This window comes from Balaenoptera musculus, chromosome 16, assembly GCF_009873245.2.
Source record: "Balaenoptera musculus isolate JJ_BM4_2016_0621 chromosome 16, mBalMus1.pri.v3, whole genome shotgun sequence".
Classification (NCBI taxonomy): Eukaryota; Metazoa; Chordata; class Mammalia; order Artiodactyla; family Balaenopteridae; genus Balaenoptera; species Balaenoptera musculus.
In genome coordinates, this window is record NC_045800.1 from 22,403,397 (window position 1) to 22,920,990 (window position 517,594).

General features: G+C 40.1%; 1 protein-coding gene across 1 annotated transcript; it reads left to right on the forward strand.

Annotated features, from left to right (window-relative positions):
* The first annotated feature begins 72,256 nt into the window (after window positions 1–72,256).
* On the forward strand, window positions 72,257–486,788 carry SORCS1 (sortilin related VPS10 domain containing receptor 1). Its single transcript, XM_036829279.1, has 29 exons — window positions 72,257–72,281; window positions 72,386–72,400; window positions 106,574–106,773; window positions 114,615–114,682; window positions 220,437–220,536; window positions 266,284–266,442; window positions 290,301–290,374; window positions 321,617–321,681; window positions 344,390–344,508; window positions 347,944–348,033; window positions 355,379–355,558; window positions 365,591–365,737; window positions 373,249–373,351; window positions 373,618–373,694; window positions 375,566–375,657; window positions 376,935–377,042; window positions 378,556–378,673; window positions 380,181–380,311; window positions 383,440–383,553; window positions 407,163–407,334; window positions 428,903–429,089; window positions 436,898–437,031; window positions 445,579–445,702; window positions 451,943–452,055; window positions 457,117–457,248; window positions 465,862–465,961; window positions 483,532–483,637; window positions 483,760–483,920; window positions 485,427–486,788. The coding sequence occupies exons 1-29, from the start codon at window positions 72,257–72,259 to the stop codon at window positions 485,432–485,434; spliced, it is 3,222 nt and encodes a 1,073-aa protein (XP_036685174.1). The 3' UTR covers window positions 485,435–486,788.
* The last annotated feature ends 30,806 nt before the right edge of the window (window positions 486,789–517,594 follow it).

Here is a 517,594-nt window from a genome sequence, read left to right on the forward strand (position 1 = left end):
AAGTGAGCTTTGATCATGTTTCTGTGTTTTGGAAGTACATTTCACATTTATTTGCAGAAGACGAACCATTAACCTCTACATAATACTTATTATTAAGTTGAGTCAGCTCAGTTATATGTTGATGTTCTAGCCAGCTTTTGTTTGTTGTTGTGTTTAAATGGGATTGCCCAAGGACGAATCAGTATTTCCTAAAAAATCATACAATGTAGTTTTCAGAGTTTTTGAGATATGATGATTTAGAGAAGCTTAGTCAGAAGCCATGTGGAATGACATCTCTGTCTCTGTCTCTCTCTGTCTCCCTATCTCTCTCTCTCTCTCTTCAAATGTGAATGGCTAAAGGACTTGCCTCTTGTGTCCCTAAGATTTTATGTACCTGGAACTTGAGGTCTCTTCAATAAAACAGAGGCTTTGGGGGCTTCATGCTGCTCTAACCTCTCCTCAAGACCCAATATTGGTATTGAGATATGAGCACACAGTTTTAGAAGCTGAGTTTTAGACATTTTGCATGCCCTTGAGTTTATGTCAGGTGGAGCATTAATGTTTTAATAAATTTGTAATCAGGATCTCATGAACCATGATCCCGATCTTTTTCAGGAAATGGAATAGATTATAGCCCCAAATAATTTGGAAGGTGTATTCTTTTTAGATAAATTCATAATATCTTTTGAATAGTTTGTATTTGCGGTTTTGTAGCATTTACTTAGTCTCATTATGGGGCAGGAAGTTAGTTGAGAAATACATCAAAGAATACATGACTGCACTTCTATTTATCTTTAAAATGAAGAGACCAAGGAGTGTGTTTGATTAGCTTACATTTGTAATTCTGTTGTGGACTATTTTTGACCATTAATAGAGGAAATTACATTTCCATTTTCCAAGTTCTATTTTTTATACCAGAAAGTTCTATTCAATATTTTCATCCTCCCCCCTACTGTTTTTCTCTCTTCTCTCTCTGTCTCTCCCCCCTCTCTCTCACTAACGTACACACACACACTAACATCTGTAGTCATTATACAAACTGTGACTTAAATAAACATTTGACTTCTAACAAGAAGAAATAGTATAGTTCTTGTTCATTTACAACCTGTTTTTCCCCTACTGTAGACATTCACATTAGCTTTAAGTAGTATTCTTTACAGTGTTAGATGTGTACATTTTAAAAAGTTCTCTTAGCTACAGTGTGAGAGGGTATATCATATTCATCCAATCCTGGATGACTATCTAACACCTTTCCTTATATTATGCACTTAAAAGCAGGGCAAAAGACCACAAACTGGAGCTCTAGTATCATGTCAAACCCAATATGACCCTTCACAGTCAGAATCTAAATAGAATGCCATAGGTTGCCCCATTCCCCACAAACGATTCATGTTGGAGTGCCCTAATGCAACTCTATTCAACCTCTTTCTTTTAAAGATGTGGATTCCTTGTGAAAAAGAAAGGCTTTCACTGAGGATCATTCTGACTCATTTTGAAGACTAGGGGCAGGCTAGGAATCTTCTGAAGATATGTCCCACTTCCTAGAATTGGGGAGGTAATTGATTTGGAGGATTACTTGAATTCACAAAATGGTTATAAACACTACTAAGCCTTCTGAAGGTAAGGACACAAAAAGGATGACCTGTGACACTTATGCTTTAAATGGTGTGTCTTAGGCATGAAGGGTATTAACTAAGAAGCATATGAAGTGGGGTTGGAAGAATAGTATGAGAAAAAATACAAACTGGCAATTGAAATAAAATCATTTAAAAGATGAATGGCAAACAAAACAAAACCAGAATTCATTTTGAAGTATATGAGTTATAAGATTGACTGTCCTCCAAGATTGTACATCATAGGATGTTGCTTTAGACTTAAATATTCTTCTCTTCAAATGTGCTCACCAAAATTCCAAGTTCCCCTCAGTGGTGGTGGGGATGAGCCTTTCCTGTAATAATACTAGACTCTTTCAAATATTCAAGCATCTGACTCTCATGGATCCCTTCTCACATCAGGAAATTCAGCTCTTGGATTTTAAAGATCTTATTTAATAAAAAGTAACAAACAAAAACTCTGTGTAGTAAAAAAAAAATAAAATAAATTATTCACCTTTGAATAAAACTGTATCTAAAATTTTAAAAAATTAAAGGTATATCTAAAAAATGTTTAAAAAGTAAAATAAATTTAAAAATTAAAATAAGCTCCTCTTAAAGAGAAGTGTGAAAGTAAAGTTCCAAAACTTTGAGGCTATTTCATTTCCACCTCAGAGCCCTTGAGGGCAGACAAGGCCCTGTTCTGACAGCTGGGAAACCATGCTTCGATGACAGGCAGATCTTTGCTCTGAGATTTTGTGGAAGTGCAGGTGTGATTAAAAAACAAACAAACCCTGAAATTAAAATGAGGGGAAACTGTGCAATTCCACAACAAATTGTACAATTTAGAAGTGGCACTGTTGCTTCAAACATGCCAAATGGGAAAGTGCTGCTGTGTCTTAGGGGGAATCTCTTTTTATCAGTTTTAAACAGATTATTTTCTTCACAGGCATAAAGACACAACCAGGCATGTTGTATTTGTGTGAGTTGAAAGATGACAAGAGGATTTTTCTAGCACTTTCCCATCGGCCCAGGTAGCTCACAGCAATGGTTTGTTTTGTGAATTCTTCTCTATGGTAGCCACAGATGGGACCATTGATCACAGAGTAGCTCTTGCTTTTTTGTTTGTTGTTGTTATTCATGTTACTCCTTTTTATTGTTTCTCTCCATCATACATTGTATTTTTTTTCTCTTTGTGCCTTTGTATATTTACCAGCTCTAAAAATCTGCTACATTACGAAATAGACTAAGTGATAACCATAAACAGGCAATATATAAAATATAATTAGCTTTTCTGAATATGACAGGATGCAGCTGTTATAGAATGCACAGAGGAGAAAGCAGTGCTGAAAGGAACTAGGTTCTCAAGTCTTTCACCCACAGGAGGCGGACTTGGGGTGCGGTAGTTGAGAATAGTTCTCAGAATGTCAGATCTCATGGGTCAGTGATAGAATGGTTCAGTACAGTGGTCGGCATGTCCGGAATTCACACTCTGTTCACATCGTATATAAAAGGCAATCAAATCAAGTCTCTGTATTTCAATGAATTATAGAAAATTCCCTATGAAGAAATGCATGATGATTTCTTCTTAGACAACCGTATTTGGTGTCTGCCTGTGACTTGGTGACCTGAGACTTGTTTCAGGAGATGTTTTCTTACTTTAGCATGATCCACTGAGTGGTCAAGTTATGATGAGTTTGGCCTCCTGGAACAAAACTATAATTCAAAAAGATACCTGCACCCCTATGTTCATAGCAGCACTATTCATAATAGCCAAGACATGGAAACAAGCTAAATGCTCATCCACAGATGAATGGATAAAGAAGATGTGGTACATAAATACAATGGAATTCTACTCAGCCATAAAAAAGAATGAAATGATGCCGTTTGCGGCAACATGGGTGGACCTAGAGATTATCATACTAAGTGAAGTAAGTCAGAAAGAGAAAGACAAGTATCATATGATATCACTTATATGTGGGATCTAAAATATGACACAAATGAATTTATCTACGAAACATGCAAGGCTCATTATAACATGATGCACTGCTTGACTACCAAGGAGCAGATCTTATCAACAGGTATGTCTTTACCAGACCACACAGGGACTTGGAGATGGGATTGCAGTTGTCAAAGAGTACATGATTTTTTTTTTTTTTTTAATTTAAGGAAGTAAGTTGCCTTTAAATTGAAGGCATGAGTGACACAGGTTCAAAGGAGATCATCTCATTTCACTGGTTGCCTGAAGATTGCAGAAGGTATCTCAGGGAGAGACTTAGTGCTGAGGAACTTAGCAGAAAGCTCTCATTTGGCAGTGGGACGACTTTGCACTGAAAACAACATTATTGTTTAGTGTCAGCCCCTCAGAAAAGGCACTGGGGGTTTTGTCATTCGTTGGAAGACATGGAGGGTGCTAATAAAATACATTAGAGGCAGGTTGTTCAAAACGTTCTAAAAATGGAGAAGAATCCAAATGTTTATTGCAGCAATTTTATTGCCGGGAAACACGGGCTTTACGATGACCACAGTGTTTGTAGTATATTCAGTTGGGCCTCTGAGGAATTTCAGGCTGGTGAGAATTATTTGGATTGCATGAGCATAATTATGTTACAATTTGAGAGCTAAATCTCTCTTTGTTTTTATCATACATTTTATTTTATTAATCTTTTAGATGGGAGCAGCTCATGAGGAAAACTGTATGCCAGCCAGAGGCAGGAGCTGGGGTCCATCCAAGACCCTCATTATTAGCCAGTAAATCCAGGTTTTGTGTCAGCTCAGAGTTCTCCCTTTGGCGATGTTTGAGTGGCATCTGTGCTGACTCCCACTGAGTTGTCACTCCACCAAGGATGCTAGTCAGAGGCAATGAGTTTCTCACACAAGACCTTCCTGGTTTGTTTCTGGAGAATGTCTTGCCTCAAATTTTTGTTATCCACTTTACAGAATTCGGGGGGAAAGTTTTTTTAGAGAGTTAATTAGTTGACATCCCAGCATCCAGCAAACTTTCTCTTTCCTTTTTCTTGCCTTACACTGAAAGATGTAGCAACAAATCTTTGGTAATGGTGGTTACTGGAGCACATGGTGATTGTTCACTCTCTTGGTATCCCCTGCAGGAGCAAGTCTAAGATCAGGTGAAGCATCAGACAAAGCCAACCCTCCACTCTAGCCAACAATATAGAATATGGCTATTTAAAAGATGTATAGTTCTTAGTTGCTTAACATCAGTGACCCAATTCCTAATAGGATCTGTGCTGGCACAACTGTGGAACGCTTCCAAAGAATGGTGACAATTCTATATTTAGCCAGAGGTGTTATCACCTTCAGAGCATTCCCTTATGATCTCACCACCATTTTTAATCAATTAAATTCTTCAGTGCCGTTTATGTATTTCCTGAGAGATACAGTATCGTAAAATGTGGCAACTGGATTCAGTGAATTTAAGACTAGTTTCAGAGAGGACCTTACATAAATACAACCACAGTGAAACAATAAATGACTTTACAGTTGCTCAGTGCTAGATTATGAGATATGGGATGTTGTTGCTTTGGAAGTTCAGAAGAGAGGGATGCTGGTTAGACCATGGTGGTCCTAGAAGAATGATCAGGTACAAAGGTTTCGGTAATTCAAAATGTGAAGAGTTTCCTAAACACAGATGGTGGAGAAAAATGCAAAGAGCAGCTTGTGTGAGAAAATTGGGTGCTGAGGGAGTGCTAGGGAACTGCGTTGAATGGGAGAAGTGTGTCCAGACCAGGGGCATTCATTATTGTCAGAATTGTTTTCATCGCCAGAGAACACTTCAGTCTGGGATCTGGGAGAGACTGTTATGCAGGAAGAATTCATATGCAAAGTCCCTGCCCCATAATTCAATGTCAAAGACAGGTTCCCCTCCCGTGGGTGATAAATTACCTTCTCCTTTCTAATCTTGTTTTGAATTCTCTGCAACCTGAGCTAGAACTCGGGTGAATTGAATTAGTATTTTTTATCCCAAACATTTCTGCTATTCCAGGGTGGAACCCCCTTTTTTCTGGTTCTAAGTTATTTAACACTGTGACCTTCTTCTCAGAAAAGGTAACATTCTACAGTGGAAGGTTTTGTTGCTGAATTAATGACAATAGAAACACTTTCCCAAAGCATTTTATGATAGTATTTAACGTTGTACATCACATAGGAAAGACTAATATATCGGGCTTCCTCTAAAATTTTAGAATCCCCTTTAACTCACATAACACTTTAAATTGATTGTAAGTCATCAAGAAATAGCAGTTTCATTTAACAGAAGGGAACCATGAGTTTCCCAGGCATTAAATGCTGATTTGGAATTGCAAAAATTAGTGAAAAGGGCTTATATGTTTTCCCAAATTCTCACCCCAATTCTCTTCCTAAATTCTCACCTAACTCTCTTCCTAAATGTTCCCTTCTCCCCTAATTGCCATATTCTCATATAAATCTCTTCTTTTCCCCTCGATACATGTAGTATGTATAGAGTAGATTGTCATTTTCTAGAATCAGCAAAGGGAAGCCTAGTGTTTAAGAAGTGGGAAAGCTCTGGAGTCAGAGAGATCAGTTTGAGACCTGGAGCTGTGTTTCACATCTATGTGGCCTTGATCCAGTTATTCAGCTCTTCTGTGTTTCATTTCTCTTAACTATAAAACAGATATAATAATGGTGCCTGCATAATACATTGCTGTGAGGATTTAATGAGATATGGTATGTGAAATGCTTAATTCAAGGCTTGTTTTATAACAGTGAACATCAGCAGTTACTAATGATTGTACGTTATGCTGGGTACAGCTAGTCTGTTCTTTATTGTATGATGATCTTTGCTTTATGTTTTCCTAAGTTCATCTTGCACTTCTTTTCGTGTAAGCATCTAGAAAATACCATAGTAGAATCATGCCTGGTAATTTATGTTTGACAGTAACTAGTGGTGGGCTAAGTAGTAAGTTTATAAGAATGGTATAATTTTATAGTATGTATTTTTTAAACATTTTGAGATTGAATTTAGAATTCATACAGCAGGTAACATTCATTATGTCACCTAATTGGAACTAAAAATGTTTGTAAAAATGGTATTCAAAACAAGACGAAAAGACAACCCTCAGAATGGGAGAAAATATTTGCAAATGGAGCAACTGACAAAGGATTAATCTCCAAAATCTACAAGCAGCTCATGCAGCTCAATATCAAAAAAACAAACAACCCAATCCAAAAATGGGCAGAAGACCTAAATAGACATTTCTCCAAAGAAGATATACAGATTGCCAACAAAGATGTGAAAGGATGCTCAACATCACTAATCATTAGAGAAATGCAAATCAAAACTACAATGTGGTATCACCTCACACCGGTCAGAATGGCCATCATCAAAGAATCTACAAACAGTAAATGCTGGAGAGGGTGTGGAGAAAAGGGAACCCTCTTGCACTGTTGGTGGGAATGTAAATTGATACAGCCACTATGGAGAACAGTATGGAGTTTCCTTAAAAAACTAAAAATAGAACTACCATACGACCCAGCAATCCCACTACTGGGCATATACCCTGAGAAAACCATAATTCAAAAAGAGTCATGTACCACAATGTTCATTGCAGCTCTATTTACCATAGCCAGGACATGGAAGCAACTTAAGTGTCCATCGACAGATGAATGGATAAAGAAGATGTGGCACATATATACAATGCAATATTACTCAGCCATAGAAAGAAACGAAATTGAGTTATTTATAGTGAGGTGGATGGATCTAGAGTCTGTCATACAGAGTGAAGTAAGTCAGAAAGAGAAAAGCAAATACCGTATGCTAACACATATATATGGAATCTAAAAAAAAAAGAAAAAAAATGGTTCTGAAAATCCTAGGGGCAGGACAGGAATAAAGATGCAGACGTAGAGAATGGACTTGAGGACACGGGGAGGGGGAAGGGTAAGCTGGGACAAAGTGAGAGAGTGGCATGGACATATATACACCACCAAATGTAAAATAGATAGCTAGTGGGAAGCAGCCGCATAGCACAGGGAGATCAGCTCTGTGCTTTGTGACCACCTAGAGAGGTGGGATAGGGAGGGTGGGAGGGAGACGCAAGAGGGAGGAGATATCTGGATATATGTGTATGTATAGCTGATTCATTTTGTTATAAAGCAGAAACGAACACACCATTGTAAAGCAATTATACTCCAATAAAGATGTTAAAAAAAAAGACAAAAAAAATGGTATTCAATTTTGGGAATTTGATTACCTAATTAAATGTTTAAGTATGTTCAAGACAGGAAACATGGCTATACTACATACAAGACCTCAGAGACACATCACAGGACAAAAACTAACAAAACACAGAAGGGAAAAATGAAAAAAAAAAAAAACTCATGAAACTCTAGGTCAGTGGAGACAGAAAGTATGAAGGAAGAGAAGAATGATTGGGAATGAAAAATAGGGCAGATCCCTCTGAGGTAGTCATTAGAAGTAACAGATGCACATAATGAACAAGCTGCTTTCATCTTGAAAAAGCATAACAGATAAAGGATGCATGTCAGATTTGAGTGGTGCAATAGAAGATTTTTCACAAAGGAGTTAAATATATTGAACAAACACAACTATTCTCATGATGAAAATGTTTCATTCATTCCAAAGTCCCAGACCCCTCCAGTATTGTGAGAAATGGCTTTGGGGATATGAATGGAATAACAGCTACCACTAGAACAGTCAGAAAAATAGACTCCAGGGGACACCTAGAAGGGTCCACCTCACCATGATGTTCACCCAACTGGGAGCCAGAAAAAAATATGTACCTCTGTTTCCTCACAGAAAGTTGTATGTTGCTTTCTCAAATGCTCCTTCACTGGACTCATTAAGTGGTGACTCTGAGAACAGGAGAGTGAATTATGCTTAGACTGAACCACGTGAATAAACAGCATTTCTTTATATATTATTAATTGTTAGTAAATATTTGTTGGAAGAAGGAATTAAACTTTTTTCAAACGTTGCATGTTATGCTGGGCACAGACAGTTTTGTGATCGTTGGGGTGAAGGCGATATGTTTATTGTTTAGATGAGATGCTACAAGAAACATAATATCCTATGCTACAGGATATTAATATGTGTTAAGAAGAATATTTTAAAAGCCTTCCATAGCCAAATATGTTTGAGATATTCTGGCTTATGCAATATTAAATAAATTTCTTGACTGTGGGATTTCAGAGAGTTTAATATGCCAGTGTGCCCTGTGAATCGTCAAGAAGGCTGTATTGCTAAGCTTATTTCACTACAGGCAAGTTTTTCAGAGTATCTCACAGTCCTGATGTTTTGCTAAACAAGATCAAAAAACCTAGCAAGAGACTTTGATATTCACAACATCATTAACTGGTGGGCGGCCCTCAGAGGCTGGTGATCTGAGATAATGTGTAGCTTTGTCTAGGTTAGCATTTGGATTTCAGCTCCTGTACAGAAAAGTCATTAGTTCGTTAGTGAGTCCAGCTGTTTCCCACCCCCTCAGTTTTCCTTCCTGGTGGTGTCACCTGTTTAAAGTAATAAAGCTTTGTTTCTTTATGGAAAAAGGACATCAGAAGAAGGTCAGCTGATATGGCTGGTGACAATAATAAAGTGAATGTGAAGCCCTCTAAGAAAGTTTTAACCAGAGAATGGAAATTATAGAGATGTTAAGAAAGGAGCAATTGAATTCAGCTGTGGCTTTTTAAATGGAAACACTTCCACCATGTGATTTGTATAAAAACAAGGGTGGTTCCAGAACAGACTTTACTAAGTGCTCCAGCTAGTGCAAAAGTTGTTCTACGTGTAACAAATAGAACTTTACTGAAAGGTGGAGAGATAGACCATTTGTGTGTGAAACTACGCATGAGAAGTGCTTAGCTTTAGAGACATGAATAGAGAAATTCCAGACTCTGAAGAAGTGTTCTGTATTTGTGAATTTGGGGATTTCTGACCATCGTCATGATTTATCCCGTGAGAGTATTAATCTAGCTTCTACTGGGTGGGAGTTTATCCAGTTCTCTGTGCCATCTTCAGTGCCAAGAACATTTACTCTAAAGAAGGCATTGACTCCACTTTGCAGATGAGGAAACTGAGGTCCAGAGAGATGAAGGCACTTAACATCCCATCATACAGGACTGGGGATTCAAAGCAAAGCCTGCCTACTTCCAAACTCTCTCCACTGCACCATGCCACTTTCTAATAAAAAAATGACTTTCTTAAATTAGAATTAATTGAGGAGTCACCATTTCTGGCTGGTGATATCAGAACCTCAAACCCTCTATTCTAATGTATAAAATTCAGTACTGTATGATTAGTTATAAAATTTAATTGCCCAGTTTATAAAATCCCCAGTAATTATTTTGAAGATTTCTTCCCAGGGAATGTACTTAATAAGGCTGACTTCTATAGATATATACTACCCCATTTTTAGATAGTTATGCCTTGAATAGCTACTGCCTAACAAACAGTAAACATTTAATAAATGTGAGCTACCATTATCAATGGTAACAGATACTGACAGCAATTCTGTCATAGAACGCATCTTATTTAAAAGATATCCAAGCCCACGTTGTGTTATCTTCTCCATGTAACCGTCTCTGGTCTCCCAAGTTAGAACATCTCTCCAGTCCTTAAGTGTACATAGTGCTATGTGATATTTAGCATTTCTTTATTGTTATAACAAGAGTCAGCATGGCCTAGGTAAGCACAGAGGATTTGGAGTCAGAATGCCTGGAATTAAATGCTGCCTCCACCATTTATTAGCTGTGTGACTTGGGCAATGTAGCTTAAATGTTCTGTGCTTCAGTTTCCTTATCTGTAAATTGGAGATGCGTACTAAGAATATCTGCTGTATAAACTGTTGTATTTAGTGAGTTAGTATATGTTAGGCACACTGAAGAGCGACTGGCAGGTGTTAATACTGAACAAATGGTTGTTGTTATTGAATTCAAGGCCCTACCCTCAATTGGATTGTAAGCTCCTTAAGGACAGTAGCCAAACCTGATTCATCTCTGCCTGGCAGATTATAGGCTCTGGATAAATATGTCCATTTGGTATATGCATTGAATGAATGTCCATGGAGATTTTTCTCACAGTTTTGCTGTATTTTTCATTGCCTTTTTAAAGAACTGTAAATGTCAGGTGAATGCTCCTTAGAAAATTAGTTGCACCTCTTTACCCTTTTATTCATGGCCTTTCCACCTTGGCTGATCCCATCTCTCCAAATCTTTCTCTCTGTTTAAAGTGGTATCCTTAGGGGAGAATTATATAAGAATATCTGTGCTACATGTAATTGAAGCAGTAGCTCATTGTAATTAAAAGTAATTGAGACCTTCCAGTGAATGGGTTTTAGCAGAAGCACAGCAGGCATCGACTAGACAGAATGTCCTGGTGCCCTGGTGCTTTCCCAGCCCGCTGAACCCCAGTAACCCTGCAGCGTTGGGGGACAATGGGCCTTTGTGTCAGTGTCACCGAACATCACTGAGCGCCCTACTGGGGAAGTGGGCTTTTAGACAGAGACCTGGCGTGTCCCTTGCTGGCTTTGGATAGTAGTGTAGATAGAATACTTAAGAGACCCGGGTTGAGGGTCAGATCTTCATGTGGCTTCTGCAGCTATTGTTTAAACTTCCCCAGTCTTGCTAGTTCCCTTTTTTATTGTTATTTTGTTTTGTGTTATTTTGTTTAGAAGTATTATACTCATCTCTAGAGTTGATCCAAATAATGCACGCACTTTCATTTCTGTCTCTTCATGCAATATTGTGCTCTCACTTTTTTCTCTCTTTCTCTCTCTATACATATATCTATATATGTATCCATATGTATATGTGTCTCTCTCTCTCTACACACACACACACACACACACACACACACACAGGGAGAGAGCAAGAGAGAGAAAGGGAGGGAAATTCGTGTTACGGAGATTAAATGAAGTAGTGCAGATTAACTAAATCACCACACTCTCTAGCATGCAGCAAGTGTTCCATGCGTGTTGTTAGTTCGTTAGGTGTTCTAAGGAATCTGTATGGGTTAGGTAGACAGAAACTTGTTTAATTGCTGATTTGACTTTTTTTTTTTTAATCTGGGGTCTCTCATTGAGAGTGTTTGGCTTGCCAGTTATTAGAGCTCCAAACTCACTCCTCTGTACTTGGCTTTGCGAAGCTGAAGCTAGACCTCCCTTAACTTGGGGGCTCCACGGTAGGCTCTGCCCATAGAGGACGCTAGAGAAAACCAGCAAGGTTGGAGGGGGAAGTAAGGACTCCTTCTTTGCTTGCTTTGGGCCCCCTGTCTTCCTGTTACTGTGAGCATTACCCGAGCAAAGCGTCTTCACCTGGGCAGCAGGAGTGCTTTCCTGCAGCGGCCAGTTGAATCCAGTTTGCAGTCTTTCCAACTCAAAAAACCAGCTTCATCGTGCACCTCAGAGACGCCACAGGGGCCAAGGGCACCGCCTCATCACAGGTCAGCTTCTAAGCTTTGATAATTCCAACCTCTTCTCATTTTCCCCTCAGCTTTCTGCAGTTATTACTTCCATGATACCTTTAAGTTCTCTTTTTTTTACGCTCTCAGTTACCTAGTTAACAGTTTTATACTTAGCTAACAATTCTTCATTTTAAACTCTCTCTGTCATAAGCGATGTGGTTTCTGTCTGGTGACTGGCCTGAGTGATACGTGTGTTAGGATCCGTCTCTGTTAATAGCGCCAGAGTGAGTTACCAGTTGGCAAAATGCTAATTGGGCGATGGCTTGCTAAGTACAGTTCTTAGGACCAAGGAAGTGGATTAATCTGGAGGGACAATTTTTCCAGGGATATGGTGCCCTTAATGCTACTTAAAAAAAATGATCACATTTACCATGTGAACCTTAACAACTGTAGAGGATGTTCTCTTCCATGTAGCAAGTTTCGTAGAGGTGAAATGACTCGCCCTAAGGCAGATGTCCCTGAGCAAGTTCATTGGTTGCTTCCAGGGGGTTCACATAATCTCTCACACTTGTGTGCAAAAGTTGAGTGCATGGAAATTTTTTGAAGGAGAGGCTTTTCTTTTCAGTAGGTTGTTTTTTTCCGTGGAAACTTGACCCATAAAAACTTAAGAAACGCTGTTGCAGTGGGGTTATTTGGGAAGAAAAGATAGACGGATTTAAAAAAAAAAAAAAAAAAGCTCAAGAATTATTTTGGGAGTGAGCATAAATAAAAATAACTACATAAAAATCTACCAGGATATTTCCTGCCCTTGAGGCTGCTGTTAGGGAGAGCAACTCGTTTTCCCTGCCAAGGTCCGTGCTCCCTCTTTTGGCAGCATGGTTCTGAGCCAGATGGGCTGTGAATCTGACTCTTGCTGGTCATTCCATTGTGCCCGACCTCAGACTGGATAGAGCCAAAGCAAGTGTTTACATTTTGCTCCTTTGCATTTTTAGTGTTAATGCTTAGTAAGTGCCAGATGAAAACTTCCTGGTCACTTGACTCAGATCAATAGCAAGCCTCATTTATGGAACATTTATTTTTTTTTTGAGATATCTTGCCTTCTCTTGAAATGATCATCGGGAGATGTATATCACTCTCCTTATATAGCACATATATTCACAGTATAAATATATATTTTAATAAAATATAAATATATATTTAAATATAAACATATATATGAATTAGATTCCCTAATATTCAGTAATATAATCATGAAATAAGAATGATCATTTTTGTTTTGAGAATTTTCTGACAATCCATACAGTCATACAAATCATGTATGATTTTTCTGTATTCCTTATGCCCTATTAGAGTTGGTAGATTGAAAGAAAAAGACATTTTAAAAAAATGATGAGAGGAAAGTAAAGTATTTGTCTTTCTTGAACTTTGATTTTGCAGCTGCCGAATCTGAACACAGTAGGAAGCCTAGTAAAAGTTGCTTTAAATGGAGGATAAGAGCTCGAAACGGAGGTTTTAAATTCTGCAATTCTGCTCTGTTATTTTTCATTAACTCTTATTCTCTCAGAACAAGGAAGGAGGCAGTTAAGTGGGGATGTAAAATGGTGCAGCCGCTGTGGAAAAGTTCAGCAGTTCCTCAAAAGGTTAAGCATAGAGTTGCCATATGACCCAGCAATTCTATTCCTAGGTATAGACCCAAAAGAATTGAAGACATATATTCACACACAAAGAATTCTCCATGAATGTTCATAACAACATTATCCATATTAGCCAAAATATGGAAACAACCAACAAGTGTCAACCAACTGGTAAATGAATAAATAAAATGTAGTCTATCCATATTATGGAATTTTATTCAGCCATGAAAAAGAATGATGTACTGATACATGCTGCAGCATGGATAAATTTTAAAACATTATGCTAAGTGAAAGAAACCAGACAAAAAAGGTTACATACTATGCAAATTAATTCATATGAAATCTCCAGAATAGGCAATTCCATAGAGAATAGAGACAGAAAATAAGTTAGTGGCTTGAGGATGGGGAGAATGCAGAGTGACTGATAAGTAGTGTGGGATTCCTTTTGCAGTGAAGAAAACAGATAGGGATCATGGCTGCACAAGTCTGTGACTATACGTGAATTACATGCTTTAAAATGGTGAATTTTCGAGTATGTGAATTATATCCCATTTTAAAAAAAATATAAAGAGTCAGTTGATAAAAATTAGTCCTTTGCATTGAAGGAGAGAATCATTGCATAGGACATGGTTTGAATTCTGTACTCCTCTTTCAAACAAAGACTATCCAATTCAAAAGAGATTTTCAGGGATAGACACGTGATTTTAAAAATTGAATCTGCAGTAGAATGCTGGAAAATGAAAATGTTAGAGATGCAGGTGAGGTCAGCATGGGATCTTACAGTTTTGTGACCACATCCCCTGCCCCAGGTCAGATCCCTCCATGCTCACACTGGAGGATCCCCTCAGCTGGGGAATGCTGAGCTCATCCTGAGGTGCTTATACATTCAGTAGCTGTACTTACAATGTCAAACCAAATTCAAGACTCTCTTTAGATTGAGAACTTAGTTTCTAGTCAGAAAGGCATGACATCGACAACAACAAAATAGCAAGTATGTGCTTTAGGGACTATTGGGGTCTGCTAGCATTGTGTTCTCTCAGCAGCTAGGTTTCGTATATAATTAATTGTTGTTATACTTGGATGATACACCCCCCCCCCAAAGCTCATAGTGAGCTTTCTAAGGGGAAGAAAAAAAACCAAGCTTTAGAATCAGACTGACTTATGCCTAAAGTAATGTTTGTTCAAATACATACTTGTTACATAACCTTTAGAAAAATACTAACCCCTTTTGTACCCAAATCTTGGTGATTTGTCATAAAATTTAACAGGTATAACTCTGGAGGGGTTAATCTGTCGTTCCTCTTCACTACCTTCTACTGCTTCACCTTCTGCTGCCTTGTTACCTTCAAGCAGGTAGTGTGCTTCTTGCTCAGTTGTCTCAGTGAGGAAATCGGTAGGAACAGTGATGGATGTGGTTTACAGATCTTCCAGGCCTTTCTTTCTAAAAGCCCAATCCCAGAGTAGACTCAGGATTTGTGGTAATAAGCTTCCCTAGAACATATTAGAAAGAGATTCCTCCAAGCTAGGGAGGGGAGGAGGATGACAGTTACCAAAACCTAGGCAGTTCTTGGCTTCTTTCCTAGCAGCACCTTTGTGAAAGTAGCAAGACTTTGAAGAGGGGAAGAGAGAGGGGGTCTTAAGAGGGCTAGCAAAGTTATTTTGTTCCAAGCTTGCCATGGAGGCAGCAGAGAGCTAGCTTTTCTTCTTTACTCTTCCTTTTTTCCTCTCCTGACGGCTTTGTGGGAATGGGGCTTAGAACTACAATCATCATGACCTTTCTCATCGTCCTTATCATCATAGCCAATGCTTAAGATAGTGCTCCTAATGCACCGGGCATTTTCTAAGCACTTTACACACATTGCTTATTTAATTCTCACACCTATATGAAGTAGGTACTCTTTATTATCTCCATTTTACTAATGAGGAAAATGAGTGAGGATCACAGAAGTGGAATGAGTTGTCCAAGGTAACACAGTGAATAATTGAGGCATTTGAACCCAGGCAGTCTGATTCCGGTTGCTTTTAGGCACCATGTTACAATGCCTTTCTTAATGATAAATTAAATCTTGTATAAAATAAGGAAACGAATAGTTCCTAAAAAACTGTATTTATGAACCAAATTTCACACCCGCTCTGCCTGAAACACACACAACATTTCAAAAATCTTCTTAATATAGCTATATGCGTACAAAAATTATACTAAGATGTTTTGGAGTGCTAGACTAATTGATACCCCATTCCAAAGGAAATGTTCGGGACCAGTGCCTTGCAGAAGGGACAAGTCTAGGAGGCCAATATGACCTTCTCCCAGACTACTGGGCAAGGATCAGAAGCTGGTCATCCAGATGGGCAACCAGAGACTAGCCAACAGCTTGTTTCCTGGGAAAAAAGTTGAACCAACTAGCCACTTTTCTTCCTAGGTCTTGGATTTGGACCCGGTTAGTCGTAGGAGAGAAGACAGGCTACATTTAGAGAACAGATGAGTCCATGAATGGCAGAAGCCGGGGGGAATGACCTCGGAATTCCACAGCTGAAATCCCTACAATAGTCTCATCTCCAGAATGATTTTAAGTACCAGTCCAGCCCCAAAGAAACCTTGCTACCCTATTACCTCTGCAGTTTTACCATAATTCCACCTATATTACCCATTTTAAAATTCTTGGATTGTTTGAAATTCTCAGCCTAGCAAAGAGGTGTGTCTAATGCAGTAAGTGTTAGAACTTTTCTGTATTAACCCCACATTTTCAGTATTAAGGTTGGCTAATTAAGCAAGATTATGTCATAGAGGGCCCACCTATGGCAAGTAACAGGATTTTTCATATCCCAACGGTGACAAATCAACATCTGTCATTTCTCCATTCCCTCCACTTACATGGTTGGGAACACACTATTCCCCCTCCTTTTCTCTCTCTTAATCTTTAATAGAAGACCCAGTCTTGTTTTGGGCTTCTTACCTAGAAACATTTCAGCAGTGTTGAGAAAATAATAATCAAAATGATTAAATTATGATAACACAGTAGGTATTTTGCATCATATGATGTAGGAGTCAAGGCTTAATCAGCATGAACTAAATGACTTTTGATCCTTGAACTTCATTTTTCTCTAGCCTTGGGTCTCCAAGTGTCTAGGGCAGTAGATTCATTTGTGGAGCCTTGCAGCGGATGGCCGGCTTTTCACTTTCAGGTAGCTATTATCTTTGAAAAGGAAGACTGAAGATACTAAGTAATATTTACAGGTTTCCTTATGGTTTGCATAACACATTCCCATTTCAATCAAAAACGTTTTTATTGGTAAAGTGATTAAAGGATAATGAACATGGTAGTAACTCACAGAGTAGTTTTCTACCTGAAGGAATTTGAGGCTCTCTGGAACACAGGGTCCAGAGAGAACTCCAGAGTGAAATGTAGGAGCTGTTTCATGGCTAAATGGCAATAGCAAATGCTCACGATGCTTGGAACCCCAGGGGTGGACAAATGCCCTCTCAGTTTCAGACAGAATGAGAAAAGGAATCATCTAGGTTGATTTGATGCAATCTTAAGGCTTGGGGAAAAAATCATTAAAGTATTAATAACCGTTAAAATTTCTACTTCTCTTCAGAGAAGCAGTTTCCGTAGGGGCTGATAACATCCTTTTTAAAGGTTGAGAAATATATTTTTATTGTAATGAGAAAGTGGTGGCTAAGTTGTCCTAGAATCAAACAGGTTAGATTTGGATCCTGTCTCTGCAACTTATTAGGCTTGGGAGCTTGAAAAATGAGGGAAATGTATAAAATGAGGGAGATAATAGTACCCACACTTAGAATTTCTGTCAAAATTAAACAAGATTATGTATGAGAATATTCGGTGTGGTATTAAAAGCCTGAAGCACTCACAAAATGTTAACGCTGATCTTTTTGTTACTGTCTTTTGCCACATTCTCATGGCTGAGTCAAAACATACTAGTGAGGGATGCTGAATGTATGCAGAGACCCTTGGGATTTGTGGATTGGTAGGGGAAGAGAATGCTCATTCAAATTAGAGGTATTTCTGGGATTTCAAAAGAAAGTGATGTTGCCTTTATGTGGGTTCTATACTCTGCTTTGACACTGTTTAGATGCTGTCCTTATGCAAGAAACCTGAGACTCACTTTCTTCTGTTAGTTGGGAATCATAGTAAGTGACACTTACTGGTTGTTCTGAAGATGGATGGAGATCATTGGAATGGAAGCTATTTGCAAAAATAGCACTATAGAAATGCTATTTCCTTTAATCTGTACCAACACCACTGGGGCTTTATAATAAAGTCTGTGGAACGAATTTCCAGAGATGATGTAATTACACAAAAATATAACAGTGCATCGACAACCAAACAAATTGCTGTTAACAAGAGGAAAGAATTCATGTCTGCTGAGGAATGGGTAGGATCAGGAAGGTGGATCCCACTTCTGGATAGATTGTTGATAAATACACACCTTCAAAGGGAATAAGTCTGAATGAAATTCCAGCATATAAAGTGCAGATCAGTGTGCAGCAAGCTGTTTACATAAACTGAGCTTAATGGGAGGCAGGCTGGAGGGAAAGTTTCAGAGGGGAGTCACTTTATTGGCTACGGCTTCTTGCCCAAAGTACTGTTTCCTTGGGAACAGCTGGTAACTGAGCCAGAGTGGATCTGCTGCTCCGCACTCTTTCTCTCCCTCAGGTAGAAAATGTGTAACTTTGAGTGACAGGCTGTTGAAGACCTAGAATTAATCAAGCCAAGTGTGTCGACTTGGGGCTGGGGAGACAGGGGTAGGACCGATAAGTCTATATAATGTCTCGCGCCCTTTTCAGTTCAGAGTTTAGGATTCTAAGATGGTGGGCCCAGCTGCTGGTTCCTTATTTAATCTTTTCTATTCTTAGCCAAGGCAATTGTGTAAATGTTAAAATAGAAATGAGTTGAACTCCTTGGGAAAGCCACAGGTAGCTGCTTAAAAGAATTTTAAACATTGTGAACAAAAACTCCTAATTAGTGGAGGGAGTGAGGGGGGGACAGTGAAGAGAGTTCTTAATGTCTCTCAACTCAGTGAGATTTAGCAAGTATTGAATTTCCACTGAACATTTTACGCCTATTTTACTGTTCTGCCTATTCTTCATTTATTTAAAGTCTTTTAAAATTCACCCCGATTTCATTCTGACTGAAGAGTTACTGTTATGAATGTACAAGACCCCAGTGAGTTTCCATTTTTAATTGGGAATGTCGGGAAGTGAGGGAGCAGCTGCAAATTTATTCAAGTCCTTAACTGTGGTGTGAGAAAGCTAAGGATTTATCAGAATCTAACCGTCCATATTCGTATGTTTATAATATGTGAATTGATAAACATACAGAGCTAAGTTCCTGTCATTAAGAATGCAAACATGAAAACTCAAATAACCAGGCTTATTTAAGACACATGGTCAATGAGAATTTGTTATTATGACCATGAGAGACCATGAGATTTTGGATTGCCTTTCAAATCACCAAAAGGATATTACATCATGTTAAACATCTTTGAGGGTCACACATCCTGGTTTTTGAGAATTGATTTTCTGTGTATGATACACATGGCTACCTTTTATTAACCAGAATTGAATAAGCCACAGCTTTTAAATGGTCTTAAATGGTTTGTTCTTGCAGAACTTTGTCGGCTGATCGTAATGTTGGAGTGTTCCCCTCTAATAGAATTGGTAATATAAAAATGTTTAATATCCTGATTTCCTCCCAAAGTTTTTTATACAGTTTTATTATAAAACAATAGAGAATCATATAAAGAACACAAAAGCTTCCATTTTTCCACTAATAAGAAATACGTTCCACTAATAAGAAATATGTTGGTGCATTTCTTTATATAACCATACACTTTTACATATATACGTATGTACATAAGCATATGTGAGAATAAACACACACATTCTATCCAAGTTTCTAGTGTCTAGCAGTCATTTCTTTGGTTCAAGGAAAGATCATCTGCTTCCACTGTCTGATTTTCTGGTTTTACGGAAGCATATTTATTCATGTACAGTTTGAAACAAGCAGTGTGGAATTTTTCCCTTCACAGAAAGAATTATTTGAAAAAAAAAACAATAGAGATCAAAAACAAAACACTACGCTGAACCACAGTAAAGCTCTTATGTCATCACCCATACTTATCACTGACTTCACGTTTCAAGATGCAGTATCTCTGACCTTGTTGAATTTATGGGGACTGGAGAGAGAAGAGGTATTAACATAGGAGAAAGGAAGTGATAAAAGCATGGCATAAATCCAGATGATTTGCAAATCAGTTCCCATGTACCTATGGAGTGGTTGCATTTCCTTTGGTGGCAGTCTCTCTGGGGTGTTTGAACATCTAACTTCTATTTTCTTGACCCTGAAATTCAGACCTTATGTCTCAGGCAAGGCTGTATTAATTATTCTGAGTTATGACAGGTAGGTTAGCAATAGTTTTAGCTCCCTAAGGTGTTCTAACCTTCCATCTCCTTATGTTTTCATGAGTATTTCAATAAAAAGTGCCTTTCGTTAGTTGTAATTATAACCTAAACGTACCCCAACCTGAATTAATTTCAACTGCCTCATTCATCTGTAATATTGTGGCTGAAATAATAGAGAACAATACTATTGAGGTAGTAATAAATTTAAACATGTTAATATTAATAAAAGATGATGAAGATGAAAGGAATGACATGATTTTCCTTCAACTTTGGAAATTAAATTCAATTTTCATTTTTATGAATATTATTATGAATATGAGCTCTTTTAAGTAAATAAAACTGCATTTAAAATTATATAGATGGAGCCTGCAAACTGTGTGGTTTTGGACAGATTACTTAGCGTCTCTGGGCCTCAGTTCCTCATTGATAGATGAGGAAGTGGAGGCTGCTGGTGCCTATTTTAGAGAGTTGTTGTGTTCATTCATTGATATAATAAAATGTGAAGTACATTTAACAATGTCTGATACAGAGTAAAAACTGAATAAAGGTTAGCTACTAATATTATTACCCATTCAGATTAGCTTCTAATATTTGTTTCACATTTATTATTCACTTAACCTTATTCTGTTAATGTTTCTATATTGTAATGTAATCAGCATATATGCAATTTTCAATGATTCATTCATACATTGATTATGTCCTACTTATTTCCAAAATAACTGTAAGATATTTTACATTATATGATGCAGATGAAATGAAACCATAAGTTATATGAGTGAAATAAAACAACCAAGTTATTAAAGGAGTGAAAGAATAATTATATCAGAACGTAGATTTGGACAGCTATTATATTGGAGCCCTGAATTTTGTTCTGAACTGCCCACAAAAAGGCAAAAAGGAGAAGAGCGAATTATGGAGCTTTTACTGTCTTATAAAGGGAAACATGTTGGTTCTCTAAGTATAGTTTTTTCTCTTGTACTGCTGTCTAAATGGAATGTATTGCATTGGCCTTTATGTAAGGGATGTTGAAAAACCTAATGGATGGTTTCTTTGTTAGCAGTTTTACTACAGAAAAAGATCACGAATGGCCTTAAAGTCATGTTCTTTTCTTTGATTTTTATAAGCTGGAAATAAGGATTTTAATTAGATATGTAGAATTTTGTTATGATGTTAGACTGATATTCGCTTGGGAATTTATTTACTCATTTTGTTTTTCATGTGCTAAGCATCCGTTATGGATGTTTGTGAACACATTATTTTTTTCTTTTATCCTTTGATTATTTGTATCCATTCTTCTCTGATATAGATTATAATGGCTAAGAATTGGAATTTGTAAGAACTCTTGTTGAGTACCATTAGATTACTTGGTAGAGGGTCTGAACTGGTTCATTTTTATGTCTAATTTTCCTTCAAGTTGTCTTTCCTTTTGTTGATGAAACACATCACTAGCATAGCTCTGATATTTGCCAGGCAAGATTATTGTTAGTTTTTACTCATAGATGTATCTGGGTGGAATAGAGACAGAGGGTAAATTTTCTTGAGTTAATTTGAAAAGAGAAAGAGAAGATATATTTGAAAATGTGAGTACTTGAGCATTTTTTGTTTTTAATAAATTTACTTATTTATTTTGGCTGCTTTGGTTTTTGGTTTTTTTTTAACATTTTTATTGGAGTGTAATTGCTTTACAATGGTGTGTCAGTTTCTGCTTTATAACAAAGTGAATCAGTTATACATATACATATATCCCAATATCTCTTTCCTCTTGCGTCTCCCTCCCTCCCACCCTCCCTATCCCACCCTTCTAGCTGGTCACAAAGCACTGAGCTGATCTCCCTGTGCTATGCGACTGCTTCCCACTAGCTATCTATTTTACATTGGGTAGTGTATATATGTCCATACATACACTACCACTCTCTCACTTTGTCCCAGCTTACCCTTCCTCCTCCCCATGTCCTCAAGTCCATTCTCTAGTAGGTCTGTGTCGTTATCCCCGTCTTGCCCCTTGGTTCTTCATGACCTTTTTTATTTTTTTTTTAAGATTCCATATATATGTGTTAGCATACAGTATTTGTTTTTCTCTTTCTGACTTACTTTACTCTGTATGACAGACTCTAGGTCCATCCACCTCACTACAAATAACTCAGTTTCATTTATTTTTATGGCTGAGTGATATTCCATTGTATATATGTGCCACATCTTCTTTATCCATTCATCTGTCGATGGACACTTAGGTTGCTTCCAAGTCCTGGCTATTGTAAATAGAGCTGCAATGAACATTGTGGTACATGACTCTTTTTGAATTATGGTTTTCTCAGGGTATATGCCCAGTAGTGGGATTGCTGGGTCATATGGTAGTTCTATTTTTAGTTTTTTAAGGAACCTCCATACTGTTCTCCATAGTGGCTGTATCAATTTACATTCCCACCAACAGTGTATGAGGGTTCCCTTTTCTCCACACCCTCTCCAGCATTTATTGTTTGTAGATTTTTTGATGATGGCCATTCTGACCGGTGTGAGGTGATACCACATTGTAGTTTTGATTTGCATTTCTCTAATGATTAATGATGTTGAGCATTCTTTCATGTGTTTGTTGGCAGTCTTTATATCTTCTTTGGAGAAATGTCTATTTAGGTCTTCTGCCCATTTTTGGATTGGGTTGTTTGTTTTTTTGATATTGAGCTGCATGAGCTGCTTGTAAATTTTTCTACAGATTCAGTGAAATCCCTATCAAACTACTACTGGCATTTTTCATAGAACTAGAACAAAAAATTTCACAATTTGTATGGAAACACAAAAGACCCCGAATAGCCAAAGCAATCTTGAGAAAGAAAAACAGAGCTGGAGGAATCAGGCTCCCTGACTTTAGACTATACTACAAAGCTACAGTAATCAAGACAGTATGGTCCTGGCACAAAAACAGAAATATAGGTCAATGGAACAGGATAGAAAGTCCAGAGATAAACCCACACACATATGGTCACCTTATCTTTAATAAAGGAGGCAAGAATATACAATGAGAAAAGACAGCCTCTTCAATAAGTGGTGCTGGGAAAACTGGACAGCTACATGTAAAAGAATGAAATTAGAACACTCCCTAACACCATACACAAAAATAAACTCAAAATGGATTAAAGACCTAAATGTAAGGCCAGACACTATCAAACTCTTTGAGGAAAACATAAACAGAACACTCTATGACATAAATCACAGCAAGATCCTTTTTGACCCACCTCCTAGAGAAATGGAAATAAAAACAAAAATAAACAAATAGGACCTAATGAAACTTAAAAGCTTTTGCACAGCAAAGGAAACCATAAACAAGATGAAAAGACAACCCTCAGAATGGGAGAAAATATTTACTTGAGCATTTTTAGGTCATTGGTTTACATGCTGGTAATGAAATAAAATTAACTGAAATATGATTGTTTTAAAGCTCCTTAAAAATCTGGAGGAAAGGAAGGTAACCAAAACATGATAAGAGGCAATAAAGAGAATGCAAAAATGAGTTGGGTTCAATATTTTTTTTTTTCTCATGTAAAAAGATATTGCCTAGGAAAAAACAACCAAGAAAAGTACCTGGACATGTTTCTTGCAAGATTCCTACAGCCCAAGATGTGGAATTCTTTCAAACGTGCTAAATGCTCTTTAAAAATATTGTTTATAGAATTTATTTTACAAATTTGTTCCCCTGGTGTACAAAATGTGCCCTAAGTTATCTCTGAAAACTTAAATACATCTAATTTTTTATGGTCCATAGTTGAACTTGTGAGATTTTTGTTTTTTAAGTGTGACTGCAAAGTAAGGGGATGGATTTTCCTCCTGAGACTGTAAACTGGCTCTGTAGACAATTTCAAAAGGATAATTTATCAAAAGATTCTATCAGTATCATCAGAATCAGAGAACAGTTTTTTAAGGTCATTTCATTAAAGGCTAACAATCATTTGCATGTATTAAAAAAAAAGATATTGCCTAATATAGAGTGAACTTTGTGAGCTGGGGGCATGTAGTCACAATCACCACAAAGTAGAGGAAAAGGGTTGTTGGCAAGGATATTGAATAGGGTGGCTCCCTTTCGTGATCACAGGGGGTGCCCTTGATCAAAAGGAGGTGCTCAAGGGCTGAGGGCATGTTGGGGAAAATAAGGACAGAACAATCCTGTGTGAGCAGAGGGCAGAGTAGGTCTGGCAGGGTCCATTTGCAGGTTTGGGACCCTCACTAAGTACAGGACAATAAAAATTATAGCCAAGAAAGTCTCACTTGGGTGTATACTTTGTTATCTTCAAAGGCCTTCATGTCTACTAATTAATTTTAACCTTGTAAGAACCCTCCTCAATCCCTTTATCCCAGTTTTGCAGATGAAGAAAAAAAAAAAAGACCTTGGATAGATGATAAATTATTGAGAATCAGATAGATAAAAAACGCTGAAGATAGCAGTAGAATCCAGATTTTCTGAATCCCTATTGCCATTTCCATCTTCCTCTCTGCATTTTAACACTGGGTGTACATGTGTACATATATGATTGTGTGTCTGTGTATGTGTGTGTACGACGTGATCTGGCAGGGGATTTGTTAGCTAAGGTAGAACTGTGTGCTGTCACCGATAAGGATTCTGTGTATGAGGACAAATGATAAATTAAGATCACTTTGTCTGTCAGAAGCAGTCTTTGACCCTCATGATAATCAAATTTGATGTACTTTGGCATTCTGATGTACTTTGTAATTGAATGAGTAGAGTACTGAGGTTTTTTTCGATTTACTCTTTTTCGACGTCCCCAAAACATGAAGTAAAGTAGGATCTCCTCTGTCTGGGCTTGCAGAGCATAAGCCCACTTGATGGCGGGAGGATGGGCCAGATGGACTTCCGAGGTCCCTTTCATTTTACAGAATTCATTATTGTCTCATCTCCTATTGCTCCAAATGTCCTTTCATCATAAAGCTCATAGGCAAAGCACTACACAGGTGCATCCTTTATACAGCATCCCCTGGATTCTTTACAGCAGCAGGACTGCAGGTCCTTGAATCTGACATCCACAGCGTTTCTGTGACATTTTCTTTCATTGTCAGTTATGACCTCACATGAAATCCGGGCTTCTTGTTTTACTGGGATTTTGAACGTCTCTTCTGCCGTCTGAGCAGTTCCCAGAGAGCCTTTGTCTCAACCGGAGATAATATGCCTTTAAACAGCGTGAAACATAGCAAAGTAATTACTTTTGTTTTAAGGTCGTTATCTTGGCATAGAAAACATTGAAAAATAAGACTGGGTGGGAAACTATAGCCACTTCATGTCACAGTTTCAGCAAAACTAGACTGTTTGCATTTGTCACTTTTACTGAAAGAGTGTCTTTATAATGTGTGCGTGGGATTTGCTTTCAGCCTCATGGTAGGAGCCAACTCTATGGAGTGAAGTCCCTTGTTCTGAGCTTATTGGCTGGCCTTCCTGTAACCCTAGGCTCCAATAAGAAAACAACAAAGACAGGTTTTGTGTTCTGTGTTAGAGATGATTTAGATTATTCATAGGAATTTTTATACAGACACTAGTCATAGGAAACATATTCAGATCAATGAAAACATAAAGATGGCTTATTGGTTTCCTGTCACAAGATGCATGACAGGGAAGAGTTTCAGCACATGAAAAAACCCAGGGCAGTACTATTAGCAATGCGCTTTTATAGTTAGTGATTTCCCTAGTTTTCTCTGAAAAGTTGAAAAATTCTTATCAGACAGATTCAGATTTGCAATGCTTTCAGTCATAGTACTTGAAGATAAAAATCTTAGACAATTGGAATCATAAATCATAATTCTCTGTCGCTCAGTACTTTAGTGATAGTTAATAGTTGCAATATTTGTGAATGCTAACCTTTATTTTCTAGTTCCTACGTGCCAGACACGGTTCTACATATACTGATTCATCACCCTGTGTGGTCGTAGTATTATCATCCCCATGTATTATGATTTCCATTTTAACCCATAAGGATCCTGAAGCGTGGAGATGGTGAGCAGCTTACTTATTAGACCAAACAGATGAGGAAGAGGGCTGGGATTCAAACTCAGACATTCTGAGTTGGGAGTTTCTGCTCCCTGAGACAGTACAGCATATACCCTGGAACACTTTCTGAATCACTGAAGAAAATTACAGTCAAGGTAATTTTATTGTTAATAATGTAACACAGTCTATATTTTTGAATGACAATCTTTGTTGACTATTTAAATACATATATACAGTGGAATATTACTCAGCCATAAAAAGGAACCAAATTGGGTCATTTGTAGAGACGTGGCTGGATCTTCTCTCTGTCATACAGAGAGAAGTAAGTCAGAAAGAGAAAAACAAATATCGTATATTAATGCATATATGTGGAACCCAGAAAAATGGTACAGATGTACAGGTTTGCAAGGCAGAAATAGAGACACAGATGTAGAGAACAAACATATGGACACCAAGGGGGGAAAGTGGTGGGGGGGTGGTGGTGGGATGAATTGGGAGATTGGGAATGACATATATACACTAATATGTATAAAATAGATAACTAATAAGAACCTGCTGTATAAAAAATAAATAAAATAAAATTCAAAAATTCAAAAAAAAAAACCTGTTAGCCATCATATTTATTAATGAGAAATGCCTGTTTATCTGTCATATTGGATAAAAGTTGACTTTAGGTGTCTCAAATATCTTCAAAATAGGGCTGATGGACACATTTCTGTTACAGGAAGGTTGTTAGTCTTGTTCTATAAGAGCTACATTGTAAAGTTCTATGTACTCTTTCTCTTATCAACAGCAAAAATATTCTGCCAGTCAAATGGGTTTCCTTTCACTTGAGGTGCTGTAAACTGAATGTTTGTGTTTCCCCCAAAATCATACATTGAAGCCTAACCCCCAAGGTGATGGTATTTGGAGGTGAGGCTTTTGGGAGGTGATTAGGTCATGAGGGTAGATCCCTCATGGATAGGATTAATGAAAGCGGCTCCAGAGAGTTCCTTGCCCCTTCTGACATGGCTAGAAGATGGCTAGTTCCTTGCCCCTAGAAGATGGCTCTCTATGAACAAGGAAGTGGGCAGAAGAATTAGTACTAATGTGTTGATTGCAATATGCTTCTATTTCCATGTATCATTTAAGAATGTAATTTCAAAGTGAACTGACTATATGGAATTTGGAATTTCCAAGTTGAAAACAAGTCTTGTCTAAACTTTAATATTTTTTCTATTATTGCCCTTTGTTAAATGGTGGAATCTTTGGGTAAAATAAGATAGTGAGGCTCAGTTCTATTAGACATTTTGAGAACCTGGATTCAGAGAGGGAAGGAAGAAGAGAGGGAGGAAAAGACTAGGAGAGACAGCCACAGGTAATGTGTAGAAACTCTATACCTGAGTCTAGTTTAACATGAGAAAGAATTACTTTGTTCGGGTTCAGGAGTTGAATTCACTTGGGTCCTCGGAGGATGCAAATTGGGAAAGGTGAGCCCATGACTTGGGGCTATGACTCCTAAGAGGGAGACTGATAATGGTTTAAAATGCCTGTTACATAAAGGACAGGCCATTATCCTAACTGATTCCTTTTTCTAACAAACTTATTTATTGGGTTGTGTTTGTGTGTGTAGAGGAAAGAATACATTTACTGGCTTTATAATAATGATCACTGGAAACTGGTATTTGTGTTCAAGATATTCATTTTATGGCCATTTTTTTTTCTGGGGAAGCCTCTATTCCATAAAGTGGTTATGCACTGATTATTTGAGAATAAACAATGCTGATTTTATCCTTTCCTTGTCTTTTGAGCTCTGATGGTGTATTTTTCACTTCTCTGTGTGACCCAGTCACATTCTTTGGCGTTTTAATGATGACATTTAGAACAGAGAGGTCAGTGATAAAGCTGAGGATTTGGGACAGGGGAAGTTGGATGCTAGAGCTGATAAGGAAAGTTTCTGGGTATATGATGACAAGAAAACCACCCAGGGCATGGTGGAAGAGGGATAGACAGAAAAGACAAACAGAAAATAAAAATAAACTCAACTAAAAATGTTTCATTTGTGAGCATATTAGTTAACTGTGGCCTTAGTGACATGAACCTCCCATATACGACTGGGCTGTGGATATTCACTATAAAACTATAGTAAGATCAGAGATAGAACCCCAGCTTTCTCTCTCTGCCCTAGAAGAAGTTTGGGTGAACAGAGAGTAAATTTCATCATTGCATCAGCCAATTGGATCAACTTATTTCCCTTTTTGCTCTTTGCCACTAATAAATGAGTTGAATGAAACAGACAAACGTTATTTTGCTTCCTATAAAACTTTGAATTAGCTACAAGTGGGTGTGTGCTGATGACATGATGAGAGATGGTTTTCTCCCGTCCTCATGAGCAATCGCATTCTGCAAACTACAGCTTCTGTGGCACCAGAATACAGGGCACATTGTTCTATTTCCCAGTAATTGGCAGAGAACAATTAAAATTCAAAGAAAAGCTCAGTGGTAGAGGAAGGACATTGTGTCTCACAGACTGATGGCCCATAGCGCTCCCATTCTTCCCTGCACGATGGGGCCGTGGCCGTGCCCCCTGCTCTCCCTATGTGGCGAGAGGGTGAGCAGGGGGTGGTAAGTGACTTGTTCTTCCAGTACGTGGCTCTTGAGAATCCTAATAAGAATAGCTAACACTTAGTAGGCATGTCCTAGTGACGGCTCGAGAATCGTGATCTCAATTAATCTTTACCTAGTATGCCTTAGGACTAGACGCCACTATCCATTGCATTTTAATAGATAAAAGAAAGAGATGCTGAATAATTTGCTCAAGTCAGAGAAGAAATTAGTGTCGGGACTGAGTTTGACAACCCAGAACCCACTCTGGTCCGTGCATAGCCCCTGCCCTGTGGTTGCTGCTTGGCTATTGATTAATGAATGTCCAAAGGAGTAGAGTTCTCTGCACTTAGCCCGGCCATTTCACTCCCTGCCCCAGGCTGTCATGTTAGTCTTTCAGCAAGGCTCTAAATGTGACATTTCCCTGGTTACCCATGACTCCCAGTTAAAATCTCCCCTTCTGCGCTCAGTTCCAGCCAGACTTTCCTTCTTTCTGCCATGGAACATGCCCAGCTGTCTTCTGTCGCACAGGTAACTTACATGTGCTGATCTCTGCCTGCAGTCCTGCCCTCTTCACCTGGTTCACTTCTTCACCACCTTCCGATCTCAGCTGAAACTTCCTCATGAGATTCGCCTACAAAAACCCCTAATTGCATGCTCTCACAGTACCATACAACTTTTCTTTTACAAAAGTTAATACAGTTAGAATTCTACGTTGTCTCAGGCTGGTTTTGTTCATCGCTGGGTCCCCAAGATTTATCACAGTGAAAATATTGAAGTTAAAAATATTTAAGATGCTGTTCTCTTTCTACTTGCATCTTACCTGTTGTGAAGGTTTCTACTTCCTGTTTCCCCTTTCTGCACCACAGCCCTTATCTTTCTCCAACCATTTGTTGTGGAGGCATTTCAAAATAAATATCACCCAAATCAGAGGTCTTCAACACTTGATGAATATCAAAGTCATCTAGGGAGCTCTTAAAAATTTGATAGGTGTGCCCACTCCTGGTCAGTTACATCAGAATGCCAAACAGGTATGTGCATTTCCTAAATGTAGACAAGTTAAGTGCAGCAGGAGGTGAACTTGTGTGATTGAAGGGACTCTTGGCAAACTCCCATCAGTGATGGGAAGAAACCAAAATCTTTATGAGACACGAGGGTTTTTGCTTACTTGTGTTTTTAATGAAACCTTTTTGACTTTTGAATAATTTGATTTGCCTCTTCTTTTGCTCTAGGAAGATTTTTGCAAGCATTTTCAGTGAACTTGGCAGGAGGACTTTGTACTGTTGTCGATATGTATGTTTCAAATAATATATATAACTCTTCAAAGTTGCAAACCAACCTTCTTTTCCAGTTGGAGTAACTTTTTCAGTTGACTAAATAAGTTTTTCTGATTCAAGAAAAAAAAATACACAAATGCTAAAGAAAAAATTTTCATATTTGGTTCTCTCTGCAGTTCATATTCGACTATCTACTTAACCTTGGTCTGTCTGATTTCATTTACTGGTGGCAAAATGTGACTTGTAATTTTTTTTTTTTTTAGAAATAAAGATTTTAAATACTTCAAGTAATGTCAGAAAGTCTTCTAAAAGCTGTTCTTATTTCAATATAATAAATCATAAATGTATAAAGTGGATTTCCCTGGAAGTATGCATTTTAAAACTTAAGAGAGGGGTGCATGTTTGTAGAGACTAATGCATTAGAACTCTACTAGTGGAAATCACAATTAAAGATTTTGAATAGAATTTGGCTTGAGACAGGGTTTCTTAAGCATTTGAGTGAATGATTGAGTGGCTTTTAAGTGAGGGAAAAGCAATGGGTTTTGCCTGTAGACTTTTAATTTACCCATAAAAAATGTATTCCCAAGTGAGATATGTTACTGCCTCATGATTCTGCCACACCTAGAAAGTAGTTGATTCCTGCTTTGTCCTGTCCTTGAAGTAATAGTGAGCCACATGGCTTTCAGTAAAAATGCTGAGATCAGAGAGAGGAGAGTTCCTTTATTTGCTCTGAGTTTTCTGTAGACTTCAATGGGGAAAAAAAGCATTTTCCGCAACTATTGATTTCAAGCCTTTTCCTATCACTAATGTTCTAAAAAGGGCCTATTCTGCTAGGATATAATCCATAAAATTTGATGAAAAAAATTCCCATTGTAGAATAGAAGTTGACAAGTAGCAGAAAAAGAATTCATGGGGACAAGTGAAAACACAGACATTCATGGGAGACTCGGAACAGATATGGGATTTCTGTAATACTGTTGTTCTGAAAAGTCCTTCTGTGACTTTGGAGGCTGGAATTCAATTTATGTCTTTGCATTAGCTTTTAAGGAGGTGATATATAAAGATATATATACATATATTTATGTATGTATATTTGTGTGTGTGTGTATATATGTATATATTATATACATTTATATCTGCCACATACTTGGTGCTCAGTAAATCTTACTTGAATCTGAAGATGCAGCAATCTAAGGTGACCATACATCCTGGCTTGCCCTGGATGGATTTCAGTTTATATCTGTTATCATGGGTAATTATTCATAGTGCCCATCTCAAAAACATCTTGGTAAACTGATAATATATATGGTCGCTTTCCTTAGAAGCAATGTGTCCAACCTCTTGGGCCTGGTTAACTGAGGTGCAATCGATTGGACAAATCTTGAAATTTGAAAATGATCTTTGATTTGGGCTGAAATGTCATCCTCATGTCTGAGGTTGTCCTTAGATTCCCAATGGCTGAGAAGTGATAAATGAGTCTCTCTGTAACCAGCAGGCCTCCTCAGAGGTGGGTGAGGACCCGAGATATTTAGCAGCTCCATTAATGACCTGGAAGAGCTTGACAAGCAGCTTGCTAATGAAACCTGCAGATGACACTAAATTGTGTAGGTGTTGGAAGTAACAGCTGAAGCATGAATAAAAAAGGCTCCAAGCCCAGGCAGGGGATAGGACACAAATGTCCACTTAGGCTAACTTTGTAAAGCAGTTATGCATCTCTGGGATTCTCAGTTCCTTCTGTAAATATTAAATTAGTGATGTCTTTGAAAATGCTTGGCACAAACATGCAACTCAATATGAATCGGTTAAATCAGATTTTAAGAGCAGCATCGTAACACCCAAAGTCATTCTTTCTTCTACTATATCAAGAGTCCATCACTGTCCGGTAAATATATTGATGGGTGTCAAGGGATCCATGACCCCCGTGAGATAGTTTACCCAGTATTTGGTGTGAGCCTGTGATCACTGTGAGTACATGGCTGGGGGTTTTTCTGGGGAGAGTGTCTATAGCTTTCATCATGCATTCAACGGTGTTGACAATGAGAAGCACATTAAGAATCTCTGTACTGGTCTGTGAGTTTCCTTTAAGGTTTTTTTTTTTGTTTTTTTTTTTCCACTGCTCTGCCCACACACTGAACTTTCTGTACCTTCAACATGCCAAAATGGTTCTCTCAGCTCAGGGCCTGGGCAGTTGCTGTTACTTTGCCATCCCCCAGATATTTTCACAGCTATTAAAATTTCAGCTCTTTGGAAAGGTCTAATCTATTACCCCATCTTCAGGCACTCCCTATCACTATGCCTTCTTTTGTTATCCTCATAAGGCAAGAGTAGCTAAAGTATGACATTTTCTTGTTTATTATTTCTATTCACTTGTGTGCTGCCATCCAGTAAACTGCCAGCTCCTTGAGGACAGTGTCCTTGACTTTGTTGCTCACTGATCCATAATAGGTCCTCAGTGGTTATTTGTGGCAGGGAGGGAGGGAGGAAGGAAGGAAGGAAGGAAGTTGTTTTATATCACATAGAATCTGTCACATAGTGTATATTAAGTAGCTTAATGAATGAAGAACTGAAAGGATGTATGAATGAATAAGCACATCTTCCTGAGATGGTTGTAAGGATGTGGAGGGAAGGATGAGGCCTGAGCCGTGGAAAAATTCACCCTCCTCTTCTTTGGCACAATAGAGATTTTTTTTAGTCTCCAGCCTGCAAAACCTTTTACATTATCTAGTCCTTAAGTAGTTCTGGGTGGTGCTTTTGGTTCTGAAACGAAACTACCCAGTCATATTTCCTGTGTTGTAAGGATGGACTGATCTATTTCTTGGATACACACAGGAGCTTTGGTTCAACTGCTGACAAGGTGAAGTCCCGGCATATTGAATTCTATCCAGAATTCAGTTTTGAGGAGAGGTCCACTAAAAGCGTTTTGTGTCTACTTTCATTCAGTGGGACTGGAATTTTCCAGGAATAAAGGCTAAATGGGGTGGCATTTTTATCACTGGGGCTTCTGCTCTACAATCAAAATACATCCTTCAAAATCAGAAAGCAATGTCATAAATTCTCCTCCTCACAGGAATTAACCTCTTCTGATTGTGGAAAAGGAATTTTTTTCCTTTCGGCTGAAGCCTATCGTCCTGTTCTTATTTGATTGATTCATATCTCACATCTGATTTTCCCTGTCAGGTGTTTAAAAGTGACCATTTTCTCTGAAAGCCTGTCAGTCCTGGATACTAAGTTGCAGAATAAAAGAAATATGTGACCTTTATATGTAGGCATCAGCTATTAAGCCATATCTAGCAACATCTAAAATTCAGAAAGATTAACTAACAAATGTATTTGTTTTGGCTAAATCTCTCCCTTAGGCTAGTTTTTAAAAGTTAAGAATTTTGGTTGATGAGACCTCTTCCCACAGGAGCCTGTGCTAGTGGGCTCGGTTCCTTGAAACTCTTGGGAGAAGATGGTGAACTTGTGGAACAACAAACCCAATTTCATACACTAATATCCTTTATTAAATGGGCTTGAAGCCAGAATTTGAAACTGAAGCATATTGCATTTGTTTACTGTTAATTCTCTCTTCATACAAGCCGTTAGCCAGAGCTAGCATTCTAACAGCATCATGTATATGCCAAAAGTACTGGAAAATTCTTTTCCCCTAAAAATCCAGATTCATTTCTAGACTCTTGTAATTTTTACTGCATAATTAACAGTAATGTTTGACACTGTCATCCTCTTGACAGACTCTAACGTGGAACATCTGGTGTTATTTAGCCAAGAGCCTGGTTCTATTCTCCCAGTACAAAAGGGTTCTGATTAATTAATCATTGCCCAACCTGAATAATACATTAAAGATAAACTTCAATGCTTAGGAAAAAACAAAGGGGAAAGTTTTCTTATGTTATAGAAGATGGAGTTTCCTATGAATAGAAATGTAAAAATGAGTAAGTTTTAGCACTTACCCCAGGTCCTTAGCTGGAAGTGAAAGAGACAGAGTGTCTTCTTAGATGGCCATGGTTTGGGGTTCAACCAACAGAGCTACCACCTGCCCTGGGGTGTTTATCTCCTGCTCCTGTCTAGGCAGCCCCTCTTGACTTTAATGCCTTTGTCTCACACCTAATGCATTCTGTTGTCTATGTGCCAAGAAGAACTCAAGGAGAAGACAGTTCACTGAGAGCCTATGTGGTGAATTCTGCATGGACTTTATCTGTTTCATTCTCTATTGTGTATCCAGTGCCCATCGGAGCCGCTGACACCAGTAGACACTCAGTAGGTGTTTGTTCAGTTTACAAATGGGAATCCTTTTGCCGTGCCGACTAGGTTCCCAAGTTATCATTGCTCTCTTCTTACCAAAGGCTAGAAGTTGATGTAGTTTATCTTTCCATCTGTTTTTCTCTGTATGAATGTCGCTCTGTGACTCACAGACTTTATATCCAGAAATGTATAAAATGCCTAAAGTGTGTGATCTTCTTTGGGTTAAATAAGATAATAACCTGTTTATGATTTTTGCTGCTTTTTCTCTCTTTTTAAGAGTCCTTTACAAGGGTTTTTCAAACACGGAATCTCTGTTACTGGCTTTAAACATGGCCCTGCTGTGTGGCTTTGTCAAAATACCTCCTCCATAAAAGCCATCCTTTGGTTTGCTAGTTGTGTCCCTTCCGTGGCCTTTCATTTAGGCCTAATACAGATTATTTTCTATTACATCCCAAAAATTATCTCACCTACAATCTGAATGGGTGTGAAAAGTTGCACGTAACTAAACATATTTAGCTGTAAGACATTAGTTGAGATAGCTCAACTCTAAAGGTCAAGGGATGTTTTCCATCTTCACATGCCCCATAATGTATTTATTTATAAGTAGTTATCAGTTCAAACATATTTACTTTGCAAATACTATATCCAAGGCAAGGTCCTAGGCACTGGAGATACAGCAGTGAATAAAAGGGCAGGTTCCTGCATTCATGGAGTTTACATCCTAATTGGAAGACGAATTCACAAATTAATGTAGAGTATGCTATTTCAAGTGGTGTTAAGTGCTATGAAGAACAGTAAGGCAGAGTAAGTAGAAAGACAGTGAGGTGCTATTCTAAGCTTATTTGTGTTCTTTCGAAGGAGCTTACTGGGCATTACTCAGCACCAATTATATGCAGTGCTTTGTGCTAAAAGCCCATGCCCTGTAATGTACTTTCAGTCTAATGATGGAGATAGGAAATGCATAAAAATAGCTAAAACATAATGTTGAAAATAATCGAGCCAGTAAGAGAGGTACAGAATAGTATCAAGGAGCTTTGAAAAAGTGAAAGGGCCCACCTGAGTAGCAATACCTGTAAAGGCTTCTCAGAAGAGGGGTGTGGGAGATGGGCCCAGGTGAGGATGGGGCTCCATTCACAGGAACAACTTGAGCAAGGACATGACATTAGGAAAATACTGGCAATACACTGAAGTAACACATGGTCCATTTTGGCTAGAGTGCAGGGAGAGAGTCGGATACTATTGAGAGAGCAGTGTAAAGTTCCCTTGTCGCCAAATTTTGAAGGGCTTCAAATGCCAAAGTGAGAAATTTGAATATAAGAGCCATTTCAAAAAATATGTATTTACATGTTTCCTGATTATCAGAGTAATTCATTTTCATCATGTAAAACGCAGGCAATTCCTAATAATAAAATTTCAGGCAGAAAGGTGAGTTAAACAGAACTATGGTAACAAAATAATAACCCATCAGTGGTGTATAGACAATTTCTGAGTGGAAAGAGTTGCAGAATAATCATGTAAGTTTATTGACGTCACCAACAGTAGTTTTGTTTTTAACTACTTGTTCTGCTGACATCTGGGTTCTGTCTAAAATAAAATTGAATGCCAGATGGGCCTTTTCCAGAAACCTTATGAAATTCAAATACATAGCCACCGTCATGGTTAAGGGACCGTTTGAGAGACATCAAGTTTTCTTTGCTTACTGCTCTTGCTTGCACCCTTTACGCTAAATGGTTGTCCGGAGTGTTGTGCCTCAAAGGATGTTGATCCTAATTAAAGATTGAATTCTCTGGAAGGATTTTTAAATCCCAGCAACTAATACATGGATGTAGAAAGCCAAATGATCTCTTCCCTGGAATCAAAGTCCTTTCTCTTTTTCAGATTCTTTGCTAGAATAATAAATGTCTTCTTTCACACACTCTGATATGCAAGAGATGCATGTCAGTGCCCAATGTAAAGAGTTTTTAATCCTTTTGCATTTTCTTACCCTCTCTTTCTTGGCTGCATATTGACTTTTATGAGCTCTAGTCACTTTTCCTTTGGGGCCTCTTTCTCTATAAAAATATAGTACAGTTATATTTTCATGACTGCATTGGTATAAAAACAAATATTGACATATAATGTTATTTACTTAAACATTGTCTTTGAGCTAAAATTTATATTTTTTTCTTTTGATTTTAAAATAAATTAAAACATTGCTCTGGTCCCCTAAAACTGGTGTGAGCCTTAGGAACTCTGCATGATGTGCCTAAAGGGGACAGTGGTCCTTCTTCCTAGCTGTGGAGAACTGATAATAAGTTGAATTAAGAACCAGTATGCATGGTGGGGCCCAAAGTTGTCCATGCCCCATGAGACTCTGAAGATACGGACTTTAGGACAGATACTGGATACTTTGAAAATACCTCCCACTTGTACACTAGGAACATGGGGAAAGGTCAGATTCATTTTACTGACCTTTTCTTTCCCATCAGCAGTGGCAGCTGCAATCTTTTATTTGCAGTGAATTTAGGAAAAATAGGGGCCTCAGTACTTACGTGAGAACCACCAGAGTCAGTTAACAAGGTCCCTTTGAATGAATTTCAGTTTTCTAGGCCCCATTTAATGGAATCAGACATTTTGGATCAGAATCTCAACTGTTTGAGGCATATAAATCTCATGCACGCTTAAGCTCCTAGCCACTGTTCTACTAAACATCTATGTGGGTTTCTCTCCTCCAGTAGTTCTCCATTGCAGAATAAAGCCTGGCTCTTTAACCTGGCATTGACTGTCCTTCATAGTATGTTCCAACACCCCTCAGAGCCCGGTATCTCCTTCTCCAGCCCTGCTGAAGTACCAGAAGTTATTCAAATGTACACTCTTCTCTTTGGGCCTAAACTCCACTTCTTTCACAGGCTCTCAGTTTCATATTCATTCCTAAGGACTCATAGCAAATGCCATCCCCTCTCCAAAGTGCCTGTGGATCCTTTAGTATAAAATTGACCCCTCCTTTCTTTGTGCCCTACCCACATAGCTGATATACCACCTGGGGCACATTATTGCATTTCTTTAGTTGTGACTGTCAACTTGAAAAAAAAATACTATGTGAGAGCTGTGAGTTTCAGTTTTATCTGGGGACTTACTGAGGACTACAGCTCAGGAGACAGCTTCTCAGGTACTGTGAGGTTCCTCTGAGGAACTGTGTCAAAAGTAGAGGGAGAAGCAGGTATATATATATAATTTTGGCAAAGGGGTACGTGCAAATCAAGCATACATCTCAGAAGGTTGCTGCTAGTCACGAGGAACGGATACCTAATTGAATGGTTTTAGTGCTTTTCTAAGTCTGGGAAGATGCAAGAATCCGGGTTCATAAAAATTTCTCCTTAACATATCTGACTGTCTGAAGGCCTTTTCTGCCAGTTTTCCCAGAGCACGGAGTTCCTTATTCTCAGTCTTCGCCCTAAATTCTTTTCAGGGTATGCTGTAGGTCAACAATTGCAGTGACTAATGACTCAATTCTTGTAGAACTGGGTGGCAAGTGGCATTCCTTAGTTGGCATGACTTTTCCCCTACAAGTTAGAATGCTCATTTCTTAAAAGCAGGGCTAATTTCTCATTTGTTTGTTCATTTTACAAATTACAATGCTTGTTTCTTACAGGCAGAGTACTTTTCTTACTTAACTATATTTCCCTTTTGTGTACATGTGTATGTGTGTATGTATATTTGCTTGTTTATATATTTATTAATTCTTAAGGCTAAACACAGGCAAGGGAGAACGTGAACCTTTCAAATGGCAAAAATCAGTGTCTTTAAATATAAAACCCTCAGGATGAATAAAAACTTGTGACAGAAAAGACCTATTAAACTACCCATTACTAATACTAAGTCTTCCTCCCTGAGGACATGAATAAAGGCTTATTCCTTCTCCTTAGATATTTTCTAGCTCTTTGCCTGGATTAGATTTTAATGACCGAGGATCCGGAGGTCTCAATAGTTCCCTGGAAGTATTTTGTGGCTATCAAATTGACTTGTAGAATTTTTTTTTTTTTCTCCTGGGAAAGATTTCTACGCTTAATTGAATTCTCAATTTGAAGGGTGACAGAAGATGAAGAGGAATTCATTAGATGCCTGGGATCTTTGGAATAATATAATTTGGAACATCTAGCTCAAATACTTGAACAAATAAATTTTATGTTGGAATAGCCTCAGAATCTCCAACATGGAGTTCATGCCCATCAGAGCTGCACCAGTGTTAGTGGTCAATCATCACTTCCCCACTGGCAAAGTGGAAGTTGGAGCTAAATTGGGGACTTCCTATACACAGCATGAGAGCTCCAACCCTACTTTCTCATGCCAAGGGCAGATATTGCTGTTCTTTTGAAACACATTCACACTGTGCTAGGGTGGCCTCAAAAAACATTCCCTGAAACAAATTTGAGTTAGCATAAGAGAGAAAACTTATCTGCCAGCCTGGTTCTAGATGATCTCTATGGCTCTTTATAACTCTAGATGATACTCTTATTTGCTTAAGAGTTTGCTGTACTTTGGGGTTGATATCATGGTAAGTTTTGAAGACTATCATCTCTTCGCTTGAGATGCTCCATTTTAAGGTTAATGAATCTTTATTATGGACTCAGATTTGATACTGGAACAAAGAATTTAAATTTTAAAAAGCTTTACATATTCCCAAAGTACCCTAAGAGCTGTTCTTTTCTTCTTAGGAAAACCTAAAGTAGATAGGAAACGTATTATTCCCATTTGTGATGAAGAAATCGAGGTGGTAAATGTTTAATTGGTTTGTCTAGGGGAACACAGATATATCCTCTGAAATTCCTGTTTGAAACGTAGTGAGTGCCCCAGCCGAGCTGGCTCAGTCTTCTGAGGGCTGTGATCTCACTTTTCACTGCATGGTTGGATTTACATGCCAGCCTTTTACATAAAATTCTATTTGAATATAGGGCTAAAAATATTTTTAAAAAACATTGGTGGAGAGGAAGGAGAAATGAGCTGGAAGTTTGAGTGTATTTCATTTGCAAATAAAAAACACAAGTGGGACTCAAACTGACTCCACGACAGAGGGAAATGACTGCTCCTGGAACTATAATGTCAAGGGATAACCCTAGTTTCAAACCCCCTCAGATCCCAGGGCTTTGGTCATCAGAGATCTCCCTTCCCAGCTTTCATCTCCACACTTCTCTAAATGCATTTCATCCTTGGCCAGAATCTTTCAGAAGGTGTCAGAGATAACCAACAGTCGTGAAATGCTTAACAGCAGAAGGAGAGAGCCTCTTTCCCAATGGCATTAACCAGAGTCCTGGGACTGCCTCTCATTGCTTTCCGTAGGGCCATGTGCTTTCCTGGATAAATAACCACGTAGGAATATATGAGTAAAACATATTGTATTTTCATGGGTTCCCCCCCCCCCAAATACAAATTATATCATACTACACATCTGTTCTGAACTTGCATTTTTCCTCCCACCTAACAGCACATCTTAGAGATATTTTTGTGGGTATCGATACATGTAGATCAGTCTTTTCAACTGTTGCATGACATTACAATGAACAAATATAATATTGATTATTTAATAATTTTACCAATAATGAGCATTTAAATAATTTGAGTTATCTTTGTTACAGCAAATTTGACATTATATTAACAGCATTTTACATTATATTAACAGCATTTTACATGGGCTGCATATGAGATTATTTCTCTAGCATAGATACCAGGAGGTAGATCTGCTGGGTTAAAAGCTGTAAGCTTTGTTGATGAGTGCCAGTTGACTTCCAAAACGTTTCACCAGCCTCATGAGTTTTTCAGGTTGTTGCTGCTACTGCTGCTGCTGCTAGCAGCTCCTTACTGAATACTCACTCTTGGCCAGGTACCGTGCTAAGTGTTTTCTCTTACTACAGCCCTCATAGGGTTACCCTGTGAGGTACCTGCTAATATCATCATTAATTATTGTTTTACAGAAGAGTGTGTCAAGGCTTAGAGAATTCTAGTCACTGGTCTAAATTTAGAAAGGTGTTTGTCTTGTTTTGATAAACTAAAGATGAACTTTATATTCTAAAGTTAGAAGGTATATTACTTGGACTATCCCATGTGCTCAGGGAAGAAATTTATCCCTGAGTCTTGGGCCAAATACATTAAGGAGAAAATCCACAAACGTTCCATCCCTGTGTCCAGTGTATGTGATTTGGATTCCATACAGTATTTCTGCAGTTATTATCTGGCATTATTAAATGTGGAGTGAAACAAAGTCAATAAAACAAAATTGCTGCTGACTTTCTTACTGATCTGAGCATTAGCCACCCAGAGAAAATTAACATGGCAAGGAGAAAACTGGAAAAAAACCCAAAACGGACCATTAGATAAAGCAACACACACATGGCAGAGAGTAGGGCACGTTTCTCCGTGGAGTCATTGGCTGTTGTGCAACATGGTTCATGTGGTGATGACAGTGGCTTAGAATCCTTGCAACATGTAAGTGTTATCACTGTGGCTGGCTTCCTGGACTCAGGTGTTATTAAGAAGCCTTACTTTACTTACTCCTGTGAGGAAATGTGTTTATTTAACCTTCAGTTGTGGTGGTCAGACGTTTAGTTCTATTTAACGTAGATTGCACTGGTGGAAGATTGTCTGGTCTCTTTAAAAAATAGATCATCTGCTGAGCTCTTAGGAGGTGGTTAATTGGTAGCTGCTGAGTGGAAAAGGCACCCCATGCCTCCCAGCTGAACCCAGAGGAGAGCCGGAGAGGAAAAAAGGCCGCTTCCAATGGCTCTGGAAAGAATGGGCTGAGCTCAGTTATTCTGAGAACCAGGAAATAATCAGGCCAGATAAATTTAAGGTACTTTGGCTCATGCTAGAGAATTGTTGAATATCCTTGGCATATTTCAATTTTAGAAGTTTCTATAGAACAAACGAGAAAGCAGCGTTATATAGGGCCAGAATTTGCAGTCGGTTTATAAAGAGGTTTGATATACGTTTTATTCCATACTTTTTGGATTACATCCATCCATATGGCTTAGCTTAATCGTGTTTGATAGTTTATTTATGTTTTGCTCTTGTAAACGAGTCCTCTTTATTTTGCCATAAACTCTTGTGGCAATTGCTTTACCGTATTTTAACATTCTGGACCTAAAGTCTATCATGTTTTGACTTTGGTATTTTTTTCCTGCTGTGTTCAAAAGACGAGCCAATCGCTGCTGACCTGTTGGCAGGATTAGAAGGTAGAGTGTATAATATTGAATATTAAAGATCTTAACTGATTCAGCCAATGGGAGGCCAAGTCCCCTCCTGTAGATGGTGAATATTTAGAGTATATTAGTATCCACGTCATGCAAGTTTCTGTCCCATCTCTGTCTGAAGTATTAACGTTTACAGCCTTTGTTGCACTTGGAATGTGTATCATGCACTGGGCCATCTTAAATGTGTGTTATTTCATTTAATTCACGCCACCCCACCGGGAGGGTCTACATTCACCCTCATCCCCATTTTACCAGTTAAAAGCAAATAGGATTTAATCTGCTCACCTAGAACCACAGTTATCAAGCAGCTGATTCAGAGCTACACCTCCCGCCTGTCTGATTTCAGGCTTCATTATACTACCATGCTGAGTGCTTGCTTTCCCGTCTCTGCCGTTTTCTTTCCCCCCCACACACATGTCCTACAACTTCAGGAGAAGTTTCTTTTGCTTTTTTCTGCTTTATTTTTCCATTGAGAAAAGCTTACAAAGTCTCAATTTAGTACCTTTAACGAATCTTTTTTCCCTGTATAGCTTTGTTTGGCGACCCCCGGCCATAAATAAGTGGAGAAATGAACAAATAAAGTGTCCTTCCAACAAAGCACCTAGAAAGTGCCTTCTTTTAAAATTTTGTTTGGGACTTGGTTTCTCCTATTAGCCTTTCCAGCTGAAGCAGCTGGGACTAATGATCCTTTTCCGGTGTTTACCTCAAAGTGATGTCAAAAGAATTGGATGAGTCGTTTTGCAGGAATAACAATATAATACTCAATATTTTGAGGATTGCACCAAGTCTCCCCATGATTTTTGCCTGGAAATGATTTTATCTGAGAAAAACACTGGGTTTCCCTACTCCCACAGCTCATTTATAAAATATGCCAATAGTTATTGAAGCTTCTTTGGATCCAGAAGCCAGATAGAAATGCAAACAGATGATGGTTGTTTAATTCTTATCGAGCTGCCACCAGGGCTGGCTGCCTGTAGACCTCTCCCCTCTGTCTAGGAGCTTGGATACAGTGTATGCCCCGAAGTTAGTTCTGTAACTTGTGTCTCCATGGGAACATATTTCCATCACTGAATCTATTGGAAGGCCAAGTTCATTTCTTTGGTTCTAATTGAAAACATAAATGACCAGATAGAATACTAGCAAATATAGGACCTTCTTTATAAATGGAACCCTGAGCAATAAGGGAGGATGATGAGAGTACTACTTAAATATTTTAGAACTTGAGATTTTTTTCACCAAGAGATTTCCTTCGCCATAATGAGAGTTGGGTGGTCTGAGTCTAGATATCTTATCAGGGGCTATTCAGGAGATGAAGAAAAGGAGGAAGCATTACCTAAGGAGGTCCCTAAAGTCTTAGAGCTAAAGCTCTAATTCTAACCAGTTCTTACATCTGTAGTTCTCACTTGTGTTGAAATCACCACTGTGAACATTTCCTGTGGAACCAGCTCAGAGAGAAACAATGACTGTCTGGGCCAAGCTACCTAAATAGCTTTGATGAGGTCACCTACAGCCTTGCGGGACCAGAGAATTTAAGTTCCCTTATGTAAGTATCTGTAACTGCCTCCTCAACATATTATGTATGTGTGTATATGTGTGCCTGTACGTGTGAATGTGAAGTATGCTTCAGTGAGGCAATGGTTCCTCATTTCTACCTCTCAAATACTCCCTGTAATCGGTATCTAGAATGAAAGTACTTAAAATTTAGCTTTTTTTTTTTTTTTTTTTTACGCTAAAGTATCAAACACTTTCTCCTTCATACTGGCTAAACTAAACAAAGAAGATTGGCATCCAGGGCAGGCTATTAATGTCACTCTATCCCTAGCAGGTATAACATCATGGCACAGTACAAACACGGAGGCTTAGGAATCACGCTGTCCGGGTTCTAAGCCTGATTCTGCCATTTACAATAAATATGACTCTGAGATATAAAATGGGATAGTAATTATAATGTCGATTTCATAGGAAGTTTGTGAGGATTAAGTGAAGCCATCCAGGTATAGCACTTAGAGTGTCAGAATTTTAGAACTGTTAGCCCTCTAACAGTCAATTCGAAAACACATTGGAGGTTTAATGATCTTCAGATGTGAAATAACTTTTAATTGAGATGAGATTTACAATTGACAGGCAAAAACAATTTAGAGAAAAAGCCCAAATTATAGGTGACGTTTGCAATCAATGAATGAACCCTGAGCCTCATCTCTGGAAACCCTCATTGGCAGTGGAGCTCCAGATGATTAAATACTACATGTAGCGTCCTGATTAACTTTTTTTTTTTTTAATTTTATTTATTTCTTTATTTTTGGCTGTGTTGGGTCTTCGTTTCTGTGCGAGGGCTTTCTCTAGTTGCGGCAAGTGGGGGCCACTCTTCATCGCGGTGCGCGGGCCTCTCACTATCGCGGCGTCTCTTGTTGCGGAGCACAGGCTCCAGACGCACAGGCTCAGTAGTTGTGGCTCACGGGCCTAGTTGCCCCGCGGCATGTGGGATCTTCCCAGACCAGGGCTTGAACCTGGGTCCCCTGCATTGGCAGGCAGATTCTCAACCACTGCACCACCAGGGAATACCCCTGATTAACTTTTAATCTGCGGCTAATTATAAGTATGGTTTTCACTCCATTCTTCTACCAAAGCATGGTTCTGCTGGTATGGGGTTGGCTGAAGGGTGGGACTCTAGGCCACTGCATTAAGTTGAAGACTTGAAGATTTTTTTTTTAACTCACTGGGAAGAGACATTCTTAGTGGGAAGCAAAGCACCTGATACACTGTGCTCCTCCCCCCCCACCCCCAAGAAAGTAATCCTGCATAACGTTATGTGTGAAGATTTTTTTCTGGAAGAAGTCACTGAAGCAAGATGCCCTAAGACACCTTACAGTAACACTGGAGCAAAATCTACATCTCCACATCTACAAAGATGTAGGGATCCTGGAGATGAGCTGCAGCAGTGTCTTCCATCCCATGTGGAGATTGGTAATCAATATCCAAAGCTCTCTTTTTTAAATATTACAAATGTCCAATTGTAACTGTACGTATATTTGTGTTCTTCATTATACAGAAGAGCTAAATCTTTCAGCTTTGGGCTGATACTCCTCTTTTAACGTGATGAGTATCACATTGGTTATCTCAAAGGGTCAGGTTAGCATTTTTGTGTATTTCATTAATAAAAACAGGTAAATGGATAACTCACCATATATTTATTAAAAAGAAAAGCAAATAAAACATGGTGTTTATAGGGAAAAATTGTGAAAGGATTTCTGGTAGAAAAAAGGATAGGAGTCAATGTCCTAGTAACCCATCCCCATCAGAGAGACAGGTATTTCTTTCATTCTTCAGGTTCTAGATGGAGCTGGAGAGAGGCTCAGTTTTCTCTGTTGGAATTGTTAGTGTTGTTTGAAATTGAAGCATGAAGGACGGACAACTAGCAAGCTCACAAATGCCTTTTACCCACACTTCTTCAAGGAGCCTCCGGCCTCCTCACTTTTGGCTCTTTTCTGATACTGGGAGCATGGCCAACCGTATTGACTCAACATCCTTGCGCTCCCTCCCAACCCCCCCTCACCATTTCTGTTTATGAGATCTTGTTTACTACACAAGCTAATTAAGACTTAACCAGCGTGCTTCCAGATGTGACAAATAAGTGATCTTCCTGTTGCATTGGTGTGCCTGTCTCTGTCCTTCCCAAGCTGTCCTGTGGAAATCTCTTTCCAAATGTGTTTATGATGCTGATTAGTTTCCCCAACCAGCTACCAATGAACTAGGGGATTAACTGGCTTATAATTGTATCTCACGTCCCCCAAAGCATCAGGAGTGATTAATGGACCACATGCAGCTGCCTTCCCTAACTCTGTATTTCATTATCTGGGAGGGCCACCAGCTCCAGGCTCCCTTACTCCACATGACTGAAAAGTTTTCCTGGAAGCAGAAAACCCACTTGTACTGTAAACAACAGAACTTGGAAAATCAGGGAATGGGGGCGAAGATTTAAGAAAAGCAGCAAAAACTTAATAAACTTCAAGGAAGTTAAAACAAACAACCCGCTAAACTCTAGAAGCTTTCTTTGTACTGTTAATGGGAGTATTTAATCTTTCTCATCTGTAATTTTTTCTGTATGTAAAATGGATTCCCTACCTTATTGAATTGTTATGTGATCCTTTACTGATGAATTGAAGTAAGAGCTTAGCGTAGTTCTTGGCACACACAACTTAGTGTTTACTGTTACATGTCAGTGCTTTTATACAAGGTCTTCATCATCACCTGTTGGCTGTAGAGACCACACTTTGCACAGCCTGTGCTCTGCTCCAGTCGGGAATCAAACCATTGCCATTTTGTAGCTGTGAGACTGAGGCCCAGTAGGAAATAAGAATCAGGAAGGGTATAGTGCATGATAGTGGTTCTTGGAATCGTGCCTCCCTTTCCAAAGGAAGATGAGTTTGTTCTAGTGGCAGGTTGTGGGGTGGACAAGTGTGGTAGTGACTGGCAAAAAATCCTTCCAGTGGCCAAGTTTTGCTTCTAGATTGCTGGCTGCAGCAGTGGGTTTGAGGGTGCGATGCCGTCTGAAGTGTGCTGAGTGAGGAGGGGATGGGAGGGAGCTTAAGTGTGTTATTCCAGCCTCGTCTGATTGCCTCTGTCAGTGAACAGCTTCAGGTGACATCAGCTCCGTTGTCATTTTTCTTTGACATTAGACACTGTGGAGAGGCACCCAATTCACAAGACCCCTCTCTTCTGGAGACATCTCTGCATATCTGGGGCAATGAGGGGAGGTTGCCAGTAGGCTTGTTTATAGTGACTTACTTCAAACTTAATAGCTGATTGGAATATATTAGATTTCCCATCCCGGGGATGGAATTCAGACCGAGGGAAAGTAATCGTTTCTATAACTGTTGGAAACCCTGGTTGTTTTGAGGAGGACATGTTCCACCCAGCATTTGGACTCAGAAGCAGGAGAGGGGAAAAAAAATGCAGATAAGCAGACAGAAATCAAGAAAAGATACAGATCAGGAGTCCTCTTGGGATCTTCGTGGTTTTCACGCCTGATTTCAGCCCAAGGCTCTCAAGCCATGCCAGGCCCCTTGTGCATGTAGTAACTTTCCCTTTACTTTCTCTTTCTTGCTTAATCTAGTTACAGCTGGTGTCTGTCCATTGTTGCAACCACAAGAGTCCTTACTGTCAGACGTATGTCTGTGTGTCTTGTGTATATTTATGTATCTGCAGTGGAGCCCTGGGGAACAGATCCACAGAGAGCAGTTGAGGCTGTGCTCTTGGGTCTGTCAAAAGGTCACAGATGCTGCTGCCGAGTCCGATGGGCTCTCCTTTCTGCCGTTGGCACCACCAGATGGTGCATATGTCGGAGATTCTGAACATGATAGAATAACATATGGGGAACAGCAACATAGCAGAGTTGGTCCAGACTTCTGACACTGGAAAACAGAAACACAGGGTCCTCGTGCAGAAAATTGGGAAAGGGAACCAAGGGGAAGCAGAGAGGTGCCGAGTTTAGTGTGGAACACAAATATGCTTTCAAGTGTCAGAGGGAAGCCCAGAGAGGATGGCCTGTGAGCAGTTAAAAATAATGGCCAGAAAGCCAGGACTCAGTGAAGATTGGGTATCATTCACATTTTGAGGCTGTTAATGCAAAGTTCTTCTTTCCTACCAACGTCATGGAAACCTTCCCAAAAAGTCAGTCATTTTCCAAAAGAATGGAACTAAAGTCTTTCAGGGCAGTTTGCCAAATGATGTTACTCTGTGTCTCCAAACCCTAGACATTGATTCCTTAAATGACCGTGGACATGATCAATTGCTTTCAGATCGCTAATTTGATGAGTATTATGGGCCCTGGCTAGAAAAAAAAAACAACAAAAAAAACATTAGAAATGGAAAACAAATCTGGCAGGGGTTGGAAAGGATCACTGCAAAGTTACTTTTTAATGGAACCCAATGAGGTAACTTAGCCATAAATGAAAGAAGAAACTATTGACATGCCTAACAGTTCTCATGATCTCCAATTATTTCAAGGGTTAGGGAGAGAAGAGGTTGTTGTATCAATATTTTCACATAGAGGTGGGAAACGTCTGACTTTTGGTATGATTTCATCTTTCTAGACGTCTGCTTCAGGCTAGATGATAGTGCCTTCCAGGTGAGCTAAGCTAGCCCATTCAGACACTTGCCAGTTTCTGGGAAAAGAACAGTTTGAGAACTGTGAGCCCTAGTTTTCCCTCCCGTTGTTTCTCTAAGGGCAGCAATGAGAGTGCCAAGGTTCTGAGATTCAGGTGAATTGCACACATGTTCTTAGAAGACTCAGGACCCCCTGCGTATCCATGCTGTGTCACTTCTCACTCCTTGATGTCTCTCCTGTTCCCTTTGTGTGTTTGTGGTTTTGTGTCTTATTCCCTTAGTTCTTTTTTTTTTAAATTTATTTACTTAATTTATTTATTTTTGGCTGCGTTGGGTGTTCCTTGCTGTGCGCGGGCTTTCTCTGGTTGTGTAGAGCGGGGGCTACTCTTTGTTGCGGTGCACCGGCTTTCCATTGCGGTGGCTTCTCGTTGCAGAGCACGGGCTCTAGGCGCAGGGGCTTCAGTAGTTGTGGCTCGTGGGCTCCAGAGCGCAGGCTCAGTCGTTGTGATGCACGGGCTTAGTTGCTCCACGGCATGTGGGATCTTCCCAGACCAGGGCTCGAACCCATGTCGCCTGCATTGGCAGGTGGATTCTTAAACACTGTGCCGCCAGGGAAGCCCTTCGTTCTTTACCAGCTGATCTTTCTACTCTCTTGTATCATCTTTCCCCCTGTCCATTTCCCTTTCCCGATATTTTTGAAATCTTTTCCGTTTTAAACTCAGTATAATGCAAAAATGAATTTTGCTCTTAAAAAGATTGTTGTATTCATTGAGCAAAGGCTTGTTCCTGTTCAAAATCAAGTGAGTTTGGCCACGAATAAGCTTTTACTCCAGCCTTTCACTCCCTCCAAACAAACCAACAAAAACCCACTAGTGAAATTTGCTCTCTCACTTCTGTGAAATTAGATTTAAATGTGTCTTAGTAATATATGTCTACACCTGTTATATTTGTGATTTTCCTTTGCATAGCAGAGCTGTGGGTGTGGAAAACTTAGACATGTAAAGTAGGGCATAGATAACTTTTGAATTGTACAAATTTGGGTTTAGATGTGGTTCAATTACTTAGTAACAGCTGTATGGCCTCAAGCAAGATATTTAACCCCGTTTTCTTTTCTGTCACTTAGGGATCCATATAATGCCTCCTACCTCATGGTGTAGATAGGAGGATGAAGTACGATGTGATATTGGTAGAGTACTTAGCCCAGGTCTTTAAGCAGTCTCAATAAATGATTGCCATTATTATTAATGTTAGTATTAGAGTTGTCTGAAATCACCTGGTACTAAGTATTGAATGTGGGAACTGGCACTGGACCAACAAAAGAGATGTTCTTATTACTAAAAGAAGTAGCATAGAGTAAACCACTTTTGATGTCTTTAATTTTTTCAGGTGGGAAATGGTTAAAATAATTTCAGAATCTGTGAGTTCTTATATGACATGGCAATCTTCTCTGGACTTGAATAGCCCTCCAAAGCTCATCTTTGGCACCTCTACTTTCCTCTAGCCGCACTCCAAATGCACCTTCTATCTATCAGCTCTTTATTGCCCATGATGTTCCTTACTGCCTCAGAGATGTTCTCTCTGCCTTGAAGGCAGTTGACGTTTTAACACAGTTTCTGATACAAGAGTAAAGAGCCTACCTACCAACCTAGAACTTGGATAAGAGTGGGATAGAGACAAAATGAATTTGTACGTATGTGTATACATACAATTGTGTGTGCTTATATTTGATTAACGTCTATTCCACACCCTTAACTGTAGTGTCTGTGAAATCAGGGACCGAATTTCTTTACTTCCTCCCATATCTGGAATACCTAGTTCTGGCCTGAACAAAATAAGAGTTCAACGCATATTCATTGGGTTAACTGAATGCTCTGTTGAGAATTTAGGCAATATGCTTACAATGGAGGGGCTCTCCTTTCAACCTTGGGGTTGCGTAGGGAATGAGCAAGCTAACATTTACTGCGTATTGACTGCATACTGTGCTTTGCGGGAATTGCAGGAAGAGGGACATGAAGACTGATTTTTGCAGTAGAATGTTTGAACAAGTAGCTTATGGTCAGGAGGCTGTGAGTAAGTAGATTTAGTGGGACTTTTTCTGACTAATGTGTTCCCAAACCAGTGAACCCATGCTCTTGACTGATGGAAGGGAATATTAACCAGAATGCAAATGCTTTATAGTACTCGCCCAGTATTACAGAAAGATGCCAGTTTGCCAGTGAATGACCCAGACATCCTCTTATGAAAACTAACAGGAACTCAGCTTTGCCTTAGGGAATTGGCTTTTTTTGAGGTTTAGCTATTGATTGAAATCCTGTAGGAGAGCATCTAGCATAGTGTCTGTACAACCTGTGGGCTTCATATATATTAATCTTCCCATAAGAGCCAAGACTTCTTGATTTGTTATCTAGGAACTATGTGTGTTCATTTCCTAGAATCACAGATCGTTGAGCCAGAAAGACTTGAGATTATGTTGTCCAACTGATTCATTTAAATGATGAACCAAGAGAAGCCATGAGAGGTTAAGTGACTTGACTCAGGTCACACAGCTGCTTCTTTGGTTTAGAAGCAAACATTTGTAATCTGTTATGCCCTTGCACTGAAAAGAAGGAGAGATAGAAAATGAGAGTTGCTTGGAGATGAGAACCTTGGGGGTATACATAACTAGAGTTCACAATCCTGTTTCCCATAGTTGATTGGTTGGTTGCTTGTTCTCTATAATGGTGCTTAGTTGAGTTGTAAAGGGTTTCCTGAGGATTTAGTTAACATAGCCAACCACTCACACAAATGGGGTATTGCTACTCTCTCTCAAGAAAATGAATGAACAGTGTTACCTTCCACTTAATGAGCACCTGCTAAGTCCCAGGCAATATGTTAGAACCTTTACCCTCAGTATTTCAGTTGCATGTGGCCTCGTACAGTTTTACAGATAAGGAAACCGAGACTCCAAGGAAATGAACACATTGTCAAAATTACAGAAATAGGAAGCGGTGCAGTTGGGAGTCTTAACACAGATCTGTCTGAATAGGAACCATTTTCTGTTCCCTGTCTGCTAATTCTCATGAAGAAAGGATGGGGAATTCAACGTTTAAGAGTAGTCAGGTGAGAAATGTTTAGTGCTGCCTTCCGATGTAAAGTTGGCCCTCTGTATCTGTGGATATGGAGCCCATGGATACGGAGAGCCGACTGTAAGGGACTTGAGCATCCGAGGATTTTGTTACCCTCAGGAAGCCCTGGAACCAGTCCCCTGCGGGTACCGAGGGGTAACTGAATGTTAGCCTAAACCCTGAAAGTTCTTTTGAACTAGGTGAGTAGTTTTACCAGGTGAAAATACAGTGACCCTCGCTCTACCTGGCAGGAGTCAGTTGCTTTAGAAAGCACCTCCCTCCCCATCAATAACTGGTGAATTAGTTCAACTTGGGAGGGATAAAATTTTAAAAAGAAACAAATTCAACCCCAATGTCTTGTTTTCTTTGGAAAAGTAACCATTATTTCAGTCACCAAAACTCATTTATTTATTCTTTTGTTCACTTACCAACATAGTTTGAGAACTTCTTTTGTATTAGACACCAGGTGGAGAACAGAGGATTCAAATGAATAGGTCTCTGTTCTTTCCATCAAAGCGTTCACATTCTCACTGGGGCATGACAGGCGGGCCAACAAATAATTGTGATGCAGTGAGCTGGGTACCTTGACAGAAATCCTTTTGCCACCGAGCCAGCAGGTTGCGTTTGGGTCTCAGATAATTCTGTATATGAGGACCTGCCAGTGGAGTTGAGGATGGGTACCTTTCCCTGCAGCAGTGGGTGATTGAAACTTCTGTGGTGCCCTTGCTGCTCCTGCTAATAAATCAGGCTGGATCCACCTTGTGGCTTTCCGTGGCTGTCCTTGAGGAGAGGTGTCATACAGCTGCTCAGCGATGAGTGTAATGGTTTATGACTTCAGCACCTGAAGTCCTATCACACAGCAAGTTCCCTGGAGATGGTGATCATACAGAACGAATATTGCGTAGCTGGTGATAATGTCACGCTGCCATGCTGAGTTACACGGATTGCCTGATCCCTGCAGCTAAAAAACTCCTGGCTGATTAATCCTGATGCCATGTAAATAGAGTCGGTGTCAAGGAGATCGTAAGTGAGAAAATGGATGCACAGGTGGGGACACTAGTGAGGGGTAGAGAGCCACCACCACCCCTCTCATCCCTCAGCCACCACCACCCCTCTCATCCCACCACCCCTCTCATCCCTCAGCCACCACCACTCTCTCATCCCACCACCCCTCTCATCCCTCAGGCAACCCCTGACAACATCATTATCCAGGCGAGGGGAGGCGCATCACTCAGCCAGGTCCTGGAAGGCTTCCAAGTCTTCCTCCCCCAACCCCACCCCCAGCCCTATTTTAAACAGTTAATATTTTACAAATCATGTAACCAGGCTTTCTCTTGCTTGCCATGCCTCCAGGGAGGAGTAATGGGACCACGCCTGTATAAGAAAGCCTTAATTACCAACCAGATAAATTGGCGCATGAGTTATTCATACTGTTAAAGGACTCATTAGAGAGTTCCTCTACCAAATGTAAAATAGATAGCTAGTGGGAAGCCTCCGCATAGCACAGGGAGATCAGCTCCATGATTTGCGACCACCTAGAGGGGTGGGATAGGGAGGGTAGGAGGGAGACACAAGAGGGAGGAGATATGGAGATATATGTATATGTACAGCTGATTCACTTTGTTATAAAGCAGAAACTAACACACCATTGTAAAGCAATTATACGCCAATAAAGATGTTAAAAAAAAAAAGATGCTGTCACATTTGAGTTACAGAAATTTAATGGCTCATGTAAGCTAGGTTTCAGGTCTGCTGACACTTCAGTTGGTTTATACGCGAGACATGCATGTCCACCCACATCAATTATCTTGTGTTTGGTAACTTAACTGCCAGTGTGAAGGGTCATGGGGAGGTGTCACAGCACACTGGGCACTGGCTCCAGCTGTCATGCTTGTGCTTGTCTTTTCTCTTTTTTCCTGGTCCTTCCCTTCCCTTCCCTTCCCTTCCCTTCCCTTCCCTTCCCTTCCCTTCCCTTCCCTTCCCTTCCCTTCCCTTCCCTTCCCTTCCCTTCCCTTCCCTTCCCTTCCCTTCCCTTCCCTTCCCTTCCCTTCCCTTCCTTTCCCTTCCCTTCCCTTCCTTTCCCTTCCCTTCCCTTCCTTTCCCTTCCCTTCCCTGCCCTTTCCTTCCCTTCCCCCTTTCCCCTTCCCCCTTCCCCCTTCCCCCTTGCCCCTTGCCCCTTCCCCCTTCCAAATAAATCCATCACTCTGTTCACCTGAAGAAATTCATATTGGTAAAGATATTCAGATGAATAACATTTTTCTTCATCTCGTTAAACTTTTCAGAAACATTCCAGTATGTAAGTGAGGATAAACTCACTGGAAAGCCTGTAGAGATTTGGAGTCATGTACCCCTTACCACAAACGATGCTTGAGATTTCCTTCTAATGTGGGAGGTCACATTCCTGTGGATGGTGGATTTTTAGGTTGGCTCCCATGGGGTCCTGGATGGGAGAGAGGAGAGCTTTTATGTTGTACGGAGAGAAGCTGATAGCACTCTCAAGGCTGACATTCAGTTGACCTACTTCAGCCATTCCAGGGCTTATCTCTTCATGCAGGATTATTTCCGCAATCCCTTCACTGGCCCTCCCACTTCTAGGCTCTTGCTCTTGCTTACTGCTATTGTCAGATGCACCTTCCTGAGGGGCTGTTTTTATCCCATCAAAGACTTTCCTGGCTTCCTGCTGCCTGGAAGTAAGTTCCATCTCCTCGTTCTGACACCTAGGGTCCTCCAGAAATTAACCTGCCCCTGACTGAATTTATCTTCCTGAAATGTGTCATGGTTTTCAGATTCCCCTTGGAGTACCCTTGAGACACAGAAATTAACCATTTTGTTATATTCTATAATTGGTTTTGTTTGGGGTCTAGTTTCCAGTGTATCTGATTTTCTTCACCTTCTCTACATGCAAATATACTAAGCATTATAAAACTTAATACTATTACACCTCTCTCTCTCACCTTAACCCCCCAAATAGCTTCTCATAGTTTATTTCATCTTTAAGCTTCCACTGTAACTTCTGTAACCTAATTCAATAGAGGGGCGTTATCCTTGAAAGCTCCCGAAGGTTGCATGTCTCCCAAGTCTTAGCCACATATCTGGGGTCTGCTCGAGCCTCAAGAACTATTCATATCCATGCTGACATTTTTGGGGTTTGATCCCTTCTTTTTAGACAGACTTTGCCATGATGGTAGTTCTAAATCTCTGTGTTTTAACTAGAATTTTCAAGTAGTGTGTTACACATTTAGTTTTCTTTATAGCCTAACTATTCACAGAGGGTTTTTTTTTGTTTTTTTAAGTTTTAACATTTTTCAGTCTCTTTTTCTCCCTTGGCAAGCCATTTGTAACAATGCACCTCTTGCTTTTTTGGTTTCAGTTTTGTGACCCCTTATACAGCATCTGACAAAAGTCATTTGATGTAATTAATGTTATTAGTAACATACTGTGCTTTACATCAGGTAATTTTGTGGGCATTGTTCAGCTTCAAAACTCTTCAATACTGAGAAGACTAACCCTCAGCTCCAAGCAGGCTAGTTAAATCTCCACAGATTCTTCTAAAATAGAATATCCTTCTTCTTCCTTACCTATTCAAATCCTTCCAGAATATTTAATGATACTCAGGATTTATTATATTTTAAATGTGGTAAGTATCTTGCAGTTATTATTCTTTCTAAGAGACCATGTCTTTTAAAGATACACCCTGTGAAACAGTTACCAATGAAATGCTCTATGACGTAGTGGATTTCCTTCAAAATCATCCAAAATTCAGGTGAGAAAGTGGGCAGATGTACAAATAAAACAAGATGGACCATGCATTTGTCAACCTAAATAAAGAGATAGATGGAGGCAAGGTCACTTACCAGAAATTTAGTTTATTTAGGAAAAGCAGAGGAGTTACAATTCAGGAAACGCATGCTATAGCAAGCTACAGGCAAGTCCATGGAGGGTTTGGGGAGGCTGCACTCATAGGCCAGTGGTGCAAAGAATAGGGATTTCAGCTAGAGTCCAAGCAGTAAAGCCTCATTGGCTTGAGGATGGCAAGGGATTCCTGGTGGATATTCATTGGTCAGGAGATAATTCTTGGTCTTCTGTAAGGCGGGCATTTATGGAAATCAGTTTTAGAGTGAAATCCTTTCACAGTTGGTAATTGCTGAGACTGAGTGATAGTACTATGTGCTAATAAGCACTAGTATAATACTTACTACTACCTCTCAAACCTTAATGCACATCAGTCACTTGAAGATCTTGTTAAAATGCAGATTCTGATTAGAGAAATCTGGGGCTGGGCATGGAATCCTATACAGTTGGCCCTTCTCCATATCTGGGGATTTTACATCCTCAGGATTCAACTAACTAAGGATCAAAAATATTCGAAAAAAAAAAATTCTAGGAACTTCCAAATTGCAAAACTTGAATTTGGCATGTGCTGGCAATTACTTCCATAGCATTTACATTCTATTAGGTATTATAAGTAACCTAGAGATGGTTTAAAATATATGGAAGGAACTGCATAGGTTGTGTGCAAATACTACTCCATTTTATAAGGGACTTGAGAATCTGCAGATTTTGGTATCTGTAGGGGGAGGGGGGTCCTGGAACCAACCCCTGCCCATCCCCCCTAGATACCAAGGGACAACTGTATTTCTAAGAAACCTCCAGGTGACACTGATGTGGCTGATCCTCTGACCATACCTTTGAAAGCTTTGAGAAGCAAGGTATTATAATATTCTCTTTTCACTAGTAAATATTCAGTATTTTCCAAAACAACAACAAATTCCTTCTGTCCTTCTTTGCCTAACTCGGGTTCCATGGCCTCCTTCAGGTATTTTCCCCTAATTTCAAGACAAATTGATTTCTCCATGTTTTAAGCTTCACTAGACCTTCTGGTCTCTACAGTATATTGATATATAACCAAATACTATCTTGAATTGTTAGTTTAAATTTGTGTGTTATTATTTTTCTGAGACTACAAAAATTCTCATGTCACAAGCTCTGCCATATGTCTGTTGTATCCCCAGCATATTTTTATGTAGGGTTTGATTTGACTCAAGGGAAGAAAAAAAAAAAAAAGTCGTTATTGCCTAACTTCTGAAATGCTAAAATGAATTCAACCAATTAAAAACTCTAGAAAGATAGTTTGGGGACAGAGAGTGGCAAAAAATGAAAGAAAAGTTCTTGTTAGCCTGAGAGGGAGAGCCCTTGATCATTTCAGTTTGAAGTAAGAAGGTCAGCATTTCCTGGAAACTGTGGCACGGGGGTGAAAGAGCCCTGTACTGGCAATCAGGAGACCTGGGGGTCATCCTGACTGCAATAATGAGCTGTGAGGCTCCAGCTAATGGTAAAGCTCAGTAGATGGTGGCTGGAATTATATGCGTACAACTCACCGTAACACTCTAGGTAGTTATTATTACCTTTGTTTTCCCAAATGCATGTTTCCCTATGAACTGGACAGGCCGCTTAACCTCTCTGCCACATCAGGGTTCAAAATCAGACCTCTGACTCTGGAACCCAAGCCCTTCATTACTAGGGTCTCACTCTATTGAAAAGTATCTCAAGTGTGGTGTGCTGAACTCAAGGGAGGACCACCTGGAGTGTTTCTCTTCTTCTCTCCCCACCCCCTAAAACAAAACGTTAGGGGCAGGACCTAGAAATGGGCATTTTATGAAGTTATTCAGGTGGGTTTGGGCACCCTTAAGTCTGAACCACTGCTGTGTTGTTCTCACTGGTTGTTACACGCACACCTCGTATTAATCTAGACTGAAATTCTCTTGACTTTAGGCATGCCCTCTGGGTCTGTTCTCTATCTCTACGCTCTTTAATCACTATGAGGTTTATGAGATTTTGTATACAAAATATCAGGCATACAATAGGTAGTCAATAAATATCAGGACTTTTTTTTTTAAATTTTATTTATTTTTTTCAATTTTTGGCTGTGTTGGGTCTTCGTTGCTGCGCGCAGGCTTTCTCTAGTTGCGGCGAGCAGGGGCTACTCTTCGTTGCGGTGCGTGGGCTTCTCATTGCGGTGGCTTCTCTTGTGGAGCACGGGCTCTAGGCGCACAGGCTCAGCAGTTGTGGCTCTCGGGCTCTAGAGCACAGGCTCAGTAGTTGTGGCACACAGGCTCAGTTGCTCCGCGGCATGTGGGACCTTCCCGGACCAGGGCTCAAACCCGTGTCCCCTGCATTGGCAGGCAGATTCTTAACCACTGTGCCACCAGGGAAGCCCAGGACTTTCTTTTAAAAATTGTTTCACTTTCTTTTTTAAATGGAGAAAGAAGAAAGCTTAGTTACCCAAATGAAATTTCTGCATCTTGTATGTACGTAGTATGTGTGTAGAGGGAGTTGAGTGGGGAGAGGTAAGGCAGATTTGGTTGAGAATTTAATTCCCCAGAAAAAAATTATCTTTTGCACAGGAAGTTTAGTCATTACTGCCCTGTGTTATCCAAAATTTCATAAACTCTTCGCTAAATCAACCACCTAATCAAAAGTGTGAAATTTTTCATAGCTTCCAAAATCCATTAGAAAGGGCTGTTTCTAAATGTGTAGGGAAGAGAAACATGACACACAAATTGAGAACATTTGTTTTCCACACTGTCTGAGGGTTTAGGTACAAAAATAAGTCCTGGAACTTATTTTAATAAGAGTTCCCTTAAAGTGCCTTTTGAGGAACATTGATTCCGTCAGAGTTAATAGATGACATTAATCACAAAAACATTTAGGAATGCCAGATTTAAACGGGTTTCCTCACTGAAGAATTATTTTGGGTCTTTAATATGCTAACATCTATAGAGCAAAAGTTAAATTTCTCAAACATATGGATATCAGATATTTTCCCTCTCTCATCCCTTTTCTCTCCCCCAGGCATTGTAGAGAATAGATAATCCAGGGAAGATATCCAGGCATCAGTTTTGAACAAAATCATACAGGCCAAGTCATTTTGGGATTGTTTTCATTTCATACTACAGTTCATTTACTGCATGTAATTCTAACTAAAGGAGCTTTTTTTTTTTTTTTAAGCCCATTAGTGAAATCCTGAGATTAGAGGCTGTGTAGTTAGTTAGGGTAAAAGGTAATGTCATTTGTCCTATTCGTATCTCCTTTTAGTCATTCTTGTCTGGGCAGAGTGACTTGGATAATTTGAGGTAAAAGCACTCATCCCAAATTGACTTCGACTCAGTGGTCATCACTGTAGGGGACATCTCCCTAGGAAGAGGAAGCAGAATGGGCTTGGCTCATTGAATTTTAGGTCCATATTCTCAATGACTTCATTGCTTCTAAAAAGCCTTCTCGGATTTTCTGTAGTTTTCAGTCATTGCTTCTTCTTGGAACCCCAGAGTACTCACTGTTTGCAGCTCTTGTTCTGGCATTTACTTTACTTGTCAGACCAACAGATTCCTGTGTTGGAGCTGCCTCCCCAAGTAGATCATAAGTTACAAAAGGGCAGAGTTATGCCCCAATGGGCTCAGCACAGAGAACCACACGCAGTGCAAGTCTGACAGATACCTGCTGCTGGAATGGAATGCATAGCCCATCTGTACTTGCCCTTGGCATTTGAGAAATTCCAGGGTTATATTTTGATTGAATGGTACTCTCCCCACTTGAACTGTTAGGACTTTAAAAAGGGTTGGCTTCTAGAAGGAGCTTGCAGAGACTGAAGTATGTAGCACAGGGAAAGTAGAGTGAATGGGCTCCCTTTCCAGCAGACCCTGACCCCTTTGGTTCAGTCTGGAACTTTTCAATGTAATTGCCTTTTCTGATTTAGGCAACTGTGAAAAAGTCTCAATAATAACATTTTTTTTGTGTGGATCCCAAACTTATATTCCTATAATAACCAGTCTAGCGATAAAAATGGATGGGGGAGACGGTGGTGAGCCTGAGAATATATGGTCCAGTGACAGAGGAGCAGTTACTTCTAAACTTAGTTGTTGCCATCAGGAACTTAAGCCAAGGATTGTAAGATCTTCAAATGTTATAAATAATAATAATACAAATTTTTAAAAATAATAATCTGTAATCATTGTTCATCATGACAGATCTCCTGATTTTTAAAAAGTTTGTTTATGGAAAGAAAGTTTACAATCTAAATCTACATTCCAAATGTACAATTTACCCACTAGTCAGAGTTTACAGAACAATTTATAATTATCTCATTAAGTATTTACAATACCCTATGAGATGGGCAGGAATCCCCTTCACATATGTAAAACCTGAGGTTCAGATTAGTGAAGCCTATATTTTTTCTTTCAGTTTTTAAAATATATTTTCTTATAAAGTATAGCATATGCCCGTAAAAATGCACAAATCATGAATTCCCTGCTCAATGAATGATCACAAAGGGAATGTGCTTATAAGATCATCACCCCTTGAAGAGGCAGCACATTCCCAGCATCCTCGGGACCCCTGTCACATCCCTGCCTTTCTCTTCAAGGCTAACCACTCTTCTGAATTTTAACTCAATAAACTTGAGTGTGTTAGATTTTGCCTGTTTTTGTCCTTTGTGTAAATAGAATTATACATTCTGTATTATTTCACACCTGGTTTCTTTTGCTCAGAATTGTAATTCTGCAATTTATTTATGTTTGCTCTTTCATGCAGCAGTAGTTTGCTCATTTCACTGCTTTGTAATATTTCATTGTATAAATATTCCACCGTTAGTTGATCAGTTTCACTGTTTATGGACATACTCATTGTTCCTAGTTTTTGATTGCTACAAATAATGCTGAAATGAATATTCTTGCACTTTTAGCACCCAAACATATATATTTTTGTTGGATATATATATATAGAAGTGGAATTTCTGGGTTCTAGAGTAAGCACTATTTATTTTTAATAAACACTGCCGAAGAGTTTTCCAAAGTAATTAAACCAATAATCATATTCCCACCAGCAGTATAGGAGAGTTCCAGGGGCTCCACATTTCATCAACACAGTGTTTTCATGTCTTTCTAATTTTAACTATTCTAGTGGGTATGTCCAGCTATATCATTATGGCTTTCATTTGCATTTTCCCAAAGACTAATTAAGTTAAGCATTTCTTCAGTTGTTTATTGGCCACTTGCCTGTCCTCTTTTGTTAACTCCGTGTTCGTGTCCTCTCTTTTTTTTCTGTTAGATAATCTTTTCTTTTGATTGAGGGGTTCTTTATATATTCTAGACATGAGTCCTTTATCAGTTATATGTATTGCAAATATCTTTTCCCACTTGATGCCTTGTTTTTTCTGTCTATTAATTGTTTCTTTTCATGAGTAGAGCTTTCTCATTTTGAAATAGTCTATTTATCATTCCTTGCATTTCTGGTTAGTACTTTGTGTGTCCTGTTTAATAAATTCCCTTGTTTACCCTAAGGTCACAAAGATATTCTTTTGTATTATCTTCCAGAAATTTTATCGTGTTGCCTTTCACATTTAGATCTATGATTCACCTAGAATTGATTTCTGTGTGTGATACAAGTTAAGGGTCAGGATTTTTTTTCCCCCTATAGATATATCCAGTTGACCCGGCACCATTTATTGAAAAGACCATCTTTTCCCCACTGTTCTGCAGCACAACCTTGTTGTAAATCGTATGTCTATCTCTATGAACCTTTTTATGAATTATCTGTTCTTTCCAATGAATTTATCCTTTCATACTATCTTAATTATTGTAGATTTCTAGGAAATCCTAGTATCTGGTAGTGTAAGACCTCTCAGTTTTCCTTCCTATTTATGATACCCTTAGATCTTAGCCAACTTTGTTTCCATCCATATTAGTTTATAATCAACTGCTAATAGTATATTTTTGACTTAGGTATTTTTTAGTTCAAAGTTGCCCCCTTGAGATCTTTACAAATTTGTTACTTTCAATCAGAAATGATAGAAAGGAAACTCTCACTCCTAATTCATGCATATGCTCACAGGGAGATAATAGGGAAGATTTCATGCTAAACATACATCTTTATTAAGACCATAGTTCAGACAGCCAGGGAGCCCCGTGTTAAATGTTACTATATTATTTTAGTTATTATTTTGAAATTATTTCAAAGTCCATATATTATTTTCAAATACAGCATATTAGTTCTCAACATTTTGATTCCAGGAGAGCTGTCCTTGTCCAAGCCAGGGGTGCTTCTGCCTTCAACCCTTTGCACTGGCTGCACTCTAGGCCTAGAATGCCTTGCTTTCAGTTACTGGCATGCCCAACTCCCTGACCTTTCTCCAGACCATACTTAAACATCACCTTCTCAGTGAAACCTAATTCTGGTTAAAATTGTAACTTCTAATCCCCTTGCCCTGTTCTATTTTGTGTGTGTGTGATTACAGTAACTCTTTCACTTTCTAACATGCCATCTAATGCACTTCCTGATAAGGTTCCATTTAGTGTCTGTCTGTCTCAGCTCTCCAAAGCTGTCTTGGCTTTGTTGGCTAATATATCCCAAGGGAAAAATAGCACCCTGCATGTAGCACATGCTCAACAAATATTTGCAGAAGGAATTGAATGAATGAAAGGTTTCCTTCTTAAGCCTAGTGTGTCTCTACCTGTGATTATATGGGGCAGTCTGGTGATAGGGTGTGGCCTGGGGAAGTCAATCGGTGTGCCTGAGGGTCTGTGGGGCTTACTGAAAAGAACTCATTCTAATCCTAAGTGTGGCATTTCAATCCAATAATATGCGATTTTAGTGTTTCAGGGGAAGGGTGACTGTGACCACACTCTAACATTGGCTCTTCCCTCCTTTAGGAATTCATGTCTGCATCCTAGAGTGAGGGAAGATGCAGGTTAGAAATAAAACATGACTTATTTTTTTCTACAGAAATTCTGTAAAATAGAGGTTCTCAAACTTGAGTGTCCATCAGAATCATTTGGAGGGCTATTAAAACATAGACTGCTAGACTCTAACCCCAACATTAATTACTTTTTTAAAATTTTGGCATGGGGTCAGATAGTTTATATTTCTACCAAGTCCCTAGGTTATGCAGATGCTGGCGATCCAGGCCCCACACTTTGAGAACCATTGCTCTAAGATATCAGAAAGCAAGGGAGCTGGCTTCAGTAACCCCTTGCGTGTGACCTTAAGGAGGAAAGGAAACGTTTTGGTATGCCCCCGTCTCCCACTTTGCTATAGAAAACTTTCCAGACTTTGACACTTTGAAGCTCTTAACAGCTCTGAAATATCCACTAAAATGGACAGGGGTGCCTGTAAGAGGCTGGTGCCCTGGAGCACCAAGCAAAGGCCAAAGAAATGGTAGAAAAACATGGTGGATGTTCCATGATGGAAGCTGTTTCTTTTCCCCTCACTCCCTCGTTTTTTTTCTTTCCTCCCTCCTTCCTTCCCTTCAGTCCTCCTTTCCTTCCTTTCTTTTTTTAATGAGCGCATTTGAGCCACCTCCAAGTATGCCCAGATATAACTGAGTGGACCTTGTTCGTGGGGATCTAGAGATTCCGGATGAGCAGGAGTCAAGAGTTACAGGGGTTACCCATTTTACAGACCTTTCAGTCCTGATAAGCTTGTTAGAAACAAAATCTTCAGCAGCCTGGACCTACATCCTCGTAGCATAAGGAGGTCAGGCACACCGGCAGGAGGAGGCCTGGAGGGAGTTTATAGTGTCACTGCAGAGTCAGTGTTTCATTTCATCCTGTCTTCTAACCACTGGCCAGAGGTAGCGTACGAGCTGAGGTGATTCTGCATTCTAATGAATATCCCTAAAGAGCTCTTCACCTAGGCTTAATTACAGTGTGTAAATACGCAGACAGCCCATTATTGGGCTAGTGTGGAAGGGAGAGGATGGCCATGGAATAAAGTATAGGTGGGTAATGGCCTCTTATTAGCTCATCCACAGTAAGAGTGAGTCTCCTGCTGGCTATCTGTGATTCGAGGTTACCTCAGAACTAATTACCTTCCTCTTGGTGTCAGGTTCTATCTCAGTGCTCTGTGGAGTTCCTGGCTAGATCTGAAACCTTTTCATGCCATTTACTTTAACTTCTGCCAGGCTTCTTGTTGAATTTCAATGAGGCCTGGGCTCTGGGTTAAATGCCATCTAAGTTACCCAACTTTTCCTAGAGTTTTGATTCCTCGTGCTTCTCCGAACCTACTTAAGGCAGATGCAGTTTAGTTTTGTGAAGGGAACCTACCAGGTGCTACAGGGTAGTAACTAGACTTTGTTTTGTTCATTAATTCATCATTAATTAGCTATCTACTGTGTATCAGGTGCTCCTGTCAGGCCCTGGGGATACGGAAGTGGATGCTATTCTCCTGCTCTTCAGGAGCTCAGTCAAAGGAGGAAATTGGATACATTGACATAATGGCAGTGACATGAACAGGTATTAAGGGATTACAGAAGAGCAACAAGCAACTCAGCCCAGAAGTGGCAGGTGCAAGCTTATTAGTGGAGTTCATGACTTGAGATGCATCCTTACTATTTTGTAGGAGTTAGGGAAACGAGAGAGAGGAACATGCCAAATACAGGCAAAATGTTATAAATAAAAATATAAACATGATGAGTCATATGGTATCTGTGGGGAATTATAGTATTAAAGTGACAGAGGAGAAAGGATCACAGTGAGTTAACGGTCATTCTGTTAACAGTCATTCAGTTTTATGTGTATAATTATAGTATAAAGTAAAAATAGTAATAGAGTACTGGGATTTTGGAAGCAGGTTGCCTGGGTTCAAATTCTGATTTTTCCACCAGCTAGCTGTGTGACCCTGGGCAAGTAACTTAACCTCTCTGTGCAGGTTGCTTACCCTTTTTGTGTCTTAGTCATTGTATGTAAAGTAGGGATAATGATACTGTTTTTCTCATAGAGTTATTTTGAAAGCAAAATAAGTTAATACATGGAAAGTGGTTAGCATAGTAAGAGATAAGTAAATATTAGTAGCTATTATTATTATTTATTAATGTTACTGAACCAGACATGGCACTGGGTTGTGATGAAGGAAAATACAGCATTTATTTGCAGGGCACCAAGCAAGGAGAATGGGCAGCTCGTGCTCAAAACACCCAAACGCCCTGATGGCTTTCAGGGAAGGGTTTCTAAAGGCAACATTTGGGGTGAAGGTTGCAGTTCGTGGACTTTCTTCTGATTGGTTGGTGGTGAGATAACAGGGTGATGTTTTGGGAATCTTAACCATCAACCTTCTGGTTCCAGCCAGTCTGGGGTCTACCTATTTGTGCTCAGCATGTAGTCACCATCCTCTACCTGGGCAGGGGTCTTCATTTCTACAGAACAACTCAAAGGTATGCATCAGATTGTTATGTATATCCCTTGAGGAGGAACTAGAACTCTATTTTACCACTGAACTATTATTTAAGCTATCATTACTTTTCTTGCTTGACTGCTTTTCCTTTGTTTCTGCATTCCCTCACTTCCCTAATTAATAATTGATTGAGTCTGCTCTTAGGAGCTCAGGGAAGGTGCCTAGGAGGCTAAAGCCTTTTTCTACAAAAAAGAAATGGGGGACAGGGAGGGGCTTTTGTACCCAGGAGGGCCCTGTAGATCCTGCTCAGTTTTAATCCCCCCTTTATTTGATACTCCTCAATCCTGAGGGGAACAGGGATGGGACAAGAAAGGGAATAAAGTTTTGGATAAAGAGGTTAATCATAAACTCAGAAGAGGAACTTGGTTTTAGGGGGACTTGGTTTCATTATTATTAAATACTTATTATCAGTCATCTCCCAACAACCCTATGAGCTGTAAGTATCTCTGCTTGGATTTTTTTTTGCCCAAGCCTGTCCAACTGCAGGACTTTGGCTTTTAATCATTATACTACACTGCAGTTCCACAAATCTCTGTGGCATGCCTCATATGTTTAGCCAAAAAATCAGGAAGGGAGTGTGTGAGATGAAACTAGATTGAAACTCAAGGCTGTTCTTTGAGGCCAAACCACAACTTGGATATGGAAGGCAGGTGTGAAACTGAAGCCAAGCAAATGTCTCCATTTCAGTTTTAGACAAAGTCGCATAGGAACTCCTGAGCTCCAAACCCATTTCAGTAATGGGTCACTCTGCCTGTTTCCTGGACAAATTCACATGGCGGTCATGTCATCCTTGGACACTTGCTTCTGATGTTAAAAATTTCCACAAAAGAGGATGAAAGCATAAACATCTTTTATGATTTATTTTACCTTTTAGAAATGAGAATCTCGTTATCTGACACTGGTGATTGTAAAGATAGAATAGTGAAATCTCAAAGTTTGAACAGTTTCACCTTTTCAATCCAGTGTCTTCGAACCAAAAATACTCCAGGTGTGGTAAATTAACTGGTTCTCTGTGACACACACTGAAGGAGGCTGGAGAGAGAGACCTCTCATACAGGCAATGACTTTTAGTGTTTAGGGAAGTCAAAACTAAGTGGGAGTTACGTAGGGAGAAGTGGGAACATTCTGTTGGGTTCTCTGTAGTATTCTGTTGTATTGTCTAAAAAATCTCTAACACCTCCTTGCATCAGGTTTACAGGAGGTGGGCACCTATCAGGATCTCCAGAGAGCTGGAATTCTGCAATAGGTCGTGGATAGCTACAGGGTAAATCTTCTGGCTGTAAAGAATGAATGAGGGTCCAGGTAGCATCTAAAGGAGTGATCAGCGGGTGGCTTGCAGGACAGAAGCAAAGACACAGCTTTTGTCAGAGAGAGAGAGCAATTGTTTGAGGTTTGCATGGATTTCTATTGAGGAGACCAGGACGTGCTTTTCTCTCTTTTATGGGGGATGGTCTTGTTCCTTGTAATCTGCTCTTGGTTAGTTTGACCGCTTTATTTCCTCTCAGAGTTTCCAGTTAGCACATTCTTCCTGCAGGAGGTGGCATTTGAATAAGGAGTGAAAGTGGTTTGAGAAATATGAACTGGCACATTTTTCCCACTGTGGCTGATGCTCTGTGAAAGTGAGAGTGGAACAGACCCAAAAGGGGACTTCATTTCTTCCATGGCCAAAAGGTGGAGAGGTTGATCAAAGGAGCCGCTATTCATGGGGCACCCTTCAGCATGACTCGGTGATTAGGGCAGAAGTATGTTTTTCTTTCCTCCTGAGGTTCCTCTGCTCAGCCCAGCACATGGAAATTGCCCCTGTCAGTGTAGGCAGATCTTACAGTGTGTCCAGAATAATAAGGCTTGGCTCCAGATGGTCCAGATGACTTAGGCATTCTCTGGTGGGGCATGTGAAAAATCACTGTGTTCCTGTCTCTGTTGGGGATATCTGATTGGAAAGCTCCAATGTGAGAGAAGCTAAAATTATCTGCAGGATGTGTTCCATATAGTGGGGAAAAAAAACAGTGCAGCACAGCTCTGCCAATAGGTGCTGCCATTGCCCACGATGGGCATTAGAACGTTGAGCTCTGCCTTAGAAAAGAGATGCCAATGTATTTAGAGATGTGAACCCACCCCAAAGGACCACAGCCCTAAGGTGAACTTTGTTATTCCCTCCGTTCCTACTCAACTTTCTTGAGCTGGGCTGATTTCCCAAGTTTTGGGTTTGGTGGCTGAGGGAAGCACCTAATAGAAGCTGATGCCACAGTCCTTGACATCACAGAGCTGTGGATAAACACATCTGCAGGAGAGATGAGCTGAGTGATGAATGTTCCCCGACGCAGGATGTTTAACTGAATGGCAGTTTCTTTTCAAGAGCCATTCAGAGAAAACTGGAAAAGAAGAAAATCCTCTGCCTTGTTAGCAAGTAACTAGGCTTCAGATCAGTGGCGCACGATCAAGTGGGGCTGGAGCTTCCTTTCATACCCTGTCCTGCAGAGCAACTGTTTGAAAATGTTTCTGGCTCAGTAGGTTTTCAAACTGACTTATCCGAGAACCCATATTATAAATGAAACCTTTTGTGAAATCTCCTTCACTCCACCCTCCCCAAAAGGTTTAAACAGCATTTCATTGAACTAATTTATAAGTTCAGATTTCCATGTGCTTATCAAATCTCTAAGTTCAAACACGGACGTTATTTTGATGACCACACATTTGAAAATAGGTTGCGATGGCTGACTGTTTCTGATTTTAGCTATGTGTTTGGTGCCATGGTTGTTGATGCTAGTTTAGTTTTTCAGGAATGAGAATATACTGGCTCACACAGTTAAGTAGTAACCCATGGTAACAATTTTTTAACAACTTAAAGTTCAATCTCAAGTTTTCCTACCGGTCTTCTTTCCAAATTGAATCATTCCCATCATTTAATAATTATTTGCATTTTTCAATATGTGAAATCCCAATTTAAAGGAAGTTGAAAAACCGATTCCTCAGCGAGTTAAAAAACATTTTGGTTTGTTAGAAAATACTTTTGTATATATTATGAGATTGTGATATTTTTCAATTTTTTTTTAAATGTGTATATTTTGGTGTGTTTTTCAGTGACTCAATTAACATTTCAAAACAGGAAATCTTATTTTGCTTTGCATGCCAAGTGCAAACTTCAAATTTCCATTTCATTCCAGTCATGCTGTCCATAGTTGTAAACATTATGCCCTGGATTGCCAGATTGAGCGGGTTCTGCTTACTAAAAACTTCAAGATTCACAAGAATCTTGTTACAATTATATTCTATTTTAGAGGGAAACAAACAAAATGTAGTGATTTCTTGTCTCATTTAAAATATTCGTACTTGGACCTTGCATAGATCAGAATTGCTGAAGGGCTTCAGTGAAAAAATAAAAATTTTAACTCACTGCCCAAATAATTTTAAAATGTCTGATTTAGTGAACAGTATACAATGCATTATCCAATGCAGTTTTGATAGAAGATAGCATCTTAAAAAGTGGTGCTAGTCCAGAAAATATGCAAAGACTGCTTGAACCTATGTGGGGAATAACTTTTATAAGGGCCGTGACATTTTACAGTTTTTCCTGTTGTTTTTGCAACATCAATACAGACGTAAGTACACTTTTGCCATACTGGATCACATGTTAAAAAAACTTATCCAGATCCTTAAGGGTTTCTATTGTATAAATACAGAATAATTTAACCAAATAACAAATCCTCCTGAAAACTCCTTGAATGATCACAACTTACCAAAACAAGCAAAATGAGGAGAGCCACAGTAACCCTTTTAATGTACAGTTGCATTCTCATGATCCCACATAACCCAGACTTCAAGCAGATTCATCCAGTACGTGGAATTCACTTTCTTAGCTCCATCTCTGCACTGCATTATCAAATAATGTTTCTAATTGTACCATGACCTATTCATCAAACTACTTATTGCAATGTCAATGTCAGAGGCATTCATAAGCTTTTTGTCTATTGTGGGCACATCTCCCTTACACATGATGAAATAATTTATATTAAGCAATGCTGCTACTGAATTTTCATCAACATGTTTGAATTTTCTTTGTATACATTTCTTCCCTAACATTTACATGTTTGATTTTCCCTGAGAGCATCTGGGATGTATATTTTTATTTTGTATAAAAATGACCTTGTGACTTGGCTGGAACACTATTTTGCAAAACTGCACTATATAAATTACGTTGACTTGGACTTATGGCACCTTAAAAAGTGAAAGCAATGATAAGTGCTTATTGTGCTATGTTTTCGTGAGTGATTTTATGGAAAATATTGGGGACACTGCTATTTTAGGTATTATCGAAATTGCCATTGGCGCTAGTTGGAGAATCATATGATGTCAGTGTCGTATAAATTGCTGTCTCATTTTGAAGCTGATCCATGTCATCACAGTCATCCTAATTTTAAAAATCCATAAATGTGAAGATACATTTCGTAAATACTTAACCTGCAATTAAAAAAATGATATCAAAATTTGGATGGCATACAAAAATTGTATAATAGTTATTATGGCAAGACCTAAAACTTAAGTAAGCACTGAAATTCTATAAGAACGTGTCATGTATTCATCTGTTACTGCACATTTATCAAACAGTCATGACAAGGGCCCAAGCCTCGCATGGCGCTCAGCTGGGCGTGGCTCAGGCGTGCTGACAAGGGCCCAAGCCTCGCATGGCGCTCAGCTGGGCGTGGCTCAGGCTGAAATGGTATATTCACTGCTAGCAGACTCACATGAAATGGACAAGCACAGGTCTGATTTTTAAAATCTTTTTTAAAGACTCATGCAGAATGTTCCATTTATTTATTTCTGAGTTACCAACCACTCTAAAACATTACGACCTAAAACCCCAACGTTTATTTATTTTGGTCATGGACTGAAATTTAGGCAGGGTTTGGCAGTGGCATTGCCATGCAGTGTCAACTGGTGAGGCTTTCTTGGAGCTGGAGGTTGCATTTTCAAGGTGGCTCATTCATGTGACTGGCAAGATGGTGCTGGCTGTTGAGTGGGAGCTCAGCCAGGGCTGTCAGCCAGGGGTCTTCCTGATTCTCCACCTGGGCTTCTCTATAGGCTTTCTTGGGCTTCCTCACAGCATGGAGGCTGGGCTTCAAGAGAGAATGTTTTAAGAGACAGGAAGTGGAAGCTGAAAATTTGTTAAGGCCTGGTCTGGAAGATGGCACAGTATCACTTCTGCTATATTCTATTGTCGAAGCATTGAAAGAGCCTGCACAGATTCCCAGGAATGAGACAAAGACCCTCTTTCTTCTTGGGAGTGGTGTCAAGGAATTTGTGACCATATTTAATCACAGAGTTACCACCTTGATAGCCAATGACTATTCACAAGGAATTTCAAATAATTACACAGGGATTGCTGTTGAAGTTGTAGACTGAGGGTAACACCAGAAAATGACTTAAACTGGAAGAAAAATGAACACTCTGATTGTCTCTGGAGTGTTCATATTTGCTGTAGAACACATTTGAGTACATAACTTTGGTTTTTTTAAAATTATAACCATTAAAATAATGAATATAGTTTTAAAAGGAATGAGAGTATTAGAAGAATTTAGAGTTCTATGGAACATAATTTGAAACTTACTTTATTTATGCACTCTTCTTTCAAAGCCCAATGTCTTTTCTTTCCTCAAAGATATACTTTGGGGTTCCTACAGGTCCCCCTCCTGGGTTTCTTTAATTTCTTCATTATATTATACAGTGTGTTCCTGTGCTACCTGTTCTTTTATTGCTCTGATTTAATATATCATCATTTATTCATTTACTTAACAAATGTTTATTGATACTTACTATGTGCTAATCACAGGGCAAGCTGGGATACAGAGACACAAGGACATAGGTTGGAGTTTTCTTTCTCTTTCCCCCCACTATTCTATTATCAGGACCTAGAGCAGGGCCTATATAATATGTTGTCAGTTGGTATGTGTGAGTGAAGGAATGAAAGTTCCTGGTCTTCAATGAACTGAACCCCTAATACGAGAGACAAAAGTAAATCAATTAAAACTTGCTGTGATATGTATTGTAATAGATATGTAGGGTATTATGGACATATAAAAAGGGGCTTCAAGATTACACATCGCAGCCAAAACCAAATTGCCACAAAATCAAGAATAGACAATTGATAATTTTTAATCATAATAGTATACCAGTGGAATATTTATTGACTCTAAGTAATTCTAGTTCAGATGGTTATCATTAGGCATCAACAGATGGGTAAAAAGGAGAACTATAGCTTCCTTTAATTTTGATGCCAGAAGATATCTCAAGGTCTTATGCCTATTTTTGCTATTCATCTTTATTTTTATGATCCCACCTCATTAAAAGAAAATTTCCCCGTGATTACAACAGTGAAATATTCTTATTGTAGAAACTAGGTAAAGTACCAAAAAGTACAAAAAGGAAAATGAAATTGCCTATAATTCCACCGAGAGAGAGCTATGTTAACATATATATAATTATATGTTTATGTATGTGGATCATATGTATATTTTTATGGAGAAAACAGAAAGTGCAATTTTGGGATCATAAGATCATAATGCTTATGCAGTTTTTAAAATTCCTATGTATTCCAGTTAAATTCTGTATCCTTTATTTTATGAAATACTTTTCAAAAAATTATAATTTCTGCTATCTATATCATTCTATTGTATAAAATTTCTGTAATTTAATCAACCTCTATTTTGAAAGTTTACAAGGTGTTCAGCTACTTTTTCTATTACAAATAATGCTGTCATGAACTTTCTTATGCACGTATCTTTGACCATGTCTCAGTTATTTGTTTAGAATTGTTTGCTGTATCTGTGTTTTTTGGTAATGGCCATGCACATTCCAGGACTCTTTCTTTGTGCAGGTGTATTCTTTTTTAGAAATTTGCATTAAAGTATCTGTGTAGGTAGTTATTTGATTGGTTGGCAACTGGAGAAAGTTTCTTCAGGACCAGGTGACTTGTTGTTTTTGTTTTGTTAGGTTAGTGCTTTGGCTGTCTTTAGAAACTCACTTTCACACACACACACACACACACACACACACAAACATACACACACACTGGCATACATATGGAGATTTATCTATCTTTTTCTTTTACAAACATTTCCACTACGATGGAGGTGACATGCTCCACATTTTTACAGATATTCAGCTCACAACCCAAAGTATGGGCCTGTAGAAGAGAAGTCCAAGGGGGGGCTTCTCAGAGGAGCAGGGATTTGAACTAAGTCGGGAAGAATAACTAGGAACTAACCAAAGAAGGGAACTGAAGAATTGTTGTAGAAACCTGTTCAGCAATCCAAACTTGTGTGTGGGGAGTTAGGACACACAGTGACAATAGGATTCTCTGCTTTAAAAAATGGATATGCCCTGGATTGCTTTTTATTTGTTAATTTATTTTTTGGAGGAAGTTTAAGAAACTGTTAACTTTTACTTTTTGTGCAGTGCTCTATAAAATGCACTTTTGATGGTATCACCAGATAAGTCATTCAGTGGCACTTTTTTTTTTTGAGTATGTAGACATTAAAGTTTATTCATACAGTAAAACACACTATGGGGATTATTACGGTGAAATACTTCTGTATGTATTTATAATGGACAGTTATTGGAAAATTATACATTAAAATTAGAAAATAGAAGACATAATTAAATCACATTGATTTTTTTGACAATTATAATTGTATATATTTAAAATGTAAAATGTGGATGACTTGATATCCATATACATTATGGAATGATTGCCAAGATCAAGATAATTAACATATCCATCACCTCATAGTTAACTCTGTGTGTTTGTGTGTGTGTGTGTGGTGAGAATGCTTAAGATCTACTCTGAGCAACTTTCAAGTATACAAAATTGAATTATTATAGTCACGTGGATTGCTTTTTAATGGTGAAGTTCTATAGTCATAATATCTCCCTTCTTTTCCTCCCTCCTTCTCTCATTTCTTCCTTCCTTCCTCCCAAATATTTAGGGCTGTATTAATTATATAATGAGAGCACAGTGGTCCTGAGTGGGAGACAGGATCTACCCTGGGACACGGGCTCCATCCCACACAGCTGCCCTCACAGCAGGCCAAAGACTCCTTCCAGAATTACACAGATCCTGCAGATAATGTCATCGCCATGAGGATTGCGGTGCAGTGTGCTGGCACATTTTTACGCCTAGAATTTTAGATCTGGAAGAGATACCAGGAAAGTATCAGACCTATTATCCTCCCTTAGGCATTTATCTGAACGATTAATATGCTTGTTTTATGAGACAGCTAAAGCAGGAAGTGAGTTTTCAAGATAGATGTAGATATATAATTATAGATATATACTTTATACCTAAACATATAAACTTATAGGTTCTAATATTGTTACTCCATTGGAAGAATGCAAGGTGCAAATTATTTATGCAGCTGGGCACCTTTTGTAGAACAACTTTTTATCATTAGGAATGGGCCTGAGTGCTACAACCCTAAGCTGACTTTTGTCAGAATGTCGGTCCCCTCAGGGAGTCTCGGTAACAGCCCCCAGACTGACTGAGGCATGTCAGCAAATAGTGGGACAAAGGCATGGGGCACCTTTACACTTTTGTGTAAAAATAACCCATGTTATTTCTTCTAGGATTTAAACTCAGAGGTAAGTTACGAAGAGACATAACTCTTCATAGTGGCACCTCGTGGTTGAGCTCTCGGTAGACACAAATGAGGTTCTCTGTGCTGAAGGCAGCCTGGATTTGCTAGACGTGATTATCTTAGTTCATTTGTAGGCAAGTCCAACATCCATACAATTCACGTGAGGTAGCACATTCCGGAAAGTTATGCACTGTTTTCTTAAATTCTCCCAGGTTTTTGCAGCTGTAGAAATGAGGACTCATTAGCCACAGTTTCTGCTTCAGCATGTGCTATGTGGGCTGGAAGAAGTTGCACACAACGAGAGAGACAGGGCATCTAACAGCCCCCAAAAGTGACTGTTTCTTGAGGCTTCCTAAATTAGTCCTCAGGTAGGAGCTTTCCCAGGGCCTGGTTCTGACAGAATAATTAAAGGAGAATAGGAAGATTCACTCACTCCATAATTATTTTTAGTCTCCATATAGTCTGACCTTACAAATTCAGAATTATTGAGAGAGATATTAGTTTGGCTTAATGAGAAGCATGAAAAAATGTAACATTTTAAATTGAAGCCGGGCTTTATTACTTGGGGCCATATTCAAAATCACAAACTAATAGCTTAACACCTTTTGTGGTGACGCTCGTGGGCCTGCTTTAGTGATGAGATGAAGATGATTTTTAATTCACTTAGGGCCATTCTTTTCCCTGATTCAGCATACAAAGCTGTGTTCATTTACTATGTAACACTTTTTTCTTGTTTAATTTATATATTCTTGGAATTTTTTTTTTCAAAATCATGAAAGTGACACATCACCAAAGGAAAATTAATTCTATGAGGGAAAAGAGTTAATAAATTCCTTCCCTTCCAACTCAGATCTCAGGTATAACCACTAATAACAGTTTGGCATGAATCCTTGTGGAGCCAAGTTTAACTGCCTTGGCCAGAGCACACAGGAGATACTCAGTGAATCGTTGTTAAACTGACTTGAAGCAATCTCCTGTTTCTAAACAGCCTAATTCTATCACTAACAGTGTCCCACTACTTTTCATTCCTGTTACCCCAACTGCAGCTTGAACCTCCACAGCTTTACTTTTTTAAATAAATTTATTTATTTATTTTTGGCTGTGTTGGGTCTTCGTTTCTGTGCGAGGGCTTTCTCTAGTTGCGGCAAGTGGGGGCAACTCTTCATCGCGGTGCGCGGGCCTCTCACTATCGCGGCCTCTCTTGTTGCGGGGCACAGGCTCCAGACGCACAGGCTCAGTAGTTGTGGCTCACGGGCCTAGTTGCTCTGCGGCATGTGGGATTCTCCCAGACCAGGGCTCGAACCCGTGTCCCCTGCATTGGCAGGCAGATTCTCAACCCCTGCGCCACCAGGGAAGCCCCACAGCTTTCCTTTTAACTCGACCTCTGAACTGTCCTCTCCTGGGCTTCCCAATGACAGATTTGTCCCCATTCTGTTCTTCGTATGACAGTGGAGTAATGGGTCTGAAGTGTGCCTTGTGCTGGCTTTCCCTGACCAAGAACCCTCCGACCACACTTCTCAATGAATAAAGAAAGCAGTGCAATTACAGTGTCTAACATAACCACAGTTTTCGTGTAGTTTTCTACCTTACATCTTAAATTCCAGACAACTAGACTTTTGACATTTCTTGTCTACACCTTGCTCCTTCCTGCATCTCTGTTTACGTTCATGCTGATCCTTAGCCTGGGATTCAATTAAATATTAATTTTAAGGAACTACTATGTTTAAGACATTGTAGAGATAAGTAAGAGAGTCTTACCATCCTTTAATTTAATATGGAAGATGTTGAGATAATTATACAAGAAGCTCTAATAAAATAATCTTTCCCCTACCTCCCACTCTTTGTGTCCATACCAGTAACATCTTCTTCTAATATTCTCTCAAAATAATCACTGACATCTTTCTTTGCTACTGTCTCTGAAATTGGCATTGATCCTTCTCCCCAGTCCATGTTCCTACACTTCATATTCTGCCTCATATTATAATTATTTGTGTCTATAGCTTGTTTCCCCCACTAGACTGTAAGCTCCTTGAGGACAGGGACTGTACCATTCATTCACGGGCCCTTTGAAGCAAGCAACGTACTGAGAATAATGTGTTAAAATATGAGTATTATTTATTAATTTGTATTGTTCAATGTTGCCTGTACCATCTAATTCAAACACTTACTTAGAATAAGCCAGGTGTTAGCTTGAGGCTTACTGAAATTCAAGTTTCAGGTAAAATTGACTTTATAGTTAGTGACCTACCCAAGGTTTCTGTCAGTTCTTGGGAGCGGGGGATGGAGTACCTTCTCAGGACCACTTGACATCCAGTTCCTGGGTGAGCATCACACACTGTGAAATACAAATCATTCTCTGGTTGCTATAGTAACAACTTTTGAAAAAGCCACTCATTTCCGATCTTTGTTAGTTTTGTAGATTTAATTGAAGATTTGGCAGGGAGTGGGGAGAAAAGGAGTGACACAGGAGCACAGGTTTCTACCATGACTCTGGTTGGATTTTTCTCTCTTTCCTCTCTACCACCCCTCTCTCTTCCTCACCTGCTCCTTTCTAGTTTGTTCCAGAAACTCCAAACTTTCTCTCCCGTGGCCCAGCAGGCATGTACTGAGGCATTTTTAAAAAGGGAAACAAATAGGACAAAACAAAACAAATAGGAAGAAGCAAAACAAAACACGCAAAAATAAAAACCCAAGGTCCAGATCTATTTCCAAAGACAGTTTTTCTCCTGAGAGGAATTCTGGTGGCAATTTTTAAGATAATACAATTTTCCCTCTCTTGTTACACTTGAGAAATTCATCTTCATCATGCATAAGTAAAATTCCAATCTCAGCCCTTGGTTGAATTTGTAAGGCCTGAATTAAGCAGGTGTAATCTTGAGGCTACTGCCTTATCTGGAAATGAGAATGGCTCAGGAGTCCCTGAAGCTAAGTTATTGTTTGAAAGAACTGAGCTTCTGCTGGTACAAATGGCAACAGTTTGTCTTCGAAGTCAACTCGAAGTGATTTCTCTTCTGACAAAGTGAAGAGATGGGAGAATAAATATGAACCCTGAATTCTGGAATCCTGTTTGTGCTGTGTAATTTAAGGCCAGGGACTAAGCCCGTTTTCTTAAATGAAACAAACGGTGCTATAAATGGTAATAAAAATAGTGCATCTTCACTGTTTTATGTGACTCTGATAAGCTCCTGTTAATGAAGCAGGACACAGCAGATGCAGAACAATCAGAGTCAAAGACAGGAGATAAGATTTCATATAAAAAACAGGCTCGAGGGGCTTCCCTGGTGGCGCAGTGGTTGAGAATCTGCCTGCCAATGCGGGGGACGCGGGTTCGAGCCCTGGTCTGGGAAGATCCCACATGCCGCGGAGCAGCTGGGCCCGTGAGCCACACTTGCTGAGCCTGCGCGTCTGGAGCCTGTGCTCCGCAACAAGAGAGGCCGCGATAGTGAGAGGCCCGCGCACTGCGATGAGGAGTGGCCCCCGCTTGCTGCAACTAGAGAAAGCCCTCGCACGGAAACGAGGACCCAACACAGCCATAAATAAATAAACCCAAAGGTTTTAAAAAAAAAAAAAAAAAAAAAAAAAAAAAAAACAAAAAAAAAAACAGGCTCGAGTGTCTGGAGATCTGTTCTTAGAAAAGAAAAATGATCTTTGTCTGTTTGTGTGTATGTGGTGTTGTGTGTGTGTTTGACAGTATATGTGTATGATGTGTGTGTGTGTGTTTGTCAGGGGATGTGTATATGCTGGGATGTGTGTATGTTTGATGGGATGTGTGTATACATGCATATTTAGTGGTCTGAAGGTGCTGGGCATTACGTTTGGGTTTCCATTAAACCTGACTAGTGTAAATCTATGGCTGCGGTTTGACTCAGGCTTTTAGGTAGGTGTTTGAGGAACTGCCTTTATTTAGCCAAATGTAATACTTTAAAATTTTTGTTGCTAGTTATTTCTTAAGATTTTACTTTGGGTCATTCTTTGCCAACCTCAGATCTCAAGAATTACTCAGCACCAAAGTGCTATAGTCAGTGACAAATGGGAGAACTGAAAAATAGTACAGGGAGCTGCTTTTTAATTGCTCGTTTATTGTCTTTACCATCTGATTCTACTCTAGAGGCTGTTAGCTTTACTAACCACAGAAATTAATTTTTGCAAAGTCCAAAACTGTAGGAGCTCAATGTATCGGAGGGGTTATTTTTAGAAGAGATAAGCCCTTCCGTTCGTTGTTTAAATGGTATGTGTATGTGGAGGGAGAGGGAGTTTGGAAACATTTAGTGCTAATGAATAATTCAATTTGATTTACTGGAGAAATGAAAGGGGATGGCATTCTGCCCTTCTCTTAATATAAAAAAGATAATGGCCGCTTCACTTTAATGGTATATCAGAAAGTATCTAATACAGCTTATTTTTATTCCAGGTCAAATCATCAGCCTTTAAAAGTAGTTTAAGACTGGCTGTCAGATTAAAGTACACTCTTAAAAAGAAAAGGAGTCTGGGATGAAATTGTGCTCATTACTCCTTTACCACACCCCTACCTAGGTCTCCTTATAAAAAACAAAATGTGTTTGGTTTTTTTTTTCAGTTTTGTTTCTGCTGTATATTAAAGAAAATTTTTTTATTGAAGTATAGTTGATTTACAATATTGTGTAAGTTTCAGGTGTACAGCACATTGATTCAGTTATACACACACACACACATACACATATATATTCTTTTTCAGATTATTTTCCCTTATAGGTTATTATAGTCTCCTGTGCTATATAGTTGGTCTTTCTTGGTTATCAAAATGTGTTTCTTAATTGAACATTAAAGACATGAAAATAGCCAGAGGTTGGGAATCCTGATGACAAGAAAGGCAACACAAATGACCCCGGTAGCTTGGGAACCCCAGCAGCTTTATTCGTGCTGTTATGCTGACACTACAGAGGCGTGGGTTTTCAGCAGCTACTCTTCTTCCTGTAGTTGTTATTTGGCACATAAAGTTCTATACCCCTTGACTCAGGCACATTTTAATAGGAGACTAATAAGTCACATAAAGGCAATGGATATGACCATATACATGTCTATTAGAAGGTGCTTATCAGATTTTGGGGCCTGACATCATCAATACCAGGAGGTCTTACAGTTTAGGCTTTTTTTTTTTCTTCTATTTGCAAAGTGGCTCATCCGTTGCATTCAGTTGAAGTCTTCTAAATTAAAAGCAGACAGTGAAGTTATCTGCTGAAGCCCTGAGAAACAGCCAGAATAAATGGTCTCCAATGCAAAGTCTGTCCTTTCTCCTCTTGCCACCCATGCAGCTGTGGCGTCTTCAGGGGAAGGGGGGTCTTGGGAGGCAGTGGAGAAAGAGTGCTGTTTAGTGTGATGCAGACAGGTAGTTCACCAAACAAAAGCATGGTTTTGAATTTACTGATAGTTATTTTTTACTGCAAAAATGGTCAAATCATATTCTCACACTTTAAACCACATCATATATGCAGACTTTTAGGAAAAGCTTTTCAGAGAGCAGCACACATTTCTCTGACTTTTGATGCCCTTTGGGAGGTTTCCTGAATAAGGGAAATCTCTCTGTCTTGGTTATAGTTTTTCTTCAGATGACTTGGAACATGCCCCCTATTTGCGTGAGTATAAAGTGCTTGGAAATGACATGAAGTGGGATAGTTATTTTGTTGCGGGCTGAGTTGGGGGATATTGTTCTGTCGCAGTATGTCCACAATAGGATAGTCTAGCTGTGGTCAAAGAGAAAAACAGTGGGTCAGATTCAGAGACTTTGTGCCAGCAGTGAGGTTCTAGGAGCCTGGCGAAGCTGCAGGCATGGGAAAATGAGTCAGAAATTCAGAAGCAGTGACCATCAGGAGAAGCATTGGGAAGGAGAGTTGGGGGTGGGCACACAGTGAGCGGCTCAGGATGAAAACTGAGACCAAGGTGAAGGCTGAGTTCACCAGCCATCTATAACACACCTGCTGTGTACCAGGCACTGTGCTGAGGATAAAGATAAGTAATGTGTAGTTCTTGCTCTCATGGTAGTAAACATGACTGGGAACGAGAATATCAGAGGACGATTTTATGTGGTTCCTGCTTTGTGGTCACAACACTACCTGACAACTTAAAGGCAGCTTTAAAAAGAAAAAAAAAGGATGTAAAAATAATCTTATGTATTCCTCTTCCTCTTTCCTTTTCCCTAAATGAAGATCCAAAAACAAAAAAAAAAGCAATGGAACTGGAGTTCCATATGCTTATTTTGTGATTTTTAAGCATATTTCCTTTCATTTTTAGAAAACATGACAGATATTCCTTTATAACTGCCCTGTGGGCACGGGGCAAGGTTCCCTGAGTGGTAGAGACAATGAGTTTAAGTTACTTACAAACTGGACTTTGTCATTTCCCCAAAGAATATCCACACTAATCACATTATGTAGGTGACACACTCTGGTCAAATCTGCCAGAATGGTCACCACGTTGCCTGTCTGCTACTATATCATTGAGACGCCTCATTTGCAAATGGAAAAATTGCAGATCTGAAAACAATATGCTTCTGATTTCTTTGTACAAGGAGAGGTGGGTGGGGGAGGGGAGTAGTGCCTGAGAGAAGTCATGCTTGTTACGTTAATGTGGAATTCAAACTGATTTCTAAGGATCCTGGGTTTCCAGTTTTAGCTCAAATATTTTCCTATTGTAGGGGAAAAAAATCTGTGCCTCAGTGGAAAACTATACATTGTCTTTAGCACATGCTTCTGGTAGCTCTCTGATTCTGATTTTGTGAGAGCTAGTTTATAAGTCTCTAAATTGTATGTAGATAAATGATAACAATGCAAAATAATTTTTGTTTACGGACAAATTCTGTCCTGGCCTGTAGAGTCTCCACCAACTCTCCCAAGCCTCTGAAGGTAGTTTTGCCTCCTTTTGCATGTTCATTTCAACACTCTTAATCTATATAAATTTGTGCTATTTTGGACTTCTTCTTTGACTGGTTAGAACATCTTCCAGGTTCTCTCATTATGAGTAAAGAAAAAAACAAAAAAATATATATATATACACACACACACATATATATATATGTTTTACTGGTTGACTCACTTGGGCCTTATATGTAAATTGTGTAAATCGTGTTGTGAAAATTCTAGTGTTTATATTCAAATTCAAGCTTAAGTCATGTTAAACATATTTTTCTAAGGGTGGTGAAAAAAAAGCCCAAATAAATGCCATTGTTATTTAAAAAAAAAACCCGGGTTCTTTTTATATCTATATGAGAGTCCTGATTTTACCACTTTTTGAAAATTACCTTTCAGTGCTGTATTATTATCGTTGTTGCTACTGTTGTGACTATTACTGTTGCTACAACTACTGCTTGTACCATGACTGATATTTTGGGGACAATGTTTTAGTGCCCAACTTCCCATGTAGCCCTAACTTTGGAAGAAAAGAGCAGTATAATGCTCCAGAAAAGCAGCACCTTTATTAACTTTTATTTAACTTTTAGTAACTTTTATTGACCTACCTCACCTGGCAAAGTGAAGCTAAAAATTCCCCATGCCCACACAGACTTTCCCCCCACCCCTTCCCCATTTACAGGATAACCTGGTATTAGCTTCATCTGTAGTAATCCTCACCAGAATTTAGCAGAAAATATACAACTTGATGAATGGATCCCATTATTTTTCCCTGCCCACCCAGACAGATGTGTAACTTCAAGATTCAGTATGTTTGTTTCAAATTTCTAATTCATTCCTAAAGCTGTTCTTTTTTTTCTCTTTTATTCTAATCTCACTTTTTAACCCCTAATATCCACATGTGTTTTATCCTTCCGTTCATTTATTACTAGTAGTCTTTCTATTGACAAGGTTTCCATTTGATTTTTATGGGATAGACTGGTAAGGTTTACTTTGCCTTCTTTGCACAAAGGGTAGAAAGGAGGCCAAACATACTTTGGTGCCTGCCCCTAGGGTATGTGTCAATGCTTGGCCAGGTTGCTATCAATGAGTTATTGCCTCTTCATCTTACCCTTCTCCTCAAAAATATTCAGCACCATTTCAGAGTGTTACATCCTGAGTTCTTAAACCTTCACCAGTATTTTCACACTCAACTAATGCTAAATAGCACGTTTGCCAGCAAGATTTGAATTTAAGAACTATTACTTTTACTTCAGGCCAAAAACAGCTCAGTGGCATATACTTCTGTCCAAAATAGTTTTAATCAGCTGTTAAAATCGAAATCATCATTTAAATTGATAGCATTTTCAAGAATAATGGCTTAGAATCCTTTCCGAAAGTGTCTGTTGACTTAAATATGGGTCATATGGGTCAATTGCTATAATTGTATCTTTACAATCTTTATCTGATATTTATGCAATATAATCCTATTTTTTAATTCCCTGATTACTTAGAACTGAATTATATGCTGAATAGTAACATACTAGTAGAGAAACAGATACCTGATTATATTCTTTTTCTCTGGCTCCTAGTTTTAAGACATTCAGCTTATTTCCTAAGGATTTTGTCATGCTGTGGTCATTTTACATAAAGAGCTGACCTCAGAAGAATCAATTCTGTAGGTAGGAGAATTTCAGCATCACGCAGGTTCCCTGAGCTCATTAGAGTTTTGATGAGCCTATGCTAATAGCAAAGTGGATTTATTTTTCTTATCAGGATCATGAATTAAGAATATGTTTGTTCCCGATTTTCCCTTTCATATATCTATTTCTCCTCCTTCATGTCACATCCTTGGATGACTGAAACTTACTTGGTTGATTATTAACTTCCAAAAGAGTAGTTTTTTTCTCATATATACATTCAAATAAAGTGCTGGTGGTTTCAACCATGAGCACTGGGGCATGACACCATGTCAGATTGGCAGTGATATTTGTTACAGAATGAACAAAAATATCTATCTTTTTAGCTTTAAGAAATTATTTGTTTGAAAGGGAACTCCTGGGCACTCCTCTAGAATCAAACATTCTAATTCAACGTTCAGCCTCCATCATGTCCCCTATGTCCTTGATAGTCAAATCTATTATTTCTTTGAGCTTTAATTTTCTCATCTGTGAAAGAGAAATGATAAATAGTAACAGGGATGCTTTGAGGGTTATATTGAGTGCAGTTCGCATTCAAGTATAATCAAAACTACCAGTACAGCTTCATATAAAGTTGGTTTCACAAACTGAAGCAAGAGAGCAGTCTGCTGTCAGAGCACAGGCACGAAGACCATCTGAAAAGAGATGCACAGGAAGTTTCCAGCTCCACTTGGGGAACTGAAGAGGCTCTTATGACCTTGACCCTGGAAATAGTATCTAGACCTGACATGAAAGCCCTATAAGAAATTAGCTGGATCTTAGAATTGACAAGAAATCCTAGTATTGGGGTCTGCAATATACATCATGAAACCACTTTATAGTTTTCCCATTGTGGAAGAAGCTATAGGAAGTGCATGATATGTTTCACCCTATTATAATCCATTGCTATTAAGTCCAAAATCGGCCTCTATTTTCCTGGCTTGAACCTATACAGAAGAGCACTCCAGTTTCTCATTGTCATGACTAGGAGAGGAGGTCTGAGTACCGTAAATGTTGGGGACGCATCTATAAAGCCAGGGGCTCCTTTGTCAATGCCAGTGCTTTTAAGCCCATGCGGACTCTAGCTCTCAAGAGATGTACTAAGAAGCAAATTACAGACAAGCATCCAACAGCCTATCCATTGTGATCCTGTGTTGATTGCTTAGGCCTCACCTTTTTATTTCCTGTACCTCTCTTCACTCTAAGTTATTGAGACAGTATTCACACTGAGTCACATAGTATAACATGGGCTATTTAATTGCATAAACTATTTCATCTCTTTCAGATCTGTCACTGGTAGAAGTGGAGGTAAAAAGACTGAAAAGAGTAATTTACTTTTACCATCAGAATCAGATTCTAAATGTAGAAATTAATGAGATGTTTGCATAGTTTTAAAATGAAGCTACAAGAGGAAAATGCAAAAATGATTTTATACCGCCTCAACTTCATGCTTTTTCTTCCTCTTCTTCTTCCTCTTCTTATCTCTCTTCTTTTTCTCCTTCCGTTCCCTTTCTCCCTATGTAGGCTTTCCTTTTCCCCCTTCTAGTGTTTTCTGTAACATACCTTGGAGTTAAAATCCAGCTCTGCTGAAGGGGTAATCGTTTACTCGAAGACAGATAATTATTAGTGATGTTCAAGGCTGAAAATCAAGTATTCATCTTTCTCTGGTTCTCTTTGTTCCAAAGGCATAACTACTTTTGTCAGTACAGCTGGCAGGCATAAGTTGAAGACTCAAACATAGAAGATCTGTTCAGAAAAAATCAAATTCCAAGTTAGAATTGCCCACTACAATTAAGATTTGTGTACTTTCAAACGTTTCAGCCCAGCTCACCAATTAAATCTGGCTCAACATGTGTTCTCCTTCTTTTAGGTTTTTGTTCCGTATATTTGAGGAATGGAAAAGCCAGGATGAGGGTGTCATCTCCCATCCAGCTTGTCAAACACATCACTGTGGGGAGAATTATTGAGCTATTTAACTTCTGCAACCAGGACACAGGGAAGCTAAAATAACACTCTCACTTCTGGACCACATGCTGAGTAGGCATTGGTTTGGGTGGAAAGCTCTCTTGTATCCCAAGGGCCTTACATGTCAAATATAAAGTGTAAGTCAAAGGCAGTGGAACATAAAATTCTGTGCTGTGCCTGGTATTTGACAAATGACTGAACATAAGCATAAGTCAGATTAGTTAGGCTCATAGAATACTGAACAGGTGAAAAAGTAACAGCTTTCATTTTGACATGATGTAGAATAACTGTGCTCCAGTGATCAGTGGCTACGGATGAGTCTTCCTCTAAGCAAACCTATTTTGTCAATGATTACAACTATGAAAAGCACAAAAGATCATCATTCATTTCGCAAGAGGATAATCTGCCTCGATTAAAAGAAGTATCTATAAATCTCTTTAAATTATAAACTCTTTGAATGGAATTACAATCTTTTTTGCATTTTCTGTTGGTCGTGTTTGTTTGTCTATTTTATTTTAGGAATCAATTTGCTCAGTGTCTTAAAAGTAGACCTTTTGCATTAGCTCTATGTGTGCGTGCAAAATGAAGAGGATATAGGTAGAAATAGAAAGTGGAAGATGAAGGCTTAGGTGCTCTCCAAGCTTCTTAAATCCTGTTATTCTTAATTGCAACCATTTGTTCCCCATTTGCCTTTGTGGTCTGTGCAGTCATACACCATGACATCAGTAGCAGCATTCTTTCAGATGAAAGAATAATTTAAAACATGCAGTAGACTTCCAAAGCTGTGTGGACTGTGAGAAGAACTTGAGTTTTCAGAGTAGGATGAAAGTTTGGTTCATTCAGACCTGGACTGGATAAGATACGTTCGTTTGAAGGGATCTAAAGAGACTATCTGCTCTTCCTAGTTGCCTCTGAGCAGATGATCTTAAAAAGAAAGCTATATACTATTTCAGAGGCATCTTCATTACAAGACTATTTTTTGCAATGTGACCGTTTCTGTACCTGTTCAATAAATGACCTTTAATATTAACAGCAACATGGATGGAGCTGAATTAACATAGTATGTGCACATAAAGAGAAATTCTGCGTTAGAATGGACAGTGTCGATGAAGGCATACCCAGGACCAATTGCTTCAACTTGGAAGTCCAAGTAAAGAGGCTTGGAGAGGCTCTGCTGGGGAAATCGCATTATGGGTCAGATTTATAAAGTGTCAGCAATGTCCTGTTGAATGCAGACAAGGAATAGACCAGGCTTGCAGATGGATGGTAAAGAAAAGGAGTGAGAGAGAGTTAACTCCCCCATACATCAAGGTTACTGCTTACTATTAGTGAACTTGACAGAATGGGGATACTAAAGGGGTAACCCCATTCTGAAGGGGTGGGGGGTGGGAGTTTAGGGAAGGCACTTGCAATATTCTAACATCATTTAAGTTAGAGGAAAAAAGCCCCTCCTAGGGACATTTGATCCTTGTCTCGTCAGTACAAGATTGTGTTTTATAGAATAGTCTCCTCTACTTTTCTTAGTATACTCTAGGTTTACATGATGGGACTTTTGGCTGTTTCCCCTGGGAGGTTATTACAAAGTCTAAAGATATTATTTCTCTGTTACAATTGTGTTAAAAAGGCACATTTTGAGACCTGATTTTATTTACTGTAGAGCATTGCATGCATTTATACTGCTATATGAATGCTAAATATTAATGACTTTTTTTTTGTTTGTTTTACTCATACCCAAGCATCAGTTAGTGTATAATTCTGGAAAAGCAGTAAAACGCTTCCTAGGAAATGCCCTACTTTACTTTTAAAAGGCTGCCCTCTTGCAGAGAATTCTAAATAAATAAATAAATAAATAAATAAACGATCATCTACCCATTTTTCAACCCAGTGGCTCCCTAGAAATGGTGAGTTTCTCTCTAGAAGTAGACAGAATTTCTTGGATACTGAGAAATCGAGCTGAGGGACTGGCATATTCTCAGCCCTCTAGCTCCAGGTTTTACTAAGCAGCCTCGCCTTAGCCAGCGACAAGCAGAGAGAATGTATTTTTCATCCACCACCTGTGTCAGCTGAGATATGGACGCTGCCCTTCCGCTGGTACCTCTCTGAGAAAACAGTAATTTTAAACCCACCTCTATTTTAGATCTTGGGAGTTAGTAAATAGATCCCTTTGCCCTGTGTGAATGTGGGCATGGTGTAACTCACATTTTATAGAATAAAGGTGCTCTTCAAAGTTGACGTGTGAGGTAGAGTTCACTTCTGTCTTTCCTATTGCTTCTTTTGACGACTTAATTGGACTCGTTACAGGAAGTGCACCAGGCATGGGAAGAAAGGGCAGATTGATGGCTCCCCATATTCTTCTGTAGTACAGTGAAAGGAAAGGAGGGTGAGTCTGGTGAAGTGGCCTTACTCCAACAGTGTCAGTATATTTCTGTTTTTATCACTTTTTGTTAAAGTTGGTACTGAAGGAATCCACCTTGGACAAAATCAGAAAAGAATGAAAAGCATCCTAGAACGTCAGTAAAAAAAAAAGTGATTTTGTAGTAATAATAATCATCATCATCCAAAGCTTGTTTAGAGTTAAAAAGAGGATTCAGCACTTGTAAAAGACAGAGTTTTTTGTTTGTTTATTTTTAAGAAGGAGCCCTTAGGATGATAGAGGAATAGCTTGTATTGGACTAATCCTTCTGTAGGTAATAATTATAAACTTTGAAGGAAAAGAAAAACTACTTCATTGGAGAGGGAGACAAGAGCAGAAACAGAAGGGGATTTAACTCATGAAAGAAAGGAAAGGGACTGAGATCTATGTTTATACAGTTTTCCCTTGAGGGTCCTCCCCCATCCATATGGCACAGGATGGCTGGACCTCAAACAGAGGGTCAGTGGATGGAATTTGGGCCTTTCAGAGAGACGAGTGATTGTGTAGATATCTCAGAAATGAAGAAACCACAGAGATGGGAGCCTCAAAATCTGTATGAAATATCGTTGATTCCTGAATTCCGAGTAGCCAGCAGATGGGAACAGCATGAAGACTCTAAAAAGGGGTGAAAAAGGGTTTCAGCTGCTGTTTACTGCAAGGGAAACAGAGATTAGAGTTTGAATTGTGCTCAGCTAAGAGGCTTAGTAAATACCTTGAGCCTTCCATTAAGACACAGAAGGGACACACCTTAGGAATAAAGACTAATGTACCAGACTAAAGAATTTTCCAGAAGGCTAAGTGAAAATCCAAACTGTCTCATCCTGCTGAAATGTTAAGCTGAGCTTCCACAAGCTCCAGGTGATCAGCCAGTCATTCTTAAAACAATCTATTAGGAGAGAAAAAAAAATCTTCATAAGCAGCTAACAAAATCCACTTCCCTGCCACACGTCATCCACACTGTTCAGTGGACAGTAAATGATTACTAGTCATGCAAAGAAAGGGGAAAGTGTCATCTGTGGTCAAGGGAAAAAGTAGTCAAAGCAAACCAACCTGAGGATGGCCCAGATGTTAGAGTTAACATCAAGGACTTAAAGGAAAAGATGGTCATACTGAGAGAATAGATGAAGATCTTAGAAGAGAAATGGCAACTATCAAAAAAAGAGCCAAATGGAAGTTCTAGAAGTGAAAAAATACTGTATGAAATGAAGATACTTACTGGGTAAGGAGATTGGACAGAGTGTAAGGAAAGATGAATAAATAAACTGTAAGATAGGTTGATAGAAATTATCCAATCTGAAGAACAAAGAGAAAAAAAACTCCACCTCCAGAAATATATATGTATATAATAAAAAATTCCCCAATTTGATTAAAAAATATCGAAGCAGCTCAGCAAATACCAAATAAGGTAGATACAAGGAAGCCACACTTAGCCATCTCATAGCCAAGTCAAGCTGCTGAAAACCACTATTCATGTTTGAAAATTCATTTTAGACAAGGCTGTTATCTAATATGGAGTTGATTCTTAAGAAAGGTTTAATTGTTACCTCATGATCACCAGTAGAGCATAAGGATGTGGAAGGAATATGCTGGATCTATGAGCAAAGAGACCAGGGTTTGAATTCTGACTCTGATGCTGAATGACTGAACCCTTGGAGAAAGGGGCATTCTGTGTCACACTTCATTGTAAGGTTGCTGGTAAGCAGAGCTGCCCCATAGAGCTGTTGTGAAGCTTGACTGAGATTATAGTATATGCACAGACTTAACGGAATGCCACATAAGACACGCTCTGTAAATGCTCACTTCTTTTCTTTCTTCTTTCTAGGCATTTGGAGTGTCTTTGAATATAAATGGTTCTGGTTCTGCTATGTGGTCTAAGACATAAGGGTGTATTTATGAGAAAGAAAAATCCACTTTCTAATTCTAAGTCAAAGGTCTGGTAATTTCAACCTGATTTTTAAAATATTTCATGTTTCCACTTGTAAGACTTTGGAAGACATGCATGGAAAACAGAACTCTGAAATTTTGCATATTTTTAAGCAACTCAGTGAGAAGGTAGTTCATGTTTGCTAGTGTTTTCATTGTATTTATGTGTCTGTGAGGTTTCAGGATTAAAAGCATCTCTGAAATATGTTCATAAGTATGTGCTTATAAAGATAAAAGTCACTTCCATATCTTTTAGTACTGCATGAACAATGGTCAGAATGGTAATTCTTATTATTAAGAATAGTGATCACTATTTCATTTCTGAAAAATTAAGTTGGTTTAGCTATACCTACAGCTTTGCAGGGAAATCTGAGAAATACTTGTGACATTGGTTAGGCAATTTACATGTTAGTAAATAAGCATGTATCACTGGAAATATTTCCAAGTTGGTTTAAATGATAAACTAATCGCTCTCACTTATAAATTAGCAGTCTCTTCTATTGAAAGCTCACCTTTTGATTATTGAAATAATACTTCAATGGGACTTCTTAGTTTTATGATTCTCTTTTATAATTGATTAAAATACATAAGCCTGTTTAAATATGTGGTCCCTTATTACACTCCAGTTCCTCTGTTATATAAAGTGCATTGGTAATTTCCATTAACCCAGAAACTGGTAAAAGTCATTAGATCTTGCATTAAAATTTCTTAACAATTGGCCTTTAAAAAACTTTGTCAGTTTTCTTATTAACTTTTACCCTACGTATAAACACTAAGAGGTGACCTTTACAAATTGCCATTAGGGCCCTAGACAAGTTGGAGGTCACAAGAATTATGTCATTGGTTCCCCTACTGGACAATTCATCACAACTTCTACTGTTCGGTGATTTTGCTCTTGCTGCTGTTTTGCATTAAGTTCTTCAATTCAGAATTTTGTGGTAAAGGCAGAGATGGCAGTGCACATTGTAGAGACTTAAAGAAATGTTTATCAGCAGTTATTACTTATAAGAATGGCTACTAATATGGGCACAGTCTGGTTTCAAAGACCATGGGCGTAGGGGAACTCTAGTAGTGATAAAAAGGCAAATAAGTCCTTGGAAAGCAGGGCACACTTTTTACTTGAATGGCTGACTGCATTCAATTATTATGTCACAGAAAAAAAGCAATGCTGTTTTTGGTGGGGGTCCCCATTGGCTTATAGAAAAAGAAGCACTAATTACTTACTTTAATTTACTATAGATTTTCTATAGTAAATAGATATACAAATTTCTATGTACTATAGATTTTTGGAATTCTATACACTGGGTTGTCTCCTGCCTATGTGATAGATTATATAAGAAAATAACATCAGAATGCGACTGTATATATAATTATTCTGATTAGTGAGGCAATACACTGTATATTATTGCCAAAATAAATATTTAAAAGCTAACACTAGTTTGAATGTCCTTTTTTTTTTAGCACCTTTGGTATTTTATTCATTTGACCAACAGTTATAAATACCCCTGTGCCAGGAAGCTAAGCACTGGTGATATAAGATGAATATAATAAGGTCTCTGATATCTAAGAGCTCTCCATAGTCTGTTTTCAGGACTAACAAAATGTTCTTTATTTGGTTTTTTCCTGTCCTTAAAAAAATAAACACTGTGGTAAACAACATATTAATGGGTGAATTTTAACCAAACTATGGTAATATTCCAATAATATTAAAATGCATTAAAATGTGGTTCCAGTAAACTTACAACCAGCAAGCCAGACCTTTGTATTTTCTAGAATATTTAACTGCCCTGGTTTTACCTTTTACCTGTGATATTGATTCCTTTCTGGAACTGAGAGCAAAAGAAACAGAAGGCAACAGAGATCTTGTCTTAATAGCTGAGTGCCTTGAAAAGATATTTTTCTTAACTGTTGAGTTCAGATAGATTTCTGGAAATGGTAATAGCTTAATAGAAGTGTGCCCACCCTCCCCCCACCTTAAAATCCAAATTAGTTTTCTTATCTTTGAAACTGGGCACAGTTCTCTGTTTATATTTCCACATTCCTCGGACTAACATACTGTGAAAGCCTAGCTGTCTTGGTTAATGGATATACGGTATATTGAAAAAGCATGATCCTTATCTTGGAAGGCAGAAGCACAACTTTGTTAACAATCCTCCTTATCAATATTTATTTAGCTCTAGTTATGTGTATTCCCCCTGTGTTTAATATATATTAAGATGTACTAATCTGTATTCATATTATTCTTATTAGTCAGTACAGTGAGAATTATAGGCATTAAGTTGTGGTTGAGTCTAAAGATTGTATTTTCTTTGATCAGATTTCAGTAATGGCCTTTCTTGTGGTTAAAGAATCCAATTCAGTCTCTTACACACAATCTAATCCAAGACTATGTCCTAACTCTTTTAATTATACCCGACCACTTCCAGGTACCAAAATCCTTACATAAATAATTACCATGGTTTGGCTAATGTATTGATGTCTGATTCTTGGTGACCTGGGATCTGGAACTCTACAACAATGATGGAAGCCTATAGGTTTGATTGGGTTTTGGGGTCAGAAACTCAGGAACACTCAGTGAATGTTTGGTGCTTATAGGCTTTTCTGAGCTTCTCACAGGAGATCCCTGAGAGTTTCACAGCCTAGGGAACACAGAAGAATCAAATAGCTGGGGGCGCATTTTCAGGGAAGGAGGTGATGGGAAGAACAAACAAACAACAAAGCAAATAGTCTGTTAAATGCCCCCTGGTACCGTGATGAGGAGCCCTGTCCCACCTGTCTTCTCTTTGGATAACTGGTTATTTTTCTGAGCACTGCCATGTTTTATGTGCCTCAGCCTGAAGTAGGAGACAGGGAAAAACATTCTCAAAGATGAAAAAGCAGTTATTCTTTTGAATCCTCTGTGATTATAAGTACCTAGGAGAAGTGATTACATCATCTGCCTCTATCCTCCATCTGATCTGAAAGCACATTGGTTGTAGGAGAAAGATCAGCTGCACCTCTATAACCAAAGTTCTTTACCCAGAGTTAAATAAATGAGCTTCTGAAGGTTGCCCAGAATTTTGTTTACAGCCATTGTTCATGAGAAGTGGTATGTGTAGTGAAGTGTCCATAGCTGTCATCAGATACTTGGAGAAGTTTATAACCTCCCCCAAAACCCAGGTGCAACAAGTTCAGCACTTACAATCTCACTAGAATTTAATTATTTTCCCAGAAAAAGCATTTGGGCAGACTCCTGGCAGTGCACAATTACAGCAAATGCATTCTTTCAAACAGGCTGGAACTCCTTTAGCTTCCGGTATGTGGTGCATTTCAGCAACTTTTGACTCCTCTATTTATTTATTTGTTTGCTTGTTGGGGGGGGGCGGTGCAGGAATGGGTGTTAAGCCTCATGGATACAGACAACATAAACATATTTCCTGCATTATTAGATACCTGGAAAATAATCTTTATGAATCGCTCCTATCTGAACTGTGGTCTTGATTGGTTCAAATGCCTTGAAACTTGTTAAGGAATTAGCTATGGTGTACCACCCTGTTTTTTTTTCCTTCCTCATAAACAAATGAAACCTTTAGTTCAAAGTTCAAGGAATCATGCTTCAATGAAATAAATTAAAGCTCTTAATTATTTAAGAATGAGTGTTGAAGGAAAAGAATGAAGAATTGATGACCTATTAACAGTCATTAATTCTCTACCTAGAGTTATTGACAGCATGTGACACTATAACCTTACAAATTGCAATCTATAAACAGCTTAGCAAATTGTAATGCAAATGACCTTTGCATTACAATTGGTCTCACAAAGCCTTCAGCTTATGACAAACAGCTGCCACCAGCATATTTTCTTATAGGCTGCAGAAAAGAGGGGATATATATAATCGGAGAACTGGGCGCTATTTAGACAGAGCTCAGCGAGGCCGCTTACAGGCAGACGTGATGGATGGTGAGTGACAGCAAACGTCTCAGCCAGGGTGAAAGTATTAGAAGTTTGCCTGTCATTGATTTACAGTCACCAAATAGAAAGAACTAATTAGATGAAGTTGGTTGACTTAGCACTTTTTTTCCTCCACTTTTGAAACAGACAGGGACTTAGAATTCACAAACAGGAGAAAATCGCTCCAGGGTATTTTTGCCAGTCTTTCTACCTATGCTTGTTCCCCAGGATAGGAGGCAAGTCACCAAGCTTTGATTTGAGATATGGCTTGGTTTTTACTCTATGTCACAAATGGTAGAATAAATATTTAGAATTCCTTTACATGGCTTTGGCAGAAATGTAAGTTGCAGACACATTATTATATGTTTGTTCTAATATGCTACATTTGGGTGAAACACCTGGAAATGGTCCAGCATATTGGCCCATCATTAAATCTGACTTGTTCTTTTTTCTTTTTCTTCTTCGTTCAGTGCATACCTTTGTTAGGTTTTTCCAAACATCCCCATTGCATTTGTGTTAGAACACTCTCAGAGTATTTGAAATCACACTGGCGTCATGAGAAATGAGTTCTATTACTGGTTCTGCCACCAACTGACTGTTTGGACTTGGGCAATTCATGTAACTTCTCTGGGCTTCAGTTTCTTATAATGATAATAATCAAGGTATCTAATATTTGAGGGGCTACTGTGTGCCAGTGCTTTACATGCAATATTTCAGTTAATCCTCATAATAATCCTATGAGGTAGGCGCTAACATTATTCCACACCTCATGATGGGGAAACTTACAGAAGTTAAGTTACCACTCAGGAAGGTGACAGCTAGGACACAAGCCTGGTGGTCTGATTCCAAGGCCCACACACTGAAATCAGGGCTCACAAACTCAGAAGCCCACTAGGACCACAGAAGGGCAGTCTGTAAGCTATGGCATGGTTTTTGCTCCAGCGGTTGGAGAGCCCATATCCTGTAAGCAGAAGTTAATGCCCCATCCTTCCAGCTAATTTTGCTGTGTGGGAATGTCACCTTAGTATTGACGGATCTTCTAACTTTTTTTTTTGTTCAAGAGAAGCAAGAATTCCAGCTTGGTGTTTAAACTGATTTTGAAATGCTGGCGACCGATTGTCGTTGTTTTGAAAACATATTGAAGACCAATATTGTGTAGGAGGACAAACAAAACATGATTTGGGGCTACTGTGGTTTAACAGTCATCTGCTGATCTGTGATTTAAGCGTCACCCACCCTGCTATATTATAAAATGACAGATTTGGACTAAATAATCTTAAGTTCTCCCCAGCACCAAAATTCTCTAGAATTCTTTGATTACCTCAAGTTTCTGGTTTCCAAATGTGCATGTTTTCAAATTGCTTTCTTCCAGCCTTTTTAGGAGAGTTTTTTTACATCTAACAAAGAAGACCCCGTCCTGTTAATGATGCTTCTATTCTTCTCATCCTCAGTTTTTCAAAACCTTAACAAGTTATCTTAGATTCTTCCTCATTTTCCCTATAGTATCCAGTTGTTGGTTCCTTTTTCTTTTTTCCCCTGTAATCTCTCTTCCTTTTGTTCTTTTCTTTCCATTTGTACTCTGCCACCCTGGTACAAGCCTCCAAAATTTTACACCAGTACATTTAAATAGACTCTTAAACGTTGTCTTAACGTTCAGCCACTTGTTACGCTAATCCAGGAGTTGGCAAACTACAGCCTGAGGGTCAGATTTGGCCCATGGCCTGCTTTTGTAAATACAGGGCTTTGGAACCCAGCCTACCAGCCTGTAGTCATAGTGTCTATGGCTGCTTTCATGATCCAGCTGTGGAACTGAGTAGTTGCAACAAATATTTTGTCGTCCACAAGCCTGAAATATTTACTCTCTTGTGCTTTAAGAAAAAGCTTGATGATACCTGCTAATCCATTTCTTACATAGCTGTCAGATTCAAGTCTAACTTTGTATCTTCAGTATTGTGTATATCACCTCTGTGTTCAAAATCTTTACTTGCTGTCCTATTTCACCACATACACACAGCAAACTTCTCAAGATTTCTCAGCCTGGCATTAGAGATGGTTCAGAAATGACCCTAGTCTATCTTTCCAGCCATATTTTTAAACATCACAGCGATCTCTGATTAGGCTGGTTTAAATGATGAACCACAAACACACCATACTCACCCTAATTCTGAACTTTTGAGAGTGTGCTACGACCCAATGTGCAGTATAATTTGCCCATCATTCTTTGAACTATGATTTCAGTGGGCATTTATGATTATAATTAAGCTAATTATTATTGAGAACCTACTATGTATCAAGATGGCAGTAGGCTTGCACAATAAATAATTTCATTTGTCCTGAATTGACGTTATGTTTTTAAACATACATGTCTGTACATCAAGTAGTTACTCATTGACCATGTACTGGGGGTTCTTTTATGTCAGGCCCTATCCTAGCACAAGAAATTATATTTAAAAATTTTTAACAACTAGATCACAATCTAATGAAAGAGACAGGTATACAAATAATAAAAATTATGTGCTTAGCCATAGTAGAAACATACAATACTAAAGAAGCACAGATGAAGCAACAACCTCTATCTAGAGAGGTGGGGATGGCTTCATGGAGGGAAATGGCATTGGAGCTGGGCATTGGGAATTGAGGAAGCCCCAGAGACCTGAATATTTATGGTGGTTCAAAGAATAGCAAGGAGGTCAGTGTTGTAGCAGATTGCAAGGAGAAGTGGCAACAGATAAAACTAGAAAAGAGATGTGTGCTGTACAGAACGGTCCTTGGATGTCTTGTTGAAGAATAAGGAGTTAATCCTTTTGAGACAAGGGAACCCTGAGTGTTTCTGAACAGGAGAGGACAGTCAGATTCTACCTAGATTGTAAATTCCTGGGTGGCAGAAATTACATTTAACATGTCTCTTTGTCTCCTATGGATTCTACCAACCCTGCCTTGAACATAATGAACATTCAATAGAGAGTTGTCCATTGATTAATTTCTTCCAGAGTGAAGTGTTTCTGGCTGACTGGTAGCCAGCAACATTTCGAGTTATCTCTGAGCTTGATAAAATGCTGACACCTAGTTGTTTGTTTGTTTTTTTTTTAAGCAGCAAATATCATTAAGGTGATGAGAAGCATCAAATTCATGACATTTCCCTGCCTGTCACCTTCACTCTAGTAGCCGGAAGTGTTGTTTGCAGTGTTCAGCAAATTTTTGGCAAAGTTGAAACTATCCAAAAGAAGTTGCAAGTTCATTCTTTCTTAAACCACGTAAGGTAGGGATGGGAAATACTGGTTCTCTAAAATCCTTGAGGATGACATGCTTTTAAATACTATTATTTAAGCCAGAGAGAAATGAGATAATTCAGAAGCTTTCGATGCCATTGATAGAATGGAAGGATTTTGCTCTTCCTACAGTTGTATAAACACCAAGCCCTCAGCCTTCTGTGCTATAAGTGACAGAAATGATCATCCTGTACTAATTGTCACAAGTTGCCAGGAGTAATGGAGGTCTGCAGGCATGGCAGCTTAGAATGTCAGACCTCAGGTTTTTTTGTTTGTTTGTTTGTTTGTTTGTTTTTTTAACATCTTTATTGGAGTATAATTGCTTTACAATAGTGTGTTCGTTTCTGCTTTATAACAAAGTGAATCAGTTATACATATACATATGTTCCCATATCTCTTCCCTCTTGCATCTCCCTCCCTCCCACCCTCCCCATCCCACCCCTCTAGGTGGTCACAAAGCACCGAGCTGATCTCCCTGTGCTATGCGGCTGCTTCCCACTAGCTATCTATTTTACATTTGGTAGTGTATATATGTCCATGCCACTCTCTCACCCTGTCACATCTTACCCCTCCCCCTCCCCATATCCTCAAGTCCATTCTCTAGTAGGTCTGTGTCTTTATTCCCATCTTGCCACTAGGTTCTTCATGACCTTTTTTTTTTTTTTCCTTAGATTCCATATATATGTGTTAGCATACTGTATTTGTTTTTCTCTTTCTGACTTACTTCACTCTGTATGACAGACTCTAACTCCATCCACCTCACTACAAATACCTCCATTTCGTTTCTTTTTATGGCTGAGTAATATTCCATTGTATATATGTGCCACATCTTCTTTATCCATTCATCCGATGATGGACACTTAGGATGCTTCCATGTCCTGACTATTGTAAATACAGCTGCAATGAACATTTTGGTACATGACTTTTTTTGAATTATGGTTTTCTCAGGGTATATGCCCAGTAGTGGGATTGCTGGGTCATATGGTAGTTCTATTTGTAGTTTTTTAAGGAACCTCCATACTGTTCTCCATAGTGGCTGTATCAATTTACATTCCCACCAACAGTGCAAGAGTGTTCCCTTTTCTCCACACCCTCTCCAGCATTTATTGTTTGTAGATATTTTGATGATGGCCATTCTGACCAGTGTGAGATGATATCTCATTGTAGTTTTGATTTGCATTTCTCTAATGATTAACGATGTTGAACATTCTTTCATGTGTCTGTTGGCAATCTGTATATCTTCTTTGGAGAAATGTCTATTTAGGTCTTCTGCCCATTTTTGGATTGGGTTGTTTGTTTTTTTGTTATTGAGCTGCATGAGCTGCTTGTAAATCTTGGAGATTAATCCTTTGTCAGTTGCTTCATTTGCAAATATTTTCTCCCATTCTGAGGGTTGTCTTTTGGTCTTGTTTATGGTTTCCTTTGCTGTGCAAAAGCTTTTAAGTTTCATTAGGTCCCGTTTGTTTATTTGTGTTTTTATTTCCATTTCTCTAGGAGGTGGGTCATAAAGGATCTTGCTGTGATTTATGTCATAGAGTGTTCTGCCTATGTTTTCCTCTAAGAGTTTGATAGTGTCTGGCCTTACATTTAGGTCTTTAATCCATTTTGAGTTTATTTTTGTGTATGGTGTTAGGGAGTGTTCTAATTTCATACTTTTACATGTACCTGTCCAGTTTTCCCAACAGCACTTATTTTTTTTTTTAAACATCTTTATTGAAGTATAATTGCCTTACAATGGTGTGTTAGCTTCTGCTTTATAACAAAGTGAATCAGTTATACATATACAATATGTTCCCATATCTCTTCCCTCTTGCATCTCCCTCCCTCCCACCCTCCCCATCCCACCCCTCTAGGTGGTCACAAAGCACTGAGCTGATCTCCCTGTGCTATCCAACACCACTTATTGAAGAGGCTGTCTTTTCTCCACTGTATATGCTTGCCTCCTTTATCAAAGATAAGGTGACCATATGTGTGTGAGTTTATCTCTGGGCTTTCTATCCTGTTCCATTGATCTATGTTTCTGTTTTTGTGCCAGTACCAAACTGTCTTGATTACTGTAGCTTTGTAATATAGTCTGAAGTCAGGGAGCCTAATTCCTCCAGCTCCATTTTTCGTTCTCAAGATTGCTTTTGCTATTCGGGGTCTTTTGTGTTTCCATACAAATTGTGAAATTTTTTGTTCTGGTTCTGTGAAAAATGCCAGTGGTAGTTTGATAGGGATTGCATTGAATCTGTAGATTGCTTTGGGTAGTAGAATCATTTTCACAATGTTGATTCTTCCAATCCAAGAACATGGTATATCTCTCCATCTATTTGTATCATCTTTAATTTCTTTCATCAGTGTCCTATAATTTTCTGCATACAGGTCTTTTGTCTCCTTAGGTAGATTTATCCCTAGATATTTTATTCTTTTTGTTGCAATGGTAAACGGGAGTGTTTCCTTAATTTCACTTTCAGATTTTTCATCATTAGTGTATAGGAATGCAAGAGGTTTTTGTGCATTAATTTTGTATCCTGCTACTTTACCAAATTCATTGATTAGCTCTAGTAGTTTTCTGGTAGCATCTTTAGGATTCTCTGTGTATAGTATCATGTCATCTGCAAACAGTGACAGCTTTACTTCTTCTTTTCCGATTTGGATTCCTTTTATTTCTTTTTCTTCTCTGATTGCTGTGGCTAACACTTCCAAAACTATGTTGAATAATAGTGGGGAGAGTAGACCTCAGGTTTTATGATACTGACTTTTAAGAAAGAAAAAAAGACATTTCAAAATTTGTAATCTGAGATAGTTTAGCCCTGTTACGTTTAGTTTGCCGGGAAAAACTAGGAATATGATTTCATTCTGAGAACTTCATAAAGCTGGGACTATAGAGCAGTTCCACCTCTGGTTTGGCTGTGAGAAGAGTAGCAGGGTCATTCTGTCATTGACCTGAACCAGTTTCCCTTGCTGTGTTAGATCTGGTGATCAGCAAGGCTGGTAAAGAGTAGCACCAGCATCTTTGCCGTGCTGGCTGAAACTGCTTTCAGTTTCTGATCCCTGGAGCCAACTCACTAGGAGCCACAGTGTCTAGGGCCCACAGAGGCCATCCTGCATCCCTGCTGACCCCCCCTGAAGCCTGTTCTCCTGCCTCCCTCCTCTCTTTTCCTTCTCCACCCTCACTCTCTACCCAACGTCAACATACACCTTTCCACCCAAATATCCCATGAGCTTCACACTTGCTGCCCTCTGGTCCCTTGCAGACTTCTGTAGTGAATGTTCTTCCCCTTTCTCTAGGCCCCTTGGCTAAACCAAGGTCTGGATACACTGACACCACCTCTATGAAATCTTTCCAGATTCCCATCCTCCTACTAGGCAAGTCCTCATAGCATTTTGTATGATACTTATCACATTGTATAAAGTGGTCTGAAGCCCATAGGATAGTGATCAACTCAAGGGCATAGCACTCACTGTTTTCTTTCAATAGTGTATCCAAGATGCTTAGCTGTGCTTGGCGCATAGTCATTGCAATAATAAAATAGTAATAATATAACACATATTGTATTTATTTGTATTTGTGTTGTATTTATTTATATATACAATGCAAATAAATACAATGCGTATAATACAGTAAATACAGTGATAAGATAGTAATAGCTATGATACAATCCTAAATTACACTGTATTAGTTATAACATCAGATGCATTAGCTCAAGTAGGTGCTCATTTAAACCTTGTGAATACGGAAGAGGGTATCTTTCCTGAAACTCACTCAAACCTAGCCTCCTCCGGATCCAGACAAAATCCCTTTGTGCAGGAATATCACCTTTATCTGTATCATGCCTGCCTCCCGCCAAACACTGCCATTCAATAATTCTGGCACGTGGTACCTTTTCCTCACGACAGAGTGCTGAGCAATGATTTATTGCTTGAATACACATTGCTTTCATGAAAGTGATTTGTTTAAAACAACAGTAAAGCACTAAATAAATTATTCATTCCATGCTAATTCTTCACTTTTATGTGCTGTAGTAAACGTCAAAATAAGCAGCCTGTCGGGCATTTTATTTTTGCCACATTAATCTTGGACAGTTTAAAGGGAAAAAAAAAATAGGAAATCTAAAGAAGAGGTTCCATTTTCAAGAAAATAGATTTCTTTTTTTCCCCTACCACCTCATGCAGCAGCCAGGGAGAGAGCTCTGGCTGAGGCGTCTCCTTCCACCAGTGGCTCTGAGTCACTTGCTGAACTGGTCCCAGTGACCCCCTCGCGTTCCTGTTGCCCCCTGGGAACAGTGCTGCTCCTTTTCTCTGCCGAGAGCCGTTCGCAGTGGCCCAGTCACAAGGCAAGGAATCAGCGTCTTTCCTGGGAGATTTGCATTTCCTAGGGCACACTGGGTGTTGGGTTTCTAAATTTCACTGTGTGTCTTGATTTAGGATTAAAGGATTAAAAAATAAGGGAAGCAACAGTGACTTACTTAACCATTTTTGCAACTGATTTCCCATGGGGAATAGAGATATCATTTGTTCCTAGCCTTTCTTATCCTTCTTGACTGAAACCTCATTTCCTGCGTCGGAGTGAGGGACATTTGAGTGACTCAGTTTATGGAGTCCTTCATCAGCAGAGTAGCAGATGGATGGTCTTGTTGGAGATTTGGGGGAAGTCATTCTCCTCTTTTCTGGACATGAGGACTCCATGTTTTATACCTGCTGGTGGGTAAGGAGAGCTGTGGTCCTCTGGCCTGTGGCATCCACAGAGGTCTCCGTGAGTGAGACGTAAAGATGACCCCTATGCTCAGGATGGTGGAAGAGTGAACTCAGCCCATCCCTCAAGGCCCTGGCTCCAGATCAGAAGCCAAGAAGACTGAGGCTAGATTGAGTCCTAGCCCATCACATCTCCTATGTGAGAAGAACTAAAACCATCTCCCTACGATTGTAAAGTGAGTTAAATGACACACTGTGTGTAAAGCACCTGGCTTGCTGTAAGAGCTTGGAAATGTCCCATTTACTTCTAGCTAGAGATTGCTCCTTTTAGTTTACAAAGCATTCAGTTCTGACCTGGAGGCGCTGTGAGTCTCTCCCCAGCTGTAATGTATAATGTGGGTGGGTATCTTTTCCCTCTTTTTGCATCCTGGATAGCACTTAGAAGAACAAATATACATTGTGGTCAGTGTCCAGAAAAACAGTTGTATAAATGATACATATATATCTATAGATAAAGATATATAGAGATAAGGTGAGATAAAATAAGATAGATAGGATAGATAAGACAGGAAGGCAGACAGACTGAGCTTAGCCTCAGGTTGATTGAAAGCAAGAAGTATAATCTTTGAAACTCTTTCAAGTTCTTTCTTTCCCTCTCTTTAAAAGAGTTCTTTTTTTCTCCTCAGGTAAAGCACCTGAGCCCTGGTCTCAGTTTATTTGGGTTTAAATCCCAGCTTTCCTAGCTGATGGTAGGCAAATTCCTTAAACTCTCTAATCTGCCATCTGAAAATAGACCAAAAAAAAAAAAAAAAAAAAAAAGAAAAAAAGGAAGAAGCAGCAGCATTGGTTTCATAAGATAGTTAAAAATGTATATGGATTATATTATTCAAAATGCTTAGCAGACTGACAAAAAAATTTTTTAAGTACTCAATAAAGTAAACTGGTGATAATAATTCAGTTAGAAAAGGGAATTCTAATTTTATTTATCCTGTTTAATAGGAAAAAGGAAAAAAGTTAAACTAATTGGCTAAAATCACATGAGGAATTAAAATTGGCTCTATAACCAGAATCAAGTCTTCTCAACTTCTAACTTTAGGTCTCCACCCTGCCACCCACACAGACTTTATTTGGCTTTGTCCCCACTGTACAGATGAGGCAGTTTTGAGGGGGCCATAGGAATTTATTGAAAGAGCTGGCATTCAGACTTTGAATGACTTACACCTATCCAGGGCTGTCCATTCCTAGATAGGAGAAACTCACAGAATGGGAAGTGGGCCTCTGCAGTGTCCTGGCCAACCTTCAGGTGTCTCACAGGTCTATGCATGAAAGCTAACACTTTTGCTTGAAAGGACAGAAAAATCAATAAACCTTTGGATTGGATCACAGACATGTTTTACAACTACTCAGCCCTCCCAAAAGAGATACACAGCATTGAATTATCTGTAGGTTTAATCCTTTAATCAGCCAGGACTTCTAAGAGGAAATCCAAAGTGTTTGGAATGTCATTCTTAAAATTGGAATTTCATTAAGTGGCAGTGCTCTTGTGTTGCAATTACTCAGGTTTTTTGAGCCCACTGTGTTCCAGATGCTTGCTACAATAATTGCTCATGTAACTGGAACATGCTGTTTATGCCTGGAAAAGTCCATCACCAATATAACTACAGTCAGTCAGTCACACCATCAACAGATATTGAAGTTCTTTAGGTCAGCAGGAGAACACTGTGTCTGAGTTCACGGAGGCATTGGTAGGACATTGATCTGAATATGAATGTAGGAGCCATATCATACTTGACCTTGTAGGTCATACGAAATTTAAACTTTAAGTTCAGTGGGAGGCCACAGAAAGGCTTTAAAGAGTGGGAAAAGATGACCAGATTGCCTTTTTTTAAAAAATAAATTTATTTATTTATTTTTGGCTGTGTTGGGTCTTCGTTTCTGTGCGAGGGCTTTCTCCAGTTGTGGCAAGTGGGGGCCACTCTTCATCGCGGTGCGCGGGCCTCTCACTGTTGCGGCCTCTCTTGTTGCGGAGCACAGGCTCCAGACGCGCAGGCTCAGTAGTTGTGGCTCACGGGACTAGTTGCTCCGTGGCATGTGGGATCTTCCCAGACCAGGGCTCGAACCCGTGTCCCCTGCATTGGCAGGCGGATTCTTAACCGCTGCACCACCAGGGAAGCCCCAGATTGCTATTTTTAGAAAGATTATAATGGTAGCAGCACAGAGGGTGGCTTGAGGGAAGCAAGATGAGATGGTGGCAGAGATGTCAGAGGCATTGCACTAGGCCAGACCAGGTTGATGTGAGGTTAGATGGGAGAGGTTTATAGGACTTAGTGATTGATTCGGTTTGGGGAGAAAAGAGAGGAATGGCATCAAGGAAGACTCAGAGCTCAAGCAATGGCAATAGCACTTACTAAGCCTGGTGACATTGAAGATCAAGGTATTGGGCGTTGAATGATATTATACTGGGAAGAGATCTTACAAGCGTGTAGCATAACCGTGGAGGAAACTGAAGCCCAAAGAGGCACGTTGGCTTCCTCAGTGTCACAGTGTGTTAGCAGCAGAGCTCAGACTTAAGTCTGTGTCTCCTGATTCATAGCCCAAGACTGCTGAAATGGATAGCTCCACTGAAAAGTTTTAATGAGCATCTAATGTGGAATCCTACTTCACTGTGGATTTACAGTGAAGTTAATGAAGCTTAAGATTCAGAGCCTTCGTGGGCATGGGCTCCTGTGAGTGCTAAGAGTTTTGGGGAGTTGTAGATTGTCCCAGGTGGACAGGGGAAGCTAGGTTGCAATCAGAAAACATTTCTATTTCCTCATTTCTGCCAAACTGCCTAAAGGTGTCTCAGAAGAAAAGTACGCAAATCTTTAAGGCACTGGTAATTCGTTGTGATCTAATTTGTCATTCTAATAAATTTTGACTGTTACATCTCATTTTATTAATAATTTTGTATTATTTTTCTTAATGTGAGGCCCGCAAATTGTATGGCTTTCATTCTCACAAGACTTGGGTCTATGCCTGGTCCTACCAACTTCTGTTACCTCTTTAACTCTCCGGGCTCAGAACTGGCCCAATCCAGTCCTTCCTCCTGTACCTGGGAACTCCTGCTTCATACCCCAAATCAGCATATGGTTTAAGATTGTTCTTTACTCTCAAAGCTCCTTATTCAAAAACTGATTCTTCTAAAAGTGTAACCTACACCATTTGTCAAATGAGGTGGTTGAAGTTAGATAATCTTTCCAGTCCCTTCCAATTTTGTCCTAAGTTTCCTTTCAAAGAGTGGCAAAATGCTAACTTTTTTTTATAACCACCCACCATCCATCTAGATGCAATTGTAGAGGATTAGAATTAGAATCATGTAGAAGCATTTTGGTTCCATGACTAAATGACAAGGAACATATAAAAATCACTTAACTTCTATAGGGTTTTTCCTCCAACACAAACCTTTATTATTTATTATTATATTTGACTTGGGATTTCAAGATGTTATTTGAATTTCACTTTTAAGCCAGCTGTTTTTAAGCTTTGAATTTTCTTTTAGGCAAATTGTGTCTCACCACACTTTAGCACTCAGACAAGGCAAATATTAATAAAAGATCTGCTCCTAGAGATGTCAGTGGTTATCGTTTATTTATTTCTCTTCTTTCTGGTCCACATTAAGACTTTCCCAGAGTAAAGGAAAATATTTGAACTTAGCTTATTTGAACTATCTCTAGTGTTTCAGTGTGTTATTCTTGTTGCTTTTGTTAGTTGCACTGGTTGGTAAATGAGAAGAGAAAATGAAAAAAATAGAAAGCTTACATTCTTTTCATATTTTATTCTAGTGTCTTACTGAGGTTCATGTTCTGATGCCTGGATCACCATAATATGCATATCTTTATTTATTAGCTTTCTGTGTGTTCTGTTAACCTTGAAAACTAATATTTTTTAAAAATTGACTTAACCTCTTTAGACCCATGAACAACTGCATAAAGCCCAAGATGGAGAAGTGGAAAGGGAAAGTCTTGCTTCATTTCTTTCTTTCGAAGCTAAATATAAGGAAACATATGAACAGAAGGGCCCCTCATCATTAACATGCTGTTTGCTGTTTAATGGTATGTTCACCTTGTGTGTGGGCTCTTGCATAGGAAGAGTCTTAATACTTAGATAGCGTCTATACTTCAGACAGTGACTTGAGAGCTTGCAGATCTATTTCTCAGATCAGTGCCTCAAAGAAGTTGAAAGGAAGGGAATTTCTCCATTATTCACATCCCCTCTCTCTCCCTCCTACCAAACTCAGTTTTGTACCCCTTTTACTTCAGCATATGGAAGGTTTCCTCTGTTTTGTTTTCTAGATTTCCAGAGAGAAGATATTGCAAGAAATATTTTTTTTATTGTTTTGCAGCTCTGAATTAACAATTCTCTGCATTATTTGTGTTTCTTTCAGTAAGTACCAGGTGACCTAATTTGAAGAGGGACTACCTCAAAGGAGGATGGTTGGGATATCATGTCCATTCCCTTTGAAGCACTAGGAGGGGAATGAGGAGAACGTGGTGTAGAGTTTGTTTCTTTAATTATGAAATGATGGACTTGCAGAGGACATTTCCAATAGGTTGCTTGCATTGTAGCACTCCAGACCACCCACTGAGCTGCTAGCCTCTCTCCCCCCCATGCTCTAGCCTCACTTGCTTTCATGTCTTGAAGCTTTGGCTTTGGATCTCCAGTTCTTTTTAATATTTCTATTTTACTATTGTTTTAATATTTTCTATTTCCCTATATAGCAAGGTTTTGTCTTGAATATGCATTTTCCTCATATTTTGTGCAATCATTTTATCTTGATACTCTTCTGGGATGACATTGGTTCTGATATCTTGCTCTTTTCTAGAAAAAAATATATCATTTAGTTTAGCATCTCCCTACTTCCTCTGCTGTAACACAGAAGATTGAAATGGAGTATAATTTAGGGCAGAGTAATTTAATTAAAGGAAGAAGCGTATGAAATGGTCAACATTATCCACTAGATATGGATCTATGTTTGGAAAATTATCCTCTTTTTTATTATTCAAAAAAGAAGAGGAGGAGGAGAAGGAAAGAAAAAATATAGGAATGAAGTGTCATCGGTCAGTCTGTTTGGCTTGGCATTGTAAGAGAAATAGATTTTGGAGAGAGTACTTTTTATTTTTTTCTGAGTTGGTAGCATCCCTCACCTTGGGGAATTGAAGAGCAAGTTGATGATGAAAGGTTCTATATTCAAGATTTGCATCCAAAAGCAACTTAGGTCTGGTGGGTTTGACAAGCTTGGATTTGTTTGCTAAATGTAATGACTTGACTCTAGGGTTAGAGCGTAATAGCTTTTAATTTAAAGCATTTCTTTACTTGTTACTAAGAAGAAAGAACTTGACTTTCAGCAGACAGGTGGCAAGAGATGTGCGTTGCTTCCAGTGAGAGCTACAGTTTTCCTCATGTGCAAACTCCTGGGACAGTGTCCCACAGCTCCTGGGCCAGCCTTATATATTAGCTGCAAATGACCTCTACAGGGAAACAGACTCAGAGGAAGGGCATAGCAAATTTTACTAAAAAACGTTCCACTTCCATAAAGGCTCTTCTATATGCTGCAATTTGCCCTGTGTCTAGTGTTGATTAGGTTATCTGCATGCCCTGTTTGTGTCTCCATCTCTGTTGACTGTCTTGTCTTTTAAGTTCCCCGGGGTGGGGGGCGTCCAGTGGCTGTTTAACTCAACACCATTTCAGTGTCATGCAGAGGATATCATATGAATAAACATTACATTAAATTATGTGAGGGCTTCTACAAAACATGAAGGTCATTTGGGGATTAAGGACTTACCAGAGGCAAAAATCTACTAACTGCTTTCTAGCTGGCCCTGTACCCCAAATTCATCCCTCTCTTTCTACTGGTTTTTCATTTCAACTTGTGTTTGTATGTGCTGCATTACTTCCGTCTGATGGCTTCAAGTTCACGTGTGGTTGTGAGTGTGTGCCTGCGTCATATCAACCTTTCAGCTTCCCTCTGGGGCTTCTTAATCTAGTTTAGCAATTATTGATTTCTCTGCCCTTTGATAACTCAAATGGAGCACAATTATACATTCACGTAAATCTCCTGAAAATGTTGATATAATAAAACAGTCTGTTGAAATTTGCAGTTAAATGTGTGCACATTCATTGTCAGGAACTCCTAATCCCGGGACAGCCAAATTCTGTTGTGAGTTAAGTAGAAGGATCAACTCCCCAAAAAAGGATTTCACCAGGGTTCAACAATTTAAAAAAAAAAAAAAAAAATTAAAAATGTCATTGATCTGAGGTCAGTAAAAATGTAAAACTCAAATTTGTCCATTATAAGGAAAAAATATTCCAGGAATTTCTGGAAGAAGGCAGAACAAGGGATGAGTTTGTGATCAGTACCTTGTCTGATAGGTAACAGGACTTCAGTACCATTGAACTGAATGTAAAGTGAGGATCCTTCAGTGGTTCTGCCTTCCCTCTAGGAACAATCATACCCATATTAAGCAGTATACCATGGGGAGAGTTAAGCACAGTGAATAAGAGTCTGTATCTAATGTGAGTTAAACTTGTCCCCCACTTACTAGCTGAGTACTTTAAGTTACTTAGCTTTGATTTTCTCATCGGGGAAAAAAAAAATCATGTAAGTACTTGAAATGCCCTTAATAATGAAATTTGTCTGGCATACAAAGTAGGTATCCACGAAATGCTAGATGTTATTAATAATAACAACTGCTTACATTTGCACAGTATTTTAACATTTGCAGAGAGTTTTCCCACTTCCTACTGTGTTTGCTTCCCAAAACTCTACAAGATAAAAAAAAAAGATAACATTATCTTCTCATTTTACTGATATTTATTTATTTATTTAAATAAGAGAAGTCAATTCCGTATTTAAGTGCTTTATTCAAGGTGAAGCAGTGGCAGATACTACTAACTGTAGTGGCCACTCCCCACTTTTTCTTTGCTGGCGGAGCCCACCTCGTTTTCTCAGTTTTTATTGCACATGCTATGAGGGCATGTGGCTGAATCCTGGTCACTGAAACTGCAGAGATTTTGTCGGTAGGGCTTTTGGGAAAGGATTTCCTTTCTAATTTAAAACAAAACAAAAGCATATGTATACACTAGAGGCTCTTTTTTTCTTTGCTGGAAGTAGCTGCGTCTGCACATGCTGCAAAGAAGTGTCACAGCCTCCTTGCAAACACGAGGGCAGGTAGCACCCTGTGTTGACATTGTCAGAAAGGGTATATGTTTATCCCTTGGGTCCTTGATGACATTGTTAGGCTAACTTAGTCGTGGAACCCCATCAACTCTGACCTCTTGTTACATGAGATAACACATCTTTTATTGTTTGAGTCATTTTTAATACTCCGTTTCTCATGCTAAAGACATACTAACAGATATGGTGGCTAAACCGAGAGTCAAAATCTGGTCTCCTGCTGATTGCAAAGCCTTTGTTCTTTTCAGCAAAGCACACTGCCATCCTAATATTAAGGCTCTTCATAGTAGAGCCAAATGTATCTCTCTATTCTGATATTTGTGTGTTCCTGCTGTTGCCGAAAACCCAGCCTCTGTTCACTGGTGCCAAACAGAAACGCAGAGACAGCTTTGGAGGAGCAGAAGAGAGTAGCTCTATTGCTTTGCCAGGCAAAGGGGGCCACAGCAGGGTAACGCCCTCAAGACTGTGCCCCTCTTCCTGGGAAATAAGAAGGGGTCTTATAGTTTCAGGGTGGAAAATAAGGCTCTAGATAAGGATCAGGGCTGATGTTGTCTTGCATTCCTCTTTTCTCCTGGAGACATTGAGATCATTAGGGCTGGCGTCAGGTGGTTCCGGAACAGGTTCCAGTAGCCCTCGAGGTTATCGTTCCGTGACCTTCTTTCTGGAATGAAGAATGCTCACAAAGGAAAGGAATGTTAGGGAGTATTGTCTTGGAGAAGTAAACATCAGGTGCATAGTACAACTTTAACTAGGGGGCAATCATTTTCAGAGTTCAATTAAGCAAGAAAGAGAGGAGGAAAAAACATCTGTAGGAGACCGGTTGAATGGGTGGAAAGAATAAGGGCTGAATAAGGGCTAACATAATGGGGATGCCTCGACTAGTTTGTACTACAGCACTGCCCATAATCTAAGCTTGAGCTCAATCTGGGGACTTGCTCTCTTTGCTGCCCTGTGAGCGTTCACATCTCTGGATGCCTATCCTCATGCTGCCTTCCCTTAGAGGATCATCTCTATAGCCTCTCAAGTCCATCAGAGTCACACACATCCTTCGGGATTTATCTTGAATGCCTCCTTTGTAAGAAGCTCTTGCTGAGGATATTTTTCTTTCTTGCTGTCTAAAAGATATAAACACTTTTCTCCTGCTACCTACCTTTTTCTTCCTTATTTTGTAACCATCTTTGTACAGCTCTGCCTCACCACTAGACTGTGAGTTTCCAGGAACTGGTACTGAGTCTCATTCTCCCTTTGTGTCCTGATAGCACATATTTTTTATTCCTGCTTCTTAAGAAGGCATAATAAATGTTTATTGAATTAAATGTGTGGAATTTTAGAGCTGAAAGTTCTTTCTTCTTAACAAAGCTCCCATTTTCTGGGAATTACAGAAGGTTCTTATCCTTGGATTCATGACCCCCGTAGGATTCAGGAGATCAGTGAAATCATTAACATTATATTCATTGTTTTATGCTCATAACTTTTATTAGATCAGATTCTTAAAGAATTCATGGCTCCTTAAAAGAATGAGAACCTCTGTTTAAGTTGGAAAGTTGAATAAAGGCTTTCTGAACCAAAGACACAATCTGGAACATGCGTATTATAGGGAAACCACTGTTGTGAGTTTTCTTCTCTTCCCTAAAACTGGAGTGCAAAGAAAACAACCAAAAACAAAACAACTTTCTGGCTGTTGAATACCCCTCTTCTATCTTATCCAACTCTTTGATCCCCATGAAAGATTGTTCCACATCTCTTCAGGGCCCTTATTACTCTCTGTCTCCATATTCACTTCCATCCACGTCTTTAAAAACATCCCACCTAATGTCTCTGGCAAGCTGGTGCAGTGAGCGGAGAGGGGACACTCAAGACTGGGGAGTGAGGGGACACCAGGGCCTTCAGGAAGCTGGTGGGGGAAGGATGTGGGTAGCCAGCTGCAGCCCCTGAACCTAACATCTTCTGTGTGGTTATGCTAATGCTCATGCAAGCTTGACCATGGCCCACTTCAGGAGAGAGGGGCTATGAGCGTTGGCAGGACTGAGTTCTGTGGAGCCACCCCGAGCTTTACAAGGATGGAACCACCTGCCCACGCTCCCCCTGAATCGCTAATGACTGAGAGCATTACGAAAGAAAATGTCGTTTTATAGACTGGGACCCATGTCACCCTCTTCATTATTCAGAATTTGGAGCTATAGACCCTTAGGAATGAAAAGACTTTAGGATCTTGTAGCCAAAGTGCTCACTGTCAAGAAGCCCAGGGCCACACTTTTGTTTCCCCTGAGATTAGATTCTACCTCCACATTTGGACACAGAGTGAGAAAAAAAAGAATGAAAATCCTTAATAATTGAAAAATGAGGAGACATGTCCTACTTTTCTAAGATTTCCCTGAGATGAAGGAGAGATGAGTTGAAGGCCAGTGGCCAGGCCAGATGTCCCAGTGGAACTCAGATCTCCCTGAATGTCCACTAGTTCTCCCAGAGCTACTGGAAATTCATAGTTTAAGAAGAATAGGAAGCTTGCTCTGCAAACTCCTCCTTCAGAAAAGATTTTCATTAGTCCGCTGCTACCAACCAGGTTGCTACTCATAAGCAAAGTCATTAGGAGAGGCCACTCCAGGGAGAATATGCACATTCCTTCTTAGGGGATGAAGGAAGGGGAACTGCATTGATTCCCCACCCCACCTTCCATCCTCCTTCCTCTGGGGTGCATGCTTTAAGTTAGCAAAGGATGAAAACACTATGTTCTTTCCTTAGGAAAATAAATGGAGGATTCCTGTGCTACTACTTGGGAAGGATAGAGTAAATTTTGGTTTGTTGCAGTCTAGTAATCAATTTAGAGACATTTTTAAAGGTATACTGTGTAGAATCAGGTTTCTAGGAAGGTGTTTTAGGCGTTCCTTAAATGTTTGGAGTTTCATTTCTAAATTATATTTTTATGTTAAAAAAACCACCTGCTGTCACATTCTAAGGTGTAACCTGTCTCAAGACTTGGCATAATGGAGACTTCTGAAATGTTAACTTAGCCTGCTGCCTGCTGTGTTCATTCATTCTAATCCAGACCCAGATATAAGGCTTGCCCTGTCATTTTGATACTCATTTTTACTGGTTTTTGCTATTTTACACTAAAATGACTGTTAGTCATCCATGTACAGTCTCCCCTCCGTAGCCATAGGTTCTGCATCCCTGAATTCAATCATCCACTGATCAAAAATATTTGGAAAAAAATCTAGAATTTTCCAAAAAACAAATCTTGAATTTGCCACGCGGTGATGCCTAGTTACATAGCACTTACATTGTGTTAGGTATTGTAAATAATTTAGAGATGATTTAAAGTATATGAGAGGATGTTCATAGTTTATATGCAAACACTCTGCCATTTTGTATAAGGGACTTGAGCATCCATGGATTTTGGTATCCACAGGGGATCCTGGAACCAATCCCCCGTGGATACCAAGGACAGCTGTACTAGTGTCTCTGTCTCTATGCTTTTGCTGTGTAACTGAGAGAAGAAAGAAGTTGGGGTTAGCAGAGGGGAGGAGTGAATTGACATCTTCCTTTCCCAGGGTCCATTGTGATTTTCTTCTCCCAACTTTGTTGAGGAATACATGGCAAATCCAATTGAATGTATTTAGAGTGCACAATGAGATGCTTGAATATAAATATACATTGTGTAATGATTGCTAAGATCAAGATCTCTCTCTCTCTCTCTCTTCTTTGGTGAGAATGCTTAAGATCTACTCTCAGAAAGTTTTGAATATATAATATTGTACTATTAACTATAGTCACCATGCCGTATAATAGATCCTCAGAACTTATAACTGAAGGTTTGTGCCCTTTGACCTACATCTCATTTCCCCCCTCCTTGCAGCCCCTAACCACCACCATTCTATTCTGTTTCTATGAGATCATTTTTTGATTGTTTTAGATTCTGCATATAAATGATACAGTATTTGTATTTCTTTATCTGGCTTATTTCGCCAACAAAATGCCCTCCAGGTTCATCTGTGTTGGCACAAATGGCAGGATTTCCTTTTTTATGGCTGAATAATATTCCATTGTGTGGGCTACTATACTACATTTTCCTTTTTTAAAAATTTATTTTATTGAAGGATAGTTGATTTACAATGTGTTAATTTCTACTGTACAGCAAAGTGATTCAGTTATATATATATATATTCAGTTATATATATATATATATACACACACACATACTGTATTTCTTTTTGATACTCTTTTGACCCTTATGGTTTATCACAGGATATTGAATGTAGTTCCCTGTACTATGCAGTAGGACCTTATTTATCCATTCTATATATAATAGTTTTCATCTACTACTCCTAAACTCCCAATCCATCTCTCCTTACCCCTGCCTCCCCCTTGGCAGCCACAAGTCTGTTCTCTATGTCTGTGAGTCTGTTTCTGTTTCATAGATAAGTTCATTTGTGTCATATTTTAGATTCCGGTTATAAGTGATATCATAGGGTATTTGTCTTTCTGACTTACTTCACTTAGTATGATAATCTCTAGGCCATCCATGTTGCATCCATGTTGCAAATGGCATTAGGAATACTACATTTTCTTTATGTGATGGTTTCTTAATACCTGTATACAGAGGGGCGGGTGAGAGGCTGGAATTGGTGGAATTATTCAGTGGGAGCTTTGGGAGACTCTGGAAAAAGAGGTAATAGTTTGTTGAGCTCATTGCTGGGGAGGAAGCCACAAAGGAAGCTTCATTCCCTTGAAGACCCTCATTTATCCCTGCACAGAGCCTGGCACAGTTTCTGGTGCCTTCCCATCCTCCAAGGAATGAGTGATTTGAAAACAGCAGCTTGGTGGATAGGCTTCAGCATCCTCTTTATAAGTATGGAGAAAATGAAGTTCCTCCTCTCCCCCGCACCGCCCCCCCCAGAAGCTTTATGAGCAGTGGATATGGCAGGAAGGAGCCCCAGCAAAAGAACAGGTCTGATGACTTGTGGTGACAGCAGCTCCTAGACTGGTTGGGGGATCCTTAGACATGGCACTGTGGAAAGTCCCAGAAATAAGTGGGCACTGAGGTACTGACACAGTGTAGGTAGAGGTTGTCTAGTCATAGATATTTAGATTATAGCTATTTAAAGAAAGTATCCTAAGATTTAAAGAGGAACCTAAAAAAGGTATTACCATATGGTCACCACTTATTGTTTTGAATCAGGGATATTTTGGTACTATATCATGAGAACAAGATATAGGAAGAAAACAAGATGTTCACAGATATTCCATTTTGTGCAAATGCATTTATCAAAACAGCCTTATTCTCATTGATTGGATGTACAATTAAACGCTGTACACTTGGACTCGGAATTAAATCTATACGTGAAAGTTGTTTACCAAATGAATAAAAGTAAATGACGATTTATATATTTTTTAAGTACTTATAACATTTCACTTGATCAATAAGTTCCAGTGATTTTTTGTTTGTTTATTTGAAAAATACACAAAAATGGTAGACAGTCGAGCCAGACTAGGCAGACAATTGCGTTTACCTCTTTTTCTCATCTAATGGTGGTAGTTTTGGCTGTGGCCCTTTAACAGATGCTAATTCTGTAAAACAGTATTGCTAATTAACCAGAGCAGAAAAACAAACAAACAAACACAACAAATCCGAGCTAATATAATGACATGTCACCATCCAGGAGTAAGGTGGTAAATAATGCATATAGACAGGAAAGGGAAAAAAAAGAGGGGAAAAGAGATTTCAAATAATCGATTGAAAACATAACTAAAGGTCAGCAGTTCTCCCTCCTTTCTTGCCCTCTTTCTGAAAACAGAAAGATTAGATTGATTCAAGCAGATATGCTTTGAAATGCCATAAATGACACCTCATCTGGTGCAGTATTGACAAACTGCCTGAGCGTATCACTGGCATTTTCGTTTTACCAGCCCAGCAAGAAGAGTCAGGGAGTGGATTTTTACCTCCCTGCCCTCCTGCCTGTGAACTGCTTAAACACTTTCTGTGTGTGTGTGAGGGGTTCCACACCATTACATGCTGGGTTAAAAAGGTTCCTTCTCTGGGGCTCCAGTGAATTCCCTCGTCAGATGGATGGGAGAGGCAGTTTGTGACCCGCTGAACTTCATTATTTAGTTTACTGCCGTCTTGTATCAGGAGAGCAACTACCTAGAAGTGCTTTATGCCCACACACCCGTTTTCTTGGTGGGGGATTTATAGGCCTATTCGGCAAAATCATATCGAGGTAGAGCAGCGACATCACTCTGTGTCTTCAAACAAACAGCCACCCCGCTGCCGCTGATCAGCATTCCCGGGATGGCGGTGATTGAAATTTAGCACTTCAAGCGACTTAATTGGCACACGGATCTGTTAAGCATATGCCCCCACCGCAGGCCTGCCATCTGACGGGCCCATAGGGTGCCCAGAGCCTCACACATGCTTACGTTTTGCTAAAGAAGTTAAGTTTTGAACAGGTCCTTGAAGGAGGCCTGTGCGGCGGTTAAGGAGATGGGTAGCCTTAGAGCACAGGTCCTCAGATTTCTGCCTATCTTGGGGTGACCGTGGTCCTTCATTCCCTTGAACTTGGAGCAAACCTAAGGTCATGGGGTTCCAGTTTGCTTGCTGTGAAAGAAGTGATCAGAATGTGCTCATCGAAGCTGTGCCTTCCGTAAAGCGAGCCCTGTGCTAGCAGAGTAGAACTTGGAAGGATTCAGCACTTCTTGGCATCTTGCTGCCTTGGAATTCAAGGTTAGACTGTTCTGTGCTCACTGTGGCTAGAACTGATCCCTTGGCCTTCAGAGAAAATCCAGGAAATTGATGTCAACATTTTTCTGCTGAGTTGGAAACAGCAGGACTGGGCTGAATGTTCTAGGTTACGAGTATGAGGAGAGAAATATGACCCTGAACAGAAAACAAAGCAGAGCTATTAGGTTCTTTTCATTATGTAAGGAGAGCAAATAAGGGCTGAGACCATCCATGGTTAGAAATACACTGCTCTGTTGTATCTTCCCAAGTGGCACTCCTGTGCTTCACTTAAGGCGGCGGAGCCAGGTCATGAGTTTCAGCGGATCCCAGACCACCAGGCCTCATCTGTATGTATGTTCCCTTTTGGCATCAGGCAAAATCCTGGGCTCCTAGTAAATGGTTCATAGGTGTTGAATTCTAAAAGAATGAGCCAAATCGTTTGGCTTCCTCTGAGTGAGGTTGAAAAGAGCAACAAGTTAAAATCAGGGAAGGTTTGCCGAGAAGTGAATGAAGCTTAAGTTTCAAAGTCCCTTAATTGCATAGCCCCCTTCCCAGGGTGTGGAGATTGGAACTCATAATTATATATCTTGTTTCTTATGAAGGGCTCCCTAAATTCTGTAAGCTTCAGGACCCCATAAGACAGAGATCTGTGCCTGTTCAAATGCTGTTGCTTAGTGCTTGTTGCTCCGGTCCAGTGGCTTTCCCAGAAATTGCGAGATCAGAAGAAATAAAGCCAAACCCGCAGAGAAGAAAGAGAAGGAACTAGCATTTAAGAACCCCATGCTAATGGAAGCATAATTTGCATTTATGACCTAATTTAACCCCTCACAGCCACCCTTTTTTAAAAATTATTATTTATTTTAGGCCGTGTTGGGTCCTTCGTTTCTGTGTGAGGGCTTTCTCCAGTTGCGGGGCGCGGGGGCCACTCTTCATCGCGGTGCGCGGGCCTCTCACTGTCGCGGCCTCTGTTGTTGCGGAGCACAGGCTCCAGACGCGCAGGCTCAGTAGTTGTGGCTCACGGGCCTAGTTGCTCCGCGGCATGCGGGATCTTTCCTAGACCAGGGCTTGAACCCGTGTCCCCTGCATCGGCAGGCAGATTCTCAACCACTGTGCCACCAGGGAAGCCCCACCCTTTTTGAGAGATAGCATGTTGAGGTTCAGAGAGGCTGAGTTACCTGCCCGTCTGGTACAGTGAGGAGGGCTGGGACCTGTGTCACTGACCTTCCTCTCTCCCAGCCGTCTGCTTGGTGGCTGCCTTGCAGGGCACGTATCTGACAGCTCTGCTAGCTTTCCTGCAAGTGTTAAGCCCACCAGGATAAGAGATGCCTGGATGGGCAGGTAAGTCTTGCTGCCGGGTGAGAGGGAGAAGGTTAGGGAGGGCATCAGGCTTGAGCTGTTTAAGGGAAGGCACAGGCAAACCCTTCCCCAGTCTGTGTAAGCGGATGCTGCCACAACTCATTCAATTATGTGAAGTGCCCATTAAAGGAATTGTAAGCCCTCCCTTGGGCCATTTCAGTTCTATGAGATTGTCATTGTTTGAAACTAACCGTGATTTCTTCTTTTGCCTTCAGGTGATTCTCATTTTGACAAAGCTCTATGACTATAACCTGGGGAGCATCACGGAGAGCTCGCTTTGGAGGTAGGGAAGCTGAGCTAATAATTACTGTGTTACTTAAACATGATGTCCTGGGCAGGCTGCTCACCCCCACCCCCGCTTCCTGGTGGGAAGGTTTCTGCTTCCTTGTTCTCTCTCTTCCTCTGTTTGCTCTCCGTTTCCCTTAGCCATGGGCTGGGGTTCATTTCCAGGAAGGCTGGACCCTTCCTTTTTATAGACCTCTTCTTTTGGTCACAGATCCTTTTGCTAAACTGCTTATTAGGTTGTCTTTATGCATTTTGGTTCCCATAGTTCTCACTGATCTGTGAGCTTATGGGGGCAGAAACGAAAGAATAAGGATATCTTTGCAGAGGGGATCAATGTAGCCTCTAGGTCTACAGAAACCAGGCAGGCTACCAGGGCAACATTCTTTCACAGCTTCCCTTCTGTGGTTCTGCAGCACAAAGGGGCACACACACACTTATACGCTTGCCTTTATTTCTGGGATTCACACTACTGCGTCACACATACAGAGTGGGCAATTAGTACTTTTTCAAATGAATGAACAAATCCTTTGAGGGCAGACTAACTTATTGGACTTAGCACGAAAGAAGGTCCTCAAATGCCCAGGCAGTTATTCTCTCCTTTTTCCTTGGAAACTATACATTCTGTTGTTCTGTTTTGTTTCTTAAAAAGATACTGATTTATCCCACTCCCGATTGGCTCTTCTCCACCAGCCTGTGTCGTGGGCCCGTGCCCGAACCAATCCCTGAGGTCCAGGAGAGCACCTCCTCTAATTGGTCAGGCCTGGATCACATGATGATCCCTGACCTGGGAGAGGATGGAGACAAACTCCGGAGATGGTATTCACACACGTACAGGCACACACACACAGACTAAGTGAGAGTCGTTATACAGAAAGGTGGGAGTGGTCTGTGGGCAGACCAAAGCTAGTGAGTGTCGACCACATAAGATCAGCGGGGGGTTCCATTACCTGTCAGTTCACATGACCGGGAGAGGCTGCCTCTTGGCTTTCAGTGTCAGTGCTGAGGTCTAGGGAGAAAGACTGCAGTCACCCTGTTTGTGTCAGGTGTCCCCCCCTGGTGCAGTCAACAGTGGCTTGGGAGGGAAAGTTGATTTACATGGAAGCAATTTGGTTTCAGGGCCTGCTTCTTATTGGGGATTGCAGTGGTCACAAGAGGAGGCTCATGGATTGGATAGACACCCCAAAGGAATCTACCAGGCCTCACAAGAAGATTGTTCATTAAATTTCATTTTCACCTGATGTCTGTTTTCCATTAGGCTTGACACTGTGTACAAGAAGCCCCAAATAAATTGTCCTGTGCTTTAGGAGAACCCTAGTAGACCAAAGAAAAGGCTAGATTCTGTTCTTTTGTTTGTTGTCAGGCATTTCAATTATTGAGCTCTTTCCCCAAGTAGGAGGTCAATTATGCAGAGTTTCTGTCCCAAGGAAATTTATGTAACTGATTTCAAGTGTGGGAAGTTTGGTAGGAGCCTTAAAAAGTACAGTTCTTTAATACATTAAGGGCCTGACTCCTGCTGTATTGTTTAAATTCAGTACCTATTCGTCAGCATCTCTGAGTAAGCTTATGCCTCCTTGGAAAATTTCTCTAATGTATGTGCATAAATGAAAGTAAAAGCCAGCTTTTACTGTGTAGTGCATCTGCCATGTAAAGTGTTGTCGGCATATTAGAAAATTAAAAGACGTGCAGTTTTGTCTCAGTGGGACAGAGGCAGAGCAGCCGTAACTCCCCACCTGAGTAGTCCTGGGAAGGGCATATTGGAAGGATGTGAGGAACAGCTTGTCCTGGATTGCTGAAGCTCACGCTCAGCGTGCTTCTTTCTCTCTGATGGGGCACTATTACTGATGCCTCAGTCTAGGAAGAATATTCTTTTCTTATCTTAAGGGAGGGGCTTAGTGAAATAAAAACGGCATCACGTTCCAGTAGTACCAGACCTCCCTTCTGAGGGAGCAAACTCCATGGGCTTAAGCCTGGGAAAATGTGGCAAGAATGACCTGCTGACTTTTCCATCTTAGAATCAGTTTCACTGGAACATATATACATATGTATACATATACACACACACACGTATATACACATAATATACACATATGTACAAGTAATATGTGTGTGTATATACCCATTTATATTTACTTTTCTAACATACCCACAATAGTCATTTGCCATATATGTCATGTTCTACATGTCATATGTGGCAAATGATTCCTGGGGGTGTTCTATGTTATTACAACTGCCCGTTTTAATACTTTGATGGAAGAGTACATGTCTGAAAAGACAATTTAGAAAAGAAGTAAGGAGAAAAGGGAATATTTAGAATACTTCACAATTGCTTTTCAGGGCTGCATTTTTTGAGTGGCTCATGGTGCCCATATTTGGTCTTTAGGGAACATTTTGGGGGTGTTAACGTAGAGGTGGAGAGGGACAGGCCTGGATGGGTCAAGGATGGGGACCAGGAAGAAAGGTCCTTATGGTTCCACGTCATCTTGAAGGAGAGTAGACTGCTAAGTGTTGACTCATTTTCTCCTGTACCAGCTTGTACAATCTTCTCAGAAAACCTGCCTATGCCAACCGTCAGGGGTTTCTTAGGGGCACAGGCCAGGGTTTAGAGATACTCAGGGCACTCAGCACTGAATGCAGGACTTAGCATATAGATAATGCTCAGTAAGTATCTGGTTTTGAACAGACCAGTGAATACTACAGTTTTGTCTCTACTGCATGGTCACTAACCTATAACTCTCTTTCTCACTCATTTATTCAACAAAGATGAATTGATTAACTCCTCTAGGCCTTACATTGCTCTTATCTAGGGAAGGAAAGTTGGGTGAGTACATAGATCCGTAGCATGTAGGTTCTGCCTTCCAGGACTTCATTGTTTAGAGAGACAAAGATCTTTGGACAGTTAAAATGAGAGAGAACTGTACTTGCCTGTAACCTACCTTATGTAATTGTATTGAATAAGATACTTACGCAGCACCCAGAGCTGCCAGATCCCAGGAGATGTTAAATCTAAATAGACACACTGTCATACAACTGTTAAGTGTTATAATAAAGATATAAGTGTTGCTTCTTTGCTTTGCTCATGTGTATATTCTCTCTTCTCAACTAGACTTTATGTCCTTAAACCCAACACCTTGCTGGTTTCATGGTAACGGCAGTAATGCTGTTGCTCATGAAAATCATGACAACAGTAACAAAAATTAGCTTTGATCGAGCACTCCCGATGTGTCAGGCACGATGCTCAGTGCTTGACGTGCATTATTGCATCCTCCCAATACATTTTTAGTGTTCCAAGGTCACACAACTTGTCAGTAATAGCCCACACACTTACAGGCATGCTAGTTATAAACTTCAGTCATTTCACTGCTTATTGATCATCCAGAGTCCCATCTGTCTTCTGGGGGATCTTGCTGTACATAAGTAAACAACATTTTAATCATATATATATGTATACATGTATGTATGTGTATGTATATGATTGTTACATACATATATGTATATTAAAAATAGGGTTTTCAAAGTGCTATGACATTTCGAGCAGCATTTGTCCTATTCTAGAAAAATACTGGGCAACAGGGAAATGGCTTCTTGTCCAACAAATAGATATATGCGCTTTTTGATTGAGCCCATATTCTTTACAACTTTTACCAGCTGAAGAGTCCAAAGGGGGCAAGTGGCAAACGTCCCTGGGGTCTTAGAACAGGAGAGAGGCCAAGAAGCAGCTGACCTTGCAGTGATGTTCTAGGGCTTTCAACCTCACTGAATCCACAAAGCCTGGCTGACAGAGCGAGATGCCGCTATACCAAATTAATGAGCTTTGGCTCCCATTTGGCCTTGTCATTGATTACACCTTAATCCTGGAGCAAGTTGTTGATTTTGTTTTGTTTTGTGTTGTCGTTCACTCAGGGAGTCAAACTGAGAGGAAAGGGGGATGATCTGACACAGAACAATTAACTACACCTCAACATCTTCTCTACCTTCCAGTGGATTAAGCTGTGAGATTTGGTAGAGCTGGTGATTTTACCATACTGAAGCAAGATAAGCCTAAAGGTTGAGATAAATAAAATGTCAAAATCTAGATACAGTATCTCTGAGAAGAAATATATTAACCTTTTTTCCCCCTGTGCCAGGGTAATCAGCATTCTGCTAAGAGAGGCTTAGCTGGTGAGGAAGCCCTAGGCAATTCTGGAAGGACTGAAGGTGTACTCTCTTAAAGGGACACACAACCTGCAGTGTGTCTATCGTAGAGCTTGCCTGGCCTGGCTGACTTCTCAAACTCCCTAGTATCCTATTTTCTGATCCACATGAAACACAAGCTTCCGAACACATCTCCACAATTACGTACTTCTCAAGCTGCAGTACCTGCTTTTGTGGGATGAAGAAGCATATAGTTAAAGCGGAGAGAATGGGTTAGGCCATTTGATTCTGCGCTGGGAGCCAGCCCTGTTTCCTTGTCACGGGAGTCACTTTGCTTCTTCTTGGGTGTTACACACAGCGATTACCAAGAGAAGCTTCCCAGTAGAGTCTTTGTGGAGAGCATGGCTGTAGAGTGCCTTGAAGCAGCATCTGTGTGGGGTTGGCTTCAGCCAGTACTTTCTGGAGAGCTCAAGGGGTTCAGGCTGACAGAAGCTGACCTGAAGATGGTGACTTTCTGCCAACCCTGTGGGTGATTCCCATTAGCTGGAAGCCTCTCCCTTTCTACTCCTCATCCAGGGGAAAAGCATAGAGCGTCTTGGATAGATTATTAGTCTCAGCTTTGAAGGATGTTGTGCTACGCAATCCAGCTTTCAGTCAGCCACAAATACAAGAATAGAGAAGGGGGGTAGTCACCCTAAAAGAGAAAAAGAATAAAGCTAGAGTGTGAAATTTCCCTGCAGGAGGGCTCTTTGTGTTACACAGATCCAGTGATGCTATTCATTCATCCCCGTGTTTGCAGATGTTTAGTGCCTTCCCAGTCACCCCCAGGAGAGAGCCAAGCTCCCCAGCAGGATCAGGGGGTGCTTTGGATTCTGGATTCCTTTGAGCTTTGTAACTCCCACCCGCATCCCCATATTTGTGTCATGCAGAGCTGCTTGTGGGTCCTGGACTTATAAATTCATTTGATTAAATCTTATTATTTTCAAAAAATCAAAAAAAAAAAGTATGTTCATTATAATGAACCAAACAATGCAGAGGCAAACAAAAAATGTTAGTAGTCTTTCACTGTCCACACTGATCCAGCTTCCCTGAGGTCAGTGATGCTGAGAGTTTTGTGTGATTCTGTCCATATCGTCATGACCCAACTCAAAAATACCAACACACATATACGTATGTGGACCACTTTTTTGTTTGTTTGAGAAAGTAGGAGAAACTGTTCATAGGACTCTGACAACCTGTTATTTTCACTTAACAATGAGTTATGGGTGTCTGTCCAGATGAATACACTAAGAAAAATGGGTCAGGTTTATAAGCATCAAATAGTATGGATGTTGTATACTGAATTTAACAACTGCATGCTTAATTAAATTATGTAGTGCTTCTTTTGAGCCAGGAAGTGTTTTCAGTGCTTTTTATCCTCATAACAACCCTATAAAATAGGCACTACTAGTATCCCAGGTTTACATATGAGAGAAGTGAGGCTTAGAAACATTAAGGCTTAAAAATTAAAGTGCCCGATGTTCATGTAGTCAGTAAGTGTCAGAGATGGATCCTGAGTCTGTTCTATTAACTCCAAGCTACACTACTTATCCCTGACCTTTTTATTGGATCATTATCTAATTTCTACAATATTTGCTATTACATATAGTGCTTCAATAAACATGTTTGTAAACATGTTGTTACATTTTTGGTAATTTTCTCTTTGTAAAGTACTCTAGAGTCCTAAACGGGATATTGCTGTATCAAAACCAAATACGTTTATAATGTTAAAAGATACCTGAGATTACTTTCCAAGATGGTTAGGATAATTCATATACCCACAAGCAATAACAGACTGTACATTTCCCAATGATTTCACCAGCACTGGGTATTTTCTTTTTTTTTTTTTAACATCTTTATTGGAGTATAATTGCTTTACATTGTTGTGTTAGTTTCTGCTTTATAACAAGGTGAATCAGCTATACATATACATATATCCCCATATCTCCTCCCTCTTGCATCTCCCTCCCACCCTCCCTATCCCACCCTTCTAGGTGGTCACAAAGCACCGAACTGATCTCCCTGTGCTATGTGGCTGCTTCCCACTAGCTATCTATTTTACATTTGGTAGTGTATATATGTCCATGCCACTCTCTCACGTCGTCTCAGCTTACCCTTCCCCCTCCCCGTGTCCTCAAGTCCATTCTCTACGTCTGTGTCTTTATTCCTGTCCTGTCACTAGGTTCTTAAGAACCTTTTTTTTTTTTTTTAGATTCCATATATATGTGTTAGCATACGGTATTTGTTTTTCTCTTTCTGACTTACTTCACTCTGTATGACAGTCTCTAGGTCCATCCACCTCACTACAAATAACTCAATTTCATTTATTTTTATGGCTGAGTAGTATTGCAATGTATATATGTGCCACATCTTCTTTATCCATTCATCTGTTGAAAGACACTTAGGTTGCTTCCATGTCCTGGCTATTGTAAATAGAGCTTCAATGAACATTGTGGTACATGACTCTTTTTGGTTTTCTCAGGGTATATGCCCAGTAGTGGGATTACTGGGTCGTATGGTAGTTTTATTTTTAGTTTTTTAACGAACCTCCATACTGTTCTCCATAGTGGCTGTATCAACTTACATTCCCACCAACAGTGCAAGAGGGTTCCCTTTTCTCCACACCCTCTCCAGCATTTACAGTTTGTAGATTTTTTGATGATGGCCATTCTGACTGGTGTGAGGTGATACCTCATTGTAGTTTTGATTTGCATTTCTCTAATGATTAGTGATGTTGAGTATCCTTTCCTGTGTTTGTTGGCAATCTGTATATCTTCTTTGGAGAAATGTCTATTTAGGTCTTCAGCCCATTTTTGGATTGGATTGTTTGTTTTTTTGAAATTGAGCTGCATGAGCTGCTTGTAAATTTTGGAGATTAAGCCTGTGTCAGTTGCTTCATTTGCAAATATTTTCTCCCATTCTGAGGGTTGTCTTTTCGTCTTGTTTATGTTTTCTTTGCTGTGCAAAAGCTTTTAAGTTTCATTATGTCCCATTTGTTTATTTTTGTTTTTATTTCCATTTCTCTAGGAGGTGGGTCATAAAGGATCTTGCTGTGATTTATGTCAGAGTGAGTGTTCTGCCTACGTTTTCCTCTAAGAGTTTGATAGTGTCTGGCCTTACATTTAGGTCTTTAATCCATTTTGGGTTTATTTTTGTGTATGGTGTCAGGGGGTGTTCTAATTTCATTCTTTTACATGTAGCTGGCTGTCCAGTTTTCCCAGCACCACTTACTGAAGAGGCTGTCTTTTTTGCATTGTATATTCTTGCATCCTTTATCAAAAATAAGGTGACCATATGTGTTTGGGTTTATCTCTGGGCTTTCTTTCCTGTTCCATTGATCTGTATTTCTGTTTTTGTGCCAGTGCCATACTGTCGTGATTACTATAGCTTTGTAGTATAGTCTGAAGTCCAGGAGCCTGATTCCTTCAGCTCCATTTTTCTTTCTCAAGATTGCTTTTGCTATTCGGGGTCTTTTGTGTTTCCATACAAACTATGAAATTTTTTGTTCTAGTTCTGTGAAGAATGCCGTTGGTAGTTTGATAGGGATTGCATTGAATCTGTCAATTGCTTTGGGTAGTAGAGTCATTTTCACAATGTTGATTTTCCAATCCAAGAACATGGTATATCTCTCCATCTGTTTGTATCATCTTTAATTTCTTTCATCAGTGTCTTATAGTTTTCTGCATACAGGTCTTTTGTCTCCTTAGGTAGGTTTATTCCTAGGTATTTTACTCTTTTTGTTGCAATGGTAAATGGGAGTGTTTCCTTAATTTCTCTTTCAGATTTGTCCTCATTAGTGTATAGGAATGCAAGAGATTTCTGTGCATTAATTTTGTATCCTGCTACTTTACCAAATTCATTGATTGGCTCTAGTAGTTTTCTGGTAGCATCTTTAGGATTCTCTATGTATAGTATCGTGTCATTTGCAAACAGTGACAGCTTTACTTCTTCTTTTCTGATTTGGATTCCTTTTATTTCTTTTTCTTCTCTGATTGCTTGGCTAAAACTTCCAAAACTATGTTGAATAATAGTGGTGAGAGTGGACAACCTTGTCTTCTTCCTGATCTTAGAGGAAATGGTTTCAGTTTTTCACCATTGAGAATGATGTTGGCTGTGAGTTTGTCATATATGGCCTTTATTATGTTGAGGTAAGTTCCCTCTGTGCCTACATTCTGGAGGGTTTTTTATCATAAATGGGTGTTGAATTTTGTCGAAAGCTTTCCCTGCATCTATTGAGATGATCATATGTTTTTTCTCCTTCAATTTGTTAATATAGTTTATCACATTGGTTGATTTGTGTATATTGAAGAATCCTTGTAGTCTTGGGATAAACCCCACTTGATCATGGTGTATGAACCTTTTAATGTGCTGTTGTATTCTGTTTGCTAGTATTTTGTTGAGGATTTTTGCATCTACGTTCATCAGTGATATTGGCCTGTAGTTTCCTTTCTTTATGACATCTTTTTCTGGTTTTGGTATCAGGGTGATGGTGGCCTCTTAGAATAAGTTTGGGAGTGTTCCTCCCTCTGCAATATTTTGGAAGAGTTTGAGAAGGATAGGTGTCAGCTCTTCTCTAAGTGTTTGGTAGAATTCGCCTGTGAAGCCATCTGGTCCTGGGCTTTTGTTTGTTGGAAGATTTTTAATCACAGTTTCAACTTCAGTGTTTGTGATTGGTCTGTTTATATTTTCTATTTCTTCCTGATTTAGTCTCGGAAGGTTGTGCTTTTCTAAGAATTTGTCCATTTCTTCCAGGTTTTCCATTTTATTGGCATATAGTTGCTTGTAGTAATCTCTCATGATCCTTTGTATTTCTGCAGTGTCAGTTGTTACTTCTCCTTTTCCATTTCTAATTCTGTTGATTTGAGTCTTCTTTTTTCTTGATGAGTCTGGCTACTGGTTTATCAATTTTGTTTATCTTCTCAAAGAACCAGCTTTTAGTTTTATACATCTTTGCTATTGTTTCCTACATTTATTTTTCATTTATTTCTTATCTGATCTTTATGGTTTCTTTCCTTCTGCTAACTTTGGGGGTTTTTTGTTCTTCTTTCTCTAATTGCTTTTGGTGTAAGGTTAGGTTGTTTAAGATTTTTCTTGTTTCTTGAGGTAGGACTGTATTGCTATAAACTTCCCTCTTAGAACTGCTTTTGCTGCATCCCAAAGGTTTTGGGTCATCGTGTTTTCATTGTCATTTGTTTCTAGGTGTTTTTTGATTTCCTCTTTGATTTCTTCAGTGATCGCTTGGTTATTTAGTAGTGTACTGTTTAACCTCCATGTGTTTGTATTTTTAACAATTTTTTTCCTGTAATGGATTTCTAGTCTCATACCATTGTGATCAGAAAAGATACTTGATATGATTTCAATTTTCTTAACTTTACCAAGGCTTGCTTTGTGACCCAAGATATGATCTATCCTGGAGAATGATCCATGAGAAAGAAAAAAATTAAAGTAAAATAAAATAGTTATTAAAATAAAAAATAAAAAATATTTATTACAAATAAAGTATTAAAAATAATAAAAAAAGAAAGAGCAACCAAACCAAAAAACAAATCCACCAATGATAACAAGCACTAAAAGCTATACTAAAAAAAAAAAAAATGGACCGACAGAACCCTAGGACAAATGGTATAAGCAAAGCTATACAGACAAAATCACACAAAGAAACATACACACTCACAAAAAGAGAAAAAGGAAAAAAATATATATATATATCTATATATTAAAAAAAAAGGAAGAGAGTAACCAAATCAGTAAACAAATCTACCAATGATAATAAACTCTGAATACTAAACTAAGATCAAACATAAAACCAGAAACAAATTAGATGCAGAAAGCAAACCCCAACTCTACAATTGCTCCCAAAGTCCACTGCCTCAATTTTGGGCTGGTTCGTTGTCTATTCAGGTATTACAGAGATGCAGCCTTCATCAAGTTGATTGTGGAGATTTAATCCGCTGCTTCTGAGGCTGCTGGGAGAAATTTCCCTTTCTCTTCTTTGTTCGCACAGCTCCCAGGGTTCAGCTTTGGATTTGGCCCCGCCTCTGCGTGTAGGTCTCCTGAGGGCGTGTGTTCTTCACTCAGATGGGACGGGGTTAAAGTAGCAGCTGATTAGGGGGCTCTGGCTCACTCAGGGTTGGGGGAGGGAGTGGTGCGGAATACGCGGTGAGCCTGCAGCGGCAGAGGCAGGAGTGACGTTGCAACAGCCTGAGGTGTGCCGTGGTTCTCCCGGGGAAGTTGTCCGTGGATCACGGGACCCTGGCAGTGGCGGGCTGCACAGGCTTCTGGCAGGGGAGGTGTGGATAGTGATCTGTGCTTGCACACAAGCTTTTTGGTGGCTGCAGCAGCAGCCTTAGTGTTTCATGCCCATCTCTGGGGTCTGCGCTGATAGCTGTGGCTCGCGCCCGTCTCTGGAGCTCGTTTAGGCGGTGCTCTGAATCCCCTCTCCTCGCACACCCCGAAACAGTGGTCTCTTGTCTTTTAGGCAGGTCCAGACTTTTGCCCGGACTCCCTCCTGGCTAGCTGTGGCACACTAGCCCCTTCAGGCTGTCTTCACGCAGCCAACCCCAGTCCTCTCCCTGGGATCTGACTTCCAAAGCCTGAGCCTCACCTCCCAGCCCTCACCTGCTCCGGCGGGCGAGCAGACAAGCCTCTCGGGCTGGTGAATGTTGGTCGGCACCAATCCTCTGTGTGGGAATCTCTCCGTTTTGCCCTCCGCACCCCTGTGGCTGCGCTCTCCTCCATGGCTCGGAAGCTTCCCCCCCGCCACCCCCTGTCTCCGACAGTGAAGGGGCTCCCTAGTGTGTGGAAACTTTTCCTCTTTCACAGCTCCCTCCCCGAGGTGCAGGTCCTGTCCCTATTCTTTTGTCTCTGTTTTTCCTTTTTTCTTTTGCCCTACCCAGGTACGTGGGGAGTTTCTTGCCTTTTGGGAAGTCTGAGGTCTTCTGCCAGTGTTCAGTAGGTGTTCTGTAGGAGTTGTTCCACATTTAGATGTATTTCTGATGTATTTGTGGGAAGGAAGGTGATCTCCATGTCTTACTCCTCCGCCATCTTGAAGGTCTCTGGTATTTGCAATACTTAAAATTTTGCTAGTTTGTTGAGTGAAAATGGTGTCTTGATCACAGTGTTTTAGGGGGTATTTCCCTGACTACCAGTGATACTGAGCATCTTTTTATATGTTTATTGGTCCGTGGCAATGTTTAACCCTTTTCTCCACCTCCCATTTCCCACTAAGCAAAGGTAATTGTTCCTTCCTCAGTAATCCTGTAGTGTATTATGTATCTTCATCTTATAATGGTTGTCAGATGTATATTTATTTGGTTCAGTTTTACAAATAACTACTTGTCCCCATTTCTGTGGCAGGCACTGTGCTAGGTAGACACTGGAAATCAAGGTATAAGTAAGAAATTGCTCCTTCTCTACAAAACCTCAAAACCTAGTGAAGGGCAGGCACTCAGTGGGTGATTATACAAGTGTGGCAAATGCAGAGTAAAAGTTATGCACAAGTTTTTGTCCATGTTCGTCTATTTCCATACCAGCTTGGAAACTCAAAGAATGTGATCTTCTCTTAGTTATTTTTGTTTGCTTGGAACCTGAAATAGAACTTGGCACATATATTAAGTATCTTTTTTTTTTTTTTTTTCTTAGAAACAGTATATTAAGTAATGGTTTAGGGTTTCTGAAAGCCAGGTCTGTTTCTTATACTTTTTTAATCCTAAGTTTTAACCTCATGCCTTCCATATAGGAAATACTGTTTTGGATAATGTGCTACATGACCTTGTGAAATACCATTGCATTGCACTCAAGAATAAGAACACAGCCAGTGCCAAGTGTGAAAAGCCCAGATTCAAGTCGAGGAACCCATTTATGTCCATAGGGTACTTGGCATGCATGTTGGGCCCCTTGATTTTGCCAAAATCTTCCTGCACACCACCACCACCATGAAGGCTGTTTCTACTAGAATCTGGCTGAGTTCTGCCTAAAGGTGCTGCAAGCCTTTCTGAGATTTCTGTGAGGGTCTGGCCTCAGATTGCATCTTTACACTCCTCATTTGCCTCAATGATTGGCTCCGCTGAGTTCTCCACTTCTCCTTTTAGCAAATAATGGATGAGATATACACAAAAGCTATCATTGCCCTGACAGTATAGTAAATTTATCAGCATGACCTCAGGAAACAATAAAGAAAATTTTACTAGAGAAAAAGCAGAACAACGGGCATTCCAACATCAAACCTGGTTATACATTCAGGAAGTGTTTAGGATGTCAGTTTTGGTGTTGCTGCTTTGTCATTGAACACTACATGGTGGAATCTTACATCCCTGGGGTCCCTTGGGATTTAGGTCACCACCATCCAATTTCAGTAGGAGCTCAATGCTTCCATATCCTCATAATCCCTCAAAGGGATTTCCTCCTCACCTGATGCTTTGGTCCATCCTTTGAAGCCAGAACTTGAGCTTATTACTAATAAGTAATTAAACTGTGGAGAGTAAATGCTCTTTGGGTATAGAGCTCTGTACCGGGCACAAAGAAGGTCAAAAGATACCCAGGACACAATTTAATTCTTACCTTCTGCCAACATACAGTCTCATTTTTCAGTCAACATGACTAGCTCCTCCTCATTTTTTAGGTCTCAGACTGAATATCACCTTATTTTTAAAAAACCATTTATGTCCACCTTATTAAGAAGAGATCTCTTTTTTCTTTCTACCATAGGTCTTTGTTTATTTCATTCATTGCATGTGTCATGATCCGTAATGATTCTATTTATTACTTGTTTATTGGCTGATGCCACCACTAGAATATAAGCTCCCTGAAGGTAGAGATATTATCAATCTTATTTTCCACTGTATTTTGAATGCCCAGTAAAGTGCCTGGCACATAGACATTCAAGTGAGATATATCAAATTAATTGAATGTGTAAATAAATACATGCCTGGAATCATGATAAATGATAAATCATGATAAATGGTATGAATCCAGATATGAATAAGATTTGATTATTGCCCTTAAGGAATTCACAGTCTAGTGGGAGAGAGATAAATAAATGAGAAATTATATTGGTATGTAAAGTGTCATAATAGAGGTACTGTAATATGCCCTGAGTTGAAGAAGGGAAAGCTTCCTGGTTGAAAGGATATCTGATTTGAATCTTGAAGAACAAGTAGGAATCATACAAGTAAAGGAGGCTAATTCTTTATTTACTGAGTATCTACTGTATTCTAGGCACCTTTAGGTGCTGATAGTGTGGCATATTGAGGAAACTGTAAAAGACTGCAGTACACTCTGTGTATGGACAGGGTATTTGGAGGTGATTTAGGAAAAATAGAAATAGGGCAGTTCATACTCTTCTGGGCTAATTATTCTGATATTTATCCCAGGTGAAGTAATACACTTGGGGCAAGGGGGTTACTTTATGAAATGTGAATTTTAGGAAAATAAATTGATCTTGGTGTCATGTTGAGTATTCACTTGGAAAAGAGCAGAACTCATGACCATGAGAACAATAGTCAGTGGAATAAGAGCTGAGAAGGGGCTGACTTATTTTAGGGCATGAAGGAATGGAGTATGGGATATGGGAGGGGTGGTGGTGGTGATTTCAATAAACCTTATAAAGTAAAAATGAATAGGACCATTTGGATGAGGGAGAAGGTGAGAGGAAGAGACATTTCTACAGTGATGTTCCTGCCTTTGTCTTGGATAGTCCAGTGAGTGGCAAGGTTATTTACTGCATACATCTGCTCTGTCGACATCTACCAAGCACTTACCCCTAGTGAATGAGAAAAGGATATGGAGACAACTCTTTCAAGGAAGAAGCTGTGAAGAGACATAAAGGAAGAAAGATGCTTTTGCATAAAAGAGGTCATAGACTAAAGGAATATTTTCCTTAAGTGAGGACAACCCTGTTTTATGGGGGTTGAATCCGTAGAAAGAGAATGAAAATGTAAAACTTAGGAGGGAATAAATCTGGTCGAGGATTGAGTGGCAGAGAGTGTATGGACTTGGAGCTTATATGGGGGGTGATCCAGCTATGGTCAATCAGGGTGGGTGAGGGGCAGCCAAAAGGAGGAGTGTTGCATCTCTTTCACCAAGAAGGGAAGTCAGATGGTTTGGAGGAGCTGCTGAGGAGACACAAGGTGGGACTACTCAGGGAAGGCACTGCTGGGCGAAGCTGAGACCCCAGCCCAGGTTACAGCCTGGAATCAGCATGGCTGTGCTTTCACTCCAGTGAGCCGTGGGTCATCCTCAAGAAAGCAGTTGGTTGTGTAGTTGCGGAGAGGTGTTGGAGAAGGACAAGAAAGCAAGGGGCACTGGTGGGGGTGGGGCGATGAGTAGTAGATGAGGGGATCTGTGCCAAACAGAGAAGAAAGTGAAGCTGGGGGTTGGGGGAGGACGGAGAGTGAACAGCAGGACGCCCAATCCAAGCATGTGTAAGAGCCTAAAGAACACTGAAGAAGTGATATCCAGAAGAGTGCGACTTTTTAAAATATTAAACTTAGACCATATCTAGCCCCCAGGGGACTCTGTGAAAAGGAACTGGTCAGAGCAGGTGGAGCTAATCAGAAAAGCCTTTTCTGAAAGCTGCTGTTAAGAACTCCACTCAGCGCTGTAGGAGAAGGAGCTGCTCTTTCTCTGCACGTGTGTGGAGCATCTGGATCTGCTTGTCAGGCCCCCGCGTTTCTGAGATATTCATGAGTGAGAACTCACCTCCACATCTTGCGGGAACACTCAGCAGCCTTCTCTGGAGGGGTTATGGTAGATTTTCTCCAGGTGGCTACTGCCTCCAGGGCTAAGACTTGTGGACCGCATCTGGTAGTCACTGTGATAGCTTTGTCAAGAGAGAGAGCGGCCAGCCCAGATGTCACATTGAAGGGATGTTGATTTCCTTTCTGGTCACTTTTTTCTTCTTATCACAATTTGCTCTGGATCCCATGCCAAAGATGTGCTTCTTTCATATTTAAAATTCTGTTTTTGGAATTTAATTTTTTGGACTCTCAATAGACCTTGCCTTTGGCTTCTCCTGTCTTTCTCCTGTTGGGTATTTATAGTACTTGACTTTGATCACTCCCCTTAGTATATTTCTCAATAAAGGAAGATCGTTATGTGTTCCAGCCATGGTGAACTACTTGTAGGTTCTGCCAAACAGCATGTGCCCTTGGAAGGCCGTTCCATAAACAGGTCAGCACTTGGGCTTGGGCACTGGATGCCCGGGCGTGAATCCAGACTCTGTCCACTTACTAGCTCTGAGATGATGAGGAGGTTTCCTAATCTCTCTGCTTCATTTCCTCATCAGAAATGGGGCTGTAATAGTATCTATCTCATAGAATTATAGTGACACTTATCTTAAATGTGCAACACTTACTAAACACACAGTAAATAATACAAAACAAACAAAAACCTTAGATCTTGTACTTCTGTGGTCTTCTTCTTTGCTTGAAATGCCTTTTCCGTTCCATGCTATTTGTCTAATAAATGATAACCATTTATACTGATGATTTACTATGTGCTAGACACTCCTCTAAGAGCTTTATATGTATCAACCATAAATTAATCTTCTCAGTACCCTCTGAGTTTGGTCCTATCATTATACCCGTTTTATAGATGAGGGTGCTTGTGCCCAGAGTCGCAGGATACTAGGCAGTAGAGAAGAGATCTGAGTGCAGACAGTCTTGATCCAGAGCCCACAGAGATCATCTCTTGTGTGATCCCCTTCCTGACCACGACCTTCCACGTAGAGTAAATCACTGCTCACGTGCTCTTTCTGTTGTACATATTTTTCTTTTTGACGTACTGCTTTGAATCATTAGCACTTCCTGCGTATTTATCCCCCTTACAGGGACCATCTTGAAGGTTGCCTATTATCTTATTCACCTTTGTATCCCCAGCACCAAGTACAGTTCTTGGCCCATAGTAGGTGTTCAGTAAAAGGAGTGTCAGGACAATAGATTGGGGAGAGAAGATTTAAAAAAACAAATTATCTGTGTCATCTGTGGATTTAGTTAATTGATGCAAAGCTTGCCCCATACTATATATCACAGGTGGTCTCAGGGTAACAGGAGGTAGTTTACTCAAATGTCAGGTCTTGCTCTCATTCGTTGTTGTTGCACATGAAGGAGGTGAAAAATATTTAATTTGATTTCAGCATGTAGATTGACAGTGCCATGCTGCACGTCTGTAATAATGCTTCTGTGAGTGTTGGAAGCTGGTATGATGGTAAAGGGGAGATGAATTTGTTCCTGTTAGTATCCCCTAGTTTTTCCTTTGGCTAGTATTGGAGGGTTGTTTAAAAACAAATGTAATGTTGGGCCCTTTTGAATTCCTAATCCTGAGCACTGCACACTGTGCTGTCACCAGAGAATTAACTTTACGTAGGAGGATAGGGGCCCCATCATAGACCAGGCTCATCTCTGAGCAAAGGCCAGGGAGCCATGCGTGTCAATGAAGCTGGCGCCTAGGGATGGGGGCTTTGCTCTGTGCGTCATAGGACACAGGGGATGAAAGCAGCATTACCTGGAGAGTTTTAGAAAACACTTTTTCTTATTTCAGGTGAAGTTTCCGAAATACTGTTCATCCATAAGTCAAGCTGGGGCATTTTTGGCTCTGTTCTCCTCTTTCCAAAGGGAACTGGTGTGCTTAAGACTTATTCCTCAGCACGGCTTTATTTCTTTCTCCTGCTGGGATGTATTAGCAAGGTCATCACCTTTGGTTTATTGGCTTCAAACAATCTGTGATTGCAGAGGAATATGACTTCTTAGCTTGCAGAAGCAGGAGGTGCAATCAATTCATGAAAGGCACAGGACTTTTTTTTTTCTTTTAAAAAATGTATATTTATTTCTGCCAGCTTTTTTGGGGACCAAGACTTAAAAGAGCTTTTTGAAAAGAATTTATCATTGAATGTCCTCCTTCATTGTTTTTTTCAAATAAGAACATTGAATCAGGCCAATGTGAACTTAGCTTTAACTCTTTGAGTTTGAAAGAAATAAGGTGACTTTACAAAAGTCTGTCTTCCCCTTCCCCAACTCTAAACCAAATTAATTGGGAAATGTACACCCATTGCAGTATTACAAACAGATACCGTTTGAAATAACTGGGGATTTGGATTAGCCATACCTACTGGTTGATGAGTAAGTTCTCTTTGATAGGGCAATCATTTTTTTGTCTGAAAACTCTTAGAATTTGATTAGTATTTATTGCACTATCAGTTTTCTGACTTATATTGACTTCATTTCCCAGCTTCCTGGATCACCCTTTCTCAACTTGTTGTTGCCTTCTTCCTAGTTGGGAATCCATTGCCTCTGACCTCAAAGAAGTGCCAGCATTTAAACTCCCCTCTTCCTTCTAGATTGCATGGGATAGTTCCTCTTTGGGGGTTGCATAAAACAATTACAAAGACCTGTCTCTTCAGAACTGAACAAACAAATGTTTTGCCATGGAGACTGTACTTGTACCAGGCTGCGGGGGGTTCTGGTCTGCAGTAGCCTTGGCAAATAGAGTTTTGCCGACACCAAGTGCTTTGAGTTACTGCTGCACTCTTGATAGAGGTCTGGCGTCTGACCTCTCCTTCTTGGCAGCTCTGCAGAGGTCAGAGGCTCATGCTCTGAGGCTGAGATGACACCTGAATCTGTGGACTCCGCCTATACCCACCACTATTTTTGTTTGGGTCACTTTGACAGTATCTGCAAAGCTGGAAGACTCTTACTCAACAAAGACCCTGCTTACTTATTCATTGGGCAGTCTAAGCACATGATACAATGACTCCTCCAATCACCGGGAAGCATGTGGGATGAGGGAGGTGGGGGGCAGTGAAGTCAGCTACTATCTGGAGTCCAGGCCTTTGATTCATCTGTGTTCTTCATCTTCTCCAGATATAACTCTGAGAGATATACTGAAAATGAAAATTAGGGCCGCTTCTCTTATTCCAAAGACTCACTGTAGTAGGGCAAAGGTCAAGGTGCAGGAAGCATTCTAGTTTATAATGGCAAACGTCAAACTGATGGGGATGTGCTGTGTAAGCCCCTGAAACAGGACTTGCAGTCTAGATCAGAGCAGGCCTGTGGATTTGGGTTCCTCTTCCCTCCACTTCCTAGGCCTGCTTTTGTCATTGATTTGACACTTTCTACTACCTGATAGTCCCTATGCCCACTGGAAATAATGCTGCCCTTCCTTTTCATATGGATTCTTTATCTTTACGGAAAAAATAGTTGAGATGGTTACTTAATCTATTCAAGCCTTAGTTAATACTACCCTTTCTGGTCCTCCTTTTCCTCGTCTGATCAGTTGGGCTTATAATAGTTCAGCATTTCAGATTCAAGAGAATACACATGTGCTATTTTAAGATTAGACTGGGTTTCCATTGTATTTAACCAAGGGCAGAAATTTATCAAAAACAGGGTGGACACAGAGAACTACTAGTGACTTTGTCTGTGTAGGACCATGCCCTGCCATGTCTGAGAAGTCTACTCTTTTGATTTTCCACAGAGCTTTTAAAGTTGAGCCTTGCATTATATTCAAGAACAATCTTTGCACTTGATGCTTCCTTTTGAGGGAATGCAGATAACATTTTCTTCTGGGGCTTATGTCAAACCTGTCATCATCAAGGCCACGTCTGATCTATGGAGGAAATCAGAGTTCAGTAAATCCCTGAACAGTACCTCTGCTTCCAGCTTCCCAGTGTCCATGAAAACCTAATCCCCCCACAAGTACATCTCGTGTAGGTTTATTGTGAGGAAAAATGTATTTGAAGCTCCAGATGCATAGTAGGGTCTCATTACATGTAAGTTCCCTCTATTAATAGCATTTTCCATACATTCTTCTTTTCTTGATGCCTGCTGTTATTAGTATAGATCCCCAGAATGATGTCCTGTGTCTGAGAGAGAGCGACTGTAAGATCCGTAACCAAATGGAAGGTTCTTGTCTGGATTTGAGTGTCTCTTCACTACATTTCTTCTAAGATGTGTGCTGTTGGCTGGGCGTAGGATCTGGGGAAGTGAGTTACTTGCCATCCTGTTATTTTGCCTAAGACAATCATGTAACTAGTACCCACAAGATGCCGATCAGGTCCCGTGTGAAAAGAAGAAGAAAAAAGCTCACTGAAGTGCCTGTGTCTCAACTCGTGGCTTGGGACCAAGTCAAAATTTAGAAAAGAAGGGAATTGGCTATTATGTATAAAATAGAAAAGCTACAACACAGGGAATATAGCCAATATTTTAGAATTACTCTAACAGGAGTATAACCTTTAAAAGTTGCAAATCACTGTGTTGTACACCTGTAACTTGTATAATATTGTACAATCAACTATATTCTAATCTAAAAAATAAAATCCCTATAAACAGGGATACCGAGGCCCAAAGCTTAATGACTTATACAAAGTCACACAGCTAGTAAGTGACAGAGCCAGCACCCTAACCAGATTTCCTACAATTCACACACAAACACACACACACACACACACACACACACACACACAAAGGAATTGAGATTTTTCAACAATGAATCAGTATTTAAGAATAGTTGGCTTCTTGCACCATCCTGCAAAGATAACTTTTGCAGATTTTAGGAGGTAGTAAAGAATAGTTAACATTCAAATGTGCTCCAATCAGATGGTGCTAGGGATGTGTATTCAGAAGAACAGAGCATATGGGCTGCGGGTCTTAGTTTAATTCTGAGGTTCAAGTTCTAATGTTAGAAATTCTAAATGAAAATTGAATGCGCTTCATCTCCTTGAATTTTCCTCAGACTTTTGCAAATATAGTCAAAATTGTAAATCCATTAAAGAGATAACTACTTTGGTCCATCCTATGAAAAGTAAATAATATATCCTCCGCATGTTTGCAATTTGGTGTGAGCACACCCTGTGTGATCTTAGCACTGCCACTAATTGTGTGATCTTAGGCAATTTTTTTTAAATTTCATAGAGTCTTGGGCTCCTCGTGTATAAGAAGAAAAGTTTGTACTACATGGACTGATTTTAACCTAGCTTTAACATTCATATCTCTAAGAATTGTTGCCCCAAATATCTGGCTTGTTCAAAGTCGATGTCCTCATATATTTTGGGCTGCTAATGAGAAAACGTTAGTACCCCTATTTCTTCTAGGATTTTTTTTTTTCCCTTATATGTGTCCATTTCAACTCATTACTAGCTGATCAGAGGCAGACAGGCCAGTCAGCTCTCCAGGTTTTGCAGGTTGGAAGCCTCATATTTCATGGCTATTAAATTAGAGAACCCATATACCAAGTAAAATGATAGAAAACAGAGAATTAATGACCTTAACTAAATTACCTTATGTCTTTGAACCTTAATTTCCATATCATATATTGGGGATAATAATGACTGCATCAGTCAGGTTACTGTAAAGAGTAAATATTTTTTTTAAAGAACTTGCCTGGCATGTTTTAAGTTATAAGTGGTAGAAACACAACTGAAACTTAGGTCTTCTGATTGTAAAGGAAAAGAGGAAAAGGAGTTAGTGATCATTTTCTGAAAAGCCTATGTGAGCCTCAGTTCCCTCATTGTAAAATGGGTATTTCAAAAATTCTTTCCTTAGCTAAGGTTGCTAGAAATATCTGGTAACTAGATATCATGATGGTCCACAAGCTCTGCAATTTATAAAGTGCTCTGTGGATGTTAGTTATCCCTAGTGGGGAGTGGGATCAGGGAAAACTTGAACTCTGTGCTTTCCTCCACTGTGGCAGAGGGCACCCTAGATGCAACTGTCCAAGTACCATTGTAATTCACTAGATAGTGGACTCCTGGAAAGTAAGTATTTAGTTTGTAATTTTTTTGCCTTGTAGCATTGAAGCAGAGAACAATGCCTGTCACATAGTGAGTCCTCAATAAGTATCTGGTTAATGAGTCTGTGAATTAATAAATTATTGATTTATTTTAGTTTCTATCCAATTGATCATATGCCTGGCAATATGCTGAGTACATTTCATACTCAGCGGCTCTTAATCCTGGGTACATTAGAATCTCCTGGGGAGGAGCTTTTAAAAATATTATATATGTGGTCCCACCCAGGACTAATTGAATCAGAATCTCTGGGACTGAGCCTGGGACATAAGTAGTTTAAAAGCTACCCAAGTGATTTTAATGAGAGAGAGACACATAGAATCAATGAACTCTTGATCCATTGTTTTCCTGGGGTTTGCTTGACTGGGCTGCTTGCTAATGTTGCCAATTACTTACTTCTGGGCATCTGAATTTCAGGGACCATGTTCTCCCATCTTGACATTTGTCATGGCTAAAATTTTCTACATTAACAAGGATGCAAATTTATTATCCACATTAAGCCTGTGATCTCTTTTGCATCCAGTTCTGAAACACAGTTGTGTTGTCCATGTAAATCATAAACTTTAGATCCTTCTGTAGTGTAAAAGAAAACACGGCAATCAGGATGGAGAAAATTAATGTTGACTAAGATCACTGACATGTTGTGAATTGCAGAGGCCTGGGTCTCAGGCTGGTTTCAGAATAAAACTATTGGTAATCTCTCTATAGCATTATGAGATAAGGCAGTGCCTGGGAGGTGGTTTGATTTAGAGGCTAACTCCTATTTAAGTGTTTATTTGCAACTGTATTGGCACAAACCCGCTAAATATTGCCATTGCCACTAGGGGGAGTACTTATCTTGAAGGTACTTTTGATTCTACAGAGGGCCGAGCAGACAGGCTCATTCTGCACTTTTGTTGAAGATGTCCTTAGAGTAAACCTTTGTCTGGATTTATCATAATTATGTTGCTTTGCTTTTCACGGATGGTTAACATGTTCACACTTTTTTCACTCTTAGTTCCACTAAAGTGTCATTTTGCCCAAGAAGCAAATATAAGTCATGCCATAGACAGGTGTACACACACGTGATGAAGACTAGTAGGAAAGATCGCTATCACTCTAAGGCAACAACACATACCTTTACTTTGTCACCCAGTGACAAAATTAAATAACAACTCAAGATTCCAGTAATAACACAGGGCGACAGGAGTGCTGTGAGGTGCTTCAGGGAAGAAGGATGATTAGATGCCAAATGAATGGTATCAGGGGAGCTATCCGCAGCCAAATGTGAAGTTATTTTTACTCAAGGCAGTGATTTCTACTCTGTTTTTTAAAAAACCTCAGGGTATCTCCAGGTATTTCAAAAAAAATGTCATACAATTCTCAAAAATAATAATATACTTGTAGGGCATATTAATATCATAGTATGCTTTTAGCAGGGGTGTTGAGGTGGGTGAAATTCACATAATGTCACTGCTCCAAAAATGAGGGGATGGACAGCTGATCAGCTCGACACATCATTTACCCATAGGAACACCCCCAGAGTATTACTGTCAGTGTCCCCAAGTTCTGTGTGTCTTGAGCCTTCTGGAAGCATGCAAGTCTGTGATTATTCCTGCTGTTCTGAAAGAATCTGCATATTTTTCCCCAGACATTTTTCCTATTTCATTGGCACACATGACCCGGATTTGCAGTGCACTTATCTCCTATCACCCTTCTGTTTCTCTTTTTGCTCTTACCTTTGATTACAGAAATGTTTTTAAAATAATGGATGGTAGTTAATAAACAGCATGGCAGGCAGGAAAAAATGAACAACGGTGGGCTCATGATAGACTATGCTGTCTGCAGATCATTTACCAGGGCAGAGTACTGACATATACGGCCCCATAAAAAGGACTTATCCCTGATCTGAAACCGAAATCATTCTTGAAAGTTTCCATTATTCATAAGGCGTGATCCATGAAAACTGCAGGGGGCTGTCCCATGATGATACCTCTGAGCTGGAGGCTGTCCGGTTCAGGAGTTATAAACAAGTGAACATCTGTATTTGTGCACTTGGGGAGGTTGCCAACTTTCAGAGAAAGAACCTTACACTGGAGTCCAGCATGGTGAAACCGAGTTTTCTGCCCTTATTACCAAGTATTTCCCCTACCCCCTTCCACGCTCTCCCCACGGAGTTCTGAGACCCTTCTCTTGGAGCTGCTTTTCCCTCCATCCCGTTGAATGTATTTCATCACTTTTCTGTCTTGCTTCTATTGTAAACCCTTTGATGCTAGGACGTTTCTTTGTACGTCCCTTGCCTACTAGAGTGCCTGGTACATTAAGTAGGCTCATTAAAATTAATTAAATGAATGAAAGAATGAATAAAGATCCAAAAGAATATTTCTGGAATTCTCTAGGTAGGATCTAAGTGCAGTCTCTTCCCAAGTATTATTGAACCCTCAGAGTCTGCCAGGAGGGGAAGGGCAAGACAAGGATTTCCAAATCTTCTCAAAATTAGGAAAGAAATCAGACAGTCAGTATTTATTTTCCCAGGATTCTACTCCGCGACGTGTGGCTTTTCCAGAATCACACACCGCAGTTTAGGGGAATCCCAAGGCCACTCCATCTGCATTAATGCACCTCATAGCCAGTTCTACTGCAGTTTGACTCTAGGAAATCTGATTGCAAAGCTCCACTGAAATCTACTGAGACTGTCCTGTCTTTGAAAGGCAGATTCCGTCACATCTGTCCTCGGTTTACTAAGGCTTTTGATCAGATATGACTTGTGGAGGAGGTCGTGGAAGCATTAGGGCACTAGGGTTCCTGGACTTTTGATAGAAATTTACCTGACTCACACTGAGATTAAAACAAACAAAACAAGAGTCCTGACTGCTGAGGACCACTACGTTTTCCCAGATTCTATTAAGAAAAAACAAAAAAACAGACAACAAGATGCACCTGATCCAAGCACTTGGCACCTAGGGACAGCTCTCCTTTATTGATGCTGTGCCTGTGAGCTGACTATTTTCTTTAATACGAAGACAATAATTTATAATGAGATGAACAAATGCACACATGCATGCATAAACCTACACATGCTAGCTCTGCATATTCGCAGTGGCAAAATGAGGCAAGACCAGCAGAGCGTTCTACAAATCATTTGTATTCAGATATACAGCAGCCAGGCCACTTACTTTGCTGGGTAAGCTGATGGCTGTTTATCGTTAGTATAATGACTCTGTTAGGAGTAACCTTTCATGGTGATTTTCTAACCAATCAGTCTTAACCCTTTAATTGATTATTTTTCATAAGCAAAAGGGGCCCTCTCACCCCTTCTCTCTTAGCAATCATTCATTTTACACCATACTCAAAATAATTAGTTTCGGAATTTTAATGACCCTGCACCATTTATATTCATCTTTCTGGCAGGGATCTCAGCAAATGAGTATTCTGATATATACCTTGTGTGTGTGTGTGTGTGTGTGTCTGTGTGGTCATTTGTTTGTTATAGAACCTTGCTGACTACTCTAAAATTCTGCCAAGAATAGCAACTTAAGTGACAAAGTTTGATTTTCTATACATTCAGGACACTAAAACAATGGAGGGAAAATGAACCAGAAAGCCTGCAAAACAGCCTTTCTTGGCTGATCTTCTTTTCCAGAAGCTGATTAGGACTCTGATCTGTCTCGGTGTGGCTTCATTAGTAGAGAGAGGGAAAGATGAAGAAAAAGCCTTTTCTTTTATTTATTTTTTTAATTTAATATAATTTATTTTTTATACAGCAAGTTCTTATTAGTTATACATTTTATACATATTAATGTATACATGTCAATCCCAATCTCCCAGTTCATCCCACCACCCCGCCCCACCCCCACACCAAGCTTTCCCCCCTTGGTGTCCATACATTTGTTTTCTACATCTGTGTCTCTATTTCTGCCTTGCAAACCAGTTCACCTGTACCATTTTTCTAGATTCCACATAATATGCGTTAATATACAATATTTGTTTTTCTCTTTCTGACTTACTTCACTCTGTATGACAGTCTCTAGATCCATCCACGTCTCTACAAATGACCCAATTTTGTTCCTTTTTGTGGCTGAGTAATATTCCATTCTATGTATGTACCACATCTTCTTTATCCATTCATCTGTCGATGGGCATTTAGGTTGCTTCCATGTCCTGGCTATTGTAAATAGTGCTTGCAATGAACATTGGGGTGCATGTGTCTTTTTGAATTATGGTTTTCTCTGGGTATATGCCCAGTAGTAGGATTGCTGGGTCATATGGTAATTCTATTTTTAGTTTTTTAAGGAACCTCCATACTGTTCTCCATAGTGGCTGTATCGATTTACATTCCCACCAACAGTGTAGGAGGGTTCCCTTTTCTCCACACCCTCTGCAACATTTGTTGTTTGTAGATTTTCTGATGATGCCCGCATTCTGAACCAGTGGGAGGTGATACCTCATTGTAGTTTTTGGTTTGCATTTCTCTAATGATTAGTGATATTAACCAGCTTTTCATATGACTCTTGGCCATCTGTATGTCTTCTTTGGAGAAATGTCTATTTAGGTCTTCTGCCCATTTTTGATTGGGTTGTTTGTTTTTTTAATATTGAGCTGCATAAGCTGTTTATATATTTTGGAGATTAATCTTTTGACCGTTGATTCATTTGCAAATATTTTCTCCCATTCTGAGGGTTGTCTTTTAGTCTTATTTATGTTTTCTTTGCTGTGCAAAAGCTTTTAAGTTACATTAGGTCCCATTTGTTTATTTTTGTGTTTATTTCCATTTCTCTACGAGGTGGGTCAAAAAAGATCTTGCTGTGATTTATGTCAAACACTGTTCTTCCTAGGTTTTCCTCTAAGAATTTTATAGTGTGCAGTCTTACATTTGGGTCTTTAATCCATTTTGAGTTTATTTTTCTGTATGGTGTTAGGGAGTATTCTAATTTCATTCTTTTGCATGTAGCTGTCCAGTTTTCCCAGCACCACTTATTGAAGAGACTGTCTTTTCTCCATTGTATATCCTTGCCTCCTTTGTCATAGTTCAGTTGACCATAGGTGTGTGGGTTTATCTCTGGGCTTTCTATACTGTTCCATTGATCTATATTTCTGTTTTTGTGCCAGTACCATATTATCTTGATGACTGTAGCTTTGTAGTATAGTCTAAAGTCAGGGAGTCTGATTCCTCCAGCTCCGTTTTTTTCCATCAAGATTGCTTTGACTATTTGGTGTCTTTTGTGTCTCCATAAAATTTTTAAGATTTTTTGTTCTAGTTCTGTAAAAAATGCCATTGGTAATTTGATAGGGATTGCATTGAATCTGTAGATTGCTTTGGATAGTATAGTCATTTTCACCATATTGATTCTTCCAATCCAAGAACATGATATATCTCTCTATCTGTTTGTGTCATCTTTGATTTCTTTCATTAGTGTCTTGTAGTTTTCTGAGTGCAGGTCTTTTACCACCTTAGGTAGGTTTATTCCTAGGTATTTTATTCTTTATGTTGCAGTGGTGAATGGGATTGTTTCCTTAATTTCTCTTTCTGATCTTTTGTTGTTAGTGTATAGGAATGCAAGAGATTTCTGTGCATTAATTTTGTATCTTGAAACTTTACCAAATTCATTGATTAGCCCTAGTAGTTTTCTAGTGGCATCTTTAGGATTATCTGTGTATAGTATCATGTCATCTGCAAACAGTGTCAGTTTTACTTCTTCTTTTCCGATTTGGATTCCTTTTATTTCCTTTTCTTCTCTGATTACCATGGCTAGGACTTCCAAAACTATGTTGAATAATAGTGGTGAGAATGGACATCCTTGTCTTGTTCCTGATCTTAGAGGAAATGCCTTCAGTTTTTCACCATTGAGAACGATGTTGACTGTGGGTTTGTCATATATGTCCTTTATTATGTTGAGGTGAGTTCCCTCTATGCTCACTTTCTGGAGAGTTTTTTTTTATCATAAATGGGTGTTGAATTTTGTCAAAAGCTTTTTCAGCATCTATTGAGATGATCATATGGTTTTCATTCTTCAATTTGTTAATATGGTGTATCACATTGATTGCTTTGTATATATTGAAGAATCCTCACATTCCTGGGATAAATCCCACTTAATCATAGTGTATAATCCTTCTAACGTGTTGTTGGATTCTGTTTGCTAGTATTTTGTAGAGGATTTTTGCATCTATATTCTTCAGTGATATTGGTCTGTAATTTTCTTTATTTGTAGTATCTTTGTCTGGTTTTTGTATCAGGGTGATAGTGGCCTGTAGAATGAGTTTTGGGAGTGTTCCTTCCTCTGCAATCTTTTGGAAGAGCTTGAGAAATATGGGTTGTTAGCTCTTCTTTAAATGTTTGATAGAATTCACCTGTGAAGCCATCTGGTCCTGGACTTTTGTTTGTTGGAAGATTTTTAATCACAGTTTGAATTTCATTAGTTGTGATTGGCATGTTCATATTTTCTATTTCTTCCTGGTTCAGTCTTGGAAGGTTATACCTTTCTAAGAATTTGTCCATTTCTTCCAGGTTGTCCATTTTATTGGCATAGAGTTGCTTGTAGTATTCTCTTATGATGCTTTGCATTTCTGCTGTGTCTGTTGTAACTTCTTCTTTTTCATTTCTCATTTTATTGATTTGACTCCTCTCTCTCTTTTCTTGATGAGTCAGGCTAGTGGTTTATCAATTTTGTTTATCTTCTCAAATAACCAGCTTATAGTTTTATTGATCTTTGCTATTGTTTTCTTTGTTTCTATTTCATTTATTTCTGCTCTGATCTTTATGATTTCTTTCCTTCTACCAACTTTGGGTTTTGTTTGTTCTTTCTGTAGTTCCTTTAGGTGTAAGGTTACATTGATTATTTGAGATTTTTCTTTTTCTTGAGGTAGGATTGTAACTACTATAAACTTCCCTCTTAGAACTGCTTTTGCTGCATCCTATAGGTTTTGCATCATTGTGTTTTTGTTGTCATTTGTCTCTACATATTTTTTGATTTCCTCTTTGATTTCTTCAGTGATCTCTTGGTTATTTAGTAGCATATTGTTTAGCCTCCATGTGTTTGTGTTTTTTTTTTCCTGTAAAGTATTTCTAGTCTCATAGTGTTGTGGTTGGAAAAGATGCCTGATATGATTTTAATTTTCTTAAATTTACCAAGGCTTGATTTGTGACCCAAGATGTGATCTATCCTGGAGAATGTTCTGTGTGCGCTTGAGAAGAAAGTGTAATCTGCTGTTTTCTGGTGGAATGTCCTATAAATATCAATTAAATCTATCTGGTCTATTGTGCCATTTAAAGCTTGTGTTTCATTATGAATTTTCTGTCTGGATGATCTGTCCATTGGTGTAAGTGAGGTGTTAAGGTCCCCTGCTATTATTGTGTTACTGTCAATTTCCTCTTTTATAGCTGTTAGCATTTGCCTTATGTCTTGGGGTGCTCCTATGTTGGGTGCATATATATTTATAATTGTTATATCTTCTTGGATTGATCCGGTGTTCTTTATGTAGTGTCCTTCCTTGTCACTTGTAACATTCTTTATTTTAAAGTCTGTTTTATCTGATATGAGTGTTGCTATTCCAGCTTTCTTTTGATTTCCACTTGCATGGAATATCTTTTTCCATCCCCTCACTTTCAGTCTGTATGTGTCCTTAGGTCTGAAGTGGGTCTCTTGTAGACATCATATATATGGGTCTTGTTTTTGTATCCATTTAGTGAGTCTGTGTCTTTTGGTTGGAGCATTTAATCCATTCACATTTAAGGTAATTATTGATATGTATGTTCCTATTACCATTTCTTAATTGTTTTGGGTTTGTTTTTTTAGGTCCTTTTCTTCTCTTGTGTTCCCCACTTAGAGAAGTTCTTTTAGTATTTGTTGTAGAGCTGGTTTAGTGGTGCTGAATTCTCTTAGCTTTTGTTTGTCTGTAAAGCTTTTGATTTCTCTGTTGAATCTGAATGAGATCCTTGCTGGGTAGACTAATCTTGGTTGTAGGTTCTTCCTTTTCATCGCTTTAAATATATCGTGCCACTCCCTTCTGGCTTGTAGAGTTTTTGCTGAGAAATCAGCTGTTAACCTTATGGGAGTTCCCTTGTATGTTATTTGTCGTTTTTCCCTTGTTGCTTTTAATAATTTTTCTTTGCCTTTAATTTTTGTCAATTTGATTACTGTGTGTCTCGGTGTGTTTCTTCTTGGGTTTATCCTGCCTGGGACTCTCTGCACTTCCTGGACTTGGGTGGCTATTTGCTTTTCCATGTTAGGGAAGTTTTTGACTGTAATCTCTTCAAATATTTTCTTGGGTCCTTTCTTTCTTCTCCTTCTGGGACTCCTATAATGCAAATGTTGGTGCATTTAATGTTGTCCTAGAGGTCTCTTAGGTTGTCTTCATCTCTTTTCATTCTTTTTTCTTTATTCTGTTCTGTGGCAGTGAATTCCACCATTCTGTCCTCCAGGTCACTTATCTGTTCTTCTGCCTCAGTTATTCTGCTATTGATTCCTTCTTGTATTTTTTTTTAACATCTTTATTGGAGTATAATTGCTTTACAGTGGTGTGTTAGTTTCTGCTGTATAACAAAGTGAATCAGCTATATGTACACATATATCCCCATATCTCTTCCCTTTTGCATCTCCCTCCCACCCTCCCTATACCACCCCTCTAGGTGGACACAAAGCACCAAGCTGATATCCCTGTGCTATGTGGCTGCTTCCCACTAGCTATCTATTTTACATTTGGTAGTGTATATATTAGTATATTTTTCATTTCAGTTATTGTATTGTTCATCTGTGTTTGTTCTTTAATTCTTCTAGGTGTTTGTTCTGTAATTCTTCTAGGTCTTTGTTAAACATTTCTTGCATCATCTTGATCTTTGCCTCCATTCTTTTTCTGAAGTCCTGGATCATCTTCACTATCTTTATTCTGAATTCTTTTTCTGGAAGGTTGCCTATCTCCACTTCATTTAATTGTCTTTCTGGGGTTTTATCTTGTTCCTTCATCTGGTACATAGTCCTCTGCCTTTTCAATTTGTTTTTCTTTCTGTGAATGTGGTTTTCGTTCCACAGGCTGCAGGATTATAGTTCTTCTTGCTTCTGCTGAAAAAGCCTTTTCTTTTATAAAAAGCCCATTTTAACACAGGGGGAAAGTAAACACAAGTCATATCTCGGTGGAACTCAGTTATCTCTAATGGGCCAATTCACATCTTTTTATATTCTCATATCTCAGATCTTTTTTCTTTTTTTTTTAAATATAATTTGAGTTTTTCTATTAACTGCTACAGAGAGGCCTACATGTAATGCATGGTGGAAAGGAGATGGAAAATGGATGAGCAATTTTAGAAGATTTTAGAAATCTTTTGTTCTGGAAAAATTCATTCTCTTCTGAACTTCAATATAATCCTCTTCTAAGTCCCTCCTCTAAGGCTAAGACAACCTTGAACATGAAGCAGCTCTTAACCATTTGAAGCATATTCAGGGAGACAGAGTGACACAGAAGAAGCCATTGATTTCTCACTTGTGAGAGTCATGTCTTTCCTGTGGATGTTTTAACGTTTCTCATTATCAGTATACTTTAACAGTATTGTTTAATTAGATATAACTGCAAGTAAAGAAAACATTTTTTCCTGTAAAATCACCTACACACATATATCCAATTTAGAAAAACATTTAAAATATGGAAAGTTTATTTGCTAAGAAAAAAGGCAAAAGTGAGGAAAAGTAGACATAGGGGGTAGGTGGGTGGAAGCTGTCATCCCCCTCCTCCCCTTTGTGGGGCAGCCTTCCTTGTCCTTACTGCTCTTTGCATCCTCCCAGGAGAATGGAATAGCTCTGCCCATAGTCCCTCGAAATGCCAGATCAATTGCTCAGATGGGGCTCCTGCTTTGGTGGGCCCACACCAGGCCAGGCCAGGATGCTGTACTCTCCTCTCCTCATTCCTCTCTCTTCCAACTACATACTTAGCTTGGAAGAACCATGGCTATAACCTTGTACTGTACATTATTTTTCATTTTTGTTCTACTCCTAGTAACTGGATAGATAAACTCTGTTACAGCAGACCTAGGCATTAGTCATTGTCTCTTGGGTATATATATATCCCTTAGAAATATTTTGGGAAGAATGGTTATGGTTTAAGACCCTTGATATAATATCATAATACTACTAAATTATTTAATAATTCTCTTACATCAGAATTAACTGTTAGATTTGTGTCTATTTATTCTTCTGGATGAGATTTTATAGTGTATTTTTGTATCCTACCTTCTTTCCTAGTATTATATTAGTTTTAGCCATATGAGATTCCCAATTTTAACCATTTTTAAAGATTGAAGTACAGTTGATTGACAATATTGTGTTAGTTTCAAATGTACAGCAAAGTGATTCAGTTATACATATATACATATAGCTACTCTTTTTCAGATTCTATTCCATTATAGGTTTATAAGATGTTGAATTTAGCTTCCTGTGTTACACAGTAAATCCATTTTGCTTATCTATTTTATGTATAGTAGTTTGTTAATCCCATACTCCTAATTTATCCCTCCCCTCCTCACTTTCCCCGTTTTGAGCTACAAGATGGCTCTGTTACCAACCCTCTCATGTCAGGTAGACCCCAGCTGGGTCCTTCCCTTGTCTGGCGGCATTCGTGCCAATTAAAAGAGACCAGGTTCCATAAAGCAGTGCAGAAACTTTATTCATTGGTCAAGGAATGGGGAAGAGAGAGCTCATGCTCTAAAGACAGCTTCTCCCCAAAAGGAGGAAAGTGGGGGACTTTTCAGGGGTAAAAGGCATTTGGGTCTTCAAACTGGGGAAAAGGGTGGAGATTTCTAGGAACAGCCAGGGCATGTGCAGTCCCTCAGGCTCCCTTGCACATGGTACTAATTGTGCCCAGCAAAGTACAAGTCCCCCCCTCTGGGTGGAGATCTTAGCATGGTACAAAGCAAAGGCAGCTTTTGGACACTTCTAGGTTTCCTCTGCACAGCCCTGCTCTTGCAGTTAGGCTGAACTGGTTCAGGGCAGTTGACTGTCATGTTTCCTTTGAAGTGTAACTGATAAACGTCTTTGACAAACATCAGGTGTTTGGAACAAGAATAGAAATAGGTGAAAACAGAGATCTTCCAGATCCCTGGGCTATGTATGGGTGACAGTTGAATCTAATGATAATAGTGAGTGCTTGATAAAAGGTAACTTTATCATTTGCTAAGCACTTCACATAGATCGTCTCATTTAGTTCTCCGAACAATCCTCTCAGGTAATCACAGTTGACCCTTAACACGGGCATTAGGAGTGACCCTCCACATACTCAGAAATCCACAATAACTTATATTCAGCCGTTTGTATACAGAGTTCCTCTGTGTGTGTGGTTTCTCTGTATCTGCAATTCTGTATCTGAGAGTTCAGCCAACCATGGATCATACTGTAATATTTGCTATTGAAAAAAAAAAATCTGCATATAAGTGGACCAGCACAGTTCAAACCTGTGTTGTTCAGGGGCCAGCTGTACATTTTTTATTCTCCACTTTTCAAATGAGACCACTGAGGCTCAGAAAGGCAAAATGACTAATTCAATATTAAATGACTGGTAAGGAGGCAAGCCAGTATTAAAACTCAGTTCTCTTTGACGATAGCTCTTTTGTTATTAAAGGCACACATTATTTTAAACATGCATGTCCTTAATGGCTGCGTCATAGCTCTTGTATGGATCTACTTTAGTATTTTTATCTTAAAGATATTGAGTCTCCTGATTAACATTTACATTGTTTCTATTTTCCATTACTGTAAAGAATGCTATGACAACATAACTCCTAGTACATATATAACTATATGCTTTAGGTGGGATTAAATGAATTTGCTGTCTCTAGATCTACTCCTGTGTTCTCCAAAGATGGATAATATCCAATATGAGCCTCAAGGTTTACCAGTAATGAAGTTATCTTTTTTTTTTTTAAAGAGTCATGTTTTATTTTCAAGGTGTCTTATTTTAGAATCTTTTTTAATAATAGCAGAGCCCTGGTAATGTGTTTATGTAAAACACTGGTTTGGTGCACAGATTTCCAGGAGCACCACTATTTCAGAAAGTCTGACATCATTGTCACGGCAACAGCCGCTCCTTTCCATCAAGGAAATCTTAACAAAATCATTGCTTTCACTTTGCCACCAAACGTACTGTCCCTTGGGCTCTAGTATTACCCCCGAAGATATGGGCAATTGTTTTCTATTGTGTTGTTTTGCTGGGAAGGAACAATTTCATGATAAAAACACAGAAATAGACTTGAAGCAATTATACGCAGAATGTTGCATGAACAAATTTCAGGTTATCTACACATAAAAGGAAAAACTAATTGTCTGGGCTGAAACATTCTTATTTCTTCTCTCAAGCAGTTGTTCAGTGGAGGGGACAGTGAGGGGAGGAATTGCTATTCAGGGTTGGAGAGACTCCGGCTCTTGTCCTGGGTGTTTCAAGCTGTTACGTATCAGTGAGCAAGCTCTAGGCCATCAAGAGAGGCCGCTTAAGAGCATGTGTATTTCAAGCCAATTTCATGCTAAGTAGGGAACTGGTGTAATTTGGGTGTTAAGCTTCTGATGCAGGGACAGCCAGTTAAGTGTTGTAGTGGGTCCCATCCTGGAGTCCAAAGGCATAAAGTGAATGCCTTGCCTTGTGGAAGCTAATCATGCAGAGGGCACAGCAAGAGCCCCGGCCGGCCAGCAATGGGCCTGGGGCTGAATCTGAGGCTGCTCTGGCTGCAGAGGAAGATAGAATAGGGGGAAGTGGCCTTTGTGCTACACTACAGAAAACAATATAGAAGACAATCATTTATCCAGGATCCTGACGCTTTGCCTGCTCCAAATTAGCGATACTGCCAGAGTTTTGATATTTTAATTTGCAAGGACTTACTGATTAAAAGAAGGATATTTTTAGTGTGCACTGTATGATGCACACTATAGGATCAAAGAGTAAAAGGATAATTTCAAAAATAACATTTTAGGTAGATATGTTTTAGAAAGTATGTGTGTGTTTGTTTAGTATAAATATGTCTTGCAAGTGAGCAAAATGAATTATCGTTTTGCATAAATCAGAACATCTGAAATTTGTTGAAAGCAGAGCAAAGATTTCTAAAACCCTAGATATTTATGAAAGTTACACAAGGAATACATTTTGCTTGTCTGTTCTTGCAGAATAAAAAAGAGAATTCACACTACAGTCGTGTTATTTTAAAATGCAAAAACAAAACACACCAAAATGTAGTTAAGTGTGAAACATTTTTTAAATGAGTAGGGGATTCCTATTTATCTGTCTCTCAGGGGATATCCAGCAGCAGCATTAACACCTGCAGAAATAGAAAGAGAGGATGATGGGCAACTCTTTTGACAAGGTCCTTATAAAATATAAAATAATGTATATACAATAGTGAGATTTGTGGGATTTTCATAATATTAACAAATGTCATAATTTTGTAATTTTTTATTTTGTTTGGCTTTGTTTTATTTTTTACCAGGTTGGGCAGTTTTATCATATTCAATAGGCTAAAAGATTCCTTTAAATAATTGAGCAGTTTATCAGACACCATCATCATGCATTTCTCACTAGAACAAATTGTTTTCAATGAAAAAGTAGATCATCATTTAAAAAGCCTTTGTCAAAAGAATGAGAAGCCACAGACTGAGAGAAAATAGTTGCAAAAAAATCTGACAGAGAAGTGTTATCCAAAATATACAAAGCAAATATAAAACTCAACAGTAAGAAACCAACCCACTTTAAAAAATGGGCAAAAAGTATGAACAGAAACGTCACTAAAGTAGGTGTGCAGAGGGCAAATAAGCCTATGAAAAAATGTCCATAATCATATGTTATAAGGGAATTGCAAATTAAAACAATATTTCACTACACGTTTTTTTACAATGGCTAAAATCCAAAACGCTGACAAAACCGAATGCTTAGGGAAGATGTGGGGTAACAGGAACTCTCATTGATTGCTGTTGGGAATGCAAAATAGCACCACCACTCTGGAAGACAGTTTGGCAGTTTTGTTTACAAAACTAAACATAATTTTATCATATGATTCAGTCATCTTGCTCCTTGGTATTTACCCAAATAACTTGAAAATTTATGTCCACACAAAAACCCTGCACATGAATGTTTATAGCAGCTTCATATATAATTGCCAAAAATTGGATGCAACCAAGATGTCCTTTGTGGGTGAATGGATAAATAAACTGTGGTGCATCCGGACAATGAGTTATGAGTCACTGCTGAAAAAAGATGAGCTCTCACACCATGAAAAGATATGGAGGAACCGTACGTGCACATTACAAAGTGAAAGCAGCCAATCTGAAAAGGCTACGTGATTCCAACTATGTGACATTCTGGAAGGTATTGATACTATAGAGACTATAAAAGGATCAGTGGTTGCCAGGATCTTGGGAGGGAGACAGAGGTGAATAGGTGGAATATAGGGTAGGGGGTATATTCAGGTCAGTGAAACTATTCTGTAAGATACTACAGTGGTGGATACATGCCATTATATACATTTGTCCAAACCTGTATAATAAACACCAAGGGTGAACCCTAATGTAAGCTGTGGGCTTTGAGTGATGATGCTGTGTTAGTGTAGGTTCTTCCATGACAACCAACTTACCGCTCTGGTGCAGATGTTGATAATGAAGAAGATTGTGGGTGTTTGAAGGCCAAGGGCATTTGGGAACTATCTGTACTTTCCACTTAATTTTGCAATGAATCTAAAACTCATCTAATTGAACCGGTTTGCAGGGCAGAAGTTGAGACAGAGGTGTAGAAAACAAATGTATGGACACCAAGGGGGGAAAACCGCGGTGGGGTGGGGGTGGTGGTGTGCTGAATTGGGCGATTGGGATTGACATGTGTACACTGATGTGTATAAAATTGATGACTAATAAGAACCTCCAGTATAAAAAAACAAACAACAAAAAAAACCCCAACTAATGCTAAACTTTCTTTGGGTTATTTGTATGGAAATATGTTAATATAAATGTTTCAGACATTTCATGAAATTTCTAAAAATCTTATATGTTCTGGTATAATGTTATAAGTCATAATTCTAGTTATTACTTTAAAATGCATATCTCAGAAATAACTAAATTTCCTTGTCAATTGCATTATTATGAACTGTCATCAAACCTTTAACCGTGGTCATTTTAAAGTCTTTTGTCATTTACAGACAGTTCTGGGTGTACTCTGATGCTTTTGCAAAAATGTTCCTATAAAAGGGTTTCATCTTCAAGGAATTCATGCAAAAGACTCTGACAAGTACAGGTTTCTGGTAACTGATTATACTGCTGAACTGAATGAATAAGCATTTTCAGAACTCTAATGGAAAACTGATGAATTCATAAAAGTGCTAACAAAAGATCAAGATGAAAAAAAAATTAATTACATGGGACTGAGTGAACTGATGAGGATGATTATAATTTTTGTGACTTTCTGTTTGAATAAAAAAAAAAATCCCACAAGAAGATCCTATATTAAAACCGATCTAATTTATATTAAACATTTGATTCATCTAAAAAAAAAAAAAACTCATCTAAGAAAGCCTGTTAAAAAAAGAACTTAAAAAAAGCCTTTGAACAGTTCTAGTATTTGATGTCTCAATGCTTTGACTTTCTGATCAACAGTTTTTTTCTGTTTGTGTTGTGTATTTACCTCTTATGAGCCCTTCAAAGGGGAACTGGGGATTTGTGCAGGTGTCAGTACCTGCTGGAGTCTTCATGTTGAGCTGAAGCTAAGTAGTCTCACCCCCCGTTGTCTATCATGAAGGCAGCCCATAATTTATTCCTCTGTTAAAGTTCTACATTAGTGCTCAGTGATGGTTGTATTTTGAGTACATGACCATGAAACCTGCCCCAAGGAAATCAAAACTTTGTTCTTGGTGCAAAATGAAAGAGCCCTAAGTAGCTTATCCCTCTCATTCTTTCTTTTTAAAAAAATTTTTTTTTTAATTTATTTATTTTTGGCCTGCGTTGGGTCTTTGTTGCTGCATGCGGGCTTTTTCTAGTTGCGGGCGAGCAGGGGGCTACTCTTGGTTGCGGTGCGTGGGCTTCTCACTGCGGTTGGCTTCTCTGTTGCGGAGCATGAGCTCTAGGCGTGGGGCTTCAGTAGTTTGCAGCACGCAGGCTCAGTAGTTGTGGCTCACGGGGCTCTAGAGCGCAGGCTCAGTAGTTGTGACGCATGGGCTTAGTTGCTCCATGGCATGTGACATCTTCCTGGACCAGGGCTCGAACCTGTGTGCCCTGAATTGGCAGGTGGATTCTTAACTACTGCATCACAAGAAGTCCCCCTCTCATTTCTTTCTCAAGTCTCAATGTTCACCAACTGAAGAGACCTGTCTACTCAGTAAGACTGTCCATTCACAAGTGGCATTTTCAGATTCTGAACCTTTTTATATATTTCTTAGTGTTTTCCACTTCTGGGACTTCAAAAGTTCAGCAGATCAGAGGGCGTTTCTCAACTTGGTATAAGATACAGCACACAGGAAAGCAATTTCTTAGATTTCCCTGGTGGCAGTAAGGTGCTTGTACTGTAGGAAGTAGGACCCTAGAGAGAGCTTTTCTGGAAACCCAGACAACATGGAAAGAAATAAGCACTGTTCGGATTGAATTTGTAATGGGCAGAGGAGGGTTGTTAGCTTGCTTAGCTCGTTTTGCCTTCCTGGGCACCAGTCCCTTGATGTTAATACTCAAAGAGGGTTATAGATACTTAGAGCTTCTACTGAGTCTCTATAGTTTCTACTAAGGTGCCAACACGATAGATTCCAAGGTTAAGTGTGAGATGGACACTCCTCTCCCTCCTCAACCCCTGCCTCCTGTGTACTGATTTATTAGGCAAATTATTGTTGTAACCTGTCTTGTGACATTCACACCTTTAGTCAAGTAGAGATATACAAACAGGTCAGGAGGGTGAGAGAATTTTTGTAAAAGGTGGGTAATCCTTACAAAGAGATCCAGAGAAAGTTATGCTCTGAAACCCCATCTTTCTTGTTTCAGGAGGTCAGTGCCTATCATCCAGTGAGCCTGGTAAGGGTCAGGGAGGCAGAAACATTTAGTAGGGCTTGCATATGAGGAGTTGGATGAAGAGGATTTCTTGAGAAAGAGTTGTTGAGTACTGGGGCTATTTCCTATCCCCATCATGTTGTGGTGAAGGAGTGGACTTCAAGAGAGCTTCACCTGTACCCCCTCACCCCAAATTTGGTGATACAAAAACTGGCACCTGACTCTTGACTGATGCAATTAAAGTGGTTTGAGGATTGGGGTCTGACTCCTGCCTGGGAAATCTAGAGGGTAAGGCAAGAGCTGACCACCTGCTAGATGGTGGGTCAAAGAGTGTGGGGTGCTTTGGTGCATTGGGTCTGGGGAAGCAGGAGTGTTTAGAGAGGACCATGAAGGAGACAGAGTCTCTGGGGTCCTCTCAAGTCTTTTTCAGCAGGACTGTCTGAAGGGACCAGGAGACCTCACAGTGGAAAGCATTGGAGTTGGGCTTCCAGGTGACATCAGCTGGGGAGAAGGGTCTCCAGTTATTACTAGGATTGGAGATGCAATCCTCTAGGTCATGGGGACTCAGGGGAAGGGACCTAGCTGGGAGCCTCCGAAGACCTCACCAAGAAGAAGTTATTTCACCATCTGCTATGCCCAGAGTGCTAGAAACCACCCAGCGGTAAGAATGGCCCTTACTCCTTGTCCTTCCTCCCTCTCCTACTCTCCTGGAGCAAGGCAGCAGATAGAGAGTTGGGGAAGCTTGATTAGATTGCTCAGAGAGTTCCACAATGCAGGCGTTAGCCTGAAAGGGGTCAGGGAGTTCAGGGTGGGAGATATGAGGAGGGGGAGAGAAAAGGAAGAGGATTTAACACAGTCAAATGCAGCTTTTTGATTACTGTCTTCAACTGGACATTTTATTTATGGAATTAAGACCATGCATGTGACATAAAGTGACTTTGGGGCTATTACATATTACATTAAAATAAACACAGAATCCAGGGATCTGCCAGAGATTTTATCCATGAGTAGGGGAAGTTTGCTCCCAAAGAATAAAATTTAAGAGAAGACAGAAACAAAACTGTGTTTTAAGTCACTGGTTATATTTGTTTAGCACCTGCTTACAGATGTAAGTGTGAACTTGGATGTTGGCCCTGTGTCCCAGCAGGTGGGCTGTGGCCCCCTGCACCTCATGCTCAGGGTATGCTTTACTCTCTGCAGTGGCCTTTGTTCCCTGGCACTCTGTGGTGATGGGCGTAACAGTGGTGGGAGTATAAAGCTCCTTTTTTGAGAAACCATGGTGTGGCCTCCAATAAGCGGGGAGGAATTTTTTGCCCACCCCTTAAAACCTGTCTAGTATCATGAACAACCTCTGGGAGGAAACATAACCATTTTCAATGTGATTATACCTTAAACATGAAAATACACTAAACCAGTCATGCACAGTGTGAAACTGTGCTAAACTATATTTAGCGTGACTGTATCATTTAGCTTCCAGATTGAGACCCTTTAGAGAGGGGACACTAGGACTAATCATGTTGAAACAACAGGAATAATTTGGGATTGTCTTGAGCAAACCAGGACATATATGGTCATTCTACCCATAATCTGCTGCTCCTAATCTATAGAAAAAGAGTTTTTTCCTTTTGTTTTTTGGTTTTTTGTTTGTCTGTTAGTTTTTTGCTGGAGGTGAGAGCTAAAATTATATCCTGCTTTTGTGCAGCTTCGTGCCAATTACTATGTAATACCATTAAGCATTCGCTGAACCAAGTAGCTCAGGGAATTTACTGTTTATTCACTTCATGCATGATGGTATTATGGGTCACACACAGCCCTATCAGAATCCAGACAAGGCACTTAAATCAAGGTATCAGATTATGAAGCAATGTATATCTCCTAGGAATCCTTATATGCTCCTGGTTTGAGGTCCCAGCAGATTTTCTTTTCCTAGGTAGAGACCATGCTCAAGAGTAAGAGAGAAAATGACCACAACTGTCAGGAGAGAAGATGCGGAGGCTGTAAAATTAGGTGTGTTCCTTATGAGAGTCAGTGGGGTCAGGGGGGAAAGTATATAAGATTTAAAATCAGAAGACTGGAATTTAAGTAAGTCACCCTAGTATTTAACGGGTGAGATTTAGCAATATTTATTTTCCCAATGAAAAGGGCATTGCTATCAAACCATTCCCTCTCTATAAAGAGATGTTTAAGTGATCAGTATTATAGAGGACATTAAAATAAATATATTCTATATTATATAACTTTCAAGGCAGTCATTTTGAAAGTTGCTGTTAGTTCTTCTCATTTACCACTAAAAATGAGTATTGAAGTTTTTCAGCCTTGCCTCTTCCTCTCTCTGCCTCTGAGCCCAGATGTTGAAACTTCTGGTAAGGAGATAACTACTTGTTTTTCAGTCCTCGTCACAGATTTTAGACCACTGAATACACTACTCAATCCATCTTCCATTTCTCTCTCTCTCTCTCTCTCTCCCCCCCGCCCCCCTTTCACTGTTTGATGAAATAATGTATGTGCACAGCAAATGGCAAAGTTCAACCAGATATTCATTATTAAGAAGCCACTATGCTCAGGTCCTCTTGTGTACGGCAGAAGGTACTGCAACGAAACAGGTACAGATTCTTACCCCTCAGGAGAATGTGGCAGACGGAAAAATTTAAAAGAAAAAAAAAAAGTTACAATGATGAAAACTTAATTGGTGAGTTCAGGGAACAGTAAACAAGGTATAAATTCATTTAGTGTCCCAAGGATGTTCCAGTGAGTTGCAGCTATTGAGAAAACAATTACTAAGGCAGAAGTCATATAGGCTCCTGGCCAATTTGGCTCCAGTTTCCAGCGCTTGAAGTGTGCACCACTCATAGGAGCTGTCAAGTATTTTTAGATATTTATTCTATTCCTTGGCTATACTGGAGCAATTCCAGCAAGAGTTTGAGGTACTCCATAGAACCCAGAGATTGCCAAGCCAGTTTGCAATCCATTAATCAATATCGATTAAATTAAGCATTTAACCCAGTGGTTCTCAACAGGTTGCTGGGGGTGGATATTGCTCTCAGAGGGTATTTGGCAATGTCTGGGCACGTTTTTGGTTGTTATGACTGAAGGTGGGTGTTTGCCACTGGTACCTAGTGGGCAGAGGCAGCTGAGCATCCTACAGTACATAGGGCAGCCCCGCACAACAAACAGTTATTGGACCCAAAAGTCAATAGTGCCAGAGCTGACAAACCCTGGCCTAACCTAACTGTGGGTGTAGCACTACGGGGGATACAAAGCAAGCAAGACACATGATCTCAGCCCTCGAGTAATTTAGAGCCCTAATCCAGAGGACGGCCAATACACCCATCCATTAGTTGAAATAATTCCACATCCAGAAATACTTACTGAGCACTTACTGTATGCCAGGGACTCTGCAAGATTTTAGGATGATTTGTAGTTTTGGTAGGACCTTTTTTCAAGGGGTTTAGAATTTACTGAGGAGGACACATATTAAAAAGAAGACACACAAAATTCACTGGGTAGTGGGAGAAATCATATCTGGAAGGGAAAAATCCATGTTGCCCTGAGAAGGAATGACAGGAAGCATTTCTTTCGGTTTGGTGGTCAGGGGAAACCTCTCTGAGAACATGACAGTTAAGCTGAGAAAGTGACGGAAGAGAAAGGCAAGCAGAGGCAGCCATGGGCCCCAGGATCTGAGGCAGGAAAAAGCTTTTGATTCAGAGTGATATGTGTGTGTGGGCGGGGGGCAGTGTGCCTGTATATATAGACGGGGTATAGTCAAGCCAATAAGCCTGGTACGAATTCAGAGAAGGGAGAAGTAAATAGGGATAAGAGTCACCAGGGAAAATCTAGAGGAGGACATAGGGGGTTGGCTGAGCTGGGGATGCACAGGCAATGATTCGGTGAGAGAAGTAAGCGTGTCTTGTTTATAAAGGGAAATAGAAGAATCTGGACTGGCTGGGTTAAAACAGGACAAGAGAGTCATAAACTGTGATTTTCACCAGAGTGCTTTTAAAATGGGCCCGTTCTATGGTGACACTGTATGTGAGTGACCAAAGAAAAGGAAATTTTTGGAAAAGTAGACCTTTCTCCTTTGTAAAGGGATTGGTGTGGGCGACTGTGTTAAAGAGATCTCTAGGCAGGGAAAAGTCATACACTTAGAAGCAAGGACTTGGACTCAGAATGGCCGATGGTGCTATGGAAAAAAATAAAGCTTACTGCTATCAGCAACTGTCCACTTCATTCACTCAATAAATACGTTTGAGTGTCTTTGATGTTCTAGACCTTGGAAACATATTGGTGAGCAAAGTCAGAAATGGTTTCAGCTCTCAGGAAGGTTACAGTTTAGTGGGAGAGACACCACTGAAATAAAAAACATAAGTAAGTATTCATATAGAGTTAAGTACTGAGAAGAACACATATTTGTCCTTAGAAAAGCCTATGATTAGAGGATTCTAGCTTGATAGTAGTGACGGGAAAGACTTTTCAGAGAAAGTGTTGAGCAAGAGGCATGTAGAAATTGCCCAGGTGAAGTGGGGTGAAAAGGAAGGATGCAAAGACTTCTGCAGAGGTATTGGCATGTGGCGGGTAGAACCATGGCAAGAAAGAAGGGAAGGAACTCCAGTGTGACTGGAATGGAGAGGGGTCATGGGAAGTACGGTGTGAAATGAGAACACACTGGTAGGGAAGAGTAGGAAGGAGGAGGGTAGGATGGCGAGTGGAGTTGGGTTGGGGGGGGCGCGGAGAGAGAGAGAGGAAGGGCAAATATACATTTTGGAAGATCCAAGAGAAAATACTGCCAAATCATGTAGGAAAACACTGCAAAAAATCAGGAGAGGGATAGTACATAGGTTAAGGTCATATTGATGGGAATGCATTAGTTTGTTCATATTCAAGAAATGCTCAGGGGGGTAAAAAATAAACTTGGGGCTAAACCAGTAAAAGAAGGTGGTGGTATCCAGGATAAAAGCTAGATGCCTGGCGTGCCAACAGGATAGATAATCGCACCATTCACCGAGAGAGGAAACTCTGGAACAGGACCCGTTTTGGGGAAGAAGATCACAAGTTCAATTTTAGGAAAGTTGACTTGGAGGCATGTTTGAGACATCCAAGGGGAGTTTTCAAATGCAGGTCTGGAACTCAGAGAAGAGGCTGGGCTGCTGATAAGCAACCACCATGCTCCTGCTTAATTAAAAGCTGACACTCTTCCCTCTGCAGAGGCTAGTGCCTTGCCTCCATCACAGTTCTATCTCTGTTAATCTGAAGGCTTGAAAATGGGTACAGCCCAACCCTGCCAGCTCACAGCGCTGCTGATCTGAACTAAGCAAGGAGCCAAGAGAGTTTAAATGCAAGATCAATGTTGAGCATGTGTTGAGGGGAGAAAGAAAGTGAAGGGTGAGAAATCGGATTTGCCAGTGTGAGGGGGGGGACACTTCCAGGGCACATAATTTGGAGGGAAGAGCATTGTGGGCGAGAGATCTCACATTAGCCATTCATATAAGCCCTGACATAGCTGATTAACGCTATGCTGTCAGTGAGCTAATTTGATGATAGGATTATATTTTGGAAAGGGATCTTCAAAGTTATGTAGATCAATCTGTGCCTGTTACTGTGGAAGAAACTGAGGTCTGGAGGGGATAAATGACTTACCTAAGTTTACCCCACTTACTAGTGACAGAATGTGGCTACCGTCTACCCCAGTTTACTTCACTGTTCAGCTTGGCTCTGTCCCCCAGAATTTTGATTGTGAAGGGAGTGACCTGCAGCATTATTTCACTACCTTGCACTTTGAGTATAGATGTTGATCAAACAGCCCTGGGCCCCTTTAGTAAAGGAGAACGTGTTTTGTGGCTTTTTGCCAGCACACGCTTATGATCACCCCACTGAAATTCACAATGGCTTGGATAATGATACGAACCTTAACTATGAATTTAGCAGTCCGTTACGACATCCAGCAATTATAGTTTATCACTGTCCTACGGGGAGAAAAGGGGGGAAATCCAGTACAAGAAACAAGCTAATAAATTTGTTTTTAAAACCCAGCCTCTTCTTCTTTCCCCCCAGCAAATGTTGTAAATTCTGGGTTTATGCTTTGCTGCAGGAAGCAAGCTCAATGTCAAAAGTATTTAATAGCCTTGATTTACTTTTTAAGTGCTTATTAGGATGATTGATGACTGTTTTTGAAGCCAATCGCAGATTTGGGAGAGAGAGGAATTCATCGCTGTCTTCCCCCTGATTGGCTGTGTGTGAGGGTTGGTTTGGTTTGGGCAGGACTTAGAAGCAGCACAAGGGCTCAACCTGCTTTTCCTTTTCTCTTTGAGTGGCAGGTGGCTCTTATTTTTCCCTTTTGTCACCTAAAAGAATGTGGGTTTTGCCACAAGGACATTTCTTAGGCTTCTGTCCCTCAAATACCCACTTCCATAGCCACCCTGCTGAGTGGGAACAGCGCGGCTTGCTCTGGGGGCTTCACTCTGCCTTCAGGATTTACAGGAAAAATTATCCTTCTATGTTAAGTCATGAACTCACACCAGAACTGGCCCTCCACCTCACATGCCTCAAAGTCCCAAAGCAGACCAGGCGGTTGAAGCAGTAATTGGCTTGGGTTTTCATTTGTTCAGGCCATAATAACTGCTGCACCACGCATAGCACCCAGCAGGTGAGCTGTGAAACCCGGCTCTCCTTAATGGACAGAATTAAGTTTATTTCACCCTGTGCTCATTCTCCGAATCCCCAATGGCCAGCATCAGTGAGAAGGCAGAAGTGGGCTTTTGAGATGTAAATACTGTCACCAGCTACATGAAAATCCATGAAGTCAGTTCCTGAGTCTTTACAAGACATTTAGATGAAGAAACATTGTATTTCAATTCCAGCGGCATTTTTCTTCCCTCTAAATCCAGCCACAGTGTTCATCAATTTGTTTAATAATGCCTGGGGAGCCTTTGGCTCAGGCACTGAATAATGAACATTTGGAGTGCCCACTGCTTTAAATACTTTCTAAATCTGTGTTCCTTCTGTGCAAAAGGCAAATTGACAGGAGGGAGACTTTCTTTTTCTCATTCTAAAGAACAGTGGCATAGAGGAGTTTGTTTTGGTAATGACACCTGACCAAAGAAAAGTTACTTTAGAAATACAGTTCCTGCACAGTTGTTCTTTGTTACCACACAGTGGCATTGCCTTTATAGTGGAGGCTCACAATCTATCAAAATCCTATATGAAGCTTTAAAAAAACTCAGCAATGCAGGTCCTACACCTGGATGCCGGGGTGGAATCCAGTGTGTATCTTTAAAGCTCATATAGTTCAGTTCTTATGCAACCAGAGTGGAGAACCCCAAAAAGGATTACACTGTCAAAAAATGGAGTATGCAGCTCTCTAATTAACGTAATCACATGAAGAACAGTGGTCCTAAACTTTTGTGGACTTCGATGCTCTGGGGAGCCTGTTAAAATGCAAATTCAAATCAGAGACTCTGATTCTTGTAGGTCAGGGTGAGGACGGGAATGTACAATTTAGCAAGATCTTGTACAAGAAATAAAAAGATCATCTAATGAGAAAAAGTGGCACAGGCCGACTGTCAGTAGTTGTTGCTACTGTGTTTTGCTTGGTTTTCTTTAGTTTCTTATTTAATTATTGTGACTTATAGGATTTGGTCAAATTAAGCACAGTAAGTGGATTTTATTCCTACTTCTTTCCAGATTAAGTAGGGGTTACTGTCTGGCCATGGTTAGCCTTAAGTGGTAGTTCCCAAGCAGGCTTCGTATCTGAGGAGCTTTTAATATAAACTGATGTCTGAGTGCCTGCCTCCACCAATGATTCTAATTAAATTGGTTTGGGATGTGGCTCAGACTGGCATTTAAAAAAATATCCCCATCTGACTCTAATATGCAACCAGGATTGAGGACCACTGGCCTAGAGAAAGGTGTGAAGCCACAGAATTTCTCAAACTAGCACAGAAATGCAAAATGCTGTGCTATCTGCAGCACTGACAGTGCTAGAGGGGTCAGGTCTTCAGTCTGGAGGGGCTGCACTACCCGATACTGAGTTCAGGATCCTACTCTGTTACTGACAGCACGAAGCTCATCTGTTGATTGAATAGGCCTGAGCCGGTGTGACTGAAAGAAAAAAAAAGTCAAGGGAAGGAAAAAAGACATCTGCAGGTTTTGTTCTCATTGCTGGGCTCTGAGGGTGTTGTGGATAATCTGTGCCACTACAGTGGGACATCCCAGTATGGTGCTGGCTGGGGTGTGCTCCCTCGTGGAGGCCTGAGTGACACATCAGCCGGGGATCTTGTGGATGAAGGAAACTCTCTTCCTTTTGAAAAGTCAGCTGTTCAGTTGTTGAAGCTAAAGCTACAGATATCTTCAACTGCAACAAATAGTTCTTGGACATCTATTGAAAACTGGTGCCATCCACTTTCACAGTTCTTTACAGTTTATGAAACACTTTCACATACATTTTCTTCCTTAACCTTTATAAGACTGTGAACTGGACCAAATGAGACAACTGGGGCTTAGAGAGTTTAAATGACTTTCCCAGGGCAGACATCAATAATATATTGGATGATATTGCGGGGCAATAATTCAAGTCTTATTATTCCTCTTCCAAATGCAGGAACTATTATCATAGTTGGAACATGGACAAACATATTAAAATGTTAGTTTTCACCACTTATTTTATGCATACTATGCAATGATTGACAGCACATGAGACCTATAATTTATTGTTATTCTCTTAGATCAGGCCTAAGAAAAATACTTGCGTTGATTTAAAGAAGGAAAAAAACAGCAAAGTAAATGACAGCATATGTTGTGGTCCAGAGATCAGGTAGAATCCTGGTAGTGGCACACAAATGACCACAGTTGTAGCGGTACTGCTCCAGTCATGCCATCATTGTGTGGGTATGTATATGTTCAATAGATAATAATCATTTGATAGGTTAAATGGGGAAAAACTGTGCAGTGTGAAAACAACTTACTAGAGCTTTGTTTACCTTCCATGGGAGACATTTGTATTAACTGATGTCATTGGTAATAATATATCCGCATACTACACACTTCTTGTAGTGACTGATGGGAAAGAAAGATGGGATTAGAACTCGTGTGTGATTCTCTGAGGTGAACACTAAAGAGGGTTTACCCCATGCCAGGTAACTGACGATCACCTTTCCTGGTCTTCTCATTTACGCCTCATACAACCCCTTGATTCAATATTGTCGTCAGCTGCATTTTATATAGAACGAGTCTAAGGCACAGAGTTGTGAAGAAGCTTACCCCAAATGTCACACTTGTAGAAAATCAAGCTCCTCATATCAAGATCCCAGTTTCAACTACTTTCCTCCACCTCTGCCATATTAGAGACCTTTTCCAAATGCAAAGAGGAGCAGAATCAGATTTAAATTTGGAGGTAGGGGCTATGGAGAACAGAATTGTTCAGCATAATCAATTTAGAGAAGTTGTTTTGCTTTGCTAAAGTGGAATGGTGTGGCTAAAAAAAAAAAAAAAAATTTCACTCGGTAGGTGGGAGTGAGTGGAAATTGCTAAAGAACTTTTTTTTTTTAATTTTTATTTATTTATTTATTTATGGCTGTGTTGGGTCTTCGTTTCTGTGCGAGGGTTTTCTCTAGTTGCAGCAAGCGGGGGCCACTCTTCATCGCGGTGCGCGGGCCTCTCACTATCGCCGCCTCTCTTGTTGCGGAGCACAGGCTCCAGACGCGCAGGCTCAGCAATTGTGGCTCACGGGTCTAGTCGCTCCGCGGCATGTGGGATCTTCCCAGACCAGGGCTCGAACCCGTGTCCCCTGCATTGGCAGGCAGATTCTCAACCACTGCGCCACCAGGGAAGCCCGCTAAAGAACCTTTAAAGTCATTTTCCCTTCTGTGATATAAACATGGAGTCCTTCCCACGGTGTCAAGCTCTGGACACTTGAAGAGCACGGTGCCAAGCTCTCACCACAAATCGACAACTACATCACAGCAATACCTGCAAATATACTGTGTGGCTAGGTATTTTTGGGTTTCTGTGTGTGGGTGGGTGTGTGTATGCGGAGATATCAAGGGAAGGACACTGAATTTCATGGATTAGAGGGAAAGAAATAGCCACTGGATGTAATAAGAGAGATGGGGAAACCAGCTTGGAGCTGGATTAATTTTGAAAATTAAATATCCTGAGAGGGACTTACCTGGTGGCCAGTGGTTAAGAATCCACCTGCCAATGCAGGTAACACGGGTTCGAGCCCTGGTCCGGGAAGATCCCCATGCCGCGGAGCAACTAAGCCCGTGCGCCACAACTACTGAGCCTGCACTCTAGAGCCCGTGAGCCACAACTACTGAGCCTGCGCTCCAGAGCCCGTGCTCTGCAAGAGAAGCCACCGCAATGAGAAGCCCGCGTACTGCAACGAAGAGTAGTCCCCGCTCACTGAAACTAGAAAAACCCCACATATAGCAACGAAGACCCAACGCAGCCAAAAATAAATAAATTTATTTTAAAAAGTTAAAAATAAAAAAATAAACATTCTGAGAATGCATAAAAGTCTCAGGAAGGATGTGGGCTAGAGAAAGGAAACTGTTAACTGGGGTAGATAAGCACCCCCTCCCCCCTCTTGTACAGTACTGTGCAGAAACTAGAAAAGGCGTATCTCTGTGCTGTTTGGCAGAGGTGAAATGGGGAATGTGTATGTGGATTTCAGAGTGGCTATGATGCCATGGTCAGGGGGTAAAGGATCCCTCTCTGTGACTCTGTGTGTGTGAGAGTCTGCATTTCTGTCTCATTTTCTATTCCTGAGTATATTGTCTCTCCTCTTCTCTGGCTATCATTTTGTATTCTCCTGCTCTATACCTATAGCCACTTTGCAAGGAAAAAATAGTGGCTTCTGACAAAAGGAAATGCATTCTTTTCACCCCAGTGAAATCAGCAAGGGTCCTCAGCATGAGAGTGATGGGTTGAAGGCAAGCAAGGCAGCCAGCATAAAATTGAATACAGTCCTCAAAGACCATGTGTTCTGTGAATTTTCAAAAGGCTGTGTCAGAGCCTCCCTCCCAAACACCAAGGGAGCTAGGATCCTACACCCAGGGAAGGAAGGGGATGGCGAGGGCAAGCTACTGCATGCTTAGTGGCTGTTGTGTGGTTAGCTCAGGTGCACATCTCAGGGAGAAGCTGATTCTGGAAGACAGGCATACTTTTCTTTCAAAGCATCTGGAGGAGCAAGGAAGACAGGGAGGATACAAGTACCATGAAGAAGTCGTCAGTGAACCACTCGGGAGCTGACGGGGAAGCAGAGCCTTGCAGCCTGCCTACCTAGGATGGCCTCAAAGGGAACAGTTCTGCTGTGAGGTCCCTCCAGTGTTCAGGGTGTGCTGTGTGTAAGGGCCCTTGGAAAGGAGTGGACAGTGCATCCCACTGAAGATGCATCCGGCTCTGCCTTGGAGGGGACAAACTCACCCACACAGTGCAGCCGATGCACTCCCCATACCATCCACGCCAGCTTGGAGAAGGGGGAAAGTGGGTCATTGGAATAAAGGAGGATCAATGCTACGGGCTCCTGGAAGCCCTCAGTATTGATAGGCAAGTTACATTAGCTTCAGATTTTTTTTTTTAACATCTTTGTTGGAGTATAGTTGCTTTACAATGTCGTGTTAGTTTCTGCTGTAAAACAGAGTGAATCAGCTATATGTATACATATATCCCCATATCCCCTCCCTCTTGCATCTCCCTCTCACCCTCCCTATCCCACCCCTCTAGGTGGTCACACAGCACCGAGCTGATCTCCCTGTTCAGCTTCAGATTTGACACTTAAATTCTCCATAATTCATGAAATGAAATGTCTTAGTACAACGCATGGTTAAAAACACCTATTAGACATTTCCGAGACTGTTGGGAAGTTAGGACAAGGGGCCCTGGTGTATGCCCACAAGTCATAACCCAGGGAACTGTTAGCTGGCAATACTGGGAAAAATGCAAATACTTGGGTGTGACTATATATATATATATATATATATATATATATATATATATATATATATATGTATGTGTGTATATATATATATACACACATATATATATACACATATATATGTGTGTATATATATAAAAGCAGTATATATATATATAAAAGCAGTATATATATAAATAAGCTATATATAAAAGTATATATATGTGTATATATATAAATGCTGGGGGTGGGGGAGGAAGGGTAGAGGTACAAATATATAGAGAGACATATAAATATATGCTTATAAATCGTGGATTTCTGACCACTAAAGGGAGACCTACACCCAGAGAAAGTGGTTGAATAAGAACTCAAGGCAGCACAGGCTGAGAGTCAAATGACGGATACATTCAAGACTTCAGAGGAATGACAATGGTCTGTGGCTAATTCAGCTTTCCTGGGAAATTTGGAACCAGGACTGTCCTTACAGTGTGGGTAGAGTTTCTATATATGTGGCATAATCTTTTTTGACTTTATTCGTGGATACTCTTATTTTATTTTTAGCAAAATAGGAATACCTTTATCACTACAGATTATCAGAGTAACATTTACTTTTTAAATATTAGAAAAATGAAAGCATATAAAATCCACTGTAATCCCAGTACCCTAAGATAAGAACTTTTAATATTTGTATATATATTCTTCTTTATTTCTATATGTGTAGACACTAATAGTTTAATCACAATATATTTGATCTATATCCTTTGGTTTTTTTCTCAGATCAGTGTATACTAATCACATTTCCATGTCAAGAAAAATCAATCTATGTCATTATTTTTATATGTGATGATATTTATTTAATGGATATAGCAAACAATATTTACCAATATTGGATATTAGGTTCCTCCTGATGTGTTACTATTGTATGCAATACTGGAATAAAATCCTTTGACCTGGCAGTTGCACCACTAGGGAATAATGAGGAAATCTTGTAAAGTTTCCCTCAAAATGGTGTGAACTGTTGCTCCCTGGAATAGTTGCACTGAATACAGACTTAGAGCAAGTTATTCAAGTGCCTGTTTCCTCACACACCTGGCAGAAATGGGTATTACCATTCTTTTCCAATCTTTGTCAGTCTGCTGGCTTGGAAAGAAGGCATGGGGAAGTAGCATTGGGGGTCTATATGACCTTTGTAGTGTCAGGAGGCTGAGTCTTTTCTAGTATGGCAAGTAGGTCACGTGGCATATCCCTTAGTCACATTCAGCCCCTTCCCCAGGGGTTACAGTGGAACATTGTGCACTCTGTTAATTAGAGATCCTTTGGGACCCAAGCACAACATTGAATTTCTGTGCTCTGGCCTCTCAGGTTTGTATTTAAACCAGACTCACCTGTTATTATAACTTAAAGTTATTGAACCTAAATATTTCCCCAAAGGAGGGAAAGGTGCTGATGCGAGATAGTTGAGATTGGGGCTATAAGAGGATAGAAATTGACTTAGGGGTAACCTCAGTTAGTGCAAAGACTTTGCAGTAGATTATGGGAGGGACTGATAATAAATTGTGAGATTGTCTTAAAGCATTCTAGAGCTTCTTAACTCTAAAATTCAGTGCTTCCAGAGTTGTAGATTTGGCTGGCATTTGATATAATTCAGTCTTTTGACACACACATTCATGCACACATGCACTGATGCTTATATTACAGAGGGAGAAAGTGAGAATCAGAGAAGTGGAGTAATTTGACCAAAGTTACAGAATGAATTATTGGAAAACCAGAGCCCTGAAACCCTAGGCTTATTTGCTCTTTGTTCTGTTTTCCTTGATACTTGACCATTTTAATTGTAAAATTACTTGGAGTGAAAATAATATACATATTTTTAAATCACCTGCAAATTAACCTTAAACTATTGTAATAACTTTTGGGGGGAGAGAGGGAGATCAGGAAGAAGGACTAATAGTTTGTTAACTTTTAATAATCTTGCCCCATAATACTGGTAAGGTTTTAAGATTTATCTTTATTATATTTTGCTAGTATCTATTTTCTTAGAAATATATTTATTTGTCCTGGACTTTCAAATATTTCACTGTCAAATTGAATAGAAGAATTTATATATATTGTTTAAACACTATGTATTTATCTTTTCCTTCTCTAATTTTATTTATTTTTCTATTAATAAATTCACCAGATTCATATATTAATGCTTAATATTAATATGTTTCCCTAAGAAGCAACTCCTGGATATATTGAACAATTTTAATCTTTTTCTTTTTTTCTCTTCTCTAAGTCTTCTTTTGTCTTTATTGTTTTGTTTCTTCCTGCTTTTGTAAGGATTATGTTTATTTTTCTGCTTTCTCAGATTTAATACTTATTTTTTTTACTTTCATTTTAACTAATTATTAAAGCAGTTTTAGGGTAAACATGTATTTTATCTGCTCAGTAGAGCTGTGTTATATCCCATGTTTTGATAGTATTTGCATTTTCATATTAGTCTCTAATTGTCATTTTTTTTTTTTTTAACGAGTGTAGGAGGACTCTGAAGATAGTAGCCCACCCCTCCTCTACTGTTTTTTTTTTAATAGCTACTTTATTTATTTATTTATTTTATTATTATTATTTTTTTGACTGTGTTGGGTCTTCAGTTCGTGCGAGGGCTTTCTCTAGCTGCGGCAAGTGGGGGCCACTCTTCATCGCGGTGCGCGGGCCTTTCACTATCGCGGCCCCTTCCCGTTGCGGGGCACAGGCTCCAGACGCGCAGGCTCAGCAGTTGTGGCTCACGGGCTCAGTCACTCCGCGGCACGTGGGATCTTCCCAGACCAGGGCTCGAACCTGTGTCCCCTGCATTAGCAGGCAGACTCTCAACCACTGCGCCACCAGGGAAGCCCTCTAATTGTCATTTTTATTTCCTCTTTCACTCAGTTCTTTTTGGAGAGTGTTCTTGATAGTGTAACATTGCTTTAATTTAAAAATTTGTTTAATTTAATTTTACTTCTTGAAGTTAGCAAATAATGTGGCTCAGTACAGAAGTCATGGGTCCCAGCTTTCTGCCTTATTTAGACCAGATGGCTATATATCATTACAAGTTGGCCTACAGGGGACTTTCAAGTGGACCCATCTCCCATCTATGGGAAGTTTAGGAAGGATTTCTCGAAACTTGTCATTGTTTAGCAGTAATCTTTCCTACCTCTGAGGCTTTTCATCTTTCTTTGATTTTGTGGGTTTGTCCAAGGGAGGGGAGGAAGATCTGGATGCCATTAAAACCCTAAAGTTGTATCAAGAACAGTTAATGATATATATTTCAAGTCTCAGTGTAAGTACCCAGGGTACATGCCCTCCACTTTCCTCACCAGCCCAGGGGTGTGATTTGTCTCACCACTAATTCCATGGTCCTTTGATGCAGTCTTCTCTTGGCACTTTGTACTTTTCTTCTTCCTGGGACTGAGATATTAATATATGGATCCCCTCTCCTCCATTAGAAAGTTAGCTTCTAGAAGGCTGTCTGAGTTCTTGTATATCTTGATATCGACCTGAACATATGCCATGCGCACAAAAAGCACTGAATAAAAGTTTTTCTTAAATTGAAGTATAGTTGATTTACAATATTGTGTTAGTTTCAGGTGTCCAGCAAAGTGATTCAGTTACATATATTTTTTTTTCAGATTATTTTCCATTATAGGTTATTACAAGGTATTTGAGTAAATGTTGAGACAAAGTTTAAATTTTAAACTTGATGCAAATCTGCTTGATTTGGAGAATTGCAGGACTGCCTATGATACAGGTGGGAATAGGCAGAGATATATCTCTACTCTATGGAAGATTTCCCTGGTGTCAACTATTGGAACTATTGCAGAATTTTAAAGGAGTTGGATGATATCCATGATTCCAGTAGCAAATATGTGAAGTTAGGCAATGTCAGTTCTCTCTAAACCAAAAGAAACCATGTTTTCCTAGAGCTAAGTGTCCTGATATCTAGACTCTGAGTCAGGGCTGTGGGAAGAAGGGTGATTTTTCTAAGTTATTACAAGGCAAATAATGGGAATGATACAAAACCCATCACTTGTCTCAGACCACAGTAAACAGGCAATTGAAACTATCTAGCCCTATGTGTATAACCATGGACATAAATTATTAGAATTGCAAATATCTCCAGTCCGGTCCCTAAAACAAAATCAAACAAAGGAAGAAAGGAAACCTTTACCCAAGCTAATGAGAAATCTCATAGTAAGTAGGATTTGATTTCTTTGTCCCACTGAGAATGTTATTATTGATGTAATTTAAAGGTAATTAAAAATGCATTTGGTTTACTTGTTATTTTCTCTTCAAAGTCTTTACTCTTTCTTGTCTCCAGGAAAGTTCTGCTGAGTCAGTTTGATCTTCCAAAATAAACAATGTTCATTAATTTACAGAATTTTAGGCAAAATTGTTAAGAGACAGTGGTGTGAGAAGTCAGCACAGAGGCAAGTCACACAGGATTGTCTTAGATAGTATTTTTTATTTTCTAACAGTTATTCTGCTGCAACTCCTAGAGATGACAAGGAGCAGCCGGGACTCATAGTGAACCTCATTTTTCTCAATGCAGTAAAGCAGTTCATTACCAGATGTATGGCCTTGGCTTTGCTGCTTCTTATTTTTGTCAATTGCCACCCTAATTGAAATTGCAGAAACAATGAGCCCTTAGAATTAGCACATGCCCAGTAACCACAGGACTCTCCAATGGTGGATGTTATGACTGAAAACATTAACATGGAAGAGGAAAGGGGCACGCATCACCCAGATTTGGAGGATAAATTAGTATTTTTATTTCACCTACTAGTATTTATTCTTGATTCAATGCTTGGTATTCCATTAGGCAGGAATAACCACCCGTAGATTCACTTCCCAGGCATAACCAATCTGTATTTTTAAATAATTTCATATCAATATAAAAATTATGTGTATGTATTGCAGAAAGTTTGGAAATTTCATAAATGTAAATAAGAAAATAAGTCACTCATAATCCCATTACGAATTATGAATCACTCGATATTTTCTTCCTGTCTTTTTTCTAGGTTTATTAACATTAAAAAATAAGTTCATACCATATATAAAATTATAAAGCCTACATCTTTTTAACTTTTATATGTTTTTTTTGCGTGTCATTTTTGTAGTTTTCAAAACCTCAAATTTTAATGTTTATTTTAAGTATTCAAACATATGTTTGAATAACAATTTTTTTTTCTTTTTCTTTTCTTGGTTGGCATTTAGGTGATTTCTTTTTAATTGGCTATTATAAATAATATTGTGGTGATTTTCAGGACATATTTTTGTTGTACGTCCATATATGTGGGTGTTATATGCTTAAGGTAAATCTGTAAGGGAAGAAAATTACTGGATTAACAGTTAGGGACTATTTTAAATATTACCACATCAAATTGTAGGGTCTATATTAAGGCTTCTATTATAAAATGACAAATGAATTTTCCAATATGTTCTACCAATTTATACTCCCACTGACATTATACCAAGTGCCTATTTTACTAAAGTTACACAAGCATTGGACATTTTCTTTTTTCAATCTTTACTAATTTTGTAATAGAATAGTAAAGTCTCATTTTTAAAACTTTGTGTATCTGTGATTGCTTAGGAAGTTGAACATTTTAATGTCTTCTCCTTGTTGTGGATACCTTTCTGTCTCTTACATACCTTTCTACTTTGATTTTCATTAAACAGTCTATAGAAACGTATTCTGCCTTGTGCGTTGCATTGGGCTGCTCTCTAGTTATTGTGGATGAATCCCTTATATCCTGGGTGATCACTGTTATGGCAACACTGTTCCTGAGAGTCTCTCAGGTGATCTCGGTGTTTGGCCCTATTGTTCTCTTAAGGAGAATTTAGCTTTCAACTCTACTGAGTTGCTAGCTCAGCCATTTTAGGTGCTGGGCTGTAAACCTCTCCATGGGTCAGCCTTTTGGATGGAGGGCACCCTCAGCAACTGATGTGTGAGCTTTTTAATTAAAGATGTTCAGGGGACCAGCAAAATAACTGAGCAGGTGGGGAGAAACCCCAGGCAGCGCTACTCAAGGTAGACCATCCCTTCAATGGCATGCATCGAGCGTAATGGAAGCTTAACCTCTCTGTACCTCAGTTTCCGCATGTGTATAATAAGGGCAATATTAACTTCCACTTCATAGAGTTATAAAACTGTTTTTAAACTTAAAAAAAAAAATAGTATAAGATACTGTCTTAGTTGAGTTCCTCTGGAAACAGATACTGACAGTAGAATTCTAGCACAAGTCATTTCTTTGCAGATGATTCCTGGAAACAAAATTTGCACAGTAGGGAAGTGAGTCAGGTATAGAAAGTCATCCAATAAAGGGTACGTTACCAAGGCAGTCAGCACTGTGGGTGAATGAAACTTAATCTCATCGGGGAAGCCTGGGAGTCAGTGTAGAACTGACACCCCTGAGTTGTTCTATATAAGGGGTGAGGGAATTAGATTATTTATATACCAAGTCTTATTAGTCATTGATTGAAGGCTGCTGCAGGGAGGGTTCATCCTCTGGCACCTCCTGCCTGCCTCTGCAATCACTGGTGGCGGGGTGGGGTCCTGCCACGAGAGCAAAGCCACAGGCAGCTGCAAGTAGGGCTATTAATACATTATAGTGGTGAGACCAAGGAGACACGGGGAGAGGACTGGCAGCTTTGCTACTGTTCTAGTCCCAGAGAGACTAAAGATCCCTGGAAAGTCTATAACCTGAACGTTGCTGTGATCATCATGCCCTACCTCAAAAACAAGCAGTGTAACTTCTGATTTCAGTTCCAGCATTCAACAAACATTGTTGCCAGACACAGTGAAAGCCACTGAGAATATAATGACTAAGACATGTTTCTGAACTCAAGTCACTCACAGTCTTGTCATTAGAAACAAAGGAATAAGCCAACAAACAGTATGATGTATGCACGCTGTTTCAAATGGAAAAACAAGGTGCAATGAGAACTCATAGGCAAGTCAACCGTGAGAACTCATGAGGGCAAGCCATGACTGTTGACTGTGTGGTTTGGGGGAGTGTGGAGTCCTTCCAGTAGAGGTGATTTTTAAGTTTCTTTTTGAGATAAGAGTAGGTGATAGTCTTGCAAAGAGGGAAGGGATGGACAACCCAGGGAGAAAAAGCTATATAATATAATGAGCCAAAACATGGAATAGTGAATTAAGATGGCTTAACCTGGGATTTAAAGTAGGCCTGTACACCTGGAAGGAAGGATTCACTTGGTCAAGTGGTAATTGTTGAGTCTAGAGAGCCATGCTGGTGCCAGCTCGTGGAAGACCTTGTGAAGGAAGCTGTGGGAACCTTGTGAAAGCCCTGGGAAAGGCTTTACACAGAGAGCTCTTGGGAAGATACTTCCGATGTAGAAATGTGATCTTGGAAACAAGGAGACCAATTCAGGGCAACTGTAGAAAGTTTAGCAAAAAAGGTAGTAAACCCTGGTGGCAGAATGGATTTAAATAACAGTAAAGAGGTAGAATCAAAAGGGGGTGTGAGGTAGGCCTTGAAAGTTGGCAGTAAGATGAGTGGAATGGAGCAGCCCTGGATGATTTTCAGAATTGCAGACAAAGCAACTGACTGCATGGCTATGCCACTCATCGTGTGGATATTGGACAAAGAGATTGACAGTCTAGGGGTGGGAGACCTGGATGATGTAAGAACTGGGCAGGATGTTACTTGTCTTTCTTTGGCATCCACCATTCCTTCCCTCCCTCTTTGCCCATGAGTGCCTAGTTGAATCCTCAGTCCCAATAGAGAATATTTCACTTTTCTTACCAAACCCATATTGTTAAATACCAGGGGCTCAGTGTGAAATCCGTACAGGAAACTTCATGGCTGCCTCTTGGGTGCCGACTGAAAAGAAGAGCAAATGGGTTGGGATAGGGTTGGTTTTTAACTACGACAGAAAAACAGACAAGCAAACAAACATGACTGGGTCCTGGATTCTCATCCCAGCAGTACCACTACCTACCAGTAGGACTTTGGACTGGGCCCTTCACCACCCAGAAAGATTGTTGTGAGAATTGAATGACATAAGGAGTAAAGAGCTGTCTGGTAAACACTTAAGGACTGTGCAGTTATAAAGGCAAGTAATTCATAAATTAAGGCAAAGAAATTAAGTAAAAAGCCAGCATTGTTCTGACAAGAGGAGTCAAGACCATACAGTGGGTCCCTTACTTATGAACTAGGGACAGAGTAGAAATAATTGTGCTTTAAGATTTGTGGGAAAAATAATAATAAAAATAAAGGTAGACATGGGTGGCTTAGAATAGAGCAGAAAGCCATCAGCATGATAAATAAAATCAGGAGCCATTTCATAGGGAGAAAATGAGGAAGGGAAAACAGAGAATAAGAAGAATGATATAATCAGGCTAGCAGCCTCACGTGTCTTTCACTCCCCCACAAGTCTGCCTGTGGCTCTTGTCAACCCCACCACCGACATCGCGGCAGTGTAACCTAGATCTGCACCTGGAGAACCCTCTCCCCAACACATGCAGAAAAGCTTATCTTCTGATCAGTGAGAGCGGCCATTTGCTTGACAGTGGGACAGCAGCTTCCTGTGCCAAAGGGATTTTGGAATGGTTGGTCTCTCCTGAATAAACAGAGCGAGAAGATGGTGGATGTGGGCAGTTAACTAGTTTCTAATCTACCTGTGAAATGTCTGCATAGAAAGCCCAGCAGAAGGACAGAAATCCTGCTGGAGAAATTGGCTGTCTGACATCTAATTAGGTGGGAGGATGATTAGCAGGCCTAGTGCTGTAGGTGGGTTTATTTTAATAGTGTTTGGGGCATTGTTGGGCAGAACGGCACCTGATCAGCATGGATTCAAAGAAATCTGAAGAGCAAAATGACAACACTAGAAGTAGAAACATGGAGACACTTTCAAAATCTTTCCATTAAAGAACCAAGGGGATGAGAGGCTTTCACAGTCCTCTAGGAACTTGCTGAGATGGCAGCCACAGCACTGCTCTTTTGAAGTCACCTGGGTGTGTGGTCAGGCTACCCAAGATGGCTATTCTCTTGCTCTCTGCACATCCCCTGCTCTACCAGTGCCTGCTGCACCTACACCCTACTCACATGACTGGCCTCCGTACATACTTTTCCCAGGCCCCAGCTGGTGATTGTTCCTGTCAAAGGGATGTTGAGGGGGCATGCCCCTCTGCTGGTTTCCCTGGTAATCGATGAGCCATCCTGACGTCAATTCCCCCCATAACTGGCAATCCCCCCCCCACCACCCCCGGAGCGACGACTGCCACCATGGCCTGCCTGCTGTCCACCGAGCACAGTGGGGTGTCGCTCTAGGACCTTGCTTCTGACGTGTAAGATCCCCCGTCCATTAAACCATTGATTCTCTGTTGCTGACTCTGGGCTCTTTCTTCGATGTTGAAGCTGGGCAAGTACAGACGTTGCAGGCCTGTGGGGTGCAGCCCAACAGTGTTCAAATAAACATTGTCAGGTAGTGTTTTCTATTTGCAAACAACAGGAACTAACTTTGGCTAATTTCATTGAAGGAGAGTTAATATTATTCTATTATAGAATCAATAGGGTTGAAGTCCCAGCCTAGGAAAAGGTGGTGGCCAAGCCAGTACCAGAGAGCTGGAAGCAGGAAATCTAGTGACCAAAAGGTCAGGATACTGATAGCAAATGACCAAACTGCAAATGTTTCTTCCATTCTTATGTTTCTTACTTAAAGTTCAAAATTCTGGGCTAGTGTGTCCCATTGTCTGAGCTTTGGGTACTAGGTTCCTTCTGTGGCTCTACAGAGTGGAGGGAAAAGGATCCTGAGCCCTTTGAATTCTACAGAGAGAAGTAGACACCTGTTTTAAACATCCAACCCAGGACTCTTCTCAGTGGTGGAGAGGTAATTCCCTATAAGGGAATTTGGATGATGGGAAGGAGGAGTGGATTTTAACTCACACACACACACACACACACACACACACAAACGTGGACCAAATTTCCTGTGTGGAAGTGGTACAGAGATGGTAGAAAAGTCCAATCACAAAATTTATTTTTCTATGATGGGATTGTCAAATATTAAGATTTCAGGCCAGGGGGTAAATGAAGAGAAAAGGTGCATCCCTTTTTATGCAGGGCATAGCTTAAGGGTAAAGTGAAAGAAGGTCGAGAAAAGCAACAGCAGATCATTTATGAGCAATCCAATATCCTCAGAACCTTCTGACATATCTGGGCTCAGGCATATAAATAAAACAGTATTTGGGGCTTCCCTGGTGGCGCAGTGGTTAAGAATCCGCCTGCCAAGGCAAGGGGCACGGGTTCAAGCCCTGGTCCGGGAAGATCCCATATGCTGCGGAGCAACTAAGCCTGTGTGCCACAACTACTGAGCCTGTGCTCTAGAGCCCGCGAGCCACAACTACTGAAACCCGTGCGCCTAGAGCCGATACTCCAGAACAAGAGAAGCCACCACAATGAGAAGCCCGCGCACCGCAATGAAGAGTAGCCCCTGCTTGCCGCAACTAGAGGATGCGTGCACGCAGAACGAAGACCCAACGCAGCCAAAAAAACCAAAACAAAACAGTATTTGGGCATGAACGATGGAAATGGAGTAGGTAGGGTCTAAGCTTGTGACCTTGAGTCATTTCACCTCTTTCCATGAACTCAAGAACACAGGTGCAGCTCTAGCATCTATTGTGGGTGGGTGCTTTGGTTGGGAAAGTTTCCAGATAATGTAGATATCATATGTCTTCAAAGTTCATTTTTATCTTTTTTTAAACATTGTGGTAAAAAATTACATAATATAAAATTTACCATCTTAGCCATTCCTAAGTGTATAGTTCATTAGTGTTAGATATATTCACATTGCTATAAAGCAGATTTCTAGAACTTTTTCATCTTGCATATCTGAAACTCTATACCCATTAAACAACGACAACTCTTTTCTCCTCCTCACAACCTCTGGTAACCACCCACCCCACTTTCTGTTTCTATGAATTTGACTACTTCAGATTCCTCAAATAAATGGAATCATATAGTATCCGTAGTTTTCTGACTAGCTTATTTCACTTAGGGAAATGTCCTCAAGGTTCATCCATGTTGTCGCATATGACAGAATTTCCTTCCTTTTCCACTGAGTATGTGTCTCACATTTGTTTATGCATTTCTCCATTGATGGACATTTGGGTTGCTTTCCCCTCTTAGCTGCTGTGAATGGTGCTGTTACAGACATGGGTGTGCAAATATCTCTTTGAGACTCTGCTTTCACTTCTGTTGGATTTACACCCAGAAGTGGGAGTGCAGGATCATTGTAGCCATCAGTCGTGACAGTTCTATAGAATTCTCTTTAAATCATCATGGTAATTCTATTTTTAATATTTTGAGGAACCACCGTACTGTTTTCCATAGTGGTTGTACCATTTTATAACCCCACCAACAGTGCACAAGAGTTGCAATTTCTTCACTTCTTTGCCAGCTTCATTTTTATCTTTTAAAGAAAAACTACTACCTAACAGTCACAGACAATGTTTGGAAGAATTAATATCTGGAGTAGGTGGGATCCCTAAAATGCTGTTTTCAGTCAGTTCTTGGGAGCTCCCAGAGGTTTCAAAACCCCTGCTGCAAAGGGAAGGAACAGAGAAAAGCCCAAGAGGGACTTGAGGGAGGTAAGCAAGAAACCATCTAACTTTGGGGTCTTAACTGAACTGACAAATGAACTAAGGTGAGTACAGTCTAAAAGCTTGACTAGACCAAGTTTACCTGGGTATCCCTGTCAGGAATGCTCCCACCTGACATCTGGGAGCATCTATTATGAGAAAAGCCAATATGTTGGAGTACTTACAAAACAAGACTCATATAGTCCTGCTAGTAGCCATATGAAACACATACTCTGATTATCCCATTCTGTGAGGTGAGAGAGCTGAGGTTTGTGGGAAAACAACTTGCCCAAAATTACACTAAGTGTTTCTGAATCCAGCCAGAGCTCTTGGCTCTTCTTCCAGAGTTTGGGATTCTTTATAATGTCAGTAATGTGATACAATAATGAGTCACTATGTGTTTTATCTGTTTAGAAAGCTTTGTTTTGCTGGTATTGCACATATCAAAACTAGGTATAGCTATGTTTGAAACTGATGAACAGCTATTTCTCTTGGTGGAAAAGGTCGAATTGACAGCTCCCTCAATTCCTATCCTTCCTTTACAGGCTGCAGGGGTTTATTCCACACGATCTTTGTAATCTCACCTTGGAGGTCTCATCAGCATTGCTGCTGTCAGTCATGGGTTGTTTTTTTTTATTGAAGTATAGTTGATTTACAATGTTGTGTTAATTTCTGTTGTACAGCAAAGTTATTCAGATACAGATATATACTTTTTTATATTCTTTTCCATTGCGGTTTATCACAGGATATTGAATATAGTTCCCTGTGCTGTGCAGTAGTTTATCAGTCGTAGGGTTATTTTTGAAAGTCCATTCCTTTAAGGACCTGGTTGAAGATCACCACATCTTATATAATGAAGATGGTCTCTCCCTCCCATATAATGGCTTTACAGTGTTCTCAACACAGATTGGAACTAGTGACTTAAAAGAAAGATCTCCTGCACAGGACATAGAGCAGCAACCTTCTTCCTTCCCCACCTTCACCACATAAGCCTTCTCAATCTCTCTACACACACACACACACTGCACATGTACACATGCACACGCTCCCCTAACTCCCCACATGCTGGCAGATTTTCCCAATTTTCTATTCATTAAGTTATATTAACTGTGAAAATAAAATATGTCACATGATCAAATTTTGTTAGATAAAAATGAATTTGCCACCTGCTGCTTCACACCTGCCTTTCTGGAAAATAAAAGGAATTGAATTTGCTGAGAAATCCCTCTGACTTGTATTTTTTCCCTTTTAAAAGCTCCATATGGCGGGGAGCCACAGCTGTAGTATGTAGTTGAAAGTCCATCTCTGTTATTAATGAAGAATTTCTATGCAAATAAAAGCTCCATTTTATAAGATAAAGTTGCTGTTTACTTGCAAACATGTTTTATAGCAGAACTGATGATGTATTCAACCTCATGCTACTGGCCTGAAGAGCTGGGGAGATCATTATCCAGTTTTGAAGACTATGAAGTGTTGAATAAAAATGTTTAGTTTGTCATTTGAGTTAAACTCTCCCTTCACTCTTCCTTTTCTTATTCTTTTCCACTCACAGTTTTTTCTCTGTAAATCTTCTAGGGAAAAAAAAAAGCCCTGGCCCTTTGAAATTATCTGCAGTCATTTTCTACTTATTTTTCACCAGACTAGATGTAGTATGTGACAACCAGCATCTTTTAATTTTAAGGTTGTTTTGGGATGTTGGCAACTTTGAATGTGAAAGATTATATTGCATTAATTTATTTCATTCATTAATTTATTTCATTCATTCTATAAATAATTATTGAGTGTAGTATGTGCTAGGTGCAGACAATAAATTAATGATCAGAAGTATACATATTCTTTGCCCTCATGGAGCTTTTAGGCAAATAGAGGAGAAAAAAATATAGATAAGTAGCTTACAATGAATGTGGCATTATAAAATCTGAGCTAAACTAAGTATTTTAGATCAAAAGAAGGGTTTTTCATTCATTCTGTTGACTTTATACATTATAATTTTTTAAAGTATTTATTGAATATGACCAAATTTGGTATCTGATGACAAAAGCTTTATTCTTTGAACTAGACTCTGGGGAAAAGGAAAAAAAAGCTCCCTCCTTAGGTGAGGGGAGGGGAATGGCAGTTGATAAAGGTTTAAAATGTGTCTTTTTTTTTCCCCTGTGATTCTGTTGAGAGACTTTTAGAAATAATTTTTTATTATTCTTAAGACACCCAAAATATTCATTTAAAACATGGAGTTTGTATATATGGGGTTTAATTTATCTAAAGACCTTTAGAATGTTAATACTATACACTATGAACTCTAGAAGGGTATGAAGTATCCTTGTTTATATGTGCATCGTGCCTGAAGGAGTCTCTATGAAAGATTGTGGAATAATTGGAATGGATATACATATAAATGAATGAGTAAATTGATGGATGAATCATGGGCTTTGATAAAGTTCCAACATATGTGCCTACAACCTTTCTTATTCAAGTTTAAAGGCTTTGAACCGTGAGAACACTTTGGTACATGCTGGCACAGAATAGGGGAATGTGCTAGGTGTTCTATAGAACATAGGAATGATAGAGTCCCTGAGCTTTCCCAGTTAATACGGAGAAGTCTTTGTGTCAAGCATGTTCAGGGTCACATGAAAATGTCCTCTGGCATAGAATGCTAGATTTGGAGTGAATTGGTCAGAATTAAGGCAGCGTTGATGCTTACCAAACTGGGAACACGGCAGTGGAAGGAATAGTTTATCTACTGCCTGAAAGAAAGTGAAAGAACGATATATCTCCTAAGAAAGTTAAGCATGGAAATAGACTGTCAAATAAAGCTAGAGGTCTTTTAATTCTTCTTTATGTCTTTGAAAAAGGATGGATGGATGGATGGGTTTGTTTAGTTGAAGCCCTAAATTAAGACAAAAGCCTGTGATGTTGATTCTTTTTTCATCTGTTTTAATGTGTTTTTCTGTGTAATTGTCAAAGAGGAAATCGTTATATCCAATTTAAAGAAGATCCAAATTGAAACTTCTGAGTACTTCAGTGTAATGATATGGGGAAAGGAAACTCTAAACTCAAATCTGTTCACTCATTCATATATTTGGCATGCACACAGGCATTATTGTTCATTCTGATCCCTCTATCAACTTTATGCTAGCTTGTTTATTTCTCATCCAAAGATATTTTTTCCTTAAATTTCAAAGGGACCACTGGTTAATAGCACAATTTACCAGGTGCACTGTAAAAACAGCTACCTACCCCCTCCAGACCAATCATCAGCTTGATTAATTAATTTAGTCAAACACTCCAATGTGACAGTTCATCCTAATTAGCTAATAATATCCTATTTCTCAGCACTCTTGGGACCCAGATATTTTTGTTGTATAAAATAACACAGTCACCATGTTGCGTTTCTGTTCTTGAAGGTCTAGGGACTACCCAAGTGTGGGATAAATTCAGAAGACATGTTCCACTGAGAGTGAGTCAGAGAAGGAAATGGATCATAAATAATACTAAAAGAATAATCCTTGAATCTGGAATACATGCTAAGTGCTGGCCTTTTTTGCTAGAGCAGTTGTGGTTGCTAGGCTGTGGCCTTGGTGCTCTGAATTCTGTTCCATAGGACAACTTATTCAGTCCCCATTGAGATCTGGACCCAAAATTCTATTTTAAGCATAGTTATCCAGAAAAGAAAAGAAAAAAAAATCACTCATATAACCACAGATGGTGCCAGTAACTGGCATTCTATTTGGGTTCATAGTGCCACGTATGGGGCCAGTAACTATGTTCCCACCTCAAACCAAGAGTGGATTTTGTTCATGTCAAAGCTACTGGTGAGGGAGGGGGACCTTCAAGATGGTGGAGTAGTAAAACATGGAGATCACCTTCCTTCCCGCAAATACATCAAAAATACATCTACACGTGGAACAACTCCTACAAAACACCTACTGAACGCTGGCAGAAGACCTCAGACTTCCCAAAAGGCAAGAAAATCCCCACATACCTGGGTAGGGCAAAGAAAAGAAAAAACAGAGACAAAAGAATAGGGACAGGACCTACACCTCTGGGAGGGAGCTGTGAAGGAGGAAAAGTTTCCACACACTAGGAAGCCCCTTCCCTGGCAGAGACGGGGTGGTGGGGGGAAAGCTTCGGAGCCATGGAGGAGAACGCAGCAACAGGGGTGCAGAGGGCAAAGTGGAGAGATTCCCGCACAGAGGATCGGTGCTGACCAGCACTCACCAGCCTGAGAGGCTCGTCTGCTCACCCGCCAGGGCAGGGAGTGCTGGGAACTGAGGCCCAGGCTTCGGAGGTCAGATCCCAGGGAGAGGACTGGGGATGGCTGCGTGAACACAGCCTGAGGGGGCTAGTGCACCACAGCTAGCCAGGAGGGAGTCCGGGAAAAACTCTGGACCTGCCTAAGAGGCAAGGGACCATTGTTTCAGAGTGCGCAAGGAGAGGGCATTCCTTCCCCATGTGCCCACAGAAGGCAGAGCACCGCCTAAGCGAGCTCCAGAGATGGGCCCGAGCCATGGCTATCAGCTCGGACCCCAGAGACGGGCATGAAATGCTAGCACTGCTGCTGCTGCTGCAACCACCAAGAATCCCGTGGGCAAGCACAGGTCACTATCCACACCCCCCTGGGACCTGTGCATCCCGCCACTGCCAGGGTCCCGTGATCCAGGGACAATTTCCCTGGGAGAACACATGGCGCACCTCAGGCTGTTGCAATGTGATGGCGGCCACTGCCGCCACAGGCTCGCCCCGCATTCCAATTATGACTACCATAACCCTCCCTTCCTCCAGTCTGAGTGAGCAAGAGAGCCCTAATCAGCCGCTGCTTTAACCCCCTCCTGTCTGGGCGGGGAACAGATAACTGAGGGCAACCTACATGCAGAGGAGGGGCCAAAACCAAAGCTGAACCCCAGGAGCTGTGCGAACAAAGAAGAGAAAGGGAAATTTCTTTGTTCAGCCTCCAGAGCAGTGGATTAAGTCCCCACAGTCAACCTGATGTATGCTGCATCTGTGGAATACCTGAGTAGACAATGAATTGTCCCAAAATTGAGGCGTTGGACTTTGGGAGCAAATGTAGACTTGGGGTTTGCTGTCTGCGACTGATTTGTTTCTGATTTTAATGTTTATCTTAGTTTAGTTTTTAGCACTTGTTATCATTGGTGGATTTCTTTATTGGTTTGGTCGCTCTCATTTTTTTCTCAATTATTTTTTTTATTGTAGTAATTTGTTTATTATTTTTTTTCTTTCTTTTTTTCTCCCTTTTCTTTTGAGCTGTGTGGCTGACAGGGTCTTTGTGCTCCGGCTTGGTGTCAGGCCTGAGTCTCTGAGGTGGGAGAGCTGAGTTCAGGACACTGAACCACCAGAGACCTACTGGCCCTAAATAATTTCAATTGGTGAGAGCTCTCCCAGAGATCTCCATCTCAACACTAAAACCCACCTCTACCCAATGGCCAGCAAGTTCCCGTGCTGGACGCCCCATACCAAACAATTATCAGGACAGGAACACAATGCCACCCATTAGCAGAGAGGCTGCCTAAAATCATACTAAGTTCAAAGAAACCCCAAAACACGGCACTGGATGTGGCCCTGCCCACCAGAAAGGCAAGATCCAGCCCCACCCACCAGAACACAGGCATCAGTCCCCTCCACCAGGTAGCTTAAACAAGCTACTGAACCAACCTCCCGCACTGGGGGCAGACACCAAAAGCATTGGGAACTACGAACCTGCAGCCTGCGAAAAGGAGAACCCAAACACAATAAGTTAAACAAAATGAGAAGACAGAGAAATATGCAGCATATGAAGGAGCAAGGTAAAAACACACAAGACTAACCAAATGAAGAGGAAATAGGCAGTCTACCTGAAAAAGAATTCAGAGTAGTGATAGTAAAGATGATCTAAAATCTTGGAAATAGAGAAAATAAAAGAAACGTTTAACAAGGACCTAGAAGAACTAAAGAACAAACAAACAATGATGAACAACACAATAAATGAAATTGAAAATTGTCAAGAAGGAATCAATAGCAAAATAACTGAGGCAGAAGAACAGATAAGTGACCTGGAAGATAAAATAGTAGAAATAACTACCACAGAGCAGAATAAAGAAAAAAGAATGAAAAAAATTGAGGACAGTCTCAGAGACCTCTGGGACAACATTAAAGGCACCAACATTCCAATTATAGGGGTCCCAGAAGAAGAACAGAAAAAGAAAGGGACTGAGAAAATAGTTGAAGAGATTATAGTTGAAAACGTTCCTAACATGGGAAAGGAAATAGGCAATCAAGTCCAGGAAGCACAGAGAGGCCCATACAGAATAAATCCAAGGAGAAACACATGAAGACACATATTGATCAAACTATCAAAAATTAAATACAAAGAAAAAATATTGAAAATAGCAAGGGAAAAGCAACAAATAACATACAAGGGAATCCCCGTAAGGTTAACAGCTGATCTTTCAGCAGAAACTCTGCAAGCCAGAAGAGAGTTGCAGGACATATTTAAAGTGATGAAAGGGAAAAACCTACAAACAAGATTACTCTACCCAGCAAGGATCTCGTTCAGATTTGATGGAGAAATTAAAACCTTTACAGACAATCAAAAGTTAAGAGAATTCAGCACCACCAAACCAGCTTTACAACAAATGCTACAGGAACTTCTCTAGACATGAAACACAAGACAAGGAAAAGACCTACAAAAACAAACCCAGAACAAGTATAAAAATGGTAATAGGAACATACATATTGATAATTACCTTAAATGTAAACAGATTAAATGCTCCAACCTAAAGACATAGACTGGCTGCATGGATACAAAAACAAGACCCGTATATATGCTGTCTACAAGAGACCCACATCAGACCTAGGGACACATACAGACAGAAAGTGAGGGGATGGAAAAAGATATTCCATGCAAATGGAAATCAAAACAAAGCTGGAGTAGCAATTCTCATATGAGACACAATAGACTTTAAAATAAAGACTATTACAAGAGACAAAGAAGGACAGTACATAATGATCAAGGGATCAATCCAAGAACCTGTCAAACCAAAACCTATGGGATGCAGCAAAAGCAGTTCTAAGAGGGAAGTTTATAGCAATACAATCCTACCTCAAGAAACAAGAAACATAACCTTACACCTAACCTAACCTTGCACCTAAAACAATTAGAGAAAGAAGAAGAACAACAACAAAAAAAACCCCAAGGTTAGCAGAAGAAATGAAGGAAACAATAGCAAAGATCAATAAAACTAAAAGCTGGTTCTTTGAGAAGATAAACAAAATTGATAAACCACTAGCCAGACTCATCAAGAAAAAAAGGGAGAAGACTGAAATCAACAGAATTAGAAATGAAAAAGGAGTAGTAACAACTGACACTGCAGAAATACAAAGAATCATGACAGATTACTACAAGCAACTATATGCCAATAAAATGGACAACCTGGAAGAAATGGACAAATTCTTAGAAATGCACAACCTTCCGAGACTGAACCAGGAAGAAATAGAAAATATGAACAGACAAATTGCGAGTCCTGATATTGAAACTGTGATTAAAAATCTTCCAACAAATAAAAGCCCAGGACCAGATGGCTTCACAGGCGAATTCTATCAAATATTTAGAGAAGTGCTAACACCTATCCTTCTCAAACTCTTCCAAAATATAGCAGAGGGAGGAACACTCCCAAACTCATTCTACAAGGCCACCATCAGCCTGATACCAAAACCAGACAAAGATATCACAAAGAAAGAAAACTACAGGCCAATATCACTGATGAACATAGATGCAAAAATCCTCAACAAAATACTAGCAAACAGAATCCAACAGCACATTAAAAGGATCATACACCATGATCAAGTGGGGTTTATCCCAGGGATGCACAAGGATTCTTCAATATACACAAATCAATCAATGTGATACACCATATTAACAAAGTGAAGGAGAAAAACCATATGATAATCTCAATAGATGCAGAAAAAGCTTTTGACAAAATTCAACACCCATTTATGATAAAAACTCTCCAGAAAGTAGGCATAGAGGGAACTTACCTCAATATAATAAAGGCCACATATGACAAACCCACAGCCAACATCATTCTCAATAGTGACAAACTGAAACTATTTCCTCTGAGATCAAGAACAAGACAAGACTGCCCACTCTCACCACTGTTATTCAACATAGTTTTGGAAGTTTTAGCCACAGCAATGAGAGAAGAAAAAGAAATAAAAGGAATCCAAATCAGAAAAGAAGAACTAAAGCATCACTGTTTGCAGATGACATGATACTATACATAGAGAATCCTAAAGATACTACCAGAAAACTACTAGAGCTAATCAATGAATTTGGTAAAGTAGCAGGATACAAAATTAATGCATAGGAATCTCTTGCATTCCTATACACTAATGAGGAAGAATCTGAAAGAGAAATGAAGGAAACACTCCCACTTACCATTGCAACAAAAGGAATAAAATACCTGGGAATAAACCTACCTAAGGAGACAAAAGACCTGTATGCAGAAAACTGTAAGACACTGATGAAAGAAATGAAACATGATACAAACAGATGGAGAGATATACCATGTTCTTGTGGTGGAAGAATCAATATTGTGAAAATGACTATACTACCAAAGCAATCTACAGATTCAGCACAATCTCTATCAAACTACCAATGGTATTTTTCACAGAAGTAGAACAAAAAATTTCACAATTTTTATGGAAACACAAAAGACCCCGAATAGCCAAAACAATCTTGAGAAAGAAAAACGGAGCTGGAGGAATCAGGCTCCCGGACTTCAGACTATACTACAAAGCTACAGTAATCAAGACAGTATGGTACTGGCACAAAAACAGAAATATAGATCAATGGAACAGGATAAAAAGCCCAGACATAAACCCATGCACGTGTGGTCACCTTACCTTTGATAAAGGAGGCAAGTGTATACAATGGAGAAAAGACAGCCCCTTCAATAAGCGGTGTTGGGAAAACTGCACAGCTACGTGTAAATGAGTGAAATTAGAACATTCCCTAACACCATACACAAAAATAAACTCAAAATGGATTAAAGACCTAAATGTAAGGCCAGAGACTATCAAACTCTTAGAGGAAAACATAGGCAGAACACTCTATGACATAAATCACAGCAAGATCCTTTTTGACCCATCTCCTAGAGAAATGGAAATAAACAAATGGGACCTAATGAAACTTTATAGCTTTTTTGCAAGAAAGGAAACCATAAACAAGACAAAAAGACAACCCTCAGAATGGGAGAACATATTTGCAAATGAAGCAACTGACAAAGGATTAATCTCCAAAATATACAAGCAGCTCATGCAGCTAAATATCAAAAAAACGAACAACCCCATCCAAAAATGGGCAGAAGACCTAAATAGATATTTCTCCAAAGAAGATATACAGATGGCCAACAAACACATGAAAGGATGTTCAGCATCACCAGTCATTAGAGAAATGCAAATCACAACTACAATGAGGTAGAATGGCCATCATCAAAAAATCTACAAACAATAAATGCTGCAGAGGGTGTGGAGAAAATAGAAGCCTCTTGCACTGTTGGTGTGAATGTAAATTGATACAGCCACTTTGGAGAGTAGTATGGAGGTTCCTTAAAAAACTAAAAATAAAACTATCATATGACCCAGCAATTCCACTACTGGGCGTATACCCTGAGAAAACCATAATTCAAAAAGAGACATGTACTACAATGTTTATTGCAGCACTATTTACAATAGCCAGGACAGGAAAGCAACCTAAGTGTCTATCAACAGATGAATGGATAAAGAAGATGTGGCACAAATATACAATGGAATATTACTCAGCCATAAAAAGAAACAAAATTGAGTTATTTGTGGTGAAGCGGGTGGACCTAGAGTCTGTCATACAGAGTGAAGTAAGTCAGAAAGAGAAAAACAAACACCTTATACTAACACATATATATGGAATGTAAAAAAAAAAAATAAGGTTCTAATGAACCTAGGGGCAGGACAGAAATAAAGATACAGACGTAGAGAATGGACTTGAGGTCACGGACAGGGGGAAGGGTAAGCTGGGACGAAGTGAGAGAGTGGCATTGACATATATACACTACAAAATGTAAAACAGATAGCTAGTGGGAAGCAGTTGCATAGCACAGGGATGTCAGTTCTGTGCTTTGTGACCACCTAGAGGGGTGGGATAGGGAGGGTGGGAGGGAGATGCAAGAGGAGGGGTGATATGGGGATATATGTATACACATAACAGATTCACTTTGTTATACAGCAGAAACTAACACAACATTGTTAAGCAATTATACCCCAATAAAGATGTTAAAAAAAAAAAAAGCTACTGGTGAGTACAATTGAGAAAAGTCTCTTACATTTCTGTTCAGCATTCTCCCCTAGTAGCCCACTGATTTATTTGAATATCTTGTGTTCCTTTGTCTTCCTAAAATGCCATTTAGAAAAGTTTTCCCATCACTAATGCATCTCAGGGTTCATTTTACATACTCATCACCAGCGATCACATTTTAATTACATGGGCCTTTGTTTTGTTTTCTCTTTTTTAATAAGGCTCCACTGAGGAAATCTTCCCCTTTCTGGGCCTAATCAGGTTGTCAGATCAATTAAGGTAATTGACAGCAGCTTTCTCACGTTCCTTAATCAGGAGTGTAGCCATTTTATTAAAGCAATCCCCAGATGATTTAGAGATAGGAAAAATAGGTTCAATCTGTATAACTAGAGGGAAAAAGAAAGTCAACCTTAAATGTCGGAGTTCTGAATCAGAGAGGGAGATGGAAGGGAAATAGAGCCGAGGGTCTTCAGAGCTAGCCGCCATCAAAGAATAATGCAGTGGTCCCCAGAATTGAGTGTGCATCAGCATCACCTGGAGGGATTATTTAAAAATTCAGATTGTGGCTCCCCACACCAATAACTTCAGTAGGCATTTGGTAGAGCTCGGAAATCTGTATTTTTACAGACACCCCAGGTCATTCACCCCAGAAGGTAGTTCTTTGCACAGTGCACGTTGAGAAGAAACATTAGTGCAGAGCCTCACCGTTTGTGGCTTTTTCTACTAGCCACTCCTTCTTCAGGTATGGTGTATCTGTATGTGAGAGAAATAACACAAAAACACTGGGTGTTCAATAAATTGCCAACACTTTAGGAAACAATACATTCGTAATGAAAATTGTAGTCATTTAAACATTACAGAGTGTAGCTTAAGAAAGTAAATCTCGGAAGTGTTCAACCCTAGATCCTATGTGTCTTTTAGAGCGATTCTGTAACTGTCATATAGGAGAGTATTTTGTAAACTAATTATTTGTCCTACTACTAATAATTACCACTTATTGAAAGCCTACTATGTGCTAAGAACTTGGTATCTGCTTCTTTATCGGGAGGTTATATTTTAATCTAGAGTCTCATGACTGTGCCACAGTAATGACATTTTTCATTTTCCTGTAACCCTTTACTCCATCTAAGATTATTGAATGTCTGGTGTGATTTTGCCATATTAATCTCTATTCTTTTTAGCCCAAAATACTCTAAAGGCATAGTGTGAATTATTGCTGAAATGAAATAATGATGTTACCGCAAAATAGTGTAAATCAACACATTTCTGATTTAATTTTCATCTTATCACCAGTTCTATAGTTTTAACAATATATTTAATTTTCTTGAATTTATTGAAATACTTCAATCATAATTCTTAATATTAATTTATATTAATATTATAGGCATTAATACATTAATGGTCTCTTATGTGACTGATATGTGTATCCATTGGTAATCTGTCTGTAAGACTTGTTGTAACTGATCTTTCTATTTCATTTCAGAAGCCTTTGACCTTTTGATCTATGCAGATCACTATGTTTTCAAGGTCATAGGCCTTTCCTATGTCCCTAGTTATCTCTTTCTAAACAGTCTCTGTTTGGTGCCTAGCATAGCCCTGGACACATGATAGCTTAATAAATAACTACAGGGTACTGAAGTCAACCACCCCAGTCCTGACTTTGCTCAGTTATTTGTATTATCTAATAAAGTTGAGCTTCCATATCCCACTTTGACAGTAGGTGCTCCCACTTAAACCTGTCTGTACTTTTGCACATTAGAGGTTCTAAGTTCTGGCAAGGGAATGGATCTGCTACATAATCTCTCTATATGCTTGGAAGTCAGTACACTTAGTTTACTTCTAATGAATGATACCTCCAGAGCAGCTGCTCAGCATCTTTAATAACATCCATCCTTCTTTCATGACCAGCCTGGTAAGGTTGAGTTGCAATGAGCTGAACAGATTGATAGTAATCACAGGGTGCTTGGAAAAGACAGCCTCCTCTATAATCTTGGGACAACTTAGTTAGTGTTGCCACTCAGCCCAAGATGTGTGTGTGTGTGTTGTATTTGATTTTGATGATTTCTAAGAAAATAATCCCCCATGGCTCCCACTGCCTCATCTTCCTTATTAGAAGATAAGCATGTAAGTGAGGCAGTGAGCATCTCTGCTTCTTCTACTCTGAGGCTGCCCTTCAATTCTTTCCCCCGGCAGTGCTCAGAGATAGCTGTATTAGTTGCTCAGGTGTGCTAGACAATGAATGCAGTCTTTTTGTAAGACTTGCCAAATCTTGAGCCTTTGCTGCTGACCTCATGGTCAAAAATTATCTTTAGATGTTTGGCCATGAGTCTTTTTCTTTGGAGTACATTATGAACCATTTAATAATTGAAGGCCGAAAAGCAGAACATCCAGTCCTGTTGGATCTGAGACTGACGTGAGGAAATTTAAAAATATACTTTTTTTTCTCTTTTCTCTAAGCTGGCTCTCAAAAATTTTTATTATCTTTTTAAATAAAATAATTCATGTATGATGTACAAAATCAGTAGACATAGAGAAGCAAAAGGAAAAACACCCATAATGTGATCACTATCTGTTTAAATTGACTGTTTATGATATTCTTTCTGTTTCATAAAGCTTTCCCCAGAAATCCAAAACAACATAGATTTCTCCTACCCAAAATGTAAATTATCTTCAGCATAACATGGGGAACGTGATTTTATCAAATGCTATCCTTGATGATGATTACATGTTAATTTCCAATTGTTCAAAGGTGTTTTGTATCCCCAGAAAAATACATAAGCTTCAGTATGGGCTTAAAATCTCCCTCTACTACTTTCCTCAATAATACATGTTCAAATGCTTCTGGCATTGAACTGATTTTAATTATCCAGTAAGATAATGTTTTATTTTGTTTTCCATTACCATCTTGAGATAGCTTTTTTTTAAATTTAATTTAATTTATTTTTTTATACAGCAGGTTCTTATTAGTAATCCATTTTATACATATTAGTGTATACATGTCAATCCCAGTCTCCCAATTCATGACACCACCACCACCCCTGCCACTTTCCCCCCTTGGTGTCCATACGTTTGTTCTCTACATCTGTGTCTCAATTTCTGCCCTGCAAACCGGTTCATCTGTACCATTTTTCTAGGTTCCACATATATGCGTTAATATACGATATTTGTTTTTCTGTTTCTGACTTACTTCACTCTGTATGACAGTATCTGGATCCATCCACATCTCTACAAATGACCCAATTTCATTCCTTTTTATGGCTGAGTAATATTCCATTGTATATATGTACCACATCTTCTTTATCCATATGTCTGTAGACGGGCATTTAGGTTGCTTGCCTGACCTGGCTATTGTAAATAGTGCTGCAATGAACATTGGGGTGCATGTGTCTTTTTGAATTATGGTTTTCTCTGGGTATATGCCCAGTAGTGGGATTGCTGGGTCATATGGTAATTCTATTTTTAGTTTCTTAAGGAACCTCTATACTGTTCTCCATAGTGGCTGTATCAATTTACATTCCCACCAACAGTGCAAGAGGGTTACCTTTTCTCCACACCCTCTGCAGCATTTGTTGTTTGTAGATTTTCTGCTGATGCCCATTCTAACTGGTGTGAGGTGATACCTCATTGTAGTTTTGAATTGCATTTCTCTAATAATTAGTAATGTTGAGCAGCTTTTCATGCTTCTTGGCCATCTGTATGTCTTCTTTCAAGAAATGTCTATTTAGGTGTTCTGCCCATTTTTGGATTGGGTTGTTTGTGTTTTCAATATTGAGCTGCTTGAGCTGTTTATATATTTTGGAGATTAATCCTTTGTCTGTTGATTCGTTTGCAAATATTTTCTCCCATTCTGAGTGTTGTCTTTTCGTCTTGTTTATGGTTTCCTTTGCTGTGCAAAAGCTTTGAAGTTTCATTAGGTCCCATTTGTTTATTTTTGTTTTTATTTCCATTACTCTAGGAGGTGGATCAAAAAATATCTTGCTGTGATTTATGTCAAAGAGTGTTCTTCTATGTTTTCCTCTAAGAGTTGTATAGTGTCTGGTCTTACATTTATGTCTCTAATCCATTTTGAGTTTATTTTTGTGTATGGTGTTAGGGAGTGTTCTAATTTCATTCTTTTACATGTAGCTGTCCAGTTTTCCCAGCGCCACTTATTGAAGAGACTCTCTTTTCTCCATTGTATATCCTTGCCTCCTTTGTCATCGATTAGTTGACCATAGGTGAGTGGGTTTATCTCCGGGCTTTCTATCCTGTTCCATTGATCTATATATCTGTTTCTGTGCTAGTACCATTACTGTCCTGATGACTATAGCTTAGTAGCATACTCTGAAGTCAGGGAGTTTGATTCTTCCAGCTCCGTTTTTTTCCTGTCAAGACTGCTTTGGCTATTTGGGGTCTTTTGTGTCTCCATAGAAATTTTAAGATTTTTTTTCTAGTTCTGTAAAAAATGCCATTGTTAATTTGATAGGGATTGCATTGAATCTGTAGATGCTTTAGGTAGTATAGTCATTTTCACAATGTTGATTCTTCCAATCCAAGAACATGGTATATCTCTCCATCTGTTTGTATCATCTTTAATTTCTTTCATCAGTGTCTTCTAGTTTTCTGCATACAGGTCTTTTGTCTCCCTAGGTAGGTTTATTCCTAGGTATTTTACTCTTTTTGTTGCAGTGGTAAATGGGAGTGTTTCCTTCATTTCTCTTTCAGATTTTTCGTCATTAGTGTATAGGAATGCAAGAGATTTCTGTGCATTAATTCTGTATCCTGAAACTTTACCAAATTCATTGATTAGCTCTAGTAGTTTTCTGTTGGCATCTTTAGGATTCTCTATGTATAGTGTCATGTGATCTGCAAACAGTGACAGTTTTACTTCTTCTTTTCCAATTTGTATTCCTTTTATTTCTTTTTCTTCTCTGATTGCCATGGCTAGGAATTCCAAAACTGTGTTGAATAATAATGGTTAGAGTGGACATCCTTGTCTTGTTTCTGATCTTAGAGGAAATGCTTTCAGTTTTTCACCATTGAGAATGATGTTTGCTGTGGGTTTGTCGTATATGGCCTTTATTATGTTGAGGTCGGTTCCCTCTATGCCCATTTTCTGGGGAGTTTTTATAATAAATGGGTGGTGGTGTTTGTCAGAAGCTTTTTCTGCATCTGTTGAGATGATCATATGGTTTTTCTTCTTCAATTTGTTAATATGGTGTATCACATTGATTGATTTGTGTATATTGAAGAATCCTTTCATCCCTGGGATATATCCCACTTGATCATGGTGTATGATCCTTTTAAAGTGTTGTTGTATTCTGTTTGCTAGTATTATGTTGAGGATTTTTGTGTCTATATTCATCAGTGATATTGGTCTGTCATTTTTTTTTTTTATTTGTAGTATCTTTGTCTGGTTTTGGTTTCAGGGTGATGGTGGCCTCATAGAATGAGTTTGGGAGTGTTCCTTCCTCTGCAATTTTTTGGAAGAGTTTGAGAAGAATGGGTGTTAGCTCTTCTCTAAATGTTTGGTAGAATTCACCTGTGAAGCCATCTGGTCCTGGACTTTTGTTTGTTGGAAGATTATCAGTCACAGTTTCAATTTCATTACTTGTGATTGGTCTGTTCATATTTTCTATCTCTTCCTGGTTCAGTCTTGGAAGGTTATACCTTTCTAAGAATTAGTCCATTTCTTCCAGGTTGTCCATTTTATTGGCATAGAGTTGCTTGTAGTAGTCTCTCAGGATGCTTTGTATTTCTGCGGTGTCTGTTGTAACTGCTCCTTTTTCATTTCTCATTTTATTGATTTGAGTCCTCTCCCTCTCTTTCTTGATGAGTCTGGCTAATGGTTTATCAATTTTGTTTATCTTCTCAAAGAACCAGCTTTTAGTTTCATTGATCTTTGCTATTGTTTTCTTTGTTTCTATTTCATTTATTTCTGCCCTGATCTTTATGATTTCTTTCCTTCTACTAACTTTGGGTTTTGTCTGTTCTTCTTTCTCTGGTTCCTTTAGGTGTAAGGTTAGATTGTTTATTTGAGATTTTTCTTGTTTCTTGAGGTAGGCTTGTATAGCTATAAACTTCCCTCTTAGAACTGCTTTTGCTGCATCCCATAGGTTTTGGATCATCGTGTTTTCATTGTCATTTGTCTCTAGATATTTTTTGATTTCCTCTTTGATTTCTTCAGTGATCTCTTGGTTATTTAGTAACGTATTGCTTAGGCTCCATATGTTTGTGTTTTTTACGTTTTTTTCCCTGTAATTGATTTCTAATCTCATAGCGTTGTAGTCAGAAAAGATGCTTGATATGATTTCAATTTTCTTAAATTTACTGAAGCTTGATTTGTGACCCAGGATATGATCTATTCTGGAGAATGTTCTGTGTGCACTTGAGAAGAAAGTGTAATCTGCTGTTTTTGGATGGAATGTCCTATAAATATCAATTAAATCTCTCTGGTCTATTGTGTCATTTAAAGCTTGTGTTTCCTTATTAATTTTCTCTTTGGATGATCTGTCCATAGGTGTAAGTGAGATTTTAAAGTCCCCCACTATTATTGTGTTACTGTTGATTTCCTCTTTTATAGCTGTTAGCAATTGCCTTATGTATTGAGGTGCTCCTATGTTGGGTGCATATATATTTATAATTGTTGTATCTTCTTCTTGGATGGATCCCTTGATCATTATGTAGTGTCCTTCCTTGTCTCTTGTAACGTTCTTTATTTTAAAGTCTATTTTATCTGATATGAGTATTGGTACTCCAGCTTTCTTTTGATTTCCATTTGCATGGAATATCTTTTTCCATCCCCTCACTTTCAGTCTGTATGTGTCCCTAGGTCTGAAGTGGGTCTCTTGTAGACAGCATATATATGGGTCTTGTTTTTGTATCCATTCAGCGAGCCTGTGTCTTTTGATTGGAGCATTTAATCCATTCACGTTTAAGTTAATTATCGATATGTATGTTCCTATTTCCATTTTCTTAATTGTTTTGGGTTTGTTTTTGTAGGTTCTTTTCTTCTCTTGTGTTTCCCACTTGGAGAAGTTCCTTTAGCATTTGTTGTAGAGCTGGTTTGGTGGTGCTGAATTCTCTTAGCTTTTGCTTGTCTGTAAAGCTTTTGACTTCTCCATCAAATCTAAACGAGATCCTTGCAGGGTAGAGTAATCTTGGTTGTAGGTTCTTCCCTTTCATCACTTTAAAGATGTCATGCCCCTCTCTTCTGGCTTGTAGAGTTTCTGCTGAGAAATCATCTGTTAACCTTATGGGAGTTCCCTTGTATGTTATTTGTCATTTTTCCCTTGATGCTTTCAATAATTTTTCTTTGTCTTTAATTTTTGTCAATTACTATGTGTCTCGGCGTGTTTCTCCTTGGGTTTATCCTGCCTGGGACTCTCTGCGCTTCCTGGACTTGGGTGGCTATTTCCTTTCCCATGTTAGGGAAATTTTCAACTATAATCCCTTCAAATATTTTCTCCGGTCCTTTCTCTCTCTCTTCTCTTTCTGGGACCCCTATAATCTGGTGCATAGCCCTCTGCCTTTTCATCTTGTCTATCTTTCTGTGAATGTGGTTTTTGTTTCACAGGCTGCAGGATTGTAATTGTTCTTGATTCTGCTGTCTGCCCTCTGGTGAATGAGGCTATCTAAGAGGCTTGTGCAAGTTTCTTGATGGGAGGGACTGGTGGTGGGTAGAGCTGGCTGTTGCTCTGGTGGGCAGAGCTCAGTAAAACTTTAATCCACTTTTCTGCTGATGGGTGGGGCTGGGTTCCTTCCCTGTTGGTTGTTTGGCCTGAGGCGACCCAGCACTGGAGCCTACCCAGGCTCTTTGGTGGGGCTAATGGAGTACTGTCGGAAGGCTCTCACCAAGGAGTACTTCCCAGAACTTCTGTTGCCAGTGTCCTTGTCCCCACGTTGAGCCACAGCCACCCCCGCCTCTATAGGAGACCCTTCAACAGTACCAGGTAGTACTGGTTCAGTCTCCTATGGGGTCACTGCTCCTTCCCCTGGGTCCCGATGCACACACTACATTATGTGTGCCCTCCAAGAGTGTAGTCTCTCTTTACCCCAGTCCTGTCGAAGTCCTGCAATCAAATCCCGCTAGCCTTCAAAGTCTGATTCTCTAGGAATTCCTCCTCCTGTTGCCAGACCCTCAGGTTGGGAAGCCTGGAATTCCTCCTCCAGTTGCCTGACCCTCAGGTTGGGAAGCCTGACGTGGGGCTCAGAACCTTCACTCCCGTGGGTGGACTTCTGTGGTATAAGCGTTCTCCAGTTTGTGAGTCAGCCACCCAGCAGTTATGGGATTTGATTTGATTGTGATTGCGCCCCTCCTACCGTCTCACTGTGGCTTCTCCTTTGTCTGTGGATGTGGGGTATCTTTTTTGGTGAGTTCCAGCGTCTTCTAGTCGATGACTGTTCAGCATTTAGTTGTGATTCCAGTGGTCTTGCAAGAGGGAGTGAGAGCACGTCCTTTTACTCCGCCATCTTGAACCATTCTCCTCGAGATAGCTTTTTAGTGTGAAACAAAAATCCTAACTCTTAAAAAAAAATTCAGGTCTTCTTAAAAAAGTGTTCTCAGTCTCTGTTGTTGTTTTGGGTTGTTTTCCTAATTGATAGCCAGTGGTGATATTCAGCATTGAAAGTGTTTGTGCTGCAGACGAGAGGAGGAAAATTTAATTTGTCTGGTATGGGCTTTAACTGACAAATGTTAGAAATTGACCTTTTCAACAGAAATTTACTCAGAAGTCCTAAGTGAAGCTCCACTTTAAGCTAAATTTGTCACCAGGACATGATTAAATTCTCTTAAATGTAGATCAATTGCACATATTATTAATGGGAATTGAAATCTCCCTAAATGGTAGCCGTAAATTTAAAAGAGAGGTAAAAAAAGAATGTGAAGGTTAAGCTGCCTCATTCACCAAGTGGATAATCTTATATTATCATGGAACTCTATTTGAGGCAATGAAAGTTGTTCATTCCGCAGTAGGCTGTGGCTAGACTCTTCAGAATCTGGTATAAGGAGATGGAATGGTAAGGTTTTCATATCACTGGAATCCAAGAGCCCCATATCTCATAGCACACAGTAGGAAGGCCATAAATGTGTTTAGAATGAGAGAAAGAAAGAAGAGAGGAAGATAAACATGAGGGAGCTAAGATCCTGCAAGCTGCGCTGTGTGGCCAAAAAAAAAAAAACACGCAACAGATGTAGAAAACAAACTTACGGGTACCAGGGGGGAAATGGGGGGTGAGGGATAAATTGGGAGACTGCATTGACATATAAAGGCTACTATATATAAAATAGATAACTAATAAGGACCTACTGTATAGCACAGGGAACTCTTCTCAATAGTCTGGAATGACCTATATGGGAAAAGTATCTAAAAAAGAGTGGATATATATATATGTATAACTGATTCACTTTGGTGTACACCTGAAACTAACACAACATTTTAAATCAACTATACTCTAATTAAAATTTTAAAAAAAGAATAATGTCACTGGAAAAAAAAAAAGAATGAGGAAGGAAGAAGTTAAGTTTTGATAGCTTTCCTGCATGCTAAGTAGCTATAGAATTAAGGAGAGGAAGAAACAATATAGCGATGTGGTCTGAGAAATGACTGATGTTCTCAGCGGGGAAAATAACAATGTATTGGCTCAGAACTCCAGCTACCGGTGTATTATGAAGTTTGAGTGAGGCTTTGTGCCTTGATTAAAGATGCCAACATATAAAAACAGTGAACAAACCAGGTTCTTCCTGCTGTGACACTGTATAAAGGGTCACCTTACCTGTGCAAGTTCTGAAACATCATAATTTTCTTTACCCTGGTGAGTCAGAGAAGCTTAAGTCAAAGATGAATAGAGCTGGCACCAAGGATGCAACCAGGACCACTGATTACTAATTATTTTTTATGCACGTTAGCCTCTATGTTCCCCATTTAATCTTTGAACGTGACATAGAATCTGCAAGACAAAAGAGAAATGAAAACTTGAAGGGAAATGAAAAAAATGTGAAGGTGTTATTAACAATGCTGATAATATATTCTAAACTTGTGAACCTCACCTATCATTCAGAGGTACTCTTAGGGCTTATAACATGCTTATGGAGGTCAGGCACATATCTCAGGTTGCTGGCAGTGGCTCTTCTAAAATCGAGTCAGATTGAAAGACATCTGCTTACTCTGAAATGTCAATGACTTTCTACAAATGGCAAGGGAAGCAGGCTGGGTGCATAGCTCCAAGTATGCTTGGGACACCTTATGTCAAATCTCTTTTGAGTCTTTCAACAATTATTTTCGCAGATGATCTGGCTTTTGTAGGCAGTGATATAAATTCTAATGTATATGTGGTGACAGTTGTCCAGTATTGTCAGATTGGGACTTGAGTCTATGAAGGTTTTGCTGTGCTTTTGTTTTTAAATTTAGATATTCAACCTCAACAGCCATCAGAGAGTCATTTAGTACAGAGTTTCAAATCCAGCCCTGGGCTACAATCTCCAGACAATATAATTTCATGTTTATCCCATTCTTACTAAAATTCTTTAGGAAAACCCTCTGTCAGGAAAACTACTGCTTATTTGTTTTTTTGTTTGTTTGTTTTGCTATCCACCCCCCCCCCCCAATTTAGGCTCTGTGTGTGTGTGTGTGTGTGTGTGTGTGTGTGTAATCTCAGGATAAAAAGCAAAGGGTCAGCAACTAGGAATTCTGGTCTAAAGAATCTAGAATCTAGAACAGTGTCAGCAAGCTATGGCCAAAATCTGCCTACCACCTGTTTTCATGAATAAAGATCTATTGGAACATGGCCACACCCATCTGTTTACATACTGTCTGTGACTGCTTTTCTGCTGCAACTACAGAGTTGAAAAATTGCACGAGAGACCATTTATTTAGTGCCTCATATTTAGTGTCTAGCCACTTACAGAAAAAAAGTTGTCAAACTCTGATCTAGACTATATACCCAACCATTTCTCCAGGTTGGTAAAACCAGGTGAATTACAAGCCATTCTCCAGGTATCTTGTTAAAGATGAGAATTATACACAGACAACCCAGGAGCAACCACAGTAAATCCAGAGGCAGAGAATTTAAGAATTTACTGCCTTCATTGTGCATCTGAAGAGATAGTAACTTAGATTTTACTTGAAATGAACTTGCCTTCAGTGATCCCAGATGAAATGGACCAATTCGTATTCATTTATGTGTTCAAGGAATGTTTAGGGCCTATGGCATACAATTAAATGTTCAGTACATGTTGGTTGAATGAATATAGGCATATCAAAGGGCAATTGGTACCATAATCATTACCAATCCACGGGGGATTAATAGGATACCAGGTAAGAAATCTGTTCTAAGAATGGTGAGTTAGTGGAGTGGCAACAAATTTTCATCTTCTCAGCTCTTGCTGTTAAGCCTGTTGATCTTTAACTAACTCAGCTGTCTTGTTTTAAGTTTTGTTCTTCTCCATAAGTACATGCTGGGTTAGATAATAGGCCTGAGTTTTGTTAGGTGGGATTTGAGGAATGCATTCTTGGTATAAATCATATTACTAGAACAAATGACTAAGAGATGTTAATGAATTTACTTTTCTGGCCTTGAAAAAATAATGGGATGCCAGCTCTTCTCTCTGAAAAGGTTAAAAACCAGGGGAGGGGATTATTCAAGTTAGAATCTATTTATCACCCTTGGAACTTTTGTTTCTAACAGGGAACAGACAGAAGAATAGATATTTATTAAATAGCTACAGTATCCCAAAATCATAATAGTTCTTTTAATCTTCACCACAACCCTAAGCATTAGGTACTATTGTTGTTCTTTTGCAGAGAAAGAAACTCAAACTTAGAGAAGATGGAAAAATTACCTGTAGTCACCTTGTGAGTGAACCAGTCAGGACATGAATGAAGGTCTGGCTGTCTTCTCCCAAGCCCAAGTTCTTTCTGTTGGACCACTGTAGCCTTTCTGTTCAAAAGTACTTTGTATCTTTTGTCCTTTTTGAAGGAATTTACTCTGCTTTTGAAAGTGGGGCTACTGACTAGTTCTGAAGGTAGTAGCTGATTCTGGCACAAAGAGAAATTCTAATATTTTTTCCACTTTCTTCTACTTTTTTGTTTTTGTTTGTTAGCCTACTCTTTGTTCATCCCATATAGTTTCAAACACTATAAACCTTTTCTCAAAATAGGTTGTTCTAATTCTAGGAAGGTTATTAAGTTGTAGATTCCCGAGCACTTCTAGGACCTGTTGGATTAGAAGGTCTGGGGAAGAGACCCAGGAATCTGAATTTTTACGGGCTCCCTTCCTCCACCTTCCATCATAAATGTGAGGCAGACTGTACTAGAGAGTTGGTTCTTTAATGCCCTTCAAAGATGTAAGATTTAGGAAAGCCTCAATTTAGAAATATTTTCCTAATTATGTTTTTAGATGTATATTTTTTCTTTTTTTTTTTTTAACACAAAAATATTATTTTATAACTCTTTAGTTCCAAGGCTAGTCTTTGGCTCATAATATTTTTAACAATGTAGCTGAAGTGCAATAACTCTTTATGGCTCACTGTCAGGAAGAACAAAGCACTCTTGTATAACAAGTGAAATGAAGCTTTTGTACACAAAGACTTCACTTTGGACTATCATTAGAGCCTGATCAATATCTGTCCTGGGTTCCAAATAAGGACATTGACTACACTTTGCATTCCAACCACCTTAGCTACCAAATGCCTAGTGCTGTCATTATCAATCTTATCAGAACTAACCTCTCACATGAAGCTGTATTATATCTGTATTGCTGTCTAGCAAATTACTATAAATTTAGCTGCCAAAAAAGCATATGTATATAAAACCTCACAGTTCTGTAGGTGAGAAGTTCAGATGAATTCTTCTGGTTTGCTGCTCAGGGTTTCACATGGATCAAATTCAGGTATCCACTGGCTGGGCTCCCATCTGGGGGCTTGGGAGAAGCATTCTCTTCCATGCTTCTGAGGCTGTAGGGCTGAGGTCACTGTTTCTTTGCTGGCTGTCATCTGGGCCTGTTCTCTGCTCCTGGAGACCACCCACATCAGTTCTCACAGGGCCTCTCCATCTTCAACCCAGCAATGGCACCTGGAGTCAGTCTTTCTCACGCTTACTCTCTGACTTACTCTTCTGTTTATTTTTTTCTGTCTTTAAGAGCACATATGATATTGGGTCTACCCAGATAATTTGGGATAATCTCCCTATTTGACTGATTAGTAATCTCAATTATAAATGCAAAGTCCCTCTTGTCATGTAATCTAATATATCCATTAGGAGAGGGCATCTTTGAAGGCTGAGGCAATATTCTGCCTACTACAGACATCATTACACCTACACACATCATTACAAATAAATAAAAATAAATTTCCTAACTGTAATATAGAGATAAAAGAAGTATAATGAATGCATTTTAAAAATTTATTTTATTCAAGTTTAGTTGATTTGCAATGTTCTGTTAATTTCTGCTGTACAGCAAAGTGATTCAGTTATACATATATATACATTCTTTCTCATATTCTTTTCCATTATGGTTTATCACAGGATATTGAATACAGTTCCCTGTGCTATACAGTAGGACCTTGTTGTTTATCCATTCTATGTATAATAGTTTGTCTCTGCTAATCCCAAACTCCCAATCCATCCCTTCCCTAACCCCCGCCCCTTTGGCAACCACAAGTCTGTTCTCTATGTCTGTGAGTCTATTTCATAGATAAGTTTATTTGTGTCATATTTTAGATTCCACATATAAGTGATATCATACGGTATTTGTCTTTCTCTTTCTGACTTACTTCACTTAATGTGATAATCTCTAGGTCCATCCATGTTGCCACAAACGGCATTATTTTATTCTTTTTTATGGCTGAGTGGTATTCTTTTGTATATATCTACCACATCTTCCTTAACCATTCATCTGTCAATAGACATTTAGGTTGTTTCCATGTCTTGGCTATTGTGAATAGTGCTGCTATGAACATAAGGGTGCATGTATCTTTTCGAATTATAGTTTTGTCTGGATATATGCCTAGGAGTGGGATTGCTGGGTCATATGGCAACTCTATTTTTATTTTTTTGAGGAATCTCCCTACTGTTCTCCATAGTGGCTGCACCAATTTACATTCCCACCAACAGTGTAGGAGAGTTCCCTTTGCTCCACACCCTCTTCAGCATTTGTTATTTATAGACTTTTTAATGATGGCCATTCTGACTGTTGTGAGGTGATACCTCAGTGTAGTTTTGATTTGCAATGAATGCATTTTCAAATGTACTTTATTTTATTTTTTTAAGTACAAGATCTTTTATTAATTATGAAAAGCTATGGAATAAAAATAAAATGGTTTCAGAGTCACTCTTAAAAATAATTATTTTTAAACAAGTAATTCACAAACATGAAATTAAAAAACAAAACTCAATACAGTATTTTAACGGGTTGATATAAAATTTGTATAAAAAGCATAATACACAGGTTGACAGAAGAAACACCAAATGTTGGTTTTTAAATTTTGAGGTTTGGTATTTGTAGTTATTCTATAATAAAAATAAATTACTTCTTAGTTGTATTATTTCTATTTAAAATAATTGTGTAACTCTAAAATGTATTTTAATATGTTAGTGTTTAGACAATACACTGTTAGAAGTAAAATTGTCAGACAGAAGAGCTGCGATGAAGGTGGATACAAGTGAGTAGGCTTGGCAGCCCAAGTTCCCAGAGCAGCATGACCATTAGTGATGTGATTTTCAGAAATGGTGAACATCTCTTGGTAAAGTTCTCAATTTAAAAAAAAAAAAGAATGCACTCTTCCCTCCAGTTACGGTGGAGTCAGATTTTGTAAAATTTCGTATGTTAATAATGGGAAAAGTTATATTCATTTGTAAAATGGAGTTTGGTTCTAGAGATATTTTTCTAGCTATATGAAAACCTAGTGGGACATTTGAAAATTATGTGTGATGACATCTAGCATCTGCAGGCCCCCTGCCCTCAATCATTATGACAATATTACAACATCCCACACATTTACAAAGGGTTTCCTAGGGGATGATAGCACCCCAGCTGAAAAGCACTGGGAGAGTGAGAAGGGAATTTTTTCGGCTCAGAAATATTGATTAGTTGTATCTGGATCTTTAAAGAAGCCGTGGTTGTTCTTGGGCTGCTCATAAAGGTTTAATAACTCCCCAAAACAAATTCCTTAGGTCACATATGATCTGGCCATGGCTACCATAGGGCCATGCATAGGTAAGGAGTGAGAATCGGGGAGACCTAAAATCTTCAGTTCATTCTTGGGCAGTGTGTTGGGAAGATAGTCTAAGATAGAAGTTATGAGTATGGGCGTAGGCGTCAGAAGGACTGACATATGAAACCAGGTTTTGCCTGTTACAGGTTGCATGAGCATGGCCAAGTTCCCGAGGTTCTTGGATCCTTGTTTTCACCATCTATAAAGTACCAAAGTCTGTCTGTAAGAATACCTTGCCAGGGACTGTAGAAGAAATCCCTGCCTTTTTCAGTCATGCCCCTCCCATCACATCTCTTCTCTGCACCACTGTGTCAGAGCAAAGTTCTGTGTAGGGCAGTTGATTCATCTTTGGTGGCGATGCTTGTTGAATCTACATGGCAACGTTGGTTTCCCAGACTAGACTCTCCCAGAATCTGCCAATTCCCAGGTCCTTCTTCAGAATTCTAATCCAGCAGGTCCTAGAAGTCTGTCATAATGAGTAGATCAAATATTTATTTTATTTTCCACTGTTCACAAAACTTTTTTACCAAGGGTTGTGCCCATTTTTTTGAATAGAATTCTACCTCTTCAAAAGTAAACTGACACTTGAATTTTCTCCTAAAGCCCATGAAGCAGCCTGAGTTTTGTTCCCTGAATTTTAGGAAGATTGGTTATTATTAATAATTTGTATAAAAACCCAGCTGTGGGGACTTTCCTGGTGGTGCAGTGGTTAAGAATCCGCCTGCCAACGCAGGGGACACGGGTTCGATCCCTGGTCCGGGAAGATCCCACATGCTGCGGAGCAACTAAGCCCATGCACCACAACTACTGAAGCCCACGCGCCTAAAGCCCGTGCTCAAAAAGAGAACAAGAGAAGCCACCGCAGTGAGAAGCTCGCGCACTGAAATGAAGAGAAGAGTAGTCCCTGCTATCTGCAACTAGAGAAAGCCCGTGAGCAGCAATGAAGACCCAATGCAGCCAAAAATAAATAAATAGAATACATAAATGTAAAAAAACAACCAAAAACCCAGCTGTGGCAAAAAGAAAAGTTCTCTCTCAGGATTTTCAAGCACACTTTAAAGCAAACAAGGGTTGAAATGCCTTTGGAGGTATGAAAATAGTAACTGATTCTCATTAGCCTCATAACTGTCAAAAACATTTGGTACATGCCTAATTACTTAAGGCCTTATGCTAGGCACTGTACAAAGGAAACTGTCTCTACCCACGGAAAGCTCCTTCTAGAAAAGCCTCTTAACAATATGAAAATACCACATCTTCAGGTACCAGGATGGAAAGACTGATTAGGTTGCTGTTCACAGTGGTGGTATTTGCAAGAGACACAAGACGTTACATGGTGATGCGGGAGGGACGTTTAGCTCCCAGCTAACCACATAAATGATGCTGAATACATAGCTGAGGATTGAGTGGCCTAAGTGAGGCGTCCTGGAGACTCCTTTCCTAAGGCAATCTCTGAACAGGATTTGGGGTGATCGTACTTCATTTTGAGAAAATAAGGCTCATGCACCCCGATGTGGAAATGCCAGGGCATCCTGCCTGCCATTCCTCTGCCACCCCTCAGTGTAGCTGTGACACACAATCTACGTTACTGACCACTTTTCTTCTGGGAAGCAACCAGAGAGCGTGTTCTATTGAGCACTTGCGCTGGCAGTAATCTCCAGCTATGTGCTTTCATCTCACTTCCTGTAAAAATCCATCTAGAGATCCTGTGCTTCACCTAAGGTTAGATGTCAGGGGACCAAAATACTGATTCTTATTTTGAATCACAATTGTTACTATAAGGAGGAAACTTTATAAGCTGGTAGATTCTTTGGGTGCAAAGTGATGGATGAGCTTCTGGTGATTAAAAAAAAAAGTCCATAACTCTCAAACTATAGCTCAAGTTGAAGTGAACAATAATCATAAAGCATAACTAATAAATACACTACTGCATTATTCATGTTGATTATTAAAAAAAACACGCCCTCAGTGTCAAAGAAGCCACACTCCGTATAGTGTATCTGTAACCAGAATGTCTCAGGAACTGTCTGGGCCTAAGTGAGAAGGAAGGATCAGGCACTGAATCAGAACTCTGCTAAGGACGAGTATGAGTTGAAGAAATTATTATAAGTTATACCCAGAAAATATTATGCATAATGCATAGAAATTATTACAAAATGTTCATAGAAATAATTATAGATTGCTATGTTTTGGTGCAAATGATAACTGGACGATAGCCTACAGGTATTTCTCACTGAAAAGTCAAGCCCAGGAATGACTCCTGGCCTGAGTCCCTCGTCTGGGCCATCCTTCTCACTGAACTAGACTCTTCGCTTTCTCTACTTCTTCCATTTTCTAGTTCATTCTCCACAGAGTAGCCAAAATGATCCCTTAAAAATGTTGTCAATTTCTGACTTAGGTTTGACCAAACCTCCTCTATGCCTTATGATCTCACACAGGAGGAAATCTAAACTCCTTACCCTATACTCCAAGGCAGGCCTTACATCATCTAGCCCCTGTCTGTTTCTCTATATTCATCCCCCTCTAAGCTATCAGCACACAGTGTTCTTGTGGTTTCTTGAAAACACCTTAAAACCTTTGCTTTTGTAGCTTCTTCTGCTTCCGGTGTACACTTATGTCATCTGCTCAGAGAGGTCTTCCAAGGCCATCTAATTTACAGTACCATGCTGTGGCTTTTTACAGCAAGACCCTCTTTTGTTTTCTTCTGAGTACTTATGTAAACAAGAAAATATCAAATAGTTTTATTGGTGGGATTGATTGTCTCTTAAGCTAAAATGCAGGCTCCTTGAGAATAGGATCCTTGCTTGTTTTGTTGAATATTTTATGTCCAGTATCCAGAACAGTGTCTGTAATATCAGTATATTGTCCTCAATTCACCTGGTTTGTTGAGTGACAAACTCAGTTGTACAGACACTTTATTATAAAAATGTTATATATACTTTTTTTCCCTGCATGCAATTTTACTTTAGTGGGCTAGAATCATTGTCTTCTTTGCCTAGTAGGTGACTAAAACTTCACTGATCTGATTCATTCCCCTGTCTTAGGATACAAAACTTAAACCATCCCAGAATGCTGGTAACCTTAAATTTTAAGAGAAAAGGACCATTTCAGGCGCCATGTTGACTGTTATTCTGGGGTCCAGAAAGGGTTTTCTGTGATTATGCAAATCTTTCGGCTCTCAAATGTGGTGAGCTCATTTTATATTAGTAAATATTTATAAAGCTCTCTATATTGACTGTTGCCCAATCAGGTTGATTAGTGATTCCTCCCAGCAACCTTGTAAGGTCAATCAGCATTATTGAAGAACAGCCCAGAGACGTTGGGCAACTTGCCCAAGGTTACTCAGCAGGTCATTGGCAAAGCCTGCATTGGCAACTTCAGAGCCCATTACTGTGACAAGTCCTGGCATTGACCCCTCTTGGAAGGGTGACCCCTAATCGCTTTTCTTGTAAGGTAGGCATATAAACACTAAATGTTCTGAAGTGAGAAAAGTGTGAAGGCCTTGAGTTGAAGAAGTTATTGTTTGGTACAATTAGAAACGGGAGCCAGATATTGAAAACTGAAAATACTGCTTAATGGAGGTGAATTGGAGGACGTATTATTTTTGAGAGAATGAGAGAAATGTAGTTTGAAAAATAGGACTGTAAAACTCAGGGAAGTATGTAGAAAATCAATTTGGTTGGCTTTGGGAAATGAAAAATAATAAGTTATAGGGCCAAAACGTTTTAGAAGAGTCTTGGTCATGGTATTGGAAATAAGTTCCATTCAGACATAAGTTTAGTTCTGTAAAATAATATGCCACCAGCTCACCTCCATCAAGCAGTGTTTCCTGATGTTTTGTGAGGATGAAATCTAGTTTTCAAGTACATAGTATTTCAGCCCTTCAAGCCCAACATACAAGTTCCACGAGTGCCACTGTTATCAACATATCCTAGTAAATATCCTCTAGGAATATATAATCAAGGAAAATGATCTCAGTTTTAAGAAATCATGCTGCATCTCCCTTTCCATTATTTTTCCTGTTTTTTTTTTCTTCCTTTAGGATTTAAGATAAGTAGTTCTTAAATAAATGGAGCTACATACTAAAACTTAAAAAAAAAAGATAAGTAGTTCTAAATTGGTGATCTGTTTTATCGTATATAATTTTGGTCCTTTGAGCCCTCAGCTTATATCTCCTAACTCTGTTCATTGTAAGCAACTTCTCTTGAACTAATCATCAACCACAGTAATAACTGCTCACACTGATACATGCTTACTACTTGCCAAGAATTTTCTAGGGAGCATCTCATTTAACCCTTCTAACAATGCTATGAGACCGATACCATTTTTTTCTCCCATTTTACAGACAGGGAAACTAAGCTCCCATGTGTAAATCCTAGAACCTTCACTCTATTAAAACCTTACTGAGATAAAGCTCACCCCCTTCTCAGAAACTTCCAAAGGTTTAGCATGGCCTGCAAAGCTCAATGTGGTCGAGGTGCTTTTATCTTGGGTGAGAGACCAAGTTTGATCCTCCTTGTTAGTAGTCTTTGCTCCAGGCATGCTCACCTCCTGGCCATAAGTCAGACACCCTGAGCTTGGACCTGACTCAGTGTCCTTGCACTTGCTTTTCCCTCTGCCTGTAACACTCTTTCTCAACATGTGCACCTCCCCACTTATATCACTCAGATTTATCCTCAAATGCCTTATCAGCGAGGCCCTCCTTGATTATGCTGTGTAATGTAACATGCCCCATTCTCATTCTCCATCCTCCTTACTCTGTTTCCTTTACTTTCTTAGTATTTACTGTCACCTGAAAAATTATTTATACATTTGTTTATGTGTTTATAATCTCTTTCCACTAGAATGTAAGCTCCAAAAGAACAACAATTTTGTATTTATTTCTTCTTTCTCTGTTTTATTTCCAGTGCCAGGAACAAGGCCTGGAACATAGAGACAGAACAAATAATTGTTGAATGAATGAATGAATGAATGGACCATTACACTATCAATACACTGTATTTCTAACAATTAGATTAACCTCACATTGTGCCTGATCATGAAGAATCAAAGTCTTAGACTTCTGGTGGACATTTTACAGCACCTGTTACCAAGTATTCTGGTGCCACCAGTGCCACAAAAAGATGCAGGCCAAGAAGGGTCTGAGTGTTTTAGTTTATATTGTGTTCATCTCGATGCATTTAAGAATGCAGGGAAGGGACGATGGTAGCATTATGGATGGAACTGCCAGTTTTTCCTGGATTACTTTGCTTTTTGAATAAAATTGGAAGAGCTGAAGGAAGTAGGACCTGGCATTTCTCCTGACTTGTGGACAAGTGTCAGTGTGGCCTAGAGTGATGGTGTCAGTTAGAGCTCCAGCTCCAGTTGGCTGGACCATCAGATTTTGTGAAAGGGATATTTCCTGTGGGTGGGTTAGATATCACTGCATGCAGACTGGCTGGGATAAAGATCAATGACTGAAGTATTTTTGCACTTTTCTTTTAAATCTCATTCCATGAGGGATGCTGGAATACATTCTCTGTAAGCATTATATATCATTTGTGATTTTTACTATCCTCTTTGATTGACTATCATCCCTCATCCTGGTCCCTTTCCTGAATGTAAACACTGTTCAGTTTGATGTGCTTCCGAAGTGTGATTACACATAGTTTCTTATACATCTATGCCTCTGATTTTTTTATTTGTTTGCTTTGTTTTTAGTTTTGGAGGAGAATTAACTTTCATATATGGAATCATGTTTCTTTCTTACAGTGTGAATTAATTCTAAGATGGCTAAGCTTTATAATTTTTTTCTCTGACGAGATGAAGGTACTTTTGCATATTTGATATCCTGTAATTCTGAGAAATGCCTTAGCACACGAATCAGAAAACCTGGGTTTTCTTCATGACTTGGGCCACAACTAAATGCTTATCTGCAGAATCATAAAGTCAGAGTTATTCTATTGTGTGGAAACTGTACTTTATTGATTTCAAGAGGTCATGTGAAAGTGTTAAAGAGTTACTAAAAGAGGTTAACTAGGGTGTCTGGAGGGTCGGTTGGGGTGAATGACAGGGGTAACTCCTTATGTGTCTACCACATAATTAGAGGAGGTCTTAAACGCCCCACTGCTTTAATAAAAAAATGTAAACCATTGAACAGAAATAATGAGATTATCTCTAAGACCTTATTGAAGAGCTAACATTTTAGAATTCTTAGCTTTCCTCACAGTAATAGGTAGGGATCCCCCCAACAATAAATGGTGATTATTTAAGACATTGCAATGATGTGCAGTAGTGAACAAACCATGTTTTCCGACCAGACACAATCATTTCATCCTTAAAGAAGCTAAATAGAAAACCGACAACATACAACAGACAAAGAGGATATACCCCTATCTTGACACTCCAACCCCGGGTTGTCTCCTACAACTTTGGAATGATATTTATCTACAAGCCTAACTCTAGGCTTCACTATGGATGTAGAGTTCCCCAAAACTCCTGCTACAGGAATTCTTGGATGTTACAGTCATGGCTAGAGATCAGATGGTCCAGTCCTCTCCAATTTCCACTTCACTTAACTTTTAGAAAACTAAAGGTAGCAAAAGCTCAGTTACACACTATCATGTGAGTTTGAGGTTCCTACCATTTATAGAAAAAAAAAAAAAAACTAACAAGATAACCTGATATCGGACTTCCCTGGTGGTGCAGTTATTAAGAATTGGCCTGCCAATGCAGGGGACACGGGTTCGAGCCCTGGTCTGGGAAGATCCCACATGCCGCGGAGCAACTAGACCCGTGAGCCACAATTACTGAGCCTGCGCGTCTGGAGCCTGTGCTCTGCAACAAGAGAGGCCACGATAGTGAGAGGCCCGCGCACCGCGATGAAGAGTGGCCCCCACTTGCCGCAACTGGAGAAAGCCCTCGCACAGAAACGAAGACCCAACACAGCCATAAATTAATTAATTAATTAATTAAAAAAAAAAAAAGAATCCGCCTGCCAATGCAGGGGATACGGGTTTGATCCCTGGTGTGGGAAGATCCCACATGCCACAGAGCAACTAAGCCCGTGTGCCACAACTACAGAGCCTGCGCTCTAGTGCCTGTGAGCCACAACTACTGAAGCCCACACGCCTAGAGCCCGTGCTCCGCAACAAGAGAAGCCACCGCAATGAGAATCCCACGCACCGCACCAAAGAGTAGCCCCTGCTCGCCGCAACTAGAGAAAGCCCGCGCAGAGCAGTGAAGACCCAACACAGCCCAAAATAAATTGATTAATTAAAAAAAAGATAACCTTATATCATGACACCCAGAGAACAACTTCTATCATTTAGGATAATTGAATCATTTTAATATCAAGGAATCAAGTATGTCCTATTGTCACCACTAAATGATTAGTTGCTTATGCTTCCAGAATACATTTTTTCATAGTTTTCATTTGTATGTTCTGATAGAAAGACTAGGACGACCGAGTAACATTGGCTTCATTTGATAAATATTTTACTTATTTTTGCGTATTTCCAGGCAAGATAATTACACTGCTCCTTTAGCCAACCAGAGTGTCATGTGAGAGGACCGTGCAGCACTCTGGCAGAAATAGCACATGATGAAGAGCAGTTGCAGGTTAAATTCATTTTCTGATAGCATTCTAAAACAAGAGATATGTATGTGGGTATCATTTCATGGCTGGTACTGTGCATTCTTCACAAGTAGGGGGATAGACTGCAGAGTGCCTAGAACCATCATATACCTTTGGAGCCTTGGTTTATTAGATGCTTTGACTAAGGGTCCTCGTTCAAACGGAAAACTGACTTTAGAATGATAGCTGGCAAATATTATAAACAGTAGTGTTTCATCATTGGGGAGGAAGGTGATCTAATTTCTGGGGCTCCATTGGAAAATTCCGTTTTTTTCCCAGACAAACGATTCCATCTTTCTATAAAGAACACAGATCTTGAATGGATGAGCCACCTTGTGTCTGTATGAAGCTGGCTTTGGGAACTAACTGCCCAAGTTTGAATCCAGGCCCTGCTCATCATTGCTCTGTGTTATGGGCAAGTTGCCTTTCCTCTTTAAGTCTCAATCTCTACATCTGTAAAATGTGGGTCATACCAGTACTTAACTCATAGGGTGTTCCAAAGATTAAATGAGGTAATCCTTGCAAAGTGCTTGTCAGCCCAGGGTGTGGAATGTTTTAAGCATTCAGTGAATGTCCACTATGATTATTTGTAAAATATTTGACACAATCAATTATAAGTGTAGGGTGATGCAGCCTATGAGGATGTGACCTCAGCATGATAATGGAAGCTCTCTGTGTTGGATCAGAAATGCCTGGGGATTAGGGTCGTATCAAAAGAGAGAACCCTTTAAAAAGCTGAACAGACATGCCTTTCTCCTAAATTTATCTTTACCCCTGTAACTGATAAATGCATGTTATGTTTTCCATTGCTCCATTTATACATAATATTTAATACATTAATGCATAATACATTTTACATACATATTTGTATGAGTGCTTCCTAAGTAAGCCCCTATTCTCTTATATTGTGCCTCGGAATTACTCCTGCCTGACTCAAACTCAGCAGGGAGCCCTGAAATTTTCTTGCTCCCTCGCCCTCCAAAAAGAAATGGCAAAAAAACACATGTGAAATTTCTCAAATTACATCTTCTGGTAATAGAGGAAAAGATTTCAGGGTGTTCAATTCAATCAGCAACGTTGTCTGAGCACCTTTTGGATGGCAAGGAGAAGCTACAGTGGTGGAGAGAGACAGCAGAATAAAGCATAAATGCAACTTGCTGTCTAATAGATGGCCATCAGGTGAGAGGGGAGTAGACCCAGATAAGGGTAATATATGGCAGAATATGAAAAGCAACATAAGAAAAGTTCAAGGCAGTTACATGGGGTGTAAAAGAGAGAGTCATTCCATTCAGCAGAGGGATGTGGAAAAGCTCCAAGAAGGAAGGGATATTTGAGTCCAGCCTGGAAGTATATAAATGAATTTTGATGAGCAAAAAGAAGGGCGAAAGGAAAAACGTGAGCTAGTCCTGCCTTCAGAGGAGGCAGTCTATTGGCACGGGAAACTGTGAACCTTGACAATTTCAGTACAACATAGCGGGGGGTGGGGTCTGGGATGTCATAGAAGAATGAATAAAGGCTGCCAGTCAACTGGCGTTGTCAGGAAAGGCATCCCAGGGAAACTGACAGTGGAGTGGAATCTTGAAAGATGATAAGGAATGTGTGTCCTCTGACCTCCCCACTGCCACCAGTGTGTCTCTTGAGCAATGGGTATTGTATTTGCAAAGACGTGGCGGCATGAGGGAGGCTGTATCTACGAAAAGGAGTGAGTAGTAGTTTCTCCTGGACTATTGCAACAAGATATAGCCACTGCAGAGATGACAACGGCCTGCCCCGGAGATGGAAGGAGAGCTGAAGTGGAGGGTACACATAAGAGACACAGGGGGGGCTTCCCTGGTGGCGCAGTGGTTAAGAATACGCCTGCCAATGCAAGGGACATGGGTTCGAACCCTGGTCCGGGAAGATCCCACATGCTGCGGAGCAACTAAGCGTGTGCGCCACAACTACTGAGCCTGTGCTCTAGAGCCCGTGCGCCTAGAGCCCGTGCTCCGCAACAAGAGAAGCCACCGCAATGAGAAGTCCGCGCACCGCAACGAAGAGTAGCCCCCGCTCACTGCAGCTAGAGAAAGCCCGCATGCAGCAACGAAGACCCAACGCAGCCAAAAATAAATAAATAAAATAAATAAATTTAAAAAAACAAGAGAGACACTGGAGACAAACAATCCTGTGTATGCGTGTGTGTGTGTGTGTGTGTGTGTGTGTGTGTGTGTGTGTGTGTGTCAGAAGGAACTCATGGATATCAGCTCATTAGGAAAGTTACTTTTCTCTGTACCCGTTCCCCAAAAAGCTGAACAGGAGACCTCTGCCTAAATTAATTTTCCCTCCCTTTCTTAAGCAACATAGTCAGAGATCTGGGTATCAATACCAATTTTGGTTATTTTTATACTCAAAAAATGAATTGGAAGATATTTCAGAGGTAAGGGTAACCCCTTTCTTTAATGTTAACTGTAATATAGATCGGTTTACTTACTGCAGAAATGTCTGTGGGTGGCAATGTCTTTATTCTATATCGCCGCTTTCCCACGGAGCAATATCCATACACTTACAATCAAACATATTCAAGTTTCTTATCTCAGCTGCGCTGTGTGACTAGAAGCATCAAGAACACAGTGTGATGCAGGGAACTACATTCAATATCCTGTGATAAACCATAATGGAAAAGAATATGAAAAAGAATATATATATATGTATAACTGAATCACTTTGCTCTACAGCAGAAATTAACACAACATTGTAAATCGACTATACTTCAATAAAAAAAAAAGCACGGTATGATGATACAAGGAAAGGAAGAATGATAGCAAAGAAAGACCAGAAAGATGAGAGAGGACTTTCACAGCTTATTAACACATAGGTCCTGTCCCTTACATTTAAAAAATAAACAGTTTTTTATTACAAATTAAATTACATTGCAAATACCGTGACATATGGCAGAGCGGAAGTATCTGTCAAGCACATTGACATGCCTCCCCCTGACCCTGCTGTTGAACCCCCTTTGCTCTGATTCTGCAGGTTAATCTGAAAAGCTCAGTGTATCCAAGAAATGAAGGGAAGCTTGTTCAGCTCTGGATTCACCATAATGTCTCAGCAGCACGTTTAAATTATATGTTTAGGCCGACAGGCAAACGTATTTCAGGGCAGAATCCTTAGAAAGCAGGAGACGATTTCCTTCAGCTCCACGTCATCATTTGATGTAGACTGCCTATTCTCGAGGTATTATGAAAAACGGATTGGGAGATGTTTTCTTGACAGTGGGTAGACTAATGGAATCTGGTGACTATCTTGTAAATGTGCAGAGGTTTGTTATAACATGGTAATAGAAATATCAGTTGCACTGACAAGTTAAAAAAAAAATCTGTCAATGAATGATAATGAAGTTATTTAAATGTCGACTCACTCGCAAACATTTTCCAAACCCTAAATTACTCTCACCGCTTTAACCTCATGCTTCCTGAGTTACGCAGGAGCGGAGTCTGGATGCAGCCTGTGCACCTTTGCCTTCGGAAGCTATTTTTATGCCTCCAAATGCACCAGGAACAATGGAGGTGGCTGCTCTGAATGATTTTTAGGAAAGAAAACACTGAAGCCGCAGCCGCTTGATTTAGAGGTAAACACCGTTCTGCTTTCAGGACGTCTCATTTGAGCTGATTTCAGTGATGCGTGGATGGATGATGCCTCCTGTCCCCAGGCTTCCCTCTACAGCTTGAGTCTTGGTTTTGTGACCTTGGCAACATGGCACGGTGTGTGGGAGAGAGTATCTCCCCTCTCCGGGGCCTGGAGGTGGAGAAGGAGGGGGTCAGGTTATTTGGATACTTTCTAAAGCCTTTTTGAAGAAGTAGCCTGGCTCATCCTTGGTTCAGAGAGTGTGTCCATCAGGCTTCATGTATTCATTCAGCCTCGGTATGCAGGAGGCGCCTGTTATGTGCCAGCATCATCCTGGAGACTAGGGACTTGGGGGTGAGCAAAGATGTGCGCCGTCTTTATGGTACTTAAGAGTAGTCAGGAAATAGATGCCAGGCAGAGGTTTCTCCATTAAAAAGTAGAGGAGCATAGAACACGTTCACCACCCTAGTCCCGCTTCATCCTGCACAGCTGATTGTATCTGTGCACGGCAGGGACTGCAGTGGTTTTTGCCAGACTAAGTGAGCCTCTTAATTTTGCATTAGTAGAAATCCAGTGGGCCACACAAGAAGAGCAAACATCTGTGAAGTCAGCCACTCAGCCAAAAACAATTGGGTTTCACAAGTGTCTGGGGGACTCTTCTGAGAGCTAGGAAGACAGCTGTGCACAAAACAGACATCTTTCCTACTCTCATGGAGCTTACATTCTGGTGGAAGATGACAGACAACAAAAAAAAATAACTAAAAATCTATCAGGTGGGGGTAAATGCTATGAAAATAAGAGGCTAAGGAGGTGCAGTGTGCTGGGAGAGTGAGAGGGGTCACTATTTCATACAGCACGAATGGTGTCCAGAAAGAAGTGAGGGGCCATCTGTCAGGGTATCTGGGGAAAGAGCTTTCTAGATACAGAGAATAACAAGGCTGGAGTGGGCAGGGGTGGGCAGGAGAGGGGAAAAGGAGAGGGATTGAGGAATGCGCATCTCAGAATTATATTGCAAACCTATTAGATATAAAACTAAATGTGACTTTTCTATAGCAAGTCTGGAGTTTGTTATGGAGACCAGTACACTGACTGGTTGGTTATTCAGATAGTGAGCTCCTGAGTCCAGTTCTGTTCGACTGCAAGTCATTGCATGTGCTATTAGGCTGTGACGTCTTGGTAACCTTCATGAGCCATCATCAAATCATTAACAGTTTGACCCACTCACTTTGTCCATATTTCTAGGCTTCCCAGGAGCCAAGGTGGACCAGATCAAAGGCATACTTTTTTTTTCTCGTACATCATTGTGAGAGTTTCTGGTTATGCTTTTCTTTTTTTTTTTTTAATTTATTTTATTTATTTTTGGCTGTGTTGGGTCTTCGTTGCTGCGCGCGGGCTTTCTCTAGTTGTGGAGAGCAGGGGCTACTCTTTGTTGTGGTGCGCAGGCTTCTCATTGCTGTGGCTTCTCTTGCTGCGGAGCACTGGCCCTAGGCGCACGGGCTTCAGTAGTTGCAGCACGTGGGCTCAGTAGTTGTGGCTCACCGGCTCTAGAGCACAGGCTCGGTAGTTGTGGCGCACGGGCTTAGTTGCTCCGTGGCATGTGGGATCTTCCTGGACCAGGGCTCGAACCCTGGTCCCCTGCATTGACAGGCAGATTCTCAACCACTGCACCACTGGGGAAGCCCTGGTTATGCTTTTCTTAATATCGATTCTTCCTGGCAGGGCCTCTGTATTTTTACTAAGTATGAAGAGAAGCGAAGTTTTGGCCTATACCACAAGGAACTTCTAATGATTTCAGTTCATATTCCTTTTACTAAGAAATACAAAACTAGATTTTGTAAGTGTATTTCCTTTTCCTCTTGTAACTTTTGAGGGAGCCAGTGCAGCATGGGGTTAAGGATACAGCCCAGAATGAGGGCTGTACCTCCAAGTTCTGTGGCCTTAGTTAAGCAGGTTAGTTATGCATCTGAGCCTTCCGTATCTGTAGCATGTGACTATCAGTGTCCATCTCATGGGATTCTGTATGAGCTGAAGAGCTTAGATCACATTGTAAGCACCCAATAAATGTTCGTTTTTATTTTCTGTTAGGTGTCTTAAGCATAGCAGTCTATTCAGCAATGGAATCCTGGCACAATTACTATAGAAGCCGAGTGCAGAATCTTTAACTATCAAATTCCAGTTCTTACCCTTATCTTTCTGATCCAAGTACCACACAAAGGTACTAGCACATATCCTTTAAAATATGATAGGCTAAATGTGGTTACGTTTTAAAATGGTAATAGCTTGATGAAATAGTCTTATCTTCTAAGCAAACTAACTCTAACTCATCTTCAGTGATTCAGATTTTCCTTGAGGGTTCATGTGATGGATTTTAGTTAAGTGTTGGGCAAAGAATATGAAAAATCAAGAAAAAAAGATGAGTGATAAAATGAACAACAAAAGCTATCATTTGTAGATTGTTTATTACATACCAGCTATTGTGCTTGGCACTTTTTATGGATTAATTTAGTTTACAAATGATTCTGTGCTTATTTATTATCTCATTTGATGTTATAACATTATAGTAGAGGAAATCCAATCACACATTTTATTTCTGCCACTCCTTGTGGAAACGAGCCATGCCCTGTATTCATCCCTTCTTCAACTGGGGGACTTTGTCATTTCAAAGAGACCTTAAGTTCTTGGAAGGCAGGTGCCATGCCTTGAATGTGGTTTCTCTACCCCTTAGAGAAGCTCATCTTAGTTCTTTGCATATAATAAATACTTAAATAAAGACATCTTTGAAATGTTCTAAAAGTCACTATCTAAGATATGTTCGTAGAAAGGGTAGAATAAGGATTAAGGATCAAAAGCAAGAACCTGCAATCCTTGATTTAATCATTTGCTATTTATCAAGGCTGCTTATATTGTGTCTTAAATATGTCTGTGTATGATACATATTTTTTAAGATTACTTCCCTTTATTGCCTTTACAACAGCAGTCACTATGGTTAGCATAACTGGCATTTCTCTTTGCAGATTTGATTTGTTTTAAATGTTTTTATTGTTCTCCTTTTCTTATGAAACCAAGATCCATAATCTTTTTTGGCTTTTTTTTTTTTTTTTGTCCTTCCTATTGTTTCCCAAAGTATGTTGTTCAGAACACTAATCTCGTTAGATATCTCTCAAGAATGGATCCTATAATCAAATATGCTTTGAAAATGCTTCATGAAATATGCATGTAAGAGGTTCACAGTGTATATTAGAATAATAAAATTTATGCATGTATATAAGAATAATAAAATTTCTAAGTTCTGAAGTGAAGAAACATTAAATTTTGCCTTATCAAGTGTTTCCTAACATTTTTTGATCTTAGGTCACACTCCTCTCCCCCATATCTAGAGATGATACTTAAAATATTTAACAGCTAGTGCACTGGCTCAACAGCCAGCCTGCCGCTCAACTGTCTGTCTTTCCCCTGCTCTTTCGGAGCCCACATACCTGGGAGACTGAATTTCCCGCATTTGACCATGCAGGCATAACCAGAAGCATCTGTTAGCTGTGAAGGAGAGTTTGCAGATGGGCACTAGGAATTGCCTTCCAGGGTGCAGTGCCTCCTCCAAGGTCACTGTCTCCTCCACTGGGGCTCAGGCTGACTGGAGTAGGCAGTGACCATTCAGAACAGGTGCTGGAGCAGGTTTCTTGGGGACGTCTGCTGTGCCAGCCCCCAATCTTTCGGTTGCTGGGACTGTGAGGTGATCTGGGAGTTCTCCAAGGAGAGACCATGGTGGTGAAGCTGGCGGAAGTAGCTGTTCTGTGAACTTGGTGCAGTAACTGTTTGCCAACTGGTTTGCAAGTATTGAGTATTTTCACTCCTGTGTCATTGTACCAGTGTATTCCAGCTGTTTGTTAGTTTTACCCATGATACTTGTCAACACTCTAATTCTAGGTCTGTGGGACAGCCATGGAGAATTGCCAGTCTATGCCATTTAGGGTGTATGGAAATACATTTTTTTTCTTCTTTCTATCTATCAATTATTATAATACCATAATGTTTAAACATTTAGTTCTGCTGGAATTGAGAATTAACAAATTTCGATTCACTTTTTGAGCTTTGGAAAATCAAGGGGCAAAAAATGGCACAACAAGTAATGGAAGATACCTGAAGTATCTGGATTGGTGATGTTATAATAAGAGAAAAGTGCCCAATAACATATTGTAAGCTATCTGAAAAAGAAGTTGTTAATGTAAATCTGAAGTAGTCACTCCATTATCATCTTGTCACATTGGGATTTCAGTAAAATACACACACACACAGAGTTTGCCCTTGTAGTATGTTTTTTGAATGTAAAAATATTCATTGAGTAGCTCAGAGATCAAGTTGATAGAAATTATAAGAAACTAATTATCATGCTTTTATAGACTGATCCCTACCTCTCTGGCCTCCTTTCCATTATCCCACTAGAAAAATTGAACCGTTCTCTCATCTCCAACATAGTCCTATTGATTTCCACCTATCACAAGGCAAAATTTATTAATGTAGAGGTATTTGTACATTTCATCTTCCTCTCATCACCGCCCCCCATAGATTTTGCATCTGGGTTTTTTGTCCTTGAACTTGTGAGTATTGTCCAGAATACTAAATAGAAAAAGTTTTCCAGTAAAAGGAGTTAGAGAAAGACTAGTGAAATTTTGGAGACAAGCAAGTCTTAGTAAGAAGAGAAAGTTGACCCAGTAAGGCCAGGGTAAGAGTGGGAAAAAATAGTCAAACACCAAGATTAGACTGAGTAAGGGAAGAAGTCTCAGATATTTCTTAGAAAGTAGGAGGGATTTTCACATCAAGATGAGTTTGAGGAGAAAAAAGTAAATATGGAAGGAGAATTGAAAGAAGTTTGTTGTGGTTCATGGATAAGATCTTCTGTGAAGAGTTTGGGATTATTCTTCAAATATTCTTGGTTATCAAGCCAGTGTTTGTTCAGTTGGGCTAGAGCACAGACTGGTCCTGAGGAAATCTAGTTATATATTTGGATTACACAAGGTACTTCTAGTTTTTGATGCTCTGACTACAGCTGACCCTTGAACAACACAGGTTTGAACTGTGTGCATCCACTAATACATGGATTTTTTTCAGTAGTAAATACTATAGTACTATACAACCTGTGGTTGTTTGAATCCTTGGATGCAGAACCACAGATGTGGAGAAACCACATATATATACAGGGCTGACTGTAAGTTATAGGCTGATTTTTGACTACAGGAAGAGTTAGTTGGTGCCCCTAACTCCCTTGTTGTTCAAGGGTCAACTCTACATCCCTTTTCTAAAGCCCTACCGATTTTCCATTTTCAAGGTCCGTAGTCCTTCCAAGAAACTTTTCTTTTTTTTTTTTTTTTAATTAATTAATTTATTCATTTATTTTTGGCTGTGTTGGGTTTTCTTTTCTGTGCGAGGGCTTTCTCTAGTTGCGGCGAGCGGGGGCCACTCTTCATCGCGGTGCACGGGCCTCTCACTGTCGCGGCCTCTCTTGTTGCGGAGCACAGGCTCCAGACGCGCAGGCTCAGTAGTCGTGGCTCATGGGCCTAGCTGCTCTGAGGCGTGTGGGATCTTCCCAGACCTGGGCTCGAACCCGTGTCCCCTGCATTGGCAGGCGGATTCTCAACCACTGCGCCACCAGGGAAGCCCCCAAGAAACTTTTCATATCACTCCAATCTTCAGTGATTTGGAGTATAATCTAAATTTTATAAAGTATTGACTATTTATATTTATTTACTTATAATTTATATATATAATATTATATATTATAATAATATAATGTCATTTATAATATTTATGTATTATATATATGTATATATAAATTTTTAGGGTAAAGAGATCCCTGGATCCCCAGCCACAATAATTCTTAATTTCTTAATTCCAGGAACTTATATTTTATAGCTTTCTGTCTCCAGTGCCTGGTCCAGAGTAGGCTCTTAATATATGGTGTTGAGGTTGTTAACAGAAAATTCTTCTATTTAGTCTTTATGGTCTATGGGAATATGTAACTTCTATCAATATCAGAAATAAATTAAAATAATTACATTCTTGTGGTTTTCTAATTAAACCAACTTTATTTTCTGAGTCTTGTTAATTTTTATCTCTTTCGTTACACATAACACATTGCAACTTTTTTTCTGCCTCTCAAAGCTGTTAGATTCTTGGGACCTCCCTGGTGGCACAATGGTTAAGAATCCGCCTGCCAATGCAGGGGACACGGGTTCAAGCCCTGGTCTGGGAAGATCCCACATGCCACAGAGCAACTAAGCCCGTGCACCACAACTGCTGAGCCTGCGCTCTAGAGCCTGCGAGCCACAACTACTGAGCCCACATGCCACAACTACTGAAGCCCGTACACCTAGAGCGCATGCTCTGCAACAAGAGAAGCCACCACAATGAGAAGCCCGCGCGCCACAGGAAAGAGTAGCCCCCACTCGCTGCAACTAAAGAAAGCCCACGTGCAGCAACAAAGACCCAACGCAGCCAAAAATAAATAACTAAATAAAATAAAAAGCTGTTAGATTCTTGAGAGTAGGGGCTTGTGTTGTATCCTGCTACATAGCACAGGGCCTGGTCCATTTTAGAGGCTCTACAAATGTAAATGAATGAATGAATTTCATTTTCATTGGGAATCTCCTATATGTATAAAGAAGGCTGACAAGAGATTTTATATGTTTCCTTTAAATTAAAAAAGCACCAACAAAAAACAAACAAAGCTATGGTATAATGTAAACAACACGGGGCTTAGGGCCAGGATACCTAGAGTCAAATTCTAACTGGCTTTGAATAAGTCACTTAAGTTCTCTGAACCACTTTCTTCAAATATAGATAATATTTCCTACTGTACATGGTTGCAATGATCTAATAAGATGTACAATTCTGAAATATGTAATAGACTTACATAGAAGAGGTGATTAAGGCCTATTTATTCAGTCTGAATTAATAAGTTACTGACCAGCATCAAGAAGAGATGAGAGAATCTCCAAAAAAGATAGAGTCAGTACCAAGAAGTAATATTCTCCCAACTCCAGGTGGCTTAACACTGGAAGAGGCCACCAACTAGAATTGGGAAATTTCACTTACTATCAAGACATTTTCTTATTCTTAAATAATAGGAAAAGACTGAATGACCTTTGGAGGGACTGACCCACCATATATTCTGTGACTCATGAGAGAAAACACAGCTTGTAGATAAATCAGGAGAACCTGCTTTTCCACTTGCCAAAGATAAAGCAGACGTTTGGAAATGTCAAATCTGAGTAAAAGGTCTTTATTTCTTTGGTTAATTCAAGGGACACCCTCATTCTCCATCTTTGAAAATTAAACACATTCTTTATGCAATGCACGTACCTTAAGGAGCAGTGAGAGATGGAGTTTTAATTTTTACCAATTCAATTTAAATGCAAATGTTAACCACTCACATGATGCTACTGTGTACATAATTAAGCATCATTATGTACTACATGAATCATTTAGAAACCTCTGGAGAGCCATTCTACTATGTAAAACATGCATTATACTGACAAGCAGACAAATGACGTATATACTTCTGTCCTCATTAATGCTCCTTTTGAATTATAGGTCAACCGATTATGGGACAACCTATGAGAAGCTGAATGATAAAGTTGGGTTGAAAACAATTTTAAGCTATCTCTACGTGTGTCCTACCAACAAGCGTAAGGTAAGAAATGTATATTCAGAATGCTATTTATTCATGATGTGACTTCTGTCTTGGCTGGCTAACCTCTCTAAACCACCTAAAAATCCAATACAGTTAAGCTTTAAGAGATATAAAGATGAGTTGATGGATGTTAAGGTGGTAGAATGTCTGACACATCATAATTTTCAGATCAGCAGCTGTGAATGTAGGGGGGAGATGGGGTAGGTATATCATTACCATTTCCAAAAGACAGCTACAGGGAATGTCTTGTTGAGTGGATGTTCAGACTCTTGTTAAGAGCTCTGACCAATCAGTGACAAGAATCAGAATGAGCCTTGACAAAACAGAAGAAAAGATGGGATTTTCATGTGATGTCGCCCTGTTTCCCTTGACATGGAGTAAATAGATTGGCTAGAGTTGAAGTAAATGCATTGTCCTACAGCAGGTTGGAAGTTTCATTTCGAAAGTTTATTCAGCCTGCACACAAATGTCAGGATGGAGGCAATGCTGGGAAGGAACCTTGGTGATCATCATAAACCACATGCTAATTTTACAGATGAGAAAACTAAGGTTCAAAGAAAGGAAATGACTTGCCCCCATCACAGAGTTATGGGCACAGTTGGGACAAGATTCAGGTTTCTTACTTGGCAGTCATACCATTTCCACTGTATTATACTACTCTTATGAAGAGGGTTTATTTACTCTTCAGAGAAAGATGTTATTTTCTTAGGAAGAAAATGTTTGCTTTTAAATGAGAAGGACCTATTTGTCTCAAGAGGAGAGTGGTGTTACATTCATTGTTTGGTTTTAAAAATTTGCACTCTCCAATTCTGAATTCTGACATGTAATTTCTAAGTATTATGTGAGTTATATGAATAGATATGAGTATCCATCAGGAAACAGAAGAAGGTTTTTCATTCATGTGTCCTAAGCCATGTTCTGTTATGATGGCCACCCTGATACCTAGGTTCTCATTTCAGATCTGTCAGTGGGTACTGTTAGTGACTTTGGGTAGGTAGGTGCTGCATTTTGTCATCTGGCCTGTGGAAGGTAGATTAGTACATCTCTAAACAGTCATCCTCAACTCTGGCTGTACATTCAGAGCATTAAGCGTCCCCAAATACGCAAGCCTCAACCCCACTCCTGTTGCTCTGGGTTAGGCCTCAGGGAACTGTATCTCGCGCAAGCTCCCCAGGTGCTTCTGGTACGTATCTGGGATGAAGAACCACCTAGGTAGGGCGTAATGTTTCTTCTGGCTCTAAACATTTCAAGTTTTTATTTTGGAGCAGCATAATTTCCCATTGTGCATAGACTCTGGAGTCAGATGGCTTGAGTAAAAACCCAGCTAAGCCAATTAACAAGTATATAACTATGGTGATTTACTTAATCTCTCCAAGCACAATGTCATCAAATTGAAAATGGGGATAATTATAGTACCTACCTCATGGGGAAAGTTGTAAGAATTATATGAACTAAGGCATGTCAGGTGTTTAGCACAGAACAGTTAAGGCTTAATCATGTTTTCTCTTCACTTTATTCTCCTTTTCTCATCTTCCTTCTCCTCCTTCTTCATATAATTATTGGAAGTGATAGTAGTGATTATCCTCTATAAGTAGCTGTGTTCAGTAGAACTTTCTGCAGTGATAGAAATGTACCTCTAAGCTATCCAGTACTATAGACACTAACCACTTGGAACTATTATTTGAACTATGGCTAGTGTGACTGAGGAACCAGATTTTACATTTCATTTCGTTTTAATTAATTTGAATGTAAATAGCCACATGTGGCTGATGGCCACAGTATTGGACAGCACAGTTCAATAATGTCAACCTCACAAATTTAGAGATTTACCTTGAACACCCCTATCTTCCCCTTCCTGGCCGATGACCGGTCCATCGTCAACAGTTACATTTAAACAATTTTGATCTGCTGTATACAGTCCTAAATTGAGGAGCTGAACTTATATCCTTTATTTTTTATAATGAGATTTAGTTATGTTTGTTGGCTTTGAATCGATTCTTGTAATCCCTATTGATTTTTCCTCTAGTTCACATTTTTAGTAAATTTCATTTAGCAATCAACAATCTGTAGGCACTACAGGATACCAAAAGAAATAAGCCAGCTTTCTACCCTCAAAGATCCCGTATTCTAGTAGTAAATGCACTATGACTTTCTGTAGTTGAGAAGTCTCTGACTCTGCTTCCATCCAGCAGGTTACTTTGGGTGAGTCATTTACATTTTCCTGTTTGTAAAGTGATACAGGCAAAAACAAAGGAATTTACAGCTGGAAGAGACCTTAGAATTGTTCTCATCTAGTGACAGTCTCTGTTTTATTAATGCCATTAGAAAGGAATATGATTTTTAAAAATAGGATGTCAAATATTGAATGTAGGCATAGGCTTTTCTGTAGCAGCAGAGTATGTGGTAGTGACCTGAAGACTACAACATTGTTAGCAGGAGCAGGGCTTGAAGAGTGAGATCTCAAGTCCAGATGTAGCTCCTAAGACTAGAAGGAAAGCTTAGACGTAATACAGAATGGAGCCCTGCCATTGAATCTATTCATGTCAATACATCAATATCAGTCAGGCTGCATACTTAATCTATAGTTACCTGCAGGGCTTTCAAAAAAAGACATTTGGCCATGGGCATTTAGCTAAAATTAAGACTTGGCTGATCCTTTTTCCAGAGAAGAAGTAGCCGTTGCCCGTGACTCTGAGAACAGCTTTCTCTCTGCAGGTTAACTTCCAGAAGCAGAGGCAGGCCTGAGCTGTTTAAATCACAATGTTTATGGGTGAACCTAGGAGAAGGGATCTTTTCCTCTACAGATAAATGAGGCCTTCAGGGTGACTTTCTGAGATGCTGATAGATTTAAGAAATATTGGAGGACGATGAAGGTCTTTACAATGGTGCAAAAATCAATAAAGTTGACATAGCAGTATATTTGTGTTCAGTTTTTCTACTTATGAGGTGAATGTATCACCATGAAATATGGACTTTCCCCCGCAAAGGGACATACTTGAACCAAAGAGATAGTACCTGCCCAACATTTTAAAGCGTGAATATATTTCCCCCAATCAATGAGAGTTTATGTTATTAAAAAAAAAAAAAAGAAGAAGAAGAAAAGAACTATCAGGCTGTATTAATTATGCAGGACAAAGGCATTCAGGTTTGCTCTAATTCTCCTAGGACTTCTGCGTCCTCCAGTGAAAAGGCAGGCTCCTTTAAAGGGTTGTATTAATTCTTTTAGGTCTCTGGGGTGCTGTCTAACAAGTTAACACCTTTTGTACCAGATACTTCTCTCTCCTCTTCGCATCAGTGAGAGCAACTGGAATAAAACTGACATCGGAGTAACCGTCTTACATTCCCAGAAAACTGTTTTGCCTTTGCATTCTTCTGGCTATTTTTAGCTGCTTATGAGGACAAGCACAGTTCTTCAATCAATATGTCTCCAACAGCAGGCATCAGGCCCTGGCTTTGCAGGCAGCTTGTTAGGGGCATTACTGGGATCAGCATCCAGAACGAAACAGGCCCTTATTTGCAGTTTAAATTGATGATCATTCATTGGCTATTTCTTTGCAAGCCTGCTGTAAATTACTGCAGCTTTCCCTGGATGTGTCTGTTACACTACAAACTGTAATCTCATCATAGGTCAGTCTAGGAAACCTTGACTAAGAGACATAGAAATCGGGCTCCCAGGTATTATCCTAGCTCAAGCATCCTCTCTTTCAGAGGAACTCAGCACCTGGCCTCTGATATATGAGGTAGGCTCAAAAAAAAGTACAAGGATGAGTGGGTCCTAGTGCCAGAGGAGAGGCAGTCTACCTATTCGTCACCATGCCTCCGAGGGAAAGTACTCCCCCAGTTCATGATAAATCCCGAAGCTTGCTGGCTTCAGCAGTAGTTTATTGGCTTCCTACATATAATATTCTATGAGAAAAGATGATTTAACCTGCAGCAGAAATGGACATCTGGGTCGTAGATGGTGATGGGGAGAGCTAATACAAATGTATCAAAGAAAAAAAAAATCAATGCTGAAATTTCAGTCTTACTCTTAAATTCTCACTGAGTTGACTTGTTTTCTGCCTAAAAAAGAAAACTTCTTTATACTCAATGTGCGTCTCTCCACAGTACCTTTCCTATCACCCCCAACCAACCTTAGCTATGCTCCTTTCACGTGGTATTGTATAACATCTTTAAGGATTAAAGAATACAGAATCCTAAGTGGAATTCACTGGGGGAGAGAAGAAGAAAAAAAGTGTTTTGTTTTTTTAAACTCAGAACAGCCAATTCATTTAGTTGTTATATCCTTGTACCGTCTGTACAGTGTGTTCCCAGCAAAGAAAAAACCTAGAGACTATTTGTTCTTTATATTTCCTGTGCCCCCTGCATATCCGAGTTCCTTCTCCTTTCTGTGTTATCACCACTTAATTAATATCTTCCCTGCTGAGAGAGCCTTCCAAGACTTGTATCCTATAAATAGGACCCTGGTTCCTCAGAACACTTTGACCATTCTTGCCGGTCTCTTGGTACATGCCAACATTAGACGCTGTTTGCATTTTCTCCAGATGTTTAGGTTTTAATTACCGTACTGTATGCGGCACTTTCTAAATAAATGTGTGATTATTGACTTCTTGCCTCTTCTCTTTATATCCTGGGCATGCTTAATTCCTCTTGTCATTTGCTTGGGTGGTCTATATCATATACGTGACCTTTGGGGACAGGAAAGAGGTGTGGTTGATAGTGTCCTCCAGCTTCCCTTAGGAAAAATGATGGAATCGTTGAATCAGAGCCTAAAAGATGTTGGAAGTTTTAAGATTCTGCTTTGCATTTAACAGATATGGAAACTGAGTCCCGAGAGTTTAGTGTCTTGCCTGAGGCTGCATGCAACTGGTGAATAAAAGAGCAAAGATCATTAGACCTTTAAAGCACTGGTCCCCAACCTTTTTGGTACCAGGGACCGGTTTCTTGGAAGACAATTTTTCCACGGCCCAGTGGGGGGTTGGGGGAGATGGTCCAGGCGGTAATGCGAGCGATGGGGAGCGGCAGATAAAGCTTCGCTTGCGCGACCGCCGCTCACCTCCTGCCGTGCGGCCTGGTTCCTAACAGGCCGCGGACCGGCACCGGTCCACCTATTCCATAAAATCGAATCAATTCCACTAATGAGATTTTCTCACTCCCCCTGACCTCCCAGGCATCTGCTTCTGTTTTCCTGCACTTCTCTCTTCTGATTATAGTTGTTTTTGACCCTGTATACTTGCCCCTTTAGAACGCAGGGTCCTGGATGGGATAAAGTGCCTTGATCCACTTTGTTGTCTCTAACATGCGGAGCACAGGGTCTTGGGGTTCAGTCCTGTCCAACACATGGCTGAGGATTTGAATTGAACTTAGTAGGTTGGGTTTTGGACTCCTAGGCTGGAACATGAAAAGAAAAATACAGTGTGAAACCAGCTGTGACTCATTTATTTTCTCTAATTATAAAATTAATTATTTCAAGTGAATAAACAAGGACAGTTAAAAAAGAAAAATATCCCTGTAGGTTTTAGTAATTTCTAAGCGATATTGTATAATTTTATCTTTTCTAGCCAAGAAGAGCATGATTAATATTTAAAATGCCAGGGCTCTGCATAGCACTCACTCGACATTATCCGGCGAGGCCGAGGGGAACGAGTGTATTGTATAATACATCAAAGGGGGTGCATGACATTTCCCTTGGCAGACAGGCAACACTTGCTCATTCTACCCTAACTCTTTTATCTTTCCCTTTGTACACAAGATCATGCCTTTGCCTCTAATCTTTTAAAAAATAATGTATGTTTCATTCATAAAGAAGTGCAATGCATGAACTCAGGGACAGAGTGGAAGTGGCATTTTCCAAACTTCAGTAGAAGTGACTTTTTTTGGCAACAAATGCTTACTCGCCTGCACTTAACCTGGACAGCAGTGGCTAAAGGGAGAGATAATCTCCTTTGATCCTTCCTGGGTACAGCTGAGTGTTTATACTGTTTTAGTGCATCACGCATTGTTCCGTTCTTTTCTTGAGTGTTCAAAAATCAGATCAAATCCAAGAAAGCATGCCACATCTACATTTTTTTTTCCCCTCTGGGTGATGCTCCAACAGACATCCAAGCCCCTGAGTTTCAAACAAGCTACAGAATAATAAGTGCAAAGTGCTCCGTTTGAAACAGGGGCAGAGTGCCAGGAGCAGTGCCCACTAACAAACTCCCTCATCACCCCAAGTTGGCCCCAGGGAGCCCTCTGGTACTCCTGGGCTCCACAGAACACAGTTGTAAAAAAACAAAACTGAAAACACTGATCTAAGCCGTTCTCCCTCTGTACCTGGAACTACACTTGAAACAGCCATATACTTTGTACTATTTTATATAAATCAAAGCACCTCTGACAACATTCATAGATTAAAAAAGCTAATCAAACCACCGTCTTTTCAATTTTAGCACAGTATGTTACGGAGTAGGTACACAGTTGATTTTTATTGACTTTTATCTGTGCCTCTCTAACACTAATGTTAAAAAAAGAAAAAGGCAGGTTCAGAATGTGCCTGGTTTCTCAGAACTTATCAGGTTAACTAGTAATTCACTGTTGTATTTCATGCAGCTTTAAGTAGCACTAAGTATCATTTTATTGTTGTTAGAAAGAAGCTGCTTGCATAATTAACATCACATATTTGTTATTCCTCATTTTTAAGATGTATCTATCACATATAATAAGCAACTGATACATTAAATATTAATCATGAATTGCTGAACTAAAAAGAAACAACTAAGTTATATCTGTATAAGGATCAAGTTTATATGATGTTGATGTTATAATTCAGAGTTTTATTAGCCACATTTATGTTAAAAAAACATACAGGTAGCTAGCTAGATTTTAAATAGGTAGAATGGTGATATGATAAATATATCCACAGATCAACCTTTTCTAAGTTTAGATAATGCCTTCTAGTTGACTTCAGGTGGTATTTCTTTCCCAAAGGGGGAAAATAGAACTCTGTCTTTTGGTGTTACTCCTTTTTAACAAATGTAATTAATCAGGGTAGAGGTAGCCTGAATTAGTCTAGAAATATTATGAAGTAAGATTGATCTGGAAACTGCATGTTTCTTACACCACTGAGTGGGTCTCAGAAGGTAGGTTGCCTCTGTGGCCAGGTGGACAGAAGTTCTCAAAAATGAAAGGAAACCGGTATCAGAGGCTGATCATTCTTCAAATATGCCTAATAGACTATCTGCTTAACCTTCTTTGGGGAGATCTTTTATATTTAGTTATCTCCCTCCTTATTCATTTATTTTTGTCTCATCATCTGTCCTTATTAGAATTTGTTCTCTGAAGTCTGGCTGGCCTAATGTTAAATGCCCATCCATTACCCTTTTATGAAGGTCAGATGCATTATTTCAGGTTGGTTCCAAGTTATGCTCTGCTGTGGAAAGTGGTCAGAGGTCTTTTCAACATTCTGGTCTGTTTGCTTCCAGCATACTCCCTGTGGTTTCTCAGAGGTTTCCATCATTTGTTGTTTGACACACTGTATCTAGAACATTTGTTTCTAGTGAATAGCTGTGCCTCTCTCATGATGGATGGAGATGAATGCCCGCTGCTACAGGAAATGTGCCATATTTACTAGGGTGGGAACGTTTCACTCCAATATATCAGATCTGCCCCAAGCTTTCTCTTGGTGCTGTCAGGAAAAACAGAGTTGATGTCGATGAATCTTTAATAAAACCACTTTTTTCTTCCCTGGAGAAATTAAGAGAATACCTCAGGAGAATAGCTGAGGTATTCTGAATAGAAATTAAGAGAATAGCTCAGCCTCAGGTGCTACATTGTTTCCATTTAAACATTCCTTTTTCTGACCTGATCTTCCCCTTGACCAAATCTTCTTTTGATGGTTTTTCCCTCTGTTCCTCTAGGCATCCGCCTCCCATTGTACTGGGTTCCCAACTGATAACATGTTTCTCATTCCATAACCCTCCAAGTCAACTGCTTAAAATAAATTTTGCAGGACAAAATACCATAGCTTGTAGGTACAAGATGGGCTTAGATCTTCATAGGTAAAAAGGCCTGTAGTATGGGATATACAATTTGATGCCTGGGACAGAGCAGTTTTTTCTTCTTTGCCTGCTTGGGGCTGTGTGTGCTTGTTTGGGGACTAGAATACAAGTATCTCCATGATTGACAGCATCTGCCAACCAGGAAATGAGCATACCTGTAGTGGAAAAAAGGACTGTGCGGATGAATCCAAAAAATACAGAATGGGGAAAAATAAAACAGCCTGAGTACACAGTCTCTCACAGATAAGAGAAGAAAAGGTATAGGAGGAAAGACACAGATGTTAAGCTAAGAGGGATGATGGCAGAGGTTAGTACAAAGCATTTGAAGTAACAAAATGGTGATGAGAGAAAGCTAGTACAAAGCACAGTGAAGACATAAAGTTGAAGGAAAAGAAACAATAAAATCATAAATATTTTCAGCGGTAGATTAAGGATCTCTTGAGATCTCTGAGAGAGAGGAGGGCTGGCTAACTCACTAGGAACTTATTAAGGCTTTCAGATGGAGTACAATTTACCTTTATCTCTCTGTTCTTCCTGAGTGCTTTCAAAGGGGTAAATGATGTGGATGGCTGTGGCGGAAATTGGTTTTGCCAGGAAGGAAAACACAATTATGACTCAAGTGTGGAAGAGTGGCAGGCCTAGATCCAGGCTCCCCGGCGGCAGGTTCAAATATCACTGCCGCTGCCTGTGCTTAATGAACTTTTGTCCTTTTAATGCTGTCTCCCTTGGCTGCTCCCCATCCCACTATGGAATGGCCTCTTCTGTTCACGTGTACATCCGATAGTTTCTGCACTTGTCAAATGCACCAACTCAGCCTCTATTTGCAGTCATGGTGGAGCTACACTTTGTCATTTGAAGGTGGTCGTTGTGAATTTTTGCCTGGTGGGGTCATAAGTCGTGTAATGGTTAATCTGATGGACCCTGGAGCCAGTCTGCCTGGCTTCAAATTCCAGCTAAGCCACATACTAGGTGTGTACGCTTAGACAAGGTTTTATTTGTTGGTTTGTTATTAACCTCTCTGCGATATAGTTTCCTCATCTCTAAAATAGAATATAACGATTGTGTCCATATCAAGAAGTTATGAAAAGAGTTACAACAAGCAAAGAGGAACAGTGCCTGACACACAGCAAGTATTCGATAAATGTTAGTCTCATCGTTATCATTTTTATCTGTTTCAAATTATACGGCCATGCCTTATGCTATCATTTGTCAACTCAACTGAAATTGTTAAATGCCTATGTTGTGCCAGATCTTTTTTAAGAACTAGGAAGCAGAATAGAAATAGAAGACACTGTCTTTGCTCTTAAGGATCATACAGTCTGGCAGAGGAGATGAACGTATAAACAGTCAACTACAGTATAGAAGTCATGTATCATAATAGCTATGTACATAGAACTCTATTTTGGGGGACTCAAGGAAGGCTTCACGGAGAAGCAGATATTTGTCGAAGGAGAAGGGAAAAAGAAGATGAAAAGTGTCTTTCAGTGTATGTGTTGTGAGAAACCTGTGTTCACAGATCACAGTGCATACGCAGCATTGATTGATTTGCAAATATTAAATAAATAAGCCGTGCCTATTTTGACTATTTGTGGCTCTGTTAACATGCTAATTTCCATTTATACCTGACTATACTGACTAATCAAACCAAAATAAAAGTCCCCGTGACCCAACTGAATTATAATTGTAACACAGTAACATAAATTTTTTCAATTATTGTAAATTTTCCGTCTTTATAAAATGAATAGGCAATGATGACATTATTAAAATTGAATTAATAAAACTAAATTTTACCTTATTATAAATCAGATCTATTCAGCATTTATCTTAAGTAACTATTGGTCAGACAGAGCTATTGATGAGATTTGGAGGTGCAATTTTAAGAAATCAATTGACACATATTTTATTGAACACCCTGGCTTGTACCCAGTTCTTTGCAAGCATATTGGTGAATATTAAAAAAAAAAAAAAAAAGTGTGAACCTTGCATTGCCCTTATGGAGTTTACATCCCCTCTGTGAGGATGCAATTAAAGAATAGTACAAGACAGAAGATGATGGATTTCATGGGACAGATGACAAAAGCTCTAAGAGTTTGGAGAGGACTGTAGTCTGGGATAGTCAGGAAAACGGCATTAGAAGGCTTAGATTGATCAATGAAGCAGACCAGTACGACACAGGGTCATGACATTGACAACAAAAAAAATATAATTTAGTTGAACCGACATTTATTGAGTGCTAGGCAGTAGAGATACAAACATTCATGTAACAGGGGGCCCTGTGTGCAAAGACAGGGAGATTGAAGGAGGAGGGCGCAAGTAGAGGTGAGCATGGGATTAACATTGGTGCAAATACTGTACCTTTCATTTCCTGAAATCCCAGTAATCTGATAATATATATTACTTGTCCTACTCTTTTCCATCTTAGAAGTGCTCTTTACAATGCTCCTTTGACACACTGTTTAACCTAATAGTTGATTTAGAAAATATGGTCCCACTTATTGAACACTTAGGAGAGCACCCAGATCAGGGCAGTATTATTGAATATTGAGGATGATGGGGAAGTGAGAAGAATGGAGTGAAACATGGCCATAAGAGAAGCAGTCCAAGCAGTCAAGGGGGCTCTGTCAGGTCCTCCTGATTTGGGGGATCCGTGGGCACTTCTGGTGTTTCAATGACTAGTCGTTCATCTTTGCCCCACTATTTTTTAAAAGGGGCCCAAATTCTCTTGAAAGAACAGCTACGACTTAATAAACGCTGACACTTTCTCCTTCAGTAAAATTTCACTAGGATGACAGTAGCTTTAGGAGCCAAACCACGCATCCAGTTTGACTCCAATAATTATAGTGTTTGAATTCCAGAGGGATCCAGGAAAAGAGCGGAACTTCTGCTAGGAAAAAAGACGTTGGATCTCAGGAAGGCACTTGTCTGATATTGGAAGCAGTCCGATTCCTTTTGAATTTAAGTTATGTGGTATGTTTGTGTGTGCCCACCTCTTATGCTTTATGAATGTATTATTTAACCAACAGATTTACATATTTTCTCCACTGGCTAAAGCTGTTTTTGTTTTGTGGGCCCAAACCCTTTGTGCTTTTATTTGGAAGTGCATTACTGACATTTACAAACTCCCACAGAGGACTCAGTCAATTACCACCATAGATGCTCATTGTTCCAAGAGAACTGACCTTTACCCCTAGGCACCAATTAAAATCTATTGCTTCTTACCCCTGCCGTGCTTGCTGTAATTCTGGCTCAGTGCCTGGTATAATTGGTGGGATGCATTCTTCTTAGTCGGGGTATTATTTTTCTTCCATAAGAGAGTGACCTGCGAATGGAAACGCATGTTTTCTCTGGAAGAAAAAGAGGCAGACCACAAGAGTTAACAAGTTTTCGATTCAGTCACCTTTTGTGTCAACACAAACGAAGACCCTAAATAAATACATAATTAGGCAAAAATTGGGACATTGCCTGTAGGTTTATCCCAGATTCACATATCAGCAGAGCTGCCAGTTACTTCAGGATGGTGATTTGTTGCTAACTGCGGGGCCGTTCTGCCCTAGGTGTAGCTGGCCTGCTCCATGGCAGGCTGACAGAGAGACTGAAGCCCCAGAGCGCAGAAGTCAGGCACAGAGGCCTCTGCATGTCAGATTCAGTGTTACTAGCACACTGCTAGGGTGGTAGCATTTTAGGTAATATTAAATTCCTTTCTTTAACGGAGTGTGAGATCAGGGCATTCAGTGCCAGTAGCAGTTTGTCTGAGATCACAGATGTTCATCATAAGAAGACTGGCAACTCTGGCAGACCAGTAGCCTTAAAACGTTCTTATTTGGGGAAATAAACTTGATGATGTATTCAGAGGTGTAACATCTCCTTTGTAATTCTTTCCACTCTTTTTTTTTTTTTTATCTTTGTATCTAACGTGACGTTTTTAAAATAAATTTTATTGGCGTACAGTTGATTTACAATGTTGTGTTAGTTTCAGGTGTACAGCAAAGTGAATCAGTTATACATATACATATATCCACTCTTTTTTAGATTCTTTTCACTCTTGACTTCTATTTCCCCCATTGTCTATTGTGACAGAGGTACGATGCTGCTGACATTTTAATGAGGTTTGAAGCCAAATTCTACCAACCCAGTTATTTTGGTAGAAATGGCCGTCCGTAAACACAGTGGCCCAGGAACAAGTCTCTCTATACTCACATTGAGACAAGAAGTCCCCATTTGCTAAAAGTGAATGGAGCCTGAAATTTGCCTTTCCCTGCTTAGTTTAAAATTCCAGATCTAAGCAGGTTGAAGTTGGACAGAAAGCACCATCCTCTTCTTGTAGAAATAGCCTCTTGCTCCTACCTTCTCCCTGCACCATTAGTGAGAACAACCAGACTGAGATAATGCAATTAATTCTTTGATCTGCAGAGAAAACGGTTCCTGCAGTTTTATTAGCCTCCCCCATTTCCCCATCTTTACAGTAGTTGAAATTTTATAGACTCGTGAAGATTATACTTGTATGAGGGCTTAAAATTTCCCAGGAGCCACAACACTTCGTTCTTCCCACCCCACAGGTCTTGGTAGAGCCTGAGAGTGTAGCGCGGTGAGCGGGAGTCATCCGGCTGCCTGGAGGTCCATGTCAGCGTCCCATTTCCCAGCAACCAATGGGAGCTGGTTAAGCTTATATGATAAAGCCCAGAAGATTATCCAACCCAAACCATTTGGCTCCATTGATTACAAATACAAAGATTCGCCCATGGTTCATTATGTTCCTCCCACACAAACCCAACTCAGGGGAATTACAAAGAACTCTGAAATAAATATGTGGGAGAGAGCAGTGTTGAAACTGGATATTACCTGGCCACAACTGCTTAGTTTGTTTCTTCTTCTTCCCATCCCTTCTTCTCTCCCTCCTTCCTTTCTTCCCTTCTTTCCTTCCATCTTTCTTTCCTTCCTTCCCTCCCAAAGCTCATTTATATGAAAGAGGGAGTAACGAGACCACCTTATATATTTAAAACAGAATATATTTTCAAAATGTTTACATAAATGTGTATGTGTGTGTGTATGTGTGTAATCATCTCATCCTTACAAAAACTCTGTAAGGTGGGTAGGAGAGTTTGTGGTATTTTATACCTGAGACCTAGTTAGTGGCTAGTGGTCTTTAACTAGAAGCCAGTCTTTGCATTTCGGGTCTATGTTTCTTCTCTCTTAGTTTACCGTTTTTCAAACATTGCTCCAGTTTTCTTGTCTGGGAGGGTTACTTTTTACTAGTGTTCTTGAGGCTAGGTGCTGATTCCTCTATAGACCTTTAATAAATTTCATGTTTTAAATATGAATTATATAATCTCAGATAAAAAGTAAAGCACAGAGAAAATGTAAAGGCAAACCGCGTGTCACATTTTAAGTCAGCTTGTATAAAATCATCCAGCCTCCCGCTTATCGTTTCTTGATAACAGCCTTGACAGCTTTACAGGATAAGCCTGGTGTCTTTAAAAATCTGAAAAAGATTCCATATAGAGAGTCCCAAGGAAACCTCATTTTAACCCCAGGTTCCAGTACTGGATCCCAGGAAGAACTCAGTCAATACTTGCTAAAAAAAAAAAAAAGAATAAATTAATGAATGGGTAAATAAATAAGTAAAAGGAAGTTCAGGAATATTTTTCTTCCTTAATATTTCTAAGATTAGAGCTGCCAGCAATAATTAGGATAGATTTGCTGTGGCAGGAGGATGGGCAGTGACCCTCATAGTACTTTCCACCTTTGTCATGACATTCCTGTAACGGACACTATCCCTCACCCGGGCTCTGAGCTTCCCTGGGGACCCAGTGGGCCATCTGTATTTACTCACAGTATGTATGTGAATACTCTGAGTTGTTATTTTCCACTAAAGGGAATGCAGATCAGAAATACACCTATCCCTGGGACTTCCCTGATGGCACAGTGGTTAAGAATCCGCCTGCCAATGCAGGGGACACGGGTTCAAGCCCTGGTCCGGGAAGATCCCACATGCCGCGGAGCAACTACGCCCGTGCGCCACAACTGCTGAGCCTGAGCACCACAAGGAAGAGTAGCCCGCACTCGCTGCAACTAGAGAGAGCTCACACGCAGCAGCGAAGACCCAATGCAGCTAAAAATAAATAAATAAATGTATAAAAAAAAAAAGAAAAAAAGAACTACACCTATCCCACCATCACACCTGTGACCAGTGACAGGAAGAACAAGATAATCGTCCAATGTTTGGTACAGGACCTGCTTAGAGGTAGATTGTCCTGAGCAATGCTCCTTGGAGAAATCACCACTGAGAAATCATCCTCCTGTCACTGCACGCACACGCTGTCATGGGTGTGTTCTTCCCCTTGCACAGCTTTATTCATGAGCTCTGATTAGACCTTGTGACTCCATCATTGCCTTTAATCTTTGAGATACTGTACCATCACTGAATCTCTAGGCACCCACTTTTTCCGCAGGAGCCACTGCTTCCTCTCAATTTCTTAGAAAAGAGATCCTTTTCTTCCAAGCAATTTCCTCTGTAGCATCAGTGGAAAAATATTATTTACAATTCTAAGACTGGACACATGGGCCCTCATGAATAAACTTCTTGCACCCCTCCCCAATTTTTTCTTTCTTTTTTTTCTACATCAGATGTATAAAGGAAATAATTAAAACTATGAGAGAGATATAAAAGGAAGTATTAGAAAGGACATTGTTTAAATTAGACCTAAATTAGAATGAGAAACCTCCCTTAAGCCTCTTAAGCGGTGTCTGAAGTAACCCAGACTCACACTTTTCAAAGAAGTAGTAGAACAACAGTGGTTCATGCTTCTCAAGTCAGTGATTGTAATAAACTGTAAGCTGTAAGATATACATATGTGAAATGTACTAAGAACATTCCCATGCATAATGATAGTTGATGCAGAAAGGAAACAAAACAAAACTCTGAAATCAGGGTAAGTACCATAAATGACATTTTAATGTTGAGAAAACTAAGGCTCAGAGAGTGGGTTGTCCAGATAGTGTAGCTGGTACATGCACGAGGACTCGGCAACATGGAAATTTTCCTAAGCTTCTTGGTTAACATTCACCTTCCCTACATATTAACTAAAGAGTATAATCTCCCTACGGCCACAGTTATTTCTTCTAATGGTGCATGTGAGATACTCACTGCTGCTCAATGAAGCAAGCAGTAAGAGTGACTGTTTTTTTAGCCATTTATAGAAGAGTGCTGTACCTTGAATGTTCTGATATCTTTGGATTTCTCTATATATATGAAAATACTTAAGGATATGTCTACCTGCCTTTCAGAGATTCGTGGAATGAAGTGACCAAATTAGTACTGAAGCTCCTAAACCTTGGCATATGTAAGAATCATCTAGAGAGTTTGTAAAAATGTAGATTCTGAGGGCCTGTTTCTCAGAAAATCTGGGTCTGAAGCTCTGAGAATCTGCATTTTAACAAGCTGGTACCACCTCCCCATCCCCCCATAATTCTGTTGCATATGGACCTAGGGCCACACTTTACTGAACAGAGATGAACTGTCCTAATAGTAAGGTATCATTTTTCCAGGAATCTCTTGGTTTCATTTTTCTTTATAAAAATAAGTAGGTAAAACTCTTGGTGTTGGTGACACGAGTATAAAATATGTGTTATGTGTTTGGAGCCAGCTGCCCTCTACTGGACAGTGGAAAATTTGATGTGAAATTAGACTGCTTCTCTCCGTTTGTACCTTTGACATTAAAACTGTGTTCATTATTCCCCTCGCAGAAAGACAGCTGTGTTATGCATTTGACCACTGGATGGGATAAAGGTCCAGAACACGCAGGCACATTCAGGGCATCTTTGAGATTTAAGGAAGTGGTGAAGCCCAGTCTTCAGGAGTGGATTAGGAAAGCATGAGGTTCAGGCTGCAGGGTGCCCTCTACTCTTCCACCTGGGAATGAAGGAGGGGCTAGAACAAATAATTCCGAGAGCTGCTTCCTAGCCACGTAACTTTGCAGAGGTGTGGGAGGCTGCCTTCACAGTGTTTTCAAAGATATTTGATAAACTCAGGGAGGGGGCTTCTTGAAATTTTATTTTTTGAGAGTTCTACTCCGTTATTCCAGGGTTCTAGTTTCATTCCTTGGCGCAGCAAGTAGCTCTGTCTTGGCATGAAACGCAGGCAGCCCGCACAGGCTTATTAGATACAAATTGCTATTCAAAGATCCCATGAGAGAGGAACATGAAACAAAATGCAGGTGTTTTTTGAAAAACAGATTTGGAAATAAATTCTAACGCGTCAGGGTCTGCAAGATGAGCGAAGAGAGGAGTTCTCATTGCTTTGAGGTTGGACCCAGGAAAGGGTAATTTTAAGGAAGCATGTATGTGTGAGCTTTCGTCTATCACTGAACTTGAACCTTCGCCACCTTTCAAAAGAAAGAAGGATGGTAGTGGACATTGGTACTTTTTATTTCATGTCTATGAGACCTCCCCTTCCCCACCCACAAACTCTAGATAAGTGAAATTTAAAAAAAAAACAAGAGGAGAAAATGACTCCTGTTTGGAAAGAGACAGACATGAATGCACAGAGACGTTTCTTTCACTTTCATCCAGGGCCAGGTACTCAGATCTACCTACCAGATTCTGGAGATTTTGTTCACAGTGAAGGAGAGTTTATGAACGCTCTAAAGTGAGTGGAAGAATAGATGGATCGGATACCACCAGCTGCTCCTTTTCTAGCCCCTTCCTTTGTACTCAATAGCTCTCAGACTTCTTCTGTCCCAGCATCGCCAAAGCATGGCTGTCACTCATCTCCATTTTGTGGTTTGGCTGTCATGTCTTTCAAATTCCTGCAGTGACAAGTGGAACTGAATAGGGTTGGCCGGGGGATCCTGGCAAGAGGAGAGAGCCTTCCTGGGAGACCAGTGCAGATCCGATCCCGCTGTATTCTCAGAAGGGCACCCTGGCTGCAGAGCCTGTCAGCCAAGAGAAGAGTGAGTTCTTCCATCCCTGGCACCTTCTGTCCCTGTGCCAAGGCCAAAGTCAGGCTTCATTTCTGATGTCCAGGAACTTGCCTTTTTAGTCTGGGACGTTTTTTCTTTTGTTTTTATGGGGTTTTTTTGTTTGTTTGTTTTTGACTGTATAGCCCCTCCCTCCAAAAACAAAGAAAGAAAGAAAGGGAGAAAGTGTGCCTCGGCTAGAAGAAAAACATGTAAAGAAGGAATCTGAGTCTGATGACTTGGCTGGAGTCCCACATCTTGTTTTTGTTACAACTGGCAGTAAAACGGACAACTGCTTCAAAACCTCTCAGCTCTTCTCTGAACAAGTTCAATATTCTTTTTATTTCCTTTTGCTCTTGTGGTTTAGCTCTAAAGTTTTGTAGGGAAACAAGAAGAAGCAGTGTGACTACTGTATGTGGCAGCAGGAAAGGGGCTGAAAGCATCAGGGAATGTTGTAGCTTTGTCCTCCCTGCATTTAGGTGAATGCTGAAGAGTGGCTGGTTAAGAGCGTGGCTCCAGAAGCAGCCAAACTTCACCCAAATCCCAGCCTCAGTGGCACTGGTGTGTGTGCTTGAGGATGTATTCCTCTATGTAGTGGGGAAGATAACATAGGTGGGGGGTGTGGTGAACACGAAATGAACACTGTACACCTGAAACTAATATAATATTATAAATCAACTATACTTCAATAAAAAGAAAAAAGGAAACAACACACACAAAGCACATGGTGAATAGCCTTGAATACTATGTGCTAGACACAAATTTTCTTTCAAGGTACCAGGTTTTTGCCTTTTGTGAACTCAAAATCCATTGGACATTTCGACTCTGATGTGCCCTTTGTGGGCAAACTCAAAGAACAATTGCAAAGTAGGAGATTTTTTTTTCCCCCCTATGGGAGATCATCTGTACCTGCTGTTGCAGGGAACTTTTGCTACAAGGGGCAGATGGTCCTATTTTAGGCAAGTATGAGTAGCAGGACCAGTCTTGGAGAAAGTGAAGCCCAGAGGGATTTGAGCCATTTGTTCTGAGATGCATAGCAGGTGGTTTTATTTCAGAACCAGTAGTAGAATTCCAAACATTTTATTCCATCTGGAAAATGGAGAAAGTATTCATTCTCCTGCCTCTTAGGATTATTAAGAGAAAAATGTAATCATATATGAAAAGATATTTTGATTTGAAACATCAGGTTCAGATATACAAGATCAATATTTTTATAGTTATTTCCAAGACTACTTTTTGGAAAAATGTGACCATAGGGAAGGAGGGTGTGCTTTATATGGAAGAGGCATTAGTTGAGATATGGACAGACGAATGTGTATGGGGGAAAAAAAGAAGTAGGAAGCAGATTTCTGAAGGATTACACCTTTCAGTCATCTTTTGGGGAGGTGGGGGGCTTGGTTTTTGCAAAATTATACAAGGAAAGTGCCACCTACAGTGCAGAGGGAATTTCAGAAAGAAAACAAAGATCCCTAACTAGGATGAAGACGGCAGAGTCTTCTGATTTTAATTACCACCCTCGTTAACCAAAGTCATCATTCATCACTTTGCCATAAATATACTCTTCTCTGATGTACACGTAAAGCCACACAGTTTTAGGTACCAGTATTTCTTCATCTGTGAATAGGGATAATAACACGTGTCCTGTTAACTCATTGTATGGTGGCAAGGACCAGGAAATCACAAACACAAAGGGATGCCTATTTATTGAGCTGAATTACATATTCTAAAGCTGCATTAACACCATGATGAGGAAACTTGAGAGAGTGTGTGATTAATTCCTACAGGACAGGCTTTTGAAGTACTCTTTGAAAGAAAAGTTTTGAGCTGGATGTTGGAAAATGGGAAGACTTCAAGAATGCTTTGACATTGTAAGCTAAGGGGGGGATCATTTTCGATGGCAAAGGAGGCTGTGGTGACTGGGCTTGCTGTGCATAATTCTGCAAATGACTTAGCTCCAGAAACTCTATTTTAACCCAAAAGTAGTTGGAGCTCAGCAGCCTGTATCTTACTGGCAAAAGAACCCCAAGAAGACGTCATGGGAAAAGGCTTTTGTCACAAACTGCCTGGTAGAATTCTGTTACTTGGAATGGAATCTGGCCAGGGCAATTGCTGCTAATATCACTACCCTTGCAGAAAGTTTCCAGGGAGGCTTTATGCCTTTGCATGGTCAGGACCTCCTTTTACGTCTCAGTGAGCCTGCAAAACCACAGCCAGAAATCAGCAGTCAAGAGAAATCACTATTCTCGTTTAGATCTGCAAACTTAACATCTGAGCCCAAAGGGGAGGGGTAGGCAATAGGACCTTAGGGCTTTTGAGGTAGAGATGGCAACCAGAGTCTCAGTGCTTAGTCAGTGAAACAGTTTACCATATCATGCCTTAAGTGCCATTTAAACAGAAGTTTACATTTTCAAAAGGGCCAGCTCCTTATTCAATGTTGTGGTTTGGTCTCTATCCAGACACAAACATTAGGAGGAGAAAGTTGTTTTTTTTTTATATCTCCAGCCCTGCATCCTCCTAACTGATGGAATCCCTGTCTCCCTTGCCTTTTTCTTTCCTTCCTTCTTTTTCCAAAGCAGATGGTCGTGTTAGCAAAAAACCTCTGATAGTGTCATTGACCTACATTACAGTACAAGCTAAGCAGCTACAGAAGTAATCCAAAGATGAGAAAAAAAGGGAAAGCTTGTTGGGTTCCCCTGAGTTAATCTCATTGTGCTCAATTTCCAAGAGAAGGATGGTAAACATATGTGCTTTTCTCCCATGCCTTTATTGATATTCTGTTCAGGACTGTGAAAATTAAAATACAGTGTCTCAGTTCCACTTATAGCATGATACTAAGTGAGTGGGACAGGATGTTGAAAGGAGCCAAGCAATTATGCATTTGTCATGGGTAATAGGGAAGGTGGAGTTTCCTTCTTTATTTAAAAGGCTTCCTCTCCCATCATATGGGTTCTTGTCCCACAGGACTTTGCTTGCTGTATAATTTGTAGTTTCACTATTGTTCTGAACGCCCAAGTGTAGAGGTGACTCCATCAAACCCTGTTTTCTCTATTTCCTGTAGATTATTGTGATAGGCAAAATATATGTTGTACTAATAAAATAAAATGAAAACTAATAAATGCCCTACCCAAATGCCACATGGGCACATAAATCAGTTCTCTGATGGCGTGATTCACTCTTGGGAACTCTGAATGACAAGCCAGTCAACAGGCTGGATGGCCTTGGGCAACTTGTCTAATCTTCCTGGCATGTGGGAATAAAATAGCGTCATAAGATTTTTTTTTTTTTTTTTAATGAGTTAAATGGATAGTAACCTTAAGATCTCATGTAAATGCCTTGGGGTCTTTACTAATTAACATACTCTAGTTTCTTTGATGCCTACTGCAATCTGCTCTCTTTACCTGACCTTTACTTTGTAAAACTAAGTAGTAATTTGCAGCTGCTGGCTTTCTGCATGGAGGCCCTGAAGGTAATAGATTCCAAGATCTATAACCTCTTCAAGGAGTAAATTAATCCTTTAAAATCTCCACAGTTAGTTCCTTAGCATCCTTATCAGGCTTTCTGATACTTGTTGGATAACATACTTTAATCTAACCAATTGATTTGTTATCTCTAAACACCATTTTCATCTAATTTGCAGCTATGATGTCCATTAGCAAGTGACTACGGTGAGTGAACTTAAAAGCTGTATACTGAGATAAAATGCCTTTTCCGGTCCTTTGGAAGTCCTGGGAGTGATAAATCTGTAGTGTGTAGGAAAGCTTAAAAGGTTATGACAATTGGATCCTAAGGTTGATACAAATGGTTCTGCAGTTCAATTTCTCATATTTATAGTTTGCACATAATCTTAGGGCATCAGTGAAAGGTCATTCTGGAAATACGAAATAACCAGGAACTAGTTTGCAAAAGTAGATATAAATGAATACCCTTTTCTTAGAGCACTTATATCCCATATAATGGATTATCTGTCTTTAGAAATAGTGGTATTTTTTCCTAGAATATCTGCTTTAATTCTGAGTATACTTCTGTGTTGTGGGGTTGCTGCAGTATAATATGATCATTAAGAGATCCACATATTTCAATGTTGTTTTGTAGGTGCACCGTGCTAGGAGATTTTAGTGCTCTATTTAAGTGAATTTTCTGGATAACTGAAGCTTATCTTTAGAAGACAATAGTGTCTTCCCTCCTTTTATTTTACTTTAAAATATTTCAAAATTATATCTTCACCTTCCTTAAACAAAGTATTCTATATTTGTTATTTCCTTTATTATGTGAAGTTTAAATGTTATTATTCTTTGCAGTGGTTGTGGTATATAAGTGATATCTATCTTCTTTACTTTATCGATTGAATTAATTAAAAAAAATTTATTGTCGGTAACCTGCTTTTCTTGCTTCTGCTTATCACATAGAAGAATTTGTCCTTGGATAAATACTTTCTCAAAGCCACATTCTTAAGGTTTTCATTTTGCTGCTTTAAAAGGAATTTCAAATCTGAAACAGGAAAGAAATGAAAGTTTTATAAAGACTTAAATTTAAATAATTATATTTTGATGAGGCATTATCAAAGTGAAGGACTTCTGTGAACCTCTGAACTAGTGCATTTCATACTAACCTGTAGCATCTCTCTGAGAAAGAGGCTCATTCTTTCTAACTGCTATTAATTTTCCCTGCCTGGCTTCCACTTCCCATCCTGTAATACTTGCAGGTGGTGGTATTTGCTTATCACTAACGCGTCACCGTGAAACTCTAGCTTGATTCTCTCACACTTCTAGGATGCAGCTTTGCTGGAGTGATAGCTATATTTGAAGTTCTGTATAGGCTCTTCAGAGTAGAGTCACCCAGTGTATCTGAAGCAGAGAAGAAATGGGAACCTTCTGAGTGAAAAACAAGAAGAACCAGGAACCATCTTCTGCACCTGCTTCCATCCTCCCTTTCACCTCCAGAAAGGATGACAGAGCCCCACAGAAATGGGCCCAGTTTCTATCAGTATGACATTCCTAGGTTGAGTAAGAGCCTTCTGTTGAAGAAGGAACACGGCCCAGGGTCCCACCGTATGCCTCCACTGATGACACTGGGCTGGACGACTTGGCATGGTTCCCACTCTGGGATGGGGTTGTTAATGACGGGCTTGGAAGGGCAGTGTACAATATAGCTGAAGAAGGGAGACACATCCTATCACGAGTTTTCAAATTGCTTTCAGGCCACTCAACTTGTTTGTCAGGGTTTTATGGTCCGTGCCAAGCTTCTGGCTGCGTCGCAGACAAGGCCATGCTCTTTAATTGATTCAGCCATCACTTATCGACCGTCTACTATATGTGAGGTAATAATCTGGGTATGGAATAAGATGGGCAGGATACACCTTCTCCGTAGTTGGCAATCTAGTAAAAAATGCATATTATATCATACAGTAAATACTTAATTTCTAATTATGCCACACTGAAGGCAGGGTTCCTGAAATAAAAGCTCATGGAAAGAGAACTTGACCCAGATGTAAGGTAGGCAGAGGGTTAGAAAAGGCATTCCAAGGGAAGTGATACCTAAGCGGGATTAAGAAAATAAAGAGGGACCAGTTTACTCTTAGTGGAGGGGATAAGAAAATACATCTGCCTGAACAAACAGTGGTGACGAAGAGCATTCACGGGCTCGCAGACAGTTCCTGAGAGTCACTTAGAGTGTGGATGGGGAAACTGAGTTATGCGAACCAGGAATCAGGTCATGAAAGGTTTTGTGTACCATGCTAAAGAAGTTAAATAATATGCTGAAAGGTACAGGATTACATTGGAAATTTTAGACAGAAGATGGGTATTGTCAGATATCCATTTTGTAGAGTCAGAGAGGGGCAGGAGTGCAGACAGGGCAAGGATTTAGCAGCGTGAGACCAACCTCTGAAAGAGATGATACATTTCTATCCTCCAGGCAACTGACTTTGAGAGAAATCACATAGCAAATGGAAACACCGAGTCTGTATTATCTACCGTGGATGAGACAGGAAGAAGTACCTGTAATAGAATGGAATCAGGGAGTTGATTAAAGAATAGAAATCCAAGCATACTGAGATATGAAAATTTGAGATTGGGGAAAACCAGGAATAAAATTACCATTATATCCGTAAAGTCCTGGTGTAAAAGGCTCAGAGGCAGGTGGAGTGTTCACCCGGTAGAATTTCAAGAATTCCCTCATTCATCCATTGCCCTTCAGAGATTCTGAGATGAAAACCCCTTTCCCACTGCTAAAAACTCTTTATACTTACTTAACATTTACTCAGAGACTTCTGTGGAAGGATTTGACTTTGGTGATTTAAACACAAAAAGTCCTCTGAATCTGGGAATAGTGTAACCTGACCTTAGATTTCAGGGATATCTGAAGATGTTTTGCTTTCCTAGAATAGGGTTTTTAGGTCTGTGTGTGTAGCTAGTGTACTTTCCTTCATCTCTTGTCTCAGGTGACATCCAAGAAGCATGCCGGCTGGATCCATGACATCACTGAACTAGACGTTTCTCCTTCTCAAGCATTGTTTCCAGATGTCCAAATTCCTAAACATAATCCTCCCTTGTCTGTTCTAAAAAACAATATTTCACTATACATTTTCCCCCAGAGCATGAGATTATTTCCATAAACACAGCTCTTAATTATGTATCCAAACGGCGACTGATGTGGCAACTTGCTGAATTAGTCCCTGGGCACACTGTCTCCTTTTTGGAAAAAGAAGAGATTTTCTTTGATGCAGCAATTATAACAAGTACTTTTCCACTCTCCCTCTCCCATCAATTTGTTTGAATAACCTGCGCCTTGCCCAACTTTCTCTTTCTAACGAAACCCCTTGTTTCTAAATGCCCTCATTTTTTGACACTATTCCCCACAAATTGGCCCCATATCCTCCTCAAATTTAACCTGTAAGATACGCTGATTGTTAAATGGTTGCATGTCAGTTTCACTCACAGGAATCATCCGTACAGTAGATGTTTGGAGATTTTGATATGAAAAATGTCCTTGTAGAAATCAACCGTAATAGGAAACGTTCTCCAGTAATTCTCTGCTGCAAGCCTAGATTGGTAGCCAGGGAGAAGATGCACAGTAGTCTATCTCATTGTATCCCTCAACTGTTACAATTCCAACAGATACCGCATTCAGAAGCTCTTTTATCAGTGCTTCATAACTTTCAGAGAATGTTCTACTCTTCCTACCTTATTCGCATCAATCAATAAACAATATACACTAGCTGGAGAGAAGCCAAGATGTGTCATTGCGATAATGAGGCCTAAAGAGCTGATAGATGTTGGGGAAGAGATACTGAGCATTACCAGTACCCAGAATAGCTTGGATTCTAACAGCCTTCAGCCATTGCTATCAAGAAGACAGAATCTAATCGCTCAAACACTCCAAGTATTGTGAGAGTGAAAATCTGGCAGAAGACTGTTTCTGCATGTGCATGCGTAGGTGAATGCTTATAGCCTGTTGTAATAAATACAATAAGAAGTGTAGATAGGTGCCCCAGTTTTGCATATTTCCCCACTACTCAATATTTTCCAAATAAATGCGTGCTCCTTTTATAATATAAAATATACTTCTTTGTAAAGGCACGGTGTTTACAGGAATGATTGTGTCTTCATAAATCTGTTTCATCAAGAATATGACTCTTATTCTAGACCCATGAGTTTTACCTCTTGGCACGTTGGTTAATTGTCTCCTTTTAAATCTGCAAGCAAGGTGATTTCGCTTTGGTGAGCAGAGGTCTGGGCCTAAGGTCTGTGTACAGGCCATCACGTGTGATCAGGTGAAAAGAGAGGTGACCCAGTCTTCCTAATCAGAAGGGACAAGATCATCCCTGAATGAAGGATAGTTCTTTCCTTCCTGTGCCATCTGCTTTTACACCAGCATTTCCTTCATTTTTTTTTTTTTTTAACTGTATAAAGTCAAGTTCTGCCGAGCACCTATTTCATTGCCTGCTTTTCTCTACAGGCAAATCCTCCCTGAAGCCAGCTTACCTTATCTCCTCATACTTTATATGACTGCCCAATCTGCAAACATGTTTTCTAACCCTGAACTTCAATTTCTACTTCTACTTCTACTTCTATCCTGTTTGGAATTTGTCTTTACTCTCAGGATGCTTACTTTCTATTTTAGAAGCCACAACCTGTACTTAGTAAAGGAACTGACAATATAAGGCATTACGAGTCAGTGGCTTAGACATATATATCCCTCATGTGCCTGAGTGACTTGGAATTTGAATGTCCTCAATAAATGCTTATAAATTCAAGATGGGGCTGTATAGCATAAGGGGTGAAAGTGTTGACACTGGCCACTTATTATCTGTGTGATCTTGGGCTGGTCACTTAATCTCTCTGTGTCTCAGTATAATAATCTGTAAAATGGTAATACTAATAGTAGCTGATGGATAGAATTATAGGCTTACATGAGTTAATATGTGTAAAGTCCTTAGAACGGGTCCTAGCATATAGTAAGGGCTCTTAAATATGATGTTATGTGAATTAGTAAAAAATCAAAATTATAGTTTAATTATAAAGAACATACAGGAATTTAGTTTAATGCCCCAAACAGTACTATTTAGAGACTTTCTCCCTCCCTTCTTCTTTCCTTTCTTCCCTACTCTCCTTCCTTCCTTATTTTTCTCTTTCCTTTTCTTTCTTCGTCCCGACTGCTCTCCTTAGAATTATGAACAGTGACACATATGTGATATAATCATATTTGGATATTTAGTGCTCATCTAAATACTTGATAAGTTAATTGATGGGTAAATTATCCTAAAATTTTAAAAAGTTATGTTTCTATCCATTTTACTACCAAATATTGATTAACAACTTACTATGTAGAAGGCAGTAGAGGAAGATGAAAGATTCCATATCTGGTGTCGATACTCCAATCTGGTAGAGGAGACAAACAAACAAACAGTAAGAACAGCAGCGACAACATTGAGTAATTGGTTTGGGGAGATAGCATTACACCCACTGTGCTTTGGAAGGACAGAGGAAGGTCACCCTAACCAGCCTGCTGGGGCATGGGAGACTTCCTGTTTCTTCACAGGACGGACCCATAACCTATTTACTTTTTGGCTCCTCAGTCTGTGGTGTTGGTGGTTCACTGGTGAACTACAACATGTAGACACGGTAACCCCTCATTTATGGTTTTGTTTACCATCCTAGAAATGTTCTAGAAGACAAGATATCAATACCAACCTTTAGGAAGTCTTGCATTCATATGCTGGCTTTATGTAAGTATTGTTTAGGGAATACTTATTTTCAAAATGATTCATGGAGGTGAACAGTTACTTCAGTGGCATGTGAGTCCTACTTATGCGTTTAATTATTTAGTAATAGGCTGTCATTTCTTGCTTGAGAGATTGAAGCCATAGCTTAGAGCTAAAGTGCTAGAAGATACTACTCACTATAGGTCGATTACAGATGAGACAGCGTATCTAGTTGCAATGGTGCATCAAAATCAGAAGCTCAGTCTAAGTTGCAGCAAAATAAGGCAGGCAGACAATTTCGATTCCTTGTAATAGGGCCTGATTTATTCCTTAGGCCAAATGCTATGTTTGTGGAAATGCATGTAATAGTTCTGCCTTCAGTCATAGAGATCTTTGCCTGAGTCTAAGACTCCTAGGCTTCCTTGCAGGACATGGAAGAATAAAGTGACAGAAGGCAATTCCCCTTTCAGGACCTTTAAGAAATGGTACCTCATATTTCAAAGAAAGGTAAAGTAAACTTTTTGTGTCAGATAGGTTTATTTCTTGGCCAATCTTTGCCTACTGTTCAATTATATACATAGTTTGTTTTTTGTTTGTGTTTTTTGGAGTATTGTGTGCTTCACTTTACTTTCTACATCCTTGTGCCACTCTGGGGATATGCTGTCCCCTTCGTGTCCAGACTGCTGTCTCAGAGCCCCAGCCTGCAAAAACCATCAACTAGGAGAGGCTGGCTGCATGGACTTGAAGGTGGTAAGAGCACATTGGCCATCTGTCTGGGGTTGGTATAGATGTTTAACAGAGATGATTCTGGATAATATTCAGATTGATGTTTTACCCCAAGGGTGCTCAGGGGCGCTTTGTTTTGCATGCTTTTCAGTAGGACCTGGTTTGAAAATTCATGGCTGCACCTGGTTGTTTGTTCCTGTCCTCTGTTTTTCAGATATTCTGGCACAGCCAAAAACCCTCCTCAGCAAGAGACTAAATTGGAAAAGGGTTATGTTCGGAGCTTAGAAGAAAAACTGTGCAGTTTTCAGGAGACTCGCCTAAGTATAGGTGCCATGCACTGAAAAGATGGGGTGTTTTTCAGGTCAAGATTTCTGAAAGTTAGCAGCATCGTGTAGTTTGCTTTTCAATTAGTCTTAAAGCAAAACACCCTTTAGCTCAGTGATATATTTGAGAAATGGAAATTTGGGTTGGATCCTATCGCCTACGAATTCCAAAATGCTCAGAGGTGTTTGACGGACTAGATGCAGACAAAAAGAGCCAGAGCAAAGTGGCACCGTTTTTCTCGGTAGATAGTCTTACCGAATCTCTTAAAGATGATAGATCAGTGAGAAAAACAGTTGTTAGTTGATCAGAGAAAGGTGCTATCTCTTCTATGTAAGATTTATTCTTGTTTGGAAGCGAAAACTCTGGTTCAGCTATGGATGAGCCAAATTAAATTTGGTGAGGATCCAGGGAACTCAGTTTCAGATCAATTAATCTGTAATAGTTTCTATTTCCCAGACTTCTCTTTCTCTCTACCCTTTTCTCCAGGAAAAGTGATGAAAGATATTTGCTCAAGGCTGAACTTTAATAAATAAAGTGACCTTTACATTCTAGCTCAAAAAAGTAAATATAATCTTATAGGTTTCATTGGCAACTGAGCCTGGATGGGGTGGGACTTACGCTTATAATGCAGCACCAGAAGAACTTACCTTCAGGGAAAAAGCAGATTTGATAAAGGGACTGGTGAGAAACACTGTATGTCAAGAAGATCTACATCTTCTTAAAAATTTGCAATCTTAGATTGAGAAGCATGATGAAGTTTCTGTGATTTAAAGCTTCCACTTAGCACAAACTTTCTTTCTGCCGTCCTTCTTACCATAGGTTTACCTTGATTTTAGAAAACCTGAACTGCCAATAGTAAATTAAGAAATTATTCACTTGACACAAAGAAACAGCACAGACTTCTTTTAAACATGTATTCCTTGCACATTCTGCTAAATAAGGACAAAACTTAAGACTCACATGACAAGATGTAGTGCCAAGAAAAGATCAATTGAAGATGAAGAATGATATCTTTGGAAAAGGTAATATTATTTATAGGTATAAAGGATTTGATTCAATAAAATTTAATTTGCCTACCTCATTAGAATATATCTTTCACCCCAGAATAGTTGTAAAATGTTTGAACCGAAAGAGACACTAGAAACTAACTTTCTCTTCCAACCCAGTATTTTAAGATGATGACATTTGTGCTCAGAGAGCTTTAAGCGACTTTCCTAATGTCCCAGAACCAGCCAGCGGCAGAAGTGAACCATACTTCCCATTTCACCACTCACTTCCTTCCCCCTTGACTGTCAAGTGGTTCACCCACTTTACAGACCATTCCCCTTTGGAACACTGGACTTCTCTCCTAGTCCTGTAATTGTGGCACGTTTTTTAACTTAATCATGTTGGATAACTTGAGTACATGAAGCAAGCATCTTGTTCCCCATAAACGCCAAAGATAACAGAAAAGACCATTATTCTAAAGGTTCAGAATCGATGTGGTTTTGGTTATCTTTCCCAGCAAGAAGGGTCATCAGAGCCAGAGCTTCTTTCCAGCCCTATAATCAGCACAACATCACCTGATCTCTTCCTCAGTGTTCCCATCCTTATTCTTTTGTTTCTGGTTCTCACAGATAAATTTCAAAGTAATGAGATTCATCTAAGGCCACAGAAAGCCTAGAGCCAGTTATAAGAGTGAACTAACAACTGTTACATGTCTTCTGTGAGCCAGCAAAGTAGACAGTTGATTGGTAGTTCCTAAAGTCTGTTCCTCAGAGCCCTAGTTCTCTAGAAGCTCCATGAACAAAAACAGATTTTGTTTTCAAATACATTCAGCAAATGTTAAAAAGTATCTCCCTTTTTGCTTCCAAATGTGCTTTTCAGAGACATTGGTAAATCAAATAAACCTTAAAAATTTTTTTCTTTATTCTACTATTCCTCAAATTTACATGACTTTGAATCTTTATGATATTGCAACTGTGAATTTTGCTTAGAAAATGCTGAGCTCTGTGCTTTGGTTCCATTTAATCGTAGTAAACACCTACTCTGTGAAATGGACATTTTTTAGCTCCATTTCATAGCCATGAAAATAAAGAATCAGATAATAAGTGATTTCTCAAGGTCACATAACTAGTAATAAGAACTGAGAATCAAGTTCAAGTCTGTGTTCTTAGCTCCTGGAGGAGTCTCAGTTCAAATACCTATTGCTTGAACAGGCAACTGGAGATGTGACTAAGGATTCGTTGGGCACAGGTGTTTTATTTCAAAGAAAAAAAGTGAGATGGCCTTTGAATTGGGGGAAGTGAGGACTATCCCCAGTGTCTAACGTAATCTCCATCCTCGCAGTTTGTTGTTTGATGTCCCGTTTTGAGTAGCAACAAGGGTGCAGTACTTATTTTTTATTTAAGGTCTGAAGTTATGCTGCATTTTTTTTTCTCTTATTAATGACAAAAGCCAACAGATCCAGCTTTTAGTACTGAGAAGGCAGCAGAGGATAATGTGGATTGTGGTAAACTAGAGATCATACCACCTCTCTCTATAGGAGATAGCAGCTCTAAAGCTCTTGTTGATTATGACCATATGGGAATATGGTCCTGGTCAATCTGGACCTTGTTGGAAAATTGGGTGATCAACAGTCCTCTTTGGGCCAACATTATTTACATCAAACAGAACTTGGGGACTGGTCAGAGTCAGCCTGTGGACCATGGAGTTTTAACCTCTGTATTTCACTGTGCTACTTGCCAAGGAAAAAAGTCTCTCACTGAAATGATTCCTTGTAGCCTTATGGTTTTCTTTGTGGCAGTTCCACATTCTGTGGCTTGGAGAATTTGTTGAACATTAAATAGGAACATGTGCTCATTTACATTGGCAAGTGTGAAATTGGGGAGACATGTTTTCTTTATTCTTCTCTCCTGTTAGATCCTTGAAGAGTGTTGGTTGTCAGACTCAGCTGTCTTTTCCCAAGGGGTGTGCTTCTGAAAAATCTTTTTTGGAATCTCCAGTACTTATAAATTTGGCTGGAAATAACTATAAAGTATGATTGGCATTCTGGTGGATTGGACTCCTCATGGTAACGCTTAACTGCCCAGCTTCAGGGATACTGTTATTTGGTCTAAGATTGTGTGTGTTCCTGACACTTCTCTTAGCTGAACTATTGCAGCAACCTCTTAAGTGAGCTTCCTGCCTCCAGCTTCTCTTCTCTTTAATCCAACTTCTATATCACCTCCAAAGTGGTCATTCTACATGAGCTGTAGTCTTTTTATTTCCCGCTTTAAAATCTTGAATTTGTGTGTATGGCTCAGAATAAATAATCTCCCTTGCTATTTAAGTCAAAACCCCTTTGCATGGCTAGTTAAGCTCTTTTAACTTGGCTGTAGACTACTTTACCTAACTTCTGGCATACTGCGGAACTTGCTATTGTTACCAAGTCCAAGCTGCACTGCTCGCTGCACGACAGGCCAATAAATCGGAGACGAGGTGTTGAGGCAAGGAAGACGACTTTATTTGGAAAGCCGGCAGACTGAGAAGATGGCAGACTAAAGTCTCAAAATAACCATCTTATCGGGGTTTGGATGCCAGTTTCTTTTATAGCACAGAGAGGGGGAGGAGATGAGGAAGTAAAGTAAAAAGCCCCATAAGATTTGCAAATGTCCCCTGGAATGGCCAGCCTCGGGGAGGGGATGTGTTAATTTCTTCTTTCTTGCAGCCATCCACAGGTGGACAGGGTCGGATGTTTCCCTGAACAAAGGCACTTTGGTTTAACATTCAGGCAAAGGGGCAGGGTTCCCCGAGGCAGGCCATTATGTAGAGACAGTACCGTTTTAGTGAACAAAAGCAGCGGAAAGCAAAGGTTAAAGTAAAAGCAGCAGATCCAACATGTAGTCAGATTTGGCTCTTCCCTGTTACACTATTACCTGAGCATGCAGTGTGTGTTCACACTTCTCTGTCTTTGTAGAGGTTGACTCCTCTGCCATGAAATCCTTCCCGCCCCTTCTATCAAATACCTACACATCCTTCAAAACCCATTGTAGAATCCAGTGCACTATGGCTCCTTCCTTCATTCCAACAACAGGAAAAAAAGTACTTTTTTGTGTTCTCACAATACTTTGTATGTGTTACTACCTGTACGACTGTACATTTTCCACTGAATTTTACCTCTTATTTCTGTGGCAGAGCCAGTTGTAGAAGAATTCACAGTGTAGTAAGGCATTCAGTGTCTCATTTATAATTTAATCCCCAGTTTTAAGTACAATAGCTATCACTTGGTGCCTAAAACTTACTTAAATAAATTAGAAGAAAAAAAGAAAGAGAGAAGAAAGAAATGGTTGAACGCTGAACATCTGGCCTAGAGTGGAGTGAAAACATTTTTCTCAAAAAATCCTTTATATTTCAAAAGTCATGTTTTTCTATTCATTCTTGAAATACCTGAAGGCCGAATCTAAGAATTTTGTTGAGGGTATTTCTGTATTTTTGTTAAAATATCCTGTAGATAAGACAGACTTTATAAGGTTCCATTTAGTGCCTCAATTATGAATTCAATGAAAATTGTATCAAAGAGGGAATATTCAGTTTAGTTGACATTTTCTCTTGTGTTTTAGACAAATTTACACATGTTGGTTAATAACCACTGTGAGCTCATGCTTACTGGTTAGAAGACCTGCTTATTTGGTGGTCTCATGTTTAGAAGGCAGACCTGGGAACCAGGTTCTTGGGTGTTAGCCATACAAATGCCAAAAATGCTCTGAAATTGTCTTGGAGAAATTATCATGTCCCTCACTGCCTAATTTCACTCCCTTGTGGTTTGCTTCAATTTCCGGTTGGAATATCTTAATTAACATTTGTAAAGGGCTGTGTAAAGCTTAAATGAAAATGTCATGTATGTATAAAATCTTCTTAAATAGTAGCTTAACTTGCAGGGTTTTTTTGTGAAGTGAAGTATTTTTTAACATCTTACAATTTATGATAAATGGATCACAGGAAAGGTTTGCCTATGAATTGATGATAGATTCAAAATGGAGAAATCATGTTTTCTGTGGCTCCTTTATTCAGGGAACACAATTACTGAAGTGCCGTGTGATTTAGAGTTTTTAATCTCTTAATTGCCTTCAAACTTGAAATGCTTATCTAGGGTCTTCTATGTCTACTCCTGTATAATATGTGCAGAATGATACTTTATTGCTTTTTTCTAGAAACTTAGATGAAGATTGAAAATGTGCATAAATAGACTGTTACAAATAGACTATGAAGTAAGAATGGCAATATATATAAATCAATAAGAAAAAGAGTAACAATCATGATTTAAAATGGAGAAAAACAGTGAACTGGCAATCTAGCAAATGAGGATATTCAAATGACTAAACACACGTGGCAAAAGGAAGAAAAGGAGGGAGGGTGGAAAGAAAAATTCACTATCATTAGTAATGTGTCTTGACACAAAATATACCTTTTTCCCTAGTCAGCTTAGAAAACATTATAAAGAGAGAGGAGAAAAAAAAAGGTAGTGTTGGTGATAGGTACTTCCCATGTCCCTGATAGGGAACCATGAATTCTCTTTTTCTGAGAGACATTTGGTAATATGTATCAAAAGGGGTAACAAACTTCCTATTCTTTGAAACATAAATTCTACTTTAAGGAAATTACTTGAAGAAATAATAGTTGATGTACAGAAGTATTAATGTACATTAGGTCATAAGAGTACACCAGTGAAATTTAAAAACCTTCTAATAAGGGATTAATTGCATAGTGGTGTTTCCATCAATCAAATTCAATAGAATTTGAATTGGCTACAATAGTAGCCAATAAAAAATGATAATACTAAAGAATATTTAATAACCTGGAAAATGTTTGCAATGTAGTTTTAAGGTGGAGAAAGCAGGTTAAAAAGCAGAAAGTATCACTTGGAACTCTCTCTTGCTATGTAAACCAATCTCTCTTTCCCCTCCTCCCCGTGTGTGTGTGTGTGTGTGTGTGTGTGTGTGTATGTGTGTGTGTGTGTGTGTGTCTGTCTGTGTGTCTGTCTTTCTCTGTCTCCCCCCCATTTATGTATGTGTGTGTATCTATATATGCATGGAAACAAAGATTGTAAAAGCAAACTTCAAAATGTTAGTGACAATTATCTGTGCATAGTGATGTTTGAGTGATTTTTCTTTTCTTATTTCTGAGTACTTTTGAGGTGGCATTTTTCAAACTTTTCTGCAATGAGCACATGTTAATTCTTACTCAAACTTGAAAAAAATACTAAATTTTAAAGCAAATAAAATGAATAATTTAAAGAAACAAAGTTATTGTATCATTGGTACATTGATATTTATCAAAAACTGGACACCTGCCAGCTAACTTAAAGCCTACACCCCTATCACTAGGAGCACTCTTTTTCTTCTTCCTTTTATTCTGAATTGAAGGAATTAGATTCAGTGCCAGCTGTTTGTGAACTGAGGAGGGGCCAGGTTTGAGAGGCTCCCCAGTGACAAGACTAAGCTGCAGCCTGACACAGTTCACATGTGACCTTCAGAGGAAAACATGATGATCAGTGTGGGCTCCAAAGAAGAGCCTGCCAGGTTTATAGGCTGGTCCACACAACTGAAATTCTAGAATGTCTGAGAACAGGCAAGTGGCCATCAGTGTTATACAGGCAAGGCTTCATTTGGTGATCAAGATATTTGAGTGAGGGTTCTAGAAGAAACATAAATTGATTTTAGAACAGGGTTTACTTTGAGAATGTGTTCTTAATTTAATAAAATATGTCATCAGAAGAATTATTTAGATTGAAGGTGGAAAAGAGGTTTCTATTATATTAGTAGGAGGCTGTCTGACAGTGGAAAAGTATGGAATTAATGGGTGGAGTATGGGGAATGATTTGAACCTAGAAAACTATTTCATGTTCAGTGGAGAGCTCAACACACTTCAGTAGTTCCAGAAAGCATTGCTATATTATAGTCAGATGAATTAACTGAGTTGTATTTTCACGACCCTGGATTTCAGGGAATGGTAAATGATATATGGTATATTCTGTCAAGGAAGGTGTGGTCTACCCGTGAGTTTGTAGGACCTCATGTATATAACATACATGTCATTTTCATTTAAACATTGCATAGCACTTTCTTCTTTAATTAAACATGGTCACTGTTTTTAAAAAGTTGCTCAGTTATTGGGAAAATTCACTTTTGGGAAGAATTCTCTGAGGGTTTCAGATAAAGAAATCTTCCACTCTGTAGGATGACCATATAATTTATAGTCCAAACCATATATTTCTGAGTGTCAGTAATAATATTTATGATGGTACAGTAGGAGGAAACCAGGACTCTACAGGACAAAATATGACATATATTCACATTATCTCTGATCCATTCGGAGAAAACCGAACTGCCTGTGAACGGTCTCTCATATGGTCAAAGCAGCTCTTAAATCAAGATCAGTCAACTTTGTAAATGATGGTATCTTTATGGGCATATTCAACCCATCACAAACATGAATCTCTATAGGAAAATGCTTTTACATAGTCACAAAATAGAATGGAACTTTTATAATTAGATTGCATGATAGCACCTTGATTAGGTATCATTCTGATTATTAAGGATGCTAACCTCTGAGCAACTGTGGTGACTAGATACATAAAAGATATTAGCCCAGATACATAAAGATCATGTTGTTGGCATAGGTTCTATGAAGGCAAAATTTTTGTTCTTTCTGAACCCTTTTTGGGGATCCTTTTTTTTTCCTTTTGAATTGTGGGGCTGAAAAATACCACTGAAGTCAAGAGGGCTGGTTTTGTGGATATTTTCTTAAAGTGTGGATTCCCCATTGGTAGTAAGCTGGAGCAGTTGAGTGTTTCATAGGGTTGGCCTAGTAGCCATAGGAACTGAGCAACACAGTGGGATGCATATAAAATACAACACGTAAAATGAAAATTGTACATGGTTTTACACCAGCCTGTGCACAATGAAAATTAAACTTGCTGTATGTTTCTGGGACACATTTACCATTCAACCATTCACAAATGGCCTTCTGTTGTTTTTGTTGGTCCAAGGCTACCTAAAAAAGTCAGGCAGTTTATTTTAAGACCCAAGAGAACAATAAATATTCCGTTTTCAATTGCTAGATTGTGTCGTAATTGATATTGGTGGTTCTGTTGTGAACATAAAGGGACAAGAACTGGTTTTGCTCTTAAGAAACTCATTTTTTATAGCATGAGATCCTTCATTAAATGATGGGATTGTAATGCCTAGATATGGGCTCTCTTATTGAATAGTTAATTATGCACATTTTAATGAATATTTAACAGATATATTCTTCTATAATTTAATCCGGGCAATTTATGTATCCTGAAAATCCACAGACTAGAATTTCTTTTTTTTTTTTTTAAAGTGAATGGTGGTTGGTTTTTTTTTAATTAATTTATTTTATTTTTGGCTGCATTGGGTCTTCATTGCTGCACACGGGCTTTTCTCCAGTTGCGGCAAGCGGGGGCTACTCTTTGTTGTGGTGCGTGGGCTTCTCATTGCGGTGGCTTCTCTTGTTGCGGAGCACAGGCCCTAGGTGTGCGGGCTTCAGTAGTAGTGGCACGTGGGCTCAGTAGTTGTGGCTTGCGGACTCTAGAGCTCAGGCTCAGTAGTTGTGGTACACGGGCTTAATTGCTCCGTGGCATGTGGGATCTTCCTGGACCAGGGCTTGAACCCATGTCCCCTGCATTGGCAGGTGGATTCTTAACCACTGCGCCACCAGGGAAGCCCCAAACTAGAATTTCTTGACCTTGGGTCTCTTGATATCTCTGAGACTGACTAACAATAAAATTCATTTAGGCTTCAATAAATATCCACCTTGAATTGATACCAGATTGGGAATATATAGCCTTCAGAAATTTAAGGTGACAACTATTTCACAGCCAAAACCCAATGAAAAATCTGATAACCTCAAGTTGTCTGATTTCCAGATGTATTATGATTATGAAAAGACTTTAAAATTCATATTGAATATAATAATAATGTTTTTATCATACCTCCTTCTTTTAACTATAAGGGACATATTGTACAGAAAATAGTTGTTGTCATATATCTCCAAGATGACTGCCGTCAATTCTTGCCATCCTTCTGTGTGTGCATATGTCCTTCCCCCCTTGAGAGGTAGAGTCCATTTTTCTCTTCCCGTTAAATCTAACTCAGAGTTAGTGACGTGTGTGGTCAATAGAATGGGGCAAAATGGACATCTAGAACTTCTGAGGACAGGTCGTAAGAAGCCTTGTAGCTTCCGCTGGAGTCCCTTGGGACTCACTCTTGGGACCCTCATACTGGGAGAAGCCAGCCACCAATTATGAAATCCAACAACCATGAAACTGTAATACTCTGTGAAGTTCAAGCCACATGGGAAGGGCCTGGAGGATGGGATTCAACATGGAGAGAAAGAGAGAGGCTAAGACCAACACATGAGTAAAGAAGCCATCTTAGAAGTGGAACCTCCAGTTCCAGCCACCACAGTTGACATCAAGTAGATTTAAGACTCACTACCCAGCTGAGCACTTTCGGAATCCCTGACCCACAAAACCAAGAACAAAATAAATGGTTGTCTCTAGCCACTATTCTGATGTAGTTTATTGCACGGCAATAAATAAGTGGAACAGAGGTCCTTTTCTCCTAACATGTGGGATGAGTTCTGCTGCTTCTGAGATACTTGTTTTGAAATGGAATCAGCCCAAGATATAGAACTGCTGCCATGCAATCATGGGAAAAAAATCTTCTTAAAACATTGCATTACTATATTGTCTGCTCTGACGGAAGGGAAAGAAGAGAGGAGAAGCAGCAACAGAATGTAATTATGCTCCGGGGCAGCTTGATTAAGCATATCCACCCTGTCTGCCTCTCAAAATCAACTTGAGATGATCAGTGTCTGTCATTAAATAATTAAGGAACTAAGAAAAAATGTTACGTGAAATAGATCTCCTTGTTAACTGGAGGCACTTTTTCTGGATGTTCCCCTCCCGCCCCATCTTCCTGAGAGCTCTGCAGAGGGGCTGGGAGGCAACTGTCACTTCACTAATCTGCAAATCCTGTTGGAGAGAAACTGCTGGTGGTCTCCACTGTCTTCCCAGGAAAGCTTTAATAGCCAAATACATTAGCAAGGTGTCATGTGGCTGAGACTTTCATATTCCCCAATACACCCTGGTATATTTGTCCGTTTACCATGAAGCATTAATATAAGTAAAATTAAACCATACTCCTCAGAATGATGATCCTAGGAGAGCAAAGAATGAAGCATGTGGGTATGTTCTTTTCCCTGATTTTCAGAATGGATTCATTCCTACGGGCTCTTCCTCTTATTCTGACTTTCAACTTGATATTTATTCAAACTCTAAAATCAAACGCACAACTTAGCGATTTTACCCCAAATGGTATGTCTCTCATCTAAATCAATGTTAACATATACTGATAGCTTCTCTTTCTTGCTCTTTCTCCCCACCTCCTCTCCTTTATCATTTCTAGTGGAATAAAGAGATTTCTTACCATTAAATGAACATCATTTCTTGTAAAGTTTCCCATGAGCAAAGAAGATGAATGTCCATTTCTCCCAGCATCACGGCTCCCTCTGATAGCAGCTAACATTTTAAAATGATGTAACCTTTTGGCATTTGTAGCTCTTTGGGGATTTAAGAGAGAAGTTACTCTGGGACTTGTAATGACCATAGAAGTGTGTTCTGATTGAGTTTGAGCAGAGGCTATGGATAATGCTGGGATTTTTAAGGCAGCTCAAATATTCTCAAGGTATTTAATCAGTCTCCATAGTGACTGCAAAAATAAAAATCTCAAGTTTGTACATCATTCTTTTCCTTTAAAAATGCCATATTTTAAAACCAGATGACACAATGCTAAGCATTAATGAATAGTTCATATACCCTACTATCCCCTTAATGTAATAATAGCAATTTCTCCAGCAAAATGAGTTTATTTTTTAAATGCCAATTAGACATAGGATCTGTTTATAGGATCTGTTTACATTGTAATGATTTTTATTGGCTGTTGCATAAACTTTTTTGAGAACAAGCTTGTATGGAAATGTTTGTTTCCCTACCTGTACTGTCATTAGGTCAGAGCTTTTTTGACCATTTCTATCATTTTTTTTCTCACCCATACTTATCATACTTTATGATAAAGCATAAAACCAGTTTTATGGAGGAGCGAAGGTAGAAGAATAAGGAAAAGGAGGCCAGCACCATTGTGAAAAATCTGAGTGTGAACCAGGACTGGGTATTTTGCTTCCATAGATTTATATTTAAAGCCCCCTCCCAAAAATATCTGTATTTCTTCAGGAATATCTTACCAATCATCTTGTTATTGAATCTCCATTATTTAACTCCTAGTCCCTGATTGCCCCCCCTTCTTCCCATCTAAGAAGTATTTTTATGAGATATTTGTAATACAAGGTTTATCTCTTTCTTTTTTAGAACTCAACTATCACATTTTATCAGAACATACAGTACTAATGTGACATTCTTTGTGAAGTAATAATGGTATCATTGGCACAAAGCTCAACATTGCTTTCACACAGATGATCTTATTTGATCCCATAGATATCTTTACCACTGATCAGCAGTGTGACCTTGAACAAATCACCTCATTCCTCAAAGCCTCATTTCCTCTTCTGTCAAATGGACATAATATCTATCTGAAGTATTTTAACAGTTTAATGAGGTAATATATTTTAAAGGTTTAGTGGAGTGCCTGGTACATAGCAGATGCTCAATACATATAAGCTTTTTTATAGTATCACTACCCTCAGTGATGAAACGGAGGCTCAAAAAAAGATGAAGTGAGCTGTGAGATCTTCAAATTGGCATCAGAGACATGGCAGAAATGAAACTCAAATCCATCTTTGGAGTTAGGCCCCATGGGATACTGCGATTATAGGATATATTTATGGTTTGTTTTTCCTTCTTCTCATGGCATGAGTGGGATTCACTAAACTTACTTTCTTCCTCTTTTCTGAGGAAGTACACACATCCACAGCAACACTGACAAAGGTCAGGTTTAGGATTTGGTCATGGCTCTTCTTGTGGAAAACAAGGGTGTGGTTCAGTATCCCCACACTCAGCCCAGCATATCAACCTGCCCATATGCACGCAGAGGGTCACAGTAATGGGAACAGAGTCTCACAGTGAAATGGTGTTTTTTAGTTTGAGATTCTCTAAGTTAACTTGAAAGAGAGGGTTGTGTTCCATAGTCCCAAGAGAAATCGGAAGCAATCTTCCATAAACTTTCTTTCTTGAACTGTCTTCCAAGGAGTGTAACCGAAATGTAACCCATATGTTATCATTCCTGGTGAATGTTACTCTTCTGTGCCTTACAGGGTTTGGCAAAAAGAGTATGGACTGAATTATCATTATTATTACATAATAGGTAATAGGTTGGGTCTTCTAAAGCTATTAAGAGAAGTATGAAGGACTGAAATTGTTTGATACACTTCTTGAAAACTCTTTTTTTCCCCCTGAAAATTCAAAATCTTTGAGTCCTCATAAAAAAAAAAACAGTTCAAAAGTAAACTTACAGAATACAGTGCAAAAGTTTCTCTCCAATTTCATTGAATCAATATTCAGGTCACAAGAAGATGATCTATTGCCCATACGGTCTCCTGGTCTCTTAGTATTGAATGACCCTCCTTTGTGTTAATGAACATGGGTGGGTTAAGGAACATTAGGTGAGCTTCACTGAGTTTGGGGGACGGGGTGAGAGTGGGACTTAGGACAAGTGATTGCTCACTGGGTATGTCTTTCTACAGACTCTTTTCTATCTGTGTTTACTTGATTGAACCTTTTTCTTTTTAATCACTTTCCTCTCCTTTTCTCACTGTTGTTTGTACTTCAGTGACTTCCTTTTCATGGGTCATTCTGGGATCCTGTGTAACTTTCCCTAATACTGTCCTCCAAACAGTTGCCTATCGCTAAGCACTTGTTGCTTTCACCCTCAGCTCATCTGGGAAGGATAAATGCCCACCTCACATTGGGAATAGGCAGCTCTTCCATCCACATTGGTCAGCCAATTATTTACTTGCTCTGATTATATTTTGCTTAATTTGTTTTTTATATTGGAGCCAGAGTTTTGCAGATAGCCTCTTATACTATTTATAGATAGATTTTTGTTTGAATAGAGTGGCTAGATAGCTAGAGTGCCCAATTGCTGCTATTGTTATTTTTCTTTGTCATTGTCACTATCACTATGGAAATTACTTATTATGCACCTGTGATATGGGCATCTGGATCTGAGTTAAGCCTTGAGCAAAGCAAGAGAGATATCCCTCGTACATTACCTCTTCTTGATTCCAGTCCGTGAATGACAAGGAGTAGACAAGTGAGCAAACAAATAATGAACAACACATCGAGTAAATACTCTTTGCTTTAGGACCAAAGAAATGGTGGGAAAAAGTGTATGCCTTGGGGTGGTGAAGCTGCCTCTTATTAACAACTCCACCCTGCCTAAATAGGTAAATAATGCAATTCCAAGAACAACACACCTAGGAAAAGAATGGAAGACTAAATAGTAGGAGCATTCTTCTGGGAGGAATGTTCTGAGTAGATACCTGGAAGGATCAGAAAGCTGTCAAGCAACCTTTTGTAGAATTACATCATGGAACCATATTTTGAATCTGGAGCAAGTCAAAGAGAGTGGAGATGCATTTGATGTTTGATGACACTGAGCTTTCAGAAGGACTAATACCAAAAAAATGGTAGAAGTGACATATTTGAAATCTATAAATTGCATTTCACGTTCATTTATCACCTCTAGGAAAAGCAAATAAAGTTTCTTCCTTCCCCTGAAGTGGATGATGAACGATTGCTTAGAATTGGGTGGTGGGAGCTGGTGTCACCATTATTGACTTTCTATGGAAAACAGTTCACCTGTAGATGCAGTGAGTGCAGCACACCCTGCAGGGCAGGAGTAAACTGGTTCTAATCACTCATGGGCTGATCTGAACAGAGAATAATTACTTTCCTGTTAAGGGCAGACTCTTCCCATTGTCTCTACCCACCCCACTTACTTCCAAGTAGAACAGCAGGGATTTGTTTAAGAGGACTCAGAACTCTCAGTGTCACAGGGATCCATGAACTGCATTTAGCAGAAGCAGGGACGAAGAGGACTCATTCCTTTATTCATTCATGTGTTCATTTACAAAGATGTATGCACCTACTATGGAACAAGCTATATGCTAGGCAAACAAGCCCTCTTTTTAGAGAGCTCACTTCAGGAATCCTGCAGAATTTGGAGTCATGCCTTTTATAAAGGTCTTTTAAAGTTCTGTCATTCAGATCATATTCCAGAACGCAGAGGATTAAACACAGCAAAACACCATTTATTCAGAGTCACATGAAAAGCCAAAAGAAGTGAGCTTCCCTGGTGACGCAGTGGTTAAGAATCTGCCTATGCAGGGGACATGGGTTCGAGCCCTGGTCCGAGAAGATCCCACATGCCATGGAGCAACTAAGCCCGTGTGCCACAACTACTGAGCCTGTGCTCTAGAGCCTGTGGGCCACAACTACTGAGCCCATGTGCCACAACTACTGAAGCCCGCACGCCTATAGCCCGTGCTCCACAGCAAGAGAAGCCACCACAACGAGAAGCCCGCGCACCACAACGAAGAGTAACCCCCGCTCGCCACAGCTAGAGAAAGCCCGCGTGCAGCAACGAAGACCCAATACAGCCAAAAATAAATTAATTAATTTAAAAAAGAGAAAAAAAAAAAGCCAAAAGAAGATAGCCAATGTAAATCAGCAAAAACAGGGATCACTGAATATATTTAAGGAATGTAATCTATTATTTTTTGAGGAATATTCACTAATTTGACGTTTCTATTTTGATAATATTTCCTAGTAGAATACCTTCTTGAGAAGACAGAACTTTATAAAGGGCATCATTTTCGTCTAAAGATTGGATCACACTTGTTATTTGCACTGTATCTTTTTTCTCAAATGGGTTAAACATTTTCTATTTAGATCTTACTTAAATTCTTTATTTGCTTACTAACATATTTACTTTTCATAACCTACAACATGACAGAACAAACTTTAACTCATTTGAAATATAATTACTCAAAGATTCTAATTTGAAGACTGAAATAATAAGATTCCACTAATCCAATTAATAGTTCATTAAGCACTTACTATGGTTCAACCACTGAACCAGTTGTAACCTAACTGTGTTGAAGCTTGTGATTAAGCAATTGAAATACATTGTATACAGTGGTGTGTATTAATGTGTGTGTATGCATTTGTGTGTTTACAGTTCAGGTGGAAATGAATATAGGCCATAATATTAAATGAAAAAAAAAACCCAACCAAAAACTCAATCCGTGATATGATATGTAGCTGCGGATAAAGAAGTAGAAGGGGGCACAAACATGGTTTCACTTGTTGATGGGATAGGGTCAATTTATTTTTCTTTGTAAGTTTGTTTGTTTTTTTGTTTATTTATGGCTGCGTTGGGTCTTCGTTGCTGCGCGCGGGCTTTCTCTAGTTGCGGTGAGCAGGGCTACTCTTCGTTGTGGTGCATGGGCTTCTCATTGCGGTGGCTTCTCTTGTTGTGGAGCACGAGCTCTAGGCCCGCAGGCTTCAGTAGTTGTGGCTCGTGGGCTCTAGAGTGCAGGCTCAGAAGTTGTGGCGCACGGGCTTAGTTGCTACGCAGCATGTGGGATCTTCCCAGACCAGGGATCACGGCATGTCCCCTGCATTGGCAGGCGGATTCTTAACCACTGTGCCACCAGGGAAGTCCCTATTTTTCTTTTATTTTGAATTCTACTGGCAGTCTTACAGAGTTGTTTTTGCAATAGAAAATGGCTAAACAAAAATGGATCCAGACTGACCTGTTTGTTTTGAGTGGATTGGAGCAGAGATTTGAAAGAGGAACCACTGGAAGGTTTGTGTGATACAGATACATCTATAAATCTTACAGGGGGAATTTCCTGACATCTTCTATAATTTCCAAAATGTCATATTCCCAAATAGTACGTTTTAGGTGAAGACTGTAAAGAAATGGTGAGATTTTGGTCTACATATTTTTAGTACCCAGAAGAAAAGACTGAGGAAGCCGGGAGTTTTATTTACTTAATATTAAATAACCATATGTTTGAAAATATTTGTATTATTCTACCTCCCCCATCCAATAGTACTTGGATGCAGAATATCTCATACAGTTTGATGACTCAGAGTATAAATGAGTTTCAGAAGTATTTTAAATAAATGATAAATAATCAACTTGATTTGAGGATATTCTGTAGGCCCAGGGTTTTTATTTTGATGAAGTAGTCTGCCAGGGCAAGCAGGTGGTGAGATCTGCACTCGTGGGAAGAGAGTAAACATATTCTGGTTTACAGGGAAATAGAAAAGCAGAAGGGGGAAAATCACCTCGCCTGAGACAATAGATGCTCTATAAAATTGAGCCTCTTCATATTATCATAGAAATTACTTGCTGGCAGTAGTGCAAAAGGCTGTTACATATTATTGTTAATTGTGGTTGGAGACACAAAGCAATATGATCATTTGATGACTTATTTGTTTTTGGAAAATGACAGCTTTTGTGTGCCAGTAAATATCCTGAAATCCCCTGGAAATACTCTTGTGAATTTAGGAGCCATCTGATCGTCCTTGCTTAGTACATACAATAGACTTTAAGGATGACACGGATGTTTGTACTTAGCAGATTACTTGATGGTTCTGCATCAGTTATCCAAAAAGGGAACACTCTCTGCTTGGTGCCTACAAGACAGAGAGACCTATAACTTTGTCAGAATTTATGGTCGATGGACAGTGGCTTCACCAGAACACGGGAGGGGAGGCAGTTAGTCTCCAGTGTTGTGTGTGCTCTCCATCTTGTCCGGAACAGAGCTGACAGCCACAGTATTCCGCTCACTCCACTTCATCCGTCCCTTTCTCTTCTTCGAGAAGGGCAGGGTGAAAGAACAGCGAGGAACCTGAAATTCATCCTGGGTAACATAAGCACAGTTCAGGCTGAGCGTGTCTGGTGTGCGATCATCGTGTGCCATTTGCAGGGATCGGACACCACTTTGGAAGATGACACTAACCTGAGGTTTTAATACGATTGCCTCCAAATGCCTGAGAAAGCCCTGTGTGTTTGCCTGGCACTCTGTTCTCTTATGACAGGGCTCTAGTTTTGTTTTTGTTTTTTTTCCTTCCTTTCTCTCTCTCTCTCCTTTTCCTGGAACTGCCACATCCTTAGCTGGTAATCTTTAAACCCTGGGCTGCAGTGATCTCTCATCATACGGCCACACATTAAGCACATCTTTCATGCTTCTCCAAACCAAACTCAGAAAGTGCCAATGAATAAGTTGTTGGGGAAGAAGTCAGTGGGTAGCATTAAGGCCACCTGACTGGAGGCATTAGGTGTGCACTTTGACTGAGTGAAAGGCAACCTGCAGAGTCGGGAATGAGGTGCTTTATCACATATTCCTAGAGGCGTAAAACAAGGGAGTAAAAAGCAGTTTTCAGAGCAGTTCCTCCATCTTGCTCCTATTGTGGATTGTTCACGCTGCTATGGCCAAGATTAACCCTCAAAAGGAGAAAGTCCCAAGCCTCTGGAGCTGTGACTTTTTACATGAGTATAGCGTATTCTCTTGTCAATAGGCCAAAGATGGAGAAGGGCATCCAATGACTTTTTCCATGGAACTTACATTCATATCTGCTCAAATTACTCTGGGCATCTTTCTAGATCTATGTGACTACTCTGAAAACTTTCCATTCATTCCTTTAACTTTCGTTCATTCATGTCAAATATTTATTGCATATATAATATATGCTGGACCTCATTCTAGCTGCTGGGAAGGCACTTGTGGGGATAAAAATAGAGAAATATCAAATATCACTATTCTCATGGGTTTGTGTTCTAGAGAGAATATATAGACAATAAAGAAAATAAATAAGTAAACTATTAATAAGTTAGCAGGTGGTAAAGGAGCCTTTGGACAATACCCAGAGCAGGCTTTTGAATGCACAGTCTTTGACTCAAGACTCAGAAAATCAGACTAAAGGATGACATGGGATATTGTTGATGTGAACAGGAGGGTTTGCGATGGAGAGAAAAACCAGTGGACTCCATCCTCTTTCTACTTCTTTCCACCTTTCTCACAAAAGACTGTGACAAGTTTCATCCCCCCAAAATGGAGACTAGACGAGGCTCAGCAGGAAGGAGGGTTGGGGTTAGGGGAACAATGGGAAATATTTCAGATTAAGGAAATAACCTTGGGAAAAAACCCCAAGGAGCCCTATAGGAGGGAAGAAAATGCACTCCTACGTTTCCTCCTCCTCCCTTTCAGCCTGTCCTGCCTCTTTCATTTCTTGGTGAAAACAGTTTCATGGCCTTGGTCCAAGGTAGGAGAGCGAACCTGACAGAGTCAAGGTCCTTGTTTGGCCAAGTGTTCTTTGCCTGTTCCTTTTCCCTCCCTTGTCAAAAGTTTAGCTCATCTTTAAGCTTTGTGAATTTGCACACTTACCTTTCCGTTGTTTTCTTTCCTGAACAATTCTCTGCCGCAGATTATGTTGCTCACAGACCCGGAGATTGAGAGCAGTTTACTGATCAGCTCGGACGAAGGGGCAACCTATCAAAAGTACCGGCTGAACTTTTACATCCAGAGCTTACTTTTCCACCCCAAGCAAGAGGACTGGATTCTGGCATACAGCCAAGACCAAAAGGTGAGCGTGATCCCCTTGTTCCAGGCAGCGGCGTATGGCTGTCCTAGGGAAAGACAGCTACTTAGTCATCGCTACGCTTCTTCTCAGCTGTCAGGTTGGTTCTGTGCAGCAGCTTGGACCCTGTGCCGGCGGGGCGAGGGGCAGCAATGTGGATCTCAGGCTGCTTGTTTGAGCTGTGTGAGCATCTGAAACAGCACACACAGGAAAAGCCAGACCCTAAGGAAGACATTGTGGAGAAGCAGTTCTTACCTGGAAGCTTCAGGCCATCAGGAAACCCCCATGGAATCTGAGACAGTGCTTTGTGTATGTGAGATGTGATCATTTTTTTTTGGAGTAAAGAACCCATAGCTCTTCTCAGAGCCTTAAAGGGAAGGATGACCCTGAAAGAGTGAAGAACACTAGCTAGTGATATGCTAAAATAGTGAGAGAAATGTGCATAGATAACATTCAGAATCAGGCAATCTCAGGACTTTTCTTCTCTTGCTGGTTAGGCTGAAGGATAAGTCTACGTTTTAGGAAGGCATTGAATGAAGTTATGCTATTGTATGTTTATCTGTGTGTATATATGTGTGTGTGTGCACACGCAATATGTATATGTATTTTATGGGATAAATGCTATAAAATATATCATGTACTCTGTACTGCAGATACATTATAAAATACATGTAGCTCCAGCTTTTAAGGAACTTACATTTTCAGGTAGAATATAAGGCTAGCAACAGCAAAGACAATCAGATTAGAATTAGAGGAAAAAAGTATACAAAGGCAAATGTGAGAGAGGCTCTAGCCATAAAAGCCAAAAGGAAAATAGGTAAAATATTCAAATGCTCTTTGTGAAATGCATGGTTCAGTGAGGTCATTCTGAGAATTATCCTCAGAGGAATTATATGTTACAGATTACATATATTTAAACAAATACTGGACTTTCCTGAGTGAGGAGAATATTCTAGGGTTAAAACCCTAGAATACTTAACCAGGTGGTTAAAACCGTCTGGGCTGGTATAGCCGTGTGGGGTTCTTCCTGAAGGGAGGGGAATAGTATAAACAACTTTTCAAGGTCTCTACTGACATGAGCATTTTTTTAAAAATTAATTTATTTATTTTATTATTTTTATGGCTGTGTTGGGTCTTCGTTTCTGTGCGAGGGCTTTCTCTAGTTGCGGCAAGTGGAGGCCACTCTTCGTCGCGGTGCGCGGGCCTCTCATTATCGCGGCCTCTCTTGTTGCAGAGCACAAGCTCCAGACGCGCAGGCTCAGTAGTTATGGCTCATGGGCCTAGTTGCTCCGCGGCATGTGGGATCTTCCCAGACCAGGGCTCGAACCCGTGTCCCTTGCATTGGCAGGCAGATTCTCAACCACTGCGCCACCAGGGAAGCCCAACGTGAGCATTTTTGAGGAAGCAAATTAAAATTCTCAGGATTGGAGTTTTATTCACACTGCCCTTACTGCCAAATAAAATGCGCATTAGCCTAAAAACAGGAAAGACTTACAATTAGTGTTTTTTTCCTCTCGAGCAGCCTGGCTCCCCGTTCAGCAGAATGTACAATTTCATGCCTGGAGTCAAGCCACGGTGCATCTAGTCCAGGATGGTGCAGTTACCAGAGGCAAAGCTGAGCAGCTCAGGACACAGAGTGTTAGTCATTTAATCCACTGGGTTTCTGTATTTTATTTGACAGTTGGTTAATTTTCCCCCTGATGCCAGAGGCACAGTGAGGGCCAGATTTACCTGGCTAGGTGAAAACCATGCATCTTTGCAGTTGTGTCGGAGGAGATGCCCCAAAATTTAACCCTTCACGTGCCAGGACTTCAGACAGTGATGCCGTGAGCACTGTGGCAGAGGGGATAACTCTGGAGGAGTTGGGACACGGGGCTCCGACTCAGCCACGTATAGGGATTGGTACTTGGGGTTGGCTTTCTTTGCCTTAAAATGTGTTTGTGTGGATAGTTATAACTGCAGGTGCACTTCCAACGAGATTGAAAAGAAAAAAAAAAACCCACAAATATTAGACTCCATGTCTGTTTTATGTGCTCAGCACGATGCACTGTTGCTATAAAATAACTATATCGAGGGGTATTCATTCCATCTAGGGAAAGAATATAAATACATGTGAGCTCAGTAGTCTAAGAGGGACTAGAAAGGCAGATAGATCCTTCATTCACACATGGTAGATACCCAGCCAGAGTAGCTGGGTGGATTATATGAAATTGGCAGCCCAAGTTTAGGAGATGGAGATCTTATAAAATGATTTCACCTGGACTTTAATGAATGTATTTCTGTGGGAGGCGGAGGGGGCGCGTTTTGCACAAGAGGGATGTCATAAACAATAATATAAAGTTGTAAAGTTAGAAAACTCACGTAAACAGGATTGTGAATGTGTCTATTTGGCTGAAACTGAAAGTTGGGGAAGTTAATTATACATGTACTCCTGGAACCTAATCTTAATTTTTTTTGGACCACTTTGACTGTTAGGCAAAATAATTTTTGTTTTCCCAATTAGGAGCCTTTTGAACATTTTGGTCAGTGGAATTATGTGTTCAGAGCTATAGATTACAAAGATTAATCTGGTAGTAATATTAGAATGAACTATGGTGCTTTGAGGTCAAAACCAAGAAGACCAGTTAGGATGGTATCACAGTAGTCTTGGTCAGGACCAAAAAGTATCTTTTGTGACCATAGACCAAATGAAGTCTGTCATTTTAGAGGTAGAAGGAGCCTTAACAGTCTTTGCTCTGTATGTAGCTAACAAACCAAAAATCTTAGACGTTAATGAATTTTCCCAAAGGGGAAAACCACTCATTGGTGTCACATGTCTAAGTTTAGCAATTGGAATTTGAATATGATATTTAGTAGGTTTCACTACTAAATGGATGGTGATATCTGGAGATTAGCAAAGGGGCAGAAGCCAGCCTTTCTGCTAAGCTCTCTGTTTCTCCAGAAGAGAATGAAGGAGAAATCATCCTGGGAAAAAAGAATTACGGATCACCTGCTAATATGAGTAGGGGTTGGGGAAGGGCTCCGTATATCAGGGCTTGAATCACAGCATGAGGAGCGGGGCATTAGCGGGGAGTGGAGTGGGCTATAGCCATCCAATGAGCCGTTAGCTGGTGGTGTTGGCCCGAAGTCAAGTGGAGGAGGTCTGTGGCCACTCAAGTGGGTCAGTGATATGGAAATAATAGCTGGCAACCACCCACGAATCACGGAGCTTTGAACCCTGATGAGATGCAGCCATGGGCCCTTAGGAGGGCCCCGTGCTAGTGTTGGCAGGCCAGTGACTTTTGGAAATGGGAACACGTATTCGTTCATGTAAGTGTTGTTCATCAACATGTCTGTGACTGTTGCTACTGTTGCAGAACTCTCAGCAAAGATGGTAGCTTAGGTGCTAGGGTTCCCTTTGCCAGATGCTGTTTTCAGCCAGCCTGTGGTGAACAGAATCCTCAGGTAGGGAGCACCATCTGTCAGAAGTTATTGCGCTGAGGTGGCAGCTCCGTCAGCACTCACCTGCGCACGGTCCTCCTCTCCTCTCCTCCCTTGTTTGCTGTCAGTCTTTTGAGGCATACGCTCCCCTTTTGAATACATAGCCACCTTTACTTTTCCCTTATTTCCCTGCCATTGCTTTTTCTCACCTTTAGTGAATGAGACTTTGAGGGCCCCGAAGACAAAGTCTGGATCTCTGGCTTGCAGGGAAGAGCCCATATGGTCCAGGGCGTTCTGCTCCAACTGCATTTCACCTTGAGTGTCTGGACTCTCAGTAGAGGCTTTTTGGTTTTTTTTGGTTTTTTTTTTTTTAATTTATTTTTGTCTGTGTTGGGTCTTCGTTTCTGCGCGAGGGCTTTCTCTAGTTGTGGCAAGCGGGGGCCACTCTTCATCGCGGTGCGCGGGCCTCTCACTGTCGCGGCCTCTCTTGTTGCGGAGCACAGGCTCCAGACGCGCAGGCTCAGTAATTGTGGCTCACGGGCCCAGCTGCTCCGCGGCATGTGGGATCTTCCCAGACCAGGGCTTGAACCCGTGTCCCCTGCATTGGCAGGTGGATTCTCAACCACTGCGCCACCAGGGAAGCCCTCAGTAGAGGCTTTTTGATGGGAGCATTTTAAGGGACTCGAAAGAGTTTGGTTGAACAGATTGTGCTTTCTGGCCCAAGATAGAGTTTTACTGGCCATCAATTCCATAGGAAGCCAGATTTAAAAAAAAAAAAAAAAAAAAGGCTTTTAATCAGGGAGAAATGTGTATGACCACATGCCCTCAAAATTCATAAGATCAGGTTATTTTGATATTTTAGCCTTTTTTCGTATTTTTTCTTAGAGAAATCTACCTGTGATATTAAATATCTAGGTGATTGCCAAGAGGTAAAATTTTTTTGAATGAGCATGTGACTCTCCAGCCACCACTAGAATGACTGAAGAGAAAAGGTTTGGGACCTTTTTCCCTTTGAAGCTCTAAAAGAAGTAGCTTGACTTCTTGAAAAGCCCTGTTGGGGGGCATGGTATAGACACAGGCGATAGACTTCTTGGCCTCTGAAGGGTCTATGTGAGGATGTGCCTTTGGAAAGCCCTGGAATTTTCAGAAAAATAAGCATTATAGACATTATGGAAGCTTCATGCCAGATGGGCAGAGGGATACCTGTTATGTACAGCCTCACCTTTTAACCTTCCTACAAAACAGCAGTGAATCACTGTGGATGCCATGAAGAATTCCACAGCATTTATACCAGGACCACCAAAATCTCACCCTCCGTTATTTAGTTTTGTTATTTCTGTAATTAAGCAGTAGGCAAACCAAACATTCTGCTCCTTCCTTTTGTTTCTTGGCATTTGGAAACCGAACAGCCAGGAGAACAGAGGTACAGAGCTTCTGCTTCCTTCCTTGTTTTCCCCCCACTTTCTTGCCTCAGTACAGGAAACCACCCAAGGAAGGCTTAGCAGACGGCCAAGTGTGCCAGATTACATCTTTATTTTAATTTGGCAATAAACTAGGGTACAAACTGTGCTCTGAAACATTGCCTCCAATGGCATCTCTCAGTCTGTCTCAAACACCTCACTAAACATGATGTGTTGGGAAACAGTGGAAATGAGGGAAAACAAAACGCAGATGTGACTGAAAGAAAAAAACAGAAGAAGTGCGTAAGAATAGGCATCTACCTCAGCTCTGCTGACCATCCTGGGGCGCTGGGCTCGGGGCCTCTCTATTAGGGGTTACACTGTGGAGGGAATTGTATAGGGGCGAGTCTGCAATGTTGTGAAGCCAATGTGAACGCTCCTATGAGAGTGCCTCATAGCTGGGGAGGAGATACCCCCTTGCTCGGTTTATCCGGGTGGCAAGCCTCTCCTACAGATGTACCTGCTGCCCCCGACCATGAGCAGGAGGGTCCACTTTTCTCCAGTCCTCTACAGTGAGCTTTTTCTCCCCACTCTGGATGCCCAGGTCCTTCTAGACCGTGGACTCAGTTCCTACACAGATAAGCAAGCAACTAACTGAATAACGGCGGCTGGGTCTGGGTTGTGGGAAACTGGAGAGCACGTGTTCATTCAGGAGGGTGGGGTGTGGTGGGGGGTCTTGGTGAGCTCCCACCTGCTGTTCTTGCCACCGAGGATGGCTCATTCAATGTCACCAGACTTTTCAGAGTTTTTCGAGAGAAGTAATCCTGCTTTGTTTGAGATATGACATTTTCCTATTTTTAAGTGTTTATAACTAACTCAAAAACTTAAAACAGAAAGCCGTGCAGGGCAAGTCAACCTCATCTGCTGCCTTGTCTTAGTCCCCAGATCACCTTTTTTCTTATTTCTCTGTCTTTCCCCTTATCTTTGTTTTTCTCCTGTTCATGGATCTTCCTGTCAGTTTTATTTCAGGAAACGTTCCATTGTTTTGTGAATTAAAAAAGAAAATGCATACAAATGAGTGATCAATTCTGTGGAGGGAGGACAAAACCCTTAGGACAGTTTGGTGGGTCAACCTTCATTTTGTGGCCGTTCTAGAATATTCATGAGTTTGTGTTGTCTCACTTGTTCTGGAGCCCTATGAGTCAGCAGTCCAAGTAATATACCATGTGGGAGCTTGCAGGATCTCTGTTCTCCTCTATATTCCAAAGTATCAAAGTTTATGAAAGAAATAAGAAATCCTAAGGCTTGCCTGGTGGCCTCACCTTCAGTATTTTGGTAAGTATGTGTAAGATACACTTAAAACCAAAACATGGCTTTAAAGGAGGAAAGCACGTTTTCATAAGGAAACCCTATTCACAAATAATTGAAACCCTAAATATTAACAGCGGCAGTCTCTGTATAAATGAAGGCAGAGTTTGAGTTAAAATCATATATTGGGGCTTCCCTGGTGGCGCAGTGGTTGAGAATCTGCCTGCCAATGCAGGGGACACGGGTTCGAGCCCTGGTCTGGGAAGATCTCACATGCCGCGGAGCAACTAGGCCCGTGAGCCACAACTACTGAGCCTGCGCGTCTGAAGCCTGTGCTCCACAACAAGAGAGGCCGCGACAGTGAGAGGCCCACGCACCACGATGAAGAGTGGCCCCCACTTGCCACAACTTGAGAAAGCCCTCACACAGAAACGAAGACCCAACACAGCCATAAATAAATAAATAAATAAATAAATAAATAAATAATTTTTTAAAAAATCGTATATTGATAGAAAAGGAAAATTATACTGCCAGTGTGTTTGAGAGCATACAATTGAATTTTAGTAACTTGCATAAAAGTAAATTTTTAAAAGAAGAACTGCTTTTAGCTTTCTCCTTTCTTTCTTTCTACCAATCCTGCAATTTTATTTAAACAGTTTCATATACATTTCTTTAAAAAAAAAACAAAAAAAAACCCGCAACTTTCTTTTTAATCTTTCCTTCTTTTCCTGACTGAACACTAACAGATGGCCATTGCTTATCAAGACAGCTTTGAATGCCAGGAATTCTCTGGGAAATAATGACTGCTTGATAAGGGAAGAGAGGTCAGCATTTTCCAAAACTCAGTCATATTGGTTTCTCACCAGCGATAGACAGCACAGCAAGTGAGGCAGGAACATCAACTCTGTACTCTGTCAGGCCCTCCAAATGGCCATGTGACCTTCTGCAGGTCATCTAATTTGTAGAGTTTCGCCAGCTGTGAAGTGGAAGCAATAACGGTACCTGGCTCACAGGACTGTTTGAGGATGCTGTGATAATGTATGTAAAACACTCAACACAGAGCCTGGCACATGGCTAGCACCACGTGAATGCCAGCCAATGTATTATTCAAAGACCTAGGAGAGAGCCACCTGGTGTGGCATAACTAGGTTTAGACGCAAGGCTTCCTTAGCCGTAATCAGGTGTCTTCCCAATACGTGACGTTATACGTATTTAGTCAATGTTGAATGTCCTCTTAGACAATCACTAAAAGGTACCACTGAACCAGAATGAACAGAGCAAGCAAGAACCAATATATGGTACTCAGAAAATATTATTGATTATAATAACAGTAAGCCATTAAAGTATTTGCCTTTACAGCAACTCTGTTTTTGAGTAGACCTAGCAGCCCCTTAATGTCAAAAGGGCAAGATTGAAATGAAAGATAAATGGATCCTTCAAATTCAACCCCCTGGGGCTATTCAAATGATTTCTGCACAAGCACAAACACTTAGGAAACTGATACCTACCTAATGCCATGACGTTTCCCAAGGCACTACATTAAAAGGCACTCAGTTATTCATAAGAAATATGTGGAGCGTTATATACCATGCTGCTTTGGCAAGATTTCCATGTGCTTGAAATTTCCCAATGTCAGAGCTGATTTCTAATCTCATGAATATGTAAATAATTTAAGTATTCAAGTACAAAACTGGCAATTAGAGTGGAAACCAGGGAGCTTGCTGAACGTCAACCGCAATGCTTGTTTATAAAACAAATTCTCCAGCTGAAATGCCATCTTATGCAAACGAGGAAGGCCTGTGTTCGCTTTAGCTAACTTGTTTAACCAGGTTGTATCATTATTTTTCAATTGCTTCCTGAAGCAGTTTGATCTACCTGTTCCCAAATTTGAACGAAATGAGCTACAAGAATAAGGAGAAATGGACATTTTTGAATGAGTGATTGGGATTAAGGTTTGGACAGATAGAATTATGCTTTTTGGTAGCTATTTAAACTTTGAAATCAATTACATTTTTGCTTGTGTGATTTTTTAGCCAGCTATTTTGATCTATTCTACCCACCAACACTTGTCTAAATGGATTAAGATGCCTCCTTAATCCAGGCACCAGTCTGGGAAAGTTTGAAGGACATTTGACATCCTAAGAGGGCATGGACCTTTTTCTTAAATGGGCTCGAGGGATATCCAGAAAAAAACTATCTCTGAGTGTGGCCCTTTAGAATCTAGTAATGGTAAAATTTTCTTGTATCCTGCCTTGTCAAGCATGGTTGCTGCCAGCAGTGTTGCCAAGGAGGGGAGTGGTTTGAGAAGGAGAGAGTCTTGGCCTTGTAAATAGACATATTTTGTGAAGTTATGACTCTGTAGTTTTCATACTAAAATTTTTTTTTAAATGTTATCTTTTCCAACTTCCTCCCTTCAGTATAATAGGATAGTGTAAGTTCAGATTACAAATGGCACATTAGGTGTTCCAAGAGATCCAGAGGCCCAGCCAGGATCTCATAGCTGGCAAGAGGAAGAGAAACCAGAAGTCAGCACCCCTTCAAAAATGACCATGTCCCTTTACTGAGCTAGACCCTTAATATAAAATACTATGAGATGGCTTTCCCAGGGCTTCCAGATGGGAGAATTACCCTCCTCACCTCCGTTTCCCACATCCATCCTCGCTTGCTCTTCGGCCCCTTTCCACACCTCCTTTTCCCTTCAAGTGAGAAAAGCCTAGTTCCCGAGCCGGTGGAGTGGATTCCCTCGCCCCTGCCACTCCCACATGGGTCCCGCCTCCAGCCATTGCTACTGCCACCACCTCAGTTCCACTCAATCGATTTTTGCTGCATGTCAACACTTATTACCGAAGAAGTGATACATTTCCTCACCACCCTCCTGTTGTCTTTGTGAACAACAAGATGCATTTTCCAAGAAGTTAAGTGAAACTAAGGATCCAGTTGGTGGCCACTGAACAGAGCGAAGGGTTGGGACCTCTAATCTTCACGAGCAACAAGGACATTCTAATCATAATGAACGGTTCAAGTACTAATATCCCACTACTCCAGGTAAACAGTTAAGAAGAACATAGGCCTCAATCAGTATTTATCGATATAAAGGATTCTTGCCAGAATGGTGAGTTCAGTCAGGGTATTAACATTTTTGGATTGCAAAGTATAATCTGACTATGAATAGGAGGTGATTAATATACCAGAATAATACTATCAGAATCAGAGTGGATAAGAATGGTTTTTTGGGCCTGCCTGCCTGCCCTCTTGCTGTGCTCCTGCTTAAAGAAATTAGTCCTTCCTTTCCGACTTAGTCCCTGGAAAGATGTTTCAGCCTGAGAGCTTGCGGGATCTTGGTTCCCAGGGCAGAGGTTGGGCCCGAGCTCCTGCGATGGGAGCTCTGAGTCCAGACCACTGGACTAACAGAGAACCTCAGTCACCAGGGAATATCAATCAGAGTGAGGCCTCGCAGAGGTCTTCATCTCAGCACCAAGACCCAGCTCTATCCAACTGCCTACAAACTCCAGTGCTGGACATCTCAGGCCAAACAACCAGTAAGACAGGAAAGCAGCACCAACCATCAAAAAAAAAAAAAAATTGAAACAACAAAAAAATTTGTTGCAGAAGAAGGAGCAAGGTAAAAACCTACAAGACCAAATAAATGAAGACGAAATAGGCAACCTGCCTGAAAAAGAATTCAGAGTAATGATAGTAGAGGTGATCCAAAATCTCGGAAACAGAATGGGGAAAATACAAGAAACATTTAACAAGGATCTAGAAGAACTAAAGAGCAAACAAACAGTGATGAACAACACAATTACTGAAATTAAAAATACTCTAGAAGGAATCAATAACAGAATAACTGAGGCAGAAGAACAGATAAGTGAGCTGGAAGATAAAATGGTGGAAATAACTGCCAGGGAGCAGAATAAAGAAAAAAGAATGAAAATAATTGAGGACATTCGCAGAGACCTCTGGGACAACATTAAATGCACCAACATTCAAATTATAGGCATCCCAGAAGAAGAAGAAAAAAAGAAAGGGTCTGAGAAAATATTTGAAGAGATTATAGTCAAAAACTTCCCTAACATGGGAAGGGAAATAGTCAATCAAGTCCAGGAAGTGCAGAGAGTCCCATACAGGATAAACCCAAAGAGAAACACGCCGAGACACATATTAATCAAACTATCCAAAATTAAATACAAAGAAAAAATATTGAAAGCAGCAAGGGAAAAGCAACAAATAACATACAATGAAATCCCCATAAGGGTAACAGCTGATCTTTCAGCAGACACTCTGCAAGCCAGAACGGAGTGGCAGGATATATTGAAAGTGATGGAAGGGAAAAAGCTACAACCAAGATTACTCTACCCAGCAAGGATCTCATTCAGATTCGACAGAGAAATTAAAACCTTTACAGATAAGCAAAAGTTAACAGAATTCAGCACCACCAAACCAGCTTTACAACAAATGCTAAAGGAACTCCTCTAGACAGGAAACACAGGAGAAGGAAAAGACCCACAATAACAAACCCAAAACAATTAAGAAAATGGTCATAGGAACATACATATCAATAATTACCTTAAATGTAAATGGATTAAATGCTCTAACCAAAAGACATAGACTGGCTGAATGGATACAAAAACAAGACCCATATATATGCTGTCTACAGCAGACCCACTTCAGACCTACGGACACATACAGACAGAAGGTGAGGGGATGGAAAAAGATATTCCATGCAAATGGAAATCAAAAGAAAGCTGTAGTAGCAATTCTCATATGAAACAAAATAGACTTTAAAATAAAGACTATTACAAGAGACAAAGAAGGACACTACATAATGATCAAAGGATCAACCAAGAAGAAGATATAACAATTGTAAATATTTTTTTTTTAACATCTTTATTGAAGTATAATTGCCTTACAATGGTGTGTTAGCTTCTGCTTTATAACAAAGTTAATCAGTTATACATATACAATATGTTCCCATATCTCTTCCCTCTTGCATCTCCCTCCCTCCCACCCTCCCCATCCCACCCCTCTAGGTGGTCACAAAGCACCGAGCTGATCTCCCTGTGCTATGCAGCTGCTTCCCACTAGCTATCTATTTTACATTTGGTAGTGTATATATGTCCATGACACTCTCTCACCCTGTCACATCTCACCCCAACAATTGTAAATATTTATGCACCCAATATTGGAGCACCTCAATACATAAGGCAAATGCTAGCAGCCATAAAAGGAAAAATCAACACTAACACAGTAATAGTAGGGGACTTTAATACCCCACTTTCACCAGTGGACAGATCATCCAAAATGAAAATAAATAAGGAAACATAAGCTTTAAATGACACATTAAACAACATGGACTTAATTGATATTTATAGGACATTCCATCCAAAAACAACAGGATACACTTTCTTCTCAAGTACTCATGGAACATTCTCTAGGATAGATCATATCTTGAACCACAAATCAAACCTTGGTAAATTTAAGAAATTGAAATCGTATCAAGTATCTTTTCTGACCACAACGCTATGAGAATAGATATCAATTACAGGAAGAACAACTGTAAAAAATACAAACACATGGAGGCTAAACAGTATGCTACTAAATAACCAAGAGATCACTGAAGAAATCAAAGAGGAAATCAAAAAATGCCTGGAAACAAATGACAATGAAAACATGATGACCTGAAACCTATGGGATACAGCAAAAGCAGTTCTAAGAGGGAAGTTTATAGCAATACAATCCTACCTCAAGAAACAAGAAACATCTAAAATAAACAACCTAACCTTACACCTAAAGCAATTAGAGAAAGAAGAACAAAAAAACCCCAAAGTTAGCAGAAGGAAAGAAATCATAAAGATCAGATCAGAAATAAATGAAAAAGAAATGAAAGAAACAAGAGCAAAGATCAATAAAACTAAAATCAGGTTCTTTGAGAAGATAAACAAGATTGATAAACCATTAGCCAGACTCATCAAGAAAAAAAAGGGAGAAGACTCAAATCAACAGAATTAGAAATGAAAAAGGAGAAGTAACAACTGACACTGCAGAAAAACAAAGGATCATGAGGGATTACTACAAGCAACTATATGCCAATAAAATGGACAACCTGGAAGAAATGGACAAATTCTTAGAAAAGCACAACCTTCTGAGACTGAACCAGGAAGAAATAGAAAATATAAACAGACCAGTCACAAGCACTGAAATTGAAACTGTGATTTAAAATCTTCCAACAAACAAAGGCCCAGGACCAGATGGCTTCACAGGCGAATTCTACCAAACATTTAGAGAAGAGCTAACACCTATCCTTCTCAAACTCTTCCAAAATAGAGCAGAGGGAGAAATACTCCCAAACTCATTCTTCGAGGCCACCATCACCCTGATACCAAAACCAGACAAAGATGTCACAAAAAAAGAAAACTACAGGCCAATATCACTGATGAACATAGATGCAAAAATTCTCAACAAAATACTAGCAAACTGAATACAACAGCACATTAAAAGGTTCATACACCATGATCAAGTGGAGTTTATCCTAGGAATGCAAGGATCCTTCAATATATGCAAATCAATCAATGTGATACACCATATTAACAAATTGAGGTACAAAAACCATATGATAATCTCAATAGATGCAGAAAAAGCTTTTGACAAAATTCAACACCCATTTCTGATAAAAACTCTCCAGAAGGTGGGCATAGAGGGAACTTACCTCAACATAATAAAGGCCATATATAACAAACCCACAGCCAAGATCGTCCTTAATGGTGAAAAACTGAAACCATTTCCACTAAGATCAGGAACAAGACAAGGTTGCCCACTCTCACCACTATTATTCAACATAGTTTTGGAAGTTTTAGCCACAGCAGTCAGAGAAGAAAAAGAAATAAAAGGAATCCAAATTGGCAAAGAAGTAAATCTGTCACTGTTTGCAGATGACATGATACTATACATAGAGAATCCTAAAGATGCTACCAGAAAACTACTAGAGCTAATCAACGAATTTGGTAAAGTAGCAGGATACAAAATGAATGCACAGAAATCTCTTGCATTCCTATACACTAATAATGAAAAATCTGAAAGAAAAATTAAGGAAACACTCTCATTTACCACTGCAGCAAAAAGAATAAAATACCTAGGAATAAACCTACCTAAGGAGACAGAAGACCTGTATGCAGAAAACTATGACACTGATGAAAGAAATTAAAGATGACAGAAACAGATGGAGAGATGTACGATGTTCTTGGATTGGAAGAATCAACATTGTGAAAATGACTATACTACCCAAAGCAATCTACAGATTCAGTGCAATCCCTATCAAACTACCAATGGCATTTTTCCCAGAAGTAGAACAAAAAGTTGCACAATTTGTATGGAAACACAAAAGACCCTGAATAGCCAAAACAATCTTGAGAAAGAAAAACAGAGCTGGAGGAATCAGGCTCCTGGACTTCAGACTATACTACAAAGCTACAGTACTCAAGACAGTATGGCTGGCAGAAGAACAGAAATATAGATCAATGGAACAGGATAGAAATCCCAGAGATAAACCCACGCACAATATGGTCACCTTTTCTTTGATCAAGGAGGTGAGAGTATACAATGGAGAAAAGACAGCCTCTTCAATAAGTGGTGCTGGGAAAACTGGATAGCTACATGTAAAAGAATGAAATTAGAACACTCCCTAACACCATACACAAAAATAAACCCAAGATGGATTAAAGACCTAAATGTAAGGTCAGACACTATAAAACTCTTAGAGGAAAACCTAGCCAGAACACTCTGTGACATAAATCACAGCAAGATCCTTTTTGACCCACCTCCTAGAGAAATGGAAATAAAAACAAAAATAAACAAATGGGACCTAATGAAACTTAAAAGCTTTTGCACAGCAAAGGAAACCATAAACAAGATGAAAAGACAACCCTCAGAATGGGAGAAAATATTTGCAAACGAAGCAACTGACAAATGATTAATCTCCAAAATATACAAGCCTCTCATGCAGCTCAATATCAAAAAAAAACCCAAACAACCCAATCCAAAAATGGGCAGAAGACCTAAATAGTTGTTTCTCCAAAGAAGATATACAGATTGCCAACAAACACGTGAAAAGATGCTCAACATCACTAATCATTAGAAAAATGCAAATCAAAACTACAATGAGGTGTCACTTCACACCAGTCAGAATGGCCATCATCAAAAAATATACAAACATTAAATGCTGGAAAGGGTGTGGAGAAAAGGGAACCCTTTTGCACTGTTGGTGGGAATGTAAATTGATACAGCCACTACAGAGAACAGTATGGAGGTTCCTTAAAAAACTAAAAATAGGACTACCATACGACCCAGCAATCCCACTACTGGGCATATATCCTGAGAAAATCATAATTCAAAAAGAGTCATGTACCACAGTGTTCATTGCAGCACTATTTACAATAGCCAGGACATGGAAGCAACCTAAATGTCCATCAACAGATGAATGGATAAAGAAGAAGTGGCACATATATACAATGGAATATTACTCAGCCATAAAAAGAAACGAAATTGAGTTACTTGTAGTGAGGTGGGTGGACTTAGAATCTGTCATAAAGAGTGAAGTAAGTCAGAAAGAGAAAAACAAATACTGTATGCTAACAAATATATATGGAATCTAAAAAAAAAATTGGTTCTAATGAACCTAGGGGCAGGACAGGAATAAAGGCACAGATGTAGAGAATGGACTTGAGGACATGGGGAGGGGGAAGGGTAAGCTGGGACGAAGTGAGAGACTAGCATTGATGTATATACACTAGCAAATGTAAAATAGCTAGCTAGTGGGAAGCAGCTGCATGGCACAGGGAGATCAGCTCGGTGCTTTGTGATCACCTAGAGGGGTGGGATAAGGAGGCTGGGAGGAAGCCGCAAGAGGGAATGGATATGGGGATATACGTATGCATATAGCTGATTCACTTTGTTATACAGTAGAAACTAACACAACACTGTAAAGCAATTATATTCCAATAAAGATGTTAAAAAAAAATTATATGAGATGGAGTCACAAATTCTGATCTGAAAGGCTCTCACTCTCTTGACTTGCTTAATTCCAATGCCTGCCTGGCTGATCTAACTATAGTCATGATGAGAAAATGTCCCAGAACAAGAAGACTTGTGATCCAAAGCCAAACAGCCTCAGCTACTCCAGGAAAGGCCATGCTAAGCAATATCCAACCTCAGAGGCAGGGGACCTGGACGCATTGTTTAGGGTCCTTCCTTGCTTCCTGAAAGTCAGGAAGAAAAAAGCAATCACAACTTCTCCTTGCCATTCCTCCCTTCCTCAGGGCCTGTGGACAGCTCAGGCTAGAGGCAATAATCAGCAGAAAGGGGAGAGTGTGAGAACTAGTATTGACCTTTTACTCTGTGGCAAGCCTTATGCCAGACTTTTCACATTGATACCTCAACTTTATTCTTACATGAAACATCAGATGTATCATTATGCCTATTTAGAATTGGGGAATCTGAGGCTCTGAAAGGTTAAGAAAATTGCCACGGTGGTTGGTAGAGCCAGGAGTCTTATCCAGGTTTGACCCTCTTCACTCAGTCCTCGCTGCACCAAAACACTTGCCTCCCTACAAAAGCCATTGCGATACTTTTCTTTTTTTCCTTTTCTTTAATTGCCAATTTTTTTTTCTATTTTTATGTAACCATCTTTCCACTGTCCAACCTACCATGAAACCTGTTCCCTCTGACAGATGCGCTAGTACACATTTCAAGAGCTGAGTTTCACAGCAGGGAGAAAACTGTTGTTTGAAGATCACACAGCAGAGGAAGGGAGAGGGAGGGACCGGCAAGCCAGAGGGGAATTGCCCCTGGCTGCTTCCCAGGCAGCCAGCAGTCCCTTGTGAACCCTCGGACCAGCTTGTGACTGAAGCACTGTGACCCCTGCTCATCTCTTACAACCTTGCACCAGCTCTAGTCCCAGGGGTCTGTGTGTAAAATCTCCCCCTGCCCAGGTAAAATGACTGGAGCTTTCAGAAGTGACCCTCTCTGTAAACTGGTGCAGTCGCTATGGAAAACAGTCTGGAGATACATTAAAAAACTAAAAATAGAGCTACCATATGATCCAGCAATCCCACTCCTGAGCATTTATCCAGAAAAGATGAAAACTCTCATTCAAAAAGATAAATGCACCCCAATGTTCACAGCAGCACTATTTACAACAGCCAAGACATAGAAGCAACCTAAACGTCCATTGACGAATGGATAAAGAAGATGTGGTATACACACACACACACACACACACACACACACACAATGGACTATTTATTACTCAGCCATAAAAAAGAATGAAATAATGTCATTTGAAGCAACATGGATGGACCTAGAGATTATCATACTAAGTGAAGTAAGTCTGACAGAGAAAGACAAATATCATATGATATTACTTATATGTGGAATCTAAAAAAATGATACAAATGAAGTTATTTACAAAACAGAAACAGACTCACAGACATAGAAAACAAACTTATGGTTACCAAAGGGGAAAGGGGCAGTGGGGGGAAGGATAAATTAGGAGTTTGGGATTAACAGATACACACTACTATATATATAAAATTGATAAGCAACAAGGTCCTACTATACATCACAGGGAACTATATTCAATGTCTTGTAATAACCTATAATGGAAAAGACTATGAAAAGGAATATATATATGTAAAAAGAATATGTATATGAAAAAGAACATATATATGCATATATATAACTGAACCACTTTGCTGTACACCAAAAACTAACACAACATTGTAAATCAACTATACTTCAATAATAAGTAAATTAAAAAGCAAAAATAAATAAATAAATAAAAATAAATCAATAGTCCTTGGAATGATTAGATTAAATATCTGGATATTCCAGAAAAGCATCTAAATAAAGCCCATCATTCAAATTTAAGACAAAATTTATAGTTCCCTGTGTGTATATAGCACAGGGAACTATATTTAATATCTTGCAATAACCTATAATAGAAAAGAATGAAAAAGAGCATATATATATACACACATATATATATGTATATCTGAATCACTTTGCTGTACACCTGAAACTAACACAGCATTGTAAATCAACTATATTTCAATTAAAGAAAAATGTGACCCTCTCTTACGCTCTACTTCTAGTCAGATTTTTTTCCTTTTAAAATTTTGTTTATTATTATTGTTGTTGTTATTGCCTTTCCTCCTTCCCACACCCGGGGGCCCTGACTCACCCAGGCACCCATCTCTTCCCTGCCCTGATGCAGTCACCTTCTAACTGATCTCTCTCCTCTGTTCCATCTTCACACGGCTAATGGATCCATCTTACGGAGGCACGCTTCCAGTTATGTCCCAAGTGACAGTTTTCTCCTCCTGCTTATTTTTGTCTCTCAAAACCTGCTGAGCTTCATCATATATTCATTTAAATAATGGTATGATTACATGGTTATTGAGGGCTATTCATTTTTTCCCATCAGTGTCTTGATATTGGGGATCTGTGATATAGATCCTTACTAGCTTCTAATTATTTTACTTATCTTCCATTTATTTCCATATCTATATTATAGAAGCTTTAAGGCCGAGAGTCCATTTGAAATTTCCCTAAGTACCTCCAGACCTGGGAGCACAGGAAGAGTCCATGAATTGAACTGGTCCACAGCCACATATTGACCCTTGTTGCCCAGCCAGCCCCAGTTCCATATGTCTAATCCCCCAAGCCTGCCTCAAAGTGCCAAACACAACTATGGGGTGTGTGACAGACTTCGGTGACAGCTGGGGAATGGCCAGTGACAGATTTGATAAATCCAGCCTTCAGAGAGACTGATGGAGCCGGTAACGTGTCATCATTCCTGCTCTCTCTTCATCAGCAAAGCCTGAGCGCTCAGCCTTGGTGCCCTTGGCTTTTGACCTTTGGGAACAGTCCCCATTAGCTCCCCGCAAGTTATGGTAGGATTGCATTCATACAGCCTGCTCCCAGGCCATGTGTATAGCCTCTACTCCCACTTCACTTCCCTTTACGCACCTCCACCAAACTGGGTCTCTTGAAGTTGACAAAAGAAGAACAGAGATACCGCTCTAACCTTTGCTGCTCTGTTTATTTGCTCAGACTGACCCACTTGCCCTGGAACACTCTTTTTTCACATCTTCAAATTAAGAAATTTTTACTGTATTCCCAGTCCCACCTTGAAAGCTTTGGCAGATTCCCAGCTTCTTCCTGTCTTACATAAGCCACCATAGCACTCTGGACAAAATATAACACTTACTATACTTTGTGTGTGATATCCCCTGAGAAGTTAGCTTTTTCTTTGGGGAACTTACATCTCTTGGGGGTTGGGGGAGCTGGTCTGGGATGGGTCATTATGGTTCTCTATCTATCCCTGTACCCACCGGCCAAGGAGAAGACTTGTGTCAGTGCTGGGTGAAGTTTTAGGTCCTTTATAATGTGATTTCCCCTAAGAGTGGGTTCTGGCTTCCTGTACTGTGCAACTAGAGCAGCAGAGCTTATCTCTGAAGACCATGGATTTCTCTGGACTGATTTTCTTCCTATTGAGGCTGTGGGAGGAGAGAGCTTGGTATCTGCAGTGCCTTGGGGGCTGGCATTAGAAATTTATTTGAAGTCCTCAAGGTCCCATCTCTTTCTTGCTAAAAAGAATGCAGTAACAGCAGTGAGAACTGGAGAGTCATGAGGTGGATGAGTGCTTTGCACCCAGGCCATCCCCAGGGCGGTATTAGGATGAGGCAAATCAAATAGAACTGGCAGGGTTTTCTGTCAGCCTTTTCAGGAAGGGCAATTTGCAAGCCTCCTGTCTCTAAAATGTTAAGGGCAGAGAAGGAAAGGGGAGGGAGCAGGCAACCTTGAAAAGAACCAACTGCAGGAAGTGTTCCTCCAACAAGGAAACCTCTGCAGGAGCCCACGTGGGGGAGACCCAGGGACCTGCTTCCTGATGGGAAAGTCACCGTGGGGACCTTTGTGGTGAAAGCATCCAATCCCATCAACCAAAGACTGAAACATGCTATCACTCTTACCTTCTACCAAATGGTGTCCTTGCACTGATTTCCTAGCTGCAAAAGAAAATTCCTAATGTGTACCTATCTAACGATCTAAAATGAGGGGCTGCATTGCTCTGGTTTAGAACTATTGAGAAGACTTTTTGGAAACAGTGGTGCTTGCAAGCTTTTGCATCAACACAAGGAAGTGGAATTTCTATTCAAAGAAAGATGCCACTCTGCTAGGGATTCAACCAAAGTGTGAATGATAAGAAGATGGAAAATGAAAGTTGGAAACAGCTGCTCTCATGCCCCACTTCTTTCAGCCCATCTTAATCTGCTATAGTTTAGGTATCCTGAGCAAAGTCAATGAATCTCACTTTTGCCCACCCCCAAGCTATTTGTCCTCCTGTGGCCTCTCTCTTTATTCTCCCTTGGAACCTGTGCCCCTCAGCCAACTTGCAGCCCTGCAGGCCTCTGGAGCATGACACCAGAGATGACTGTACAATTGGTTAAAAGCTCATAATAAAACCAACCCTTGAAATTGGATCCTTTGCAATTAACTCTATTTTTATCTGCACTCTTCTTATAGCAGACAGAGGCAGGTGGCAAGAAAACAAGTCAATGTCAGAGATGTCAAAAAAAAAAAAAAAATAGGAGAAGGAAGGAAGGAAGAAAGGAAGGAAGGAAAGAAGAAAGGGAGGGAGGGAGGGAGGGAAGAAGGAAGGACGGGTTAATCTTCAGAGGAGGAACATGGCAAGAAGTGTTGACAGCCCCAGACCAGCATAATAACGAAGTAGAGGGTTGGGCCCTGAGGCTGCTAATAGGTCTTGAGCATAGATGAACAATGGGTTTGTGCTCGTTAAGTTGTATCTACTGAGATGGGGAAGTGGTCTCAGATAGTTTAGAGTGATTCTAAACGGGAAGGATTATCTGCCTTGCATTCTTAGTTAACCAGAATCCTTCCCCACTCCTTGTCTAAAATGTCTACTCCGTTTTTTCCCCAACATTTTGTACCAGTGTTAGCAAAACAAAACTAAACTAAACCCCTCCAAGAGTGGCCTTTGGGGGTTCATGACAGAGGGTTAGTAGATGAACAGCGCTCTCCTAAAACTAGTTGAAATATTCTCTTCCTCCCCCTGATCTTTCTACCTCGCTCATTCTCTAGGCTTGACACTGCTGGAGAAAGCGGCCGATGCTTTCTCTGATGTGACAGATAGTAATGATAGTTCTCAGTTCTGTGTTCTGACAGAGCTGAGAAACCTTGGAGCCGGAGACAGACAGGGAGGGAAATAAATCTTACTTAGGTGCTGCCAACACTCTGAATTTTATTAAAGGACATTGACTCGTTCTACACGGAAAGCCTTCCACTGGTGGCTGAGACAGTCATTGGGTAAAAAAGGCTTTGATCGCACTTTTTTTAGTGGAGGAAAACTTTGCTGCCAGACTCTGCAGGTTTAATTAGCACATTATCCTGGATGGCTGTGAGTTGTTTTCTTCTTTTCTTGGTATAACATCAGGCTGGACAATTAACTTCTTAGGGAGAAAAGGTTTGAAATAGTAGGTAGAGTATACAGAGCAGCTCTGTCAAGGGGTGAATATTCAAGACCCTGCCTGCAAGTCCTTGCGAGTTTCAAATGTACTGATACTTATAGTTTTGTTTGTTGGTTTTAGGTACAGACCTCTAGCTATGGGTCCATGGAAGTAAAACATATTCCTCTGCTAAATTACCTTTGTCTATCCTTTGGGAAACCTGAGTGTTTTACTAGGTAGATCCATTACTAGGCAATTTGCATGATGTAAAGTCAATACTTTTTTTTCCTACCTTCATCATCTACTATGTGCTAGGCACTCTATAGATACAGAAGGATGGGATTCCAGACACCTAAAAACTTTGTGATCTCATCAAAGAGGCAGTGAGTGATCTCAGATATTTTAGAGTGATTTTAGATAGGAAGGAATTTCTGCCTTGCATTAATAAAAGGCTCTCTTGAAAGGCTACTAAGAAAGTTCAATATAAATATGTGGACTATAGTTTGATAGCATTCCTTGTACCATAATTCTTTGGAAATGAGGCCACTGGGAAATCTCAGTGTGTAGGAGAGGGTTCATAGAAAAGATGTCCTCTGATCTGGACCGAAAAAGAAGACTGGCATTGAGGTAGGCAAGTCTTGAAGCCACCTCTGCCAGAGTGGGTAGCACCAGTGAAGGCATGGCAGGGGGCATGTGCCCACGTGTGAATGGAAAGGTGAGAAAGCGAGTCCACTGACACTAAGGGGTACCTTTTGAGATAGGAAACTATAAAAGATGTCACTGAGCTGAATAAGAGAGGTTTGGCTTATTGGATTGTTTGGTGTACCCACTGCTTGAGGGGCCTCTGGATGCTTACAAATAACAAAGCATCCCCTTGAAGAGGATAAAAACAATTATCATGGGACATACCTGACTGGTCCACAGGTTCTGAATCCAAGCCTAGGGCGATCAATTAAAAAAGACATAGAAGAAAAAAAATATATACACACAGATGCTGGAACCCAACAATTCCTCACAGAGATGAATTCTGTGTAAAGGCAGAGGTAACAATCTCTTGGTGTAGCCTTAGGAGAGCTCAGAGTTTATATATGATTTTCAGAATATATGTGGCGAGTCTAGCCTTCACAGAGAATTATTATTTCAAACCATCCTGATTCTCTTACATTTGCATAAATCTTTGTATATAAATATAGGTATTAACATACATTTATAAATAGATATAAGCACACACAGTGGTGTGATCTCTGTTTCCTTTAAACTCGTAGAAAGCAGTGCAGCTCTGGGTTTCAATTAAGAAAGATGGTGCAAGGGGAGAGGAAGTATCAGACACTCCGGATCAAGTGCTTGCTGTTGTAATCCAAGTCTGAATATTAAAATGCAAGTGTTCAGGACATACTGGGAAACAAGAAGCAGGATGTGAAACCTCTGGCTGCTTTGGGTTCTAAATCAAGAGGGAGGATGTTGTCTTATCTTCTGTCATCTCTACGAGGGGAGCTGTCTCCCCATTTCTCCTTGGTGCTCTTAAAATGAATCAAGCATGAAATGTACCCAGGAAACCTTTCTCCCCCAGGCATGATGGGGCAGAGAAAAATAATAAGACTTGAAAGAAAAAGCCACAGATTCTTCTTGGCTGGATGCCCAAATACTCTGTAGTTGGGGCCAAGCGAGCTGCTCGCTTTGGTAGCCAAATATTTCAGCCTTTTTTTTGACTTCAGGATGTGTTTTGATCCAGTGGATACAATGTCGTGGCAAGGCTCTTCCAAGGGTCAGTAAGTACCCACTTGAGCTGACTTATTTCTTGGACATGGCTGGTACATCTGCAGCCTTGGTGAGTCACTTGGTGAGTCATTTGACCCTTCACTGAGTGCTGGGGCTGGAGGGGGAGGACAATCATAGTACTCAGTACAGAGTGACTCACCATCCATTCACTGTGGGATTTGGCAAATGCGGTGGTGGACGACTGGGATGTGAGTGGGTTACAGACCAGGCACATAGCAGAAAGGAGATGTTCCAAAGGATATTTTTCAAATCAGCAGCCAAATGTCCATGGGAACCAGAATACCTAGAGTAATGGGAATCTCTGGGCTGCCATCAGAGGACACTTCTAGAGGCAGAAAAGGTTCCATGGTGCTATAAAAATTACTGGAGAAGAGCAGCGGTATGGAGCAAGCCAGCAGTGAAGAACGAGGTGTAAGAGAAGAAAGACCTTTGGGGGGAAGGCGTACTTGGAGGGTTAGACCCTGTCTCATGAGAAGTGTTTCCTTGCAGTTGCCCTTGGAAAGCACTGAAGCAGTGTAGCAACTGGACTTGAAATCTTCAATAACCATCAGCAAAATGGCCATAATACTGGGAGTGATGGTGTGTGGATTAAATGAAGGAATGCAGGAGAAGCACTTGGATCATAGTAAGAGCTTAGTCCACGTGGGCTGCTGCTAGAGCCTGAAGTTCCTCTGCTTCCTTTTTAAAAAACCAACACCGGCTCCTCTTGCCTGCAGGATCGATTCCGGTCTCCCTAACTGGGCCTTCGAAGCCTTTTTCAAGTTGCCCTCAACATTTTCATCTAAATTTATTTAGATAAGCCAGGCTTATTCATATACCGTCCCTGCATTACTCACCTTTGACCCACGTTGTTCCCTTTGTGAGTAATGCCCCTCCCATTTTTGTCAGTTTGAATTCTGCCATTCATTCCGATCCCAATTGAATCCCCACATATCTCGGAAGCATCCCTGATTGACTTCTGAGTCTCCTTCCTTTGCATTCCTTTATCACTGGTGGCATGCTCGTTATTTCAGTCAGGTTTTGGTTATACTGTTGGCTTTCTGAGAGCCAGGTCTAGATTTTGGACTTCTTTGTATTCCAGACAACAGTCTGCCTATGCTAGGGCCAGCGGTACAGCTCACCAGGCAAAACGGGGTATGAATCCCAGTTCACTCTAATATTTAGTGGCATGTGATTTCCAACAAATCACTTAATCTTTGTGAGCTTCAGTTTGCTCAACTGTAAAATGGGGATATTAATGTCTGCCTTGCAGAATGTATGTGGGGAGTAGAACTGATACGCAGAGCACTCATCTGGCATAGAATGCGTGCTAAATAAATGGTAGATATTATTATTGTTAACAATAATAATAAAAAAATAATAATAATCCAGTGAACCGATGTCTGTGCATTCAATGTACCGTAAAGTCGAGGTGTTGAATACTTTCTGTTGTCCACAGTTATACAGCTCTGCTGAATTTGGGAGAAGGTGGCAGCTTATCCAGGAAGGGGTCGTACCGAACAGGTTCTACTGGTAAGTCTCACTCTATCTTCTAGCACATTTAAGATATCACCTGTGAAAATGAGCATTGGAATCTTTTCCTCACCCAGAACTCTCACGTGAAGTCTGTTCTTATTGGGTTATGCACACATCCCCTAGGGCAGAAGGTGACATTGGAGTGGTAAACATCTTAAGGGAATGTTAAAGCAGTGTCATAAATCACTTAACAAACCCAACATAGATAACTGAGATTAATGGACAACAGGGGCTTTGTAACTGTTGTTTTGTTATATTTTGATGAGACTTTGAGACAGACACTTAAGAACATTTTAATAGTGACTTTTATTACTAGAAGCATGATACACACATATACTGCATGTTCATATAAAGGTTTTCAGTGTAAATAAGTAGATCTTATTTAGTCTAAAAGCAGATCCTCTTCCCATTCCTGCTTTCAAGTTTTCTAGACATTCTCATCATCATATGGGACGCAACCAATGTTTTTAGTTTCTTACTTATCCTTCCATAAACGTTCTCTGAATTACTAAATGCATATAAATATAAATATACATATTAGTAATTGTTTTTTCTTAGTCAGCTTTGACTGCTATAACAAAATACCGTAGACTGGGTGGCTTGAACAACACAGAAAAGAAGGAGGCAAAGGAAGTAATATTCTTTTTTTTTTTTTTTTTTTTTACCTCCTGATCCCATCCCCCTGGTTAAATTAGAGGTGGCCTCCCTCCCTGGGTTACTACAATTGAAAAGAAGGGATATTACAAGTTCCTTTTAGCTTCTGAGTTTCCAAGGGCCTAGATCCCAGTAAAATAAGAACAAAGTACAAAGCATTCTAGTGTAATGTTGACATTACTTATCAATCCCTTTTGAATTTACAACCTAAACCCTATAAAAGATGTGATTCTGCCTTATCCTAATTTATCTAATCTGCCTATGGAAAGGGCATCTAGGTTGTTTCCAGACTTCTGCTAGTATAAACAGTGCTCTGCAGAACTAGCTCAGACAAGAGTTTAAATATCCCTTGTTCACATCATTGAGAATCATTGGGGCAATGACCTTTTAGGAGCCAATGAACTTCCTGCAACTAGGACAGTAAAAGTTGTCTCCCCTTTACTCCTCCTGAAATCACACTGCCTCTCATCATGCCTTGGGACTTCCAGGTACCTAATAGCTTCCCCCAGCACTCCAATTCTCTCACTTCTAAGAGGAATGCATTTTTATCTTTCTTATTTTCAAACACTGCCCTAAGACCCTGTGGGATTTGAAAGCCAGAGAACAGATAAATCTCTTAAAACACTAGTGAAACTGCCTGAAAAAGTAAAAGACAAGTCATTTGCAAACAAATTGGCTCAAAGTTAACACATAGAGACTTCTATATGGAAAGATACTTTTTCTTCCCGCATCACAGAGACATTGATAACTAAATAGGGTTTCTGTTGCTCAGAACTTATTCACCTCTTCCCTGCTGCTCCCACTCAGGAATGGCTGAAGCTTTGTTTTTGGCATCTAAGTTGGATGCCCCTCTCCAGGAATTCAGGTGTAGCTGGCACTGAGTCTCCCTTCTCTGATCAGGATTTCTTCTCTTCCTCACTTATTCACTTTGTCCCTTATTCATGAGATACCTTGCATCTCCATGTGTTTTGCCTATAAATTATAAAGTCCCTTTTTGGAAAGCAGGTCCATATTTTTTTCTCTTTTACTGGGTGTTATATGTTCATAGAACGGCCTCCTCAGAGAATAAATAAATAAAAGACTAAACTAAATTAATGTGGTTCCCCTGGTTTAACCTGGAGATGAAGTTGATGCTTTGCCAGTGAGAAGGTATGAGGGACCAATCATTCCTTAAGTCCTGCTTCCAAGTGACTGAATATATCTGCATGTGGACCCAGCAATTGAAGGCAGAAAGTTGCAGTTCTCAAATGACTGGAGAGAAGTTTGTTCCAACCAATAGAAACAAAGAAAAACATTGACCAAAAAAAAAAACAAAACAACAACAAAAAACAAAAACGGATGAGAGAATTTCCCATGTTAAGCGGTACATAGTACACAGTATCTTCTAGCTCACTGAAGGGCTTGTTTACACACAGCTTTGGGAGGTGAACAAATCCATCATTGCTTTGGCTGGTAGTAATTGAACCCATTCTTATCTGTTCTTGGAATGGGTTCTTCTATCTGTAAGCCTGATTAGCAAAGCCCTTGTAACCAAATGTCATATCATTATCTTTATGAAAACTATACACATGATCATATATAAATTCTAATTAATCTGTCTGTTGAGTGAAATGAATGATACCCCTTCTCTGCCTCTGGGAATGGAGTCTCTCCATTCAAGGCCTGACATTGTGATAGGCATTATTCAAACTTAAGCAATTTAATCCTCAGAACAATTCTATGAAGTAAGCCTTGCATTATCATCCCTAACAGATCGGGAACCTATGGCATGGAGAGGTCAAGTAATTTAGCCAAGGTCACACAGCCAGAAAGTGGCAGAGCCACGATTCAAATGCAGGCAGAATGGCTTCAAAGCCCATGAGCTACTAAATCAGTGGACTCTATTGCCTAGGCCTCTTGGAATTTTTTTTCTGGGCTGGAGCTGTGAGCCCTAGAAATCTAGCCCATTCAGGCAGATGAGAAGAGAAAATCCAAAGCTCGTTTGGCCACCATGCCTGCGTGTGTATCTCTCCAACTGGGCTTGGCAAATGGCCTCCTTGGGTTCTTTAAGCTAGGTTGATTTTTCCAGAGAAAGCATGAGACCTTGTAAATTGCACAGTGCACATGACTGTTGATGAAATCTCTTGGTCTCTGGCCACATGGTCTGTATTTTCTGACTCTGAGCAACTTCCTAAGGCTGGCAGAAAAGGTGTCATTCAAAGCAGTATTTATTAGACTCCTGGAAATCAGTTGCTTCAAATTACATAAGAACTATAGAGCTATCTAGGATTATTCAGCAAGTTTAACTGAAAGAAGCTCTCATTAATCATTTCTGCTTGAAGCCTGGCTGTGGGAGTGTAGAGGTGACTAAGGGGAACTTTTCTAGTGCTAAATTGAATTGACGAGTGACCCTGGGTAATAATATAGCATTTCCCATGGAGAAAAATGAAGATGAATTCATATCTTTTCCTCATCACCTAGTACACTTAAGAAATATCTTTATTTTGGGTGGCAGTAGTAATGCCACCCCTGGAAGTAATCAATGGCAACTGTGAAAAAATTATGGAGTGTAACAGTTTATCCTTATGTTCACGGTGGTTGTTGATAGTACTAGCATACTGACATACATATGATCTTTCTTCCAAGGAGTTTAAATTGCTTCCAAAACCGATTTACATGTTTAGGGCATCTTATAAAACATATTTTAGCACAATATTGCCCTTAATAGAATAGGTGTCTGTTCATTCAACTAACTGCTATAGCAGTCTTGTTCTTTACTATGTCAGAAATCAATTATACTAGGAGGCAGTACAACCTGGAAGTTAAGGGGCTCAGAGATACTGAGGTGTGAGTTCTAGCTTTGCCATTTACTAAGTAAGGGGTCATGGGGAAGTGAAGTTCTGTGTGCCTCAGTTTTTTTCCCCTGTAAAGTGAAGATAATTAATACCTACTTAATCAAATGAGTTGTTTCTTGTGAATTGGTTATATGCCTGGCATCTAAGAGTTGTATTAAGTTCCCACTGGCTAATAGTAATATTATTAATAGTAGCTGACTTTTTACATCTCTTAGTTTTGTTTCTCCCCCATGTTGGCTTCATTCTCAAGTTGCTTTCCCCATTCGTAGCAATGATGGACATCATCAGCTTTAGTCTTACAACCTAACAGTTTGGAAGCTCCATCAAACCAGTCTGCCTCTTTCCTCATGTTGCCAGGGATTGAATCCCAGCAGTGATTCCCATGCATTACTCATGTAGGTCAGACACTTATCTTCCCTGGGAACTGAAATAGGAGATGGTGTTGAGTCCCAGTTAAACTGCATGGCTCAAGGTTGGAGGAGAGAAGATTTCTAAAAAGGAAAAAAAAAGAGAAAAAGATTCTGTTATCACAAAATAGAGGGATAGATTTTAATTACAGAAAAAATACAGATGGGAGAACTGAGTGCCAGCAAGATAATGTTCCATAATAGGGATTTGTATTTGTTAATTAACTATATATACAATGGTCTGGGCACATGATAAATCATGCCCTTTGATCCTCATAACAGGATTGTGAGGTAGGGATTTTTACTCTCGTTTTGCTGAAATAGAAAAGTGATATAGTTTACCCAACATAAAATGTAATACAGCCAGGTTTTGAAACTAGGTCTCTCTGGGTCCATGGCTCTTGCTTGCGATAGTAAAGATCAGCTCAAAACTCAAGACTTATTTTCTACCTGTATCCCCCATAATAACTGTTAGTTTAACAGTTCGATAGATAAGAGCCAACGTGTTGCATTTGACACTGAAGAAGAACATGAAATGGAGGACCAATGTTAGCCAAATGCCTTGAATAAGTGAAGCTTTTGCCAAAAGCCAAGTTTGCTATTAGAGGTTGATGAATGTGGTTTGTTGGTGTCTGATTCGACTTTAGGACAAAGCAATGGAAGGCAGTTTTCGTTAGAAACCACTCAGTGATCTATTATCTATGCAAAAGACAAGGCAATCTTAGAACTGTTTCACTTAATTAAAAATACGTTCAGATGTACCTTATTGATTATGTCGTTCTGACATAAAGGGGGCTGGCTGGAAACAGGGACAGCTGAATGGCGATTACATGTTTTCTGTGACAAATTCACACGTGGAAAATTAAGAGTCGGCTCGACAATGAACCTGTTGTTATTCTGGAATGCCATCTTGTTTCAGTGGTGTCCCTCAGGGGGCATAAGACAGCTGTATTATGTAGCAGAGGGATATAGGGATACTTCCGGCTCCATACTCAATGTGTTTGAGCAAGTTTCCACATTCTCATTCATCCCCATTGTTCAATGCCAGTCAGTATGAATGACTTCCCATTGCACATCTTTGGCAACAAGTCCCATTTCTTGAGCACTTACTGTGTGCCAAGCTCTGTGCTGAGTGCTTTGCATATGTTGTTTTAAACAATCCTCCAGTCAATGATGTGAAATGATTTATTGATCAAAACTCCGTCAAGACCTGTGATAGAAAAATGCAACCTGTTTTAAGAAAAAAAAATTTTTAAGCAGTATTGGCTCATGGATCTGATAAATCAGGTCTAACTTTTTCTAGACTCTACTTGATCCAGAGGCTCATTGAAGTCATCGTCTCTTTTCTTTTTTCTTTCTCTTCTTTTGTTTCCAAAGGCATTTGTTTTTTTATTGAAGTATAATTGATTTACAGTGTTGTGTTGGTTTCAGGTGTACAGCAAAGTTATACATGAAGTCATCACTTCCTACCCAAGGTCCTCTCATCTAACCTCGGGCGTAAGAGGCAGATCCATAAACTTTTGTTAATATATCTGGCTATAGTCAGAAAACACTCTGAGACTTAAAATAGTTTCTCTCTGTGCTGATTCATGGCACTACTGCTCATCATCTAGTCCTTGTTGAATATTTCTGCCAAGCCAGTTTCAGCATTTTATGTGCCTTGTTGTTTGATAGTTTGTTTTATATTCACCAGGTCACCATGACCCTTCCTCTTCTTCCTTCAGATATGCTGGCATTCAACACGGCATCTCCAAGACTTCTAAGCCACTCACACCAAAGGGGCTTGGAGGGGATATGGCATGAGATGACTCTTTTCTCTTTCTCCAGATGGGTTTAATGGATTCAATAACAAGAGAATTCTCTCTACTTTTCCTTTCTCAGGTTTTGCAAATTGGAGATGGGGTGAAGTCGAATGATGTTACAAAAAGAACAAATATATATATGTATATATACATATATATGTAAATTGTAATGTATAAAGTAATATATAAAGTAAAACTCTATGCTATCAAAATAACTAGAAAATGTGTTAGTGTATTTGATAGTATTGGATTAGATAGGGTGTATGGCTATTTTTTAATGATACTCTGCCTCATCCTTCACCCACATCTATGAAACCAGTCATTGTCTGCAGAGAACATCTTGAAAAACACCATCACTCGCTTTCAATTTTATGTGAGCTGGCAGTGGAACATCCTGCCATTCAAAATCAACTTTTTCTATAGCTTCCATATTTCTGTATTCCCTACATCCCAGCCTTAGCGCCTTAGGGTCATATTCAACTCTTCTCTTACTCACTCTTAAATCTTTGGGTTTCCAGGTCCCACTGGTTCTACCTCAGTGAAGTTATATCTGTCCACCTCCTCTTCCACCCTCCCTAGCATTACACTGGTTCAGCATCCCCCTCACTAGGAATGGTGAAAAAGCCCCTCCCTCCATCTCCTCATATCGTAGCTACTGCCAAAGGAATCGTGTAAGCATTTCCCTGATCAAGTGTTTGCCCCATTCCTCATTGCCTACAACATAAAATTAAAAAGAGTAAGAATGTAACCAGGTTCTTGCAAACCACCATGCTCCTAGTTCTTTTTTGTTTTTTAAACATTTAATGTTACTATCCATTTATTTATTATTATTATTTTTTAGAGATAACATACATATTTTATTTTATTTATTTATTTATTTATTTATTTTTGGCTGTGTTGGGTCTTTGTTTCTGTGCGAGGGCTTTCTCTAGTTGCGGCAAGCGGGGGCCACTCTTCATCGCGATGCGCGGGCCTCTCACTGTCGCGGCCTCTCTTGTTGCGGAGCACGGGCTCCAGACGCGCAGGCTCAGTAGTTGTGGCTCACGGGCCCAGCTGCTCCGCGGCATGTGGGATCTTCCCAGACCAGGGCTCGAACCCGTGTCCCCTGCATTGGCAGGCAGATTCTCAACCACTGCGCCACCAGGGAAGCCCCACTCCTAGTTCTTTGTGCCGAATTCCAGAAGGCCAGATAATTCTAAGCACTGGTTAGTCTGTGGAGCAGTCTATACCTCTTATCTCTATGGTTTTATACAACTCTTACCTGGGGATAAACTGTCCTTCTTTGTTTTTGCAGTGATTGATTTTAGCACCTACTATGTGTCAGGACAGTTTTGGTCTTTGAAGGCAAAGATAATGTATGAGGGTATTTGTCATTATTAGGATCACAATATCAGACCTTTATGGCCTTATGCTGATGGTCTACCATGTAGCCTTCTTTGGTTCTTGCTTCTTGTTTTTCTAGGCAAGAAGAATCTCTTTCTTCGAATTTAAATGTGATTTTGTCATAAATAAAACATAATGTGTCATAGCATGCGTTGTATTACAGATCTGCGTGCGGGATTGGTTGAAGGAGTACAGGCTTAGAGCCGGCATATGAAGCTTCAAATCTGAGCTTCACTATCTACTACCTGGCTGATCTTGAGAAACTATTTCACCTGCCCGAGCTTCAGTTTCCTTATTCGAAGGCTTATTTTGAGAATCAAAAATGGCATATTATCATAATTATTATTAAGTAACTTAGCACTTAGTATGTGCTCTATCTTTTTATTTCCTCATTTCCATCTCCTGATGGAGGATAAGTTCCTTAAGGACCAAGACTGTCATTAACGTATTTCTATCTTGTGTACAACAATAAATGGAATAGCAGAAACTGTAGTGTGTACACACACACACACACAGAAATTCACCAAGTACACATATATATGTATATGCACAAACATAAACCTCCAGTCGAAACTCATCTTGAATGGACTTGATCAGGGAACCATAATAGATGACCTGTTTTTCCTTCCAGCCTGAATAGTTTAGACTTCTAAGCCACTGAAGCCATCAAAGTGTATATTGAAAGGTGGGGAGGATTCTAGATCAGTAAAAGGAACAGTTTTCTGTGCAGTAGGTTGTTTATTAACTCGACAGGCTGTCCTAAGGAGTCATGAGATCCATGTTAGCAGAGGAATTTAAACAAAAACAGAGTGGCTGCCTCCGAGACCGCTCTGACAGGGAGCTGTGCCCTAGGATATTGACGGATCCTCTACACACTTCAGAATATGGAATTCAGGTGAGGAACTCAGAACCCTCCGTCCTTTGGAGCATGGACTTTATTCTCTCTTCTCTGGCAGTCTTTTCTGGTTCTGAGCCTCTGAGCCGAACCATGTGCGTGGCTTGGGTAAGGAGCAGAGAGAAGTAGCAGGAAATCATTCCTGAGATCGCATACCAAGAGCTCCAATGGGACATTTCTGGCACCTCTACTAGGCGTGCTGGATAAGAGGATTTTCATTATCCTCGAGAGGACTGGTGTTTTATCTTTTTTTTTTTTTTTTTTTCCTGTTAATGAGCTCCACTTGAGTGCTATTTCCCTATCCACTTGCACCTTCCTCCACTTCTTAATCTCTTCCTGTGATTAACAAGTTTTCCCTACAAATTAAGTTAGTTTCCCCTGCTACACTGTGAGCCCATCACTTTTCTCGTGACCTTCATTCACTAATGGCCATTATTGATTCCTGTCCTCCCTGATGACTTCTTGTCTCCATGGAATGTAATTCCTCTATCTCGGAGCACCTGAGATGCAGTCATTTCTCTAGATTTCCACTAAGAACTCTCATGATGGCAGAGTACAAGAGATGGCAGTGAAAGAGTGAAAGGGGAAAATCCTCATAATTATGGCTTCCTAATTTATACTAATATTTAAAAAAATTGACTTATGCCCTAGTGATCAGACTTCATTTAGCCTTCAAGTTCAAGAGCCTGTGGGTGTGTCCAGTGTCTGTGTATGTGGTTTCCCTTGCTCAGTTAATCATCGTCCACCTTTGTATGTTCCACTTAGCCAGTGAGAGATGGTGTTTGGTGTTTCAGAGTGAGGGATCTGGAGTCAGAATGCTTGTGGTATCAACAGAATCCTGTTTTCAAGGGGTGTGACGATGAGCTATTTAGTTAACTTCTTTAAGCCTTGTTGTCTTCATTTGTATGACAGTCATCATAATAGTGTCTTCCTCATATATTTGTTGTCAGGATTAAAATGAGATTCCAGGTTACACTCTAAACACGTAATACATGGTGAATAAATATGAACTATTACTTAAAAGAGGGATAGGACGAGGTGGGTATTAACGAGTTTCTGCGATGTGACCATCTCACTTTGATATTTGATTTAATAATTTATATTTCCAGTGAGTATTTTTAATGTGTGCATGAGTTTTGTTTTTGTTGCCGCAGAATTAAGAACAATGGATAGAAAATCAGCTTACTGTTTTATTTTGTAGCTTCTCGAATAGTTGAAAACTCTTATCTTACAATTCATTTAATTTACATCAGTTGAGTCATTTTCAGAGCTAACTCCTGGCCATAAAGATAGAGGAAACAGCCCCTGCCCTCAAGAGGCCCTGCAGCTGCTGAGGTGGGGTTGCAAAGGGAGCTCCTAGAGAAGTCTGTGGAAGGATATTGCCCCTGCATAGCTGCCCCTCTGTGAGTTTGTAGCCAAGCATCTGGCTTGACGCCTAAGGTCATAAGACTGGAAGTCTGGAAGAAAAGCTGGACTTGTAATTGTGAAGGGAAGAGCAAGGACAAACCAGATAGAAACTACCAGTCCTTCTGCAGTGCGTCCCACCACCTCTAGCCAAAAGGACCTTCAGAGTGAAATAGCCACTACTTCCCTCCTGCCTTGCAGATGTCACACATATTTCCTTTCAGTCCATTATAACTGGAAACCATACAGAGACTCTGGAAAACATAGTCGCAGCTTCGCCAGGTTGATCCAGTGCAAAATCACCAGAGTCCACCCCTTGAACACTTGGCGCCTGTGCACATCATTTTAAATCATGTATGACTTCCAAATGAATACAAAAACAAAATTATGCATCTACCTAGCATGAGAGAACCCCCCCATACAACTTAAAACATGGTAAATATCTTCCTAAAAAGATGAAAAAACAATTGCCCATGTCGGGAATATCCTTGGGTGATCTTCTCCTTCTAGGGAGTCATACTTCCCCTTTCTGTATTCCATAATTAAATACATAATTTCTGTATTCCATAATTAAAATACCAACGTGTAAGGTCAGCCACCTTAACACATTTTATGTCAAAACAGAGGAATGGGAAAGAGGAAAAAGAAAGGAAAAGATTTACACACACACACACACGCACACAAACATATTTATATTAAATTAGATGAGGATGGGTCTCTAGGGAATGGCTCCTAAGGGAAGGAATTTGTCTCTTAATAGGCCAAAGATGAGAAGAAATTGACCAAAAATCTAGGATAGTAAAGTGCCCCGAACGGTACCTGGTATACACCATGTAGCTTCAAATCTAAAATTTCATTAAATGAGGATGCACCCTTATTTTGTGTATCTGTCAAAATAATTCTGCCTATTAAACTTTATCATTTCAATGATTTTAAGACACCTACTAATTTAAGAGATGTTAAAATTAAAAAAAAAGAGCGTTTTGGAATTGATGAGATGGGTACACAATAAATATTTGTTGAATGATTGAAAGATGAGGAGTGGATACTGGAGATGAGACAACCATAGATATTTTTTTTTCAAATCAAAGGTTAGATAGGGTTGTCTAAATAGATAACTAATGAGATATGGAATGGTGAATTCTACATAGGAGGGTAGTGGAGACCCAGAACCTGGATCATTTGACTGGGTAGGAATGAAATGCAGAGTGGGCTGAGGAAGATATTAAAAGCAACTGTAAGATGCTGAATCCTTGTAGATGACTAGCCCTGATGTGTTTATGCATCAGAATCTCAGGATTCTTAAAAAAACTTAGGGCTCATCATATCTGACTTCTGACTTGCAGGAATCCCTTCTACAAAATTCTAAGTAAGTGGCTGAAAACAGCCCTTTGGATTAAGAATGGAACTTTGTCTATCTGTCTATCAGGATCTGTCTTCCTCTAAAGACAATAACTAGAGGAAATAACACTAGTCCCACTGTTTTTTCATTGTTGGCTCTGGAACTTAAAACATCAACACCTCTAAACAGAGCAATTCCATAATTTAGAGAAAGCTGTCAAGGTTTTCACAGGCATGGCAAGATGTGCCCTGGGGTGGGGTGGGGGGAATGGAACTTGCTGCAGCATTTATGAGATTTATGGTAAAGGGTTTTACATCAGTGTTGAAGTTTAAGGCAGATAAATCCCAGAAGACAAATACCACCAGTAATTGAATTACAAAGCCATTATCGTGTGCTGAACAGAACAACTTTATGACTCTATTGTGACAAGATGAAACTTGTTAGAATATTTATGTGCCTGGGATAGCTTCTGCATCACCAACCCCAACCCAGAGAACAAACTAGCTCTTCCATGCGCCTCCTATGAGCAGTTAGCCTTCCTGAGTAATTCAGTAGCCAAGGAAAACGAGATGCTTGAGAGGAATCTGAAACAGCCGTAGCGTACAGCCAAACCTCACGTCTGACCTCGAATTTCAGCAGCTCCTGAGCCCAACATATTTACGTTGTCAGCTGCAATCAGGCTTTTCCCATGGTAACCAGGGCAGCCCTAGAATAAACAGACTCTGGCTCTCCACATTGTTTTCTATTTCTAAACAAATGGAGAGTAAAAACATCCCAGTAATACGAGCCATTTCTCTGATCTTAACATTTCTTTAAAAAATCAGATAACTTCATCTTCTGTGACTGTTGAAATCTATGAATCGTACACTCTTGACAGTGGAAATGAAACAGTATTTTACCTGCTTTACAGGATGAAATGACAACAGGACCAATCTACTCCTCGTGATAACAATGATTTAGTTACAACAGATCGTGTTCCTGTTTATAGTAGCTTTTCTATAATAGAGTCTATCCTTATGAGATGTGGGTAGTTTTCTCTCCCTAATTTTTTATTTTGAAATAATTTTAGAACTGCAGAAGAATTTCAAAGAATAAGAGAGTTCCCATAAACTTACCTCCTGCTAACATCTTATATAACCATGGTGTGATATTCATAACTGGGAAATTAACATTGATTTAATACTATCAGTTAAACTGGAGACTTTATTTGGATCTCTCCAGGTTTTCTACTAATGTCCTTTTTTTCCCCCCCATCTAGGACCCAAATAAGAATCCTACATTGCATTTATTTGTCATGTCTTTTTTCATCTCCTCAAATCTCCCACTCTCCTTGTCTTTGATGACCTGGACAGTTTTGAGGCGTGCTAGTCAGGTGTTTTGTAGAATGTTCCTCAGATTGAGTTAGTCTGATATTTTTTCAAGATTATAGTGTTATATATGGTTGGGAAGAAAATCACAGAAATGGTGTGTCCTTCTCATGACATCACATCAAAGAGTGCAAGATATCAATATGTCCTACTACCGATGATGGTAACCTTGATCACTTGATTGAGGTGGTATCTGCCACGTTTCTCCATTGAAGAGGTACTGTTTTCCCTGCTCCAACCTCTATTTGTTGGAAGCAAGCCCCTGAGTCCAGTTCCCACACCAGGGAAGGAGAATCAAGTTCCAACTCCTGGTAGAAGGAGTATTAAAAACTGTATGAATATATGTCAAAATCACCATGATCATTAAATATGTTGAGAGAGATATTTTGAGGCTATGTGTTTTGCTCGCTAATTTTAGGACTCTTCAGTCAGTCTTGCCTGCAACAATTATGACTGGGGTATTCTAATGGAAGTTTTCCATATTGATAATCTCATATATGTATTCATTGGAATTCTTCTGAAGGAATAATTGCTCCATTTGACAACTTATTTATTTATAGCATTATTTAATTGCTCAGCCAATGAGGTGACCAGAAAAGACAGTGAATAAGCCCATTTCTGGATTATGTTTTGTTATTTCTTCTTCACCTCAGGAATCTCTGTTCTTTGGTGCTGAGCCTATGGTCAAATAATCCCTGTTAGGCATTAAGGTGCCATTAATGTGCCACCTGCTAATTCAGGGCAAGACCTCTCTGCCTAATAAAGTCCTTCTTAAAGGAACATTTTAAAGTCTGACCTGGGATGAAGAACTGAGAAGGGAATACCTTTTCCCAGTGACACACTTGCCTTATTGGCTGTGGAAGTGGGGATTCCCCGAGGAGTTCTGGGCTCTCCCCTCTGTTCAGTTGGGCATCTCACAACATCTTCACCCTAAGGAGGGTGACTTGGGGGTGCGTGTGAACACACACACGTGCACACACACACACACATGCACACTTTTTTCCCTTTCCCCATCTCTCCTCTGTCCTAGCCATGGAAAAATGCAGGCTTCAGGCTCTCTCCAAAACAAAGCAAACCTCTATAAAGTATACTGACCTCTGTTGCTCAACCATGATTTTAATTCCCAAGACAAAGAATGCAGGTTCCAAATTGACCAATTGAAAAATATATGAAAAATGCAGTATAGGAAATGGGTAAGTATTCTGAACAGTTAAGCACTCTTATAAATGAAAAACCTGAGTGAAAAAAAATATGTATATAGATGTAAGGACCAAGAACAGGAACAGGCAATTTATGAAAGGAAAGAAAATGGCAGTTAACATAAAAATATTTCATCTCACATGCAGATATTTACCTACAGAGATAATCAGTACAGTGTCATGTACAGACCTAACAATACCCCATGGTCAGAATGTTAGTTAAGGAAACAGACTATTGTACAGTTGGCAAAACAGTGCATTCCAATATTCTGTTATGTTATGTCAGTGCTATGATGCACAAGTCATTTAAAAAAAGGAATGCCTACACGAACATAGAAAAAGCACCAAAGGATCAACAACAAAATGTTAAGGTGGTTATTTCTAAGTGTTTAATTTTCCTTTATATATTTTGGTGTACTTTTCATTATACTTTAAATGAACACATATTACTTCTACAATTAGATTTTTTAAAGCAGTGTTATTTAAATAAATTATACCAATAATAGTAACAATAAAGCAGTCAAGCATATTTCCCAAGGGTTGGGGACGGTGGGAGACAACCAACAGAGGGACACTGTGAGCACGGCAGGATAGCCCCAGAGAATGCAATCTCTTCTCTCCTCCTCTTCCTCCTCCTCCTCCTCCTCTTCCTCCTCCTCATGTCTCCACCTCTTTCATATACGCTTCTTTTTCTCCCCATCTTCTCTTCCCCACCTCCTCTTCCACTCCCTTTTCTGCCTGTTCTCCCTTCCTCCTCCCCCACCTCCCCTCCCTTCTGATTTCCTTTCCCCTTCTCTCCTCTCCCTTTCTCCTCTCTTCTTTTTCTATCACTCTGAAATGTTTCCATCCATAGAGGGGTACTAATTTTTTTAAGGCAAATTAAAAGGTGTACATTTTTCGTTTTCCATCATCACGTTGGTTTCCTTGGCCAAGCAATTAATAAGAGTTCAAAGGCCAACTGACACAGCGTTCAAAGTATTTTCACAGGATATCATCTCTGTATTTGCCCAGTTTCAAATCTCTTCATACCTTGTATTCAAAACTCCAGAACTGCTTTGTGAATAAACAAAATACTAAGGAGAATAGCTGCCATTTGACACCCCAGGAATTTGTCTCTGTGGTGAAGATAAATCTAATTTCCTCCTATATCTAACCCTATTTTACCCTTGCTCCCCACCCAAGTTCTACTGACCAGATCACTTTCCCTTTTCCACTGAGGGAGGGCCTTGTAAGCATTAGCCTCTCAGGGTACTTTTTCAGAAGTACCAATACCCAGCAACAAAGCAAGAGCATGTTTTTGTGTAATCATAAACTCAAGGATGGTTAAATCAACCTTATGTGTGGACCAGGGATGTGGCAGCCCAGTGTGGAGACTGATACTGTGTTTCTCAGAAAGGTCAAAATTTATTAGTCATTTTGCAAGTAACTACAGAGAAGCTACCTTCAAGCTGAAGCCCTGATACTTGAGTGTCTAAACTAAATTTTTTTCTGTTTCTTTTTTTTTATTGGGGTTTAGTTACTTTACAATATTTTGTTAGTTTATACTGTACAGCAAAGTGAATCAGCCATACGTATACATATATCCCCTCTTTTTTTGGAGTTCCTTCTCATTCAGGTCACCACAGAGCATTGAGTAGAGTTCCCTGTGCTATACAGTAGGCTCTCATTAGTTATCTATTTTATACATGGAATCAATAGTGTATTTATGTCAATCCCAATCTCCCAATTCATCCCACCCCCCCTTTTCCCCCTTGGTATCCATACATTTGTTCTCTACGTCTGTGTCTCTATTTCTGCTTTGTAAATAAGATGGTCTATACCAATTTTTTTAGATTCCGCATATATGCGTTAATATACGATATTTTTCTCTTTCTTACTTCACTCTGTATGACAGTCTCTAGGTCCATCCATGTCTCTACAAATGACCCAGTTTCGTTCCTTTTGATGGCTGAGTAATATTCCATTGTAGATATGTACCACATCTTCTTTATCTATTCCTCTGTTGATGGACATTTAGGTTGCTCCCATGTCCTGGTTATTGTAAACAGTGCTGCAATGAACATTGGAGTGCATTAAACTAAACTTAATATCCATTCTGTTTCTAATCTCTAGGACATGGAACCCTCTTAAATATGCCTTGGCCCATGCAACCCTACTCCCCAGTACATTTGTCTTAGTCCACTTGGACTGCTATAACAAAATACTACATACTGGATGGTTTGTGAACAACAGAAATTATCTCTCACAGGTTTGAAGGCTGGAAGTCTGGGATTAGGGTACCAGCATGGTATGGTTTTGATGAAGGCCCTCTTCCAGATTGTAGGCAGCTACCTTCTCACTGTGTCCACGTATGGTGGAAGCTGCAAGGGAGCTTCTGTGTCCTCTTTTATAAAGGCACTGATCCCATTCATGAGGGCTCCACCCTCATGACCTCATCACCCCCAAAGTCCCCACCTCCTAATACCATCACCTTGGAGCTTAGGTTTAAACATGTGAACTTTGGAGAGACACATTCAGACCATAGCAACACTTAATCCTTGCAGGATTTCAGAATGTCTGAAGTTTTCCCATTATTTCTCTTTATCTTTTTAGTGTAAGACACACATATTGCCTTCTGAGTTAATCCTGACTTTTCTGAGGCATAAAGGGGTGAAAAGAAAAGGGATTTTTTTTTTTTTTTTCAAGAGAAGGATCACGAGTGAGTCAAGAGCCTGGGTTAGTAGTTCCAACCTGACACTCTCTGAGTGGTGTGACCTTGGGCAAGGTATTTACTCTCTTGAAGCCTTGGTTTCCTTAATTGTGACAGGCGGTGTTTGGACTAGTTCCTCTCTAACAGTCTTTTCATCTCTAAAGGATCCCTTAATTCATACTATTGACAATAGTGGTAGCTGTGTGTACTCTTTCTTTTACTCTTTACAACACTATTATTATTAAGTATTATTATTATCAACCTTTCTACAGGTGGTACATGGAGTTGTAGAGAAATTAGGAAGCCTAGGTTCCAATCTGATTGTATCAGTTATTAGCCCTATGACTTTAGGCAAGTAAATTGCTTTCAAGGCTAACATACCCTTTCTCTTATCTCATCATTATTTTTCTGAATTTGTGTCATATGTGAATTTTCTAGGCACACGATATGTATTCTTATCCAAGTTGTTGACTCTTTTTGAGCAGGACACTAACAAGGGCACAGCCTTGCAGGTCCTATGTGACATCCATCCCACAGTTAACAGATGGACACCAGCCATTGATCAACACCATTTGACAATAGTTTTTTTTGATATAGTTTAAGTCCCTTATATATATATTTTTTTCTACACAGCTTTCAAGAAATGATACATTGTATATAATATACACCTGACATGTATTTATAGTTATACACTCCCTGTCTTCTCTACTGAAATGTAAACTTCATGAGGGGCAGGGATTTTCCTCTCTGTTATTCACTGCTAAACCCTCAGCACCTAGAACTACCACTGGCACATTGTTGGTATTCAGTAAATATTTGTTGAACTCATTCATTCATTCATTAAAAAATTTAATTGAGGATCCGCTGTCTGCCCTGATGGGTGTTAAGTGTTAAGGATGTCCCAGGAATCCTCAGTCTAGAGCAATGGTCTCCATGGTGAGTTACCTGCAGCAGCACCCCAGGTTGCTGGGAGGTTTGATGATTCATGGAGACGTGGGGAGAAAATATTAGAATTTCTGACTTTTTGCTTGCTTATATTTTGATTTCTATTTTGTGTATACTTTTTAAAGTTAATATATAAATACTCTAGTTCATTTCCACAGCTTATTACTAACAACTCATATATGGGTGTGTGCTCTTTTTTTTTCTCTTGCTTGTTGTGTTCAAACAAAAATTTTGGAGATTGCTGCCCTTGGAATTCTCTTATGGAATATAATTTCTCTGGGTCAGATTGTCTCTAGCAGTAAAATACTCAGGTTTCCATTCGTTTACACTCATATCTGTTCTACCTCTTAGTCTGAAGTTCTTTGTCCTTAACAGATATGGAAAGAAAGGGGAATTGAAGTTCTCTCCTCTCCTTGTCTTCTGTTAATATGGCCCCTCCATTCCCAAGCAAGACCTTCACACCTTCCTCCTCTCACTCTGAATTTAAGATCAGCACAAACACATACCTCCTGGTATCCCTGGCATTTTTTTTTCCTGTCACAGCTTAAGCCTTGCCACCACTCTCTAGTAAGATGGTACCCGAGTTGTAAATATTCTGAAATTTAAGGAAATTCCATATCTCCTCCTCATACAAACATCACTCATCTCTCCTCTCTATCCCTTTGTCATTTGCACACATTGATTACACCTGCCTTAGTCTTTGTTTTCCTGACTGTAGAAATTTTCTTGTTTTTATTAATACAGGTTTATTAATATTAAAAGTAATGCATAAATATATCCTGTTTGTATTAAAAGATTACTGATAAGTATAATGATCCCATTGACTATTACCCCACCATTCTAAAACCTCCCAGAGGTGACTACTGTTATGAATTTTGAATGTGCATTTCCAGTAGTAGTTTTTTCCTTTTATATACATTTTTGCTTTGGGTTAATCAATAGACAATAGTTAGATAAATTGGGTATTTTCATTTAAAAGATTGCAACAAAGTAGTTAGAGATCTCTCTCTCATTAATGTTATGTTCTGGCACGGAACAGTCTCCAAGACATATTATTGAATAAAATTAACAAGTTGCTAAAAATACATAGGGTATGATACCACTACAGTTTTAAAAGATAATAAGAAACCTTCTTAAAAAAATATTGTGAGCTCCTCTTTTACCTCAATCCCACACTCTTTGATCATTTAAAGTATATTTCTCTATATCTCATTGGCACTGTTGTTTCTGTTTGGGGATCAGGCTCGTGATCTGGTCAGGTTCCCTGGTGTCTCTCTAGATCTCCTCATCTGTATTTGGGAAACACCAAAGACAAAGATGGGGAGGGGCTATAAAAGTGGGGAAATAAGAAGGAAACAGGAAATGCAACCAGTGGTGTAAGAAGCAAAATCATTACATTAGAACAAGGGAAAATGGGAAAGGATAGGGAAGCACTGTAGAAGAATGGTTTGCCTCGACCGATTTAGAAGAATCATTGATAACTGGAGAGACATGCTGCTTACTTCTAAGCACTTCCATTTCTCTTTCAACTTTCAGCTTTATTTCTACCCAGCACGTCATGCAACAAACCTCACCTCCCACAACCATCCTGAGCTTTATGTATTCCTTCACTGTAGGTCAGACACCCCGTTCCTTGCTTTGCTCTCCTACACACACTTTCTCTTTGTCTGTCTTTCTGTCTGTCTGTCTCTCTCTGCTCTGCATTTTGTTGTAAATGTCATAACTTAACAGTCAGGTTTCTGGTTTGGGGAGTAAAAATGACAAAATGCAGAATTTAAGGAGCTTAAGGATGTTGGCCATGCTGATTCTCTGTAGCCATTATGCATTCAAAAAACTAAGCATCATTTTTATTTGTTTATTTGTTATTTGTAGTAGATTCCTTTATTCCTAGGAAACCAGTGTAACCGTGTGGAGACCAGAAGAAAGCAAGCATGTTTCTTAGGCTTACAGGGGAGGTTAAAATGCCGCCTTTAGGCTGCTTTTTATTTTTATTTTTCTAGCTCATTTACCCCACATGGGCAGGAGATGAGACCTCAGGCTAAGCTGCTTTGTTCAGGAGTAAAAGTTGCAGCATTAGCCAGGACCTTCCTGACGATGTTTGTCTTGAGAGCCTAACTGTAGCATTAGGTGAAGAGGAAACCCTTGACTACAGAAGAGGAAATCAGGGTATCCAGCCGCTAATACAGGCTGGCACTTTGCTGCTTCTCTCTGTAGCAGACAGAACCACTTGCTTCTATGGGCTTTATTCACGAAGAGCCTGCAGAAACATGAATACTCCATCTAAAACAAAAAAGGAGGAGTGCAGGTGTCTCCAACTCCCCAGCGTCTGTTCCTCTGCAGATCTCTCCGCATTCCTCCCTTGGCCATTAGCTGCAAATCTAAATCTGAATAAATAGGTGCTATCCCGTCACGGTGTTTATTTTTTAATACTTGCTCTGCGGTTATCTATATCAGGACATTTTGTGGCTCCTCAGCATTTATTGAGCAGTATATTAAGTTGGTATAAACTCAGACAACATGCCAGGAGAATGATAAACTAGTGACATTTTTGAGTTTCTCTGTGGAGAGTGTCTACAAAGGCTGCATTTGGCTGATTGTATTTCAGAAGGCTGATGTTACACTGCTAACTTCACGGCGCACTATATCAGAGTGAGTGTTTTATTTGCATTCTTGACTATGATAATCCTTAGATTTTATTCCCAAACAGCTCCTGAATGTGAGCACCAACTTAAGATGCTAGAGGCGGAGATGCATGAGGCTGGCTTTGTCTTGTTTGTATCAACAGAGCTGAGTCTAGTATGTCCTAGAGGGCCTTCACCTTATGCTTTCCTTGGGCAGGGAGACCTACACATAGATAGATGGGGGCACAAGTTCTTCTTTTCAGCCATTTGTAAACTTATGTGCATAACTTTCTTCAGTGGCATCATGTGGCTTTTAGGATCAAATACAAAACCTTAGCATGATGTACACAGTGCCTAAATTTTCATTTTATCTGCTACTGCTCTACTGTGAAAACATTAGATCCACCATGTTGACTTACTAGTAGACACCTCTATGGATCAACCTCTCTCTGACCTGTGGCCTTTATTTTTTTTTAATTATTAGCACCTTTTAATTATTATTTATTTATTTATCCATTTTTTTGGCTGTGTTGGGTCCTCGTCTCTGTGCGAGGGCTTCCCCCAGTTGCGGCAAGTGGGGGCCACTCTTCATCGCGGTGTGCGGGCCTCTCACTGTCACGGCCTCTCTTGTTGTGGAGCACAGGCTCCAGACGCGCAGGCTCAGCAGTTGTGGCTCACGGGCCCAGCCGCTCTGCAGCATGTGGGATCCTCCCAGACCAGGGCTCGAACCCGCGTCCCCTGCATTAGCAGGCAGATTCTCAACCACTGTGCCACCCACGAAGCCCCGGGGGCCTTTTTACTTGATATTTATCTCTAAGGAGAATGTTCTTCCACTCCCTCTATCCATTGATCATATCATTCCATATCCTTGAAGATTCAATCCACTTACTGTAAAGACTTACAGGACATTCATTCTCCTCCGGACATTTCTCCTATGTCTTCAAATTCCAACTTGAATATTAGAACTCTTGTTTCATTGGATTACTGTCTCTCCCATAGCTCTAAAGCTTGTAAAGCCAGGGAATCTGTAGCCCTTGTTCTTATCACATAATAGAGTATTAGAATGTTTCACTAAATAAGTAAATGATTTTATTTATTCATATAGTTGATCTCTGGGCTATTGACTTTTATTTTGTCTGTAGATTTACGATGATAAATCATTTTTGCTAACGGGGTACCCCTGATATCCCAAGAAGCTTTTATTACCAACACGAATTTTAATTTTCGTATGAGGATTAATTTTCACATCAGGATTAATATTCCCCTATCTACACACCCTTGCTGTGTGCCAGGAATCTGCTCGGTGCTTTAAGATGTATATTCTAGGAGAACTTATTTTAGTCTCATATTATCATTAAAAAATAAAAGCACAGAGATGTTAAGTAACTGACCAAATGTCACACACACAGATAAACTGATGAATGCTGATATGGCTGGTTGTGTACTTCTCCTTTATCCAAAAGCATTCAGTAAACATTGATTGAATGTCTATATATAGCATGCATGGTAACTGGCACAGAAAAACAGAAAAGTTTGAGCTTGTCTGTCAATAAGAAGGACAGACAAATGAGCCACCACCTGAAACATGGCCTAATTTGTGCTATGCAAAAGTATGTGCACAGTTCTGGAAATCTGAGAAGGGATAACCAACTTAGCTTAAGTGGCACCCCCACTGGGGAGACTGTTTTCAACTTCACTCATCTGCAGCTGAGCCACAGACCGTAAGAGTTAAGAAGGCAGAAGAAGGGTAAGAAGCTATTCCAGGCAGAGGTACCAGCATGTGCAAAGCATGGTGTTCCTTCCCTTCCATGAAGTTCAGCTCAAGAAGGGAATTCATTTTCCCAATTAGACATAAAGGCGATATAAAGATATACAAGATACAGCCACCTATTGTCTTTTTATATAATTAAAGGATCCTGAACCAAAATTTTTCATCTCATTTTTAAGTTTTTGGCCGCACCCCATGGCATGTGGGATCTTAGTTCCCCAACCAGGGTTCGAACCCATGCCTCCTGCATTGGAAGGCAAAGTCTTAACCAGTGGACCACCAGGGAAGTCCCTTTCATCTCATTTTTACAGAGAGATTCTTTCTGAGTCCCAGACTTGAACAACGCAATATATCAGATATTATAGTAAATATTGACCAGTGTAAACATGTCTGTATGTCTATTGAGGAAACATTCTTCCCTATGCTCTGGTAAGCACAGAGAACACAGTGACAAAAAACAGAGCACCTGACTTTTGGGAGCTCAGTGAAGTAAGAGAAGCATTTATGCAAAGAGATCCAGCAAATCATTATGAACCATGACAGGGATGTGTACAGGGCAGTCTAGAAGCATAAAGCAAAGGTGCCCAAACCTTTGTGCTTAATACCTGAAGTCAGAGTTACTTACATGATTGGATAGAGATTCTTGAAGCCATTCTTGAGATCTCCCTCCAAAAATAAGATCTTCAAGAGAATATTTTGGATTAAATTTTATGTTTATGCTGGTTTTCTTTGATTTCTTATTTTTTCGCTTTATTGAAGCATACCTGGCAAATAGGATCCTGATATACTTCGTGTACAACGTGATGATTTGATATACATATACATTGTGAAAGGATTTCCATAATCGAGTTAGCGCATTCATTACCTCACATATTTACCTTTTTGTGTGTGTAAGAACACTTAAGTTCTACTGTCTCAGCAAACTGCAATTATATGATACAGCATTTTCAATTATAGTCACCATGTTATACATTAGATCCTCAGACCTTATTCATCTTATAACTGAAAGTTTGTGCACTCTTACCATTCTCTCCCCATTTCTCCATCCCCACCCCACAAGCCTCTGGCAACTACTCATCATCATCATTATTAATCACAACAATTGGTCTTAAAAACATGCAGAAAACCATTAAACTCTACAGTCCCAACTAAAATGCATAAATGGGCTAGAAAACGATACGTTGCAGGTCATCTGCAGTGATGTGTTTCCACAAGGTGTCTGATCAGTGACAGCACCATTAAAACCAGCACATCTGTGAACATTTAACATTGTTTGGCTTCAGCTCTTGAGAACTCACCAGTGCCACAAAGTAAAAGCAGCAGTAATTCTTTATAATGTGTGACTGCAGATCTAGAGGCACCCTTAGGCCTTCAGGAAAAAGGGCGAGCACATCTGCAAATAAAAATTGTTGGAAACACCATGGCCTGACTTTAAAGTTTTATTTTGTTGTTGCAGTTGTTTTACTAGACATGGAAAAAATTTTAGGCAGGTTAAGGGAGTTGCCACAGTAGACTTTGGAAAGACAAAGGATTCTGTTTTGTCCCTGTCTCTTTACATTAGTTGATAAGAGGGACATGTCACTTGAAACAACAGCTCCTGCCTTTAGAGATAATAAAAGATCTTAAGAGACTACTGCTATTATTGATTTGTTGTCATATGCACATGGAAAGATGCAACTGGATGCAGAAGAATCATTTTGCCTCACGTTGACCCTAAGCACAAGCCAAGCAGGTTAGGTTTGCGTGATAGTTGCAACCCTGTGTTTCTGGGATGCCAGCGTCATAGGTACTGGTCATTTCAAGGAAGAAACTTGCATCAGGTAAGGTGGGAGGTGAAGAACATGTTACTACCCAATAATAATTTACAAAACCAGTTACCTGCTGAGCTTTCTAGTTTGAGGGTTGTCAGAACGGGAGCTTGTCTTTTTTTTTTTTTTTTTTAATTGTTCATGACTTTGGCCTTGTCAGTAGGGGTCACCTACGGATGCAATCAATGCTTCACTATGGGAAGTGCAGAGCTACCATCTGAACAAGCAGTCCCTCGAATACGTGACTGAAATGATGGTGATAGTATCACCATCCACCTCTGTACAGATTCTAACCAGGGGGAATGTCCAAGTGCACGTTCCCTGTCTCTTTGGGGAAAATTATAAAACCCTTGTTAGGACATTTCTGCTTCCTGGGAGAAGAAGAAAGCAGAGTTCAGTGTTTCAAACATAGGCTCTGAATTTCAGGCCATGTATCAATCAAAGAAGAGTTACTGACAGTGATAATAGGGCCTTAAGGAGACTTCTTAAGATAAAGACTAAGCTAGCTAGGCTTCAGACTCTGAGTTGGGAAATGAGATCAAAAAAGAAGAGTTCTGGGAATGCCCTTAGGACTATGATTCACTTACTTATTTCAAAGAGCTCACAGACCATTAAACACTCTCCCTCCCTTTCTCCCCCTCCCCTCCTTCCTCCCTCCCTCCCTCCCTCCCTCCTTCCCTCCCTTCCTCCCTTCCTCCCTCCTTCCCTCCCTTCCTCCCTTCCTTCCTTCTTTCTTTCAACATTTAACTATCTGTTATAGCTCAGGCATTATTTTATTCATATATACATGTGAATATAAAGTGTTTAAAACAAAGCTACTCCAGGGGCTCTCAGTTTGGTGTGCGTGTGTGCAGGGAGGTGGGATGCTGCTTTTATATAGGGAAAGACATAAAATAATTATTTATAGCAGGGCTTCCCTGGTGGCGCAGTGGTTGAGAATCTGCCTGCCAATGCAGGGGACACGGGTTCGAGCCCTGGTCTGGGAAGATCCCACATGCCGCGGAGCAACTAGGCCCGTGAGCCACAATTACTGAGCCTGCGCGTCTGGAGCCTGTGCTCCACAACAAGAGAGGCCATGATGGTGAGAGGCCCGCGCACCGCGATGAGGAGTAGCCCCCGCTTGCCGCAACGAGAGAAAGCCCTCGCACAGAAACAAAGACCCAATGCAGCCATAAATAAATAAATAAATAATTTATAGCAAACTCTTACAAAATTTGTATTAAAAAAGAAATACTTAGGAAGAGAGCAGTTTTCCTGGTGTAACTGGGAAATAGTTAATGGAAGAAGTGACCTTTCAGATGTGTCTTAAAATGAGTCAAAGAAGATGTGGTGAAACTGGAGAAGGGCCTTTCAAGCTGGAGAGAAAAGCATACAGAGGCTCACAGAGGGCTGAGGAAAGGAATGAGGCACTTTCAGGAGTGGCAGATCTTCCTGTGTGGCAGGACATGGGGCAGAAAAAGTGAAGCGGGTCTTGGCTACCACACTGAGTCCTGAATGTGATGAGCGTTTTTAACATCTTCATTGTCTCGTATGGATTTGATGGTGGGGCTGAGGGGCTCCGGGGAGGCAGAGGAAGACCAGTTTTAAGGCATGTTACTATTTTACACATGGAAATAGAACAGATTAAATGGATGTCTGCAAATCCTGATGAAAAAAATTATAGTCCCAAGTTTAATTAATCTTGCTGAATGAAAGTCTTAAAGTATGATGGCCCATATTGCTTATACAACAGAATACTTATTTTCTATTTAATGTGGCTCACTGCAAGATAAGACTAAATAATATGTGCCTCCAAGGCATTTCATTTTATTATTTTTTTAAACATATTTATTGGAGTATAATTGCTTTACATTGTTGTGTTACTTTCTGCTGTATAAGAAAGTGAATTAGCTATACATATACTTATATCCCTATATCCCCTCCCTCTTGCGTCTCCCTCCCACCCTCCCTATCCCACCCCTCTAGGTGGTCACAAAGCACCCAGCTGATCTCCATGTGCTATGAGGCTGCTTCCCACTAGCTATCTATTTTATATTTGGTACTGTATATATGTCCATGCCACTCTCTCACTTCGTCCCAGCTTTTACCCTTCCTCCTCCCCGTGTCCTCAAGTCCATTCTCTACATCTGCCTCTTTATTCCTGTCCTGCGCCTGGGTTCATGAGAACCTTTTTTTTTTTTAGATTCCATATATATGTGTTAGCATACGGTATTTGTTTTTCTCTTTCTGACTTACTTCACTCTGTATGACAGATTCTAGGTCCATCCACCTCACTACAAATAACTCAATTTTGTTTCTTTTTATGGCTGAGTAATATTCCATTGTATATATGTGTCACATCTTCTTTATCCATTCATCTGTTGATGGACATTTAGGTTGCTTCCATGTCCTGGCTATTGTAAATAGTGCTGCAATGAACATTGTGGTACATGACTCTTTTTGAATTATGATTTTCTCAGGGTATATGCCCAGTAGTGGGATAGCTGGGTCGTATGGTAGTTCTATTTTTAGTTTTTTACGGAACCTCCATACTGTTCTCTATAGTGGCTGTATCAATTTACATTCCCACCAACAGTGCAAGAGGTTTCCCTTTTCTCCACACCCTCTCCAGCATTTATTGTTTGTAGATTTTTTGGTGATGACCATTATGCCTGGTGTGAGGTGACACCTCATTGTAGTTTCGATTTGCATTTCTCTAATGATTAGTGATGTTCAGCATCCTTTCATGTGTTTGTTGGCAATCTGTATATCTTCTTTGGAGAAATGTCTATTCAGGTCTTCTGCCCATTTTTGGATTGGGTTGTTTGTTTTTTTGATATGGAGGTGCATGAGATGCTTGTATATTTTGGAGATTAATCCTGTGTCACTTGCTTTTTAGCAAATATTTTCTCCCGTTCTGAGGGTTGTCTTTTCATCTGTTTATGGTTTCCTTTGCTGTGCAAAAGCTTTTAAGTTTCATTAGGTCCCATTTGTTTATTTTTGTTTTTATTTCCATTTCTCTAGAAGGTGGGTCAAAAAGGATCTTGTTGTGACTTATGTCAAAGAGTGTTCTGGCTATGTTTTCCTCTAAGAGTTTGATAGTGTCTGGCCTTACATTTAGGTCTTTAATCCATTTTGGGTTTATTTTTGTGTATGGTGTTAGGGAGTGTTCTGATTTCATTCTTTTTCATGTAGCTGGCTGTCCAGTTTTCCCAGCACCACTTATTGAAGAGGCTGTCTTTTCTCCATTGCATATTCTTATCTCCTTTATCAAAGAAAAGGTGACCATATGTGTGTGGGTTTATCTCTGGACTTTCTATCCTGTTCCATTGATCTATATTTCTGTTTTTGTGCCACTACCATACTGTCTTGTTTGCTGTAGCCTTGTAGTATAGTCTGAAGCTCCATTTTTCTTTCTCAAGATTGCTTTGGCTATTCGGGGTCTTTTGTGTTTCCATACAAACTGTGAAATTTTTTGTTCTAGTTCTTTGAAAAATGCCATTGGTAGTTTAATAGGGATTGCATTGAATCTGTAGATTGCTTTAAGTAGTATGGTCATTTTCACAATGTGGATTCTTCCAATCCAAGAACATGGTATATCTCTCCATCTGTTTGTATCATCTTTAATTTCTTTCATCAGTGTCTTATAGTTTTCTGCATACAGGTCTTTTGTCTCCCTAGGTAGGTTTATTCCTAGGTATTTTATTCTTTTTGTTGCAGTGGTAAATGAGAGTGTTTCCTTAATTTTTCTTTCAGATTTGTCATCATTAGTGTATAGGAATGCAAGAGATTTCTGTGCATTAATTTTGTATCCTGCTATTTTACCAAACTCATTGATTAGCTCTAGTAGTTTTTTGGTAGAATCTTTTGGATTCTCTAAGTGTAGTATCATGTCAGGTGAAAACAGTGACAGCTTTACTTCTTCTTTTCCAAGTTGGATTCCTTTTTATTTGATTTTCTTCTCTGATTGCTGTGGCTAAAATTTCCAAAATATGTTTAATAATAGTGGTGAGAGTGGGCAACCTTGTCTTGTTCCTGATCTTAGTGGAAATGGTTTCAGTTTTTCACCATTGAGAATGATGTCGGCTGTGGGTTTGTCATATATGGCCTTTATTATGTTGAGGTAAGTTTCCTCTATGCCTACTTTCTGGAGAGTTTTTATCATAAATGGGTGTTGAATTTTGTCAAAAGCTTTTTCTGCATCTATTGAGATTTTCATATGGTTTTTGTACTTCAATTTGTTAATGTGGTGTATCACATTGATTGATTTGCATATAGTGAAGAATCCTTGCATTCCTGGGATAAACCCCACTTGATCATGGTGTATGATCCTTTTAATGTGCTGCTGGATTCTGTTTGCTAGTATTTTGATGAGGATTTTTGCATCTATGTTCATCAGTGATATTGGCCTGTAGTTTTTTTTTCTCGTGACATCTTTGTCTGGTTTTGGTATCAGGGTGATGGTGGCCTCGTAGAATGAGTTGGGAGTGTTCCTTCCTCTGCTATATTTTGGAAGAGTTTGAGAAGGATATGTGTTAGTTCTTCTCTAAAAGTTTGATAGAATTCACCTGTGAAGCCATCTGGTGCTGGGCTTTTGTTTCTTGGAAGATTTTTAATCACAGTTTCAATTTCAGTGCTTGTGACTGGTCTGTTTATATTTTCTGTTTCTTCCTGGTTCAGTCTCAGAAGGTTGTGCTTTTCTAAGAATTTGTCCATTTCTTTCAGGTTGTCCATTTTATTGGCATAGAGTTGCTTGTAGTAATCTCTTATGATCCTTTGTTTTTCTTCAGTGTCAGTGGTTACTTCTGGTTTTTCATTTCTAATTCTGTTGATTTGAGTCTTCTCCCTTTTTTCTTGATGAGTGTGGCTAATGGTTTATCAATCTTGTTTATCTTCTCAAAGAACCCGATTTTAGTTTTATTGATCTTTGCTATTGTCTCTTTCATTTCTTTTTCATTTATTTCTGATCGGATCTTTATGATTTGTTTCCTTCTGCTAACTTTAAGGTTTTTTTGTTCTTCTTTCTCTAATTGCTTTAGGTGTAAGGTTAGGTTGTTCATTTGAGATGTTTCTTGTTTCTTGAGGTAGAATTGTATTGCTATAAACTTCCCTCTTAGAACTACTTTTGCTGTATCCCATAGGTTTTGGGTCATCGTGTTCTCATTGTCATTTGTTTCTAGGTATTTTTTGATTTCCTCTTTGATTTCTTCAGTGATCTCTTGGTTATTTAGTAGCATATTGTTTAGCCTCCATGTGTTTGTATTTTTTTACAGATTTTTTTCCTGTAATTGATATCTAGTCTCACAGGCTTGTGGTCGGAAAAGATACTTGATACGATTTCAATTTTCTTAAATTTACCAAGGCTTGATTTGTGACCCAAGATATGGTCTATCCTGGAGAATGTTCCGTGAACACTTGAGAAGAAAGTGTATCCTGTTGTTTTTGGATGGAATGTCCTATGAATATCAATTAAGTCCATGTTGTTTAATGTGTCATTTAAAGCTTGTGTTTCCTTATTTATTATCATTTTGGTTGATCTGTCCATTGGTGGAAGTGGGGTGTTAGAGTCCCCTACTCTTATTGTATTCCTCAATTTCCCCTTGTATGGCTGTTAGCATTTGCCTTTTGTATTGAGGTGCTCCTATGTTGGGCGCATAAATATTTACAATTGTTATATCTTCTTCTTGGTTGATCCCTTGATCATTATGTAGTGTCCTTCTTTGTCTCTTGTAATAGTCTTTATTTTAAAGTCTATTTTGTCTGATATGAGTATTACTACTCCAGCTTTCTTTTGATTTCCATTGGCATGGACTACCTTTTTCCATCCCCTCACTTTCAGTCTGTATACGTCCCGAGGTCTGAAGTGGGTCTCTTGTAGACAGCATGTATATGGGTCTTGTTTTTGTATCCGTTCAGGGAGCCTCTGTCTTTTGGTTGGAGGATTTAATCTATTCACATTTAAGGTAATTATTGATATGTATGTTCCTATTACCATGTTTTAAATTGTTTTGGGTTTGTTTTTGTAGGTTCTTTTCATCTCTTGTGTTTCCCACTTAGAGAAGTTCCTTTAGCATTTGTTGTAGAGCTGGTTTGGTGGTGCTGAATTCTCTTAGCTTTTGCTTGTCTATAAAGCTTTTGATTTCTCCGTCATATCTGAATGAGATCCTTGCCAGGTAGAGTAATCTTGACTGTAGGTTCTTCCTTTTCATCACTTTAAATATATCATGCCACTCCCTCTGGCTTGTAGAGTTTCTGCTGAGCAATCATCTGTTAACCTTATGGGAGTTCCCTTGTATATTATTTGTTGCTTTCCCTTGTTGCTTTTAATATTTTTTCTTTGTATTTAATTTTTGATAGTTTGATTAATATGTCTTGTTGTATTTCTCCTTGGATTTATCCTGTATGGGACTCTCTGCACTTCCTGGACTTGACTGACTATTTCCTTTCCCATATTAGAGAAGTTTTCAACTATAATCTCTTCAACTATTTTCTCAGTCCCTTTCTTTTTCTCTTCTTCTTCTGGGACCCCTATAATTGGAATGTTGGTGCATTTAATGTTGTCCCAGAGGTCTCTGAGGCTGTCCTCAATTCTTTTCATTCTTTTTCTTTATTCCACTCTGCAATAGTTATTTCTACTATTTTATCTTCCAGGTCACTTATCCGTTCTTCTGCCTCAGTTATTTTCCTCTTGATTCCTTCTAGACAATTTTTAATTTCATTTATTGTGTTGTTCATCATTGTTTGCTTGCTCTGTAGTTCTTCTAGGTCCTTGTTAAACATTTCTTGTATTTTCTCCATTCTATTTCCAAGATTTTGGATCATCTTTACTATCATTACTGTGAATTCTTTTTCAGGTAGACTTCCTACTTCCTCTTCATTTGTTTGGTCTGGTGGGTTTTTTCATTGGTCCTTCATCTGTTGCATATTTCTCTGTCTTCTCATTTTGCTTAACTTACTGTGTTTGGGGTCTACTTTTCGCAGGCTGCAAGTTCGTAGTTCCTGTTGTTTTTGGTGTCTGCCCCCAGTGGGTAAGGTTGGTTCAGTGGGTTGTGTAGACTTCCTGGTGGAGGGGACTGATGCCTGTGTTCTGGTGGATGAGGCTGGATCTTGTCTTTCTGGTGGGCAGGACTGCATCCGGTGGTGTGTTTTGGGGTGTCTTGCGGCACCGATCCTCTGTGCAGGAATCTCTCTGCTTTGCCCTCCGCACCCCTGTTGCTGCGCTCTCCTCCGTGGCTCCAAAGCTTCCCCCCCATGTGCCTCCACCAGTGAAGGGGCTTGCTAGTGTGTGGAAACTTTTCCTCCTTCACAGCTCCCTCCCTGAGGTGCAGGTCCCGTCCCTATTCTTTTGTCTCTGTTTTTTCTTTTTTTCTTTTACCTTACACAGGTACGTGGGGAGTTTCTTGCCTTTGGGGAAGTCTGAGGTCTTCTGCCAGTGTTCAGTAGGTGTTCTGTAGGAGTTGTTCCTCATGTAGATGTATTTCTGATATATTTGTGGGGAGGAAGGTGATCTCCACATCTTACTCCTCTGCCATCTTGAGGGTCCTCTCCAAGGCATTTTAAATAGACTTGTGTTTTACTTACACTTGTGATTTCTGGCACATATCATAATATGAGTGCATCTGTATTTCCCACTCACACAGGTTCAACAGTACAGAGAATGGTCACTCTAGGCTGTTCTGGCCACTACATTGGTTGGGTCATGTGGTCTGTTCATAGGATAGTAGTAGGTAGTTCTGCAAATTTCAAATGAAAACATTAATTAGATCAGTTTGCTGTGTAAATCACTATTCAAGTCACCCAGGTAAAGCAGCTTTCCTGGCATCTGCCTGACAACTCTTGGAAGTTTAATATACTGTCAGTGAGACTGTTACATATGACATGCATGGGACTCATTTGCAATTCACAGTTAATAACACACAGTATCCTTGCCAGAGTCAAGCCTGGCCTTCATCAAATAAAGGAGTTTTTATAGGTTTTATTTGAAGTGAAAATTTTTCTGTCAGGCTATATCAGTAAATACAGTACATGTATCCTAAGGATTGTGGCTTTAGAATCCCATGAACATTAGTAGTTTGTGGGCTCAGCTGAGTTTCTCTGAGGCACATGGGGATTCATTAATGTTGATGTTTCTCCATCATTTAGGTCTGTGATGGGGTCGAACAAGGAACCAGATCTTGTGCATCTCGAGGCCAGAACTGTGGATGGTCGTAAGTAAAGCAACTTTTCCACGACGTTAATAGTAATTAATTTTATCGATCTGCCATGAATTGCATCTGTGTTAAGGGAAATCACAGTGGCAATAATCAATAATCTAAGTCGTTTGGACCTGAGGACTTTTTTTTTTTTTTTGTCCTTAGTTACCTAGAGTTGTCTTAATAATTCTCTACAACTCTCATCCAGTCAAGGGGTTTTTCTTTGCAGGTGATGAGAAAATTCCAAAATTTCTTATTTTTTAAGTAAACACTTGTTATTACTGCATTATTGCTGCTCTTTTGTTTTGATGTGTTTTGCCAGTTTCCTTATTTTATCAGATATCATCCAGGCAATGCCTCACTGTCTAGTGGGAGATTGACAAAACACTTGGAAAGGGCTTGTAGAAGTGCATCATCCTGTCTGTCCCCCATCATAAGCGGCAGGAGGCAAAAGTCAGTTGGTGGTTCTGAACATCCCTAGTTAGGTTGGCTACAGTGAAGGACTGTGTTTCCTATGGACATTTTGGCTTTAGCACACGATGGAGAGCAAAGCTGAAGATCCACAATCCAAACCCATGTCTGCATGACTCACAAGTTCACTCACTTACTGTGTGACCTTGAAAAAGTTACTTAAACTCTTTATGCCTCCATTTCTTCACTGTAAATTAAAGTTAATAATAATGATCCCTATAGTAGCTAATATTTACTAAGCACTTGCCCTGTACCAAGAATTATGCTAAGGGCTTTCTATACTTTATCACAATTAATCTTCACTACAATTCATAGGTGGTAGTTCCCATTTTACAGATGAAGAAACCAAGGCATAGAAAGTTTAAGTAATATATTTAAATAACAACAACATGGATTTCCTTCCCCTTCTTTGGTCCTGAGGATCTCCAGGAGGGCTAAGCATTTCAGGGGGTACTACTAGGGAACTACAGGTGAAAGGGAAAAAGGAAAAAGAGAAAAGGGGGAAATGCATAGAAGGAAAATAGATGAGGGGAGAAAACCCAGGCGAAAAGAAAGAGGTCTCAAGTGCAGAGAAAAGGAAGAGAACAGACTCCAATTACCACAGTGCCAAGGGGCTGGTCGAAGTTGTTCAGCACTGAGCCAGGGGGTGATAATCTAATTTTTGAGACCTTCCCTGTTTTAAAAATATCCCTCACAATTCACACACTTCATCATCACTGACACTGAGCCTGTCTACTTGCCCTCCACTTTTCTGATGCAAAGGCAGATGATACCCATGGTTTACCAGCTCACAGCTCAAAGAAGCTGGTCACCCCTGCCATCCAAACTCTCCAGAAACCACACCTGCTCCATTACTGTGTGCTCACAGGGAGATATTTTTATCTCCAGAGGTTTCTTTCCCCCTTTGGGGAATGAATATATTCTTTGGCAGAATCAGTGTGGGGAAAGATCAGGGTCCAAGCTGACCATCTCCTTTCTCCTTTATAAACTCAGGCAAAGCTCTGATATGTAATGTGCCCAGATTGTACCTGACACAGAATAATCTCAACAGTTTAGAGCTGCTTTCCCACCTCTGTATCAAGTGGGCTCTCTCTGGTGGTGACCAGAGCTGATAATATTATCTTGGATTCCATGGTTCAGTTCTCAGTACACAGTAGCCAGAGCTGTCTTAAGCCAGAAGTTGCCGTGCCATCTGTTTAGAGCTTTGTTTTAGCTCCCATTGCTCTAGTAATAACACGGTTCTCACCTTTACCTGTAGCTGCAACATAATCTGCCGCCTGCCCATTTCCTCAGCCTCATCTCACTCGGTGCCCTCCTCGGTCATCACCTGCAGCCCTTTGGGTTTGCTTTCAATTCTTAGAAACTACAAAGTTCTATGTCTCCATAACAAGACTCTAATACCTGCTGTTTCCTCTGCTTGGAATACCTTTCTTTATTCCCCCTTCCCTGACCAATTCAGTGTAACGCATTACTGAAGATCGTTCAGATTGAGGTTAAGCATCATTTCTAATTTTTTTAACTTTTTGAAATAATTTTAGGCTCACAAAGAAGTTGCAAAATAATAGTATGGAGTTCCCCCGAACCCTTCACCCAGCTTCTCCCAATGATAACATCCAAAATAACCATAGAACTATATCAAAACCAGGGAGAGCATCCATTTCTTAAGGAAGTCTTTCTTGAAGTCCTAATCTAAACCAGTTTATTTTGTTTGCTTTCATCCAACTCTATTATTTTTCTTTATTGTATTCATCTTAGTTTGAAATTACACATACCATTTGATCACAACTTTTCCTCTCCACCAGCCTATTAAGTTCTATGTGAGCAGGAGCCAAGTATACCTTTGCTCAGTATTGCATCTCCAGCACATTCTACGGTGTCTACATGTAGATGGAGCTTAATAAATATTTACTGAATGAATGAACACATAGTTGACCAATTGTCAGGATTACCAGCTGGCTACCTAACCTCACTTACCAGGTTGTCTGATAAATTTAGAGCATTGCATCTCAAACTTGAACATGCATAACGACCCACCCAGGGATCTTGTTAAAATGTGGATTCTGATTCAATAAGGGCCCAGGAGTCTGCAGGTGAAGCCGATGCCTCTGGTCTGTGGAACACACTTATAGTAACAAAGTCCCACAACGAAAGACTAATGAAAGAGCTTTAGGGTCTGTCTCCCATGACTACACCCCTTGTTTAGAAAGCTCTGGATGGAATTGGTAGCATCCCAGATTGCTTTTATTTTCAAGCTTTGGGGGATAATGCTGCTTTCTGGCTTTTGGCATTTAATGCACATTACCCCATATTCTGAAAACAACAAGGCTGTCACTTTCCCTGATCGGCACGTTTTCTCTCACCCAACATTATTCCTGTGCTCCCTGCAGGCACGGAGGTTGATAATGCCAAACTGTCATCTCAGGCTCAGCTTTCACAAGGCATGAAATATATCAGTTCTAATTTTATTTATTTTACTTTTCTGCAAAGACAGCATTTTCATAAACTATCCAAGAGTGAAAATTCAATAAAGGGATTTAATTAGAAAAGTTATCCCTGTCAAAACAAAACATGAAAAAAAAAAAAAACCGTACCAATTGAAATAAAGGATCTAAGCTTAACTCCTGACCTGAGTAAATATAAAAAACAATGAGATTTTCTCAGTGTCATATTCCCTCTGTGTGTCTGTCTGTCTGTCTCTCTCCGAGAGAGTCAGTAAACATGGCTTCAGGTCAAAGAAACAGAGGAGGAGGAAGGAAAGAAAGAACACGGAGAGGTCAGAGTAGCAAGCTATTAGCAAATATAACTGAGAGTGTATTTATCAAAATCAGACTCCAGACTGGTCATTTGCTTCAAGAAATCCAGTATCTCTATGTTATCTCTCTCCCCATTCCGGAATTGGGATCCCTCTTTTTTCTCCATCCTTTCATTACTGTTTAGTATATGAAACCCATTATGTATATTCTAGGTCATACATCTGGTAGGGTGTATGCCAAAATAATATGATTTTTTTTTTTTTTACTTTGTAACAAGTAATTTTTTTCTGATTTTAATGGGTTTAGGAATTTTGTAGACAATGCACTGAGACACGTGACACAGAAAAAAATCCCTCCTTGCTTATTTTGCTTATCGCCACGGGGTGGATGGCAAATGCTTACGTGGGCTTGTTATTCGAAGTTTAGTTTTAGTGTCATTTCAAATCTCCCTAGATTACATTTTATAATTAATTTCTGTTTCAATTGAAGTCTCCATATTTGAGGGGAGGTGAGCTCTGGAAAGCTTTTGCTCTACGAAGGTCTGTGGCCTGCACAAACATTTCTTGCCAACTGTGCTCTGAAATCTGGATGTTTTGTAGTTAACAACCAGGACAAGAATGTTATTCTTTCTGGTACCACCTCTCTGCCTTGGGAAACAAGCTGAAGAGAGCAACCTCAATTACAGTCAATCACAGGAAGTATTATTGGAATATTTTTAACGTGTTTATTGGATGTGGCATTTGTTATTGGCCCCTGTGTTCAACCGAGGACAAATTGACAGGTCCTCATCCAGGAAACAAAGATTTTACTGTTTAAATACCCTGTGTGTGTGTGTGTATGTATGAATGTGCACACGCATTGTATGCACCTAATACATTAAAATTGCTACCCAGTACATTATAATAGTAAAAAGGAAACCTACATTCTATTGATTTACCTAATATAGGTACAGGCGTGTGTGTGTGTGTGTGTGTGTGTGTGTGTGTGTGTGTGTGTGTGTGTTTATGTATGTATGTAATCTATGTAGTTAGAAAATGTTGACCCAACTCTTGGATTGAAATCTTTGTGAAAAGCTGTATCTTACTTAATCTTGGTTCTATGTACAAAACATAGCTCAGAGCCTGGCACATTCATGTGTGTTGACTTAATAAATATCTGTGTGTGTCACCATTGGGCACATCTTCTTACAGAAGGGCCTTTAACCATAGGGTGTGTAGAGTCCCTTAGGGCTAATGGATGAGCATGAGAAACTCATGACTCCCTGAAATTGTATGCCAGTATGTATATGTGATTTGGAGGAAAAGAATATAACTTTTATCAGAATTCTTTGCATGGTAATTGCACATGAGTCTATAGTTTTATATTTATGCTCATCTATATACATCATCTTGTAAGAGAACCTGCAGTACCAAGTTTGAGCTTTATTGCTTCTCCCTTTTACTTCTGAAATGAAAGACCTGGCCAGTGACCTGAATGTTTTCTGTACTTGTAGTGATCCATGCCAGCAGGGACAGGGGACAATTACTGGTCTCCATGTATTTGTTTGAGTAACTAACCTTGTAACAACTTGCCATAGGACTAATCTCTTTCATTGGGGAAAAACAACCTTGGCCCTTTAACCAGCTATGAAAAAGACTGCCCCCAAACTCTTTCTGAAACGAAACTCAAACCAGCATTTTATAAGCTGAGATAAAAATCAAAGGAAAATCACAACTTTGTATAGCCACCATCTCACTAATTCTTGTTGTGGGTAAGAACTGGACATCTCATTTCTGCTTTTCACTTTCCACCCCTCCAATCGAATTTCCATATTGAACGGCATGCATATCAATATCTGGATAAGGCGAACACTGCTGAGATACTGCGGGAAGGTGATAGACCTCAGTTCTCGTCAGTCCCCAGTATGTTAGCAATGAATTGGTTTGAGTTTACATTATAAGCATTAATTACTTTTATATCAGCAGAAGTAGCAACAATGACACTAAAAAGATAAGTAGTATTCCAGTGTATCAAGGGAAAAGTAGATCCACTTTCTGACCTTCATTCTCATTCCCTGAAGTTGGTAATTTTATTTATTTTTTTAAAAAATATTTATTTATTTATTTATTTATTTTGGCTGCGCCGGGTCTTAGTTGTGGCATGCGGGATCTTTACTTGCAGCATGCGGACTCTTAGTTGTGGCACGCATGCGGGATCTAGTTCCCCGACCAGGGATCGAACCCAGGCCCCCTGCATTGGGAGCACGGAGTCTTACCCCCTGGACCACCAGGGAAGTCCCCAAAGTTGGTATTTTTTAAAAAATATGTCTTCTATATTATTCCAGAAATTGTTTAGGCTTATACAGATAAATATGTATGTGTGTACACATACATACACACTCACAAATGTTCATGTTGTAAAACTGTTATGCCAGATTCAGTGTGGGTGAATGCAATAGCAAGTTAAAAATCTTTCTATATCAGTATATATAAATTTAGCTACTTCATGGCTAATCACTACATAGGAACCCCATTATACAGCCAACTATACTTTTGTTAATCACCATCTCATTAATAGATATATAGATGTTTGGCTGTTTCAAAGAGTGTTGATACACACATGTACGCACATATTACTTATTTGGTTAGTAAGCATTCAAACGTGTTTAGGGAGCAAGCACTGCTCAAAGAAAAATTAATGACAGGAAATCCCTGGGATTTCCCTGGGAAATCCAAGAGTGTGTACATTTTTAATTTTTATAGGCATTGTCACATTTCCCTCTGAAATAGATGCATCATTGCATACTCTCTAAATATGAGAATGCCTATGTTTACATCCCCTCAATAGTCCAGGTTGTTATGAAAATCTTTTTAAACATAGCCTGTCTGATGAGCAAAAATGTGGCATATCCTTATTGTTTTAATTTGTATTTATTTACTTAGGAGTGAGGTTAAGAATTTGTATTTATTTTTCTTGGTTATTTGTATTTCCTCTTCAATGACCCTTCAAAAGCTATCAAATCTCTTTAATGTTCTAGAGAAGAACGTTATGCATTATTTGCGTTTTTATGCAAATCTAAAAAATATCAAACTTGCCACTCCAGCTCTAGTACACCAATTGGCATTATTAGACCCCATGTTTCATAGCCTTCTTTTACCTTCTTTTTCAGTCAGTTAATATATTAATCACTTCTAGGGTGGGGCCTGGGAAGAGGTTAGAAGTTTCCACTTCTGGTCAGTTTCAGATTCTGATAGCTCCCCACCACTGAAGCAGAATCTGGCCTCTGTACCCCAACACCGAATTAAATCTTGGAGACAGAGTTTTGGGTGAAGTAGAAAAGAATAGTTTTATTGCTTTGCCAGGGAAAAGGGGCCACAGCAGGCTAATGCCCTCAGAACTGTGTGTCCCGACCTGGAGGGGGTAGTGAGGAGTTTTATAGCAATGGTTCAAAGAGGAGGCTGTGATCAGCTCATGGACATTCTTCTGATTGGTTGGTGGGAAGGTAAGTGGGAATTAGCATCATCAACCTTCTGGTTCCAGAAAGTCTGGGGTCTAAATGCTTGTGGGCAGCATACCATTAACTTCTCCCACCTGGTGGGGATTTCAGTATCTGCAAAACAGCTCAAAGATGCTGTTATGTATATCCCTTGAGGGGGCAACCAGGACCCTGCCCAAGGCTGCACTATTGTTTCTTGACTGGTCCTCCCTTGTATCTGCATCCCTTCCCTTCCCTAATTAGCAACCATTTGAACCTGCCTGTTGGAACTCAGGAAAGGTCTTGGAGGCTGAATGCAGCCTATTTCCTGTAATCAAGAAATGGTGCCACAGAAAGGCTTTTGTGTCCAGGAGCCCCACAGGGTCCTGCTTGGTTTCATCACTTCCCAACACGTTTACCAAATGCCTTCTCACCTCTCCTCCCCTATCCCTAAATCAAGCTTCCAGACTTAGAGAGTCCAGTGGTACCTACTGATCTTGGAGAGGCAGCAGTGAGTGGTGATGTGAAGCGAGATCTTAATTCCCTGCCCAGGAATTGAACCTGGGTAGCTTGGATGAAAACCAGGAATCCTAACCACCACCCGCCCTGGCTCTTGCCCCCAGTGAAAAATGCATTTCTCACAGAGGCAAAAACTGTAAAAACATGTACAAAGTTTATTATTAGAGACATAGCACAACAAGTGGGAGAGCACACAGAGAAACAGTTTGTTTAGTTAAGACAGAAGCAAGGCAGAGATGCACACCCAGAGAGGAAGGGTTTGGGCGTCCTCCCTTAATGAGGAGTTAGTTCTGCAGTTAGTCAGAAACTAGGCAGAGATACACACCCAGGGAAGAGTGTGGGCGTCCTGAATGAGGAGCACAGTGAAGAGGTGGTTTAAATCACTTACACAGGACAGTCCTTCTGGGTCTTTGTTTACCTCTGGCCAATTATCTCGTTTCTTTTTTCACACCTGACTGGTCCTAGGACGCTCCCCAACATGCATGTGCAACTATTTGCTAAGGTGGATCCCACCACAGAGGCCTGTGGGTACATGTCCACACATATTATGGGGTGGCGCCCCCTCCCTTTTTGACCCCCAAGGAGCCTTCCAGCACATGTGCAGATAGGGGAGTTTTCCTTGACCTGAGGAGTGGTCATCTTATCTCTTTACTTCAGCAGGGCTCACCTTCTGCCACTAGCTTTGTCCTTGGAGTGTCTGGGTGAGAACAAAGCTTCAGTTTTACTCCACTTGACAAACACCAGCTGTCCAGCGCAGGGGCCCGTCTATCTCCTACCTCAAATTCCACCTGAGAGACATGAACCCCAAGAAATCTTTACTGGGAGCATGAGGGACGATGGTCTGTCTTCTGTCGCTTCTTCAGGCTGGCAAGGGACTCATAGACCGTATCTAGTTGGGGTCATGGAGCTCTCACCCTGTCTCATTAAGGGGCCCCAGGGTGACTTATGCTGTTATTCTGGCAGGATCTGTTCTGAGGAGTGGCTTAAATCTCTGCATCACCATTATCCTGCTGTGAAACTGTTGCAATATGAAAGAGACAAACTTAACAAGTAGTTTAAAAAGGCGGGGAGGGGTGGGGGGAGCAAATATCAGTAAAAGAATTATTGTAACCAGTGGCCAAAGCAGGAGTAAGAACCAAGTTATATTTGGTAACAATTTTTGATCCTGGTCCAGATAGAGTCAGGGCTTGGGTTACCCTGTCCAAAGGAATGGAGCCGTTTGGTGTGGTCATATATATTTTTCCATGTCTTTTTTTGTTAGCCTAGTGTTATTGATGTAGGTATAACAGATTCAGAAGTAGTTGGAGGAGTGACAACCTGAACATTAATAGACAAAATAGATCTTATTTTTTTTTAAGAAGATAAACCTGAATCCCAGTCTAGACTTGGCACTTTGAGGAGACCTGTAGTCAGGTAGCCAGTTGTCTAGTTTTATCCAAGTAGCTTTTAACCTTTGATGTGGTATTAACACATAAACCAAAGCCGTTGTCACTGTTAATGATTTTAGTGTTTTTCTAGGTATGAGAAAGGTGAGAATTTGGGCTCATAAAAATCCTTACCTGAAAATATCTAACTATCTGAAGGCCTGTTTTGTCATTTTTTTCCCAGAGCACAGAGTGCCTCATTCCTGATCTCCACCCTAAACTCCTTTCGGGGGGTATTGAAGGTCAGCAGCTGCAGCAGTTCCAGATTCAATCTTTGTAGAGGCAGAAAGCAAGTGCCAGTTTCCTGTCGGCAGGGCCCCTTCATGGTCATAAATTCAACCATGGTTGGGGGGCATTTTATGACTGTTTTGTCCCACAGTGCTAGGAATGCTCAGTGTGCCATTTCTGGACTAGGCCTTGTGAGTAGCCAAAAGTCTCTGGACCTCCTGCTTTACTAGTCTCTTATGGTCCAGGAAAATATTCCCTCTTGTTGCTTCTTCCTGTATCTGCAGTTTCACTCTTACAGTCATTGATCTCATATGGGACTATATACCATCATTTTATCAGCGGCTCAGTCACACATTTGGTAATGTAAGAAACAACAATTTTGTGAAACAGGCAAAAATAGAAATACTATAGCTAGCAGTATTAGTAAGGTCATAAGAAAGAACTTAAGTTAAGAAATTTTCATTAGGTACAGCCTAGTACATCCCCAGTTTGTCTGGCTTAGTCTATTTTTTACCAGTCCTTATCTTTAAGGGAAATTGTATACATTGGCACTGTCCATAAGGCATTTAGCCCAATTTCCTAGTGTTACCAGGCTCCTTATCCTTAGCATAGTCTAATTGTTTCTTTAAACTTGAATGACTATAGCCTGGTGTTAACCTCCTGGTTGTAGATCATGGAGCATCTGATCTTTATCCAAAGATTGATTACAAAGTTAGGCTTCAGAAACAAACTTAGAGTGTCCCTTTAATAACTCAATTAAAACTTATAACAGTATAACATAACAGCAAGGAACTATCTGGGAAGTGAGTCTTAGTAAACACAGACCTTAATTAATGAAACTAGGATAATATTTAGTGAAACATAATTTTTTTTAATTACCCCTATTTTTATTAAACACAGACAAGGGCTTCCCTGGTGGTGCAGTGGTTAAGAATCTGCCTGCCAATGCAGGGGACATGGGTTCGAGCCCTGATCTGGGAAGAGCACATATGTCTTCCCATAGTGCTGACTGTTTAATCTACAGCTATTGTCGACCCATTTTAAATTCCCTGATTTAGGAGTAGACGGTTGCCATGCTACAAGGGCATCAGGGTGGCAAAAGTCTGACAATGGGGGGTTAATCTCGTAGAAGCAGAATGAACTTTATCTACGTGTGCCATAATCTTCATAGATCATTGTGAAATAATACTTATTTACTTAACCAAAGTAACAAAAGATTTCAAAAGCAAATATAAATCACTTAAAGGCAAAGAAATTCACACAGTCTGTTATCAAAAGCAGCATTTCTTTTAATATAGAGAGAGAACCAAATTTCAGTCTGGTACCAGCTTACTGTTAATAGCAAAATTTATTTACCTAATTAATTTCAATTTAGTCTTAATCAGTCTTAACAACGTACCAAATTTTTTTTCATAGTTCCTTTTCCACAAAACTTTTATCACTTTCTGCATCCATATTATCAATAACTTGCCCATTTTTTTTCATCTATAAACAACTAACTGTAGGACAAATTTATTATCATCACTTTCCCCAACAAAAATATCTCCAGTCTTTATATCTTCTCTGGCCAACAACATATATCCTACTTGCTTTACACACTGAAATGCTTCTCTTGTCACTTCGGTAGCTTTGATTACATATTATAATTTTTAACCCTTAAAAAACCTTAACCTCTAGTGAAAACCAAGAAGAAACCAGGTGTGAACTGTTTGTCATACTGGCGTTTTCTGATTGGCAAACTCAAGATCACGTTCTATAACCTCTAAAAACATGTATTTTTCCAAAGCACGTTTTCTTTTTTTCTCAATGTGGTACAAGGCGTGTGTCAAATAAACCCAAACATCTTTAGTTTCTGTCTTGTATTTAGAATTGTTTGATTTGTGAGCACTTTTCTTTTTTAAGCCAGTTAAATAGAGCTCATTTACAAATTAACCTCAGCAATATTATGCAAAGACAAAGACACATACTGAGACATACATATATCCAGACAGAGATCTCATAGTTTCCCGCTTGAGGCTTAAATTGTCTCTTTGCTTCTTTTTTTTTTTTTTTTTTCTTTTTTGACTTGAAGTTTCACTAAGCAACCCAAGGCCGAAGTCTCAGGCAAAGTGGGCTGTGTTTGTTTCCCAAGGACATGATAAGAGTTAACCTCAAGCTTTCTCCTAGGCATATTTTTATTCTCTCAGGGTCAGAATTTTGAAAATATACCAAAAAGTATTTTAACAAGCTAGATTTCTCTAATTGCACATGCAAAAAGAACCGGTTTTACAATTTCAAAAAAAGCTTTATTTTAACCAATTTTCTCCAGAGTCTAAAGAATATTGTGGCCATATTGTCAACAAAAAATCATCTTTCCTTTCTGTAGTCATAGTTTCATAGCTAAAATATGACCAAATAGTGCTCAAACTGGCCCTAATAACAGGGGCAGACTGGCTGATAAAATGTTGTCCAAGCAGGGATTGTTTCTCTGGGGAGGCAGGGCCTTAGTTTGGTCAGAAGAATCTGGAGGAGTAAGGAAACTTGCAAGAGTGGGGGCAGCTTGGTTCCCCCCTGAGAGTTGGGAGAAGGTAGAAGGGGATCATTTAGAATGTTAGGAGAGATGTTCTGTTTCCTCAGGCTTTTGATTATGGAACCGCATAGAGCAGGATTATGATAAAAGGCCATGAAAACTTGAACACAGGGAACCTTAGTCCATTTTCCCATCCTGTGACAATAAAGATCCAATTGCAAGATACCCATTTTCAGGCCATTTTCCATCCCCCAATTTATATAAAGGCCAGGCACTCTTACAGTAAAATTTAAGTTTCCAGTTCTTAAGGATATACTCCAGAGGTGTTTCTTCTGGCTTAGAAAGGCATCCTCCCATGTTGAGTAACCTGCACCTGAGAATAGATAGTGATCCTAGAAATGTAATCCAACGTCCCAGATACATTTAGGAGGCACCTGAAGGGACTTCACAGCATCCCCTGAACTCCCTTCGACCTCATTGCTTGACGGGGTTTTGAGCGTCCTCTACTCCCCCACCGATTTCTAACCAGACGTCTCCGGTTGTTCTTGGTACCGTGTGCACAGTGTCCTCCTTTCATGCGTGGAGAGGACATTCAGACCAGTATAGAATGGTTGCCAGGTTTTTCCTTGAGCTTTACAGGCAACAGATAAAGCCTGGGATGCCGGCTGCTTGGAAGTGGCCAGCCCAATAACTAGTCCTTGGGCTGCCAAGGCCTGGAGTGAAGGGGGAACTCCTGGAGGAATTGGAGTTGGCCACAATGGAAAATGCCACGGGGGTCAGGACCTGAGGACTTTACTTGACACTGATCACAATGGGCTTGGCAGCAGAGAGGGCGCACTTAGTCCTTCCCCCAGAGGGTGTTAAAGTATCAGGTAAAAAGAAATCTTGCTGTGCAAATAAGGTGGGAAAGAAAATCACAGCAGCATGGGAGAGAGAGTGAAAGTCAGGAGTCTCCAGCCAGCAGTTGGGGCGCAACCTCTACTTTACCTTGAGCTCCCAGGCTTTGGCACCACTACCACTTTGTCTTTCTAGCAGTGTCCTTCTGACCCCATTTTTCATATTGCAAAAGTCTCTTAATTTCAAAGACTATTGATTTCAATTTGGCCTCTCTGATTTAGCAGCCTAAAGACGACCCTGAAAACCAACCAGAAAAGCATAAAATAAGATAACACGAGCCTCCCCACACAGCAGTGAAAAACCTGACAGTGACAGTGCAGTAACAGGTTCAGCTGGGCAGCTTTCAAATTCCGTCCTTTGTATCCATTATGTGCTACCACTTCCCCTGCCTCCTGTGTGCTCACCTATCTGTGAGAAGGTCCGTGTCCTTACCTCCCATCCCGAGGGGGAGAACACAGAGGTGCACGAGAGAAATTTGTCATCTCCAAATCTTTCGTGTGTGTGTATGCGTGTGTGTTCTGAGAAAACTTTACTAATGGACCCTGAAATTTGAATTTCACATAATTTTCACAGGTTGTGAAATGTTACCCTTCTTAGGATTTTTTTCAACCATTTAAAAATATGAAAGCCATTCATAGTTCATGGGTCACACAAAAACAGATGACAGGCTGGGTTTGGATGGACCAGTTTGTGTCAACCTCTGAATTAACATTGTTGCAAACACAGTTGAAGCCCACAGTACCTCTTCTCAAATTGCATCTTCCGATTACCCCCACTAACCATTCTTCTGAAATGGGTGTCAGTCATTCCTTTTCATACCATTTACCTTCTGTTGTTTGTGTCTGTATCCCTAAACAGTGTATAATATTGACTTGTATATTTTGAACTTCACAGAAATGGTATCATACCTTGGGTACCCTTCCGCCTTGCTGCCCAGTACTTTGCGTGGCACTCTGTCCATGGTGCTGAGTGGAGCTCCACTGCAGTCTTTTTCACTGCTGTATCGTTTTACGCTGTGTGACGATTCTGCCTGTTATTCATTCCTGTGCTAGTGAATGGGCACTTAGGTTGCTGCCTGCTAAAGTCCTTTCTTGACATGTCTCATCTCTTTTCACCTTCACCATGACCTTGTTAGATGTCCAGATCTTAACTCTAGGATAAAGGACTGGGTTTCTCCTGGGTCCTCAGGCTCCCCCAGGACTCAGCAGCAACAGTCCATATAACATGCATGTGTGGCAATTTCTAAGGGTTTGAAGAATTCCTCATGTGTCTGACTCCTGCTTTAAAACAAGAACAAAAGGTAGCGTAGTAAAGATCTTGCCACTTACTCATACCTCCCCCTCCTTTGCCCCATGTGTTCTCAAGCAACACGGATGCTAGGATCGTGCATTATATTCCTATTATTTGGCTGGTGCTGCTGCACTACTTACAAGAACTCTTGGAGGTAGGACCTATGATTATTTTCCTCACTTTAATTATGAGGAAAATGAGGCTTACAGTGGCTAAATATTTTTGCCATTGCCGCAGGCTAAGATGTGAAGCCAGGTCTGGTTCATTGCAGCCCTATTTATTATCCATTCATTTGAAAAGCATTGTTGGGCATCTGTGCTAGGCCAGCTGCCCTTCTAGGCATGAATGAAGGATAGTAGGGGATGTTGCAAAGGCCCTACTCTCATAGAGCTTAACCTTCTGGTTAGGGGAGACAGGTTATAAACAGATGCATAGTGCCAGGTTGTGGTATGTTCTAGGAAGCAAAACAAAGCAGAGTCTAGATAAAAAGTGATGGGGCGGGGCAGGGGCCGCTGTCAAAGAAAGAACCTCTGATAAGGTGGCATTTGGTTTTTCAGCCAAGTCCTTAGGGAAGTAAGGGAGAGAGCTGGGTCTGCTGGGTGGAAAAGCATTGCAGACAGATGGAACATCACGTGTGAAGGATACGGCGTATGGGCATGTTTGGCATGGCTGAGGTGTAGCAGGGGCCGAGGTGGCTGGAATCTAGAGAAGACAGACAAACGTGTCATCTCCTTCTGTTTATTTCACTATGGAAGGCAAGGATTGCGTCTTATTGATCTTTATTGAATGTTTATCATGTTCCAAGTATGATATTCAGTATCGAGTGTGTTGAAAATAGAAAGTTAGTAAATGAAGAAATAGTGGTTTGGATATACCCACGTGTCTCAGAGGCTGTCCCTTGAACTGACCCTCTGTCCTGGCATTCCTCATATAACACATGAACACATCTAAGTAAATAGCGTACATCCCTCTCCCACAAAAAGCCCTGGAGAATACATGCTGTGTATTTTCTCCCCCATGCACAAAACTGCTTTCACTTCTTCCTCCCTTCCCTCCCTCCCTCCCTCCTTTCCACTCTGATTCCTGTTTTCTTTCTTTCCTACTATTTGTCCTTTTCGCTGTCTCTGTCTCTCCCTCTCCCACTCCTTTCTTTGTAAACTCAATTTGGAAAGTTACCGGAACAAACATGCTTCTCCATTTTTCATGGCTGGGTGTGACCTTGCAGATAACTTCGTGTCTTTTCTTGGCATAAACTGGAGTTCTAGTGTGACTTTCTCACAGAAGAGCTGACTGACATTCCCCGAGCCTATCTCCCATTCTCTCTCATGCCCCCGTGCTCTGGCCCAGTGCTCCTGCTTTCTGGAATGATGTCTCCCCCTTGTCACTGCTCCAAGCAGCTTTCCAGGCTTTTCTCAGCTCTTCCAGCCTTCCCTGGATGTCCCCACCCTCACCCCTGCACAGGTAGCTGTCCCTCTGTGAGTTAGAGTCAACAGTAAAATAGTCTCTATATTCAGGTGTTCTATAGGCCATGAGGGTACAGCAGGTCTACAACTCTGTGTGATGCAAAGTAAAATAAATGCAGAGTCGCAGGAGAAGTCCTGACACAGAGTAAGCCATCCGTGGAGAGGTTGGAAGGTCAGATGCCCCTCACCTGGGGACCCACAGAACCTGCACCTGCACCCCTCCTAGGATACACTCACCCCACTGCATCATTCTTGGTGAGGGACTTTCTGTATTTCTACTAAATTATTTTGCCCTCCTGTTCTCTCTCATGTCCCCAATTCCTAGCCTCGTGCTTGGCAAAAAATGTGTAATTCCAGAACTTTCCCTGTAGTAATCATGGCCTCCTGAATGTCCAAAGGCTAACAATACAAGACAACACTTAGGAAGTGATACTGGGCCAAAATCAAGAGATTGCCTAGAGGAAAGCAATGCCACAAGCTTATCATGCCAAAGGAGGACATTTGATCTAAGTTTATAATTTTCACAGAAACGTCTTGTCCTCAATATAGTCTTTCAGGGGTCAAGGCTGGAGTCTCACTTTTGAAGATCTCAGTTTCTAACTGGTACATGCCACAGAGTGCTCTAGACCCCTGATGGGAATGAAGTTTCTCTGAGCACAAGCTTGTTGACACATGTGTACACACACATGTGTGTGTTTGTGTGTGAGTGATTGTTGGGTGCAAATATGTAATAGGAGTGTTCCAAACCAAATAATAGGACAGTAGAAAGAACAAGATAAAAATTTATATACGGATTATGGGCTTTAGAAACTGTTCTGCTTTAAAGTTGAAAATTAATGGGGGATGGGAGAGAGCTTTAAAGTGTTCATGCTTGCCGGCCTAGTTTATGGTTTTATTTAAAATTAAACTTTTTTTTTTTTTAATTTTTATTTATTTATTTATTTTTGGCTGCGTTGGGTCTTCGTTTCTGTGCGAGGGCTTTCTCTAGTTGTGGCAAGCGGGGGCCACTCTTCATCGCGGTGCGCGGGCCTCTCACTATCGCGGCCTCTCCCGTTGCGGAGCACAGGCTCCAGACGCGCAGGCTCAGTAATTGTGGCTCACGGGCCCAGTTGCTCCGCGGCATGTGGGATCCTCCCAGACCAGGGCTCGAACCCGTGTCCCCTGCATTGGCAGGCAGATTCTCAACCACTGCGCCACCAAAGGAAGCCCCTAAAATTAAACTTTTACAATGTTAAAGTATCATCCTTAAGTCTGGAGTTCTTTACCTGTAAAAAGTACCTTATTCTGGATTTTCTCCAAAGTTTAAAGGAGAAAAAGCATGTGATCCATTCAGCACAGTTCCTGACTCAGAGGAGAAGTTGCTCTGGTTATTTTGGAGGTTAATGCTGCTGTCGCTATCAATGGAGCCATTGTGGGAAGGGAGAGGTCTGCCCAAGCCTCAGGAAAAACTCCACAGAAGAAGGGCCCAGGAAGTATTTGGATAGGATCACAGGAAAGGAAAAGGCAGTTCAAACCAGGGGAGCTCTCTGAATGAACACAGGGTGTCAGCCAGGAATGCACGTGCTGTTTAAAAAGAGCGGAAGCCCCAGAGACACAGACTTCCCAGCAACATCACAGAGCTTTGTTCACTTGGGCGAGAGTGAGAAGGAAAGAGGTTTCCGTGGGTAAAGGATGGTAAAGACCTACGGATCGTAAAGTCAGTAGTCTGATTTTAACATCCTCCTTTGATCCTAAAGTTCTAATAACCCGCATTTTATAGAGGAAAAGTCTGAAGCCTAGTTTGGTAAATGACCTTCTCAGAGTCACATAACACAAGAGAGAAAGAGCTCGGACCTAGCCCTTCACTCCAACCGGAGGGAGACCCTGCACAAAATCTGGCTGCAGGCGGGCTGCCCTGTGTGCTGGGCGCCAAGGTGACTTCTGTGTCATCTCACAGCCCTAGTTAGTTCCCAGTTCTGCCCCAACCACTGCCTCACACTGCCTGCATAGAATATTTATTATCTATTAATTACACCGGGAGAATACTTTTTCATGGTGTTTTTAAAAAATTACTTAAAAAAATTAACCCAAACCAAAGCATGAATATAAAGGAAGCTTATTGCCTCAGGTAGAAATGTCTGTAGTGCTTCCCAGTTGGTTCCCTTGAGACACACTGAGCAGTACTGGTGATGAAAGAGGGGGTGCTTCGATCACAGCCACAGCTCCCACTCCGTGAGCACAGCCCGGCCAGACACAGGACTGAACACATTTCCCGACCGAGGTTTTTTTTTTTTTTTTTTTTTTTTTTTTTTTCTTTTAAATTTTTTTTTTTTTAACTTTGGGTTTATTTATTTATTTATTTTTATGGCTGTGTTGGGTCTTTGTTTCTGTGTGAGGGCTTTCTCTAGTTGTGGCAAGTGGGGGCCATTCTTCATCGCGGTGCGCGGGCCTCTCACTATCGCGGCCTCTCTTGTTGCGGAGCACAGGCTCCAGACGCGCAGGCTCAGTAATTGTGGCTCACGGGCCCAGTTGCTCCGCGGCATGTGGGATCTTCCCAGACCAGGGCTCGAACCCGTATTCTCTGCATTGGCAGGCAGATTCTCAACCACTGCGCCACCAGGGAAGCCCCCGACCGAGGTTTTAAGTCCTCATAACCGCTGGCAGGATGGCTCCTGTTTATTCCCATTTTACAGATTTGAGAAGTAAGGTGATTTGCTTAGGTTTACCAAGCTAAGCCTGCATTTAAACCCTTGTTCCCCTGCTCCAAGCCTGGCCTTTAAAAAGCAGCTTCCCTTCCTTAGAGCAGTGCAGGGGGCATGGGAATTGCATTATTCCAAGCAGCAGCTGTTGCAGAGAGCGAGATGCTTAAAAAGAGCAGCACAGTGTCCTAATTACCTGTGGCAAGGAAAACATCTGTGTGGGAAAAGTAATGAAATTAATTCTAAAGTCTAGCAGTTGCCTACATTAATTGACGTTAATTAATGCCAAATTACAAGATACTTCCTATGGAATTGCATCATACACTCACCAGAATTGAATATGGAAAGAGTTCATCATGCTTAATGTTATTACAGCAAGCCCCAAGGGGAATAAGAATGATTGGTTCCTCAATATGAAGTGCAGCCAGTTTCTTTCTGTTTCCATTAGGAGGGGAAGGAGAACAAACCAGGAGCAGTTTACCACAGGCAGGCCGTTGGGAATTGATCAGTTCCCCTTCAGCTTGCAAATTTCACTTTGAACCTCTCCAAGAAAGACATGGTTTCAAGACCTCTTCCTGGGGTTTTTCTGGGGTCCTTCGGTTGTACATTTTGTAATTCTCAGCTCAAGAACAGCTCATTACACAGCTCTGCCTCAGTATGTGGCACGGGGAGTGGAGAGAGATAGAACAAGCAAAGGAATTAGAGACGGTTCTCTAATTCTTGCGAGCAGGATCCCACAAGCCCACCATGAGCCCTGGCCCCTTTCCCTGGCCGACAGGTGCTGACCAAAGATTTGACACTGGTTGTCTGCTTCTCTCACATCACTGCCTCTACGCAAGTGTTGACATCTCATATATATCTTTTATTCATTTTCCCCATGTAAACATACATATGTAGACATCTATATATACCACTTGCACAAAATCGTGTCCATATGCACGTATTTTGGTAACCTACTTTTTAAAAAGTTTTATTTTGGAATAATTTTAGATAAACAGAGAAGTTACCAAGATAGTGCAGCTTTACCAGGCTTCTCCTAATGTTAATATCTTATACACCATGTTCTCTTTCTCAAAGCTAAGAAATTAACATTGATACAACATTATTAATTGGTAAGCTATTTTTATGATATAAAATGCATTAAGCATTTCTGTAATTCCTCATATATACTCTAGAGGCAGGATTTTAATAGCAAACTATGCATGTGCCACAGTCTATTTAGTTGTTCCTCAATTGTTGGCCATTTTGTTTTCTCTTAATTTTTTAAATTATAAACAACACTATGATGAATATCAAAGTAGATAAATACTTGGCATAGATCATTAATTATTTCTTCAAGTCGAATTCTCAGAAATGAAACCGAAAAGATGTTGATCCCTATTGCCAAATGACCCTGCACAAAAATACAAACGTACAGGCTTTTTTTTTTTTTTAATCTAGGTATATCCATTTATACTTGGAAGCCAAAACATGCTTAACAAAAATTGGCCCCAACCAATTGGTTGCATTATTTCCACTATGCAACATAGCGGAAGTAAACCAGACTTGGAGGCCAACCAACCCTGTTTGAAACTGCATACTGCCATTTCTATAATCTCTTGGAGCTTCATTCTCTTTATCTGCAAAATCAGATGATAAATTATACTCTATAGTATTGTGAAGGTTAAATGTACCAAATAAGTGTGAACATGCTTTAGAGTACTTGGCACATAGATGTTCAACAAATATTAGTTTCCCTGTTCTTTTAATTTCTCCCCAGATCCCTCAGATTCACAATTTTTGTATAGTTGAGTTATAAATGTGAAAAGTTTATTTTTATATTTTCCATCTTATTCTTGCTCAGGGACCTTTGAAGAGGAAGTTGAGGTCTTAAGAAAGAAACTATTAGACACCATTATAGATAAAACAAGCACTGTGTATTCATCAAGAAGTCCTCATGAGGTGGCAGTCTGAGAAATTCTAATTGGAAGTTGTATTTGTAATTTGAAGCCTGAGACTTCCTAATCCTGACCCTTTGATTCAAATTGTTTTCATTCATTATCTCACATAACAAGAAGCACAGAGACAGGGCAACCGTGCGTTCAGTATAATCAGTAACTCAATGTCATCAGGGAACAGGTCCCTTCCACCTCTTCATCATACTCATTGTGTAAGCGTAACTGTCAGACCCCTCCATGCAGAAGAAGGCTAGAGCAGTCCCAGGCATCATGTTGACTCAGTGTTGTATGGTAGCAGGTCTTCTGCTGTGCCTCCTGGTAGCCCCTTAAAAGATCTCTTTCGGGGCTTCCCTGGTGGCGCAGTAGTTGAGAATCCGCCTGGTAATGCAGGGAACACGGGTTCGCGCCCTGGTCTGGGAAGATCCCACATGCCGCGGAGCAATTAGGCCCGTGAGCCACAACTACTGAGCCTGCGCGTCTGGAGCCTGTGCTCCGCTACAAGAGAGGCCGCGATAGTGAGAGGCCCCGCGCACCGCGATGAAGAGTGGCCCCCGCTTGCCGCAACTAGAGAAAGCCCTAGCACAGAAAACAAAGACCCAACATAGCAATCAATCAATCAATCTTAAAAAAAAAAAAAAAAAAGATCTCTTTCACTTCTTATTTATTAGAACTGGTTTAAATGGCTTTTCCTAAAGCAAATGATGGCTAGTAGATTGGGCATAGACTCAAGAGGATTATTCCCTGCACATCAGAGCTTCTGATTCACGTGGAAGAAAGATGAGCCACCAGGTCCAGTACTGGCTTTTCTGGCAAAGAGGCAGGGAGGAATGAGCATTGGACAGGTCGCCGATAGTACCTGATAGTGAAATATAACTGTAATACTCAAATTCAGTTTTCTTAAGGACAAACTGTGTGCCCCAAACTGATCTAATCACTGTGAAAAGAAGCAAAAGAGGAAATAGGAACATTAGAGTTGATAGTAACAACTGACATTTGTACAACTTTGAGTTTCAAAGCATTTAGCATATATATTATTTCAGTAAATTCTTAGAGCCAAACTACAAGATAGTTGACATTGGCATCCTTATTTAATTGACGAAGGTAGCAAGACTCAGGAAGATAATTTCCTTTGAACTTTGCAGCTATGACCACACCACAACTCAAGCCCAGGTCTCACAGATGCCAATCTCCATTTCTATGACCCTGAGTTGCCTTTTGAAAAACAGAAGTCAACTAAAGCTGTAAAAGGGTCTGATGGAGTGTGAAATTGTGAGGTACAGATTTTGTGTGCCATGGGGAGAACTGTTCTGGGAAGGGATGAGTCCCAGAAATTCTCTTCAGGGAGAAAGATCATGAGTTATGCCCTAAAATGAAACTATAAGAATGTCTAAGAAAGGAGATAGGGAAGGGAGAGTAAAAGGCTTTTCTTTAGTTTCTCTTTGGAGAACTAGATGGGTTAAAATACTTGAGAACTATCGCCACCACCACACATGGCAGCGGGATAAAGGAAGATTGTGGATAAAGGAAGACTGTAGATAAAGCTCTCCTTCCCTCTCCTTAGAGCTTATCAGCAGCTACGTCAGCCATTGGTCAGTTGGAGCAAATGTGCATGCCGCCCCCTAGTGGCACTCCTTGTAGAATACAGGTTTACCCAAGTTCTTCAGTAAAAGTAGTGCTAGAAATTTCCTTCAGGGAAGTCAATTAGTGAATCCTTATATCCAACTCAACATACGATTGCCTACCCCTCATTTCATGTAAATAATCATGTCCTGACTTCTTCATTTGGAAGAGTGGATTTCTTCATACATCTTTGATGTCCTAAAATTAAACTTACCCACTCATTAAGCACCAAAAAAAGGTAAAATAACTTTCTTCTTCATTCAAAAAGATATATTCCAGTAAAGTGGTATCTTCCAAGGAATATTTATTTATTACATACTATGTGCCTGGAACAGTTTTAGAATCTGGAGGTCTAGGAGGGAACAACAAAGACAAAAGAGGTCTCTGTCTTCATGGAGGTTATATTCCAACAGGGAGAGGGTCAGAAATAAATCATGAGCAAGGTGACTTTAGATTGTGATAAATTCCGTGAAGGGAATTAACAGGATGGAGTGTTATCGAAAGTAATCATGGAAAACCCTCAGAAGTAACAGTAAGCTGAAATCTAGACCTTCTTTGGGGAACAACCTGGGGAGAAGCAGTTTAGGCAGAGAGAATACAAATGTAAAGCCTCTTAAGTGGTAGAAAGTTTGGCCAAATTCCTGAACATATTGCAGTTTAGATTAGAAGAATCACAGGGAGAGACGAGACTAGCATGAGGGGCAGTTGAAGCAGTGGTGGTAGAGGGTTTGAATTTATTCTAAGTGCAAGGAGGCAAAGGGAGTTTTAAGTGACATCTGATTCATAGAGAGGGCAGAATAGTTGTGGTTGAAAAACAACGGCATCCTCCCTCATACAATATACTTCCAGCAACAGGGATCAAATCTATTGAGTTGTTATTACTGATATGTTTATCACCTGCTATAGTCTCAGGTGAGATGCAGGGTCTTAGTTTACTCACCTATAAAATGAGGGCAAAGTTTTTGAGTTGGGAATCTCCTCTCAATTCTGTTTTATTTCCAATTAGTAATAGAAGAAAAACCTTTATCTTCACATAGCACCTTATTGTTTATAACAACAGCACTTCTAGCGTGAGGTGATTGATGATTGCACATATGTGTGTGTTTCCCAGTTTATCAAAGGTTGAAGTGTGGAGGTGAAGCCTATAAATGAGAAAAAATAACTAAGAAGGCACAAGTATTATTGCCAGCTTTTGAAAATATTTTCATTTGGGTTTGGAAGGAAAAAATTTAATTAACAGGAATTTAATATTCTAGGATGACAAGAGTTGGTGGAGGCACTGGGAAACAGTGATGGTGGTGTTGACAGCAAGTGACTAAAATAATACTGATAATACTTTTAACGACAATAATAACAGTAATGTAGTTAATAGAGAATGTGAGGTTTGTTGAAAGGCTTGCAGACAGCAAGAGAAGTAGAAGATGTCCACTCTGACTCTAACATGCTGTGTGTATATCACCCCACCCTCGTTTTTTTTCAGATTCACAATACCTAACCTGCCGAATGCAGAACTGCACAGAGACCAGCAGAAACAAACCATTCCCAGGCTACATTGACCCAGACTCTTTGATTGTCCAGGATGATTATGTGTTTGTTCAGGTATGAAAGATCCACTTCCATTGATTGTGTCAAAGACATTTCCCTTCCCTGCTTCTGTCCCTAATGCAGCCCCTTTGCCTGCTTACACTCCCTGAAAAGCAATAAAGAAAGAAAAAAAAAGCATTATTATTATTTTTTTAACATCTTTATTGGAGTATAATTGCTTTACAATGTGTTGTGTTAGTTGCTGCTCTATAACAAAGTGAATCAGCTGTATATATACATATATCCCCATATCTCCTCCCTCTTGTGTCTCCCTCCCGCCCTCCCTATCTCACCCTTCTAGGTGGTCACAAAGCACCGAGCTGATCTCCCTGTGCTATGCAGCTGCTTCCCACTAGCTATCGGTTTTACGTTTGGTAGTGTATATATGTCCATGCCACTCTCTCACTTCGTCCCAGCTTACCCTTCCCCCCCGACCGAGGCATTATTTTTTTAACAAAAGGAACATTACCAATTTGAAGCTTCTGTACTAGCAGAATAGTAATTCCTTCCTTGGGGCGGTGTCTGGAGGACTTGTCAACGTGGGGTCCTGGAGGCATTGCTCAGAAGACTCAGGCCGTCTCCAGAGCCAGGCACCCTTGCAGTCATCAGTCATCCCCGTCGCCTGCGTTCTAAAGAAGCTCCCTTCACTCAGCCAGAGGACCGAGCAGATATGTCCGTTTCTTCCTATCAGGAGAGCAGTCAGCCCACACGCCCCTCTTGAGTACCCACCTTCAAAATAGAGAAACAGGCAGGAGCAGGAAGCTGTGGGGTGGCTGGAGGTGGTGAGAGGCAGAGCCGAGGGAGCGTGATCGGCCTTTGCTGTTTACAGGCACGACTGTGATCAGGGTCAAGAGAACTTAGAGGAGATGGACTCACACAGGTTTCTCACCTCCGCAAGACTGGGAAACAACCCGAGAAGCTGAGGGTTCAGGAGTGCTTAGAAGAGAGAAGGAACAAGAATGCTTTGTTTCTTTCCACATTTAAGGACGAATTTAGGCTTGTTTGGAGAAAACATTTAAAAATTCCTTGGGCTTCCCTGGTGGCGCAGTGGTTGAGAATCTGCCTGCCAATTCAGGGGACACGGGTTCGAGCCCTGGTCTGGGAAGATCCCACATGCCGCGGAGCAACTGGGCCCGTGAGCCACAATTACTGAGCCTGTGTGTCTGAAGCCTGTGCTCCGCAACAAGAGAGGCCGCGATAGTGAGAGGCCCGCGCACCGCGATGAAGAGTGGCCCCCGCTTGCCGCAACTAGAGAAGGCCCTCACACAAAACGAAGACCCAACACAGCCATAAATAAATAAGAAAAAAAAAAAAAGAGTAATCTTTAAAAACAAAAAAAAAAACACACAAAAACCCCAAAAATTCCTTTACTGCTTTCCATGTTAAAATTGACAAAGGTACAATTGCTAAATAGTTTATATATATAAATATATATACAATTTCGCTGTGATTGAGACATTCTAGATACTAGTATGTTTACTTGGACAAGAAATCATAATTTAGAATATTTAATCCCATGTATTGGGAAGTAAATGTTCAAACTCCTTACTATCAGCCTATGTACTTTTAAAATAGTTCACAATTACACACACACACACTTCCTTTTCCTCTAGGAAAATGAATAATGAGCACTCTGATAACTTCAGCATCAAATTATCAAGTGACATTAAAATGGGAAATGGTTACCCATATTGGTTCTATGTATAAATCATTTCTCTATCAGTGTTGCTTCCAGGGACCTTTCCTGTTTTCTAGTAACAGTTTATAATCCACATATATGACTCACAAATGAAAATCAATTGTGCATTTAGAGTTTTATATATTTTCTACCCAGGCCACTGTGAACATATAACCCGTCACTAGGACTAAGAGGTGGTCTGGCCGCGTCATGGTGAATATGATAACTTTCCAGTCACATTTTTATGTGTCTGGTGAAAATTCACCCAGAGCATTTGTTGACATTCTGAGTATGCAAACTCCAGATGACTTCAAAGTCCAGATGTTTACATGGATTAAGAGTAGCAACAGGAATTCATAGAAACTGAGAGTAAAAAGGTGGTTTTCAGGGACTGGGGGCTAGGGATATGGGGAGATGCCGGTCAAAGGGGGTACATGTCCAGCTATATGATGAATAAGTAATAAACAGCATGGTGGCTATACTGTATTATATACTTGAAAGTTGTTAAGAGAATAGATCTGAAATTTTATCACACACATAGACACAAAATCTTAATTAAGTAAAAGGATGGAGGTGTTAACTAACCTTATATGAGGTAATCATTTCACAATATATACATATCAGATCATCATATTGTACACTTTAAACTTGCATGTGCTATATGTCAATAATATCTCAATAAAGCTGGAGAAAGAGAGTGACTCCAAAGGAGAAAGAGAGTGGCAGTGCACTGCTGCCAGCCTGCACCTCATGGTACTCAGCTGAGTTGGAGACCACAGCGCTTCTCACCCTCCCTCAGACTCACGGGGTTCTTTGGGCTGTACATTCTGGGCAGACCTGGGGAAGGTAGCTCACCATTCATTCTCTTCTGGGAGGTTGAGGTCTAGAATGATTTTGAGCCACGATCCTGGCTTGGATTTTCGTCTAACACATCAGCAGCACTGCTGTGTGTGGGACATGCTCACAGCCAGCAGTGTGACTGCACAAAACTGGAATTCAGTGCCAAGATGGGGGCTCCCGTTCTGCCACCGTGTGACCTGGACCGTTCCCTTCTGATCTGGCCCAGGGACCTGTTTGTGTGGTCAAAGTCTTGGGGCTAGATGGCTGGGCTGGTGAGGGACACAGATCCAATATACCCTAAGGCTTGTATTATTTAAAAAAAAAAATTGCTATAAATGTTTCCTGACTTCTGCACCGCAGGGCAAATTGAAGAACTGTATTTTTGTGCAGTGGGTTCACTTTGGGCCTCTGAACTCACATACACTGTCTAAGTTGTTTTTTTGTTTTTGTTTTTTTTTTTATTTAAAGAAATTCACGTTCTTTTATTTATTTATTTATTTATTTATGACTGTGTTGAGTCTTCGTTTCTGTGCGAGGGCTTTCTCTAGTTGTGGCAAGTGGGGACCGCTCTTCATCGCGGTGCACGGGCCTCTCACCATCGCGGCCTCTCTTGTTGCAGAGCACAGGCTCCAGACGCGCAGGCTCAGTAATTGTGGCTCACGGGCCCAGTTGCTCCGTGGCATGTGGGATCTTCCCAGACCAGGGCTCGAACCCGTGTCCCCTGCATTGGCAGGCAGATTCTCAACCACTGCGCCACCAGGGAAGCCCCTGTCTAAGTTGTTTTTGAACTGAATGTCAATTCTTTACACTGGCCCACAGTACTCACTTACGCTGTTGTGTTGGCAGCTACGCCCTTCCATTCAGGGGCTGTCCTTCTGTGACCTGTAACTGTCGTAGTAGCTCTTCTTACACCCTTTATGTTTATGCTCCAGCTGACATCAGGAGGACGGCCACACTACTACGTTTCCTACCGAAGGAATGCGTTTGCCCAAATGAAGCTGCCCAAATATGCTTTGCCCAAGGTATGGCCTGAATCAATTTCTCTATTTCAGTATCTACTCTTTTTCCCAAGGACCCTTTCAGTCTCTCGTAGTTATTTATTTCTTTTCATCCCCCATCTCTGTTTCTCAAGTTCACTTCCTTACTTTCTTTTTTGCCAACCTCCTTATCCTCCTTTCTCTCTCAGTGGTCCATCCCTCCCTCCCCCACCTCTCTCTTTCTCTCTCTCTAATTCTTTGGAATTCTTGCTGTAGGAGCATCTGAGTAAATTGATAACTGATTTGCTTTTGCTTTGCACGTGGGATGTATTGGTTTTCTAGCAGGATAGAAGCTATGCTTTGGATACACAGTATATCAGTGCAACAGGTATGATACATCTATATACCATTTTGTTGTTATTAATCATGGAGAGGTGATGCAGCTACGTAGCATCCGACATTTGCTTTCTTTCCCAGTGGAACTTACGAGACTGGTTGTCTTTAGGGTTCGGAGACACAGCTAATTTTTTAGACTTTCTCAAAGACATACTCCTTTAAAAAGAGTGGCAGACAAAAGTTAAAGACTCCCAACCGCTAACATCCCCAGGCTCTCTCTCCACAAACACTGAAGAACTGCGTTAATATGGAGCGCCACCTAGTGGAGATGAAACTGACTTGGGAGCTCAAAGCTGTGGATTTGAGGTCTTGCTGCCACTGTGATGTATTTTAAGTGGCCAGAAATTGTTAATGTATTGTGCCTTTTTTTTTTTTTCTAGCAACAACCACTGACGTGAGTGTTTTAAAATTTTTTATTGAAGCATAGTTGATTTACAGTATTATATTAGCTTCAGGTATACAACATAGTGAGTCAATATTTTTATAGATTACAAAATAGTGGTTATATTTTCCTGTGCTGTGCAATATATCCTTGTTGCTTATTTATTTTATACATAGTAGTTTATATCTCTTAATCCCATACCTCTATCTAGCTGCTCCACCCTTCCCTTTGCCCACAGGTAACCACTAGTTTATTCTCTATATCTGTGAGTCTGTTTGTTTTTTTAATATACATTCATTTGTTTTACTTTTTAGATTCCACATATAAGCTATAACATAGAGGATTTGTCTTTCTCTTTCTGACTTATTTCACTAAGCATAATACTCCCTAGGTCCATCCATGTTGTCACAAAAGGCAAGATTTCATTCTTTTTTATGGCTGAGTAATATTCCATCACACACACACACACACACACACACACACACACACACACATCTTCTTTATCCATTCATCTGCTAATGGGCACGTTGGTTGCCTCCATATCTTGGCAATTGTAAATAATACTTCTATGAACATTCAGGTGCATTTATCTTTTTGAATTAGTGTTTTTGTTTTCTTTGGCTGTATACCCAGCAGTGGAATTGCTGGATCATATGGTAGTTCTATTTTTAGTTTTTTGAGAAAATGCCGTACTGTTTTCAACAGTGACTGCACCAATTTACATTCCCACCAACAGTGTAGGAGAGTTCTCTTTTCTCCATATCCTCCCAAACATTTGTTATTTGTAGACTTTTTGATGATGGCCATTCTGACAGGTGTGCCTTGATCATAGAACAAGGGAGATGTGTGTGGCTGTAAGAAGGGGACTGTGTAGGTTTAAATATAACTCAGCTTTGAAACCTTTGGTTGAACAAAGAACATAAATAACTTTTTTTTCAATTGTGTTTTCATGACTCTTTGTCTTGTATTTTTATCCATGACTTTGTAGTTTGCTATCTTGGACCAACATCAGCTACCTGCCCAGGGAATCAGTGATAGATATAGCACAGGGTGCTGCAGGTCTCCTCTCCCAGGACAGCCAGTGGCTTCTCCAGGCAGAATTCTCCTCCTTGGCCATCACTCTGCCCCTAACCCTAGCATAGTGAAAAGTGAGCTGTAAACCTCAGCCCATTAGAGATAATAACACACATTAAATTACACTATTAACTGCAAAGAGCTATTTCCGTATTAGTAGTTATTTTTTTCAGCTGCTAAGAGATTAATGACAGTGGTAATTGCCCAGAACTATATGCCTATGCCTGTATATGTTTAAATGCTCCTTGCTCTTGATTTGGCTTAAGACATTTCCCAAAAAGACAAACACAACATTGGAGTTGTGCCTTAGATGAGAATTGGGTAAAGTCAGTATGTAAAAGAAAAATTGAGTGTTGTTAAAATTACCCTTGATAATCTTTTAGGGAGGTCCATGAGGGAGATGATCATGTTACCTTGGTAAGTCCAACAGAGCTGGTGGTGGTTTTGTTTTGTTTTGTTTTTGTTGTTTTGTTTTTTTTCACTTGAGCACTGAAATAAATTGCTGTCTTTGACCAATAAATGAAGTAGTTGGCTTGCAAGATTTTCACCTTTAAAAACAAGAACATACTCAAGGCAGTGAGATGCTGCCGTTCAAGAGGCATGTGGGAATTGGGACCACATCAGGAAACAGCAGTTTCAAGCCACTCATCTCATGCTCACTTACTCTTGGGAATATACTTTTTGAGTGGAATAAGTTTCAGCCAAACCAGATGCTTCTTGCTGCAGATTTGAGGCTAGAACTTGAATCTCCTGACTCCCAAACTGGCATTCCTTGTATTACACTTTTCTACCCTCTAAATAAATTAATAGATTCTATTACTAAAAGGGAGCAGCACCCACCCCCCAAATTTTTATACACTGAGGAGCATCCAGAGAAAAAGTCCCATTGACCTATGCAGCCTCAGAATGGTAGTTTAAAACAAAGAAACCAGGGCTTCCCTGGTGGCGCAGTGGTTGAGAATCTGCCTGCCAATGCAGGGGACACGGGTTCGAGCCCTGGTCTGGGAAGATCCCACATGCCGCGGAACAACTACGCCCATGAGCCACAATCACTGAGCCTGCGCTCCGCAACAAGAGAGGCCGCAATAGTGAGAGGCCCGCGCACCGCGATGAAGAGTGGCCCCCGCTTGCCGCAACTAGAGAAAGCCCTCGCACAGAAACGAAGACCCAACACAGCCAAAAATAAAAATAAATAAATAAATAAAAATTATAAAAAAAACCAAAGAAACCACTTGGCCCCTTGGCCGGAGTGTTGGGAAACACATACTGTGCATTGCTTGTTCATAGCCATCACGCCGATCACTGTTGACAGCTGCCCCCAGTGGCATCTTGCCAATCTGGAAGGAAGAGTTTTAGTCTGAGCCTGAATTGGCTGTCTGGCCCGTCCCACACTCTCCCAAATGAGCATGTTCCATTAGTCAGCCTCATCTGAGGTCCGAGGGTAGAATGCGGTGATTAATTAAGCTTGTCCCCAGAAAAATCGGAACCACTACAGCAAATGAATGTACTATTTGGTCCAAATGGGTGTTTATTATTTAAGGCAATGAGATGCCTCATTACAATCCCATTACACCTTCAAAGAGAAGCCCCAGCTTGGCTGGAGTGATCCATGGCAAAGATGCATGTATTTCAGGACCCTCTATCAAAGCAGGGCTGCTGCAGCTGAAAAGGAACAAAGCTTCATGCCCACCAAAGGAACTGAGACAAACCTGCACTTACATGCTCAGATTTTCTTTAATCATCCCCTGCCATTGTATCAACTCTGAAAGACTGAGGTTACCCTGAGCTGTATTTTAAAAAATTAGTATAACGGTAAAGATGACCAGAGAGGGAGGTGGGGAGATTTTAATATTGCTGTTACCATTAAGAGCATGAGGCCCTCCAGACAGGGAGATCTAGTGACAGTTTTCCTCCCTTACCATACTTGGAGCTCATTCTGAGCTACTCAAGTGAGATAAATGAGGCAACACATATGAAAGTGCTTTGAGCATTTTGGAGGACAGATACTCTATAAAAGTAAGGTAATATTAATATTAGTATGGATCTAGTTGTTTGTGTTGGAGAAGATCGATGTGAACTGGGGTGTGGGTGATGAAAAGGCTGCTTGATTCACAGCGAGAGACCCTAATTCCAGACCTAGATCTGTCATTCCCCTGCTTTGAACCTTGGGCTGGTTTGTCAATTTCTCTTTCTTTTTTTTTTACATTTTTAAAATACGGAGCTTAGATTCACAATAATATTTTCTCAAACTCATTACTCAATAAAATGCCCTTAGAGATACTTCATGAAAATTTGGTTCTGTGATCGTGAGTTTAAAAAAAGAAATAAACTCCATTCCATGCTCCTTGCCTAGAGACTAACAGAAGCTCGCTGGTATGTTAAAGGCTCTAGGATGTCCTGTGAGCAAGAAAGCTGTATAGTTAGCATTAATCAAAATGTTTTACAAAAGGATCCATTCAAAAAAAATCTATTAAAATCCAACAGTACTGGTGTCCTATGGAACAGATGTTGGGAAGTGCTCTAGAACATCTCAGAGTTCACTTCTTGGTCTCAGTATAAGCTTTCAACATAAAGTGCCATTTTGGGTGAAATAGCATATTTTCCTGATATAGGCGCGTGTAGGCAAGAAGAAAAAGGAAAGATGGCATTTAAATATGTCAGACGTTTCAGTTAAAATATTTAAGACAACATAGTTTTTAAACAGTCTTTTCAATGTAATTAGATTATATATAGAGAGAGATCTGCCCTTGGCCCTTATCTAGCGATGGCCATTTAATCTGTTTTTGTTCTGTTACTAGTTCTCTAAGTGACTCAAGTACTTGATGCATCTGTGTTTTGCATTCTACACCGACCAAGGAAAAGTTTGAGTGGGCTGCGGTAGTATGGATGATTTACTCTGGCCCCTAGGATTATTTAATGGGTCCAAAGGCACAGTTATGCAGGGACCAGGTTACTGCTGAAATATTTTAACTTGAGTTCAGGGATGAAGCTACATCCTGCTAACAAGGAAGGAAACATGAATTGGGAGTAGTTGTTTAAGGGTTCTAAATGGTAGAGTAAGGATTTTGATCTTTGTCCTATAGGAAATGGGGAGCCATAGAAGGTTTGGCCCTCAGTGGATGAATGGCCTTTGGACTAGTTTCCACAGTTAATTCCCTCGATTAGAAAGAAACAAAACATTTGGATGAACCACTTTTTGTTAAGTGTATTAGTTAGCACCCTAATATTTGCAATGAACAGAAAGGCCAAATCAACCTTGCTTCATCAACAAAGGGGATTTAGGGTTTGCTTAACAGAAAATAGCTAGCATGTATGGAGCAGATGCTAACACCAGACACTGTGGTTAAATGCTTAACACTTACTAACTGATTTAATCCTCACAACTCCATGAAGGGCATACTATTATCTCTGGTTTGCAGGTGGAAATCCTGAGGCACAAAGTTCCGTTTGCACAGCTGAATGAAAGAGCCGGGATTTGAACTCAAGTAGTTTTATTTCAAAGACCATTCTTTTAATCATTTTGCTCTACTGTCCTCTCTAACTAAACAAGTTTACGGGTGGGCAGGCTCCTTAGATATCCACATTCAGAGACTCAAATAGTATCATAGAATTTGGACCATCTCTCTCCACCTTTTGAGCCTATTTTTCCAAGATTGGCTTATCCTCTGCCTCCAAGATATGTCCCATCAGATCTAGACTTTATTTTTATTCCAACTGCTTACAAACTAACAGTAAAAAATAACTTTTCTCTCTCTCTCTAATAGTTCCACAGTCATTCTAGCATTATGTCTTACTGATTTTGCCGTCACTGATCCAATCACTGTCATCAGGAAAAAGGAATTTTCTGAGCGCTAGGCCTACAAGATCACTTCTGGTGCTGAGGGTGGGAGAAAGTAGCAAAGACTGAGCATAGGGAGGAAATTTGAGAAGGATGAGAATACTTCTTCAAAGAACATCAAGCTACAGTTGCCAGAAGAAATGTACATAGGCGTTGGGCAGATATAAGATATGGCCAACTTTTATAGCAAACCTTAGTTTGCATTATCAACCAAATTGAATTCATGGGCAGGATTCATTTTTGGCCTCCCCACTTTTTCTATAAACACATTATCAAACTCTAGAGTATGGCAGTAAGGCCTGAGAAGGTGTCAGGAATACAAAACCCTTTGGGTAAGGACTTCTTCCTTCCGGAATCATATGAGTTCACTATGGTCAAGTTTCAAGAGGAATGAGAGACTTGTTCCTCTAAGTCTAAAGCAGAGTTGAAGCTGAATTGCTGATTGATTGATTGATTGAGAGAACGTGGGCATATATTACAATGGGAAATTTTGAAGTTAGGTAGAATTTTCCAGCCCTGGAGTTGTTGCCAAGGAAGATTGACAGACCTCCTGAATCTTTTCAAGGAGAGTGAATGATCCCTCCGGGAAGATCTGAGCACTGAGCTACACAAAGGCCAAGAATCTTTCCAGGTTGTTCTTTTACCTTTAGCCTTATGCATCATTCTGTTTTTGTTTTGCCTTTTGGCTTCTGAACGTGATACTGATGTGTATGTACCACCTTGGGCGAAGGGGGGAAGGCTGCCAAGAGCAATGAGCAGGACCCCCTGAAGGAGACAGCAGGCCTTGGTCTGAAACATCAAGCCTTGGTCTACGTCAGCCTCTCCCTGAACATCCACTCCTCTGGAGTTCTGAATGGGGAGAGAAAAGGATTTGGAATCCCCACCCCAGGGACATCTGCTCACTGCCTCCACATTACATCTGCCTTGTTTCTATCTTCCAGGACAGCCAGAGTCTGAAAACATGATCATTTATGCAGACTGTTTTTCCCTGTTTTATTTAAGGTTTCCTGGGGAACTTCTCAGGGCACAGGTTTTGATAAGCTAAGTCCTTGAACACTCATTAACCTGAAGATTAGTGCTCTCGGGGTCTCAGGTGAACGTTTTTCCTCTGGGACCTCTAAGGGTTGCTGAGCCTTAGGGAAGTGCTTCTTAAACATTAATGTGCATATTAATCATCCATGGATCTTATTAAAATACAGATTTCTATTCGATAGGTGAGGCCTGAGGCTCTAACAAACTTACAGGTGATGCCCATGCTGCTGGTCTGTGGACCACAGTGAGATGCAAGGCTTGTCTGTTTTCTCTCTGCCCCTCGTATTTGCCCCGTATATGCCTTTTGAGCATGTACTATGTTTGTGCTTGGCAAATTTATCAGGATGCCTGATTCTCCAAACTCATACATATTTGAGAAATTATCCTTCAAATTATCTAATGAGGTAATTAAATTGTAACTGAGCTACCAAGCATCTCCCTGTCCTATTTTCTGATGACCTTACTGCCTAACCTCATAAATGACAAAGGAAATATGTGACCAACACTTAACTATTATGTCACAAATATGCTATAGGAAGATCTCTGTCCTCCCTCACAGTACCTATGAGCCTATTCTGGTATTCTTCATCAGATTCCACTCTGTGGACGCGTGCCAGGTGCACTTATAAAACTCTTCTTCCTGTTTCCTTCCCTGTGTCTTTCCTCAGGACATGCATGTCATCAGCACTGATGAGAACCAAGTGTTCGCAGCGGTCCAAGAATGGAACCAAAACGACACATACAACCTCTACATCTCAGACACCCGTGGTGTCTACTTCACTCTGGCCTTGGAGAATGTCCAGAGCAGCAGAGGCCCTGAGGGCAACGTCATGATCGACCTCTATGAGGTATGTCACAAGGCACGTGTGGTCTTGAGCCACTGCAGTGCTGGGAGTGGCAGTTGAAGTCCCCAAGTTGGCCGTTTCCTCGATCATTTTGATAACTAGTTCCTTATGTGGCCTCATTCCATTTGGGAGAGGGAGGCGGGGTTGCAGAACATTTTTATTGGTTAATCTGCAATCCACAAAACAGCTCTGGGAGGGATTCTTTGTTGACAAAGTCCACAGGCCATGAAGCTCCAGAGGGCTTGGAAAGTGTCTAGGGAAGCAGTCAAACAATTAAAGGGTTTGAATAAGAGTGAGCCTAGTGTGAAATTTGAAAATAGTCTTGAGAGGCTAATAGGGTGTCAGAGGTGGAGCAAAGAGGCAATGGGCGGTGCTCCCTTACATCTCTCTGAAGAAAGAACTAAGGGGTTGTCTTTGCATTGCATCAGAAGACACTCCCTTGTCAAATTCTTTTCCCATTTAGGTCATTACAGAATACTGAGAGAGTTCCCTGTGCTATACAGTAGGTCCTCGTTGGTTATCCATTTTAAAGATAGCAGTTTGCACATGTCAATCCCAAACTCCCAATCTATCCCTCTTATATGTATAACTGAATCACTTTGCTGTACACCTGAAATTAACATAACATTGTTAATCAACTATACTCCAATATAAAATAAATTTTTTAAAAAAATGATTATAGCTAAATATTGAAAGAAAAATAAAAGACACTCCCTTGTACTTGAGGACCTTTCTGACTGCATAACCTCTAATAGCTAATTGCCATCCTCTCAGCGGGCCAATGCATGAGATAAGATTAATACGTCTTTCTTTTCCTAAAGAGGGGTGAGGAGGAGAAACAAAAAGCAGAGTTTACCAGATTTCCCTAAGGGAACTCTGACCCTTTGTTTCTCAGAATGACCAGGTTCAAAATAAAATCATATGTTGGATCAGTTAGCTTTTATGACAAACACCAACACTTTAATGGCCATTTAAAGCACAGTCAGGTGAAAAGAAAGCTGCTATTTGGGGATGGATTTTAGCCATTTGTCAGTCTTGTGCTATGAAGGATTTATAATGGGATATAATGAGCCATTACGAAACATATTCAGAATATGGGAAGTGCAATCATACACTAATATTCTATCTGAAAAAGAATTATAAAACTTATTCAAATATGTTCAGTCATAATGATGTCATCATTTGGTGAAGGATAAGTTCAGAGAGTAGAGGTTGTTTGTGTAATGAGAAATAAGGGAATCATATCCAGTATGTCAAAGAAAGAAACCAATTTCACTTAAGAAATTTAAACCTATTATTAGAATTCCTTTTAATGCTATCTATATTCCTTCATCTTTAGGAGTTCTTGGGAATTTCCTTCTAGTATCTAAACTTCTCTGTGTGTATAAAGGCATGTTAACAAACTGTATGCCCATTTCAGAGCTCAAGTATTTGTGATGGAAATTATGGTAGACTAGCATAGGACATAGTTTTTGTGTATATATTTAGAAAAATACCCTGCAAATTTTTTATACATTCACAAGTTTCTTCCATTTCATTTCCTGCCCATGTTCCAGATAAATATAGTATCATATATCTCAGCCTCAAACTGAACATGTATTCTGGAAAACATTTACATATTCTGGTGATTTACCTTCAAATTCATGTAGGGTAAAATTCTGATTTAGGGTGTAAATTTTAGAGTCGGGCTGGCTGGGTTTAAATCCTGGCCACACCACGTGTATATATTCTTGAGATAAATCCAACAACTTCTGAGCCTCAGTTTTCTTGTTTAAAATAAGGGGATAAACATGGTACCTCCTTGATAGGATTTCTCTGAGGATGAAATAAGCTAATCTTCTTAAAGTACCATGAACAGTGCCTGAAATACAACAATACTCAACAAATTATAGATAGTCTAATTGATATTCTGTTCCAATGAGTTTAAGCCCCAGAACAATGTTCTGGTCCTAAAATCTACCCACATTGTTTAAATGTCCAAAGTATTTCCACCATTTTGGATCTCTGCTTCTTTCCATATTGTAATTAGCAGGGCCATATGACATCCTTTATCACCAAAGCTGTCTTCTTATAAACAAATGTAAATTGCAACATTTCTTTCCTCTTTTGTAAATGTGTTACAAACATTTAAACTTTAAGCGTGTTTTTTTGAAATACCATATGTTTTCTTGCCTTGATCCAGCATTTACAGCTCTGAGAGTATGAAGTCTAATCAGCTGTCCCACATTAATCACCCAGTTTGCTTCCCTGGTCTCGGCTCTGTCCTTGCTCTCCTGAAAACATTTGATTTTCAGGCTGCATTTTTCCTTCCTGATTATCTTCTCCCCTCTTTTCAAGTCAATGTGGAATAATTTCTCTGGATAATTTTTTTTTCTGCCAAAATAGAGACCATTTTAATTAGTCCCTTGATGATGGAAAAGATGACAAATTTTAACAAGAATGACTTTGTCATTTCCTGTTATTTGCAACTGTTTTCATGAATGGTTTTCTGCAATCAAAAATAGCTAACAGGTAGGGAGTGAGAAGAGGAGATAGAATGACCTCTGGACACGACAAACCATTTTTTGGTAATCTTTATGTTTTCCCTTTGTGTGTCTCTTGCGGTTGACTATCTGTTGGGAAACTGCTGGCTCTTATTATCATCACTTTGAACAATGGTGTAACTACATTATGTAAAGGTGTCCTGCATCCTGGGGCCGGGGAAGAAGAGTCTTTGTTTTATTAGCCTGGCAGTTCACAGCAACTTGAATTGAAATTGATGTGATCAGAACGACAGTGCCGTATCTGCTGATTACCTAGATAGAAAGAATATTGGCTGACACAGAACCTGGCACAAATGTTCCTTAAATCTGATTGTTCTGCCTAGCAGGAAGCTGAAAGCCATCCAGCCTGAATTTCCCAGTAGAATTGCAATGAATGATGAGTGGTTAGAGATAAATGAAAAGTAAGAAAATCCATAGATGAATTAATAAGGAGGAGAGATGAGCATTATGCAAGGTGAGGGTGACAGTATACATAGAGTGCACATCTGTTCACATATGGGGGTGACTGAGGAGGATTACATGCATTCTTTGCTTCTACCTGCCAATTGCCTGCTGTTCTTATGTGCTCTTTATACTATGTTAGCAGAGGCGAACTATGTAATGTATGACTGTATGAGTCTGTGTATCAGGCGTGTGTACTGTTGGTGAGTCTTTGTGGGAAATGCAGAGGGAGACACAGTTTTCATTAAAATCAATCATTTTATTCACTCACTCCTTGCAACCTTACGACAAATGTCGTTCTCTCTACGTTAGAACTATATGTGTCTATGTGATGAGGTAGGGAAATGTTGGGGACAAAGTGTTGGGGGCCCATCTTACATGGTTTAGTTATTGAAATACCAGAATTTCCCCTCAGTGTGAGTTGACCATTGGCCATGGACCCCATTCAAAAGAGTTGAGACATGTGAGCCAGGAAAGTAGGCTACAGAGAAAAAAATGCTCGCGAGTGATTTTTGTTGATGCAAGATCATACTAAGTAGATGATATTTGGGGTACCATTATGTGCCAGGCACTTTTTAAAGAACCTTTCATAATTATCTCATTCAGTCTGTATGTTCACTTTATGACACAGGGACCATAATCATCACGCCCATTTATAGGTAAATGGAATCAGAGAGGATGCAATCATTTTCATAAGATTACAAAGCTAGTAAGTGGCAGAATTAGGATCTGAACCCTAATATGCAAACTCTTAGCTAGAAGCTATTATGTGTGTCCAGAAAGATCAGTATTTAGGCTTGTATTTGATTGTGGCCAAGTAATAACCCTAAGATAGAAGCACACTAAAGAGCGGGGTAAATAGTATTAGACTTTACCTAGCTATAGGGGAAACCAGACAGGAAGGAGAAAATGGTCTGAGGAAAAGCCAGCCTAAACAGAATCAGCAGATGATTGCTGTGGACCTCTTTGCCATCTTCTGAACCAAGTCCTGAGCCTGCAGTAATAGGTAAATTCAGGCTGTGTTATCCCGTGGCTCCCAATTTTGTCTGGTGGTTATATTTGTGCAAGAGAATCCTAGAAATAAGTGTCCTAAAATTCTGTCATTCCTGAATAGCATAAATTCTCCAGTGGCGCCATGTGGGATGGGTCACAGAAGATGGCGTGCCTGATGGTGGCCAGAGCAAAAGAGACGTGATGAGAGTGTCTGAGATGTGTGATTCCTAGTGTATTCCTCTGGTGTGGGTGATGAGAGTGGGTCTGACAGCTTTGGACAGTATCCTCCCTCCTCTGGGAAGCGGGTATCAATTAATGATGATGAAGAGTCCTTTGGCTTAATGGACAACGACAGTTCACCCCAGCCAAGTGAAAGGGTTTTGTTGGGAATGAAGTCACCTGGCTGACAAATTCAGAATGCACAGAATGTATGAGTGAGGCACAGTGAAAGACGCATGAAAGACGCAACCAATGACTGATGCATGTTCTGTTACACACATAGTGTCTTCTGTACGTTATGAATACCTTCTCTTTAAAAGAGAAAGCTCCATAGTTCTGATGATGTAGCTTACACCTTGATTCTTGGGAAATGACTACCTCTTACAATCCAGCATAAGAGATAGGGAGGAAAACTGCTCTCCTATCCAGGACATAGTTATTACAGGACATAGAATATACCATCTACTTATTTAAGGCTACTCTTTCCCTGGGTAGGTGATGCTGCCTGACCAAGGCCACAGGGAAGGAAAGAACGCTTAGACATTTTTGGCAATGGGTTCCCTGATGTCAGAGGCACCCCTGACCCCTGCTGAGTACGTATCTCTCCTGGCTGGGATCCTCTCTGTAGAACAGAAAAATATCCTATCTCCAAAGCCCAAAGAAATCATGGTGGTGAACATGTTCTCTTTCTTGCCATTGTTGTTGATTCATATTTTTATTCTCTTCAAATTTTGACACTTCAGATTTGTAATTAAAGTCTGAGACAGAGAGGGTGGGAGGAATCAGCTCCCAATCAGCATCGGAGGCAGAAATAAGCAAAAACTCCTGTGTAAGATCTTCCCAACTTAGCCTCTGTGCAGAACATATGAAAGATCAGGACTGGAGAGCACCCTCTAGAGGTGAATATTAAAAAACAAAGAAGATATCTGGGGTTCATTCTTTAAATCACCAAAGAAATCCAAGTCTCATCACCTAGCACATTCTAACTCTTAAAAAAAAAAACCCTGCTGCATGAATGTAAAGTTACTTAGACATTCTAGGTGCTATATTTCCAGTGCTGAGAATGCATGATAAGTGATAGATATTCAAAAAATATTAATTGAACAACTATTGAGTACATGTACTAAAGAATGAATGAAAGGCAACTTCCTATAATGTCCATATATGATATTTCTCTCAGGAAGCTCTAGGATGAGAAAGAAGTTTGAAGAACTAATACTGCCAAAGGGTTAAGTGCTTGGGCTTTGAGATAGACAGACTGGTGTGTTGTCCATTGCTAAGGTTCTCCAGGGAATGACCTTAGGCAAGTGACTGACGCCATCCAGACTTTGGTTCTTGCATGTGTGAAATGAGGATGTATTGAGTCTACCACTTAGATTGATGTGCTCAGGCTTGCAAAGCCTTTCATGTAGTGTCTGACATTTCTTAATTACTCAATAAGTTTGGGGCACTATTAATGTTGTTCGATCTTCTAATGCAGAATTCTACCTATTTCATTAAAAACGAAAAAAAGGACTTCTTGTACAAAGTGACTTTTCAATTATTAATTTTAATGGGGGAATATGGTGGATTGAATGATAATCCAAAAGTTATACTCAAGTGGGAGACAGTGATGTGAGAGATGACAAGAGAAGCTGTGAAGAATTAACATGTGGTAAGGAGTGTAAGGAGTACAAGAGATGTTTCCAGGAAGACTGATGCCCTCGAGAAGCTTACGTGGTTGTTGAGAGCAAAGATGTAGGTACCATCTATACGAGAGACAAATTGGAGGACAGAGAAGAAGAGCTGGGGACAGTCAGGATGGAAAAGAGGTCCTGGTTTCTGGAGAAAGGCTTACTGAGCTGGGCCTTGAAGGATAGATAGGGAGAGGCATGTTGGGATGCTGTCTAAGAGAGTGGGAAACATGATCAAAGAAAGTAAGAGGAGAGAAGGGAAGGTAGCATTTTGAGGCTATCACCCTGGGGAATGGTCAGTGTACTGTTGTGCTTTGTGTTGGCTTGAGGTTTGACTGTAACACTTCATATTTAAAAATCTAATCAAAATGTTATTTTGGCTTATATGATATCAGAGGATAAGAAATAATTACTAATACCTTTGAAACTTCTGGTATCAAATTCCCCCGTGTGAGAGGCAAAGAAAGAAAAGTGGCTTCTCAGCACACGCAGCGTCTTTGTGCAGAATTCAGAAAGGTAGAAAAGCGAATAACAGCTCTTTCCCTGAAGGGAGGCAAGCTCCCAGCAGTGAGGTGTATCACCCTCATAGGAATACGTTCCTCAGAACTCTGCGTCTATGTGGAGGCATGTCTTCCAGTGGGAATAGCAGTTTTCCTCCCACCCCCCGCCCCATCCCACCACGGTCCGACCCCAGTCTACATGCTGTGGATGCAGAGGGAGGTTGTCTGGCAATGAAAACATGTCCCTCATCCTCAGCAGAAGCCCAGACCTTACACACACACACACACACACGTTAATACACATATGCATGCATGTACACACACACACACACATTCCGCATTTTGGGCACTAATACTGCTCCCTTGGTATCCAAAGTTCTACAGTAAGAAGGTAGAGATTCTAGAGACGTATGATGAGACCTCACAATAGGCGAGCACCGAGACACATAGACAGATAGACGTCTCAGGCTCAGGGAAAAGGAACCTTGAATGGCACAAAACCCTAAGAGCAGGCAGGGGTGACCATCTTTGCAGACCAGGCCAAAGAAGCCAAAACAAATAAGTAATAGATAGATAGATAGATAGATAGATAGATAGATAGATAGATAGATAGATAGATAGATAGATAGACAGACAGACAGACAGACAGACAGACAGACACCTCAAATGGGATTTTCACAGGTTAAGTGCCTTGGCAGCAAGAGGAAAATAAGAAGACCCTCTCCAGCTCTGTAGCCTATTGTGACACATTTCCTCAGCTTTGCCAAGTTTCTATTCCTCAAGATAAACCTGAAGGCCAGGCTGCCAGAGATGAATTACAAAGCACAGGCTGTCTGCTCAAGCGGCATTTGATAATGCCACGCAGTCGGGGGCCAATAAATTCACCGCTTCTGCAGATCAAATGCACCAGCTTCCATTTTTTTAAAAAATAAATTTATTTATTTATTTATTTATTTATTTATTTATTTATTTTTGGTTGCGTTGAGTCTTCATTGCTGCGTGTGGGCTTTCTCTAGTTGCGACGAGCGGGGGCTACTCTTCGTTGCAGTGCACAGTCTTCTCACTGCGGTGGCTTCTCTTGTGGAGCACGGGCTGTAGGCACGCAGGCTTAAGTAGTTGTGGCACGCGGGCTTCAGTAGTTGTGGCACGCGGGCTTCAGTAGTTGTGGCATGAGGGCTCAGTAGTTGTGGCTCGTGGGCTCTAGAGCTCAGGCTCAGTAGTCGTGGCACATGGGCTTAGTTGCTCCGCGGCATGTGGGATCTTCCCAGACCAGGGATCGAACCCGTGTTCTCTGCATTGGCAGGCGGATTCTTAACCACTGCACCACCAGGGAAGTCCCAAATGCACCAGCTCCTAAACACGCACAGCCCTGCTCTGACACCTGGGCCAAAAGAGAGACAGGGCAGGGAGAGAAATGGGGAAGGGAACTCCCGGGATGGGTAATATTTTTATCCATTCTCTACGTCTTGTAAACTCCTAGAGTTTTGCATGGTTATGACAGTGTCATTTCTCTTGTTTGGGACTGCTGTGGAGGAAAGACAGGTATGACTGCAGGAAAATTCTGATTTATGAAATTGAATCTTTAAAGAATTGGCAGTTTAGTCATTTAAATATGTAACAGCCTCTCGAACGTATGCGAAACCAACATGAGCTTCCCTGGTGGGTAGTCCTTATGGAGCCGAAATAGTGAATAACTATCAGTAAATATTACTTTGTAATTAACATATCGTTGTTGGGAGGTGGAGTACTTCTGGAAATTTACATCTTCCACATTCATGGAGGCTCCACAGTGCATAAGAAAGTGTTCTGGCTACTGTTGCTGGCCCCAAATGAGGCTTGTTTTCCTAAGTATTTCACAGTAGTCCGCCCAGAAACTCGTTTATACCATTTATTTGCTTAACAGATTTGTTGTTCCAAAGGAGTACAAAGTTGGCTCAACTCTAAATGATCCCAGATGCCAGAACAGCAGGTACAAACTAATGAGGTTTGACTGTGTCAAAAGCAAAGGCAAAACGTGCGTGTTCTATTGATCGAAGCCCAGCCTCTTTGAATTGACAGAGCTGTATTTGTTGAAAGAATGTTGGAAGTCCAACAGATTTGGGTGTGAACCCCAACTCTGTTATCTTAAGCAATTAAATATTCCTTATGCCTTGGTTTCCTCATCCATAGAATCGGGATAATAGCTGTTATGCAGGTTTATAGTGAATATTGGAGGTTTTACATACAAAGTATTAGGTATAGTGGTTCATATGTGACAAGGACTGATACCATGGTTTCATCCTTCTGCTTAAAAATTTTCATATTATAATATAAAGGGGCTGAGTTCAGTTAAATGCGTTCAAATATGCTTGCTAGCTTATTCACTTACTCCCTGTCTGTGCTCCAGAAAGACACTTAATCTAAGTTTCTGTTCCCTCATCCTCAAATGAGGCTGATGGTAACTATATCTACTGGCTTTTGTGAGCATTAAATAGGATAACCTTTGCATAGTGTTGGAATGCACTTGTCAACACATTTCAGACGCTTTTTTCACTGCCCTCAAGTTTTCCTGGGTTGTCATAATTTCAAGCAGAGTCAAATATATATAAATATGTTTCTTAAGTTCTAAAACGCATGAAAAACATGACACACAATTAATGATTTGCTACTGCACAGTTTGGCAACTTCTCAACTGTTACCTCTTTCCTAAGGTATAAAAGAGAGAAGGCAATCATATTTTCATAGCCAAATAATTAATAAGGACTGTTTATAGTAGGAACAATAGTGTTATAGAAATGGAGGAGGGATTATTTGACAATTTAGGGAAACCACTGCTTTTTTAAGTTTAAAAGCTGTTCTCTTTTGCTCAATGTATTTTGGTAGCTTAATAGAGAGATCTTTTACAGAAAAAGAAAAGTAACAGTAATTGGATCCTGAGTTTTTGTTTTTTTTTTAACAAATTTATTTATTTTATTTATTTATTTTTTTAGCTGTGTTGGGTCTTCGTTTCTGTGCGAGGGCTTTCTCCAGCTGCAGCGAGCAGGGGCCACTCTTCCTCGCGGTAACCCCTGGATCCTGAGTTTTAACTGACCTCTTTTAATTGCCCAAGGCTGTAGATAGTGCAGTGATTTAGTCATTAAGGGCAGGGGCTGTGAAGTCACAGAGCTCTGGGTTAAAATCTCTGATCCACCACTTAATATCTGTATAACATTAGGCATTGTGACCTTGGGCAGGTCACTTTACCTGAGTGAGCCTTAGTTTCCTCATTTGTGAAACAGAGTAAGTGAGACTTATCCAAAAGGACCATTATAAGAATTAAGTGAGATAAAGTATTTAAGACTATGAGTGCTACGCCTAAAATAAAAGTAACCCCTATTTATTTATCATTTGTCAAGCACAGAACCAGCAGCATCAGAGTTTATCTGTAGGCAACAGTAAGCTACTACCAACCTACCTTAGGGGAGATAAGAAGCCTCTATCAAATTTGCATTAAGACCCTCATACCACAGGGGCACAGGTCTGTTGTCTTCTGTCCCAGGGAGTCATTATACACAAGCATGACCCTCACCCTCTTTCCTCCAAGACAAGTGCTCACAGCTGAATTTGACAGTCTTTTTTTTTTTTAAGTAAAACAAATATATTTCTTCTCAAATTGATGTATTTTTCAGCCATGTCGATTTTTCCCAGGTAGCAGGGATAAAGGGAATGTTCTTGGCTAACAAGAAGATTGACAACCAAGTGAAGACTTTCATCACGTACAACAAAGGCAGAGACTGGCATTTGCTGCAGGCCCCGGACACGGACCTAAGGGGAGACCCTGTGCACTGCTTGCTGGTGAGTCTTCGTATTGGGGCAAAATGTCCCACACGGTGAGGGCTGGAGATGGAGGTTCAAGGAGCAGAGAAACATGTTTCCAGGGCTTCTTGCTCAACTGATGAACAGAAGGGGACAGGGAAGGGTGTGAAGGCAGTGTGTAGAAAAGAATCATAGCTCTGCCTCTTGTGATTGGACCAAAGCGATAAGAGAACATGAGTAAGTTTCTTGCTCATTTTAAGGATGTTCAGTTGATGCCCAATTTCTGATGAGGACCTCATATTGTAGTTTAAGGGAGAGTGTGATAGTTTCCATCTATGGTGGGGAAATGTACCCTTACTTTCCTGGGAATAACCTGCTTTGGATCTAATGATACATAAATTCAGCTGTAGAATTGATGAACTGAATGCAGAATTGTGTAGGTGTATTTTCCAGTGGAGATGTTTATTCATATTTTCAGAGGAATTTATGCCTCAAACCAAGGTAAGAACCACTGATTTAAATCCTTAATCAGTACTCTTTATAATATGTTCCATTCATTTATGTCATTGTATAAAGCTGGTGTTGGTAAACCATGGCCTGTGGGGCAAATCTGGCCCACTGCTTGTTTCTTTAAATAAAGTTTTATTGGAATGTAGTCCTGCTTATTCATTTATATATTGTCTATGGCTGCTTTTGCTCTACAATGACAGACTTGAGTAGTCATGACAGAAACTGTACGGTCCACCAATAAGATATTTATTATCTGGCCCTTAAAAACAAAAGTTTGTTGACCCCTGCTTTGACGTATGGCTTTTAAAAAATTGTCTAACATTTGGGCAATAAGTAGATCAGATCAATGTATTTATGTATTTGATTATATGATGGTATCCAAGAGAGGGATCAAAAATGGGTCTTGCCTTCAAGGAGTTTGCTGTCTTCCTGAGAGGGAATAGATTAATGAGTGAAAGATTATAAGGTCACATCTCATTCCTCTTAGTAGTTCTGGGGCCTGCCCTGTACTTGACACATGAGTAGTTACTGAGTGAATGAAGAAGGAAGGGAAGAAGAGATTAATTGTAAAACAAAGAGTCATTAAATGCTAATTTCTACAAAACAATTCTGAAGTTGTATTTAAATGCCTGAAAAGGAGAGACCAGTCTGTAAAGCTAGAGGAGTTTTAGTAAGAAGGGCTTGATTTATATCAATTTTCCCACCCGTCATACAATCCCAACTTTAATGTTTTGCACACTCAGCATGCTTCCTTCTGTCCCATGAGGTCTGAGCAGTCACTTTGCAGGTTCATCTCCTACAGCTGTATGCGGGTCAACCTCCCAGTCGAGAAGATGCCAGCAGCCATAGCTTGACCTTATTAGTTGCAGAGGATATCGCAGTTGTCACCATGCATCAGGGGAAGCAGTTTGAAATTCAGCCTCCCACTCAGCTTCTGTCCTTATTACTGGCAACTTACGGGGGTGGAGGGTGGGGGAAAGCCATTTGTTAGAGTAAGTACACAAATCCAGTTGCAGAGTAAGTAAATGTAACAGTCACTTACTGAATGTCTACTCTATGCAAGACATGCTTCAGTAGCATTTTAAAGACATGCCCACCTTCCTCCTTCAGCAATTCCACGCTGGAGCAATGTGATATTTAGCCAAAGATGCATGAGATGCACCAGCCCCTTAATGTGGTCCTCCATCCCATCATGTGCTTTGGTGATTGAACGTCCATGAGAGAGAATTAACCATATCACCTAAAGAGGCTTTCCTGGGTGCTCTGGCATCATAAATGGACCTTTAGAAATGCCTCATACACAAAGCACTTTGGGAGGTGTTCATGGCTCCACCCCCAGCCCAGCGTTAGGAAGTCTTGCTGCTGTGCCTCTGAATTATAAATGCAGTATCAGCTCACATCCCCATCTCGGCTGGGACCATCCTCATATAAGCCACCATCATTCTTCCCTTCCCCTACAGTGACAGGCTGTTCCTCCTGTCTCTACCTGGCAATCTCGTCTCTCCATAGCAGCCAATGCAACCTTTTTTTAAATCCAACTTTATTGAGTTGAAACATGCGTACATAAAAAGTACCCATTTTAAGAGGACAGTGATAAATCTTGACAAATGTATAGACCTGTGAAACCACTACCACAGTCAAGACAGAAGATTTTCATCACCCTGAAACATTGCTTTGTGCCTCTTCACAGGCACTATCCACACCCTTGGCCCTAGACAACCTCTGATCTGCTTTCTTTCACGAGAGATTAGATTGCTCTTTTCTAAAATTTTATGTAAATGGTATCAACCTGAGCTTTAAAAATCAGAGCATGTCCCTCCTACACTTAACCTTCTAATGACTTTCAAATATAGGTGGAATGAAATTCAGATACTTAACACGGCCTGCAAGATTCCACATGGTCTGGCCCCTGTCTTTTTCTCCTGCCTGGTCTCCAGACTTTCCTTCCTTCCTTCCGCATAGGCTACAGTGGGGGAGAAGGGTGCACCTTTCCATACCATTAGCTCACCGCCCTCGTTTATGTCCCAGGCTCTGCATTTGCCGTTATATCTCTTAAAATGCCCCTCTCCTAGTCTGTTTTTTTCTTGGCATTCAGACGCTTGCTTGATTACCTTCATCTCGGAGAGCTTCCTCAAGCAGTCTCTGAAGTTGCGCTTGGTTCAGTCTTTTTTATTCGTGACCTTCCTCACTCTCTTAAATCAGCACATGCGTTTGTTGACTTCCTTGTCCACCTTCCCCCACTCACTGTGAGCTCCGTGAGCTTAGGGACTGTGGCTGTCTTTTTGGTCATTCCAAAGAACTAGCTCAAGAATCATACTTGACACATGGTAGGTGCTCAACACATCTGTTGTTGAGGGTGTTGTCTTTGAAGCAGACACGCCAGGGATAATAGACATTTGAGTTTCATATTTGGACTTTAGTGGGAGCCTTTCCTTGCCATTGATAGTCACACTGAAAGATTTGTCATAATATCCACCTTCTGAAGCTCATGGGCATCAGTTGACCCCAAAGTTAACCAAATCAGTAGGCTCGTTAAGATTGAGGAAAGATGAATTAATGAGACATGGATGTATGGTACCCAAGAGTCTTTTGACCTTCCTCCCCCATTAACCCTGTTGTTTAATGTAGTTTTAATCTGAGCTTTAGAAAACAGCAGTAGGGTGAGGAGAGGAAAATGACAAAAGGAAGTGGAAACCACAATAATTTTATAAAACTCTGCCAAGGCACTCAATAGGAAAGAAAATCTTTGAGCTCCAGGAGACCCAGACTGTTAAAACCTTCCTCAGGTTTGGGAGCTGGTAGCAGAGAGGAGACAAAAAGTGATTTTTAGATTGTGAATGCTTGGAAAGTGACAGTGTCACGGAAAGCACAGCCTAGTGATTAGAAAAGAGATTTTTTTCCAGCAGGGCTATTACAAATGTGGAACAAGTTCAGAATTGCAGCCCCAGATGGAATGTTCCTAGTAAAATGTATTCTATAGAAATAAGACATCCAGGGTAATTTGAGGCTGTATTTTTAGGACTTTTAGAGTGATTGCCTGGAGGGTTCAGCTGGGATTTCTTTCCTCTGAAGACTGCATTGTACAATTAGATGGGGTGTTACAGGTCTTGGTCCACCTGACTCCAGAACCTCAGGATTGGGCTCCCAAGAGGCAAGATGTGAGCTGAGCCTGTGACAAATGCTTAGGTCCTGAGGGGAAGCATAGTGTTTCATGGAGAGAGGCCGTGACTTCTTTGTGGATTCAATTAGCAGTTTCCTACTGGAGCTAAGCAGCCAGCTACCCCAGGAGACTCTTGACTCTGCTTCCCCCGCCTTTGTACTGACTGTGACTGTCCATGTTCTGCTGAATTGGAGCAGTGCTGAATGCCCCATACCCAGCCAACCGGCCCAGGGACCTCCCTCTACTTTGCCATTGACTCCTTACTAAAAATCAAATGGATTCCATGCTCCAACTCAGGATCAGAAACTGCACAAATGTGTGTGTAGGAGGTGGATTTGGGGGACACTTTTTGGGAGCCTACCTGCTGCCTTATTGTTTATGGAAGCTCTAAGTTCGCTTTTCAGTACAGTATTCAGATTAGGCACCCTCGGGTTAAAGGTACCATGAAGATGAGATGTAAAGGCTATTAATTCAGAGATTAAGGGTAAAGAGGAAGTGAAATGAGAAACTGGTTGACTCTCAAATACAGAACAGTGTTTTAGGTTGATTTATTTCATGGCGGGGGAATGTCTTAGATCATTTAGTACTTCTCCACTGGCCACTCACAGTGCTAGGAAGACAGCAGCTCAGCTCGTTCATGGATCAGTTGAATTCAACAGGCATTTACTGAACACTTGCAATGGCCAGAAGATTTTGTTGGTTAAAATAAGAAATAAAAAGAATGAGGCAAAAGAAAGGTAATTGGAGCCTAGAGGTCCACCATGGGCTTTGAGAGTTTGTGAACTCCCTGAATTTGAATGCAAAACTCTGTGTGTGTGCTTCCTTTGTGTGCTTTTTCTTGGGAAAGAGTTCTCAATTTACATCAGATCCTCAAACTCTGTACTTGACCCCGAAAAGATTAAAGGCTAAGGATCTAGTTGCTCCTAGTATTGACCAGCTGATGCTATTCCATGCCCCGTGACTATGCGTGAGTCAGGACAACAAGCAGCTTCCAAACGTGTAGGCTGGTCCCTCCATTCTTGGCAGGTCAGCTATTAGGTCATGGTGGTTTCATTGTACAGTTCTGTATTTTTTTAATATGAAAAGTCAAGGGAAATAGAGAAAGGTCTTTGGGATAAGCTGTGTTTTAACTCATACTGAACTGGAGATACCTCTGGAAAGATGTTCGGATATTCAGTATATGTTCGCTAATGGGAGAGAAGAAGGCAGGAAGGCAGAGGTGGACAAAGTGCCTCCTGCCTGGGAAAAAATGTGCCTTAGAATTGGAGAGCCTTGTCTTGTGTTTTCCAGGAGTTTGCTATGGCCTGATAGCCATTATAACAACCTCTGTATTAATCTTTGGTGACTTAATTTTGATAAATGTCCCAAACTGTTCAAGTATAAAAGTTTAAGTTAAAAAAAGTGAATGTGAATCACTTAACATTCTTTTTCTGTAAACATTGATGTGGACTGTATAACTTCCTTGAAAAAAATGGAAGAAAGGAAAAAAAAAGCCACAGAATATTTTGCTTGTACCAGTTGGGGGCAATCCAGTACTACAAATGTGAGAGTGGAGAAAAAAAGTGCACGAAAAAGATCATTTCTGATGTTGCTGCTACTGCATGAACTGGTGTCTTTTCTTCCCAAATTAATTTATCTCAGGCCTCTGAAAGCCAGAGTAACAGAGCAGTGTTGAAATGGCCAATTGAAAATGCCCTCTTTCTCTTGTAATGGCAAGTGGCCTCTATCAAATAATCCTTGGGTCAGGTGGCAACTTAGGTTCACAGTCTTCCAGACTGCAGGGTGATGAAGTACATGGCCAGTGGCTGACTCAAGACTGCATCCTGGGTGCTCCCTGGGCCAGGGATGTCCTGCTCTGTTGTGGGGTACAAAAGGCCCTCCACTAAGCCCATATGTCTAGGTATAATCCCCAAGTAGTGATCACTGCTTTGAATGCCATGGAGATCCTCACATTATTCTGATGATGTGGTTTATACATAAGCCCATGTACTTCTGGCTTTGTTCTGAGTAAAACAGTAAAGTAAGGTCTTTCGTGTCCTAACTTGAAAGTGTTGCTTGATATTTCAAGTGTTTACTGACTGTCTTTTTTAGATTCTACGTGAGGTTTTACAGAAGATGCAAAGTAGTACTTGATGTTTCCTCTTTATTTGTAGAGTGCATCTCTTAGGGGGATAAAACTGTGCATACCTCAAATAGATGATCCAGAATTGTATGGTAAAATCAACTGTGGTACATCCGAGAAGGAGATCCTGACAGGCTGCAGTTGTCAGGAAAATTTTCATGGGACAGTGGTTTGACACCTCTGCTTTATCCTTTCTCAGCATCTGCCTGAGTGTTGGTCAGCAGTGCCCTGGGGCCTCTGCAACACACAGTACCCGCTCTAGTCTTCCTCTTGGACAAAAGGAAGCCAAGTTTTTGGGTCTGATTGTTTCTTCTTATAGGGGTGGTCTTCTTACTCTTATGGAACATTGTAGAGTAAAAATTCCTTTTTTGAAAGCTTTACGTGAAATTTTCATGCAAAACCAATAATTTATTACGATCATCATTCCTTGAGAGCTTACTCTCTGTGTTGGCAGTGAGGAAAAGACCCTATTGTGAGCCACTGTTTTATTTCACCGGTGTTTTGGCCACTTTTATTCCTGAGTTTCATTTTTAGTTTGTCATTTACTGTGTCCCATATACGTGTAATCATTGTATCTCTGTAGCGCTCTGAATGCCTGCTGGCTGAGACTTACAGAGCCGAATGAAAGTAATAACAGAGATACATTGGTGATTCCAAAAACTCAAGTCGATAAGATTAGAAAATAATCTTCCTGAGACTTGAAAAGAGATGTGGGTTCAGACACAAACTTGTAGTTTTTGACAACTCAGTACAAGAACTATTTTAAATGAAATTTGTATAAGATTTATTATCCTGTTTTTAAAAACTGTTGATGTCTTAATCTGAGAAGTTGATCGAGATTTTTACACACAAACAAGTCCCTTAAATTTTCATTTAAATTGTTATTACTAGTGCGTTTTGTCTATAAGAATGACATTTATATCGAATAACACTGGGTCGGATAATACCCTGACACAGACGCTATGTCCATTGTCTGGTGGATGTCAGGACAGTTTCACATGTCATACGGCTTCTTCTGTAGAACTGAGACCAAGGTTTCAAATGTCTAAGAGATGCCAAGTGACTTCTTCAGAGCCCTCCCACCCTGGCCAAGCTTTCTTTCCAATGTCATATATCATTTCTCCTCATTGGTCTTGCCTGACTATCTGTTGTATTACAGCTCAATTCTTCTGTTTCTTCTCCTTGTTATTGATCTTACTTAGGCCTGAAATGTCCTTTATCCTCCTGAACATCTCATGTGCAGTTCATATCCTACCCACCTTTGCCTCAGGCACCATTTTCTCCGGGAAACTTCCCTTCATCCAAAGTTGGACATAGGCTCGTCATCCTCTAGAATTTCATATTTTGTCTGTACTGATCTCATGTCTATTAAAATATTCTCTTTTGATAATCAATAGAAAGATCTTAAATTATATACTCCTTAGGTGGCAGAGACCAAACTTTAGTCAATGTAACTCTTTCATAAGCTACACCACGTGTTTTACAGATAAAGTACTAAAATGTTTGTTGAATGGCCAAATGGCAATTATATCAGTAGATTAGACTTAAAATGAAGGTGCTCTCTCCTTCACCAACTTGGCAGCTGTCTTACACTTTGTGGGCACCAGATATTTGTGGAATGAAAGATGGGTGAATGGATGGGTTCATGGATAGATGGATAGATGGGATGGTTGGATGAATGGAGGATGCTCTGAATCTGAGCTTTAAATGAACATTTAAATGATGTGCTTTTATGACCCTCATTTCTCCTCTTCTCAGCCCTATTGCTCACTACACCTTCACCTTAAGGTCTCTGAGAATCCCTACACATCAGGGATCATTGCCAGCCGAGACACAGCTCCCAGCATCATAGTGGCTTCAGGTAAGAAGCTTGCCCGGTTTGCTAACTGCTGTAAATTGTATTTATTTTAACAAGTTAGATATCTGTGCTTGGAACTTACTGAGCTAGCCAAAAATATTTTTGAAGGGCACCGAAGCCATTGACCCTGAGGCAAGTATGGTGAAAAACCCTGCTCAGATATAATGTTTGCAGTCTAAATCCATCTCGGGCAATGCACACTGCCAGCATAGCCCATTGTTAGCTTTTGCAAAAAGTTCCCTTCGCTGATGGTGATGTGCTCTCTCCAGGTAACATAGGTTCTGAGTTGTCAGACAGCGACATCAGCATGTTTGTCTCTTCAGATGCAGGGAACACTTGGAGGCAGGTAAGAAAGTATCCTGGGTCCGGTTACTGAAGTTTAAATGTTATAAAAATTCTCCAGCTTGGTTCAATTCTGGGAACTTATTCAGCCACACATAAATCCTAAAGCTTATCAATGTGTTTCTTTTCCTTTTTGTTTTATGAATGTCTTTCAAAACGTTTTGAGCTTAGCAAAGATTTATGAAATTTGATTTCTTTGTTTGATAAAAATGACCCTTTATCCCAGTGTATATGTGAGAAAGTTTATAAGTGACAATGAAACCAAATTGGATACGACTGAATTTTTCCCATGAAATGAAAACTAAAATTCTAGGGAGTTTATTATGTAGGGAACGTGAAGCCTGGAAGGGAGATTATATACCTAACACCGGGTTGCCTCCATAAATTCCCCTTTCCTTGAAGTCAGAATAGGGGGGAATGCAGTGATATAGAAATAACCATTACCAGGTGGTGTTCTGAGATGTTTAAAGCTCATGGGCAAAAGACAGAGTAATAACCATCAGGGTGCATATGTTAGGGAAAGTAGAAATGGAATCACTTTCAACCAATGTGTTTAGCTTAAATGCTTCCTCTTTCTTCTGAATGAAAATTAGATACTCCTAGCTTATAAAACAGGCACTTAATGAGGTTTAGCAGTCATAAAAAGATATGTGCCTAATGCACGGTTGTTACACTTCAATAAATATGTGTTAATACGCCACTGACATTTAATTATCATACGGTAACTAGCACCTTAAATTGAAATCTAATGCACAGGTAATCACACAGCAACAAGAACACTCTGCTTTAAATTTTAGATGGAGATATCCATGTTATGGTCTAGTTACCATTTCCTAGCTTCATAGATCTGCACTACAATTCACGTGTTTTGAGAAGAGTGGGGCAGGAAAGAAACTTGCTTAAGAAACTCCGGGGCTTTTGATCTTGGAGATATATAGGAACTATATAATGGACTATTAAGCTTCCTATGGACAATAGTTAGACAGCTAGGGTGTCATTTTTTTTTTTTCCTTCTTACATCCCAAACAAAGCAAAGAAGCCTCTTCTGTAGTCCTGGGAAACATCTTGGGTATAAGAAGTAAACAAAGGGGACACAATGATGTCTATAGTGTAACCAAAGACAAGGCTATACTAACAGTGTGACTGTGAGAAAACAGTACGCATCTGGTATGGAGAGGACTTAGACATTGTTTTCAGCCGGTCTCCATTTGACCTCAGATTCATCTCTCCACATATGGAGAGAGACCCAATGACACACGTACCCAAAGATAGGTTTCATTTTGATCAGACTTTATGACTACGACTACTTTATGACTACTGTTGAGTTGAACAAGAACATCTGCCCCCTGTAATACCTGGAAACTTTGAAATAATTATATCTGGCAAGGGCACTTTTATGCGGCAAGTCCCAGCGCCATCAATTTCCATCTACATGGTCTTAGGCAAGTCACCACTTCTCTCTAAACCTTACTTTTCTCGTCCGTAAAAATGATAATGTTGGAATAAAGTATCTCTTATGTTTCTTCCATCTAAAGATGTTATCCAATACGACAATTACCCAATATTTCAACATCATCATAAATGGGACTCAATAGAACTTACCACAAAAAGATGGGATTATAAATATGAATACATAACTCTTGGTTATTTAAGTTTCTCTTGTGGAGCACAAAAAATCATTTTATGTAACACCAGTGGTACATGGAGCCCACCTTGGGAAACACTGTTCTTAACTTGCATCTTCCCACAGCTTTGGGGGAACCCAGTTCTGTCATGGAGAGAATTTTTTTTCCTCAAATGAAGACTAGTTCTCTGAACCCTGGGTGTGTGTGGCTGTGGGTGTGTGTCCCTGTCTGTGTGTTTTTCCTCTTCCAGATCTTTGAAGAAGAGCACAGTGTTTTGTATCTGGATCAAGGTGGAGTCCTGGTTGCTATGAAGCATACGTCTCTCCCGATTCGACATCTCTGGTAATGAGTCACGCACCTTGACGGTTCCGCACAGCTAAGACCAGTCTAAGTCAGGCAGTCAGACTGTGATCTTGCTTGTAGTAAATTGTCAAGGTCTGCTAGAATGTAACTTATACCTTTGCTTTACCGCAATAAGAAGGAAGAGGAAAGGAGAGAGGGAGAGGGAGAGGGGAAGAGAAAGGGAGCTTGATTCTGCCTTTTAGAGAGGAACCGTAGTGTGGTTTTCAAATGTGACAGCCCGCTGCCCCCGCCAGTACCTCCGGTACCTTATTCTTTCAGTACAGTCATGGGTAGAATGGTTATCAAGGATAATCTCTGAATAGCTTAATTTCTTGCAACCAGCTTTCCCAACTAATGTCTCCTGGAGTTTAATATTTGCATTCACTATGTGCATTCTGCACAGATATCAGCAGTTCATGACACTTCTGCTCTGATCTCATTTCTCCTGATCCTACTTCCTTAGCTTCCTTTTGGGGGCAGTGATATTGTGCAACTCTCCCTGTAGGTCTTCCACAGATGGACATTCAAGGCTTAACTTCCAGAGGGGTTTCCAGTAAACTCTTTCATCTGTGTTTTTGAAAATGGCTCTCTCCACAGGCGGGCTTGTTCAAAGTCAAAGGCTTGATTTTCCCTCCACTGTTGGATACTTTGCTGACGAAAGGGAAAGTTGCAGAAATAAGAGAAACAGAGGCTTAGCTTGGGGGAAGACATCCTAGAGAAAGGCAGAGCAAAGGAAACATCCTGTGTGACCATCTGAGTTGCAGAGTTCTCTCTTACTTTCAAGAGTCTGTCCTTCTGCACCAATTTACTCAATGAGTCAACCAGGATATGTAACAATGTAAGAAGGATACCACTAAGGGTTTGATCACATAGAGGTGGCTGGTTCAAGTCCGTCTCAGTGGGTCTCATACGGCCATTGTTCTCAGAATCACCTGTAAGACTTGCTGCTAGATTGCAACGAGGTTTTGGAGAGGGTCACATTGAGGTCTAAGGCCTAATAAAATATCCAAATTAAAAAAAATTCTATCAAAGACTTATTATCATTCCCGTTTCATGCAGCTCTCCCCTTATTGATGTTATAATACATCTGGGTCCCAAATCACTTGGCTAACTGTATATCTACCTTCTGATGTAATTAAGAACACTTATTCATATAAAAGGCTCACTTTGACAATGCCCCAGGTACTTCTAAAATGTATTCTCTCCTGGTTGGTAGTATCCTTTCTTGGAAAGGATTTTTCTTTTGGGATCCGATGACTTATTTTTTCTGTCGTTAGGTTAAGTTTTGATGAAGGGAGATCTTGGAGCAAATACAGTTTCACATCTATTCCACTTTTTGTGGATGGAGTTCTGGGTGAGCCCGGGGAAGAGACTCTAATCATGACGTAAGTGGAAACTATGATGTCTTCTAGTCTAAATATAGATCCAGAAACATGTTGTTTTTAGATAAGCCTGTTCACATTGCTACTGTCAGGTTTGAAGTTGCTAGCAAAGGCAGTACATCTGACTTCATGATTCCACAGCAAAGAGGAAAGAATAATGTAGGCATCCATTTTCTTGGCTCTTTACTAGCAATTAGGAGACCCACACTGAGGGCTGGCAGCAAAATGGTACAGCCTATTTCTTCCTATTCTGAATGGGCTTAGGGAAATTAGAAGTGATTATTTCAAGAGAAAATAAAGCTATCAATTAAAAACTTTAATAATAAACATGCTTGATATACAGAAAATGACAGGCATGTAAGAATGATTTTCACTTTAAGGCAGAACGCAGAGCTTGGTGAAAACCCCACAAAGCATGTTATTTTTCCCTGGCTCTTTACCTAACCCAATTGTGAGGCATATTAGGGAAACCACGAGAACAGTCTGTTCTTGGGGAAATTGCATTTATACTAATTCTTGTCTGGAAAGTGATGATCATTAATTTGTAAAAGACTTGATTAATGGCTTGACTGCCTCTGGGTTTCAAAACATGAGCTTTGAATTTGAAATATGAAACTGTGATTTTTCCTTCTCCTGGAAAATTGGACATGAAAAACAGAGAGGGAAGATTTTAAAGCAGTTGATCCTGTCGGCAGTGAAAATTTTTAAATCAAAGTGAACAGCTGGTACATTTTCTAATTTTTTCTCCCTACCCCTTTTTTTTAACAATAGAAAAGAGCAACAAAAATTTAATATGCCTAATAGCTACATTTTGCCCACGGTAAACATAGCTGGATTAGCAATTTATTCCATAATTTGTCTTCATTCAATTTTTATGTTTGCAAAACACAGATGAAAAAAAGTTGATTGAAAAGGCTACTTTGTGGCTTTTATTTATATCGACAATAGGTGATTTAAACACTTCATTAAATAGCTGAGTCTCTCTGAGTAAGGAGAATAGAATGCACAGAGTAGGAAGTAGTTATAACTCCTCAGCCTTGCTGCCCACTTTCCCTTGGGACTGGTGGGAAGGTAAAATAGCATGGAAACCATGGGAACGATGTACATTAGCAAGAGAACCTAGAGGTATAATCTTGGACCGCATAGAAGGCAGTGTCTATGGTGTTCTCAATTTTTTGTTGTTGTTTTCTTTTTTTGGTCAACCATTCTTGTTGTACAATATATAAAAGTGGGCTTTTAAGTCAAACACCCTGGGTTCTGACTCTACCAGTTCTTAGTGATTTGACTTTGGTTTTTGCATGTTAACAAAATTCGTTGAGCCTCAGGTTACCCACAAGTGAAGTGGAGCCAATAATAGCAACTCTCCTCAGAAATGCGTGTGGGGATCAAGTGATATGTAATATCAAATGTAATATGCTTAGCGTTGTGCTAACCTCATAGCAAACATTCAGTAAATGATGTATAACTTTCAGCATTGCTGTTATTGTGATTATTTTTATCATCATGAACTCTGCAGAGTGTTTGGACACTTCAGCCACCGCTCTGAATGGCAGCTGGTCAAAGTAGACTACAAGTCCATTTTCGATAGACGCTGTGCTGAGGAGGACTACAGACCCTGGCAGCTGCACAGCCAGGTAGGAGGAAGGGAGCTGAGGTTGAGTCCTGGGTGGGAGGCGTGGAGAGTACTGGGGGGAAGCAAGTCATTAAAGTGTAGGAATTGGGGTTCTCTGGGCAAAAATTGTCCATCTGGTGCTTTCTTATGTGTTTTGTGTGCCACAGCAGTGAACAAACTCAACATTTATAGCTTGTTGTGAAGTGACTTCTGTTTTTATTGTACTAGGATATAATGAGATAAAATTCAAATGTGCTTGGCTAAGACTTACAACTCAAAATGAAATACCAACTCAGCACGGAGATCCAAACATAATTTATCTGAGCGTGTCATCTGGCTGCAGGGTATGGGGGCAAGGGTGAGGAAAGGCTGTTCAGTTTTATCTGGCAATGCAAACAAACATGAAATAACAAAGTTATGTTGCGTGAGCGGTGCCAGTAAAATTCTTCCTCCCCACTGCTATACTTCCCTGGAATTAGGTAGTGCTTCTTGCCTCCTTCCAAGGTACTTGTGGTATAAGGATGCAGAATTATTAATCGGAAAATTTCCTTCATCCTGGCCCCTCTGCTACCCTGCTCATATCAGAATGCTTGGCTGAAAGCATCTCTCCTTCGTCTTCCCAAGGCAGAACTCATTCTTCCGGCCTCTCAAAGGACATGGTAGAGGCCCTTGCTTGCAAAGCCATCACCATATTCAGAGCGTGACACATCATATACCCCAAACCTAGACTAAATCATATATTTACATGTAGATGTGTAATGCAGCTGGTTAAAGTGAGTTTGCTCAAGAAAGACGGTGTAGGCTAGCTTAGACAAAACTCCGTCTGGTCCTTCAGACACACACACAGAGAGCTGGGTTTGACAGTGGGAGCTACATCAGCTAGAATCACCCACTCTCATCGGACGCTCAACAGTCAAAGGATTGCTCATTTCCATGACTGATATTTCCCCCTTTGGAGTGCACACGCATTGTGATATTCAAAGCTTTTATTTATCTTGTGGAGAAACACTGAATTTAGTGCTCTTGCTTATCTGGTAGATGGATATAAAATCAGTGCTATAAAGTTGTGTGGGCAGAGGCATAATAAATCAAGGCAAATGGACCTTTATGTTTCTTAGCAATATTCTTATTTCATATGCTCATAAATGACCAAATGTATGCATTTTTTATTACAGAAGAATTGAACTTAATTACTACAGATTTTTTTGGCCATACACTGTTGCAGGTTGTCGTAGTTATCTGTGTGTCCCTCATAGCACTGTACTTAATACCTTGCCAAGTAAAGGTTTGCTGAATACATAGAGTTCGGGACTTTTGGACACACCCTCAGTGCTTTTTAGGATTGCCTTTATCATCATGTTCTATGATAGGGCTCTAGACATCAAAAAGGAAATGCTGTTAGCACAAAGCAGACTGCGTATGTCCACATTACACTAAGGTTTGAGATCATCTCCCGGAACTGTCCTGATGTGGGGTAGGGAAGGTCCAAGCTATGTGCCCGACTGCGTGAGATTCTTGTCTCCTTACAGGGGGAAGCATGCATCATGGGAGCGAAAAGGATATATAAGAAGAGAAAATCAGAGCGGAAATGTATGCAAGGGAAATATGCAGGAGCTATGGAGTCTGAACCCTGTGTCTGCACAGAGGCTGATTTTGACTGGTGAGCTTGTACTGTTATCCCATAGAGTCGTCTAGTATTTCAAACCCACGTGGGCCTTAATGAAAGCTTAGATATCACATAATAGTAACATGCATAGATCCAAGTGACAAGCCTATATTCATGTGAAATTACCACTTGGGGACATCATGGCTTACTAGCTATGTGCGTGTGTATATGGAAAAACCAGGGGTTTCTTTAGACTTAAGGAGGACTCAGAAGATGGCTGGTAATTATCTTCATATATTTGACAGATCTCAGGACAAAAAGAGAGACTAGATAGACCCTGAGTTTCTTCAGACAGCAACACTGAATTCAATAAGTGGACGTTTCAGGGAGCAAACATATTTGTGCTCAAGATAAAAGTCTTTCTAGAATCTAGGGTTCTTGGTAGTGGAACAATGATCATGTAGGACAGTAAATTGTCTATACCTGGATGTTTTCAATCAGTGGTTAGCTGACTATTGCTTGTGACAGCCATGGAAGACTTTTCTGAATTCAGTGCAAGAATGGAGTCACTGGTATTGCCATCTGTGGCTTTGTGAACCTAGCGATAAGAGAGACTTCTTCCTTTACCAGGATTAAGCTAGTTTAAACTGGAAAAGTACTGAGACATTGAGAAGTTAAATATACTCGGAGTGCCACAGTGTTCTTTCTGGAGCATTAGTTAAGCAGAAAGCTAGCTTGTGGGTCCAGTGATGCCCTTGCTTTGTTCTGGTTTTGACATTCAGATGAGGTTGAAATATGACTGAGGATGAGTAGGTGGTAACTCCCTTGATCATGTCCATCTCACTTTCTGTTCCTTTTTTTCCTTCTTCTTTATAAAATTTATTTATATGCTTTTGGTTTAGAGAAAGCATTTGCTAAATGTGTATATCAGTGTTAAATACTTGAAAGTTGGCCAGCATAAGAACCAAAGACATTCATTTAACAATATTAGCTGCGTAGCGATCATCGGTCACGTATCTGATCATCAAAATATCAGTGATTGGGCTGAAATACTGTGTACATACACATCACATATCTTAGAAAAAGGAAGTCATCTGTCATGCTACCATGACAGGAGCATTCTCTAAATAAATAGTACTGGTAGGCCTGGCAAACTGGCTGCCAGAACTCAGACTGATAACCCAAGGCTGTTCCTCTCTTGTTGGTAAAGAAGGCAAGCCAAGAGTCAGTTCTTTATCTCTCCGGGCTCAGCCAGAGGGAAAGCAGAGCTTCAGTTACATGAGGGCTCACAAGGAATTCTGGGGGGGCCTCCCCAGCTCTGACTTCTGTTTCAGTCAGTGTAACATTGTTACAATGACAAAAATATTTTATCTCTGTCCTACCTTTCAGGATTGACATCCTGAAATGCATTCACAGGGAAAAGTTCCATGGAGAGTGTGTCATTCATCACATCCCTCTTTCTGAAACCTGACTGCTTCTCCTTCACTCACTCTATTCAAGGAGGATCCGTATGGGGAGTTAACTTTTTATCTTAGTGGTTTGACTTCGGCCTTACCAAACAGTCATTCTTTGGCAGAGAGCAAATTTATTTTCACATAGAAAACCAAAGAGAAAAAGTAAGTCCCAATTCCCTGATTTCTTCTGGAAACCTTTGTTTCTTTGGGAATCTCTTCTACAAGGTTGCAACATAAGCTAGTCTTGTGCTGTTGGCATTGTCATGTGTTGTTTTCTTCTCAATTTTAAGCTTAACTAGGGTGAAAAGAACACAGGGTAAGGAAATCAATTAAGTTTCCCCCTTCCCCCATCTCTCACTCCTTTAGTCTTGGCCCAATTCCTGCATTCATTTTTGATTGGAATCTGCTGCTCATCCCACTAACTAGAATGTAATCGGAGAAGTGGGAAATGCATCATGAACGAGGCCATCGTAAGGTTACCTGGTCAAATGGGATTTCTGTAACTGCATGATTTCTGAAAATATTTTGGAAGGATCGCCATAATCTTATTGGTTTCTACTAGTAGCTAGAGCTTCGGTGATTCTTCTTGAGTATAGCATCATGAAAGGTGGTTGTCACTGCATGTTCTCTCTTGGCTTGGCTCTCCCCTGGACAGCCCTCTACCAGATGACCTTGCCTGTTATTCTTCAGCATTTGTAAAATAATTTCCTTAAATGAACACTGGGTGTCCTGTAGGCAGCGTTCCTGAAGTCTTCCTACCCATGCTGTGTTGCATCAGCACCAAATCCAGCTGGTATGGGCAGAATTCTAGGTGCCAGCTGCCTGGTGACAGGCCCCTGAGCAAGCCTAATTCTCCTTCTCCAACCCTTGTGTGCCAGTATCTCACTTCCATTACACAGATGGGCCAATTCATATTAATGCTCACTGATTGCCACTTGCAATTTATCTGTGCGTGTGGAGGTGCAATTTGTTGCCATCCTCTGCGCCCGGGTTCATCTTTCAGAAGCCAAGAATATCAGGCCACTCAGAGGCTCCTGGAGGTAAGAATGAAAGGAGGCTGAGAAAAGTCTTTGACTATTTTCAAACTAGAGAGAAGATTTAAAGCAACTGGCAGCATTAATGGCATAGGACGGAGCTTCTCCTTGGGGGAATGCTTGCAGCAGTCCTGAAGGACATTTTCTTTCCTGCTGTGACTTTGAAGCATATGGCTTGTGCACAGAGAGACCTGGCTCAACTCTCCTTGGTAGATCCAGATGTCTTGGAAGAGCACCCCAAAGACATCACTGGGAATGAGGATTATGCCACATGTGGATGCCTTAAACTCTTCAGTGAAACTTGACATTGAGGACTAGACTTCCACCATTATAGCTTTCTCTGGGCCCAACCACAATCAGTACTGTGTCTCCCCCTAATGAGAACAGCATCTACTCTCCCAGCTTAAAGGTGTTTAATGGGAATTATTGGGCATTGAGCTTTCCTCTTTACACATGCACCCCTGTGGCCTCCAAGCTAGCATTTCTCAAAATGGCTTCTGTAGAATGTTTTCATGGGTAATTGATAGATATTCCATGGAAAAAAAAGATTCCATTTTTGGAAAGACATTGATTCAGTGAATGCCTGTTTTTTGACTGATCGACCAGGGTAGAAGTTGGCTGTGGACTGACGCGCAATTGTTGTCAGTAATGTTGCCATCTACTGAAAGGTTTCTCTTGGCTCTTTCCCCAACAGTGACTATGGTTATGAGCGACACAGCAATGGTCAGTGCCTGCCAGCCTTTTGGTTCAATCCATCTTCTCTGTCGAAGGACTGCAGCTTGGGACAGAGTTACCTCAATAGTACTGGGTGAGTGTCTGAAGCAGTGGCCTTAGGAGGTCAACTTCTGCTGCTTTTCAGCCTGTGTTAAACTTACTGAATTACTTCTGATCAAAGGCCAGGCCTATTTCATTACAGCACTGATTTACTTGCTTTTGTTCATTTTAATAATGCAGCACAAATTTGCATTAATAGTGCAAATTTCATCTGAGAATAAGACCCCAGTTGCAAACAAAGAAACGAAAAGCTTCCTTGGAGGAAGGTGGCAATGATGATAATATATACATATCTTCATTTTTTGATACTTTATTTCAGAACTAGTTAATCACATGAGCCTACCTTTTACCTTCACATCCCTGTGTGGAAGGCCGAACAAATATTTCCCATGTGCATTTCCTGTTTTATAGATGTGGAAACTTGAGGCAGAAAAGAAGCTCATTGACTTTTCAAGAGTATACTAGTGTTAGTAGGAATGTGTTTCATTTTCTCTCTGTCCAGTCTTGACACATTGAAGGCATGCATTCTGATCTTTATAAATCTGGAATCAGAATCTAAATTTTGTGTTTAATGATCTGTGTTGTGGGGTTTATCCAATATTATTTAAGAAATACCATAAAAGGGAAACCATTCTGTGACTTTCCCACAATTGTAACTGATATTTATGGACTTAGAAAATAGTGTGTGGAACTTATTTGGATTCTAATTCAGAAAAACTATTAAAAGACATTTTTGAGCCGTATGGGGAAATGGACTATGGTCTGGTGGTTAGTGATGTATTAATCAGGGTTTTCCAGAGATATGTTTTTCTATCTCCAATTGGAGATTATATATATATATACGTGTATATATATATATACATATATATATATATATATATATATATATATATATATATACACGTATATATATATATATAAAGAGATTTGTTATAATGAATGGGAGCACCCAGCTATGGAGGTGGGCAAGTCCAAATCCTGACATCCACAGGGTGAGAGTTGGCAAGCTGGGGACCCAGGAGAACAGATGGTTTGTTTCCAGTCCCAGTCTGAACACTGATGGTGAGCCAGGAAAGCTGATGTAGTTCCTGTCTGAAGGCCAGCAGTGTCAAAACGCAGGAAGAGCTGATGTTTCCATCTGAGTATGAAGGCAGAAAGAAAGCCACTGTCCAGTTTGAAGGCAGTCAGGCAGGACAAATTTTCTCTTATTCAGAAGAGGGTTAGCATTTTTGTTTTATTTAGGAGGAGGCCCACCCACATGAGGGAGGGCAATCTGTTTTACTCTGTCTACTGATTTAAATGTTAATCTCATCCAAAAACACCCTCAGAGAAACACCCAGAATAATGTTTGGCCAAATATCTGGCCATCCTGAGGCCCATGAAAGTTGACACATAAAATTGACCATCACAGGTGATATCAGGTTATATCTAAATCTAAATATTTCTATTATATTAACTAAATATATTATATATTTAGGTGTCATAATGATATTTTGGTTAGGCTAAAAAAAGAAACCTTATCTTTTAGAGAGACACGATGTATGGCATTTGTTTTTTTTTTTTTTTTAAACATCTTTATTGAAGTATAATTGCTTCACAATGGTGTGTTAGTTTCTGCTTTATAACAAAGTGAATCAGCTATACATATACATATATCCCCATATCTCCTCCCTCCCGCATCTCCCTCCCTCCCACCCTCCCCATCCCACCCCCCAAGGCGGTCACAAAGCACCGAGCTGATCTTCCTGTGCTATGCGGCTGCTTCCCACTAGCTATCTATTTTACATTTGGTAGTGTATATATGTCCATGACACTCTCTCACCCTGTCACATCTCAACTCTCCCCCTCCCCATATCCTCAAGTCCATTCTTTAGTAGGTCTGTGTCTTTATTCCCATCTTGCCACTAGGTTCTTCATGACCTTTTTTTTTTCCCTTAGATTCCATATATATGTGTTAGCATACTGTATTTGTTTTTCTCTTTCTCACTTACTTCACTCTGTATGACAGACTCTAACTCCATCCACCTCATTACAAATACCTCCATTTCATTTCTTTTTATGGCTGAGTAATATTCCATTGTATATATGTGCCACATCTTCTTTATCCATTCATCCAATGATGGACACTTAGGTTGCTTCCATGTCCTGGCTATTGTAAATAGAGCTGCAATGAACATTTTGGTACATGACTCTTTGAATTATGGTTTTCTCAGGGTATATGCCCAGTAGTGGGATTGCTGGGTCGTATGGTAGTTCTATTTGTAGTTTTTTAAGGAACCTCCATACTGTTCTCCATAGTGGCTGTATCAATTTACATTCCCACCAACAGTGCAAGAGTGTTCCCTTTTCTCCACACCCTCTCCAGCATTTATTGTTTGTAGATTTTTTGATGATGGCCATTCTGACCAGTGTGAGATGATACCTCATTGTAGTTTTGATTTGCATTTCTCTAATGATTAATGATGTTGAGCATTCTTTCATGTGTCTGTTGGCCATCTGTATATCTTCTTTGGAGAAATGTCTGTTTAGGTCTTCTGCCCATTTTTGGATTGGGTTGTTTGTTTTTTGTTATTGAGCTGCATGAGCTGCTTGTAAATCTTGGAGATTAATCCTTTGTCAGTTGCTTCATTTGCAAATATTTTCTCCCATTCTGAGGGTTGTCTTTTTGTCTTGTTTATGGTTTCCTTTGCTGGCAAAAGCTTTTAAGTTTCATTAGGTCCCATTTGTTTATTTGTGTTCTTATTTCCATTTCTCTAGGAGCTGGGTCAAAAAGGATCTTGCTGTGATGTATGTCATAGAGTGTTCTGCCTATGTTTTCCTCTAAGAGTTTGATAGTGTCTGGCTTTACACTTAGGTCTTTAATCCATTTTGAGTTTATTTTTGTGTATGGTGTCAGGGAGTGTTCTAATTTCATACTTTTACATGTACCTGTCCAGTTTTCCCAGCACCACTTATTGAAGAGGCTGTCTTTTCTCCACTGTATATGCTTGCCTCCTTTATCAAAGATAAGGTGACCATATGTACGTGGGTTTATCTCTGGGCTTTCTATCCTGTTCCATTGATCTATATTTCTGTTTTTGTGCCAGTACCAAACTGTCTTGATTACTGTAGCTTTGTAATATAGCCTGAAGTCAGGGAGCCTGATTCCTCCAGCTCCATTTTTCCATCTCAAGATTGCTTTGGCTATTCGGGGTCTTTTGTGTCTCCATACAAATTGTGAAATTTTTTGTTCTAGTTCTGTGAAAAATGCCAGTTGTAGTTTGATAGGGATTGCATTGAATCTGTAGATTGCTTTGGGTAGTAGAGTCATTTTCACAATGTTGATTCTTCCAATCCAAGAACATGGTATATCTCTCCATCTATTTGTATCATCTTTAATTTCTTTCATCAGTGTCCTATAATTTTCTGCATACAGGTCTTTTGTCTCCTTAGGTAGGTTTATTCCTAGATATTTTATTCTTTTTGTTGCAATGGTAAATGAGAGTGTTTTCTTAATTTCACTTTCAGATATTTCATCATTAGTATATAGGAATGCAAGAGATTTCTGTGCATTAATTTTGTATCCTGCTACTTTACCAAATTCATTGATTAGCTCTAGTAGTTTTCTGGTAGCAGTTTTAGGATTCTCTATGTATAGTATCATGTCATCTGCAAACAGTGACAGCTTTACTTCTTCTTTTCCGATTTGGATTCCTTTTATTTCTTTTTCTTCTCTGATTGCTGTGGCTAACACTTCCAAAACTATGTTGAATAATAGTGGTGAGAGTGGGCAACCTTGTCTTGTTCCTGATCTTAGTGGAAATGGTTTCAGTTTTTCACCATTGAGGACAATGTTGGCTGTGGGTTTGTCATATATGGCCTCTATTATGTTGAAGAAAGTTCCCTCTATGCCTACTTTCTGCAGGGCTTTTATCATAAATGGGTGTTGAATTTTGTCGAAAGCTTTCTCTGCATCTATTGATATGATCATATGGTTTTTCTCCTTCAGTTTGTTAATATGATGTATCACGTTGATTGATTTGCGTATATTGAAGAATCCTTGCATTCCTGGGATAAACCCCACTTGATCATGGTGTATGATCCTTTTAATGTGCTGTTGGATTCTGTTTGCGAGTATTTTGTTGAGAATTTTTGCATCTATGTTCATCAGTGATATTGGCCTGTAGTTTTCTTTCTTTGTGACATCTTTGTCTGGTTTTGGTATCAGGGTGATGGTGGCCTCATAGAATGAGTTTGGGAGTGTTCCTCCCTCTGCAATATTTTGGAAGAGTTTGAGAAGGATAGATGTTAGCTCTTCTCTAAATGTTTGATAGAATTCGCCTGTGAAGCCATCTGGTCCTGGGCTTTTGTTTGTTGGAAGATTTTTAATCACAGTTTCAATTTCAGTGCTTGTGATTGGTCTGCTTATATTTTCTATTTCTTCCTGGTTCAGTCTCGGTAGGTTGTGCATTTCTAAGAATCTGTCCGTTTCTTCCAGGTTGTCCATTTTATTGGCATAGAGTTGCTTGTAGTAATCTCTCATGATCGTTTGTATTTCTGCAGTGTCAGTGGTTACTTCTCCTTTTTCATTTCTAATTCTATCGATTTGAGTGTTCTCCCTTTTTCTCTTGATGAGTCTGGCTAATGGTTTATCAATTTTGTTTATCTTCTCGAAGAACCAGCTTTTAGTTTCATTGATTTTTGCTATTGTTTCCTTCATTTCTTTTTCATTTACTTCTGATCTGATCTTTATGATTTCTTTCTTTCTGCTAGCTTTGGGGTTTTTTTGCTCTTCTTTCTCTAATTGCTTTAGGTGCAAGGTTAGGTTGTTTATTCGAGATGTTTCCTGTTTCTTGATGTAGGCTTGTATTGCTGTAAACTTCCCTCTTAGCACTGCTTTTGCCTCATCCCATAGGTTTTGGGTCGTCGTGTCTCCATTCTCATTTGTTTCTAGGTATTTTTTGATTTCCCCTTTGATTTCTTCAGTGATCACTTGGTTATTAAGTAGTGTATTGTGTAGCCTCCATGTGTTTGTATTTTTTACAGATCTTTTCCTGTAATTGATATCTAGTCTCATAGCGTTGTGGTCGGAAAAGATACTTGATACGATTTCAATTTTCTTAAATTTACCAAGGCTTGATTTGTGACCCAAGATATGATCTATCCTGGAGAATGTTCCATGAGCACTTGAGAAGAATGTGTATTCTGTTGTTTTTGGGTGGAATGTCCTATAAATATCAATTAAGTCCATCTTGTTTAATGTATCATTTAAAGCTTGTGTTTCTTTATTTATTTTCATTTTGGATGATCTGTCCATTGGTGAAAGTGGGGTGTTAAAGTCCCCTACTATGATTGTGTTACTGTTGATTTCCCCTTTTATGGCTGTTAGTATTTGCCTTATGTATTGAGGTGCTCCTATGTTGGGTGCATAAATATTTACAATTGTTATATCTTCCTCTTGGATCGATCCCTTGATCATTATATAGTGTCCTTCTTTGTCTCTTGTAATAGTCTTTATTTTAAAGTCTATTTTGTCTGATATGAGAATTGCTACTCCAGCTTTCTTTTGATTTCCATTTGCATGGAATATCTTTTTCCATCCCCTCACTTTCAGTCTGTAAGTGTCTCTAGGTCTGAAGTGGGTCTCTTGTAGACAGTATATATATGGGTCTTGTTTTTGTATCCATTCAACCAGCCTGTGTCTTTTGGTTGGGGCATTTAATCCATTTACATTTAAGGTAATTATCGATATGTATGTTCCTATTCCCATTTTCTTAAAATTTTTTGGGTTTGTTATTGTAGGTGTTTTCCTTCTCTTGTGTTTCTTGCCTAGAGAAGTTCCTTTAGCATTTGTTGTAAAGCTGGTTTGGTGGTGCTGAACTCTCTCAGCTTTTGCTTGTCTGTAAAGGTTTTAATTTCTCCATCAAATCTGAATGAGATCCTTGCTGGGTAGAGTAACCTTGGTTGTAGGTTTTTCTTCTTCATGAATTTAAGTATATCCTGCCACTCCCTTCTGGCTTGCAGAGTTTCTGCTGAAAGAGCAGCTGTTAACCTTATGGGGATTCCCTTGTGTGTTATTTGTTGTTTTTCCCTTGCTGCTTTTAATATGTTTTCTTTATATTTAATTTTTGATTGTTTGATTAATATGTGTCTTGGCGTGTTTCTCCTTGGATTTATTCTGTATGGGACTCTCTGTGCTTCCAGGACTTGATTAACTATTTCCTTTCCCATATTAGGGAAGTTTTCAACTATAATCTCTTCAAATATTTTCTCAGTCCCTTTCTTTTTCTCTTCTTCTTCTGGGACCCCTATAATTCGAATGTTGGTGCGTTTAATGTTGTCCCAGAGGTCTCTGAGACTGTCCTCAGTTCTTTTCATTCTTTTTTCTTTATTCTGTTCCACAGCAGTGAATTCCACCATTCTGTCTTCCAGGTCACTTATCCGTTCTTCTGCCTTAGTTATTCTGCTATTGATCCCATCTAGAGTATTTTTAATTTCATTTATTGTGTTTTTTATCATTGCTTGGTTCCTCTTTAGTTCTTCTACATCCTTGTTAAATGTTTCTTGCATTTTGTCTATTCTATTTCCAAGATTTTGGATCATCTTTACTATCATTATTCTGAATTCTTTTTCAGGTAGACTGCCTATTTCCTCTTCATTTGTTAGGTCTGGTGTGTTTTGACCCTGCTCCTTCACCTGCTGTGTGGTTTTTTGTCTTCTCATTTTGCTTATCTTACTGTGTTTGGGGTCTCCTTTTCACAGGCTGCAGGTTCGTAGTTCCCATTGTTTTTGGTATCTGTCCCCAGTGGCTAAGGTTGGTTCAGTGGGTTGTGTAGGCTTCCTGGTGGAGGGGACTAGTGCCCGTGTTCTGGTGGATGAGGTTGGATCTTGTCTTTCTGGTGGGCACGTCTACGTCTGGTGGTTGTTTTAAAATATTAGGAAAAAGGGATAGGTTTAGTAAATTTTGAAGATAAGTTAATGAGGGCATGGGTATTTATGATACTGTTTTCTCTCATTTGTGCATATTTGAGAATTCTGATATTGAAAAGTTAAAAAGAGAGGAAAGGAAGGAAGGAAGGGAAGGAGGGAGGGAGGGAGGGGGAGAGAAGAAGGGGTGGAAAGAGGGAAAGAGGGAGGGAGGGAGGGAGACAGTAGGTACCTCACCAATAGACCAGCATTACTTGACAGTTGCCCTTCTCACTTCTCACGTGAGCTGCAATACAGAGGAGAGGATGTTCATGTTTCCATTTATGTACTTTTGTATTTGAAATTTTAAAAGTTTTTTTAATTTTAAAAAATTACCAAAATAATATATACTACTCTCAGAGCATCTCACCCTAAGGGATTTTTGTTGAGTTATCACATCTGCTGGTTTCATCCGTTCCATTCAAACTGTTCGCAGAAGGAGGGAAAAAACATAGACACATACATCAAATATTCTTATCTCTGATGAGTAAAGAAATAAGCTGTGATTTATTTGAAGAAAAACACAAAATCTGAGAAAAATACAAATAACATTTTTACAGCAATGGGTCGGTGAGGTCTTCAGCATCTAGCATCGTGGGAGAAATTGAAAAGGGCTGGTGAAATAACTAAACTTAATGGTGAAGAAATGCCAAAGACAGGAGTTTTATCACTTGCATGTACCAGCATGTTTAGACATTGTAAAGGGCATTAGGAGCCCCTGAAGCTAATTTCAGAAGTGATTTTTTTTCACTGTCAGTCAGGGGAGTTATACTATTCTCTCTTTGGTATTAATGAGAGGAGGCTGAAGTACAGAGGGGTCTAATTGTTCCAGATGCTACTCAAATCACTGTAATAAGGCAGAATAAAGGCTGATGACCCCTCACTTTTCAGTTTATTGAGAATATATATGTATTTTAATTTTATAATTATATACATATATTTACACATACACACATTTTTCAGCTACCCCTAAATAGTTTTCACCATTCCTTTGGTAAACTCAGTATGTGAAACCCAAATAAATCCTAACCCATATAAAATAAAACATCAGAGATGAATAATTTATAATATTCTATTCAATGGGAGTTTTCATCTATGCCCTATAAAACTAAAATTTCAATTAAAAAAGTGGTTCAGCAATATGTGTCCAGGTATATAAATGTTTGTCAGTGCAGTTATGTTTGTTAATCACACAATCACAAACATTACTTCCTAGGGCTCCACCTCCACTCTCAGAAGGTTGTTCCTATCAGTGGGTATTACCTGAGAGCATCTGACCCTAAGGGATTTTTCTTGAGTTATCACGTCTGCTGGTTTCATCCATTCCATTTAAACTTTCTGCAGAAAAGCATCAGCATCAGTGAGCAAGTTTGTGTAAAAGGAACATATGATTAATACCAGTCATCAGCAGATATGATGAATGCCCTGCTCTCAAAAGTAAGGGGCTCACAGGTGAAAGAGTGACCACCTGCATAGCGCCCTATGGGCTAAGGTCGAGGAGTGGGGTATCAATCATAACCCCACAGATGAACATATTGTCTAAACTACACATTTACATCAGGAATAGGAAGACCATTAGCTGGGACAGGGGCCTGAAATCACCCTCAAAGAAGGCCCCAATATCATCAAATTCCCATTTGCAGTGTCTGTAGCCAACTCAAGAGCTGGCAAGAGATAAAGTGTAGATGAAATTGAAAAAGAACTTTCTGCCCTTCTGAATACCACTCCAGTCCCTGACCCCAGACGTCACTTGGCTCTATGTTGATTCAGTGGCATTTCATAAGCACAGATTCAGTAATCTGTTGTAGCTGCTACAATGCTGCCATTAAATATTTAGCTTTTCACTTACAGATGTTTAATTACAAAAAAATATACATGTTTTCTCTGTTTAAAAAGCCAGTTTAGATTATCACCCCAGTCCTGGCCCCCTTTCCCACACAAGTGTGATCTGTTTGATATGCATGTTTCTAAACACTTTCCTTTGCATTTGTCAGTGAATAATTATGCCAAGAAAAAAAATATACAAAATTAATTTGGTTGTTTTTATATGCAGTTTCCTACTAGATGTGTTGTTCTTCTAGCTCCCTTTTTCATTCAAAAACATAACTTAAACATCTTTCCAAGTCAGAGTATATAAGGCTACTCTCCATCTAATTTCTTTTAACTCCCTAGGATTCAAGCACCTGGGATTATGTAGTCATCCCTTTCATGGACATTTTGGTCATTTCCTGTTTTGTGCCACTATAAACAATGCTGCAGTTAGCATTTTCATAACATAATAATTGTTACTAAAACACTACAACAATAATTAGAGTCTCTTTTGGCAATTGAAGGTCTTTCTGATAGCTCCTAAAGCAAATTCCACCCAGTCAGCTGATTACTTCTTAGAGCTGAGTATCCAGGCATTGCCACATATCTCCCCCATTAAGGGTTGAAACACCAGCTTCCTGCCCATGCACTGCCTGTGAGTCCCACACATGAGAGACTCAGTTATATTAACTGCCATCCTCCTTTAAAACATGGACACCAGTGAATTCTGTAAGGGAACACTGAGAGGAAGGGCAAGCAGGATTTCCCAAATTAAGAAGTTGTGAAGCAAGTTATTGTAGGCAAAGGAACAAGAGATGGTGAAAAGGCCATGCTGGTAGTTTTCTCAAGGACAAGCCCTGACGTCTGTGCCTGGAAGTCTATAGAATTAAGGAGCCACTGGGCCCCGTGAGTCCCTCCAATGCCTGTTTTAAGCCATCCACGAGCATCTCGGGTTGTCAGCACAGAATCCGTGTTAGCTTCAGGCTGGGATGAAGTGCAGAGGAATCACAAGGGCAGGGTTAGTTTGAGAGTTCTTGCCTCCGTAGATTTCACTCACCAGGCACCTCACTTGCCTCACCCAGTCCCTTACAGCAGGGCACAGACTGCAGCCATGCAATCTCAAGCCAAACTTGAGTTGAACAGGTCTACTAAACAATCCTCCCTTGTCAATCAAGCTTCACAAGCAAATCTGCCAGTAGCACCTTTCTGCGAGTTGACTTGAAAGTCTGCAGGTAAACCTTCCTTTTATTTTTTTTTAAGGCCTCACTTTGTAAATGGTTATGGTTGCTCTCACGGTTAGTTTATTACCCTGTATGTATAAACAGTGTTCTCAGGTTCACTCACTTCACTGTGATGGAAACATTCCAGCATTGGTTATTATTATTCCCAATAGAAATGCTATTTCAAGGAGATGCCAAAATTGTTACCAGCTTCACTGTGTAGAAGTGAACAGGTGTGCAGTTTTTGTTTCAGTCTTAGCAAGGTCTTAGAAAAGAGAGTTGGAATAAGTATTGAAATAGGTACAGAATGTCCCTCCAGGTGGCTGTAGCCACCAGTCCTTAGGGCTTGGTCCAGTGGTCTCAAGTGTCCAATGTCCACACCACAGGACAGCGTGTGGGCATGCTTCTACCACGTTCTCCCTGCCTCTTTTCACCCTTTCCTTCATGCCTTCCACAAGCCATTCCATGGAAAGCAAGGAGGCTGGTAATGGGGCCTCAGCCTGTTATGGGTACAGAGTGAACTCAAAGGAGGGATGTGTTGTTTGGTGAAAAATAGAGTTATTTTAGAATGAAACAAATGAAGAGTCTTAATCCAATCTCTGCCATTTACCTTTATCTTTAGCAAGTGACTTCCTTTCTTTGAGATTTAGTTTCATAACCTATAAAATTTTGCTATTTGCTTTTGGAGGTTGATTAAATATGATACTGTATATGAAGCATGCAGCATAGTGCCTAGCAGATAGTAGTCACTTTACAAAATGCAGATGCCATCACCAGCATCTGGACTTTTGGAGTGAAGGGCTCCTCTGGAGTGAAGGTAAAAAGAGGGGGAAAACTTCCTTTTATTGTGTATCTATAGTCGAGACATTTATTTCATACTTAATAGTCATGACAGTACTGAGATCTAGAACACATTTAACCTAAGCCCTTGTTTGGTCATTGGTAAAACTGAAATAATAGCTTGTGTAGGCTCATAAAGTCACATAATTAGTAACCACTGTACATCAAAACACATGTCTGCCCCAGTACCACTCAAGGCAGATAACACATTTACCTGATTAGTAAACGAGTCCCTTTTCTTCAAATAAAATGAAATCAATATTCATTTGTATATCATCTGGCATTTAGTGCTGAAATTACCTCAAATTCATTCCTCTGTTTCTCCATCGATGACTATAAATATCTCAGTTTGCACATACAGAAGCCCAAGCTTATTTAGTTGTACTTATATATGGTTAAATCTTGTTTATACTGTTTTGGATCCAGGGAACCTGATACAAATTTAAGTTGCCAAATTAACTAGGATGTTGCTCGTTTCATGCCAACCGTAAAAGATTCTGTAAATGTAAAATAAAGTGGACATTGGGCTGGTTTATTCTAAGAAGCCAAGATAATCTTCTCAAGGGACAGATTTCTTTTTGCTATTAAGCCAGAGATATTTCTAGATGTGTTTACAAAAAAGTGGGTATAGAAATTTTTGTCTGTGGAGTTTCTTTAGAGGAGCCATTAATCCCTCCTGAAAGAATGTAAATGTACAGTGACAGTTCTTATTGATCCTCAGGGTTAGTTTCTCAATATTCAATGGGAATATTTACTCAGGAAGTTAAAAAAAAGGATTTTAAAATAGCATTAATTCAGTATCTATATAAAAATACTTAGTGGGTCCAGGAAAAATTATATACACATAAAGTATAGCAAAATAGCAATCTCCATACTGTCAACATACATTTAGAATGTTTTAAAAATGCTTTCTATATAAAGCAGAAACTAACACACCATTGTAAAGCAATTGTACTCTAATAAAGGTGTTAAAAAAAAATAAATAAAAATGCTTTCTATAAACAGATTCCTTTCTACATCAGCTATGAAAACATTTAGACCTTGGTTATCCTGCCCCTGCGCTCTGGGGTTGCTATTTCCAGGGTCTCTGGGGGCTGTGGTCATTTCCCAGGTGATCCCATTTCTGATCCTGATGGGGATCTTGATGTTCAGTCTGATTTATTCAGCAAGATTTGTCAATGTGCATCAGAGAGAATAACTGGTCCTAAAAGTGGCGCATGTGTTTCAAGTCCACAGAAAGGAAATCACTTGCATTGTTTATAGACCCAGCACTGCAAGGGCCCAAGTAACTGTTTTCTTGGAACTCACCCATGCAGTCTCACAGCAAACGCTCCATAACTGTCTGTTGCTGCAAAGTTGATTTTTCAGAATATCTTTCTTAGATGCATTTTCCCATATTTTTATGGGATGGCATTAGGGTTGGAATGAAGAAGGTGTGTGTGGAGATCTGGTTCCTCACATCGCTGTCCTTGCCCACATCCGTGGTATTGGCAATAACGATCCTCATCCGTGTGGTATGGCATCATGGCAGGAGAGTTCCAAACTCAGTCCCAAGACCCATAACTACTACTTGCCCCCTGTGTGAGCTTGGCAAGCCCTCTAAACTGCATCTCTTTTTTTTCTCATGTGCAAACAGAGGGATTGTGTTGGATGATCTTTGAGATCCCTTCAGGTTCTGACCTGTCCATGACCAATTTGAAATGATTCAATATTAGGATTCCTCGGACTGCAGATGCTTAAAAGTAGGGAAATTTTCCTTCTATAAATTTGTTGTGCAACTAGTTGACTCCAGCAGTGGATTCCATGAGCCATTCTCGTGATTTTTGATGCTGTCATTTAGTTTAACTTGGCCATATGTCTCACTTCATCAAGTTGGCATTCAGAATGAAGTTACATTCTATTTACTGTTCACATTAAATGACTTGTGCTTCCATCCTACTTAATGTAAGAGAAGTTTTCTCCCCTCGACATAGTCTTCTGTCTGATGAGAGTCCCCTAATCCCAAGGTCTGCTTACTCAGTTTAAGGGGAAAGTCCTGAGAGCTATTGCCTTGAGGAGAGAAACTTGGAGAACCTGCTTAGTCAGCCATGGAACTCTATTCTTTCTGAATGTTGGGGTTATGGCTGCTACATAGGATTATTGTTGAAATATGCGCACATTGGGTCTAGAAAGATTTTAAGTGTTAGCCATACACTGTCCCCAGAACCAGCTCCCTTCTCTGTCCCCAGGGCTTGCCCCATTTCTCGTTTCAAGTTAAGTGTCATTGTAACAAGGCGGTTTTCCCTTGAAAACAAAGACACATAGTACAAGCCAAGAAATTAAACTATTTAAATTATTCTTGTGTGCACAAATGAGGCTCAACAGAGCTCAGTGACAACAAGACCTCCCTTGGCTATAAGAAAACCTAGAGTTCTAGCTCTTTCTTGGTCATTACGTGTAACAACTACTGTGAAAAAAGAGGAGATATCATAGGAAAACATAATTTCTACACTGATTTTTAATGAATGAATAGAAGCTTGACAGAGTAAAGACCATCCCAGGCAGAATGAACAACACAGGCAGAAGAAGACATGTAGACTTCAACCTGGCCTGAGCTCAGGAAGCATGTCAGGCAGTGGAAAGAGCTAAAGCTGAAAAAAAATGCATTGAGGACAGATCATGGAGCTCTCCTTTAAACCTGAACTTTACCCTTTATGGATAAGCCATAGTCAGTTTTGAATGATTTTAAGGAAGGAATTGATGTGGTCTGATTTGATCTTAAGATAATCTTGGCAGTAAGAGCATGGCTTCTATTTTCAGGGAACTTGCTGTATAAGAGCAAGCTAATATTTAAAACTTTAAATACTAACTTTTTGCTACCTTTTGATATTTTAATATTTATTAAGGTCTTGCAATGTGCCAGATTCTATGCTAAGTCCTTTTGAATGCATTATCTCATTTAATCCTCCCAAGAACTTTAGGGAAAGATTCTGTAATTATCCCTATTTTACAGGCAGAGAACCCAAACATTAGAGTCTGGGTAAATTGCCCAAGTTTATCTAATGAGTAAGAGCCTGCATTTAAACTCAGACTATTTGGTTCCACAACACTAGTTTTAACCACCAGGGCAGTGATCTTTAATCCTGGCTGCACACTAGAATCACCAGGGGAACTTAAAAACAAAAACACACTGATGCCCAGAATTCTCAATTAAACCATAATTTCTGGGGGCAGGGTCTTGACATCACATACAGTGTTGTGGTTGACTAAACTAGACTATATTGTCAACTTAGCATACACTGAATAGTCATAAACATCTATATCAAACATCTGTACCATAAACATCTGTACAAAATCATAAATTTAAAAAAAACTGCTGAATAGCAAAATCACAGGATATGAAGACTGCCACTGTTTTTTCCAGTTTTACTCTCACAAAGAAAAACTATGGCCTTCCTCTTTTTTTTAAGACTGGCAGGCAGCCAGAAGGAAAATCAAAGAGGGTAAGGGTAAAAAGGAAAAGGTGACAGAGGAGTATCAAGAAAGGAAGGAAGAGAATAGCTGAAACTGGGGTTGTTGAAGTAACAAGACACTATCTACAGATGAACGGTCGGTAATATCAAAGGTATATTTGCAGAATGTTTCCTTTCAGTAATTGTACAAAGACTCCCTTGCCATTACAAAGCATTTTTATTCTTGGCAGATTGAAGAATGTTTTACCAACTAAATGCATCCCAGTAATATTCAGAGCTTAGGTCCAACATAATCATAAGTTGCCTTGTTATTACAGAGGTAAGCAACCCCATTTAATAACATACTAAATGTATTATTCATTTATGTAACTCAGACCCAGGGATTGCTGCTGGGATGCAAATTGAGCCATTCTGTAATGCAGGTGTGTGCTTACTTGAGTAAATGAACTCTGTATTTCTGCACAATTTTCTTCTAAATTTCGGGGACTGGTCTGGTAGGGCTAATGTGATGCCATTTTCATCCAGGAAATAAAATGGTTTCAGAATGGTTTTTAATGAGCATTTTTTAAAAATTACCAGCAGTCTTCTCTGTGGCAGAATCCCAGAGGGATGGATTCGTGCTTTGAGTTTAAGCAGGACTCCTGCTGCTGCAGGATTCAGGAAAGCCTGTGGCGATGATTGGTCAGAACAGCGACAAACAAAAGGAATGTTTTCTAGCCGATGCTTCCACTGGAGATGGTGGGCCCATGCCTCCATAGCTGCTCACCAAGATAGAGTCACAGGTGTGCTTGGATGCTAAGTGACTAAAAATTATAACCTGCCTTTAATTTGCATAGTGCCTTGCCTCCGAAACACACAGGGAGTTTCTGATGCACGTTTCTGATACACGCAGTGAGTTTAACTCACTGGGATGCCATAATTACCGTGTGACATTGCTGGTCATTTTCTGCTACCATTGCTGGTAACAGAATGTCACCATTCTCCAGTGTCTGCACGGTATTTTTCTTCTTTCCCATCTGCCCTTATTTTCTTTCACATCAGCCTACAGTCATAAATAAGCATCTACAATGGACTTTTCAAAATATCAGATGCGGTGATGTTCAAGATGCTCAGACATGGCAATGACCAATCAGAATGAGTAGGGATCTTAGTGTAGGAGCAGGGTTTGGGAGGCTTCCTGGTGGTCTAGGTATTAACCCATTCGCTTCTGGATTGCCAGGAGAAGCAGGGACTCCAAGGATAGGGTCAACATAGCTGGGTTGGTGGGTGAGATGCTTGAAGGGTTTGGGGCGGTGGTAAGACCCAACTGTTAGGCAGATATTTCCACATTTAACCTCGTACAGTCATCCCAGTGTGAACCTCCTGATTATCAGCCTTGCATGTCTGGGGCACGAGGATGCTCTCAAGGAGCTTAAAGTTCACAGTCACACACAGGAAGAAAATCATAAAAGGCATAAATGACTCCCATCAAGTAAATCATAAGGATTCCTATAAGAGTTTAGAGGACAGATATCTCACTCCATTTAAAGAGGCAGTACAGTGCAGTGGTAAAGAGTACACGTATTCTAGAGACAAATTGTCTAGGGTCCTAGCTGTGTAGTCTTGAGAAAACTAGTTAAGTTCTATGAATCTTAATTTCATCTGTATATTGGGAATAATAATACCTTCCTTATTAGGGATATTCTGAAGGCAAATCATGTTAAGGACTTAGTACAATGACTAGAACATATTAAGCACTCTCTAAATATGAACTTCTTATGATTTTACTATCATAGTCAGGAAAAGACAGGAGGTAAGCTGCCACTTGAAGTGTGGATAAGGGAGATTGGTTCAAGATGGCGGAGTAGAAGGACATGCTGTCACTCCCTCTTGCGAGAGCACCAGAATCACAACTAACTGCTGACCAATCATCGACAAGAAGAGACTGGAACTCACCAAAAAAGATACCCCACATCCAAAGACAAAGGAGAAGCCACAATGAGATGGTAGGAGGGGCGCAATCACAATAAAATCAAATCCCATAACTGCTGGCTGGGTGACTCACAAACTGGAGAACACTAACACCACAGAAGTCCACCCACTGGAGTGAAGGTTCTGAGCCCCACATCAGGCTTCCCAACCTGCAGGTCTGGCAACGGGAGGAGGAATTCCTAGAGAATCAGACTTTGAAGCCTAGCAGGATTTGATTGCAGGACTTCGAAAGACTGGGGTAAACAAAGACTCCACTCTTGGAGGGCACACACAAAGTAGTGTGTGCATCGGGACCCAGGGGAAGGAGCAGTGACCCCATAGGTGACTGAAATAGACCTACCTGCTAGTGCTGGAGGGTCTACTGCAGAGGTGGGGGGAGGCTGTGTCTCACCGTGAGGACAAGGACACTGGCAGCAGAAGTTCTGGGAAGTACTCATTGGCGTGAGCCCTCCCAGAGTCCACCATTAGCCCCACCAAAGAGCCCAGGTAGGCTCCAGTGTTGGGTAGCCTCAGTCCAAACAACCAACAGGGAGGGAACCCAGCCCCACCCATCAGCAGACAAGTGGATTAAAGTTTTACTGAGCTCTGCCCACCAGAGCAACAGCCAGCTCTACCCAACACCAGTGCCTCCCATCAGGAAACTTGCTCAAGCCTCTTAGATAGCCTCATCCACCAGAGGACAGACAGCAGAAGCAAGAAAACTACAATCCTGCAGCCTGTGGAACAAAAACCACGTTCACAGAGAGATAGACAAGATGAAAAGGCAGAGGGCTATGTACCAGATGAAGGAACAAGATAAAGCCCCATAAAAACAACTAAATGAAGTGGAGATAGGCAACCTTCCAGAAAAAGAATTCAGAATGATGATAGTGAAGATGATCCAGGACCTCAGAAAAAGAATGGAGGCAAAGATCGAGAAGATGCAAGAAATGTTTAACAAACACCTAGAAGAATTAAAGAACAAACAAACAGAGATGAACAATACAATAACTGAAATGAAAACTACACTAGAAGGAATCAATAGCAGAATAACTGAGGCAGAAGAACGGATAAGTGACCTGGAAGACAGAATGGTGGAATTCGCTGCTGCAGGACAGAATAAAGAAAAAAGAATGAAAAGAAATGAAGACAGCCTAGGAGACCTCTGGGACAACATTAAACGCAACAACATTCACATTATAGAGGTCCCAGAAGGAGAAGAGAGAGAGAAAGGACCGAAGAAAATATTTGAAGAGATTATAGTTGAAAACTTCCGTAACATGGGAAAGGAAATAGCCACCCAAATCCAGGAAGCGCACAGAGCCCCATACAGGATAAACCCAAGGAGAAACATGCCAAGACACATAGTAATAAAATTGGCAAAAATTAAAGACAAAGAAAAATTATTGAAAGCAGCAAGGGAAAAACGACAAATAACATACAAGGGAACTCCCATAAGGTTAACAGCTGATTTCTCAGCAGAAACTCTACAAGCCAGAAGGGAGTGGCATGACATATTTAAAGTGATGAAAGGGAAGAACCTACAACAAGGATTACTCTACCAAGCAAGGATCACATTCAGATTCAATAGAGAAATTAAAAGCTTTACAGACAAGCAAAAGCTAACAGAATTCAGCACCACCAAACCAGCTCTACAACAAATGTTAAAGGAACTTCTCTAAGTGGGAAACACAAGAGAAGAAAAGGACCTACAAAAACAAACCCAAAGCAATTAAGAAAATGTTAATAGGGACATACATATCAATAATTTTCGTATATATGAATGGATTAAATGCTCCAACCAAAAGACACAGGATCGCTGAATGGATACAAAAACAAAACCCATATATATGCTGTCTACAACAGACCCACTTCAGACCTATGGACACATACAGACTGAAAATGAGGGGATGGAAAAAGATATTCCATGCAAATGGAAATCAAAAGAAAGCTGGAGTACCAATACTCATACCAGATAAAATAGACTTTAAAATAAAGAATGTTGCAAGAGACAAGGAAGGACACTACATAATGATCAAGGGATCAGTCCAAGAAGATGATATAACAATTCTAAATATATATGCACCCAACATAGGAGCACCTCAATACATAAGGCAACTGCTAACAGCTGTAAAAGGGGAAATCGACAGTAACACAATAATAGTGGGGGACTTTAACACCTCACTTACACCAATGGACAGATCATCCAAACAGAAAATTAATAAGGAAACGCAAGCTTTAAATGACACAATAGACCAGATAGATTTAATTGAAAATTATAGGACATTCCATCCAAAAAACAGCCGATTACACTTTCTTCTCAAGTGAGCACGGAACATTCTTCAGGATAGATCACATCTTGGGTCACAAATCAAGCCTCAGTAAATTTAAGAAAATTAAAATCATAACAAGCATCTTTTCTGACTACAACACTATGAGATTAGAAATCAATTACAGGGAAAAAAACGTAAAAAACACAAACACATGGAGGCTAAACAATACGTTACTAAATAGCCAAGAGATCACTGAAGAAATCAGAGAGGAAATCAAAAAATCCCTAGAGACAAATGACAATGAAAACACGACGATCCAAAACCTATGGGACGCAGCAAAAGTAGTTCTAAGAGGGAAGTTTATAGCAATACAAGCCTACCTCAAGAAACAAGAATAATCTCAAATAAACAATCTAACCTTACACCTAAAAGAAATAGAGAAAGAAGAACAAACAAAACCCGAAGTTAGCAGAAGGTAAGAAATCATAAAGATCAGAGCAGAAATAAATGAAATAGAAACAAAGAAAACAATAGCAAAGATCAATAAAACAAAACTAAAAACTAGTTATTTGAGAAGATAAACAAGATAGATAAACCATAAACCAGACTCCTCAAGAAAAAATGGGAGAAGACTCAAATCAATACAATTAGAAATGAAAAAGGAGAAGTAACAACTGACACTGCAGAAATACAAAGGATCATGAGAGATTACTACAAGCAGCTATATGCCAATAAAATGGACAACCTGGAAGAAATGGACAAATTCTTAGAAAGGCACGACCTTCTGAGACTGAACCAGGAAGAAATAGAAAATATAAACAGACCAATCACAAGCACTGAAATTGAGACTGTGATTAAAAATTTTCCAACAAACAAAAGCCCAGGACCAGATGGCTTCACAGGCGAATTCTCTCAAACATTTAGAAAAGAGTTAACACCTATCCTTCTCAAACTCTTCCAAAATATAGCAGAGGGAGGAACACTCCCAAACTCATTCTATGAGGCCACCATCACCCTGATACCAAAGCCAGACAAAGATGTCACAAAGAAAGTAAACTGCAGACCAATATCACTGGTGAACATAGATGCAAAAATCCTCAACAAAATACTAGCAAACAGAATCCAACAGCACGTTAAACGGATCATACAGCATGACCAAGTGAGATTTATTCCAGGGATGCAAGGATTCTTCAATATATGCAAATCAATCAACGTGATACACCATATTAACAAACTGAAGAATAAAAACCATATGATCATCTAAATAGATGCAGAAAAAGCTTTCGACAAAATTCAACACCCATTTATGATACAAACTCTCCAGAAAATGGTCATAGAGGGAACCTACGTCAACATAATAAAGGCCATATATGACAAACCCACAGCACACATCATTCTCAATGGTGAAAAACTGAAAGCATTTCCTCTAAGATCAGGAACAAGACAAGGATGTCCACTCTCACCACTATTATTCAACATAGTTTTGGAAGTCCTAGCCATGGCAATCAGAGAAGAAAAAGAAATAAAAAAATACAAATTGGAAAAGAAGAAGTAAAACTGTCACTGTTTGCAGATGACATGATACTATACATAGAGAATCCTAAAGATGCCACCAGAAAACTACTAGAGCTAATCAATGAATTTGGTAAAGTAGCCGGATACAAAATGAATGCACATAAATCTCTTGCATTCCTATACACTAATGATGAAAAATCTGAAAGAGAAATTAAGGAAACACTCCCATTTACCACTGCAACAAAAAGAATAAAATACCTAGGAATAAACCTATCTAGGGAGACAAAAGATCTGTATGCAGAAAACTATAAGACACTGATGAAAGAAATTAAAGATGATACAAACAGATGGAGAGATATACCATGTTCTTGGATTGGAAGAATCAACATTGTGAAAATGACTGTACTACCCAAAGCAATCTACAGATTCATTGCAATCCCTATCAAATTACCAATGGCATTTTTTACAGAACTAGAACAAAAAACCTTAAAATTTGTATGGAGATACAAAAGACCCCAAATAGCCAAAGCAGTCTTGAGGGGGAAAAAAAGAGCTGGAAGGATCAGACTCCCTGACTTCAGACTATACTACAAAGCTACAGTAATTAAGACAATATGGTACTGGTATAAAAACAGAAATATAGCTCAATGGAAGATGATAGAAAGCCCAGAGGTAAACCCACGCAACTATGGTCAACTAATCTACAACAAAGGAGGCAAGGGTATACAATGGAGAAAAGACAGTCTCTTCAATAAGTGGTGCTGGGAAAACTGGACAGCTACATGGCAAAGAATGAAATTAGAACACTCCCTAACACCATACACAAAAATAAACTCAAAATGGATTAGAGACCTAAACGTAAGACTGGACACTATAAAACTCTTAGAGGAGAACATAGGAAAAACACTCTTTGACATAAATCACAGCAAGATCTTTTTTGATCCACCTCCTAGAGTAATGGAAATAAAAACAAAAATAAACAAATGGGATCTAATGAAACTTAAAAGCTTTTGCAAAGCAAAGGAAACTACAAACAAGACGAAAAGACAACCCTCAGAATGGGAGAAAATATTTGCAAATGAATCAACAGACAAAGGATTAATCTCCCAAATATATAAACAGCTCATGCAGCTCAATATTAAAAAAACAAACAACCCAATCCAAAAATGGGCAGAAGACCTAAATAGACATTTTTCCAAAGAAGACATACAGATGACCAAGAAGCACATGAAAAGCTGCTCAACATCACTAATTATTAGAGAAATGCAAATCAAAACTACAGTGAGGTATCACCTCACACCATTTAGAATGGGCATCATCAGAAAATCTACAAACAACAAATGCTGCAGAGGGTTTGGAGAAAAGGGAACCCTCTTGCACTCTTGGTGGGAGTGTAAATTGATACAGCCACTATGGAGAACAGTATGGAGGTTCCTTAAAAAACTAAAAATACAATTACCATATGACCCAGCAATCCCACTACTGGGCATATATGCAGAGAAAACCATAATTCAAAAAGAGACATGCACCCCAATGTTCATTGCAGCACTGTTTGCAATAACCTGCTCATGGAAGCAACCTAAATGCCCATCAACAGACAAACGGATAAAGAAGATGTGGTACATATATACAATGGAATATTACTCAGCCATAAAAAGGAACGAAATGGGTCATTTGTAGAGACGTGGATGAATCTAGGGACTGTCATACAGAGTGAAGTAAGTCAGAAAGAGAAAAACAAATATCGTACATTAATGCATATATGTGGAACCTAGAAAAATGGTACAGATGAACTGGTTTTCAGGGCAGAAATTGAGACACAGATGTAGAGAGCAAACGTATGGACATCAAGGGGGAAAGCAGCAGGGGGAGTGAGTAGTGGTGTGATGAATTGGGAGATTGGGATTGACATATATACACTAATATATGTAAAATGGATAACTAATAAGAACCTGCTGTATAAAAAAATAAAATAAAATTCAAAAATTGAAAAAATAAAGTGTGGGTAAGTTTTAGGCAGCTGGTAAGGCATACAGGAGGACATGGAAGCAGAAAGAACAAAAAAAAAGAAGTACTTTCAAGAGGATGGAAAAGAGAAGTTTGGCAGAATGAGCTAGTTGAGAAGAAAGAGTCCAGAAAAGTAAAACAAAGGCTTCTTTTGCAAGATCAGAGGATTTGTGACTTGTCCTAATGAAAGTGGAATCCATGAAGGTTGTGAACAGGTAGGATAAATAATAATGTTAAATAAAAATTTTGACAGCATTTCATAAGCACTTGCTAATTGTCAGGGGGGTTTTAAGTGTTCTGTGTACATTAATCCATTTCATCCTTACAAATACCCTGTGAGGTGAGCTTAATATTAGTAATTGGCCTTGCGGTGATCCATAGTGTTCAAAGCACTTTCCCAGACAGTATTTAATTTTATTTTCTCAACCTTTTAGGTAGTCATTCTTGAGATTTAGGGACATAGAAAGGACTTTGGCTAGATTTGAAGGGGTTGGAAAACAATAGCCTGCAGGCCTTCACACTACCAGATTTTGTAAATAAAGTTTTATTAGAATCCAGATGCATTCATTCTTTTGTGCATTGTCTATGTCCACTTTTGTGTTACAACCAAAGAGCTAAGTACTTGTGATAAAAACTATATAACCTACAAAGCTAAAACATTTACTCCCTGGCACTTTATGTAAAAAGTTTTGTCAACTCCTGGTCTAGAAGAATGGAAAGACCTTGGACTTTGATTGCTTCCATTTTGAGCTCTACCAATAACTTCAAGCAGGTAGACTTGAGAAATCAAATATATGAATACATAAAGCTGTTGCTGTGGACTCCACACAAAAAAAGATGATGAATAGGTAACACTGAACCTCAGAAGTCTTAAAGGTTAGTTATTTAAAGCCCACAGATTCTAATTTACTATGAATCTGATCAATTGTATAGGATAAATTTGTAGGACAATTCTTTTTCTTTTCTTTCCTATTAAAGCTAAAACAAGAAGAAAAAAGCAAAACAGTTGGAACAATTTACTTAATCGTAGACTGATGTCTCCTTAATATGAGGTTTCAACAGTTTCGACAGTATAACTCCTCATGAAATATTGACTAAAAACTATCAAATTTAGCCAACTTTCTGCACTGTACCATTAGTACATCATCTTGTATGGTATCTAACGTTGAGGCATATAATGCATAAGAATCTATTCTTTCTCTGAACTACACATGCCTTTGCAATATATATTACTCATTCTAACCCTTAATTATATAGCCTTTGAAGTATCTCCTAGATTATCCATGTATATCTTTTCAGCTAGATCATAAATTTATTGAGGGCAAGGAGGACCATGTCTTCTACTGCTGCTATGCATTTCCCGCAGCTCCAAAGTGAAATGATTTGATTCATCGATTGACTAAATAAATAAAAGCAGTAAATTGAAATGTTAATATTAGATACAGTGTGTTCCTATGATGATTTGGCTCTCTGTTGGGTACTTTCTGCGAATAAACTGTAATCTTCAGAGCAACAGGAAAGGTAGTTATTGATAGCCCTCAAGGCTAAGAAGAAGGTTCCGCTTCAAAAGTTGGGAGTGATCTAAATTATCATGAGCTGGATTACAATTTGACCTTCTTTTTTTCCATTTAGGTATAGAAAGGTGGTTTCCAATAACTGCACTGATGGGGTGAGAGAACAGTACACGGCCAAACCACAGAAGTGCCCAGGGAAGGCCCCGCGGGGGCTCCGGATTGTCACCGCTGATGGAAAGCTGACAGCGGAACAAGGGCACAATGTTACTCTCGTGGTGCAGCTGGAAGAGGTAGGACCAAGGCCCATCTCCCCTCTACCTTCTAGAGCCAGTGATTTTTCCTAAGGAGTCATGGCTCCCTTTACATGTCTTTTTGTCTTGGTTTACATATATATTTTTTTTTAATTTTAAATTTTGTTTAAAATTTTTATTCTACTTTTAGTTCCTTGGTTTTTGTTGTTGTTATCATTTCACTTTCTCTGACACATTTCTTCATTTATTTTTATTTCATTGTAAGTTGTTCTTCTCTCTTACTGAATCTCTCACTTGCTAGGGATTCTGTTTGGATTTAACCTTGCCTTGTTGGCACTTTTAGCAAAATGTTTTCTCAGAATACATCAATGGTATTCCTAGAATAACTTAACACACACACATACTGAACTAACCTAAAAGCTGCTAATGCTGTCTTCCTCTCTTAACCTGAGGTCTTGGCTTTTCTTTCTAAAGGCAACATGCTGGTCATACATATAGCATCAAGGCCAATCTAAACATAATTGAGTATAATTTCTTTGACAATTAATAGGTTTATTTTTTAATAACACCTCAGGGATATTATAAGCATCAATTATTATTTGCCAAATTATGATTGTCTGAAATTTATGAGTATTTAGATGGTAGGATAAGATGACATGTATGTTATGTATTTTAGAATGTACACGGGTGTGTTTGTCATCTTGTAAATGAGGAAGATGATCTCTAAAGGATAAACACTTTCATAAAATGATCTCAATTATTAAATCAGGTATGCTACCTTCAACCATGTTTTCTGAGTACCTAAAATATGGCCAACACTGTGCTAGGCCTTGTGAATACAATGGGATTTTAAAAGTTCATAATGACACCAGGATGAAGATATACAACATTGACTTACCCCATCCTCTTCTGATAGCCCAGTGGCTCTCAGCCTTTAATATGCATAGGAATTACCTGGTGGGCATGTTAAAACAGTTTCCTGGGCTCCGTCGCCAAAGATTCTGATGCAGTAGGTTGAGGTTAGGACCCAGGAGTATGCATTTCTAACAAGGTGGTAGGTTATGCATCATGCTTCAAGGAAAAAAAAAAAAAAAGAAGGAAACAAGGGCAACATCAAGAGGGATAGACCAGTCTGAGAGGTTCTGGAGTGTGACTTGAAGGGGAAAAGATGAAGCAGTTAGGATTACATTGTCAGGTTTACTCAAAATACTTAGTATTTTAATTCCTGTAGAAAAAACTGTGAACTAAATGAGTTTGCAACCCTGGCTCTGATAATGCTGTTGCTTTTAGTTCAAGGACCACTTAGAAAACCACTACTCTAACCTAATACTCTTTTCTACTATCTTCTTAATAAGTGCCTTTTAACCATACTCAGTTTTCTAAATACTAATGTTCCCGAAAGTTCTTCAGTTGGAACTAGAAAGAGATGGGCCAATTTAGACCAATTGGAGTTGCTTGCATTTCACAGAAATAAATCTCTGGGGACTTCTGCCTGAGGCTATGACAGTCTAGCTTGCTGCAAACCAGATATATATGTATTATTTAGAGCAAGAGTGAGAGAGAGAGTGGGAAAGAGAGAGGCAGACCTACACACAGAAGGAGAGAGAGGATTTGAGAAGCTACAATTCTTTTCTTGAGAGATGGGAAATTCATTGTGATGAACATTTTATGCTGTATTTCCCCTCAAGAACCTTGCCAATTCATACATCATACTGTATAAGAGGTCAGATTTTCAGATTCCCAGTAGAAGGTGAGATGGAAAGTGTTGGCTAAACATCTGTTGGTGGACTTACAAGCCTGGGAAGATAGAGCTTGGACTTCAGGGTCACCAGGTCAGCTGGGACTGATGATGTCAAAACACAGAGAGAAGGGACGTATAAAGAAGACATACAATATTCTGTGTCTTTTGTTCCCTTGAGTTATTTGACAATATCTGAGGGATACAGACAAAATAGAAAGTAGTCAGTTAAGAGGATGTGAAGTCAAATATAGTTTTTAGAAGTATTACATTTGGGGGAGATAAAAAATTTGAGTTTAGGGACTATCAAGAGGAAAGCCCTGGTGAACGATACAAGACTAGGTTCTGGAGACTCCTGGAAAGCTCTATGCTAGGAGTAAGGACAAAACAGAATTAGACCAGACTCTCTACACCCTGAAATCCCAACTGACGTTATTTCAGTCTTTGAAGGGTTAGAGTGATTTTCCCCCATTTTAAATGTCTGTCAGAAGCTATAACAAATCCTCTTTAGGAAAATAACATACATCAGAGGCCTTACTTGTTTTTTGCATATAAAATTTGGGGTGTTTAAATAATTACAGATATATCAAGAAACAGGACCAAGAACAGGAAAAAAGCAACAGAAGAAAGAACAGTTGCCTGAGATATGATTAATATGTTTATGAATATGGGATAAGATATAAAATTTAACCCCACAGCAGTCATCAATAGGAGGCAGTAAGCAAATGGAAGTTATAGAAAATAAAGATATAATTACTGATATTGATCAACATTAGCATGGAGAAATAAATGCCAGTACACATAAAATGGAATACCATACAACAATGAAAAACAGCAAACTATTGCTACATACAGAAATGTGAATGAATCTCATAGCTAATATTGAGCTAAAGAAATCAGACTGAAAAAAATGCATATTATGTGAGCCTACTTAATTAATCTGCAAAAAATAGGCAAAACTGATTTATGGTGATAGAAATGAGAAGAATTATTACCTTTGAAGGGGGAGTGGAAGGGAGGGTTTTGGTGGTATTAGCAATTTTAAATTTCTTGGTGATTTATAAATGCATTCACTTTGTAAAATTCAAGTTGTATATTTAATGATATGCATATTTTTATGTGTACTGTATTCAACAAAAAGCTTACTTAAAAATCACTTTAGAAATTCAAATAAAACACTTAGTATTTAGGTCATTAAACAATAAGGAAAAAGAAAACTGTTAGGGAGGGAATTCATTTTCCAGGCCAATCCTATATCCTATGATGAAGGTGAAGGTCCCTTTCCCAGAGACATAAGGAACCTCATTATGATACTCAGAAGAACATCATCTTCTGAAGCAGCAGATGTCAATGCTGGAGCAGGATTCAGAATTTAGATGTTTATTTCATTTTGAAGAATACAGTAGAGCAAGATCTGAAACAAGAAATCAGGCCTGCTCAGCTCCAACCTCTGTACACCCTCTAGGGACAGAGGCCAGACTCTCATCTGTTCAGTGTTGCTTTCCATGTAACCAAGATGATCAGGCGTCTCAAACTTGGCTGGGTGACGTGGGAGCAGCTTGGGGAATCTGGTTCTAAGATGTGTAAATTCATGCCTTCTGGGCACAAAAAGGGGGAAAAAAATAACGAGTGAGTTCATTCCACTCGAATGGGCAAAGCTACAGCAGCAGGGATAAGTCTGCTGCCTTCACCTGTCAGAATTGGCCCCTTGATGCTCTTGCCTCCTAGTACAAAGCACCAAGCCCTAAAGACTGTCCCCATGTCAAGAGGCCCTGGAGACCTCACATTTGATTGTGAGATCCTGTGCTAATGAGTCGCAAGCTCACCTTACAGAAACAACCTCAGTTTCTCTACTAATCTCTGGACTATATATGTAGGCATGGCTGAGGTGTGTGATAAACAATGCAGAATACAGGACAGCAGAGTGTCTCAGAGAAGCTGAGGAGCGCTGCAAGTTGACACGATAATAATGCAGATGTCTAACATTGATTGAGCACTAACTGTGGTCCAGTTTGTGAGTGTTTCATGGATTGTCTCATTTAGATCCCACTGCAGCCCTATGCGAGTAAGTATTGATATTATCTTTATCATTTTATAGATGGCACAGCCGAAGCACAGAAAGGCAGAGTAACTCACCTAAGATCACACAGCTACTAAGTAATGGAGCCAGGAGTCAAATCCAGGATCTATGTTCTCCTGCCTTGCTACTGCTTCTCTGTGGCGGAAACAACCATTTTCTGGCAAAGAACTTCATGTATTTCCTAAGGCTCTCTAGAGATGCTTGGCAGGAGTAACAAAGATCAAGGGGTAGAAAGAACAGGCAAAATTATCTACGCCCAAGCCAGTCTGCGCTGTGGCTGCTGCTGTATTCTTAGACACTCGTCAGTATGTAAATCAAGAGTTTCCTCCTGGATTTTCTGAGAATATTCATGGCTTGAGATCAGCTTGTTGAAAACCATTTCAGCAAAGAGAGAGGCCAAATCCTCCTCTTTGCAATTTATTGAATGACTACAGTGTATCTAGTGCTGTTTTATCCACTCTAAAGAAAGTTGGAAAACAGGATATGAATGCAGTACTCAAGGACATTAACATCCATGTGTACCAAACTTCTCCTGAGTCTTAGGTATGAATTAGGTTATAATATTGCTAAATTAAATTTAAAACCCAAACAAACAAAAACTCCTGACATGTGCCACTGGTAATACATGGGTTCTCTACATCCTTCTCAAAATTTCTATGAGTTCACTTCTCATTTGAATTTGTTGCTCCTAAATTTACTTTGAATAGAGTATCTGATTTGCCCCCATACCTAGTGCCAATTCTTTATAACAATAGGGATATTAATGCCATGCTTCTGATGCCCCTAAAGCAGCAAGTCCTCCAGGTGCCAAAGGGACCAAGAGGTCCCTGCTACATTTTGATATGGCACCGTAGTGTGATTAATGAGATGTGGGCAGAAGACTCTCCAAGCCAGTATAATATTTTATCATTTGGGCACCAAAGATCATGCTCCTGTGTCTCATGGTTTATTCCTGGTTCAATTTTCTCCTCTAGACTTGTCTTCTGTCTGCGAGGCTAGGTTGGACTGGGGACTGATGCAATGCCCCCGCCTTTCTTTGTCCCCAGTTACTTACATACAAACCCCTCCGTGTAGGCTCCATCTCCTATGCGTATCAACTAAAGCATTAGAGACCTGAGGAGTCAACCGTTCCACCAACTAGTTAGATATGTGTGTTTATTTGTTCTTCAACAAATATTTTACTGAGTTCCAATTTTATGTCATGTACTTTTCATTTATGAGTAGACATATTTCAGCTTGTGGAACTACATGTTTTGGGTTAACTAGGACCTCTGCTGTATCAAGTTTTAAGTAAAAATCTAAACACACAAAATGGAAAATACTAAATATTTTGTATTCATTCAAAACAAAAAGAAAATTAATTTACTTAATTAAATTATAATAATGATCTATATTAGATTATTATAGATATCTATATCTATATTACTAATCTATAATAGCAGTCATCTCTTTTTGGCATCTCCCAATAAGTGATCAGTATTATTAAGATAGGAATCATATCCTGCCTGATTGCAGCTCTAGCATCTCTGCTTACCGTGCCTACAATATTGATAGGAACTCAATAAATGTGTGTGGATTTGGATAGGCTTCCCCAAAGAATGTAGAGATAAAGTCTAAACTTAAAAGGAAAAAGGCTCTTAAAATTTGAATAACATCCCAAACATGTTAAAGTCTTCATCTGAAATCCAAATCCCTTCCTATATTCTGTTCTAGTGCATGTCCTAATTCTAACATAAGAATATCAATGGAAACCTTGCTAAAACCAGAGCAAAGAAGAGAACTTCTTATTGACTGAAGATAATCAAACGCTAAGTACACTGATGCCAACTTGTAACTCCATGTACGATAGGATGTGCGTGAGCCAAAATTTTGCAGATTTGACAAATGCAGGAAATGGAATCCCTTTTTGTAAATAGCATGTGAGCCCACCCCCACATCTAGGTGACACAATGACATCATAACACAAGTCCTTCAAAATCCTACAGCTTGGTTACTCAGAGAACCGCATAATTCTGTTGAAGTTGATGAAAAGCTCCCGTGTTGGGAACCCCATCCCTACTGCTTTGAGGATTCTCTCCAAATTTACCGTAATAAAAGAATCTTCATTAGAAGCAACAAGGCAAAGGAGCCAGTCTTGCTTCCATCCCAGACTCACTCATTATGGCAGATCCAAGAACACACACACATGCACACACACACTCACACTCACACTATGCATTTATGCATCACTGTTTTCTTAAGGACAAAGAACATTGATCCAGGGACCAACCAAGAAGGGAGAGGAGGAATCCATGAAGTTGTGTTTAAGAAGCCGAACATTTTACATTTTACGACACCTGAATTTTAGGGAGCCAATCGAAGGTGTTTTGCAGTGAGACCCCAGCAATGAGAGGTAGCATCTCTGTCTGAAGATTTGCTTAAGATGGATGTCCTCTGGACCACTAGTGAGCACCTAGTGAGTCTATAGACTTTCAATGTGATAACTCGGCTTTCTAGAGAAATCCAATGTGAGAACCTGAAGGCACAGGATGGATGGCAAAGGACCTAATCAGTCTTAAGAGCTCAGCAAAACTGATTTGGAAGGCATTCATTTGAGAGGACTGCTAGGCAGAAGTAGTGTCTGCATGTTATGGGAAATAATTAAATCTGTTTTAAATAGCTGTAAGAATAAAGAGATGCAATTCGCTGCATAATTTAAGACTTTTAAATTAAATCTGAGGCAAGGGACTAAAATTAAAAACTTTGATCCGTATGTCATTGTTTTAATACTTCAATTTACATACAAAGACTGGAACTTAATAAGGAAAATTCATGATTATAACTTCTTCTGTGAGATTTAACTGTGAAACGTGAAGGCTGTGTCCTCATTAAGTGGATTTCAATGAGCTGTAATTTCACATACATTGAAAGACTTACGGCCACATAAAAGTAACCACAGTGTAATAGCACTTCATAAATACTGCAGGATGCTGCCAGCCATCGGATGATAGAGAAGTTGACTTTTGATAATTTTTTTGTGTCTGCGAGACACTTATCTGTTGAATTGATAAAGGAATCTGATCTACTTTTTCATCTGCAGGAAGAGTTGGCATAAAGAGTTAGCAGGAAGTGTTAAGTCCAGGCAGGTGTCACTTTCTAAGCCAGCCCAGATCCATCTCAGAAGGTTCAGCTGTTTTCGTCTTCCACACAAAGGAATGGGAGCTGATTTCAGTGAGCCGTGGAGATTTAAGAGCTTTTCTTATGCATATATAATTCCTTACTCTGTTCAGCTTTATTCTCTTTGACTCTAGCAAGGTAATTGAGCCCTTCATTTCTTCCCCCTTGTTGCTCCGGATTAAAGAGGAAAGAAGGAAATGAGGCAGGCAATATAGGTTGTCTTTAAGAGGGCTGATGCCTGAAGTTCAGGTTGTATTCAGGTTAGCAGTTCTCTCTAAGGCTCCACTTTTCTCTCTCCTCAATACTGGTCCATGTGCGTTGGTGTATTTCTATTCTTTAGGGTTTCAGAGAATAGATGTTTGCAAAGAACTTCAGTCTGCCTTGACAAGCAAAGAGAGATACTTGGCTCATTACTGAGAGATCCAGTACAGTGAATATCCCAAGGGCAGGAGTCATGAAATAGTCTTCAGTTTGGATTTTCAATCTTTCTACCTGTCTGCCTCAGGGCCTCCAACACTGCTGTCCACCACCCCTTGAATCAGGGCTTCACCAAACCACACAGTTCTTGCCCAAGTGTGTAACTTCCTCAGGTTTCTGGCTTTGTACTTTGCCATTCATTATTCCATGGCTCTCTGTCTTACCAGCTCATTCCTCTGTGTAACCCACCCTTCACATGCAATGGGAAGTCTCCATCACGTGACAACAGCACTTGGATAAGTTCTGCATCTTCACCGAAGAGCAGAGATTATTTCAGCAGCCTGGAGGAATGTTGGAATATGTGTGGATGTCCAATAATGCCAATTACAAGAATAATAGAATTATGAAAACGACAGTTTACCTGGCCTAGAAATGACAACTAGGATCATCATCATCTGCCCATCTTTATAGCTAAAGAAATTGAGGTCCAATTGTAAAATGCATTTCAAGGGACATTCAACCAGGTCTTCTAACTCTCAGGTCACCACCTGCCTTCTTTAGGGCACCTCTTCCACATATAGAGATGTGGATTTCTATAGATCTCTGTAAAGTCACTTACATCTCATAACAACCTAATAACTTGGAAAAGTGATGAAGTGACATCCAGGGCAAGAAGTCAAATATCCATTTCATAGACAGGGTCTCATGACTCAATTAAGTCCACCAAGTGATGCTGGGTATAAAAATTCTGAAAGCTATTTGAAATTTTGACAGCAGAGCATAAAACAGTGTAATAATTTCAGTATTGCCATTGTTATTGTGTGTGTGTGTGTGTGTGTGCGCGTGTGCACGTGCACGCACATTATCATTGGTTAATATGGTATTCACCAGTGTAGCAATGTGATCTCTGTGTGGTACGATTATGAGCAATTTGAATTTTCTTCTTCCAAATTTTATGCATGTTCTACAGTTTTCTCGAAGAATTCATCATGGCTTTTCTCTCTTTGTTCTTCTTTCTTCTAATGAGGTCAAAATATTTCTATTACATATTTTACTAATAGGAGAAACTCATTGTAGGTTTATTCCTAAAGGAATCTTCCTACGACTCTTTCTTTCAAAATGTAACTTGTTCTTATGACATACCTGAATGTTTACTTTTAGAGTGATTTTTTAAAAGTCATTCAAAAACATTTATACAATTTACGTTATTGGGCAGCCCCATAGTTTTCCTGCCAAAGGCTGCTGGGGTGACTCCTGAAGCCACCATGTAGCGGTAACAGTATAGCAATGCCCTTTACCACCTAAAAATGGTTTTGAAAGCACAATGGATCAAGGTTCTGACCTCTCTGTACCACAACGTCCAGATGGAGTAAGGAGGCCTTTGCTTATGGTCATTTATCTACTTACACAAGCCAAGTGTTCCTCCTGACTCATGGTGTTCTGTTCCATTCTAAGCCAGACAAGTACAGAAGACATAAAAATGAAATTTGGAAATTTGCTGTTCATTTAAACACATGGTGCTACAGCTTATATGTAAGTGAAGGATTAAACCATTTTGTGATGTTCTAATAGGAAATTCTTGGTCGGAACATTAGATCCAGAAGTATTTAGTTAGGCAAGTTCCAAGGATCATAGTCCTCAAAGAAGGGTCAAGCCATCTGTATTTCATCAGAGCGAAGGCGAAATACGCATCCAATCAAATTATTTGGTGGGTCCATAGCCTGGTCTCCCTGGCATCACTGGCCTTGTCAGACCTGAGTTTTTTGGTGAAATCATAAAACCCCATGGACTACCCTCCTTACTGTTGTGAATGTTCTCCCTTCAGGTCAAAGCATCCAAGTTTACTGTTGCCTTTGTTCCCAGAGAAGCCCGAGGTCTGCATATCTGGAGAGATGCCTGTGCTATTGAAAAGCATCTCCAAATAGGCAAGGGGAGGAGGTTGAGTCTATATTTTGCAATTGTGCCGATATCTAGATATCTTGGGATTATGTCCAGAGCTCAGTTTTGAAACTGAATAGAAGCACATAGGGAATGCTTCAAACCAGACAGCCAGGAAACACTCTCTCCCAGCTGATCTGGTGCGGCAGCCTCAGCTTTCAACAATAGTAGTGCCTCTTGGAAGGGATGTCAGAGAGGATCAAGAGCTAGGAGCAGAAGATGGGGCATGTGCAACTGCATTTTATCATAGACTGGTGTTGTCCTGTGCTAGAAGGACTCGGTTGACCACTATAAAATGGCAGTTCCAACATAGTGTCAGCAGTGGATTCCTTTTTACAGCCATCTCACTCTTTGTCAAACACTCATATCATGAGAGGTCTTCACAAATTGCGCTTTGTAGCTTCCATGGTGTTTTATAGAGCGTGGAGTATTACACCAGGCTCCTCTCACATCACTATTTAATGAAGAATTTGATCTGTGCTGGCGTTCCTCTAATGGGTTTTAGTTACTGAGGCTTACAAATGCTCTCTGGTTTTACATATCAGTCAATCCATTCTTCAGCATCCATCTAGGAATGAGCACATGGAATACTTTGAGTGTCTTCTGAACAAGAAGTAGTAGTGATGAACTTGGAGTTAAGAAGAACTTGGTTCAAACTAATCTTGTGACTCTAGGCAAATTTTAACAGTCTTTTAGGTCTGAGTCTTTTAGGGATGAAGATTCAATGAGGGAGAGACCTTCAAGATGGTGGAGGAGTAAGATGTGGAGATCACCTTCCTCCCCACAAATACATCAGAAATACATCTACATGTGGAACAACTCCTACAGAACACCTACTGAATGCTGGCAGAAGACTTCAGACTTCCCCAAAGGCAAGAAACTCCCCATGTACCTGGCCGTGTGGCTGACAGGGTCTTGGTGCTCAGGCCATGTGTCAGGTCTGTGCCTTTGAGGTGGAAGAGCCGAGTTCAGGACATTGGTCCACCAGAGACCTCCCGGCTCCACGTAATATCAAATGATGAAAGCTCTCCCAGAGATCTCTATCTCAACACTAAGACCCAGCTCCACTCAACGACCAGCAAGCTACAGTGCTGGACACCCTATGCCAAACAACTAGCAAGACAGGAGCACAACCCCATCCATTAGCAGAGAAGCTGTCTAAAATCATACTAAGTTCACAGACACCCCAAAACACACCACCAGATGCGGTCCTGCCCACTAGAAAGACAAGATCCAGTCTCATCCACCACAACACAGGCAACAGCCCCCTCCACCAGGAAGCCTACACAACCCACTGAACCAACCTTACCCACTGGGGACAGACACCAAAAACAAAGGGAACTGCAAACCTGCAGGCTGTGAAAAGGAGACCCCAAACACAGTAAGTTAAGCAAAATGAGAAGACAGAGAAACACACAGCAGATGAAGGAGCAAGGTAAAAAACCCACCAGAACAAACAAATGAAGAGGAAATAGGCAGTCTACCTGAAAAAGAAGTCAGAGTAATGATAGTAAAGATGATCTAAAGTCTTGGAAATAGAATGGAAAAATACAAGAAACGTTTAACAAGGACCTAGAAGAACTAAAGAGCAAACAAACAGTGATGAACAACACAATAAATGAAACTAAAAATTGTCTAGAAGGAATCAATGGGAGAATAACTGAGGCAGAAGAACGGATAAGTGACCTGGAAGATGAAATTGTGCAAATAACTACCACAGAGCAGAATAAAGAGAAAAGAATGAAAAGAATTGAGGACAGTCTCAGAGACCTCTGGGACAACATTAAATGCACCAACATTCGAATTATAGGGGTCCCAGAAGAAAAAGAGAAAAAGAAAGGGAATGAGAAAATAGTTGAAGACATTATAGTTGAAAATTTCCCTAATATGGGAAAGGAAATAGTCAATCAAGTCCAGAAAGCACAGAGAGTCCCATACAGGATAAATCCAAGGAGAAACACGCCAAGACACATATTGATCAAACTATCAAAAATTAAATAGAAAGCAAAAATATTAAAAGCAGCAAGGGAAAAACAACAAATAACACACAAGGGAATCCCCATAAAGTTAACAGCTGATCTTTCAGCAGAAACTCTGCAAGCCAGAAGGGAGTGGCAGGACATATATAAAGTGATGAAAGGCAAAAACCTACAAACAAGATTACTCTACCCAGCAAGGATCTCATTCAGATTCGATGGAGAAATTAAAAACCTTACAGACAAGCAAAAGCTAAGAGGATTCAGCACCACCAAACCAGCTTTACAAAAAATGCTAAAGGAACTTCCTAGGCAGGAAACACAAGAGAAGGAAAAGACCTACAATAACAAACCCAAAACAATTAAGAAAATGGTAATAGGAACATACATATCAATAACCACCTTAAATGTAAATAGATTAAATGCTCCAACCAAAAGACATAGACTGGCTGAATGGATACAAAAACAAGACCTATATAAATGCTGTCTACAGCAGACCCTCTTCAGGCCTAGGGACACATACAGACTGAAAGCGAGGGGATGGAAAAAGATATTCCATGCAAATGGAAATCAAAAAAAGCTGGAGTAGCAATTCTCATATGAGACAAAATAGACTTTAAAATAAAGACTATTACAAGAGACAAAGAAGGACACTACATAATGATCAAGGGAACAATTCAAGAAGAAGATATAACAATTGTATATATTTGTGCATCCAACATAGGAGCACCTCAATACATAAGGCAAATGCTAGCATGCATAAAAGGGGAAATCGACAGTAACACATTCATAGTAGGGGACTTTAAAAACCCACTTTCACCAATGGAAAGATCATCCAAAATGAAAATAAATAAGGAAACACAAGCTTCAAATCATACATTAAACAAGAAGGACTTAATTGATATTTTTAGGACATTCCATCCAAAAGCAACAGAATACGCTTTCTTCTCAAGTGTTCATGGAACATTTTCCAGGATAGATCGTATCTCGGGTCACAACTCAAGCCTTGGTAAATTTAAGAAAGTTGAAATTGCATCAAGTATCTTTTCCGACCACAGCGCTATGAGACTAGATATCAATTACAGGAAAAAATCTATAAAAAATACAAACACATGGAGGCTAAACAATACACTACTAAATAACCTAGTGATCACTGAAGAAATCAAAGAGGAAATCAAAAATACCTACAAACAAGTGACAATGAAAACACGATGACCCAAAACCTATGGGATGCAGCAAAAGCAGTTCTAAGAGGGAAGTTTGTAGCAGTACAATCCTACCTCAAGAAACAAGAAACATCTCAAATAAACAACCTAACCTTACACCTAAAAGAACTAAAGAAAGAAGAACAAAAAAACCCCAAAGTTAGCAGAAGGAAAGAAATCATAAAGAGCAGATCAGAAATAAATGGGAAAAAAATGAAGGAAACAATAGCAAAGATCATTAAACTAAAAGCTGGTTCTTTGAGAAGATAAACAAGATAGATAAACCATTAGCCCAGACTCATCAAGAAAAAAAGGGAGAAGACTCAAATCAATAGAATTAGAATGAAAAAGGAGAAGTAACAACTGACACTGCAGAAATACAAAGGATCATGAGAGATTACTACAAGCAACTATATGCCAATAAAATGGACAGCCTGGAAGAAATGGACAAATTCTTAGAAAAGTACAACCTTCTGAGACTGAACCAGGAAGAAATAGAAAATATAAACAGACCAATCACAAGCACTGAAATTGAAACTGTGATTAAAAATCTTCCAAAACACAAAAGCCAGGGACCAGATGGACTCACAGGCAAATTCTATCTAACATTTAGAGAAGAGCTAACACCTATCCTTCTCAAACTCTTCCAAAATATAGCAGAGGGAGGAACACTCCCAAACTCATTCTACGAGGCCACCATCACCCTGATACCAAAACCAAACAAAGATGTTACAAAAAAAGAAAAATACAGGCCAATATCACAGATGAACATAGATGTAAAAATCCTCAACAAAATACTAGCAAACAGAATCCAAGAGCACATTAAAAGGATCATACACCATGATCAAGTGGGGTTGATCTCAGGAACGCAGCTCTATTTACAATAGCCAGGACATGGAAGCAACCTAAGTGTCCATCAACAGATGAATGGATAAAGAAGATGTGGCACATATATACAATAGAATATTACTCAGCCATAAAAAGAAATGAAATTGAGTTATTTGTAGTGAGGTGGATGGACCTAGAGACTGTCATACAGAGTGAAGTAAGTCAGAAAGAGGAAAACAAATACTGTATGCTAACACAGATATATGGAATTAAAAAAAAAAATGGTTCTGAAGAACCTAGGGGCAGGACAGGAGTAAAGACACAGATGTAGAGAATGGACTTGAGGACATGGGGAGGGGGAAAGGTAAGCTGAGACGACGTGAGAGAGTGGCATGGACATATATACACTACCAAATGTAAAATAAATAGCTAGTGGGAAGCAGCCGCATAGCACAGGGAGATCAGCTCGGTGCTTTGTGACCACCTAGAGGGGTGGGATAGGGAGGGTGGGAGGAAGACGCAAGAGGGAGGACATATGAGGATATATGCATACATATAGCTGATTCACTTTGTTATAAAGCAGAAACTAACACGCCATTGTAAAGCAATTATACTCCAATAAAGATGTTAAAAAAATAAAAATAAAAAGCTATATATAACAAAAATATAAAAAAAATTTTTTTAAAAGATTCAATGAGAAACTATAGAGAGAAATGCTGTTATTATTTCTGGGACAGAAAACTTTTGAGAAATGTTCTCTCTCTTTTCCCTTAGTGACCATCAGGGGATGTTCTAGAACAATCTTAACTAGCACAACTCACGTAATAAGTCATATGCCAGAGGTCGGTCTTATTGAATAAGCACAAGGGGGATAGCACTTCTCTCCATGAACTCCTTTCCATCTGCTGACAAAATCTCTTCTTTGGAGGCCAGAGCAACATTATACCATAGTTATCTCCTTTTCTGTTTCTTCTTGAGACTCAGCCATAAAAAGCCTTGCCAATCTGAGTCTAAAGTTGCTAACCTGAGTCGCATACCCTGGAGTAGGACGTGCAAGGCAAAGGTGGATTATTTTTTGTTTTTCTAATTTATTTTATTGAAGTATAGTTGATTTACACTGTTATGTTAATTTCTGATGTACAGCAAAATGATTCAGTTATACACGTATATACATTCTTTTTCATATTCTTTTCCATTATGGTTTATCACAGGATATTAAATATAGTTCCCTGTACTATACAGTAGGACCTTATTGTTTATCCATTCAATATAATAGCTTGCGTCTGCTATTCCCAAACTCCCCCAACCCCCACCCCCTTGGCAACCACAAGTCTGTTCTCTATGTCTGTGAGTCTGTTTCTGTTTCATAGATAAGTCCATTTGTGTCATTTTTTAGATTCTACATATAAGTGATATCATATGGTATTTGTCTTTCTCTTTCTGACTTCCTTCACGTAGTATGATAATCTCTAGGTCCATCCATGTGGCTGCAAATGGTATTATTTCATTCTTTTTTATGGCTGAGTAGTAGTCCATTGTATATATGTACCACATCTTCTTTATCCATTCCTCTGTCGATGGACATTTAACTTGTTTCCATGTCTTGGCTATTGTGAATAATGCTGCTCTGAACATAGGGGTGCATGTATCTTTTTGAATTATAGCTTTGTCCAGATATATGCCTAGGAGTAGGATTGCTGGATCATATGGCAGCTCTATTTTTAGTTTGTTGAGGAACCTCTGTACTGTTTTCCATAGTGGCTGCACCAATTTACCTTCCCAAAATGTGGATTATTTTTATTTCATACTCCCCATCCTGCCCAAATACCTTTAGCCATAAGAAGAAAGACTGAAATGTCTGATTTTTGTTTCTGGCATTTAATGCCCCTAGTGATATCTTTGTTCAAATACTTGGTCAAAAAACATTAAAATAACAATAGAAATTCAAGACCAAAGTCGGCTGTATCTCATGATCAATCTAACCAATGTCTGTGTTACCTCCTGGTTATTTCCTATATACTTAATATTTAAATGTTTATAGTAACAGTAGGGATAAATTATTGTGTTTTGTGATGTTTCTTATGTTATCCCCTACTCCACCGCTTCTTTTAAATTTGGTGAAATCTTTATTGCCCCTCCTTTACTCCTCTCTTTTAACCCTGCTGATCTTCCTCTACCCCTCACTTCACTTCACCCCTGGGGTAATCAGTGTTAACAGGCTGGGTTGTTTTAACCAGCACATTTATGCTCATGCAAACACATACAGACTTACAGTACATATACTGTGTTATTTTATGCATTTTAAAATAGGTTATACTATAGGTATTTCACTTCAATGTAGTTTTTGCTGCATAAACTGTAAGGCACCTTCCAGGACTGAATTTCAGTAAAACCTGAGTCAGGCCCACCCTCGAGTTTTGCACGGACCAGCCTCTGACAAACGAGCCCAGTTTCTATCTGCAGTGGGTCCCTAATGCCTTCAGGTGGGTCTTGGAGTCTCATTTCTGGACTGAGGCTGTCAGTATTAAGTTACTGTAGCATTTGTTTTCCCATTTTTCTCTGAAACCCTGTTACAGGACCTGATAGGTTCACACACCTTTCATTTCTCAGGTTAATCTTGGCTTCATTGTGGCCATTTGATATATTTGTTTTTCTATTACAGAAGCCAGCGCTGCCCTTGGAGAATCCCTGTGTGGATTTCACGTGGTTTTTGTGCCTTTCTTGGGCACTTCTTTTGAGCTAGTACTCTCGGTTCTGTGTCTATATTAGGGCATGTGACTAAATGGCATTAGGTCTAAAGAATTTTATGTGACAGTCTAGATATTTCCCAGCCTAGGTTGTGTTTCGGGAATGACTTGTCATTAGATTGAAGTACCTCTTGATACACAAGATTTTCCTGATTACTGGTTATGAACGCCTATCATTTCCCATATTCTCTACCTTCTTCACGGCTTGAACATGACACTGCCTCACCAGAGGGAAGACATAAGGGTAGTGTATGGAGTTTACAACAACCCGTCTTTCCACTTATAAGCAAAAATATTGTCGGAGGGGGAAACGGTCAAAGCCAGGAATAGAGTCTAAACAAGAAAAGAAAGTGAGGCTTGCCTTTGTTATCACCTTTCTCTCACTCTAAAAGGCATTGCAAGTAAATTCCAATGAAAGGAACTCAACAAGGACTGAGCTGCAAGGATAAAGCTTAAACCACAAATCATCTTAGACCTGTTTTTAAGCCTCTTACTAGCTATGAGACTTCTGGCATCTTGTTTAACCTGTTTGTGCCCCAGTTCTCCTGGTATAGCAAATAGAAATAACATCTTCCCTTGGTGTCTCCCAAAGGTCCAAACAGCCAAATGAGGTAATATATAAGAAAGCACTTTAATGAACAAGCATGGTAGAAATGCACAATATTCAAAATTTATTTTTTCTTTTTTAAAATTTCAAAATGTATTGAACAGAAAAGAATCATCTGCAAGCACTGTGTTAGGTACTGAAGATGCAGGCCTTAAGGGTACATCTCAGCCCTGTCTACAAACTACCTTCATATTATCCAGCAACTCGTTTTCCTAGAGAACTGACCTTGACCGAGTGTGTGGTGGAACTTTTGTGATTGTGCACCAGTCACTAACAGTGAGTTTAGTTCTTCCATTCCTGGCTCTATGAATGCATCCTTAGCACTTAGAATCCTGAAACATCCTGGGAAAACTTTCAGCATTGTGCCAAGGTGGAATAGGAATGGCATCAGCTCGTGTTGTACTGTATTCATCTTTAGATGAATTCAGTCACAAGAAAACCTAACGTTCAACAGTCTGAACCAGTGGGCCTCAACCTTTGGTGCAGCCCAGCATCAGCTGTGGACCTTTTTCAGGCCACGGCAGGACCAAGCATCCTCCCCAGAAGTCCCGAACCAGGAGGTGGGTCTTGGATGGTAACTGGACATCAGCTTTTTTTAAAAAAAATATTTATTTATTTATTTATTTATGGCTGTGTTGGGTCTTTGTTTCTGTGCGAGAGCTTTCTCCAGTTGCGACAAGTGGGGGCCACTCTTCATCGCGGTGCGCGGGCCTTTCACTATCGCGGCCTCTCTTGTTGCGGAGCACAGGCTCCAGACGCGCAGGCTCAGTAGTTGTGGCTCACGGGCCCAGCCGCTCCGCGGCATGTGGGATCTTCCCAGACCAGGGCTCGAACCCGTGTCCCCTGCATTGGCAGGCGGATTCTCAACCACTGCGCCACCAGGGAAGCCCAACATCAGCTTTTTTTTTCTTTTAATTTCTGTAAGAGATTTTGATATCAAAGGCTGAGATTCATTGATTTCAAAACCAATAAACTATGGGAATCAATTTAGCAGGAAGGTGAATGTAATTTCCTGTTGCAGCTCATGTATCAATCTACCTATCATCTACCCTGAACTATCGCCTAATTGGCTTCCCAGAATACTTGGGCCTCCTTCCAGTGCATCCTTCATATTGTAGCCAGAGTGATCTTTTTGAATTAAAAATATTATCATGCCATCTTCCCCCGCACCCCTGCTTCAAACACTGATGTCTTCCCATCGCTCTTAGGAGAAAGATCGAAGTCAGAAACTTGGCCGCCAAGTCCTAAAATGTCATCGTCTCCCCTCCAGTCTAATTTCACATGTTCCTACTGTGCCTGTATCATTAGCTTCCTTTAACTGTGTCACCCCCTTCTGCCACAGGGCCCTTGCACACCTGGTTCCTGTTGTGCCCATTGCCTGAACCCCTCACCTCCATCTCTCTCGCTCATGTCCTTTGTTTGGTTAATTTCTTTCCTTCAAGCCTTCTCAGCTCAGATATCACTTCTTCCTGAAGCCTTTCTTTTCTTTTTTTTTTTTTTAATTTAATTTATTTATTTATTTTTGGCTGCGTTGGGTCTTCGTTGCTGCGTGCAGGCTTTCTCTAGTTGTGGCGAGCTACTCTTCGTTGCAGTGCACGGGCTTCTCACTGCGGTGGCTTCTCTTGTTGCGGAGCATGGTCTCTAGGTGCACCGGCTCAGTAGTTGTGGCTCATGGCCACAGCAGTTGTGGTGCACGGGCTTAGTTGCTCTGTCGCATGTGGGATCTTCCCGGACTAGGGCTTGAACCCGTCCGTGTCCCCTGCATTGGCAGGCGGATTCTTAACCACTGCGCCACCAGGGAAGCCCCTTGAAGCCTTTCTTGAAGTTCTCAATTTTCAGCTCTGTACTTCTCCCTGCTGTACAAGCTTACAATGCCATGGACCTCTGACATCATCCCCTAGAATAGCTTTTTATTTATTTTTGTGATTATTAAAGTCCATCTGTCTCACCAGTAGTTTTTTTGCTCAAGAAAGCCCAGACTACATCTGTTTTGTTTGGTTGGTTATAATTTACTTAGCAGCGTTTTCTCCATTTAGTACCTGACACAAGATAGACACCTAATAAATATCTGTCATTGGTTGAATTAATGAATGACCAGAAGAAAGAAAGAATGACCCCATTAAAGCAGGGCAGGCATGCCTAATCAAATGGTGACCTAGGACTCAGGAATTCTTCCCTTTGTCCTGTTTCTTATTCTCTAAAAGGGGTTGGTATCCCTGCCTGAGATGGTAATTGCAGCCCAAGGAAGTCAGAGGTTGATGATAGGTGAGCCCCAAAGTGATGCAGCTACAACTGTGTTAGGTTTTCCAAGCACCTGAGAGCCCCTGACGGCAAAGGCACGAGATCCAGTGTGTTCCACTGGAGTGGGCAAAGCTACAGCAAGCAGGGGTGCATCTGCCACCTTCAGCTGTCAGACTTGGCCCCTGGATGCTCTCTTCTCCTTGTGCAGAACACCAAACCCAGAGGCCTGCGTCCACATCAGGAGGCCTTGGGGATCTCACATTTTATTGGGGGATTCCATGTCTTTACCCACTGTGGCTCTCAGATGTGTGGTAAACCTAATGTACATATATCTGTATATCTATATCTCCATCCCTGTACCTGACCTAATATTCTAAAAGCCTGGCTCCTCCACTCTACTGGCAGCCCTACCGATGCACTAGTCCCAATGCCGTGAGGCTCCCTCCTCTCACCTGTGATGTACACAGAGCACATTGTCCACCGTGGAGAATTAGGAATGCTATCAGGCCAACAGACAGTGGACATCCAGACAGAACTTGGGAGGAGTTTTAAGTAACTGACAAGAGGTCTAAGTCCAGAGCCACACAAGGAGAGTGGTGAATACCAGACAGAAAGAGCAAGGCAAGGTAGACTCACGCAGTGGCAGCCAAAGCTGTACTTTCCCCAGTCATGGGGGTAGCTGCTCTCTCTCTGTGGAGGCCGAAGTAGAATCAGCTGAGAGGCGAATCTCCCTTCTTTCTTCTTGCAAATGGTGACCCTACCTGATGTCCACTCTGTCTCCACAAAGAACCCTACACCTCTCTTTCCCTCTCTGTCTGTCTCTCAACCTCTTCCTCTCTCAGAAACTATGTTGCTTGTTTCATTCCATAGATAACCTGGTTAAGCCTAGCTACTCCTGGTATTTCCCTGAGACACTTGTCCCAAATAACGTGAGTAGATTTTAAGGTGGGTTCTTCCTCCATGCCCAAACCCAGGATTGGCTGGCAGCAACTCTGTGGAAAATACAGAAAACATAGGAGGAAACTGACCAAAAACAGAATGAGAAATTGATCAGTCCAATTTGGTTGTCCAAATGAAGGACAAGTCAGCAAGAATGGCTGACATTTATATTTATTAGTAAAGGGAATTCAAGGAATTGCACAATGTCTGGGCTTGTGGATATTTGTTTCATAATTTTGAATGGAGTTTCTTTTTCCCACTCTAGGGGAGAATTTTTGCCCAAGTCCTTACTGAGGGTTAACTGCTGTGTACCCCCTCACACAATGCTTGGCTGGGCACAGATCAGAAGAGTAGGTCACATAGATTCATAGGATTTGAATTGCTTTTCCTTTCCCTATGAATTAATCTTTTAAATGTCAGCATTTTAAACTTGCCCTTTTCAAAAAATATGATACCATATGAACCTTACTTAATTGAAAATACATTTCTATTTCAAAGGTTTTTTGTTTTCTTCCCCACCCACAAAATGGGAAAAGCTAACAAAACAAGCAAAAAAACTTGTTAAACGATGGGCTGTCTGTGAGGGATGCTGGGTTTTGTCAGTTTTTCGAAGAAACTTTATTCCTTAAGAATCTCATCTAATTCCACAGGCTATTTTTTTTTTTTCACAGGTTTGGGATTTTATAAAGCAGACTTTGTCTTCTCCTGCCTACTAGTGGGAAATTTAGAATAATATGATTCCAGTCAAGCTTTAAAAGGGATATAGCAAGTCTTTTACAGCTGCATTGTTTTTACAGTCATTCATTTTGGTATCGAATTTTACAGATTACTGATTACTCACATGTCTTCTATAACAACCTTTGAGCTAAGATGGTAAGATATTAATATGCCCATTTCACAGATTAGGTAACTGAGACCAAAGGAGACTGAATGACTTGCATGAAGTCATCCAGCCGGTTAATGGGACAACAGGATTAGAGCTGGGAGGAGTTTACCCACCTATAATGAATGAAACCCAAGTCCAGAGCGATGGGTTCAAATCCCAAGACTGCTGCTAACTAGCTGTGGTAACCCTGAGCAAATGGTTAAAACATTCTTCACTGCAGCTTCCTCATCTGTAAAATGAACAAACATTGCCCACTTTTCTCTAGACTGAGATTCTGTGAAGAATAAAATGAGATCATTTTGATAGTACAAAATGCTGAAATGTAAACAAAATAACCATCATCATCTTAAACAATAATAGGGCTGAGTCCAATGTCATATCATGTGTAAGGCAAGGTGTCTTCTGTCCTTCCTCCAACACAGATAGGGAACCAAAAATAAAGAAGGGGATTTGGGGGTCCAGAACACATGGGAAGTGGTCCTTGACTATGTCAGGGAGGCTGAATTTTTTAAACTGTGTATGTAAATCTTTTATTCATGTGGATGATCAGACTGTAAACAGAGCCTTCAGAGAAACTGAATATCAAATTGGAGCTGATAATCAAACACTTAATTTTCCAAATCTTGAAACTTTTGGGAGTTGGTGCCCTTCAGATTTGGAGAGCGTCCATCTTAGTAAACTCCTGTCTGCCAAGGGATGTCACAGGGATCCTGTCACACAGACAGGTGCTCCCAGCTATAGGAGGGAACCAGGGCTGCCTTTTGAGCCCGGGGCTCAGGCAAGCCCCAACCCCTGGAGAAGCAGCAGGCAAGCACCGCCGACTCCCCTTCCTCTGATGTTGTCTTTCAGGGTGACGTCCAGAGGACATTCATCCAAGTGGACTTCGGGGATGGCATCGCTGTGTCTTATGTTAACCTCAGCTCCATGGAAGATGGGATCAAACACGTCTATCACAATGTGGGCATTTTCCGAGTGACCGTGCAGGTGGACAACAGTCTGGGGTCTGACAGCGCCGTCCTGTACTTACATGTAACTTGTATGTTATTACTGTTGTTGGTTTATGACATTTTAGATATTGTGTCCTTTTTAAAGATATAATCCAAAATTCCTTATCTAGAAGAAGCTCACCAGTTACCTTTTAGCATGAGGGGAAAGGAGAGTGAGAGAACCAAGTGGGGAGAAAGCAAGAAGAAACCAGGGTTTAGTTTTGAGTGATCTGGACTCTGGTTTGCTTCAGATTGTTCTCTTGCACTGACTCTGCCTCTTCCAGATGCTTCTGAGAGACGATACCTGTGTCTGTGCTGGGCCTGACCAGCTTGCTGGGCTGGTTGATTGAATATGAATTTGTTGGTGGGGGAGGGGGGCGGTTTGGGTTTTTTTTTTTTTTTTTTGGTCAGAAATGTTTGAGAACAATCCCCATTAGCACAAGTAATGGAGTTTCTCCCCATCTGTTTTTTTTTCTCTTCCCATGTTATATCTCTTTATTAATAATTCTTTTAGACTTTTGTTCCTTTTTTTAAAAAAGAGTATGTTTCCTGGACTTTGATCTGTGATAATTTGGTCCTAGAAGGTGGCATAGAGGGAAAGAGGGTAAACAATGTTAAGGAAGCTACATTTAGAAATAGTTTCAAAAAGTATTAAAGCTTTTCCCCCATTGAGGAGTTCAAAGGTGTCCTAATGAGACAATGATATCTCCTAAGCTGTGTTTGGTAAAAATGTTTGCCATGAATGCCTCTTATGCTTGGTGTATGGGTGTCCCCAGACAGGCATAGGACTTGTTTAGATTGCTGGATAAATGGCTTATTTTTAAATGAAAGTTAGCCCCTTTATATGAATGGTCACGTTCAGATTCCAAGTTCTAGGCCAGGAGTAATAAGGCTAGGCAGTATTCCATGCCTCTCACCTGACTTTTGTGCATTGAACCAAACTGAGCACAGAAAGTACCAAGCAGAATCTCTTTTGTTAAGCTGCTGTGATCCAGTGGGTGGATAAGACTATTTAGGGGTCCCCAAGAGATTGTTCCTTCCTGAGGTTTCCTGCCCTGTCAGTCATTCTTGATCCTTATTATCTCCTGTACACTCAGGACCCAAGTGCTTCAAAAAAACACACCTATCCTTCTTTGAGTTTAAACAGAGTTCTGCAAGAGTCCCACTCTGCCAGCTCCACATCCCCCTTTTCAGCTAACGTTTGTTAAGCTCTTACTGTGTGCCAGGCTCTGTGCTAAACGTGTTCTTTATGTATATGATCTTCCTTTTCAAAACAACCCTATGAAGTAGGCACTATTAGAAACACTACCTTACAAAGAACAGTGAGGTTCAGAAAGCTTAAATCACCCACTTGAAGTTGCAGACCTACTGTCTGGCAGAGTTAGGCTTCAGACTCAGGTCTCCCTGCCTCCAGAATCCCAGCGCTCGGTCACTAGGTTATGATCAGTGCCTGTGCTGGCTTGGGGTTAGAGGATCCAAGTCTCCATCAGCCCTTATTCGCCTCCACATCTTTGCACATCATCCCAAAGGCATGTGAACATTTAGGTTAGAGGCAGTGTACTGGCTGTACAACTACATAGGTTCCAGACGCATTTCCCAGGCTCTCTTCCGGCTGACTGCCGCTTTTCAGCTGTCCTAGATAGACTTCCCGGAGTTGCCTCTTACTAAAAGATAATCCCTCCCTATATATCAGTATCTATAAGGACAAAAGTGATAATATCCTAAGCCTAATCCTAAAATATTTAAAAACTACATCACAAACCTTGGTTATTAGTAACAAAAATAAATGGCAACACAAATGGCAGTACATTTGCTGAGAAGGGCTGCCTACCTGGCAGTTTATCATTCTGCGCAGCTTATTCTATAAGGCGGATTTTTGTTAAGGATCTACTCTCCTGAAGAATTACAGTTATTATATTCCATATCCCATATATGTATTAAACATCCCTGGACTCTAAGCATGTGTCAGTACTGATTGAAAATTCAGCAGCAGCTTTTCGTTTCAATTTCTCAGGGTTTCCCATGGTGTCATCCATAGCTCCCCATCCTGGTTGCCCTGTGGACTCTTCCTTACCTTACATATAATCATATCCCATGAGGGAAACTTGCCTATCCTGGTTCTCTCGTGGGCTTACTGAATCCTGGGAAGGAAAACAGCACAGAGTTTGCCTCTGCTTCAGATTAAGGGTTGCTGAAGCCATGACTTCTGAAAGAAATGAGCTGCTTTGTACACTTGCAATTTTTTTCATCTCATTAGCCTGATTGAACGGCTTAAGTGATTTGACCTTAACCTCAGTAGCAGGTGATTTGTAATGGAAAGTTTTGTGTTCTGATTTTAATTTTGTCAGACTCATCTTGGGTTAAGCAGCGGTTGGATAAGCAGGCCTCATGTCATGGGACCCCTTTCTAAGCCTGGTCTTGGGGACAAGAATTAGCTTTTTGTACTAACTCTATGAAAGCAGGATTATTTTTAAAGTTTTCATTAGTTCACATACGTATAAAGGCCTTGGCACGAGCAGTGCCAGCAGGTTCTGACATGTTTGCTAGGGCTTCTCTCCTGAAGGGCCCGTCGTGCTTTACTGTGCATATGAACTTCTTTGCTTATTCTCACGCCTCTACCATGATGGGCAACATTTGGCCTTCCTTTCGTATGGGAAAAGCAGGGATTAGAGAAGTACTATGATTTGACACTATTTTACACTAAGAGGAAGTCACGGTAAACTCATAATTGACGTAATTCCCCCTGCTCTCAAATACGGAGAGTAACATGGCAATTTTTAGTGCCATGGTGGCAGGATATTGAAGGGATATATGGCTTTGTAGGAAAAACAGAAACGAGCACTGGACTGAGTTGGGAGTTGTTAGGTCCAGATGCTGGCCTGAACTCCTAGCTGAGTTACTGCATTTTTCTGAAACTAGTTTTTCTCCTCCATCATGTGAGGAATGCATGTCTTGTTTCTCAAAGGTTCTATCAAGCAGCTCATACTGTGCCCTGTCAACCGGCCAAGCTTGATTTTCCATCGTCACGGTGCAGCCTGTGCGTTTGTATTTAGTGGGCTCTGAGCAGCAGCTCAGCTCAGCTTACCAAAGCCTACCCTCTGCCCCTCTCATCCAACCCCCCTCCCCCTACCCAGGGCTCTTCCAGAAAACCCCATGGCTCTTCCAGAAAACCCCATGGCCTGTCTCGAACACATACTTCCTCCACTTTCCAGTTCAAAAAGGTGCTTTGATTCTAAATCAGAAGTTCTTAAATACTGGTTTGCAAAGGTCATCAGAAGCAAATGGAGATGGTGTTCCTGCTGTAATGTTCCCAGGATGGGGCGGCTCTCTCGGGGCAGCTGAGTCATCTGTTGTAGCCTGACAGTTGAGAATTCCTTGAGGAATGTATTCACTGTGCTCTGCTAGTTTGCAAACTAATTAGACACGGGGTGCAGCCAGGGTTGCCTTCAACTGGATGGAGCAGAGAATTTAAAGGACGTGCAGATTTCTGCTCAGAAATCTGCCCTATCTCAGCCAGTCTTGCAGGGAAAAAAAAAAAAAAATCACTGAAGATTGTGCAGACTTGCAGAATAGGAGGTGATAAAAAAGATGAGGTGGATTTTCCGATACTTCCCGAACCTCTCTTCTCAACTACCCCGTTACATAGGAGCCCTTTGCAGATGTCTTTCTGTCCCCATCTTAGGGTAAAGTGATCAGTGTCTTGAAAACCTGTGTAGCTTTGTAACTATTCACACGATGATTATATTGGCCAGTGAATGTCAGACCTGGGTTTTGTAAAATGTGGTTAATGAGCCACCTGCCCCAGAATTACATGGTAAAAATATAGTGTCCTGGGCCCCTTTCCAGACCTATTGAATTAGAATTTCTGGCAGTGTGACATCATAATCTGCCTTGAACAGATGAGTGTGATTCTCATGCCCACTGAAGTTTGAGGGACTCTGTTGTAGGATCTCATCTTCACACTTTGAATTTCTTTTATTTCTTCTGGTAGATTTGTTTTAACCTTTCAGACAAACAGCAATATGATACATGCACAATATTTAATTAGATGATCAGAGGAGGCCTTCACAACAAATGCCAGAGGCAGGTCAGTGATAAGCACACACACAGACACACAGACACACACAGACACACAGACACACACAGATACACACACAGTGTTCAGTCACACAAACAGCACTTGTTCCCTGCAGCACAGGAAGACCAAGCAAGAGAAGGGAAACAATTCACACAAGTAATTTCTCCCCTTCTCTCAGCCGCCTTGTGAAGATTCATAAAGTGTAATGCGGCGCCACCTGCTGTCCGTTTTGTGCATTAAAGGCACCTGTTCGAAGAAGCAGTACCTGCCAGCTTGTTCCACTCTCAGCTGAGTGCGGCCAGCCAGCTAGGGGCCTCCAGGGGCTGGAGTTTCACTTCGAAGGCTCTATTAGGGCAGATCACACCCTCTGTGCAGAAAAGCAAGGCTTGAAAGATAGGCTCTGGGGCAACAGGAACCAGGTATATTGAATACATAAAAAGTAAATGAGCCCAAGAGGACTTGGCAATCTGAAAGCGAAATTCCACACATTTGTATGAATGGATGATGTATATACATGCAAGAAGGAACTTATATAAACACACACGGACATTCTTCAGGGCCTGAAGTGATCTGCTGAGTGTCCTGAATACCTGTGAGATCTCACTGGCTTCGGCTCCTTCCCTCCACCTCTTTACTGCTGCTATTCCCTGCCATCCTGGCACCCAACAAGGCACCTCCTCCTCAAGGTCTTTGCCCCACACTCACCCTGGAGCTTCCCCAGTAGATACACGGCGCACTTCTGCACGTTATTCAGGTCGCTGCTCAAATGTCCTTGCTTCCAAGAGACTTTGCTTGACCACCCTATCAAAAATAGCACGCTCTCACCCACCCCCGCTCCTTGCAGGCACTGCCTCGCTTAATGATACATAAGCTCCACCAAGGGCCAGGTGTCCCAGCACCGAGAATCACGCCCAACACGTAATAGCACTCAAAAACTACTGAGTGAAGGAGTGACCATACTTCAGGAACAAGACTCAACTGTTGTCATTAACAGGACACACAGGCCTCATCCCTTGACCTTTGGACTTCAAAAGAAAAACTGTTGGATGCTCATATGTGAGAGACCAAGATGAACCCTTTTAGGATGGAACTGGCATGTCTCCCAGAGCTTATCTAGTTCTTGCATCCTAGCTGATCCGTGTAACTCTAACTGGGGAGTCAGGAGGAGTGTCACAGAGGAGGGGGCCCTGGAACTGAGATTTGGAGATGACAGGTGCCATAAGAAAGGTGTGTAAGCAAAGTCCTCGGGTGGGACAGGGCACCTGCTGGAGCACATCATGTGATGGGGGGGGACGGCAGGAGCCACGCAGTAAACAAGAGCCTGTGTAGCGAGCATTGCCCAGTGTCTGCAACATGTCTAAGTCATCAGGAAGTAGCGACTCTTAATTGCTATTTTGTTAACATGGGTCTTCTCGAGCATTTGTCAGCTGGCCCAGGCTCTGAACTTGAACTGCTTTGGTTCACACCCTGGAATTGAGGAAGGTCACCTTCCTCTGTTCATCTCTGCATGGAGCTAACAGTAGTGCCTACTTCATAAGGCTGTTGTGAAGATTAAATGAGAATAAGAAGTCATTCACAGATTATGTGGCACACGGTCATTGGTCCGTAAACGATGCCCTTTTATTATCTCATTGAACCGTTCTGACTTATGATCAACTACTTCTTATCGTATGGCTTATAAACCAGAAAATCAATTCTACTCTGTTTGCTGGTCACCAAGCCTCTAATCTATCAAGAAAGAAAAACATGGACAAAAGCAGAAATAGGAAAGTACATGTTTCTGTTCACTTACACAACCAATGTTCCAGTACCTGCTACGTCTCAAGAACTGTGCACTTCCTTACACATAAAGATAAATATGAAGGACTCTCGCCCTCCAAAAGTTTGCAGCCTGTGTTCTCTGTATCACAAATTTTAGATCTGTGCATGTTAGCTCTCATTATTATTATAATTAGGTAATGGGAATTTTCATCTTGATCAAGTGAGTAGCATGGCTTTCTAGAAAAATCACTCTCACAACAATTTGAAGGGTGAGAAGGTACATAGTCATTGCTATACATTGTATGAATGTATATATTATATAATATATATATATATACATTATATAGAATGAACTTATGCAAACACACATATACATATTTCAGGGCCAACAAGGCCACCATGCTCTATGTCCTGAATACCCCTGAGATCGCATCTGCTTCCACTCTTTTTCTCCATTTATTTCTCTATTTCTTGCTGTTCTTTAAACATGGAGACCCACCTCCTCCTCAGGGTCTTTGTTCTTGCTCTGCCCTCGCCCTGGAGCGTATATTTTATTCTAAGTGATGGGGCCACCTGGCACTTTGTCCAACTTAAGTATTGTGGAGGGAGGCAGGCGTTGAACGCATAGAGCAGGAGGACGGATTAGAGTGGGGAAAGGTTAGAGGCTGGAAAACCTGTAGGAGAGTTTGTACCAGTCCACGTGAGACAGGTGTTTAGTGTATGAACCAGGGCAGGGTGAGAAGAGCTCTACCTGAGAGAGAATTTATGAAACCAAATCAATGGTGTCCTCAATGGATATGGATGGCAAAGAAATAAGGAATTGGGTTTGACTGTCTGCTGCTGGGTTGTTCCCCTGGATAAACATTGGTCATTCATCAAGATTGGAGAATACAGATTGGGGGAAAACAGTGGATTTCTAGGGAACCTTTGGCTGCTAATTGAGTCTGGAGTCAAGAAGGTGGTTTTGGAGCCCTAAGCATATAGTTCACAGTTTAAGGTCAGGGTGTGCATGGTATTACTCAGCAGAAGAGTAGATGGAGGGAGAGAAAGGCTAAAGACAATACCCTAGGAGACACATTAAATGGTCAAGCAGAAGAGGAGGAAGTAATTAAACCAGGTGCAAAGGCCTGAGGTACCACATCCTTCTCCACCTCATGGGATAAAGATGGGGATGATGGATGTTCACCTCAAAAGAAAATGCATTTTGTCTGGTAAAAGTAACTCAAAGAGAAGGTCAGGGGTCATAGGATAGGTCTCTAAGGAGAGGATATTTATATCTCTGTGGGTTTGTACATCTGATTAAGGTTTCTGGTCTAATGGGCCTCCATAGGTAGAATCATCCTCTTTTTCAGCTGAGCGCATCCTGAGAACCTGAGGACCACAGAGCTCTCTCTGCCCCCTCATGCCTGCCTTTGTCCTGGACAAGCTCAACTGAACACCACACTTATCTAACCGGGTGGCTTTACACACACTTACACAAACACACCCTCACAGTTACATACAAACATGCACATTTACATACACTCACACACACATTTAAAATCCAGTAAAGAATAAAGAATAATTACACGTAGAATGGTCTGAGGATTTGTATAAGAACCACCACCAACCCCTAACCCCCCATCCCACATGGATTCTTGGAGGTTTTCACGATCCTGGTTTACCACCAAGAATATAACTTCTTGGAAACACTTTGCATCTCCCTGTGAAATCTCATATTATGCCTGTTCCTTTAAAGACTTCTTCAATTGCTTGTAAGTTTTTAAACTTTTACACATAAATAACTCAGGTTTTAGGCCTGGAAGAAAGATCGGTAAATGGAAAATGTTGAGACACAACTGTTCACAATATAGCCTTTTCCCCAGAGTAGGGACGGCACCCGTTCACTGCCTTCAGGGAACCCGACTGGTGGTTGGGAGGCTTCCAGAAGGAACGTGTGTTCTCTTCAGATCAGGGAAGGCAGGTGAAGCAGAGAGAGCTCTTCCCTCTCCATGCCTCCTCTCTCCTCTTGTGCCTCAGGTCCCCTGGAGCATGTACACCTGTCTCTTCCCTTCGTCACCACGAAGAACAAAGAGGTCAACGCGACTGCTGTGCTGTGGCCCAGCCAAGTGGGCACGCTCACTTACGTGTGGTGGTACGGAAACAACACCGAGGTGGGTCGGCCTTCCGCGCGGGCTTTGTGCGGCTCCACGCAAACTGGCCAAAGCGCAAAAGGGAAAGAAAGTCATGGCTTACGTGACTCAAGAGACCAGAGGTTGTCGCAGCTCCGGGGACGGCGGGCTCTGAGTGCCCCAGTCATCTCTTCAGTCTCTGTCTCTCTCACCACTGCGCCCCTACATCTTTTTTTTTTTTTTAATTTCTATCGGGGTATAGTTGATTTACAATGTTGTATTAGTTTCAGGTGTACAGCAAAGTGAATCAGTTATACATATATCCACTCTTTTTTAGATTCTTTTCCCACATAGGCCATTACAGAGTAGCGAGTAGAGTTCCCTGTGCTATACCATAGGTCCTTACTAGTTATCTATTTTACATATAGAGATAGTGTGCATGCGTTACCTCTGCCTTCCTCTGAGTTAGCCTTTTCCTCCAGTTGGGCTTTGCTCTGCAGTGACCCTTAGCAGGAGCCTGAGCTTTAATGCTTGCACAGTTCAGCAGAGAAAACAAGCCGTCTTTCCCCAAAGTTCTAACAGAAGTCCCAGAATGGGGTAATGTCGGCCAGGCCTTGACCACGGTGCTGGGGACAGAAACAGAGCTGCTGAAGTCAGCCTCCCTAGATCCATCTAGACCAAGAGAAGGGAGGGAATGGCCCTCAAAAGGAAAAGAGGCCAGTGGACACCAAACAGGCAAGAGCCACAGATGTCTGTGCAATCCAGCTCCCCGCCGTGACCCCCTCACCCTGGACCAGATGCAGCCCCTTCTTTAGCTCAGCTTTCTGTTTTATGTTTCCCCCAAACATTCCCTGTGATCCAAAGTGGCAGCAGTTTCAAAACCAGTAGAAACCTTAGACCTCATTTACTCTGTCCTTCATTTTACAGATGAGAAAAGTGAGGACAGGTGAAGTGGCTTCTTCCAATCTCATTCAGCTGCTTCACGCAGATCCAAGACCTTCTCAGGCCTGCCTGGGTTTTTCTTCCCCTCACACCAGGCTGCATGCTCTGTTTCAGTTTGGAACTCACTCCATTCTCAGAAATTAAAATTTGCTTGCAAATGTTAGTTAAGGCAGTAGAACTGAGGCCCCGAAGTCCCCCTTCCCAGAGGGCCCTGGGACCAACTGCTCTGGACTGGAAAGCGTCATCCCTTCCAGCAGAGTTGCTTTCACTTGTGACTTTGCTTTTCAAATGCAATGCATCTTACGTGAATACAAATCTTTTTCTACTTCAGAGCTGAGTGTTGGCTTTAACTGGAGCCATAATTTTGCACAAGCCTAGGGAGGAAACCTCTCCTGACACCAGACCTGCTGCATGCCTGACAGTCAAAGGAATCTCTCACCTCTACTGCTGACATAAATCAACTGAAAAGAAAGCCTTTTTTATTTCTTATGAAACCATGCATGTAAATTGGGCCCAGAGTGGGCCCGCTACCCATAGTAGAAGAGGAGAAATCTATTTATTTGCCTGAAAGCTAGTACTAGAAGGTGACAGTACTACAAACAACTTCTTTTTTTTTGTTTTTTCTTAAGCTTTTAGAAGAAAACCAAATTCTCAACAGATTATGTTGAGTAGGCTTCTTTTTTTCAATTTTTTTCAGTGTCTTTATTGGAATATAATTGCTTTTCATTGTTGTGATAGTTGCTGTTGTATAACAAAGTGAATCAGCTATACGTATACATATATCCGCATATCTCCTCCCTCTCGCGTCTCCTTCCCACCCTCCCTATCGCACCCCCCTAGGTGGTCACAAAGCACCGAACTGATCTCCCTGTGCTATGCAGCTGCTTCCCACTAGCTATCTATTTTACATTTGGTAGTGTATATATGTCAATGTCACTCTCTCACTTCGTCCCAGCTTTCCCTTCCCCCTCCCCATGTCAAGTCCATTCTCTACGTCTGCGTCTTTATTCCTGTCCAGCCCCTAGGTTCTTCAGAGCCACTTTGTTTTTTTGTTTTTTTAGATTCCATGTATATGTGTTAGCATACGGTATTTGTTTTTCTCTTTCTGACTTACTTCACTCTGTATGACAGTCTCTAGGTCCATCCACCTCATTACAAATAACTCAATTTCGTTTCTTTTTATGGCTGAGTAATATTCCATTGTATATATGTGCCACATCTTCTTTATCCATTCATCTGTTGATGACACTTAGGTTGCTTCCATGTCCTGGCTATTGTAAATAGAGCTGCAATGAACATTGTGGTACATGACTCTTTTTGAATTATGGTTTTCTCAGGGTATATGCCCAGTAGTGGGATTGCTGGGTCATATGGTAGTTCTATTTTTAGTTTTTTAACAAACCTCCATACTGTTCTCCATAGTGGCTGTATCAATTTACATTCCCACCAATAGTGCAAAAGGGTTCCCTTTTCTCCACACCCTCTCCAGCATTTATTGTTTGTAGATTTTTTCATGATGGCCATTCTGACTGGTGTGAGGTGATACCTCATTGCAGTTTTGATTTGCATTTCTCTAATGATTAGTGATGTTGAGCATCCTTTCATGTGTTTGTTGGGAATCTGTATATTCTTTAGAGAAATATCTATTTAGGTCTTCAGCCCATTTTTGGATTGGGCTGTTTGTTTTTTTGAGCTGCATGAGTTGCTTGCATATTTTGGAGTTTAATCCTTTGTCAGTTGCTTCATTTGCAAATATATTCACCCATTCTGAGGGCTGTCTTTTCGTCTTGTTTATGGTTTCCTTTGCTGTGCAAAAGGTTTCAAGTTTCATTAGGTCCCATTTGTTTATTTTTGTTTTCATTTCCATTTCTCTAGGAGCTGGGCCAGAACGGATCTTGCTGTGATTTATGTCATAGAGTGTTCTGCCTCTGTTTTCCTCTAAGAGTTTTATAGTGTCTGGCCTTACACTTAGGTCTTTAATCCATTTTTAGTTTATTTTTGTGTATGGTGTTAGGGAATGTTCTAATTTCATTCTTTTACATGTAGCTGTCCGGTTTTCCCAGCACCACTTATTGAAGAGGCTGTCTTTTCTTCATTGTATATTCTTGCCTCCTTTATCAAAGATAAGGTGACCATATGTGCGTGCGTTTATCTCTGAGTTTTCTATCCTGTTCCATTGATCTATATTTCTGTTTTTGTGCCAATACCATACTATCTTGATTACTGTAGTATAGTCTGAAGTCAGGGGGCCTGATTCCTCCAGCTTCATTTTTCTTTCTCAAGATTGGTTTGGTTATTCGGGGCCTTTTGTGTTTCCATACAAATTGTGAAAGTTTTTGTTCTAGTTCTGTGAAAAATGCCATTGGTGGTTTGATAGGGATTGCACTGAATCTGTAGATTGCTTTGGGTAGTAGAGTCATTTTCACAATATTGCTTCTTCCAATCCAAGAACATGGTACATCTCTCCATCTGTTTCTATCATCTTTAATTTCTTTCATCAGTGTCTTATAGTTTTCTGCATACAGGTCTTTTGTCTCCTTAGGTAGGTTTATTCCTAGGTACTTTATTCTTTTTGTTGCAGTGGTAAATGTGTTTCCTTAATTTCTCTTTCAGATTTTTCATCATTAGTGTACAGGAATGCAAGAGATTTCTGTGCATTCATTTTGTATCCTGCTACTTTACCAAATTCATTGATTAGCTCTAGTAGTTTTCTGGTGGCATCTTTAGGATTCTCTATGTGTAGTATCATGTCATCTGCAAACAGTGACAGTTTTATGTCTTCTTTTCTGATTTGGATTCCTTTTATTTCTTTTTATTCTCTGATTGCTGTTGAATAATAGTGGTGAGAGTGGGCAGCCTTGTCTTGTTCCTCGTCTTAGTGGAAATGGTTTCAGCTTTTCACCATTGAGAATGATGTTGGCTGTGGGTTTGTAATATATGGCCTCTATTATGTTAAGGTAAGTTCCCTCTATGCTTACTTTCTGGAGAGTTTTTATCATAAATCGGTGTTGAATTTTGTCGAAAGCTTTTTCTGCATCTGTTGAGATTATCATCTGGTTTTCATCCTTCAATTTGTTAATATGGGGTATCATATTGCTTGATTTGTGTATATCGAAGATTCCTTGCATTCCTGAGATAAACCCCACTTGATCATGGTGTATGATCCTTTTAATGTGCTGTTGGATTCTGTTTGCTAGTATTTTGTTGAGGATTTTTGCATCTATGTTCATCAGTGATATTGGTTTGTAGTCTTCTTTCTTTGTGAATCTTTGTCTGGTTTTGGTATCAGGGTGATGGTGGCCTCATAGAATGAGTTTGGGAGTGTTCCTCCCTCTGCTATATTTTGGAAGAGTTTGAGAAGGATAGGCATTAGATCTTCTCTAAATGTTAGATAGAATTTGCCTGTGAATCCATCTGGTCCCTGGCTTTTGTTTTTTGGAAGATTTTTAATCACAGTTTCAATTTCAGTGCTTGTGATTGGTCTGTTTATATTTTCTATTTCTTCCTGGTTCAGTCTCGGAAGGTTGTACTTTTCTAAGAATTTGTCCATTTCTTCGAGGCTGTCCATTTTATTGGCATATAGTTGCTTGTAGTAATCTCTCATGATCGTTTGTATTTCTGCAGTGTCAGTTGTTACTTCTCCTTTTTCATTTCTAATTCTATTGACTTGAGTCTTCTCCCTTTTTTTCTTGATGAGTCTGTCTAATGGTTTATTGATTTTGTTTATCTTCTCAAAGAATCAGCTTTTTTAGTTTTTTAAAAATTTATTTATTTATTTTTGGCTGTGTTGGGTCTTCGTTTCTGTGCGAGGGCTTTCTCCAGTTGCGGCAAGCAGGGGCCACTCTTCATCGCGGTGCGCGGGCCTCTCACTGTCGCGGCCTCTCCCGTTGCAGAGCACAGGCTCCAGATGCGCAGGCTCAGTAACTGTGGCTCACGGGCCCAGCCTCTCCACGGCATGTGGATCTTTCCAGACCGGGGCACGAACCCGTGTCCCCTGCATTGGCACGCAGATTCTCAACCACTGCGCCACCAGGGAAGCCCCAAAGAAACAGCTTTTAGTTTAATTGATCTTTGCTATCGTTTCTTTCATTTCTTTTTCATTTATTTCTGATCTGATCTTTATGATTTCTTTCCTTCTGCTAACTTTGGGGTATTTTTGTTCTTCTTTCTCTAATTGCTTTAGGTGTAAGGTTAGGTTGTTTATTAGAGATGTTTCTTGTTTCTTGAGGTAGGATTGTACTGCTGCAGAGTTCCCTCTTAGAACTGCTTTCGCTGCATCCCATAGGTTTTGGGTCGTCGTGTTTTCATTGTCATTTGTTTCTAGGTATTTTTTTATTTCCTCTTTGATTTCTTCAGTGATCTCTTGGTTATTTAGTAGTGTATTGTTTAGCCTCCATGTGTTTGTATTTTTTACAGATTTTTTCCTGTAATTGATATCTAGTCTGATAGCATTGTGGTCAGAAAAGATACTTGTTGCGATTTCAATTTTCTTAAATTTATCAAGGCTTGATTTGTGACCCGAGATATGATCTATCCTGGAGAATGTTCCATGAGCACTTGAGAAGAAAGTGTATTCTGTTGTTTTTGGATGGAATGTCCTATAAATATCAGTTAAGTCCATCTTGTTTAATGTATCATTTAAAGCTTGTGTTTCCTTATTTATTTTCATTTGGATGATCTGTCCATTGGTGAAAGTGGGGTGTTAAAGTCCCCTACTATGATTGTGTTACTGTCGATTTCTCCTTTTATGGATGTTAGTATTTGCCTTATGTATTGAGGTGCTCCTATGTTGGGTGCATAAATATTTACAGTTGTTATATCTTTTTCTGGGATCGATCCCTTGATCATTATGTAGTGTCCTTCTTTGTCTCTTGTAATAGTCTTTATTTTAAAGTCTATTTTGTCTGATATAAGAATTGCTACTCCAGCTTTCTTTTGATTTCCATTTGCATGAAATATCTTTTTCCAACCCCTCACTTTCAGTCTGTATGTGTCCCTAGGTCTGAAGTGGGTCTCTTGTAGACAGCATATATACAGGTCTTGTTTTTGTATCCATTCAGCCAGTCTATGTCTTTTGGATGGAGCATTTAAACCATTTACATTTAAGGTAATTATCGATATGTATGTTCCTATTACCATTTTCTTAATTGTTTTGGGTTTGTTATAGTAGGTCTTTTCCTTCTCTTGTGTTTCCTTCCTAGAGAAGTTCCTTTAGCATTTGTTGTAAAGCTGGTTTGGTGGTGCTGAATTCTCTTAGCTTTTGCTTGTCTGTAAAGGTTTTAATTTCTCCATCAAATCTGAACGAGATCCTTGCTGGGTAGAGTAATCTTGTTTGTAGTTTTTTCCCTTTCATCACTTTAAATATGTCCTGCAACTCTCTTCTGGCTTGCAGAGTTTCTGCTGAAAGAGCAGCTGTTAACCTTATGGGGATTCCCTTGTGTGTTATTTGTTGTTTTTCCCTTGGTGCTTTCAGTATTTTTTCTTTGTATTTAATTTTTGATAGTTTGATCAATATGTGTCTTTGTGTGTTTCTCCTTGGATTTATCCTGTATGGGACTCTCTGTACTTCCTGGACTTGATTGACTATTTCCTTTCCCATATTAGGGAAGTTTTTGACTATAATCTCTTCAAATATTTTCTCATACCCTTTCTTTTTCTCTTCTTCTTCTGGGACCCCTATAATTCGAATGTTGGTGCATTTAATGTTGTCCCAGAGGTCTCTGAGACTGTCCTCAATCTTTTCATTCTTTTCTCTTTATTCTGCTCTGCGGTAGTTATTTACACGATTTTATCTTCCAGGTCACTTATCCATTCTTCTGCCTCAGTTTTTCTGCTATTTACTCCTTCTAGACAATTTTTAATTTCATTTATTGTGTTGTTCATCATTGTTTGTTTGCTCTTTAGTTCTTCTAGGCCCTTGTTAAACGTTTCTTGTATTTTCTCCATTCTTTTCCAAGTTTTTGGAACATGTTTACTATCATTACTCTGACTTCTTTTTCAGGTAGACTGCCTATTTCCTCTTCATTTGTTTGTTCTGGTGGGTTTTTACCTTGCTCCTTCATCTGCTCTGTGTTTCTCTGTTTATTCATTTTGCTTAACTTACTGTGTTTGGGGTCTCCTTTTTGCAGGCTTCAGGTTCTTAGTTCCTGTTGTTTTTGGTGTCTGTCCCCAGTGGCTAAGGTTGGTTCAGTGAGTAGTGTAGGCTTCCTGGTGGAGGGGACTGGTGCCTGTGTTGTGGTGGATGAGGCTGGATCTTGTCTTTCTGGTGGGCAGGACCGCATCTGGTGGTGTGTTTTGGGGTGTCTGTGAACTTAGTATGATTTTAGGCAGCCTCTCTGCTAATGGATGGGGTTGTGTTCCTGTCTTGCTAGTTGTTTAGCACGGGGTGTCCAGCACTGGAGCTTGCTGGTCATTGAGTGGAGCTGGGTCTTAGCAGTGAGACGGAGATCTCTGGGAGAGCTCTCGCCGATTGATGTTACATGGAGCCAGGAGGTCTCTCGTGGTCCAGTGTCCTTAACTCGGTTCTCCCACCTCAGAGGCTCAGGCCTGACACCCGGCCAGAGCACCAAGACCCTGTCAGCCACATGGCTCAGATTTCTAAGGGCTTTCCTTTCTTCAGACGAAAGTTTCCAACTTCTTTCAACCATATGCATGGCCCCTTGAGTCACTGCTTTTTCACTGCCTCTGGAGGTGGTGGGTAAGTTCACTCCAATCCTCCATCCATAGCTTGCGTGTTAAGAACTTTCAGACTTTGAGCATATTTTTTCCCCCTGGCCTGGGTTCTGAAACTGGCTGGAGTTGGGTTGCATTGGACATAGAGCCTGGACTCAAGTAGAATTCTTATGCTGGGCTTTAGTCTACCTTCTACTACACAGGGAGTTAAATGAATTTTGATTTGTAAATTAATTAAGGAAAGACAGGAATGAAATGTTTGTGGAGAGTTGGTCGAGGGTGGTCAGTAGGCTAATAATCTTTTTCCTCTAGGACCCCAGTATCCAATTGCATTACAGGCACTGCTCCAAGTCTTTCTTTTTCTTTTTTGAGTCCTCAAACCACTGTCCAATTAGTACATGTTTCCATAGCAGCTCCTTCCAGGAAACTGCTGATAGGGCTTCTCAGAGGAAGCCGAGACACACAAGGCCACACCTGTCTAACTAGTGTAGTTTGGTGTCCATAGTTGCTGTGTTCCACTGTAATTTTATATAAATAATACACCCTGGAGAGGAGCATTGGCACCTTATAGACTTTCAGCGACTACTGCTTAAATCTGGATTAATGTGAACCCCCTCTTTAATATTGCCTCAGATTAAGGGATCTGCTTGATACAAGTAGGTTATCAACAAAGAGAGACACATCCCACCAGCAAGCAAGACCTATGGATCTCCCCAGCCCTGAGTCAGGATGATAGCAGAAAGGAGGTGTCAAATTCACAAGGAATGAGTAGAGTTTCTTGGGATCATGTCTCTAATAGTCCCTTTCTGGCCTGAACTTGAGGTGACGGGGAGGCATAGCTGGAGTCAGTCACACGGGGATGCCCCAGAAAGAGCTTCCGCTGATCTAAGGAGCTTGTCAGTGGCTCAGAGCTGGTGCCTATCTCATCTGTAACTGAACAGCTTTCCCTTCACTCTGCGGCCTCATTTGTTTTAGCCCCTGATCACCTTGGAGGGAAGCATATCATTCAAGTTTACTTCCGAAGGGATGAACACCATCACAGTGCAAGTCTCAGCTGGGAATGCCATCCTGCAGGACACGAAGACCATCGCAGTATACGGTGAGTGGTCCGTCTGCTGATCCATCACTGCCCTCATCCATCCCTCACATGAGGTGGTTTGGTACCTTGGTGCCGGAAACCATCCTGGCTTATGAATCTTCCCAGGGAACAGAGGGTAGTGGTTGAGAAAGAGCTGAGTCAAGTCTCATCTCCTCCTCTGGGGGAGATGTGGTTCACCAGCAACATAGTGGTCACAAAACCCCAAGAGAGTTTATTGCTTTTTTCTTTCAAACTGGCTTTGGTGCCCATAGAACGACTGTACACCCACCTACCTTAGGTAGAGAAGAGTGAGTTTCATTATGTGTAAGGCTGATTCATTCCATTTGGTATTTTGGTGGTATTCAAAGAGCTAAAACCTATTATAAAAGAAACTGGTTAATATTGAGGCTTTTTTTTTCAAAGTTCAACTTCAAGAGTCTTGATCATTAAGAAGAATCTGCCAATGTCTAAATGCTCTGAAAATCTCTTCTGCAAGTATGTATCATTTTAAAAACACTCTGCTAGTTTAAAAGTGATGGAAGGGTCATAAGAAGCACATGCGGTGCATCATCATAGACTAGATATTAGTTTGAACAAACAGCTGTACAGAACAATCTGGTAATCAATTGGGGAAATTGAATGTGGTCAGGGTGTTACATGGAATGAAAATTTACTGAAATGGAAAGGTGGAATCCTTGATGGAAAACAGTTTATACAAATTGATCTCATTTTGGTAATTTTTTTCTGCATAGAAAGATAGTCAGATGGATCTGCACTAAGTGCTTTAGTAGATGGTAAAAATATGAACTTTTATTGTTACTATGAAAGCGGTACTAATGCATCCCGGAAAATTAAAATTTAAAAAGCAAGAATTTGAAAGGGGATAGATAGGGAAATAAATGCTGTGCAGAGAGAGGGCAAGAGAGAGGATCAAGGGAGGGAGGGAGGGAAGGTGAGACAGAGATTGAGAGGGATGGAGAGACAGAGACAGAGACACACTAGCTCGTGGTCCAAACAATATCAATTGCTCCAGTTCCAGAATTAATTGATTCTGATGCAGGTTCTGTTTTTCATTTCTCATCTTGCCAACTTGACCTTCAAATTCAGAAAGTAATTTGTAAGCAACTTTGAATATGTCTGAGGACACTCTTCCTCATGGCTGCCTGTTACATTACATAATGTTTCCTCCCTCTCCCCTTCCTGAAGAGACTTCATAAGCCCCAACAGTAAGCGAAAGTAAACCAGGGCTGTGGTTTTCCTACAAGGTCCCATCAGTGAGGCGACCTCTTAGCCAGGTGGCCCTAATGGAGGAGAGCTTTTGTTTCTCTTTCCTCTCCATCTCCTTTCTATGCTCTGGGAATGCATTTAATTCTCATAACAATCGTAGTGCAGGGTAGCCAATATTATTACTGTCATTTTTTCAGAGAGGTAAATAACTTGCCCCAGCTAGTAAGTGGTGGAGCTGAGCTTCCAGCCCACCCCTTCTAGACCCAGGGCCCATGCTCTGAAATTACCCTACATGATTGGCTCTCATGTCTTTTCCATCTGATGCTCTCTTTCCTCTCTCCCTCCTGGATTTCACCAGTGTCACTAATGGGCACTGATCCATTAGTCCAACAGCTATCTCCTCATTAGAACCACAGACAGAACTTTAAGTCTAGAAGGTCTTTGGACTTACTTACTCCAGTCCATTATTTCACAGTTAGGAAATTGTGGCCCCAAAATGGGAAACTACTGGCTTAAAGTCATTCTGCTATTCAGTAACAGATCTAATGATAATAATAATGATGATGATGGTAGTGGTAGAAATTAATGTTGATGGATCCTTTACCAGCATCTGTTCTAAGCATTTGATATATATGATCTGTTTTATTGAATCCTCTGAACGGACTTATGAGAAATATGCTATGATTATCCCTGTTTTACAAGTGAGAAAATATGGAGATAAGTATAATCTGAATAATCTGATAAGTATCATTCTGAATCTAGTTTCATGGAAACCTTCTATCCCTTGCTATGCTTAGTTCTTCCTCTTCCTAAAATCCTTCTAAAGGCATCATCCCAGAGAGGGTCATTCTCCATCATATGGGTTCTCTTCATTAAAAAGCATCTCTTAACTAAAAGTTTGAGCAGGGAGAGTGGTCTCTCCCTCCTCTAACCAAATTCCTGAGCCATCCAACATCCTTAATTCATCTTCAGTCAGGTGGGTTGTCCAGAGTTTCATATATATAACTAGAAAATTCTAAGGACAGGCATGACCTATTAAAGGAAAATTGCATCACAGGGTGTTAAACAGGCAAGATTGAATTCAACAGAAACAAATGGCAGGAATAGTTTTAAACTCTGGGATAAGCTAGTGGAAAGTACGGGAGGACTCTGGGGGGAGGGGATTATCAGTGTGGTTAGGCCACAGGTGTTTGCTAATTGGTGCTTAGGGAACTTAGGCTCCTACCCTCCCAGAGGCAGAGGTGCTATCTTTCCTTTTTTATATATATATATATCTTTATTGGAGTATAATTGGTTTACAATGTTGTGTTAGTTTCTGTAGTACAACAAAGTGAATCAGCTGTACGTATACATAGATCCCCATATCCCCTCCCTCTTGCTTCTCCCTCCCACCCTCCCTATCCCACCCCTCTAGGTGGTCACAAAGCATCGAGCTGATCTCCCTGTGCTATGCAGCAGCTTCCCACTGGCCATCCATTTTATATTTGGTAGTGTATATAGATGTCAATGGTACTCTCTCACTTCGTCCCAGCTTCCCCTTCCCACCCTGTGTCCTCAAGTCCATTCTCTACGTCTGCATCTTTATTCCTGCCCTGCAGGAATAAAGGTTTATTAGTACCGTATTTTTAGATTCCATATATGTGTGTTAGCATCCGGTATTTGTTTTTCTCTTTCTGACTCTTCACTCTGTATGACAGACTCTAGGTCCATCCACCTCATTACAAATAACTGAATTTCGTTCCTTTTTATGGCTGAGTAATATTCCATTGTATATATGTGCCACATCTTCTTTGTCTGTTCATCTGTCGATGGACATTTAGGTTGCTTCCACGTCCTGGCGATTGTAAATAGTGCTACAATGAACATTGTGGTACATGACTCCTTTTGAATTATGGTTTTCTCAGGGTATATGCCTAGTAGTGGGATTGCTGTGTCATATGGTAGTTCTATTTTTAGTTTTTTAAGGAGCCTCTGTACTGTTCTCCATAGTGGCTGAATTAATTTACATTCCCACCAACAGTGCAGGAGGGTTCCCTTTCCTCCACACCCTCTGCAGCATTTATTGTTTGTAGATTTTTTGATGATGGTCATTCTGACCAGTGTGAGGTGATACCTCATTGTGGTTTTGATTTGCATTTCTCTGATAATTAGTGATGTTGAGCATCTTTTCATGTGTTTGTTGGCAATCTGTATGTCCATTTCAGAGATGGCTCCCAAATCCTTGAGAAAGGCATTCCTGGATTGCAAAAGATTTACATCTGAAAGGTGCAGAGAAAGAATTTACAGTCGCAAGTTTCTAAAGTAGATGCTCTAAGAAAAGAGAGGTCAGAGCCTGAAGTCCAGGAGAAACCTGTCTAAAGTTTAATTAAGCTGAGGGGAAATTTAAGACCATTATGGTCAGACTGAAGGAGGTATCATATTTGAGAAGTTGGCAGAGGAAAGATTGTCTGCCCAAAGCCACACAAGAGACTGGAGGCAAGAAAATTTAGTTTGCATGGTTTTCCTTAATTTGCTTCAGGGCTCAGGTTTGCCTTTAAATACAAAAAAGAAAATGTAAATGTATAGAATTCATCTCTCAGCAGCTGCAAAAAATACATACATTACTGGTGTTTACCCTTTTCAATCCTCCCACACGCATCCCCTATTTGTTGAATAAACTTAGGGATAACGTTTCTCTGCGCTGCTGTTTAGCATGCTAAGTAATTACAAAGGGAGCCGCACCATTCTTCTCATTTGTGTCTTTTTATTAAGATAAACATCTTCTTTTGAGATGAAGTCTCCACAGTTTGGTTAAGAGGTTTGGGGAAAGTGAAAATGACATACACATACATGACAGGACTCAGTGGGTGATTCCTTGGTGCTGCCATTTACCGTACTACTACTTAGTATGCATTTCATTCTTCTCCATCAGAACTGAAACGGGGATATTCACCTAGGTGGCCGCTGACTCATAAAATAGTCAAACTTTGAAAAATACATCTTTGGAGTAAGCTGACTGCCATAAGTACAGGCCTGATCACGTAAGAGTCTTCAGTGCCTGCGCCTGATAAATCTTTAGCAGTGTTAGGAAACGCACGAGTGGGTTTTTGTGTTTCCTGAACGTGTCATCGGTATTGCCGATGTTGCTAAACCTCTCCTGAAACACCAGAACATGCTTAAAACAAGAAAGAAATGTTTGTTGAATAATAAAATGCATAAATTACAGAGAGCCTCCACTGATATTTGTGCGTTTATTTATTCAACAAACATGTATTAATTAAATGACTCCTAGTCTTTGAAGATCTAACATGAACTGGGCACCGTCCCAAAGGGCCAGGAACACAGTGCCCCCGTCCTCATTGAACTAATATTCTTCTGTGGGAGACAGACAGTAAAAAAACCCAAATTATTTATTTATTTATTTATTTATATTTTTATTGGAGTATAGTTGATTTACAGTGTTCTGTTAGTTTCAGGTATACAGCAAAGTGATTCAGTTTTATATATATATATATATATAATTTCCACTTTTTTTTAGATTCTTTTCCCATATAGGTCATTACAGAATATTGAGTAAAGTTCCCTGTGCCATACAGTAGGTTCTTATTAGTTATCTATTTTATATAGAGTAGTTTGTGTAGGTCAATCCCAATCTCCCAATTTGTCCCTCCCCCGCTTACCCCCCAAAACAAAATAATTTAAAAAGCAGGAAGAATAAAGAAGACAAATAGGGTCATACGGTGAAAGGTGTTAGAGTTGGTGAAAGGGAGGATACCTGAGGTTGCTGGTGGGAAGGGTTTATCCCAGGAGAGACTGAAGGCTGAAAAGGAGCCGAGAAGGCTGTCATCTGGGACTTGGAGGTGTGCTAACATGGGAAGGAACACGGCATATTGAGGAACACGGGGAAGGACGGGGTCGTGGAGTGCAGGGCAGCCTGAGGGACATAAGACAGGAGGGAAAGTCGGCACTGGATTGTGTGAGACTATGAAGGCCATGATATGAATCTGAATCTTATTCAAAATGCAACGTGGAGCCTCCAGCAGATTTCAGGGGAGCGATGTGATCTGAGTATACCATGTGCTAAGACCCCCCAGGGCTGTGCTCTGAAACTCATCATCGTACTAGGGCCAAGGCCATGCCAGCCAGCCAGTGACTGAGTGCGGTAGGAATGCTAGGGCGAACCCATTCCTGGGACGTGGGGCTCCTCTGGCTGACTTTGGCTCGTGGACTTCCCATCAGTCTCGCTGAACCTTCCTCCCTCTCTTGCACTAAGTGTCATATATGCATCACGGTCTGCTGGTGCTTCAAGCTCCTCTGACTTCCTCCCCATATTCTCTTATAGACAAGAGAATTCTTTTATTTCTGCACAAAATCCTTGCTTTTATAATTCCATTTACTTCCTGGAGGCCCAAGATTAACTCAGGGGCTACTGTGCCAACTAACAAAACCCTTGAATTAAAGACCTGAAAATTCCTTTAAATGAAACTTCCATGCAAACAGAATTTAGCAATAGAATGACTACGATGATGACTATAATTATATAATCATATAATAATTATTATGATGTAATGATAATGAAAGTATGTGCCCAACACAGTTGTACCATAAGAAAGAAAATCAAAACGTGGTGGGGGAGATTATTCAGTCAGTAAATGCTTGAACTAGAGCTTGAATGTTGTGTGCATAGAAGGTGAGAAGGATGGGGCATTCTGGGCAAGGGGCAGTGTGTGCAAAAAGGCCCAGGAGCATAAACCTGCGATGCTGTCAGGGCACTTCAGGTGTGCACAACTAGTGTCCAGGAGTGCAGGGGCTAGAACTGGGAACAATGCACAAGGCTGTGGAGCTAAGCATGGGCCACAGAATAGGGCTTTGGTCTGGAAAAGGAGCTGAGAGATAAGAGGGATGGGATATTGAACTTGCCTTGTAGTAAGGTCTCTCTGGTGAGTATGAAGGAAAAGGACCCTCCATTAGGGCTTTGCATAAAATATAAAGTACAACAGACTTCTTGAGAGACCTATCTGACTTATAGTAATCCCCCTACTGTTGTATTTCCAGAGGAATTCCGATCTCTTCGCCTGTCCTTTTCTCCAAACCTGGACGACTACAACCCGGACATCCCTGAGTGGAGGAGAGACATCAGCCGAGTCATCAAAAAGTCCCTGGTGGCGGTGAGTGCAAACAACTCCTCTGGCCCAGACCCTTTTCCTCTCTGTCTTTACCGAGCTTCATGGAGAGGGGACCCTTGCTCAGAGAAATGGCAGGAAAGAGCCGGAGGCCAGGGGAAGTGGGTATCATCTGTCTGATACCTGCAAAGCTGAGCCCCATACGTGCAGACACGTCACCGGTGCTATGGGGGGAAATGAAATTGAGTAATCGGGGGGTCCTTACCCCTTGTGAAATGCTTGTTCTGCCTAGAGAAGACGACCCTGGAAATATGTGACAGTCACGTGGCAGAGTTCACGATTAGCCATGGGTGCATGTAAAAATCAGCTCCTGTGCATCAGACTGGCACAGCGTGAATACAGTTAGTAAGAGCAGCCTGAGTTCCAGCTTCATGAATGGCCGGCGCAACAGCACAGTGAGCGCTCAGCCCAGGAGGGTAGTCATCTTACTATGTCCCGATTCTTTTTTTTAATTAATTAATTAATTACTTAATTATGGCTGTGTTGGGTCTTCGTTTCTGTGCGAGGGCTTTCTCTAGTTGCGGCAAGTGGGGGCCACTCTTCATCGCGGTGCGCGGGCCTCTCACTATCGCGGCCTCTCTTGTTGCGGAGCACAGGCTCCAGACGCGCAGGCTCAGTAGTTGTGGCTCACGGGCCTAGTTGCTCCGCGGCATATGGGATCCTCCCAGACCAGGGCCGAACCCGTGTCCCCTGCATTGGCAGGCAGATTCTCAACCACTGCGCCACCAGGGAAGCCCCTCCCAATTCTTTTAATGGCATTTCTCTCCCACGACAGCCCCAAGAGGAAAGTATTATTGGGAGTTCCCTGGTGGTCTAATGGTTAGGATTCAGCGCTTTCACTTACATGGCCCAGGTTCATTCCCTGGTCGGGGAACTGAGATCCTGCAAGCCATGCAGGATGGCCAAAAAAAAAAAAAAATGCGGGGAGGGGGGAACCTAAAAGATGCTTAAAAAAAGAGAAAGTATTATTGTCTTCATTTGCAGATTAAGCAGTTGAGGTTCAGAGAAGTTAAATAACTTGTCTAAAGCCTCACAGCTAATGAGTGACAGAGCTACAAAACTGAAGTGAAGGATCTGAATCCCATGTCTGGGTTTTCACATACGAAGCACAGCCCCGTCCAGTTCCTGGGAGAGTAACAAGGTGGTGTGGTTCATCCCTCTCTGAGCGAAGGTCACCTACAATTTGACAAGACACCCTCTTCTAGGCACATTTCCCCCTGCATACTCCACTTCCATGAACAGTCAGAGGAATGGGATATCTGCTCATGGAGCTGCTTGGATTTATTGCACAAACCCAGAAAATCAGAGATGACTTTTCCCTAAAGTCTATTCTTAGCGCCAAAGAAAAGTCAATTTAGGATTAGCTATACATTCTTTCCTGCACCCAACACATGGTGTCTCATGGCCCAAAGGGATAAGGAGAGACAAAGGCATTCAGGTAACCCCTGCTCAGAAAACAGATCTCGCATCCAGCCTTTTGGCAAAGAGCTGGCCTTCCCCGTATTCATACCATTATCTTTGTTGATATTTATTTAGCACTTACAATATTCCAGAAACTCTTCTCAGTGTTTTGCATTTTTAAACACATTTAATCACAAAACCCCTAGCTTATGATGTAGACAGAATAATTATTCCCACTTTACAAGTGAGAAAACTGAATTTAGAGGCAGATAACTTGCCCAGTGCTGTACAGTTTAAAATCAGGCTCTGGAGTCAGACCATCAAGGTTTGAATCTTGATTACCACTCCACTTTGCTGCTATCCTTTGCCTTGTTACGTAGAGAGACAGGAATAAATGGAATAGTGGGGTGGAGAAGAGTTATCTTCTGTGCCTCTGGGTAAATGCCATCTCACCTTTATCTTCCTTAATGATTCTCAGCATCCATGATGTTATCAGTGGCTAAACATTATGGCCACCAGGGGGTGCAGCTACCAGACCACAGGCCCAACTGGAACAGGCCCTTTTGCCCTTGGAGCTGTTTGTCCCTGGTGTGACAACTGGTTTCTCTCCTTTGCTGTCCAAGAGAGATGACTTATATCCTTCAATGAACCCACAGCTCACCTCCTTCAGTCTACGGCATTCTAGAGATCCATGTCCCTGTAGATCTCCTAGGCAGGTATCCAACACCCCCAGGTGATTTATCAACCAGGCATTAGCTCAGCAGTGGTGTTTTCCAGGCTGATTTCTCTTCCCATTAATTGTCTAGGGATCAGATGCCCTGAGGCTCCACCTTTCCACCAGCTGTCCAGTAGGCTAGAAATGACTGCTCATTAATATTTCTAGGCCACTGCATAGCATAATCAGCTAAATGCAGAACAAACAGGTTGGCTCAACATCCCTCAGGATAAGGGGTGATGGGGTGGAGGGAGCTTTAAAGACTCCTTGGTTACCCAGTCCTAAGAGGCAGCTGAGCCAGCCCTGGTTCCTAGCACCCCACCCTGTCTTTGAGATCAGTAATTACACTTGGCCACTTCTTTAAGTTCTGAAGTACCCTATTGCCAAGTGTCCCCTAATAAGCTCTATAAGAGGTACAGCCGGCAGTCAACTTATTTATAGTTTTCTTCCTATTCATTCTGTAACACAATTTGATATAAAATCAACTGCCTTTTCCTCATCAATTGGGATTTTTCTATTGACATTTTGCAATGGAATCTTTAATTGAATGTCATTCAGTAAACAGTTTTGTTGATGGCGAGGATGGTTTAGACATAAGCTTTGAGTTTAAAATCTAAGATGGCCATAAAACAGTATGATATCAGCTGGGATAGGAGCTGCTTTGTGATAAGTGTCAGGAGAAGGAAGGCAGGAGAGCGCTGGTTCAGGACAGAGGCATTATGGTCCGACCAAGGTTCCAAACTAAGTGTCGCCACTCACTACCTAGATGACCCTGAGCCAGTGTTGAACTTTCCTCCATCTACTGTCTGTCCTGTAGCAGAAATAGGGATGCCCCGCCCAGATCCCCATTCAGGGAAAGACTGTTATCTTAGCTACTGGGAGAGCTGTGGGCAGACGCTTCAGCGGCCTTCCCCGTGTCATGTCCCTTTCGGAGTGGCTCACGTCCAATGACGCGGTTGTATAAAGGCCTGGCCACTCAGCTCAACCTCAGACAAATCTGAAGGGCCATTCTCACTCCTTACAGGATCTTCTGAGGCTGTTGTTGGCCTTTATCACAGCTCAGCTTCTCCCTCTGCCCATTCCTGCTTCCTGGCCTTCGCTCCTGTAGATGTTGATTCCAAGAATGTCCCCTAACAAACACCCTACGCACTAAACTCAGAGCCAGCTTCCTGAAGACTCCCAACCCGTGATCTGTCTTCACCTGCACAGAGAGGCATAGTAACACTTGCTCCAAAGAGTCGCTGTGGGGGGTCGCATTACATTATATTAAGAAGTTGCTTACAGGGAGATCAGCTCGGTGCTTTGTGACCACCTAGAGGGGTGGGATGGGGAGGATGGGAGGGAGGGAGATGCAAGAGGGAAGAGAAATGGGAACATATTGTATATGTATAACTGATTCACTTTGTTATAAAGCAGAAGCTAACACACCATTGTAAGGCAATTATACTTCAATAAAGATGTTAAAAAAAAAAAAAAAGAAAAAAAAAAAAAAAAAAAAAGAAGTTGCTTAGCACAATGCCAGACACATGGTAAGGACCCAATAAATGGAATTTCCTGCTACTTCGAGAAAAATCTAAATGTAGATTTCAGAAACCAACAATCATCTAATTGGGAAATCATGAAAAATACTCTGAAATAAGTGAACTTTACGAGGGCTCATGAAGGATAAATAATGTCCTAGCAGCAAATGTATAGAAAAGACATTCTGGGGAAGATGGCATGCACAAAAACATTTGCAAGAAAAGGCTGGAGTACTGAGAAATTGTACATGAGTCTATTTGGCTAAGCGTAAGATGACATTATGAGTTGTGGGTAATTAGTTTAGGAAGGAAAGGTGGGGCCATATTGCAGAAGGCTTTGAATATATAGTTAGCCCAGCTGGCAGTGGGAATTTGTGCATGAATTTGGACATGGAAACACAGTCTGCGTTGGAATGTAGGAAGATAAATCTGGAAGTAGCCTGTCTGCTGGAGATGGGAAGGCTGTTGTAAAACTTGAGGGGAGAGGGTGTAAAGGCTGAATTGAGATATTAAGAGGGGAGGCATTTAAACAGGAAGGAACCAGTAGGATCATTCGTGTGGAGGGTGACTTGTCAAGATCTCATAGACTGACTAGATAGGACATGGAACGGAGAGTGTGGTGCTGGAGATGAGATAAGGCTCCCAGCTAGGGTATTTGGGAAAGGAGTGGCTCCGGTCATCCACGTGCAGAATGAAGATTTCCAGGGTGAATATGAGAAGTTCTCATAAAACAACCAAATGACGTTCTGACTTGGCCGCTGGAGAGAGAAGCCAGGATTGTAGCCATGGATTCTAGAACCATCTAGAGAGTGGGCTCAGGAAAGAGGAAGTTCTTGAGTGAGTGATATCTATGATTTTAATAGAAGATTCCGTGCAGCAGAGTGAAGGGCTGAGAGTGCTTCCTGGAACGGGCTGGTCGTCAGGGTCTGACGCTGTGGAGAACTCAGCAGACGCCTGGGGGCTGTGGTCTGGGGTTAGGTTAGGTGATGGAGGTGTGCCTGGTCAGTTTGGAGAGTAACTCTAATGCTTTGAGGAAGAAGGAAGCTAGGTTAGAAAGTGTTAAGGCATGAGGGGCAGAAGATAAAGCTCAGTAAGTGACGGCCTTCTCACTGGCAAGGTCCACTTACTTATACAAGGCAGGTACTGCTATTATTCCCACTTTTTAATTTGAGGAGATGCAAAGTGTTTAAGGTCTCGTGGGGATGGAGCTGGGATCAGACCTCAGAGTCTGACTTGTACCCAGTGGTGTCTCTCACATCCCTCCCCAACTGGTGCACCTGGGACCCTACTTTCCCACCCCACCTCCACACCCTTGTGTCTTCTTCCCCCCGCAACTCTCTGCTGAACACTTGGCCCCTTCTCATCAGCTTTCCTGCAGGACTCACGTGCACCTCTGTGTCTCTCCCTCAGGCCACCGGGGTTCCGGGCCAGCACATCTTGGTGGCGGTGCTCCCTGGCTTACCCACCGCTGCCGAGCTCTTTGTCTTGCCCTATCAGGATCCCACAGGAGAAAACAAAAGGTCAGCCGAGGACCTGGAGCAGGTGAGTCCTCAGGTGACATTTCAGCTTCTCCCAGCAGTCTGAGACACAACCCTGCTAGTGTCTGACCACGACAGCAGCTCTGCGGGATCTCCACTTGGGAGCAAGGGTGCCAGCTGTCTGTGGAGTCTTCCACTTTCCTGTCCTCTGTTGAGAAACATAATCTGCTGATTTAACTACAGCTTCACCAAAAAATATGTGCAAGAGTGTGTATTGTCAGCAGTGGCTAAATCACTCAGAGTATATATCCCACGCTGTGGGATACTCTACAATGTTTACGATGAATGAGATAAATCTTTGTGTCCTGATGTGACAAACTGTCCAAGATATTAGGTGGGGGAAAAAAGCAAGAGGCTACACAAGACATAGAAGTCAAATCCATTTATATCTTACCTCACACACTTACATCATAGGAGTACCATGAGAATCAAATGATGTATCTTTTTAAAAAGGTACAACTTTCATACAAATCATGAATCACCACCATACTAAGATGACCTGATTTGAGCTTACAATGAATGAGTAATATTGGCTCCAGGCTCCTCTCCTTGCTACGTGGGGTCTACTCTCTCCTCATCTCCACCACCTCTGAAGTATTAGGGTGTCTCTCTGTGTGGGTGTCTGTGTGTGTTTGTGTGTGTGTGTGTCTGTCTGTCTGTGTCTGTTTCTCTCTCTTCTGCTCCCTTAGGTCTTTTTTCCTCCCTTCCTTCCTTTTAACTTCAAAAGATTATCCAATCTCTATGGTGAAGATTATTACTATGATGATGTTATCGTTGTTCTTATTCTTCACTCATTCAGTTAAAATGATCAGTCTTGGTCTGGTTCCCCTGTTAAAAACTACATGATTTTGGTTCCTCAATTCTTTCTGGCGGATAGATTAAAAATAGGATTCCTCTCAGACACTAAGTAAATATTGGCTTTCTCCCTTCCAGTACTTGGAGCTTTTCAGTTTACTTAGAATAAATCTATAATCTAGTCCCATGATCTCTAGTCTCCAAGATGGCTTGAGAACCTCCTATAACAGCCTTATTAACAACCCCAAATTATAGGCTGGCCTACCTGCGAGCACACCCGCCTTTTTTTTTTTTTTTTCACGCCCGCCTTTTAACTGCCACTTTTTCACTTGGCAAAAGACTCACCTCTCTATTGTTTTCCATGTGCAAGTAACTGAATAACTGGGCTGTCAAGGAAAGCCCCACTGAACCCCATCTCCTAGTGAAGAGTAGTTAGAGGTCGGGCAGCAGGAAACCCATCAGACTTGCATCTGACTTTGCTCAGCCCTAGCTCTAGACTTCCCACTGTATTCTACAAATTATTCTCTGCACCTGCAATTCAGTGGGAGAAAGAATGGATTATTTCTTATCACCACACTGCTATGAGACCTAGAGGGGAGGTAGATCGCTACCAAGGCATTTAGGTAGGGACGCTTATAATTATTCCTCCCCTGGAAATCTTATGGATTGTCCATGAAATCCAGAATATAGTCTTCTCAATATGGAGGAGTCCAGATTTAAAGCCAGCTAATTTCCCAGGTACCACATCATCTGTGCATCCCTATTTCTCATACTTTTCATTTTTTCTCTAAAATATATTTTCTAGATGTTTCCTTGAGAGGAAATGTGGAAAGAAGAAGGGTGGGTTCTCTGAAACTTGGTTTACTTGTGTATCTTGCTTTGACTGTCTATTTTCCCTAGAGTTTTTCTTTCTCTTTATTCGGTCTTGTCTGAGTGGCTCCTCCAGGGACACTCTCGGAGACCTGAGTAATTGTCCCTGAGGCAGCCTGGTATCAGGTATTGATGCGCCATTTAATTAGAGATCTAAAGGCAGCTGGCTTGGCTTGTGTGAAAGCTGTAGGACTTAACATTTGGTACACATGTAGGGAGTCCAGACATTTTATTAGAAAGACCACAGGTTTGGAGAAACATAAACCAGGTTTCTAGCTTCAGCTCTTACATTCATTGTGTATATCTTATAGATGACAAATATTCAGAAAAGTTAAGTAATTCAGCCCAAATCACATAATCTACAATACCCATCTCAGAGGGTGTTTGAGAGGTCATTAAAGAAATGATACAGCAAAGCCCTTGACCTATAGTAGATACTCAGTAAGTGGTAAATAGATGGTGGTTACCTTTATGGACATTTTGTGATAGGAGGAGAGTATATGAGAAATGAAAAAAAAAAAAAAGTAACAGTATTAAAGACTAGTATCGTCCAGGGCATGTATTGGAAGAAAGAGGATGGTGACAATAGGAGAAAAAGATTAATGAATGAAATTGCACAAGAGAACAAGGGCAACAGGAAACAGAAAGAACATGCATGAATGAGTAAACTGGAGGGAGAGGACTCATCTAAGTTATCATGCAGATGGATGGCATTAAGGGAGAACAGAGTACCAAGTGAGAGATTGTAACTCTGGTTAAGGGAATTGCCAGTGTAGCAGCCTTATCCAGGACTCAAACTAAATACAGTGACCAAAGAAATGCCGAACCAAGCACATAAGAAGTCAGTGTCTTATGGAGAGTATCATTACCCTGATTAATAAGTGCAGTTATGAAATCAACATACAAATTAAGCCTTGTGTCAAGAACCAGCAAAATAGGGGCTGCCCACAGGAATCCTATAGGTTTTGTCCTAAGAGGGGTCCTTTAATCTTTCTCTCTGACTCAGTCACTCTAAAATGAAGAACTTCAGGCCCCAACAGGGAGCTGTGAATTGCCTGAGGAGACACAACTCTTCAAGGAAAATGAGTTGCTGGTTCTGTTTCTGCAACTAACTCTCAAGCCTAGCAGTCCCCTTGCTCTGCCATGCTGCAGATGTGTATTTGGGTACCACTTGACTTCTGTGGGCCCCCCAAGATACCAGGGCTGTTGTACCAGGAAGTGAACAAGAGATGTTTTGCTTTGGGTTTTTGCAGGGTTTTTTTCCTGATGCAGTGAACATATATTCTATTCAAACAAATTTAAGGGGAAAAAGTGAAGTCATGAGCTTCTTTAGTTGGGAAGTCCAAGGATACAGTTCAGGCGTGGATGAACTCAGAGAGGAAGCGTCACCAGATTACTCCCCTGTCTTCCTCTCTCCCTCTTTCTCCATCTCTTTTTGTTGCTACCACATGGGAAGTCTGCCTGAGAGTGAAGCCAACACATAGGAAGACAAGAATGGCCACAGGAAGCCCCAGTCTTTTATTTAGTCATCTTATCAGCCCCATTCAAGAGACAGTGCCTCTCCCCTGAATGCACCCCAAGAGCCCAGGGTGATAATTCTCACTGACTCAACTTGGCTGAAGTGGGCATGTCTTAACTAGCCTGGTAATCAGAAGACTAGAGCTCCATTAGTGACAACTCAATGTTTTATACCCTCCCTGGATCAGGAGTTTAGGGAGCCCTTCCTAAACCAAATGGGCAAAGAATAAATAAGGATATGGTTCCTTAAAGAAAAATGTGGGGGAAAGAGAAGGAACGGCAGGCAGGTAAAAGCAACTGACTTCCTCTGTCATAAATTACATAGAAATTTCAACTGAATGCAAAATAAAACCAAACAACAGAAAGGACCGCACTCCTTTAAAGGCTGCACTCTGAATCCCAGATGGAACTTGGGAAGAGCTGACTTTATCCCCCCTCTTAATACTCTGGCCCCTTTCTTGTAAAGATACTGCACAGAACTCCCAGCAGGGAAATGAGTGGGACTCTGGCAAGATGGACCCTGAAGACTGTGATGGCAGGGTCCCAGCAAAGGGCTCTGGGCTCTCCTCCCTCAGCTTCCTCTAATAATGTTCCCAGGGGAGGAGAGATGCTGGCTTAGTTGGAGCTATCTTGTCTGTGAAATAAATTGAAAATTCCTCACAGTGAGAAGTACTTGACCTTGTTATCCGGATAACATTGGGCTGGGTTAATCAAGTGACCTCTGTCTGGGAGGGTTCCACCACTCTTTACTTCGCATCTCCAGAGAGTGAGAAAAGTCTCACTTGCCCTTAGCTGGCCTCATCAGGGATAGGGCTACCCTGAAGCCAGCTGCTCAGGTGTGGAGCAAACCATACCCCCTCCACCACTGTACCCCCAGGCATCTCTCTGAGTCCTCCGATTTGTATCTGCCTCTCCTGGAAGGAGGAAGGACCATCATGCTCTGGGTGTGATGCTGTGCTGGGGAGATAGGGAGCCTACGTGGTGTTGTCTTGCTGAATCCTTAAAGGGCATGAGTGCATTTAAAAGGAACAAAAAGACTAAGGACAAAATGTCAACCACCAACAAGGAATTTCCTCTTTGGTTGTTTGTGTTACCATATACATTTGACAGATGCAGAATCCAAAATCCAGGGAAAGGAAAGGTGCCTCTGGAAATGGAGCAGTCTATTGGGAACATTTTTGGAAATTAAAGATTCATTATGAAATGTAATAAATCATCTCAGACTATTTTCTGTATACTCAGTCTGCCCTGTTCAGATTTTTTAAAGCGAGGAATTGAAGAAATATTTTGGAGTTCACAAGGAAGGTCACTAAAACAGGAAACTATAATTGAAAGAATAGGTAAGAGTTGAGCCAAAGGAGTATGGCCAAAGGAGAGAAAGAGAAGCTTAGAGCTGGTGATGGGGAATCCAAGGGAAGGAAGTGAATATGGACAAATTATTTCTTCCTTATGTCATCCAGGAAAAACTTCTTAGGCACTTTAATCAAGCTGATTCTGTCGTGCTAACAAAGCAGAGAATTGTTAAATAGAATTCATGTTTGGCTCCATTGCTTACTCCAAGTTTCATTCCAGAAATCATGCTGTATGAATTGAGAAAGATCTTTCTCTGTTGATTCCAAAAGTAATATCATCCAACTACTCTTTGAAGGGGCCTTCATAACTTAACAGGATCAGGATTGACTGACTGGGTTGGTTGCAAGGTCATCCCAGGCAAGTTTCCCTCTAAGCATGGCACCAGAATGCTATTTATGTTCAGTAGGGTTTGCATACCTCCTCCCAACTTCAGAGATAAGCATTAGTCATTTGGCCCAATGTAGCTTTGCCATGGATAAATCTGCCAAAGCCCATTTTGAATCTGTAGTTTCACTTTGTACCACTTCTTTGGGTTTCAGGGTTTCATGTTTCATAAATTACCAACTGCTGTGTTGTCCTTAAATTTCTCTTTCTTCGTGTTTCAATGTTTAACACTCCATTCTAATGATCTGAGAGTCTGTTTTCCTCTACTGGTCTCATTAAACATTGTTTAGATGTTGAATGTGTTCTTCGCATGGTAACCATCCCTTCTGTTGACTAAACATCTCCAGCTCACCACTTCTGGGTACCAGTAGGGTCGTACCCATGAGTCTCTTCTGTAGACAGAGCCATGTGACTAATTCTGGCCAATGAGGTGGGAGCAGAAGTGATAAGTGTCACTTCCAAGCTGAAATATTCAAATGCCAGTTACAGAACCTTAAGAATGCTTTTTGCCTCCTGTGGTGTTGTGTACATTTGAGGGGGCTGATCTACCAGCCTTTGTCCCTGTGTGACTATAATGAGCCCAGCATCATTGCCTACCTGCAGTGGATATGGAGTGTAAGCAAGAAATATACTTCCTTTGTTTCAAGTCCCTAAAATTTTAACATTGTTACCTCAGCCTGACCTAACCTATTCTGATTACCACACTTAAACATCGTACTTGGTGAAGAAGATGAGGAGGAGAATTGGTATTTTCCCTCTACCAGATCCCTTCCACTACACCCTTTTGATGGTGTCTCTCCAAGTATTTTTATTCAGTTCCCACTGTCTTTTTAAGTGGTAGTTTAAACGAAGAGTGGGTTGCATTTGAATCATAGGCATATTCCACCAAATAGGCAGATACTAAGAATAATATGTTGTTTCTTTGGTCATGATTATTTAGCTGAAGGAGAACAGAAAATGGAGAACAGCGGAAGAGGGATGCTAGTACAAAGGATAAATGAAATTTGCTAAGACAACACACTTTGGACAGAAAAAGAAAAATGAATAGATTCAACTTGCTTTAGGAGGACCGATCTCCCAGCAATTACACATTATTTCACTTGAGTCTTTACCATGAAAACTTGCATTCTTTCCATTTAGGCTGTCACCACACTGTTCTATAGTTGCAGTTTATTCTACTCCTTTCATAGCCAAAGACTCTCCTAAGCATTATAAATTATATTAACTGGTGAACAGAATGTGGCAATCCTGAGGCTAAGGTTAGGAATTGCCTGTAGCTCATATTTGTCAGCTGCCACGGTACTGGTGTTTTAAGTTGTGTGCTTCACAGTTGGATGAGAGATAGAAGCATAATTAATGAAATGCTGCAATTTTTTATCTCCTAAATCTGCTCAGCTGGACCTCCTTCCAAATATCTTTTGCGTCTTTGTCAGCTGGCTCAAGGAAAATGTTTTTCATGGAAATGTCCTAAGATTAGGAGTCGAACAAAACTGAATTCTCGTCTCAATTCTTCAAATATTAACTGGGTAAACTTAGGAATGTCCTTTAAGCTCCATGTTCCTTTCAATGGAGATACCAACACTAACACCTGAGATACATTGTGTTAGAAAAAAATAGTAAGAAATATGCAACTTTGCCCGTATAAATTGTTCAATGCATAGATAATATATGTACAAACGTATATAACAATTCATGAACCGATGAAAACAATACAGAATAAACATTTCTGCAGATGGGGGGGAAAACATTTAAAGTAATGTCAAAATCTGTCAACAGTTTCATACTCATTTGAGTAGAGAAATATATGGTTCTAATTGAGATTATTCTTGTATGCAGTGTAAATTTTATTTAGTTTTGTTTCTGTGCATAAGTTCTTTCCCACAAAGTATTGAAGAAACATTCTCAGGGAGAAGAAAGAAATATCACTTCAGCTGGTTGAAAGGAAGAAGCCTTTTTCATGCAAATACATAGTCCCCTTTTGTCTACGTGTTGGACTCTGCAAAACAGGATAGTTCCTTAATTACTTCTGATAAGTTTTTCCTATTTGAGTTAAAATATTTTTTCCTCCAAATATAAGTATGTATGTGCACACATGTATGCATATGTATATATGCATATGAATTTCATGCATACTTAATATATATATTTCACACATATATACACACATTTCTGTGTGTATATGTTTATTTCATAGCCAAAACCTTTCTGATTAACCTCTACTAAAAAATCCACTGTCAGATTCTTAGAAAGGCCTTGCCAATTGAATGACAAGAATAAGATAGAATAGGAACTTGTACATTGTAACACTTTACAGGACACAAAGGAAAACCATTCTACACAGTCTGTGTTAGAAATCCACTCTTCCTGTAAACCTGGAACATTCTGGAAGGTTCTCAGTACCCAGGAGAAAGAGTAGCTTATAGAGAGAGAATAAAGTTGTTTTCAACATAATTTTATCACAACCTTGTTCTTCTGCGTGGTTTGCCAAGTGGAAACATTTGAGAGGCTGAACTTGAACTGGATCCCAGGTGCTCAACCATGGGTCACTGACAGTCATCCCAAGTTCCTGTTAAGCAAAGAAGTTCATCTGCAGGGCAGTTCAGTTCCATTACTGGACAGGGGCCTCTGCAGGAGACTCTGTGCTTGAAAACAAAGCCATCAGGCCCTGCTTAATTGATTAAAGGACCAAAGCTGTCATTTTGGCAACTCAGTAGACTAAGTGAAACTTAATAAATATAAAAGGAAAAATAATTTAAGAATTTAACTAGCAGAACGTTGTTCAGAAAGCATCTAACTAGACTTAAATTGCATATGAGTAAAATATTACACTGTGATTAGAATGTTAAAAATGAGGCAAGGAGACCAGATAATAGGAGTGTGGTTTTGTCTGATAGCTTTCCACAAATTACTCAAAAGGGTGAATGAAACAGGGCAAACTGAGCTGGTTTTCTACTTTAAACACATGAACAGAGTTTTACCTTGTCTAGAAAACCTTACCTTATGCTACAAAGGACAAGGTCCTTTGTCCCTTGTTGGGGTTATTTCATGGCCCAGAATTCCATCGGTCTACCCAGTACATATGTGTCAGCCTAAGGAGTGGTTTTGGGTTCATAAGCACGAAACAAGAGTCAGCCAATACATTAAGTTGTGATTTACACTTTGTTGCAAATGTGTAATTTACTATTTTAGCAGAACAATATTTATCATCAATAAATATCCATGAAGTATCCATTCTGCGAAAGGCACAGGGTATGTTTTGGGGAAGAGAAGGGAAGCAAAGAAAGGAATAAGGTAGAGTCCACTATCAAGGAGTAAAATAAATGGATATGAATCTCACCAGAATTTGTAAATTGTATATATTTACTTCTTTTAAATCCTTGTGTGTAACAAATGCCCTCTCAAAAAACCAGGGGTGATTTCTGGTAACAGGATAATTTTATAAGAGTAGAAATGATCTGATTTACTAATAGTTTGTCCTATTTTGTAGCAATTCGGATGTAAAGTCAAGTCATGCTTAGAAAATAATTCTATCAGCATATTGTGGACTAAAAACTCAAAATCGTATAAAACTCGTTCATATCATTCACAGGTATAATATTGGGATGCCTTGGTCAGTGCAGTGAATATTGCCCAGCACATTTGTATATAGTTGGTGTGACAGTTTTGGTGGCACTCACTCTGGCACTTCTTCTTTCAGATATCGGAACTGCTGATTCACAAGCTCAACCTGAACTCTGTGCACTTTGAGCTGAAGCCTGGAGTCCAAGTCCTTGTTCACGCGGCTCACTTAACAGCAGGTCAGTGTTCCTATCCCTGGGTTCTGGCCAGTGGCTCTAGCAGAGGGGGATCCCAATTTGTTGTTTCAGCAAAACAAGACTAAATGGTGCCACTGCTAATCAGAAATAGGGCATCAGTCTTTGGAGGTTCCCTTGCCGGGCATTTTTGCCTTAATGGGGACCCATAAGGCAACAGAATAAGGTGATTTTCCCACTTAGTCCCTGGCAAAAACCATCAGTGAATCACTAAAAGACCCCTCAAACGATAGCATACTTCATCTTACAGAAATCTTGAAAATAAAGTTAACCTTACAAATAACTTTTTTCTGGTCTTTCTGCAAAACTTTATTTTTAAACCATTCATGTTACAAAGAATTTTCTTGCTTTCAGTCTTGGGATAAAGTCGTACAATAGAAATAGCTGGGACTTAGGAGCTGTCCAGGGTCATAGCCAGAAGCTGAACCCCACGTTGGTCAGGATCTTACAAATTAATTAATATCATTGAACTTCTGTCTCTTCACTTGTAAAAGATGATGGGGAAAACCTTCTTCCTAAGGCTATATATAGAAGTCTCAATAATAATTCAGGTTATCCCAAGTTTATAGAAATAGATGTTATTGTTTTATATTAATATTAAATTAAATTAACACTATTTATTGAGTACTTATTTTTGCAGAGTACTGTATTGACGCTGCATAAAGGCCAGTAGGAGATGGTCTTTGCCCTCAAAAAACATATAATCTGGTTGTGGTGTTTCAAAGCTTGGTGGTAGCAGTGGTGGCAGTACTGTGGGGTGGGGGAAGTGGGCAATGCTGGGATCTCTGAACAAGTAAAATGCATAAGTGCCTTTATAGAGAGACAACAGAACGTTTCCAAGCGCTTGGACTTTGCAATTGTGCAGCCAGACTATTGGTTTCAGTCTTTCTCCATCACTTGCTTACTATATGGACTTTGAGAGGAGACTTAACCAACTTCTCTGTCGCATCTATGACAATGGGATTGCGTGAGGATTAAGTCGATTTAGGTAACGCACTTAGAGAAGTGCCTGGTGCATAGTAAGGTATTATTTTTCTTTTTATTCTTTTTATTCTTAACAATCAGAGTTTTATAAGAAATTTAAAGCAGGGATAAATTGTACCCAGTCAGAATGACCCAGGGAAGCTTCATGGAGGAGGTAGTCTTTGGGAAGGACCTTGAAAGATGGAAAGGACTGAACTCAAGAGATTATTCCAAGCACTGAAGCACCAAGGAGGGAACACGAAAGCCTTGAGGGCTTTGGGATGCTGAATAAGTGGGAGCAAAGATCAGGTGTTTCCAAGTCCATTCTCTGGTTTCCTGGAGGTGTGCCTAGATCTAGAGTATGGCCAAACAGGTTGGCCATTGGCCTCTTTTCTGCTTGGATTCCATCTTTTTTCTTTATTAGGGTTTCATAAAATGTTTTTTCTTAAAAAAAAACACACACTGCTTTAAGAAAACCAGATATTTGAAAGTCAGTGTCCTGAGCATAGGATACGGAGGTGGAGGGTGGAAATATGCCAGGCTGAGCCATTTGTACTTCCTTTGGTGGGCTCTGGGAAGCCGTGGAGACCTAGGAGCAGAGGTGTGATGGATTCAGTGTCACTTGAGAAAGGTGACTGTTAAGAGAAAGGATTGAGTAGGGCCGATTTGCTATTCTGCAGCTTGTCCTCCTAATTCATCTGTCGAACAGACATTTACTGAGTTCCTGGCTACTCTGAGCCAAGAATTGTTCTCAGCATGGGATAAAGTCTCTGCCTTCATGAAGCTTCCATCATTGGGGAAAGCTGGGCAGGAAGCGCATTAACAAATGCCACTTTCTGAATGATGAAAAGGTCCTGAAGAAAATAAGAAAGTGTAAGAGAAAAGCAAACTATGAAGCACCTATGAGGGCAGCCCTTAAGCCTGAGACCTGAACGAAGGCTGCCAGCTTATCTCAGAGCACTTGATGATCAAGACTGGCTATTTCCTACCGAGAAGGTTGGCCTTTGGTCTTTGGTGAATGGTGGTGACACGTGGCAGTTACACATAGCTGGTTGAACTGGAAAACAAAGTCCAGAAAGATCCCTTGTAGTCATCCTGATGGCCAAGCCACTGACAGATGTTGTCAAATGAGCAGAAAGTAACTACTTGAAATTGGTTGAAATAAGTTTACTGATTATTTCATCTAACTACACAGTCCAGCCTGTTAGTTGGCACCCTGAACTTCATCATCTTCTCCTACGACAGCTGAAGTGACTTGTTCCCTTTGAGTTTAGAGGTTAAAAACAACTATGCCTGATACTCCGTACTAAACTCTGGGTTTGAAGGGATGTGGCCAGCTAGTTCATCCCTTTACAGCATACTCTGCTTCTAAAGGAATGCTATCTTCAGGCAACATATTTTGCTGTAAGTAGCCTGATTTATTAGAAAACACTCCCCAGGGACTTCGTTAGAAAGGGGAGCATCATAGATCAAGATAGCCAGAGAACTAACCCCACTCTCAAATTCTGGAGGCAACTTGCATTTCATATCTTTTTTCCCCCACACCTCTCTCTCCTCCAACAGTTATTTAATATGCCTGGTTTTTATTTCCTCTCTCTCTCCCAGCAGTTATTTAATATGCCTGGTTTTTATTTAACTGATTGTCATATCACACTCCAAAGGTGGTTCAGATTAGCTTCCTGAATCTGAATCTTATTTTAAGTGGTACTTAAGGACGCCTTCCTGTGATGACATCTGGTTTAGAGCTGAGATCCAGCTGAAAAGTAGGGATAAAAAAGGTGGCTAATTAGCTGAAACTGATTTGGCCAGTGGCTTGGCCAGGGAAACTGATACAGCAAAGGCATCCATGAATCCATAGTTCCATACGGGAAAGAAAGGCCATTCCTGATAACCACAAAAAATTAATCCCACCAGTGTAAGTTCCAGATGGCAAGGACAAATACAAAATTAGGAAGATCTGGAAAATTTATCCAATTAATGTTCATACTTCATTTCACAGCTGGGAATTTGGGGAGCAGTACGCAGATCCCTGGGAGGAAGGGCTGGCAAAAGGGAGTGTGTTACTGGGAGCACACTGAGATTTGAAGGACAGACCTCTGCAGCATAGATATGTACTATGCAGAGTTACCAAGGGAACAAAATAAAACTGCAGTTTGAGGCAAAAGCCCAGACTTAGACTGGGCCAATTTGGAGAGAGTGAGAAAATTCTTTGGCTTCCAGCCATTGGGGCTGTCCCTGATTCTTCCCTGTTAGATCTGATAGTATCTATCCTACCTACATCGTTTGGCAGTGTAATTCGAAACCTGATCACCTGGCATTACTGAGCTTCCTAGGATGACTGGCTAGGTGACTGGAGTAAATGTAGACTTATATGTGGATAATCAACTCCAGTTTGAAGAGTAAAGGAAGAGAATGCCAAGGGCTGACACAATAACTGAGTCTTGGAAACTTTCTCTATATTGATTTTAGCCATATTTGTCATAATAGTGTTAGGACTGGCAGAATCTAAGGGTACAAAGTCACTCTCAGCCAGACTTTCATATGCAAAAGGCAAGGCTTGTGTTAAGGCTGGCACTCTTCAATGACTGATGAGGAAGTAAAATATAGGAGGGATCAGTTTCCCATTGGCGATTGTTCCTAAGTTAGCTGTCACTGCCCAATTTTTTTTTTTTTTTTAACTATTAGGACGGGGTGGTAGACTATGAGGGAATTCTCCTTTCACTCATAGAAAACTTGGCACGTTGGGTAGGGGATCAGTTGGATTGAGACAATTGCTGCAATTTCTTTGATTAAGTCAAAATTAACACATTCATATTGGGATGGCTAGAAGAGAAGGAGAAAGATAGCTGGGGGAAAGAAGACACAGTGAGGAAGAGAATTTGATGCAGAACTTCCACCTCAACTTCCTTTCCCTTCTTCTCATCCCCCCTGCAGAAAATAAAAATAAACTACAATTTAAAAAAGGAAAAAATGACCACTGCTTGCAAGATTTCATGTCTCATAAGCAGGATTGCTAATACCTTTCCAGGGACCATTCCAGCACGCTGCTGCATTCCATTAATTGCTTAGCAGATGTTCAGCAGCCTTCTTTTAAAAATATTTGAGCCGGAGTATGTTGCTGGTGGGAGAGGCAATGCATAATTTGGTTCATCTCCAAGGAAAAAGAACTGTCTCCTTTCAGGAATTTACTAGCCTTCTTTTGTTTTTCAAACTCAGTTCCCTGTTTACTTTTATGGGAACACAAAGTCAACATTTCTAGATACCTGGATGTCATTAGAGACTGGATTTCATTTGTTTCTCCCACATGTTCTATTAGGGAATTCATTAACTTTGGTATCTAAGTGGAGCTAAACGTTGAATGCAGTCCTTGTTTTGTTTTTAGCTATTCCTTTGCTTCTCAGTTTCTGTGCAATTCCTCTTGAGGGCCTAATCACTCCTGACAGCGATGTTTCTAAAACTCTCTTGTAGAAAGGAAAGATTTCAGACTTTATGAGAATAAGGAGAGGACGAAGAGCGGTTATCAAGAAGTTTGAAGGAGGGCCATACCCTGAGTGGCTCTCTTTGGCTTTTAGGACCTTGTGACAGCTGGCGCCATGTTTAGCAGACAAAGGGAATAGCGTGCAATCAAGCTGGGGGCTGGACTGGAAATGCTGGTGTTTTGACTGAAGTGTACCTTTGCTCGTGGTCTTCCCAATTGGAATATTTCTCCCCCTTCTCTACTTTTCTCCATCTCTTATGTCTCTGTATTTTAAGGCTCAGCTCAATGCCAACATTTGCATGGCATATTTCCGGAGATCTTTACCTGGATACCATCTATCCCTTGTCAGAACTCACATGGATTTTTTAAAGCTGTATCTGTCTGATAATCATCATCATTTCTCCTATTTAATTTCCTGAGGATACAGTTCACCATATCTTTATAGTGTCTCCGTCATCGTACCTAGAAGAGAACTTGCCCATAGCATGTGCTCAATAAATATTGCTTTCGTAAATAATTAGATATATAATTAATTTATAACCTGCAGAGATGCGTTAAAAATTCCATTCCCCCCCGTTAACCTTTGGAGTCAGCGTGTTCAACTGTGAACCTGTCTCCATGTCATGTTACTTCTTAGCATGAGTGAGTGGAGCCTGGCACTCATGTATCCAGTAAGTATCCAAGGAAAACCCATCTCTGTGCTTTCTTTATGTCAGGTATCCTCTTAAGATGTAGGATAGTTGTTGATACACACATTGTGGGAAATGGGTGGGTGGAAGGAAAATTAGAAGTCTGTGTCCCAGAATGAGAGGTCCTAAAGACAATGGTGGGAGAGGGACTGGCAAGAGGAATGTTCCTGAAAGAGAGGGAAGCAAGTTTAACTTATTGGCCGTTATTTTACTTCTCTGATCTCTGATATCGTTTCCAGAGCAGCCTCATTTCATGACAGAGCTCAGGGTCTCACGCCTTAGATTACACTATGCTTACCTGATCAAACAAACCAGACCTTCTTCATATCTTTTGTAACGTCTCCCTTGAGTTCTGGCTTATGCATGCTTTTACCCTGGCCTGCCTTTATTTATTTATTTATTTGTTTGTTTTCTCCTGTATTTTAAGAGCTGTGATATAGGGATGACTTAGGGAGAGTTTTTCCTGGAAGGCTCACAGGAAGGCTCAGAATCTGTTGTAGAGCATTTGATCTCTGTAGGTACTTAAAGCAGAACAAACCTGAGCCCTTAAGAAAATATCCCTAAAATGCCACTAGTTTTCTCATTGCCCCTGGTAACTTGGAATTTACTCAAGGGCACAGTCCATTTCAGATTTATCGTCTTACTTCTCACATGACTCTGTGCCTCATTTTGCAGTGATTCCTTTAAAGCTATGGTTTGTCCAGGGATATGAAATGAACTAGGACCCTCATTCAGTGCACACTGGCTAGACCTGAGGCCCAAATACTAGTGGCCCTAATTCTAAATGAAGAGGGTGAAAAACATTCCATGCAGAAAGTTCAATAAATGAACTATTCATATTGGATAGGAATTCACCCAAATGAGAGGAAATAAGCCTGCCAGGTTGAGGGGCGGTGCTGAGCAGAAACACAGCAAAGTGACATCGTATGGTTTATACTTGGTTTGGGCATCTAGACACATACCCTCAAATATTCCTAATTGGTATATTAACTGAAGGTAAAATTATGAGCAGAGGAAAGAGAGAGGGATAAAATTCAGGGAAATCAAATATGCCATTACTTGATATGTCATTTATATCATGTACTTTGATCATCATCCATGCATCATGTGAGAAAACTCTCATTAATGCATGTTTAATATTGCAAAGTATGATACACATGGAAAAGGAAAGAAGGGGCAGATGAAAGGATTTTCAAAGACAATAGGTTTGGACAACAGTCAGTAATCCTTTCTCTTTCCACAAAGTATTTACTCATTTTATAAGAATTTTTCAACCCAGGTAACAAGAGATGGTAATTTATTTGATAGAGTTGGAATCCCAGGAGTAGGAGCCTCTTTTTTTAGTTGCCAAAGAAGATAAGTTTCATGGCCATGTCGGGTTGGGTGCTGTAAAACATACAAGTGAAAAACCTTAAGAGGAAGCTGGGAATAGGAGATTGACACTCAGGTGAGGAGACCAGGACCCCAGACTGCTTTAAACTGTGAGCTTTATTTTATCATCTTTTAGTAGATTACCAGGTGAAGGGAATCTGCTGGCAGGTAATAAATTAAAGACCTAATTGCTGATACAAATCTTTCAAGCTACATCAAACTCTATATCTTTGTTCCTATGAGGGCGCATGATCATGAGTAAATTCAGTGATTATACTTTGGAGTGGGGGGGTGGGGACAGGGGGAAGGGGGCTGGGGAGGAAGCAGCTTAAAAAATGTGTTGATTCTTCTTTGGTAGAATAGATGAGGGCAATAAGAATAGAAATTAAAGACTGAGCAAGCAAGGGACAACACTACATCTTATTTGAGGACACAGACCTTAACTAGATGGATTCATATTAAATGACAAACAACAGCACCTACAGATTTTTTGCATTTCTCAGGGGTTATTTATTGGGTAAATCAACCAAAACTTGGCTTCTGAGACTTCTACACAGAGACTGGAAAAGCTGGTGCTGATTAGTTCCCTCAAACTATTTGGGATAAATGTCAGCCTGTTCTGTGGTTGGAAAATCTCTTTATAACCCAGGGTAGGCAATCCCTGCTCTAAAGCAGTTCTTAAATTTGTACGTCAAATTACCGAGGAAGCTTCATAAAAGTAGAGATTCTTCAGGCCTCAGGGCACATCCCCGGAATCAGAATCCCAGGGAGAGATATCCAGGAATCTGCATTTGTAACAAGTTCCCCAAGTGATGCTTATGCAACCAGGCCTTTCACCAGTCTCAACCACTGCTCTTACAGAGCATTCCACAGACAGAAATCCATCTGCATAACAAGGAAAGGTGCTGAGCTATCTCCAGCAATAAATCTGATTTACAACTCAGGGCATCCACTAAAACAGAGACATGCATTAAAAGGGAAGAACCCTTGATATTTAGTGTAGGAGGAAATTAGTAATAAACATTAACATCTAATTCCTCCGATATTTGGAGCTTACTTAATTGGCAGAATGGGTGGACGACAGTGGGAGTAGGGAAAAAATGAAGCCTGTCTCTGAATGTGGGATATACTCTATCCATAATCTAGATGAATGGCAAAGGCCAGCCAAGAGCTGTGGCCGTGAAGCAGTTGAAAGATGATTAAAGTGTGAACCAGAATGTTAGTGGCAGATGTAATTGAATAGCCATGAGTTCTATGAAAGTTAAACAAATGATATTATCTCGATGTTATTAATGTGCTAGTGTGAGCAGAAAATGATATATCTGCACATCACTGTTATTTCTGCACATATTAGAGAATCGGGGTGTTCTTCTACTCTTAGTTTTCCAGTGGGGTCACTGCTCTTCTGGAGTTTTGGATACTGATGATAAAAAATGTGAAAGGTTAATACTTCTCAAAGGAAGAGCCTCAAATCTCAGGTTGAATTAAAAAAATTTTTAACACCCAGTAACTGCTCTCAACCCCTCGTGTCTGTCTAGCAGTTGCCTTGTTTAAGCTATTATGTTTAGGAAAACTGTCCTTTGTCAAGGGTATGTGTGGGTTTTTAATAAAACTGTTATCTTGTATTATCTTGGCCTCTGTGGTTGCTGCTGACTGGTTCAATTTCTTTTTCAGGTGTAATAAAAAGATAATATCACAGAGATATTAGAGAATTAATATTTCCCAGCTTCAGTTGCTACCTCTGGATATGTTATGAGTCAACGTGCGAGGGGATAAGGTACTCAGAATTTCAGTCTAGGTCAAGATACATCATGAATTCTGCCCGATAGTTTACATTGAGAAACCCCTTCCACTTGAAGGCAGAATTAGCATGAGTCCAGAAGCTTTAGAAAATTCACTATAATCTAAGCCACATCGTTATAGATGCAGATACCAAATCATAGAGTTGTGGAGCTCGGAACTGTAAAGTAAAATAAATTGTTGCGATAACATTTTCCATTTAGGGATGAAATTAGTACTAGTGGAATTCTTCTACAGCCAATACATTTTTCTGTCTCTTTAGTCTCTGGTTGCCTTATTACCTACACAGTTATCATTTACAAGTCTTTTGCGAGTAAAGTCATGCTAGTAATATTTTTCCTTCCTTCTGTTTTTCCCCCCAAATCATTTTTTTTCCCCTACAAATAATTAAGCTGTTTCACAGACACGTGTACCCAGTGGTTTTTGACAGTTATTAAGCTTTTATGGTGTTATGATAACTAATAACAGGTGCTGAGATGTTAAACATAACATCCAATGTGACTAAACAAATGTGATGCTTTCATAAATATACCAGCAATGAAGTTGCTCTTTAGATTCTAAAGATTCTTTCTTCACCATTTTTTTCTAAGATTTCCTGGGCCCATAAAAAGGCATGAAATGACTATAGGGTAACTGGCCTGAGGACGCACCTAGAATCTCTTGGGCGGAGCATGGGCAGGAAAGAGTGATCAGATGAACAGTTCAGAAACAGGGTACAGGCATGCATCAAATTGGAAAGAAGCAGTAGTTAGGATGCAGGAGGTACAGTTCCCCATGGGAAAGGCAAGGCAGATAGTGCAGAGAAATTGGCAGGAGAAAATGAAGGCAGGAGAACACATACATAATACAGAGAAGATACCAGAATCTGAGACAAACTACCTTTTAGACACCAAGTTTCTTACACCTACAGTGACCAAGATGGTCAGGCCATATCTATTGTGTCTACATAAGTTTTCATAGCATTCCCTTTCATTCTTAAAGTGTCCTGGTTTGGAAAAGAACATTTACGGTCATGTTACTTATACCCTGGCACCCTGCCAGTGGGGACAGACGTCCATACCAAGAATTTGATAATATAGAGCCCAATAGTAAGAATTACTAATTGGATGTTTGATCAGTTGGAAGAGAAGAGTTTTGAAGAGAGAAGATGTTAATAAGCTATTGCTATGTAACAAACCACCCCGAAATTCAGTGGCTTAACAATGAGCATTTATTATTATTTATGAGTCTATGGATCAGCTCGGTGGTTCTTCTGGATTTATCTGTGCTCATTGTGTGTCTGCAGTCAGCTGTGGATTCTTGGGTAGGGAGCTCTGCTGAGCTCGACTGGGCTGCCCCCGTGTTGGGGGTCAGCTGGCTGTAGGCTGGCTCTAGAACAGCCTCAGTTGGGATAATTAAGCTCTCCTCCACATGGTCTCTCATCCTTCAGTGGGCTTCCCTGGGCTTGCTCACACGTGGCCATGATAGGATTCCAAGAGAGAGAGCAAAAGTGTACAAGGCCTTGAAGCTCACAACTGGAGCACCGTCACTTGTGCTGCATGCCATTGCCAAATCCAGTTCCAGTGCTAGCCCAGATTCAAGGGGGTGAGGAAACAGATTTCACCTCTTGGTAGGAGAACCTTCAAATTCAAGGTGCTCGAGGCATGGGCACAGAAAGAAGTAGAGAATTGATCCAGTAATGCAATTAATCTACACGGGGCTGAGCACTCTCTTAGGGGAGGTTTGAGATGCCTTTTAGGTAGTTTAGAAAATTCTCCTGGAGTCGTAATGGGATTGAAGTACTATTAGCAATCAAGGGATGTGGTTTTTCGTTTTGTTTTGTTTTGTTTTGTTTTGTTTTAGTGACCCAGAGTGTATAAAGGTCAGGCACACTCTAAAGATAAGAACTGGATGTTTTATGAGTGACAGTAGGAGGGGCTTACCACACAGTACTTTCAAACTGGTATGCATAATAATGACCTGTGTAGCTTGTTCCACATGTAGATTTCTGGGACTCACTCTCAGAGACTGATATATTTTTTCTTAAGTGAAGCCTAGGAAACTGCATTTTCACAAGTTCTCCAGGTGATTCTGATTCATGTGGTCGGGAAATTATACTTTGAGAAACACTTTACATAGTAAACAGGGTACCTCATTGACTTGTCACCCTAGAAAACCAAAAGGCATCCTTCTCTTCCTGTCTGTCAATTACAGTGATAAGTTTGGTCTTTGAGGTATCCACGGTTGTCATTGTTTGGCCAAGTGACCTCAACCTGAGGTGACTAGGTGTTCCTGAAGACTCATCTTCAGTTTAAAACTAGTAGCCATGCTTCACTAGTCATTAGAGCCTTCCCTGGGAATTCCCATCCAATCTGGCCTGCAAGATCATGGCTTTATGATCAAGAGGCTATTGCAGTCCTTAAGACTGTTATGATTGGGTTTGGACTTGAACTGGAAGGAAGGGCTATTAGATAAGTGAGGGTGCTCTATCATAAAGGCCTGTCAACCCTTTCTGTGATCTAGATAAACGTCCTCCGTGCCATTCCCATATAACCTTAATTTCTGAAAAAGAGATTTCAGCCACATGGATTTTATGATATTCAAGGCATGCAAGTAAAGTCTGGCTTGGGTCTGCTTTGGAGACAGGAGAGGAAAGATAAAAGCAAGGTATGACAAAGTTGAACTTGCTTTTGTAACTTCTTGACAGCACTAACTTCTGGATTAGAAATGCAGTACGAGTTCAAAGTTCCAAGGTCATAGAGCAGGTAGAAGTCCTCCAAGAAAGTCCCTTCGATAGAATGAGAGTCAATACAGACAGCAGTAAGGGTATTTGTGGGGCTTCACCAGGTGATGCTGCCATATTGTTGACTTTAAAACTTGGAAATAACCCAAAGGGGCAAAGGCTGCAGCAAAAGGGGTTAGTGGTGCTCCAGGTGAAGCATTCCCTAAAATGAGTTGTGTGGGACCTGAGTCTGTAAAGGGTCTGTGCTCTAACGACTTTGTGAAGCTCTATGGTGAAGTCTTATGAGTTTCTTTCCTGAAGGACTGCTATCAACTTTCATATACTGAATCTCCAAGATGCGGAATGCCATATATACCATTTCCCAACATTATCTGACCATGGAGTCTAGTCATCTTTCAGGGATTGTTCTCTATAGAATATACTTTCAGAAATATGACAGCAATGATATGACAGTTTTAAAACTATTGGGCATGTGCCATGTGCCAGACACCATGTCAGTGCTTTATAAATTTCATCTTATTTTATTCTCACAACTTGCTAAAACAGGCACTAGTTTTATCTCCATTCTGCAGACGAGAAAACTGAGGTTCAGTTTAAGTCATTTAGCTTGTCAGCAAGCGGCCAGGTAAGAATCTGGTTTCAAAAAGGGACCATATCAGTTACCTCACCCCAAACATGGCGTTTTATTTATTTATTTATTTTTAATTTCTGAGATATACATTTTAAAGTAATAACTAGAATTATGACTTATTATACCAGAACATATAAGATTTTTAGAAATTTCATGTAATGTCTGAAACATTTATATTAACATATTTCCATACAAATAACCCAATGAAAGTTTAGTATTAGTTGTTTTGTTTGTTTTTTTATACTGCAGGTTCTTATTAGGCATCAATTTTATACACATCAGTGTATACATGTCAATACCAATCGCCCAATTCAGCACACCACCATCCCCACCCCACCGCAGTTTTCCCCCCTTGGTGTCCATATGTCCATTCTCTACATCTGTGTCTCAACTTCTGCCCTGCAAACTGGCTCATCTGTACCATTTTTCTAGGTTCCACATACATGCATTAATATACGATATTTGTTTTTCTCTTTCTGACTTACTTCACTCTGTATGACAGTCTCTAGATCCATCCACGTCTCAACAAATGACTCAATTTCGTTCCTTTTTATGGCTGAGTAATATTCCATTGTATATATGTACCACCTCTTCTTTATCCATTCGTCTGTTGATGGGCATTTAGGTTGCTTCCATGACCTGGCTATTGTAAATAGTGCTGCAATGAACATTCGGGTGCATGTGTCTTTTCGAATTATGGTTTTCTCTGGGTATATGCCCAGTAGTGGGATTGCTGGGTCATATGGTAATTCTATTTTTAGTTTTTTAAGGAACCTCCATATTGTTCTCCATAGTGGCTGTATCAATTTACATTCCCACCAACAGTGCAAGAGGGTTCCCTTTTCTCCACACCCTCTCCAGCATTTGTTGTTTGTAGATTTTCTGATGATGCCCATTCTAACAGGAGTGAGGTGATACCTCATTGTAGTTTTGATTTGCATTTCTCTAATAATTAGTGATGTTGAGCATCTTTTCATGTGCTTCGTGGCCGTCTGTATGTCTTCTTTGGAGAGATGTCTATTTAGGTCTTCTGCCCATTTTTGGATTGGGATGTTTGTTTCTTTAATATTGAGCTGAATGAGCTGTTTATATATTTTGGAGATTAATCCTTTGTCTGTTGATTCATTTGCAAATATTTTCTCCCATTCTGAGTGTTGTCTTTTCGTCTTGTTTATGGTTTCCTTTGCTGTGCAAAAGCTTTGAAGTTTCATTAGGTCCCACTTGTTTATTTTTGTTTTTATTTCCATTACTCTAGGAGGTGGATCAAAAAAGATCTTGCTGTGATTTATGTCAAAGAGTGTTCTTCCTATGTTTTCCTCTAGGAGTTTTATAGTGTCCAAGTCTTATATTTAGGTCTCTAATCCATTTTGAGTTTATTTTTGTGTATGGTGTTAGGGAGTATTCTAATTTCATTCTTTTACATGTAGCTGTCCAGTTTTCCCAGCACCACTTATTGAAGAGACTGTCTTTTCTCCATTGTATATCTTTGCCTCCTTTGTCATAGATTAGTTGACCATAGGTGCGTGGGTTAATCTCTGGGCTTTCTATCTTGTTCCATTGATCTATGTTTCTGTTTTTGTGCCAGTACCATATTGTCTTGATTACTGTAGCTTTGTAGTATAGTCTGAAGTCAGGGAGTCTGATTCCTCCAGCTCCATTTTTTTCCCTCAAGACTGCTTTGCCTATTCGGGGTCTTTTGTGTCTCCATACAAATTTTAAGATGATTTGTTCTAGCTCCGTAAAAAATGCCATTGGTAATTTGATAGGGATTGCATTGAATCTGTAGATTGCTTTGGGTAATTTCATGTAATGTCTGAAACATTTATATTAACATATTTCCATACAAATAACCCAATGAAAGTTTAGTATTAGTTGTTTTGTTTGTTTGTTTGTTTTTATACTGCAGGTTTTTGTCAATCATCAGTTTTCTACACATCAGTGAAACATGGCGTTTTAAGTTCATTCTTCTCTCATACACGTTAGCTGTGACCTTGTATTTAGCACTCAGTGTGTATCGATCACTTTTCACAAGAAGACTTGTTATTCCTGTAAGCAGCACTATTATTATAATCAATCTGGGTCCTCTTGAATAGAATATAATAATTCAGTGCATTTCTGCAGGATTGTAGAAACGATGTGTGCCAGCCCCAGATTTAGAATCGTCAAGTCACGTGCTGTACCCCATGACCATGCTTTACTGTGTTTGTGAACAGTGGCAAATAAACCACTCAGCACTTGCCCCTTCTACCTTGTTTAGGCTGCAGTTGGAGGGGGATTAATTTATGCTTATTGCACACAGCAAGCTAAAACCCATTTATCACAAGTTTTCATTCCCCAGCAAAACACACACAAACCCACCTACTAGTGCTGGGCAAACTAAGACATGCATCTGAGGTTGTGTGGAGCAGTTACAGTCCGGTTTATATTCAGGCACAGATCAGCAAGTAGAAGCCACCCACGGAACACAGAGGGCAGTGGTACTCAACTTCTCACCGCTGCTGCCTGATTGCCTGCTTCTTGCTGCTAAGCAGTGACTAAGTGATGCAAAGATGGGGGTGGGGCTGGGAGCGGAGAGCACACACGTTAGAACTCAGGATACAGAAGCTCATTTTCCCAAAGTAATATGCTAATTATTTAACACTGTTAACGCCACCTGTTTATGAATGATGATTTGAGTGGGAGTGGTTTAGAATTGAAAGACCTCAGCTTGTGATGGGTAGAGACAGGAGGGGGAAGGGAAGAGAAGGGAAATAGTGTCCATTTGCATGTTTGCTTTCTGTGTCAGTGAGAGCCTGGCTAGAGCAATTTCCTCTCTTTAGTTTTCCGTTCATTTCAAATGCCAACCCTTTCAAGCAGCCTCGGTATTCTTCCTGGTTGCTCCATAACACTGATATTCTTCTGCGTCTTCTGCAAGAGCGTTTGGCTGGGAATCAGAAGCTCAGCTAATCAAGCTAACCTGCCTCTAACCATCGTTACAATCTGGAGCTCCTCCCTGAGCCTCCCTTTGTTCCCTGTCAAATTAGGGGTTTGCATTAGAAGATTACCTTTAAAATAGCTTTTCAGTATTATTTCCATAAGTATGATGACGGTATTGTGATAATGTCCAGAGAAAGAGAGTGAGAGAGACCTTATCTTTTAGACTTAAGGTGTTTAAAGGACTTTAGCAACCAGTCCTTTCTCTCATATGGCAACTGCTGGGATAGGAGTTAGAGGGGTTGGATAATTCATAAAAATATTCCTGTTGGTGTTTTTTCTGGTTTTCTGCATTGCTTAGTGGGAAAAGCTTTCATTGAGAGTATAGGAAAATTTAATACTTATATTATTATAAATATTGATTCAAAGTAATAATAGCAGTAGCAATAAAAGCTAAGACTTATATAAAGGTCTTACTATGTGCCTAGCACTGTTACCAGTGCTTTACATACATCAATTCATTTGATCCTCACAAACACCTAATGAGATATGCACTTTTATTCTCATGTCACCCTATCAGCCACATGAAGGTGAAGTAATTTGCCCAGGAGCTCACAGCCAGCACATGATAGAGCAGGCCTTGAATCCAAGCAGTCTGGCTCCAGAGTCTGTGCTTTAAATTTTAGACTTAAGGTGAAATTGTATGATCGCTGAGATTTGCTTCAACATAATCCAGTGTTGGGGTTTGTGGGCACTGGGCGGGGGTAGAAATAACATTATCTGAGGGTGGATGGTTGTTGAAGGGTGGTGGCTGCATGAGGCTCCATTTCTCTATGCACAACTACCACCCATAAATACACGCATGTGCGTATATATGTGCGTATACGTGTCATCAATGTTTGAAAGTGAATGACCTAGGATTCTGATTGGTCCTTTGAAAACTTGATAATATTTTGACTTTGTCACTTGTTAAGTTGCTTCTTGTGATCTACTTTTACCCTTCATCCCCATTCTCAGAAATATCTTTTTAAATTTCAGATATCTCCTGCTGAAATTAGCCCAGGGTTGAAGTATATAGAAAATTGTGTGTGTGTGTGTGTGTGTGTGTGTGTGTGTGTGTGTGTGTGTGTGAGAGAGAGAGAAAGAGAGACTTCGTTTAAGTCTTAGTTCTTCCATTTACTATTTCTGAGTCCTTTGGAATGGCAGTAACCAGTGAGGCCCTCACTGTTCGTGTCTGCTCAGTGACGATCACCACCCCACCTTCCATTGGTGAAAGTCAATTGCAATAATGTCTATGATAAATGGAAGGTGTTCTTTCCCCCCTGACTTCCTACCAATAGTGGTATGAGTTCTGAAGTATTTCTGGACTCCTTTGCGCTGTGGTTGCCTAAGTAAATGAAAGAGACCTTAATTTTTCGATTTCGAGCTGGAAGCACATTTGCCTTGGGTGTTCCATTCAGTGAACCACTCCTGTCTCCTCACACACTCATACTTCACAGCTTAAGCTCTGCTTGACTCACAGAGGAGAGAGAATCACAGAGGTTGCTTCATTTTAGTGCTTTCTAAAAGCTGATTCTACTAAAATAACTAAGCCCGTTTTTCTGAGAAAAAGGGCTTGACTTGTGTTTTTCACCCAAACTGGTATATGGGATAGGCTTTCCAGTAGTGGTTACTGCGTGGCTGGGATGTAATTCTTCAATAACCAGACAGAGCAGAAGCAGTCTCGGGTCTTGTCTGAAATCATCAACATTACAGTCACCTATCCTTGGATTTTTTACCTGGGTGACCAGAATGTTGCTCTCTTGGCTTTCAACAGAGAGAAGCCACAGAAAATGGTGCGTAAGGGTCACCTGAATTTCTGGGTATCAGGCTTCGCTTAGATTGATGGAAGGTAAAGGTCAGCATCCAGGCTTCTAAGGGGTACGTGTGGCTTGCCTTTTATGCTGGAGCTATGCTATGTTTGCAAAATATCAGTTTTCTATAGGGTAAAAATTAATTGCAAACAAAGACATTAAAGTAGAGCAGGCTTGACCCTGAGATAGAGGAGGAGGGTTTGGAGGCAGAGAGAGATGTTCCAGAGAGAGTGCAGTTCCAGAGCTGCACTCTACAAGCAAAGTTAAGGAGGGAGAATCTTTTATGGATGCCAAGGCATCTGTTTGGCCCAAGAGGAGAACTCACTGCCTCTGAGAGGCTGGCACCCCCTGGCACGAGCTGTCAGGACCTGGGCAAGTTATGGAGACGACGCTGGATTGCACATTCCTCCTCCAGCATCCGAGCAGCTGCCCTTGTAAAATATTCACTTAGCCATCAGTTTCCAAGTGCAGAAAATGTAAGCAACCAGTCCTTCCTCTCATATGGCAACTGCTGGGATAGGAGTTAGAGGGGTTGGATAATTCATAAAAATATTCCTGTTGGTGTTTTTTCTGGTTTTCTGCATTGCTTAGTGGGAAAAGCTTTCATTGAGAGTATAGGAAAATTTAATACTTATATTATTATAAATACTGATTCGAAGTAATAATAGCAGTAGCAATAAAAGCTAAGACTTATACAAAGGTCTTACTATGTGCCTAGCACTGTTACCAGTGCTTTACATACATCAATTCATTTGATCCTCACAAACACCTAATGAGATATGCACTTTTATCCTCATGTCACCCTATCAGTCACATAAAGGTGAAGTAATTTGCCCAGGAGCTCACAGCCAGCACATGATAGAGCAGGCCTTGAATCCAAGCAGTCTGGCTCCAGAGTCTGTGCTTTAAATTTTCCACTGCGCTTCTTGAACAGGCCTGCTGGAGCATTCTGGGGGCTGGGACAGGCTCAGATGCATCTGCATGTCAAGCCGTGTGACATGCGTCTTGTGTGTACGTCCCACGTGGTTTTCCGGGACTCACTGTGCCTCTGTGTGAACAGTGCAAGCCTGTCGCAGAGTCACGCCCGCCCACCTGCCTGCTCGTGACCATGACCGTGCCTTGCTTTCTCCCCTAGCCCCGCTGGTGGACCTCACTCCAAGCCACAGTGGCTCCGCCATGCTCATGCTGCTGTCCGTGGTGTTTGTGGGGCTGGCGGTGTTCGTCATCTACAAGTTCAAAAGGTGCGTGTCCCTCCGTCCATGTCTCCCCCCCCCCCACCTTCTCCCTGACAGGTTCAGAAGCATTTGTCGCAGCGATGTACGTGTCCCGTGCACAGCAGTGATGGTTTCTGTTAATGTTTTAGGAAGATCCCGGGGATTAATGTTTATGCCCAGATGCAGAATGAGAAAGAACGAGAGATGGTCAGTCAAGTCAGTCACCCTGAAAGCAGGCCCCATATCCCTCAGACTGAACTCAGGCGGCCTGGCCAGCTGATAGATGAGAAGGTGGAGTCCCAGCTCATAGGTAAATGATTCCTGGTAGCCCTCAGCTGTTCAGCCTGAGTAGTCAATGGCTGGCTCTCTCTCTAACCCCTTCCTGGCTTGACGTAACCACTTTATCTGCTCTAACATCCCTGAGAGAAACAGCTAAGATGCCTCTTTCCCTGCTTCTTTCCATTAGAGAGAGAAAAAAAAAAAAAAAAAACCTTTCTTGCTCCTATTTTTTCTCTTATGAGTTTATTCCTCTTTTTTTCAAAAACCCTTGCTGAAACATTGGGCTTCAAGTGTTCATGGTGAAAGAGCAAAGTGTTTGTTCTAACAATATACAAGAAGGGCAGGCCTCAGAGGCTGGATCTGCTGGTCTGGAGGGCTGGGCAGGGTTTGAGGGACCCCTGGACAGGGTTTGAGGGTGTATAATGACCAGAGCAAGCTGTGGCAGCATCACCTGGAGACAGCTCTAAGGAGGGCAGACTGCTCAAGAACACGCATAGAAGAAAGACAGACTGATCACCCTGGGATTTTTTAAAATCTAGCAGTAATCAAAAACTGCCCCCCAGGAAACATGGAACCTGAGAATTCAAGAGCCATAAAGTTGGCAGAACTTATCTCAGGAGTGGGGTTTCCTGAGAGAGAGTGCTGGAGGGTTAGACTGTGACAGAGCAGATGGGCAGATTTCTTCCTCCTTTTCACCTGTGCCCTACCAGGAGTCTTAAAAATGGATTTCAGCCTAATTCAATAGGGTTCACTCTCTGTCTGGGGAGGAAGCATGGGAAGCCAACAGCTAGGTATAGAGAGTCTCAGGGTCATTGCTAAGTTCTACTATTTATTGTGGAGGGAATTTCCCAGGAAATTAGATAAACCCCTGGGGCCACCATTGTGATCCATTTCTCTCCTTGTTTCCTCCTGTCTGATGGCCCTAGGACTTGAAGCTGTAAATGTTCCCATCTAGACCCTGCATTGCTGACTGTGATGGATAAATTATTATATAAGCATTCATGCTTCACTCTGATGTGATAATGCCAAATCACCTAGAACGTCCTATGACTGTTAATCTGGTACCTGGGGGAAAAAATGAGTACTTAAAGGGAAACAGAACCCTCTCTTTAAATGAATATGGGGACGTTCTGTGGCTGTATTAAGGGGAAATTTCAATGTGCTGCCTGGCTCATGTCAGAGGTAATAATAACAACGGCCCCCGCATCTGGTGTCCAGTTTTCACAGTGTGCTTCCTTTTATTTGGGGAGACGGTGATAAATGCGTAATTGCCTTGGGTTAAAAAGAAAAAGGCTTTTCTGTCTTCAAGTCCAGAGAAGTGTTCACCCTATTTACTTCTAAAGCTTCTAAGTGCATTTTTGTGGGCCATTTGGTTTTCAGTCCCATTTCCATGGGGTATGAAGCACAGCCGCTGTTTGCTTCATTAAAGTAGCAATCCCTCCTTCGCCAGGAGCAGCTCCCAGCACGTTATACCGTCTCTGACACCTTTCCATTGCCAGTGTCATTAAATGAGTAAGTGTTACACGTTTTCTCTTAGGAGAGTAGCTTTACCCTCCCCTTCCTCCCCTTCTACTCAACCTGGTGACTCATCTCTCCGGTTGCAAAGAGCAAGACACGCCACTCCACCTTCAACGCCAAAGCGGGGATCTGCTGGGGCTCAATTTGCCATTTAAGGAAAACCCCCAAAGGCTACAGGCGACCTGCTGATCAGGAAAGAATTTCGCTCTTGTCAAGTGCATCCTTCTCCATGACCACTAACTTTGTGTTTTTTTTCTTTGTTGTTCTGTTTCCTATTTTGCCAGGAAGTATTTCCATAGTTGCTGAGAATCAAAGCACAAAAGAAATCCCTACCTATGTAAATGTTTGACTGGAGGACGCCAGTAAAAACAAAAACAAACATAAAATAAAAACAATCAAAATCTAAACAAACAAACAAACAAACACTCACTGCATCGGGACTTTTTAATTCTTCAGACACAGACAACAAGGGTTTTTAGCTTTAAGCCTGTGCATGTGGACAGTACCTTGAGAACATGCTTGGAGGGGCAGTGTACAGGTGCTCTATTTTAATGGAAAAAACACTCCCCTTCCCCTTTCTTCTCCTCTCTCTTTTTTCTGATTGGTTGTGTTTGTAGAAAATTCCTAACATATATAGGCCAAGGAAATCTGCATGTATTTTTGGAAATATTCTTGGCTGTAGATTTAACAGCTATTTTAGCACTACAGGCTGATGGGTGGATTAGCCACCCCAGCCGTTTTCACGAGACACAAAGACATGAACAGGAGTTTGAAACCCTGGGCTGTTTCTCTGTTCCACTTTACTTGTTGCCATTTTTCCCTTCTAAGTTATCTTCGGGAGCTCTGCTGGCCGGCAGGGGCCACAGGTTGCCTTCTCCATTCTGTACGGCCACAGGGACAAAGAAGCAAGTTCAAGTTCCATGGATGCAGGCAGAATAGGGAAGGAAGGAAGGCAGTCGGGCAGGAGTGTCAAAAGTGGACCTGTGTTTCCTGTTCCCCCCTCCCCATCACGACAGCTTCCCCCTGTAGCTTTCCCTACTCCTGCCCTGTGTAGAAAACAGAATCCCAGTTCCCCGCATTCTTACCTTCCCATTTGTTTGCTCTCCACGTGTGGTCATGATCTGTCAAGGTCTTTGTGTCTCTCCCTTCCCGTCCCCAAGTTATCCTTCAACTGCTCCTGCCTTTTCTTCCCAAACATGTTGCTAGATTCTGGACATTCATCGTGATGTTCCTTAAATACTGGCCTCGCCTCTGGCAACCCTGCCTCCACCACCCAAAGCTAATGATCTCTCTGTCAACTTTGCCCACACCCATGCATGCAGCCTTCATACACGCTGACCCAGCGGCATCCTGCCCTGCAGGGTTCAGCTTCATGTATTTTTTTTTTGTATCCTCCTGTAGACCTGCCTCTTCCAAATATCCTTGCCTTTCCCCCCTGGAAACATATAATGTGTGTGAAAGAGTTGAGATATGCGAAGCAATTCAAACCTGGCCCAGGTACCTTAGAAAAGAAAGCATACAGATGAATAGTGGTTTTGTCACACCTTAACAAACATCTCCTGCAGTCAGATTCCAGAAGATTCTTGTGAGAAATGTTTTGAACGTGTTACTATGTGGCAGGGCAATTTCCTCCTGTGATGGTTGCTATTACCCAGTATTTCCCCCTCTCACAGTAGAGTGAAAATATTTGTAAAATGAAACCGATGTTAAGCAGAAGAAGAAGCAGGTTAATGGATTTGATGTTTGAGTGTCAAAGAGTCTTGAGAATGTATGGAGGTCTTGTCTTATATTAGGATGGGATTGTGATTATGTAAGATGACCCTAGACTTCTTACATGTGTGCTCTCTGATCTCTGAGCATAGTATCAGCAAAGGAAAATATAATAAGCATAAAGGGGAGGAATTATCAGACTCAAGCAGATTGGCTCAAAGCATGAAGAAATCCCAGTTCTCCCAGGGCCATCATGAAAGAAGGTCCAAAGAAAGAGGGAAACAAAAGTATGTGCAGCAGGAGCCCTTGGAGTATTATGGATTGGATAAAGCCCACTCTAAAATGTAGGAGAAAGTGGTTTCAAAAGACCACTCAGAGTGTAGCCTCCTACTTGGCCATGGCCCCAGGCCAGCGTCAGGGTATAACAGGGCCCTGGGGACAGTGGGGGTGCCCTAAAGATCCTGACGACTACTGCCCTGTGTAGCTCAAGTAGGGGAAGAGTAGCAACACTTCAGTCAGAAGTTAATCAAGCAGAAGATTTTATGGTTGAAGACGCTCCGTTATGAATCTGGGAAATGGATTATGCCTAAGGCAGCCGTCTATTTGTGGAACTCAAATGATCCCCCACCTGCCAGGCTTCCTAGCCCATAGGAAACATCCTCATTGAATCTCTTCAGTTGGAGCCTCCCAAATTTAATCTGGAAAACAGAGTGTTTGGAAACCAAAAGAGGCTCATTCACAACAGTACAGGGAGTCCTCAGAGTTGCCGTTCAATTAATTTTCATTGTTAAACTATGAAAAAGGGAATAACACTCCATCTAGCACAGTGCCTTGCCTAGAGTAGGTATTAAGAAAGTTATTTGTTGAAAGAATAAATGAATGAATACATGAGAAGACATAGGGAAGAAGGGCTTGTAAGTCCTAACCTAAAATAGAGGTGGACATGAGATGCCTGGAGTTTTGGAAAGTGATCAGAGATGGCCGGCTCTAGATTCAGCATCTCCAGGGTCCTCATGTGCCTCTCCTCAGAGCTCCCTCTAACCTGTAGAAGACTAGTGAGGCAAAGTACTGCTCAGAGGGGCCCTTATTGTTCTTACGATCTAGCTCCATGGCTCTCGAAGCGTGGTACCCAGACCAACAGTATCAGCATCACCTCGGACTTGTTAGAAACACAGATTTTGGGTCCCACCGACCCCAGACCTACTGAATTAGAAACTCCAGGGTTGCAGCCCAGCAATCTGTTTTTACAAGCTCTTCAGGTGATTGTGAAATACACTAAAGTTTGAGAACCACTGTACTAGGCCATGCCAGCTCAATCCCGAAGAGAAGGTAGTAATGAGAAGCTGCCAATGGGGGGGGACCCAAGTGCCTACCTACTCAACAGCAGCAGGTGCAGACACAATGAGGAGTTTGGTAGGCGTGAGGCCAGAGGAATGGGTGGGGAGGGATGGATGTGGAAGGTAAGATTCAGGGCAAGCTACAAATCTGATATTGCAATGTTTTCCAAAATCCCGGAAGGCAAACTGTGCGTGCTCTACCCTGAACTACCCAACCAACATTTTCTCCTTTGCCTTATTTTTAATTGGATTCACTGTCCAAAATGCACAGGTTTGCTTTGCTTTTTTTCAGAAGTTCCAAACAGCAACTTTGAGAGGAATGGGGTGCTTGGCAGCTGTTCTGTGTTTTCCAGGATTCCAACTGAGCATTGAAATTCCCTCATTTGCCAACTTATTTTTATAGGAAGTAAAAAAAAAAAAAAAAAAAAAAGAAAGTTTTCTTATAGTATTGGAACTACTTCTAATTTTAAAATGACTTTTTTGATGTATTTTTTGTTATATACTATGTAGTGTAATGTATAATTGCTCTTGTTTATTCCTTTTACAGTCATATTTATTAAACAGATAATGTCTCTGAAGTCTATGCCTCAAGGTGTTTATTTTATTCCAAACTTCGGTGTTCAGTCCAGATATAGAAGCGATGCATCTATAGGGTTCATAAAGACTAATTTCATGAGAATTTAGTAAACACTACAGGTTTGAGGGGTTTGGTTTTTGGGGGGTTTTGGGTTTTTTGTTATCAACGTAGGATATATATTCTACTACCTGAATTCTAACCTGCATTTCAGGTGACTGTATAATATCTGTTGCTTTACTGTTACTTTATTCTATAATATTTAAAAAATCACTCCAAGCTGGTTACACTGGAATGAGTAACATTCTCACTATTGTTCATTCAAAATGAGAAATTATTGATATGGAACAAACCCATTCAAATTTGTTCAGAAGCTTGTAGTTACTGAAGGACCAAACCTGCATGTAATGAACTGAAACTTGGGGAGAGAGAAGAGCTCAAATGCTAGAGTAATAATGGCTTTGATACTGGAATCAGGACAGTGGAGTTCTCCTTCCAGCTCTACCAGCTGTGTGACCTTGAGCAAGGCTTTAGTGTCCTCATGCATATGATTTGAAGGAAAAAGACCCCTTCCAGCTCTGGTATTCTGAGTGGGTGAGTCATTCCCAAGAGTCCCAAATAGTTGATTTAAACTTGGTGGAAAGTAAAGAGGTGGACTGGATCCAAATCCTTTTGGCCTCGTGGTATCTTTTCTTGGTCAACATTTTGTCCTTGTATTTGGTTGAAACATTTGTGCAGGCACAAAACCCTCCTTAGCCTTTTCAAAGACCTGCCAGGCTTGGAATGGCATTGCCTCATTAGGACGGTCTCAGCACGCATGGGAATTTCTGTTGTTTTCTAGGTGGCCTTTCACCTTTCCTTTCCCACAAACTAAGTCTTCCTTCCAACCCATCATTATTTTCCAGGCCAGAGCCTATACTGCTTTTCTCCATCTAGAGCAGCTTATCTCCTGTGTCACTGAGGGTACAGGCAGTCAAACAAAAGTCATTCCTAGGGATTTCAGACAGAGGGGATTTAATTCAGGCAATTTGTTGCTTGAGTAACTGAAGAGCCAAGATGCCAAACAAGGGAAGGTGAAGTGACTCCAAGATGAGCATCAACAGGAAGGCTCTATCCCTAGAGCCCAGGACCCAGGACCACCAGATGGAAGCTGAAGTCAGGGAGGATGTGTCTGGCAGAAGCTGGAGCCACAGAGGAGACATGGCCATTGCCAGCACTGCTGCCCAAGCAGAGAAGAGGGAGAGGGGAGCTTGCTCCAGGCCTCCCATCTCCAGCCAATGTTTCCCAGCCCAAGCCAGTGGGCAGTGGAGCCTGGGAAATGTAGTTTTCTGAATTACTAAGTAGAACAAGGAGGAGTGGGAAGTGGACTTGAGGACACAGATGGGTGATTGGCACAGCACCTCTCTCAAGTTCTGCCCACGTCAAGTCCAACAAATCTCCTTCAACCCAAAGGCACTTATTAAATAGTCAGTGCTCCTTTCTCGGTGCCATTCTTTCACGTATTCCCCTTTAAACAACGCATATTTAAAATGTGGCATTAAATGTAGAATAGATATCTAGTAGGAAGCAGCTGCATAGCACAGGGAGATCAGCTTGGTGTTTTGTGTCCACCTAGAGGGATGGGGTAGGGAGGGTGGGAGGGAGACGCAAGAGGGAGGAGATATGGGGATATACGTATATGTATAGCTGATTCACTTTGTTATACAGCAGAAACACACCATTGTAAAGCAATTATACTCCAATAAAGATGTTAAAAAATAAATAAAATGTGGCATTATGTCTATGTATGTCCTTTTACACCTTTCTCACCAAATTCTATGCTCTTCTATTTTTCATTTCACTCCTTCAGCCTCCAGCTGACAGCACTGGACATCACCATTAGGGGGCACTAGATAAATGTTTGCTGAAACTGAACCCTTTTCAGTTTAGTGTGATTTTCAGTTTAGTGTGGTGAGCAAGTCCACTTCATTTAGCAAAGACCTCTGAGGTGCCCTCTTGGTCCGACTCCCCTTACCTAGCTAGCACCTCTAATTACATGTTCAATTGGTCGTTTGTCAAGAATCAGCATGTCCTTGCCCTTCCACTCTGTTGCCACTCAAGCTGCTGTATTCAGGGAGCTATTCTTAGATACTAATTTAAGTGAAATAATTGCAGTTTAGAAAAAAAATAGAACTGGCTAGAAAGCATGAAAAACAAAGGCCTAAGTTTGGTTTCTGAATCATTATGTAATTTGTTTTCCTATTTCTTAGGGGTTAAAAGTATTTTGAAAATGCATGTTAGGCTCACGCTTTCATAATGGGGGAATCCCAAATTAATTCCAGATGGACATATATAAAGAAATAACTGTTATAGTTTCCATGTTAAATACATGAGAAGGGATCTTTGGTTTATAAAATACAAATAATTATTAATCCATATGTGGTGCAAACATTTTAGGTGATGATAATACAACTGTGAACAAGGCTGATATCTGCCTTCATGGGCATATATTCTAATAGGGACAAATAATAAAATTTAAGGTAACATATACAATGCTATCCTACATATAAGATAATTTTAGGATATTTATAGGTTAAAAAAAAAAAAAAGCTATAACAGGGAGCAGAGTAACTGGGGATGGGAGAGGGGAGAGTTAGTCCCTGGCTTCTCTGAGATCTGAAAATGTTACCGAACCAAACTTGGGTCCACTTGCCCACGTGCAGTAAAGCTAATCTACTGACACCAGGTTGTGAAGGAAAGTGCAGTGTTTATTGCAGGCCTCTAAGCGAGGAGTCCAGGCAGCTAGTGCCTAAAAGGCCTGAACTCCCTGAAGGCTTTCAGGGAAATGTTTTTAAAAACAAGGTGAGGGAGGGCGGTTGTGGGGTATGTGATCAGCTCGTGGACATTCTTCTGATTGGTTGGTGGTGAGGTAATCGGGAGTCAACATCATCAACTTTCTGGTTGATGGGTCTGGGGTCTACGTGCCTGTGGGCAGCATACAGTTAAATTTTTCCACCTGGTGGACGTTTCAGTATCTGCAAAACAGCTCAAAGGTCGTGGATCAGAATATCTATAGCCCTTGAGAAGGCACTAAAAGTCCTTGACTTTGTTTAATGGCTAAACGGTTATTATTTTGTCTTGCTTCACAGTTTCCCTTTCTTTCTGCATTTTCTCACGTCTCTGATTAAACGTATTCTTTGACTAAAGTTTTTCTTTGACAAAAGACAGGTAGAAGACATGGGAGGAGGGGGTCTATTCTGGGAAGGCCCTATAGGGTCCTGCTGGGTTGCAAAAGCTGAAAAGGAACCAGCCATTCAGAGACATATACACTGTTCAGTGGTTAAGAAATACACAAATAAAACACTTATCTTGAAAAGGACCTGACATTTGCTTGAGAAAGTGAGCCCTGACTACTTACAGCTTGTGGTTATTTTAAAGGGGTAGAAGAAGTGATCTGAAATCTGGCAGAAGGTTGTGCTACTAAATGGATGGTGTGGCTCTTAACACAGAGATAAATGGAGATCACTGGTGGATGTATGCGGTGTGTGTGTGTGTGTGTGCACGTGCGAGTGTGTGTGCTGTGTATTTTTACACAGCTGAATTCAGTTGGGTATAGTTTTCCGTGTTCACCTAATGTTTCTCATTGGCAAAATCACACATAAGCAAACAAGAGATTTGCATTATCCTGAAATCTTTTTCTAATATATCAATCACGTTAGAAAAAATATTTACATCTTCAAAAAAAGTTTTATAGCAGAACTGACAATGATTCGAATGTTAGTTTAAAAGTAGTTTGGATGTACTGGTAGAAGAAAGAAGTCTCACTTGATAGCAGAGAAAAAAGATAAGAAGATAGTACCAATGCTCCTCTTCCTCACCATCATCATTAGCCTGAGGACTTCTGCAGTGGAGACTGGCAGCCGCCTCACCCTACAAACCTTAGAGCATCATTCAATTTCCACCAACCACACAAATGATGTTTAGAAATACGACTTTGGCCTGAAGAATGTTCAACTGTGGTCAAAACTCTTTGTTAAAGAAGATGATAGTATGAAAAGGTATGAAAGGTATTTATAAGGTATTCCATGAAAAGTGAACGAGTAAGGAAAGCTTTAAAATATTTAAAATAAGCTTAAGTTATCTAGATAATGAAGCCGCTCTATGAACAACACTAAGATATTTAAATAGATGCATGTATAGATATCTTGATAAAAGCTTCTTGCCAATGTAAACATTGGAAAGAATTCAGTAAACAGTATTTATAAATTAGTTAACAATAAATCATAATATATATCTATATGATAAAGTAGAATGCTTCCAGTAAAACTATTTTTCTAAGGAATATTTAATGGCCTGAGAAAGGTCTCATGTGATGCTAAGAGAAAGCAGAATTTAAGATTTCATATAGTATGAAAATAATTCATACAGAAAATAAATGGGGACAGACTGAGAGATTAAAATATAGTAACACTGGTTATTTCTAGCTTGTAAAATGCCAAGTTTTTAAAAATTCTCATATCTTTGGATATTTTCTATATTTTTTCTAAAATGAACATATATTATTTATATGGTCAGAAAAAAATGCTATTTTAAATAAAACAAGAAATATGTTATGGAGTAAATCTAAAATATATTTGTTTATTATGCTAATTATATAATTACTATGAATAGTTCTATGTTTAATATAATATGTAAAGTTTATAGAAGAGTTCAAAATTGTTGATGGTATATACTTAAATATCTTTAGTAAATTAAAGATAGCTTCCTTAGAGCAAGACAATTTTCATCTCATTTTTATCAATTTATATTCATATTGAGATGAAAATATTTTGCTATTATGGTACCTGCAATTTAATTCACGAAATTTCAAATGTTTAAAATTTTTAAACTGTATAACTTTGCTGTGTTTATATGTATTGTACAAGTATATACACACACACATACACATGAACATGATTAATAAAATTTTACAGTATAAATATAATATAAATATGTACATTATTCAGATGTGTGCACATGCAAATAGAAATAATTAACAAGGGAAATAATTAAGGATGAGATTTTTGCCATGGAAATAACCTGAAAATACTCTCAGGAAATCTAGAAAGGAAGGTAACTATTGAATCTTTTTTTTTTTTTTAATATGGCAGAGAAACAATCAGAACGTTATTTGGTCTACCTACTATAGCATTCCCAATTGCTAGATGTATTTCCAAATGTGTTGTAAGTATTGTTTCTTCTTTTTAGCCTCTTAATTGCACGCAACATGTTACAAGGGAGTTCGGGCTGTGGGATAAGAGGATGGGAAGAGTTTGATACAAGTAGGGGACAATGAGCTACAAAGGGAGAGGAGACACAGGTGGTGATGGATGGTACATTTGCTGTGTTATAAGCAATAAATGATTTAAAACATGTAAATACTTCAAGGTAGTATGTTCATTTAAATCATGCAGGAACCTTGGTCTGGGAAGGTTAAGTCCCATGTCCGAGGTCACATAGCCAGTAGGGTAGTAACGTCAGAATTTCAACCCAGAACTCCTAATGGATATCCCCACTCCTCTTTCCACTCTACCACCCTCCCCTCCAGCCCTCCTCCAGGTAAGCCACAAATAGGAGATGGTTTAAAACAGAAAAATTGCACGTTCCTGCAGTTCCCTACTCCAAATATAGTTGTGGGAAAGAGTTTACACAAGGAAAAGAGTTATCATTCTTTTGAAAGCACACAACAAATCCTGTCTCAGCCCTTACTACTGAGTTACACAAATAGTGTAACCTACTATTTTCACCCTACTTGACGTGGTACATGGGGAAGTTAGGCCACCTAAGCCCTCCCAGAGGAAAGAACTGATATTTGCTACTAACTTCTTTAAACAAGTGGATATAGAGGAAGTGTTTTCCAAATACCAGCATGGAGAAATCTGAAACCCAGCAGCTCATACAGCACCCAGAGGGCTGCATGTAAACTGTAGATACAGACATGGCTCAGTCCATTGGAAATTAGCTTCCTTACTGATTCTCATGCCTCTGAATGCAGTTTCTTCCCAGTGCCCTCATTGCAGGGCAAGATCTTCCATCCCCACTTTGGCCCATGAAGTGAAAAATAATAACACAGAATGAAGCCTTGTGGTTCTGTTATATACAAGCACACTTGACCAAGCGTGTTTTTGTTTTTGTTTGTAACTGATGAGAGTCCACAGTATTATTGCAAATAGGAAAAAACTGGTTGGTTTGGGATGTCCTGCTCAGTCACGATGCATCATGAGACTTAAGTGGGAAGGAAGAAGAAAGCAAGCCTGGAAAGGACTGGTGAGGCAGGACTGACCCAGGTGAGTGGCTGCTTCTTGAATTTAATGTAGTATCTAAAGAGGCATAAAAAATCTAGCTTGTGTTTGGCCCAATCCCATAGGTGAAACATGTAACCTAAAGATTCCAATCAGTGATTATGTCAGAAGTCAGTCTTGTGTCCATAATCCAGGCAGCCCCTGATGTCCTCAATCATCAGTATCAGTCTCTTATGAATAAGACTCTACTGAGGCTCCTGGGGTTGGGAGGTCAGCAAGGACTGACCCTGCAGGACAGGGGATGGCAGAAACAAATCAGGACATCTGGCTTCAATTTAAGTGGATAGTTAGCAGGACAGAGTAGGGGTCTGGAGCCCATGCAAAAAAAACTGAAGAAAAGGCCAAACACCTAGGTCTGAGCCATATGACGGAGAGAAGAGAGTAACTGGGGCTCGGTACAATACTCCCAAGCACATTGGGCCCACAATTAAAAGCATCCCAACTTCTCCCAGACTGAGGAAGTGAGCTGGTGACTCCTAATATACTCTTCAATCCTGGTAGCATTGGTTCTAGGACAATGTGGGTTCCACTTCCCATCCCTCTGGGAATGGGTTATCTGATCATCTCAGAGCTTCTTGGACAGTCTCTTAGAAAGTGACAGGAAGGAAGAGCCAAATGAGAGTTAGTTAGCCCATTAGTTATCAGACTCAAATAGATTTTGTCTGCACTTTCTTTTACCCCACTTTCTCCACACTATTTCTGTTCCTTTGGCATCAGCACTGATATAGGTCCCAGCTCTGTATAGTTTTAGGAGACAACAAATAAAGCCAGTGTACATGTAACCAACTCACCTTGAACTCTTTTGCAGGGAAAACTTTTCAGTGAACAAGCAGGTTTGTGTGCTCTGTATATATGCAGACGCACTCTTTTTGGTATAATGTGTGGTAGGCAGTTTCTGGGAAAAACAAAAGCAATGCCAGATGGTTTATTAGTTTATTAGGTATATTACAGTGGTCCACTCTGCTTGATTTTATAGGCATTACAAATGGGACTGCCATCCATCCTCTCGAGGGAAGAAGAGGCAGAAAGTATCTCAGCCTGAGTCCAAATTTTCTGTGCTCAGGGGATATCTCTATTAAGAATCAAATCTGCCAAAACTGCTTTCCTAGAATTATAGACTCAGAATTTTAGAGCTGGGGGTGGTGGGGGTGGTGGGAATAAGAAATCACTCTGAGTATTTCTTAAGTGCTGATTAGGTACTGGGCCTCATGCTAGACTGTTGACTTAGCCCATCACCTCCTTTGACTGAGGTATTTTCTCATGGACACCTAGCAAGTTAGAGCAGAGCAAAGACTTCTGCATCCAGATTAAATCCTCTTTTCTATACCACATTGTTAGCCTCTGTTCTTTTATCTGTGATAACTTCCCTCATCCCCACCCTGAAGAACACAGACAAGACCCTTGAAATGAATAAAAAAGGATGTAGGAGAAGTGAGAAAAATGACTGCCACAAACCCAGGATTTGAGGGTGTAGAATGGCCCTCAATCCATGAAAAATAAAGCATGTGTTTATTCATTTACTCGGTCATTTATTCAACAAACACAATCTGAATAGCTACTAAGTCACAGGACAGTCTCTGAGGTGTGTAACTTTGAAGAAGCAGTCTAGTCATCAACTAGTAATTTTTTTAAAAAAAGAAATTCTAGCCTGTATTTTCATTTTTCAAGGAATATTATTGGGCATGTGAATCGTAACACTAGCAACCCTTTTTACATGTCCCAATTTTTCTTACAGCCACTAGCAACTCTTTTACTTTTTCTTTATTCTCCATTCCTGCAGGTACCCAACACCCAGGGGTGTTTATTATGAAAATCAACTTAGATTGAAGCTTAAATCCAATCTCTGACCGCATCTCCATCCCTTCACTTGATTCTGCCATTCACAATATCTCGTTTAAAAGACAGTTTAGAGAAAAGGAGGAGAACACTTACACCTGAATAAATCTTGTCTGAGAATTATGTGTATTAGTAAGTCACCTAGGAATTCATAGGAGGAAGTAGATTCAATCTAATTCTGCAATAAGTTAACCATGAGAAACAAGAGATAAAGAGAAGTTAAACATTAATATGAAATTTAGGGCCTGAATGCTATTTGAAAAAGAGGGTCTTGGCAAAGATAATGATTTCAGATTTAGATACCTTGCATACAAGAGGCAATAAACACCCACTGAAGGCAGTGGTGAGGGGTACCAGCAGATGATATAAGGAAATTGAAACATTATAAGAAGTAGACAAGAATATAAAATCCCAGACATCCAGTTCTCTTTAGTGCAGGAAAAAAAAATGCTTCATCCATCACTAGGTCTGGAAGGTGTTTCTATGAACAAAAAGGTATGGTAGTAATGGTCATCCTATGTCAGAAGATGTGTTTGAGTTATGTTCAGTCTCTTTTTTGAGGGAAGGGGGTGGCAAATGTAGTATATTTTAGAAAAATTCATTGATAATTATTTTAAAAGAATTTGGCATTTAAAGAGGTATGGTTCTCTTACTTTAAAATGAAAATAAGAAAACCTCACTTATGTGTATTCCTAATGCCCAATGATGCCATGTAAATAAACTAAATGGAGTGTAAACCTTCTATATTTCAATTATTCTAAAGAAACCAGCAAATCTGGAGGTTTATTTATAGATTGTCTTTTTTTTTTTTTAATTTATTTATTTATGGCTGTGTTGGGTCTTCGTTTCTGTGCGAGGGCTTTCTTCTAGTTGTGGCAAACGGGGGCCACTCTTCATCGTGGTGCGCGGGCCTCTCACTATCGCGGCCTCTCTTGTTGCGGAGCACAGGCTCCAGACGCGCAGGCTCAGTAACTGTGGCTCACGGGCCCAGCTGCTCCGTGGCATGTGGGATCTTCCCAGACCAGGGCTCGAACCCGTGTCCCCTGCATTGGCAGGCAGATTCTCAACCACTGCGCCACCAGGGAAGCCCTAGATTGTCTTTTGATAATGACTGATCATCCTTAGTTTTTTTTTTAATTAATTAATTAATTAATTAATTTATGGCTGTGTTGGGTCTTCATTTCTGTGCAAGGGCTTTCTCTAGTTGCGGCAAGCGGGGGCCACTCTTCATCACGGTGCGCGGGCCTCTCACTATCGCGGCCTCTCTTGTTGCCGAGCGCAGGCTCAGTAATTGTGGCTCACGGGCCTAATTGCTCCGCGGCATGTGGGATCCTCCCAGACCAGGGCTCGAACCCGTGTCCCCTGCATTAGCAGGCAGATGCTCAACCACTGCACCACCAGGGAAGCCCCATCCTTAGTTTTTAAGTTCAGGTTTAACCCATTTCTCAGCAGGGTCAGCTACTTAGAAACTGCCCTAGTAATGCTGGTGAATAGGATTACTAAACTGTATTTCTGTTGGTGAACTTGGAGACCCTAATACCAGAGCCTCAATTCACAAGTTACTAGTGGATTTTCCTGTACTTAAGATCAGTGTACTGGTATGAATGTGACTTTTGGAGTTACATCCGGGTCAATGTCCTGGATTTTCCTCTTGCTGATTGTGTGGGCATGGGCAGGTGTTAACCTTTCTTTCCTTGCTTTCCCACTCCTCTATTTTCTTTACCCTTTTTCTCCTTAAATCCAGCTGCATAAAATAAAATATACAGCAACATCACATGGTTAATGTATAGCTTAAAACCATGATCTATGGAAAATACTTAGTGCAGAGTCTGGTGTGTACTAAGAACTCAGTAAATGCTAGCCAGGAATTCTAGCAGCAGTTAGGAATACTAGTACAGTACAATGGTACAAATGTTCCTGTATCTGGTTATTTAAGGTATCAGCTGATAAGCATGGCTTAATTGCAGTATCATCACATATTAGTTAAGGTTCCAGAGAAACAGAACAAATAGGATAGATTCATAGATTTATTTTAAATGACTCGCGGTAGTGGCCGCTGGCAAGTCTGAAATCCGCAGAACAGACCAGCAGGCTGGAAATTCTCATGAGTAGATGTTACAATCTTGATTCATAAGGCAATCTGGAGGCACAATTCCTTCCTCCACTGGGAAGCTCAATCTCTTTTCTAAAAGCTTTCAACTTATAAGCTGAGGAGCACCCACATTATGGCATTATATTCTGCTGTACTCACAGTCTACCGATTTAAATATTCATCACATCTAAAAAATATTTTCACAGAGACTTTGAGACTGTGTTTGGCCAAACAACTGGGCACTATAGCCAAACGGACAGTCATTAATTACCACTTGGTATCAGTGTAACTCCCCAGAATATGCGGTAGTCTGGCAGTTAGGTTACTGACCTGTCCCTTTGATTCTTCTTTCTCTCTTAGTGTTCTGGTCAAGTCATTTATTTCTTTGAGACTCAGATCTATCCTGTAGAAGATATTGTCCTTCCAATTTCTCATATCCCTTTCTAGATGGCCAATGGGACGTCTCCATGTAGGAATGTTGGTAGATGGTCACTGTCTGTCTAAGAAATATATGACAAATATATGACAGTATTGAAGAAGCAAATGTGACTTTTTCTTTTCCCCAGATATAAAACGAGTGGAGTTTGGCACCTAAGGAGGTTAGAAGTATTTACAAGTCACTACCCACTTTAAGGGCATATCAGATGGCTCACTCATGCCTGACAACTCTGTTCTCATGGGACAGTTGAGCAAAAATAGGCTTTAATTCATTCATATAAATAAATTAAGATAATTTAAATGGGCAGTGTGCATCAGGACTTGAGACGTCCCCATTGTGAACTCAGAGACATCAGGCAGGAGAGATCAAAAGTCTGCCCTTCCTACAGCAGCTGCTCGTACGTGAGGACTGAACTAGAGTTTGTCTGGTTTTTTTTCACTAAAATTTAAAATATTGACTGTTTTTACACAAGCACATTATCCACAGGGTGAAAGCATGAAGAATAGCGCTTAAGTGTAGAGAAAAGGAAAAGACAGAGAATAAAGATTAAAAAATTGAAAGCAAGAACAAGGAAAAAGAGAAGAAAAGAGAAAGAAAAGGAGTAGAGAGAAATTTTTCTGGGCACATGATGCATGAAATCATCCTGTCATCAACTCCACAAAGGTATGGCTCCACATATGGTAAGAAACATTCAGAGGGCTGGAGGGGCCACCCACTACTGCTTCATGGACCTCCAGACAGGGTGGAGATGGCTGGGAGACCCTCTGAGAAGGAGGGAGGTGTGTGTTTGGTATTTTGCTTTCTAAGAAACCAAGAAAGATGCTGAAATGAATTTAATTATAAGGCTAAGTTGAGGAGCCATAGAATTAGAAAATGGCTAATTGAAGACAAAAGATACTCATATCTATGATCAAACTGGGAATAGAGCAATTCTCTAATATTAGGGAGATTGGAACAAGTGTCATGAGCTAGCAGGAGGCAGAGGGGTAAAAATTCAGACAGGGAGCTCCAGAAAGCAGCAATCCTGCAGGGACTGGGCCCAAGCCAAAGGCAATAGAGGCTAAGAGCAGAGAAAAGAGGACAGAGTCACACCCCTGACCAAACAAAACAGTCTTTAACTGCAGAAAAACCAGAGGACCTGAAGTATATTCTAATCCTCATCTTCCTTCTGCTATACTTAAGAGAAGCATTAATGTCTGGATTTCTTTAAGGAAGAGGGTTTGAAAAGATGGTGAAGCTAAAAGTCTCTGTGATCACCATAACAAAGCCACAGCATTCCTTTTTAAGAATAGGAATGGGATAGAAAGCACAGCATATTATACAGAGAATGGATAACGTTCTCAGGTGGCTCAACATAAACTGTAATAGATAGTGTTCTGGGGTATAAAGCTGAAGAGATGCCTGGTGATATACTGTAGAGTGCCTTGAATACCAGACTAAAAAGACAGGACTTTATCTAGTGGAAAGTTTATTTCCAAAGCCTTTGGAAATTTTTAGCACTGACTTGGCATCATCAGAACTCTCCCTTTAAAGCTGACCTTGGAGCAAGGTGAAAGATGGTATATTAGTTATCTGTTGCTGCCTAAGACATGACCCCAAAACTTACCAGTTTAAAACAATGAATATTTATTATCTCACAGTTTCCAAGGGGCAAGTATCCAGGAGTAAGTTAGTGAGATGCTTCTGACTCAGGGTTCCGTAGCAGGTGGCGGTCAAGCCGTTGACCAGTACTATAATCACAGGAGTGGGCTGGAGGACCCACAAAGATAGCTCAGTCTCATGGCACTCACAGAAATCCTTACATTCTCAGCACAATATTCCTCTCTACAGGGCTGCCTGACATCCTCATGGCATCGTGGCCGGCTTCCCCTGGAGTGAATGATCCAAAGGCAAGGGAGAGAGGAGGAAGCGTGGTGCTTTTAATGACTTAGTTTCTGAAGTCTCACACTGTCACTTCTGCTCTATTCTATTTATTAGAATTGGGTCGGCTAAGTCCAGCCTACACTCAAGGGGAGGGTAATTAGTCTCCACTTCTTGAAGGGAGAGATGGCAAAGAATTTAAGTAAAACCAACCTAGATTAGCATCTGAACGTGGTTGGGATTTTCTACCTTTCACCTGGTACCTCCCATATCAATAGGTATTCGGAACAACAAATTAGAAGTCTAGTGCAATGGTGAAGAGGATCAAACAAGCAGATTTTAGCTAAAGCAGTGTGATGAAAAGAGGACTATCAGGGGCAACATATGTGAGATACATTAGGAAGAAATATTTTAGGAAGATGTGCTGTAAATTAGAAGTAAACAATAAGGAAGGAAAAACAAAGATTATTTTAAAATTTCTTATTTATAAATTCCCTGTGATCATCAAACAGGGAACTGTTCTAACGATGTCACTGGCAAAAATAAGGAAGTCAGAGCAAGAGCTGAGGAAAGATGGAGAGATAATGAGTTTGCTTTCGGAAAGGTTGAGTTTATGATACTATGGGGCCTACCATGTGCTAACACTAGCAGGCTGTTAAAATACTAGCCTGGAACTGAACCATGAGTCTGGGAAGTAGGGGTCGGCATGGCCCTCATCTGCACTGCACAGTAAGATAAACCAGACAGTGAATGGGTTGGCCGAGGTAGAAAGAGTGAAGAAGGCTGCTCAGTTCTGACTCAGGAGAAATAGTGACATTGAGGGAAGGAGGGAAGAAACGGAACTGTTGAAACTGACCTAGAAGAGAGTTTGAAATCGCCTGGGACCCATGAGCTGGCAGTATTGTGGGAGGAAAGGGAAGGTGGACTCCGCTGACACTGTCAAATGCTGAGAGGTCAGGAGGAATGTGGGTTGTGGGGATAACTGTATTTGGAAAGGATGCCATCTGTGACCTCTAGTGGTAATAAGTGGGATGGAAAGTGAAGCAAAAACCACATGGTATGGGGTTGAGTAGTGAGTAGAAAACTTCAGTGGTGTGCTGAAAAAGGTTTAAAACCTGGCTGTCTGGGGTGGGGCCTGATTTGTAGCATTGCTGGATTTCATGGTGTAAATACTTTCATCATAGCTGTTTACAAACTATCAGTGATTTAACAGTTGCCCCCCAACATTCCTAAAAATTTAACAGTTGGTTCTCATGAGTCTGTATGCACTGGTTGCAGGACATCGCTGGAAGGACTGAAAGATGAATAAGTGTATAAGGCATTTTTTGAACATTTTTGGAAACAGACATGGTAACTTACACTTATGCCCTACAAAGGTGGAAAGGGAAGACATCCTCTCAGAAAGCTTTCAGAAATCCTCATAGCATCCAGAGGCCAGAGGAAATCTTCTTTGGCTTCACCCTTTGTACCACCTTCTATGAATGTTTCATGGGCACCTGGAGTGCACAGGGCCACCTGGAGTTCACTTTCCCTTAGTCTTCTCCCTCCTTCCTCATCCTCTAGGACCTCACAGCAGCTACATTTTCCCATTACAAATCTTTTGCCTTTAACACTCACATTCTTCATGGATGAAGTACCTAAAAATATAAGCAAACTTCTTATTTTCTAACATCTGTCATCTCTTGTAGTAGAATTTTGGTATGTCGTGCTTGAAGCCATCTTCCACGCCAGGGATAAGCCCAGCGAGGAATAAAGGGACAAAGGAAGGAGGAGAATCAGGTCCTCCCACACTTAGAATATGTAAAATGAGACTTCAGAGTAAAATACTAGCTAACCGCTACCTCCCTCTTCCAGAACCCTTGTATTTCTCACTATCATCATTGTGATTTTGGTCAGCAGTGCCCTTGATCCTGAGCTGCCACCCCTCCAGCAAAAAAAAAAAAAAAAAAAACAACAAAGACAATACAAAGTCTCTCTTCTAATCTGTAAGCATTTATTCTGTGCCAGAGGATAATGTGCTTACTGGAGAGTTTTGAAGAAACTCAGTGCCAACATTTATTCACAATGTATGTTCTTCCAAGCCTAAAGTTACCAGACTTGAAAGCTGTGTGATTTTAAAGCAAATTGATCAAGACCACAAATGTTAATAAAATGCATGACTACAGTCTGTATATTAACTACGATCTTGGAGGAAATACTCTTGGGAATCCTATACCAGTGTTTTGCATTTGAGCTTAGAATTCTCATTTTTAAATGAAACTTTATTGTGATTATTAACCTGCAGAAATTTTAATTACCCTTTCAATGCTTGAAGGTTCGTAATGGAGAGGTGCCAGAAAAATCCCACTGCTAATTAAATCCAACTGAATATTTCCTTCACCTGAAGATATAGAAGTACTTCTTGTTTGTCAAATCCCTTTCAGCCAAATAACCACTTAACTAATCTCAAATAGAATATCTTGTTTACGATTTTGAATTATCCTTTCTCTCCAAGGAGCTGCTGTTGAATATTATGAAAGCATCATCCAGGGAAATATCTCTTAGCCTCCTGACTGGAGGAAAGGGGAAAAAACATGTTTCCTTATATCACTGAGTAGACTGAAATCTGGGAGAATGAATAAGCTGACATTCTGAAGCAAAAGCATTAGTAGAAGGTGGGAATGGCTCTGTCACTGCAGGACAAATCCTAGTCCTGAGCTCACAAGAAAGACAAGAGGAATTGGATCTTTTCATCTTTGGATTAATGTGACTCTTCTTTCTGAGAATGCTAAATTGTGGCTTCAATAATCATGACTCTAAATCACCAAATAGTGACCTGGAGACCCTGTAGGCCATAGGATGGGCAGAGTGACCTGGAGGTCAGCATATCACGTGAGAGAAAAGAGAATCAGATCTGGCTCTGTCACTTGCCAGCTTTGTGACTTTCAATCATTCACTTAAATGCTTTGAACTCCAGTTCAAATGACATCTGAGACATGTCTGAAATAGTGCCTGCCTTTCTACCATTTAGGCCTATTTAATAGAAATAGTATCAATAAAAGCATATTATAAAATTAGCTCATGTTATTCCCCTGCTCGTACCATGGAATGGCTACTATGTCATCCAGCTTAAAACCCCATGTGCTTTCAGTGATCTGCATATGACTTCGCATTGCTGCTTTGGCCTCAGCTCCTGCTCCTCTCTCCTCTGCCCTTGCTGCCCCAGCCACGCTGGTCTCCCCTGTTCCTTAGAGAAATACTCTCCTAACCGTAGCCCTCTGTACTCACCGGTTTCTCTTCTAGGAATGTTCTTCCCCTAGTTTTCTACAGGACTTGTCCTTTCACTTAAATCTCAGTGGAGTCTTTTGAAGTTTTGACACTTCCGTACTGCTAGCCCTTGCTGTGTCTCTGGTAAACATCTGTGATGATTAATTTTATGTGTTAATTTGGAGGGTGTTTTGGGAGGAGATTAACATTGAAATTACTGAATTCTGAGTAAACAGATTACCCTCCATAATATGGGTGGGCCTTTTCCAATGAGCTGAAGGCCTAAGTAGAATAAAAAGATTGACAAAAAGACAACCTACTGAATGGGAGACAATATTTGCAAATGATATGACCAATAAGGGATTAATATCCAACAAATATAAAGAGCTCATGCAACTCAACATCAAAAAACACAGAACCCAATTAAAAAATGGGCAGAAGAACTGAATAGATATTTTTCCAAAGAGGACATGCAGATAGCCAATAGGCACATGAAAAGATGCTCAACATTGCTAATCATCAAGGAAATGCAAATCAAAACCACAATGAGGTATCACCTCCCACCTGTCAGAATGGCTATAATCAAAAAGAACACAAATAACAAATGTTGGTGAGGATGTGGAGAAAAGGGAACCCTCCTACACTGTTGGTGGGAATGTAAATTGATGCTGCCACTGTGGAAAACAGTATGGAGATTTCTCAAAAAACTAAAAGTAGAACTACCATATAACCCACCAAGTCCACTCCTGAGTAAATATCTGAAAAAAACCCAAAAACACTAATTCAAAAAGATATACATACCCCAATGTTCATAGCAGCAATATTTACAATTGCCAAGATATGGAAACCACCTAAGTGTCCATCAACAGATGAATGGATAAAGAGTGGTATATATATATATATATATATATATATATATAATATATATATATATATATATATATATAATGGAAAACTACTCATCCATAAAAAACAATAACATTTTGCCATTTGCCGCAACATGGATGGACTTGGAGGGCATTATGCTAAGTGAAAAAAGCCAGACAGAGAAAGAAAAATACCATATGATATCACTTATATGTGGAATCTAAAAAATACAACAAACTAGTGAATAAAACAGAAAAGAAGCAGACTCACAGATATAGAGAACAGACTATTAGTTACTGGTTTGGGGTGAGGGACAATATGGGGGGAGGGGAATGGGAGGTACAAACTATTGGGTATAAGATAGGCTCAAGGATGTATTATACAACACAGGGAATTTAGCCAATATTTTGTAATAACTATAAATGTAAAGTAACCTTTAATAATTGTATATACACACACACACACACACACACACACACACACACACACACACACACACACACAAAGGGGAAAATAAGATTGAGCAAGAGAGACTTCTCCAGCAGACTGCCTTTGGAGAGAAATTGCATCACCAGCTTTCCTGGATCTCCAAGCTGCCTTTGTTCAGACTGGAATTGAACCATCAGCTCTCCTTAGATCTCCAGCCAGCTGGCCCACACTTCAGATTTTACACTTCCAAGTTCAAGTCAAGATGTTTTTAATCCAATGTAAAAACCTCTAAATCCCTGGCCACTATAGCAGCAACAGTAGAGTTTGCATTTTTGGTTCTGCAGACCTAGTTCTCTCAGACTGATGGCTAAACTATAGCCTCATTTTTGGAGCCCCTACTATAGTCCAAATTCTTTTTTTTCCCCCAGTATCCCACTCAACAGAGCTCTGAAACAAGGTTGGATTTGATGTATTCATTGATGAGAAGATCTAGCAATGAAGCCAAAAGAATGAAAACATTGTTATAAGATCAGGAAGAGACCTCCATTTTTGCTTACTATTTCAGCTGCCTTTATTACATGCATCTATTGTCATTTAAAAAAATTTTTTGTGAAAAACATATAATGTTTACATCTTAACTATTTTTAAGTGTACCGTATAGCAGTATAACAGTTCTCAAAAACTTTTTCATCTTGCAAAACTGAAACTCTATAAACGTTGAACAACAACTCCCCTTTTCCCCCTTCCCCCAGGCTCTGGAAACCACCATTCTACTTTCTTGTGTCTTTTCTTATAAGGGAACTAATCCCTAATCATATGAGAAATAATTGAGGGACCAGGAATGCTTAATTTAGAATATGCCTAGGGGACTTGAGAGATGTTCTTATGCATCAAACATTTGCCATGCATGTCTTCTGAATAGACTGCCTCAAATCTGATTTGCAAGCAGGTGGGATATGAATGATTTAAAAAAATAAATAAATTCTGGATTATTCCAGTGGCTGGCATAAGAATCAGATATTGGAAAGTACAGGAAGAAAGAATTTAGGCCAACATAAGAAGGTTTTTTGTAACAGAACTGTCTTATCATGGGATAAGATTCCTTTGGGAGGACAGAGTTCCACACTGCTACAGAATTTCAAATATAAGCTGTTAATAAAACAAAAGAATTTCATAAAAGGTCATCAGGCACCATACAAGGATTAACTTAAATGTCCCCTTTATTCTCTTCTAAGGATGAGATTTCTGTGTGGCTTTGGGAAAGATAAAGACTATAGGTTATTAGCTATCTGACATGACATAAATACAAAATTCAGTGTTTTATATGAGACCTAGAAAGTTGAAAATTCAAACTGTCTCGTGAACATACTCAGCCATAGTATACTTTACCAAAATTTAAAATACAGGGAATTTTCAGGCAGTCCTGTCGTTAGAACACAGTGCTTTCACACCAGGGCCCAGGTGCAACCCCTGGTCAGGAAACTAAGATCCTGCAAAGCCACATGGCATGGCCAAAAAAATATGGTGGGGGGAGCTAAGGGGCTTTATTCCATTCCTGGCCATAACACAGTATAAAGAACCACCATAAACAACTATAAAACTAGGTAAAAATATTAACAGACTGTATTCATACATTGAACACTAGGAAATCCTGTAATGTGATACATGAGAGAAGGGAAATAAATGAAATGAGTGCTACAATTTCCTTGGCTAAATGCATAGGGACAGTTTATGAACCATGGGTGCAGGGAAGGGCAAACGAACAGGGCCTAGTGATCTTGCTGAATGGAGGAGATAGAGACCAATATTCAAGGAGACAGAGGCATCTGGAAGTGCATTTAGAACTCTGGAAAAGAGAGCAATGTAGAGAAATAAAAATCTAGAAATCTGCATAAGTATCCTCTGGAGTTATTGCTGAGTAATAAGCAACCCTTATATAGGGTGAAACTACAAGGATGAACAAATAAGAATCACAGAGCAATAAGGTGAACTAGACTCAAATCTCACAGTGGGTAAAGAGATGTTCAAGCTTCAACCAGCCAGAATGGATAGTTCATTGTGATGCCCCAGAGTAATGAGTATATTCCCCCAAATTTCATACTGTAGAAGTAAGGCTGAACAATCCTAGAAAGAAGGCTATTCTAGCTCTGTTGTCACCTAAAAAAATGTTTAAATCATACCATGAAGGGATCATATGAATCCACAAATAATCTAACTGCCTGACAGAACAAAGCTCTTTAATGGAAGACAACCCAATCTAGACACTCTTCAATGTAACATTCACAAAATCAAATTATAATTAGACATGCCAAAGACAGATAAATGCATTCCATAACTAGGAGAAAGATCAGTCACTAAAAACATATCCATCAACAAAGAACTAAATAAATGGAGAAATATTCCATGTTCATGGATAAGAAGACTCAATATTATCAAGATGTCAGTTCTTCTCAACTTGATCTATAGATTCAAAGCAATCCCAATAAAAATCTCATCAAGTTATTTAGTGGATACTGACAAAATTTTTCTAAAGTTTGTATGTAGAGGCAAAAGACCCAAAATAGCCAACATAATATTGAAGGAGAAGGAAAAAGTTGGAGCACTGACACTACCTGACTTCAAGACTTACTGTAAAGCTATAATAATCAAGACAGTGTGATATTGGTAAAAGAATTGGCAAATAGATCAATGGAACAGAATAGAGAGCTAAAAAGAACATTGCCTCAGTGACCTATGGAATAATACCAATGTACAAGATACATATAGTTTGTGTCATAGAAAAAAAAGGCAAGGGGCAGAAAACTATTTGAAGAAATAATGGCCAAATTTTTCCAAATGTGATGAAAACTAAAACTCCACAGATTATAGAAAACCACACCAAGGGATATCATAATTAAATGGATTAAAAAAAACAGTGACAAAGGAAAAATAATGTAAAAGGACCAGGAGATTAAAAGATATGAAATACTGAGGAACAAAGGTTAGAATTACCACAGAGAAAAAGGACACATCAAATGCAAAACAAGAATAAGAATTATTGAAGATGTCTTATCATAAAATTTGCAAGTCAGAAGATAATGGAGCATAATTGTAAAGTAGTTGTGAGGAAAATCTGATAACCTAGAATTCTATATCCAGCAAAAAAAATTCTTCAAAAATTAAGGTGAGATGAAAAATTTTCAGACAACAAATGCTGAAAGAATTTTATGCCAGCAGATTAATACTATGGGGAATATTTTAAAAGTTCTTCAAGTTAACCAGAGGGACACCTAGATTTACATAAATAAATGAAGATCATCATGAATGATAAATTTTCCCACATTTTAAGTGTCTTTAAAAGAAACTTAACTGTTTAAAACAATATCAATTTATCATGGGGTTTATTAATATGTAGAATAATATACAACAAAAATAGAATGAAGGACAAATGAAAGGAGGAAAATGAAAGAACACTGTTGTCAGGCTTATACATTGAGGAGGCATATTGCAAACTCTAAGCAACCACTAAACCAATAGATGAGATCAAATAGAATAAATTAATCCAATAAAATTCAAGTTAAAAGGGGGAAAAAAGCAAACACAGATATGGTAAATAGGAAAAAACAAAACTGTAGCTTTAAACCTATTCACATTTGAAGATCATGAATTTAAATGATGTAGATACCCCAGTTAAAAGTCAGATTTTTCCAGACTGGAAGAAAGGCAATACCAACTGTATACTGTCTACAACAAAACCATTTAAAAAGAAATACACAGATAAGTTTTCATAGGGAGAGGAACTTGGTGTGATTGATAAGTTTTTGATCCTGATTGTGATGTTAGTTTCACAAAGTATATACCTTGTGAAAGTACAAATGGGTGCAAGTACAAAATGGGTGCATTTCATTGCAAGTAATTTATGTTACATTATGTATATTACATTATAATATATATGATATATTTCATTAAATTTTAAATAGTAAAGTTGATTTTTTAAAAATCAAAATAAAACAAAATCCAGATTAAAAAAAAAAGCTATATTCAAAGATATTCTGCTTCCATGCAGCCAAAGCTTATCCAAGTCTTTGCAGTAAAAGTTGGGTCATATGGCTTAGTGGTCTCTCGTACTTTCAAGAATAAGATGTTTCTGTTTCCTCTCTGATCCTAGAGAAAGAGTACTGACTTTTCCCAGGATTAAAGCTAAATTGAACTGAACCATCAATTCCCCCTCTGCTCTGCTTATGGCATAGAGTTCCCATTTACGTAGGGCTAGTTATGACATGGGCCGATGGAGCCTGATCAAGCTACTTACCTGCTTGTCCAGGACTTTGGTCTCCCTCCAAGGTCAGTACAATTAGCAGGGTAAATGGCTAGAGTTCAGGAGCTCCTAGAGACCTAGAGAGCCAGAGGACCCAAAGCATGATACCCAAGTATAAGGTCAGGCCTTGATCCTTTCTACTGAAGCTTTAACTCTGAACAAGATCTGTACCAGTAAGCCAAGCCTGTTCCGCCATGAAAGATCAAAGTGAAAGTTACGCAGTTAATGAAATGAAGTCAATATCGTGTGGTTTAGAAAGTCCATCACAACCCAGTTTTGGTCCAAGACTTGTTTGCAACACTGTTGATAACTTTAAGTCTCTCTCTCCCAAAGGGAAAAGGACTTCCACTGAGCTAAATTCTCTTAATATTCTAAAACCATTCATTGATAACATTGCTCTGTGTTGGTATATTGCCTTTCCGATTGTAAAGTGTTTTCTTTCCAATTAACTAATGTACACTAGTTATGTTGCCGAAATCTGGCCTCTGTACATCAGCGCCGGATTAAATCTGGGAGATAGAGTTTGGGGTGAAGTAGAAAGAAATAGCTTTATTGCTTTGCCAGGCAAACGGGGCCACAGAAGGCTAATGCCCTCAAGACTGTGTGTCCGGCCCTGGAGGGGATAGTGAGGTGTCTTATAGTGTTCAAGGAGCAGGGCGTGATCAGCTCATGGACATTCTTCTGACTGGTCGGTGGTGAGGTAATCAGGAGTCAGCATCATCAACCTTCTGGTTCCAACCAGTCTGGGGTCTACGTGCTGGTGAGCAGCATACATTGCTTCTTCCACCTGGTGGGGATTTCAGTATCTGCAAAACAGCTCAAAGGATATGGCTCAGAATATTATCTATAGTCCTTGAGGAAGAATTAAAGGTCCTTGACTTTGTTTAATGGCTAAATTATTATTATTTCGTCTTTCTTGACTCTTTTCCTTTCTTTCTGCATTTTCTCACTTCTCTGATTAAATTTATTCTTTGACTAAAGTTTTTCTACACACAAAAGACAAGTGGAAGACATGGGTGGGAGCCTATTCTGGGAAGGGTCCTGCTCGGTTACAGTTGTCTCATGTATTAATGTATTTCCCAGCTGGATTTTAAGTCCCCGGAGGCCCCTTGCAAGTCTGAATTCTGTAGGATATCCCCCAGCAGAGCTCCATTCAGTCTTAGAAGCATAATAGGCAAAAACTTTCTCATCAAGAACTTAGCTTTTTCATACTAGTTCTCTGGCCTTTAATATCACTGATGGTGAATCTTCTAGAGCAATTTTCCAAGGTGTAGTATACAATGTATTTACCAATAATAAATGCACAGTATCAGATGTTACATAGATCACTTTTTAAAACCTTCATAGTTCTGTATTTATTTTAGTAAGCATTATAATATATATAAGCAGAACATAAATCCTATATTTTCACAGGTGATATTTGTAAAGACGAGGCTTGAGATGGATACCGAGTTGAAAATAGAGGTGTAAGTAAAATTTTTAATTAATATATGGGGAATACAGATATAGCAAAAGTCATCAAGGTGATATGGAAATGCTTGGATTTCGTGGGTGGGAGAAACTACTTTCAGACGCACACTGGGATGATTTATGACCCTGACTTAAGCACTCTGATTTTTAGTGTTACATTACTTAGCCACCCTCTGCACCTCCATCCCCCCCTCCCCCTTACAAACACAAACAACCCCCAGCGCACTGGCCGCGACCACAGACACGCACACACATACATTTCTAATGGTAGATCTTCCAGCTAGCCAGTGTTTTAATGACTGAAACGACTTACACCTGAACCTAACGGGCTCCACTCCTGGAGCCCTGATCTCGCAGCTGATCCCCTGACCTCTTCCAGGTACCAAACTCTGTGGCTTATCAAGAGGAGGCCCCAGGAAATGGGTTTCAGGGTGTCTGGGGTGATTTATGAGCTTACAAACTAGGTCATGAGTAGGAAATAAGTGCCATTTATCAGCTCTTTAGAGTCAGTGGCAGAGCTGGAGGCAGAGTGGGCTCCAAGGCCTAATAAGGAAATAGCTCTCACCTACCTGGGAGGGACGGGAACGCAGCTCACCTGTAGCCAGAAGCGGGGGGCTTCATCTTATCTCGCACCAAATTCTACCCTTGCCAAGTAATGTTTCAGTTCCAGTTGGAAATCTTAACAGAAAAAGAACATGTCAAAATTAATTTTGAGAATTGATGTTCTGAATAAAAAATTGTACCAAATTAGCATTTCAGATTTAGTTTGATGCGTAGCACACTGCCCAGGAACTTGGACCATTTGCAGGTTGTTGGGAAATAGTTCCAAATGGCAAACAGTTTCCTCCACCACCCTCTCCTCCTCTCCTCCCCCCTCCCCTCTACCATCTCCTCTGGGAGGTATGGGTCCTGGTCTGTGTGTGGATTGGAGGGGGTGGGGATGATGATAGATACCAAAAGGGCCCGGGGTGACTGTAGGTAATTGTTAGATTGTTTGTAATTTGCATGTCATATGAAGGATTTTGGGGTCCCAGATTTTAAACAATAGGAACTGCTTAAACTTGGATCCCTATATTTGAATTCACATTCCTTGGGACAGAAACGATTTTTAAAAAATCAGCCTGTTTTCATAACCTCCTGTATCCAAGAACATGTAAGAACAACATGGCACAGTGTTTCTCTCAGTTAAAATTATTTTTTAACTCTTTAAACTTAAAAAAAAAAAAAAACAAGAAATAAGTTAACTTGTTTTTCGTTTGTGTTGAGCACTATTCTGAAATCGGCTGATTTGTGTCACTTCTTTTCCTCCGTCCCCCACATTCTGACTCCAAATCAAATGTTTGTTTGATAGTGTCAAATCTGGACTGAATTGTATAAACTTGATCCATCAACATGAGGCTTTTATTTTTCTACAGTGGGTGTCAAAATACTTCTATTTTTAACCATCCCCTTCTTCATGCAGAACTGGTTTATTTTGCTATGCATTATTATATGTATTGTTCATTTTCTATTCACATAAGTGCACATTTTGAAAGAATCTGAGGGGGCATTAGTCTACCCTCTTTTGTCTGAGGTTCACAGAGAAGTCGCTTCCCCAAGTTCACATAGACAGTGACTATTACGAATTCTGGTTCTTCCTGCTTTCACTCTCAGGCCGGGATATTTTCCATGACACTCCTCTGTCTCCTATAGCAGGGGTGGGGTCTGCATTCCAGAGAAGACTCTGGTTTGTTCCCTCTAGAAAGAATTTCTTGAATGTTTGGTGAGTGCACTTGGCTTCAAAGCTACTCTTGAAATTTTAATGTGTTTTCTTGTCAATCAACCAAATTTCCAGACTCCTGTTCTGCTTCTGTGCCCTGAGCCTAACTGCCTTCAGCACTGCCAGTGTGAGATTGTCCTGTCTTAATGGGCCACAGTGGAGTGAGAGCTGAATCCTGGCTGCCTAGTGCATGCAGCAGAATATAAAAAGGGAAGGAGCTGTCCACAGGCTGGGAGATAATGCAAACATCAGACTCTCGTGGGGGCAGAAGTTCTAACAAGTGAAATGTTCAGAGGAAGCTTAGCCAGAGGCCACACCCCAGGAGCCAAGTAAGTCACCTATTTATTCATTTATTTATACAACACATATTATTGACCACCTTTTTATGAATGCACTCTACTAGATGCTATGGAGAATGTAAAAATAAGTAACCCATATATTCGTATCCTATAAATTGAATTAGAAATCCTCACCTAAAAAATTCCAGACGAGGGGCTGTCACAAATAGAAAAAGTTAATGCTAAGAAGCAAATGAGAGGCCCAGGTAAAAAATGTTGTCTAATTTCCACATAGTGAAAGAGTTTATTAGGACTTTGGTTATGACAAGTTGCAACACTAATTGACATTTCTTGTTCACTTTATTGTGTGTCAAGCACATGTATATGCTTATCTAAATCCTTCCTGTGGACTCTATATTTCCCCTTTTAAGGATGAGGGTACTAAGCCTTGGTAAATTTTAACTAACGAGCCCAAACTCACACAGCTGTGAATTATTGGAGCCAGGCGTCAACTCCAGGGATTTTAATTAACAGCCAAAGTCTGATAAAGGAAGGCTGCATGGAAGGCATAACAGTGAACCAAAGATTGTTTGAGATTTGAGTCGATGAGGATGAGAGAGAAGGGCAAATCACTGAAGGGAGTAAGAAGGGGCAGAAAACTCCATGGTTTAGGAAGCTTGGGATTTATGCCCAGATCACAGCTATTGGGATCATATAATTGGCATGCTGATAGTATACTGCAGCAGGGCCCAACAGGGTGGTTGTTTGGAGTACTGTGAACTGGACTGGATGCACGGAAATAGATTGTGTCCCACATCAAGACAGGTGACTTACAGAGTTACTGTCTATTGCTGTGTCAACTAGAACAAAAGAGAGACAAGCCTGTTGAATCGTTATGTTATTTGTTTTTTATTCCTCTGCCCTGGGTTCTGGGTAATATCACTGATCAGACCCTCTCCACCTGAGGAAAATCAGCGTGAAAAGACAAAAAGAAACAAAGGAAAAAAATGAGCTCTTTCCTCCAAAAGGATACTCTTCATCAAAAAGCAACACAAAGCAAGTCAGTGTTGCAGTTTTTTTAAGAGTAATTCTTGTGCTGTACAGTGGAAGACAGAGATGAAGTGAGTTACATAGCTGAAAAGAGAGAAAATATCATCTTACAAGTGAACAGTGCTCTCTTCTTTTTCTAAGTGGTGTTGGAGATATTTTATTTTAAAATTTGATCTAGTAATCTAGCCCCCTCTACAAAGATGAGGAATCTGGGTCAAGAGAGTCCAAGATTTTGCCAAGGTCATGAGGATGTTAGTGCCAAAAACAAGCTGGACTAGGGGTTTTCTGGATTCTGCCTGATCGAACTAGATGGTGTGTGCTCTTGCTATTAATTTTCTTCCCTTTACATTATTGCGTATCTTATCTTAAAGAAAAAGAAGTTTTCTTCAAAATTACCACTTCCATTCTTTACAATCAAAATGTATATTTGTTAAGTATTTCTGTCTTCTTACATTAGGAGTTTCTTGAGCATTGGGACCATGTCTTAACCATCTTAATATTTTTCACAGCCTCCAGCACACACCAGGGTCCTATGCAAGGATGTGTCCTGCTTTAGGAGTTGAATGAATAACTCAATGTTGTGTGTGCCACTGAAGCAGAGAGGTAGCGGGATATAGTCAATCATATTTAGGGTTGAAAGGTACACAGACCTAACTCTGTTATTTACCATTTATAGAATTTAGGGCAAACTGCTTCACTTTTCTAATTTTTAGAATTTTTTAAAAATTTGTAAAATGGAGGTACTAAAAGAACTTAATCTCACAAGATTCTCTGAGAATTGAAATGGATTAATGCATGTGAAATACTTAGCAGCATTTGTGGCATTGGTAGGCTTTTAATTAATTGATATTATTATCTAACCCTTCTCATGTTTAAGAAAATAAGAGTCAAAAAGTCTTGTATTGCCCTAGTTGGTTACTAACAAGTTTGAATATTTAATGTTTCCATTGAGTCAAAAGCCTACTTCCCTTGGAAACAGCCATTTGAATTCAGCAAAATAGCTAAAAAGTGAGTGTTAACTTATACAAAAATGCACTGTGTTCATTAAATACACAACCTTGAGTTTTCTGTAGTGTGTATGAGGTCATTTAATCATTGATTCTCCCATTATTAATGCAGGAGAGATGATTCTTGTAACTTTGTGTCCTTTCCCCCCCCCCGATAGCTCAGCTTCAAGGGGATGGGAGGTCGAGATGGTGATACTTAAATGATGACACCTACCAACTTCTCTCTTTGTAGCTCTGAGTGTCTGTTTTGTGTTCAGATCAGCGCGAAGAAGGCCTCGCTGCCCTTCAGAATGACATATACATTGTTAGTAATTACTTTCCTAAAAAGCCTGAGTGTAGAAGAGGGTGGCAGGTTTTTGGAAAAGTGTATCTGCCATTTGAAGCATGAATAATTAATTTTGTCTTGGGATTAAGTTCAGTCTGTGTTTATGATCTGTTGAAAAAAAACTCTAATGGGTTCTAAATAAATTCAGTATCAGTTTAAACTATTAGAGGAAGTTAAATCAAAATAATTAGGATATTAAAATACTTTATGCATTTCCTTATTTAGGCTCTAGATCTTTTCCAAGGAACAATAGTAGCATGAATATATTTGGATATTTGTTTCTCTTAGAATGTGACTGTTTGCTCATGTAAGGTTGATTGAGAACTTGCCCGAGACAGAAAGCCAGATGGATGTGTTGACGTATTTAAGGGAGTAGGTGCTATGTACATGTTAAATTATTTTGCACATATAGATTTAAAAAAAGCGCATAATGACGGTTTACTGTTGAAATAGCTTAACTGGTTTATTCCTTGTTTACAGTAACTGCTTAATCCCACACTGTAGTAAGGAAAGCATTATATTTGTGGCATTTCCAGTTACTATAGAATGAGTTGGTAAAATCTGAGTAAGATTAAGGTGAACTCCAACAGAACGAGAGCTTGGTCATTTGTTTGTTTCACTTATGGCTATCAATTCTCACTGTAATTTAAATGGAGATCAGGAATTCTTCCACTATGTTGCTTGATAGGATTTACCCCCCATATACACCTGATTGGAGCATAGTAAGCATGGAAATTAGAACAAATACAAAGAATTTGGGGATATATTTGGCCCAGTTTCGGAAGCAACAGCTCATTTGTTTATAAATAGCTTTGATGAATCGATTTAGTGACTGCCATGGTGGAATGCCCATCAACATTCAAGAGCTCATGAACTCTCTGGATTTAATTATTTTGGGGCTTGGAGGAATTGGTCCATAAGTGATTTCTCTGCATTGTTTCATTGGTCTTTTGTTTGTTTGTTTCTTTTCTCCTAAGCGTTATCTAGCTCATCTACATTTGGTATTGTATTTAAAAATATTATTAATTACTCCAGCATAAATATGATTTGATATTCAAGCACTGGATGTTCAAAAGCTCCCAGACTGTAGCAGTTTATACCTCGCTTTCCTATTTTTTCCAGAGAGAGAAAGAGAGAAGACAGACTTTCAAGGCATTTTAAGTAATTTCTTCCAAAACTAAAGCATTGAATTGAGTACTTTGCTTCTTGGAGAATCAGAAAAGATTTTCAAAAATGGATCCTCTAACTCCAACAGATCAGAAAGTGTGATTCCTAGTACTATTACAAATGA

Coding starts and splice junctions, on each gene's coding strand:
- SORCS1 (XM_036829279.1), top strand. CDS start 72,257: ATGTCGGTCCCCTCAGGGAGTCTCG. Junction 344,509..347,943: donor ATGATTATGTGTTTGTTCAG/GTATGAAAGATC, acceptor TTTATGCTCCAG/CTGACATCAGGAGGACGGCC. Junction 445,703..451,942: donor GAAGACCATCGCAGTATACG/GTGAGTGGTCCG, acceptor TTGTATTTCCAG/AGGAATTCCGATCTCTTCGC.